This window comes from Anoplolepis gracilipes, chromosome 10 (assembly GCF_047496725.1).
Source record: "Anoplolepis gracilipes chromosome 10, ASM4749672v1, whole genome shotgun sequence".
Classification (NCBI taxonomy): domain Eukaryota; kingdom Metazoa; phylum Arthropoda; class Insecta; order Hymenoptera; family Formicidae; genus Anoplolepis; species Anoplolepis gracilipes.
In genome coordinates this window covers 6338114-6790203 of record NC_132979.1, presented here as the reverse complement: position 1 = coordinate 6790203, position 452090 = coordinate 6338114, and the positions used below count along the sequence as shown (strand labels likewise).

The 452090-nt window shown below is 34.6% G+C and overlaps 48 protein-coding genes, 1 long non-coding RNA gene and 1 other non-coding gene across 87 annotated transcripts; 22 read left to right on the top strand and 28 right to left on the bottom strand.

Annotated features, from left to right (window-relative positions):
- Positions 1–3140: 3140 nt before the first annotated feature.
- LOC140670053 (actin-like protein 6B) lies at positions 3141–10631 on the top strand. 3 transcript variants are annotated; one of them, XM_072900465.1, is made up of 8 exons: positions 3141–3248; positions 4779–4990; positions 5096–5296; positions 6113–6550; positions 6809–7149; positions 7301–7396; positions 7476–7671; positions 10505–10631. In XM_072900465.1, exons 2-7 carry the CDS (start codon positions 4966–4968, stop codon positions 7638–7640), a joined length of 1266 nt encoding a protein of 421 aa, XP_072756566.1. In that variant the 5' UTR covers positions 3141–3248; positions 4779–4965; the 3' UTR covers positions 7641–7671; positions 10505–10631. The 3 variants fall into 3 exon arrangements, with proteins under 3 accessions (XP_072756566.1, XP_072756565.1, XP_072756564.1); XM_072900464.1 differs by lacking the exon at positions 10505–10631 and adding an exon at positions 10182–10317; XM_072900463.1 differs by lacking the exon at positions 10505–10631 and having other exon boundaries at positions 7476–9744.
- On the bottom strand, positions 8240–20522 carry Cln3 (CLN3 lysosomal/endosomal transmembrane protein, battenin). Of its 5 annotated transcripts, XM_072900467.1 has the most exons (10): positions 20178–20522; positions 18332–18491; positions 17339–17455; positions 16046–16609; positions 13886–14031; positions 12869–13027; positions 11079–11415; positions 10734–10883; positions 10500–10640; positions 8240–10292 (listed from the first exon to the last, which is right to left on the bottom strand). In XM_072900467.1, the coding sequence occupies exons 4-10, from the start codon at positions 16229–16231 to the stop codon at positions 10152–10154; spliced, it is 1260 nt and encodes a 419-aa protein (XP_072756568.1). In that variant the 5' UTR covers positions 16232–16609; positions 17339–17455; positions 18332–18491; positions 20178–20522; the 3' UTR covers positions 8240–10151. The 5 variants fall into 5 exon arrangements, with proteins under 5 accessions (XP_072756568.1, XP_072756567.1, XP_072756569.1 ...); XM_072900466.1 differs by lacking the exon at positions 18332–18491; XM_072900468.1 differs by lacking the exons at positions 18332–18491; positions 20178–20522 and adding an exon at positions 19360–19854.
- Positions 20523–21557: 1035 nt separating this feature from the next.
- Trm7-32 (tRNA methyltransferase 7-32) lies at positions 21558–23457 on the top strand. Its single transcript, XM_072900611.1, has 5 exons — positions 21558–21904; positions 22085–22154; positions 22289–22488; positions 22568–22962; positions 23094–23457. The coding sequence occupies exons 1-5, from the start codon at positions 21784–21786 to the stop codon at positions 23421–23423; spliced, it is 1116 nt and encodes a 371-aa protein (XP_072756712.1). The 5' UTR covers positions 21558–21783; the 3' UTR covers positions 23424–23457.
- A 344-nt stretch (positions 23458–23801) lies between these two features.
- On the top strand, positions 23802–27172 carry LOC140670431 (uncharacterized). Of its 2 annotated transcripts, none has more exons than XM_072901019.1 (4): positions 23802–23956; positions 24012–24273; positions 24856–26109; positions 26193–27172. In XM_072901019.1, exons 1-4 carry the CDS (start codon positions 23942–23944, stop codon positions 26567–26569), a joined length of 1908 nt encoding a protein of 635 aa, XP_072757120.1. In that variant the 5' UTR covers positions 23802–23941; the 3' UTR covers positions 26570–27172. The 2 variants fall into 2 exon arrangements, with proteins under 2 accessions (XP_072757120.1, XP_072757121.1); XM_072901020.1 differs by having other exon boundaries at positions 23823–23918.
- A 542-nt stretch (positions 27173–27714) lies between these two features.
- On the top strand, positions 27715–29978 carry LOC140670399 (probable U3 small nucleolar RNA-associated protein 11). Of its 2 annotated transcripts, none has more exons than XM_072900956.1 (2): positions 27715–27914; positions 28856–29976. In XM_072900956.1, the coding sequence occupies exon 2, from the start codon at positions 28876–28878 to the stop codon at positions 29635–29637; it is 762 nt and encodes a 253-aa protein (XP_072757057.1). In that variant the 5' UTR covers positions 27715–27914; positions 28856–28875; the 3' UTR covers positions 29638–29976. The 2 variants fall into 2 exon arrangements, with proteins under 2 accessions (XP_072757057.1, XP_072757058.1); XM_072900957.1 differs by having other exon boundaries at positions 27730–27833; positions 28856–29978.
- An 88-nt stretch (positions 29979–30066) lies between these two features.
- Positions 30067–32413, bottom strand: LOC140670400 (uncharacterized). The gene is made up of 5 exons (XM_072900959.1): positions 32090–32413; positions 31761–31895; positions 30985–31071; positions 30706–30796; positions 30067–30498 (listed from the first exon to the last, which is right to left on the bottom strand). Exons 1-5 carry the CDS (start codon positions 32157–32159, stop codon positions 30210–30212), a joined length of 672 nt encoding a protein of 223 aa, XP_072757060.1. The 5' UTR covers positions 32160–32413; the 3' UTR covers positions 30067–30209.
- Positions 32414–36579: 4166 nt separating this feature from the next.
- Positions 36580–37922, bottom strand: LOC140670163 (uncharacterized). Its single transcript, XM_072900722.1, has 3 exons — positions 37406–37922; positions 37116–37264; positions 36580–36942 (listed from the first exon to the last, which is right to left on the bottom strand). Exons 1-3 carry the CDS (start codon positions 37788–37790, stop codon positions 36742–36744), a joined length of 735 nt encoding a protein of 244 aa, XP_072756823.1. The 5' UTR covers positions 37791–37922; the 3' UTR covers positions 36580–36741.
- LOC140670164 (uncharacterized) lies at positions 37860–39966 on the bottom strand. Of its 2 annotated transcripts, XM_072900724.1 has the most exons (4): positions 39853–39966; positions 39248–39532; positions 38628–38988; positions 37860–37976 (listed from the first exon to the last, which is right to left on the bottom strand). In XM_072900724.1, exons 1-4 carry the CDS (start codon positions 39926–39928, stop codon positions 37967–37969), a joined length of 732 nt encoding a protein of 243 aa, XP_072756825.1. In that variant the 5' UTR covers positions 39929–39966; the 3' UTR covers positions 37860–37966. The 2 variants fall into 2 exon arrangements, with proteins under 2 accessions (XP_072756825.1, XP_072756826.1); XM_072900725.1 differs by lacking the exon at positions 37860–37976 and having other exon boundaries at positions 38624–38988.
- Positions 39967–40743: 777 nt separating this feature from the next.
- Positions 40744–46580, bottom strand: LOC140670483 (uncharacterized). Its single transcript, XM_072901093.1, has 6 exons — positions 46462–46580; positions 44751–44839; positions 44310–44495; positions 43987–44076; positions 42728–42896; positions 40744–42540 (listed from the first exon to the last, which is right to left on the bottom strand). Exons 2-6 carry the CDS (start codon positions 44824–44826, stop codon positions 41469–41471), a joined length of 1593 nt encoding a protein of 530 aa, XP_072757194.1. The 5' UTR covers positions 44827–44839; positions 46462–46580; the 3' UTR covers positions 40744–41468.
- Positions 46581–50284: 3704 nt separating this feature from the next.
- LOC140669921 (uncharacterized) lies at positions 50285–52929 on the top strand. The gene is made up of 4 exons (XM_072900134.1): positions 50285–50615; positions 51555–51782; positions 52099–52306; positions 52419–52929. Exons 1-4 carry the CDS (start codon positions 50546–50548, stop codon positions 52927–52929), a joined length of 1017 nt encoding a protein of 338 aa, XP_072756235.1. The 5' UTR covers positions 50285–50545.
- A 1533-nt stretch (positions 52930–54462) lies between these two features.
- LOC140669920 (uncharacterized) lies at positions 54463–89917 on the bottom strand. Of its 4 annotated transcripts, none has more exons than XR_012047429.1 (9): positions 89737–89917; positions 87358–88398; positions 85304–85494; positions 81272–82643; positions 61782–62018; positions 59835–60718; positions 59346–59628; positions 56827–58889; positions 54463–56765 (listed from the first exon to the last, which is right to left on the bottom strand). XR_012047429.1 is itself a non-coding variant. In XM_072900132.1 (8 exons), exons 4-8 carry the CDS (start codon positions 82560–82562, stop codon positions 58699–58701), a joined length of 2886 nt encoding a protein of 961 aa, XP_072756233.1. In that variant the 5' UTR covers positions 82563–82643; positions 85304–85494; positions 87358–88398; positions 89737–89917; the 3' UTR covers positions 54463–58698. The 4 variants fall into 4 exon arrangements, 2 of the variants coding, with proteins under 2 accessions (XP_072756233.1, XP_072756234.1); XR_012047430.1 differs by having other exon boundaries at positions 55161–57016; positions 58647–58889; XM_072900132.1 differs by having other exon boundaries at positions 54463–58889.
- On the bottom strand, positions 89847–96586 carry LOC140670342 (probable glutamate receptor). Its single transcript, XM_072900911.1, has 9 exons — positions 96427–96586; positions 95723–96222; positions 95249–95575; positions 94863–95019; positions 94507–94715; positions 94127–94213; positions 93887–94047; positions 93206–93476; positions 89847–89990 (listed from the first exon to the last, which is right to left on the bottom strand). Exons 1-9 carry the CDS (start codon positions 96584–96586, stop codon positions 89847–89849), a joined length of 2016 nt encoding a protein of 671 aa, XP_072757012.1.
- A 1366-nt stretch (positions 96587–97952) lies between these two features.
- LOC140670543 (glutamate receptor 1-like) lies at positions 97953–101393 on the bottom strand. The gene is made up of 8 exons (XM_072901203.1): positions 101222–101393; positions 100382–100875; positions 99731–100063; positions 99405–99567; positions 98950–99158; positions 98653–98745; positions 98313–98476; positions 97953–98242 (listed from the first exon to the last, which is right to left on the bottom strand). Exons 1-8 carry the CDS (start codon positions 101391–101393, stop codon positions 97984–97986), a joined length of 1887 nt encoding a protein of 628 aa, XP_072757304.1. The 3' UTR covers positions 97953–97983.
- A 2666-nt stretch (positions 101394–104059) lies between these two features.
- Positions 104060–107545, bottom strand: LOC140670580 (glutamate receptor 1-like). Its single transcript, XM_072901247.1, has 8 exons — positions 107374–107545; positions 106537–107030; positions 105801–106133; positions 105469–105631; positions 104986–105206; positions 104683–104763; positions 104338–104501; positions 104060–104267 (listed from the first exon to the last, which is right to left on the bottom strand). Exons 1-8 carry the CDS (start codon positions 107543–107545, stop codon positions 104081–104083), a joined length of 1815 nt encoding a protein of 604 aa, XP_072757348.1. The 3' UTR covers positions 104060–104080.
- Positions 107546–108963: 1418 nt separating this feature from the next.
- Positions 108964–112428, bottom strand: LOC140670553 (glutamate receptor 1-like). The gene is made up of 8 exons (XM_072901211.1): positions 112257–112428; positions 111401–111894; positions 110750–111082; positions 110418–110580; positions 109946–110154; positions 109637–109744; positions 109293–109456; positions 108964–109222 (listed from the first exon to the last, which is right to left on the bottom strand). The coding sequence occupies exons 1-8, from the start codon at positions 112426–112428 to the stop codon at positions 108964–108966; spliced, it is 1902 nt and encodes a 633-aa protein (XP_072757312.1).
- Positions 112429–115850: 3422 nt separating this feature from the next.
- Positions 115851–119275, top strand: Ref(2)p (refractory to sigma P). 3 transcript variants are annotated; one of them, XM_072901215.1, is made up of 4 exons: positions 115857–116214; positions 116762–117202; positions 117281–117804; positions 118033–119275. In XM_072901215.1, exons 1-4 carry the CDS (start codon positions 116031–116033, stop codon positions 118288–118290), a joined length of 1407 nt encoding a protein of 468 aa, XP_072757316.1. In that variant the 5' UTR covers positions 115857–116030; the 3' UTR covers positions 118291–119275. The 3 variants fall into 3 exon arrangements, with proteins under 3 accessions (XP_072757315.1, XP_072757314.1, XP_072757316.1); XM_072901214.1 differs by having other exon boundaries at positions 115851–116214; positions 116762–117792; XM_072901213.1 differs by having other exon boundaries at positions 115854–116214; positions 116762–117804.
- Mrps29 (mitochondrial ribosomal protein S29) lies at positions 118858–121274 on the bottom strand. The gene is made up of 6 exons (XM_072901216.1): positions 120795–121274; positions 120256–120588; positions 119921–120013; positions 119700–119836; positions 119293–119640; positions 118858–119131 (listed from the first exon to the last, which is right to left on the bottom strand). The coding sequence occupies exons 1-6, from the start codon at positions 120808–120810 to the stop codon at positions 118895–118897; spliced, it is 1164 nt and encodes a 387-aa protein (XP_072757317.1). The 5' UTR covers positions 120811–121274; the 3' UTR covers positions 118858–118894.
- Positions 121275–123955: 2681 nt separating this feature from the next.
- Positions 123956–130617, bottom strand: Mute (gon-4 like protein muscle wasted). Of its 2 annotated transcripts, XM_072901206.1 has the most exons (16): positions 130032–130617; positions 129629–129931; positions 129198–129472; positions 128919–129097; positions 128648–128847; positions 128246–128563; positions 127984–128176; positions 127788–127913; positions 126976–127620; positions 126746–126902; positions 126128–126674; positions 125571–125799; positions 124873–125449; positions 124580–124782; positions 124405–124489; positions 123956–124314 (listed from the first exon to the last, which is right to left on the bottom strand). In XM_072901206.1, the coding sequence occupies exons 1-15, from the start codon at positions 130460–130462 to the stop codon at positions 124439–124441; spliced, it is 4434 nt and encodes a 1477-aa protein (XP_072757307.1). In that variant the 5' UTR covers positions 130463–130617; the 3' UTR covers positions 123956–124314; positions 124405–124438. The 2 variants fall into 2 exon arrangements, with proteins under 2 accessions (XP_072757307.1, XP_072757308.1); XM_072901207.1 differs by lacking the exon at positions 123956–124314 and having other exon boundaries at positions 124402–124489.
- Positions 130618–130783: 166 nt separating this feature from the next.
- Positions 130784–131591, top strand: LOC140670558 (uncharacterized). The gene is made up of 2 exons (XM_072901217.1): positions 130784–131080; positions 131156–131591. The coding sequence occupies exons 1-2, from the start codon at positions 131033–131035 to the stop codon at positions 131552–131554; spliced, it is 447 nt and encodes a 148-aa protein (XP_072757318.1). The 5' UTR covers positions 130784–131032; the 3' UTR covers positions 131555–131591.
- A 4-nt stretch (positions 131592–131595) lies between these two features.
- Positions 131596–135831, bottom strand: Sax (type I BMP receptor saxophone). Its single transcript, XM_072901212.1, has 8 exons — positions 135742–135831; positions 135317–135660; positions 134796–134968; positions 134495–134723; positions 134111–134379; positions 133372–134012; positions 133050–133284; positions 131596–132913 (listed from the first exon to the last, which is right to left on the bottom strand). The coding sequence occupies exons 2-8, from the start codon at positions 135375–135377 to the stop codon at positions 132776–132778; spliced, it is 1746 nt and encodes a 581-aa protein (XP_072757313.1). The 5' UTR covers positions 135378–135660; positions 135742–135831; the 3' UTR covers positions 131596–132775.
- A 176-nt stretch (positions 135832–136007) lies between these two features.
- On the top strand, positions 136008–143244 carry Stim (stromal interaction molecule). The gene is made up of 11 exons (XM_072901210.1): positions 136008–136901; positions 136984–137123; positions 137212–137331; positions 137449–137561; positions 137650–137765; positions 137868–138037; positions 138140–138283; positions 138378–138545; positions 138695–138959; positions 139219–139296; positions 141734–143244. The coding sequence occupies exons 1-11, from the start codon at positions 136700–136702 to the stop codon at positions 142252–142254; spliced, it is 2037 nt and encodes a 678-aa protein (XP_072757311.1). The 5' UTR covers positions 136008–136699; the 3' UTR covers positions 142255–143244.
- A 1602-nt stretch (positions 143245–144846) lies between these two features.
- Rk (G-protein coupled receptor rickets) lies at positions 144847–155960 on the bottom strand. Of its 2 annotated transcripts, none has more exons than XM_072901208.1 (13): positions 155322–155960; positions 151488–151559; positions 150919–150990; positions 150772–150840; positions 150484–150627; positions 150220–150360; positions 149513–149578; positions 149259–149402; positions 149096–149167; positions 148702–148991; positions 148235–148417; positions 147926–148120; positions 144847–147755 (listed from the first exon to the last, which is right to left on the bottom strand). In XM_072901208.1, exons 1-13 carry the CDS (start codon positions 155558–155560, stop codon positions 146335–146337), a joined length of 3108 nt encoding a protein of 1035 aa, XP_072757309.1. In that variant the 5' UTR covers positions 155561–155960; the 3' UTR covers positions 144847–146334. The 2 variants fall into 2 exon arrangements, with proteins under 2 accessions (XP_072757309.1, XP_072757310.1); XM_072901209.1 differs by having other exon boundaries at positions 148235–148357.
- Positions 155961–163668: 7708 nt separating this feature from the next.
- On the bottom strand, positions 163669–163775 carry LOC140670755 (U6 spliceosomal RNA). The gene has a single exon (XR_012047612.1). It is a non-coding gene; the product is annotated as a U6 spliceosomal RNA (small nuclear RNA).
- Positions 163776–166826: 3051 nt separating this feature from the next.
- Top3beta (DNA topoisomerase 3-beta) lies at positions 166827–170995 on the top strand. Its single transcript, XM_072901142.1, has 14 exons — positions 166827–167052; positions 167124–167266; positions 167369–167563; positions 167661–167828; positions 167914–168042; positions 168125–168243; positions 168329–168529; positions 168638–168842; positions 168938–169120; positions 169216–169425; positions 169496–169713; positions 169818–170042; positions 170124–170385; positions 170725–170995. The coding sequence occupies exons 1-14, from the start codon at positions 166962–166964 to the stop codon at positions 170929–170931; spliced, it is 2556 nt and encodes an 851-aa protein (XP_072757243.1). The 5' UTR covers positions 166827–166961; the 3' UTR covers positions 170932–170995.
- A 231-nt stretch (positions 170996–171226) lies between these two features.
- Positions 171227–172603, top strand: Aimp3 (aaRS-interacting multifunctional protein 3). The gene is made up of 4 exons (XM_072901148.1): positions 171227–171497; positions 171715–171918; positions 171985–172080; positions 172160–172603. The coding sequence occupies exons 1-4, from the start codon at positions 171411–171413 to the stop codon at positions 172289–172291; spliced, it is 519 nt and encodes a 172-aa protein (XP_072757249.1). The 5' UTR covers positions 171227–171410; the 3' UTR covers positions 172292–172603.
- Positions 172604–173126: 523 nt separating this feature from the next.
- Positions 173127–182592, top strand: Klp31e (kinesin-like protein 31E). Of its 4 annotated transcripts, none has more exons than XM_072901136.1 (16): positions 173127–173744; positions 174693–175077; positions 175201–175647; positions 175728–175836; positions 175945–176148; positions 176234–176535; positions 176615–176849; positions 177003–177904; positions 177976–178325; positions 178422–178613; positions 178714–178833; positions 180031–180199; positions 180276–180381; positions 180466–181017; positions 181088–181358; positions 182227–182592. In XM_072901136.1, exons 1-16 carry the CDS (start codon positions 173710–173712, stop codon positions 182303–182305), a joined length of 4458 nt encoding a protein of 1485 aa, XP_072757237.1. In that variant the 5' UTR covers positions 173127–173709; the 3' UTR covers positions 182306–182592. The 4 variants fall into 4 exon arrangements, with proteins under 4 accessions (XP_072757237.1, XP_072757238.1, XP_072757235.1 ...); XM_072901137.1 differs by lacking the exon at positions 182227–182592 and adding an exon at positions 181526–181873 and having other exon boundaries at positions 173129–173744; positions 178419–178613; XM_072901134.1 differs by having other exon boundaries at positions 173130–173744; positions 178419–178613.
- Positions 182593–182693: 101 nt separating this feature from the next.
- On the bottom strand, positions 182694–185718 carry Psr (bifunctional arginine demethylase and lysyl-hydroxylase PSR). Its single transcript, XM_072901146.1, has 6 exons — positions 185341–185718; positions 184645–184850; positions 184144–184426; positions 183399–183754; positions 183032–183264; positions 182694–182848 (listed from the first exon to the last, which is right to left on the bottom strand). Exons 1-6 carry the CDS (start codon positions 185411–185413, stop codon positions 182821–182823), a joined length of 1179 nt encoding a protein of 392 aa, XP_072757247.1. The 5' UTR covers positions 185414–185718; the 3' UTR covers positions 182694–182820.
- Positions 185719–186343: 625 nt separating this feature from the next.
- On the top strand, positions 186344–195760 carry Gpp (DOT1 like histone lysine methyltransferase grappa). Of its 3 annotated transcripts, none has more exons than XM_072901140.1 (11): positions 186344–187085; positions 187321–187500; positions 187614–187940; positions 188061–188328; positions 188438–189119; positions 189206–189677; positions 189793–190419; positions 190526–190956; positions 191046–191288; positions 191395–191654; positions 193621–195760. In XM_072901140.1, the coding sequence occupies exons 1-11, from the start codon at positions 187008–187010 to the stop codon at positions 194064–194066; spliced, it is 4014 nt and encodes a 1337-aa protein (XP_072757241.1). In that variant the 5' UTR covers positions 186344–187007; the 3' UTR covers positions 194067–195760. The 3 variants fall into 3 exon arrangements, with proteins under 3 accessions (XP_072757241.1, XP_072757240.1, XP_072757242.1); XM_072901139.1 differs by having other exon boundaries at positions 190511–190956; XM_072901141.1 differs by lacking the exon at positions 193621–195760 and adding an exon at positions 192367–192508 and having other exon boundaries at positions 190511–190956.
- Positions 195761–195901: 141 nt separating this feature from the next.
- Positions 195902–200385, top strand: Stl (ADAMTS metallopeptidase stall). Its single transcript, XM_072901149.1, has 5 exons — positions 195902–196515; positions 196980–197192; positions 197318–198039; positions 198483–198856; positions 198933–200385. Exons 1-5 carry the CDS (start codon positions 196387–196389, stop codon positions 199721–199723), a joined length of 2229 nt encoding a protein of 742 aa, XP_072757250.1. The 5' UTR covers positions 195902–196386; the 3' UTR covers positions 199724–200385.
- LOC140670510 (dnaJ protein homolog 1) lies at positions 200217–203813 on the bottom strand. The gene is made up of 2 exons (XM_072901147.1): positions 203660–203813; positions 200217–202358 (listed from the first exon to the last, which is right to left on the bottom strand). Exon 2 carries the CDS (start codon positions 202336–202338, stop codon positions 201286–201288), a length of 1053 nt encoding a protein of 350 aa, XP_072757248.1. The 5' UTR covers positions 202339–202358; positions 203660–203813; the 3' UTR covers positions 200217–201285.
- Atac2 (Ada2a-containing complex component 2) lies at positions 203660–206908 on the bottom strand. Of its 2 annotated transcripts, none has more exons than XM_072901144.1 (7): positions 206547–206908; positions 206019–206435; positions 205782–205930; positions 205491–205706; positions 205111–205422; positions 204518–205042; positions 203660–204442 (listed from the first exon to the last, which is right to left on the bottom strand). In XM_072901144.1, exons 2-7 carry the CDS (start codon positions 206405–206407, stop codon positions 204087–204089), a joined length of 1947 nt encoding a protein of 648 aa, XP_072757245.1. In that variant the 5' UTR covers positions 206408–206435; positions 206547–206908; the 3' UTR covers positions 203660–204086. The 2 variants fall into 2 exon arrangements, with proteins under 2 accessions (XP_072757245.1, XP_072757244.1); XM_072901143.1 differs by having other exon boundaries at positions 206520–206905.
- A 537-nt stretch (positions 206909–207445) lies between these two features.
- On the bottom strand, positions 207446–211784 carry LOC140670440 (replication protein A 70 kDa DNA-binding subunit-like). Its single transcript, XM_072901033.1, is given in 14 exon segments — positions 207446–208040; positions 208221–208418; positions 208503–208586; positions 208918–209146; positions 209317–209483; positions 209565–209677; positions 210071–210278; positions 210378–210540; positions 210620–210749; positions 210872–210915; positions 210917–211030; positions 211098–211297; positions 211473–211520; positions 211597–211784. Coding segments are annotated over 14 exon segments (1977 nt in total). The 5' UTR covers positions 211753–211784; the 3' UTR covers positions 207446–207917.
- Positions 211785–212971: 1187 nt separating this feature from the next.
- Ras (Inosine-5'-monophosphate dehydrogenase ras) lies at positions 212972–215767 on the bottom strand. The gene is made up of 2 exons (XM_072900932.1): positions 215255–215767; positions 212972–214823 (listed from the first exon to the last, which is right to left on the bottom strand). The coding sequence occupies exons 1-2, from the start codon at positions 215579–215581 to the stop codon at positions 213579–213581; spliced, it is 1572 nt and encodes a 523-aa protein (XP_072757033.1). The 5' UTR covers positions 215582–215767; the 3' UTR covers positions 212972–213578.
- Positions 215768–216246: 479 nt separating this feature from the next.
- Positions 216247–221885, top strand: LOC140670413 (uncharacterized). 2 transcript variants are annotated; one of them, XR_012047548.1, is made up of 4 exons: positions 216247–216412; positions 216985–217190; positions 219640–219786; positions 221024–221885. It is a non-coding gene; the product is annotated as an uncharacterized lncRNA (long non-coding RNA). The 2 variants fall into 2 exon arrangements; XR_012047549.1 differs by lacking the exon at positions 216247–216412 and adding an exon at positions 216789–216909.
- Positions 216578–221485, bottom strand: LOC140670403 (uncharacterized). 2 transcript variants are annotated; one of them, XM_072900963.1, is made up of 11 exons: positions 221346–221485; positions 221216–221270; positions 220984–221127; positions 220658–220747; positions 220200–220456; positions 220026–220090; positions 219613–219940; positions 218334–218978; positions 217788–218252; positions 217098–217294; positions 216578–216989 (listed from the first exon to the last, which is right to left on the bottom strand). In XM_072900963.1, exons 1-11 carry the CDS (start codon positions 221389–221391, stop codon positions 216957–216959), a joined length of 2325 nt encoding a protein of 774 aa, XP_072757064.1. In that variant the 5' UTR covers positions 221392–221485; the 3' UTR covers positions 216578–216956. The 2 variants fall into 2 exon arrangements, with proteins under 2 accessions (XP_072757064.1, XP_072757063.1); XM_072900962.1 differs by having other exon boundaries at positions 217788–218978.
- Positions 221664–228860, bottom strand: LOC140670407 (solute carrier family 35 member F5). 4 transcript variants are annotated; one of them, XM_072900975.1, is made up of 10 exons: positions 228722–228853; positions 226515–227231; positions 226217–226427; positions 225889–226026; positions 225761–225817; positions 225259–225522; positions 224991–225173; positions 224526–224842; positions 224177–224422; positions 221664–224003 (listed from the first exon to the last, which is right to left on the bottom strand). In XM_072900975.1, the coding sequence occupies exons 3-10, from the start codon at positions 226376–226378 to the stop codon at positions 223934–223936; spliced, it is 1437 nt and encodes a 478-aa protein (XP_072757076.1). In that variant the 5' UTR covers positions 226379–226427; positions 226515–227231; positions 228722–228853; the 3' UTR covers positions 221664–223933. The 4 variants fall into 4 exon arrangements, with proteins under 4 accessions (XP_072757076.1, XP_072757074.1, XP_072757078.1 ...); XM_072900973.1 differs by having other exon boundaries at positions 226565–227231; XM_072900977.1 differs by having other exon boundaries at positions 226750–227231.
- Bbs4 (Bardet-Biedl syndrome 4) lies at positions 227467–240356 on the top strand. 5 transcript variants are annotated; one of them, XM_072900979.1, is made up of 12 exons: positions 227467–227620; positions 228441–228545; positions 228747–228886; positions 229311–229423; positions 229514–229608; positions 229895–230057; positions 230315–230468; positions 230788–230910; positions 232302–232473; positions 232823–233016; positions 233108–233276; positions 240225–240356. In XM_072900979.1, the coding sequence occupies exons 2-11, from the start codon at positions 228464–228466 to the stop codon at positions 233228–233230; spliced, it is 1359 nt and encodes a 452-aa protein (XP_072757080.1). In that variant the 5' UTR covers positions 227467–227620; positions 228441–228463; the 3' UTR covers positions 233231–233276; positions 240225–240356. The 5 variants fall into 5 exon arrangements, with proteins under 5 accessions (XP_072757080.1, XP_072757079.1, XP_072757083.1 ...); XM_072900978.1 differs by lacking the exon at positions 227467–227620 and having other exon boundaries at positions 228334–228545; XM_072900982.1 differs by lacking the exons at positions 227467–227620; positions 240225–240356 and adding an exon at positions 234913–235043 and having other exon boundaries at positions 228334–228545.
- LOC140670409 (G-protein coupled receptor dmsr-1) lies at positions 233892–235424 on the bottom strand. The gene is made up of 4 exons (XM_072900983.1): positions 234928–235424; positions 234723–234834; positions 234436–234620; positions 233892–234357 (listed from the first exon to the last, which is right to left on the bottom strand). Exons 1-4 carry the CDS (start codon positions 235422–235424, stop codon positions 233892–233894), a joined length of 1260 nt encoding a protein of 419 aa, XP_072757084.1.
- On the bottom strand, positions 236533–240122 carry LOC140670404 (uncharacterized). 2 transcript variants are annotated; one of them, XM_072900964.1, is made up of 6 exons: positions 239586–240122; positions 238789–239476; positions 238333–238656; positions 237959–238229; positions 237421–237881; positions 236533–237349 (listed from the first exon to the last, which is right to left on the bottom strand). In XM_072900964.1, exons 1-6 carry the CDS (start codon positions 239586–239588, stop codon positions 236997–236999), a joined length of 2100 nt encoding a protein of 699 aa, XP_072757065.1. In that variant the 5' UTR covers positions 239589–240122; the 3' UTR covers positions 236533–236996. The 2 variants fall into 2 exon arrangements, with proteins under 2 accessions (XP_072757065.1, XP_072757068.1); XM_072900967.1 differs by having other exon boundaries at positions 237959–238220.
- Positions 240357–241395: 1039 nt separating the features above from the next.
- Positions 241396–243845, top strand: LOC140670405 (uncharacterized). The gene has a single exon (XM_072900968.1). The coding sequence runs from the start codon at positions 241396–241398 to the stop codon at positions 243379–243381; it is 1986 nt and encodes a 661-aa protein (XP_072757069.1). The 3' UTR covers positions 243382–243845.
- A 146-nt stretch (positions 243846–243991) lies between these two features.
- Positions 243992–246236, top strand: LOC140670411 (uncharacterized). Its single transcript, XM_072900987.1, has 3 exons — positions 243992–244714; positions 244824–244875; positions 245007–246236. Exons 1-3 carry the CDS (start codon positions 244660–244662, stop codon positions 245902–245904), a joined length of 1005 nt encoding a protein of 334 aa, XP_072757088.1. The 5' UTR covers positions 243992–244659; the 3' UTR covers positions 245905–246236.
- LOC140670412 (guanylate kinase) lies at positions 246052–249514 on the bottom strand. 2 transcript variants are annotated; one of them, XM_072900988.1, is made up of 5 exons: positions 249257–249514; positions 248416–248559; positions 247965–248232; positions 247668–247891; positions 246052–247563 (listed from the first exon to the last, which is right to left on the bottom strand). In XM_072900988.1, exons 2-5 carry the CDS (start codon positions 248447–248449, stop codon positions 247445–247447), a joined length of 645 nt encoding a protein of 214 aa, XP_072757089.1. In that variant the 5' UTR covers positions 248450–248559; positions 249257–249514; the 3' UTR covers positions 246052–247444. The 2 variants fall into 2 exon arrangements, with proteins under 2 accessions (XP_072757089.1, XP_072757090.1); XM_072900989.1 differs by lacking the exon at positions 248416–248559 and having other exon boundaries at positions 249257–249513.
- Positions 249515–250386: 872 nt separating this feature from the next.
- Positions 250387–254650, bottom strand: LOC140670257 (ribosomal protein S6 kinase 2 beta). The gene is made up of 13 exons (XM_072900828.1): positions 254329–254650; positions 253985–254179; positions 253708–253789; positions 253478–253638; positions 253214–253320; positions 252920–253097; positions 252655–252820; positions 252358–252510; positions 251978–252237; positions 251622–251870; positions 251259–251497; positions 250908–251169; positions 250387–250785 (listed from the first exon to the last, which is right to left on the bottom strand). Exons 1-13 carry the CDS (start codon positions 254380–254382, stop codon positions 250657–250659), a joined length of 2235 nt encoding a protein of 744 aa, XP_072756929.1. The 5' UTR covers positions 254383–254650; the 3' UTR covers positions 250387–250656.
- A 356-nt stretch (positions 254651–255006) lies between these two features.
- Cyck (cyclin K) lies at positions 255007–258155 on the top strand. The gene is made up of 8 exons (XM_072900928.1): positions 255007–255167; positions 255407–255635; positions 256475–256606; positions 256684–256789; positions 256889–256946; positions 257027–257199; positions 257297–257443; positions 257536–258155. The coding sequence occupies exons 2-8, from the start codon at positions 255417–255419 to the stop codon at positions 257946–257948; spliced, it is 1248 nt and encodes a 415-aa protein (XP_072757029.1). The 5' UTR covers positions 255007–255167; positions 255407–255416; the 3' UTR covers positions 257949–258155.
- Positions 258156–258265: 110 nt separating this feature from the next.
- Positions 258266–259555, bottom strand: Psmg1 (Proteasome assembly chaperone 1). Its single transcript, XM_072900929.1, has 5 exons — positions 259276–259555; positions 259096–259175; positions 258842–259005; positions 258564–258756; positions 258266–258452 (listed from the first exon to the last, which is right to left on the bottom strand). The coding sequence occupies exons 1-5, from the start codon at positions 259371–259373 to the stop codon at positions 258268–258270; spliced, it is 720 nt and encodes a 239-aa protein (XP_072757030.1). The 5' UTR covers positions 259374–259555; the 3' UTR covers positions 258266–258267.
- Positions 259556–259816: 261 nt separating this feature from the next.
- Positions 259817–266426, top strand: Ada (N6-Methyl-AMP deaminase). 2 transcript variants are annotated; one of them, XM_072900986.1, is made up of 7 exons: positions 259817–259954; positions 260064–260194; positions 260290–260481; positions 260585–260822; positions 260895–261030; positions 261199–261299; positions 263997–266426. In XM_072900986.1, exons 1-7 carry the CDS (start codon positions 259916–259918, stop codon positions 264024–264026), a joined length of 867 nt encoding a protein of 288 aa, XP_072757087.1. In that variant the 5' UTR covers positions 259817–259915; the 3' UTR covers positions 264027–266426. The 2 variants fall into 2 exon arrangements, with proteins under 2 accessions (XP_072757087.1, XP_072757085.1); XM_072900984.1 differs by lacking the exon at positions 263997–266426 and adding an exon at positions 261392–262887.
- Retn (retained) lies at positions 266097–370318 on the bottom strand. Of its 4 annotated transcripts, none has more exons than XM_072900969.1 (9): positions 369036–370318; positions 334063–334260; positions 331866–332285; positions 292405–292477; positions 274256–274439; positions 270115–270413; positions 268355–268652; positions 268078–268280; positions 266097–267432 (listed from the first exon to the last, which is right to left on the bottom strand). In XM_072900969.1, the coding sequence occupies exons 1-9, from the start codon at positions 369171–369173 to the stop codon at positions 267290–267292; spliced, it is 1956 nt and encodes a 651-aa protein (XP_072757070.1). In that variant the 5' UTR covers positions 369174–370318; the 3' UTR covers positions 266097–267289. The 4 variants fall into 4 exon arrangements, with proteins under 4 accessions (XP_072757070.1, XP_072757072.1, XP_072757071.1 ...); XM_072900971.1 differs by having other exon boundaries at positions 268078–268268; XM_072900970.1 differs by having other exon boundaries at positions 331875–332285.
- A 24686-nt stretch (positions 370319–395004) lies between these two features.
- Positions 395005–397317, top strand: LOC140670111 (maspardin). The gene is made up of 8 exons (XM_072900612.1): positions 395005–395200; positions 395283–395537; positions 395750–395884; positions 396004–396109; positions 396198–396318; positions 396409–396517; positions 396645–396893; positions 396967–397317. Exons 2-8 carry the CDS (start codon positions 395343–395345, stop codon positions 397024–397026), a joined length of 975 nt encoding a protein of 324 aa, XP_072756713.1. The 5' UTR covers positions 395005–395200; positions 395283–395342; the 3' UTR covers positions 397027–397317.
- Positions 397318–399586: 2269 nt separating this feature from the next.
- On the top strand, positions 399587–408994 carry LOC140669951 (major facilitator superfamily domain-containing protein 12). Its single transcript, XM_072900206.1, has 6 exons — positions 399587–399776; positions 399860–400142; positions 400235–400352; positions 400459–400815; positions 401389–401642; positions 401963–408994. The coding sequence occupies exons 1-6, from the start codon at positions 399587–399589 to the stop codon at positions 402081–402083; spliced, it is 1323 nt and encodes a 440-aa protein (XP_072756307.1). The 3' UTR covers positions 402084–408994.
- Inr-2 (insulin-like receptor-like) lies at positions 403217–451721 on the top strand. The gene is made up of 12 exons (XM_072900195.1): positions 403217–403357; positions 422441–423757; positions 438368–438542; positions 438672–438918; positions 440813–440918; positions 441672–443060; positions 443706–444001; positions 444310–444690; positions 444936–445471; positions 445552–446044; positions 446121–446362; positions 446480–451721. The coding sequence occupies exons 2-12, from the start codon at positions 423127–423129 to the stop codon at positions 447126–447128; spliced, it is 5145 nt and encodes a 1714-aa protein (XP_072756296.1). The 5' UTR covers positions 403217–403357; positions 422441–423126; the 3' UTR covers positions 447129–451721.
- The last annotated feature ends 369 nt before the right edge of the window (positions 451722–452090 follow it).

Below are 452090 nucleotides of genomic sequence, written 5' to 3'. Positions count from 1 at the left end.
TCACTTCAAAAGACATATAATAAAATTACGATCTCGCAGCAAATTCAAAATTATAAATTATAAGTATCATTACAAACAATTTTAATAAAAAAGTCAGCGCAGAAAACTATTTAAGAAAATTTGGTAATTAAGTATCTCGAAAAAATTTTTTCTTAACAAAATACATTATATTAAATTGTAGTTAGATGTCATAAAAATATATATTAGTAAACATATTAGTTTTTAGAAACGTACATCGCATTTTTAGACGTTTACAATAAATTTAAAGTGACTAATGATAAGTGGATAAGTTAAATATGAATAATAAATAATTTAGTGAGCTTTATCTGAATAGTCGTAATAACATTTATAGATTAGCAATTCCGTGAACGCTATTATGTAGCTATAACACAACATAAGTTCTATCATTATTAATATTAATATATAAAAAAAAAATTAAAAAAAAATAGCTTTAATACTTACAGCTTTACTTCGCGGCCAGCAACACTTTTGACTTATCATCCCTAAAAAGGTTTCCTTCTGACAATTCTACCGTGTGTGTGTGTGTGTGTGTGTGCGTGTGTGTATGCGCGTATGTATCTCCCGTTATAATCCTCAGTAAACACTAAATATATATTAAATTAATTGGGTCAAATTGAACTCTATTAAGAATGTAATAATTATTTATAAAAATTATGTATGTTAAAAACACAGAAAAATGCACGAGTGATTATTACAATCACAATAAAACTTAAAATTGAAACTTTTTCACTTAACATATATTTATTGTTTACTGGGAATTATAACTAAAGATACACACACACACACACACACACACATATACACACACGCACACACAAGGAATTTCAGAAGAACGTCTATTTATGGATAATAAATGTTGTTGGTCGCAAGATAAATTTTTAAATCTTAAGCTTTACCTACCGCGGTCAGCAACACTGATGCTTTATCATTTCTAAATAGAGGTTCTTTTGATTTATTATTTCTCTGGTACATCGTTTTTTTTAATTATTTTAATTAAAAGAAAATAATTAAGTTAAGAACAATAAATAACAAACGGCCATAGAGAGCAAAACCTGTGTACTGATAAACGAGTTAGGTGATAATTAACAAATCATATAATTAATCGACAAAGTAAAATGTATTATAATTAATATCAAAAACTTCAACTTTATCATACATATGTCGTGAAATCACTAATAATAAATCTATTATATCGCACTATCGCGTCATTACCTAACCATATATTAAACGATAAATGTTTAGAGAGATTAAATTAACAATTAAATATAATTCCAATGCGTACGTTTCGAGCTCATTTTCGAGTCTTCTTCAGCGCAATAGTAAAAATACAAATTTACAATTTTAATAGAACGAGAATTATTAGTAATAATTTATAAATGTAAGTGTAATAAAGTTGTTAACTTAGTTGTTAGGACCGTCTCCGATGTGTGTTTTTACCATTAATCATTTGTAATAATTTCTTCAACAAGCAGAGTCGACGTTATTTTTATATTTAAAAAAAGAAACAAAGAGGTTCGATAGTAAGTTCAGGTTTATGTTGACAAAACAACGAACAAAAGACATTATTAATCTTATACATGATTATTGTCGCTACAATCACAATGTCATCAATGTTTGTCACAAAAAACAAACCGAGTATAGATTTTCTTTGTATAATAAATAAGATCCATAACAATACTCTGACAAATAAACCCATGAAAGTACACATTGAATCCGCTAATTATAAAAACACACAACCTACTTTAAATAAGATCAAAGATAAGTGGTTTATTAATCTCTCAGGAACACCTATACCCCATGATATTCAATGTTTTCTACAGCTAGGAGGTAATTTCAGCCTTCCTTTCACCAAAAAAAAACACCATTAACTATTGATTTTATAAAAAATGTAGAGAATAGCATAAATAAACTCCCTACAGAGGAGAGAGTACACATGAGGGGTTCTTCTAGAGACATCATAAAATCCATTCCTTCCCACATTTATCCAAAAAATGTTTCGGATGATTGGTTAATTAATTTACATTCCGATACAATACAATTCCTGAAAAACAATAAAAATGTAATTCTCACCAGAGCGGATAAAGATAATGTGACAGTAGCACTTGATAAAAATGATTATATCGAAAAAGTAAAAAATTTACTTACAGACGAAACGACATATACAATAGTCAAGAAAGACCCGACAAAAAAATTAATGTCCGATTTTAGGGATTTATTAGTCAGATGGAAGAACCGCGGATACATCTCCACTGCTACACACAAATCCTTATTATTCACAGATGGCACATTACCACGTGCTTATGGTTTACCAAAAATCCATAAATCAAACACACCATACAGATTAATAGTTTCTTCCATAAACAGCCCATTACACTCTTTAGCCATTTTTTTACACAAGCTCATGGTTAATAATTTTCCGAAGCCTCTTAGTTATGTGAAGAATAGTTATGACATTGTTAACAAATTGAATAACACCCGCATAGAAGAGGATATGAAATTTATTTCGTTGGACGTGATCTCACTCTTCGCTAACATTCCATTAAATTTAGCGCTGGACAGCATTTCAAACAGATGGCAATTTTTAAGCAATAACTGCGAATTTTCTGAAGCAGAGTTTTTAAATGGGATCAGGATGATTTTAAACTATACGTTTTTTACAGAAAAATTTAATAGGATAACTAAAAATTCGAGAGTGAAAATCGCACAGTTTAGTCTTAACAAAATAAATAGATTAATTAGAGCTCACAAAGACATCATTCTTACTGAATCAAAAACTAACGTCGTTTATAAAATAAACTGTCTAAATTGTGACGCCTCATACGTTGGTCAAACTTCCCGCAAGTTAAAAACTAGAATCAATGAACATAAAAGACATATACATCATAATACTAATACAAACTCGGTAATTACTAATCATAGGCGGGAATTTAATCACGATTTTGACTGGGATGATGTTAAAATACTCGATGAGACTCCATTTTATAACAACAGGCTTATCTCTGAGATGCTGTTCATCAAAAGACAAAGGAACGGTCTAAATTTACAAATTGACACGGAAAATTTACCGAGTGTCTATCATGATATTGTTAATGCTCTTCCAAAAATCTAGGGTGGGAACACATTATATATATATGTAACTTGTTATTGTGTTCTGACATTATCCGAGCGAACTCCACAGTACACGAGTCAACAAGTTAATACCAACCGTCACTATATATTGTTAACGAGTGAGTGAGCGTCTATCAGTTACCTGATTAGTGATTATTATGGCAAAAGTTACTTTAGTAAAAATATTACTTATTTACAGATTTCAACGATCATTGCTATTCACATACGATATTATAAGATCAGTGATTTTTGTAATGTTGACTTTGTTTGTTGAATTGTATTGTATCGGAATGTAAATTAATTAACCAATCATCCGAAACATTTTTTGGATAAATGTGGGAAGGAATGGATTTTATGATGTCTCTAGAAGAACCCCTCATGTGTACTCTCTCCTCTGTAGGGAGTTTATTTATGCTATTCTCTACATTTTTTATAAAATCAATAGTTAATGGTGTTTTTTTTTTGGTGAAAGGAAGGCTGAAATTACCTCCTAGCTGTAGAAAACATTGAATATCATGGGGTATAGGTGTTCCTGAGAGATTAATAAACCACTTATCTTTGATCTTATTTAAAGTAGATTGTGTGTTTTTATAATTAGCGGATTCAATGTGTACTTTCATGGGTTTATTTGTCAGAGTATTGTTATGGATCTTATTATACAAAGAAAATCTATACTCGGTTTGTTTTTTGTGACAAACATTGATGACATTGTGATTGTAGCGACAATAATCATGTATAAGATTAATAATGTCTTTTGTTCGTTGTTTTGTCAACATAAACCTGAACTTACTATCGAACCTCTTTGTTTCTTTTTTTAAATATAAAAATAACGGTCGACTCTGCTTGTTGAAGAAATTATTACAAATGATTAATGGTAAAAACACACATCGGAGACGGTCCTAACAACTAAGTTAACAACTTTATTACACTTACATTTATAAATTATTACTAATAATTCTCGTTCTATTAAAATTGTAAATTTGTATTTTTACTATTGCGCTGAAGAAGACTCGAAAATGAGCTCGAAACGTACGCATTGGAATTATATTTAATTGTTAATTTAATCTCTCTAAACATTTATCGTTTAATATATGGTTAGGTAATGACGCGATAGTGCGATATAATAGATTTATTATTAGTGATTTCACGACATATGTATGATAAAGTTGAAGTTTTTGATATTAATTATAATACATTTTACTTTGTCGATTAATTATATGATTTGTTAATTATCACCTAACTCGTTTATCAGTACACAGGTTTTGCTCTCTATGGCCGTTTGTTATTTATTGTTCTTAATTTATATTTAAGAGAGCACTGATTTCATTTATTTATGTAAATAATTAAGTCTTCTTTAATTACGATCGAAAAAGTCGGTCACTCCGATAGTGATATACAGTAACATCGCTTGATTTTTCATATATTTAACGGCAAGATACGTCTTTTGATATAATGATATAATTATTTTTGGTATCTACAAATAAAAATTACTCGAAAGAAATAAAAATTGAAACTCTCTTGTCTAGATTTTTATAAATTTTTGTAATTCTCTGCATTGTATGCATATTGTTGTCTCTGTAAAGAATACGCTGTAAAGTTACTACTGCATCTCTTCTATGTTTATGTCTTATATTCTACGTTCCTTCCAGAGAGTTTGATCTTTTTAAGATCAAATTGAAATCATTAATCGTTACAAGCGACGATCGATCAGTCCTAGGAGCAGCCGCGCAATCCTCTCGATTCGGATGCGTATGCGTGTGTTGCATGTACATACGCATACAAGGGTAGAAAGATTCCATCTAGGCATGCGCCTTGACTTCCTCTCCCTTCAGTACTATGAGCGGTGGTGTCTACGGCGGTGGTAAGTACGGTCGCGCTCTCCATAATTATTTCCCGGTTAGAAAGCGAGCACACGCGTTTACATTCGCGACAATCCTCCTGTAATCACCCCTGATTGTTACGCCAGACGAGGTAGGTGCTATTATCTTCGACGTCGGACACCAGAGCCTCCGCGTGGGATATGGCGGCGAGGACACGCCGAAAGCCGAGATCCCGACGACCCTCGGGGTGTGGGAGGAACCCGCTGATCCCAACGGGATTGACTGTAACAACGTCAACAGGAAGCATTACAACATCGACGTCACGGCTATCCAAGTGCGAAAGAAGGGTATGTTATATATATCACACGTTTTAATATATTTTATCATATTAACAAAATGTTACATATGAATCTTATGTTTATCTTCTCTCCCGCTATATGTATATGTATGAGTGAGTCACCAGAAATTGTTACGCTCCTAAGATATGTATTTTGCAGAAAAATATTTTTCATAAAAAATTGTTTGATTTTGAGCAGGTGATTAACTTAATTTTGTTTTAGGTAGGAATGTTTCAGAGATTTTATTTTTACTTCTTTAAAATTTTATTTTTTCTTCTCTAAGATTCTTCTTATTATTTTATTATATATAATAAAGTATTAAGATAGAATCATAGAAAAATTAATAATTCATGAGATATTTTATAATTTGCTGTAACATAAAATGCGTAAATCTTGTATTTCCTTTCCAATGACTTTGATTTAATACTTTTATACACCAAATAATGAATTGATTTGATTAATATTTAAAATATTTGATTGTGAATTTCAGAAACGTTTTCTCATTTAGAACAACATTTTTCTTGAAATTAAACATTTTTATTTGTTATATGTTTTATACAAATATAAATAATCTTTATATAAAATATTTATTTTATTGTAATTATAATTATAATTGTTTTACTTTAGTGCAATTTTATTTGTCTTTTGTTTTATTAGACAGTTTTATTATATAATGTATCAACTCTGATAATGAAAATAATCCATAGTTTAAAATACCGCAATATTATTTTTGACAAACCCTTAATATTTCTATAACATATTTAATAATAATTCATAATATTAAAATTTCATAATATTAATATTAAATTTGATCTTTCAATTTAGATATGGAGATAGTGAGTTTGATGAAGGACGGCATGATTGAGGACTGGGACATGTTTGAACGACTGACCGAATATACGTATAAGCAACGATTACATGCCTTAGCCGAACACCATCCGATCTTGATGACCGAGTGCCCGTGGAACACCAGACTGAAGCGCGAGAAGTTGCTGGAGCTGATGTTCGAGAAGTTCAACGTGCCGGCCATGTACATCTGCAAGAACGCTGTCCTGGCCGCGTACGCCAACGGTAGGTCCACGGCGATGGTCGTGGACAGCGGTGCCACGCATACTAGTGCGGTACCGGTTCACGACGGTTACGTTATCACTCAAGGGATCGTTAAGAGCCCTTTGGGTGGCGACTTTATCACTATGCAATGTAGACAATTTTTCGAGGAGAAGGATATCGAATTGTTGCCGGCTTGTCTTGTCGCTAGCAAAGGTAAGAGCCATAGATGTAAGTGTAATTATTTGATTAATTAATAGAATGTGAGAATAAATTAATAGTAGAATATATTTAATTGCGAAAGAAAATAATGTACACTAAATTATTCTTCACTTTATTTTAATTTCAAGTATTTTAACGCAAAGAATTATAGTAACTATACTTGACATCCTCGATCGGGTGTTGTAATAATTGAGATTAGAAGAGGATTCGACACAAATTTTTTATTTCTAACATCATATGTTTCTTTTTTAGACGTAGTTCGAGAGAGAGATCCACCACGATGGACCAGACGAGCCGGACCTCAACCAACGTCTTCCTGGCTCAGCTACATGGTTCGAGAGGTGCTGCAAGACTTTCAGATGAACTGTTTGCAAGTATCAGACAGTCCGTATGACGAAGACATGGCAAATACTCTGCCCATGAAGCATTACGAATTTCCGACTGGATACAATGACGATTTCGGATCTGTGAGGCTTATGATACCCGAGGCCCTTTTCGATCCCAGCAACGTTAAAGGTGTGGGTGCGAGTATCCTAGGAGTCGGTCCTCTCGTCACCACGAGTGTCGGAATGTGCGACATGGACATCAGACCGGTACATACTTTCAAATTTATATCGTACAAAATGTCCTTTAGTTAAATTAAATTCTAAAGTCGATTTTATAATAGAGAAAAGAATTGTCAATTAATATTATTAGACAAAATTTGTGTTACTTTACAAGGAAATATATATTTATGTTGTATAGAGTTTGTACGGCAGTGTAGTGGTGACCGGTGGCAACTCGTGTCTTCAGGGTTTCAGCGAGAGACTGAATCGGGACTTGGCTAGCAAGACCCCGCCGGTAACCTTAAGACTTATCTATCATATTATCGAGTTTTAATTTCAAGGTTTCTTTTCAATAACTCAACTTTGCTTTGCAGAGTATGAGACTGAAAATAATTAGCGCGAACAGCTCGAGCGAGCGTCGTTATGGTGCTTGGATCGGCGGCTCAATCCTCAGCTCCTTGGGCTCGTTCCAGCAAATGTGGCTGTCACGTCAGGAATACGAAGAGTCGGGCAAACTCATTTTGGAAAGATGCGCATAATTCAGTAATCAAAAAACTGACAAATCTTGGTGTAAGAGTTACAATTTTTCAAATTAATTATTTTTTTATTTCGAAATTAACTAATAATAATTAACACAAAAATTTCAAAGCTACATTTAAAAGATATTTGAACAAAACTGGTTCAAATAGAAAATTAGTACATTGTTTGCGATTGTCTTCGAATATATTACGTTGTTTAGATAATTATTAGATATATTAATATATTAAAATTAATTTTATTTTATTATATATATGTTAATATTTAATGATACAGAAGATAGGCTCCGCGATTTTTAGTTTGATCACAGATATTAATTAAATATATCTTACCTTATAAGCGTATTAACGACATAATGGCGGCGATGTAACGTAAGCCGTCCTCGTGAGCAACAACTATCAAACGCATTCTGAAGCGCCTAAGAGTTCTACAAAAGTGTAGATAATCTAAGAAGGATTTTCCTCGGAGGATAATTTTTCACGATTAAAACTTTTTATATAACATGCGTTTCAAAGCAGCTCTACGTACTTATCATTACAGGAAGTGCGATTAATCAGAAACACCTTGTGTAACGCGAGTAAGAGCAATGTTTAATCGACAACTTGCTTTTAGACGCCTTTAGTGTTAGATAGGGAAGTAATATAAATGTGTAAAACACGTGCGGCTTATAAGGATACAGTTCCTAATTGCTCCAAGATTCTTCCATATATGTATATCGTATATTTTAGAAAAGAACGATCACGCCTCCCGTCAAAATCATTTCGCGAACATGAATGAAGGTACGCGATGTAGACTATTTTGTAATAGATCTCGTCATTAGACATATTTATTTCACTGTGAGAATAAAATACTCGCTTTACATCGAGACAATAGTAACATCCGTTATCGCGGATATTCTCGCTCTAAGTTATCTTAAAAAAAAGTAACATTATCATAACTTAGTAAACGTAATATCTCTAGTATCACGTAATCGCTATTTATATTCTATTAAATATGGAAATCGATATCGATATTAAAAGGCTGGAGTTGGTAGGTATTTTGATACTAAAAAAGAAACACTGTTGCTTGAACTGAGAGACGATTAAAAGACATACATAAATGTAACAACAATGCATTTCGAGGAGGTAACAACTTCAAATTTTACAAATAGAAATCGAAATTTTAATTCGCAAGTCATTCAGAACCTTTCAAAGTTTACATTTTTTTATCTAATTATTCTTACAATATTAGAAGTTTTTAGACTTTATTTACATTTTTACATACACGAATGAAATATTAATAATATTAATAACGTTATTATTGGGATTATTATAAAAAAGAAATAAAGTGCCATATAAAATGGAAAAATATTGAGCTGTTGCTTCCTCGAATTGTATCAATTTTTTAAATTATTAAAATTGACATAAAAATTATAATATTCAATCACAATCTTTCAATCAAAATGTGTATGAAGAATACAATATATCAAAGTAGAAACATGATAGTTTAAACTAGTAATCTTTATATCTAATCGTAATTCACCGGAAACGACATAATCCAAATGTTATCGTGTAATTTTTAATTCTTCGGTGAAATCAATTCATTACTGTATAACTATTAATACTATGAGATATAGTCTTCGAACGAGATTGACATTTTGTGATATACAATCTCAAAATACATACAAGACAACTCATAATATTTTCGTATCGTTGTCGGAAATATTGCAACGATGTAAAAATAAAAGAATTACGTTTTAGTAGTTTCCAAATTTATTTACGTATCAAATAAAAAAAAGACAAAATCACAGTACAAATCAAAAGATTTAGATATACTATCATGAAAAAAATAGGCAGGAATGCAGTACAATTTGAAATTTAGGCAAGTATCGTAAAATAATAGACTACTACAGTACAATACGCAAAGAGAAAACATGAGCGTACATTATTTTGAAAAAGTTTCCTCTTATTTCGCAAGAAAAAAAAAACGCAGCATATTCCTAATATGTCACGTGCTTCAAGCTTGTGACGTGATGTATTGTATATGAGCATGTCGTGCAATATATGCTCTGTTCCTAGTCTTTTAAGCATTTGTATCGAATAAAGTTCGGAGACGTTTGTAATCAAACCTGCGTGTGTTATTAATTATGAATCTAAGGAATTCTTAAGCGAGTATTCTTAGAATTTTTTTTATTTTAATCTAGATAAAGAGATAATACTTTTTATAAAACAGTTAAAATTTATACAAAAACGGCGATGAAAATTCAAATTTGCGTCCTAGGATATTTTTTCTTTTAAATTTACCTAAATGTGCAGACTTCGTAAACGCTCGCATTATAAATTGTCAAACCAAAATTATAAATTGTCAAACAAAAATTATAAATTGTTTAGTCTGCAATTGCTTATAAGATACGAGTCGTGTACGATCTTCAGTGTTGTAAACACTGACGCATTGTATTGAGGAATTTTCAGAAACAAAAGTTTCCGCACGCGGAAACTGTGACGAATGAGAGAAATTATTCGCGATATTATCCTTTAACTACCTAATCTTTTCGGTTGTGGTAGCTTGCAAATGGCATTGTGAACCGGCATGGACAACCAGCCAGCCAAGGCGATTCCGATCGAGTCCGCCATCGTCGCGATCCCCATAGAGGCCTCACGATCCGCTCTCGGAATCTACGATCAAATTAATTTGACACAATTATAGAAATTAATTCGCCAAATAGAGAATGTGATAGAATATTTTTCACTCCCTTAAAACTCTCTCAAAAAATATTCAATAAACTTAACTTTTATACTTTCGAATTTATTTACTATTTAATTATATTTTTTTATATAATTTATATAATTAATTAAAATAATTTTTTATAACAATTTCATTACCTCAGTCGACATCCGAAAGAAAGTGTTCACATACGCCGCACCGCCAAGTAGACCCTCCCACAATACAAAGGCGAAAACGATCCATATATTTGGTATGTAATAGAAAATAGACTCAAAGAGGAGGATTATGAGGTTAAAAAGCTGAAAAGAAAATAATCATTTTAAAATAAATTTTATAAAGACGTGTAATTCGCATTTTTGTTCAATCTTTTCAATACATGTAGGTATAATTACCTGCAACACGGACATGATCCAAATTTTGTCAAACGTAACTATGTTTACCGATGATCTCGAGATAAATACACCTATCTGGTAATCCGCTTGAAGCCATCTGTATTGCTCGTGGTGTTTCAACCAAATACCATTGAATTCGACGAGCTCGTACTGTAAATGGCTTATTTTAGGAAAGATCGAGATGGCTGATACGAATTTTTACAAATTTTTGTAACTAATCTATAAACACGATAGATTCTATAAAAGTATTTTTCGAGAAGTATATATTTCTATTGCATAAAAATAATTTTTTTATAAAAAATTAAATTATTTTATCTTTTTCATATTAATAAAAATATTGTATACCAAGCCTTGATTGATGAAATATTCAAAAAAGTAAACCAGCCCGAGTGGTATCATGTACTTCAGTAAGCCAGGCACCAATCTGATCTTGTCCCTGATGCTCTTCTCGGGGACCTTGATGATCTGTTCTTGACTCTCGACATCATTTTTAGTGATTGATATTCTAGAATGCGCCGGATGTTTGAGGAGACCCCAGAACGTGATCGCTTGTAAAAGTGGCACAATTAACATGACCAACAATGTATTCTCGATAGACAATACCATAGTAAGACCCGCATAAGATAAGGCGCCGATCACTCCGGCGCCACCTGTTCCCGATGACCATGTCGATATCACCTGTCTGCAAAAAAATTAAATCAGTATTATATTCTAAATTTATCAGACAGCTAAGAAATTGATGAAAATAAATTAAAATATATAAAGAAATGAAAGATAAAATTAATATTAGATTAAATTTATGTACGTTATAATTTTCATATTTTTAATATTAAATTATCTCTCTGGCGTTGTGTGTGTACTTATATATATATATATATATATATATATAATAATATTTACATTTCAATATATAAATATACACGCGCGTATTTTTTCTCTTATTTCTCTTAGTAGTCGCTCATAGTAGAGTGATTTATTATATTTTCATGTTCACAAGATCTGGAAAATCGACATATATCTTATCTTATCACTATTGTTCTATCACAACTGTCTAAATGTATTAATACTACATTTTTTTAGTACCCTGGAAAAATACCCACCGCCACAGGAGAAAACAAACTCTCAAACATGCTGCTTCAGAGTAGAATTTTAAATGTTTTTCAAGATAATCTAGACTTTTTTTTATATATGTTTAAATTTAATGCTTTTCATATCTCTTTTATATCGTGTTTTAAATCTTTTCTCTTTCTCTCTCTCTCTCTCTCTCTCTTTCTCTCTTCCAAAAGTATAAAAATTATTACTGTTTCAAAAATGTCTTAATTTTTCTAGATTATCTATAGATATAAATCTATAAATATATAAATTATCTTTATAATAGAAATGAAGATTTATTTATATAAAACTTTATTCGTGTCAGAATACCGCTAATAAAAATATCACAATTCAACAAAAAATAACTTTTTTCAAATATAAGAAAAAAGAAGAAAGAAATTATATTTCTTGTAATTTTCTTGTTATACTGAATATGAGTATAGTTTTTTTAAATTTTTTATGATTTGCTCTATCACACATATCTAATTTTGACAAGTTTACGATTAAAGTTGCAAAATAAAGCTATTTTAATGTTAATTTATAGTTACTGCATATGTAATGATGAAATTTCAATTGGAATCAATACTAAATATATGAATTATATTAATATTAAATTATGATTAAGATATTCGTAATTAAATATAGTCTGTTTTACGACAAAATTGTGAATTAGAATATTTATAGTCTGTCAAATATTTTTCAATGTATAAACTCTTAAAGTTTGTCTAAATTATCATCATTGTAACATTTTTATCGTTTAACATAATCGATAAAACCCAGTTGTAACATTTTTATCGTTTAACATAATCGATAAAACCCAGTTGTAACATTTTTATCGTTTAACATAATCGATAAAACCCAGTTCTTTTGATAAGAGTTAATTTGAAAGCCAGACTCATATGCAAACGAAAAATAATTACTATTTTTTTGTTGAACTGTTATCACTTTTTGTTATCACTTTCCGGCATGTGTTAATGAACATAATGAATCAAAGACGCGCATCTAACATTACAATATAAATAGCGAGTGACCTGTATACTTACTTGGAGAACTGATTACTGTAACTGAGTATGGTGAGCTCACCCAAGCCGGAGGAGAGCGATGTTATGACGACACCCAGAATGGCGAGCCATTCAACAGTGCTCAATGACACCATGAGAAATCCTGCAGCGGAAAATAACACACAGGTAGCCAGTCGAACACTGTAATTAACGAGTCGATTGATCGATTAGCATTTTGACTAATGAGTGGAGCTCTGTCATTTGCATAATTACGGAAAAGTCTTGCAAGGTTCTTGCAAGTTGTCAGCTCCCTGTGTTATGGTCTTTGCCAAACAGGCAAAGTTAAATAAAATAAAAAAAAATTATACATATATATATTAGCGAGATAATAGATATTTACTATTAATCTAACAAATTATAAAAATATAAAAATATCGTGTTGCAACTAATAAAAACATTTTATTAGAAATATTTTATGTACTTATAAATATTATGTTACATACAAATATGATGCATGAAGAAAACGCTTTAATAAATTTTTTTTTATTACAATAACTTGCAACATAATTTTGATAGAATTAAACTTTTTATCACTTTTGATATTATTTACACTTTAGTTTAGGATACAGTTACTAAGAACGCATATCATCTTTAAAAGAATATTCTTCAATTGTCATGATGCAAGTTGATCTTGGAACCTTATCTTTATTCACTGAACTGTCATCTTGCTCACTGTCACACGAAGCATGCAGATTTCATACGAGTCAATGGAATTTTTGCAAGATATGTGTGTGTGTGTGTGTATTCAAATAAGAATTTTAATTTAATATTTAAAAACTATTAATACTTGAATATTTTTGTAAAAGACAAATCGTATAACGTGAGAAAATCACGTATAGGATTCAAACAAAGAATAATGAAAACGTTTCATGGAAAAAAGTGACTTATACTTTAATTCTATTGCCGTTCCAATTAATATCTAATAAGAATAAAACGTACACTTTTGTACAGTGCTCACTTTGTAGCTAAAACAAAAAGGAGAAACATATAAATACTCACTGTACTAAAAACGGCAGGAACGGAGCTGTCATTTTAATCGCCAGCGCTGGCAAAATATCAGCCAAGAGTATAGCACCGGTCGAAACTGTATTGCACGTGCGAATCCCCGTCGTATTTGTGGCATTATTTGTTATTAGCGTGGAATTCTACAAAAAAATAAACAGAGAAACCTCATCACACAATTTAGTCGCAAATATTCTTATTCAAAATAAGAAAATCTCTTCCACGTGAAAATTTAATAGCAGCATGTTTTATAAATCTCATTTTTCTTTTTTTCAACTTTTTTATTTAATATATTTAATCAGTCTCTTTCTTTTAATGTAATCTTAATTATTAGCATTAAGATCTTTTTCATTTTACATATATAAGAAAGGTTTCTATATAATTATTTTCCAATAAATAATATGTGCCAAAAAATTTTATCATTTTGCAAATATTTCGATTGTACTAGATTAGGTCTCGTTTGTTGTTTTTTAATTTATGTAATGTGGCAATTAAAAGAACACTACTTACATAATCGTATTCTCATGCTGAATATTTTTTTTACTCGATCCGGTTAAGTAACATTAATCATGCGATAACTTTCTTCGTACAAGGTCAAAGAATAATTATATTGCCATATAGATCATTACGCGTTATCTTTAACTCGCGAATGTTTATAAATTGATTTGTGTGTAGAGCTCCGTCTAATCAGACACTTCTTCAACGTCAATTTATTAATATTGTCTTTAGAAAATTTTCCACAGACATATATTAAATTGCTTGTCAAACTACTATCATAAATCAATAAAGAGTTATATAATCGATGTATGAAGAATTAGAAACAGATCAGCCAATATTTTATCAATTGACATTGTGATTCATATATCAATTATTTTAAGTCCGTGTCAATTCAGTTTTGCATAACTGCTTGAGATTTATTCCAACAGTAAAAATGTTCCCTTAATTTTACTTAATTTTAAATTAATATTACATCGAAAATATCTAAAATGCACCTTTCCAAAAGAAGCAAGAGAACAATAACTTTTTTAGCAATTAATATATTTGCATGCATGGTATTCAAATCTAAACTATCAAGCTTTGTGATATATCGGCAGACAAGTTCAATTAATAAAATAGTTTATACGCGGATCTTATTGATATATTTTTGGATATCATTTCTTGTGTTGTTAGATAGATTTTTAAATTAAAGAATATAAAATAATTTAAAATAATGTGCGTATAGGTTTATGATCGATATAAAATTATTAGTATACCAACAAATTTATTTAAAAGCTTTATTGGCTTATATACAATTATTATAGTAAAAATACTAATTTGTATTATAATTTAATACAAATTTTTATTAAAATAATATGAGAATATTTTCAAAATAAATGGAATGGAAACACCGGAAGAATTATATAATATAAGAAAAATTATGATTCCGAGAATTTATCAGAAGTAATTATTTTCTTATGTTATTAACTTGTAAATAAAACAATATATCACTTATCACAATGTATCACTCATGTAAGTATATATATATTACAAGTTAATAACATAAGAAAATAATTACTTCTGATAAATTCTCGGAATCATAATTTTTCTTATATTATATAATTCTTCCGGATATATATATATATATATATATATATATATATATATATATATATTTCGTTATGTAATGACATATTCTGGTACAAATCTAATATTGTCAGTCATACAAACTTTATTGTTATCTGAAGCGAATAACAATGATTCATCCACGTGAAATAATAGCCTTATTTAAGCTTTGTCCAGCTTATCTAAATTTCGAATAAAGTCATTAAACATTTCATTAACTCTTAAATCTATCAAAATTTAAAGATCAAATAATTTTCCCCAATGCAATCGATGTAGCTATTTCTTTCAAGAGCTATATTTCCTTATCAAAGTGATTTATTATCTGAGAGATTTTAATAAAATTTCTTATAATACACAAATACAAGAAAAATAAGTTACATATTAAGATATTTTCCAAATTTCAATTTTTTAATATTAAAATTCTATTCTTTTGTCATTTCCCAATATTTTTTACTTTCTCTTCTAATTCAATTGTAGGATACAAAAAATTCGATTTAATGTAATTTTAAGTTTTCAACAGTAAGAAATGTGTGAGAGTCGCAATTATACTCATACCTCGTCACCGAACTTGATATTAAGGATGTCGTGAGCCGCGCTCAGCATCACGACGTAACCGTAATTGTTGCACAATCCCAGGATCCAGAAGCCAACGAGATTACGCCATCGCGTATTTTTGGCAACAGTGTCCTCGTCAAAGGTATTCCCGGTCATATGTAAACTGCTCGGATTATCCTTATTCATCTCGAAAAGATCAGTCTCGAAAAAAGTCTTCTTTTCTCTATATTCTCTTCTTATAATACAATCGACTAGCTGTCTCTATCTTCTAGCTGCCTTTATCCCTCCTCTAAACGCAGCATGTGCTCGGTTCTAAGCTACTGGGTAACCTCGAAGATTCCTTTCTTTCTCTCTTTTCTTCTATCGATTTGTCTCTTTCTTACTTTTTCTTCTTTGCTGTCTTTTACTTCCCTTCTACTTTTACTGTCACAAATATCGCCTTGTATTCCACTTCTCCCACCACGACTCCAACCATGCAGCTGCTTTTTCTCGCTTAAGGCAACTTCTACACCGGATTTAACATTGTTCAAACTTCGAGAAACTTCTCACTTTAGTCACTGGAAGCTGAAAGATAATGACAAGAGGATAACTCTTATGTTTAATAACAACAATGAATTGTAAAATTAATTTGAAAAATAATTATTGTTGATTCGTCATTCCAAGCAATAAATTATTTGTGAAAATAAAATTGAGCATTAAATTCAATGTTCTTTTTTTTGTTATGAGAAATAATAATTAAAAATGTATCAACTTCGTACGTATCCTTTTTTATTATTTCTGTAATCCTCTTGATTGGTTTTTTATGATAACCAGTTTAAATCAACAATTAACTTGATATTGATAAATCATATAAAGTCTCACAAATCACAGTCCACTAATATCTTTTTTGTTATGTAAAAAAAAGAGAATAATTTATCACAATTAAAAATACACTCTTAATTAATGTTGCAATAATAAATAGCTTTTTATAATCATCAGTAATTAATCGACATACTTTCGTTACTAATAAATCATTTATATATGATATATAAGTATAATAATCTTCTTTTTGCTCATAAATGATGAAAATATCTAGTTTATAGAAATATATGTAATCGCTGCTGTTTAACTTCTTCAGTAATTTTTCGAACGTACTTTCTCTATTATATACATCATTTAATCACTACTCATTATCAATGAATTTCAAATTGCATTTGTCGCGCGTAACTTTCTCGATAAACCACTTAATCTATTCTTTTATAATTTTAGAGTTATATACTATGCTTTATTTGACTGAAAATTATGAGAAATTACTTAGCGAATTAATCCAATTGTCTCTTGTAAATGGTTTCTCCTTTAGTTTAGGTAGACTCTGGTGTAATTTGAGCGGATCCTTTGGATACTCAAGCGATCACTGACGTGACTAACAAACTATTAATAGAAAAGTCAACGTAAGAGAGATAATTAAAATTGCAAATTAACTAATTATTAATAAACATAAATAAAGAGAAATATCATACGAGCTGTCACGAGCTGATTTAAGACGGATAAACAGTTAATTTCTCTTTATATATGTTTATAAAAGCGAGCTTTCTCTAATTTTATTTTTATAATTATTAATGAATTGGTATGCATTTCAAGAAAATCGTTTTTAATTTAGTGTTGATTTAGCGTGTGTATGTTTTTATATACTCCTCAAAAAAATTAACAGCACAATAATTTTTTGACTCATGTACGCATGTATTGTTATGGGCCCAAGAGCATCTCAAAGTGGACATTTCAAACTTTAATTTTCTTTTTTGTTCGTTTTAGTAGAATAATTTCTCGCAAAGTTACCACATTTTAAAGTTTGACAATTTTTTCGTAAAAAAATTGTTGTCCCATTAACTTTTTGAGAAGTGTATAACTCAAGAAAAATAAAGAATGCAATATATAGCTATTATCATTATATATGTGTATATATATATATATATATATAATAATTAAAATTAATTTACATATTTATTATCTCATGTAAAAAAAATAATTTTTTTATATTAAGATTGCATAAATTCTTATAAACATCACAACACAATAATATTCAACGATTATCTTTATGTCTAGTGTTATCAATCGAGTTAAATTCATTTTTTACATTTATTCAAGGTCTGTGCTATCGCATGGTTTTGCATACACTGACACGTTGAAACGAAGGAATCTACGATGTATTTTACTTGTTGTGTTTTACATCGCTCTATTTAACTTTCTTCACTTTTTAACTTTTAAAGAACAAGCAAATAATGTAACACGTAATTAAATAATACAAACCGCATATTTTATGGAAATAAGTATATTTTGAGGAACTTCAAAATATTATACATTTTTATTCACGTGTGAATTATAAATTTATTTCATTAAGTCATTGAATCGTGAACGTAAATTGTGATAAAAACATTTATAATCGATAATTTTGCAAATATTTTGGACGCTGGAACACACAAAATGAGAGCGTTAGATTTCTTCAAAAAGATATTGTTTATTAAAGATATATTTTTAACCTTTCTAATAATCAATAATAATTTCATTAAAAGAAAATAATTTGTTTAAAAAAAAGAATAAAATATATATGCATATCAAACATACATGTAAATATTCACATTTCTCATATACTTAGTCTTTTCGCGAGTGTATCGTGTTAATGCTGTTTTATCGTATATATATACTTGTTTTCTAAATAAAATTCAAATTGCGTAAAAGAGAGAAATCGTGCTTTTTATCGGTATACTTTTACATCACAAATATTTTTATGTTATGCGATTCTCACAATACAACATGCACTACGAAATATATTATTAAAAATATATATTTGCATATAAAAGCTTTATTTTTTCAATTTATTTTGAATTATTTAACTTATTTAATAGAAATAAAAGGACAAATGACGAGATATATCAATTTTAATATTGATTTGACAAAACTTTACAGTTCAATTTTAAATTTTTTTTATATTAGAAAAAAGAACACAAAATTTATAGCGACATATATAATACTTCATTATTACGAGACTGCCGAGGTCTTTGTACTATTATTTCCCCTTTTACATTCATATTATCCTTGATACTCATATACCGTGATATTTTTCCTTTATCTTTGAAAACAATCTGCATCGGTGATTTCTGGTCTTCGACATTCCGCGCAAAAAAAACATTTTATAGCAATTCGTATCTGTCATAGATGATCAATCAATTATTAATTGATTGCAGCACTGACACTTTTTGACACTGCACGAGGGACACGTGATACGCAACGGACATGATTGACACTTTGAATAAACGAGTCGATTGCACTTGACCTACCTTCAACAATATTCAGTCACTTGTGTAATGCAATTGCAGCGACGTCATAGCACTAATCGTAATAAAGAAACCTAACTATTTGACTGAATAAAATGCATCTAAACAGATGTTTGAGCCGATTAAATTAAGTGAATCACGCGATAAATGCAATAAATTTTGATATTAAAATTTCCAGTCGCTTCATGATTCAATTACGATTATCAATGTAACAATATACATATATAGATAAAATTTATCGCTTGCGCTATGCAAGTGATTCTCTTTCTTTGTGGCATATGCTGACACGCTGCAACGACATTACTGCAAAACATTACTCGCTATAACAAACGAACCAAGTTGTATAATATTATATCTAATCGGAAGATACAGCTATCAAAAACTAACGTCATTATCTTCCGATCTAACGGAGTTTTAATTTTTTTATAATAATTTTTTATACTAATTGCAACTAAACCATAAATGTCAAAACATCCTTAAAAACATTTATGACGCATAATATTATTACAATCTAATGATGTGAAAATCTGAGTGGAAATTTATCTATATTTAGTTAGATTTTAGTCAATAATATGTAGACGATTTTAGAATTTCCTTGAAATTAATAATCGAATAAAAAATTGACTAATTAAATGTTTATAATAATCATAAAATATAAAATTACTGAAATAAATGCAAAATGATTAAAATAATCAATGCAAAATATGAAGAATGAATATTTAAAGTATATCATAGGATTATAATAAATAATATTTGTGTGTGTGCGACAAAGATATTGGTTTTGCTTTTATATAATATTTAAATCAATACAAGATACTCACGTGAAATTTGTCTAAATTTTGACAAGTTTCTTAAGAACGTATCACAAAAGTTTCTTATACAATAATAATTCTCTTATTATTAGGATTATCACAACATCACAGAGACGACAATACGCAGCTTCAAACAGATGACAGTCAAAATCTCTCGGAGCACTAATTCACGGGGAAAATTTTTCACTTACACTTTGAAAAATTGCAAAACTATATATACTCTCAGAATATTCACGAATTTAATTTTATAATGAGTATCGCTGTCGAAGTTTGATAGCGCGATATCGATAAGAACAGCGATATCGTAGTTGCTGCGACGAATCCCAGTTTTAGAATAAGTGTAAATTCAATGCCAGAAAAAGAAATCGGTATACATCGACATAAGCGCCACCAGAATCGACAACGGTATCTCCTTCCTCGGCTTCTCTTGAAAGGTTTAGAATGTTCGCATCAAGAACAGTTACCCAAGTCTCCGACCATCAAGCTGGTTGGAACCTTAGACATACTAGGTAGCAAAAGTAGTCACTTTAATATAAAAAAAATGTCAAAATAGTCTTTTTGAAGTGAAAATGACTATTTTTGTTACCTGGATAGAAATATACTTACGTCCATGGTTGGAAATATACCGATAAGTTGAGGGTGATAGCATAAGCATAAGCAGAAAGAGAAATGAAAGAAAGAAAACAGGTTTTAATTTACTTGAGAAAAAAATGTTTAGTAGACATAATATGCAATAAAATATATTGACAGAATTTAATTATTCAAAAACATATATATGCTCAAATTTTCTTCCAATTATAAAAATTGATTTTGCATGTTATGTAAGATTTAATTAAATCGTTTTTGTTTTCAATTTTAATTCGTTAAGATAAAAATAAAAATTATATATATTTCTTTTTATAGATTTTAATATTATATATTTCTATTTAATTTATATTAGATACTGCATATAATACTTTTTATTAATAAACGTCTGTATTAAAAACAAAAAAGTTATAAAATAATAAAGTTATATAAGATATAAAAATAATTTTCAGCTTGTTTTTCTTTTTTAAAAAAAGTAAAATAAAAAAAAATACCTATACATAAATTACATATAAATTCGAAGGATTCAGATATAAAGTCTTATTATTACTTCTTTGTTTAACAAGGATTCAGTTTGTATAATATAATGATTTTGAACTGTATATTTTGTTCTCAATCGGAGCTAATCGAAAAATAAAAATAAATATCGACCAAAATAAAAATTGAAAAAGAAGCGGATGAGATTTAAAATTTAAACCCATTTAGCGAAGATTCGAACCTTTTTTAGCAGAAATTCAAATCCATTTAGCAAAGATTCAAACCGTGTTTGTAGGATATGTGATTTATTCATTGAACTATATACCATACATTTTGACTCATGTTTTTTTTTTTAAATACATTGTTTAATTAAAAATAGAATTTAAGAAATTAAATTCTAGGTGATCTTTCTCAATTGTGTGACCGACGAGGAAATTTCAGCCTCACTGTTACCAACATTCATTTTCTGCAAAACATAACCTGCAATAATTAACTGTTAAACAGATTTGTTAAAGCTGCAAAAATTTTGATTTGTCGAAATATCATCCTAACAATGGGGAAAACATCGAAGGACAAGCGTGACATATATTACAGAAAGGCAAAGGAAGAAGGATGGCGAGCTCGAAGTGCTTTTAAGCTACTCCAAATCGATACCGAATGTCACATTTTTGATGGTCTGTATAATAAATCTATATTTATCTTTTCACATTTACACATTTTATTACGCATCTTGAGAAAAAGAAGATGTGGAAAAAATAGAAAAAAATAAGAAAAATATTTTAGAACTAATAATAATATTAAACAAAATATCTCTATATTATTTTTAAAAAAATTGTTTTTTTGTTCTCTTTCAGGAGTGTCCAAAGCAGTGGATCTATGTGCTGCGCCTGGAAGCTGGAGCCAGGTTTTAGCTCGCAAGCTAAAGTAAGTAAATTTTGGAAAAGGTGTGAAACATATCTATCCTACTTAAAAAAAATTGTTTCTTAAATATAGATATGTACAAATTATAAATAAAAATTATAATTATAAATAAAATTATATATTATTATTTTATATAGCGAGAATTATAAGAAGGCTTTAGAAAAAGGTGATGCGTCTCCTCCAAAAATTGTGGCGGTTGATCTGCAGGCAATGGCACCCTTGGAAGGAGTTATTCAACTACAAGGTGACATTACCAACACCAATACGGCACAGCAGATTATTGCCCATTTTGATAACACTCAAGCAGATCTGGTGGTATGTGACGGAGCACCTGATGGTATGTCTTATGTCACTTTTTAATTTTTTGTCAAAATAAGTTTATTTGAAATGATTAATGAATTTTTTATTTATTCCAGTGACTGGCTTACATGATATGGATATATTTATTCAATCACAGCTTCTATTAGCTGCTCTGAACATAACTACACACATTTTGAGACCTGGTGGCACGTTCGTAGCAAAAATCTTTCGTGCCAAGGATGTGTCGCTCTTATACGCTCAATTGAGGATATTTTTCCCTTACGTATATTGCACGAAACCCAGTAGTTCTCGCAATTCGAGTATTGAAGCGTTTGTAGTTTGTAAAGACTATTCTCCACCAGAAGGCTACAAGCCGCACATGCTGAACCCTTTATTGACGCATGAACCATGCAACTTTGAAGAGTTGACAGGAGTCAATAGAGTCATTGTTCCATTTGTAGTATGCGGAGACCTTAGTCAACCTGATTCCGATATGTCCTATCCACTAAATGTGAGTTTAACATTATTATGTTTTTATTTTATTGTGAATCACAGTTTTTTCTAGCAACAATTTTATTTTGCACATCTTGCCTGTACAATTTATTATGTCTTGATTCTATTATTATTTAAAAATGTTTTCAGCTATCTGGGAAGAAATACGAATACCGTAAACCAGTGCAAACCCCTATAGCACCGCCCTACGCTGAAGCGTTATCTTTATTAGAAAATAGAAAAGCTGGAAGTAGCGCTTTTGTTTTTGATTATGACACCTTCGACGAGGCCGACATCAATACAGCGATTGAACACGAAAATGCGTCATCAATCAATGAATTCAAGAAATTTTTTATGGATTTTGATAAAGATCCAAATTTGGAAGAACTTCTAAAAAATGCACACATAGAAGAGGAAGCACCCATCGATATGTTAAAATATTCTGAATTATTCAATATAATCGATAAAGAAGATAAATAGAAATACAGATGATATTTTAATGCAATAAATGAAACAAATACAGTCTTTTGTACCATACTATTTATTAAATAAATATACATAGACTTTTATAATACGTTAAAAATATGAGTCCTTGTTTTTGGATCTATTAATTTTTAAAAATCGAACTCTATCGAGAACGTATATATTTTCAATTTTTACGATCACATAAATTTTCTTTATTTTAAGATTTTTTTATATTGCAAAAAAAATAAAATTTATATATAATTAATCTAATTTAAATAAAATTTTGAAAATTTCTCTAAATTAAATATTTATTAATGAAAGTTTATTCCGAATTCAATTTGCTTGATTACATATACATGTAAATCGGTGAAAATTATATATCTATAACGTATACTTTATACGTGTATACTTTTTTTAAAAGGTGTCTATATTTTCGTTTACATTGCTCGTACGAACGTTATTATTGACAAACGGCTAGTCACATCAAACAGTAAACACTGAAAAGTCACGGTAATAGGTGATCGCGTCTGGATATGTGGAAGGACAAGGTATTTGTTGGAATATCATATCAGTTTGCAAAAATTTCTTTCTTTTATTTAACAGAGGGACAGAGTTTGCCGGATCTGCAAGGATACGTTCTGCTGCGCAAAATGTCGCGACCGCCACGTGGAAAAGATGCATCCCGGCCTGAACGCCGACTGCTGCCTGTGTGCTTCTGAGCTATTGCCGATACGACATGGCGAGTTTGAGAAACTGAACCTGAGAGACGAGAAATTGTTGAATCACATAGTGGACAAACATTTGCCATTACATTGCCAGCTGTGCAGTGACTTATTCGAATCCCGAGAAGATTTCAAGTCCTTCGGTAAGTCACGAATAAAAACGACCTTATAACGGGAAAGATTAGAAAATCTAATCTTTAAATTTGTAAAAATCGGCAAATAATTGTCATCTGCCAAAATTTTAAAACTTTTGATACAAGTTTTATTCCAGCAAGTAGATGCGAGTATTTTTTTTTCGTTTTGCTTAAACATGCCTTCAATTCCCATGTTAAAAAAATAAATCACTTAAAAGAAATTGAGAAAAATTTCATATTTTAATATCTTCGAAAAATTGCATGACACTCTAATAGTTTGTTGAAAATTACACAATTAATCAAATGAAAATTCTTAAAATGTTGAAGATTTTATAATAAAATATGAATTTACAACATACACTTTATCATATAAAGAAATTTATGTAGATAATAAAATTACATCTTTCTTAATTTCAAAAAGTTATTTTTAAAAAGTGAAAAGTGAAATTTGAAAAATTGCCTATACATATATAATTATTATAAATATATAATTATTATATATAATTATTATAATTTACGTATAATATTTTATATATATAATTTTATATATTTTTGTTTAATAATGGAATTTTTTTTCCGGATAAACTTTAGACAAGTGCAAGTGGTGGTCTCAATTTTCGCTATCACCGATAGGTCTCGAACAGAAGCTGAAACAGTGTTTCATGAGCGATCAAAACGGGCTTTGCACGCCTCAGATCTTTCGGAAAACCAGCACGCCGGTTCTCGTCGGCCAGAAGACCACTTTCCAGACACCTTGCGTACCATATTTCAGCCTGAAAACACCTAGGACGAATTCGCCGTCGACCAACACTCAAGAGCTACAGAACAGCGGTATCTGCGGTGTCACCGAGTTCTTCAGCTTCTCCCGCATCTCAAACGAGGACACGCCCTTCAGAACCGGTAAGGACGAGCAGCTGCCCAAAAGTAATTCCGGCAGGAAACTGAATGTCATGGAGGAACAAGACGAGACTGCGAATTACGAAGCCGAGCAGATAACTGAGAATAACGAGGTGGTAGATATGAATCTGACGGAACCTGAGGGTGGGATTCTAAAATCGCCGCTGTCGGACCTCGTTTGCGAGGAGGCGGACAGAACGCCCGACGCCGTAAAGAAAGTGAGATTCTCCGATCAACATGAACCCGTGGAATACAAAGACTCGATGAAGTCTTGCGCGAAGATCATCTTGAACACATCGGAGGAGGGAGAAAAGTTTCACGATGCTCGTGAAATCTCGAGTACACCAAACGTGAAGAACTCAGACGACAATAATAATACAGTAAAAGACACGATGAAGATCATGCAAGACACAGAGGGTACGAAAAAAGACTCTCAGGGAGAGATTAAAAAGTGCTCCTTCGTAAAACCTCTGCAGAGTCCTCTAAATAAAGCGCAAATCGTGGAAAATGACACGAAGAAAACGGATAAGGAGAATCAAAATCTTGAAATGAGCGGTAGAGACTCGTCGGCTACGTGTCGGCAAAACTCCAGCAGAGTACTGATAACGGTGCTGGTGGAAAGCAATTCGGGAGGATTGAGCACTGATCTGATGCCTCTACTTGATTCAGGTCTGAAGAAGTTACAGGAACAGCTTGCATCGACGAATCAGTCGTCTTTGGTTGAGTCTACCGATGCTGATAGTTTGCCCAACAAGTCTATCACGAAGATGGAGATGAGCGTCTCGAGTGTCAGGAGTTATTCCACGAAGGATGCGACGACGACGGATGATCGACAGATTGTGCCGATTTCTTCATTATCTATGCAGAACGTTAAAAATAATAAAAACAGCAGCGGATTCTTCGCTGTCGTCGCGCAAGCTATGAAATACGCCCTGAAAAGTTTCTCCAGTCAGTAAAAAAAAAAATAATAAATCTCGTTAATTCTAGAAAACTCCGAATCGTTGAAATCCCTAATCGAATATCAATTTCAGGCTTGGGCATTCCAACAAGCAACGTCACGACAACCGAAGTAATCCAACAACGGGAAATCATCGAGGAATCGACCTCGACATCCCTGGATTCGTCCGGCATCCGGCCTCGTCCTAACAAACGAACCCGCGAGATCGCCGAGGTGACCTCGCGAGTAGATTCACTCGCCCTGGACATTCAAAGCCCCCAGCCGAAACGTCAAAAGGGATGGTACACAATGGTCAAAGCACGCCAGCCGATCAATCGGATGCGAAACAGATTTGCGGCAACATCATCGAGGGGAGTGCAGGTTTTCAGTCAAGGATCCCTGACGGTGGGTGATACGGTCCTCCCGCTTCCCGTGCGAGCACATCAGTCAACGCAAACTGACAATGAATGATCATCTTTTTTTTTTTTTTTTTTTTTTTTTTTTAATAAAAGATTATTAGTTTGTTGGGCAAGTAGACGAATAAGAGAAATATTTTAATGAGAATGTATTTTATAAAATTACACGTGGCGTGTCCAAAAAATTGTTTAAATAATAATTGAGATATTTAGTTTGTCAATTTATCTTTCGTTATAATAATTTATTACAGAGTTATTCGCAAAAGGAAATTTTTGTTTAAAAATGCGGAGACGTATATTACAAGTATGTGCTGGCATTAAATTAAATACGTTTAAAATGTAATGTGTTTGTCGAAATACATTACAATTAAAATTATTCTAATTCATGAAATATCATGCGATTATGATTGCTTGAAGAAAAAGACATTTTGAAATATTGTCCTGGTTTTTAATTTGTATTAATATCTCTTTCACATATGTAAAGCAAATGTAAGTTAAGTTATTAATGTCAGATTTTCTATTTTTCCTTATATTTTTCGACATACAATATGGATTTATATTATTTAATATTATTAATAAAATTAGTAAAAGCATGAATTAATTAAAATACAAAATGTTTCAAAAATCACTGGATGTCTTTTTTAATAATGGATTTTTTTTTTAATAAAAATATCGAGAAAAGTTATCATTTTTTATAAGTTTTTATTTACTTTTTACATTCTTATATATTATTAAAATAAACTTTATTTTTAATTAATGTAGTTGAAAAAATGTAGTTTTGTTAATCTTTTACAAAGTTTAATTTACAAAAAAATCTTTCCTTTTCAATTCGTTTATAACTTAAAAATTAATGATGCCTTATTATTGATGATATATTGTTTACGCATATATTATATTGATATACATTTATTTAGAAAAAAGATTATTTAATTTTTATTTTTTAAAAGAGGATTTTTTATTTTTTTTAAAGAGGAAAAGCTTTTCTGTTTCTCTCTTTCTACGAGCATTTATATATGACATTAAACTATATAAATGTTCAGTTTTTTGCAAATTCTCTTAATCATGGACAGAGAAATTAATCTTCTTATACTTTATGCGTGGAAAGGCATTTCTATTCTCATTGTTTGAAAACTAAAATACTTATTCAATAAAGTTCAGCTGATCTAATATGCAACATAGATATATAGCATTAGATTATCATCATATGGTAACACGTGCTTCTATTTTCATTCAGTATGACTTGTAAAATTACTCACCGAACAGCGCATGCATCAGATGCAGTGTGCAATGTGCAGTGTGCAGTATCTTTGATACAGCTGGTAAATTTGAGGTTATATAACGATTATTTGTTATTAACATTGATAGAAAACAATAGCAATTTCTTCAGTGAATATAAAAATGTAAGTCTTAATTATTACAATAAAAGCATAATTTTTTTTCGATATTCTAGCCACTAAATTTATTTATACTTATTTATTTTTACTATTTGCATGCACGCACACTTTACACTCTGTAATAAAATTACAAGGCATAAAATTATAAAATTCTAAACTTAAAAGTTTATTTGTAAGACAAATTAATCTCTCAAATATATATTTTAGGTTAGTCACAAAACTTTGCAAGCACGTGTTCGCATAATCTATTTTTATTCGTCGGCATTTATACTCATTTTCCACATGGCATGCATTAATAGAATTTCGATAAAATTTAATAATATATTTTGAAATAAACCCCGTAATAATTAATAAATTTTTTGTTCTCTTTTAAGATTATATAGAAACAGTTATATTTTTAATGTAACTTTAGCTAAAATAATTCTTCGTGTGTGCAACTGCATTATATTATCGTTGAAATACAGAATTCTTTGAAGCATACACTTTGCATAAATTTTGCAATACTTTAGGAATTTATTTATCAATTATTTTAACATATGCTGTACTATTCAGTTTATTAGTAAATGTAGTATGTTTATTTTTTTATAAAAATCCTGTAAATAATAAAAGACTACTATAATAAAATATTTTTTTGTTGGAGAAAATCATTTTTATCTTTTTTCCCAATAAATCAACAAAGTTTAATTATCAGTTTAACCCTTTGTTTAGAACTATAGTTTTGTTTCTGACACAACATATATATATATATAAAATTAGAAATACAGTATTCAATATTTATATTTTAAAATTACATAACTTAAAGTAAACTATAACATTAAAAATAAAAATAGAATTCTTCTCTCAGCAAGATATTTCACAGTATTTTATTACATGTTTTATAGTTTTGTCCTAAAGAATATATATTATGAACTATAAAGATGTTAATATAAACACACGATTTTTTCCAGATTATACAAGCAACGTTAAAATGTCGTCATGGAAAAAAGCTGCAAAGGCGGGCCAGAAAACTCATCGGGAACGTCATCAACCGGAAGCTCGCAAGCATCTCGGGCTGCTAGAGAAGAAGAAGGACTACATCGCTAGAGCCAGAGATTTCCAAGAGAAGCAGGCGACGATCAAACTTTTGCGGAAACGTGCGCTGAACAAAAATCCAGATGAATTTCACTTTCATATGATTAATTCTCAAATAGTGAATGGCGTTCATAGAGAGAAAGACAAGGAAGATCAGCACACACCCGAACAGATAAAGTTGATGGAGACACAGGACATCAGATATGTAGCGTATAAAAGAAACATTGAAGCAAAGAAGATAGACAAACTGCAGAGCCAGTTGCACATGATCGACGCGGCTAACGAAATGCAGAATCAACATGTTTTCTTCGTGGATGATAACACGGAAATGAAGAATTTCGATCTCGTCAAGAAATTGGACACACATCCGGCGCTTTTGTCTAGACGTACCAATCGACCAAAGTTAAGCACAATTAAAGACATGAAGCTACCGGCATTGGATGATAAAACTATTTCTAAAATCGAGCAGAAAAAACACATAGCTTACAAAGAACTTGAAAAGAGGATTCACAGAGAACGCGAATTGACAGTTGTGACACAGAAGTTGGAAGTACGCAGGGCATTAAAGGACAAAAAGATTAAAAAACCGAAATTAGTAAAACCTGGTTCGAAGGATGCCGCTCCTATTTATAAGTGGAAGTTTGAGAGAAAACGGTGACTCTCTGAATCACAAAGAATTTATTATAATAAAGTATATAATTTTACATTAGTGCCATATGATTATGAATATTCAATGAAAGTTTGCACTTAGCTATTTATAGATGTGCAGTAGTTATTCCTTGATGTCGATTTCTCAATATATTGCTTATAATTGATAATAACTGGTGATAAAACAATTTGTAAGCGTTTTTGATAAATTTTACATAATCACAATGAATATTTAACTTCATAATAACGACTTTTAATTGAATATTTATAATTATATATATAATATGATGTAAATATGTAAATATAATACTTACGTAAACATAAAATCACTAAATAGACATTACTATTAATCATAATTCAATTAAAAATAATTGCAATCATTAGTTTATTTATTATTTGTTGCATTGTCTTATTCTTATAAAATTAATTAATTTTTTCTTTAGATTTTTAGTTTTACTTTCTAATATTATTTCTTTTTAACATTTTACTATCATTTTTCTTTTTACAACAATTGCAAGTTCAAATACACTTATAATCTTTTAATTGCTAATAAATTTATATTTTTTTAAAATTCTTTTCGTATTAATCAGCCGTTTCTTTCACAATAAGTTCTGACATTTCAGTTATTTCTCTCAGTTGTTCTGCCATTCCGTTCATTTGCATAGTCATCATCCCTTCTGATGTCATTGATTCTGTCATTGTCAGCTGTTCGTTTTCTACCGTGGACATTTCCTCGTCAGTCATATCTGCCATTCTCGTGTTATTCGCCGGTATCATCGGCAGCTCCATCGACACACTTATACAATTATAATTGATCTGCCAAAGTTGTTTCGTGGCATAAATGTCCAGACGAAGGCAAGCTGTGATGGATCTATTTAGAAAAATAAAAAATTGCAATTGAAAATTAATAAAAAAAAATAAAAGCAAGCTACACATGATAAATTTGGTAAAATAATAAAAATTTCAAGAATTGTAAATTAAACTAAAGATTTTTGTTCAATTTTGCATTCGTTTTCATTGATATCACAAATCCGATATATGAAACTACTTTAATAAAATAAATTGTTTAAACACCTACGCAGGAAATTGATTCAATTCCAAGATGTTGATACATGCAGTCGAGAACAAGCAACCGGGAACGTTCACGCAAAATTGCAATGGTTTAAAATCTGTAAAATAAATTTGCAAAAATTAAAACCGCGCTTTAAAAACGTAATAATTGTTTCTCTGTTTCTGATTCTACGTTACCTATACGAAATCTTTCGTTTCTTTTACATGCAAATTCGTATGTTATCTCGGTACAGACTGACAGATTTATTACCAATATTGCACAGCAAGATTAATGAAAAACACTCACTCGTGACTGTTCTCGTGCTGATTGTGTCTGAACTCAACGTGACGTCCATATTCAATCCGTTTCTCTGATATGTGAAATTTACACATACTGTACAAAAAGTAATAATCCAACTTTTAAGTCATTATTTTCAAATAAGTATATGTGTGCTCACAAATAAAAAAAAATAACGTTCTTTTTTTCTCACCGAAAATTCTTCAGTTCGAAAATATTTTAACTTGTGGTGAGAAAATAATTACACAACTTTAATTTTAACTTTAATAATGTGTTTTAAAGACTAAAATCTATTTTTTTTTTTTAATTTTGAAAGTGCCAGAGGAAATACTCATTAGCAGAAATTGATACACACACGTACATGTATAAATAAAATTCAAAAACTTTGTCTTTAACTTATCGAAATGCAAAAATAACAATTTTAAAAAATTATATAACTGTCATGAAACTGTCATAAATTAGAAAACAATTTTTAAACATGCAAAGGAAACTTCTAATTTTCTTACGATTACTGCAAAAGGACTTTGTCGGCTCTCTATTTTATATGTGTCTTCAAAATTGAATATTTTTAAGGAACAAAACATCTTGTCTATTAACCAAATGTAGTTTTATAAACAAATTATATTTTTTAAGAATGTGTGTGAAGGCGCTTTGCCTTTCAAAACATTATTTTAAAATAAATTACTTTGTCATAATTTAGCACTAAGTTATAAAATCTTCGACGAGAAGAAAAGGTTCCATATTTTTTATTGAATAATATATCAAGTTGAATTTTAAAAACTTACGGTCTTTTTGCTCTTTAGTATATCGGATGATAACACTTCGACAGCAAGAACAGGAGAAGGGCATCGAACACTTGCAAGATTGTTGAGTAATCGAGATCGTTCTATAAACCAGAAATCCTCTGGCTACAGCAATGCCTGATAAAAAGTTTCATCCATTAACACTTCTTATTTAAATTGTGTGAGACTCATATAAGAAAACACAAAAATAAATCCGACATCTAAAATCTAAATATTTATATATATATATATATATATATATATATATATAAATATATATTATATATAATTATATAAAAATTTAACGTGACAGAATAATTATTATCACTAACTTGTATGGATAGTAATAGCTTCAAGATACAACCATATCAAAACAAAAGCACTGATGCTACGCGAATTCATATTTACACATTACGTTTATGATAATATAATCAAATATATATGTTCTACTCTCGTGAAATTATATTAGTTTATTATCGAATTGTGTGAGCAACGACGTTCCGTTTCGCACTAAACACTTTCTGCTTTTATGCGTTCTGGCATTATGTAGGATACAATCACGAGCTATTATATATTATGGGAAAATATCCGGAACGTTTTTGTCCACTCTGAATTATGTATGGGAGTGAAATTCACTATTACATTCATGCACTCAACATCCGTTCTAAAAAAATGCATAAAGTTATAACAAAAATATATTTTAAAATATGATTGTTAATCACTACAAATGTTTAATAAATAATTACATAATTACAAGATGTTAATAATTTTTAATTCTTAAATAATTTAAGTATTCGCAAGATTCTCCTTTATCAATGTCAATCATCTATTTTCAAAATAATAATTATTATATCTAAGAGTTAATAACAGGTAATTTCAAAAGAAAGCAATCGACATTTATTTCACCATGGCAAATCTACTCAATTTTTTCCAGATCGAATTCAATGTAATAATGATCAATAAGTACAGAAGTATGTATATTACCTAAAATGTAGTGTGATGTAAATAATCAGTCAGATCCCTCGGAGCCGCACATACATTTTGTGTGATGCCGTTTATTCTAAAATGAATTAAGTATATACAATATATAAACTTCTTCTATATTCTTAAATAATTTATATGCATTTATAATACTCATTTGAATAATGTAATTCTGATCAGCAGAATTCGACGTCTTATCATCTATAATAAAACAATTCACCTTTATACATAGATAAAAAATATGAAATTAATATTTCATTATTTTCTTATATTTTTCTATAGAAGGATCATTGTGACTGTTTACTTACATATATTCTCTCTCTATCACCATCACGAAAAACTTCAATGTATTCGTTAATAATTGTGATGTGTGTTGCGCAGCTAACGCTGGTATAAGTACATGCGGTATTTAATTAAATAAACACTATCAAAGTACTTATACCAATGCTAACTACACAGTTCTGCGAGCACAAAGTGACACCATTTATTTTGGCCCTACATTGCAATAACGTTATCGTTGGAACATGATTATAATTTAGAAACTAACACTTATCCATGATAATTAGTCAATATTTTCTGCGATTAATAGAAATGCATGTTAAGCTATTTTTGTAATGAATAAAATGAGGACCACTTAATATTAAGTTATCACCCAACTTAACTATCCATTTTCAGTCCGTTAAAAATATACATATCTATCAAACTAAATTGAAAATGGGTGATAACATTAGGCATTGTTGGATCATATTGTAGAAGACAGAGACGTTACTCCATCGACGGATACTGTAGAATAATCCATACTCAAAGCACCGTCAAAATTTTCAGCAACGAATGTAAAGATGGTTCGTTAATCACTGTTGCGAATGTTTGATTCTAATTCAAATGTTCAGGCCGGTAGCTTATAAAAAAATTAGTATTAAAAATAAAATAGCACTGCATATGATAATGACACCAAAAAATATTAAAAAAATGTTTATAAACTACGATTGTAGTGGTGATTAAAATGAATTACTTATTCTTAAATAACGACTTACATTTATCACATCAGATAAGAATTTGGATATACTGCTAGTGATATAATGATTGAATTATTTTTACAATTTGAATATACTCAGTAGCAAACTGAGTATCATTTGATTTGTATGTGCTAAATTTTATACAATTATTTTAATTATTTATTATGTAATATTGTAAAGAATAGTAGTAAGTAATGTAATAAATTAGCGTAAATATATTAAAAGATTTTAAAAATTCTTTCAAAAAGTCTTTTTAATATAATTTAAAATTACAATATACCTACTATAATTATTTGAATCAGATATACATATGTAAATATACATATGCTGTAGTCGCTTTTACTTTTTCTATTATTGCTCATCAAAGCTCCTTCATATCTTGACAGAGTTAACGTGATAAATTGCATAAATAAATCTGTACATGCAAATTGTATAATTTGGTTTTGGTTTATTTATTAATAATTTTTTAATTATTAAAATTGCATTTGTCTCTTTTCAATATTCTAAGATTTTATTTACAAAATATGATTAGATAGAATTATATAATTTTATAACATTTTATTTAAGTCTAATGTACATGTTCGCGAAAGCTAAAGCACGTGGACACACCAAAGGTTTTAGATTTTAGCACACAGCACAATAACTTTATTGTACATTGAAAAATTTACACAAGAATATAATTATATATTTTTTTTACAATTTGAATTAAAAATTCGTGAGGCGAAAAATTATTTGATAATATGAGAGCGCGCACCGAAAAGAAATCGATATCGAGCGATCAGTCGGTCAGCTGTCAGGTGACACGTGGTTTTATTGCGGCCTCTTCCCCTTTTTGACCGTTGTGATGCAAAATTCAATAAAGGATTGCCATCTTTAATTTTTAAGAAATCATCACTTAGCGCTGTCGATAATTGGTAGCCGAAATTTACGTATCAAAAAATGTCATGTCTGACATTGATTAATAGAGATTGACAGGCTCGCTGCGAATCACTCACGAACGGTTAGCTGTTATTATCAAGTGTTTGTTATTCGATTGCGGGATGCCGTGTTTTTGAACGTTATGCTTTGCCTTGTTTATATTTTTTTTTAGACAACAGAAAGTTTGGGATGCTTTCGTATGTGAAACGGAAAAATTTAAACCGACATTTAAATTAATTGAATTTACATAAAGAATTAATACTTTATTACTAATGATGCTTTATGCGCTCTTGAACAGTACATTTAAACTTAATATTAATATATATATATAATTTTTCTTCCTTATATAATTAAGATTTTCTTAAATCCGTGCAAGCAATATAATTACATATTATTCAACGCTCGATTCATAGATGTATTAATCAAAAGAACAGGATATTAATTGGATAAGAACTTATTTAATAATTCCTTTTTCATAAAGTATGATAAATAAAAAAATGAGACTTTAAAGACTTTTCAAATTCTATTTCAGAAATCAATATTATTTGATATTTTCAATACAAACAATAATACATTTAAGAATAATTATTAGAAATAATATTTTAGAAACTTTGATTAATTTAAAAGAGTAACATTAATCTTTGATTAACTCTCTCTCTCTCTCTCTCTCTCTCTAAATATATGTATAATCTTTTTAAATTATATAATTTACATATTGCATGTATATCTATGAAGAACTATTTAATTTATAGCTCATTGTCAGCCTTAAGTAAAATCATTATAATTTAATAAATTCTGATTTTTTTATTAAAGCGTTACATGTAATCTTGTTCAAAGAAATAATTCAAAATAAAATTTATTTATTGCTAAAAGTAGGATGTATATATAGAAGGTTAAGTAAACAAATAACACACAAAGCAACTTACTGATACCTATGGCTTAGGTGTAAAAAAAATAGTTTACAATTAGATGTTCTGACCTTCGAATCATGATATTCTCGTTAACGATCGTCATTTAAATGTAGATAAAAGTAATGCCAGACAAAAGCAAATTTAACAAAGAATTACTTTATCCCTAAAACATTCTATTTTTCCACTTAATTATTAATAAATAAAAATATATTTTGCAAAGAAATTTTATTCAATCATTGTTAAAACGTTAATTGCAGATCTCGCGTCGAATTTAGCAAATTAAATGTGATTACGAGGTAAAAAGATCAATCTTTATAATTATGATACATTTTATACTGACCTGTGGAATTGTGTGTCGATCAGCACAAAAAACATCCATTAGTATCTTATGGCTACCATAAGAAAGCGAAACATGTTTCTTTCTACACCTTATCCACAGAAAAATAAAGCGTTGTCGAGTTGATCACATTCTTGCTAACACTGTATCGATATTCGAAGACAATCTGTATAAGTATCGGGTTAAGTAGTGTTTACGTGGGAAAAGATAGATAACAACGCGCGAAACGTTCAAAAAAAGCCGATAACTTTCCATCGATCAATCTAAATAAATATTAATCTAAATAAATTTTTAATTAAATATTCTTCTGTAATATTTATTTTAATATTTATTTTAATATTTATATTTAATAATAATAATAATATAGTTTTAATATCCTACTTTTCTATGTATAAATATTTAATAAAAAAGCTTTTATTCTTTTAATTTCTTTATTCATTGTTTTTTATTATTAATAAATAATTTATATAAAAGTAATATAAATAATCACAATATTTACTTATATATATTTTCCTTAAATATTATTTCATAATCATACACGCAAATATAATCACAATTTCATATACTCTTTGATATTGAAAAAAATTATTTAAGAAAAGAGAAAATATTACACAATATATTTGTATAGATAAAAATATACTAAATATTAACACAAAAGAAAAAACGAGTTATATATCTTCCTATTTTATATAAAATATCAAGTCTTAAAGAGTTCTTCGTATAAAGTATGTACAGTTATTTACGAAATATTAATAATAATAAATTAAATAAGTATAAATAATTTATAATATTAATATTTATCACTTTTACAAAAAGCATTCTTAGATTAAATCATCATCGTCGTCGTCATCATCATCATCGTCGTCGTCATCTTCGTCATCATTATTCTCATTTTCATCGTCGTAATCATCTTCATCATCCGGATCATCCGGAAAAACTTCTACTTGACCCAAACCTCCTCCGTCTTCTGGTTTTAAAAGAGCTAGTCCGTTTGCACCAAATCTAAGACAATCTAAACTCACCTGTACAAATAGAAGCATTTTACACATCGTTTTTCACGTATAATTAAATATATCATATATTTTTAATATAAAATTATATAGCAGTTTAAGTATAAATTTTTTACATCAGCGTTACTACGCGTGCGTGTGTATCCAATAATATTTTTTACAACAACAAATTCTTCAACACTGACCTTGAACACTGTTGTATCCTCGAATTTTCCCTCCATATTGACACACAGATGAATATTTCTACCTTGGAAATATATATTATAAAATCTGACGCATGCTCTCATGAATGGTATTCTTGGAAAAGGAACGCATATCGGTCTAGGATTCTTTCCTGTAGATATATAGCAGAGAACGAATGAGAAAAAAAAATATTATCTGCATATACATATACAAATTTTCAATCTAGAGATTCTTCTTTTTTTCTTTCGTCTACAAATTTTGTTGAGCATTCGCACATAAACCTACTACTCACCAGAAACGGTCCTCGTATAAAGGACTCTATCGTTCATCATGATGTGTGCGGTGAAGCTAAACTCATCGGGATCATACGTGATGTTCACGCAGGCCTTCTGTTTCCATCTGTCGTACAAGATCCGTGAACAACAGCCGCAAACGCCACCGAGACACTGACAAGGTCCTTGTCTTGTAGCGTTGACAGTGTCAGTTCCCGATTCTGTCAAATTCGAGGCCTGTCTCAGCAACGTCTTTAGCTGCTTCAAGTCTTTCGGTGATACCGAAAGTTCCTCGATCTCGCTGCTGACGACGCTTCCCTTAGTCGTAAGGTCCCCGTCAATCCTCAAAGCCGATGCTGTCGCGAGGACGACGATCAACACCAGCCAGCGAGCGGTCTGCTTCATCCTGTGTCCTTGATCTTGCTCGATGTTTAATCGAGGCAAGTGGACATATCCTTAAGATGTACTCCTTCCCGGACGATTGAAACTTGACTGGCCGGTTAGCGAACGCTCGTTTGCTGACCCCGTTTTACAGTGAAATTTAGGCTTGGTCACGAGTCGTTCATCTGCATTTTGTGTCATCAGCTAAAACTAGTTATAGCGAAGTAATGAGTTTTAGAAAATATAGTCAAGTATCATCAATATCTTCGTTTGTCAAATATAGCAAAGATAAGAGATGTAGGAAATTATTTAAAAGTCACAAATAAACACAATTATTAATTTAGATTAAATTAATTGATAATACGTTTATCACTATTATAATTCAAAGTTTTTTAAGCTACTATAATTAAAACAAAAGTATCGCAACTATATAAAAATAAATAATATATAATTAATATTTATATGCATTTATATTTTTCATTTCGTTAAAACTTAAGTAAGATATTTAACAAATTTAAATATAATTATTATTACATAAATACTTATCTCAAGATATGAATGACAATTTCAAAATTATTTTCTTAAAGATATATCTTGAAAAATATTACAAGAAATAATTCGAGGGATATCTCATAATATCAAGGCAGATTCAATTGCACATTTTAATTTTACTCTATAATAAAATTATATACATTTGAACATTTATCATATTTTAATGTAATAATAATAATAATAATATATTAATAGTAATAAATATATATTTAATAAACATAAAAATATATATTTATTTATATGGAGTACATTATAATGACAAAATCATATATATATATATATAATTATATAATTATGTACAAATATTACAGCTTTAATTGACCGATGTTATCTTCCTCTTCAGACGTCAAAGTCTGATTGCTTGGTAGCTCGGTAGAATCTGGTTCGAAGTTCACCTGGTCGTACACTTCCGGTCCGTTCGATTCTGACACTTGTGGGTTTGTCATTTGGAGAACAGCGTTAACATCTTCGGGTTTCATCCAAGAGACTCCGTCCGCACCGATCTTTATACAATCGAAGTGCAAGATCAAGATGGGCCATCTCACCACAATCGTCTCGAAATCAACACATGCGTGCAGATTTTTTCCGGATGTGTAGACATCGAAGAAACGCACGCAGAAGGATATAAAGGGAAGATAGAAGGGCATGCACAGTGGTGGCGGATTTTTAGCTAAAGATACGAATTATATTATTTAATTTGTTATATTGCAAAATTATTATGTGAATACACAATAATTGGAATATATTTAAAAATTATTATTTAAAACAAACACATTTAGACATGATTATTTAAAAGTTCTTTAACTATTAGTAAAATATTCTTTAACTTTATGGAATAAAAAAATTAAAGTAACTCTAATAGCATTTTCTTCATTAAAGTAGATTTTTTAAAACTCTAAAAAGAATATGAAAATTATTAAATTACTTACCAGATATAACACCTGTGCTAACCAGTACTCTCTCGTTTATTATAAATTTGAGTTTGATACCGAAATCTTCTGGCATATAGGTGATATTAGTGCAGGCATGACGATCAAAATTAAAAGCAGTTATATTGATGCCAGTGCAACAGCCGCACGTGAGGTTTTCGCAATTACATCCTGCACCGTGAAAAGAAATCCTAGGTAAAGGGTGGCGACCAACGCTTTCCAATTCGCCCTTTAAACCCAATTGTGTGTTTGGATTGTAGTACACCATGTCATATTTAGATACATCTGAAATAAAATGTTCTTAGTTAGATACGCATTTTATTTTAATATAATTCGTCAATTTGTGCGAAATTTCTTAAATAATGACATTATATTTTCTGTCATTAATTTCTAACTGTTATATAATATAATAATGTTCTAGGCTTTATTGTAACAAAACAACATCCTTTTTTTTTATTCGTGATATTATAATTAGTATATATTTTTACATTACATAAAAATATTTTACAAATGTTTTGCAAGAGCGATATTTACTAATAAATAATATTGCTAATACTGTTGAATTTTAAGATATTAATTGCAAAAAATTATTTTATTCTTCTCACCGATATAATTAATATTTGCAGTGACATTTTGAATAACCACGATCAGAAGGGACATGTAAAGCCATTTGACTAACATTATTGAACGATCGTACAACCTTCACGCTTCGATGCCAACAGCAGACTGGAAATTGGACACACTCTGGATCAAGCCACAGAGCACCAAGCTCATTAAATATGTATAAACTTTCCATACAAAGAAAGATCGGCACAGTCAACAAATCATTGTGATGTAAATTAATCGACGAAAAAAACAGATATTTTTAATTTTGTTAAAAACTGAAATAAGATAGATATTTAACAAATCTGAATATAAATTATTGTTACATAAATATTTATCTCAAGATACGAATAACAATTTTAAAATTATTTTCTTAAAGATATATCTTGAAAAATATTACAAGAAATAATTTTATATTAGTATTATTGAAAAATGATTTATCAAAGCAGAAAATGAGCACTATTCATTAAGACCAGAATGGTGCTTTTGAAAAATTTTTTCTCGTAAAGAGAATTAATTAGAAAAATTAATAATTTATTAGAGAATTAATCATTTTATAAATCATCAAATTTTTTAAAATAAAATGTACTTGGAGTGTTAAAACTATTTTTTTATTACAAAGATGTATACTAAAAAAAAAATATATATATTACATTAGAATATATATAAATTATTACTAAGAAATAATAGAGTATTAAATTATATTAATTTGACTTATTTCCTTACGTAATATATATAATATGTACTTATAATATTTCAAGTATACATATATTATATATTTGTAATATAACGAGTCAAATTAATTTAAATTAATACTTTATTATAATTCCTTACAATTAGTAATAATTTAAGTTATAAAAGCTCAATCTGAAAAAATTGATAAGAGACGCATGATAGCACAAATTATATTTTTATTTAATTTATATATTACAGTAGCAATAAATAACTTAAATAGATAAATATTTCTTTGTTCTTAATAAATAACATTAAGCTAGTCGAGCAAATTATTATGGCTGAGGTCACAAACAACTCATGTACAAGTCTTCCTTACGTGTAAACTCTTTCAGATTTTCGTATTAAAATCTCCCAACTTATATTCTATAAAATCTCACGCAATCCTATTTGAGCTTTTTTTAAAGAAAGCTCTTCCATCTTCGCTCTATCGAATCTTGCATCAGTCTCCATATAATTTAAAAAATTCAAAATTAGCTACGTAAAAAAATAACTGTGAAGTGAGCCATTCTTATTTTCCAACAAGAAAATTAATTTATATTACAAAATTATGGTTTTTATATAACAGTATAAAATAATTATATAGAGAATGTTATTGCAGTCCTATTTTTTTCTATTATTTCGTTACAAAACTTGGAAAAAATTAGAGGCTTTTAGAATTTTTGTTAAAAATGAGTCTGACACTGTCACAATTATGTATTATTAATTAATAAATAATAGTGTATTAATGAAATACTAATCCATCGTCCATTTTTAACAAACTCAAACACTCTGCTGATCCGACAAAACGCATTAAGTTTTGTCAGAACAGCAAATTCATTGTCAGATATGAATAACGAGCTTTCTCCGACTTCCAATTAAACTACTGACTGGAGTTCTGAATACTTTAAAACCTTGTTAGTTTGCTTTGACGATTTCCATCAACATGCTTTTTTGTTAGAAAGTCCAATTCAGCGTAATCGACGTTTGTCTGACTCGTTTCATTCCCTTTATTCTTTTTACTCTTGCCGGTATCCATAAGAGCACTCAATATGGCCTCTTCGTCCTCGTCATCGTCATCATCGTCGTCCAGCTCAGCAAGATCCTCAGCCTTCTCATCATCGTCATCATCATCATAATGCTCTTCGTGCTTTTCATCATCCAATTTATCTTCATTGTCTTCGTCTTCATCAATCTTATCTTCGTCATCGTCGTCGAGTACCTCGTCATCATCGTCATCGTTACCCTCATCGTCGTCATCGTCTAAAATATCATCATCATCATCATCTTCTTCGTACTCGTCCTTGATGGGTTTCTTCGCTGGTTTCTCCGGATCATGAATGGCATTAACGCTAGTTGACGTCACGCTGGGTTTCTTCTCTCCCTTCTTTACTTTGTTGATGGTCGCCTTGTTAGGCTTCGCGACGTACGTGACTTTATTAGAGGCCTCCGTGACTTGTTCCTGATTCTGATCAGTGTTGTTTTCGATATTGCTCTCAGTCGCTCCTATGTTTTCCTCATCTACCACTTTGCCGGGTTCCTGAGTGCTGTTTTCGTGTTCCTCGTTGTTATTTTCCGACTCGTTGTCGGAGAAAGTGGGCAGTTCGGGATCCCCTAGCGATCCTGGCGTCGTTGGCCGCGATAAAATCGGTATAGTGAATTCCAACAATGGCGCCACAGTGGTAACTTTGGGTTTCTTCGTGGCGGTATCGTCATCGCCGGTGAAGATATCCAGCAGAGCGCTGAAACCCAAGAGGTCGTCGTCATCATCGTCGTCATCTGACTCTTGCGCTTCATTGACCCCCGAAGCATCCGGGACAGAATTGAAGGAAGGTCTTGTGTCATCTTCGTCATCGTCGTCGTCGTCGTCGTCGTCGGAACCAAGGCCAAAGAAATCGTCATCATCGTCTTCCTCGGATTCCGCCTCGACAACTGGAAGTGGCTCGGCTGGTCGAAGCTTCAAACCTTCTGGACCAAACCTGAAATTTTTACGATAAAATTATGATACAACGAATATGGTTTATTAAATTTTTATTTTTCTTGAATGTAAATTCTTTCTCCCTTGAATCATATATTTTATTCAATATTTTATCACATCTGTTTTTAAATATATTTTATAAATCAAAATAAAATAAAAATCCAAATGACATTTTGATCGTTAAATACCTGAAGCAACTGACGCGAAGACTAGCTTCCAGTTCGGTAGCTGACTGCAGTTCTAGACCGAGACAGGCTTTGAAGTGATTCTTCGCGTCGCGTTGAATGGAATAAATCCTGCCACAGAATTTGGTGAAGCCACCTGGTAAGGGGACGCATACAGGCTTCGGATTTTTCCCTGAAATTTATAATATTTTCTCGATGCATATATATATCAAATTCTAATTAAATTTATTTAAAGAAATTATTAAAAGATATGTGTATATAGTAAATAAGAAAAAAATTGTAATAAATAAAAAATAAAATATATTTACTTTGAAAATGCTTTATTGAAAGCATTCTAAATATATAATCTCTATGTATAAAAATATTTAAAACAATTTGTCTAATTTAAATAAATTGAGGTCATGACCGAAATAGAAAAAAAAAAAACACATAACCGACATTTTTGAAATCATCTGTATAAATACTTTCACTCCAGACTGACACAAATTTGTCGTTGATAGAATAACGTTTACACTTCACACATTCGAGAACTCTGTAATCTATTTTTTATAAACTTGTGTCAGAGAAACATAAATGTGCGATCTCAGACATTCGAAGCCGGCGCCAAAGTATAAAAGTTATCCAAATAAACGGGACATAGAGATATTTTATACAATTATATCTTTTTGTTCTTTAAAAAGAAGCTAGAATTTAAAACGCAACGTGTGTATAGCATATTTATCATTATCTTATATTACGGCTTGCTCAACAGTGACATACATATATTGAATGAAAATTAGATTATATTTCCTGACATTACGCTAATTTGAATGCATAATTAACATATCTTTTCCGCTAGCGCTATTGATACAGATGCGTAATTTAATTTTTTTTTATAAGACACGCAATATTACATTTTTAGACGACAGAAAAATATGAATTATATAATGTTAGCGATCTGACCAAGTTTTTTTTTTAATAATTTATAATGTCGTTATTCCATCAACAAATCTATCAATCGAAATTACGTTAAATAAAATTACGCTAAAACTAAAATATTTTGCTATATTTTTCTATTAGAAAGTTTAATGTAATTATTTAACGTTCGTATATAATTATTTTTTTATATTAATAATATTAGGTAAAGAAGTCTGCTTTCAGACTATTATTTATTGAAATCTAATCGCTAAGTAATTCCTACCAAAATATTGGTTTTAACGAAATAATAAGAGAAAATAGCGGGACGACAACTGTTAATCGTTACCGTTACTAAACGTATTTACCGTTAACGATCGTGCTGGTTAATATGTTATCGCCAAAACTCAGCTGGACTGCCAAATTGTCACCTTGTAGATATTGCAGTGAGGCACATCCTACAAATTTCAAATGCAGAGAGATTCCCTTATTATTAAAAAGAATAATGTTATATAATAAACATTTTATTATGAAAAAGAATCTAGAAAGAACTATTCGATAATATATACAATATGCGATACGACGTGTAACAGTAATCAAACGATAACGTGATACAATGAATAATAAACATTCACACGTTTCTGGTCACTCTCATTTTTCGCGCAACACAATTGCATTGCGCGATAATTACCTGGTCCTTTCAGCTGCACAACCGGTATGTGAAAGTCCCGACAGCAATTGCAAATGTTCTCATTACACGTGCAATATCGGTTCACACTATCGGTCGCCTGTTTCAACGACATCGTCGACAAGCCCATGTCATTCTGCTTCGTGTTATCCGCGGCGCGAGTTACCCGATGTGTTATTTCATCGTGATCTGGAAATGTTGTTATAATATAATATTTTACAAGAAGGATCTTTATAATTGTTTTTTTTTTTCTATTGCGATTGATATTAGAAAAATGTGTATTTTTTTATTCGGATAATTAAAGTTTTTCTTCCCCAAAAATAAAATGCAATCATTGCATTTTTCGTGCAATTTAATTTATATCTATCTTTTTTAATGAGTTTATTTATTTATTCTCCTTCTCTCTCTTCATCACTTATTCTCTTCTAAATTTATTCTTCTTACCAATTACTCGACCGTAAGCTGCAAATGCCACCAGCAAAAGGATCAGCAACAGCTCGAAAACCGTCGACAGTCGCATCCTGTCGCTCGTTCTGGAAACAATGGCAAAAACATGCAATACGATTGCCATATTATGTTGTAAAAAATTCATCTTATGTGACGGCACGTTCCAATCTTTCAATTGAGTCTGATAAAAACTTAATAGTAGAAATCGTGAAAATACAAGAATTTTTCACGCACGTGCAGACATCAAAAAGTCACACAAGTTGTTCTGAATCATCGCCATAAATGTTATTTTCTCGTTTTGTAACTGATTTATCGTCACCCATGGTATCTCATTATTTAATCTCATGTAACTTTTAAGGATCAAAACTTTTGTAAATACAACTGGAATAACAATTTAATTAATCGCTTAATAACTACAAATTTTATTAGAATTAATTAATGAAAAAAAGGAAATATATTTATATATATTTGAAAAATAAGATTTTCTGTAAACGCCGCTTAATCGGTTAATAAAATTTCTAAAATTTATTTTTCTGAAAGATAATGTTAGTGAAATCTTTAACTTGAATATGCAATTTACATACAAACTCCAAGGAATTTTCACGAAAGCTTATTTCGTCGATTGACGTACGAGATCATTACACTTCAATTTTACGCAGAGCGCGTTTAACTTGTCACGCAAAGCGCACATTAAAAAAGTTCATTGAACGCATATTTCTTTCCTCCTCCCTCTCTCTCTTTTTCCCCTCATCTTCTCATAGATAATTATTCCATACTTATTGTCAACGAACAATGGAGACTCGTTCCGCTGGTCAATCGTCGAGATAGACCGGTTATTTCGGACTTTTCCATCTCCCGATGTCGAAATTTTTATTATTTTTTTTAAATAATTAAATCAATTATTCTGCAGAGAGAAACAAATTTTTCTTCCGGTTTCGAACGCGAGTTCCTCTCGTATGTCTGCGACCGGTTGACCTAAATCCCGGTCACGGTCAAAGGCATACGTCAGAGAGGCGCTACTTGAGACTCGATATGGCGGACTTTAGTGATACTATCGAGGAAACGCGTGTCTTTACGCGCGGGAGAGACATATTCGTGTCACCGTTATAGAACGCGTTATGTGGTCAAGGGGCTGGACACGATCGGGGCTACATTTTACCATGTCAACCGTAAAGTCAATCGGTCAATTCCTTTCACATCTTGTTTAGAAAATGAATCACGAAAAGAAGTGCTAGTGCGACCTATGATTTGTAAAATTTTGTGTATCAATTTGAACTGTCAGCTTTATTAGTACAACAAACAATAAATTCTTAATATGCAAAGATTTATTTTATATTATTTAAGTTTCTCTGTCTTTCTCTTTTAATATATTATTTTCTTAAAATTGCTGGCCTGATGATGTTTGACATATTAAGCAAAATTTTCGTATAAATGAAAAAAAGACTTTTCCAGAAACATAAGCATTCCGTCCTTCACACTATATCAATGTACATCAACTTCGTTTTAGTGACTTAAAGATAACAATTTAATTCTATTAAATGTAAATAGAAGATTATACGTTATCGAGAAAAGATTATTCGAAGGAGATCGAAAACACCATTTTTAAAGAGTGCTCGGTTATCGCGTCTAGAGTTTTTTTTTTATCGCGATACGATTTTCAGTTTTCCAACCCTCGAACGGACAGATTGTATAACGTGTCTCTACCCACCTGTTGGTCGTTGAGAAGAAATCCAAGGAGGCGGCGGTGCTCGTGCTCTCCTGCACCCTGCGGCTCTTTTTCCCTGACTCTTCGTCTTACGGAGGCCAATGTCCAACTGAAGATGCCGCCCAACTCCCCCCAAGGTCTCTTTAAAAGTCGGTCAGGCCGACCACCACCTGCCGTCTCGCAGGCTGCTGCTAGGATTATTAAACATTCTAATGCGCTCTAGGTAAATCAGAGACGGCTCTCGAACCAATCGTTCGCTTCCGATTTTTCGTCCCGACGCCTCGTCGGCAACGGCTGTGTTATAGTCGTCGTTCCAACGATGAAAGCGCCTTTCCATCTCTCTACAAACCGGTACCAGAGACTCATGATGCGTACGGATGAATGGAGATGCTGCCGAATGATTCAACTCGTACGAAAATATCCGAGGAGTCGGGGAGGGGGGAGTGTGACTTCCGTCATCCGTTGGTCGCGTCCGGATTCCGGCAGAAAAAGCGACAGCCCTCGTGACAATCTTTGCGGTACACTTTATTTACATAAAGTCGTTTAAATGGATCGTTGTGAGAAAAAGACATAAATAATATATATGTAGGATATCTCTCAATCGCGACGAATCTCCCGGAAAGATAAATGCGTAAAAATATATTTATATATTTTTTGAAGATACCGTTTTGTTCAGCGAAAATCCAGGGAGGAATCATTATTAATTATATTTCTGTATCTTTTAAGATTAGATTTTTTTTCATGACAAATTCTTTAAAAATATAACTATCGAAAATATTAATTATAAAGCTTTATTGTTACATTCATATGTCACGATTTTCAATTAAACATGATATTATATGTACATGCGTTACACTTTGATTATTTTATTATTTATGCACCTTGTATAATGAGACCTAATTCTTGCTATTTTCTATATCGCCCCGATAGCTTGCGATGCATCGACAATTAGCACAAGTGACATCCATTCTTTATTTGCATCGTACGTGCCGATTGTTTTGACATCTATATTATCATACAGGCAGATTTCGTGGAATTGCTATTACTATTTAAATCTTTTTCAGGTTTATAATGCCGGACTAATTAAAATATATTTATAGGTAAGCAAATAAAATTATATATATAAGTCATTGATTAATCATTCGCTTTTAAAGTTTTTCTCCTTCAATATCGTATGTTTAATAAACGTACTAAATTCTTTTTAACAGAATAAATAAAATAGAAGATAGTGGAATATAAAATAATATAATAAAATATTTATTATAGAATATAAAAAAAGGAGAGATAATACAGTCTTATCATAAAAAAATTGGAAATAAATGTAAGTATCGTCAATCAATTTTTTATTTCTTTTGTGTAACTCAGTTCGCCAAAGTATTTTCCAATTTTGACGCAATGGTACAAATACAATCAGTCGTAAACTCATGTGAGACGCGATGAGTTCGCGACACAAATTCTAAGCGAAGACCCACTTTCGTGTACGTTCAGTCTCCTCCGCGGGAGTTTCGTCTCGTCCAGAGAAGAAAGAGGAAAGATATCCAGAACGCGCGCAAAGAACGACACGAGTGCAGCGCGAAATTAATGCTGGCTCTTGTTCGTTCGTTTGCCCCTGGAATTCTCGAAGCGATCCATCGTGAATCGTGTTTTGGCGGTTAAGGAGGGGCCTTTCTCCGGTTAGTGGGTCGAAGAAAGTAGTGGCCAGAATGGTGGTTTACCTTGGTTAATATTTGTCCGTCGTTTGACGTCCGACCCAGGTCATCGATAGCGATGACGTCTAACGCTATTAGTATTAGAACTTCTAATTGAGAATGTTTAATTGACATACTTAAAAACAATAGCGTTTCTCATAATAAAAATGGAACTTTTATTTTAAAACAAATTTATTAGTTTAGTTTCTTATATTTCAGATGTCAAATAAATTTTGATATAAATTTCAAAAATAATTAAGATAATTATATAAATAATTAATAATTAATAATTATAGTAATAAATAATATGTAATAAATAAATAAATAAATAAATATATATATATGTATTAATTATTATATAATTGTAATTATATAATAATTAATTCATTATTAATAATTAATTTTTTATAGCAAATACGGAAAGTTTCCTTGGTTTATTTGTGTGACATTTCAAATGTATAGTTTCCTTTGATTGAATTAAATCGTATTAAAATGTAGAATAGATACCATTATTTCCCGCGATTTCGAATGACGATTTGATCTTCGGAGTTAAAGTATCGATGATTAACACAAACGACCCACAAACATGTGGGCCATCCTGATCGTGTGCGGGGGACAAACGAGTTTTTACGTAATCTCATGGAATAATCGTCGATCGGATGCTGCGTGCCTCCGATTTCCTTCCGCAGTTGCATCGGTGAAGAAAAAATATGATGGTAATTCCGACGTGCAGTCGCGCTTGTCGAAGCGATTAGATTTACATGACGATTAAGGCGGAGTAATCGCGTGTTCGTGACATTGACGTCTCGTGATGTGCGAAGAAACTATTTATGCAATTACAATATCTAACCGATGATTGTTTCCTGACGATGAATGACGACAGAGTAAGTACCCGGTCGCTTCCTTCGACATAATTATATAACTTCGGAGAAATCGCCATCTTTTTCCACGGTATTTTTTTATTGATATTGTAAGAAATTTTAATCTCTTCGATTTTGTCTCGTAATTTTATCAAACTAGCACGCGTCTGTCCTTGTCTCTTCAACATGTCTATCTCTGATATAAAAATGCCTTCATTAGTGAATGGATAAAATGAAATTTTTCGTGCTATTATAATGAATCAAAAAATTTATTAGAAATTCTTTTTTTTTCTTTTTAAGAAAAATATTTCTTTTTACTCGGCCCATTTTAGTCATGTCAACACACGCTTTGCTCCGTTTTCTCAGAGTCACGCACGAACCGCGCCCACGCATTCATGCGAGAAAAAAGAAAAAGCAACGTAATCGTAAGTGATTTTGCAGCAGATCAATAAACAGCCTATCGCGATTTTTTTTCAAACGGTGAAAGCCGAGAGACGGTGCTCGCACGGAAAAAGAAAGAAAAATCCCCGGTGGCGTGTTATTAAATTAGAAAACGTTCACGCGCGAAGAGCTTTTTTGAGCCTGTTGGAAAGTGTTCCCTTGTGTTTATGGAAATTTTGCGCGGTAACACGTATAGAAACTTATTGTTAGAGAGGAGCAGAACAAGTCGGTATAATGTCGATAATTAAATTCGAAAGTAGAACATTTAGCAATCTTACACAAAAGTTGACACGGTTATTCAGGAACTGAAAATATTTTTCCTTATCTTGTTCCGATCTTGTCGCAATAAAATTTGTGACAACGACATTTTAATGAACGTTCGCCTTCACGGTTAAGAATCATGCGCGAGAGCGTAAAAATGCCCTCGAGATGACAATGCCTGGAAGGAAAAAATTTCCGAAGAGAAGCTCTACATTTCTACTTCCTGCCGCTTTCGACGAAAATTCCCCCCCCCCCCCCGAAAAATTACAGATCTATCAAACATCAAAGCTTTCCAATAATTTTGTCGTCTGAGAAAAATCGTCAAGATGACCTTCCTTCAGGGATAATAATTCTCAAAGAACAGTCCAGCGTCTTTTGTCCCCTACATTTGTAACCCTACGAGCGGAGGGGCGCGGCGCCGAGTCCCCATCTGGCGCTGGTACCAAGCTGACGGAGAGGAAGGAGGTCACCCGGTCACCCAGATGAGGTTCCTTGCCCCCTCGTCGCGTCGCGTCGCGTCGACGATGCCCAGTCCCAGGGTGCCCCACCGTCTCGACGTACCTGACCAATCCTGTCCCCTGTTTTCGTGCCGACCGTCGAACCGGTCGGCGATCCGACACCCGCGGTACCGGCGCCGTGTACAGATTTAAGCTTCTTCTTTGCCGGGCAGGATCTCCGAAGATCCATCTCACCCATAGCACGCGTTGTCAGTGAATCCGTCCGGCCGCGCGAAAGTATCCGCGCGATCTTGATCATCCGAGATCTCGCTGCTCGAAGGATCGTTCTCCGCCGAGCGCTCTGTTTTGATTTGAACAAACGTCCATTTTGGAGAACATCATGGCTGTGAGAGCTACGATTTTGGTGCTGATGATCACACTGGTGGTCATCACGTCCGCCGGATTGCTCGGTGAGCTGTTGGGACGCACTGTGAACGAAATTTGATTAAGTACGCCGATAGACGATATCGATGAGTCGGAGACTTCAACGTCCGAATGCACGTGTGTTTGCTTTGCTCTCTGATCGGCGCGATTACCATTATTTTGCAAATCATATGATAAACAAAAGATCGTTTACTTTTTATTTGTATGAAAAAGAAAAAAATTGTTAAATTTATCTATTATTCAAATTGATTTTATTATTTGAAAATAGTTACATTTTATGCTACTTGACAATTTTATAAAGAAATCTATTTAAATCTTTTTTTGTACAATTTTTAATAATTTTAAATATAGATTGTTTATTTGTGATTATGTAAATATTATTTAAAAAATATACACTGTGTATAATTTCAAATCAATATATATTTCGTTTTAAATAAACATAAAATTGGCTTTCACATATAAATCTGTTCGAATAAAGATACGATAATTAGAGATAGGTCTTTTAATTTTATTTTCAGCGACTTTAAATTTTCTTTATCTTTATATTCTTCTTATCCTCAAAAAATCTGACAAAAACTTATCCTCAAAACTGTCATTCAACGCCTCAATTCAGCGAGAAAGTCCGCCGGAAAGTCCAATAGAAATTCCCATTGACACGCTTAACATCCAGCATGTAGTTCCCCGTATCTATTGTGAGTATAAACGCTGTCGTAGCCTGATTCGTCATTCCGATCGTCAAGTTAGAAAAAGAGAGAGAGAGAGAGAGAGAGAGAGAGAGAGAGATTCAGCAAAGCAAAACTTTTACGGCGCAGTGAAACGCGCGTAGAAATTCGGCTTCCATTTGACTTTCGATCGATGGCGACTTTCGTTTCGTTCCGATTTCTCTGCACCGAGTTTCTCTGCCCGTGCGCGACGTTTCTTATCTCTCGCACCAGATGCATCACCACGTGTCTTCTGTCCCACAGAGACCCTGCTCTCGTGGGACCTGCCGGAGATCGAGGCGAGATCCACCACGTCGCAGTCCAAATGCCTGTGCCAGACTTCCGGTTGTCTTTGCTGCGTCGACCTAAATCTGACAACCGTGATCGATATAAGTGGCCCGGTTTGCATCAATCTTAGACAGAAGGAGCAGAATGTGTCTCTGAACTTGACTTATCGTGATAATCGCATTCACAATGCGACGACAAAGATCGGCAAGTAGTCACAAAAATATTATAACAACAATAATGATAATAATAATGAAGCATCTTCTCTGCTTACATTGAATGTCGAAATAAATCAAATGCAACTTTAATTGATCAACAGAAATTCTATAAATTATTGTGTATAAAATTATATAAATTATTTATTTTGTGATAAGTTATACACATTACTGTGAAATTATAAATTAAAAAAATAAAATTGAAACGTAATTACACAACTTTCCCCATGCAATCTCTATATTTTATACCTTCACATATTTATCGATATAATTGAATTTTCAATCTGTTTTGTTCGCACTTTTTGCAGCAAATGCGGCCAATAAACCGACATGCATGAACCTCTTCTTAGACGTGACGCAAATCTGCGCGAGATTTACATCGGTTAAGCAGGCTGACATCGGTGGCTACGACGGTTGCATAGCGATCGAACCGGTTCTGGTAGATAGAGCATTAGCCACGTACCATATGGGATGCTTCAATTTCCACCAAGGGGTCCGACAGATAGAAATGCCCGCGTAAGTAGTACCTCTACAATACTCTCCGGAAGCGCATGTATCTCATATTATAACTCACGATTAATCTCAAAATTTCTCTGTCCTTTTTTTTCTTCCAACAAATCCTACGCAGCATCACGGAGACGACGGAATCCGTCGCCGAGACTACGGAAGAGGAGGATGACAGCTTAAACACCGACGCGCTGATCGCCGCGGTGTCCGCCAGCGCGGAGCAGGGCATCGCGATGTTCACTCAATGGCTGGGTCTCAATCTCAATCCGAAGCTGAATCTGACAGGCAAGGAGAACGAGTCGCCGCAGCAGAACCATCAGCAGCGAGCCGAATCCTCGAGATCGGCCCGTAACATGGCGGACATCGAGAGAAACGACGAGCGGTTCAAGCAGCTGCTGAGCGCCCAGGACAACGTTCTGAAGGGCTCGGCGACCATCGGACAGGCCAATGGCATGGAGACCACCTTCGTCTACTCCAAGCCGGCCGATTTGCTGGCCGAGAGAAATGCTACTGAAGAAGCCAAGAAGAAACTCGAAGCGGAGGTCACAGCACCGCAGTACCGAGTCGTGCCGAAGGAGTCGAGGAGAGGAGGAAGGGCGTACAACATTCATCAGCACATCAATGAGATCTGATGCGCTGAACTCGGTCGTCGATGCGGGAAACTGATTCCCGACGACGCCTTCCTTAGAGCTTTAGGATGCCGCACGTAGACTATACTTGTATGTATGCACGCGGAGCTGGGCTGACGGAGAGAAGATCGTCCCTTTGTTCGGCTGTTGCTCGTCAAAGGTTACAGGTAGCCACGGGTAATTTAATCTTTATGATTACGATCGTGATAACATCATGATAATATCTTGATATAAAGATGGTAGATTGTCAACCGGTAAAAAAATAGAGAAGATAAATCTAAGAAATTAAACTGATAAAAGCGTTTATAAACATCTTGAAGATAGAGCGATTAATGTTATTTAATGAAAAGAAATAAAAAGCCCTTCTTTTTATTGTCAGGAAAAATATAAGAATTGTCATTAAATTTCTTGGATGATTTCATTTGAACTATATATTATATTTGAGTAAATAATTCGCAAGCTTTGAGTTATGCAAGTTTTCTGCAATTTTCTTTCATTTTGATGCGCGATTTTCGTTACATTATTCTATTCCATAGTATATTGAACAATAAAATTTAATCTTCATTGATTTAACTATCAGCTAATACGGCGAGCGATTATTTCGATTTAACGCACGTGCGTTTTGATTTCGCAAAAACAGCGCTTACACTTGCCCAGCTCCATCAGTATGATCTCTCGTGTTTGTGATCACAAGTTTGCTCTCGATTTCACTTGAAAATCGTCCTCGCTTTCGGGACGATATTAACCTTCGATAATCACTCACAAAATCTTGACTTAAACGTACGTTCGATCCGCTATGGTTTTAACGAAAAACAACTGGTTCAGAATCGCTAATTGCGATTCATTTATTTTAAAAATAAGGAAGAGAAATAAAAATCACACACGATGACATGAAATTTCAATAAATCTGCAAATGTCGTCGAATAAACGTAAACAACAAGCATTTTTTGTATATTATTTATTTCTTCGTTTTTTTTTTTCGCGCGTATCAAGTATGGAAAATGCAATGTTTTGTGTCGCTTGTATATGCAAAAATTAGAGTTGCACTTGCACTTGTTTGTTGTAAACCGCCATTTATATTCAAAAACGATATATACGGAGATTTCTCCGAAAAAAAATAAAAATATAATTACATATGCGTGTGTCTACGCAATCGATTGCATCACGATACAACCTCAATCTTCCGTTATTTCGCGCGTAACGCGTTCTTTAATTAATGGTATAAATTAAAATATACAGAACAAGATAAAAAGCTAATATGATTCCTATATTATACTTCAAAATCGCATGTAATTTTTATGAGCGAATTCTTTCTCAACGCGACGCTAGAGTAAATTGTACACTTTTGCACACTATTTATATAGCTTAAAAGTTGAATAAAATTATTTAACGAGGGATGCATTTCTTTACTGATTTAATCTTTTCCTTGTAAAATTATTTTTACGCCATCAACAAGCGAAAACGTCCATCTTTATTTAATACGAAAAATGCATAAAAAATGTTTGATAATCTTTTTCTCTGAAAAATATTTCTTACGGTAAAATAAAAATAAATAAAACGGGAGTATCTTTCGAAGAACATATTCCTTGAAAAATTCATTCTTTAAAATTTTATTAGAGAATTAATATATTAATTATTAAAATTTATTGTTTTAATATTCATACAACCAAAAAAAGTTAAATCGTAAAAAATAAATTGATCTGTATTCTACATCATTTCTGAGAATCTCTATACATAATGTTTGAATTATACAGCTCTGTAAAATGTACACGTGACTTAAATTATAATATGATGACGATCGTACGGTCTGAAAAGAATTACAAAGGACGACATTGAAGTTTGGAAGACGAACAATAACTACGTTGTGTAGCTTGGTCGGAATGTATGCGAGTTATACGTATGTCTCTTATATCTCTAACAATAAAAATTAAATGTATAAACGAAACTTTTCGTATAAAAATTCTCATCAACTCGTTATGCATGATAGTTTCGAAATTGCCAACATTGATTCTGAGAGATGATAAGAAATATAACTTTCTTAAAATAATCATCAAATATAAAAAGAAAATAAATTGAGATAATGAAACAATTCCTTTATTAGATAAGTTAATTATTATCGAAATTATCTTTTTTAGAGAACATATATGCTTTCTTACAAATATCTCGAAAACTTTTTATTCAACTGATATCGAAAACTAAAACATTATTATTATTATTATTATTATTATTATTATATTATGTGTAAAACGAAATAAATATACCAATAATTTTAAGCGGAATGTCGAATTTTTGACAAACGCCAATTATTTTTGAAAGTTTAAATCAAACTTTTATTTTCTTTTTTTCGCTTCATATATTAAGTATTTACTCTTTCATGATAAAACTCTTATACTAATTAAAATAAATGGAAGAAATACTTCCGGAATTACTTATTCTCATTTATTCTGCAGAGCATACATTACACTCGCAATGTAGCATCGTCAAGATTAGCGACAATTCTAAATACTAATCATTATTATTAATCGATTATACAAGTAGTTACACCTTGGAAAATTGATATAAGAAATATATCTGTGTATATATCACCGTACATATTTATATATAAAACTACTTTTTACGTTTTTCTTTCGTCATCGCAATTATAAAAAAGAAGTCTTCAAGAGAAAAAAATATTACAGATCGACTAGATGCTAATAATGTTGCTTCCATTTAAAGTAAACGCGTGTTTCGATGAAAATATATATGTATATGTATAATATATATAATATAATATATAGATATGCGCGCTTTTCTTTATATATGTGTTTTTCGTCTTCGTAGTAAAAATATTTTTTGGGCTTCATCTTTGGGCGTCTTCGTTAGTCTACGGTTAGAAATTAATTCTGTCCCTTAATTCTGCGATAACATTCCTGAATATCGTATGCCTAATTGCAAGAGTTTGTGTAAAAAAAAAATGTATAAATAATATTAAAAAATGACAAAAAATCTCTCTCGTCAAATATCTGTGTATTTGAATAATATTAGTTAAAAATAATCAAATACGAAAAAGTCAACTCATTATTGTTTTAATAAAGAATTGGATGATAAAATTCGATTACACTCCTCTTGGCCACTTTTTTTTGTAACAGCTCTGTATTTTTTTCTCTGATAAAATTAAACCCTCGCGATTCAGGCATACACATATTACTCTCGATCAGGCCGTTATAAATAATCCTTGTCGTAAAACTGATACCTCGATCAATTCCGTCCATTTCATTGATTTTTACTCATACGTCCATAATAAATGTCGTTTCACTCGTTATTAATAATTATACAAAATATTACAAAAATCGCAGATTATTTTTTTTTCGTTTTACAAAAATAAATCGTCTATTAATCACACTAATTGGAGGACTTCGTTGCATATTATATTCGATAAGTATTCCGTTAAAATTCCTCTCAATTTATTCATTCAATTCATCTATTTCCTATTCGTGTATACTGTGTGAATAAACGTGAGAAAACGCGGTCGAAAGCTTGAACGATTTTTCGTTACATCAAAATACGTCTAGTAATTTTAGATAGTATTAAACGATGATTATAAGTTATCGATAAATATTAATGTTTGATATATGTGAGGTAACCGAATAAATATCGGCCATGTTGTACGATAAAATGCTTTTGATTCAACAGCATCCGCTTCATTCGTTTGATTATATGAGGTCAGACACATTGCTTAGTATTGATTCGATTTCTTTATGAGCGATCATCAGTTTTATAATTCTCTCTTATATCGATGTAATGAAGCAGAAATCTCTTGATAATGCCTTATAAGCACTCTTCGTTGTCCTGGCAAGCTCCTGGTTTTGAATATATAATGAATATACAGCGAATCTCTTATATAATTTCGTTGAAACTTACCGCAGACGCAAAAATGAGCTGGTATATAATTTTATTATCCTGTCTTCAAAGTTTTAATTCCAAAGATGTGAGACAAACAGATCTGCTCTTCCCAGTTGCGCTTCTTTAAGTATTGCGTCCATTTCTTCTTAATGCATAAAATTTTGCAATCTTCTTCAGTAAGAAAAATTTGATCAAATACGAAAAAGAACTAGAAATAATAAAATTATAATATAAGGTGTAGAAATTTAATATAAATTTGTCTCACGAAATCAGAATTAAGAAAATGAAAATGACTCACAACCTTAATACTACACAATTAAATTGTTAATGATTAATAGTTCTATTCCACTCGCCGAATTCAGTTATTATAATTTTATTTATATGGAATATTAATTTTAATTTATCATTTATTTGGTATGTTTTTGTAATACAAGTCATACTGAATTTACGAAAGATTACTTCGTCAAAAACTACGCATTATTTTCTCTGACTAAACAAACTCATATTATCATATTTTCTATGTAAATAAATTTTGTAAAAATATTTCTACATCGAATAAATTTAAATCCCAATAATTTTCAAATTCTAACATAGTGTCAGTCTGCATATCAAATGATATGTGGTCTATTGAATTTTATATAATATCTTTTACAATATCATGTAATTCAATTTTTCTATTATTTACAGGTGTTTGTGGAAAATTAGAATTGTACGTGATTAATACACTGATGTAATAAATACGTGACACAATAAGTACGTGATACAATAAGTATACAATATAATAATAATACAATATAAATATACAATATAATTGCAATGTTAAGTGCGATTATATAAACTCGATAATTTCTTAAGTTACGTTCTAATGCAATGTAGAAATATTTTTACAAAATTTATTTATTTAGAAAATATAATAATATGAGTTTGTTTAATCAGAGAAAGTAATGCGTAGTTTTTGATGAAGTAATCTTTCGTAAATTAAAAAATGAAAAAAATACGTTTTAAGATAAATCAGTATGACTTGTATTACAAAAACATACCAAATAAATGATAAATTAAAATTAATATTCCATATAAATAAAATTATAATAACTGAATTCGGCGAGTGGAATAAAACTATTAATCATTAACAATTTAATTGTGTAGTATTAAGGTGGGGAAAAAACCTTAAAAAATTTTTAATTTCGATAAAACTCTAATATTTAGAGTTTTATATTAATTTCTTAACTTACAATACATACATAATATGTTGGTACATAGGTAAATAAATTTAGAAATATTTCATTCCGGCCTGAAAATGCTTCTAGGGTGGAACCATACCTTATATGAAGAGTAATTTTTTTATATATCTTGAAAATTATTCGAGATATTGAAATATGTTTCATACAAAAGTTTTATGATAAAAACAGGTCTATTTGACTAGATTAATAAAATTTTTTAAAAATAATTTTTTTCAAAGATTTAAAAAAAAAAATTTTTTTATTTTTTCAAAATTGTATTAATGCGATTAAATAGAGGACTTGTTATTATAAAACTTTTGTATAAAACATTTTTCGATATCTCCAATTTTCGAGATATATAGAGAAAACCGATAAAACGGCTCAATATATAAGGGGTGGTTTCATCCCTTAGAATCATTTCTGGGCAGCAACTGAAAATTTCTAAATTCATCTATTTACCCCCTCTATACGTGTGCAAAGTTTCATTAAAAGCAGAATTTTTGGGTTCGCGAGGCTCTCTGTCAGTCTACCTCGATTTATCGCGCATTATTGCCAGCAATAATTGTTATTATCGATATTATTATAATATTTGCAAAATGTGAAAGAGATTAAGCTTACGAAAGTGCGAAAAATTCGGAAAATCGTTCGTCGTCGCGACTTTTACGTGAATTCACTTGACGGGTTGTCTCGGAGCGGGAGGGTTAACCGGAGCCAGAGTCAAGGAGTCTCTCTTCTTTCTATTCACGCGACGTCCTACGTGCAGGACAACGTCTCCAGCCTTCACAGACTTGAATTCAGCGATGGCCTCAGCGTGGGTCATACCGTGAAGAGGTTTCGAATTTATCGACAAAATTTCGTCCCCTGCAAACATAGGAAATTTCGAAAAATGTTAACTGTATCGTGTTTGGAAAAGTGGTAACATAATATACATAAAAAATGTTATAAAATCATTATAGTCTAAGAAATTAAGGCATAATTTTTTAATATAATGGTATGAAAGTATAATTATTTTACTCTCGAAAATTATCATCACAATCTATAAACTGTATTTTCGAAAGGATATTATATTTTAAATATATATAATTATAAATTAAACACATATTAAATATAATTAAATATATAAATTAAATATATATATATATATATATATATATATATATATATATTTATATTACAAATTAAATTTCAAATATATAATTAAAGAAAAAAGACAAAAATGTTTTATGTAAAAAATCGTCTGATAAAATTCTTATTTTAGTATATTAAAATTAAAAGAGAAATCTCGAAAATAAGTTTAACTCATTAACATGATTTTACCTTCTTTGACAGCGCCTAGATCGGCGGCTTGGCCATTGGGAAAAACGGTTTTCACGTAGATGCCCATATTTCCACGAGGACTATCGGTACCGCCGACGATACTGAAGCCGAGTCCCTTGTGTCCAGGACCTTTGAGAAATCTAGCGGTCAATATCGTGAAGGACGCGCCGCCCTTACTGGGTCTTGGCAAGGTACAGAAGCGCGACTCCTCGCCCTCGGCGGCCTCGTCGATGTCTTCGAGTTCCGAGTCCGTATTCAGGCCTTCATCTGCCTCTTGAGTACCCTTAAAAAATTGCCACGTCGTTCTTAATCGAAGCAAAAATTCCAGCAAAAAGTTTCAGATAAATATCAAGTAAGCACTTGCTTTTTAAACGAAATCATACTTAAATATTTTATACGTCGACTTTTTTTAATTTTCTCTCTACGTTTGTGACTTTTAAAATGTACGCTAAATTAAGTTTTAAAAACAAATTATCGAGATTTACTCACTTGCCAAGTCTTCAAGTTCGCGCCCGAAGAGCTAGGAATGTTTGCGACGCTTCTGCTGTTGAGTCTTCTCGGGTTCCTCTTACCAGGACTCCTGTCAGCACCCAGACTGCACGGAGCATCCTCTTTATTACTACTGCCGACGTTCAATGCGACCTCGCCCGTGTAATTGTTCACCTGTCCGCCGACCTTGAAGTCGATGGACCTCTTCCTCGGTGTCACTCTGGGTATATGTATCTCTTCGAACGACGAGTCCGACTGGTTTCTGGTCTTACAGCCCTTCTGGAAGTGCACGTTCTCGTACGAATGTTCTCTGGTCTCGGAATTGCTTCTGGCCAGGTGTCTTCCCGTGTAAGGGCTACCCGAGATCAACTCGTCCCTACCGCTTTGACGCTGAAAACGTATGTTCTCATAAGAATGCTCGTGCACGCTGGCATCGCGGTTTTCTGAATTGCTGCGTTGAAGAACAGGACGAGTCCTCGGACAGCAGGACGACGGCGAGGATCTCGAGAATGCTACGTTCTCGTAGAGGTCCTTCTGCTCGTAACTGTCCTGGGAGTAAGTAAAAGCATTGCCGTTGCCAGTAAGAGGACCGGCGCAGTGAGGTGAGTTTGGAACGCTGTTCTCCGCCAGGGTCTCCAGATTGTCTTGAAAGGGATAGGGCGGAAGTGACGTGGGCTCGCTCGAGTCGTAACGATTCTGCTCGAAGGTCTGACTGGACGACGACGAGGTGAGTGGACTTGGCACGTAAAAGTTCGAGGCGTTGTCCTTTTGCGGGGGGAACACCTCCGTCACGCTGAGAGCCTTCCGCTTCCTGATGCCGGCGTTTATTTTGCTGAACTTGCTGCGGAGCACGTGCTGGATATCGGCAATTCCCTTCGTCGTGCCTGTAAATATTCATAATTAAATATATAAAAATGCAAGATATAAACTTCATGCCAAATAATATATAAAATGTACATTTGTCTCTTCGGTATTTAATTAACCCTCAAACTGAACACGTGGGTCTTTCGCGTCCGTGCCTTTTTTAATCCATTGTTTTAAAAAAATATTAATAAAATCTCGAGGTTGAAAACTTATCCAAAAAAAAGTTTGTGTCAAAAGGGACTTGTAACTGAAAGGACAATTGAAACAGTTCGTTCAGTGCAAAGTGCCTGGCGAATCTAAATCTGAAGCGGACACAAAAATGACCCACGTATTCGCTTTATGCATATTGAATAAGAAAAGGTCAATAAGTAAATTTTTTTAAAAATATTGTTTTTTTGCTGTTAATCTTTTTTTTATAAAAAGAAGTTATAAATTTAAAATGATAATCTCCCTAAACAAAAAATAAATTGCTTTAATTTCTATTGTGTTCATTTATTTTCATGCTAAAAGAAGTATCTTTTGTTAATGATAACGAGTAACAAACAGGGATTGTATGTATTAATCAATTTTTACATTGTAGATTATAATGTAAATTACATTTTGTCTTCACTTTTCTTTTAAATAAATTACCTGAAGATTAAAAAAAAAATTGTCCTCAGAAAAAACATATTTTTTTATACCTGAAAATTTTCGATCATTCAAATAATTATATTTTTTAAAGCCGTGGACATATAGTATTTTTTTCGTAAACTTTGAACTTTGAACTAAAAATTCCTGGAAGCCTTTTTGTTCAAAATTATTTTTTCAAATTTTTATTAATTTTTATATAAAACATCTATGTTTCCAAATCTTGATCTAACAAATAACAAAAATATAGTATTTAAAAATATTTTTTCTTTAACTCCACTACATAAACTTTTAGTTTAAACTTAAAAAAAGATGTGTACATTTTTTTAGAATTTTTTAAATAATTTTAGAGTAGAAAAATTAACTCGGACTCCAGTTACCCACGTGTTCAGGTTGTCAAAAAAACCGTGTTCAGTTTGAGGGTTAATTATAATATTTAATCTTAATTTTAATTACCTGGCAGCCTCAGCGAACTAGTCTGTAACAATTTCTTCGACGTACTGCCATCCTGAAGGCTCTTCGCGGCCGGCGAGGCTTCTCTGCTAGCCGGTGTCGATCTCACCGCGTGTATAACACCGTGAGTCGTGCCACCCTGTATCAGAGCCTCCTGCGGCTCCGACGACTCCTGCACGGAGCATCTTCGTCGCAGCTTCCTCCAGCGCTGGCTGATGCTCTTGTTCCACAGATTCAAGTCTGAAAATAATATAAATTTTCTTAGGATATCTCGCAGAGGATGAAGATCATTAATTCTCTTACTCGACTCGAAAATACACTTGAGTATCATTTCTAAAACAAAAAGGAAAAAAAAAACTGTTCCGCTTCCCGGTCGTCAGGCTTTAACGACCGGAAACACTTATCTCTTCCCTACACGAGGTGGCACGACATCTTTCTATTTACACACAGATAACGAGTTGGGCCTGACGAAAAGACGCGTCACGGCTTGGATAAATGTAACGGTAACGATAGGACACTATCGAAAGTAAAACAACGCTGAGAGAGCGGTGACTTGTGCACGGATATGAAACATACTGGTCGCCGCTCTTGCTCGAGCAGATTATTATTCCTAAATAAAATCAACTCACAATCAGAGAGAATAATAATATGTTAGTGTATTTTAATGTATATGCATATGAATTATTTTATTTATAAAAATATATTTCACAAGCACGATAAACAATAAATAAAAATAAATTATATGAGTCACTGAAAATGACCACTTATCATAAATTCTATAAAACAGATATTTTATAAGAAAACAAATATTTTAGAGATAAGATTACTTTTAACTAAAATTACTTTTGTAATAAATTTTGAGAGAAACATTTTGTAGTCAGCACGATTCTTGTTCCAAGCGTTTGCAAGATTTCAAGGTCACTTCCAAGATTTTTTTAATCATGTTTTTTTTATACATAAATCGATTCTCTTTATTATTCTACATAAAAGAGTATCGAGATATAATCATGAAAAAATCGATGCTTATGAGATATTTTCTAAGTTATTTTAACATATAACACATTAAAATCAAAATAAATTACAAAACATGTATCTTGTAAACTATCGATTTTATGTATAAATATTTTTATACATAGAATAATGAAGAGAATCGATTTTTTCAAAATCAAGTAAGTTTTATCAGAAACATTTTTCTACAAGACTTATATTTTATAGTTTGTTTAAAAATGGTAATATTTAATGATTCAATATTAAAAATTATGCTATATTTAAGAAAGTACAATAATGCGATTAATTATAATCTGGAAAGCGTCAATAAGTAACAAAAATGTAATATTTACTAATTAGAATTATATCACAGAATTTTTTCCATAAAAAATAAAAAAAGAGAAAAGACAGATATCTAATAATATATTTATTTAAAAAAAAATGATAAATAAATAAAATCTCTATTTTATTACAAACTGTCAAAACAAAAAAATTCAAAAACATTTATCGCAATGTATATTCTTGTCAGGTAAATTACGAGAACTTTTCATTCCATCCGTGTATTTCGGATTCAATTACGCGTCCAATCACAACACAATCCATAATTACAATTCAATATAGTCTCCATATCCTTCTCGTAGCATCCAGGTGGTTGGAAAACAATGAGATCAGCCGCGAAGTGACGTCAATTTCGCGGGTCCGACTTCTGTCTCCTTTTTCCTCGGCGTACCTTGAACGGTAACCTTGAAGAAAGCCGGAGCATAACGCGTTTCGCACCACGTGTCCGTCACGCGATGTTTGTGTCATGAATTATTGAAGCCGATGACGAATTTTACAGCGCGCGGTCAAGTCGGGTCGGGTCGGGTTCACCAATTAATACGGCCATTAAGTCGTCCACGTGACAATAATACTATTATATTTTCGATCATCATCCGAGGCGCGGATGATGATCCGGGTGCGCCTTGTGTTCGTCGCTGCGACGCACTGACGCACTGACGGCACTGACGCGCCGACCGACGTTGCGCTCGCCGGCTACGCTTATCCCGGCAACGGAGTTTCCGTCATCCTGTGCAAAACGCACTTTCACTCCTCGTATCTCTCCGGATGCGTCTGATTTTACGAGGCCTTTTTCGCCGCGCCGACCGGACGTTGCGCTCGTCGATGCACTCTCTTTGAAAACCACCTTGTATATACGTAAGACCGTGCGTCCAGAAAAACCTGTCTATTTGCCTTGGGATTTCGTCAACGTCAGGGCGTAAGTCGATATTTTTCTCTGCGTGATTTTTAAATTACTTTCAGGATTTTTTACGATCGATATCAAGCCGATTGGAGAAAATTCCTATCTTTCAGAAATCTGTCATAGATAGAAATTTCTACGAAATGGCTAGCAAATATCTTCCTCTGAGGAATAAAATCTCGTACATGGAATTTATATATATTTCAGGAAAATTCCTGGAATACTTTATAAAATAAATATATATAGTTTAGAACGAGACATAACTCGTAGAATCTCTTCCTTTCAATTCCGAAGAAGTAATCTTATCTCAAAAAGCGCAATAAACACGATTAGAGGTGGAGTTGTCTAGTTAGAAAATTTTTTCCCCGATATCGAGAAAATCTCATCATCGCTCAAAGTATATCTGATATATGAAATTGCGTAATGTCTTATACAAAAGTAAATTTCTAAAAATTACATATATTGTATATTAAATATTTATATAATTATATTAAATTATTAATCTTTCAATCCCTTAAAAAAGGTAAATAAATTAAACACACAATTAAAGGTGCTCTTGAATGTTGTTTTTGTTTATTTAATTCATATTATTAACCGTCATCACATTATCTTCAAGATAGCTTAATTCGAGATTTTGATTAGACAGTTTAATCCCGGAACAAGTCAGCCCCATTAATAGAGGCTTAGAGGGAGTGCTGCATTAACATTTACCGACATCACGGTGTTTCATGCAAATTAGTGTCGATTGTACAGAGTGCGGAAAAAGCTTCGTCGTTGCAGATTTTATCGTGGAAAAAAACTTCAATCTCTCCTGTCTCAACAACATCCTTTACACATGATCAGAGAGACCGCGAAATTCCGTGGAATTTAGAATAATTTACAAATAATTCCTCTTCAAAAATAAAACATGTTTTTTTCCGGCTAGATATACACATATATAATTATATATTGTTCCTCAATTAAACGGTTCACTCTAATTCGAATCGCAAATATCCTTCACGTGATGAGTTCATATTCGAATAATTTTTCCTCAAGCAAGAGAAGTGTTGATGAATATGTATCCTTCCAAATGCAAATGATTATCTTCCCTGCCATTTTTTTATGATACCATTCTTTCCTTCCAAGGACCACTTGTCACAAAAATAGTCACATTTCATTTTCCTATTTCAGTATAAAATTAAAAAGCTTGTTTCCGCAGAGTATCTTCTTTGCATCTATTATTTTGAATCATCTCGTTCCTTTTTACATCACTTCCCTTCGCAGAATGATTTCCCCTTTATGACACAAACTTGAAAGTTTACATGTCCTCACGGAAGTAAAATTATTTTCCCAACCTCGATGCAATTTTTCTTCGGAAGTAATAATTTCTCCTTCCTCGATGCCATTTCTTTCAAGACTCGGCGAGTACAATGCGAGTACTTTCTCACACTACGAACTTGGAAAGCTTGTACTCGTCCGGCTGTATCATCATCTGCAGCTCCAGGCAGAGTAATTCGGCGTAGAAGTAGAAAAAGCCGACGATGTAAGCCAACATTTCGTCTCGCGGAAAAATCAACGATCGATTCCCGCCGGTCGTGCTGTTACCGGTCACGATCGCCGATCGTCCCACGATCTATCTCTTCGACGACGTGAGACGAATCTTCTCGCGATGATCCGCGCACGATTCTGCTTCCCTCGACGAATCGGCAGCGACGTGTTCGTTTTAAAAATCGCAGGATCTATACCGTGCGCGATCTCGACACAGACTGAAAGGCCAGTCTCGGGCCTCACGTTGCCGTGTATAAGGCGTCACACGCGTGTGCGTGCCGGCGTGTACGCCACACGTGCGCAACACTTGGTACCTGTGCATACACGGTGACACCAAAGAAAAGTGCTAGCCTTTGGCCGATTTAAACTGAAGAGATTTCTCATTAAATAACGCTATATAATAAAAGTTTCAAAATTAAATCAACGGTAATGAAATTAAATAATAATCAAATAGCTTGATTAATTAAATACATCGATGGTTGTAATATATATCGAGTATTTGTTATAATCTTATCTACAATATGTTTGAGAACTTTGATATTAGCTCTTATTCCGTTCTGATGGATCATTTTTGTCGGTGATTTTTTTAACAACTTCAATTTCTCGAAAAAACAAATAATCATAAAATAATATATTTTTCAAATTTATTATCTTAGTCTTTATTTAGAATATTCAAAGAAGGTATACACATTTTTTCAGATTTTTTAAAACACTTTAACATATTAATAAACTTATCGAAAATACTCTGAGCCACCTGTACAGTTAGAAGGTGCCAAAAATAACAATACGGAGTAAGGGTTAAACATCGAAAGGAAACCATGTTGGAAATTAATTATTCTTAAATATAAATATATGAACAAAAAGTTTTCTAATTATATAAATAATTGATGATTATGTTTAGAATTTTAAACGCAAAATATTGTTTCTCATTTTTTAATTCAACCTCAAAAATTTACTCTAAAATTTGATTATAATTGAAAATCGAAAAAATTAATTGAATATTTGAGCGAGAGAGGCAACGACCTTTTTTTTCAAACGGGTCACCGTGTACACGATTGTAGACAGATTGTGTACTGATTGTGGGAAACTCTTCACCGTGTGTTAGAGCGGTCTCTTTCACTCATGTATGTCCGTGTGTTCGGACATCTGTACACACACATACACGTATATCAATGTACATCACGGCTGCGTGCACACCCTATGTACAATTGCATTCGTGTACCTCATGGTCAGGGCAGGACGTATTATTCTTCACGATAATGTGAGCGTGTCCTTTGTACACAGATATGCATGAAAGTAGACACGCGCGCTTTCGTAAAAAAATGCAACGACTTTCGAATACCAACAATCACCCGTAACAAAAGTCACTAGTCGAAAATAATTAATTGAATGTATTATAGACAAGCTCCGTTATTATCTGTCTTTCATTCTGCAAAATTTAAATTGTTACAAGTAAAAATAACTGACAAAAGAGATAAAAATAAGAGGAGTGTTAAGTTACAATAAATTAAAATTAAATAAATTATAAATGAAATATTATTTAGTATAAGATTTATTTTTTAAAATAAATATTTGCAAAGTTTTCAACATATTATACACAAGCCATTTTTTTAAAACCATCTTTCTTTGATCAAAGTAGTTCACACACGTGCACAGTCCCCTTTGATATCATCCCTTTCATCGGAAGATCATTCGCCGACATAATCAATCCCGCAGAAGATTATCGTATGCGAATAACGCTCCATTTTATCGGTCTTGTATACGGAGCTCGTATATAAATAAGCAAACACGGCCGCGAAAGTGACGAAGACTGTCGGCGGACGACGATAAACACATCTTAAAGAGACATGCATGCAAGTATGTACGCACGCACGCACGCACCCATACGCAACAGCACGTGCGCGTTGCAAGCGCACGGATGTATGTAAGTATGCGTGACTTAAGTGACTCGCCGTGCGTGAGGTCAAGCCCGGAGAATATTTCTTCTATTGCTCATTGTGTCTCGGGGGGCCCCGGGGGGCCCTGGCGGGCCCGGCCCCTATGGTGCATTCGAAGTAAGTGGCCATTCTCGACAAGAATTTGCGTCGCCATCGAACGTCAAAAGTCACTTATTATTGGATTCATTCTCTGCGATTCTCAGAATAATTTTAAGAGATTTTAAGTTCCCTTTTTTTATATAAAACTTTCTTACTCACTCATATTTTACAAATTATCTGTTTTATAAGATTATAATTTAATAATATATATGTATATAATAGTGTGTATGTGTCACAGTATTTTTTTACAACCTAAAATTATTAAACATATTATTAAATATATAATTGATTTATTTATTTCAATAAATGTTCAAAATAATTATAATTAACTATTAAACGTTTATTGACGCGAATAAAATATGTTTAAAGAGTGTTTATGTTTATGTTTTAAGTCTTTGTAATTGTCGATGTATGGGTTATTATTAATTAAAAATGTTTTTAAAAATGCTTCCAGATATTTAGATTAATAAAAATATCTTTAAAAATTTATAAGAATTTGACTACTGTTTTGCTTAAAATTGTGTAAGTAAAAAATTACATTTTGCGAACCAAAATATTGTTGGAATAACTCACGCACTACGAACTTTCTTTTATTCTTGCTTTTTTACTTTATTTACCTCGGAAATGTAACGTTTAACATTTATAATTTCGTCCGCACCTGATTTGGAATTTATATATGATAACAAAAACAGTTTTACACAACAGTAATTAAATCACCGACGTGCCAATTAAATGCCGTCGTTCAATTAAAAGTCGATCAAAATTACGAGGCGTAGCTTGAGCGCAAAAAGCGGTTTACACGCGGTAAAACCGTCGTCGTCCGATCACGGTTTTACGACGATTGGACGGTAATAATTCTTAAAGTTACATAAAACAATGTTTAGCCGTGTCTGCGATCGGACACTCGGCAGCACGAGAATTCTTCGGACACACGTCAGCGCGCAGAAAGGAGCTCAAGACGTTTGCTCGAGAAGGATGGAAGACGGGGACACGCGTGACGGAGAATGGAACGGAAAAGGGGCCCACAGTTGCAGCTGGAAACACGTATAGTAGACCATTGCAAGAAAGAGAGAGAAAGAAGAATGCGTAAACGGTACACCGTATAAGTAGCTCCGCTCGCTCTCGACCAATTCCAGAAACGCTTGAACGACGAACGCAGTGAGAAGGTGCAATGAATGATGTACTTCAAACTCAAAGAAAAAAGTCGTCAAGATGTTCCCCCTTCCCTCGGAAAAAATAAAGAAAGTTGAGATAAAATTGTAATTTGTCGTAATTTGTAAAATTTTATCCAATATATTCATAATATTTGTGATATTACTATTTATAAAATAGCTCATTTGTAACAGTTGCAGAATATGATGTAATTTTGGATGAGACAAAAAATTAATTTCAGAATTTTTTCAATTAATTATCATACTATATAAAAGATTATTGTTATATAAAATTATAATATTATAATATACCATATTATATTATATATAATATTTTATATACAAAAAATATTACACATAATATTACTAATTTTAAATTTAATATAATATTAAATATAACGTTATTAATTTTACATAATATTATTAATATTAAAAAATTATTGTAGAAATTACAAAATTATGTAGAGTTAATATAAGACGTAAGCTGTACTCATACTAATATACTAGAATGTGTTTCGTTGTAACAGTAAGACGTATGGCTCACGTTCTAAGAGATCTTGCGGGTTAAATTCATCCCTCATGGTCACAACAACGTTACGTCACCGTTTCCAACGACAACAAAGCTTTTCTAAACTCGCGTTCAAAAAAGATGCATAATTCACTCGTGGTATTTTTATTTCGAGCAAGGTCAATGACGCACGTCGGAGTCGGTACGTTGCTCCTTGTCGCTGATAATAGTATCGCTATATCGTACGCAAGTTCGCTGAGATGCATACGAAATAGCTGAATCAGCGGGGATCACGTCCCCGGTTCAAGACGTAACCCGCACTAAGAGTAATCTATAGAAGGGGCTTGCATTATCGGGCCTGTATTAAGGAACATGCGCGTGCGCCGTAAAATATTATAGTTGCAGAGAAAGTTGAGATCACAATTATGCAAATTAATTCAGATCAATATTTGCATAGAAATAACAGTTATGAGCAATAAAATGGATATTAAAATCCTAAAAGAAATAAATTTACGAGTATTTTGCTTCATCAAAGCATAAACACGATAGATATACAAGTGCATAAATAATAATAAACTAATAAAAGTTCCCCCTCTGAAACCTGAAGAGATGAAAAAATTCAATCTTTGAAATATATGTATATAGCTTTTATTAATCTTTTTTAATTCAGCCGTATATACATATCGTTCGTGAAAGCGTTATCAGCATATATATGTATGCTTCGGTTGAGCGACGACTTGTACAAACTGCTTCGTACTCTTATGCAAATTTGTCATTACTACCCTCGTGAGAGAGCCGGGTTATTGTCGTCCCTTCTCGGTTAATACTTCCAATAATTCATCGCAATATTACGGCGAGGCGCGACATTTTAGCGCGCACTTTTGTCGACGGTGCGAATTGTTCGAAACGTGTCCGCGGTATAATCGAGTAACTGTATGCAGACAATGGCCGAGGCCACTCGGTACGCATCGTTGACTCCAATTATGCGAGTTCTCAACCTCGACGCCGACGCTCCCGCGATTACGCGATCGCTCATGTGTATTGTCGCCATTTCGGGTCGCTGCTTGTTTCTGCACGGGGGAATTGATCTTTCACAAGGTGGTTTTATGTGATTCATAATTTAATTGATTGTCTAGATCTTTATGATTTCAGAGATGCATTGAGTTTTATTAAATTAAAATTGAAATAAGTAAATTATATATAAATAAATTATTTGATGAGAAAATGAAAAAATAGAAAACCCACATAAAGCTGTTTTAAACGTTTCTAATAAGATAACTGAAACCGCAAATATTATTAACGTTTTAATATCTGAATATTATATAACGAAATCATAAATATTATTTAATAATTAATATTATTATCAATGTTGCGAATTAATTTTAAAAAATACCAATAAAGTACTGACACAATTTAATCTGTGAAAGTTTCAAAATGAACAAAGGTTTGAAAATGAATTATATCTGGTAAAAAATAAGAAAAAAATAGTAAATTACAGATTGATCTTTCAGGTGGTTTTATGTATTTCATAATTTAATTGATTGTCTAGATCTTTATGATTTCAGAGATGCATTGAGTTTTATTAAATTAAAATTGAAATAAGTAAATTATATATAAATAAATTATTTGATGAGAAAATGAAAAAATAGAAAACCCACGTAAAGCTGTTTTAAACGTTTCTAATAAGATAACTGAAACCGCAAATATTATTAACGTTTTAATATCTGAATATTATATAACGAAATCATAAATATTATTTAATAATTAATATTATTATCAATGTTGCGAATTAATTTTAAAAAATACCAATAAAGTACTGACACAATTTAATCTGTGAAAGTTTTAAAATGAACAAAGGTTTGAAAATGAATTATATCTGGTAAAAAATAAGAAAAAAATAGTAATATTATTAACGTTTTAATATCTGAATATTATATAACGAAATCATAAATATTATTTAATAATTAATATTATTATCAATGTTGCGAATTAATTTTAAAAAATACCAATAAAGTACTGACACAATTTAATCTGTGAAAATATCAAAATGAGTACAAGGTTTTAAAATAAATTATATCTGATAAAAAATTTAAAAAAAACAGCAAATTACAGAGAACATTCTTGAGTGCCTCTACTAAAATAACTGAAACCGACATGATAGCGAATGGCAGTTGTCGTGAAATAACTCGCTTCGCAATTCCATGGAATTATTGGCAAAATAATTTCCATGTATCCGCGTAACATCGCGTTCGTTCTCGCACTCAAGGTCACACGCGTACAATGTTTATGTCGAAGAAAAAATATCTAACATCCGTTCTCCGGTTAGGATTACCGTTACCGGATCATTTGTGGTTCTTCAGCGCTTACAAATGAAGAAATGTTAAAAAAAAGATTCTAGTAAAGCTTCCTGAAGAAACTGCAGCTGAAAGATGTACATCGAATCTTCATGGCTCAACGATTGTAAAATCGTGTCTCAAGATGATGAGGAAAAAATGAAAAGATTGAAACGGAAGAACACACGACAGCATCTCATAAATCGGGGAAGTCAAGGAATAAAAGTTAAGGACGATAAGAAAAAAAAAAAATGCGAATTTATATCATAGCGAAAACTGCGCAAAAAGAGATAAAACAAACATCCACGAGTGCGAATCATATATACACATATTATATATATATATAAAATAGACGCATGGTGATTAAACATCGCGATGCCATACGACGAACGGCGAGACTGTAAAAGTAAGTATTCTGCAAAGATGTGAAGCACAAATACACCGCCAAGGGAGACAGTGTGAGTCAATAAACTCGACGAAACGTAAAGGGCGGAAACTACCGGCTCGTATGGTTTCTACCAACCATAGAAACGAACATCTATGAATAGATGAATAAAGATCGCGCAGTGGTGAACGAGGAAACTGAAGGATCCGCGGTATATTATGCCGCAGAAAATAAATTACGTTCAGCACGCCTGGCTTTTATATTCCGGCAGGTATTCTCCTGCCGAGAGATACGTGAGAGAATGCGAACGCACTTAGCAATATGTACGCGAATTATGGGTACGGATACAGCGTGACGTGAATGACTTTTGACAGTTGTTTAACTCATCTCCATTACAATGATGAAAACTAATGTTTCTAGACGTCTATTATGTATTTCGTTACGCAAGTTTTATTGTCCCCCTTGTATATACATGCATGCATACATACACGAATGTACGTATAATTAAATTATTTAATTAATTGTTAAATTATTATGTATGTATAAAATGGAATTATTATTATTTATGTATAAATATGAAAAGTTATAATATTAATTTATAATAAATTACTAGTAATTATTACTAATATTAATTACTCTTAATATATTAATTATATTAATAATTGCGATTAATAAATAATTTAATTACTAATAATATTAATTTATGATAAAATAATTAATAGTTACTATTAAATACTTATAACAATTTAATTTTAGAGTTATACTAGTCTTATATTCATTACTAGTTTAATATGCAAATTTTAAGAAGACGTTGACTTATAATAAAATATTAACGAGGCAAAATATTTCTCCCATCCGTTAACATGACGCAATGTATATCGCGATGCTTAAGCATTCATGCGAATGAGCAATGACCGATAGTGTCAACGATCGCTGACCAAGAAAAGATCATTCAGACAGGAAGTTGTATCTTTACACCGAATTTCAATCAGAAAACTACCGTTCGAACTTCCGGTCCATATATTCCGTTAACCGAACAACTTTTGGATTTGTGTGACTGAAAGAAACCGCAAACTTCCTCAACGAATAAACACTGAGAACCGCTGTAAAATGTAAACCTGATTGGATGCAATTGAAATATTACCCTTCTCTTTTCAGTCCTTTCTCCTTTTTCATTCCTCCAAATGTCTTTTTATTTAAATAAAGTTAGATGTAATCAAATTAATATTAGAAATAAAATAATTAGGCCAATTAAATAATTCCTAACTAGTGACATAATTAATTTTAAACTGTGTTTCGCTAATTAAACGAAAATTCTCAGAAACTCCTTATTATTAGCAGTATGTTATATTTAACTTACAACGATCCAAAAAATGATATTTTTGCTGAATTAATCAATTACACCTAATTAAGTAAAAAAAAATATCAAGGAAGTTTTTTTCGTGTTACTGATGTAAGTATTCCATTTAAATTCTTAAAATTTACAATTACCCAACGACGTAAAAAATTAAACTTTCACGCAAATTTGAAACGCTAATAACTTAATCAGTTCATCCGGGTCTTTCCTCAAGATCGGGAAGTAAAAAGAATACTTTAATACCATTAATCACTGCCGACAATAAGCAGTTCTAGAGAAGGCTTCCATCATCAAATAATTAAGTAATCCGAACCTTCTATTATTTCTTGCTTACGATGAGAGACACGTCGTTTACAATCCGCGAACTGTCATCTCGCGCACCAACATTTCATTGCGTGACCGCTAAAGCTCCATCGGTGAAATGTCATCGCGCGACAACGCGACACGACGTGACGCGAGGCGAAGACACGTGCATCTCTCTTCTCATGAGAATGTCATCGCCTTCCCGGAATTTCGCCATTACGTCGCGGATATATCGCCGCAGGAATTTCATAAGTTAATAATTTGGTTCTCCCTGCCTCTCTCACCCTCCCCTAACCTACCGACCATTCCGACCACACCGCTGAATTGAATTATAACCGCCACTATAATTTGTCGGTCTGCGGTGTAATTCGGTGACGACAACTGGCGACCCGTGTAATGCGTGTGGAAGCGTGTTTTGCTAAAGCAGTTCGGCTCTGACAAAGAGAATTTTGGGATTTTCTGCGGGGAAAAAGATGTAGTGTTTCTCTCTTTTCCCGAATAAAATTATTATAAAAAAGATATGAAATATAAGAGAAAACTTTTATACATATACATATGTAAAGACTTGATCCTTTCATTTAAGATCAAGGAAAAATATATAATTCGATATAATATTTTATTAACCGCGTAAAATGCTTCATTATTCTCGAGCTATAAATTTATATCGTTTAACGATAGCATACTGATTATTCATATTATATCCCATTTCAATGAAATAATAGTAGCTTCTTGCAATATACGTTCGAAACAATGACATATCTTTGAGGAATATTCCCATCTCTAACTTTTTTGCCGGTTAAAGTCCCAATAAGGTTACATAAGCGTTAATTTTCGGCAATTAAAGTCATCAGTATTAATAACGCACACCACTATTTATGCAATCGAGAGTCGGGAGACTCATTATTGACGTAATTAAATTTTAATAACGAGACGTGTTGAGAACGTTAGCCGCGCTGCGATCTCTCGAGGATGCATAGTATTAATAACGCGGGGCACACTTTTTTCCTGATAAAATTCTTTGCTACGGGATATAAACTACGATGCGATAAGCAGGCGCCTGCCTGCTACATCAGATCCATTCGACAACAGACGCCCTCTATTCATCAACACTCTACGTTTATTAAAATCATCATTTCTTTAATGAATAATGTAAACATCTCATTATATATTTTATTTTTCATTTATATAATTACTTACTATATGTATGTATAATAAAGAAATGGATAAAGCGAAATAAAATATATAAATATAATACACAGATTTGGTTACAATTCCTGCGCTTATATATTTTTCATACTTGCCAAAATAATGTTGAATAATATTTAACATTAAAATAGGTCACGTTAAGAACGCGAACGAAAACGCGATTCTTCCTTACAATTTTATGTATAAAGTTCGCGTTATATCGATTAATTTCAACGTATCTCTTATTGAATATAAACAGGGGTGCGAATCGGGGTGCGCGTTATCGCGAGCTGTCGAGCAAAAGTCAGCGATTGCTTCCAAGCTATTCGCGCTATAAATCGAGAAGCTCAATGAACTATAATAGCTACGCTTGAAAATGAATACACAGGATGAAGAGAGATCAAACGGGCAGGCACAACCGAGTGTATCGGCTTCGAAAAAATGCATGCTTATTGATAGTACCTATAAATTTTGCACTTTGATTTTTGAGTCTCCTCGACGTAAACAGAATGTACAAGAGACACTCGAAAGAAATATAAAATACGATAGAAGGCAGAGTTATTTTCCAAGAACATACACACACACATATATATATATATATATATATATATATATCGCAGAGTGCTCGTAATTAAGTGCATAACAAGGCTTGTTTACGCCAAGTCTGGCCGGCCCTCGTAATCTCCAGAGCCGCTTAGTCTGCCGTTTTATAATCTGACTCCTCTCGGTACAGTCATCGGACGGTGTACGATGTCTCTTCACAGCTCGTGTGCCCGTAAATAGAAACTTTCGCTGCCGTCGAATCGCATTGTTCGCGATCGTGACCGCGACACTCCCGGGAAATTTCGTTCGACGCAATCAGTTCCGAAAGAGCGTGGGATATTAAATAGTTGATTACGCAGAAAAGAAGTGTAGAATTTATCTCTTGAAAAAAATTCTGATAAATTATAATAATTATATATATATGAAAAATCAAAATATTTTGTGGAGAAAAACTTGACGACAAGTGTTGATATATTTAATTAAAGACGACAGAAAAATGTCACTCGAGAAATGTTTTATGAAATCAGCTTTCGCACACTTTTTTTAAGGTGACTAATCAAGTTTATGATGTTCGAAAAGCAGTCCCATATTTATTCATGCGTGACAGGGTGAAAATGTCAAGCATTTACCATGCAACTATCGCAGATTTCTCTCACCTTTGCTATGCATTCTGCTTGTAAACGGCTCGACAAACAGCACAGTAAATCACATCAACAGCAATTTATATAAAAGAGGATGAAAGGCCTTATCACGCAATTTATAAATCTTCTTAACGACGAGACTCTCTATTGATTTCCTTTTTCATCGTCTAAAATAAAAATATAAACTCACAAATATTTAGATTTTAATAACTTGTTTTCTTTTTTTTTAATTTTGAATAATTATTTAATTTTTTTTATTTGATAATGAAATAATATAAAAACCATATTTTCTCTCTGAGATACTATTTTACTCCATTATTAAAGTAACGACAAATAGTAACAAAACCTCCAAATACAATCTTTATATAATATTTTATTTTTATTAAACATAATCATTACATAATATATTGATTACTGATAATAAATAAATATTTAAGAATCTTCAATTGTATATACTACTACGTATAATTATATATAATTTAAATAATTATGTAATTTAAGTCCTACAAAAAATCAGTTTCCCATACAATATCCTGTATGTTTGAATTGAATTATCTATTTGGAGATATGGCGCATTTCTCGCCAAAATTGCGTGTCGAATTAAAATAAAGTATTTGCGCATCTGCTCGCGAAAATCCGCTACCTTGTGGTAAGATTTACCCGCAGTATTGCAGGTAAGGTCGTAAGATCTCACCTTCACCGTGTCAAAGGTCGACTCCGTTGTATATCACTCACGCGATCTCGGGCTACGTAAAACGCTACCCGTCACGTCGTGCCTCTCGCAGACCCTTTTCCCTTGCGGAAATTCCGCGTTCCCCAGGAAAGTCCCGCAATTTCCTGTTATCCCCTCGGTGGCATCGCAAAACTTTCTTTTCCACTGTGCAATTTCTCTTGTAAGCGAAATCTGTGACCTTTTCGCCGACACAGATTTTTTTTTCCTTCTTTGAGAGTTAATTGATAACGTACATATGTCGCGAAAGACAATGACATCAATTAGTTAATCACGGGAAAGCAAATTTGTATTCGTGAAAATATCAAAGTTCGTTACATAGAAATCTTCACTTTGCTTAGAATCGCGAATAATATCTGGAGATTTTCTGATGGTTTTTATAATAATTTCTAATTGCATAATTATAACTCTATATGATATGCAATTATGAAATGTGTGATATAAAGCGATCTAAATAGAAATGTTTCATCTTTGCCATTTATCAAATTTTCTTTTATATTCAAAATCACTCTATTAAGAAGACAGATGTCAAAATTTAATTATAAAAGAAGCAGATGTGCTATTATGACACTTAGAAATTTTCGCAGTATTTAAACGTCAATTGATAAATTCATTTTTCTCGTTACAAACATTTTTTCTTCCCCAGGATTTTCGATTCCCAAATATATTTAAGCAGTAATGTCAAATTATTTCCAAATTAAGAATTAAGAAGGAGAGTCCCTTCGCCATGACGTCGCCTATTTCTCTTCGATATTTGTCCGTTTCAAGGAAAAGAGAGAAAATCACCCTCACCTTTGTTGTCACAGACGTCGCAGAGCACCATATCCGCAACGGAGAGCATGTATCCTACCGCGTGGTCGCATCTGCACTGAGATATTTCGTGACGTAGGGCGGCATCGTGGCGAATTGTAAGAGGAAGTAACAGAGGAAGAGGAGCGAAAAGAGAGAAGACCGGCGTTGAGGGAACGAACGCTATCAATCGATCGGTCTACAAAGTCTTAACGGTTTGACAGCCACGTTTACACTGACGGCGTGGCGCATCCGAACGATGTATGGACGATCAACGGCCCCCAACGGCGGGGTAGAAGAAAAGGGGGGATCACCAATGTGACCCACCATGGTGGGGATGTCGGATCAATATTAGGGCGTAGACTCAAGGGCAAGGGCCGTCAACGCTTATACAGGGTGAATGCTACGCGAGATATCGGTCCTCTAACCGGTGGATCCATTCAGGAATTCAAAGTCAATTTTCTTTCGGCGAAACGGAAGTCAGAATATTGCGGCGAAATAAGATTCGAGAAAATAAAATCCTTTAGTCAATTAAATTTATTTAAAATAAGATTTCAGCAATTTCAGGCTTAGTGTTCTATATCATAGAAAAATCGAAGATAAAAATAAAATTTGTTAGAACAGATGAGAGATTAAACATTCGATATATAGAATGATTTTTTTATATTAATTTTAATATTTATTAAACTTGATAGATAAGGAATTAATTTTTCTCAATTGCAACGTCCAGGGAGATATAAAAAACGTTTTTATTATAATTAATAAATCATCAACTATATGCTTTTCATATAATAAGTTTTTGAAAAATGTCGATTTCTAATCTCAATTTTTATTAAATTTTAGCATTACTGAAATATTTTATATTTAACATTAGAAACTAACAACAAAAAGAAAAAATAATCGTAAGCTCTCGCAGAATCTCTTCGAAAAACAATCGTTTTTAAATTTCTTGTAGAAACTCAAGATCAGAGATTTTAGAACATCCTATATAAGATAAACTCGTGCAATCATGTCAAGGAAATGAATATTTTCAATATATGCTGCATATCACGCAGTGATATCTGTCGTGGTTATCGCATCGATGCGCTCTATTGTATCTGTAGAATTTTGTTATACACGACCCTTCGGCTATTCGATTCTGGTGAATCAGTTCTATTATCTTGACACGCTGAGGTTTACAAGAGATTAGCACGATAGCCGAATTGTAAAAATTTATTACGTGGGCGTGTAAAGTTATCGATATTTGCCTCGCAATATTGGATAATTTATATCTGTGTCCATTAATATCGAAAAAAAATTGTTCTAAATTTGATAAAAAAATGCTTTTGTATTACAATATATATAGTCAAAATTATTAGTAATAAATTATTATTATGTCAATAATTAATAATTTTTTTATTTTTTAAATAATAAAATTAACTGAATAATTATTGTTGTCGTAATTATTTCTTTTTACAAATTTTTCAAGGAACAATACTGGATATACATTTTACATACATTAAAATTGGAAAATAAATAATTTGTATCGTGAAATATAACTTAATTTTAACTTTATAAAAATTATATGAATGTATATATTTATATATATTTCTCTACAATAAATCTTTGAAATTTTAATATCACATCAAATAAAAGAAGCTTAAATAAAATCTTGAAAAACGAGAAAATGTAAATAAACGGCTAAAATAATTTTATTCCCTGCACATTCAATAAATCTCTTGTATTGCGCGATATTTACGCAATCGAATCGCGAGCCGGGGCGAACGATAAAATATGATTGCGTGTCATCGGACTGTTAATTAGCGCGATACGCGTTTCTCCTTCGTTTATGAAAACTTTCGCGATACCGTGAGAACATAAATGCCACATATTTCGCGCGACACGAGAGGGAGAAACATGCCCCTTCTGGGGTTTCGGGCACGGTATATTACTCGAACAGCCAGGCATCCGAGAAGAGGATAGGTACATAGTTCAAGCGTAAACGCGGTATTTCAAACACGACGCGAGAAAGGATTAACCCCTTCGCGGGGCCACTGACGACCCGAGATCCTTTTGATTCAGGAATTTTTCCCCCGAGGCGGCTACTTACGAGTCTTCCCTGGAGAAGGATAAAAGAGAGAGGGAGTGAGAGGGAGAGAGTACGGCTTCGCATTGCGGCAAAATTACGTATGGTCGGCGTAATGTGACGATATCTACCTGCGAATGCAACGCGAAAATTTTTCACAACGTACCGAAAAGAAGTTTATTTCAAATATATATTTGACGAATATTTTGTTAATTTTTAATGGCATTAATTACTTTCTAAGACAGAATCGATTTTAATTTTGTATCCTTAAAACAGAATACACAGCGTTTCTTGTCAAATTAATAAAGAAAATTTGAAGATTAAATTATGCTTTTTAATTCAACTATACTTATAAATTTTTTTTTTCATTATTATATTTTAGTATATTATGTATCCTGCATAAATGCAGTTGACTGTTTCAGCCGAGAATTATAATTGCGTATCAACATTCTTGAGTCATTGGGAGGGGACGTACGCAAGCGAGGAGATATCGTGAGTCTACATGTAAGATGATAAACCGGATAAGAATGCTTAACTAGGATAAAAGAGCGGTAAGATTACGCCTGTCGCCGAATACCTTTTTTACCTTTTACCTTTTCAAGCAAAAGAGACAGCGGTGCCGAGGCACTCACGCGTTCGTACATACAATGGAGAACCATAAAATTTCATTTCATAGACAAAACCGTGAGAATGAAACCGACACTTTTGCTATTCACACGATTTGTATCAATTAAGTAAAATGTAGGTAACGCTTATGTTTATAAACTGATATTTAATAACAATTTCTGGAGGCTTATTTAATTTTACTATAATGTGTGAAATAATATAATAAGATCTGTATTAAATCTATGTAAATTAAAATTAATTTTATGCATTATTATTTTCTCGAGATTTTTTTCTAATTTTGAAAGAATTATAGTGAATAAGAATAAAATTATCGATGCAACAAATTAATAAATACAATGATGCTTTGGCTCGTAAATTTGATACTCGAAAAATTTAATTTTATGGAATTCATCACTCACATATATAAGTGTCCAGCATATTGTATACGCATTAAGGGTGTTCAAAAATGCCCGGGATAATCATCAACTCGAATCTTTCACTGTGGAACCGGAGAAGAGGCTCTCTCTGGTGCACGTCTGGCTTAAATCCATATGGGACATATGTTCGAGAGATCACTCCAGTTACACACACTCTATACTGGAGACACACTACCCTGACCTGCGATAGATTGTAACACGAATGAACGAATAAGCGAGTGAGGGAGCGTCTAAAAATAGGGGTGCCCCGAGGGATTAACAGGCACGCCGGTTGTACCCTAATTTTAAACACCTCGACAAACGTGGCTAATTTAATCTGCCGGTTTACAAAACGTGATCTTTTTCTTCAAATAGCCCTCGGGCTATTAAAGTGATGAACCCGAATCCTTTTTCAACAGGCATTGTCAAACGAAATACCAGAAAACCCCGCAGAATGATATCAATACTCGCGATGTTCTCTTTAAAGCTGTTTCGTATAAATCGAAACACACGTAATTATAATTAATGCTAGTAAAAATTTGACAAAGTTTGTTTTCATTCGAGATTCATACTAATTTATCTAAAATTTGTCCCGCAGTTTTTTAACCGCAAACTTATCAGAATGACGTAAAATATTTAAGAGTTTGCGAGCATTTCAGAATTAAAATACTTTTCAAAGTATATAAGAACTCACCCTTCCGTTGATCCTCGCTGTCAGAATGAAGCTCCACGTCGTGCAGCCTCATAGATTGCACGAATCCTCGCCAATGACTCCGGGAACGTCCTCTCTCGCCGAGATCGCTCTTCAGGTTCGCCAACTGCTGGTCGGACTCCTTCAACAGCCCGTCCAGAATATCCGGTCTTTCCAGATTAAAACTGGCCTTGGAATTCTCTTCCGTACTCTCTGTCTCGTTCAACGAGTCCTCCTCGCGACCAAGAGAATTACAAAACCTTCGATCCTCGAGCAAACGCTCGTCCGCGTAATGATCTGCATCCTTCCATCCTCGATTCTTCGAGTTTCGCCTCCTGCGAGCGGGCGGACGCGGTTGATCATCCCAAGTTGTTTCTTCTTTCTGCTTGCTCGTTTTGTGCCTGTCTTTCGAATTCTTTTCCAAAATCTTCTCTTGGTAAACCTTATTCGATGCCTTTCCGTTCGCTTCCTTGCTCGATGCTTTGTTGGACGTGTTTTTCTTTGGATTGTTATACTGATCCTTCAAAGACTCCCGATTACTCCTCGACGCTTCGAGAATCTTTTGCGCCAGCAACCGAGTTCTATTCATCTCTGTTCCAGGTTTCCTCTTCTCCTTCTCCGCATCGTTCTTGATTTTCCTGTCGTTGCTGCTTCTGATCACCGTCCTTGACGAAGGATCCGCAGACTGGAACATCTGCTGGATCTTGAAGATGTCCGACCGAATCTTGGCTGAAGCCGGCGCGTCGTACTTTTGCTTCAAGATCGATTTTGACTCCGAGCCTTCCGTCCTCTGCGAAGGACCTCTGTGATACCTCGGTGGAGTGTTTCTCAGTCTCTCCAAGTCTTTCAGGTCCGCCAGAAGAGAACTGTGAGTCCTCGATATTCTACCCTCCTCGAGGCCGACGGCGACGCTACGCGGTCGATTTCTCGAATCCGACTTGCCGATCTGGTCCATCGGCGTAAGCGACTGGTCCACGAAGACAGTTTCGCGAATCTGATTAATGTTGCGTAACCTCGGCGTCCCGATCTTCATGCCGGTGGTCCGCATGATCACCTTTTCGACCGACTCGATGTCCCGCTCGCGACCCAGTCGCCTCTCCTCGATCAATCGCGCCCGATGAGCGTCGATCGGCATCGCGTACGAGCTGTGATAAGTCGGGCCCTTAACAGAGACGGCGCCTCGTGAATTCGGCCCTTCCGAATTTATTTGCCTGCTACTACGCAACGGAGACATCCGCACCAGTTTCGGAGCATCTCTGGGATCGTCTGTCTGCAAACTGCCTCGATACACCATCTTCTTTCACGATTATTTCGATCGGTTGATTTTGTCAGCAAAATGATTAAAAATCATTCGAAACATCTCATTCTTGTTTACCTGAAAATTTATTTCCTGTCATTATATTTGTATCGAATATTAAATTTGTGTATACTAATAAAATATAGCTGATTATATGAATCAAATATAATTGACTGTTACGGATGTTATCGAAATAAATAATGTTTTTCTTATTATTTCGATATTTTTTATTAATTTTCTTATTTTATTATGGTCTCAGTGTTGAAGATAAATCACGAACGATTAATTACCGCAAGAATCAATTTGAGTTTGGAGCCCACTTTAGACCTGTAATTCACGAAAAAGTTAACGCCTATTCTAAATTACATATTTCTGTATACATGTCACTTTTACAAATATTTTTTATATTAAACACAACATATAAAATTATAAATAAAATTCTATATCAAATTTTACATGTGATTTAGAATATACATTGAATTTTCTTACGACTTATAAATCGTCTAAAGTAAACTGTAAACTCAAGTGTACTATTGAAATTACAATTTGATGCGGGTTTAATATCATCCTTTGCCAAGAAGAATCTAATTCTTGATTTTGAAACAAAAGATCGTATTTTATTCATAAAAACATATTAATTACCGTTTATTTGATATGTGGTCAAAAAATTTTCCTTTTCTAAATTAAAAAACAAAATTCTAATAAATAATAATATTTATCAGAATTGCATCCTTTTGATGCAAGAAAATTCATCTCTCTCTCTCTCTCTTCTCCAATGAAGAAAAAAATATTAAATAATTGATTCTTACAATTTGTCGCATTCACAATAAAAGTCGGTGCCAATAAGTTAATTGAATTTACAAAAACGTTTAATTTCTACACGTATCTTGTTTGTTAATTCACATTCACTCTACGCGACACTTGTGCATACTTCAAAGAAAAAAAAAAAAAAAAAATACGGACAACTTCTACGATCTATCGCATTCTCGACGTCAATTCGACTCGCAAGGCCGTACCGCGACGTTCAAATATCACCGACCACGCTAAAAATTACCGTCGACGTAATATTTTATCATCGCGTAAGTTTGCCGAGGCTATAATCGACGAACGGATTACGGAGACCATCAAGTCGGTAGCTGCGTTTTATGTGGGTGTCGCGCAACGCATGTGGGCAGCGACCCCGTCGCACATGTCTCTCTCTTGCACAATACGCACATCGAGGTACACACCATGCGTATATATATATACATACATGCCACGTATTTGCGTGTGTAGGTGTCGTGCGTTAAGAATGATCGTCCGCGTTAAACAACGTGCGGTTGCATTCTAATCGCGAGGCGATCGTACGCGATTCAGGGTTGACAGCCGCGTCTCGCGAGCTGCCATAAATGGCCGGCGGGAGCGATCGGCGCGATGCCTCTCTTACGATCGAGATAGATCGATCGCCGACCATTATCGACCGTATTACCATGCGAATGCCGTCGTCGCATCGACGTGATACGAGTTCCGTGACGTAATGTTAGGCGTTACATCCTCCTGCGAAACGCGAAACTGATCTATAATTACGATATTTCTTCCCGAGAATCAAGTAAAGTCGAGGCTTACAGGCTCGTGAAGAGACTATTAATTTGAAAACTTTTTTGCTACGATATAATAATTGCGTTCTGGAGCTGTATCCACGAATTACTCGCCGGCGACGACACGATTCCGCTATGTGTATAATTAGATGGCATCGAGATAAATCGCGAGTTAACGAAGAAAACAAAAGCGCGAAACTTTCCGAAACGAATGTAATTAGCGATAAGCCTGTCTCACAATTCTGATTAAATACCTGTATCGTTGCACCGTTAGGTTCATTTTGAATTCATTATTATTGTAATTGGTAGAGCGACAAGTCAGCACTATCGTCTACCCGCTTATTTTTAAGCAAATGACTTCTGAAAGTATTTTTTAAATTTAGATTGAATTTATTTCAGGACTGCTAATTGCCTATTTTTAATCGACGATCCAACTGTTTCATAATTCTAATTATAAAATTTAATTGTTATTAATTAATTAATAAATTGTATGGTAAAATAAAATTATGCAGCATGTTCATAAAAGAAAAAAAAATCTGTAAAAAATTTTAGTTTCATATTTGCTTTTTCTCTTCATTATACTTTGATTTTAATGTGGCATTTTTAATTTTATTTATAATATTGATATCTAAATATAAATAAAAGTTATGTGCAAATAAATTTTTCTTTTTTCTCGTGCAATAAAATCGAAAACAGAAAGCACAAAAAGGAATTTTATTTAAAATTTGCTTTCCTTTTTCACGAAGACACTGACTTATTAAATTTCTATTCTATATAAAAAAAAATAATTAATTTCTTTCATTATTCGTATATAAGAAACGAAGAGGGAAATCATTTAAAAATAAATATATATTCAAAATTCGATTCCGTATCCGATTGACATTTACATCGGACAATTACGAGCACTTTAACCGAATAACGACCGTCGTCGTCGCCGATGCGCTTGGATCCGTCACACCAGGCGAGAAAGACAGCTCGAACAAATGCGTGAACTTCGCACGCGTTTAACGGAATCAGACGTCGTTTCCCGTGCTCGCGAGACTCGGCCAAGCGAAATCCCAAATCGTCCATCATACGTGCGTTTTTTTTTTTTTACGCTTCCGGCAGCGCGAGCGCTCGCGCGTGCGAGAGAACTCGGGCAATGTGTGTCGAGTGATTTACCTGATTTATTTATCGCGCGATTCGCGATCCCATTTGATGATGAGTGACCGTGAGATTTCACAAAATCTCGAGGTCGAAATTTTTTTTCTCTCCCTTCCTTTCTTCTCCGAGAGAGAGAGAGAGAGAGAGCCTTTTATATCGCCGGGATAACGGGAAAAACTGCCGTTCGCAGCCCGTCTCCCTCGTTAAACCTGCAACAAGAAAATTCATGCATTTTCCAACAAGAACGTCATTATAAGCGAATGATTTTACGGCTTTCCGCGCGTATAGTAGTCCGTTGCTCCCATTCTCCACGCCGTTCTTTGTTAATCGAGTAGGCCGACGGCATTGCCCGTCTACCACGTCTAACTGGATCGAATAATAAAGTTAGAATAAAGAGATATATCAACGTCAATACTCAAATAAGGTGCAGCTGCATTAACGCGAAAACGCTGACCCAATTTTCTTCCTCCGTCCATATTAGGTATTTTCCACGAGTTGGAATCCATGAAAAAATTCATAGATGAAAAGCGAGAGAAGAAAGTGTTTTTTGAATCAGTTAAAGTCGTCCGAGTAAATAAATTCTGACAAATTAAGAAAAAAAAAAAAAAAATTTCCCTCCTTTTCAACCAACGCGGATAAAAAATATTTTAAAGAAAAATATAGCGACTAGTTCATTCGTAAGACAAATGGGCGCGGATTTTTTTCCCTCCTCTATATACTATTGTAACTATGAGACTAACTCTTACGGGGAGGTACGTCACATTTATAATCGTCCTTCTAATAATTGTACTCGCAGAATTCCTCCCTCTTGATTACGTTAGCAAAGTATAATGCCGACTCGCGTCTACCGTCAATCTCCGTGTGAAACTTAGCGGATCGACTTCCTTCGCGAATCGTAGTCGCTGCTCTATTCCCAACGGACTGCGAATGATCCAATTCCGTGTAAGTGGATGAGAACGGAGAGACGGAGAAGCGTTGTTTCTTCGTTATGCGGTTTGTAGCTGTGTAACAACAATCTGCCCCGACTGAATACTACCTGCCTGACGTTTATGAAGCTGTTTCTAGCGGTTTGTGACGTAATGTCGAATTAACATAATTTGTCATGTAACACAACTCTCCGTTACTACGCTGCGTGTGAATATATTAATATAATGTGACATAACCGAATCGAGTCTCTTGCTGATTAAAATCTCGATTTGTCGGCTCCAAATTTATCTCAATCGATTATTATCGGCGAACGGTTCCTTGAGAAAAAAAAAAAAAAAAATTCCACGGTTCATCGACGATAAGTATTGATTGTGAGATTAATCGGCGTGATTCATTCCTCGAGATATGTCGCGCGATTTATCTCTCTCGAAGAGAAATATATTCCGCGGGACGAAATTTCAGAACAACATAATTATCGCTTACGTAACTTTCCGTGTTCTACAACGAGAATGATTATAACGATTTGATTAAAATTTCTGATCGCATCTATATATTTATTAATGCGATGCGTACTTTGCGCCGAATACTCCACGCTTGGAAAACCACTTGACTACGACTTCCGTGAGTAGGAGCTGATTTACAAGTCCGCGCTTTTTATTTTCGTCCCGGTAACAATACCTTTAACAAAATACTTATATTTTTCATCCATAATTAATTATACCCTGATTACGAGAAAGCAAATGCAAATCGCGATTTCAAAAAAAAGTATCGGTTGAGTCTTATCTAAAAGTATCTGACTCTATTTCAACTTCTCCAGCTGTTACATTAAATTACTACACTTTCTCTCCAGAGCACGTCAGAATTATTACATTGACTTTTATTGGATTCATTAAAACCATTTGCGTTACCAATCGAGTCAAGATTTCAACATAATGGAAAAGTAGATACTAACTGATCGTCATAACCGATAACTCGCATACATTTATTCTCTTTCAATGAGATCAACTTATTCTCTCCTTTCGCGATAAATAATTCACGCAAATATAAATATATACAATAATATATTAAAAAATTGCCTCCCTACTTTGTATATCTATATATATATAATAATAATAATAATAACAATAAAAATTAGTTCTAATTACCTTCGTGTCACTCAATCTTAAAATACTGATTGTTTTGCCGCAGATTTGCTCTATCCGACCTTGCGTGTGTTCCCTCTTCCTTTCTTATCTTCCAATCGGATGTCTCTTTCTCTCCTTTTTTTTTCTATGTGCGTTTAGATTGTATGCAACAGCACTATTTAAGGATCGCCAACTCGCATCCAGAGATGAATCGACACGGAACTCGCGGAACTTTATCGACAAGAACATTCACGGCATCGGTGCCATAATCGGCACGGAACCAAACTCTTCGCGCGCCACGCGTTTCCGCAAATGTTGACGCGAGGATCGTCGCAGCTTCCGCGGCGCAGTTTCTTCTCCTTCTGCTGACGTCCTTCTTTCGAACGCGCACTACTTTTTCCACTTATTGTGTATATTTTTGAGAAATTTTGAAAGAAATTTAAAAAGAATTTTTCTTTTAATTAATGGTGCAGCCAATCTCCCCCTTTTTGGTCTCTCTCTCTCTCTTTACTTTTTCAATTGCTTTTTTAAACATCTTTTTATCTTTATAGATTCCAATAGATTTCAAATAAATTCTTCTAACATGTTTAATGAGTTTTTATTTTTAAATATTACTTCTTGCACTACTTGTCCGGCCTCTATCTCTCTTCTCGCTCCTCGTGTCCTCCGCTCTTCCCCAACTTCCTTTAGCGGGCTTATCTTCCGGAGCTCTTGCTGCACTTCTTCGTCGCGTTGCTCATGTGCGTGTGTACCGCTCGCGGAAACGGCTTGTGGTCGCGACCGCACCATGTGCCCCCGGTGCCGTGAGAAGTACTGAATGGGTTCGCCAGACACGAACATAATCGCGTCTACAGCAGGCAGCTGTAGATACACACTACAGCTCTTTTCCTTTCCATCCCATACCTCAACCCGGCGGTGGGGTATCGCGCGACTCCCCCTTCTCCACTGTGTGTGCCCAACGTGGCCCACACCCACGCGACACCCGGTATACGTGGGCTGCTGCCGCTGACGTTGGCGGGAGAGAGAAGGAAAACGGAGAGACGGAGATTTGTATTTTATACACTAAAAAAAAAAATACATGTAAAGATTGAATAAAAGATTGTAAAAAAGTAATAAAATTTGCGTATCAAAATAAAAATTGAATAAAAATGATAATTTGAAGTATAAAGGAACATAGACGAAGAAAAGTAACGTGCGAACAGTTTTGAGGAAAAGAAAGAAAGAGAGAGAAGGGCCACCTCGTGACTTATCCTTCCGAGATAAGAACTTGTTGCACACATCGAGGACTCTAATGGCCGCCTATTTTGGACAAAAGTCAAAGTGCTACACGACTCAAATGCTTTTACGATCGCCGATCGTATCGTTTCACAATAGTACTTGGATTACGATGTTGATCGAACTGTACGTCGGCAGTTCCTTCGGTTTAACATTGAATAAACGCTGTGTTGACATCGTGTCGTTCGCGACACGTGACAAATGGAGATTTTGACAGTGTCCAAATAAACGTCGATGTTAATCAGCAACAGGGTCTCATTATGAAGTTTGATGTAATTTACGTTCTGAATAGCAGTTAATTAAATACTTGTTGCTTTTTTCATAATGGAATTTTTAAATCAGAATTGTAGAAAAAATAAGTCCCTAATCAAATCACAAACTTTTTTAATATATAATATTTAACTTCTGACTAATAATTAAGTTATCTCAAATGTAATAATAAATTTATATTATTTTATAATTAATAACAAAGTAATATATACGTGCTTCTTCGCGTTCTAACAATTTGCTAATCAAATTACTTGACTTGAGAGTATTAAAAAAATTAATACGTTTATATATATATATAATATGCATATGTGCGTAATATTTTATCAATGAGAAACTAATTAAATTATCAGACACTTTTATATAAGGACAGGAACGGTTAGATAATTTCCAACTCGATGTCGAGGACAACGACTCGCGTTCTTATTGGATTCGTAATTTTTCATCCGTGCGCAGTGGCAATTGCTGCTGCTTCCTCTAAAAACCATCAGTGTTTCATAAGGACAAATGATCCAGCGCGTAGCTAACACCTTCCTACACACATTCGAACGTGTTAATGAGCTTCGCGGTAATCAGTGTTCAGTGACGGATTCACTGCAAGATTCTCCGAGTTTTTTATCTCGCTAGATTACATATTTTTTTTCACTTTTTTTACTATAAAAACTCTGTTAGAATAATTGTGATACTAAAATTTAAAATTAAGTAATAAATAATCTTTGTATAAAATATTCGAGAAAGCAGAAGTATCGAAATGTTTTTCTTTTATCGGAGAGGTTTTTTTAATAAGTAGCTTAAATAAATATGTAATTATATATAGCACCCACAGTTATCAAAAATAATTCTATAATTATAATTTACCACAAAAAAGAGACTATAAAAATCTCATTAAATCCTGATGAGAAAACTTGTAGGTAAGTTTTTCTTGTTTGCGAAACACGTCACTGTGCGATCTTAAGGTTTCTCAGAGATCAGGTCGTCGTAGTCATCATCGTCGTCACCATCATTGTTTTCTGCACGACAATCGGTCGAGAAGCATTATCGTTTCCTGGGTCATAATTATTGTTACGATCGACTACAGAAGCTGTCACGTCGCGACACGATATAATGGCATTCTGGACAAGCCCAAAGAGATGACACAACGCGCTAAGAATGACTGCCACGTGCGACGAGAGGGAAAGAGAGGGAGACCGCAGTCGTTCGACGAGAATTCTTATTTTTCCCCTGGAACGACAGTTGTCGATCGTCGGCGCCGATAATAGACAACTATGCATGTCTGCAGAATGCATGTCTCGAGGCCGCGCGAAGGAAAGATGCATCGTTAAATCGTCTCGCGTGCGATCGCGTCGTATCCATCATCATCCCATAGCGATGCGGGTTTTTTTTTATTTTGAAACATTTCTCCGACGACGCAGTAAAGAAATGAAAGGGTAATTTTTCACGTTTTCTTTCTTTAATGCGCGTCATCCTCGGTGACTAGACCATCAAATTCATATCAATTTTAATGCAATCAATGATGTTTACTATCAAGGTTTTCTGTTAAAGTTTACTCCTTGTATTTTTAATTTCAGACAGTTAATTAAATTTAATAACTTGTCAGAGACTTTGTTTAAAAAGTGTGGGATTAATACATCTCGGCTAGCATATTAAATTTATCAAGTGCATCTCGCGAATATACATGTAGTTGTTTGTTTGCATTTGCATTGAATGTAAGAAGTAATTAATTTCAGGATGCTTTCATTTCAACGTCTCTCATTTTAAACAAACTTTTAGATGTGCATCCTGTATGTATTATCTTGAAACATAAAAATTCGAGAATTTAAAAAAAAATTTTATAACGGGAGTCCGAGATGATTTGTCAATAGAAGAAGCAGATTTCTCGCCGCTTGCACGCATAGCCATCGCGTGATGTTCGAGTTTAATTTCTCACCGATTGATACTCGCAAAGACGACGTATTCATTTTTGTAATTGATAATCAACGCGGTTAACCTTCGGTGCAACGATAATGACCACTTACGAATTTATATACATCGAAGCGACTTGTGTGCGACAAACAATCGTCGACAATCCATTGCAGGAGATTGATGCGTGCGTGCGGGTTTTTTCTAATGAGGCAAAGGTCACTTCCGGTCGAACGGAAAGCGGAAATGTAAGCGCGTGCTCGCTCACATCCGTCGCGGCCGCCGGCGGTTTATGCTACCTGAGTGCGTACCGAATTGACTGCAAGAAACTGCTGACTGCATTTCCGCTTGTCAATAATTTATTAACAGTATTATGGTACTTATAATTGTCTGTAAATCATATTCGATAAATAAAGTAATTCATGTATGTATCAATATAAATTATTATAATTAATTTATTTATAAAACATCTCATTTATATAAAAATAAAATACAATAATTTATTTTTATATAAATGAGATATTTTATAATTAAATTAATTATAATAATTTATATTGATACATACATAAATTACTTTATTTATCGAATTTGATTTACAGGCAATTATAAGTAATACTGTTAATAAATTATTGATATCTGAAAAAAAAAAAAAAATTATTCAATCTTTCAAAATTAGCTTCTTGAATGTTCAATTTACAAAATTTTCTTCCTCGGCGAATCGTTGAGTTTTTATGTAGCTATAAAATTAACGAATTTCAGAGGATATTATAATTTCATACTAAAATACTCCTACGTGACCTCTCGTGTGAGAGAATGCTCGAAACCTCGCGCTCGCGTTCACGTACTTGATGAGATTGTGACACTTGAGCGAAATCAGAAGGGCGTTTACGTTCTTGTAAATCAGAGAGTCGGTTGGGACATTTTTCTCTCCATTGCATTCGCGTGGGTAAAATTCGTGTGGGCGAATTTCAGCAAAGGTCGCGGGATATACGCGTTTTCTTTTCTTTTTTTTTTTTTTTATTTTCTTCATAAATCAATGTGTCTTTACGCATTGCCGTGTCTAACCAGAAGCATATTCAGCGTTACGCAATCCAGCCTACCTTATTTTCATGTAAATATTTTTTTTTCGTAACACACACGATGCAAATCCACATGCTTTCTTTAATATGACAGCCAGACTTATAATCTCTGCAAAACGTGTATATGTATTTTTCAAGTAATTATTGTTTGAAAAATAAATCTTGCATCTAAAAAAAAGGTCAAATTTTCGACCACGAGATAAAATGATACCTTGACATTCTTTCGATTTTTATCACTTATTTTATTTACACGAACTTAATCAATTCTTATAATTCTTGTGAACTATTATATTCACCATTGAATGTTATCGAATGTTATCTGGTTTTCGATCTACATGTACAATGCATTATTTACATGAGTACATTTATGTTTAGCGGAAATGGCAGGAACGGAGATTGTGATCGTGATGAAATACTCTCGCGGGAATAATATAATGTATGGAAATTGATGATTGTATTCGCGTATAGAAAAAATAGTTTTAAGTAACTTTTGAATGACAAAATAAAAATAAACAAATTTTTCATATTAATGCAACGTCGCGCGATAAATAAAATCTACAGTCTTTTTTTAAAAAAGGAGTAGAATTTCTTTATTTATATACGTATACCTATATTGCATTCGCACATTCCTTTTCTGTATCTTTATGAATGCAACGAATTTCTACTCCTCTTGGCGGAGAAAGTAATTTCGCGAACAAAGAATGCGTGGCACGACAGAAAAACGCATGTATTATTACCAAGAATACCGTCTATTATTTGTATTGTTATTTACACAAAGAAAGAAGAAAATTACTCGTCTTATACTGAAGTTTATCCAAATTATCGAAGGATAATTCTTTTAAATGCACGTTATGATTTCGAGAAAAATATGATATTGATAAAATTGATAAAATATGATATTGATAAAATTGATAAAATTTTGTCGAGAAAAAGACAAATTCCAATAAAAAAATAAAATAATCATATAATAAAATGAATAGAGAAAAATAAGAATGTATGAGGAAAATAGATTATATATATAATAATATAAGCTTTATAATGTCACAATTAATTATAAGTTTTATTTGTAATGAGATTATTATATCTATGAATTGTGTGCATTACTTGTATATAAAATATATCTTTTACATTTAAAATTCAAGAAATAGTGTTAATTAAACTCTCTCACAGTTCAAACTATATCACTATAATGTATAAGTTAGATATACAATTTAAATATTTTATCAATATTTTTTTAGATATATTAGAAAAAGTAAAAATCTCCATTTATTATGTCAGTAATATTCGATCAATTATTCGTAAAATTTTGGAAACTTTAAAAACTTCCTTTCTGCTTTATTTCTTATTACTTCTGTTTTATTTTTATAATTTTGCGCCAAGAATATAACTTGAGTTTTTGACTTGTTGCTTTTAAACCGAATATTAAGAGAATAATACATTTTCTCGATTATCAAGATAAATAATGCCAGTATTATACCAGCTACCACTATCGTCAAAGTCAGTGCTATATCTCCTAAACTAACCACGCTGTAATAATTCGTATTCGTTGGATTATTACTTAAGAAAGATTGCTGGTTCTTCAATTTATTTATAACACCATTAAGCTGAAATCGCCGTAAACTGAAAAATGTTTGAAACATTTGTCTTAAAAATTAACAAGATCACGAATAATTCTACTTGAATATAATTCTATCTTTTACTACAATTTAATTATTTCTTTTCAACTATATATTACATTTCTAATTAATATTATACTATTTTAATGAGATTCTCTCAGAATCACTCCTCAAGATTTTTAAACAAAACCTTTATCTTGAAAAATATTATTAAAAATTAAATTTTCCCAATTAAAAATTAATTAATTTTTTTAAATTAAAATTGTTGATTCTAAATATTTAAAAAAATACTTTTTGGAATATTAAAAAATTTGACAGAAAAGGAGAAACGCTAATTTTCAATGCGCACATTAGATAAACAAGTACACCGCTTTATATTATTAAATTATTAGTATGCATTTTTTATGAACTTACTGATAATTCATGAGGCCAGTATAAGGATTTCCTTTCGTTAGAGCGAACGCTAAACTATCGATTCTTCCGGTCTCTATATACATGATCTTACACTTCAGATTAAGCGTGGCGCTCTTGAATACCTCCGTCGTGTAAAATGCCAAATTCTTCTGCTCGCAGATCTGCGTGAGAATCATTGGCGTGAATTGACTTCAATGAAAAAAAATTAATGCTGTTAATTTCACCAATTAAATCGCTAACTTGCTTGAATCCCTCCGGCAATGTAGACGGCAAGTACTTCTTTTTTTTCAATAATTTGTGCATTTTCAGAAACATGGAAGTGTTATGCTGTAATCATTCAAATAATACGATATTATTTTTTTCTTTAATATATATACTATATATAATTATTGTATTATATAATATAATTTTCTAAAATTCTAATAACATTTATATATTGTAAGAATGTAAACATATGAAAGAAAGAGAAGAGAAGTGAGATTCAATTTTATATTTTTAAATAGAAAAAATCATAAAATTAATTTATTAATTTTATTCGTAATTGCGTTGATCAAAATATCTGACTACACAAATTTCTGTTACTCAAATAATATTTTCAATGGCTAACAGAGCGAACTCACATGGACCAAATCTTCTTCGGCGCTATTTTTCATGACAATTAATTTATAAGAGCCATCTTCAACGTAACCTTCCAGAGTAGAGAAAGGTAGGGTTGGCTTAGATAGTGTTAGACAGCTAATCAACGAAGCTGAATAAGCGGCTGCGATTACCAACGACGAGACGTAAATCGAGAAAATAGCCAATCTCATTGACAACTTTTTCGGACATTCTGTGATCCGCAAAAATAAATGTAATATATACATTATACTGCGCTCTAAATACTTGTACATTAATTCAGATTGATGTAACAATTATATTTTAAATGTCACAAATAGTTTGAAAAATTATATATAAATGTACCTTTAATAAATATTACCTGATAAACCTTGCTGACAATAAATCCCCCAAACATGGATATAATTTTCGACTATTAGGTTAATCGAAAAATTGCTTTTTGCATTTATAACACTTAACAGAATAGAAGCAATTATTACTATCGTCGCTAACGTGATCCAAATTCCGGAACTAAATGTCTGAAAGATTTAAAGGAAGAAAGATTTTATTTCTCACCAAACCTAAATTTCATTATTATATATTTTCTTCCTCGAGTTTCACAAATTGCTTTAAAATTATTTTCTCAGATATAATCAAATAATTTCAGTCTTTAAAATTATTATAGATTTTATAATATAATTATAGTACTACTATTATGCATACGTTCACGCAAACACACGTATAATTTTTAAACGACGTAATCATTACCTTGAAGTATCCAGTCCAATGCACATCGGTTCTATCAGGCTGCTTAAAGTAGACGCGACTTGGCGAATGTATCAATGGCAACGTGAAATCAACGACACTTAATCTACACTCCATTATCGTGAATTCGGAGACGCCGATATCAGCTTTGCCATTCACCAATTGGCCGATCACGCCGGTCCATATATTTTCCTCCTTATTAAAACTGCCATATGCTTCCGTTGGAGTCAGGACCTTCATCGTAAAGTTCATCACTCTGCTGAGCTCTATCATCAGCAAGCCGAAATACCCGCTGATTTCACCGTTCTTCAGCAAGAAAAATGGCGACTTCTTCGAATCCCATTCGTCAACAGAATTATCAAGTCAATCTATCAGTTGTCTACTTATAGGATGCATCATTAAATTCTAATATCGATTCTATGACAAATTGCGCGAGAAGGTGGTTATTTATGATTTTCCAACATTAAAGCAACTCACGTTCACAGATCCCACGCGTATGATGTCGCCAAACATGTCGCTTCTCCTGGCGTAGAGGGTTTTTCGCGTACGAAAAGCTAAACCTCCGTCAGCGGTCCACGTGGCCAGCTCGAATGTCCTGGTGTGATTGTCGCGAATGGCGTACCACTCGATCAGGCTCGGATGGTCGTAGCACAGGACCAGCATCAGAGTATTGAAGTCTACGTTGAACATGTTGCCAGCAGGATGTCGGCAATACTCCTCGAGGGGTTTTCCGGGACGTTGCAGAAACACGATCAACCAGGCGGGGAAGGAGATGGGCTTTACGCTCCTCGTCACCTTGATGAATTCGCTCATGCTCTCCCCGGTGTCGAGAAGAATAACGAACAATGGCCGCCCGATGTTCCTCTGGTACACGTTGTACTCGCTCATTAGATCCGAGAAAGTTATGGTCGCGGTTATGATCCGCTGTCGTGAGAAGTCACGCGACCATGCGTGCATCAGCGTTGTCATATCGAAATCTGCGTTTTGTAATTTATAATTAAAAACATTTGCAGAAAAAAAAATTGATAAAAATTATTTTACATACATCTGAAGCGCGATCTAAAGTATTCGTTTTAATTATATTTTTTTAAGCTTTAATTATATTTTTTTAGAAACTCTCTTTTCGTTGACTAAAGCGATATAAGAAGCGAAAAAGACGGAAAGCTCCTTTCAATACTTACCAGGACAATTGCTGGACCGCACGAAAATAATGCTAAAAGTACGATAAAACTTGTGGACGTCGTTAATTAGCCGAAAATAATTGTTAATGTGTAATTCTTCTGCTTTGATGGTTAACGCGAAGAAGAGCGTCACGAGAGATATCACTGTCGTATACTTCATCGTAAAATTAAAGTGAAAAAGAAAGATTCAAACTAATGAATGACTATGCAAAAATATAATTTTTGTCTAATTAAAAATATTATTGCAATAAATAAATAATTATTAATACACGTTTAATTTGAAACGATCCGTTCCTTGTAAGAATTAAAATAAATGGAGGAAAAATCGATAACTTTAATTTCTCACACAAATCCTACAATAATAATGATCATAAGCGAGATCTTTTATCAAAAGCGCAGCCCTGAATTAACGGAAAGAAAGAACGAGGTTCCGCGATTCAATGACGCAGATGCGCGACTGAAAAGTGATCGTCGCGAACATTTGACTTTATCGGATCCGAGGGATCTAAATATAGGGGTGCGCGCAAAAGAGTGCTACCAGGTGATATAAATTGTTGCTACATTGTTAGAAATTACGCGAGGATACGTATCAGGGCACGATTCTTCCTATCAGCGAATCATCGCCCGAACTGTAAATTATTCATTGTCCTAGTTTACACCGATACGCATACTAATAAGTACTATATTTATATTAAATTGATTAATATGCACAATATAAACGCTCATACTTTGAGTGTGGTACTCCTGATTGCAAATATCAAATTAAATTGATATGCGTATCAAAAGATTCTGGCGCGCGGTAAACATTTGGTTTGTTTTAGCTCATACCAGATCGTATATATCACTGCCATTAGAAAATTTTGAAATAAAAAAGTGAAAATGTTATAAATAATGCTGTAATTTGTCTATTGCTTTCACAATTGCCGTGGAATGTCGATAAACAGAAACATATCAAATGTTTAGTCCCCACCAACCGATTTAACGGTGTAAACTGGATCATTGTTGTAAAATTCCCGTAATCAGTATTATTTATCCACGCATTTCATAAATACACAACAATATCTTATTTTAAATGTGCCTCAATTTGCGCATGGCACTCTGAAAGAATATTTCTTATAGTATACATCAATATTGAATAATTATAGAATTATTCATAAATTAGACACAATATTGCCGAAAAAAATGTATTTCATATATATATTTAAAAGAATTTATTATTTCGATATCTAAAAAGATATTTAAATACCTTGACAAACACACACAAACATATAAATAATGTTATAAAATAAAATAATAATTATATTTTCCTCTGAGGATATCCGTGGGCGTGAAAGCCTTAAAACTAGAATGTTACATAATATTATATAATTAACTGTTATTGTAAATCTGTAAACACACATACACACAAAGATATGAGAAGTAATATTTCTATAGTATAATAATAATATATATAATAATAGCATTTTTCATTAACATATAAAGACACTCATTGAGTAAAAAATTAAATAAATAAAAAATTCCGATCACATAAAATAGTATAATATGTTTCAAGCGAGATTATTGCTTTTTAAGAAATAATTGTTTTTTCGAACGATAGAAAATCCGCGATTGAAGTTTCTTTTTCTTGTATCGATAATAAGTGTTTTCCATAACCAGTATAGCGACACTTAAAATAATCCCTCCACAAAGAATCGCCAAAATTGGGACGATATTAGTCATGCGGACCGGTGTGTAAGCCGTGTTTTCGGCGGAATGCGTTAAGATCTTCGTATCCCTTAAACGCTTCATCATGCCGTTATCCAAAAATTTCTGCAAACTATAAAACATACAAAACTTTTATAATTGGAAGAAGAAAAGCGAATGGAAAAATTGTACTAGATATTCACTGATAATTTATCACGCCCGTGTATGGATTGCCTTTGGACAGAATCATCCCTAAATTGTCTATTTTTTCAGTGCTGACGGTGGACAATTTACAAGGAATTTCCATTTCAACATTTTTCTTCAAAGCATTCAATATCATGTAAGCGACATTTTTCTCATTGCATACCTAAACAAATATAATAGATAATAAATTATATAAATAACCTTCCAAAGAAAAACAAGCATAGACATCGTATATTTTAAAAATAATTAGTAATTGATTGTATTATCCGAAATAATTGATTAATTTTATCGAAAAAATTACGTAATATCAACTATATTGTCATAGTTGCAAAATCGTACTTGCAAGAAACCATCGATTATAGTCTCCGGTAATTCTGATTCCTTCTTCATTAGTTTCATCAGTTTCATCGAGAAAGCATTCTCATGCACTGACTGATACTATCGCACAAAAACATTTTTAATACAGACACACTTCAGCTGACAAGCTTATGATAGACATCGAATCGTAATTTGTAATTGTAATTCCATATTGCAGGATGCAACGGTTTAACATAGCATAGTTTATTCGGTCGTTTACAAATAAACGAGTATCAGAAGTGAAAGTTAAAATATTTGAGATGAATTGGATGAACTTACGGAGATTATGTCGTAGTCAGCACTGCCACGTGGAACGATTAATTGATAAGTACCGTCGATGACAAATTCATCTATCGAATGAAAAGGAAGAATGCGAGTGCAAGACGTTAAGAAGCATACTAACGCTGCTGAATAATGAGCTGTCACCAGTATCGCCGTTAAGAATATCGTAAAGTACGCAACGCGTAGCGGCGAACTTCTCGGAAATGCTAAAAAAAAGATTTAATTTAAAAAAATTTCGAGAAAGAGTGCACTTAAAAGGGTTATTTAATTTTTAATTCTTAATTAAAATAATTTTTTAAATAAAAAAATTAAACCTTTCTTAAATTACTTTAAAATAAAATTTTTTTTTCTTTCTGTTTCCTTTGTGATATTTTATAAATATTTAATGGATCAGTATTTTATTAAAATGTTTTGCATAAATTTTAGTTTTTTAACAGTGTAAACATTTTTACCTATAAGTGCTTGCTGACAAAATATACCCCAAATGCAGAGAAAATTGTCGGAAATCAAATCCACAGTTCTTCTAAATTCGCAATACATTTTCATGAAAGACAACAGAAGTGGGGTAATCAATAGTAACACGACAATCGCAATCCAGATGTTCCACTCAAACATCTGTTGAATAATTATACAATAAATTATTAATTTAAAAAAAATTATTTGCTTTTTTAATATTTTAAAAGTATATATTATATATATATCGTTAACACACAATAACGGAATAAAAATGTAAACCAAAACAATTTTATTGTCAATTAATCTTATTAATCGCAATTACCTGAAAATAACTGAGCCACTTAACACCGCATATCCCGGGTTGTCTGATGAACAAACTGTTCTTAGATATTATCAAGGGCAGCGTGAAATCGACGTAACGTACTCGAAAACTCGTCATCGACATATCGGCGATAGCGAAATCCGCGCGACCTGACACAATCTCATTCATTACTCCAGACCAACTGAGATTCTCGTTATTCCACATGCCGTGGTCATTTAATATAGATACTATATCCAAACTAAAATTGAGAGAATGCGTAAGCTCGTCCAACACTTTCCCATACAAATTGCCCACGTAATTTCCAACTCCGAAACTTGAAGAAATTTGTATATCCTGAATTTATTTAATATGAATTAATTAAATCGAAAATTTGTTTTATAATTATTTTAATTTAAATATAAAATATTTTTAAACTATATTATACATAACTTTTTATATAAATACGACTCTAAAAGGATTATTTAACCATAATTGAAAACCAATTTTTCTTAAAAGAAACTTGATGGAAATAGTCAATTCAAATGTCAAATACGTATTTTGATTGATACGTCAAATTAATTATAAAATATTTAGAGCCCATATATGTATATATATATAACTATTTTATTATATATCTAAAAAATAAAACATATTGGAGATTTACTCTAGTACCTTGACTGTGACCGCCCGTAAAACAGTTCCCTCCAAATCCTTCCTTCGATCGTATAGGGATAAGTTCGTCAAGGGAACGAATCCTAAATCACCTTCCCATTCTGCCAAATCGAAGATTTTGGTGGTCTCGCCCTTGACCGAGTACCACTCTTGCAAAACACCTTCATTGTGGCATAATACTAGCATCTGCGTATCGAATGCCAAGTTAAAGGGATTACCTATCGGTTCGTGGCAATAATCGTGAGTATCGTTGGCGCGCGAAAAAAGAAACAGCACAAACCACACAGGAAAGGACATGGGATAGGTATTAGTCGCCTCTACGAATTCCAGATATGCCTCGAAATCAGGCAAGATAACGATGATAATGGGTTTCACTATTTTATGGTTATATCTGAGCGAATTCTGTAATCGTCTAAAGTGTACGTCCAGGGTCACCACGTAGTGTCGGCCCAGTATACGGGAGCACGTATGCACCAAGTGCGTAATTTTCAAATCTATAAGTAAAGATTTTGCAAATTCAATATGATAAGCTTGATAGAACTGCGAGAATTCGCAGTGGAAGAAAATCCTAAAAATTTTGTTTAAATAAAACTTAAAATTGCGATATCTTTTTTTTTACTTCCTGTTTACAGAAAAATTGAGAGATGTTAAATAGAAATCGCAAAATATCAATCAGAATTAATAATCGATCGACAAGTTGCCAATGATGCTGATCTATTCCAATCGGTTATCGAGATTAGACACTTGTTCGACTAAATTAACATTTACAAATAATTTACAAAATAATAATAATAATCGCAGCGACAATAATACTGTGCCGTGATTAAATTCCGAACTGACCGCCATAATCGCCGAACTCATCTCCAGGATGAGCGAATATAACAGTCGCTGCGGAATAAAATTTCCGAATGGCCATTATCACTTCGACGAAAACATCAATGTTGAAATGCCTTTCCGAATTTACAAGAACGAAAGGCAATATCGAGCACATCAGATACAGCGTTAATCTCATTTCGTTAGAAGATCAGACGCGAAGGTTTACACTAGAGACTCGGAGAAACCGACTAAACGGCTGAAATTTATACGTGAATGTGTCTTCCTACATCGAGTAATATGGGATAGATGCAGGGACGTATGTGCTTATCAAATGCTCCAAATAACACGATTGCGAAGATTCATATGAAAATAAACATTATCGGTCTTCAATCTTTTTAATTATATTTTTTATTATCCGAATACTAAATATTGGCAGATTATTATTCCATAAAAATATTTTTATTTATATTAAATAATTCATTTGAAATATTTATATTATTCATTTACCCGTCCCTGACCACGTGTCCACGGAAAGTGCATATTTCAATTTATAATATCACATCAGGTATATGTTTTGCAAGTATGTGTACTGACTGATATCAATTCCATTAGAAAAATGCCATTAAAATTGCGAGCAAAAACAATCAACTGATCTCATCTTAAATGAGCGTTTATCAGAGTAAATGTTATCAAGTTAACATTTTAGTTGACAGGGTAATTCTATTCTGCATTTTCGCAAAAGAGCAATGATAAATCATTATTTTCTCGAATTATATTATGATATCTATCACATGTAATATTCAATCCAATTATCAGAATATTTTCTCAATTTCTTCAGATTCCACATTCAGAAGACACACATTAAAATTAACCTAGGTAATTAGATAAAATTTTAAATTATATTACATGTAATACAATCGATCAATTTAAAATGGTATATAAACACATGTAAGGTGTAATTGAAAGTTATGTAGAAACTTTGAGTTTTACACGCTAGAATAACAATTATATGAGTAAGCGCTTTGAAAGGCTTCTTTACAGAAAAAATAATCATTTATAAAAAGGAAAATTGCACAACTCTTTTATCATCAAGGCAAATACAATAACAGTTTTAAATATTAAAAAAATACTCACAAAGTATCTTCCTTCAAAAAACTGTAGCCCGAAAGCAAACTAAAAATGTTCCCAACGAGTTTTCAAATAACATTTAGCCTGTCATGTCCTTACTGTAGAAAAAAGTTTCAGCTCTTTAATTCTATTATTTTCTGAGTTATCGAGTTATTGTGTTTGGATTAAAAATATTTCTATTTTGCAGTGTAATTATAACTATTACAATTATTATTATTACTATTATCGTTATTATTATATTTATTACAAGAAAAATAAATACTTTTTCATCTTATTATCAAAAAAATAATTAAAAAAATGATTTTACATTTTTTTTATCATGTTGCACCAACTCGAAAAATTGAAAAAATTTGAGAGTATTGAAACATATAAAAATAGTATTCTATAAAAGTTTGACGATTGAACCTCGAAAGAAACATGTTAAAAAAGTCATTTCTTAATTTCAATCTCTTTTTAAAAATCGAGCTTTTAGCCGAAATTAATAAAAAAATATTTTTATTGTATCTTTCTTTTTGTTGATAAGTATTCAGAAAAAAATCGATACGGGATCATTTTAAATATTTACAGAAAAGAAAAATAAAAACTGAAAATAACATTTTTCTCGATAACTCAGGAAATAATAAAGTTAAGGAACTGAAATTTTGAGGAAATTTTTTTTTTTACAATGAAATGACAGTCCAAGTATTATTTAAAAACTCGTCGGGGACACTTTTTATATGCTTATCCGGCTATAGCCTTTATACAAGCACGCACGAATTATCGCATGTAATAAAAAAAATATCAGAATGTTACGCATTGTTGCATAACCATCGACAAATTCGTCAATCTGTCTCAATATCGTTAACGGAAGTTGAATAAACTAACTGTTTTAAATGATAACATCCATAACAACTCAATAGTATTTAGATATAAATAGATACAGATTCAGATATAAATAGATACAATATGAGAAAAAGAGATGTAATTAATAATATGTAAATCTTTTCAAGAGTTCCTTCTGAGAGCCTCTAACAAAGATTCTCTCCCGCTGGATAAAGATCTTTTAATTAAAACTTTTGTATTATATATTTCTGTTAAAAATTTCTGTTGCGCTCGTTTAGTTATTTATATTGTTATTATATTGTTCTTATATATTGTAGCTCATTTAAGTAATAATAAATTATTTAATTATTTAGTTAATTCAATTACATTGTTTATATTCGGCTCTTTTACGCCTTTAGTATTATTTCATTATATATTTATGTGTTGCTATAATATATAGAACTTTATTCTCACGATTTGTACAGACTTTTCTATTACATCCTGTATTGTATATGTATAAATATTAACTATATTAACTATATTGAATTCATATACAGTTTTAAAAGAACATATTATTTTGATATCTAAAAAAATATTTCAATACAACGACAACACATATACATACAGATATATATATATATATATATATATGTATATATATATAATGTTATATAATATTATATAATATTAATATTATTGAACTACTGTTGTAAATCTGTAAACACACATTCACACAAAGATATAAGAAGTAATATTTCTATAGTATAATAATAATATACGTAATAATAGCATTTTTCATTAACATATAAAAATTCTCATTGAGTAAAAAATTAAATAAATAAAAAATTCCAATTGCATAAAATAGTATATGTTCCAATCGTGATTACTGCCTTTGGAGAAATAGTTGTTTTTCGAACGATAGAAAATCCGCGATTGAAGGTTCTTTTTTTTGTATCAATAATATATTTTTTCCACAACCAGTATAGCGACACTTAAAATAATCCCTCCACAAAGAATAGTCAAAATTGGGGCGACATTAGTCATGCGGACTGGTGTGTAAGCCGTGTTTTCGGCCGAATGCGTTAAGATCTTCGTATCCCTTAAACGCTTCATCATGCCGTTATCCAAAAATTTCTGCAAACTATAAAACATGCAAAACTTTTATGATTGGAAGAAGAAAAGCGAATGGAAAAATTGCACTAGATATTCACTGATAATTTATCACGCCCGTATATGGATTGCCTTTGGACAGAATCATCCCTAAATTGTCTATTTTTTCAGTGCTGACGCTGGACAATTTACAAGGAATATCCATTTCAACATTTTTCTTTAAAGAGTTCAATATCATGTAAGCGACATTTTTCTCATTGCATATCTAAACAAATATAATAGATAATAAATTATATAAATAATCTTTTAAATAAAGAAAAGCAAGTACAGACATCGTATATTTTAAAAATAATTAGTAATTGATTGTATTGTCCAAAATAATTAATTAATTTTATCAAAAAAAATTACGTAATATCAACTATATTGTCATAGTTGCAAAATCGTACTTGCACGAAGCCATCGATTATGGTTTCCGGTAATTCTGATTCCTTCTTTAATAGTCTCATCAGTTTCGACGAGAAGGCATCCTTCGAATCTTCATCCGCTGACTGATGCTATCGCACAAAAACATTTTTAATACATAAATCATACAAACACACTTCAGCGCTAACAAGAAAGAAAAATGATGACAGACATCGAATCGTAATTTGTAATTGTAATTCCGTGTTGCAGGATGCAACGGTTTGGCATAGCATAGTTTATTCGGTCGCTTACAAGTAAATGAGCATCAGAAATGAAAGTTAGAATACTTGAGGTAAACTTACGGAAATCATGTCGTAGTCACTGCCGCGTGGAACTATTAATTGATAAGTACCGTCGGTGACGAATTCATCTATCGAACGAAAAGGAAGAATGCGAATGCAAGACGTTAAGAAGCATACTAAAGCTGCTGAATAATGAGCTGTCACCAATATCGCCGTTAAAAATATAGTAAAGTACGCAATGCGTAGCGACGAATTTTTGGGAAATGCTAAAGAAAAAAATTTAATTAAAAAGAATTTCAGAAGAATCTGCATTTAAAAAGATCATTTAATTTTCAATTTCTTATTAAAATAATTTAATGCAATTTTTTAATTAAAAAATTAAATTTGTCTTAAATTTCTTTAAAATTAAATTTCTCTTTTCTTTCTTTCTGTTTCTCTTGAGATATTTTGTAAATATGTGGTGAATGAGTATTTTATTAAAATTGTTTTGTATAAATTTTAGTTTTTTAACCGTGTAAAAATTTTTACCTGTAAGTGCTTGCTGACAAAATATACCCCAAATACAGAGAAAATTGTCGGAAATCAAATCCATAATTCTTCTAAATTCACAATACATTTTCATAAAAGACAACAGAAGTGGTGTAATCAATAGTAACATGACAATCGCAATCCAAATGTTCCAATCAAACATCTGTTGAATAATTATACAAAAAATTATTAGTTCAGAAAAATTATTTGCTTTTTTAATACTTTAAAAGTATATATTATATATATATATTTAACACACTCGTGCCAATAACGGAATAAAAATGTAAATCAAAACAATCTTATTGTCAATTAATCTTATTAATCGCAATTACCTGAAAATAACCGAGCCACTTAACACCGCATATCTCGGGTTGTCTGATGAACAAACTGTTCTTAGATATTATCAAGGGCAGCGTGAAATCGACGTAACGTACTCGCAAACTCGTCATCGACATATCGGTGATAGCGAAATCCGCGCGACCTGACACAATCTCATTCATTACTCCAGACCAACTGTGATTCTTGCTATTCCACAAGCCGTGGTCGTCCAATACAGATACTATATCCAAACTAAAATTGAGAGAATGCGTCAGCTCGTTCATCACTTTCCCGTACAAACCGCCCACGTAATTTCCGATCTCGAAACTTGAAGAAGTCGGTATATCCTAAATTTATTTAATATAAATTAATTAAATTGAAAACTTATTTTATAATTATTTTAATTTAAATATAAAATATTTTTAAACTATATTATATATATATGTATATTTATTTATATTATATTTTATATATTTTATGTATACATTACTAAATATAACTTTTTATATAAATACGACTCTAAAAAGATTATTTAATCATTATTGGAAACCCTATTTTTCTTAAAAAAAAAAATTAATAGAAATAGTCAATTCAAATGTCAAATACATATTTTGATTGATATACGTCAAATAATTATAAAATATTTAAGCCCATATACATATATATATATATATATATATATATATATATATATAACTATTTTGTTATACATCTCAAAAAATAAAACATATTGGAGTTCTACTCTACTACCTTGACTGTGACCGCCCGTAAAACAGTTCCCTCCAAATCCTTCCTTCGATCGTATAGGGATAAGTTCGTCAAAAGAACGAATTTTATATCATCTTTCCATTCTGCCAAATCGAAGATTTTGGTGGTCTCGCCCTTGACCGAGTACCATTCTTGCAAAACACCTTCATTGTGGCATAATACTAGCATCTGCGTATCGAATGCCAAGTTGAAGGGATTACCTATCGGTTCGCGGCAATAATCGTGAGTATCGTTGGCGCGCGAAAAAAGAAACAGCACAAACCACACAGGAAAGGACATGGGATAGGTATTGGTCGCCTCTACGAATTCCAGATATGCCTCGAAATCAGGCAAGATAACGATGATAATGGGTTGCACTATTTTATGGTTATATCTGAGCGATATCTGTAATCGTCTAAAGTGTACGTCGAGGGTCATCACGTAATGTCGGCCTAGTATACGTAAGCTCGTATGCACCAAGTGCGTAATTTTCAAATCTATAAATAAAGATTTTGCAAATTCAATATGATAAACTTAATAAAACTGCAAGGATTCGCAGTGAAAGAAAATCTTGAAAATTTTGTTTAAATGAAACTTAAAATTGCGATATCTTTTTTTTTACTTCCTGTTTACAGAAAAATTGAGAGATGTTAAATAGAAATCGCAAAATATCGATCAGAATTAATAATCGATCGACAAGTTGCCAATGATGCTGATCTATTCCAATCGGTTACCGAGATTAGATTATTCGATTAAATTAACATTTAACAAATTATTACAAAGTAATAATAATAATCGCAGCGACAATAATACTGTGCCGTGATTAAATTCCGAACTGACCGCCATAATCGCCGACCTCATCTGCAGGATGAGCGAATATTACAGTCGCTGCGGAATAAAATTTCCGAATGGCCATTATCACTTCGACGAAAACATCGATTTTGAAATGCCTTTCCGAATTTACAAGAACAAAAGGCAGTATCAAACACGTCAGATACAGCGTTAATCTCATTTCGTTAGAAGATCAGACGCGAAGGTTTACACTAGAGACTTGGAGAGACCGACTAAACGGCTGAAATTTATACGTGAATATCTCTTCCTACATCGAGTAATATGCGACAGACGCAGGGACGTATGTGCTTATCAAATGCTCCAAATAACACGATTGCGAAGATTCATATAAAAATAAATACAATCGATCGGGCTTTAATCTTTTTAATTATATTTTTTATTATCTGAATACTAAATATTGGCAGAATATTGCATAAAAATATTTATATTTATATTAAATAATTTATTTGAAATATTCATATTATTCTCTTATCCGTCCCTGACCACGTGTCCACAAAAAGTGCATATTTCAATTTATTATATCACATCAAGTATATATTTTGCAAGCATATATACTGACTGATATCAATTCCATTAGAAAATTGCGAATAAAAATTAATCAACTGATTTTATCTTAAATGAGCGTTTATTAGAGTAGTTATCGAGTTACCATTTTAGTTGATAAAGTAATCTTTTTTGTATTTTCGCAAACGAACAACGATAAATTATTATTTTCTCGAATTATATTATGATATCTAATCATATGTAATATTTAATCCAATTATCAGAATATTTTCTCAATTTCTTCAGATTCGACATTCAGAAGACACATAAAATAAGCTAGATAATTAGATAAAATTTTAAATTATATTACGTATAATACAATCGATCAATTTAAAATGGTATATAAATACATATAAGGTGTAACTGAAAGTTTTGTAGAAACTTTAAGTTTTATGCGCTAGAATAATTATATGAATAAGCGCTTTGAAAGGCTTCTTTAAAGAAATAATTATCAGTTATAAAAAGGAAAATTGCACAACTCTTTTATCAACAAGGTAAATACAATAACAGTTTTAAATATTAAAAAAATACTCACAAAGTATCTTTCTTCAAAAAACTGTAGCCGGATAAGCAAACTAAAAATGCCCCTGACGAGTTTTCAAATAACATTTAGCCGATTTGTACAGACTTTTCTATTACATCCTGTATTTTATATGTACAAATATTAACTACATTAACTATATTGAATTCATATACAGTTTTAGAAGAACATATTATTTTGATATCTAAAAAAGTATTTCAATACTACTACAAACACATATACATACAGATATATATATGAATAATGTTATATAATATTATATATAATATTAATATTATTTAACTACTGTTGTAAATCTGTAAACACACATTCACAAAGATATGGGAAGTAATATTTTTATAGTACAATAATAAGTTATTGTATTTATATAGTATAATAATAATATACGTAATAATAGCATTTTTCATTAACATATAAAGATTCTCATTGAGTAAAAAATTAAATAATTAAAAAATTCCGATTGCATAAAATAGTATAATATGTCCCAATCATGATTATTGCCTTTGGAGAAATAGTTGTTTTTTCGAACGACAGAAAATCCGCGATTGAAGTTTCTTTTTCTTGTATCGATAATAAATTTTTTCCATAACCAGTATAGCGACACTTAAAATAATCCCTCCACAAAGAATCGCCAAAATGGGAGCGACATTAGTCATGCGGACCGGTATGTAAGCTGTGTTTTCAGCGGAATGCATTAAGAATTTCGTATCCTTTAAACGCTCCAGCATGCCGTTATCCAAAAATTTCTGTAAACTATAAAACATACAAAACTTTTATAATTGGAAGAAGAAAAGCGAATGGAAAAATTGCACTGGATATTCACTGATAATTTATCACGCCCGTGTATGGATTGCCTTTGGACAGAATCATCCCTAAATTGTCTATTTTTTCAGTGCTAACGCTGGACAATTTACAAGGAATTTCCATTTCAACATTTTTCTTCAAAGCATTCAATATCATGTAAGCGACTTTTTTCTCGTTGCATATCTAAACAAATATAATAGATAATAAATTATATAAATAATCTTCTAAATAAAGAAAAGCAAGTACAGACATTGTATATTTTAAAAATAATTAGTAATTGATTGTATTATCCGAAATAATTGATTAATTTTATCGAAAAAATTACGTAATATCAACTATATTGTCATAGTTGCAAAATCGTACTTGCAAGAAGCCATCGATTATAGTCTCCGGTAATTCTGATTCCTTCTTCATTAGTTTCATCAGTTTCATCGAGAAAGCATCCTTCGAATCCTCATCCGCTGACTGATGCTATCGCACAAAAACATTTTTAATACATAAATCATACAGACACACTTCAGCGCTAACAAGAAAGAAGGATTATGACAGACATCGAATTGTAATTTCATGTTGCAGGATGCAACGGTTTGGCATAGTTTATTCGGTCGCTTACAAGTAAATAAGCATCAGAAGTGAAAGTTAAAATATTTGAGATGAACTGGATGAACTTACGGAGATTATGTCGTAGTCAGCACTGCCGCGTGGAACTATTAATTTATAAGTACCGTCGGTGACAAATTCATCTATGGAATGAAAAGGAAGAATGCGAATGCAAGACGTTAAGAAGCATACTAAAGCTGCTGAATAATGAGCTGTCACCAATATCGCCGTTAAAAATATTGTAAAGTACGCAATGCGTAGCGACGAATTTTTGGGAAATGCTGAAGAAAAAAATTTAATTAAAAAGAATTTCAGAAGAAAATGCATCTAAAAAAATCATTTAATTTTTAATTCCTAAATAAAATAATTTGATGCAAGTTTTTAATTTAAAAAATTAAACTTGTCTTAAATTTCTTTAAAATTAAATTTCTCTTTACTTTCTTTCTGTTTCTCTTGAGATATTTTCTAAATATGTGGTGAATGGGTATTTTATTAAAATTATTTTGTATAAATTTTAGTTTTTTAACAGTGTAAATATTTTTACCTATAAGTGCTTGCTGACAAAATATACCCCAAATGCAGAGAAAATTGTCGGAAATCAAATCCATAGTTCTTATAAATTCGCAATACATTTTCATGAAAGACAACAGGAGGGGTGTAATTAATAGTAACACGACAATCGCAATCCAAATGTTCCAATCGAACATCTGTTGAATAATTATACAAGAAATTATTAGTTCAAAAAAATTATTTGTTTTTTTAATATTTTAAAAGTATATATTATATATATACTTTTAACACACTCGTGCCAATAACGGAATAAAAATGTAAACCAAAACAATCTTATTGTCAATTAATCTTATTAATCGCAATTACCTGAAAATAACCAAGCCATTTAACGCCGCATATCCTAGGTTGCCTGATGAACAAACTGTTCTTAGATATTATCAAGGGCAGCGTGAAATCGACGTAACGTACTCGCAAACTCGTCATCGACATATCGGCGATAGCGAAATCCGCGCGACCTGACGTAATCTCATTCATTACTCCAGACCAACTGTGATTCTTGCTATTCCACAAACCGTGGTCGTCCAATTCAGATACTATATCCAAACTAAAATTGAGAGAATGCGTAAGCTCGTCCAACACTTTCCCATACAAATTGCCCACGTAATTTCCAACTCCGAAACTTGAAGAAATTTGTATATCCTGAATTTATTTAATATGAATTAATTAAATCGAAAATTTGTTTTATAATTATTTTAATTTAAATATAAAATATTTTTAAACTATATTATACATAACTTTTTATATAAATACGACTCTAAAAGGATTATTTAACCATAATTGAAAACCAATTTTTCTTAAAAGAAACTTGATAGAAATAGTCAATTCAAATGTCAAATACGTATTTTGATTGATACGTCAAATTAATTATAAAATATTTAGAGCCCATATATGTATATATATATAACTATTTTATTATATATCTAAAAAATAAAACATATTTGAGATTTACTCTAGTACCTTGACTGTGACCGCCCGTAAAACAGTTCCCTCCAAATCCTTCCTTCGATCGTATAGGGATAAGTTCGTCAAAAGAACGAATTTTATATCATCTTTCCATTCTGCCAAATCGAAGATTTTGGTGGTCTCGCCTTTGACCGAGTACCATTCTTGCAGAACATCTTCATTGTGGCATAATACTAGCATCTGCGTATCGAATGCCAAGTTGAAGGGATTACCTATCGGTTCGCGACAATGATCGTGAGTATTGTTGGCGGACTCATAAAGAAACAGCATAAACCACACCGGAAAGGACATGGGATAGGTATTGGTCGCCTCTACGAAGTCCAGATATGCCTCGAAATCGGGCATAATAACAATGATTATGGGTTGCACTATTTGATGGTAATATTTGAGCGATGTCTGTAATTGTCTAAAGTGCACGTCCAGGGTCACCACGTAATGTCGGCCCAGCATACGGGAGCACGAGTGTACCAGGTGCGTAATTTTTAAATCTACAAGTAAAGATTTTGCAAATGCAATACCATAAACTTAATAGAACTGCGAGAATTCGCGATAAAAGATAATCCTAATATAATAATTTTGCTTAAACAAATCTTAAAAAATTGCAATATGTTTTTTTTTTTTTTTTTTAATTCCGCCAGTTTAGAGAAGAATCGAGAGATGTTGAGTAGAAATCGCAAGATATCGATCAGAGTCAATAATCGATTAACAAACTGCCAATTGTGTTGATTTATCGCAATCGGTTACCGAGATTAGATTATTCGATTAAATTAACATTTACAAATAATTTACAAAATAATAATAATAATCGCAGCGACAATAATACTGTGCCGTGATTAAATTCCGAACTGACCGCCATAATCGCCGAACTCATCTCCAGGATGAGTGAATATAACAGTCGCTGCGGAATAAAATTTCCGAATGGCCATTATCACTTCGACGAAAACATCGATTTTGAAATGCTTTTCCGAATTTACAAGAACAAAAGGCAGTATCAAACACGTCAGATACAGCGTTAATCTCATTTCCTTAAGAGGTCAGCCGGGAAGGTTTATAACACGAGAGACTCGAAGCGACCGACTAAACGGCTAAAATTTATACGCGAATATTTTTTCCTACATCAAGTAATACGGGATAGATACAGGGACGTATGTGCTTATCAAATGCTCCAAATAACACGATTGCGAAGATTCATATGAAAATAAACACTATTGGTCTTCAATCTTTTTAATTATATTTTTTATTATCCAAATGCTAAATATTGGCAGATTATTATTCCATAAAAATATTTTTTTTATATTAAATAATTCATTTGAAATATTTAAATTATTCTCTTATCCGTCCCTGATCACGTGTTCACGGAAAGTGCATATTTCAATTTATTATATCACATCAAGTGTATATTCTGCAAGCATATATACTGACTGATATCAATTCCATTAGAAAATTGCGAATAAAAACGAATCAACTGATTTTATCTTAAATGAGTGTTTATTAGAGTAAATGTTATCGAGTTACTATTTTAGTTGACAGGGTAATTTTATTCTGCATTTTTGCAAAAGAGCAATGGTAAATCATTATTTTCTCGAATTATATTATGATATCTGTCACATGTAATATTCAATTCAATTATCAGAATACTTTCTCAATTTCTTCAGATTCCATATTCAGAAGACACACATTAAAATAAGCTAGGTAATTAGATAAAATTTTAAATTATATTACATATAATACAATCAATTTAAAATGGTATATAAACACATATAAGGTGTAATTGAAAGTTATGTAGAAACTTTGAGTTTTACGCGCTAGAATAACAATTATATGAATAAGCGCTTTGAAAGGCTTCTTTACAGAAATAATAATCAATTATAAAAAGAAAAATTGCACAACTCTCTTCTTATCAAGGCAAATACAATAACAGTTTTAAAAAATATTCACAAAATGTCCTCCTTGAAAATTTATACGAACACGCACAAATTATTGCATGTGATAAAAAAAATACCAAAAGTTACTCATTGTTGCATAATCATCAAAAAATTCGTCAGTCTGTCTATATCGTTAACGAAAGTTGAATAAACTAACTGTTTTAAATAATAACACATGTAACGATTGAGTAAATATAAATAGATACAATATGAGAGAGAGAGATTGAAATATAATTAATAATCTCTCTCTCTCTCTCTCTCTCTCTCTTTCTGAATGAAGATTTTTCAATTAAGACCCTTGTATTATACATTTTTTACTCTAATGTACAGAACTTTATTCTTAAGATTTGTACAGACTTTTCTCTCACATTCTGTCACATATGTATACATATAAGATCGAAAATTATAATAAGAAAATATGGAGGTAATTCCTTGTTAAAATGCAAGTCGAAAATGTAGAATAAAATTTTTTTATACAGGACTTCATGTTCGAAAAAATCAATTTTCAAAATTCTTATTATGATTTCTGATGCATCTTTTTCATATGTCTATTTAATATCAGATGGATACTTATCTACATACATTTATTTACATTTGTTTAAGCTAATCATTTTCTCGAACGCGGGATTACTTTTTATGTTTGAGATGATTCATCTACTGAAGTGATCCAGAAGAACTGGCCATCATCAAATTTGCGTTGTAACGCTCATGGTATCAATACGTGACTTGACAATTGTGCGAATTAATAACTGACGTTATTGGTCTCAAGCATATTAGACTTGTTAATTTTTGAACAACAAAATAATAATACAAGACGATGGTAAATGTTAATATTGCGTAGCATATGTAGAATCAATTGTAATTTTCTTTAAATAAATTATATTACATACAGTTTAGATTTGTAATTACAAAATTCTCTTTATAATTCTCTTTCATATTATGATGAACGAAATAAGGTCTTCTGGTTTTGCTTTTATGAGAAATTCAGAAAATGCATCGAGCCTTCATTGAAGATGCAATGTGTATTGTATATTAACAGGTCGATTTTCAGTCATGCATCATAACGCATTTAATAATCACAAAATGCAGGCATTTTCATTTAATTTGCAGCCTCATTATTTATAATTTATAATATATAATACACATATAATACACATAGTACATCTATATGCATATATATATATATATATATATATATATATATATATATATCTGTATAGAGTTACATAACGCATGACTGTGTTCGCCACGTACGAATAAATAGAATTAGAAAACATGGCTCTCACACGTCATTCTACAGAACTGCCGTAAATGAATGCGCACTTTTCCTTGCTACTTTCCAGACGCTTCTGGAACAGTGTGGATTATTCCATACTTCATTTCTGGGGCGTTCTGTACTTCTTTATCCATTTCATGTATGTATTTTTTAATAACAGTATATATATTCCTTAACAAAATAAGAAAAGGAATATTCAAAAACTTTAATAACATAAATTATTTAGTTAGAGAACATTTTTATTGAATAATTTTCGTTATTCTTTTTTGTAATATCCAACAAATCTATATCTCAATGTTTTAAATAAACTATTCTATGTTATTAGCCATTGTAAAAAGTGTTATTATTTATATTTTTTATTATTAAAATCATTTTCAGCTACAAATTCGATTTATATTCTCATCAGAGAAAAAGATCAATTTTTCATCCAGGAAAAAAGTCCGTTTATAATCACATATAAATATTAATATATAATTATTTAGCTATAGAATATGTTTGTAGGTATTGTTTTTTTCTTTTATATATATATATATAATTTCTGTTTTTTTTATATAGAAAAAAATAATAATGAGAAAAGAATATAGTTTTGCACTTCGTTAGGAAAAATTAAAGTTTGCGATTAAATTATAAAAAGTATATAAAATAAAATAATAGTGTAAAAACATATTTTCATATATATATAAATATATATGTTTATATATTTACGCTTTATTTCCGAATACATACATATTATTTATTTAAATCAGAAAATACTTCCGCGGTTTTCTTTTTAAATATATAAATTTAAATATATATATTTATATATAAATAATTCTCTAAATACGTTTAATAATAATACTTCAATAGTGTAAGAAATCAGCTTTTAGAAATCGTATGTATTGCTTTATGATGCAACAACATCGTGCAAAACGATACTATCACCACATCGTGAATCATCATGTACGCGACGTGGTCACGTGACTATCTGTCAAAATAGGCAATCTCATTCAAAAATGGCGCCGCTCATATAGACTTCCTCCGTTCAAATTCTCAAGAGATAAATCGCCTTCGCGTCTCGGAATCGTCGTGTATCACGGCAAAAACTCTCCCCTCGACATCGTTTCGACTTCGTCGTCGCGTAAAGTATAAAAAACCAGCGAGAAATAATGACGCGAAACTCGAAAATTACGTAAAATTTCACGGGCCGCCGGAAGTGACTGTGTTGTCGCAACGGGCCGACATGATGAACAATAATAAGTGGATTATCGATCGCGTATAAAAGAAGCTGCGCGGCGTCAGCTCGTCAAACGTCAAGCGACTCTCGGTGACGGCGCGTCGACGGTAACAAGCGTAGATATTTCGCAATTTCGCAACATTCTTTCTTCCTTGGAGAAATTCAACGTTTGTAAAGATTCGTGAACGTAGTGAGACCCGTGAAACGACAATGGCTACGTTAAGCTACAAAGCGTATCTGTTGGAGGAGGGCAAGCCTCGATCGTGGGCAGCCACGGAAACACGCAGATTCGGCATTGACGCCGATGTCGCAATGAATTTCGTATATCTGCGCGAAAAACTGCAAAGCATTTTCCCGGACCTGCGAGGAAAGAATTTCACCGTTACTTGGAAAGGTAATTATTCCCGAAAAAAAAAAAAAAAAAAAAAAAAACATACCAGCTGTTAACGTGATGTTTACCAACGACTTTCCTCGCGAAGGAAAGATAAGCAAGTGATTCATCGAGCTATTATCTACTTTTATCTCTCTAAATGCTTTAAAACAGTTTATATTTTATAAATACAGTGTTAAAAAAATACACTTAATAGTATAAGTTTATTTGCTTTAAATAAATGATTGAAAAATGATGTAAAATTTAAAATCCTTTACAATATTTCTTTACAATATTTAAATAATATATCAATTTTTATTTCTCTCCTGTGTTTGTTCGGATCATATATAATTAATAGTAGTAAGAGGAAGTGTTATAATTAATGTTATTGATTTTTGCATGATATTAATTAGTTTTTCTTATACAACATAACAACATTATAAAGAAATTAATTTATTTTTGTAATACGATTAATATAAGATTATTTCTTTGCATACTAAGTAGGAATTATAAAATGGTACATACATTTTTCATTTGACTAAAACCTATTTAAATTGTCTTTTGTACATAGATGACGAGAACGAGCCTATTACAATATCAACTAATGAAGAGCTAGAGATTGCACTGGAGGAGATGGCTAAAAATAACATCTATAAATTATACATTAGACCTTATGTCAATGAGGACCGAGACATGCCAAATATAGAAAAAATATTACATCCTGGCGTAATATGCGATGTGTGTGAGAAAAACATACATGGTTTCCGCTTCAAGTGCATGGAATGCTTAGATTATGATTTATGCAGTGAATGCATGATATTGGGCAATCATCATGATCACTATTTAGTTCGTATGACACAGCCAATTGACTGGTCGACTCGTGATGGTCGCCGACTTGCTCATCACATCCGGAAGTTTATGAAAAAGACACAGCACATCAAGGACGACGAGCGTAGGTGTCCGCACTCGAGGAGCAGCAAGCGAAGCGGCTGTCCGTTCAACGTGACAAGCGGTAAAGTTGCCCCTTTTGATCCATCTATTGTAAACTCACTGGCGGATTTCCTAATAGACATGTGTACTGCTCCATCAGATGAAAATCATGGAGAGCAAAAGCGATCCAAGGAGCAGTACAGAGACCCATCTGCTGAGACTGCTACCGAGGCAACGGAAGACCCACAGGAAGCGACCAGGCACAGTTTCTCGCAGTTGCTAAAAATAGTCGAGGACAATCTTTCCAATATCTCACAATTCTTAGATCCGCTCGGCATCAATGTCACTGTAATGACCGACAAAGATTCCACCAGGAACAAACCCGCCGAAGCTAAAGCTAGCACGCAGAAACCCGAGAGTGGCGCATCTACATCGGAGGATTCTGCTAAAAAATTCCCAGGTGAAGGAAAAAAATTGAATGAAACGACAAATACCACAAACGAGAAAGCTACTCCTTCGACGAGCGATGCGACGTCAACACAGAAGGAGCCTCAGACAGCAGCTTCTGCCGAACAAGCGGCCGAAGCCGAGGAATGGACAATAGTACAACCTCAGAGTGAGAATCTCAGCCGTACATCTTCCACTTCGTCCGCTTCGAATGAAGCTACACAGGTACCTAAACAGGTACGCTTTGCATATAAAAAAATCATAATAATAGTAAATTATTCAAGTATAATTAAAAATAACAAAGAAAATATAAAATATAAACAATATTACTTTTAAATAAAATTACATAATATTAGAGATTTATAGAAAAATATTAAAAGATACATATGAAGAAATAGTGAAAAGAAACATTACATTATATATTATGTTGTATGTATCATGTGTTCAGAATACCTTACTTTACAGATTACACCTTCAGCGCCAGCAAGTGTGGCAGAACCAGAGAAAACAGAACCGCCAAGAAAGCAGAACATCTACCCACCCTTACCTAAAGAAGTAAAAAATGAATTCTATCATCCAAATCCCAAAATCCAACAAGCTGTAACAGCAATGATGGCGATGGGATTCAGCAATGAGGGTGGATGGCTCACTCATCTACTTGTTTCAAAAGATGGTGACATTGGTAAGGCACTAGACGTATTACATCCAGTACGTCATCATTAAGAAAGATAAGGCTAACATTTTAGTTGATGATAGTTTACGTACAATAACGAATGGCAGAAATAACTGTTAACAGAATCAATAGCTGACGATAGTTTGTTACTAACATTATTCATTAATAACACGCTATTTTAAATTTATATATTTTATGGATCTAAATGAAAGCAAAAAATTTATTTTACGTTCCTTAAGTTAAAAATTATTACAATTTCATTTTGGAAAATTTAAACTTGTGCAATCGTAATAATTTATATTATTTATATTATTAAATTTATAATGCACTTATAATGAGCAATGTTATTTTAAAGAATTTGATCTATATATATTTTTTGCATTATAAAACTATTTATAGTATAGAAATATATTAAAATAAATACTTTTGTGGTGATTGTGTATTATTACTAATATATTGTGTTACTGCTAATTGCATTTTACGTTAATAAAGAACTGACACCAAAAAAAAACTTTGTTTAAAAATTTTTCACATGCCTCTAACAAGATCTAAAATAAGGTTGGAAATAGTTTCATAATTTTAATAAAAATTAAAAAGAATGCTAAAGCTTCAAAAGCTTTTATTATAATTATATTTTAATGCGAGCAATTACTTTTATAAAAATTTACATTGTTCCATTAAAAAATATGGATTTTTATTAGTTATTAGTTCTAATTCCTTCTGACGACCGGATGTTATGTTCCTGATCCATTTACGATCCTTATAATACTCTATCATACTATCGAATTCTCCGATGTTATAATCATCAACTAGAACAGGTATGAAAGGATCCAGGTGCTCAAAGCCTTCTTTGCCAAGTAGATACCTAGGAAAATGGGAGTCTCGTCTGTCCTGAAAATAAAAATTAACCTGCATTATTATTTAGATATAATTTTCCAAATCTGAACTTTTATAATTAAATATTCAAAACTATTAAATTTGCATGTTTAATTATTTTTTAACTTTATTCAAATAAAGAACTATATAATTACTCAATGCATTGTTGTATGTACCTTATTTGCCTTCTGGTCTACTGTTATTACCACTGCACCATTACACCAATCGCTTTTCGTGATCTCGAAAAACGGTATCGCCAACGTTACTTGCTTGGGCAGAACCATCGCTTTGTTATCATCGTGAATGCGCGTATGACTCGATGTGAACGCATTGAATCCATCTATCATGACCATCGTCTTACACTTTCCGGCTGTACTAGCGAGCTTCAGTTCTCTTATAAGCGCGTCCACTACGCCACAAGCGTACTTTATGCGATTCAAACCAAACTCGATAAGTTCAAAGATAGGTGCTCCTTGCGATGTCGTTTCGCGTTGATTCCAAACGTAATCTTTCGATGTTGTCAGCTGTAAAACAAATATACAATAAGTATAGCTGACAGAATGATGTCTGAGAATACACGTACGTTCAATTGCGAAAGTAACTTTGAATTTTGACATTTGAAATGTTTCAACCACAATCCAGCATCGATTGGCAGATCCACGCAGCCTGGAGACAGCACTGAAGTCGCAACTTCCTTTGTGTCCTTAAACCAATGCGGAGCTAAAAAATAAACAGCAATTATAATAACTTCAATGCACCGAGATAAACGATAATGTAAAACGTTTATATATAATGATAACATACCCCAATATATGTGAACTAGCACATATCTCTGCATAAAAGCATAGTGTAATATGTGACTTAATATTATACTTTTTCCTACCCCAGCCTGTCCATCTATTTACATACTGTTAAGGTTTTTCTTTTATTAATATTTGATTAAAAAATATTAATTGTTCTTTATAACATATATATATATATATATATATATATATAATCTATAAAACTGTTACAGAAATTATAAAAAAATTATAACAAAAAGAAAACAAATAGAAAGAAAAAGTTACTCCCTTAATGTTACAATACATAAAAAAGTTATGTACTACTCTTTACCTCAATGCATATTTTCAAAAGGATACATAATACATATTTATTGACAGGCCTTGTATAGTCGGCCTGATTGAGGTAAGACATAATCTCAATCGCAGGTTGCCTGATCAGTATCGAACACTCTTGAAAAGTAGTGACTTGTTTCCTAAATGGTTTAGGGAAGCCACCATACTGAAAGATTTCTTGGTATGTATCTATTGGTATTGTATATAATCTGGCGAGGTGGTCTGCATTATGATTAACTGGATTGTTCTCAACTGTGCGAAATGAGGATACTTGACTTGTTTGCTCTTTATCTTTCACTTCCACAGCTGTACTGAATTTTCTACAATGCGTTTTCTGTATTCTTCTCACGAATGAATCTAGAACCATATATTTACACATTATTATATATAAATATTTATTTCAAATATATTTGCTTTATATTGTCTTTTCATCATCAGTTGTACAGAACAAATTATTTGTATTGACAGAAATTTATAACTGAACCATTATATGGACAATTATTGATTGATCTATTGCAGTAAATTAAGGAATACAAAGAACATTGACAGAGATAAAATCTTACATAAACGTAAAGACATCGTGTCGTTTTATTTTGTTTAGACTGCGCTGTTTGTCCTCGAATTCTTTTCCACTTTAGCTTAAGTAAGGTTATACGGTCGAAATGTTTTCTCTCACTTTATATGTATGAAACTTTTGACAATTTCAACACTTGCAAGTAATTTATAATTAATAGTATCACGGATCGTTTCATGATCCGTGACAAGTGATCGAATGTGAGCAGAGCGAGCTAGAATGAATGAACTAAAATCAAAATCACAAATCGAATAGTACCAAAGGTACCAAGAGAAGCATGAAAGAGGTTATACTGTCATTTTTCATGCTTTTTTCCTTCTAGTACGCAGCACCAACTAGATCCATTTTAGAACGAGCGAAACTATGGCCAGCAGATTTATTTTTCGACGACACCATAAAACGATCGATGATTGATTTATGTCCGTGCTAGATCTACTGTGAATTTAAAAAATACGGAAATATTATAAAAGTTTATTTTAATATATTTCAATACATATTATTTTAGCTACGCGAAATTTTTTTTCATTTAAATATATGTTACAAATAATAATAATCTATGTATACTGTGTTATTGTAAAAATTATTAAAATATTATTTTATGTGTATATTTTATATATATGTATATATTAAAAATATATATAACGTTATTATTCACATAGTATAATACGTATTCGTAGCGCGCGCGCACGAGAGAGAGAGAGAGCACACTCTCCCTTCTCCTTGACGTCACGCGTTGCGTAGTGAGAGAGGGGGAGCGCTGCGCGCCGCGTACATGACACGTGACACGTGACCGCTGTAAGCCGTGAGCCAGTGAGCCATTCATTCAGAGATGGGCGGGCGTAGTGTACACACGTGCTCTTACTCCAGCGCTGGCGCCGTGCCGGTACGGTTCACCTCGGAGTCGAACGCGTCGTAAACATTTCTCGCAACGATAATACATACGATAATACTACGCGATAAATCTTAATGTGTTAAAATATGTTTAAAACGATTCCGAAATATGTGAATAAAATAATAACATGGAATTCGGCCTTGGTGATATATAGACAACGTAGAGCTTCGATGTCGACAACTCCGCTGTTGCGCATCAATGTCGGTGAGTAATAAAAAGCTTATATTTTATTAAAGCACCGGATTTATGTAGAGATTTTTTGTGTAGAAATTTTTGTAAATGAAAATGTAGATTATAGATTAAATCCGTTACTTTAACCCTCGGACGGCGGGATAGTCACGTGTGCTTGGCGGACTCTGTCAATTTTGAATCATAGAAAAATTTATTTTTATACATATTACGTTTTAAGATAAAATTTTATTATATTAAATTTTTAATTCATTACTTTTAATTTTAATTTTAAATTATTTTTGTTAATAAAAATATTATATTTGTATATAAAAATTGAAGAAAAAGAAAAAATATTAAAATAAAATATACGTGTGATATTTATTGCAATTTTGCCCAATACATCCATAAAATATTTATTTTAATTATATAAATTATAAATATATGAGTTTTATAAAACAGTTTTAAAGGTACAGATCTTTAATACCCACCAATGGAAGGTTTATATTATATGTATGCTAATACATATTTTACATATACATGATTATTTTTATTTGCAATTTTTGACGACTGAACGACACGTGTCTAGAAAAACGATCATATACTATATCGTAACGATTATAACGATCGTAAAAGTCTATTTAAGACTATTAGGACATTAAAAAATAAAATAAAATAAATAAAAAAGAATAAAATTAAAAAATTTTTTTACACTTTATTTCCACTTAAGAATATTGAGAAATTACTGCTACTTTGTTTTTATTTTATTTCTTTAAACTTTAAACACATACATTGTTATATGTATGACGATAATAGATGATCTCTATTATATATTTATAACTTTTAAGTATCTTTTATTATATAAAATATATGTAAAATTGGATTTATAAAATATTTTTAATATTATCAGATACATTCAAATAAATATTGAAAAAGAGAAAATAAAATTTAATTGTCTGCGTAATTGTTACTCTTAAACAATAATTTAGTTTATTGAAAGTAAAAGTTATTATTTCTCTCTCTCTCTCTCTCTCTCTCTCTCTCTCTCCCTCTCCCTCTCTCTCTCTCTCTCTCTTTCTCCCCTTTTGCAAGAATAATATTCTTCATTTATTTTATGTGCGCATATAAATACATAATAATTTCAATAATTTTGAAAAAAATATTTTACTAAATATACATATATATATTTTAAATTAATATTAATTTATACATAAAATATTTTTAATAATTTATATAGTATATATATTTATTGTTATTCATAACATGTATTAAAATGAAAAGATTATACGCACAGCTAATAAAAGTTTCCTACTTTTTGAGATCCACAATTACGGATTTAGCACGGTCACGAACCAATCGGTTGTTTTACATACCATGGCACCGAAAATCTATTCGGCCATAGTAGTTCTGTCGGTCCTAAAACAGATCCAGTTAGCGCCACTGTACTGCAGAGAAAAAGCGTCGTCAGAAAAAATGGCGGCATGGTAATATGTATATATGTATGTGAGTTTTGTGCGTGAACATGATTTTATATGATTACATTTCTTTCTTTATTTCAAATATTGATCTTGATATATAATTTGTTTAAATAATAATTATGTTATCGTGAACAGTTTAAATAATTATCTTTACACAAAAGGCAATTTGAATAGTGCATTGTAATTTTTTAGGTTAACCAAAGTCATATTTCGGAATCAATATATTATTTCTTTTTAAAGAGGTATTTTAACGTAGGCTTAAAAAAAAATCAAATTTGTTGCCTTTTTTTTTAATGATTAGTCTCAAAAATAAATTTGCATTTTCGATTTTATACAAGTTTTTACCGCAATAAGTCATATGTGCAAGATTTGTCAAAATCATGTAAATTCATGTAATCATGTAAAATTTGGAAAAACAAGTGTTCGTGACTTAGGCTTTAAAATATAACAGTGTAATATATTATTTATATCCATTCTACTCGTCAACAAAGCGTACCAAATAAATCGACAGTTTTGTCAAGAGGTTAGATTACTTGGCGTTGAGAGAGGGAATTAATATATTTTATAACATAAATTAATCAGAAACATGTATTATTCTGTTTCAAAACTGTACATATAAAAACAATCTCATAACAAAAAATGATCGGAAGAACAAAAAATTCGAAACTAAAAATTCATTATTACAATAGTAAGTTTCTAGAGATGAAATATGAAAAACAAAGTTTTTTCTGTATTCAGTATTACATCTATCATAGGCAAATTTTTCAACAATTCTTATGACATCGTAAAGTCTGATATTTCATAATAACATTACTGTATTCTCATCTCATATACCATTACAATGATCTAAAATATATATACTAAACTTATATACACATGTATATACAAGTATATATGTATATATGTACATATATATGTACACATATTATTTTCTGTAACAAGGAAAATAAAGTTTGGCATCTCTCTTTTACCTACAACAGAATTTAGTCATTATATATAGATGTATTGAGAACATAAAATATATAATAATTATATAGAGAATTTTAGAAATAAAATAATACCTGATTAACAGTATAATTATCTAATCATACATATTTACATTATTTTCTGTAATAAGGAAAGTAAAGTTTGACATCTCTCTTTTACCTACAACAGAATTTAGTCATTGCATATAGATGTATAGGGAATAAAATATATAATTATATATAGAAAATTTTAGAGAGATAAAAACATCACCTGATCAACAGTACGGTTATTTAATTTTTCACTAATTAATAGAAATGAATTTTCAGAATATTCTTTCTTAACACTTTGTAGTAGAATCATATCTTCCTGTCGTGTCCACGGTTTATTATTTGTCAAATCAGAATTTAACTGGATATTATTTTCGATTGTTGTTTTTTCAATGACTGATGTTTCTCCTGTAACTATCTTTTTACCTAAAAGCAAAAAGTTGATATTCCTCAAATTCTCACTTTTTCTATTAATAATAAAATGTTACTGACAATAAAAATGTATATGTAACTTACTTAAATCACTATCAATACTGTTACTTGCAACAGTTTGTGTAATTATTTCAGTACTTGATGAATTATCTTGCATTGGCAATTGCGTACAGCTATTGATTTCTGGTTCTGTAATATCACTCGTTTTCTCTGTAATATCAAGTTCATTGTGTTCCAATAAAACATCGATTTCTTCAGTCTTCTTCTCTCGTTTATTCCTGCAGTGAGACATTCTTATTTTTTTATTCGCAACTGCTACAGCATCGTCTACAGTGCTTATTCTTTTTAAAGCCTTCTTTTGATCTGCTTTAATTGCAAGTTTGACACTCTTTTTAGACTTTGCTACTTTCTCATTATCCTCATTCTCTTTTAATGACGAATACTTCGTAGCGCATTGCTTTTGGCAAATTTCTTCATGACTAGACTCATTCTTCGATGATTTTCTTCGTTTTTTAGATGAAATTGGTGGAGCGACTTTATCAGCGATTTTTAACGATACGCGCGCAATATTTTCCAACTTCTCCTGATGCTCTCCAGGAAATGTAATTTTTGCAGGTCGCAATCCTTCGGGTGTTTGAAGATAAATTCTTCCATTAAGAAACTATAAAAAACATGAAAAAATTTTTAACTAAATTGAATTTTTATAAAGAGAAAAACACAAGTGTGGAAAAAAATACAAAAATTATACAATCGAATATTATAATATTAAAAGATGCACATACCCGTGTACCGCAGGAAATACAATGTTCCGAATTATTTTTAAGAGTCGGGTCATCTATGTTATGACAATCGCATTTACAATTGTCCCCACCATATGGATCTTCCTGATATGACGCTGTGGGTAGTTCTATATTTTCATATAACTCTGGTGCATTTTCGGTATAAGTTATGTTCTTATCATAAGGGCCCAATGGACATGTCAAGTTTTCAAACATATGAGGTACAAATAAGCTAACAAAAATATCAAAAATACATTTTATGTACAATTACGGCATATTTTATGAATGATGTAAATAGACTAAGTAGATTTAATTGTATTTTGTTTTAAAATTTTTACACATAAATATTGCATGTATTATAAAACATATTTTTGAATATCGAATAAATGCGCCAATGTTGTGACACAGGAAATATTAATTCCAAACTCGTCATTAAGAGAATCTAGCATTCAAATTTTTTATGATATTTATCTTGCATGTAATACTTATGCAATATTTATGTTCTTCGAAATTATTTATATTTAAAATACATCTATTATGTACAAGAGAGTCATAGTTACCTTTCAGGAGGTTTTGCAGTAGGTAAAACTTGCAAGAATAAATCCATAATGAATGGATGGCCTTTAAAAACTGGACTCATAATGGTATGAATAGTTTCCAGAGTTGTGTGCGGATCAGACGAAAGTTGGGTGATTGCCTGCATCATCTTTGCTATTCGCGATGGTTGCTTAGCGAAATATATTTGCGCAATATGAACGAAATCATTCATTTTTTGCAACATCATATATTCTATAGATTTGCCAATCATCGTAGCTTGATGTGGTTTTAAGAATAGTAGAAAATCTGTACACATTTCTGGATAATTTTGCAGCCTTTTACAGATATCTTGATATAATCTGATTGTGAGTATATCTTTTTTAATTGTGCTATCTTGTATCTCTTTATCCGCTGCAAATTCTTCAGGAAATGGTGGGTCAATAACTGTTTGATTAATACTTTCTAGTTTTTCACTATAGTCTAAATACAACTTTATTACAGTCCTAAATATTTCTGGATTATTAGGTTCCAATGTCAGGTGTAATTTTTGAAGATATGATGCTGCAAATTCTACAAAAAAAATAAATGTAGATAAGAAAAAAATACAAAAGTTTTATTTTATTATAATTTATCCGACTTACTTGCTTCACGTTCTTCTTCTGTCAATGGATTGTCAGCTTTTAATAATCTTTTAATAATTTCCAGTTCTCTAGTTTGTTTAGCTTTTTTCCTACTTACAGGGTCCTTTATTATTGTAGTACTAGCTAGCATTAATTCTGCTATCTCTTCCTCATTATCCTATGCAAAAATCATAATTTAGATAGATACAAATAATTCAATATTTTCTTTAATATAATAAAATAGCACTCACAACTTTTGACACAGTATGTTCGTCAACGTTTTTATCCGTAGTGTCTTTTTCTTTAGATTTTAATGTACTGCAGTTAGCCGAACTTTTTGAACCTAAAACTTGCGCCATCAATTTCATATTCTGTGCGCTTCTTGTTTTTGCTAATCGAGGTGTAGTTTTACGTATTTGTGGTAGTCCTGATATTTGCGATGTATCTCTCGATACCTTTGAGCTTCCAGCTGATATAGAACTTAGTTTAGTATTATTTTTTTGTTCATTTGTCGCTAATTTATCTATCTGTATTGCCTTAGCATCTGCAGTAGTTGTTTTTAAAGAATGCAAATTTTTATTAGATTTACTTCCTGTAACCATCCCTGTAGTTTGTATATTATTATCAATTATTCGTTTTTCACCATTGTCATCATTGAGTTTAGATTTTTTTTTAAGAGTAAAACTATCTGTTTTGTCAGTAGTTGAGGCTTTTGGATTTACAGTCGCAGGTAATATTTTCGGTAATATATTTACGACTGGATTTCTTAACGGATGATTACTAGGAACAGTAGGATACGACTTCATTATTGCATTCATGTTAATCCATTGTTTTCCAAGATTACTATTTGAATCAAATATATAATTATTTTTTGAATTATTCTTGTATTCTTTTTGCTGTAACAATAAATAAATAAATAATTATTATTAAACGTTATATAAGTACCTAAGCCATTACAATTATTGTATGTATAATATAATGTGTAAATAAAATTTTATATATCAAATATAATATAATTATTTTTAAATAGATATTAGCAAAATTGTAATTGTTATATACTTACATTACTGAGATATATTTGCCACCTTACAGGTAAAAGATTTATTGATTGATCTTTTGGAGGTTTGGGTTTATTATCAAGTGTTATGCGATGTATTATTCTAGGAGCACAACCTTTCTCAAAATAATGCTACAAAATATAAAATAAAACAAAATTTAACTGTAGTTGCAATAAGATTTGTAAATTATTCAATACATACCTTAATTGGATTATCATCTTTAGAAGCGCGACGTTTCCTGATATGATGTATTATTCCTTGCGCATCTCTACATGGTAATAGATAGAAACAAATAAGTTGAGCGGCATCAAATAACAGTATTTTCTTTGTGCGAAGCTTTCTTGGTCTAGATGCAACAAATGGTAAAAATTGTTCTATGCCTAGCGCAATTAAACTGAAAATTATTAGAATAAAATAGAATGAAATAAAACATATTTTAGTACATAAGTTTGAAAATACTTACGTTTCTTCTGCTTTTGAATATGTAGATTTTGTAAGTTTAACTCCACTTCTAAAAGGCATTTGTGGTAAAAGTTGCGGATACATAAGAGCCTTACTTTCAACAAATACTTTTTCTAATTCAGGAAGAAATTGTTCAACATATACTTGCTTATTTGTATGAGACGTTTTAACTTTAGCAATATTATCTGTTACTGTACTTTGTTTGAAATCTGTATAGAATTGTGTGTCAGAAAACTTATTTTCCCAAGTTGATACTAATTTTAAAGCTTCTTCCAAATTCTCTGCATTAAATACAGAATTTGGGCCGTTCATTAAATATCTAGAATGTATCAGAATTTTATGATTTTTGTCTTTCTGATTTATTATCTTCTAATATATTATATTTTCCTCTCTCTCTTCATACCTTAAACTATTCAAGTTATGTTTACATGTTTTTGATAGTGAATGATATTCCGGATGCATATAAGTCATGACAAAATGCTGTGCCATTAATTGTATATGTTGCCGAAATTGTGTAGCTAATAAAAGACGTTGTTCAAAATTTATTGCCTTTGGTAATTCAGGTTCTGCAAGTACCGGTAAAAGTTCTACCATAGAAGAATTCTAAAAACATTAAAATGTAACAGTTCAAATACCGCTGCTTTTTAATACATAACATAAATAATTTTTCTTACCAAAGTATTAGTTTCAATCGGTGGAGTTGTATTATCTGGAATCTTTTTTCTTTTTGATATTTCTTCTTCTTCTTGTGTTGAGAACATAGGGGCTAATTCAAGTAATTCTGCAATTAAATCGTATTGTTCTTTACGAGGAACTTCTACTGCTTTATCTGTCCTGAGTTCTTCCTTGTCCACTATTAATATTTATCAAAGTTAAAAATTATGATCACTTGTCAATAAAGAAAATAGAAGACTAAAATATGTAGAAGAGTTATTTTAGATAACAATACACACATAAATCTGTTTCTTCGTCCTCTAAAATGTTATATTCTGGATCTGCTTCTGGATCATCTTCTACAGCTGGTTCTTGTGTTAAAGGTTGCGTAAATTCTTTTAAAAAATTATCCCAATCTTCATCAAGTTCAAAATCCCAATCCTCAGTCATATCGGCAGTTATGTCAGGTGGTATAAATGCTTGTTCTATTTCCTCCAAAGAAGTTTCACTTAAAGATAATTTAGAGCGTGTTCTCTGACCAATACTTTCTTCTTTTGTTACAACATGTGGAATACTGAAATGTAATATTTGTCAATAAATGAAAATAAATTGACAATATCAAGAAAACTTGAAAAGTTTCAACTATTATATATTAAATTATAATCAAATCAATTTCTGTTGTAATATTATTCATAGTTATAGTAAATATATGTAAATAAATCTTTCTCACATATATGTTGGTATTTTAAAAATTCCTTCAGGATCATATTGTACATCTGATGACCTTTGTTGTTCAGGGCAAACTACATTCTTATTTGTTGATGTTGATTGTTGTGATTCCATATCATTACTAGCTATATTTTCCACTTCTCTATCATCATCACTCTCTGTATGTTTATCATGATCAGGATTATATTCTTCATCGGATGAATCTTCTGACAGTTCTTCTTGAATCAAAGCTTGCACTTCCGATGAAGCTTTTTGTGTTGTAGTAATAGGCCATGGTATATTGACCTGTGCAGCTGCCAATTTTCTATAAGAAATAAGTTAAAAATTTTATTCATGCATACACAGAGAAAATAATTATTATATATATGAAGAATAAAATTAACAATAAATAAAACAATACATACTTAGCTTTAGCTCTAGTGAGTTTGGGACCAAAGTTAATATCATTTTCTGTATCTTGAAGCCATTTTTGTATCATTGTCATTAAATGTTCATAAGGGATCACATGTTTCAGTATATTTTTAACGTTAGTGGCAGTTAAATTAGTTTTGGCAGCTTTGGCATCAAGCTGTCTCTCAATCTCTTCTTCCATTTTATTAAGTACCGATGCTTCATCAATAGCTTCTCTTTTATGCTTGCTAGACGGCTCATAATTGTCAACTTCGGATATATCTATTTGTAAATCTGCATTTTCGGAATCAGTAGAATTTTCGCTATCGACATCGGTAAAATCAAAGTTAATCGAGAAAGACAAATTGCATTTTCTGGGCGATTCAATGAATGAAACCGAGGATGCCGATGAATCGGTTTCATTTTGCACAGTAGGTTTCTCCATTTTTTTTTTTTTTTTAATAAAGATTAATTTTTACCAAATCTATAAAGATGATCGTAAACTCCAACTGCGATTTTATTCTTCCAGAAACCAATTCACTATTTCGAATGTGCATACTAAAACAGTATACCATGTCTCCAATTTTTTGAAAATATCGCGTGCGATCAGCTGATGTTAAAAGGTTAGATCTGCTCTCTGTTTTGCTTGCACTTTCTGCACTTTTTTACCTTCTCTCTCTTTCTCTCTTTCCAATGCTCGAATATACACGTGTTTTATTTCAGGAGTTGAGGCTTCTGTCTAGTTTTCATGAGATTTATTTTTTATTTTTCGGCTGCACTTTTTATTTCCTCTTTACCTATGGGAAGACTTGTAAGAGAAAGAAAAAAAGGTACTACTCTTTCCCTCTATCAACTAAAAAAAAAAACCTGTAATTACACGCCAGAAATATAAGAGGTGTCTTATTTTCAAGAATATAAACTTTATATCTTGAGAACGCAAAGGATTATCTGATACTTCGTATGTGCGTCAGAAATTTAAGAAAGAATAATAATAATAACTGTCCAGAAGATAATTATGTCGTGTGATTTGACATCACCTCTAAAAATTAGAAAATCCAGCGTGGTATGTAATTTTTTTAACAACTATGACAATTATCAATTATATAATATAATCAAGTACTATGATATGATTTTTTAGGAGAAAGCTTTAACAATGATAAAACGTAAGGTTGATAAAAAACGGCGAAAAGATATGACAGAAATAGCAAAGGATCGTCAAGCCCATTATTGCAAGAGTTTCCAGGGTGGTAGAAGAAACAGAACATCACTCGTAGGATTTTCAAAAAGCCTAGCACTATCAGAAATGCAATCTTACATCAATCGTCAAGATTGGATTCATGCGTTAAACTTACTTCCTAGACTTCTCGAATATCCAGTTGAATTAGAACCTTTAGTATGGCGATACATGTTTATCATTTTATTACACACGAACGATCCGTCACATCTCCGGCAATTCTTTGAGCAATGTATTGGCAACTATAATTTAGATAATGGAATATTGTTAAGGAGATTACTGTCATTGCCTCTCGAGGAATAATCAGATTTTAAAATAAAGTCTATCGCATTGTATTATATTCATGTTAAGTAAATATGTAGTATTTGTATTTTGTTACGTACAAAAACCTTTGTACAATAATTTTATTACGTACAATTATAGACCATATTCTGCTATTTATACATCCATCCTCATCTTTATAATGCATTGGTTATTTATGTATAAACAGTAAGGGTATATTCCACTTGACGACCGCAACATTCGCGGACATTTATCTTTATTCAATTTTCAATGAATAAAATTTTGAAATAATCTCACGGACCTTGCGATCGCCAAGTGATATATGGCCTATAAGAAAGCAGTTCATAAAATTATGACAAGTATTATACAGAAAGATGTATATCTTTTATGTATATTAGTCTTTGCTTACTTTCATACTCATTTTTATCTATATCTCGCTGGTGATTTTATGAGAAAGACATGATAATAGTTGTGTAATTAATTATACAATAGTTATATCGATACAGAGATACACACTATTTACAAATATGTTTTGATCACTTATTGGAACTATTGCGCACGATAATCTCTAAAAAGATCTTCAAATGAAATTTAAACTATTATTATGTTACACTGATTCAATAAAACAGATTCCTATTTTTAAATGACAACAGAGTCGAGCTATAATCGTTTATAAATGATATAAAAATTAAGTAAACTATCGTTTTGTCGATATGAATTAAAATAGTGATTATTACATATAAGTAGAGTACATTTTCGCTAAATTTTGAACGTAATTGAAATGTATTACATACATATTGAATTAAATCGCGTTCCTGTCTCATTTGCATAGATTATGAACAAAATTTATTGTACATTCCACACACTGTATCCGTTTTTTTTTAACAGATTATTTCGAACCATCTTGTGGAATTAACAATATTTCTACTTAGCGATTTGGTTCAATTGACGCTACAAAACTATACACTTAATACTATCATTGTTCCAGAATGGTAACAGTAATAAAGAACGTAAGGCAACAAAATTCATATGCCAAACATTAACAAATGTATTAACATTATTATTTCGATATGTCGATATGCGATATTTTTTTTTATTTTCTTGATATAATGCATCCGATAACGCACGATTGTTATTGATGATGATGATGATAATGATCGAACTTGCAATGCACATGACGGGTTGTTGCAGCAACAGTAATAAATACATGGATGAAAGAGAGCTCGGTAAGATGAATGCTGGTCAATCGAGCGGTAAATGAACACGAGAATCGCTAGCTGCTAATTTAACGAGTGTCTTCTTTACCCTAAGAATAGGTAATCTGGCCGCCGGTTTCCCATGCCAACACTCTCGCATTAACTTTCCCATCCCGGCTAATGTCTGCAAAAGAAGATTAAAATTTATTCCAATTATTCATGTAATAAATAATGTCAAACTTGATCTTTCCAGCTCTGATATATGTGTAGGTTAGGTCAATATTTCTCTGATAAATGCTAGAGTCATAAAAATAATTTACCGGGTCGGAATGCCATCTATTAGGAAGCGGCGGCCTTCGTTGGTCGAGCGAGATTAATTTACGCATTTCTTCTATGGAGGGTTCTTGATTATTGCTTGGCAGCCATTCATAATACGGCATCGTGTATTCCAAGGCTACACCATTGCTTATACATCTGCGACAGACTTCCCACATTACCAATCCTAAACTATAGATATCGGCCCGTCTGAAGCTCTCTAAACATTCGATGTTTACTCTGAAAATGAATCAGAAAAGGGATTGCGATCAATTTGGCTAGCTTATAATGAAAGTGAAAAAGGAAAAAAAAAAATGTTCCACTAACGTTTGATCGAGAATCTCGGGACTCATATAACGTTTAGTTCCTTGTCGTAAGTCGACTCTGTCCGCCGTAAGGCGATCCTGCGTAGCCGCTAATGCGAAATCGGCGATTACGCAACCACCGTTAGTCTTGACCAAGATATTTTTGGATTTAAGATTACGATGGGCCATAGCTGGTTTCCCTCTAGTACCATGAATCTCCGTGTGCAAATAGAGCAAACCGTTAGCGATGCTCAGACAAATATTGAGTGTCTGATGATGCGTCAACGGATGCGGCGATCGATTGAGGTGATCGAAGAGCGAACCGAGAGGATGATATTGCGTTACCAACCAGAGCTGAGTGCAGCTGGCTCTACTCGTCATATCGCTGCCGACATATCCCAGAATATTGTCGTGTCTAGATGGCAACAATTGAGAATAAACCTCGGTCTCTCGAGCCCACGCAGCTTCGTCCCGTGAAAAATAAATTTTTACTGCTACGTTCTCGCCATGCCAAATCCCTCTCCACACTTCTCCACCGAATCCTCCACTGCTACCGTTACCGAGACACTCTACTAAAGCTACTTGTTTAGCTAAAGTTCTTTGTACTAGTAAGGGCAATCCAGAACCAGAACCACTGGTTAAACTTCGTCCGTCTAGGTACTCCTACAAAAATATAGTTGGTAAAGTTAATTAACAAACGTTGCGTAATTAATTAACATACACGGGTTATGTAAAGAAAAATAAATAGTAGCACTATGTACCTTAAGTGTACTATCACCAGCAGCTGTTGCTCTAAGCTCGTGTGTATGATAAGTGGCGGACGATGCAGGCGAGGAAAAAGAGAAATGTAACATGGAAGGCTCAATTTCGGAGTCTACAATAAGTTTGTTCCGACGCGATGCCATCGGTCGTTTTCTTCGCGTTCGATGCGCCAATAAACAGAATAGAACTCCTCCAGCAACAATCAATGCGATCATTGGCCCGAGAATCGCAAAAGTTAATTTCACTACATAATTTCCTCTATCAGCATCTGAAAACAGTATACAAATATAAAAACTGCTTCTAACAAAATCCATAATCTTATTACAATTTAATTTTATATGTATATTTTCATGTATATGTCTACAGAGACTAAATTATCTTACTAGTTGAATAATTTTGCAGTACAGGATATGGCCCGACATTACAAAAATCTCCTTGGCAGCATTCCACGGAATATTGAACACCGCTTTTTAACCCTCTCACATGTCTTTCTTTCTGTTCTGCATTTTGGTTTTCTTTATTACATAAAAACAATTTATGTTCATCTAATTTGTAACAGCCACGGCTAAAAGATTCGGTACCTTCAGCTTCTTTCACCCTGGCTTTCCAACACTATGAAACAAAATAAAGATGTTAATTTATATTCTACAAGAAAAAATGTAATATAAATTCAAAAATGTTTACAGTGATTGCATCTTCACAAATGCTAGATATTGAACACTCAAAATCTTCACATATATGGCACTTGAAACGTCTCTGACCAACCGCATTGTTAACAAGACTATGCGATTCATGTAAATTTAATTTTTCGTTGTCAAGAGAAGTATCTTGCTCTTGTAACGCAATTGCTCCTTCGCCTAAAATATAAATTAAAAACTATATAAACATATTAAGTAAAACATGCAATAATTTTGTAATAAAAATTAATGAAAAAGTCCAGAAATTTCTGCGATATATATCGTACTAATATATATTATAAAATATTTATATTTTAATTTTTGCGATATATATTGTATAAATTGAGTTTCATTTACTCATAAACTTTCTCATAAAGACAAACAATTTCTTTGCTGGACTAGGCTAATACACGTGCAAAACAGCATATTTGAGTAACGCAATAAATAAAAATATAAATATCTAAATCTCATTTAGAATTACACATTATAAGATCAATATCACGATAATTTATATCCCTGTATATATACCTGAACATAATTTGAATGTCAACAAGAGTACGAAATGCGTGACAAATATAGCATCCGCCATTTCTACTTTGCATCGAAACACACTTCGATTACGAAGATTATTCGACTCGAAGCAAAATTACGTTAAAATAAATCTTTTCTGATTTCCTTGTCGCACTCAACATTCTCGTAGTCCTCTTTTCCTTAGTCAGACGAATATTCTAAAGCGCGAAACGCCTGAATTCGTCATTCGAGCATAACAAACGTTCTTTATTTATATCTGACGCATAGTTTTCTCGTATACATCGATATATTTGAGTAACATATCGTACGTCAAAACCAAAATTCGCAAGCTCGTGTTTCGTCTGAAAAAGAAGTAGGTTTAGCTGTGGTAATCTGTATTTTCAACATTATTTACGAAATCTTTATTATTTATCCTTTTTAACCTTATGTTTAATCTCTCACATGTATATATATCAAACACGAATGCTAAAATGTTAGACACAATTCTGAGTCATGGTGCACGAAATATCTAGATGCGACATTGCATCTCAGAAATTCTGATGACAGCAGCGCTTCATAAAAGAGACAGAGATCCAACCAGAAATATACCCGTCTCTTTCTGATTTTGGCCGCGACATGTATGTATATATATAAATTATATTACGTTCAATTTTCATGAATTTTTATTTCGCTCCAAGGTTACGTTCCCCAAAAACGTCATCTCTCCGAGGAAGATTTTATTTCTCGATTGGTTTCCCAGCCGTTTTTCGTGGAACGTAAATCAAGAATATTTCCTCTCGAACAGAGGCGCACTTTGAATTAAAACAATAGTCGCATAAGTATAAGAAACAAAAAAAGAGAGTACATACACATTTATTTATCCGTATATTTTTTTTTTCCAAATAAAATACGATCTAAACGTTCACATGAAAGTTGATCTTAAATCGATTAGGTCGTGTGAATCGGAAGTGCTATTAGTAGCCTTGGATAAAACATCTGATTCGGGATATAGTAAGAGTGCGTGTATGTACTTAATTTGACTTAATTAACGAAGCAATAAAATATTTTCATGTATCGCGGGCATTAACAGCGGAGTCTGCCTTTATGGAGCTGATAATATTAGCGCGTGACACATTTATAAAGCCATCCCACTCGTAATCGGTCACGCTTGTTATGCGCCCGTCGAGATATATCGTCGGTCCGGGTCCGAATTGTAGTAACCTTGAATACATTCACGATCGCGAATCAGCAGCATCGGCTAGTGAGCACGGGAGAGGAGAGCGAGAGAGAGAACAGCTTGCAACGGTTTTCTCCGCTGTGTCCTCCGCGGATCTTGCCTGTTGGATCGCGCGCAGAGGGGCGCGAAGCTGTCAGTGAAGGAAGCTGGAGCGCTAACCTAAGATGCGAACATCCGTGAACACGCTTCTACCGTTGGGAATTCATCTGCTGTACTGGTTGTTCGACACGGTAGCGGCCACCGGCGGAGCCCTCGATTCCACCCCGACCTTTCAGACCGGTGCCTCGAGCGCTTCACATTCCAAGATAGTAGCGTTTTCCCCCCTCACCAGAGATGGAGTGGCCCAAGCGGTGGCTCACGAACCTAGTAAAGTCGTCATATTTCGAGTATTCACGGATGACACTTAGGACACGAGAACAGTTTACTAAGTTAATTTAATTTATTCCAGCTGCGGATACTTGTAATGACGACCTAGCTTGCATCACTATGGCTTCGCACGATCGTCTAGGTTTAGAAGCTATAAAGTCCCTTCACAGTCAATTGGATGACGATGCCAATGGAAACGTTGATCTATCCGAATCGGACGATGTAAGAATGTTTATATTGTTGCGAGAAAAATATGTCGCACAATGTATACAAGATGTTATAAATACAAATATATTTTCAACTTTGACAGTTTTTAAGAGAAGAACTACAGTACGAAGCCGGTTATGAACGGAGGCAGAGGGCTTTCCATCACAATGACGATATGCATATCAGTGTGCGAGAGCTCTGGGAAGCTTGGTTACGATCAGAAGTAATGACAAAGATAATATTTAATATAGGAATTATAGTAACAAAAAAAAAAGATATCTATGATTTTGCACATGTAATGTTATTATATCTCATGAATTGTAACGTTTTTATAAATTAGGTTCATAACTGGACAATAGAACAGACATCAGAATGGTTAACTTCCAACGTTGAGCTTCCTCAATATGTTCCTACTTTTATACAGCATCGTGTAACTGGTGCTACTCTTCCTCGGTGAGTTTGTTAGATTATGATTCTTTAATATGTGAAAATGTATAAAATATATATGTATATATAAATTTTTTATTATAATTTATTTTAGATTAGCTGTGAACAATATGCATTATCTTAGTAATGTTCTGGGTATTAAAGATCCCATTCACAAACAAAAAATTGCCTTAAAAGCAATGGATGTTGTTCTTTTTGGACCTCCTAAAGGTAATATTTATTTAATATTATGGCACCATATGTTTATCTCTATATGCTTATCTATCTGATATATTTATCTCTAAGAATCACTCTATACTTCTTAATTAATAGATATTGGGCACAGTATCAAAGACTTAATCTTAGTTACACTGTTATTTGGAGCACTTATTGGATGCTGGTACGCGTATCAACAAAAGAAAAATTCTCAAAAGGATCTTTATAGAATGATGAAAGACATGGAAAGTTTGCATAAGGCAGAACTTGCACTAGAAAATTTACAGGTATTTTTTTTTTAATAACGTTCTCTAAAATTAAAAGTAAATTACTTCATACACACAATTAGGAAATTTTATTTTAAAATAATATTATATAATTAATTGCAGAAAGAGCTGGAGAGAGCAAGAATGGAACAAGAAAGTGCAACTACTGAGAAACAAAATTTGGAAAAACGTTTGCAAGATGAAAGTTTGGGATTACATACTTCATATTCAGATCTTGAAGTGTCACAGTTGAAAGCAGAAATCGAAGTTAATGCCGTTTCTCATTTATTTCACATTTACATATATAATAATATACTTAATATATTTTCTATTCTCTCTTATCAATTTATATATCTTGCAGATGTTGAAACTAGAATTACAACGAGCAGAAGGTGAACTTGAAGACAGATGTTGGTCACCACCAGCTGGTCTGCAGCATTGGCTACAATTAACTCATGAAATTGAGAACAAAGCATATACAAATAAGAAGATAGCAGCAGAAAAACAGCTTCAGCAAGCAAGAGAAGCAGTAAGAAAAATAACTTTATTTTTAAATTATTCAATACAATTTATAAGTTTTATTTGATACAAGTATTATCATCTTTATAATTAATTTGTCAGATTGTGCTGAGAAAAACTTTCCATTGGTAACAATAAAATTTGTCTATTATTTTGCAGTGTGAGAAATTACGAAAGAAACGTTCCAGTTTTGTGGGTGCCTTTGTTTCAACTCACGGAAAATCCATTGATGAAGTTGACAAGAGTATAGTTGAAGCAAGAACTGCACTGAACGAAGTAACAAACGAGCTGAAAGAAAGGGTACATCGTTGGAAGCAAATTGAATTGCTTTGTGGTTTCAATATAATCAACAATAATGGATTAAGTTATTTAGAGACCGTTTTGTATAGAGGGACACCTAATGGTAGAGGTCTTGGATTAAGAGGTATTTCATCTATTCTAGCTATTAATTTTTATTTCTATTGCATCTGAAAACTTACAAGATTAATCAAATAATACATTCTTTTTTTCTACTTCAATACAAGAATTACATTTTGTTACTAACATACACACATATAAAACTTATGTAATACATTTTATGTTAAAACAATTATTTATTCTCACTCTTTACTGACAATTTTTTTTTAAAAAGGATAAAAGCTGTTTTATAAATTTTTAAATAATCTCTATGTAATATATTATAGGACGACTTAGTAGCCAAGATGATTTAGATGATGAAGCAAGTTCAGTGTACACACCATCATCAGTCAGTGCAGTCGCAGGTAAGCTGGATACGGACATCAATGAGTACTTAGATTGACATATCAATGTTCATTTTATTGTTAAATACTATTGTGGCCTGTCTATATGTCACGTCTATATATTTACGTCACACAGGAAAACTTCCTAATGATAGTTTACTAACGAATTTTCGTGTTTAACAATATAGTATAAAAGATATAGTTTTCTCTCTTAGCATTGATATTTTTGTGCCAATACAGATATATAACATTATAGGATTAAGTTGATATTAAAGTTTCATGTGCCTTTGATATACATTATAGTCAGTATACAAAAGTAAAATGGTCAATATATGCATGTGAAATGAATTCCAATTTTGCATATATTGCCTGATAAATGAAAGATTATATAAAAAATCATAAATAATGCTACTGTCGTGCCAATTGATATAAAACTTAATATTTTTTGAAGAATTTAAAAAGAATATAAAATTATAATATTTATAAGCAATACATTCGAGATTAGATATGTGCAAAATGACAAGCTGAGTTTATACGAATACTCATTAATGCAGTTAAATATGTCACAAAACAGAAAGAGATGAAAAATAATATCATGACAGATAATATTCTGCAATAAGAAGATTATCAAATGTATATATGTATCTATTTTCTATCAATTAATTATTTTAGCATGTTTACAATTTTTTAGTAATAATATAAATAAATCTCGGTGATTTAATATAATTAATTTTTATTAAAAAGTACAAAATGATATATCTCATGGACAAAATGTTTTTATTATATACATATTTTATTAAAACGAAAATCGTATATAAATCAAAAGAAATTTGTGCAAAAATTTGTCTTATTTTACAAAAGAACAAAACTATAATTTTTCTTTTCAATTGCATTTCCATTATTTATTTTTTACATTTAACTGCAACATATACATGACAATAGCTCAGAAATAAAAAATTATTGACTATTGATCAAAATATTACTTAAATATAAAACGTGACAAAATACAAAAACATATATAATAATGAATATGTAGTTTTATATAAATATACATATAAGCATAAATTTCCATGATTCTGGAACAAAAAGTATATGAATTAAATTATATGTTTTTATATATATACTTAATATATACATTGCGTTGTAAAATTTTTTAGAAGATGTGTGCAATAATGTTTCAATAATATGAAAAAAAAAAACATATTTACGAATCTCTTATCTGAAATTCTTGCGGATTTCGAATATATAGGATTGCATAAAATGCGATAATCAATGTATTATGGGCATTATATACATACATGTATGTATACTTATCTAATATATTGTTCGAATTTATTTTATTAGTAGTAGCCAAATATTTGAAAACCATTTTGTACTTCTCTTCATATATATATATATATATATATATATATCTTGTTATTTCAATGATAAAAACTATCTAATTGTAAAAAAAATGACTACCAATTACCAATTAAGATCTGAATCGTTCCCAATTTTATTTTGTAAATTATATTATTCTGCAATTTTACACACACATATATGTATGTATGTGTGTATATATATATATATATATATATATATATATATATATATATATATATATATACATGTGTGTATATGTGTGTGTAAATATATATGAAGAAACATTGGGAAATATACTTCATATACAATTATGTGTATTACAAAGAGTCCAATGTGTGTATGTGTGTCGTTTGTTTTTATTATGATTACATAACATGCTAGCGTTATTTTTCTGTATGGAATATTAAGTAATCGCTATTATAATAAACTTAAGCAAGGTTGGAAAAACCAGAATATATGAGCTTGTTAATATGACCTATATCAAACTTTAGTGCTCCAACTTGTTGCATGTTTTATATTTTTCGAAATCTGGCGCATATTAAATTGTTTGCATGTTATTAAACAAGAGCATAAAAAGTACGCTCTTACTATGGAAATTATTTAAAGTCGAATAATTCACCAAATTTTTTTAATATTTTTATTTTCAATGATTGACGCTTTTGTTATGACGATAATAAAAATGATAGTGTGCGGCTTTTTATGTGCAATTCAAAGACGAAGACACTTGGAAAAGAATTTATATAATATAGCTAACGCCGCGGAAAATAGTTGATCAAGAAACGTTTGTAAACGGAAAGTTATATCTCATATAACGAGAACGATTTGAAATTAAAATTAACTTGATATTTTATACGCAGCATTAATGATAAGCATCAAAGATAATGCAGCTGAATAATGAGTCACACTTTGCTGGTGCAAGTTTGTATTTCATATCTGTAGTCTAATGTAGTTACTAGTAATGTGAAGGAAGACCTTTCACGAGGCAACTGATATTATCTCTGCGTTTTACGCTTCTTTCCTTTTATTAGTACTATTAATAACGAAGTAGGTAGAAAGGAATTAATTGAACTGTGGACATTACTTGGCATATTCGTAGGTATTTTGGAGAACTCGGCGTGGAAGGAGACATCGATACCTCCCACTGGTCGGTTTGGAAATGAACTCTCCGATTCGTCGAGTAGCGAAGCTGAGAAGGAACCTGGGGCCGTGCACTTCGTGGTGGGCGATGGACCGGAAGAGCTCGCCGCAGGGAGGATTGGATTGCCGTGCAAAGAGAAATCCAACATTACACGATCTTATAGCCAGGATACAAACGTGCTGAGCGAGGAGAAGACTTCGTCATTCCTGCCGAAAACGTCGTACTCGGAAAATTCGCTCGACGTCTCCGACAGGTCTTGCGGCTATCGTCCTGCGTTAACGACTACAATGACGACGACGACGACGATGACTACGACAACGAGCATCAAGAAACCGTTCCGTGAATTACCTACATTAATGTCGGTCGACGACGAGACGCTCTCGACCGATTCCAATTCTACCGCCGACAACGATGAGCTTAAACGAAGGCGCAGGAAGCTATTTCCGGCCTTTAGGAAGAACAAAACTAAAGTTACGTGATGACCGCTAGTCACATAATATCTCGTTTGTTACTTAATTGCTACCCCTTACAATTAGTTGTAATCCCGTGATGTGCACTTAAGAATTATTTTATCAGTAATTATTAATTATTAGCAATTCTCTACTCTTCGCGTGACACACACATACACACACATACACTCTTTCTCTCGTTTTTTTTTTAGCTCTCTGTCTCTCTCTTTCTCTCTATCTCTCCTCGTTCCTTCCTCTACGCGCGTATAGATTCACGGAAATGTAATAATCGTTTAAGGTGTTTGTTGCTCGTGTTCCTTCTACTTTGCCAAATTTGGGATACGTGCGTAAAATGATAACGAAATAGAGAAATAAGAGTCAGCGAATATATATCATGGAAGGACATTCTTAAATATAGATAGATTTTTAAAGAATCACAATATTTGAAGGGAAAGTTCTAATTATTATACGACAATATATATTTTCGGTATATGATACTTTTTAGGAAAAGCTAAACGCGTTTTCTGAGAGCCGCGAATTTTTACAAAGTAAGATTTTTTCACATGATAATGTTAGTAATAATGATAATAATAATAATGATAATTATTGTTAGAGTAACCTTTTTTATCGCGATATAATTCCGTAGTTTTAATTATCGCGTGCATCTAGGTGCATACCGGGATGAGGGACAAAATTAATATTAAAAAATCACTCACTCTCTCTCTTTCTCTCTCTCTCTCTCTCTCTCTCTCTCTCTCTCTCTCCCTATCTCTATCTCTCTTTCTCGTTTATACGTTACTACGCTTTTATGGATAATGGTACAAAGTTACATCGAGACAAGAGTAAGGATCGTGAAAGGATCAAGTTGTTAAAGTTATCGTTGATATTATATACACTTTCGGATACCGTCCGAACACATACTGGCAATATACGTGTAACTTACATCGGCAAAACAAAAATGCGAATTTTATATCTTTGTATACGATGTGTATAGATTATAAAATATTGTGCGAAATCTTTTATCGGGAGCGTTTAAAGTAATCAACTATCGAAGAAATTCTTTTCTACATTTCTGGTACAGAAACATTTCCTAACGAGAAGTAATGTTGGGATTTCTATTTTAATTCCTACAAAAAAAACTCTTCAAATCACGTCCCTATGATAAGAATATTTAAACTATAAATGCAAAAATGTAAGATAATCAAAAACTAAAGCGTTTAGATTGTCACAGTCCTATAGAATTTCGAATAAATTTGTCTCGGGATGAACAATCTTAAAACTCTAATTTTCTTTCTATATTTTTGTTAGAAATTTTTTAATATCAGAACAATCATATACGTAATAATATCTAATGCCGTTGTCAATTAATTCACCCTTGTATGCACTCAGCTCAGAATCAAAAAAATTACAGATTTATTTATGCTGCAAAGCTAAAAAAACTGCGGTTTTAATTATTTTATTAAAAGATTGTCACCGTTGTATTCCATACATGTCGCATAATACAATTGTGTAACAAATTCCCTGCTATATCCGTTTGCAAATAGTGTTAGCTTATTTTAATTATTCATGTTAAATTTGATTATTCTTTTATGGTGGTATGCTCAAGTATGAGTTAGAATGCACGATTTCTGTGTATATACACCTTTATAGACGAAATTGTTTCGCGCGACTTTGACGGAAAATTTATAATTTTGTGACAAAACGCTCTGACACATTTAAATCTTAATGCAACTGAAATTCGCAATACACTTTAAAGAAACATATGTATTTCTCTATTGTTTTGTATGAAATTACAAGAAACAGGCTTCATATTTTTCGTGCATTCCAAGTATAAGAATATCTATGATTACATTGATGAGATCACATAACTAGACGTACTTTGCATTAATCCATAATAACAATGATTAATATTCCTTGATATGTTGTATTTTCAGTAATTTGCACGAATGTCGTATTTGTCTTTATACAGAGAATATGCATAGTTATCGGCTTTGTTATTATTAAAAAAATATAATAGCGAAAAAAGATACGTATGAGACTAAAATGTGTCAGATTTGTCACCGAATCTGATTCTGTTATTAAAAATGGTCGCTAGCTCTCCACAAAATATCTTCCTTAGTGGACTTTGAAGCAATGAATTTAATATTTACAAAGGACAGTTTTTAAGGCTATGTATCTTGCTAGATATTACTTTTAAAACAATCAAATAGAGATCTGATTTCATTATCTATATTACTATAAAATATATGTTATATATAATGTATATAATATATACATAGTATATACATATATTTTATATTATAAATATATATATATATATATTTAATTAGAGATGAGTTAAAGAATTTGGTGATGCACTCCTCTGTGCTGTATTGAATCCTTGTTGAGTATATATTTTAGAGACGAGAAATATATAGAGCCATTTAATTAATGTATATATCCGTATTTAAATTATTATTAATTAGTCTTAATATAATATGACAATGTCGCTTGCGAACGCGACGCGTCTTCCCTGTAATATGCAAAAGTGACATTTTACAAAAATAAATAAACAAGTTTAAACAGAAAAAAAACGAATAATCGAATATGCGTACAATACAGGATAAATAATAAGAAATCATATTTTCTTATGTTATAGATATATTAATTTGTTTCTCATGCGTAGAATTTTTTATTCATGTTGCATGTATATATATTAACTTTATTTCAATAATTTTAACTTTGACAGATTAAATAACACTTTAGTCGCACAGATCTTTAAGCTTAAATTACTTCGCCGACTAAAGAATATTTATTATCAATCAATCAGTTTCACAGAAGGTTTTATATTTGATTTTCGTTAACACATCACATGCTATTATTAACTACTTTTAACAAACCACTCGATAAAATTCACAATGTGACTAAATTTTTTTGATATTGTTAATCAAATTTGTAGCGCCGATTTATATATATATATATTAATATATAAATGTATATACAGGATATCCCAAAATCACCGGATGTTTTTTTTTAATAGAAAAATTTCTATCTAAAATTTGGAAATTTTTTTCTCAGCAATTATTATTGCCTCAATTTTTATTTTGCGAAAATTGAGATAATAATTTTCAAATTATAAGCAATTGAAAAAAAAAGTTTTTTGCAAATTTCGTGGAGTTAAAAAGTTAACAAAATTATAATACATTCTTTAAATCTGCCTCTACGCAATGTTTACGTTTGATAGCGGCACAAACACGACTCTCCGTCCGTACAGTAAAATATATAATCTGCCAATAAATAAGCACACGCCATTATCAAGATTATTTAAACATCGCGCAAGAGGTAAACTGTGATTTGGCTCAAAATCTTATATAATACTTAGAACGGTAAAACCGTTGTTAAATATATAGTTTATGTAGATTTTTATTTGCTATATAAATTAAAATATCATTATTTATATAGTTCGATGTAATCTATCGAATGACTACTGTCTACTGAGACTAGTAGTTGGAGGCTCTTTGACCAACAATCAGTGTACAAAGTATGGTACAGAGTTGAAGAACCTATAGTCAGTCTTATATAACGTAAAAATATAAATACATAACATATTATATACATATACGGACGGACGGATGAACTATATTTTTTGTTAAACTTCTATTCAATTCAAACAGAAACGGATCAATGCCGTTTGATTTCACAATCCAATTACATTCCGTTGTAAGAACAATTTCCTTTATTGATTATCATTTAAGACGTGTACGAGCGTATTTTTGTTGGTGTTTCGTTAAAAAAAATGTGTTTTATTAAAATCGGATACAGATATCAACGACATTGAACAAGAAACGAGAAAGCCCGTTCAAAATCACTGATAACATTACATCGTTTTCATAATCTCTCTTATACTCTTTTCGCGCATTCTACTTTGCTTAAGCAACAATTCTAAAGATGTATATAAAATGCCATAAATATAAATATACGTACATATATAGCTACAAACTACACAGGTATACCAGCGAAGATCGTTAATACTGAATTTGTTGAAGAATTCACTCGATGAGAATAATAAACTTAGAAAATATTGCGCTTATTATGTATGTATAATACATAAAAATAGTCGGATAGAAATTTTTAATTCGTCGGTATATTCTCATCGTCTTGCTGATCGCTGGTCTCAGCTGCGGAAGGTATCGTGGCGAGTAATCTAACGGCCAGTCTACTCGGAGACCCCGGGGGTTCCGGTTCCTGGATGGCGAGTTGACGTGTCAGTCGTGGCTTCGGTCTAACCGGCCTCGGCGTATTATTACGCGCGCTAATCTCTAAGGAGGCACTGGATCTCGAAATGCGCCAGGTACTGGTGCTGGCAGTGGTAGCGGAACCGGAGGAATCGTTGCGGGATGAGCTTAAGTTTGAGTCCTGCGACGGTTTCCTAGTGATCAGCCAGGAAGAGGCTCTCCGTTTCGGATCCAGCAGTCGGAGCGGTATGCCGCAATGATGCGCCTGTCGCCAGGAGTCCGATCTGGACGAAGAGAAGTTCTCGCTGGACGACACCGATGACGCGCGTTTGTGCTGCTTCTGTTGGATCTGGGCGATCTGATAAGCATACTGATCGTTACGCGTGTGCCCTCCGTGTCGGGAATCGCGCGTGCACGGCCAAAATATCCCGGCGCTCCACCAGCGATAGGACGAGCAACGGCTTCCGGTTTCCAGGAGTCTCGAATTTCCGCAAGCGCACGGAGTTTGAAGCGGCCCCTGGTTCTCCCGCGACGACCGATCGACGAGGCTGTTGGTGTTGGCCGGCGTTTGCCGATTGCTGAAATTGGAGCTGTGCCGGCACCTGCCGATACCGCGAGTCACGCGCGACTCCTCGATCGCCTTGCATATCAACACGCAATCTTTCTTAAACTGCTTCGTAAGGATCGCGTATAGAAAGGGATTGCAGCAAGAGTTGAGCGGTAGCACGAATACCGCGAAAACCTTTGCTTGTTCCAAGGACACCAGTTGCAATCCGAAGGTCGCTGTGAGAGAGAAAAAGGCTATCGGTGACCAGCAGAGGAAATCGGTGAAGACGAGCAGAGCCATTCTTTTCGCTATACGAGAATCGTTCGAATTCCATGCCTGGGAGCCACGTATCGCGCAGTACATTTTCAGGTAGCAACCCATCAGTATCAAGAAGGCCACTCCGTTGATAAGCATGAGAAATACCACGTACGCGAGTGCGGCACTGCCGTTGGTTTCGAACGGCAAGCAGATGGCGAATTTTCTATAATCCGAAACTCCTAATAGTGGTAAACTCGCCATCGACAAAGCGAAACACCAGCCTATCGTCATAATGTATCCTGCGTGCTTCAAGGAAAGCCGCTTGTTTAAGTGCATCGCGTGCGTTATCGCGTAATTTCTTTCCAAAGTAATCACAGCGAGCGTGTAGACACTCAGCTCGGAGCTGAGAACACCTAGGAAACCAGCCAATTGACATCCGGGTGACATTTGCCATGGTATTGCGTACATTCGAAACTCTCCCAACGTTGATGCGTCGACAACAGCTAATAAACCTAAAAAAAAAAAAATATTGTTCGTCGAGATAAAATCTTTCCAATTGTAAGACAAATTTAATGATGAAAAGACTTTAATTATTATTTATTTTAATCAATTAGAATATACATGTAACGTTGACATTAATTTAAATCGATATAAAGAAGAGAGAAAATGACGAAAGAATCACCTAAATAAACACCCATGAAGAAGTCGGCAGCAGCTAAATTGCAGACTAAAAATCGTGGCACATCCATCTTGCTTCTCGAAAATATCAAGACAAACACCACAGTGCCATTACCGAGCATGGCGAGCAGGAAGACTATCCAAACACCGCACCGCAAAGTCCACCAATCGAACAAATCTTGGCACGGTAAGAAAGGGCCTGAAAATATTTCACGTACATTTTGTGTGCGAATCAATCAGAAATAAAATATCGAACATCATCACAACAATTGTTAACGTTTCAGGTCACTTCCGGGTCCCATTTGTAACATACCGGGTTGCGGCAAACATTGGATACGAGATGGTACGAGTGTCCGAGTTGTCGCTGTCGTTCGAGCATCTAGTTCCTCGAAATAATCCTCTACGTAGGAAGGCAGGTTTCCGGGATAGGTAAAATCTGAACCAAAGTTAGCCCAAAGTTCATTTATCTGCGATCCAAATTTGTCGGTCAAGTTATCTAAAAAATGTTATCACTTCAGTGCCGCAAAGATCAAAGATGATGTGACATGATGCGATGATACGAGGACGAGAACACTTTGTTTTTTACTATCTATCAAATGATAAATATGCAAATGCTTTTGAACAACCGAGTTTGCAAAGATAGAGCAGATGCTTTGCAGCAGTTAAGTGTTACAAAAATGCACGATATGTGCATAAAAATGCAGCATGCGAAATGCAAAAAAAAAATAGATTATTGATAAAAAAAACAAAAAGAGAAAGAAAAATAGCAAAATCATTTACCTAATTGCGGCCAAATGTCGCTGAAAGTGGAATTCCATAAACTGCTGTCGAAATCATCGGTGGGAAACAAAATCGATTCCTGTACCGGCGACCTTGTCACAGACTCCTCCACTTCGATCGATAGGAACGAACAGCAGTGATAAGCGTATGACAGTAACATTGTTTGTACTCGTGGAAATCTTTCGGGAGACGGAAATTCTCGTAGCGCAGGATTATTGAACGTCTTGAGATGCAATAATCCCGCAAGACCTCTTATTGGCAGTGTAGGAAAAATATTGTTTCCCAAATTTCTATGAACAAACATCTTAATTACGCTTGCATCTCATATTATGACAAGTACGAACTGATTTATAATGAAATAATGTAAATTACACACGTATACGAACACACTTACAGATCCTGCAAACGTTTTGTTTCTCTGAATGCGTCGGGATGTATGTATTCGATATAATTGTTCTCCAGGTCTCTAAAAAATATATTAAAATTCAAATATAATAAATTTGTTGAAATCATAGATTTATCGGATCAAAGTAACACAAGCCAAATGCCGCACTTACAAGACCTGAAGTCTGGATAATCCGATGAACGCGTCGCTGGAGATACTTTGCAGATTATTATTGGATAAAAGTAAATCGTGCAACATATTCAAACCTTTAAAGACGTCGTCGGGTAGCACGGAAATCATATTACTAGCTAAATCCCTAAAGACAAAAAAATTTACATCGTTTATAGGGTGTATCGTTTTAATACATTCGATTATTCGCGCATATGTATATTATGTATATCGGTACGTATTACATTACATACTTACAAAACGCGGAGTTCTTTGCAGTCTCGTAAATTTGGTACTTCCGTCAAATGATTGGATTTCATGTTACTAAAATCATAGATATAAGATGTACATAAGAAACGAGAAATAATCAATGTAAAAAGACAAATGATAACAATAGACAAAATTAATACTTAATCTTTAACATTATAAAATTCCAACTTTTTATTATACAATATATGTTTTTCTATTTTTATTTTATCCTAACAATTTTTATTTTTATTTACTTTATTTATTATTTTTATTATATTTTATATTTTTTAATAATAAATTAATTTATTCTTTCTTGTTGAAAGTCACTCAATTAAATTAATTTGAATAATTACTCCATAGTTATTTGTTTTATTATTTATCTTAATGTTATTTATTTAATTAAAATTTCATATTTCACTGATGAAATAATATAATAAAATTACATTTTTTTAATATCAATAATATATAAATATTCAGGTTTCTTGTATTTGTTTTTATAATTCCCTCTAATCAATTAAAAATTAATCATTTTCGCTTATTGAATATTGATAATCAATACATTTCATTTTTCATTATTTTGTTCGAATTTTAACAACATTCCTAAATATTATTTATGCATGAATTATTCTATTACAGATTATAGATATAAAATCGAGTCTCTTATGCGAATATATACTGTCTGTGAAAAGTAACTTTTAAACCTGTGTTAAACTTACAGACTTTTGAGTTTCGGGCATTGCTGACAAAGATTAGAAGAGACTTCCTTCAACTGGGAACGATCTATTCTTAATATTTCCAAAGATGTTGCTCCATTTAAATTGGGAAAGATTCGCAGTTCCTTCGCGTTCGATAATATCCTATAATTAATAAGAGAACGCGCGTGACGTGTTTATCCTCCGACGCGGCAAAATCTCTTTCGCAATTGTCGCGTATAATTTTCGTAAACAGGGATAAAAAAGAAATGCGCATAAATTACTTACAACTTACGAAGTTTGCCAAGATTTCGAAAGGTGTCATCGCGTATCTTCTTAATAGGATTTCCGCGTAAATCGAGCGATACCAAATTACTAGCATGGCGCAACTCATCCCTCGTGAGTTGTTCTATTCTATTGTTTGAAATAGATCTGCAGAAATACGCGAAAGATTCATGAAAGCTTACGTCGCACTCGAAATGAGCAAATAGACGGAAAATTATTTCAATGAAAGGCAATAATGGAGATTAAAATTTCATATAAGATAATAAGAATGCGATGATAAGAGACACTTACAATTCTTTGAGACCAGGTAGATTTACAGCAGCAACCGGTATACTCGTCAAATAATTCTCATCGAGTTCCCTGAAGAACAGATAAGACATACGCAAAGAATATTAGAGATAGTAAGATACACGCAAGCTTATTTTTTTAGATACTTACAATACACAAAGGCTCGCCAAATTTATAAACGCGCTGTTGTGAATGGTTTGCAAATGATTACGTCGAAGAAATCTAAAAGTAATGATACATGTGAATATCACAAAAAAAAAGTTTATACATAATTGTATATATATAAATATATAAATATATATATAATTATATATAAAATATAGAAAAATAAAAAGAATGGGAAAATAATTAGAAACATAATTTTGGCATTGATTTTTTAGAAGCAGTAAATTGTTATTAAATTATACAATATTTTATATATAATTTTAACAATTGTATATAGACAATTTTTTCTTATTTTTTCGAATTTTATTATTTTCTGAAAATGCAAAAAGTTCTTTTAACTATTTTTCAATTACTTTTCTTATTATTTTTCGTACATATACGGACAGAGATATTACAAGAGAAAAAAAACATATTTTATGGTCACATTTTATAATATATTGGACTTTTTTCCAGGTTACATATTATATATTAATGTCTATTTTAACTTCGTAATTTTTTTCGTGCGTTGAGAAATCTCATTAACATACGTACATAATAAATACGTATATACTTACAAAATTTCGAGATTGGGAAAACGATGGAAAGCACGTATTGGAATGTCCGTTATATTATTGTTGGTTAGATCACTGAAACATTTATACGAGAAACAAATCTATAAAATCGTTACACAACAAGTTGGAAAGAGTTTTCGCAGTTAAAGTATAAAACACACGAGAAAACTCAACATTTTTCATACATTTCCAAACAACATATTTATGATGCTTCTAACATTGAAGAAAATATAGATTCGCGTAACTTTTTCTCTTTATATATATATATATATATATATATATGTGTACGAGATTCGCGGAGAGCGAAACACATACGTAAAAAAATGATGTTAACCGGCGAAGGATCATCTCGCGCGGGGCGATGTCTTCTAAAAATAATTCTTTTACGAAAGATCACTACAAGAGAGATCACTGCATCCGAGGCTGATTGTGCTTGCGCGAGTGTAAACGAAAACACAAATTCGATGGATCTTGTTAATATATAATTCTTAATTCCTTCTGCATTCTTAATATGGAGATTTTCTTAGAGATTTTCGATGAGTGACCTGAAATTTATGTAATAAGGACTCTCCGGCAATCATGTCTACGATTTAAATAAATGTTCTCGACTTATATCACAGATCTTCTCTCTCTCTCTCTCTCTCTCTCTCTCTCTCTAAGATGTATAAATATATTTTTTCTTTTCCCGACGCAATGTATCGTGCAAAAAAGTCAGCCTGGACTCACTCGATGAAATAGTCATGTCATTTCGAGCGATAAAATCGAAACGTGCGGCATGTAGAGATCGACGTGAAACATCGATTAAGAATGGCAGAGAGCTTTTACGGGTATAACGTGGGCGATAAAAAAAAAGTAGGACACTCTCTGTGTTGAGGAAACTAGCGAATCGCTTTTACGCCCGTGTGTCGCGTGAGCGCGAATCGAGAGGAACGGACCGAAGGGCTGGATTCTAGCACGGATTTTTATGAGACCTTCGACCTTGCTTCACTCGGGATGGATCGATGTCTACTTGTTCGTTTAGCGAATGAGACGAAGAAGCATGCTATAAATTAATAAAGACTGGAAGGTTTGATGTTACAATTGCGAAATGTTTAACTGCAACAATGACGAGTAATTGATTGAAAGAAACGGAGAATTTCTTTCCTAACCAGAACAGACTGGTTGGCTAATTTCTACGTTATCATATTTATTATAGCGAAATAAGGCAAAACACACGCCTGGAAATCTGCGATGTTTTACGTAAGATTATTATTGTAACAAGTGGCCAACGAGTGCATTCGGCCGACAACCTTGTTCGCACGCAATCGCAACGAACTTACGTGACGCTTACTATTATGATATATATATATATATATATATATATATATATATATATATATATATACTTACATACATATATATGTATATAACGCTCTTTCTTATTTATATCTTGTATTCGCATATAATAATATGTTAGTGGTTTTTCTTCAAAATTACCCTTGAGATATTTAATATTTTTACGCGCATATTTTTAAACATTGTCAAACATTCAACACAAATTTTGACAGAGCAAAAAAGAGAGAGAGAGAGAGAGAGAGAGAGAAAGAAATGATACTCCAGAGATGCAATCCTTGCCTCTTGTGAATTGAGCGCACAGTATTTTTCCTGTCATTCATTCATCTTAAAATAGAAAAAACACGGGCAGAGGACGACGTCTTACTTGATACTTTCGCGCGCTCGTTTTTTTTTAAAGTTCCAATGGAACTTTCTCGGCGTACGAACATTGGATTCTAATTACGCTTTCGGGAACCGTGATTCCCCTTACGGGCGCAGGCCTTTGAAAACTTTCGACGCTTCATGTTCAAGGACAGCTTGAAATTTACCAGTCTTTGTACTCCCCGAGAGATATATTCCCCTGTCCATACAGCAATGCACCTATACGTCATCAATATTGAATATATTTCATTCGACGCGCCAGAATTTAGATCGATGGTTACTTCAAAATGTGACGGAGCATCGCACATTGCCATGAAAAAAAATATATATCTTTCAGAAAAAAAAGAGATTATGCGACACACATTTTGTCGAAGCTTTCAGTGATAACACGATAAGAAAGCACACAGAATTCTAGAATAATACTGATGAAATTTCAACTGCTTTTATATTGTTTCACAGATAAAGTGAATCAAGTTCGGGAATGGAATTACTTTCACAATAGACATCACGCGCCACATCGGCGGGAACGTGAGAAGAATAATGAAGAAGCCACGGCGCACCTTCCGTATTCTTAAAATATTAACGAAAGAAAATTATCTGACGCGAACCGTATAAAGGAATCTATTAATAAATCATTGCAGATAATGATAATTCAAATAAATAATGATTTGTAATAATTCATTATTGAGGTTGAATTATTTACAAATAATGCGTTATTAATTATTCATTATTAAGGATGAATTACTTACAAATATTTACAAATAATTATTTAAAAATAATTTTTCGATATCGCGTGCTTCTCGACAATTGTGACGATTAATTAAATTATAGGGAACGAATAAATCGCTTTAAGAGAAACAATTATCGACTCGTACATGTGTCTGAAACGTTAAAAAAAATATGAAAAAAAAACAAGAAGAAACTAAAAGAAAATGACGCAAACACGACCGCGATGTGTTACGTCCATTTAGATTTTTTCTCTGTTTTTCTTAAAAGGGATTAAGGGCAGCTGAACAGCCTCGAAAATACACACATATCGCCGGAGTGTTATTTCTCAAAAGAAAGGAGGTGGCGAATTAGATCGATTTGCAGTTTTCGCGCAGGTTTTTTAGCATAGAAAAGAGTGACACGCTCTGTCTTTTATGGCGACGAAAAATAAAATTTCGTGAGCGATTCTGCGAAAAACGTAGCGCGTGGACTGGCATAAATTCCGCCTGTTCTCCCCCTTTGTTGATCCTAAATCACGATCCATAGACTATCGACTGTCATTTCATTTGGTATGTAGGTCGCATCGCGAACGTTTTACTTCTTTTATTTTACCTATCGCTGAATCGAAAGTACCCATTCGATATAGTACTTTCCTATATATAGTATAAGAATAAATCCTGGCGAAAATACAACGATAAATCGGAAAAGAAATCTATTAGGGAAAAGAGGAAAGAAGGTATATATACTCCTCAAAGGTACGCGTGCATAGTTAATTATATGTTTGAAAAATCGCTGCTCTCTTTCGCGTGTTACCTCTTCGCGCAGCTTTCTTATTGCGAAACACGCTACTTATATATCACAGTAAGTGTAATTAAAATCAGGAATATATATGTAAAAAGGAGAGACTTTTTAAATAGATACATAGACGCGATACTAGCAAAAAGGCCCGCGGCTAAAATCGTATGTAGGACGCGCGATATCAAGTATCTATTTATCATTTACCTTCTATAAATGCTCTCTTTAAAAAGATGAATTTAAAAGATAACATGTTTGTGCGTAATGCGTTTTGTCATATTTTTTTTTTTTTTTTTTTTGTATATTAATCGATGTGACTATTTTTAGAGAAGAATAATAAAAATAATGGAATCAATGGCGAGAGATTCACAAATATAGATAAATACTTATTATTTGAGTAAAAAAGCTACCCGATGCATAATTTTACGAAATTGTAAAGAATCAAGAGACACAAAAGATTGAATAGTCCATTTTGGCGAGCATCTATTAAACGCGCGAATCACGCGCAGGATCATTATTGACACTTGGCGCCGCGAAGAGCTCGAGACCCGATCAGCTGAGTAGATCCTCCACTCTCGCGCTCCAATCTCGGCGCGTTTGCCGAGATTGATTCTTGGAAGGTCACGCGCGTGTACTCACATCTTCGTGATGTTAACGGGAACAGCGGTGGCTCGTGACAGATCGACGTTGTAGATCGGCTCGACGGAGAGTAAATCGGCGCCGCGACACAGCAGCTCCCGCCCGTCGGCGGTGACGTTACACGCTGGGGTTACCGCGTCCGTAGTACCGCCGCTCCGGCAGCAGCGAATCCGCGAGAGAAAGAGGATGATGATCGCCAAGATGACCGCTCTCCCGCTCCGGCGAGGCCGCGTGCACATGCCGGCCGATCCTGTGTTGCGTGCGCCCGTAATTCAGCTTTCGCACAGCTCTCGTTTCCCACGGGGTTCGCCGCGCCCAGGACGGACAACAGTCATCTCACCGTTCTTCTCCTCGCGCGACATACGTCGTCCCCGTACGTCGTCCACGTCCGAGCGCGCGTGCACGCGCGCGACCACCAACCCCATAAGGAGCCGCCGCCGCTCGAGGGTGAAGAACGGGGACGACGAGAGAGAGGATACGGTACACTCGAGTTTCCGACAGTTTCCGAACTCAAGTCGCGAAAGAGAATCGCAATCTCCACTCCAGTTCCAGGTAGAGGGACCCTACCACTCGCACCGCGGCACGTTCACCGACTGATCCGATATCATCCAAGCGCGGAGCCTAACTACATAGCGGGTTCCGTACACATATGTATACCGCACGCATCCCCACCTCACAACCCCACCATCCCCCCACAACGACACCCACCCTGGACCACTCGAGAGTGACTTTCTCGACTCGATCCTGCCCGCGCAGGCATCTGATGCCGCTTCCCTGCGACAGAATTCGCTACCTTCGTAACAGCAGCGAAAACTGATTCAGCATTCAGCGGGGAGCTTCTTCGCCCAGATCCCGAGATATCGCGTCGAAGATGAAATTGCGTATTGCCTCTCGTTGCGCGTAGTACCGCGAGTCGCAATCGATACTCCTTTTGGCGTTGTACATATGTACCGCTTTGCACATTGTTCCCTCGTCTTCTATATCTCTGTCCTCGATAGTTTCATTCCAAAACTGCTTGATCACAAAATTTCTAAATATATTTAACTATAAACTATATAACTTTTACATAAAAAAAGCTTAAATTAATGAAAATATATATTTAATAATCTATATATACTTACTTAGGTATATATACTTACGTGTAATGATGTTGATTACACATTCTTGAATTATGCATATTATATTCGAAGCGAAACCTCTCATCTCAATTATCTCGGAATATATATCAGATCGATGCATATTAACTTCCTCTTTATTATTTTTGTCACGGAGGGACAGAAATTTATTCCCTTTAGTTTTTCACGTTTTTTAAATCTAAAAAAGTTACATTTTTGAACATTTAATCTACAAAAAATACAGATAGATAGATACATAGAAAGTAAATAAAAATTCGATTTTAATTGACAATACATCATATGAATAAAAGTACACGTACGTATATGATTTTTCAATACTACTACTACTATTGGCAATCTGGCAATCTATTGTATATATATATATATATATATATAAAATAAAACACCGAGTAATAAATATCCATTATAAATCGTTCTGTTTCTTTCTACTTATATTTTCTATTGTATGAAAAATTAAACCATTAATGAAATACTATATTAAGATCGATTTTTATAATAAAACAGAATAATTTGGTATAAGTTAAAACTATAACTGTGCTGTAGCTTATTTGAAGATGTATGAATTATTTAGATAGATTATAAATGCGATAGAAGAATACAAAGAAATAAAAATGATATCAAATTATAAAATATAGTTAACTATTTTATATATTTAATAATAATATTATTTTATTTTTTATTAATATTAATATTATTTCAATATTATTTTTAATATTAATTTATTAATATCAAAATTAAATACTAAAATTAAATATCAAAATTAAATATATTAATTAAAATTAAATATCAAAATAAAATACATTAATTAATGTATTTGATTTTGATATTTAATTTTAGTATTTAATTTTGATTGAACATTTGCAATAAATATAATGATATTGTATAGCAAATTTTTATATAGCAATTCAAAATTTTAGCATTTTCAATATTGAAGGCTAAATTATATTTTATTTATGATTTACTTTGCAAACTATTTACATCCTATACAAATATACAATATATAAAAGCTGCTGATGAAAAGTTATTATTTGATTTACTTTATTGTGAACTTTTAAACTGCAAAAATCATATACATATATTGTTTTTAGCTCAAATACTTATTTTTTTTTTTCACAAGTATATAAAATTAAATTTATTAAAAATCTTTTGTTGACTTCTATATCGAAAAATTGTACCGTTATATTTAAATCAAATAATTTTAAAATAAAAATAAAATATGTAGTACTTAGTAAAGACAATCAACCATAAGTTGGGCTTGATGGGCCCGAAGATAATTAAAAAACATGATATTACCGTTTTCGTTGCTTCGAAGATAAATATTTTGTGATATATATTTTCGTTATCAATGGAAGAATCGACATATTCACAGTAGATATCACAATGAGGTTTTCCAGTGTCGGCTACTCTTTTGTAAAGCCAGTCATTTGCTTTAGTTTGTGTACAACAGAAAAAAACCTGAGAGGGCTACGCTGCCATTTTTATGACGCTTTTTCCTTGCAGTATGCTAGCGCCAACTGGATCAATTTTAGAGTGAGCAGAACTACATAGTCAAATCGATTTTTCGGTGTCATGGTAAAACAACTAGTTGGTTCATGTCCGTGCTAAATCTACATATAATGGTGTGGACTTGAAAAATATATGGAAATATTATGGATTTATTAATATATTTCATTACATATTAATTTAGCTGCATATCATAATCTTTTTTTATTTTAATACATTGTTATGGATAACAATATAGATATATATGTACTCTGTTAAAAAAATTATTAAAATTATTTTATGTATATATAAAAAAATATATGTATAATATAAATTTACATATTTATTTTATATATAAAATAGAAATCTTCTAAGATACAATTAATTGTATATATGTTGTATCTTATAGAGATTTATTGTATTAAATATAATAGTACATATAAAGATACCCACATAAAGAATATTATTTAATATAATAAATCTCTAAGATACAATATACATAATAATTAATTGTATCTTAGAAGATTTCTATTTTTCACGAATAATCGTTAACACCATTGACATAATTTTCATTACATATGTTTGCTCATTATAATAAATGTAACAAGAAAATAGAATCGTTGTACAGTTTGTACACTGCAGGTCATTGCTTTAGTTAAAATACTTTAAGCATTGTATTTCATAATCGCGTTACACACGCTTTAAAGCGTGTTAAATGTATCGAATATTGATTCATATAAGGAATTTTACATTAAGAAATTTTACATGTATTTTAGAATCACTTGATGTACATATATTCTAACGCGTCAAATAATATATAGTATTGTGCGATTTTGTTATTGCTTAGCGCGAGGACAAAAAAAGAGAGAGAGAGAAAGAGCATACGCTTCTTATTCGCATACCTTCTCCTTGACGTTATTTACGCGTGACGTCAACGAGATGATATGCGAGTATGAAGCGGAATAAGAGAGGGGAGAATATATAGCGTACGTGACTCGTGACAGCCGCGAGTCATTCATTCTGAGTCCACCGGCCGTACTGTCAGTGTGCGCACGTGCTTTTACTCCGGCACCGGCGTCGGCACGTGCGCGTTCGGTCATCTCGAGGTCGAGCTTGCCGTAAACATTACTCGCGACGATAATACGTATAATAATACTATGCAATAAATCTTAACGTGTTAAAATACGTTTAAAGAGATTCTGAAATATAATAAAGTAATAACATTGGACCTCGGTGACATATGCATAGCGCGCTATTATTCACATTCGTTTCAGCTTTGTCTCGTAATCGCGATCACGGTCGTGTTCTCATATAATTCTGATTTCGATCACGAAATTGTTGTCGCGGATCGTATTTGACGCCGACTAAATGGGATTCTCTCAGCGTTGCTTTCCAGTGAAAAATGATTGATTGAAGATGTCGAATCGATGTCGTTTATCGGCGTTTTTTCAATCGGCATTTCTTACTGGGCAACAACGTTTACACGGTTTGCTTCGACAACAGCTTTCGATCCTAATCGATTAGAGGTCGATCGACTGTTGGAATAAATCGTTGATGGGTCCCTTTTCTTGCATCGTCTACCAGCAATACGTATCGCATTGAGGACGTCGACTGAAGGATTTAACTCTTGCTCGGAGTTTGGTAGCGCCCGACTTGTCGACTTCAAGTATGATTCTCGTGCGTGATGAAATGGGATTTTCGATCGTTTCGAAATTCGGGAGTGCCGTCAAAGTATCACGCGTAAAAGTGCGGAAGTGCCGTCCAAACTATCGCGCGTTTTTACTTTCGTACGATTTAAAATATTGCGCGATTTTATTTTTGTGCCGTTTCAGCAAATTAAAAAAAGTATATCGCGCGTATAAAACAATAGTTCCTGACGTCCCTTACAATCTGAGAGGAGGAGGAGGCCTAGGAGAGGCATCCTGCATCGGCGGAGCAACCCCAGGGTAAATATAATTTGTATATTATTATTTGTAGATTAATTATTATAAATCCTTTGTACGAATGAATTCGATTCATTTATTTGAATGATTTAATGAAGAGAAACTCAGAGATAAAGATTTTTACATAAATCTTATAAAGTTTTTATTTAAAAAAAAATTTTTTTTTAATTTACAAAATTGTTCCATATTTATATATATCTGCTTATTATTGTACGCATCGAATATAAATTTATTAAGTATAATATTTATTAAGTATAATAATAAATTCTTTAATATTAATTATTTAAAATCGCTGCTATAATTTGGACTTTATATTTGTATGTTACAGATAACATATAGCTTCAATATCGACAACTCCGCTGTTGCGCATCAGTGTCGGTGAGTGACAAAAAGCTTTTATTATATTTTAAAGCAACGGATTTGTGTAGAGATTTGTAGATGTAGATTAATAGACTTGTAGATAAAGATGTAGATTGTAGATAAATTCGTTGCTTTAACCCTCGGCGGAATGCATGCATGCCGTACTCTGGGTCAATTTTAAATTATAAAAAAATTTCTTTTTGTACGTATTCCAAAAGAAAATTTTATATTACATTTTTCATTTACTTTTTTTTTAACTTTTGTTAAAATAGATATACCATTTGTATATTAAAATTGAAAGAAAAAGAAAAATATTTAAAAAAATAAAAATATATGATTTATTCCAGTTTTATGCAAGACATACATGAAATATTTATTTTAATTATATATATTAGATTTTTATAAAACAATTTTAAAGATACAAATGTTTAATGACCCGCCGACAGAGGGATTGATATGCATGCTAATATATTTTACATACACCGAAAAAATTATATTCTCAGCTTAAGAATATTTCATTTAACTTTATAATATATTTCTTTAAAATAAACATTAAGAAGATCTTCTTACAATTAGTTTAAGAGAGAAATCTTCTAAAGAGTACTTTCAGATATTCTTAGCAAGTAAGAATAATAAATTCTTATACTTATATACTGAATAGAATATTTTCTTATCATTATATTATTTAATATTTGAGATTATGAATCCCAATAACAAAAAAAAGCAATTTTACAAATGGACATTTGCTATTTATTAAAATTTTGACAAGTTAAATATACATAATATATTAACATATACAATAGTTTTAATTTCATTATAAATTAGGTGTTTTAAAATATATCACGGTAAAAAATTATTCTTATTTATTAAGAATATCTATTAAGAAGGCTTATAAAGTCTACATTTTGAGTACAATTTTTTCGGTATATACATGATTATATTTGTTATATATCTTTTGCAACTTTCGACGACTAATGATACGCATTTACAAAACGATTGTATTATAATATCATACGATCCTAAATGAATATAAGTCGTCTTATTTGCCGGTGATAATTATTACCGGCAGTAGAAGAAGTTGTTTTTCTTCCTCAATTCTTGGCTCGTAGAAATCGAGTCAGAATAAATAGCCAGGAGCAACAAAAGGTAGGTCCAACTGGCTGAAGATACGTGGTCAATTCTGGCCACAATGCGTAAAAAATATGTAATCGCAAATTTCCAATTAGGACTCCCCAAATCTTGTTTTATCGAATTTTTACTGATGTAGCTAGTAGAATTAGGTCTGCTAGGGTTATTAAGACAATTAAAAAAAAACATAAAATTTAATAAAAGAAAAATTATAGCTATTATAAAATTAAATTTATTTGTAAAAAAAAAATATAAAAATATAAATATAAAATAATATAAAATTGTAAAAATATAAAAATTTAATATTTTTTTCAATAAAATAAAAAATTAATTAAATATAAATTACATATAAAAACTGTAAAAACAAATTTTAAAACATTATTAGGTAAAAATTATAATTATATTTATAATAAAATTTAGTTTAATTATGAAAAACGTAAAAAAATGTAACTTATTTATTGTACATGTAACTTATTGTATGTACGTATATAATATGTATATTATATGCATATTTTTTATATTAAGATGTATATTATACAGGTATAACATTGTATTTATGGTATGTTATATATTATATTGCATAAGATTATATGAACATTAAATATGAATTTTAAATATTATATTATATTATTAAAATAGTATAAGATATTATTGCGTAAGAGATAGATTTAAGTTGCGTTATATTATATGTATGAATTATATTTATTGTATTATATTTATTGTAAAAAGTAAAATTACGCGAAATGGAAGAATACATACAATAACATAAAATTCCATTAAAATTCTAGGTTTTCTTAATTGAAAGAGACGTATCGATAAATTTATTAATAATTCGATCTTTTGGTCGTGATATAGACTATATCAATTACGTTTTAAAAATTTCTAATAAATTATATAGGTCAATTTTGGATATTTCGTATAATTCTATGTAATAAAATTATTTTGAATTAAAAATTAAAATTATAATTTATATTAAATTTTGTATACACCTGCGCTAGCTCCTAATTGCCTTTCTCGATGACGTTTTAATTAAATTTTGTAAAATATATTTGTAATATAATTAATTCTCTATATGTAACATTGAATTAATTATATATAATATGTATTTTGTACATTTTACAATGTATTTTATACATTTTGTAATATATTTTATATTAAATTTTATATCATATTCATTCTTTGCGAATACATTATCTTATTTCGATATGGCGTTTCTAATTTCCTGAACTGAATAATTCATGCAGACTCGATCGATAGCTAATCAATCTTTTCGATTTTTGATCGAATAGAGAATTCGAATTTCGTTTACCGCGGAACATCTCGCAATATATTATTGACTTTCTGATTTCTTTCTTTTCGCATCCTTCTAGCATTCTCATCACGTATCCTTCTGGCTATGTTTTATCTGAAATTTTTAATAAGGCATCGAAATTAATTAACCGAGATCATTGTTGCAAGAGACATTTATATAACTATATATATGATATATAAATGCATATTTATAATATATAATTTTATTTTATTCAATTACTGTAAATCTATTCATCAGTTGACTCATTTAATTCATCTATTTGTCGCTTTGAATTTACAATTATAAAAGCAGGAAGTTTGATATATTAATTTGGGGAAAAGAAACTTTATTAATTACTGTTAATTAATGCCGATTATGCAATTGACATATTCGTACGCGATTAATAATATGTGTCTTCTAATATCCTCGAAAGTTCAATTTTTGTTAATAAAATATTTTACATAAATATCGACAATGTACTTCACAAGCGGTAATGTATTTTAAAACGCTCGAAAATTCGCTTCTGCATGAATAGGAAAACATATTTCGCAAAGAAGATATCGCTAAAATCCGCGGAAAGAACGATACCTCTTTGCCTCCCTCCCTCTTTCCCTCTTTCCCTCTTTCCCTCTTTCCCTCTTTCCCTCTTGCTTTCTTTCCCTCTTTCCCTCCCTCCTTCTTTCCCTCTTTCCCTCCCTCCCTCTTTCCCTCTTTCCCTCTTTCCCTCTTTCTCTCTTTCCCTCTTTGATAACATATATAACGATTTAAGTTACTGTAAGTAAGATACGTTTATATATAAAAAATATGAGAAATGCTTTGTAAAATTGGTTGACACACATATATATATATATATATATATATATATATATATATATATATATATACTTATGTGCAATAAAAAAATTATCTTTAAGACAATATAAAAGTTACAATAAATTGTTTCCTCTCTCATTTTTTTATTATTTTTGGAATAAAAATTAAAAATATATCTAAACTAGCTGAGAACAAAAAATGTGGAACGCTTCACGATTTTGCGTGTCATCCTTGCGCAGGGGCCATGCTAATCTTCTCTGTATCGTTCCAATTTTAGTATATGTACTGCCGAAGCAAGTACAACTACACGGACGGAAGAAACTTTCTTATAAACTCAGCATCATTGCAAGTGATACATGCGAGAAACTGAAAGTGACACACCACCTAGCAGCTAAACTACATAGTAATATATATATTTTACATAAATTCCCGTATTTTCAATTTACAAATAGAAATAACATAGACACATATCAAACCTGAAATTTTTACCAACATTTAAAAGTGCCTATCCATCAAAATGCAGAGGCAATGAACATTCAAACGTTTCTACGAATGTCTACGAATTCCGGGAATCTTTTGTTGAGATAAACGATAAATATAATTATTTTACCAGAGGAAAGGCTTCTCTCGCTGTTATTATTGAATATTAAATGTATAAATTTACAATTTAAAACATTTACATATATAAAAATGACATAAATAAATATAAATCAATCTTGAATATGAATAATATGTAATATAATAAATAATATTTTTTATAGATTGACGGTCTGTATTTCACTTTTGAAAGTGTTTGAAAATGTCAGATGTATATTTTTATAAACGGCCGTCGATTAAACCTATGCGATGGTCAGATGGAATTGGGAGACTTTTACATACTAATTGCAGGAATTTCCAAAGTAAAACCAACTTTACACTTGTCAAATAATTAATATATATGTAACAGTATATTTTATATAATATATAATGTGTTGTTTATGCTACAAACTGCCGACAGAAGTTAAGAAATAATATTAATAGGTAAGATGAATACACTCGATATGCCTGATCAGGAAGTGCTAATTAAGAATGCCAATTAAGAATGTCGCATAGTGGACGGATAACAATAGAACTGTTCACACAAAAGAGGATATTATCCGTGGTTATGTGTATAATGACAAGCCTATTTCGAATAACTCACACTTTAATTTGCAGTATATTTTGTCCTATTAATAGATTTGAACGTTTGATGGAATATACCGATTGTAGACGAGGCTAAACAGACAATGACTCCCAAAATTAACAAAAAATGTTATAAAATACATGGTTTCACTGTAAGAGAAAACATTCCTATGGAATACTGGCTATCGGATGGCACGTACGTTATCGTATCGGCCAACGAGGCACAATAGCAAAATTATTTCTAGTAGTATAAAAATTAGAATAGACTCCGTTTTAAATATTGATTTTCAGGGTTTTTTTTTTTTTTTTTTTTTCACTGGCGGAGGAGGTGGAAAATCCATCATGGATACCCTGGTCCGGACCAGGGTTATGCCGGACTCTTACCGGCTAAAAACCACCCCCTGATGACAGAGAAAGTCCTGACTGTCATCCAAATGTTCGTGTCACGAGAACGCATCTTGATTTATTGATAGAGGGAGTGAATATTAAAAAAATACCTTTAACATTTTAACGCTAAAATTAATATCTGGCAAAAATATCTATCACATATATATATTTCAGATTTCACAAGATATCATACGAAAAATCGAAATTTTATATTTATACATCTATATATATATTATGTACATCACAAATACATTATATTCAACAGAATTTGTTTAATTTCCAATGACTGTTCATGATACAAAATAAACACAACACATAGAACAGAAAATCAGTTGACATCGCAAAAAAGAGACAGTGCAATCAATTTTCAGACTTGACATGTTTATGTGTGCTTTTTTTTAAAAAAGATAAAATATAAAAAAATTAGTAACAGAAATATTTTGTAGAAATGAATGACAAGAATCGAAAAAGGATCGTAAATCGAAAATAATTTAACAATTCGCTTATGATTTTAATGTTATAAATTTAACAGAGAATATTAGTACGATTTCAGTCCGATTAACCGTATTAAAAAGACATTTACAGAATCGTTATCGCTCCTGATTCCGGTTTGGTTTTTGATTTTAGAATAGGATTCTATATTCTGGTTATAATAATTAAGTTACCGATTTTCCACGGAAATATATTTCCTTATAATTATTATTTTTTCTATTAATTTCTTTACCTTTACGAGATGAAAAGAAATGCAATTTATTACGAACAATAATATATCTTTTAATATGCTCAAGAATTCGTTTCTGAATTGTTAGAAGAATATATTTTGCAAAGAGTATATATGTATGTAGTAGTTATGTGCTTCACGAACAATAATATTGTTAAGATACAATAATCTAGAAAATTTTTTGAATATTCTAGACAATTCGTCTCTTTTAATTATTAGAAGATATTTTAAGAGGAGAGATCGCGCAGAAATGCTATTCGTACGAACACTAATCTTAAAAATTTATTTCTGAATTACTAGGAGAATATTTTTCGCAGAGAGAGAGAGAGAGAGAGAGAGAGACATTGCTTTTGTAAAAGGACGTTAACCAATGGCTAATCTAGTTAATCTCTTTAGACGTATTTTAACACGTTAAGATTTATCGCGTAGTATTTATTATACGTATTATCGTCGCCAGTAACGTTTACGGCGAGCTCGACTTCGAGATGACCGAACGCAAACGCAAGGCGCACGTGCCGGCGTCGGAGTAAAAGCACGTGCGCACGCTGACAGTACGGCCGGACTCGGAATGAATGACTCGCAGCTGTCATGGATCACGTGTCACGTACGTTCTTCCCTCTCTTATTCCGCTTCATACTCACATACCATATATCGTTGACGTCACGCGTAAATAACGTCAAGGAGAAGATATGCGAATAAGAAGCGTATGCTCTTTTTCTCTCTCTCTCTTTCTATATAATATAAATTTAATAATTTAATATATATATATATACATATGTGTATATTGTTATCCATAACAATGTATTAAAATAAAAAAAAGATTATAATACGCAGTTAAAATAATATTTAATGAAATATATTAATAAATCCATAATATAAATATTTCAGTGTATTTTTCAAGTGCACATAATAATTATATATACATATATAGATTTAGCACAGACATGAACCAACCGGTTTGTTTTACCATGGCATCGAAAAATGGTCCTGACTATGTAGTTCTGCTTGCTCTAAAATGAATCCAGTTGGCGCTAGCGTACTGCAAGAAAAAAGCGTCGTATGAAAAACAGCGGCATGATCTTTCTTAGATTTCTCTCTGATGTCAAGAATCGGACAAGTGATGATGTTTTCGTTTAGATTGCGACGCCAAAGACGACGCTAATGGAAATCTCGTTCATTGTGTAACAATAATATTTAGAACGAAATAATTATAGCAAAATGAAAACCGCTTTGATGGTAGCTGAAAAACCCTCTTTGGCAGCATCTCTCGCCAATATATTGAGCAATGGACGATGTAGTACCAGGAAAGGTAGATTGACACAACTCAAAATATATTTCTCTTTTTTACTTCCTTTTTTTTTATGAGTATTATATTTCTAGGATTAAATGGATCTTGTTCGGTCCACGAATGGGTCGGACAATTCAAATCTGAGACGGTGAATTTTAAAATGACTTCTGTATGTGGACATGTCATGACATTGGATTTCATTGGAAAGTACAACAATTGGGACAAAGTGGATCCGGTAAAATTAGATATATTATTTTAGATAGACTTTACTTTATTTTTCAATTCTTGTTATTGTAATTTCTTATTCTAATAATTAAATATTTTTTACTGCTTTCAGGCAGAATTATTCTCGTGTCCAACTGAGAAAAAAGAAGCAGTACCTAAACTGAAAATACCATATTTCCTGGCGAAGGAAGGAACGCATTGTGATTATTTAATATTATGGCTAGATTGCGATAAGGAAGGTGAAAATATTTGTTTCGAAGTTATAAATGCAGTACAACAAGGAATGCATAGAAAGTTACATATAAATGCAAGTTACTTTACATTATTTATTACTATTAAAGCTTTTAAACCTTCTCTTAGATCTTTTTTATTTGGACAAATTCTTATAATTTTATCTTTAATAGGATATATGGCGTGCACGATTTTCTGCTATCACAGAAAAGGATATAAAATCTGCTTTGGCAAATCTGATAAAACCCAATGAAAATGAAGCAAAAAGCGTTGATGCACGTCAAGAGTTAGATTTACGAATAGGCTGTGCATTTACACGATATCAAACTAAATTTTTTCAAGTGAGTTGTATGTTTTTGCAAATGTTTTTGCACTACATATTATGTTAAAAAAAATATTGCAATATATGTTATTACACGTTTTTAGGGCAAATATGGAGATTTGGATGTATCTCTCATTTCTTATGGCCCATGCCAAACGCCAACATTAGGCTTTTGTGTTCAAAGGCATGATGAAATCCAAACTTTCAAACCAGATCCATATTGGGTGTTACAAGTATGTAATGCTGTATATATATATACTCGGAAACATACTGTATTAATAATAATATAATACAATTTTTTCATATTATTTTAAGGTAACTATTAAGTCTTCTGATGGGCAGGATATTATATTAAATTGGAGTCGTGTACGTTCTTTTGACAAAGAAGTTGCAAACATGTTTCTAAGTCATGTTAAAGAACACGATCGAGCAACGTGAGTTGTACTTTATATGTTCTTAAAATTATTTAGTTAGTGTAAATTGGAAAGATTATAAAATGTGAAATAATCTTTTGCACAGTGTAGTAAATATACAAAGTACAGAAAAATCAAAATCGCGACCTATAGCTTTAAATACAGTGGAATTGATGCGAGTTGCAAGTTCTGGATTGGGAATGGGTCCGCAACATGCAATGCAAATTGCAGAAAGACTTTACACTCAAGGATACATAAGTTACCCACGAACAGAAACGACATCATATCCCGAGAATTTTGATTTACTGTAAGATATAGTAAAATTTATAATTGTAGATCAATTGTCACCATAATTCTACACATATGATATGCTCATGTGATTTACTTTTATTATATACAATAATTATTTTTCCAGTTCAACATTGAAACAACAGCAAAATAGCCCGGAATGGGGCGAAGAAGTTCGTAAAATAATAGCGGCCGGTATTAATAGACCAAAGAAAGGTCATGACGCAGGCGATCATCCCCCTATAACACCCATGAAACATGCAACGAGAAACGAACTCGATGGCGATTCATGGAGATTGTACGATTACATAACACGACATTTTATTGCTACGGTATGTTTGATGTGTCAAAGTATTTATGAAACTTTGAGAGAGAATAATTACTGACATTATATACATACTTTTCCTCTCTGTTTTGAATTTTATAGTTGGCGCGGGATTGTAAGTACATGAGCACTACAATAAAATTCGAGGTAGGCATGGAAATATTTACAGCAACTGGCCATAGTTTGCTAAGTCCTGGATACACAAGTATTCTTACTTGGCAAGCGCTCGGCAATAGTGATACTCTGCCAAAATTTACGCTCGATGAAAAAGTAAACATACAAGAGGTAAAAGATATCTTTATCGCGTACTTGTATTAATTTTTCTATTTAAAAAGAGAGTAACTCATAATATAATAGAGCCTGTCTTTTTACTATTACAGGCAAAATTAGTCGAATGTTATACACAACCGCCAGATTATTTAACAGAAGCGGAATTGATATCTCTCATGGAAAAACACGGTATTGGAACGGACGCTTCAATCCCTGTACATATAAATAATATTTGTATTAGAAACTATGTCACTGTCGCAGCAGGCAGAAAATTAGTGCCCACTTCTCTCGGAATCGTTTTGGTTCACGGATACCAGAAGGTAATTGATTTCGATTTGTAATACTGATGATAATACATTTTCTGTAAGACATATATTTTCTTCTCATTAGATAGATCCTGAATTAGTTTTGCCCACAATGAGATCTGCAGTCGAAGAACAACTGAATCTAATAGCATTAGGTCGCGCTGATTTTCATGCTGTTTTACAACATACTGTGGAAATATTTAAACAAAAGTTTCATTATTTTGTGCAAACCATAGAAGCTATGGATCAGTTGTTTGAAGTCTCGTTCTCTCCTCTGTCGGCGTCCGGCAAAGCACACTCTAGGTACATAAAGCAATATTCACGACAATAACTGTATTACATTTTTTTTGCTTACTTTCTATAAATCTATATATTTACTACTTTCAATTGTCTATTATATATTACAGATGTGGTAAATGTCGTCGATACATGAAATATATACAAACTAAACCATCCAGAATGCATTGCGCACATTGTAACGAAACTTACAATTTACCTCAAAATGGAAACATACGAATATACAAAGAATTAAAATGTCCATTGGATGATTTTGAATTACTTTCATGGTCGACCGGAGCGCGAGGAAAAAGTTATACGTTTTGCCCGTACTGTTATAACAATCCACCGTTCAGGTATCTCACTAATCGCCTAAGAATCAGATGTAAAAGCCTATCTAAAAAGAAAACTAAAAGTCCTTTTTCTATCTTTTTTAGGGATATGAAAAAAGGAATGAGCGGTTGCAATTCATGCACACATCCGACGTGTCCGCACGGTATGAATTCTAACGGCTTGTCCAGCTGTTTAGAATGCGATCTAGGTATTCTCGTGCTCGATCCTTCAGCTGCACCCAAGTGGAAATTGGGATGTAATCGTTGCGATGTTATTATCCATCTATTCGAGAACGCGCACAAAGTGACAGTCGATACGGATACATGCGACTGTGGTGCTCAATTAGTAACCGTCGAGTACAAACAGGTAGAATTTTGCATCATCGATATATAGAAAACATAGACTGCTCGTAAATAAATCAGATTACGATTTATCGCAATGAAATAAAAGAAATAGTGCGATATTTAACAGATTATATTTTTTTCTTTCTATTAGAAATAAAAGGGACAAATGTTTTTTTGATAACTAATCTATGATTATTAAGAGGATTATTAAAAGATAGCGAGTTCTGTTAGCTCTCTATTTTTTTCATTCTGACATATATTGTTCACAATACAGATTGATTAAAGCAGTCTATACCTTTTATCAACGCGACAGAAACCATGCTCTCTTATATGTACTCTATTGTATTTTTTATTATTTCAGGATAAAAGTAAACTCCCTAATGAGGCAACCGAAATGTCCGGCTGTGTATTTTGTACACCTGTCTTTTCCGCGCTGGTAGAAAAGCATCGTGCGGTAGCTTCGAAACCAGTCGTCACACGTGGTCGAGGTCACGCCAAGAGTCGTAATCGGGGCAAACCGAAACCGCCAAAAGATAAAATGGCGCAATTAGCAGCGTATTTTGTATAATGAATCATTGAACGTCATGTCATTTGTTTCGAATAAATTATCCTTACTTCGCAGTATTTAACAATGACTTTTTTCATTATTTTTTCTTTCTCATTATTGTCTCTTAAAAGATGTAATGGTATGCATGAATATATCAAGTGTTTTAAGCTGGCTTAATTCAAACGAATGAATATTAGTAGAAGCTAGTTATTTAATAATATTAATTTTATAATATAATAATTAAGTTTAATTAATAATTTTATACAAATTTAATAGTTATTTGCGATCGCTGTGCTCTCTTTATTAGAGCAATTCAAGAATGATTTATCGATTCACAATTTGAAATGTATCGAAAAGCGATATTACATTTCTCGATATATCGAAAACGTCATTGATTGCGATATCGAGAAAGCACATGGCGAATTTTTGACAGTGCTCGACAGTATTATTATAAGTTACAACTCTCCTGAATTGCATATTATTCTCGTAATATATTCATCATGGGGTTGTGTAATATCGAATGTGTTGAAAGAGTAGCGCAATATCTCGATGTACCCTCAAAAAAACTAAAGATTTCTAATAAAAATGTAAGTATTATTAATTTAGTTAGCGCCTGAAGCGTGATAACTTTGCTCCTTATGTATATAAGTAAAACTTAATTAAATTTAATTTCGTTGAACATTCTCTCAGAAGATGACATTAAATTGAAAATAATGACGATAAAAAATTAATACATTTTGATGAAATGGATATATTGAATCTATAAATATAATTGACATATTGAATCACACATGATTGTTTTAGGTGGTACTTGTTCCAGAATGTGAAAAAGACTCACCTATTCAAGGGTTTAGTACTATTATACAAGCACTGGTTGCAAGTTCAAAACGTTCCGATATGCTCTGCAGTGAGAAAGAAGTACAGGCTCTAACGCAACAATGGTTGGAATATGTCGCAGTATGCGTCAATCATGCTGATCTTCCTGTTAATGCCAAGAGAGTATTTAAAGTAATGTCATAATAGATATCTAGATTTAAAGACAGAAGATGGAATATTAATGTTTTTTGATTGTAGGAACTAAATACAGTATTAAAAGATGTACCATATATAACTGGTACAGAGAAAACCATTGCAGATGTCACACTGTATTATGTCTTACATTCTATAATGGTAACAACTAATATATATAGTGCATTGTCTTTTTTTAAATTCTGAATAATGATTGTATAATTTTTTTATACCTTTACAGAAAGGACTAAGTCTACAAGAAAAAGTACAATATATTCATGTTTCTAGATGGTTTGATAATATTCAACAGGAGGAAAAATTGAGACGAGAATTGGATTTGATATCTTTTAATTTATTACATCTATTTCTATAATATAAATCATAATTCAAGAAAAGGTAAACGTTTGACTCTTTTTTAACTTAAATTTTGATAAAAATACAGTTCAATGTTCTCTGAAAACAAAGGTTTAAAAGATAAAAATTGTCGCTAGTATAAGAAGACAAATAAAAGTTAAGAAATCTCATATAATGACGGACTGTATAAGCAGGCGTCGTGATAGAAAAAAAACACGAGATTAATCTGCACTAATATATATCTACATTATTCACTTGATTTTAATAATTATATGCATGTCTAAAGAAAAAGAGATATGTATGCACTAGTGAATACATATATATTTAAAATTTTGCTTGCTATCTTTTTCACAAAGTATTCCTACAGATTTTTTAAATTTTTATTGGTCATTTTTCATTATTTATTGATGACTATTAATGTGAACTTCTCATTCAATCAATTTTAATATTTAGAATATATTTAGTATATTATTTATTTATAAAGAAAGAGAGAGAAAGAATATTGTAATTTTCCTAATTTTTTCAAATGTCATCTTTAGTATTTAATTATTTCTTTTATACTATTAATTGACCATTTTTACTTTTAAAATCTTTATTAAAAAAAAAATAAATGTATTTTTAACAAATCGTAAGTATAAAGTTTTCATATCTAAACGAGGGAATCATTTATGACCAATAATATTGACAAAATATTAACGGTATATAAACGTAATATAATGTTCAATATTGTTTTATTATATAAAAAATGTGCAATTTTCTATGTAGCTATTCCAAGGATAATAAACACAAACAAAAATTATTTTATTACCGACAGTGCAATTAAACGGTTGATAACGTTAGCACTCTCCAATTATCTCCGAACTATATTGATAACATCGTCGAGGACGATGTCGCGCATAAATCTATCCCGATGTCGTTCCTCAATGCATCTATTTTATTCGTGCTTGTAACCATGCTATGTCGTATGTCTGATTACTTCCCTCAACATGCGCGATATATAGCTTTTCTCGATAAAATTTCTCCGCATTCTATGGAAATGACAATACACCGTGACAGGTGATTAAGAGGCGGCTCTCGAAGCTCCCACGCTATTATCCCGCAACTGATCGTTAGGTGTATTCCGTACGTGTGTGTATATATATATGTATGTGTGTGTGTTTACAATGGATCGCCTCGTCACGAACGTATCTCGCGATGCTTGACGTTCTTTCGCATAACCGTGAGGAATGTCGAGTCTTTCACGGTCGCTGCGTTTAGCAACGCGTGCGCAGCCACAGCATCGTGGGCATTTTCATATAGCAACGGAGAGCAGTAACCGCTTGCCTTCAATTAACCGTTTGCCTTGAGTGCGGTATAGTTCTGACCTAATTCTAGCCTAATACCAGAGCTGTCTTCTCGATTCCTGCAATAAGTCTACTGATAACTATACGTAACGAGATGGCGGATGATTCGAGCGTACGCGTTGCCGTACGGTAAGTAAATATACAAGTATATGTACATTTTGAAAGAGGGAGCAGAGTGTTGGGCTTCTCGTATAATTCGGTCCATCATCGACCAAGAGAGCCGATGACGTTTATTAGGAGTCGTGTTTGAACGAGGGAACTGTTCGAGATTCATCTCGCGCGATTCGAAAGCACGCGTTTTTTTCCCCCCAAATCACAGGAATAATTTAAAGAAGTCGAGTTTTGTTTTATAATGCACTATTTTTTTTTTTTTTTTTACATATTTTTCATCCTTCCGTGTCATCGCGCACAACAATCTTTTATGTCGAAACATATTAACGTCAAGGATATGGCTGGAGGGAAAAAGTCTCTCTCTCTCTCTCTCTCTCTCTCACTGTCGCGTGTTATAATCATACGATCACGTAATAATTTATTCCGAGTATCGAAAATATTTTTTCGTACGTGTCACTGACGGGAGGAGAATTTTCCTTGCGCAAATTTACATCACGCAATGAGAAACTGTAATATCGAACGAACTCGATATCCTGCGCGCAGCATCTGGCCGATCGCGAATACCGATCTCCAAACATCTCCTTTTACGATACGAATGCGTGGGATTTAATTACCATGTGCCTTAAGAAACACACACTCCGTCAACTTTCATGACAGATATGCGTAACTGACCTTCAACACTATAAAAAAAATTTACGATGTATATCAATTTGTTTTTTTTTTTTTTTAATAATTTATTTATTATAAAATATAATATATAATTTAGTTATTATTTATTTATTATATATTATTTAATCAATAATTTATTCATTGAATAATATATTTTTTGTTTGCCACACAAATTATTATTTATTTACTTATTATATATTATTAATTAATAATTTATTTTTTGAATATGTTTTTTTATTTGCCACACAAATTGAAATTTACAAGGATTTTACTATGAGAATTAATTGTTTGTTACAGAATAAGGCCTCAAGTAGCTCGCGAAGTAATCGACATGTGCAGGATTTGTACTCAAGTACCTCAGGGGGAACCGCAGGTTTTCCTCGGACCCGACAAGGCCTTTACTTATGATTATGTTTTTGATACTCAATCGGATCAAAGATCGATTTACGAAACGTGCGTGAATCGTCTCGTGGAAGGCGCATTGGATGGATATAACGCAACGGTTTTTGCCTACGGACAGACCGGTTCGGGGAAAACTTACACCATGGGCACCGGTTTCGACGTGGAAGTCGACGACGATATAGTCGGAATCATACCTAGAGCCATCGGACACCTTTTCGATGGAATAGCGGATAAACAAGAACGTGCGAAGGAACGCGCACAAATGCCTCCGGAGTTCAAGGTATATATTCAAGAGACGTTCTTATATTTGTATTATAATTACAATGACACTATTATATTTATATATTAAATATTGTGTTTATGTCAGCAAAATTTATAAAGATACATTTTTTCTTGTTATCAGGTTACAGCACAATTCTTAGAATTATATAACGAAGATTTGAAAGATCTATTAGAGCCGGGAGGGCCGAGAGGTGGTGCTCGTATTCACGAGGATACAGCGGGTAATATACACTTGGCCGGAGTGGAACCACGCGTTGTAACCAGCCCTGAACAAGCGCTGGAATATCTGCGATTGGGCGCGTTATCGCGCACAACTGGATCCACGCAAATGAATACGCAATCCTCGAGATCACACGCCATATTTACGTTATACATCAAACAGCAGAGATGCATCAAAGTTGAGGATCCGGACGCGGACGTCGATACAAGTGGCGTCGAGCTGGCGAATGAATTTGAAACGTTAACCGCGAAATTTCATTTTGTCGATCTGGCCGGTTCTGAAAGACTAAAGAGAACGGGTGCTACTGGCGATCGAGCAAAGGAAGGCATTTCTATAAATTGTGGATTGGTAAGAGTATAGATTTTCTTATAGAAAAACAATATCAATTATCAATACTTGATCGTATACATTATTTGTCTTTTTTACAGTTGGCGTTGGGTAACGTTATTTCTGCTCTCGGTGATAAAACAAAAAAGGCTTCACACATACCATACAGAGACTCAAAATTAACCAGATTACTTCAAGATTCTCTTGGAGGTAATGTAGTTTGTGACATGATTATAATACAGATATAAGATGTAGTTTAAATATATAAGGCGCCTGACAAGACATTACAACTTCCAATGTTTCAATTTGATATTACAGGAAATAGTCAAACCGTTATGATAGCGTGTGTATCGCCAAGTGATAGAGATTTTATGGAAACTCTAAGTACTTTAAAATATGCGAATCGTGCAAGAAATATAAAGAATAAAGTTACTATTAATCAGGATAAGAGTTCGCGAACAATCGCTTCGTTACGACGAGAAATTCAACAACTTCAATTGGAATTGATGGAATACAGACAAGGCACGTTTAATGAAGAGCTACTATATAATGTTATCTAAAAATCTAAACATTATGCAATAATAATAATACTTTTTTTTTCTTTTAGGCAAGAGAGTCGTTGGTGAAGATGGAGTTAACGACGCCTGGCATGAAAATCAAATGTTGAATAGCGAATTACAGAGTCTGCGAACTAGAGTGAAAGCGCTTTCAGAAACGGTTGAAGCACTGACTGCTAAAAATGTTCTTTTGTTGGCGGAAAAAGCGACAGGTCAGTGGGTAGCAGTAAGTGGAGGTGATGAACAAGTAACTAGTCTGGTACAAGGCTATGTTCAAGAAATAGAAGAGTTAAGAGCTCGTCTGTTGGAAGCGGAAGCTATGTATCAGCAATTAAAAAAAAGACAGATGCAGGTACTTATATATATTATATTATACTAAAATATTAAAAGATCTAACCGACGTTAATAATTAATAATGAAATATTAATCAGGTTAGCGCGGCAAATCCATATGGAGATAGTTCGTTCCATTCTGATTCCGTGACTGTATTAATCGATGCTAAAAAAGATGTCGAAAAAGAAATGGAAACACTGAAGGCCTTGAAGGAACAATACAGTCACAGTAGCATTACTGCCAAGTCGGTAGATGAAGGAGAAATCGACTATGCGGAGAATGCACAGGACTCTGTAAGCGAGGATGATTCCGACGATGATTCGGATCGCAAAGGCATGTTTAAATGCAGAATGTTAAATTTTTTTTATATGTGTTATGTTTATAGTAGCTGTATAACAGTTAATAAACATAATAGCAATATTTATCATTAAGGAACACGATCTCGTCCACAAGTTATTTTTATTACATTATACATTAATTTTACAGAAGAAGACGAAGAAGAAGCGGCTATGGGTCGTGAGTTAGAGGCGTTAACATCCGACATCGATGTCAAGCAGCGTCTGATACAAGAGCTTGAGCTCTCCCAGAGACGTTTGCAAACTATGAAGCAGCATTATGAGGATAAATTGGCTCAACTGCAAACTCGTATTAAAAATACACAAGAAGAAAGGGATAAAGTATTGCAGTCTTTGCAACAGCAACCCGCACCGCCTACCGAGAAGGTGAAAAAATTACGCGATGAATACGAGAAAAAACTCGCTAACATGCAGAAGGAAATGCGACTTCTTCAATCTGCTAAAAAAGAACATGCGAGATTACTGAAGAATCAGTCGCAGAGTGAAAATCGATTGAGAGGTCTGAGAAACGAACTTTCGGAAATGAAACGGGCGAAGGTAAAGCTTTTGAATAAAATGCGAGAAGAGGCGCAACGACACAAAGAAAACGAGCTGAGACGCAATAGAGAAATAGCACAATTACGTAAGGAGAGTCGTAGGCATGCGAATGTAATTAGAACGCTGGAAGCAGACAAGAGAATGAAGGAAGTTGTACTTAGACGTAAACAAGAGGAAGTAACGGCGCTACGAAAACGGGATCGAGGATTAAGTCAAAAGGCTGCCGGTCGTACACCAGTCAAACAGCTTAATCCTAAAGCGTTGAAGCAAAGGTGGCAAACATTCGAGAGAACAATCACCAAGCAAGCATTGGCGAAACAAGCTGCCGCAGAAACGGAGAGAGAAATGGAAAGATTACTTCAAGAGAGAGAGGAATTGGGAAGAGATTTGGAGAAGCTTCAGAAACATAGAAGCCAAATTACAAGCGCAAGAGGTGACATCACCGATATTGACGAAGAGATCGATAATGTGCGGAGTAAAATCAGTTACTTGCAGGTAATTGGAAACAATCTTTTTTATGCGAGTGTTCTCATCTTTGCTACTATAATCTTGTAAAAATTTTATAGGATAGTATCGCGGAATGTCAACGAGATATGGTCGAAATGGGCGACGGTGAAGCAGAAGGCGAACCCGGTGTCGAAGCGCTCATTTCTACGATCCGAACGGTGGACGAAGCACAATACTTACTTCAACGAATGCTCGCGTTTACTGTAGAGCAAAGCTGTATAGCTGCACAGAAGCAGCTCGAAGTGCGAGATATGGAATCACGGCTTAATCAAGTTGCACAAGAGAGCGACGTGCAACATCAGTTACTCGAGCACGTTTTACGCGATCGAGATCTTTTGTCTCTCACCAATAATCAGAATAACATCTCAACATATAGCCCAGCTAGCTCAAGAAGCTCTTCTCCCGACAAGTAAGTCAAACAGCACGAAATATCATACTTTCGAGATTATTTTCGAAAGTATTTCATCATTTTTAACTTTATAACATCTTATATTGCGTACAGCAGCGAAAGTTATAGCCAAATCATAGTCGGTGAAGAAAAACAGCGCAATAGCAAAGTCAGAAGAAGAACAACCCAGCCGCAAGAACTTCTCTACGGTATACACGCTAGTTCAGAGAATATGGCGAAAGCGGAAGATCAGAATCAGAACTATAATCATCCTCTTACTAGAGTCCCTAGTGCACCAGGTAGCCTAAAGTAAGTAGCCCGAATACGATCGCATTTAAACTCCTTATTTGTGAAAGTGTAGAAAATTGCCTAATTGTAATCCATTCCCTTTGGCTAAATTTTACATCAGAGGACTAGTATTAACACGAAATCAGTATGGTAGTACCGGTGGATCGCCAACTTTGAGTCGTCGTGACAGCACGTCACCCAGAGCTTTGCGACGACCGATTCATCCAGGTGGAGGCTCCATGTGAGTGATTGTCCTGCAGCACATTCTTGTTCTTGTATTTCTTGCATATATTTGTCTTGATGCTCTATTCCATGCACTATTGAATATTTTTATTTCCTCGAAATGAAACCTTATTTCATTGATTTTGTGTTTGAGATACAGGAATCAAGTACAAGTATTTCGTGCCTAAACATAATATCCAATAATTATTGCATATGCACATACACACACACACATGTATATACATAAAGTATACACAATAAAATAAGCGCAAAATGATGTTAAATGCTGCAGGTTTTATGAAAGAAATAAATTAATTTGAGATAAATCGATTTGTTGTTGCACAACAAACAATGCAATTATATTGCACGGAAAGGATCTGTTATATTGCTTTCCAATGGGTACCAAATATTTTCGAACTTACCAAATAAGATGTTCAATAAAATATTTTTAAGCATTATATATATATATATATATATATATATATATATATATATTTATATATATATATATATTGTAAAATAAATAATAATAATAAGTTTTTTTACATTATATATCCAATATAACATAGTGTAAAGATGAAAAAGCTAAATCTTATTTTCGTACATCTTGCTTTCACACACAAACAGCATTTTTAATATATTTACATATATTTAAAAATAAATAGATGTGTATATATTATTTTATATATACAATTATATCTATATATATTTTGACAAAAAATCTGACAACACGATATAACGCTTCATCTAGTTGACTCTATATTAACGTATCAACGAGAAAAGATTATATAGAATTAATTTATACAAAATATTCATACTTTCAACATGTATATAGATGTAAGAGTTATTTTCTCTCTGTAATATAAAATAAAGAAAGAAATAAATAACAAGCGTTGAAATAAGAAGTGCAAATACAATAGCTGCCAAAAAAATCTCCTTTTGACGCGATGATGTACTTGTTTCTTATTTGTAGTATGAAATTTGCATTCGATAATGGCTGCAACTAATAATTGAGCTTGATTATACACACTATCCTTGTGCTATTTAAACTTTCATGAAAAAGCTTGATTAATATGATACTTTATTGCCCCTCTTTTTCGCATATGCATGTTTTCATATCATTCTTCAAAGTGTGTATGATTATTATATTAGCTTAACTTAGTAGCCTTATATCCCGGCTGACTAACACGCTAACATAACAAACACACCTACTCAGGGAACAGGTAGCGCTTACGGATGTGTCTTCGCCTCCTGGATCTCCGACTACGTACAGACGATTCAATAGTCGCGAAGAAAACGTATTCTCGAGGCTAACTGCAAGCAGGCAACAGATCGCGTCTGAGCCGCAACCGATGAAAGGAATCATCTCGCAGTATCAGGGCAAGGTAAAAAGGGCATAACGATATCTTTCTAACTCTCTGCTCTGACGTAAAGTTTTTTTTAATATGATTCTTTTACCAGGTACAACCGCGAGCTATTTTGCAATGTTCTCACGTAGCGGAAGGCCACAGCAAAGCTGTCCTAACTATATGCGTGACTTCTGATTTACTCTTCAGCGGCTCGAAAGGTACGTGAATATGATATTAAAAATTTTTACTTAATAATTGCGTGCTCTATATAACAGTTAAATTGTTATCCCATGAATTTTCAGATCGCACTGTGAAGGTATGGGATTTAGAAACAGGAATCGAGAGTCAGACTCTAAGCGGGCATCCCAATAATGTGGTCGCTGTGAAATATTCCGCTATACATCGGCTTCTATTCAGCGTGTCCGCAGCGTACGTTAAAGTTTGGGATTTAAGAGCCGGTAGCTGCGTAAAGACATTGTTCTCCTCGGGTCAGACCCAGACTGGCCCGATCGCATTGTCGACTCCGTCCAGGATACTACAGGTTCCCGTAGGAGAAACGACGATCAACGATCTGGCGCTCAGTTTGGACGAGCAGGAATTGTATACAGCATCCAGCGACAAAGTCAGAATATGGGATCTTCGTAAATTGACGTATACTGCTAGATTAAACACGCCGCACACAGCGGCCGTTATGTGCTTGGCTGTCGCCGAGGATGGCAGAGTGATAGCGGGTAGTAAGGATCATCTGATATCTCTCGCCGAACCGAATATGTCCGGCTCGTCCATTAGCTTAGCGCCACCACATTACGATGGAGTTCAGTGTTTATCTACGATCGGTTCCACGCTATTTTCTGGTAACATTCTTGTCTCGGTTATCAGCTTTTAATCAATGTACAAAACCGTTTCATCTGAATTATTTTTCAGGCTCTAGAGATATGTGCATAAAACGATGGGACCTGAGTAAAATGGAGTTAGTTCAGTCCCTTAATAACGCCCATAAAGATTGGATCTTGGGATTGTGCACGATAAATAACGGCTCCGTAATGATTTCCGGATGTCGAGGTGGTATACTCAAGGCATGGTCTGTACCCAAGGATCACTCGGGAGAATGCACGCCTATCGGGGAAGTTCGGGCACACACTTCTGCTATTAATGCTGTCGCAACCAATCAACAGCATATATTTACAGCAAGCAAGTAAGTAAAAGAATATCACTTTTATATACTCGGCCGTATCTAAAACAGTTGGCAGCTGTTCGCAGATTAATTATGAGATTAATATACATGATTGAATTAGATACTTGGGTCTATGGACCACGCTACGATATTTCAGGTGAAATAACGGTCTCGGATGTTGATTTCAGCTCTGGAGAGGTGAAGCTGTGGCGTATACCCGATTCCTCATTATCGATGTCTATCTCCACAGTTTCCCTTTAACTTTATTTGCTTTTTGCTTGTACATTAATGTGTTGTGCATTTAGCTTGTATTTCTTTTTTCTTTTTTTTTTACAATAATGCGCATGTTTATTTAACAAAGTTAACGTAATAATGTATTCTTTGTGTAAATATGTGGCAGTAGGGCCATATTCATTATGCCTATACCATTCATCAAATGTTAAAATCATACATTGGAGAGTTTTACACAGTATTATATTTATGAAAATGTTTTAAAATCAAATAAAAATGCGGTAGAGCATTTATTCTAAACTTAAAGTCTATATTTTTATTTGTGCTTTATATCTACATATACTAATTGCCAAATATAATAATTAAATAATTGCCAAAAAACCTAAAAATTAAACTCTTCTTTGAAGAGAATCAAATTTAAATATGTATACGAGATCGTTTGTTTGCCTAACTTTGTAGATACATCTTTTTATGATAAAAGACAATATAAAATTATTCTTGCTAATTGAGTCAAAATGATAAAAGACTCAATAATCAATTTTGTGTAAATCTATTAGAGTCTAATGTGTATGAATGTTTAATTTATATATGTTATTACTTGCTTCTATGTTGTTTACTCCACTTTGGTGCTTTGCATGGTCATCGTGTCGATACGAAGTGATGGAACTGTGAAATTGTGGAATTACTGTAAACGAGACACAAGGACCTTCCACAGGAGCAACTCATTGAAAAGCTAATACGCATCGTACTACTAAATATTGTATTTAATTTGCAATTATACAGCTTAAATGATAATGCACTTGATATCAGTTATATTTAGTTTATATTTTTTATACATTGCTATTATATTGTTTTTTAGTATTATTGAGAATATATTCTCCAAATGACTTTTTTATACTCTTTGACTCTGTTGCATACTTTTAATAAATATTAAGTAATGTGTGTGATAATAAAAAATATAGGATAATATGTTATATCGAACAAAATTAATTGAATTATAATGTTAAGAAAATTCAAAATAAAATAGGAATTATGTGCATTATCATAAGCCTAAATGCTAAAAAGACCTAGATAAAATATTATCTGAAGGAAAAAAAAAAAATATTATATGTTATCTAATATTTATTTTATTATGAACATAAAGATATGATTGTAATCATAATATTATAATATTCATTCTTAGTACAAACAATAATTGTCGGTTAATACTGTACAGTCTGAGGTCTCTGTAGGTTCCAAATACTGGATATTGTCAGGGTTGGCTGTTATTCAATTTTCTTCTGTAAAAATTTTAGAACACGAAAATTTTAGAATATGCGAAAATTTTAAAAATTACCTCTTAACGTTATATGCTCATAATTGCTACGAAAAAAATAAATCAATTGTATACAAGAAAAAGAAAAAAAAGCACATTGTAAATTATAAAATTTTAATTAATTAATAGAACGGTCTTTGCTATATACCTCTTTTTCTTTTTATGCGCGGTAAGTGATTCTTGACCACTATCGTCCTCGCTATCCTCGGATTGACTACTGCTAGTACTACTCGATGAACTACTCGAAGAACCGCTCGAGGAATCACTGGCAACACCAGTATCCGTTTTTACATCTATGCTTTCCGCTAGTGTTGCCAATTCAGGTTCTTTATCATAGAGTACTTGTAACCATTTCTGCGATAATTTCGGTCTCCCTCGTACCTATTTAATAATATTAAGTGCTAAATTACTTTTTCGTTACAAGCATGATTCTAAATACTCTTGCAATGCAACTCTTTTCACAATATTTTAACATTATCACAGATAAGATGTTACGTTTTGCATCGAATTCTTACCGTTTTATGCCAAACTACTGGAAAGTTGGTGCGTGAACAGAAATTCTGTGTCACTGCTATAGTTTCATCAAGATTTAAGACAATATGCCACCAACCACCAGGAATAAAAACGGTCTCGCCAGGAATTTGTAGAATTTCTATAGGGCGGCAATCTTTTGGCCACGTAGGTAGCTTTGTGCGGGGATATACAATAGAAAACCAAGTAATAGCCTCATCTCTTTGCTTGCCACCTTCTGCTGCAGTTACTTTTAAAAGTTCGCGTGGGGTATGCGTAGGAAATAAACACCAACGTTTGTGACCAGAAATTAATGCATTCCATGCACTGGTACCTAATGGATCTATATGTATTCCTGTACCTGTTATAAATTATGTTATTACAATTAAATGTAATATACAAGCATTGTATTAATTTCAATCTTATAATCTTACTAAATGTGTATAATAGCATTATAAAACACAGTATTATGTGGCTTTTTATTGAAACATGTAACGAATTATAATGATTTCTGATTTAGCGTTTGTTGTACAGTATAAAGTTGAGAAAAATATTATGCATATTATTATTAAGAAATATTATGTATTATATATATTAATATTATTATATAATGTAATATAATATTATTATATTAATACAAATTATACAATATTACCATATTAGTATCAATATTATATAATATATAAATATCTTAATAAGGCAAAAAGATTATACTATAGTAATTATATAGCATATTGGTTTGAAACTCACCAGATCTTGCTGGGCCCATAACAAACCAACGGTACGGCGGCCTTCGGTGTTCTCCAGCATAATGAAAAAGATCATCGCGGAAATATTTAGGAATTATATAATCTTCTAACAATCTTTTTCGTCTTGGATGTTCACCGAATGAACTATCAAAAATGTATAAGGGAGAATCGTCTTCGTTATTAAACATATAACGAACATAATACTTCATCTTCATTTTTACACTGTATCCCTCATTGTCCTCTCCACACTTAAATTTTTGATTCCGATATTTTTTTGCTAACTTCTAGAATCACACAAGAGAATAGAATTTAGAAATTAATAATTTGTATTATCAATCAATTTTCAAAGAAACAATTGTACAATCATATTTGCAAAGAACAAAGAGAATTAAATCAAGTTGCAGATCATTAAATATACAGATTATACAATATAGATACACTGGACATATTTAAATGTACCAATTATATATATTAAAATCTGACAAGCGATAAGAAAACAAACCTCTATATTCCACTTGTGCTGGGCTCTCCAGCCATTTTGAACACCTCGTATTATCACAGGTTTGTAAGGTTTCTCATACTTTTCTACGAAATCTTCCGTAGCCACGTCGGATTCATTAATTCGTTCGGCATTGTCCTCAAACTCCCAAAATTTTTGAAAATTCTTACAATAATTGTGCTGGGTCCATGCATTTTTATCAGCAAGCTCTAAAAATATATATAAATGAATTTTCAACAATTAAGTCTCCTCAGCTCTCGTGATTGTCATTTTAAACTTTATTTAGCTTCGTTTTGAATTGTATAATGTTACAATAATATTAACGTCAACAAATACTCAACGCGGATCATATATCAAATTAAATTAGCGAATGATTGAAAATGATAAAAATCAAGACTATCGGGAAATCGAATTACATCATCGTCATCCAAGGTCTTTGGAGTTTGGAGAAGAAGGGGAAGGGAGGAGTAATACTCGATAGATCTTTCTAGTGCTTCCTCGGGGTCGATCGTACAGGAGAGAATCAGCGAATGATATATAAATTTTTTTTTTATTTATACATCAAAAAAGAAAGCTTGGACATTTGAAAGCCTTGTAATAGATAAATGAAAAGAGACGAAAAAAGCCAAAAGAATATTGACGTACGATTTTGCCAATTTTATGATGTAGGTTATAAATCAAAAGTTCCATTTTCTTTACCTGGTCGAGCCTTCCTTTTCACTTCCCTGATTCTCTTTTTATCCCGATGATCCAGCTCCCATTTTTCCGCCATGACCACGTTTATATATTATCTAATTAGACTAACTGCGAAGTATATATATTTACAAGGTGATTACGAGATAAAGATATTTAAAAACACATTGCAAAATGTTGAACGACGTTTAGTAATAACCTGTAATGATGAATAGTAACCGAACTCAGGGTTGCCAAATTGGGGGAAAATCACTTCACCAAAGCATTAGGTATTTTCTTTGTTTATTAATTCACTTCTGGTATTTGAAATGAGATGTGTGCGCGATTTCATAATAATCAAGCATTTTATCATACGAGAGTTTTGACAGCGGAAAATACAAATAAATACAGTGTCACACGATCGGCTGTCAAAACTGAAACTAACCTGCATTTCTTCGCGGAAATTTTCTATTCGCCGTTCGTAAAACGTGTATGTCGCCCAATGCATATTCACCTTTAGTAATTTATTAGCCGCATGTAATTTAGCACCAATGAAAACGCATCGTGGTGTCATCAGGTTTACGATCCAATGATCATTAATCCACCGGAAAAATATAATTGCGTAAGAGAGGAGAGAAAAAAATGATTCTATCGACGTAATTTCGTAATATAATTGACAGAAGGAAAGGTAACGCGAGCAGAAACATTTTTATTCGCGCAATCAAAAGATATATATCGATAATTCGCTGGAGAGGGAAAAAAAAATTCAACGCGCGAAGAAAGAGAAATAAAATTTATTTGCTCGAGAAAAATAATACGCGTGCTCGCGTGGGAGAAGATGAGATCGGTAGAAAAAAAGGGGGGGGGGGGGGGGAAAGAGAAAAAAAAGAAAAAAGCACGCGTAGACTCTACGCGAATAACAATGCTCCGGAACACCGGACACACCGCACCGGATGTGCTGCCGCGCGAGCGCGCACGGCAGATGGAAGAGACACATGACGCCATGTTCGCCATGTTTTGATGTCGTCATCCCGCTCCTCGTCTCCCCCTCCCCCCCGCCCCTCGGACGTGTTACGCCGTGCAGCACAATAGTCCATCGGTCCATCGTGTTTTTTAGCGTGTGTTTTTCCGTAGAATCAAACCATACCGTTCCCCGGGTGGTTCCTTGGGTGGCTCGGCCCTCGACGCGTGTACCCCAGCACCCTGACCGACGATCGTATGCGCGCCGCGCGTGGCTGGATAACCCTCCTCGTGGAAGATTGGCTGGGCTCGCGGATGCCTTCAAGTTGGTGGAATTAGTCGCGGGGGGAGGGAGTCCGCGAGGATCGTCCACGGGGCGATCGTGTCTCGGTGCGAGACGAAGGGAAAAATCGATCGGACCGCCAATTACGTTTAGCACTGCCTCTCGACGTTTGTTTCTCTCTCTCTCTTTTTCATTTCATTTCGATCGACGGCGTCAAAACACACGTTTGACGTTTTTCCTCTCTTGGCCGTCGCCAAGACGTGGTTACATCACGCCACCCTGAGGGGGCGGATCCTAGCGGAACGGGCAGAGCGCGCCTCGCGTGCGTGCGTACGTACGTACGTGCGAACGTGCGTGCGTGCGTGCGTGCGTGCGTGCGCGCCTACGTTCTCCTTTCACGTCTTCGTCTCGATTATACGAAGAGGCCCGAGGAAAGGGATTCGTTGGTAAAATGGAGTTACGTCTGCACTCGCCAGCGGGAGCGGAACCGATTGTATATCAGTGGCCTCTTACCTCGGGATCGGGGTCTGTGAGTAGATTTATTTCAGAGAAAGGAATCTGATAAAGGATGAAGAGTGACAAGACATTAAGTTGTGATTAATTTTTATGAAAAAACTTGTTTGCTTATTCTAATTATTTATTTATGTCGTTCATTGTTATGGTATTGATCATTTTTTTTTTTTTTTATTGACACTAACGTATCACAACCTATCTATTACACTATGTATATTATACTTATTACAGTACGTTTATATGTATTATAGGATCGTCACGATGGAGCATTGGATGTTATCGAAACTATGCGATGGGTTTGTGAAGATTTGCCAGATTTGAAATTACCCTTAGAGAATAATATCCTTTGTAATTATGATCCGAGAGATTACGAAAGTATGAAAAGTTTGTGTGACAGATTCAACAGAGCGATTGATAGTTTAGTACAATTGGTATGTATAATTTCATTATACAGCATTGTATGTGAAAAATATACTAAATATAATTGATACACATACAAATGTTATGATTATATATTATTAATCATTACTGGGAATATCAATAGGAAAAAGGTACCAGCCTACCATCCCAGAGACTAAATAAGAGACCTAGTAGGGGCTTACTTCGTCATATACTTCAGCAAACTTATAATCAAGCTGTGGTTGAACCTGATAAATTAAATCAATATGAACCTTTTTCACCTGAAGTCTATGGCGAAACGAGTTACGAACTTGTATGTCAGATGATCGATCAAATCGATGTGACAGACGACGATGTCTTTGTTGATTTAGGATCTGGAGTTGGTCAAGTAGTTCTCCAGATGGCAGCTGCAACTTTATGCAAAATTTGTATTGGTGTAGAAAGGGCTGATGTACCATCAACATATGCGCAGGTACAGTAATCAAATTAATAATAATTATAACTTAATCATTGATTATAATTATATAAATGAATATATATTTTAATTTTATTGCATTGTATCATAACAAATGAATTATTATTATTATTATAGAGCATGGAAATAAACTTTCGGAAATGGTTAAATTGGTATGGAAAACGATGCGGAGAATATCGTTTGGTTAAGGGAGACTTTCTAGCGGATGAACATCGTGAAAGTATTACCGGAGCTACGATAGTATTTGTTAATAATTTTGCGTTTGGCCCGACAGTCGATCATCAATTAAAAGAACGCTTCGCCGATTTACGAGATGGGGCGCGTATAGTATCCTCGAAATCGTTTTGTCCGTTAAACTTTCGAATAACGGATCGAAATCTGAGTGGTAATAATATATTTGTATATTAATATACATCTATATTAATATATAATATATATTTGCTTGTATTAATATACCTTATAATATTTATCTTGTAATTTTTATTTGCCCGCAGATATAGGTACGATAATGCATGTCTCAGAGATGTCACCATTAAAGGGTTCTGTCTCTTGGACTGGTAAGCCGGTGTCGTATTATTTGCATGTAATTGATCGAACTAAATTAGAACGTTATTTCCACCGCTTGAAAAACAATAAACAAGGTGGCTTAGATGAAAACTCTGATTCTGTGATAAGCAACACTGCCAGCAATAGTAGTAAGGTTTCTAATAGGAATGAAAGAGGTGATAGAGCCAAGAGAGACCTTTCAAGGCAATTGGACAGTCCGAATCATTCGGAGCAACAAGGAACAAATAGTGACTCTGATCTAGACGAGAATACTATCAAAAGTCGTCGACAGCCAAAAATACGAAGGAAATTCAATAGAAAAACTACGAATGGCATTACGAGAGCTCCAGCTAGAGGTAGACAGAGAGGAAGAGGTGTTAAGAGAGCCAAGCCTAAGAAGGCGATCAATATATCTGGATTAGACTTGTTACATAGTCAAACTTTGCTCAGTACATCACCTCAAGCTCTTGGGAAAAAACCTCCACCTGCTCCTGGTTGTGTAGATCAACAATTGTCTTCATTGTCACTTTCTTTACAGTCGCATTCCACCTCGGTACACGAGGAACTCAGTATACCATCAGCTCCGTCCGCGACTCCTTATGCTTTGCAAATACTGTTGGACTTGTATAGGTAATTGTTTTATATTTTACTTTTTTCTTTTTCTATTCTTTCTTTCTACTAATTTTTATGACCAAAAACATGTATATTTGTCACAGGGACCAATTCATGCTCATGTTAGAATCGATGAAAACGCCCACCTACAAAGTATCTGTTAATACGGATATCGCGAAAGAGAGAGAAAGGAACTCTAAGCTTCAATCGAGAGCGGCACAATTGGAGAAACAAATTAAAGTACTCATAGATGATAGTGTAGCTCTTTTGAAAGCGAGAATGACTGAATTAGGTATCAATGCTACGTCACCTGGGGATCTGTTAATGAAAGCCAAGGAAATAGTTCATAGACATAAACAGCTACAAACTAGGGCGAGCAAATTACAAGCGCAAGTGGCGAAAATGGAAACTGATCAAACCAAACTAGTGGCGCTTAGACATCAGGAATTGCAGGAAAAATATAACGGTCACGGAAGCGTAAACGGCATAACAAATCCACCTCAATCGCTTACTCAGGATTGTATATTAAAAGAAATTTCCGCCACTCTTTCCCAGCGTAAACGATTACATTCTCAAGTGTGTATCTTATTTAAATATTTATTAATCGATTTCTACAATTATATTGTTTTACTTCTCTCTAAATTTTTTAAGATGCATTATTTGAAATATATTTTATTTCTTTCCATAATAGGTCTCAAAACTAGAGCACGAATTAAATGTTTTGGAGAGGACAACTAATGAGAAGCAAGTAGCTGCAATTGCTCAGCAACAGAGAGACATGATAGGAAGTAAACACTCGCAAAATTTACATCATCAACAACAAGGTGGTAAAAATGGAACACCACGAAAAAATAGGGAAGTTCGTTCAAGATCGCAGGAATGGCCGGATGTGCCGGATATAGGAAAGATACAAGAGAATAATCCAGAAATTTTGGCACAAAAAATTTTGGAAACAGGAAGGCAGATAGAGGCGGGCCGTATCCCACAAAGGCAAAGTACGAATGGCAATAGTAATTCCAGAACTAAACTGCCACAAGCATCTCTCAGTTTTTCTAATACATCATCTGCTAATTCGTCCACACAATCGCCGCAAACAGTCAATAAAGACGTGTCGAATAGAACTCAAGAACCACCCAGAGTTGCCAATTTTGAGGACAGATTGAAAAGTATCATCACGAGTGTATTAAACGAAGATCAACAGAACAGGACTAAGCAACAACAGATGCAATTGCAAGTACAATTGCAAAGTCAATCTGAACAAACCGACAGAAAGCGCGTTTTGTTGCCGCAAAATGTTTCTACTCCAGATTATACTCAGGTAAGTATATTGATCGATATCGATTGTCTTTGTTTTTTAAATGCTTAAATGCCCACTTTACACTGCATTCCCAGCGATATTTTATCAACAGATTGCGGTATTGCAGGTTTCACCTGCGAAACTAGCGCTTCGCCGTCATCTCTCGCAGGAACGCATCTCGTCATCTCATTCGACATCGTCTGAGAGATCGACAGTCGATTCTAGACAATCATCTAATCACGACAATCGACTTCTAACTGGTGGAAGTGGATTGCTCGTCTCTACAGTCGGTGAACTCATGAATGGAGAGATAGAAAGGACTTTGGAGATATCCAATCAGTCTATCATAAACGCCACCGTTGACATGAGTTCAATAATAAGACCGGAAACTGTATACTCTCCCATCAGTAGACCAGCGAGCGCCGAAGGAGACGCCGGTTTGTCGACTTTGGCACATGTAGCTAGTTATGTGCCTACCTCTTCGGGAACTTCCACTTCCACGCCCACAACTAATTCAAGATCGTCCGTACTTTTTACTCCAGTAACGCAGCCGCAAAGGTATTTATATCTTGATTTGATATGGTTATTTCATGTGATGCATCAATATACAATACTACTATGAATGCAAATGTATCGCTTCTATGCAGATATACGCCGGTCCAGTTACCGCGAGCAGACATTAAGCCTTATCACGAATCCTACTTTTCGGATAATCCTGCTCAATCGCTCACGCAATCCCACTCGGCACCACCTTTACATTCGTCATCCCAAACTACATCAAATGGGGAATTATTGCCTGTAGAAGGGCTCGCAGCATCGTTGCACGCTCGAATATTGAACAATCATAATAATAACGGCAAAACCGAGTCGTCCCTCTCCAGCAATAGAAGGTGATAATGAAATTTCAAAATGGTTAATTAATAGATCTTAAAAGATAAGATATTAAAAAATTAGAGATTGATCAAGCATAATATAACGCATTTGCTGCATTCGTAGATTTCATCCATATCCACGATATGCAACGAACAGTAATAGTAACAGCGGTAACGCAAATACGACAAATGCAAATGCAGTAACAGCAATTTGCCAGTCGCAAACGTCAATGTCCATAAAAACGGAAGCTGTTGTATCATCGGTAAGCACAAGCGGAGCGCCCCTCAGTCCTCTCGTGGAACCGCATTCTAATACGTCGACGCCACTAGTTGACGAGCCCCAGATGACGACGCAGAGGCAACGAAACGTCGTCGGGGATGACGGTAAGCGGAATGATCTAACGCTTTCAGGACGCTTCTGAAAAACATCCTGTTGAATTATCAGTATGAAATATATATACGCTTGTGGAATGAATCTGTGCTCCAATTAAGTATGCTTCTTTTGGTACAATAGCTATGGAAGATTTGTCGTAATACGTGAAGCGAGCTATAAAATTTTCGAATAATACTTCAGTTTGTGTTGGTAAAATATATATATTTTTGGATATGCAATTTGATAAACATATGCATCAGCCGCGTTATATAAATTCAAGTTGTTAAATAATCTATTTTGAATGTATTGTAATTATATATATATATATATATATATATATATATATATATATATATATATATAGTCTTAAGTGTTAATTTGATCCTACATGTGAGAATATATCTCTCTTTATGCAATTTTCTTATGCAGGGATATGTACACCTCTGTTTATTATCTTATTGCTAGAATTCTTATCAGTTATAGATAAAGAATATAGAATAGTATGGCACAGTTGAGAAAAATATAAAATCTTCGCGCTATATAAATGCTACTAAACGTCATCTTGCTTAGATATTTTTCTAGATACTATTATATTAGTTTTGTTTTTCTATGCATCTCTCTCCACGTATTTATACATGCACTAATGGTTTAGCTTATCTTATGGAGCTGGTATTTTGACTTTTATTTATATTTATTTTTGTTGTTGTTTGCTGTATTTGTTAGATGCACTGTAGCTGTTTATTGGTTAGTTCTCTCTGTCACATACTCAATCTCTGAATCCCTGAGGCTTGTTTTATTAGAGATTGAGAACACACACACAGATCACAGAGAAGGGAGAAATGAAAAAATACACGGCTGCCTGTGGGTTGGTTCGTCGGTACGTTGTCGCCGGTGAGTTGTCCCACGGGGGTCAAAATTCATTTTGTTTTTTAATTATTCGATTCTTTAATCAATGAATAAATTATATATAAGAATTACTTTAGTTATCGTATCTCTTTGCCTTATGCGTGCGTGCAAGAATAACGTTTATATTCTTTCTATTTTTGAAAAAGACACGAAAAAGTACTACTAGTTTTTAAAAATCAATTTCCATGAAAATAAGCCACAGACTCGCATAAGGATACAAATTTGACTTCATGGATGAATTTAATTGTATGTACATAGATATAGCATGTTGAGAGTTAGAGTTTGACAAATATTGTCTAATCCGTGAGCTTTTACTTTTATTATTAGTGCATGTTGCATGCGAAAATTTTAAAATATTTCTATTTATTTTGTTCTAATATAACGTTCAACTTTCAATGCAACTATCTCAATTTGCTCAATTAGTACAACACATTTATTATATTAACATTAATTTATCTTTATTTGTATTTATATTTCACAGCATATGATACATGTTATATTTGCGAATAATGTAGTAGCAATGTAGCACAATTGAAAATTTATTTTATTTTGTAAGTTTACAAAGTATCATTTATATATGATTCAATATGATATAATTATGATAAAATGTCAAATTGAAATTAAACTTTATTTTTTATGTGTACTTCTGTTTATTTTTTGTGCATTAAATAATGAAATGTAGTGTAACTGGTTTAGTGCTTTAAACATGTTTTAATTTTTTTTCCTAAATCTTTATGCACACACTATTCGCATTTATATTGTACATATAGCTTACTAATATATAAATAATATATAAATAATGTACATAATATATATATATATATATATATAAATTTTTGATTTAGGTGACTTTTCTTGTAGTATATACATATATTTTTTTTATAAAAAATTATTACAAATTATATTGATAATAAAGATATATATATGTATGTAACAACAAAAAATAATCACACTTGTCATACTATTGTATCAGGGTTATTGGCTTATTTTTATGAAAATTTGGTGACACATAACTTGTTTAACATTTTATTGACGTGACATTACGATAACTGATTGAGATTTATTTTGCAGATGGAGAAGCTGATTGGCAAGATCGTATTAGCTCAGGATTTGATCGCTTAGTCGCCTTTGCTTCTACAGAATTGGATAAACGTAGACGTTCGACGGAAGGAGTGAATACAAGTCCCGATAGTGGACTGGGTTCAGATAGCGCGGTGACGGGACCACCGCCTGTAGTACCTTCACCTGATGAAGCGTTAGGTCCACCGAGAACCCCGTCCCCGACTAGTCCTCGTCCTGCGAATCTATCCGGCGCCTCTAATCCTTCGAGTAGCGCATCCTCTTCGGTACCTCTAAAATATCAACGACAATTAGATCCCGAACGACATCATTTTAAAAAGAAGTTCTTTCATCGCGATTGGAATAATTCTGCGAGTACTAGCAAATTTCGTCCCAAAGGTAAAGATTGGGATTGGAATCATTCCGGGCAATGGCCTGCAAATGACGAACAATCTTAACTCTGTTTATATGCAAAAAAATAATTTTCTATGTGATCGACGAAGAAAGAGTTTCCATTGCTTCTCCAGATGTAGGCAAAAGAGAGATATTCTTTCTTTCTCTTTTCTTTTTTTTTAATTATTACATGTTAATTAGATTTGTTTTTATTTCATTATTATAAAATGAAATATATATATATTGATAGCTCTCTTGTACAGTGTAATAACGAACAGCATGTTTAATCACGAAGTACAACACATGCAAGGGAACGTAATAATACGTTTTGTATTATTTAATCGATAAAAAATTACGGAATGAAAGAAATGAAATTGCACTCACGCGAGCGTTTGAACGAAATCAATCCTGATTAAAACGCTTGTGATTCACTTAGCGTAAAAATAGATTTGTATTACAATGAATATAATTACGAGACTAATTAATAAGATGATAAGATTCATCGATTCAAGTTTATGCGGATTGAAAATGTAAGGCTATTAGCAATTTACCTGTATATATTGGGAGGAATTTGCAGACTTTGAAGGAAGGTTATTAAATATTACTCGCTGATGTAGCATTTTAACTTATTATTATCATTATCATTACTAGTAATCAGATTTTTCGTAAGGCTTTGAATAATTATCTCACCGATTTAATCTTTTTTAACACGATTACACAATACTATCGAGTTCATATGCCGTGTCTATAGATACAAAATGTCTCGTAATCTACGCCTGTATACACACATTACATTCACACACATAGATGCATATACGTGACATGATATTAGGATATGTTAGGTATTTTAGAGAAATATGTTATAGAAGCGATCATATACATATAATGTATGTATGTACGTATGTAAGTATGTATGTATTATAATGTATGTGTACCTGTGCGTGTGCGTATGTCATTGCATGATCGTATGTATCACAGGCGTTTTACGGTAGACTGATAGAAGGAGCAATTGGTATTGAAAAGAAAAAAAAAACAAGCCAGCAAAAAAAACCTTTGTGTGTTCGTAGCAAATATCTGCTGCAAATTTTACATGCGGCTATATCTTCCACCATCTCTGGAAGATGTATACCTAAGTGTTCACTGTGGTTCATAGAAAATTGTGGCATCGGACCGCAAAAAAAATAGTCACTTAAAATACAATTGTGTTTAAAGCGGGAAACTAAAAGTGTGAATCTGTTTTTCGGTACACATCTACATACATCATTGTACGATTACTTTACGATCATTATGCGAAATATCCAAAGATTGGCAAAGTTGATGAGTCAGTTTACAAAAGTTTTAAGCGGTGCACCCGTATTGGGCATCATGCCCAATATCTTTTTTCGGTGCTCCAAAATGAAAAGTTGAGTAAATGTCACATAAACATCAAGTAGTAGTATTTCAAGACGCTTTAAAAATTGCAATGCGAATTTTATGTATAAAGACCTTTTTTTCTTGCGTTGCCGAATATCCTGATCATATATATATATATATGAAGGGTTATCACACGTGTTAGTCTGTGAGAAATTATAGTTATTGTATTATTTAATATAATCCCCTTCCCCTCTATATATGTCATAACATTTGTAGTTATAACGAGCATTGCCAAGCATGCTAGATACACTGCCGAAACTTCTATGAATTAATTTTATTATTGATCACAATTATTATTTATTGTTTTTATTGAGATATTTTAATACTATTACTATTTGTAAAACAAGTATAACGTTTTCTCTCTTTCATTTCTACCTTCCCGCATTTAACGGTTTTTTATAGCGGTATTTATGAGATAACGTTATAAATGAAACGTTATTGCTCTCTCTTTTTGTCTCTCTTTCTGATTATTAACATAATTATCATTACTTCCTTTATTGAGACAAATTTGCGTTTGAAAAACAAAGTACAGTTATCGATATGTTAATAAAATGACAAATGTGGAAGTTGAATTGTAAAATTTAAAAAATCAAATTGTCAATTAGAAACAAGTGTGCAATTATTGTTGCATACTTTGTTATAACACTACACATGTAAGCGATAAATCAATTTTTTACTGGAAATTACATCGCGCAGGGGGATAATATAGATAAATCATAATATAAATTATATAATTAAGTACAGCTCAAAATTAAAAACTATATATATATATATATAATACATATAGAGATGTCAATGACATGGATGTTTTTTGAATACAGGTGCCAGCATGCATTTTGTATGCGAAATGATAAAAAATACGGGTTTTATAACACGTATACAAATGTGTGCGTATATATATATTTCAAAATATATAAAGAGACACGTTACATTATAATTTTCCAACTACTCTTGAACTTGAAATAGCATGTAATGAAGAGCATGCTGTCCTCCGTATTAAGATTGGTGTTAATAGTTTTATTGAACGAAGCGTATGCCCATAATACACGGGATACCGAAGTGATATTGCTACCGATATGGGACTCGAAAGGTGCATTGGAGGTATGTATATAGGCTTATTCTTATTTGATATATATAAAATATATCTATTGTATATTTTTTATTTTATTATTCTTACATAATCTTTATCCATACAGGAAAAATAATAAGAATTGAAATTAGAAAATTAATAAGAATATAATTAGAAAAATAATTTTCGTATTTTTTTCAGAAAAAGTAAAGTTTGAAGAAATGAAAAGATTCTCAAGCTCATATATAAATTCATATATAATTATATATGAGCAAAATTTTTTTCAAATTTCACTTTTTCTAAGAAAACCGATGAAAATTATTCTTGTATATTTTTCTTATTCCTGTGAACAAAAGCGGAAGAAAAATAAATCATTATAATTTATAATTTATACGTATATTTAATTTTAAATGTACCTTCCCCAGGCAGATATCAAGAAATACCAAAAGAAAGAAAAGGTCTTTAATATATTTATTGTTATTCGCTTTATGCACAGATTCCGTTAACTTTTAAAGCATTTGGGCAATTGATCCAACTAAGTCTACGTAGAAACGACAAAATTGTATCGTCCGAGTTTCAAGTGTGGAAGCATAATACCAGAGGGGTCACGGAAGAGTTGTCACAATTAAATGCGCCAGATCCTTGCTATTATCTCCATGAGGATCATATCGGCTCCGCGGCCATAAGTTTCTGCCAAGGGCATGGTTTGGTATTTCTAAAAAAAAAGAAGAAATTTATTCTTTCATTCATATCTTCTCTCTATCTTTTTCTGTCCATTTCACGTATGGGTATAAGATATAAAAAAGACGAATGTTGTACCTCTGTTGGAAGTAGCACGGGCTCGTCTTTCTGGAGAACGTCACGTTGGAGATTACGCCCTTACGAAAAAGCATCGAGTCCTCGTCCTTACTCGTCGATGATCGTTATGTCAAGGAAGAATCCGATCTTCTCGGTAAACCTCACGTGGTTAAACGATCACTCATCCGAACTCCGAGTCATCTGGAAATTCCGAAGCGAACACGAGCTACGAAAGAGCGATTGACATTAGAGCTGGCCGTCTTCTTCGACGAGGCGGCGTATCGTTTGTTCTCGCCCTTCCTGGACGGGGATGACGAGAAGATCCGCGATATGTTGTTGGCATATGTGAACGGTATCCAAGCGTTGTACCATCATCCGAGTCTCGGCGTCTCAATTGACATCTCGTTGATTCGCCTGGACATTATTCAGAGGCAGCCGCTGGATCTGCCGCACTTTGGCGGCGAAAGAGGCGGTCTGTTGGATTCGTTCTGCAATTATGCGAACGCCCGTAATCCCGCGGAGGATGCTCATCCACGTCACTGGGACATGGGTCTCTACGTGACCGGACTGGATCTTTACGCGCTCGAGGGCGGCAGGAGGAACGGGGCCACCATGGGATTAGCCACCGTTGGCGGTCTTTGCTTACCACCTTATTCTTGCGTGATAGCGGAATTGGGGGTCACGAATCAGCTGGGGAAGCCGTACCCGTCCGCGGGATTCACGTCGGTTTTTATCGCCGCTCACGAAATCGGCCACAAGTAAGTTATTTTTGTTTATATTTTTATTTATTTACTTTCATATATTAATTAATAGGCAATTTCTCTAAATTCTATTTTCTCTAAAAAATACTTAATGTAAAAATTATTTTTTTTTTTCAATTATTATTCTTATTTTTTTTTCCTATATATTTGATTTATTTATTTCCATATATTAATTATATATAGGCAATTTTTCTAAATTTTATTTTTTCTAAAAAATACATAATGTAAAAATTATTATTTTTTTTCAATTATTATTCTTCTTATTTTTTTTCCTATATATTCATCATAGACAGAGATTACATAAGAGAAAGAAGAAAATATAATTAAAAAAATATATATATTTATAAATATAAAAATATCCTCCTATGTTTTTCATATATAAATATTATCTGATCATGTATATGAAGGCGGAAATGAGATGTGACTTATCCGTTTAAAAGTTTAGGAATGCATCATGATTCGAGCGGCAACGCGTGTCCGAAGGACGGATACATCATGTCTCCCAGTAGGGGTGTTCGAGGTGAGACAGTCTGGTCCGCCTGCAGCCGCGAGACAGCCGAAACGCTTCCGCGGACGAAACCTTGTCTCCTAGATTGGCCCGAGCCAGGAAACACCTCAGACGTGGCTGCGCACGATCATTATTCGCGTTATCGCGACCTACCCGGAAGAGAATGGACCGCCAAGAGGCAATGCGAGTTACTCCTACGCGACAAGGACGCGAATGTCGTCACGTTGTCATATCAGTCTTGTCAGTCCCTGCGGTGCGAGACACCTCGCAGAAGCGGATATTACTTCGCGGGACCGGCTCTGGAGGGTGAATAAGCATCTTTTCCGAGCTAAATACGGCTATGACTTTATATTAAGCTAACTCGTTTTTTTTTTTTTTTAAGGGACTCACTGCGCACCCGGCAGGGAATGTCGCGGCGGAGAATGCGTGCCGATCCTCGAACAGCCGTCTAACAGCGAAAGGGGTAGTTGGAGCGAGTGGAGGGAAGATTCCTGTAGCAGCGGTTGCTTGCAACGGTCCAGAGGCGCTCGAGTTAGACGACGATTTTGCGAAGATCGGGATCGTAGAATCGAGACGTCCAGCTGCAAGGGGCCGCATTACGATGTGCTCTTGTGCGACGATGAGAAACTTTGCAGAAAGAAGCGCAGAACGATCGGCGAGTTCGCCACCTTGAAATGCGCCCTTTTCAGCGAGAGACTGCCGGAGTTGGACGACGCGGCGAAGGGGTTGCAGGCGGAGCACGAGGCTGACAATCCGTGGATGGCCTGCGCGATATTTTGCCGACGAAGGGACATCGCAGCTTATTACGCGCCACGTGTAGAACTGAACGATCTTGGGATCGACCCGTATCTACCCGATGGTACGTGGTGTCACGCCGAGGAGGGCCGGGATTACTTCTGCCGTCAGCATCACTGTCTGCCGGAGAACTTTCTATTCGGGAAGAAATCGCCCAGCAAGGATCATCGCTACGAGGAATTGGGACCGCAAAATGCAGGAAATCGGCTCGGATCAACCAGTCGACTTGTCAAATATCTGTCATCGGGCTCAGATGGTTTGCCGTTGTTGACTTCCGTGTCACGCGACATCACCTCTTCATCTGGCGAAGATGAATGGATCGACAAAGATTACATCGAATTACCCGTCTCCGAAGCGAGTTTTTTCATTGCTCATTAGTAATGACGAATGAGAGAAAAAAAAAAAGGAAAAACCAAATGAGTAGTTATTAGTATACACTTCCGGGGAGGGGAATGACGTAGAACGGTCGTGCTCTCTCGTACCATATGAGAAAGCGCCTCGACAGATAGGACGGGAGCGATGACGTCATTCTCCTCCCCCCACCACTTGATTATCTATTTTAAGAGTGTCCCGAGTATTATATTTGTATTTATATAGAAGCGGGACGGGGAGCCGGGTAAAACTCATGGTGGATAGAACGGTCGTCTGATAATCGGTAAATCTTGAGTTTAATCTCGACCTGTTCAAACCACCTTACATAAGATAATCGATACACTTAAGTACAATTAAAAATATCTGTACACATGAGGAAACAAGCCTGTTATACAATGTAAGATACAAAAAAACGTGGTACTGCGAAAGGACGAAAATCCATTAAGAATCTTTAGGAGATGAAGAAAATTTCGCAAAGGCAATAAAAAAAATACGTATATAACTCTTATAATTTAATAATTCTCATATTATTTAGCGTACAAATAATTAATAAACTGTTAAACTTAGGAGCACGTTATATAACGGGACTTAAAGTCGGTCTTAAACGATCGTACTTAATTATAATTCGCCTTAATACTATAAACAAAAATTTTCCTCTATTAAACAAAGTGTACATACGAAAAAAAGTGATGTATGTACAAGACTTGTCACGCAATATTCATAAACTTTTGTTTTATTCTTTTATTTTTTGTTCGCGTTCTCGATTGACTCGACTATACTTATGTGCTTTCGTATCACTATATATGTCAAGATAGACAGCAGACTTGTTGCACATCTTCGTGTATCATTGTGTGAATTATATTAATATTAAAAATAATATTAATTTTTTATACAATTATTTACGAGTCTATACGCGCCTTTTATCTGCTGTACGTGAACCTTGACAAAATGAAACGCATCAAGTTTCTGACATTGCACTGTTCTTACATTGTCTTACAACCTTCATCCATATATCACATATACATTCCTATGCACACATATACACCCACGCATACACACGCATAATAGAGGAAATAAAGATCCAAACGCGACGATCACACAAATATATTAGCGAATAATAATAATAATAATAAAATCTCTCTATAATAATTCTATTATTATATTATTTAATATACAATTTTATATATATATATATATATTCATCTTTAGTCAATCAAATGGGCTATCGTTACACGCGTAGAGACTGCTGTGTAGAAGGACGCCAATTCATTGAATTTCAATTCAAACTTGATGGACATTGACGTAACGTCGAAGAAAGTAAAACATACTTATTTTTTAAATCTGTCTCTACGAACAAATCGCGGAGACATTTAACCGCTCTCGATCGTTCTATCGTATTTGTTGTCGTCATCGTCGCTGGATATCCACGTCTCTGTGTACTAGAACGCACACAAGACACACTCTCGTCGATCGGGACGATTAGAAATGTCCAATTGCGTTGATATTTTCCTTACATTGTAGTTTTTTTTTTTTTTTTTTTTTTTTTTTTTGATTCATCATATTTGAGTTCAATTGGGTAGCGTGTCGTACAATATATCCTTAGCACTTTGCGACAAATTTTCCGGGAATTTAATATCAAACGACACAAGCAAATCACCCTTCCGCGATGGCTCCTTCGGGAAAGGTAAACCGTGTCCTTGGAACCTTTTGACTGTATTCGGCTTGATAATTTCTCTCGTCAGATTTAAAGGTATCTTCTCGCCAGTTAGCGTAGGAACTTCGACGATGGTACCGCATAAAGCTTGCTTTAAGCTCATTTTACACGTATACCTAATGTCACTGCCTTCTCTCCTGAATAACGGATGCGGCTTGTCTCTAATGATAAAAACGATATCCGCCGGTTCCCTTCTTGGTGACTGATCGCCCTCCTTCTGGAAAGTGATCTTGGTACCAGCTTTCCAACCTGGTTTCACATTGATAGTAAGAAGCTTGTCCTCCTTCTTGGTGCTACCATCCGGCTGAATGGCCCGTCTGCATATTTTCATCTTCTTCGTGCAACCACGTAGAATTTCCTCCAAGCTAATGTATAGATCGTGTTCGATGGCTGGATCTTGCGCGCGATCTTTACCAGCGGCCTTGCCGGTATTCGGACTCGCGAAGTTGAACGAGTGCGATCTAAAGGCGCCACCTTGTCGCGGTGGTCCCATACCGCCAAGTCCGAAGGGATCCATATCGATGTCCATGTCGTCTTCGTGGAAGGTGAATCCCCCGCGGTTACCGGCGAATTCGAACAGATTGTGAAATGGACTGGCCGAGCCGAAGAATTGAGCGAAGGTCGCTCTGGGATCGCCGTGGAAGGTGTACGTGGTACCGCCTCCACCTCCGCCGGCAGAGGCACCTCCCTTGAGACCCTCCTCGCCGAATTTGTCGTAGACCTCCCTCTTTTTCGAATCTGACAGCACTTCATACGCCTCGGCTATTTCCTTAAACTTTTCTTCGGCACCGGGGCTCCTGTTCTTATCGGGATGATATCGTAAGGCTAACTTTCTGTAAGCCTTCTTTATCTCCTCATCGCTCGCTCCTTTGGCTATGCCGAGTATTTTATAGTAATCCTTCCCCATTTTTCTTCTATTTCTTGTTTCTGAAAAAAAATTAATTAAATATTTTTTTAATATACATGAATCATTTGGAAAGGTGTATATATTTTTTTTCTTAGTTCTTATGTAGTGTATGTATATATTTGTTTATTAGAATACATCTCCTTTCTGCCTTGAAAAGAAAAAAAGAGTTGATATCAAGTAATTGTGATCATTAATCACTTTAATACATAATAAATTAATATATTTTAAGATTATATACTTGTATTTTAAAAAATATTTTAAACACAAAAAAAAAAAAAAAAAAGAATATTATAACTGAAAATATCCAATTAGTGACAAGATTATTTAATTATAAATATATTCATATTTATTAAAGTATAAATTTATTTATTATTTAACAATTTTTCTTTCGAAATACATAGCTTCCATGTTGCGTTACAAGTCTTAAAATATCAATATTTGTCACGCTTTAACATTAAATAATGCGACCACATGATCATTCGATATCGAGTCCATCATCTTTCAAGCTGCACAGGAGATAATGCATAAAGTATATTCTAGCAAACTGTTTTAATTCACTTCGATATATATATATATATATATATATATATATATATATATATATATATATATATATATATATGATTTAGAATTCAATTACGCACGCTTTCTCGTTATCGCAAATATATTTCTCGATATGTCAAAGGGATATCGCGTATTATTTATTCAAGGAAGGAAAAAGAAACGATACGTTTCGCACGCGTTCACACGGACACGCATTCGCGTGTATTTGTATGCGTGTGGTTATAAGAGGAATGTACTAGAAACACCGCGAATACGCGGAACGCGACCCGAGTATTTATGGTCGAATTTTCTGCCATTTTTTTTTCTTTTTTTTTTTCTTCCGCGTCGAGTTTCGAAAGGTGGAGAACCACATTGGGAGCCTCCAATATACCACCCACGTACATATCGTACCGATATCTATTTCTGGCAATGATGACCGCGAATACACGACGAATGTTTCGCGCGATTCACGAGCTGCAACGCAAAAATAAATACCCCACCCGAACCTAAGCTCCGTATCGTTGCCGTCGTCCTCGTCACCTTGTTTCATATATCTTTCACATAAATGATGCACATGAAAATCGACGTGTAATCGCGAGAAGAGATCCACGTACGAAAACATACGGATGGCAACAGGAAGGCGATTGATTCGACATTTTGTACCGACTGTCTATCTCTCCCTCTTTCGTTTAAATTCGTAAAAACGTAAGCAAGGTTACGAATAACAGATCGCCTTCGATCACATTTTGCACGCCCTTGAATACATTTTATTACTTACTATAATTACTTCGTGTCCCTCAAGCACGTTTCACCTACAGACACTTGAAGTACAAGAGGAGCATACGTTCGCAAAACTTCACAAAGAGTTCACGAAACCAATTCTCCGAACGACACTCGATACTCCTGGGTCACGTACTGAACTGTCGCGTAACCCTGCAGTCCATATATATATAAACTTTCCATCTAGCAGCTTCCGGAACTTTCGAGAATGAATCGACGCCATTTCCGCAGCGCGACGTCGTCGATGACGTCAACCAAGCGACATTGCTTAGCGCGAATTTCAAATCTCTCTCTCTCTCTCTCTTATTACAACACTTATTTTCTTTATACCAATATTTCGAAAATATTGTAAACAAATCGAATAATATGAAAGTGTGTTTTACAGACAAGAGAGATTTTGTATAACTACAAGATTTTATTTTCGATTATCTGCTTAAACGTAAGAATAGAGCGTGTCTACACTCTCGTGAATTCGGCGACATATATTTGTCGTAGAAATCTTGAATAAATTCTTCGACTTTGAAACCAAACTTTTGGTATAATATTAAGGCGGGATTGGTAACCGAGACGTGCAGCGTGACGTCCTGTCCCATACATGTTTGTATTAAATGATACAACATGAATGTGCCGATGCCTGATTTTCGCCACTCCGGTCGCGTTAAAAGAAATGATATATAAGCCTCGTTATAGCCTACATATGGTACTAATATCGCGAAACCTATGACTAATTTTTTGTACAATACGACGCACGTGAAATCTGGATATTGCAGACACTCGGTCACTGAAACAAAAAACACAATACTTTAGATATATATGACGATGTTAAACGCCACTCGACAAATGTGTATCTACTTACAATCTATATCAGACCAAAAGAATTGTCTACAGAGACTATTGATCGCAGGAATGTGTTGTGGTCTAATGTAAGAATAATCGATAGACGCTCTTAGCGGTGGTTTCCATTGTGGATTGTTTCTATTTGTTTTCGCGAGCAACTCATCCATAATCCTTAACCACAGCGGTTGACAAGAAGTATCTCGCCTTATAAACGGCTTTAAAAGTCTATTCGTGTATGGACTGTGCACAGATGTAGGCTCATTGTGACCCTGCAATCGTTGTTCAAAAACACATCCCAGATCGTCGTTAAAATATCGATCCAACACTCGTCCATTATCTCTCGATATTATCGCAGATGTTTCCAATTTAGATCCAAAACGATCAATGTCCAACAATGGAAGTTGGTATTCCCTTTTTATTTTCCGCACCGCTAATTTTCTGTACAATCTTCTAACAGCGGACGGTGCTTTCGAGAGATCAGTCTTATTGATTCTTTGCAGTAAATATAGCTCTTCCTGATAAGTCATGCGTGGTATTTTATCATCTGAAACATACATAATATAATATAGACTTTATACTGCATATATATGCAATTTGATAAAAACTAATTACCAGAAGCAGCAAATGAATTAGACCAAGGTCGGTGACGACGCTTCGTTTGGTTAAATAAAGAAACTGGAGGCTCCTCTCGTATGGAAGCGGAACTATCGGAACTTTCTTCGTCATATCCTTCTTCCTCTGTTGTTTTAATTTCAACATCAGTATATTTTGGCGATGAAGAACTCGTATTATACAACCAGTCACAATTATCCATCAGTTGTGCCAAATGAAAATTGTTTTTATTTTGACAATCGCTTATTAAATCGGAGATAGACGAAACCTCATGTTCATCATGTAACATTATATCATCTTCGATATCTATATCTATAAAATATAATTTTTTTAAAACACCCTGCATTTGTATATTTGAATTTCTACCATCTACTACATACCGTTTGGCTCATCTTCTTCGAATAAAAAATCAGACAATGTCTCTGTAGGTTTAACATATTCACGGGAAAATACCAACCGACTCTTATTTTTATATAATTCTCCACTACAGTTGCTATCATCTCCAACAGAGATGCTAGAATCTGACGCAGAACTGCTTGACGATTTAGAAGATTTTAAATCTACACGTTTTTTTTTATCAATTAACATTTTGTTATCTGAAAATAGAGATTACACTATTATTAATGCTCTCTATAAATTGCATATACATCATGTAATGTCAGTTATATTACTTTTAGCGATTAAAACTTCAGGTGGATCATTGTCTAATAATTTCCACCATCCAGACTCTCCTAATTCATTGGTACCAGACTTGAAAAAAATTCCACTATAATGGGATAGTGTACCAGATATAGTGCCAATCCAATTCTTCTTCCTTTTTCTAAATAAATATTAAATATATATTTCAAAACACATATGTAAAAAATAATATAGATAATATAAATGATACAATGATGCAAAGTACTTACACACTCTTCTTGAACAAATAATCCCAATTTTTGTCAACAAAACTACTAACATCAGATTTCCAATGAAAGTATCCTCTTTTACTGATACCGCTTGATTTCTCACGCAGATTATAAAGCGTCAAGATCATGACATTGAGCCATGGCATTCTATCACGTACGATCGTTTCTTCACCTAGTGAATTGCAAGAGGCACAATTAAGCTCGAAGAAGACGTCGCCTACGAAAGAAGTTGGAACGCTGCCTCTCTCTAAACATTCTATATGTATTCTTTGGTCGCATCCACCGCTACAATATAATGACGGTTTATCATAAGGATTGCATGCTTTTCCACATTTCTTGCAATTTTTCGTGCTCTCAGTTTCACTCAGTTCTTCTTCGGGATTTGCCATGCTTGTAACAGTTCTTGATAGTTACTCCCTAAAAAGGAATAAATCAGAGTCTACTTAACCTCTATTATTTATTGTTCCATTCAGTAATCTGAATAAATCGATAGATAATTACTGAACAAAGATTCAAACTTTACGAAACTCTATTTTTTAACAAAGACTGAAATCTGTTTAGGAGAGATTTGAATCCAACGTGAAGCAAAGCAAGGATTGAATTTATGTCAATAGAAAAAAGCCACATGTTACGCCAGGCTTTAAACCTTTTTTGCGCATGCGCATCAAATTGTTGAATATCTTTGACTATATACTTATATATAGTTGTGCAGCAAAACATTTTCTTCAGGTGAATACTTTTTATCTAGGCTTCTAAGCTCATTTCTTTCACAAATTATCTTTTATGCAATTCTGAGAGGGGAACATATTTTATTTTATGTGTATAAATTGCAACTATTTAATAGATAACATTTTATTACCCGGGATCGATAAAAAGTATCGAGTCCTATTTTGAAAAATTCTCGATTCGAATTTTTTCACATGAAATTTTTCTACACTCTTAATTATTTTAATTATTTTTATTTTATTAATACATATATATTTTATTATTAAATTAAACATATATATATATTTTATTTATTAAGTTTAATTTATTTTATTAACACATATATATGTATTACATATTATATTAATACATATATACATATCATTTCTTCAGAAATATTTTAAATCTGAAAATATATATTTTGTAGGTGCATGCATATATATATATATATATATATATATATATATATATATATATATACACAAATACTTTGCAAATATACTATTGTATTAACCGTTATTAAATATATAATTTTATTAATATTAGAACATGATGTAATAAAAAATTAAATTTTGTGGTTTGTATAAGTTTTATTTTCAACTGCATTCTTTTAAAATTATCACTTTTGTAAAAAAGTATATTAAAGTATATATATATATATATATATATAGTATATATATATATATATAATAAAATATATATTAAAACAAAATACATTTTCTTATATTATTTTGTGGACAATTGATGTACTTTACTATATGTATAGACTATTATATTTACATACACTATTATATTTTACGCGTAAATATTCCCGGATTCATACCCATTTGCAGAAAATTCAAATTGCCACATTCATGCAAAAATAAATTTTTAAAAAATAATCAATTTGTAGAGAGAAGAAATAAAAAGGAAAATATTTGGATTGATTAATATTATTAATAAATAGTTAACATTATTATAAATATTTGGATTGATTAACATTATTATAAATATTTTAATTCAATTTCTCTCTAGATGTAAATCATTTTGTAATTCAGTTTACATTTAGTTTGAATTAAAAATATTTTATCACACAAATAATACAAAACAAGTTCAAATGAGAAATTGATTTAAAAAAATTCTAACACTTCATTAAATTATTGCACTTAAGTTTTAAACATAAACTTATATCTTTTATCAAAATATATGAAATCTTTAGTCAGATTCCCATTTCTCAATATGTACAAGCTTGGAAACTTTGTTTATCAAATGTGCCAGATGAGTTTTGTAATTTAGTGGTGTAAGTGATGTGCAAATATGTTGCATTCTCATCTCATTCTGAAAGATGTAAAAATGACCCAAAAATAGAAAATAAAATATATGTGGCTTAAAATACAATTGGTTACAATTTGTATACATGTAAATGTTAAAGAAAGAAAAATAGGACTAATAAAAATAAGACCCCTAAAAGAATGGTCTTACCATAAAAATAATAAAAATACATTATGAATTGATTACCTGAAAAACTTCTGATTTCACTTTCAAACTGAATGTGAACCTCTTGAAATTCGTCTCGTCGAATTTCTTTATATAAGCATTAATATTATTTTTCTTCAATTCCCCCAATTCTTGTGCCGACATACCCAAAATGTTTTCAGCAATTTCATTGAAGGCAACTATCCAGTGATGATTGCCTGTCGCGTCTGCTATGTTCATCTGAGAATTAGTAATTAATCAATTATATATATTCCAAAAATAAATTTTAATAAACAATGAGGATATGATAAAGTTAATACATACATTTGCCAACAAGCGATAGACAAAATTCGGGTAATCTTTATTACACTTCTTACATCTAAATATTCCAGTAGATTGCTCAATCAACTGAAATCAAATATTTCATTAGTAACTCACATAGGTCTAATGTAATCGTTATATTTAAAATGTTATAGTATACTAAAGTGCTGAGAAAAATATCAAATATTAAATTTAATAAAATTCATATTTTATATCTAAAAAAAACTGAGAAAATTAATGTCAATTATTTTTTTGAAGAAAGTTTAATTTTTAAGATTTTTTTTCTCACTCTCATCTAAAATTTATTCTCCTAATTTGTTTTTAATTTATATATATAATTATATAGCATACATCGTGGAAATATCAACAAATTTCTGCTTTGTAAATATATGATATAATACTCGAATACATAACTCACCTTCTTTCTGCAACTATCTATCGGACACGCCTTATAGATAGAATTTTCTATGCGAATTAAATTAATAGTTGCTACAATCTTATAAAAGTTAAAATTTAATTTTTCCCCCAATTGTGATTCAGTCACTTCTTGAAAAGTGTACAATGGTACGCTGAAATCGCTTTCAGTTGGTCTAGACAAAAAGTTAACATTCTCCAAATGACCTGCTGCAGTGTACCATTCGCGTAATCTGAAACATGCATTATATATGTAATGTGCAATATATTATGTAAAAGTCATACTATATATTTTATGTATCATATATGTGTAACTAAGTATTTCTATATATTTATTATATACATATATATAATCAAATACAAATTGAAAAATGCATTTGAACGTATAGCCAATGATACATACTTATGTGCTTCTGATAAGTTTGAATTTTTTTCAAGTACAGATGAAATTAGGAGAGATAAATTTTTTCTACCATTGAATTCGTTAACACGCGCTCCCTTGATGGCTAGGATTGGATTATTAGAACCATCAAAGTCTTCAGCATGTTTCTCCCACAGTGTGACACATATCTGATGTAAGAGAAAATTCATTTTATTCGTCCATAATAAAAAAAAATATTCAAATCTGACGAGTCGAGAAATTGCGCGTACCATCGCACCACTATCGTCCATAATATTGACACCCCTCTTGACAATTCCTCTGCCAGTAGACCGCTGCACAACGTGTTGCACATCTTCAAATGTCGTAACAACGCCCAAGACATCTGTTGCAAGCATAACATTGTTATATGTACAATGTTGTAATTTTTCTACTTAATTAACAGTTATACATTAATCTTATTTTATCTTATAAATTTAGCATATTATTTATTATATAATGTTATATATTATTATGTTACATATTATTGTAATTATTTATTACTATATTGAACTTTAAGGAAATAGTTATTGATTAATATTTAAACATTCTTAAGGATAATAATAGAAAAAATTAAAATAGATAAAAATAATATAAATATTAATAAATTAATATAACTTTTAATCACACAAAAGTTATTAAGGACATATCAGAAACTTCAATATGAAAAGATTATCTGTTGTAGTAATATTTGAGATTTAATTAGAAATTATCTTTTTTTATTATGAGAATAAATTACCAATTATATCATTTTTCTCCATGTTTTCCACTTGGTTTAGCGGACAGAAATCAAAGTGATGCATCATTGGTATGTTATCATTGTTTCTGTGACACGACCAAATCTCTGTATCATCAGTTATAATCATTTCGTAATCATTTTTCAATGTGTTGAATTGTTTATTCGCCATTTTCAATCTACCTCCCGAAATATAATATACATTGCCAGCCTAAATAAAACGTTCAATAATTTAATTTTACAGGAGAAAAATGTGTGTAACTATCATTAATTTTAGTAATACAAGCGTTAATGCATTAAGAATATATACCTTTATTAAGTCATAGAAAATATCGCATTGTTTTTTGAAAGCAACACATCGAATTTCACCACTTTCATCGATTAGATCCATGGCGAAGAATTTGCCTTCTCCACGAGAATTGCTCCACGTCCTAATTGTAGATTTATTTGTCACACGAGCCTTGATTTTCCATCTGATGTGTATGATTAATATTTTTTAATAATATTTTCTGTATCTAAAAATATATTTTATACATAATTGATTTCTCTCACCTGTTTTGATAAGGCCTCAATGCCGCAATTGGTATAATTGATGTAGAAGAGATATGATGATTTAAAAGAAACCTTTTTGCATTATTTGCAATTGGTATAGACAAGAAATTATTTAAAATAAACCTTTCAACTGCATCATCTGTTACAACAAACAAAATAGATTTTTTATTCAATCATAATAAAATATCACATTAAATATACATCCAAAAAAAATTGATTCCGAATATAATTGATATAAAGTAACAATATTACTAATATTACTATTATGAGTCTGACGAGATGTAGTCATATTAGATAGTAGTTACACATTCAAGTTGTGATTTGTCATCAGTGTTAATTGGGTTGTTTATTCTGTAGCCAACTTTGTTGCCAGGAACTACCACTTCAATATCTAGTATTAGCATTATACGTCTATTAAATAAATATACTCTTGAATTAAATTGCTTGTACAATTTAATATATATAAAGAACTAAATACCTTTTGGTTCCATTATTATTAACTGAAGTTAAGATATAATTTAATATTTTGCAAATTGTATATTGAGTTAGAATATTATTTGTTATCAAGTTATTTAACTGAGTAATCAACAATGCAAATGAATTTAATCTATGGCCATCAGATAGAAGTAATCTATATCGATCATTTGTATTAATAGAGTTTGGTATTTTTTTATAACCCTGCAAAATAACAATATATTGAAGATTTTATAAAATCACAAAATATACTTCTTATAAAAATTACATTTTCAAGAGATAATCTTGCTTTTCAGAACTTTTCAAACAATTTTAATCCACATACATTTACAAAAATTACAAAATCTGTTAAACTGTCCCATCTAATAATTATACTTACCAATATTTGAAGCACGGGTTTCCTGATATCTACATCATTCATGATTTTCTGAAATAATTATGTATATAATTTCCTTATCTTCCAAGAAATACAACACAATACAATACAGTTTTGATAAACTTACATCTATTGCTCCTTCCGTTAGATTATACATGATTGCAGAGTAATCTAGATTATTTTTAACGCACCCATCAATCTTGAATCTTGACAGATCCCTCGTTAAACAAAAAAACATTTGATCTTTACAACTTGTAATTATGTACGTTTTATTTCCCAACATCCTTCTACGTTTCAGTACTCTATGAATACTGCTTTGATCAGCTGATTCACTTTTATGTTGAATTGCGCGCAGATTTGAATCGCGAATTTTTCACGCATGAGAGGTGAATTCGGCATCAATAAAATATCGAATATATGAATACAAAATTTAAAATTTGCACAAAAATAAAGTAAATACACTAAAAAAATAAATAAACAAAGCGTTTTATTTTTTTACCGGATAAGTCAGAAATAAGAATATTTTTGTGTACTTTAAACTTTCGAATTCATTAAGTCTGTGTTCTTTTAATAATTTTTAAATATTATAAATTATTTGAATATAAATATAAATAATTAATTTTCTTAGGATATATATATGCTCATATCTATAACTTGTTCTTCGCCTGTCGAAATTTTCATATCATCCATAACATATATATGTACATCATTATTCTATTCATTGTCAGACTCTTGGCTGATAGAGAGAGAGGATAGACGGAGGGAAGGAAGAGGTATTTTCTATTTTTTTCTTTTACGTAGTGTACGAGAGAAATTAGTTCCACGTGCATTTGTCTAATATATTTATAATTTGCAAAATCGCGCAGTATTCATATTGCATTTAAAAAATTTATATTACAGCTACTTATTAAATATAATAGAAATAGTAATTTTCTCTCAATACAATCAATTTGAATTTTTCATTATTTTATACAACTACGCTTGATTAGGCATCGACGTTTGTGCAATAGTCTTGTACCTTCTAAAAAAACAGAAGCTACATCTTTACTCAAGTCGATTATTCCAATTCAGACCATGAGATATTTTCAGGTATATACATAAGGTCTATAGAAATAAATAAATCCTCATATATATCATATTACATACTTTTTTTTCAATATAAACTAAAAGCAAATATTAAAAAATATCATAAATAGTCAAATTAATAAAAATACAATCATATTTGTAACATCAAGTGGCTTTTATTTATTAAAATATACAGTTTATTATATAAGAATACTATATAAAATTATATCGACTGAAAGATATTTAACAAAATAGGTTTTAAATCGTTCAATTTAATATTATTAGATTAATGATGTATATAAATTAGTAATCATTAGAAACGTTTTAGCTTTAAATCTTTATTCTGGAAAAAGGTAAAACAAATTTACTAAAAAGTATGAAAGATACTTTATATGAATTATGTATGTTAAATTATAAAATAATAAGTCGAGCATTGTATAAGTAAGTAAATTAATGGAACTATATAAATTATGTGTAAAAAGTGATCCCCTGTTTTGGCATTTATTTATACTAATATTATTTTGCAGATATATATCTGTTAACCTCTTAATGTTTATATATAATATTTATATATAATATTTATATATAATGTTTATATATAACAGCTGTATATATTTAGTCAATTAAAAAAAATCAAAAATCAATTATACCTATGTATCAACATTAATAATTCTTAAGTTAATGAAATATTATAATATTAGATAACAAAATAGAATTATAATGTTAACTTATCTGATTTCACCCATCATTCACTAAATTGTAAAATGTACGTTCAAATGTAAATTTAAAAAGTGTCATGTAAAGATATGCCATTCAGTAATAAATACATACAAAACTCTTGTAAGTGTGACTCAATATTATTTTTCTCATTGAAAACTCTTTCCAAGTAAATAATTCAATTTCAAATACGAGAAAAACCTCATTTAGATTAAAAAGTGATTTTTCGCATATTTATCTTAATAAAATAACTGCTACTTGATTAAATGCAGGTACCTTTCCACGTGTGACGCGTATGTTTACGCGACTTCTTATTTTATTTTATAATTAAAAAAGTCTCTTCTCATAGTTAAATAAACCATGCACATTGCCCTCTTGTTGAGCAGAATGCGTTCTCCTTTCAAATTTTAATTCTCCACTATACATCATCGACCGTAAGACATTTAATGATTTCGCACCAATATCTTGACATCCATGCTTGATTCCACAGGTTAAATAAGACGAAAATTTAAGTACTGAACCTTTATCAACTATGGAGCCACTGACACCTTGGGCCACCTTTAATTTGTCCAATTCGTTATGAAAATACCTATCCATTGCTGAACCTTTGGCATCTTTTCTATCCATGGCCTCTAAAGATCCCATGCCTCTGTACTTTTTAAGACGGACTCCATCACTAAAGAAATATTCGCCCGGAGCTTCAGATGTTCCAGCCAATAGAGAACCCATCATGACTGTACTAGCGCCTAAACTAAGACCTTTAATAATATGCCCGATCGATTGAATACCACCATCTGCTATGACCGGTATTCCAAATTTTCTGGCATATTCGGAAACCTTGTAAACGGCCGTTGCCTGTGGCCGTCCCACAGCCATTACTTCTTGCGTTATACAGATAGATCCAGAACCCATTCCAACGCGTAATGCATCCGCTCCTGCCTCTATAAGATTCTTGGCTTGCCTTGTAGTCACTACATTACCAGCAATCACTTGTACATTTGAATAATGCGACTTGATATACTTAATCATGTCGACTTGATATACAGAATTGCCTTGCGATGAATCCAACACCACTACATCGACGCCAGCTGCTACGAGCAGTTCCAATCGCTGTTTGTCCGTTTCTCGTGTTCCTATCGCGGCACCTACCAGCAATTGTTTATTCTCATCTTTGCTAGCATTTGGATAACTACGATTCTTTTTCAAATCCGTCCTTGCCATCAGAGATACGAGTTCATCTCGTTCGTTCACGATGGGAAGCTTTCCTTTTTTCGACTTTTCCAAAATACAATTTGCCTCTTGCAACGTCACACCAGCAGGTGCGGTGACAAGATTTTCAAAAGTCGTCATTATCGAACTAAGTGTTTTAAGTTGATAATCGGGCAAACGTTCAAGGAAATCGATATCCCTAGAAGTGACAATGCCTAGCAGTTTACCTCCAACTTTACCAGTATCTGTGACAGGCACTCCGCTAAATCCATGCTCAGCTTTCACATTTAAAACATCATTGACTGTATGATGCGGCGCCAACACGACTGGGTTTAGAATGAAACCATGCTTGTATTTCTTTACCTATAAATAATATAAATATATATATATGTACATGTTTATGCGAGTGTGTGCATATATTTATATATATATATATATGTATATACACATACTACAGAAATGAATATATTGAACGAGTTTAATATGATTACTGCACAATACAGGGTGTCCCCTATTTAAGTGGCAAATTTTTGCGATTTTCTCTAAAAAGAAGCAAAAACGAGCAAATCTCTAAAGGACTTTTTGTCTTAGTTTCTTGGTCCCCTACACCCTACACGCTCCCAAGTTTTAAATTGGGGACACCCTGTATATGTGAAGAAAATAAGAATATTATCTTATTGTTAGATTCTATGTACAATTGTGGAAAACATTTGGAAATTATAACTTGGATGCTATAATTCAGTCTTTTCCGAACTTAAAAACGACTCGTTGAAGAAAAGTTTGTTACAAAGTACCTTGTGCACTTCGTTGGCTTGATACTCGGCGGTACAATTGTGATGTATTATCCCGATGCCGCCGGACAGGGCCATAGCTATAGCCATGTCCGATTCCGTAACGGTGTCCATGGGGGAGGACATGAGCGGCGCTTTCAGCATGATTTTCCTAGTTAACGGTGACAGCAGATCGACCTCGTCCGCCGTGAAATTTATGTATCCCGGCAAAATGATAAAATCGTTGTAAGTTAAACCGTCACCTCCGTTGAACAGTTGCTCGGCGGACAAACCGTCATCCGGCAACGGCACGTCGGACGGTTTTATATTGCCCAATACGTAATCGGCCATAATTTTGATACGCTTCTTTTAATCGTCGATCCGAAACACTACGGCTATTTTTTACCCTTAGTTGCACGCGTCGATGACTAAAGAGATGAGATTCTCGGAGCGGTAGAAAAAGCACGTGGCCACATGCGTTCGAGACAATCTCGAAGAAGCCGCCAGACGAAATGACCGAATTCCAAGCGTGCACGATGTCTTTATCCACTAGACAGCTATTGGCAATGTTGGCATCAGTGATATCGACGGTGGGTTTTTCGCGCATGCGTGATAAACGCCGTCAGTGGCCCGTAAACAATTTTCTTTTCTTTTTTGAATTTTCTAACTTTGTTTCTTATATAATAATTTTAAAAGGGAATTTAAATATAAATATTAAAATAATATATATTATCTTATCTATTTACAGTCGGACCTCTTATCCTACGACATTTTCGGTCCGACTGTAATTCTGTTTTTAAAGGTGCCTTTTCATGCTGACGCTCATTTTTGGCGTCAAAACAGATCACGTGATCAAAATTGACGAATTGGTATTTTTATTTTTGGTCACGTGATGTCTTTTGACGCTGAAAATAAGCGTCGAGCGTCAGCATGAAAAGGCACTTTAATACGTCGAGCCATACCTTCGCACTCGTGTCATTCACATTGCACGTCACTGTTACTACGCATGCGCGAAAAGGCCAGCCCGCATGTCAGCATTGGACAGCTGTGCTAGTGTCACGAAGCGGAGTGCATTTTCAAATAACCTTGTTGTTGTAAAGTATTGAAAATTAATAAGAATAGCGCATGTGTGACAAGTGTTAATTAGAAATTTCTACAGGATCGAGATATAATAAACGCCAGGTATTTTCTTGTTGATTTTAAAATAATGTAAATGCAAATAATGTATGTGTCTTGGCGCGAGACACGTAACAGGTGTTTAATTTAATCTCTTCTTGATTTCAACATGCTCTTCCTTTCGGATCACAATTATTTTCTTGCAACATATCCATAATATATATATATATATTTTTTTTTTTTTGTTTTTCATACACTTTATTATTCAAAAATAATCATGTTTTAAAATGTTTTATACATTTTATTATTCAAAATAATTATTTAAATGAAAATTTATGATGTTGCGACTCATTGCGAGGCAAAGATGAGGAGCCGAAGCTTGATTTAGATCCTGAAGAAAAGTTTAATCGCAAATATATATATAATCACATATATAAACATTCATATCGCATAATAGGCATGTGTAGGAAATATCATTAGAAAAATATAAAAAGTTTGATGTAGAAAACGTATAACTCACACGCAAAAATTAGACGCGTGTAAATAGGAAGCAACGAATAAGAGTAAGTGACGTAGAAACATATTGGAGATGTATGGATGCTTGATAAATTCAAATAACGTTGTTACATTTTCCACAGGAACGCTGAAAACGATACACGGCTACAGAACGTTTAATGTGATTTTAATAGAAGTAGAAGGAATGGTGTATTTATACGTGATATGATAATTAACAAGTTTGATGGAACCTTACTGGACGTAAAAGGACCGTATTTAAGACATCGACAATTCCATCGAAGGCTTCTCCAAACGAGGATGCGACATATTGAAGAATCAGGCCGAAATTGTAATTCGTATTCTCGTAATCGTCCTTGTATTCCTCGTCAAAGAAATAATCGTACATCATAGGCAGAAATATAATCGCGACGTATATCGTGATACCGAGTAGGGCTAGAAGAATTCGATACATTTATTCTCTTTGAATAGAAAAAAAAATATTAACTATCATCGTTCATTATATATACAGGGTGTCCTGTAATTGGTGAAAAACCTGTTAATGGTACATTCTTGAAATCATTTAGAGTCGATTTTTCCTCAACGAAAATATCGTGGGACGTCATCATTTTCTGCAAGTTTCCAATTTTTGTCATTATATTAGCTTTGCAATTAAATCTTAAATTAAAATTCTATTAGAGTAAACTCTATCTGAAATTAACTAAAGAATGTAGTTTTGGTAATTTTTTAACTTTAGAAAATTTAGTTTGCAAAAAGCGTCATTTTTTCAATTGTTTATAACTCGGAAATTATTGATGCCTCGACATTTTCACTGAGGAAAAATCGTTTCCAAATGATCTCAAGAATCTGCCATTAGTAGGTTTTTCACCAATTATAGGACATCCTGTATATGTACGTGCGATTAGTCTTACATATTCTTTACATATACCTATAATTCTAAGTACGAGCAACCGTTTGCTCACTCGTTTCATTTTCTTTCGTTTTATTTTCTTCGCAAACACTTCAGGCGACAATCCGGAAGCTCCATGACGAATGTTCTCGTGCGCATTAAAGGTCGTAACGACCGGGCGCGGAGATGATCTACTGTCGACAACTGTTGAATCTCGAAGTGCCGTATTGATCATGCAAGAGAGCACGGAACATTGTTGCAGAGTTTGAGATTCCGGTAAACATTCTCGTAATTTCTCTCTCTTGTCCGCGTTATCCGGCTTATTAACCAACGCGAACTTACACCTAAGTTTCCAATAATATTCCCAATAACTTTGATTCAACAACTCCTGCGTCTCTAAAGGGATGGACGATGGTTCATCAAATAAATTCGCCTTGGCTTGTAGATTTGTCAACGAGCAAGAGTTTATTTGACTTGGTTTCGCGTTGTTGGACTTTGTTCGTGCTGTAGATATCGTACTATTTATCCCGATTTTTCTATGCAACAATTGACTTACCTTTAAGCGGGTTCTTTCGTATTGTTTACCTTTAACATGACGAGAACCGGGTAGTATCAGAGTGCAATCAGAGTCTGTGATCGCCAAACGAGATTTCTTCCGAAAGAATGACTTGGCCTTCCGCGATAGATTTATCGGTGCTGTTTTGCGTTTTACGTTAATACGCTGCTCCACGTGTTTTTCTTTGTTTTCGTTATCACGTTCCTTATCTTTAAGCTCGTTGAAAGCTACATCCTTCTTTAGCATCTTGTTATTCATTATGTTTATCGGAAATTCGTCTAAACCGAGTCGACTATCTTTTTCGTGATACACGAGTTTCTTTTCTCCCAGCGAAATCTTTGCTATTCTCGTTTCGCTCAATGTTTTCCGTTCAATTCCGCATCTGTTTGCAATGTATGAGTTATCCATATTGCATTTTTTTTTGGCGACAGTTTTTAATCTTTTAGCCGTAGTCATGTTCGAGGAATTTTCGCCATCCTTCGCATTGTCCGTATTATTTATCGTATTAAATTGTTCACAATGGCTTTTATCGAACAAAGCCTCGTTCACAGTATCCTGATTTAGTGGTAAACTCGAGTTCTCCTTATCACGTTTCCAATCAGATGTTTCACAACAGAAGGTACTTTTGTTCCCCAAAATATTATTGCCATTTATCGCATTATGTTCTCGAATGCCTAAAAAATGATAGACTATGCACAAAATGTATGAAGAAAGTTTCTAAATCTCTCGCAAAAGCCTTATTAAAAATATTAATATACAAAGTTATTATACAACTATTAATTATCCACATTTATCTGTCAATATTATAAAAGTATATAAATACCATATCGATATATCATCATTAAGAAATATTTTCGGTTGTTTGACTTTTGTGAATTAAACAAATATAATTATGTCTTGCATTTACTCTAATAGTGAACAGCCAATATGGTATTTATGAACAGTTTTTGTAACAGGAATGTTAATATTGTCTCACTGCTTATCTTTATGAAGAAAAATCATTTAAGCATAAAATCATTACAGCTGTTCAGTGTCAATCTGCTGCACTGCTGTCGTGAAAGAAATGCTAAGCTTATCTTTATATTTAAAGCTTATATTGAATAAAATTTAAAATTTAGAAAAATGTCTTGCAGACATATTTCTAGAGAAACTTTCTTACTACTTAATTTGAGATTCTAAATTTATATTTCAAGTTAAGACATCACATAAATATTTTTGCGATGTCCTAACTATTTTTAATTTTGAAACGCCCTATATATATTGTCTTATGAACGTAAACGATACAAAGCATCGCAAATAATTTATTACCACTAATTGGACACTTTTCATTTTCAGATTCCTTGGAGCCATAAGTCGAATTGGCCAACGTTGATACTGGGTCATAGATATTCCCGACAGATTCTCGATCTTTCAGGCTATCGCTTTGACATTCAAGTTTAATATTCTCTTGCATTTGCCTTGGTATATTCGATATTTGCAAAGGTACGTTATGATAAGCGATTACAGGAATTTGCACGCTATAACATTGCAATAGTTGCGTGTTGGAAGAAGCGGCAGCTTCTATATTAAGAGCGTTAATAGGAAGGGCGTGTAACTTTTTTTCATCGACCATTAAAAGGAGTGGTCTGCCAGTTTCCTGAATGTGTAAATACATATGATAAAAATATGCTTTTAATATTTAATGCCAACGTTAACGCTCGCGATTTTAATAAATGACTTACTTGTTTTTGTACTTGAGAAAATTTATCTTCGATCTCGCGTTGCTCGTTAGTAACGTATTGCGAGGCTGAAATGGATTTGGAATAATCACACTAGAAGATTAATTAAATAATTTAGCATACGCAGTATCGCGCGTATTACGAGATGAGAGTTCTGTTACAAAAATATACAATTACCCGTTTTACAATAATCGGCTTCCGAAATTAATTGTTCTTTAGACAGACAATCAGTGGTCCCTATTTTTGTAACGCTTTCTAATAATTTATTTGCATTATAATTTGTGTAATTCTCGGAACTTTCAATCCCTCCCTGCGACTTATCTTCAGACTTATTAATTTCTTGTAAAACATGCGTATTTATTTCTGGCGCTTGTTTGTCATTCTTTATGTTACAAGATTCATCCAGTTTTTCGGCCTTCTGTCGCGATGCCTGTCTATATCGTATTACAAATTGTTACGATGGCATGTTAATGAAATCAAACACGTATAAAAATACACACGATAATGATATATTAGACCACGTTTCGGATAAATTATCATATTACGTATCATGTAACAGAGAACTCGACGTGAAGCCAAGAAACACGGATTAGATAATAAGAAAATTTATTAGAATAATTTAATAAATATAATACTTTTTAAAACGTGGATCGATAAAACCGGGCAATCTTTTCGGTATATGCTTGGGTACTTCATACTTTTGGTTCAATCTCGGTCTGGTATGTCTAAGATAAAAAAAAGAGAAAAACAAGGGAAATATATATATATATAATATAGCGATATTTTCTTCTTTTAATCGCACGAGTATAGTAATTTGCAAATAATATTTAATATATTATTTTCTAATTTATTTTATGTTATTATTTCATTTTATTATTTTATATTCAATACATTTTCATTATCGATATTTACAATTTTTATTTATTCAATATTCAAAAATTTTTTAAAAATATATACTTACTGACATGTAACGGCTCGCACTATACTACGACCTTTTCTAGGAGTTCCTATCAGAGTAACCACACACGGAGGTTCAATAATATCATTGGTATTATCATTTAAACGACGTGGAGGTATTTTAGGCCAAGACGGATCGGAAGGAGGTCTAATTTCGAGAATATCGTTGATAAGGATCAAATAAAAAATTAACACAAATGATATACATATGACACGTTATTTATTAAAATGCTTACCGTAACGTGCCGATATTATGTTTCTCCGAGATCGCTGATAAATTTTGTCCGTTTACTGAAAAAAAATATATTTTATTAAAAGTTATATATATTATTCTTGTATAATGATTTTTAAGTAATTTATTTATACCTTTTATATGCAATTCAAGTGCACTTGTTTCGTCGTCGCGGGCCATATCGCGAATTATTTATATAGTTACGGACATTAGAATTCCCTGATTAATAACGATGTCTCTCGTGCTACGTCATTAAATCAGATCACTTGATACAGTAGCCTAAAAAAAAATATACGCGCGACACAATTATGCATGTCAATTACATGTTTCTTTAACATCAAGCGCCTTTTATGTGACCGAGTTATAAATTGTTTTGTTTGTCTAGAGTCACTTGTCTCATAATTGTTCCTTATTACACACCATATATATATGTATAGACACGTGGACATAAATGATTGTAAGGATTATACTTTATTATCACATAATTTTTATATATGTATACAACTGTAAGTTTAATTTTAAAATATAATACGATATTTACACCGAATATACAGTAAACATAGTTATAGCCAGTCTTGAGTTTCAAGAGGAATATCGATTTAAAATTTTCGCATACGAGATTATACATGAATGTTAGTAAACATATCTGTAATAAACATGAAAGAGTGAAAAAATATCTTTATGTATGTACATACATAAGATATTGACCAATAAATAAAAGCTGAAGTTCAAGTCTGGTTATAACATATAGGAACGGTCAATTAATACTTATCGATAATTAAATGGGTCGTATTATACTAAAGTAATATTCTAAAGTAATTTATGCACTGTAAATTTATTGTTATATCACATCATTAATCTAACATTGCAACTATCCCTTTCTTTTTCAAAGATATTGCGATTTTTTTTTACGTTTTATTTAAATATTCTTTTTTCACAAATTACTTGGTATCATATAGTATATTAGATATACAGTCTCCAACACATTCTCTTTACAAAGTCAAGAAATATACACTCGGCGTCAGGAATGCCTTAACACATGAATTTATGAATGTTAAGGCACATTCAGCCGTTATGCTCCGATCATATTAATTATTATATTATATATGTATATATTTAAAATATATATAATATATATCATAATATATAATATATAAATCTATATAATATATATAATATCATGAATGTGCTTGACAGTCGCAAATATACGTAAGGCATTCCTGACGCCGAGTATATACTTGTAATAAAAATACAATATAGTATAATGCATTATTTAATCCAATCGAGATCGGTCGAGATGTATTAATTTTTCGGGTAGGACATAAGTGACGCGATTTCTGACTATGACACGTGAATAAATTTTATCATACTATGGAAAACATACTTCTTAATTTTCCTTGTACTTGTCATATACCCTTCTTTTAGAAGAATTACTTTTTTGAAATTTTGAAATTGATAAATACAACTTATTCTTTCGTTTCATACTCTCATTTTATATATTTTGTCAATGTTTGAACACAACGTAGTGAAACTTGTGCGCATTAATTATCAGAAAACAACAAATTTAGATTATTTTAAATAGTATTCTAAAATTATGTTAAATAATATTCTTAAATAATACAATTTTCGCTGTATACTGTATAAAACTACCAAATTATAAATAGTGAAATTATATTTTATTTTGCTATATCGAAATACATAATCTGATAGATGTGTTTTGACTAGACATTTGAAATATAATTCAAATAATTGTTTTCATTTAATACAAAAGTTTGCGTCATTGATTTCCTACAAATGACTCCTTTTTATCATCATTAAATTTTGCATTGGTCCAAAGCACATTTACACACTCTCTTTCCATTAATTTTTACTTATTAAAACTATATTCATTTTGTTTATAATACTCTGTTTAAAATTGGCCAAATACTAAGAATAATAAGTACAGAATGCGCTAAGTGTATCTCATATAAGAACTTTTTGTAGTGTACAGCTCATACAATACTATCTTCACCAATAAGTTATTCATTAATCATTTTAACATGTTAAAATGATATATATACATACATATATATATACATACATATACATACATATATATATCTATATAAAGCCTTAATAGCAATAAAAAATATTATTTAGGAAAAGTATAGTTTTATAAGTGAATATTTCTTTGATTTCAACTCTTATTATATACTATATACAGATTTTGTTAAAGACACTGAATTTCTTTATATGAATTCGATTATATAGAATAGGGTAAAGCACAGGATCTAAACTGCATAGTTTTGAAATAAGAGTTATATGTACCAGGTCTTAGTGGCAGAGTTTATGGAAACATAGTGTTTGTTTGTATAATAAATCGATAAAAAATATAAAGAGGTAGTTTCAGAAATGGACTCGGACAAATAAAACATGTTATTCGCGTTTGTTAAAAATTGACCCACAATGATTATTGTCCGGCAGTAATATTATTTTGTGATTTAGTGTGAAATAAAGCGATATGTAGAAATGCATATATAGAGAATCTTATGTGATTACTGTTATATTAAAATATAACAAAACACAACTGACACTGAGACGATATGGAAATGGGTGTTCACGGCCGATGGGGAGGCACGTATATATAAGAGAGAATCGCGCGCATATTAATCTTATTATTATGACGACATATAGATAGCACGAAATATTTTACCATGTTCTCTTGATTCTCTCATTATTGTCGTTAAGCTTCATGATCACCACTATCTATCCCTATTAAAGATTCTGTTTGTTCCGCTTCAAGATCTGGAATCCTAAAAATATCAATAATATTGAAATATCAATTTCTCATGTTTTTTATATATAATACTTCATGACACAATATTACGATTATAATCATAGTTATTCTATGTTAATTATTTAACATTATTGCTATCATAACTTGATTTACATATTGCTCATTTTCTTTACGTGACATATACTGTACCTTGTAGATCTGTTTTTTCTGCAAATCCAGATAAAAAATCTTTTCATTAAGTTCATAACAGGATCCCAATTATCGTAATAAGAAAAAAGAGACACTGCTAGAAATGCCAAGAACATTGGAATGCTTCCAAAGTAGAAAATACATGGGTATTCAACTTTTTTTAAAAGAACATCTGCTACCATTGACATGGGCATTGTTAAGCTTACAGCCATTGTCGCTACGAGAGACGATGTTAAAAAGCAACCCCTATGGACATAATTATAGAATATATACGATCACTTAAATCACATAAATTTATAAAAGTTATTATTATATGCAATAAACCATTGTAAAAATTTACTGAAATTACCATAGCCAAAGAACTTCATTTAGAACTGTACCAATCAGGCCGTCTATAATTAGGAATGTCCATTGGTGACTATTGGGCCATTCGAATTCTTCCCAATGACCATAATGAAGGATAAAAAAAAAAGGCCACAAAAGTGTTAAATTGAATATTCCCACGAAACCAAAAAACATTGGTATATCCATTTTATCTTCATGATCTACCTTTCTTTTTAAAAATACAATATACGCAGCATAAAAAAAAGCACTGACTAGAGCTAATATTATGCCCATTGACTTGCTATTATTTTCTACAGTCAAATCTGAAATGCCGACTAATATCTGTAAATAAAAAACAATATTTTTCAAGATATATATTTAATGTGTAACAACTGAAAATTTTTGTTTTTCATGCCAAAAGAATATATAGAATCGATACAAATTGAACTTTATTAAAGAATTCCAATTTAGAGATAAACTTGCAACTTACTAGTCCAAAGAGGCTAACGAGTACAGCAGCTAACTTGGATAATGTAAGTTTATCTCCTCCGTTACTGGGAAAGAAGGCAGCGAGAAATAAAGTGAATAAACTAGATGTTGATGACAATACAATCACGATTTTATCTTCAATTTGTTCTAACGATATCTGGTATGTGTAACTTGCTACGAACCACTGTAAGAAGACAATATTGATAATATATATATAATGGCAGTAGAATAATATTTTACTCGACTAAATTTTACATTATGTTACCCACAAACAAGCAAAACATAAGGGCTATTTTAGCCACTTTTTGTACAGAGAATTTGTTAGCTTGTCGTCTCGCGTGTTCTCCAGCTCTAACGCTCGCTTGATAACTAAGTCGTGCCAATAAAGCCTCCGTGGCATCGCTTTCCGACATGTGACGCACCTCAGCTAGTTTACTAAATCTTACAGAGCGGATAGACGAATCGTCACTTTCCGTACCCGATGAGCGGTCACAATGATCCGGAGTTTTTATCGGAACAAATGTTGGATCGCTCTACAATAGAATAAATATTAAATCTTTATTAGATCATTAGCTATAAATTATTTTATGTCATATCAAACAACCACAGTTTATTGATATAATTAAAACTTTTTTTAATTCGAAATTTAGTTCAATTTATTTAGAAAAAATGTTCTCATTATATTTATATAAATGTATATAAAGTTATTATTTTTTTTGATGACATAAAAATTTGATATACGAAAATAGATTATAATAATTTTATGCTTACTAGACTTGTATTAGTTTCCACATAGAAGTTGTCATCTTCAATATTAGGATCTATAAACTATAAAAAGCAAAAGTGAAAATTTTAAAGTAATATAAAGGAGAGAAGCGCAATATTTCAATTTTAAATACCATATACGTTGCAGGTCTATTACATTGTTCCCGCCAAGGTGGCCAAAAACACAGGCCGAGCAAATAAAATGTAAACATGGATGTCCTTATATATGTACTAAAAAATGGTTTTTTAAAGGTTGCATCCCTGTAAATATACTGAAAAACAACATATATTATTATTATAATCTTATCTGTTGCATATCTAATAAAATCTCTTGAGTATTTAATGAGAAGTTAAAGTAATTTGTAACTGCAGATAGCAAATGTGAATGTGTAAAATAATTATAGTGCAAGAGGTAAAGGATGAGAGAAAGATTGTGTAAATGTATAAACAACTTGGTCTTACTTTGGTAAGCTCCGAGCTTGACACCCAAATTATGTCGACCAGTAATAGAATTAAAAGTCCCAGTACAAGTCTCTGAGATTTATTCATCATCGCCGCGAGTTTATGAGGATCCTCCGCCATCCCCTGTTGCCTACGCTGGCGTAATTCTACGGAACAGCTCATCTTGTCTTAGTCTCTTCTTCTCATGACATTGCATTTGAATACTCGTTCCCTGTAAAATCATGTAATATTTTTTGGTCACATCACAATTAGACGCATAAAATTGAGGATTTTAAATTAAAATATATATATTATTTACAATATATCTGTCTCCTCATCAATTAAAATTGCATAATAATAATAAGTTACCAGGTGGAAAACATGGAAGCCGACTTCATGCACTAATGAATTTACTATCTCTATGTCGAAACACAGAACGCAAGAACGTCAAGTGTGAAGCAAGATTAGCGTTAACAGGTGTGTCGAGGAGCGATATACGATATTATTCTCCGATTCCTTCAACGTCACACTTGATGAAATAACCTAACCCTAACCAGCTGTTTACGGCCCCGGTCTCAGCCGACGTCAATTTCACATTACATTGTCTCTCGCTGTTGCAACGAGCCTCGTGTCAATTCCTATAACTCGTACACCTCCCGAGGAGAGGAATATCACGGAATTGTCAATTGTATACTGCAAGAACACTCAAAAAATGTACATACATATGTACACATGACAGTTATACAAGGTAACGTGCGGCGTAGCGCTCGTCGTACATCTTGCAGCGCTAGTGATAAGAGAGATGCGTCAGTGTTATCGCATTTGATAACAACTCGTTGCAACTATCGTGATATCATTGTCAACGCGCGTAGTGTCTTCCGTCCATTTTCTCCACCTCTATCGCTGATTTTCAATAGATTTCGCGCACAGCTGATTACCGTTAACCGACTTCTCTTAGGTATATTTCATATATCGCGCTTATCCGGATTAGATAATGTTCAAATCGTAATGCACTTGGCGCCGCGAATCTGCGAAACTGATAAGCGCAGCAGTGTTGATAGTTGATATGACAGATGACAGATGACAGGTTGGTATGCGAGACGGTTTTATCGCGCATGCGCGGTGAATTATTCATTTCGTTTGTATTCCCAAGGATTTTTTGCATTGAAAAACACGGGATATATATAAATAAAATATACGTACATATATTTGTTGAAGAGAAATAGAGAGAGAGAGAGAGAGAGAGAGAGAGAGAGGAAGCCGGGAGACAGAAATGTAAAAAATAAATGTAAAAAAATGCAAATAAAATAAACAACCTGTTTGCCCTGTGTTGATTGAATGCAGACTGTTATTCTGATTGATTAAACTTTATCATTTAATTTAGAAATCATTAAACTATTGGTCGATTGTGTATTATCGGAACATGTAAGTGTGAAAATTATGGCTTAAGCGTTGATTAATTCTCAGAGCGATCAATAGCAATATTTCTATATATTATTATATCCATGTAAGTGTGTAATTATGAACTCAAACGAAATGAAGATGATGATTACACTTTAATAAAAATATAATCTCACTAATATGTACGTATATATTAACTATATTTATTTATATTTATAACTATAATATCATATGTGATTTAGTATAAATCAAAACATTGCACAATAAACAATGCATTTATTTTATTAAATTTATTAAAAATATCACTTTTCTTGACGCGCGCACAAAAGTTGAATTGATTGCTTTTGCAATTATTTAATTGTTCACAAATACGAATTTTAATAAATGCAAATGTGTGTAGCAAAAAAAATTTATTTTAGATTTTCGTTTGCACGAGAACTTTCACTTTCATTTCGCTTATTGTATTACAATTTCCAACATGTATTTTATAATACATTATAATATATTATATAATTCATTATCATATATATATATATATTATGTTGTTAAAAATGTTATCGTTAATTATTCCACAAATTAATTAATAATGAAGATAGTGAAGTGACTATAGAAGTGTTGATTTGTATCATTTAAATGGAAAGTAGGTATTCGGTCGATTTTCAGTGCTCTCGATTGACACGCGATGTGAACGGGACTTATGTTTTTGAAACTTATCCGGTTACCATAACGACAGAACGCAATAACATTTCTCTCTTCTTCGAATAACATTGAGAGTAGTTAAAGGACAAGCGCAAAAAGCGTATGAAACAAAACTATATACTGCTATATATTATTATTATTGCAGTTTAATTATTGTAGAAGAAAATAATGGCAAATGATGTTCTCAGCAACGGTCGTTTACAAGAGAGTACAGTTGTACAAAGAACGAGAAATGACAGAGGCAAAAGAGGTATATATTACGTATATTATTTTTAATATTAAGATGTATATTAATATATGACGTGACAAATAAAAGCTCGAATAACTCGATAAAAACGATCGATTGATTTTAGAATAATTGTGCGCGCATCGCGTCGATCTTTTAAGTAGAAATATATATTCATAAAAATGTGATTATTTTCTTACCGTTTTACTATCCCTCTGTAAACAGCTCCGGATATAGCAGCTATAGAGAATCGCAATTGGCTATTACATCGACATTATACGAGACACGAGTACAATGCTTGTAAGCTGCTAATCGAACAAGAACTAATGAAATCGGACGGTCACGAATACGCCAGTTATTTGAAGGTGAGATCGATTGTGATCGATATAGTAAGGAAGGTAATATACGACGATAATCGATATTGAAGTAAACAGACAGTAAAGGAAATTAGCACGATCGTTATATACCCCACTCGCTGTTATTACATGACATAATCACAAACGTTTTCTCACAAAACTGCTCGGGGAATGATTGGTAAGGGAAGGGGGTGGAAATAAAGGATCAAGTTTTTATTCGTGAAATTTATAAACTTCGGGGAACAATTGCCAAGGGAAGGATAAAGTTTTTATTCACAAAATTTACAACTCTCAAAGGGAACAATTACCGAGGGAAGGGAAGGGAAAAGGATTACGGTTTTATAAATCTCTTTTCTGTCGGAAACAATTGCACTGTCTTCTCTCGTTATGTAATACGCGATATACATACTTACAAGTCGTTTTATCTTCGTAGGGTTTAATTCTTAGACAGGAAGGCAAAATTCAAGATTCACTGGATTGCTTTCAAACCGCGTATAACGTGAACTCGACGAATATCGATAATGTCAAACAGATAGCGAAATCATTGTAAGTAATATCGATTGAAAAAGGATTGTTTATAGTTTGATACACGAGACGTAACATTATAAAGTTATTATTAACGTTGCGCTACTTTAGATTGATTACGGGAAGTCATAAGCGTGCAATAGACGCATATACCGAAGCAGAGAAGATATCCGCTTTACCGGATTGGGAAATATATTATGGTCTTGGCAAGTTCTCTTCGTAACTCACTTTACAACACGATACACTTCGCAAAGCGCGTGTTAGTCAAGTTTTGTAAAACTTCTGGAGAGATGCACTCAGGAAATGCAACTTTATTAACGATAATACACTTGGGTGCACTTTTATTCTTTTTATATCCTTCATATTCTGCATATAATTTTACACACGTATTTCTTTATAGAATTTTGTCATCACGCAAACACACGCGTATTTTTGCTATGAGATATATTAGCGAAGTAATGCTTTACCTTTGTCCAACATTTTGTTATTTAGGCGAGGCTTACGTGAAACTGAATCAATTACAAGAGGGCAAGACGCATTTCAAGAGATCAACCGAATTAACGAAAAGTGAATTGCCCAATCTTGCCCTGGCACGACTTTATCTTATAGACGATATGATTCCAGAAGCCAGAAATGCTTATACGGCAGCTTTGAAGTAAGTAACAGCATTCGTATAGATTGCGCAAAGATTGTAGAAACACTATCTTGATTTCGATATAGTGCCGGTATGGATTTGATTGAGTCAACAGTATTTATTATTATTATTTATTAATATAATAATTTTCGATCGTTTCTATTATTCTTCTTTTCTCTTAATATGCTTCTTAATTTCCCTATCAATATGAATATCTCTTAATACCTAATCGTGATTAATCTCGATATACAATAATCTCTTGCTTTCCTTATACTTAGTGCAAATCCCGAGAGTATCGACGCAGCAACGGAATTGGGTCTCTTGTATTTGAAAATTGGAGATATACAACGGGCATTTCAGCAATTTGGAGCCGCATTAGCTTATTCGCCTAATTACGTTAAGGCGATTTTACCTATGGCTTATATAATGCAGGTGCATGAATTCATTAAAAAATACTATATTTTCTTTCATCATTCTTCTTTAATTTACAAGGAAATTCGGTCGATCGATACGTTCACACTCGTGAAATTCATTTTTGATTCTCCAAAATCCTTCTATTCTTTCGTTCCTAAATGAAAGTTTTACTTCATTAAACGCGATTCTACAGTATTATTGCATTACTTTACTAATGCTAGGTAGCTAGAGAACGTATATTACATTTATTAAATGGAGATTTAATTACTTATCCTCGCGTTTCTCGCGTGCGGAATTTACTTCTGCGCTTTACTGAATAGCATATCGTATTTTCTAGAATCACCGAGAGTACGATGTGGCCTTATCAAAGTATAAAGTAGCAGCACAAATTACTCCGGAATCTTCTGCACTTTGGAATAATATCGGAATGTGTCTCTACGCAAAACAGAAATACGTTGCTGTAAGTAAAGTCGTATGTTTTTCTTTTCTCATTTTTCTTTTTCTTTCTTTTTTTTCCTTCAGATTCTTTTATGTATTATATGTACATGCATACTATGTAACATATAATATATATTATACTAGACCGTTAACGGTCGTACTAAAGTTGAAATCAAGGGGCAGTCTTCTACTATTGGAATATAATTACTACATTAATGGACCGAACATTAAACAATACTTGTCTGTAACTCAATCAATATTAATCAATATTTGTCTATACATGAAAATAACTTACATTTAAATAACTGCCGGCAAATTGAAATACAACAGAATAAATGTATCAACTTATATAGCCTGCCAAATTATAAAGTGCGGTTGCTCTTCGATGTATTAGCGGTCTATTATTATAGACCGCTATAATATAAAGAAGTCTGTACTTTTTCTCTTATTTTCACATAAGAAAGTTTACAATAACATCTATGAAGAAAAAAATTTTATAACTAATTGACTTTTAAAATAGTATATCATTGTATAGAAAAGGGAAACCAGAATAAAAAAAAAAGACACCAGAATTTCTTTTCACGCAGAACGTTTTTTTGACGCTATAACAATTACTGAAATGAATGGTGTGTAATACAATCAATAGTGATCTAGAATTACTAAAAAGTTTGTAGCTTGATATTCGTATTTGATATTCACATATCAAATTTCAATACTTTGACACAGAAAATTTTCCGGTTACGTTCTACCGTTTTGCATTTTGTGTAATGCGATTCATCGAATATTCGGGAGAAGGAAATAGACAGATAAATAAATGAATAGATAGACAGATAGATAGATAGACAAAATAGATAGAAAGAAGATAGATAGAAAGAAATATATGTATCCATTTATTTATTTATAAAATAATATTGACTGCACGATTTATAAATCGCGTTTTAAATCGCAGTATCCTGAAGAGACGTAGAGAGAAAACCTCTTGAGAATACGTTGAGATTAAGTGGAAAACCTCAGTGCTGCATCGTAATACATTACTAACACTTCATGTACTTGTTTTACGTGCGATAACTATACTTCAGACAGCATCGAGAGTACGAGTTAGCGAGATTACATCCTGTCAGTTAACAGAGAAATAATTTGTTCGCAAATTTTCGCTTAATAACGAAAATGAGTTCCCGTCATTAATATCGTAGGAGAACAATATGCAAATTATAAACTGTAGGTATACTTGATACACAAAATTTATCGTAAAATTAAGTTTGTAAAATTAAATTGTTTATTTTACAGTTCTATTACAAGATTGCATTATATTATATATTATTAATGTTAAAATACTGACGCGATTAAAAAAGATATTTAAATTATTATATCGAAAGAAATTAAAGCGGAAATTTCTTTTGAAATATTTTGCAGGCTATTAGCTCGTTGAAACGAGCACATTACTTAAACCCGTTGTCCTGTGTCTCGTCGTGTAATCTCGGAATCGTTTTTCTCACCACTGGACAGCCTGCATCTGCTGCAATTTATCTATGCGCTGCGGTCAGCGCTGAACCAAAAAATCCTACACCCTATCTGTTACTGGGTCGTAAGTAAATGAAAAACAAATATGTTGGACATCCAACAATATACTTAAAGATAGCTTTTCACATTGATGAGCCATATTTTCTGTGTAAAAACGACTCATTATATTAATTATAATTAATTATATCAATAATTATATTAATTTTAAAATTCTTACGCGGATCTTATTTTTTCGTTAATATAATAGTATTCGAAAGCATTTCTCATACAGCACATGTTTCCTAAAAGACATCTGAAAAATGATTTAAAAACATTTTATCGCCCTTTAAGATTATGTCTTTTGATCTTTTTGTGCTGCATGAATTCTTTTACTCGCGGATCTTTTATAAAAGTGTATTCTTTTTATATCTTAGTTGCTCTGAAACGTTTGGATGATTTGGAAGGTGCCGAGAGATCTTTGACAAAAGCTCACGCCCTAGCTCCTCAGGATCCACTGATATTGATTAATTACGCCGTGGTCCTTGATGTTCGTGGTAAACAAACTAATGCCACTGAAATTTTGACAGCGCTCAACGATATTATGGCTGTTGTTGACGTCGATACGCAGGTAATTTAAAAATCAAAACTTAAAAGCGTTATAACTGACGGATATTGCATGTTAATTACATGGTTATACTGTTATATTACAATATATACAGATATCGCAAATGGCGAAAAAGTTATCGAAGAAATTGCAGCGTGAGAAAACAGAATTAAATATTCATCAAGAACTGCCAGCTGAAGAGAGTGAAGAGCGACAATTGAATGCTGATGAAGTATAAAAACTACATTTATGTATTTTCTTTCTCTCTACAGACCGAGATAGAGGTATGTCCATATTATATCTATAAATTTTGGCACAAGATCTAGCAAAAAATAATTTGTTGAAACATAATCACATTTTATATTTCTACTACAACGTGTTTTACATAAATGAGGTACAGTAGATCAACAATTATCAACGCACACGGCATTTATTTCTTATTCACATTTGAAAAGGTACATAATTGAGGAAAACAAGCTAAACTCATAGATTTAAAGATGAGATCAGAGAATTAAATATACAGTTAATTATGCACATACAGTGTATATGCAGTTAATAAATTACTTATTAAATTTATTTATTTATTTAAGCTTACATACATACACGTGTCTAGTTGTAATTAATTTTATTAACAAAGTTTCAATTTTTATAAGAGAATATATTATATCCTAATATTATGCAAACGACATATAGTTTGATTCTGCTTTAAAATCTTTTTTTTTTTTTTTTTTTTATCTGGATGGATTCAAGATCAGTTTTAACTTTTTATTAACCATACATAACGTCATATATTTATTATTATAACGTACAATTATATATTTTATTATAAATAGATTAAGTACATGCTCAAATTCTATGTTCGAAAAACAGAGAGAGAACGTTCCATAAAATCTCTTTTGTTAAACATACGTGCTTTGTACATCGGTTTGGTGCTGATTCATCGTTGGCCAGTTGCTTATAATCTTAGGTTTGAATAACTGCCCAAAAATCATACGAAATTGCCGCGACATAGAACAATATAAGATAAAATTTATGCTGCCGTTCAGTAACGCAAAAATATCCATCACCTCTCCAAACTTGTGATAACAATTTCGGAAGAAACAATCGCCCAGGGCCGCGGAAAGTAAGCCCAGAACGCCTTGAGGAATCTCTGTTATGAGAAACAGCAGTAATACCGCTACAAGCATCCTCGTTGTCCTGTCTGTTCGTCTATCGGATTTACTCACCCGCCGCGAGCAGTCGTTCTTCTTAATATCGAACGGTACATCAAAATCGAGATCGGAGGTTCCCGATGATGAGGCTGGTTTAGCTGCCTTCGCGACGCAATGATTATAGCTCTTCAAAGTTTGTTTTCTACCTTTTGCCCTGAATCAAGTAAAATATTGGAAGTGCGAATGCAATTACGTATACGTTGCTAAATGATCGTATTCCGTTTTATTTTACCTATAAAGGGCTTTTATCAGCCAACAAATGATGATTGTGAGAAGGACGCACGGCAAGAACTTAACAACTACGCTAAGTATCCAGAAGTTTAATTGATATAGGAATCCTTTAGCGACGGAACAATCCGTATCCACGTGATACAAAATCTCTTTAGTACCATTCTCATAAACGGTTTTTGCCTTTATCTGATGTAATAAAATTTAAGTTTATTATTGCAAGCGATATTTGGACATAATTCCAATTAATAGGAAAATATTTCCTCCTTATTACAATTGATGTTTACTTACTCCAAATACAAGATAGCTAGGAGCGCAGGCGAAAAACGGAGCGAGAAAACTGCACGAAAGAGCGATCGTGCAACGTCTATCGGTGCACCAAGTATAATTGTAACGCGGAAATCTAAGAGGTGCATATACACGAAAGAAAGAGACGTAAGGCAACAAGTTTTCTAATCTTCTGCATTTGAATAAAATTCAGGATCATGAAACTCACCTGATGGCGATGTACCTCCAAACGGCTAAGGTGAGCGTGAGAGCGATACTCATCGTATGTAAAAGCTGCGTAAAATGCATATGGAACAGGATAAACACGGCCCATCCGTACGGGAAGATTCTATGCTCGGGTAATACGAAATATTTATAAATCGCAAAGGGAATGTACTCCAACATCACCAACGCGTCCGCCACGGCCAGGCCGGTGAGAATTCGATTTATGGGCGCCGCCTTTGTATCTTTCCTCGTGAGGACGACGATATTGAGCACATTGGTGAGCGTGCCAAAGGAGCATACGATAAGGGAAGCGTAGCCGTGATAATTTTTATATTGCGTCGCCAGATCACGAATCGCACCCTCGCAGTAGCATGTAAGATGTATCGTTTCGATACAGCCGCTTATACGATCGGTTAAGTTGTCAAGACCGAAGTAATCAATCTCCTCGTCGGTTATATTTAGCCCACGGAAAATATCCGTGTAATTCCGTAACTGATGCATAATTGACACTACTCTCTCTCTCTCTCTCTCTCTCTCTCTTTTAGGTCTTCAGTTATCTCGGCAGCTCGGATATATTCGAGGATATCCGATATCGGTTACAAGCGTTCTCACCCGCAGGCATAACAACGTGTCGTGATATTCTGTTTCGTTGTATATCAACAACCACCCTCGCATTTTCGTCTTTGGCATAACTTACAAATATTTGTGACGTTGGCTGTGTTGCTAATTTTCCGTTCCACTTAACAGCTGATGTATCTTTAATTCGCGACTAATTATGTTCAACGATCCAAATTAACGAGTTATTCGGGTGACTTGCAACTTTGTTCATTCTTTTTTTTTTTTTTTTTTTTTTAATTTAATTTGTACGTTCATATTATTATAAAATCATCGAGATTATTACGAAATAAAAAAGGAAAGAGGGAAAAAAAGAAAAAAACGTCTCCGTCTATTCAAAAGTAGATTGACGCGTGACAGTCGATCAGAATTTAATTAAATCAAGACGATTGTGTTAGAGCAGTTCCATTTTTGCCGATTAAATCTATCTTGCTGGATTATTTATTTCTTCAGAAAATTATCTCTTTTTCGCTCGTTTTTCGAAAAAATCTGAAAAAAATGAACGTAATATTTTTGTACGTTTACAAGGGCAATCAAGTCAAATTATCTTACGCCCTTACACGCACACGCACTTACACATGTAATGCGTCGAATAAATCCAATGAACATCGTATTATTAGTAATAATTAATCACTTTGTAGCTTTCGTCGAGATTTGCCACGGCAACAGGTTACACTACCACGAGTAGATCCAGCCGGTGGATAGTCGCGCTACTGGCGATGTTATTGGCGAAAATTCACGAGCATCCTTCACTCCCTCTCGACGTTTTCCTCTCTGCTGTTGAAAGAGCCTGCGCGCTTGGACGTCGATGGTCCATAATGGTGTGTGCGTGTGTATTTATCTCGAATACACTCATAAAACAAGTGTGCGTGCTCGATTCATGTTATAAGATATATATATATGTGTGTGTGAGTGTGTGTATTAATATAATTAAGGGTGTGTGCGTGTATGTGTATTAATATAATTAAGGGTAACTAATGTAAAACAGTATACGTATGTGTGTACAATTTCATTTTTATTTCGCTATATTTTTATTTGAGATTTTTCTCATAACTACCGATCGATTACAAGCTCTTTCAACATTATAATACGTTTATCGCGTGTATTAATGTAATAATGATGGTAAAAAATGTGAGGCACTATAACACCTTTTATATCTTGAGTTATATTACATTTTTTTCTATTCGTCGAATATAAAGAGGAAACTGCCGGATCAGATTACCACTGGATTAATTAAAATTTATTATAATAATTCGCTTGTGTAATCGAGGAATGCGGGAACAAATTGGAATGTAGGAAACAGGAGCGTGAAAAAAAGAGATCTTTTGATCTTTCTTTTTTTTTTTTTTTTTTGTAGTCGCCTGCGCATTCTTGCAATTTTGTTCCTTGAAAAAAGAATCTTATAGGAAAAGAAGGAAAATTGAAAAGAAAAAGGCGTGGCTGTACTTCGTTTGATCACTAGTGCGAAGATTCCGAGTTTGATCTTTCAATGTGCGATAACGATCGACTTCTCATTGTCAGCCAGCCTTTCTCGTGCAAAAATACTATCGCCGATACCGATAGCCCTATCAGCAACATATAAAACGATGATTGTACATCGGATAGATTGAATGGCACGAAGTCGAGCGTTCCTTTCCCCTGCACAGTTGGTCTTTGTTTGTTCAGCGCCTTTTTTTGAATAGTGAGATAGTAAATGGTTTTTTTGCTCCACAAGAATGTTAAACCGGCTTGGTTCAATCGACCGATCCACATGTTTATTCCCTCTTGCAGAATCGAATTTTTGGGCAGCAAATACGACAAGAAGAATGCACCTAATACGATGCGATATTAATAATTAATATATGTGCGGAAAGACTAATACCTCTACGCGTAACATTCGTACCTGGACACTCTTTGACAAAATGAAGCAAAGGTTTACCGTCCACACCGTAGTACATCTGGTTGATGACGGGTAAATACTTTTCCTTGCCAAATGCCGAAACATTTCGATAGTAAGCCGCGTAATTTCTGGTTCTTGCGCTGTATCGCATTTTACTTTGCAAGCTTCGCATGAGCGTCGAATTGTTTTCATCGTCAAAGAGATCAGTCAGACTAACGGAGCTCAATGTTATCGGCAATCCTGAAGCGTCGAGTTCACGAAGAGTATCAATGTCCGGGTAATACATGTCACGCGCGAAACTATTGTATAAAATACCACTGAAGAGACCAGCTATAGTGATGTTAGAGAAAAGAAGGCCCGACAGTAATATTCGTTCAGCATTCGTGTTTGGCAACTTTTGCGGGCAACCGGAATTTAATAAAAATGATCGGTAGATCGTTGCCCAGAGACTTATCCTTTCCGTTCTGAAAAGCATGGATGTGATTTATCGTTTACATAGATAATTAACGTCATTAAGATATAAATCTGATGAACATCATACCTTTCTGGAGTGAAGGTTTGCAGAAAATACCACGTCAAATATACAAAGATCTGTGACAACACTGAACAAATCCAAACTAAGGGCGGAAAGAAGTGATAAAATCGAAGTCCCTTGGGTATCTTGAGCGCTTTAGGAACAATCACGCATATTTTGTCAAAGTCCATGTATACGGTGAAGTCTATGTCCTCCTCGGCATCAGTGCTGTATTTCTTTATGAAAAAGGACTCAAAGCAGATGTCCGTTTTACCATTCACTACGTCGCCTGTGTGAGCTGGCTATTATAATGTGATAATCAAGAAAAAAACGAAACAAAAACAAGAGGAACTAATACTCTAGGCGGGAATAGTTCCACAGAGATATCGTTACATTAGTACCTATAGCACCGACGTACGTCCCGTTGGGTAACTGATGACCGAAAGATTGATTATCCGATGGTGACATTCGTATCGCTGTGAAATTCATATGTTGAGCTACCGTCTCCAGTATTATTTCATCAAGTCCTTGGAAAAAATATGTGTCCTTGTAATGTTTACTTAATGCCATTTTAACATGTTCACTCGTCAGTTGGTTTTCCGAGAATATACCCGTTTTCAGTTCATATCCATTCATATTATTTGTCCGGGCGTAAGTTAAATGAGATAGCAATTTCGACGCCTCTTCTGCCGTTTTTACATTTATAATTTCGACTTGACCATACGCTGAAATATTAAGCCAGGCTTTTTGCATTTTCTTTTTATAATGGAGAATACAACAAAATGGATGAATAACTATATACATATCAAGAATAATCTCATCAACATTCATCGGTTTTATAATATAATAAGATTTACCAGAATCGTTGACTTTCGCGAATGGATTATAAGTGCGAACAGTTCGAGTGTCGTTTATGACAGCGATTGTCTCGGAAACCAAGATGCTTTGCACTTTACGTTTGGACCATAACATTTTTAAAATGCCGTCAAGCCTCGAATTGTTTGGCACCTCTTCCCGGCAAACAATCAGTACGATAAATCGATCGTGCGACTTCCACTCGAACTTGGAGTCCTTTGAAATTTGATCGAAAGAGCGGATGTTCTTCGCGAGAATCACGTGTACGTTCCACGTGTTCTCTCCAAAAGGCTTGTCGCTTTGAATCTGTTCAATTTTCGCGGACGTTACTCGAAAGGGAAATTCATCCTCGGATGTGATCTTCAAAATCGATGGCCGTTTTGCAATCTCGTGAATTACGTCCTTTTTATCGATGAAAGACGTATTTTCCGGATCGGGAGGCGTGTAAGTTGTCAACACGGTCGTTATCACGCATTTATGCGCGATGCTGTGTACAAAAGCCTCAAAGCATCGTTCAAGAAGGCTAGAACTCTTATTATCGTCGAGCACGATATGAAAATGGATGGTTTTGGAATTTTCCATAAAACAGACGACGCTGCTCCAGAACTCGACAGCGTGACACCATCGGCAATCATTGCCCGATAATGTAGGCAGAAATAATAACGCTACGAGGGCAAATTCGCGAATCAGCTGTAAATAAGAGTCGCTTAAATCCACATAATGGAAGAGAACAAGAGAGAGAAAGAGAATTTTGTAAGCTCTTTTTTTATCGTAATAGCAAAAAAATGTATGGACATACCATGTTTGCGAACCTTGTCAAGGAAGGGCAGGTGTTCCCTTATTTATACAGTTTAACACTGACACTGGATCCTCCGGAGTTTTTCCTCACATCGAGTACTTTCGTTCGATATTACAGTCAAATCATACATCACTCAACATTATCATTACCCTTATTGACCCTCTTTTTCTCGGTTATCGTGTCACGTTGGACAGGTATGCCTTCGATCGCGAAAGTTTCATATGCTTATATGTTTACAAGAATAAATGGTGCTTTTTAGATTGCCGATAAAATCCAATAAAAATAATCTATAAAAATAGTCTATATTATTTATCATTTCTCGATTCGTTGAGAGCTTTACAAGATAGAATGCTTCATCGCATTTTTCTTTATGTCGACATATGGCATATTTCTAGGAATTTTATTATGACTTTAAAATTATATTGAAATAACTTGTAATATTAATATAAGAAAAAGTATATACTTTATAAAATTAATATTTCGCATTTAAATTACTAGCAAAAATCAATACAAGGCTGAAATATAAATGAGATTGAATTAAAGTATTTTATTACTTTTTTTATACTATAACTAGATTTAATATATCGGAGAATTGTGAATATATTTAATTTTTTTTAATTTTCTTTCAATCATTTTCAGTTTATTTTCCTTGCAATGACAAGAATTAGAGGAAAACACTTTTATTTACAACACGAAAATCAACATCGATGTTTGCACTTGCGAGAATCATTGCGTCATATAACTAAGCTTTTAACTTAATGACACGTCGGAAACTTGATGTTCACGAAGGGAAGCAAACGTTTGCTCAATATACCTGAGGTAAACATAAGGTAAGAAGGATATAAGATAAGAACGATAAGGCAAAACGACGTTTTTCTATATTGAAAGGAGACTAAAAGCGGATTATACGAACGTACGTAACGTATAACGAATTGATTAAAATCCAGTTGCCTGTATTTTTAATGAGTTTTTTTGCCAGTGAAAATCCATTTATATTCATGCAGTGCGATACGAAAAACAATTGTTCATTTCGGAGATAAACGCGCGCGCATCCTGGTGCACGCATATTAGAAACAATGATGATTTTTTAATATTTTAGAGAAAAAAAAATACATTAACGCGAAATTATATTGGAAGAGAAGCGAGCATGGTGTATCAACTGATTCTTTTGTTGGAAAGATACTCGAAGAAATAAGAGAGATAGATTTATTTCATCGCTTCTGGCGTCTCGTTTAAGCTGATTTTGCAACACTAACAGAAAACTTATTTTCTCTACAGAGTAAAAGCAAAGAGAGAAGATGTATCGGTAAATTTCAAACTTTCAAGACAGACTCGTCTACTTAACGATTAAATATTACCTCGTGAACTTTAATTTTAATATATCCTTTCAACTCGCAGTGAATGATTTACGACGGTTTACCTTTTCTAGCGCGACTACAAACTCGAGTAATGATTTATAGATGTATGTACGTAGTAGGTGAAGGTGAGCTCATCAAAATGCAATAAAACCACCGCATTTTTGCCACGTCTCTAATAGCGCTTCTGCGCCAGACGATTAACCTCATTGACCTTTTTTTTTTTTTAATCTAGACTACACACCCACGATTTATATCTACTACGTGACAATCTTTCGACAAGTCCCGATCTCTTAACTATGTATGACAGTGTTAACTATGTATGCCGACTCGCAGCTACGTATATAAAACTCGCGTTTTCTTGTGTTTATCACTGATGTTTATAAAGTGAATCAAGTAAGCTCGCATCGAATACGATTTGACAATTCCGGAGGGTGCAGGCTTCACGGGACGTCATGTCATCGACAATACGATTTTGTTTAGTAATGTCAACATTAACGGCGACAAAGGGTACGACAGACGCGTACAGGATTGCTGTAGAAAGTTATTCGTCGAGCTCGACGGAGAGTGAAAATTTGAAGATTATCTTGAATTATGTTCGAAGCGAGCAGGAATTCCACCCGTCGATATTCTCTCTCGTCTCCTCCGACATCCGATCCAACTTTGTAGATCTTGTGTCGAAATACGTAGCGACCGAGTCGATTGTCAGCTACAAGATCACGATGAATGACCTCTCGCAGAGGTATACGTGGCAGAATCGCGTCGATCTCACGTGGATCTTCATCGTCGACGATATTGATGTCTTGAAATTTTTCGTCCGCGAACAAGGCATTTGGAAAGCCACCAATCAATATCTGGTGATCGTCACGTCTCCGACCCTGTCGGTTTCATCGCGCGACATTTTTCAGACTGTTTGGAAAACCTACAACGTCTACAGGATCATCTTGGTCTCGATACAAGATGATTTTCGATGTCTCAGCAGATATCTACCATTTGAAAAGAATCGACAGAACGAGTACGGTGTTGTCAGCAAGGTCTGTTTAACGAATCGCCCAAATAACATCAAGCTTTATACGAACTTTGAGAACCTGAACGGATATCCTATACGTGTAATCGTCTTTCGATCTCTGATGATGAATGTTACATTCGACGAGGATACGAGGACATACGAGTACAAAGGATTGGACGCGGACGCGATGTTTTTGCTGGAAAAATCGCTGGGGGCTCAATTTTGCATCGACGTGGTTTCAATCAATTTTACTAAAGGACGCAGACAAGACCCCTTTCATCACAGTCTTCAACATATCGAGGACGACGAATCAGAGGTAATCATTACCAGTTTTTTTATCTATCAATATCAGGAATATCAAAGGTACGAGTTCACAACCAGCATTTCCGAGGACAAGCTGTGCTTGATTGCACCCTCGGCCGACTTCATCCCTAAGTCTTATATGCCGATAATGCCATTCGCACCCGATTTATGGACGGCCCTCGCGATATACAACGTTCTCGTGTCCGTTTTATGGTTTCTTATCAAGTACTACAGCGGATCGTTTCGTCGACAAGAGGCCGTTCTTCTTCCTTTAACGAGAACGGAATTTATTCTTTCACGACGGTCAAATTTACCGCCAAGGATACACCCTTATGTCACGGCGTGTTTCAACCTCGTTGAAACCTCGTGTTATCCGTTGAAGGAGGACGACGGTGGCCAGGGTAGCACGACTGCTCAGCGAGTCTTCTTGTTCGGCACCCTCTTCTTTGGACTCATCGTGGTCGGTCTCTACCAAAGCTACCTCGTGTCCGGCTTGAGCAATCCTTTCCATTATCCGGAGCTCAACACTCTGGAGGATGTAGCCAATTCGAATCTCACCCTAGTTACCAAGTATTACAACTTGAAGGAGCACACGTTCACGGAGAATACTACTCTGGACAATAAATTACACAGTAAAATTAAGATAATAGTTTCCGACAAACCGATCAATGACTTTGTGGCCTTCGGGAAAAAAGTAGTCGCTATCGCTCGTTATGCTTCGATCAAACTAGGCGACTTGTCTAATTATTACGATGCGGACGGTAACGAATTGCTTCATTTAGTCGAGGAATGTCCTACAACTTACTCGTTATCTTACATAATGAGACTGTATTCACCATATCGGGAGAGAATCAATGAATTACTGTTACGAATGAAGGAAGCGGGTCTTATTAATTTATGGTACGAAAATATGGCGTATCCGATATATGTAAATGAACAGAAAAGAAAGGTGGATAAAAGCGAGCGAAGAATTAAACTCACCATGGAACATTATTCTCTTACGTTCGTCGGACTTTTAATTGGTTTACTTTTCTGCATCATTATATTTTTCGCGGAATTATATTTCGCCAAGAAATCTCAATCGAACATAACAGAGGAGAAGGGTTCTTATCTAATATCGAAAAACTGATTACCCTCTACATTGTCCTCGCTCTCCTTTTATGTTAATATTACGTCAAGGATGTGAAACACACAAGTGGCAGTCATTGAAATTTGAGAGCAATATACATATAAATGTCTTAAATTTGTATTGTCTGACATTGAATAAATAAATATGAATCATGCAAAAAAATTAATATATTGTAGATTAATCGTGTATAACTTTTGCATCTTTATTAAAGAAAATATTTGTAATTAATATATTCTCTCTAATTAATTTTAGAAAACTTTTGGACATCAATATTTCCTGTAAGAAATAAAAAAATGAGCAACATAAAATTTTATAAAACATGAAAATTTTTCGATTAACATAGACATCCAATCCTAATATTTGTTTCAAACTTGCTAATAATTCCTGCGATACACAATTTATCATAACAGTCCATGCAACAAACATAAAAACTAAAAAAATCAAATCAAATAAGACTCTGAATTAGGACAAAAAAAAGGCTAATAAGAAAGCGCAAGATATAAACGGAATAAAAAACTCCTAATGGTTATTAAGCAGATTTGCTTAATAACCATTAGGAGTTTTATTCTATTTCTGCGCTATTTATATTTCACACTCAGCTTTTATTAACTTAGTTTTCTCTTATAAAAAATAATAAACAACCGATTAAAGAATCATGCTCCGATTTTGCAGAATTATTTAGAAAATAAGTGTATATAAAATATGTAAAATTTTTATGTTTTCTCTGATATTTAAACACATTTCCTGTACAGTTTTTCAATATACAAAGCTCACAATATTAGATTCTTTTATTCTTGATGAATTTGTCCTCGTAAATTTTTTCACCGATGGTATTTAAACCTTATACAAACAGAAGCCCTACCTTAATTACAGAAGACTTTATACATGTATCTAATAAAAAGTAGCCCGATATTATATATATCTATACATATATATACACATATATATATTCTCACGTGACAATATTGTACTCGTGATAAGCAATAATTTGATCAACAGCTGTTTTATTCGCAGCGGTCTCGAGTTTGATTAATCGAACATAATATAACACATATGAACTGTATGTCCTTTTATTATCGATCTTGACGAAAGATACTTTTTATTCGCGAATATAATTATTCAAAGTAACGATGCTCGTGCAAAACTAGTTAGCGTTAAAGTAACACTCTCCGAAAACGAGATTTATTTTAAGAATCTCCAAAAATACACACATGCGCCTCTCTCTCTCTTGAGGAAACATACAATCAGTCGTGGGTCGTTGCTCGATTATATAGAGTCATGGCTTCTCGGAGATATTTATCATTGGCAGCGATCCTAATTACTATTTCTTTAGGTACGTACCCGTGAATTACATTTGATCGTGTCGATATAAAAAAAAACACGGGATATAAATAGGTATATATATATATATATATATATATATATATTTCTTTCGCATACAGATATATCATCCGTCGCGGCCGCCACCATCGCACAAGATCCGAAAATATCTAGGTGATTATTATCATTTTTAATACGCTAATGATAATCTTTCTGCAAAAATGTATTTTTAAAAAATTTAGATTTAATCACACTGAAAGCACAAATGTTGCTATTTTTTCCCATCATATTGCATTGCATAATAGATATGACAGTTACAACTTGGATAAAGGACCGGTATTCTACGAGGCGTATTATCCAGATTATCCCCATGACACTTATCAGGAAAAACGCAATTTAGATCGAGATCGCAAAGTGTTGGAAACGAGTTTCCAGGTGCCCTTTGAACGTCTCGCATATTCCGAAATCGCGGATCGTCCTGTAATCTTCGACGATGATAAAACTCTTCAAACTGCGAATATCGAGGAAATTTCCAAGCTCGTTAGACGAGCCATTTCTCGTGATTTAGAAAATTGGAATATTCTTGAAAGATATCTTGACCGCGTATCTATTGATCAAAATTGGCCGATGCAGCAGAAAGGATTATCTAGAGAGAGTCGCGAAAATAAGGAAGACAATAGTTATCCGTTTCAAGATAATCGACGACAGTTTTTCGATCTGTCACGACAGTCAAATCTCGAGATATTACGAAAATTGGAAGCACGTGATGCAAGGCAGCGTTTTCCTAATTATTTCGAGGAAATCGATGCGGACGGAAATGCAATGACGAAGAAAATGAGCGACATTCAACCTGACGATGCGCCATCGATCAATGTTGCTTCCGGTTCATTACTTACGGAAAATATTTTTCAACCACGGCCCCAAATAATTAGATACACATTCTTCAAGAAACCTACAGCACGGCTTGAGCAGCAACCCGAAAAAGTAATAGACAATTCTACGCCGAGGAATTATGGTGACAATCTTATACGCCAAGAGATTGCTGATAAAAATAACGTAAAAGAAAGTAACGTCAAAGTAACGTCTATCGAAGTAAGCGAATTTCCGCGACATAAAACACGTCATCATCACGGTGAATGGCCTAAACGAGATTATTCTATTCATCGCCATCAGTCTGAGGAAATAAAAAGTAAAGATGCCTGAACGAAAAATTTTTCGAACAAAGAAAAAGCTAATTAACAAAATTATTTCTGTGCGTGATAATAATGATGTTAATTGTAAGGATTATATTTATATTATATTATCGCGCGTTCATGCTATTTTTATATTATCGCGAATAATATTGACAAATTGTGCTATCTCAAACTATTTATTGAATATATATATCATTAAATATATATATATATTATACATGCGCAACATCATATATTCTCTGTAATAGCGTACTTACAATAAAATGTTCTCCGCGACTTATCTATACATATAAGTTGTCAATCACACTGACACGTCAATTCTAAATAAAGCAATTTCTTTTTCTCTGTCTATATGTCATTTTAAGACGCAAAAGCAAATTCGATTTGTTAGTGTAAGTAACTTGGCTTACTAATTCTATCATTATTTTTTCTATACTATGTATAATTAGATTCTTATAAATATATCTTATATATAACATTGATTTCTTCTAAATCACGAACTATAAACTATCAATAAAACTCTATAAACAATAAAATTTATTATTTTTTTTCAAACTACTCACGCAGTAAAACAAGCATATAGTTTTACACAATAATTTAAAAAATATTTTTCTTTTATAATTTTTTAATAAAAATATAAATTATTATTTATGACCGCAAATGCAGATTTTACAGGAATGTTTACATATTCTTTTTATAATCTTAGTTCTAAGTACTTGGTATGATTGTATGATACTGTCAATGATATAAATCAGAAGTGACTATATTATGCTTGTATATTTTATCACGAAGATAAGTACGAAATCGCAAGTATATTTTACAGATAGCCTACTCTATTGGAACACAACCTTTTTTGGTGAATAGTCTCAGTTAGCTACAGCTAAAATTCTACATTTATCTCTTTAAGTTACTTTTTGAATATTGAGCTAAAATTCTATTCTGAAAAGTTTCCTTTTACTTCTATAAAATAATGGATCTTTTATTTTTAATAAAGAAAATTCAGTTAATGTTGTATATTCAATGCAACATTGCACCAATGTTAAAATGGAATTCTTCATAATTTGCTTTATATAATTATAATTACAGATTAAACTTAGCATAAAATACGTGATGTAGCAATTATTGTAATTATCATATTATTATCAGAAAAATAAAAATCTTGATAATTTAAAATATGACAAGTATAGATATATCTAAATTCAAATATATAAGAATATAGAGTAATATGAGTCTACATTATCTCTGGTTTTGACTTATAAATCATGTGCATACATATTTTAATTATATATTAATTAAAAATATTTAAAATAATAATTTCTAAACATTTCATCAAGATATATTTATTTATTGTGTCCAGATATAAGTCCTAGGATCCGTCATATATCGGCCCTTAATTCGTTTCAGTTAAAAATATTTTTATAGAGAATCAAATTTTTATGTACCATATTTGCGATCACAATGTAGATGTGACTTTGTAAAAAAATACTTGTATGATATATAACACACAGTTGAAAGATCAATGTCATCCATTAGAAACAAAGGGGTACATTTTATTCACCTGTTTTGGATTGTAGATTAAAATTAGCTAATATAAAATTGCGTAAAATCTCATATGCATTTTGCAAGCTATCATTTTCTATGATAATATCAAAGTTACCCGGTGTTTCACCTATAAACATAAATATATATTATACATATTTTAAAGAATATGTGATATATATATATATAATAATTTTTCTATAATGCACGCATGTGCGCGTACATAGAGCATACCGTATTCTAGTTCAGTTTTAGCAACTGCTAATCTGTGTTGCAACGACTCTTCGGTTTCTGTGTTTCTAGCTTTCAACCGTCGCTCTAACTCCAAAATAGATGGTGGTTTTATGAATACATAAAGGGGATTGAGATGGGTGCGTTTTATTTGTTTTACACCTTGTATGTCAATGTCTAATACGCATATCTTTCCTAAACGTTGTACTTCTTCAATTGCCTGTTTGCTATAAAGACACTTCAATTGTGTCACTTCCATAAATATCTATATTATATTTACATCTGTATATTTTTTCTTACCTCGTGCCATATAGATTCCCGTTAAATGTAGCAGATTCAATAAATTCGCCATTCTTGATTTGTTCTTGCATTTTCTCTTTATTTGTGAAGTGATAGTGTGTTCCATCTTCTTCGCCAGGCCGAGGCATTCTGGTTGTATGAGATACCGAAAATTTGAAGGTATCAGGAAATTCATCAAACAATCGGTTTATCAAAGTACTTTTTCCAGAACCCGAAGGGCCGCATAATACTAATGGACGTAGTCCTTTCTGAATCATATTGACAAAACCTGAAAATACAACATTTTTCTTAATTTTATACTCAATCTTCTCTCTCCTTTTTCTCTCTTCTCTTTTCCATAATTAGATTTTTAATTAAATTAGTTAATTTTTCTAACACGTATTAAATGTAAAATGTCAAATTATTAAAATTTCTTGCATTATATAAAAAAAAAACTATGGATTCCGCATACCTATCTTAAATATCCTAAACCACTGTGTAAACATCGCAATAAAAAAGATGCCAATATCAGGTCCAATACCAGTTATCTCAAATTCTTATTCATTCTTCTCACAATTCTTATTCTTATTCATAATTCAATAATATCACTCAAGAGCTAAGCAAGAACATAACAAACGTAACATAATATCACCCTAGTATATATATATATGTATATAGAGTAATTACATATAACATTACAAAGCCTTTTTCTTTTAGAAGATTTAACTAGGAATTAAAAATATATATAGAAATAAAAATTTTTACTAATATGATATATCTACTCTTCCTTCTTAATTATATAAAATTGCAAGATTTAAAATATATATAAATCAATACATTACATTGCCAATCATATTGATTAATAAAAAAAAAATATGAAATAAGCTCTAATAATAAATGCAATACATTTTTATGTTTGATATATTGAATGCATATAATGAGATTTGCAAATACATATACAATGATCAATCAATCAATCAATTTAGTTTAAAAACTGTGACAAAGTAAGACAAATAATTTATTAATTTATTTAATTAAAATTATATCAATATCACTTTACGTTGTAGTAAAATAATAAAAAAAGTGCAACTTGATGTAATTGAATAAATCATCTGTAACAACATATGTTTAATTTTAATTAATAATAAAATTGCCATTTAATGAAAGGAAGTTGCCGTAAAATTTGAGTTTGTTGCATGCGATCAGATCGTCTTTAAAATTATCGCTTTGTATTAATATTTTAATTAATCGATGCCGTAAAGTAGCAATTTGCGCATTTCCTCCCGCTTTAAAATCCGATTTCAAAAGCTTACCTCTAATAACAGACAAGGAAGATCGAGTTAATCAGATTATCCAGTAATTAATCGACGTAGATTCACAATAATCAACACTGCCCAATAAACACCGGCGGGAAACAATCATTCACTTTTTCTCAGAAAATAACAAACGACTGCGCAGTAATAAAGCAAAATACAAGTGAGATCATACGATTGCACGATAAAACGTAACGCCAATATCAGACCGGCAGATACCAGCAGATACAAGATACAAGACAAATATCCTATACATCTACGTGTATTCCATAAACATATAAAGTACGTAGATAGAACACTAGCTGCCGATATGGGCAGGGGAAAATTTAGAGATGACGTAAGGATACATCGGAATGCGAGCTTCGGATAGGATTATTTCCGCTATACATATTTGTGATTGGTGGATATTCTTCCGTTCTACGCTGATGCAAATTGAAGGTGTTGGTACCCCCCCCCTCCCCCCTTGATATATATATATATATACATATATATATATATATATATATGTTTATAGCATAAAAAATATATATAATAAAAAAAAGCATTTGTCACCAAAACAATCAACTTCTTTGAAGAACTAAAATATAAAAACTATACTATGTAATTTATACAATTTTATATTTATTTAACAAATTATTATTAGCTAGATATTACAATTAAACGATGATAAATTATTTTATTTTGCGTGATTTCGCAATCATCACACTTCTTTTAGAACACATGCCCATAAAAACACTGGGATTTTGAAAACTTTTTAAAATTACAAGTTACAAGTTTAGGCGGAAATATATAAGACACTTATTCGGTATACATGTAGTTAAAAAAAAATTAATTTGACTCAACTACATTGCACAGATAAAATTTTACACACATAATACATCAAAATACTTTTATATTAAGTATTCATAGATTATTTAAGGATTGTAATTGATTATTATTTTAACATGATTATTTCAATATTTTCTTTATGCTATATTTATGATAAGATATGATGGTAATTATATAAATAAAAAAAAATTCAGACATATTTATAAGAAAGTTACATACTTTCTGACAACTATTGTCACAATCGTTTGCACTTTTTCGAGCCATGGCAACATATAACAAATAAAGGTATATATGTATAAGTATTTTTATATATATATATAAGTATATATTAAAAAATTAAAACACAATATATGGAAAATTATAAATAAATATCACATTCGGTTCTCTGTCATAAGCATCTTTCCATATATACTCTCCATATTGATGATATTGAGAAATTAATCACAATATCAACAATTGAAACTATTTCCAACATTTTAAATTGCTTGTACTTTAAACAACTCTTATCCTATACATCTTCCTCTTGAGTAAATCGTGAATCTAAAGAACCTGTCATATACAAGAGATTAAATTTAAACTTGAGTCGGACCAGTACTTTTGCCTTGTGTTCTACGACGTGCTAATTCGGACATAACGACGGGACCAATATGAGGTGATCTTGGACTACTCGCCATTGCTCTATACGTTGCTGCGACTGCCATCTAAGAAATAAAATTTATTGTAAAATATATAATTTTAAATCAGATTTATCAGAAATTTTATAGAAATAATGTCATACATGTATAATTATGTATCTATTATTAGTATTTTTATTTTAACATACCTTCAAACTATGTACATCCTTAATAACATCCGGTAATACTTTTTGAGGTATACGGTGTCGATTTATAATCCATGGATATTTTAAAATAACAGCTGCTGTAGGCCTTCGATTCGGATCTACATGCAACATCCTCTTAACTAACTCTTTAGCTTCGCTCGAAATATGGCACCATATCCCGCTTTCCACATCTATATATCCCGGGCCAATCCGGTCCAATATATCGCTCGCGCTGTCTCCTGGACTGTTACGGAACGGCGTGTACCTGTAGGTTGCGTGATAAAATTATAACGTTTTCATCGATATCAATTATATAATAAGTAATGACTTTCACATAGTATTTTTTTCCATTACCCGGCTAACATAATGTATAATAGAACTCCAAGAGACCAAATGTCACACGCTGCATCATATCCTTGACGTTTCAGCACTTCGGGTGCTACAAAGTTTGCAGTATAACAAGGTGTCATTAATAAACCGTTTTCCGCTCGCAATTGCTTCGCAAAGCCGAGATCGCATATACAAAGTGTTGTCGGATCACCACCAGGTTTTGCATATAGAATATTCGATGGCTTCAAATCTCTATGAACAACCTGTTTTTTTTTTCTTTCTTTTAATACAATAATAATGTATCGTTTTGTCTTATATAAATAAGTGCGTACAAATTAAGATATACAAAACTGTTTAGTACAGGTCATTCTGAAGATTGCAACTTACTCCGTTTTCATGAAGATAATGCACCACATTTGTAATAGTATAAATGACTTCGGCGGCTTCTCGTTCGGTAAAGTTTCGTCTTTGTAGCAAACGATCGAGAAGTTCACCACCGCGCAGAAGTTCTAATACCAGGTATACTCGTTTATCATCTTCGTGAACAGCTCTCAATGTTACGATATGAGGATGTCTACCATATCGTAATAAAATTTCTATTTCTTCCGTGGGATCTCGTTTTGATTTCTCAATCACCTATTTATTATGTATTTTATTCATTTATATTTTATTTAATTATTTTTTTTTAATTTCAAGTACACCTTTAGAAATATATTCAATTTCAATCTTGCACAAGATATTACCTTCACAGCATATTCCATTTTTGATGCTATATGGACAGCCAAGTAAACCACGCTGTAGCTTCCTTTGCCAATCTCATGTTTGAATTCGTACTCGTCAGTTATAGAAACGGAATTAACGTAAGATGGAAAAGTGGCACTGATGCTATCATAGTTTTTGCATTCCGAAAGTTTAGCATCATCCGCAAGCAAACAGGGTGCAACGAAACTAAATCCGCGAAATAGTTCATGAGCAGTTGCACTAGGTGGAACTCCTGGCGAATCTAAAAAGATGTAAGAATTTCTTTCGCAAGGATATCAGAACCTATATTTAATTATTAATAATTTAAGTTTACTCCACTGTTCTTCCTTTTTCTTCTGTTTTTAAGAAGGAGATCGGTCACCTTTAGGTGTTTTACAGGTGAATTCACTATCGAAGTAAAACGCATCGTCTTCCCTAACAGCAGGTTTAAATGGCGGTCTTATTTCTTTCTTATAAAGAGCATCCCAATCAATAGTAGCAAAGAAAATATGGCCTTTAATTTCTTCCACTCCACCTAGGAATAGAAAAGATTTATATAAAGGCTATCACACACACACATATATATATATATATATATATATATATATATATATATATATATATTTATTCAAAGCTACAAGTTATTTTCTCACATAAAAATATAATATTAAAATATTACCAGCACCAAGACGATTCGCTGGATTTCTCTTAAATAATACCCTCAAAAGTGCTTGTGCTTCTGGTGAAAGATTATGTGGCATTCCAAGTTTAGCTTTCAAGATTTGTGTCATTGTTTCTTTACGGTTTGCACCTTGGAATGGAAGAGCACCTGTCAGCATTTCAAACTGAAAATATTAAAATCATATACAAATGTCTTTAATCTCTTTTAATATCTAGTTTTCCTTAGTTGTATCAATTTCCAAATGAGATATATAAAGTCTAACCATTAAGACACCAAAACTCCACCAATCTGATGTAAAAGTATGTCCTTTTCTGTTGACAATTTCCGGCGCCATATATTCAACTGTGCCACAAAACGAATATGCTTTTGAATCATCCAAAGGTTGTTTGCTTAAACCAAAATCTGTCAAAGATATGTGGCCTTCTGTATCCAACAAAATACTATTGTGCAAAAAAAAAAAAAAAAAAAAAAAAAAAAAAAGAGAAAATTAATCAAATGCACTAATAGTGGATGTCTATATTAAAGAGATATATACAAATCCCGAATAAATACAAACTTTTCGGGCTTGAGATCTCGATAAATAATTCCAAGCTTATGTATATGATCCAAAGCAAGTGCTAGTTCAGCCAAATAAAACTTAACATCTTCTTCTGTAAACATTACCTGAAACATTAATTATATCCATAATTATGAATATACACATATTATTTCTTATTAAAACTATTGCATTTTTTGACGATATAAAATACTTTGTCAAGATTTTTTTAATCGCGCAAATCGTCGGAACAAGACGACGATATATTTAATCATTAACAATTACCTCTTTAGATAATCTGGAAAAGAGATCACCTCCTCTTAAAAAATCTAGAATTAAGTAAAGTTTTCCTTCTGTTTGAAATGCATAGTGCAATCGGACGATAAATGGATGTTCCACATCAACTAATATATTTCTTTCCATTTTGGTTCTCACTCTATCACGAACTAAAGACAAATGTACAATAAAATAATAATCAACAATATTTGCAAATATTTAATAGTATCTTTAAGTACCTTTTAATGTTGCCTTTTTTAAAACTTTCATAGCATATAATGTACCACTGTCTTTTCCAATGACTTTTCTTACTAAAAATACCTATAATGAATATTTAAAATCAAATTTATATATATATATATATATATATATATATATATATATATATATATATATAAATATGTATGTTTGTATGTATAAATAATTATTGTAATTATCTCACTATGCAAAAATATTTAAATATACAAAAATGTTTTTAAATATATTAAATATTCAACATATGCATGTTATTCTTACCTTGCCAAAGGACCCTTGTCCAAGAACTTTCAATAGCTCAAAGTGGGAAGGTTCAGCTTTTTCATGACCTTCCCGTACCACATCGCGTACTTCAATCTCATGAGATTCTGAGCAACCGTTTGATCTGTCAATTAAATTTCCTTGAGGTATCATTGTTTCTTCCTGATTTTCGGCCGGAAGAATCTCCGTACTTTGCTAAAGCAATAAGTACAAAATAAATGTATATATTGCAAAATGTGTATTAAATACAACTGTTGAGATAAAGAAGAGAAATATATTTAAAAGGAAAGAGGTGAAGCTTTTCAAATCAAGCGCATGTCAAAAGAAGTTATGATAATTTTTACCTTCTCATTTACGCGGTGCTCGGTCCAAGGAGCCGTTAGAGTTGCCAACGGCATTATATCCAAAGTTGAGTTTATTTTCGGAATGGTACACAAGCGTTTTTTTGTAAAACACTTATTTATCTTGTAACGCTGTTACTAACAATAGGATATACAAGCGTTCAGTTTATGAAAAGTACTTCATTAGTTATAATTGGCTCTGATATCAACTCATAGTAGGAATTCGCGGTTAACTGCTAACCACCATTAACGCACATGTATATACACACATGTAGAAATGTGTGTACATATATTTAACTAAATATATACATACGTAAGCAGTAAGCAAAGTGATGGATCGATGACGTATCTTTAAGGCCGGTATTCATAGTCCGTTCTTGTATATAAGATCATCTTAAGACATGTTTTTAGTTGACTTAAGACCTACGTTCAGCCAATCAGATGGCCGAATAGAATTTTTAGACTTTACTTAAGACGAGCTTGAATATAAGAACGAACTATGAATACCGGCCTAAAATCCATGGAGAGATTACATTATTCATGAAACGAAATTTGACGAAATATTTGTCAGACATTCTGATTGGCTGTCAAATAGAGAATTTCTAAAGACCTATGAAATACTTTGACATTCAACCGGTATGTCGTACGAATGTAAAGTAACCTTAAGAAATGCAATTACATACATTGGAAGAGAAAGTACTTGATGGAGTATTCCGAGAGGATATCGTCCACATGTGTATTTTTATTTGCGTACGTGTTGTATGCGCTATAATAATCAATTTGAATCGCACGTTTAACCCGGAGAGGAAAGAATTGTCATTAAATTATTAAATATTTCTCGAGTGAGTATTTGAAAGAAATGCCGGTTGTGTCGTGTGTTTCTGAGGATTGCTAAATATTTAAGCATTGCTTTTCACAAATTAACAAATTATATATTTCAACGATATACAATATTTCCAATTAATATACCAATTGTAGAGCGATCCCGCGATTTCACTTGGTGTTTTTGTATCTCGAATAAAACCCTAAAGTGTTTCAATGTATATGTCTATTAATATACATTAAATTTCTACATTGCAAGTGGTTTAAACATGCCGTGCTGGTACTATGAAAAGAAGGAGCTACGCAATACACCGTCCATTCAGGATGGTATCGATTACGAGACGGAATGTAGATATCGGAAAGAAGGAGCACGTTTTATAATCGACACTGGCACGAAGATGGATTTAGGTTATAATACAATGGCAACGGGTGTCGTTTATTTCCATCGATTCTACATGTTCCATTCGTTTAAAAATTTTCCACGATATGTAAGTACTTTTGCAAGTAAAGACAAAAAAAAGTATATATATTTATTTATTTATTCTTAATCCTTGCCTTTCGGCTTAGGATGGCTTCCAGCTTACATGTTTTACGTATTTACATATAACCATTTCATATCTTGAATTTTATGAACCATATATGAGTACGCTTACTAATTCTACCAAATATAGTCCAAAATATATCCCATAGAATAAAATTAACTAAACTGAAATGAACTAAACAACTCTATAAAAATATAGAAAATATAATAAATATATATATATATATATATATATATATATATATAATATATATATATATATAAACATCTAAATGTAAATTTAAATATCTATATATACAAACATATACACACATAACTATATAATTTATAATTCCTTGAAGCAAAACCTGTCAATTTATTTTTATCCAGAATTTTAAGTTAAAATCAAAATTATAATTAAACTTAAATTAAACTTAAAATTAAAACTTAAAATCAAAATTAAAATTAAGATTAATGTCATATTTTAAATTAAAATTAAGATTCAAATTCTCAATTCAAAATCAAAATTCCAAAATCCAAAGTGCAAATTTGAAAAGTCAAAAATTCACAACTTCAAAGTTCAACATTTCCACTGCAGACTTTCAAGATTCAAAGCTCAAAACTTTAAACTCAAAAATTCGAAAATCCAACCTTTTAAATTAAATTAAATTAACTTACTTAAAATTCAAATTTTTTTAATTTTAAATTTAAAAATTAAAAATTTTAAATTCAATATATATATATATATATAGATATATGTGAATAATTTTTAATTATATCTTGTATTAATTTGTATTATTGTGATAGGTAACAGCTTGTTGCTGTTTACTTTTGGCTGGTAAAGTTGAAGAAACTCCAAAAAAATGCAAGGATATTATACGGACAGCTAAGACTTTAGTCTCTGAACAAAAATTTATGACATTTGGAGAAGATCCTAAAGTACTTATTTATCGTTTAAAAAAATCTATATCGGCAAGAATATGTATATTAAATATATATTAAATTATTATTGACAGGAAGAAGTCTTAACCTTGGAAAGGATTTTATTGCAAACTATTAAATTTGATTTACAAGTTGAGCACCCATATAGTTATTTATTGAAATATGCAAAGTGTCTTAAAGGTAACTATATTGTACATACTATATGAAACATGCATTAATAATAGATTTTGTTAATGAAATTTGTGGATATTTTTAACAATTTTTATTTTATAATTTTAGGTGATAAAAACAAACTGCAAAAGATGGTTCAAATGGCTTGGACTTTTGTTAACGACAGGTATATAATAATTTTATAATGAATTACTACTCTGTATTCTAATATTTGACATGATAAGAATGATTTCTATTCTCTTTTAGTTTGTGTACCACTCTGTCGCTACAATGGGAGCCAGAAATAATAGCTGTTGCTCTAATGTACTTGGCAGGAAAGCTAAGTAAGTTTGAAGTGGTGGACTGGGTTGGAAGACAACCAAAGCATTTACGCTGGTGGGATATGTTTGTTGAAGACGTGACTATGGATCTTTTAGAAGGTAAATTTATAAAATTTTAGTCTCAAAGTATTTTATTCTTTGTCGTCATCTATTATTATAATCATATAGTCTATACATATGTCGTGTATATTTCTAGATATTTGTCATCAAGTTTTGGATTTATATTCACAAGCTAATAATACAAAACCGCCAGATTCGCCACCAATGATACCATCTAGCGAGGTGTGTAGAGAACGACCCCCTGCTACTACTACCATAGAATCTGCATCTAATACACCAAATGGTAAGTAATAAATATGTTTAGTCAAGTAAAAGCATGTAGTGTGCATTAGCGCATATTTAAAGATTAATAAATGATTGACGACTGTGCTATAGTGACGCCTGGAAAGTCTTCTAAGATAGAAACACCAGTGGTTTCCGCAAATGGATGTCCAACCACGGACATCGTGGATACGATAAAACCAATAGAAACTACTTCAACGGCACATTTTCCTACATATCCAACGAATTTCGCAGCATCTAGTAATACAAACTATCCACCGGCATTTCCACCTGCGAACGTTTCAGTTCCACCTCCTCCAGTGAATACAATGAATCATATTGTACCAACAATGCATCACATTGGATCCTCCGCTACTATACCTCGTCCTACGCCACCGCCCGCACCAGCTGCTAATCAAACTGCTTTCCAACCATATTCTTATCCAACAAACGCGTCATACTTCCCAGCGAATAATCCAATTCCACCTACCGCACCACCACGTAGCTATTATCCACCACAGCCATAACAAAAGGCAATATATCATGCATTTAATAAAAATTGTATCAACTTGAACGTTATTATTTTAATTAATGGCGAAAAAAAAATTAGCAGAATATATTATTAATTTAATTGTAAATTTTGTATATATGTTGTACTTTTATATTTACTGTTATCACACACATGTACTTATAAACTTTTTTTCTACTATAAATAAGACTGTTTCTTTTATCAATTTTTTTTTCCTATTTATATATCATTGATATATATCAAAGAGAATTAATGTTCAATTCAAATCTTCTTAGTCAAAAAATTATGTGTAGGGAAGAATGACAAACTAGAACATTTTACATATATAGATTTCCTTTACTAAAAAAATTGTCTGTAGGCTTGAGATGCTGTAATTTACAATCTATCTCATTAGTTAAAATTTGTAAAAGCGGTTCTGCACACTTGGAATCCAATACAAAATTGTCAATATATAGTATATATAATTTGGCTGATATGCCTGCAAGTTCAGCATAAGACAAAACTAAAACAAACAGATAACAAGATGAGGTTCATTAACTTTCACAGAATGTTCCTTATATTTAGTACATATTTTGTGTACATATTCTAAGTAAATACTAATGTAAATACCAACCTCCTGCGCCAACTCCAAATACAATATTTGGTTGTTCTAATGGTTCAATTTTATACTTAGCAACATTTGCATTTTTGGTAGCTAATATTCTCAAAAATGATGGTGTTTCTGGAATATTTGTACTTTGAAACTGTGATACATGACGGCACACTATTGAAATTGTGCTCTCTGCGCTTAATAATAAGTCAGATATCTGTAAAAATATATATATATTCTTTAGTATCAAAATATATATTAAAACTAATATACATGAACATTATAATTAACAAATTACTTGCCTGGTTTACAAGTGTTCCTGCATTTTTTGTATCAAACTGTAGTAGAATTATACACAAATATACTTGTTTATCAATATGATAGATAGCAGAAACTTTCTTATCATCTTCGTTTTCAATGATGCATACTTCTTCTTTATTATGACATAAGCATTGTTTTACGAAAGCTAAAACAACATAATTAATTTAAGAATTAAAAACATGTCAATAGATAATAAGAATAGAAATATTATTAATATTGTAAAAGAGATTATTACGAATTAATGGATCTCCGTCTATTATGATGAATTTTTGCATATGTTCTGGCTTATTTTTCAGCCAGCGAACATGTAATTTCCTAAAATCAATTGTTTTGTATTATTTTATTTTGCAATAATAAGAAGATAAAGTATAATTGGATTATATAATAATACTTCTGCATCATAATTTCAACTTACGGACGATGTTCCAAGTTCTCATCTGGTTCATATTCGTCTTCGTCATCCCAAAATGCTCGTGACGATGGAAATATTACCTCTCCAAAATGACTAACCATTTTAATTAATTTCAATCAAGAGGATTTAATATCCTTTATAGAAAAAAAAAGAAAAATGCAGACGTCTAATTAAGATTTATATTCACTTAAATCACAAAAAAAGCTTTTTTTACATTATTATAAAATGTCTACTGATACTCCGACAATATCCTAAATCATCACAAATAATTAGGTGTGTTCTTTATAGCCGCATTTTTTTGTTCTTTCCATAGATATATTAAATATAGATAGAGCTGTATCTCACATCTGTCAGATTTCCACGTGTAACCAAATTCGTTTTCCTTGCGCATGCGTATTCGTATGTTACTCTCGCAAATCGACCAATCAGAGTCAACGTTCCTTAACTGTGAGTGGTCGATTTGTTTATGACATTAAGGTTGCAACTAACAACAAAACTTTTTCATGTAGCACGGCCTTTAGTAATAAAGTACGTGATATGTGCAGATGATTATAGTTGTTTACAGCGGGAATATCTGTTTTTATTGACAGAACTAATATAAAATCTTGAAGAAGTTGTGACATTGGAAAACCGTTTCATTATAATGGATATGCAGGTTTTTTGTCGAAGATTACCTAAAGTGGTACGCTTTTTTTCAAGTTTAACGGTGTTATTGTAAAAAAAAAAAAGACTATATTCTATGTATTTTTATATTTCGATATATTTAAGTATTAACTAATGACGTTTATTAGGAACTCCACGCACATTTAAATGGTTCATTAAGTATAAAGACCCTGCAAAAATTATACAAAATGCAAGATTCAAACATTGCTCCGTCTGATCAAGCTTTTATGAATACTACTAACTTCTCATCCTTAAGCGAGTATGAATATTTCTCATTGTTATACTTATTTTGTAAAGTATTCTAATCTAACAAATTGTTCGAAAAATAATGTAAACACAATATCTGTTTTCTAGATGTTTTAAAATATTTGATATAGCACATGCGCTAACAGTCACACCACAGGCTGTATTCATTGCTACTTGTGATGTGATAAAAGAGTTTTATGAAGACAACGTAATTTATTTGGAATTGAGGAGCACACCTCGTGCTGTAAAGGACTCGATGACGAAAACAGAATATCTTGAGGCAATGATAAAAGCTTTAAAGTAAATATATAATCTCATAATATACTAGTTATAAAAGCTTATATATAATAGAGATAAAAAATTAGTAAAATTAGTAAATTGATAACTGATATATTATTCACAGAACATCCAAATCACAATTTCCAGAGATTCTTGTAAAATTATTGATATCGATTAATCGGAAACAAGGTTTAGAATCTGCAAAAGAAAATATTAATCTTGCAATACAGTTTATGAAGAGATACCCAGAATATATTGTCGGTATTGACCTTAGCGGTGATCCAACTACAGGCTATTCATTTTTAGAATTATTAAAAATGTCTAGGAAAGCAGGGCTTAAAATTGCAGCACATTGTGCAGAGGTAAACACTAACTGTACATTAATCTTCTCATCTATTGATAGAATAATTACATAGGTAATGTATATACAATAGGTACCAAATGAAGTAGAAACAACTGACATATTAAAATTTAAACCTAATCGATTGGGACATTGCACTTGCATTCATCCTAACTTACAAGGTTCTAAACAATTGTTTGACATGTTACTGGAATCCAAAATTCCTGTTGGTAAGAAATTTTTTTTATAACATCACATTATAACCTATAATTTAAGTATATATATATATATATATATATGCATATAAAAAAATATATATAATAAATAATATATTCTTTTTTATGAATATTAGTAGTATTAATGTTTTATTTTTTGCATTTTTTTTTGCGTTTTTCTAGAATTATGCTTGACGTCAAACGTTAAATGTAAAACAGTACCATCCTATGCGTCTCATCAATTTAAATATTTATACGAAGTTGGACATCCTGTGACAATTGGAGTGAGTATGAGACCGAGTTTAAAATGTATATCCAAGAATTTAATAGCATTATGTTATTACTTTTTTTGGATATATATTATTACTTTTTTTAGACCGATGACAAAGGTGTTTTCAATACATGTTTATCAGAGGAATTGCAGTTGTTAAACTCTATTTTTAATATTGGAAAGGAACAGCTTAAAAAACTGTCCATATCATCCGTACAATATAGTTTTGCAAGTATAGAAGAAAAAAAATATTTATCATCGATAATTGAAAATTTTGATATTTAGGTTTGTCTTGTTAATATCAAAAATATTTTAGTTAATATCAAGTACTTTACTTTATTTTTTTGCGCACACATGCCTCTGTGTATAAATGTATTTTTTTCCTAAACTATATATAACTTTTTAATTAGGGAAATTTCAAAATTTTCAAGTTAAAAAAAGTCTAATAAAAAGAAAGAGATACATGTATATGTTTTGAGATTCAAGATCATACATATAAAAGTAACATCAATTTTATTCATAATGTTGACTATTGTGTGTGTTTACATACATTTACATATGATAACTAATTTTTTATTTATATATGAAGACTATATATTTGCTTAACATTATCAGTGTGCCATCTTGTTTCTCTCCATATATTGTATATTTACACAATATTTATGATAATTATTCGAATAACATATCTAGAATAAGTAGAATATGTCTTTTATAATGATTGAAGAATCAATAATTAGATACATCGAAATAGAACTGGAACATTGCCGTATATCCTTAGGGCCTCTGCCCACAGGGCGCGGAAACGCTTGCCGCGCGGCAAAAAACGACGCAATAGTCAATTACTGCATGTGAAACGTTGAATTCGATCCAACTTTTGCCGCGCGGCAAGCGTTTCCGCGTCCTGTGGGCAGAAGCCCTTAGTATGTCCTTAACAATCGCTTTGCGCGCTTTTTCATAATGACCCTAATATAATTCCTTATCATATTCTTTAAAGTATTTATTTGTTTCTTTTTCATTGTGCATTTCATATAAAAAAATGCGATTAAAATTCGTTCATGTCCTAACTTTTTTCATAAATCATTTACACTTACGTTGAGTCTCAATAAAATAAAACTAGAAATAACAAAGATTCAATTTATTGTTATTTCGTGATTGAATTATTATTTGTTATCACATTGTAACAATTTATAGTGATAAGTATTATACTATTAATATGTAATGACAATATTATTAATATATATATATATATGTATATATTTATAATATTTTTATATACAAGAGCTTTTGTAACTACATTTTCTTCTCGGAGAAAGTACCTAACGTATTATATTTTGAATAAGAATATTTGAAATTTATATTTAGAGTAGCTTATTTTGATATAAGGTTTGATCTAGAGATCTTCCATAATACAATAGAAGATAAAGAGAAGAGTAAAATGAAGACTTCTCTCTTTTTGAACTGTGAATATGTTAATGTTAAAATCGACTAACTAATTTTCCGTTCTCTTAAAAACAACACTATGAATCTTCAGATATCTATGATGAGATATTAAAATCTTCCAGCCAAATCAATTAGATTGAGCAACAACCAAAATAACAGAATATAAGATTAACGCAAAACAGAAGTGACTGATATATATAGTCAAATTATCCATACAAAGTATACTTTCCTTTATATATATAAAGAAAATAATTTGACTTATATTATCGTTCGAGTTCGATAAAACTCTTCTGTGTATAATTAAAATTGTAAATACAATAAGTAGGATACTAATATTATAATCATAACTTGATATATCTTAAAAGAGCATAAAATTTATAAAAGTGTAATTATTAATTTAACGAAACTTAAATTTTAAAAGATAATATTTAATCTGATCTATATAATTTTTTGGTAAAACTTTATTTCACATACATAAAATGTAAATATTTTCTAGAATTTATTCTCTGAAAAATTGTATTCTCTCAGGAAATTATATCTTATTTTTGCATTCGAGTTCTTTAATACGTTCGATTTTCTAGTGTTTCGTCATTATTTTATATTCTGATATCTTATCATTACTAAATATAGTTCACAATTATATGATTATGACTAAGACTATATTATATGCATATATGTGTATATATATACACATATATGTGTATAGATCAGCAAATATTACATACAGATCTTTTTATGGTTATTTTTCGTAAGATATTAGTGTGTGTATTATATATGAAATATAATACTTAATGTATATATGTATATATTTTGTATTGGGTTTTATTTTGAAAAATTTCATAAAACATTATGTATTTTTCATACTAGTAATACATTTCCAACACACACATACATACAAATTTATATATACATATGTATATGTGTTATATGTATTAATATATATATATATATATATATATATATATATATATGTATATATATATATATATGTATATATATGTTAAATAAAATTCTAAGTCTATTATATATTTGTTTCATTTATATTTGCAATGATATGGATATATTTTAATCAAATTAAAAAATTAATATTGTACGTGTTTTACAATATCTTGTTAGATATAATCAATTTCACAATTTTTAATTATATAACACATAGTATTTCAATATATTTTGCTTTTGAAATTTCTTATTAACATACATATGAAGCAAAATAAAGATGATAAGAATTAATTTTAAGATAAAATAATAAACATAATTACATCACTTTCAGTTCATAAGACAATTAAAGTTTCAAGACTGACCGGTATTTGTTTGTTAATTAAATAAAATTGGTGGATATATTGGAAAATCATGTATCATTGGTTCAAAGATGGGTGGAAAATTATAGTGGAAAACTACCATTATTATATTAAATGTAAGTTGATGTTTTATTATATGTACAAACTCTATTCTCTTTTCAAATTTAATTATCCAATTATATATTCAAACCTTACTTTTCATTAATGACGCAATGATATAAATATATTTGATTGAATGCTTTAGAGAATATGAAACAATATATATTTAAAAGATACGTTATTTAAAAAATTTTAATAATATCAACTTTAAAATATATATAAAATAAGTGAAATAAAAAAATATATAGAATAAGCATACATTAATACAAAATGAGATATATAGTAGAAAATCCCAATGACTTTGGCGGTGTACTCGTTTTTTTCTAACATAATAATTAGATTTATACACAAAAAATATAAATTACGAATATTGAACGTAATATTTAAAATGATGGTAATAGAATAAAAAACTATAGTCACAATAAGTATAACAATTATAAATTATTTACAAGATTAATATCTTTTGTAACAAATCTCAAAATGATAGCAATTTACGAGTAATTTAATCTCAATTATCCCCGATTACTTCGATTTTATTAGATTTTTATACAGTTCTATTGAATTATACAAGCACTAAGTTTTCTCTCAATTTATACATTTAGATTTTGTTAAAGAATTTAATTTAAAATAAAAACGATTAAATTATATGTACAATTTAATTTAATTATACATACTATGTATTACATTCTGATTACACATACTCCGATGATAAAATTCTAATCACTATGATGAGATGCATAATTTAAATTGCATTATTATCTGAATCAGAGGATGTGCATTTTTTTTTATAATGTATCTTATTCTATAGACAAAAACATCAAGTGTCCACAAGATGTTTCACAATGATGAACAATGTAAAAAGACATCTTAGGACACTTATCATAAATGCTTTATATTTATTATGTACACTGGAAACTCTCAATAATGCGACTCGAAAAAGTGCAATACATTTCTTCCAAGCGTACCAAGTCCAGCTTCCATAACATGAGTAGGAATAATAGTCCAGCAGCGTATCGGTTACACAAAGCTGCAGGCGCAGTTTTACCCTCTCGCGTAAAAAAAACATGTATACTCACGCTCACGTGTCTTGCGACATTATTTAATTCAACCGTCGTATGCGTGCGTATTCATGTTATTGTGTTTTACCAACCTTTTATTAATAAGTATGAATTTTTTTTGGTGTGAGGGCAAAATGATACATCGTTACGGCTCTGAACTCTATAGTAGAGGTGGTAAACTCGTAAAAATGCAGCAGAGTACGCTGCACTATTAAGAGTTTCTAGTATATCGAAAAGCAAAATTTATCGAAAAGAATGTATATATGTTATTCACATTCACAAAAATCTCTAATCACATATAATTATATTCACATATACGCATTCATGATCGTTATATTTAGCAATCTGTATCTAATATCACATTATAAAATTTATTAATTTTAAATTATTTTTTTTTCTTTTTATAATTGTATGGCATATGTTATTAGAAACGAGAAATGGATTTTTTTTTTACAAATAACATTAACTTTTTTTGTTCATCATTCGTATTTGATAATATATATTAAATAAACTATATCAAAAATTAATAAAGTATATCAAAAATTTTCATTTTTTATTTTATGTTAGTAAACGCATATGTAATTCAATTTTATAAAGTTCATTTTTGTTTCTGGCAAAAGTAAACTTTATATAATAAGTGATTTACAACTATGTACATTTATTTATTACATATAGAAATTGAAAATTTGAGATGTATTTTATATAATCTATATATTAAATGCATGAAAAAACTAATTTATTTCAAAAAAATTACTAATTCGTAAAAAAAATGGCTATTTCTCATTTCTAATACTGTCATAATCCAATGCAACAGTAAGAAATTGCAGGAGATTGATTGCTTACCGCTATACATTATAATAATCATAAAATAAATATAAAAATAGAAATAAAAAAGTAGGAGTTTGTGTAATTAAGTTTATTTAATCTTTCGTTTTGTCAATATGTACAAATAATTACACAGTTTATTTTTTTATTTTTTTTAGAAATATTTATTTCTTAAAAATTACTGGTAAAACTATTGTGGTAAAATTATTCAATATTATTAATTTTTTAACCGAACAATATCGTCGGATATCTAGGACATTTGTTCGCGAAAAAAATTACATTACTTTTTACATTACTTTTTACATTATTTTTTACCACACAAAGCATGGTAAGATAATCGTAAGTCATCTTGCGAAGTTGGTCAGTTTCTTTCTTGATCATCAATTATTGAATTAATTCGAGAATGTCTCCATTTATTCTCTAGCTATTAAGTTTTGATATCATAGTCGAAAAGAATAGAAATAGCAACTGACCCTTTAGGGTCATAATTTTATCAAAAAAAGTAAAAATGTAATTTTTTTCGCGAACAAATATCCTAGATATCCGACGATATCGTTCGGTTAAAAAATTAATAGTACTGAATAATTTTATCATAATAGTTTTACCAATAATTTTTAAGAAATAAATATTTCTAAAAAAAAAAAATAAAAAATTAAACTGTGTTTATAATTAATTATTTATACATATTGACAAAACAACAGATTAAATATACATAGACTTCTACTTTTATTTCTACTTTTACGTTTATTTTATGATTATTACAATGGAGACATTCTCGAATTAATTCAATAATTGATGATCAAGAAAGAAACTGACCAACTTCGTAAGATGATAAAGAATTATACACATTAATTTATATACATTAATTTATACACATTAATTTATATACATTAATTTATATACATTATATTTAAAAAGTAATCAAAAAGATTAGAAAAAAGACTATTAACATTAGAAGATTAGTAAAAGATTAGAAAAAAATGCTAGAGATTATTGTATTTTCTAAATTCATGAAGAGTCTCAACGACTTTTTTAATAGGCTCCTCATGTCAATATTGTCTAGCAAATTTTAAAGACGATTTAAATAATGAATAATTCCACAATAGTTCGTCGGTACATTTTCTCTTTTGGATATCGTTGCAAAGAGATTTTAACGTTGCACCGACATTGGAACGTTTTTTTTTTATTTACAATAGATTCTCATGACTGAATTCGTTTCGCTTAAATCAGTCACGAGAATCTAATTAAGTACTCTAATTAAGTACTTTGTGTCTTTAAAACGTTCACGATTCGCTAGTTCGTGCACGTTTTACATTATTTGAATTCGATGATGTACTGCTGGCGTCATCGTTTTTAGCTGATAGGACGCCTTCGTAGATTATACCATCGATATTCACGCTCATTACTAATTCTCTTCGGCCATTTTCTGAAAAATATCAAAAATTATTTAGACTAATAAATAATCTCTTTTAAAATTTTATATAATTTGAATAAAGACTTTGTTATGTAAGAATAATATTAATATAACGGACAAATGAGACTCGCGCGCAAACGATAATTAAATTATTCATGTATAATTAAAATATTTAATAAAACATAAACGTTTCTTTGATTATTTAGACAATATTACTGACAGAATGTATGTTATTTCTCAAATTACCCATTCAAATTTTGTATTGAAGATGGTTTGAAGAAAGATCATAACGTCTACGTTTTATTTTAAATTTTAATTATATTTGTATGAGTAATTTAATTGCATTGATTATTGTTTGCGCACGCCTCATTTGCTCGTCATATTAATATTATTGAATTTTATAAACTTAATTTTTAAGATTTATTTTTTTTTAAACGAAAATTATATAAAACTATTTAGTGAAGAAAAACACAAGCATTTATCTTACTATAATATGTATATCTGTAGTATGATGAATTTATTGTATCAAATATATTGTATCATGTAGATGTAATAAATTTTATATATTATTATATTGTATATTAAATTAATTGTATTATATATTGAATTAAATTATGTATTATATATTAAATTTTATATATTAAATATTTAATTCACCACGGAAGGAAACTTCTTGCGTTATGCACATATTCCGATTGGTATTTTCTTCCGGTAAATTTTCTTCATCGGAATATATCCTTTTAGTAGAGGTCGGAGGTGAGAGATCGGCCGCGTCTTGATTTCTTTTCAAATTGCCGAGCGGTGAGCTAACAGATCGACTAGCGCTTGGAGAGGACACCTGATCTAACCTAATTGGATATCTTTTTGTCATTAAGCAATAAATACTCCTATCTCCTTATTGTTTAAAAAAGAGATATGTATTCTCCATATTTACCTATGAGCAGAGTTTGCAAGATCCAGGGCTTCTCTCTGTGGTTCCGGGCTATTTGCCGGAACTAATGGCGAGTGGGATGCAGGCGGAGAGAAAGGTGGTTGACCGACTCCTGGATACAATTTACTATTATTTTGATACATATTCCATAGGGAGATCTGCCTCGATAATTCAATTGCGCTAAGCGCCTCGGTCGTAGGTGGTGTTATCGACGTGTTGCCAGGTTGTTGAATCATAGAGTTGTTGTTAGTCACATTTCTTTCTCTCAGTATCTTCAATGAATTCAGCATGTATTCTGAAACTATAAATATAAATATATTAAAATTGCAATGTACGGTATTTAAATTAAAAGATGGAGATGTGGAGATTAATTCCTTTACCGAGCGTGTTTTCGATAAAATTACATTTTCTTTGGATTCTTTGGAAATTTATATATCTTATATTTATACAGTATGTTGAAAAATATCGAACCAAATGTTTTGTAATATTTATTATAGAAAATAATTATCTTGAAATGGAATGAATATATTATTTTACTATATTATGTATATGTAAAATATTATATTAATGTAAACATTGTATATAATATTGTACAAATATTTTATTACTATATTATGTAAAATAATTTACAATTTTTTATTACAATTTATTATAACTTAAAATTATTATTTCTCTGATACCGCAAGTATTACAGCGGCGATTCGGTGAATCTCCATCTTACATAAATGTTCGCGAACAATTTGAAATGTCATAGATTAAACTGGTAGTAATTTTGATATTATTCTGAGACTGTGTATATACATTACAAACAACGACCATTGAATATCACAGGTGTTTTTTTTTTTTTTTTTTTTTTTTCACTGACAGTCTAGCAGACAGTCTACTAAATTAAAGCAGCGACGCTGCTGAAATTCGCTTATTGGCACTGCTCCATCGGACATCTGTATGAGCTGCATGAAAACGATCGAGAACTTGTTTATTTAAATCGTCATTTTGTCAGTAGCTCAGAATTCAGTAGGCAAATGAATTCTGATGATGTGCGCGTCAATATTCGTTAAAATCATGTCCACGAGCTTCTTACTTTGTTTATCAAACACGCGTTATATTAGAACGCAATAGCAGTATCCGTTGGACACCCAAAAATTACGTATCTCTTATATTGATCTCCGAACGATCATTAATATTCTCCCAGTCATTTGTACAGCCAAGTAACCATGTCACTGGATATTCGAGGAAAGTTTACCGAGCAAGGAATCGATCAAAGGCGTGAGGAGCTACGTCGGGGAGCGCGATCGAAGCGCGACGTTATCCCCAGATCGCTGTCGAGCCCAGGCGGCGAGGTGGAAAGAGAGAGAGAAGAGGAAAGGGTAGGGAAATAGGAATGCTCGTTAGCGAGAGTCATCCGTTAACGCCTGTCTTCCGGAGGATCGTACAATCAATTACGCCTCCTTCGCTCTCTCGCATCATCATCTCCGGGGAGGCCCGGAGCGTACTACCTACCGATTTAAAATAAACCCTCCCGTACTCTATCTCCTCCCGTTTCCGTTTTTTTCATTTCGTCCCGTCGATCTTTCGTGTACCATCGGACGGTTTTTCATTTTCGCTTCCTCTCTCTTCTTTCTATTTTCGATATAACGGCTTGTTGTTTTGCGTTTATAGTGAGATGGTAATTGCGACTTTTAATATTCTTAATGCGCTAGTGGGGAAAGAGTTTCGCTTCCAGGAAGGGAGGGGGAAAAAAAAAAGGGAAAAGAAAAACTTACCTTGTCCCAGGTTCGTCGGAACATGTTGCGAGTTATGATGCTGCTGCGGGTGTCCGTTTATGAACGGCGATTGCGACCCGTGCATGTCTATTTGAGCCATGGTGAGCGGCATCGGCAAAGTCGCCAATGTATTCGGTGGTAGCGATTTATGTGCTACCATGCCTTCATTACTATTAGCGTAAGTAGTGTAATTGCCTCGGCGACTCTCGCGACGATTCGTCTCGATCGCCGTCGTCAGTTGCTCGTTGGTCGAGAGATTTTCCTTATGTTGTTCATACGGGTATAAATATTTCATGTATCTGTCAACAAAAACATGATTAAGCGTGTGTATACTTATTATCATTTCTTGATAATATCTAATTTGCCTAAATATATTTACTTCATATAATAGATTTGAGAAAATATTCATTAATATAGAGATATGTATACAAATATACATAGTAGATAAGTAGATAAGATCTGATAAATTTTATATCTCAAAGTAACTTGAACACACAATGTTAATTTACTCTTTTTTCTATAATTCGAAAAAGCAAAACATAAATAATTTATGTTAGATTTTTAGAATTAGCGAGATCAATGTTGATGAAAACGATTATATCGGTGGAAAAAAATCTAAATTAATTGCACTTAAAATTATCTTATCTATAAAAAATTGCACTTGACATTTTAAAATTTAAGTCTTATTAAAACATGAATTGTGTGTCTCGAATTAAATTGCATCTTTATCATTATGTACGATGTTAGTTAGCCGTCTAAATGAATTCTACGTTGAACGTTCAAGGCGTAGACATATTTTCGTTACAGAGACCGCTTATAATTCGCGCGGGCATTGTTTCGGTTTTTACGATTGTCTGGCGGACCGCGGGCGAAACTAGCTCTTTGGTCTGGACCCGCCTCCGCCTCCGCATCTCCGTTCATTTTACCATAAGAGTTCAGACGAGTCCCTCGAAACCCTCCTTTGGTCGATAATCAAATTTACTTTTGGCACAGAAGTAAATTACATCTTTGCGCGGGAATTCAGAATATTATTGTTCGCAAACTAACTAATATATAAGAGGCTCTATAGAAATTAACAATTAAGATAAAAAAAAGGCAAATAAGAGTCGTTAGTGAGCATGTAATCGTACAATAAATTTCAAAATGAACATTCACACGATTTAACAATTAAATTCCGTGCTTAATATTCCACTTAGTGAATATCGACTTGTTAGTAATTAAATGCGAACGTTTCGACCATTTTCTGGCCATCTTCAGCGCAAACATAAATACAAATAAAAATAAAAAGTTGATTATTGACAACGCATAGAATAGCAATCATGGAGCGTGAAGAAATGAAAATGAAACAATGTTGTGTTGTTAAATTTGCCCGACATTATTTAGACTTTGGATCGAAAATGTTCGTTACTCTCCTCCCTAGTTGGCAGGCCAGGGGGTGTGACTACCGTTTTCTATTATGAAATAGTAATATGATCTAAATATATATATTATAGAGATGTTAAACCGAATCTATTGAGATTCATTCTATTAAAAGAAGTACTTGAATACCTTTGATTCTTTCTTCTCATTTTTCGACTTCATTTTTCGTATATTACTTTTTTAATGTTTCACATGAGACATTCAAACAAGAACTGACAATTCCCGCTCTAGATTAATATGTACAACAAAATCAACACTGAGTTTGAAAGTCAAATTTTTGAAAATGTATCTATAATATCTGTATACATCGAGTGTAAACACTTAGTGTCTGTTTGCAAATTAAGACTGTTTTTCTGTTTTTTAATATGTATCATTTCGGATAAGAATTTTTTGTTGTAAAACCGTTCTATGTTTGGCTCTTATTTGCCTTTTTTTTTTATCTTAGTTATTATCGTTCGCCTCGCTTATAAAGAAATTTCGAAATTAATATTCTCATTTTAAAGACGTGGAATTCCGTCTATGACGTAAGTGATGGTATTTAAATCTAGTAAAGTAGCTGTCGCAGTTATAAGCCATTTAAAGTTGTTGACTATAATTTTTTTATGCTTAAAAAAAGGAGTATAATAAATCGAATATATATTTTACATAATAATTTTCTGAACTTTTAGCTATCATATTTAATAAAAATAAAAAGGTTTTTATTTGTATATAAAATAATTATTTAAATTTTAATAACTGTCTATTGATGATCCAGTTATAAGTCACTTATAATCTTTTTATCCCAATTGCAATACGAAACAACCTCTTGTTTTGCAGAGAAATATAAACTTACTTCATTTAGGAAATATGTAGTCTTTCTTACTATCGACATTATTATACTGCAAATTAAACAAAAACATCGCCAGTTAAAAATTCTTTTTTTAATTCTTTTTGCAATATTATAGTTAAGTTAAAAATGTGACATTTTACTAATAGATGGCGTGATAATATTGCTTTTTAAATATGTTTAATAACTAATTATAATAAATATGTTAAATAATTAATTGTTTAATAAAATAAATTAAAAAGCAAAAGTGACTTACAACTGGGACAGTTACCTTACCTCCGGAAAAAAAAAAAAAAAAAGTGGAGAGATTAGAAAAGGCAATAGGGTTCGAATTAATCGACGCGTGATGGCTTCTCTCGGCGGATAAAGGCTTCTTCTCGAGGAAGAATATTTCGTTCAGGCCCGAGACTGTGTTTTCTCATCGCGCATATCGTTGCCGAGGAAAGATAGCCGGTTGCCGGAATGATGGATGCGCGCGAGGCGACGCGACGGGACGCGACGCGACCCCGACGTTCTGTCGCGTACAAAGCGCGGAGTTATTTTCACGAGTCACCCCCTCCGTCAGCCCCTTTGCCCTACAGCGAGGAGCATCGCCGTCCGTGTAATTCGTATTAGCCCGCACTACTTATAATGCGTCGGCTCCGTCCTCTTCATCTCTTTTTCCCTTCTCTCCCTCCCCCCTTCTCCCTCGCTCCCTTCTCCCCTCCTCCCCCGACTCCCAGGCATTTCGCGTCCTCCTCCTTCCTTCCGTAGACTAACCCCCGGCGGATAAACGGGATGCCTCGCGTCGTCATCATCGTCGTCGTTTCTTTGAATCTCGTCGACGAATCTCTATTTAGAGACGTCCGTCTTCTTCTCCTCCGGAAGAATGAGAGAAAGAGAGAGAGAGAGAGAGAGAGGGACGAGACAGCGCGCGAACGGCAGATAAATCTTCGTCGGCCCGCACGTTGGATATGCTATGTGGTATTATATAAACGAATATATATCGCGTGCCAACGCGGTTCTCCAGGTTGTCACAACCCGCCCCGAGGTGTCCTATGCGTGAAGGATCACGCGACGGAATCGTCGCGTCGTTGCCTAAGACGATGCACCTGTACGTCACACGCCTCCTCGTGCAACTCGTCGCCTACGTTGTTTTATCTCCTCGCCGACAGTAATAACACTGTCGGTCTGCGAGCTCGCGATATCTTTGTCCCTCGCCCCCTCCTCCCCCCCCCCACCCCACCCCGTACGAGATCCGCGAGATTGAATCATCTCGCTAATTAATAGAACATTACATAATGCATTCAACATCGTTGATCAATTATATAAGTGACGGACTTTTTTTTTTTTTTTTTTTTTTTGACGAAACTGTAAAGCGAATTAATTACTCAGACGTCTATCAGCTGATCAAACGTTGAAAGGAAAATACGAAGAAAATTGAATATTGATAATACACGGAGAAAAATTTACAGTACAAATTACAATGAAAAATACATTCCCCTTTTGCAATATTTATTGCTCAAATATAACGAGAGATATTAAGATATTTATTATTATAAAAATTATGCATTTATTTGTGTATCGGAATATTTGAATAATTAATATATATACTACTCCTCTGTAAAATATTATTTAGAATATATTGTTGAATAAAAGTATCGTAATTTCTTCCTCTCTTATACACTATAATAGTATATTTCACGATTACAAAAATTATTTTGTAATTTTTACTATTAATATTTCCTCCGTGTGCATAGATTCACCATCAAGCGCGCGCTGCTCATCTTATCGTTAATCTTATCGTCGCAAATTTCACGCTCGGATGAGTCCTCTCGCCGGCTGAGATTTATTGTATACGAATTTGAGGGAGATATAAACCGGGGTCCCGGATGGGAAACTTCACGATCTACTTACTGCGTGCGTAAAGTAAACGCGGCAGAAGTGATGCTTGCTGGTAATTTAAGTCCTTTAATGATCTCCTGCCACAGTTTCTTGTTGATCACTTCGACCAGGCCACCTCGCATCACCACTAACTTGTAAAGCTCGTAAAGGTCCAGTACAGACTTGGCCATGATAGGTAGACGATTAATAGGTGACCCTGAAAATAAAAATTATTATTTTTTAAATATATCTTACATTATTTTATAACATCGAAACAATATTATTGTTCTATTCTTTACTATTGTATTATTTAATTTAATTTAATTTCCGTTATCTACTGATGTAATTCCGTTATTTACTTATTACCTATTTAATCTCGTTTATTCGAATAAATAAATAAATAAATTATTCTCCTTTGGAGACTTTAATGAAGGAATAAACGATGTGTGAAACGCATAATAATTGTATGCATTTTATTTTCCTGCGCGATATCTTGACGCGATAATAATATATTGTCTTAATTATAATCTTTCTTTCTGTAATAATTTATTCAAATATGCCTGGCAATATTAATTAACACTTAAGAATATCAATATAAATTTTAATATTAAGGAGATTTCTGAAAAATGCACTTCGAAATCGATAAATGGCAGATCGTATAAATGAATCAATATCATAGTAGTAGCATCTCTTGTTCATTGCGTGATCGATCGCATCTTGAGGCACAACGAGCGTAAAACTGTTGAATTTTACGAGGTTTATCTAGACGCGGGACATTAACAAGAGCAATAATGAATTTGCAACGATCACGCAAGTAGTCTTTACGATCTTCCTTAGGGAGTATCGCAAGGGGGTTTAACAAATAAAGAGGAAGAGAGTGATTAAGGGGAGTAAAGAATGAGAACGCGAAAATCCGGTGAGACATCGGCAGACGCCACGCTTGTATTATCACAGAAGATTATCGTTGGACACGGGCAAATAACCCGCGTGTCTTTTACGAATCCCTCATCTACAAATGGTGTCAAACAAATATCTACCATGTAAACAACGATTGTATTTTGTATTAGACTATGATAAAAATTGGAGCAAGGCATTCTCTGCTTTCGATAATATCTGTTCGATATATCGGACCTTTTTGTATGAAAGTTCGGGAGGGGAAGATTCGCATTCATGGGGTAATACGGCGATTTAATCGCCACTATTCTTCGCTATACTATACAACTCCACGTGAATGAAGGAGAATATTGAAATATTGAATTGGGAATAGTTCAATTCCTAAAATAAAACATTCAAAATTCATACAAGATGTGAACAAATTCTTTTGCTCACATTAATTTATGTATGAGATTACGAATAGATTCTTTTATTCACGGTTAATTCACGTATCGCGCGTGCATGAGAAGCGTCTACCATGGGTAGCCGGACCGTCGAATTTTACGAGGTTGCCCGAGCTACAAGTTAACGGGGTGTTAACAAGAGCAGCAATACTCGCGACAAACAGCGCACGTTTTAAAGTACGTAAACGTAAACGGGCTTTTACGAGTTGGCGTAATCTGAGGTTTAGAGTCGCGCATAAATATTCGCGAGCGACGCGTGTCTAGAACGATCGAAAATCGTTTCACGCGAACAAAAGTCGGATAACAAATAATATCTGAATATTGGAAACGCCATTACGCTTTTATGAAAATAAAGATATTCATATAACAAACGTGTGATCCATCGGGATAATTTAATATCTCCTTCTTCTATCGTATTTGATTTTGACATTTCATCTCTCTCGAAGCTGGACAATTTCCCCGACGCGTGGTCGGTTCCTTTCCACGGAGTCGGTGGATTTTACGAGTTTGTCCAGAGGTTTGTGTTCGAGTTAACGGGGCGTTAACAAGGGCAATACTCGCGACTATCGCGCGTGCGGAGTCCGCTTTGCGGCTCTTTACGAGCTCGCGAACGATTTCGTACCGTCTCGGCGAACACGGCGCTCACACATACACGTGTACGCGAGTACGGGCAAAACGAGAAAGGGAAAAGGCGCGCCGTATCGCAGGATCGTTTATCCGCCATCGAGGACGATGAAGGGGGCCTCTGCCCGCCATTCCTGACCGACGAGAGAGGAGGCAATAAAACCGCGTGGCTCCGGGGTAGGGGAACCAGCAATTTCGGGCTATCGAGCGCGCTCCCTTCGGGTTTATTATTGGCCCTGCAATTATTGTTGATATACGCGCAACCCAGCAACCCGCGCTTAATGCTCCTATATAGGGCGCGGCGATAAAAGCTGCACAAAATGGCGACCGATTCGCCTTTCTCTCTCTCTCTCTCATCCCTTATGTCGATGCAGTGAGTTTTGTGTACGCAACTCTACGCAAACTAGAAAAATTCTAATTAAATTGGCGCGTTAAAGGTTTTTTCAAAGTAAAACATACGAAAGTAAAAAAAAAAAAAGTGTTAAAATCATTTGAATTTCACAAAATCGAAACGAGTTCGAGAATTTGCAAATTTACCCTCCTTATACGCTTTCCGATACAAGATTAAGGGAGAGACGTAGTGTAAAACAGCGGGAGTGACTGCCGAGAGGAAAATGAAACAGTGAGAGAGAAAGGAGAGGAGAAAGAGTACAAGAAGAAAGGAAGAGGGACGGAGAGCGAGAGAGGAGGAGGGAAAGAGGAGAAAGAACGTTTCAGGATGCGATTACGACTTTTCTTGGTAGGGCGTCCAATCAGCAGTTATTTTTATAACGGCCGCCGACGCGCCGCGGCTCGTCTCCTCGAGCAGAGTGTTAGCCAAGTACGAGTATCGCGCGACGATGGCCCCATCGCATGCTACCTTCAACGAGCCAAAGTAACCATTCATGTGATGTAGCTAATATGTATTATTATCATCGTACATGAGATTTTTTTACGATAAAAAGTACCATCCTTCGCGCGTCAGTTTCCCAAATGATTTTTTTCACTTCAAGATAAATGTGTGAATAAAATAAAAAAATTCTTCCCTTCAGAAAATTCACGCGTCGCTCCTATAAATTTTTTTTTTTTTTTTTTTTTTTTTTTTTTTTATGAAGGAGAAAAGCGAAAACATGATCGAAGAGAAGCCGAGAACGTGCGTCTCTTTGCTGCCATATCCGCCTAGCAGTGTGTATCCCTTTGCAGCATAAATGTGGAAGGGATAATTGGCATACGAAACAAAATGTTGCATTTTATGGGTTATTGCGAGGAAGATGAGAACGGATAGGTGCGGCGGGGTCGAGGGAGTGTCCCGATCTAATAACGATCGGTTACGTCGCAGGCCTTTATTAACACACACACACACACACACACATATCAACTGTGCTTTAAAGAAGTTTCGGACGCGCGAAATGACTTTTCCCGGAATCTCGCGTGACGGTCCTCGGAATCTATCGGTGGAATATACCCCTGCGAGAGACTGCTCTCAGCTTGGCTGTTTCTCGCCGAAATAAGGGTGTTTATCACCGACTTCCACTTGTTTTCCCCGCATCAAATCTTTCTCGAGAGGAAACAAAGTCGGGGATATATATCTCCAAAATATATATAGTACGTCGAAAAACGACGTGCGTCCGCGCGAGAATTTCAAACGAGCAATTCAAATAAACTTTTTCAATTTTTGAGAGTCGAGACACGCGTATGCTACACTTTCCAGCGCGTGCTTTACGAGCTAATTTATGGTTTTGCGGTTCACGCTACCGCGTAAGATCACGTCTTTCCATCTATACGAGCTGAAGGTTCCGTCATATCTACACCCCAATTTTTCGATCTCGACGAGAAAACAACGTTCTTTTACGATAGATCGAGAAACAAAACCAGCACACGGATAAAGAGCAAAGAAAGAGCAAGGAAGAAGAGAAGAGAAACGAGAGAGAGAGAGTGTCTCGCGCGGGTTAACTTTGTTAGCGCTTGGCATTATCAGACCGGCAAAAGAGATTGGCATTGCGAGGAATAGCTGGGAGGGGGTGGAGTTTCATATGAAATACACGTGACATTTACTGCCTTCACCGGCTGGGCCCCTGCAAAGACGCAAACGCATTATAAATAGATCTCCTCCCTCCGCACCCTTCCGCCCTTTCTCCCTCTCTCTCTCTCTCTCTCTCTCTTTCTTTCCTCCTCTCTTCACTCTTTTTTTTCTTCATTCGCATCACTCGACTTCTCACTCCCCGGCTCTTCGGTCGAGAGGCACGAAGATTAAGAAAGGTCCTGAGGGAAGAAAAGAGGAAGAGAGGGTGGGGGGAGGAGGGGGCGGAAAGGGGAGGATGAAGGGAGCGCGGCTACGGCCGCAGCGGCCACATAGACCGCTACAATCTGGTTTATAATCTTGTTAGGATTTCGCGGAAATATTGGCGTAATTTACGATCCGTCTTAGCGAAGTTAACTGTCGGAGTGTTGCCGCAATGGAACGATGGCAGGCGCGTACCAAGGGTTGCGCTCAACGGCTGCGCTTTTGTAGCAATGCTTATATGCTTCTCCCTTTCGTTGCATTTTTCTGTTGCATCCTTCCTCTTTCTTCTTCCTTTTCATCCATTTCAGTCGTCTTTTCTTCTCTCCAGTCATATATCCTCTCCCTTTTCCGATTATCTGTCTCCAGAGTCTCCAACTTGTGTCGCCGAAGCCGGTTTTGCATTCTCGGAGAGCGTGTCGCGCGATTCGAGTACACGCTCCGGTCGTCGTCGTCGTCGTCGTCGTCGTCGTCGTCGACTCGGAGACAAGGACGCGCAAAACAAATCGCAAGCGAGCAAAGACAACCGAGTTTCACCGATGTATCTTTTGTAAGGATGTTGTGCAACGGACGACGACACACGTTACATTAGAGATGCGTACCGTCATCCGGTGGCGCGGGTTCCGCTATCGAGGCATCGAAATCTCTAAGAGAATCACTCCCCCCCCCCTCTCCTCACCCCGAACCCACTTGTTGCTCGACGAATCAAATAATTGTATTTCCGTGAGTCGACGGGGCGCATCCCTGGGGCGTCGGCCAAATAACGGGTGTGGAGAGTAAAATAGAGGAGCGCTCTTCGTGGGTGGTATCGTTGGCGTCTGCCCGTCGACGAGCGACATAATCCCGGAAAACAAGGCTGATCGAATGCAAAGATGCCAAGAGATCTTGCGGATTACTCGGCGGGCGTGTCGGACGCGTGTGTCTAGAGGAATATAAATTTGAGGGGCATTATTTTGGGTGAAGGACGAGAGGGGAGACGTGGCTCCGGGGAAAATTACAGAGCGTCGGAACCGAACGCTTTTTTGTCAAAGGAACGGAATCGACGATCGAGTAGAATGTAAAAAAGTATCGTTGAAAAATTCGCATATTTTTTTTTTTTTTTTTTTTTTTTCCTTTGGCTGATCCAGACGATGACCAAGACGGGGTGTACGACCTGGGTGGCCCGGCGGGAGGGACTCGGAGCAACGACGCGATCCGTACACGTGTATCGCGCGTGATTTGTGCGCGCGACGACGATAAAAATCTTCAAATATAATATCACGAGCGATAAAAGTGCGCGCTCGCTTACGGCGTTCTACGGCTTTCTTTGATAGACTTTACGACGAGGTCTGATTTGCACGCCTGCCCCGCCGTGGTGGTGTGCGCACCACGATTCGGTTCCTCAAAGCCGGAGCCGACTTTTTAAAAGCGGCTCCAGGAATTTAAGCGTCCGCGAACACGTTGTCCGACACAATACTCTTCGTATAAAAAGGTAGGCATCGGGAGAGCAGTGTATCGCGTGTTCGCGTTTTCCATTCTGCATTATTTTTTCACGCTTGGAAATCCGAGAGTAACATCCCGCACATTTTGAGATTTATAATTCGACCGAGAGTTTATAACAAATACATTTCGACTTTGCGATTACGCGATTGCAGGTGCATTGTCTTTTCGCGGTTAGAAGAACATTTTGTCCGTGATCCTCGTGTTCTTAAACTGTCGAGCAGAAGACGAGGACCAGCGAAGACGACCACGAAGAGAAAAAAAAGAGAGAGAGAGAGAGAGAGAGAGACAGCAACGAGACGACGAGTCTGTCGTCGTTCCTTTGCTCGCGCATGGCTACTCTCCCACGGAGGGATGAATGCGAGGGATAGTCGGGATTACTGCCAAGCACTTGCCAACAATGTGGCGAAGCTTTGATGTGACGTAAAATGGCACGTTAACCGGCGCGCCATATCTCTACGGCCGGTTGCACATACGGCTTTATTTCGCCGCGACCGGTAAGAGGGTGACGTTTTGATCGGAAAGTCGTCTCGGCAAAAAGGGCATCAATGCCGTCGCGTTACGATCAGAAGCAAGAAGATAGAAGGACGCTAAATTATCTCGTCGAGACTCGTCAACCTCTCATCGAGGAGTCCTATATAAAGCGATGTAAATTACAATGTGAAAATAACAGTGTTTCATCGACGCGAACGCGTTTTCTTTCATTTTCAATCTCTCTCTTTCTGGGAAACAAATATCTATATATCATCAAATATGAATTTATATAATTATATAAAATATATTCATACATATATATTTTCTTTCTTAATATGTACAAGAAAAATAATTGGAAGAACAATTTTTGCAAAAAAATGTACCATGTATAAAAGTTTAAAGAACTTTTGGCAAAACAATAGATTAAATAGTAAGTTTGAAAAAGGAGAGTGATTTGATTGTGCTTAAGGTGTCAAAGTAAACATTGGATTAAAAGTTGGAGAAAAATATTTCGACCCAGGTGTAGTAAATGAAAAATTATGCAAAAATTAGAAATTTAATTTGCAATAAAGACAAAGATTAGAGAGGCTTCGGATGAAAGCGTCGGAGAGATGCGTCTTGAAATACACGCACGCCCAGAGGTGGATATGCGGTATCGCAATAATAAGAAATCACCAGAGACCAGGAGTAAGCTGTCGCGTCGGTCATAAAAAGCAGCTTAACGACCGACAATTCACGACGCATTATTATTCCCGTAACGCATCTAGCGCGGAATAATCATCGAATCTTCCGCGAACGCCGTCTCTCTCGCCGCTCTATTCTCGGGATTATAAAAGACAGTAAGTATAGTGTCGTCGCGAAATCAACGCTACGTTATTGTGCCCCGATGCCAGATATAAATCAACCTATATATCGAGCAGAGCAAAAATAACTTTCGATTCGTACTTGTCATTCTGCCAGAATAAGGGTTCCTATATTCCCGCGCGACCCAAATCCCCGGTCTGTCTCTCTCTCTCTCTCTCTCTCTCTCTTTCTCTCTCTTCGCGACAGACGCGACGTGTATGCACTATGCAGTTACGTGAGATGCGAATTCGTCAGGGATCGTAAACTCGCTGATACGCCTTTGGACTTTAACGACGTTAATCGCATCGGGATAAATCGTCATGAGCGGTAATGAAGTTTGTTCGTCAAATGCCCCAGGGTACGCACCTACGCATGTCCGAGTGCATTCAAACGCATTCTGATGATATACGTTAATTTCCATTCGACCGTTCGAATGAACGGTAGAAAAATCCAAGTGAGAGAAACTACTTTTGGAAAACTCAATTTTTAATCTAATATCTATTTTATACGTAAACATAGTCGGATTACTTGTTTTTGAAATTAATTCGTCTACAGTTTTGCCGTAAACTTCTTTTACAAAATTCTGGAAGCTTTCGTTTAAAGTATAAAGTAGAAGCTAAATCCCTTTTTTTTTTTTTTTAAGTAAGCGTCCAAAAACTTCTCACATCTTCTTTCGAGATGAAGCTCGCTCCCGACTCATCGTGACAATTGGCTCGTGCGCCTCCAAAATTCTACCTGCCAGCAGACACGTGTAGGCGTCCCATTGTCAACTCTGGCAACTCGTAGAACACGTTTACTTTTAGGTCCAAAAGAATTTTACCGGCGCGTCAGTTTAAGCCGCAGCTTTTGAGCTACTTTTAGAAATAAAGATGAGAACAAGTACGTATACACAACACACACAACACACACACACACACACACACACACACACAAGCGCGTGTGCAGGTAGAAAGGAAGCTGGAAGCGAGAGAGATGAAGGAGAAGCGAGGAAGGGAAAGCGATATATCACGAACCCCCAGAGCGATCGGCGCTGTTGTGAAATATTAATAAGCAAATTAGTTCAGACTTAGTGCCCAGCGCCGATACTAAACCGCCATGATGGAAATGGCCGTCGGCCGTCTATAACAGCCGTATTTTACTTCCCACGCCTCGTCGGCATCGCGCCGCCCGCAGAATGCGATTTCCGTTCCTCGGCCTGTCCTCTTTCCTCGCTCGCGTCATCTCCGATCCTCTCCTTCGCTCTAAAGCAGCGCGTTCGCGCGCTACCCTTCTCGTGTGTATTGTCTTTTTTTTTTCCTCTCTCTCTCTCTCTCTCTCTCTCTCTCTCTCTCTCTCTTCTCTCTTGCATATTACACACATCGTTTCTTCGTTGTGTATCGTACCGAGATATATCGTTCACGAATAACGTTTATGACGCGACTCGTAGCATCTATAATAACGCGCACACCCGCATGGACTGCAGCAGTCCGGTAAAAAGTCGTTACCGTCACCGGTGCGTAAAAACAAACGTACGCGAATTCCCGTCGAGGCCAGAGTGTCAGCGAACGACGCACGGTTGCTCGGTTGAAAATATTTGACGCTGATAAAATTTATCTGCGATACACATAGAGAACAAAAAGCAAAAAGCAAGCTATGTAAATTTGTTTTTAATTTCTTGAAATAATTTATCTCGATTCGACGATAAGACGCGACAGGAAGATTCGAAACATCGCTCGTACAATCTAATCAACAGCGATGTAATTTAAACTTCAGCTACAGATATGTATCACCGAGGCGAGGTGCGCGAAAGATAGTGGAATCTCCATAAATCAATCTTTACGTTCTAGGGTAGACAATAATTTCAACTGCGCGCGCGAAGAGCGGTGCCGACAGAAGCCGCGCGGACAGAGGGAAGTCTCTCTCTCTCTCTCTCTCTCTCTATCTCTCTCTCTCTCTCTCTCTCTCTCTCTCTCTCAACCGTTGGTAAACGAAGGCTGCTGACTCTTGGGACAAGAATTCGACAATTACGTCACGAGAACGTAACGGATGATCGCCCGGCGTCGGGACGTCTAGAATGTGCGAACGTCATCCTGCTAAATGCTTTTCGTTCGCCCGCTCGCTCGTTCATTCGGCGCGCGCGCGCGCGCGTGCTCGCGTGTGTTCTCGCGTGCTGCCACTATCTATAGCGCTGAAACGTGCCGGGGCAGTCGGCGGGCTCCCTCTTCTCCGACTCTTGGATGCTGGAAGCCATCCGGTCACCTGTCCGCTACTGGAAAATGTAGGTCGAACACACGAGCGGGCGCGCGCCCGCGCGAGTGAATAACTAATTGGACAGGTGTAACGTTCCCACGTTAACAACCATAACTGTCACGTAGAGACGCGCGGGATAGAAATTCAATTATCCGCGACGGTCGACAGAGGTCGAGTAGATTTAAGGGATGCACAATATGTCGAGAATCTAGGGCGACTGACTTTTTTCCTGCAAATGCAATGTCATCTCTTGGTTGCAAATTATTGGATATAAAGCTTGATATTGATATCACAGCTATGTTCATCGCTTGAAATTTCAAGGCACTAGCATGTCTACATAATTAGCTTTGAGAGTAATTGCAGTACCTTATTGACGTTCGTCGAAACAAAGTTTTAAGCTGGACAAAATGACAACAAGTATGTAGAATAGTTTGGATCTTTCCAACGGAAGAGGGACTAAAAAAGTTCCATTTTTACTTAACCAAATAAAATTGTCCAACTTATTCTTCTATTCGAAAAGAATCACCCACAGGAAATTTATTTCTAAAGGTCAACTTTGAATGCTGATTATTAAGGGTTCTGAATAGTATGTAATGAGGATTTTTGAATACAAAAAAAAAAAAGGTAAAAATCCTGGTCAACTTTTGCACGAATACAACATCGTATACGATTCTGATCAGAAAAAATAAATAGTTGGAAAGAGCATGTTCTGACTGTTTAAAGTATCAGAATAAATGTTAGAGTGAAAATGAAGAAAGCAAGAGAAAAATACTTTGATTCGGGGGAAATTCATAAGAAGAAAATGTATGAATAATCCTCCAGATATACACAGCAGTCAGTCCAGATTCTTGTATGTCTGATATAAAAAAAAAAGAGCAAGAGATCAATTTTTTATTATATTTTGCAATCTTTTACATTTTTAGGGAGGAAAAAGCGTTGAGAAAAATATCGATGGGAGACGCGGCAAAATTTGTAGAATTTTTGAATGAAGAAAAGATACCTGCCTCAGATACCTGTTTCGAGATAGCGCGCTCTGACAAGGTTCGCTTGGATACCAATCAAAAATCCGCATTATAATAATTAATGTCGGAAGAATTTCAGGTTTGCTGCACGAAAGCGTCATTTTTGCGTAGCCTAGCTGCATTGCCGCAGGGTATCAATCAGTGACGTGCAGATACGTCATTATTCTGGATTTCAAACAATTAGTGATGATTGCTCGCCTTTTTAGAGAAGAGCTACAGAATTAAATTTATCACGAACCTTCTACGAAAAGCGAGCGATATCCTGATAATTGTACAATATAATTATTGCCGAGTTTTATCTCTATTTTATATAGATATGTCACTGCCGTCTCTCTCTCAGAAGAAAATGATTAATTATAAAATATAAAAATTACTTTATACTTAATATTTTTAAAAATTATTTTTATTATTTATCGAAACGAATCGATCTATATATTAAAAGATTACAAATCAGCTTCAAAATCTGATCAAATATTCTTAAAGTTCAATGAGAACGCTTGAATCACGAAACTCCTGCGAATACGATGATCACGAAACGTTTATCAAACGGGCAAAAGCAGTTACATAATTAGTAAGTTGGGTGCATTTCGTAAAAACGCAAAAAAAAAAAAAAAAAAAGAAGAATCTGTCCCTGTGGTATTTGCTTCTTCTCTTGCTTTTCTATCAAAATAACTTCGCAGCGAGAACGATCCTTTAATCCAGTAATCTTGATTTTCTGCAGACCCTTGGAAAGCCGACCGGTGGTCACGATCAAGACCTCGTTGAGAAGGTCTGGAGAGGAAAAAAAAATGTCCGTATTGGCTCCGCAGTGGCGCTTCGGAGAAAAGCATTTGAACGGAGGTTTTATGCGGCCGATCCGTCAGAGACGAAATCCATCACCCGCAGGAACAATGCCCGCCCATCGGCGGCGCAGTGCTAGGACTTTATTTCGTTTTATGGAGGTATATCCGAGGCCGGGAGGGTTTATGGACAGGATGGATTGACTCTCTCTCTCTTTCTTTCTTTCTCACCGATCATTGCCTGGTCGATGTATGTCTACACCGGCTCGTCGATTTGCTCGACAAGGTCGTAAAGACGATAAAACGACATTGGAGCCGGTGCGAGATACAAATAGAGGTATAAACGAAGGTGTTAAGGAGGTGTACGAAGAGAGGGACCGGTATAATCTCTCTCGCGTATATAAAATGTCTATAAGAGACATTGGCGAGCTGTCATTGGACTCCGATCGATTTGATCGCTCTCTCCACACGCGATATTCTAAGTTTCCCGTAAACGTTATCCGCGCTTATCCCGACCTGAAAACGATTTTTTTATAGGCCAGTCCCTCGGACCGGTCGAAGATCGATTCTCGGTAAAGGTTTTAATGCGTATGAATTTCGATATTTATTACGTAATAAAGACTCAACGAATAACGCTTTGAGAGAGAGAGAGAGAGAGAGAGAGAGAGAGAGAGAGAGTTCTTTGAAATCTTTATAAGACGTTAGCGGTAACATTTTCAATACGACATCGCCGGAGTATATGGGTGTTGTTAAATGAATTAAAATTTACGCACATTATACATATATGTCACCGTCAATGTGTCAACGCACTGTCAAACTGTTTCCCATTAACCGTTAATCAACGATAACCGCTTCTCGTTGTCTCGATTCAATCTAGTTTTGATTTTAATCCTGTGAAATTGCATTTAACGTTAAAATGTGTTGCAAGCTTTTATGTTTTAAAAGTTTATAAGTGGAATTTTAATTTTTTTTTATAAATATTATCAATTTTAATAAAAATGCAATTTAAACGCAATTCGCAATAATTGCAGCCGCTTCAATTCTCACTTTCAATAGAAAGTTGTATTAATTAATTAAACAATTTATAGTCAGCCTATAAAAAACAACTAAATGAAAAATTATTCTAAATGAATGTAAAATTATTATCGGTGAGAATGTTTGACATTGAATGTCAGTAGTTCAATCCTGCGAGACTCGCTGTATAAATCGCTTTATTTAAAATCTAGATATATAAGAATCTTTGACGTATGTACTTTTACACGGAAAAGAAAAAGCGTCGTCTTTCAATAAACTCTTGCGTCGATAAAGCCGATTCGCGAACCCATTTACAAATCACCGATAGCGTCGGCCAATCTAATTTGCATTAGAAATTTGCATTAGAAATAGCCGAGATATCGGCTCGCGCGCGCGTCAAACAGACGGGGGAGGGAACCTATTTTCGCGCGAGGGACGCGTTGTGCTTTCGCTGTTGCGAGGCAAAGTCAAACACTCAAACTAGTTGCAATGGGCCGTGACGGGCGTGCAGTTACCGAGTAACGGCATATACGAACGTGCCCCCGGCACAAAATATCGAATAATAAGGAAATAGGAGAGCGAAGCTGGGAGGAGGAAAGAAGAGAGAGAGAGAGAGAGCGAGCAAATCGTGTGTCAGCCCACTTGGCGAATCGCGTCGTCTCCTTTATTCCTCGCACAATGAAAACATTTTCTGACGCACGAGTCTCTCACAATCGCGACCCATGTAGGCAGATTCGCGCGCGTGTACTATCGAATCTCTTTCCGACACGGAAAGACGAGGGGATGGATTTACGCATGCGAAGTGACTACAGAGACCTAGTACTAACACTAACGATAAAAGGTAGAGCAAAAGTAAAACGGCTGCTCGGCACGATAACTACGTTAAGCTATCGCCGCGGATTTTGCCCGGCTGCTCAATTTCACGCTAGTTCCCGCTCGTGTGCTCTCCGATTCCCTCGTTCGCCCCCTTTAATTTACGGGTACGGGCACGAAAGCGAAGCCCTTGCTACCTCTCTACTACACGGAGCGTTTAGTTTAATTTGAAGGAGGGAGAGGGTTCTTCTTCCTTTTTTTTCTTGCGAAATTTTCATCGATATTATCGCTCCGAATGTGAAAAGGTTCCAACGTTCGTTCGATAAGAAGAAGGAGTGAAAAAATGGGAGTGCGCCTATGAAAACCTAATGTAATATCTTGTGTATATGCAGACGTCACGTACGCGGTGCGTGTTCACAAGTGTGTAGCGAGAAGTGTTCGTGCCGAACACGTGTTCTCCGCCGCGTTAATGCGTTACTCGCGCCGCGCGCGAGTAAAAAGACGTTTTTTCCTTCCGAACCGGCTGTAACGCGGCCTAACGCGCTTTCCGCTCTCCGCTCGATGCACTTTTACACTCGGCGACCATCAATTCGCGCTGACAATGAGCGCGAAAGCATCTTTTCGCCGATCTATCATCATTTTTACAAGCGGCGTCGTGGCAAAAAAAAAAAAAAAAAAAAAAAAACTTTACATTCTGTTGTCACCTCTTCTTTTAATCCCCTGAATTCTATTATCAAAAATATATCTCAAGTAAATTACTTTTACTATCGTTTCATTTATTATTATTATTGTGTATAATTCTATATTATCATATATGTAATTATATTTTACATATGATATATAAAATGTTTGATTTGTGAAAAATCCTTCTCTTTTTAAATTATTTACAGCTTGAAAATTATTAACGTCTTGACACATTTTTGCTAAGAAAATATTGTCATCGAATTAAAAGGAATTTGCTATTAAAAGGATATCTGACTTCGAGATACTGTGTAAAAGAAGAGAGAGAATTAATTTCTACTAATATTTAGCAAAAAAAAACAATATTACTTTGAAGATTTATAAAATCTTCAAGATTCATTAGTTCGCTTGCATTCTTATATCTTCATACATTTGTAGGAATGCAAATATATATATATATATATATCTGCGTGTACGGTGTGTGTGAGACTGTGCGAGAAGTCGAGGAGATGAACAAAGAGGGAAATAAAGATAATAACGTATTCGACGAGGAATGGCATTACTCGCGCAGTCACCCGCCGCAGTATGAATTACATCGGCGATTGAAACTCGTTCGTGTTGGTGGGGAAGAAAAAAAAAAAAAAAAAAAAAAAAGTAAAGAAGAAAGTAAATGCAGACCTCGGGCTGTGTCGGAGGTGGCGAAATTTACATATTAAATGGGTTGGGATTTATAACAGGTCGGTCTTTATCTCTCTCTCTCTCTCTTTCTTTCTTTCTTTCAAGCTAAGCAATGTATGCGATAAATAAAGAACGCCCGTGCAAAATCTAGTTTTTGCGCGAGCAAAGATGTAAATTCCGCGCATAAACTAACAATAAGCTATGGAAGAAGGGCGGCGGAAAAATCGCGAAAGAAAAGGGAAGAGAAAATTTCGCGTACATACGTTTTTTATGGAGAGAGTATATAATTCTCCAAAGCTTTAATTAAGTTTGACGCACGCGTTTCCCGTTCGCTTTCATTTACCCCATTCGCAACATCGATCCCCTCTGGAGGAATTTTCTGGATCGCGCGTCCTGGGGAGGGTTACGTGTTGACTTTGGCGAACCGGTTCTCCTCGACGGCAAAGTTATCGGCCAAAGTTATGTTGCGCGAATTTGTGCGTTCCGCGTGCCTCGTCGGTCCTTTTGATATACGAATACCTTCGTCGCGGCGGGTTCGAAGCCGGGACACGGACACTTTGTTGCAGAATGGCCTTGGTAATATCTATTAACGGCGCCGGATTTAAAGGTCATTAAAAGATAAATTCCCCGAAAAAGAGCTGTCCCCGCGTGGCGTCGAGTACGAAGCGCAAAGCAAACACGAGGCTAATATTAAAAATTCCAGGACTTTATGCTCTTTATAGGCTCGTTTATTTCTTCATGTAATATTATGCTCGTATCGTTATATTGGAAATAATTATCATACCAGAATTAGAACGCAATCTAAACTATTCTCGTAAAGTTAAACGACAACTTCCATATAGCTTTATTATTCCAAGCAGTAATACATGATTATCGATAAATATATTATATAATTATTTCTGTTTTATATATATATAGTGTAAAAATTTATTACACAGTCATTAGGCACTATAGCGGAGAAAGTTGCAACAAAGTAGAATATTGCAGCTGTTTACTTGGAATGTATCGAGTTATTTATAGAACTTGTTACTAGACTAGAGAATGACACCTTGTAAGATTATGGAGAAAACGATTTGTCTTTGTTGTGTCGTCAAATGCCATCTTCATTTATTAAATAAGCATTCCGTTTTACTCTCGATATATTAGGTGTTTACATTTACATGAGCTGAACCGTGTATAAAATAATCAATTTTTATGTGCAATATAAGACTCAATTAATGTTGAAATTCCGTGTGAAATATTATCCGATTAATATAATACACGTTATTACATAACACACCACAGGAGGAAACGTCATTTTTTTCTTTTTCGCGAAAAGTATCATATACGAGAAACACGAAACGAATCACCACCGTAGTCGAAAGCGGTAATCGACTAATCGCGATAATTTGTATATTTAAAAAGAGGCAAGAACGCCTATATAGAGTTGGGCGAGAGCGATGATAGCAAACACAAATTGGTGGTGGCTGGACTAATATACCCGAATATGATGAATGGTCTTTTATATCCACTGACGTAGTAAGGTGTTATGCGTTACGTTAGTGTTGAATTATTGCGTGCGTGGGGTACAATAACGCGGCCCCCGCGGGAGGGCCCCGGGGGCCCGACGACCGGGGTCCCCCTATACGTCGGTTCGTATATATATTTCAAGCTTTTACCCGCGAGAGACATCGAGATACGCGCGTTCGATCTCGCCTTTTTATCTTTTTCCCCTTCGCCGCGCGCGCGATTTTAATCGAGCCGCGTTACGGGCGAATCGAAAGATCAATCGGCATTGATCGCCTCGAGGATTTATGGTCTCCCCGACTCGTTATTACCATTCACGAAGTATAATAACCCGCGAAACAAACGACGCCACGTACGGTCGCGCATCATCGTGTGATACGTCATATTCCTCATTCATAACACGTCCGCTCTCGCATTCTTTTTCTCTCTCATTTCATTTCTTTTCTTTTCTTTTCTTTTCTTTTTTTTTCTCGACACGCCAGACTTTTTTAATTGGATATCTTTCCAATTTTTCAAACTTACAATTAGTGATGTAACGTCAAATCATTCCAAGTTCAACCAATGTCAACTTTATCGCTTTAAACGATGATCAATTAGCATCTTTGGTGCTTTCTATCATTCTAAATTACTGTTCGTAAAATATTACGATGGAGGGGCCGACTGGAAGGAGACAAACGGATATGTTGATCCGATCGACTCTAATTATTTTGCTAGGGAGGTAGGCATAATAATAGCACTGTCTCAGAGACTCAAAGTTGCGCCACAAGCTTCCTAGAGAAACGAAGAGGGGGCGAGAGAGAGAGAGAGAGAGAGAGAGAGAGAGAGAGAGAGAGAGAGAGAGAGAGAGAGAGAGAGAGAGAAGGAGGGAGGGAGGGAGAGAGAAAGAGAGAAAAAGAGCGAAAAGAACAGAAGCACTGACGCATCACTGGCGGGTTTGATTGATGGACGAGAAGTCGCCATGTTTATAATTAGAGCCCGACGTTTCCGGTTCATCGTCTAACCGTCTTCGGAGGCCGCGATTTGCCGCGGATCAATCCTCTTTCTAAAATTTTGACAAAAAAACTTTAACTAAAATTAAAAAAAAAAAAAAAAAAAAAAACAAAAATAGAGAGGAAAAATTCACGCCAAGAAGCACGAGCAGAGAGTCTTTGCGCCAATATTACGAAGATTTTATTGAAATCTTCCTCATAGGACGATAAAATAAAGTGCGCGAACGCTATCAGACACGCGTGAGAAAACGTGAGAAAACGTGCGATTTCACGGGCGTCGGTTGTTCCGACTCGTTGGTCGATTCTAATTTCGGTGCTTCGCGGTATCCGAGCAGATGCAACGTGTTATCGAACCTTTTAACCACGTGGACGTTTACGGCGCGGCCGGCTACGAAAATCCACGTGTGCAGGAAACGAGATGCGGGTCGGGGATAGTCACACGTGTGTATCTTTCTCAACGGTCGACAGGCTTAAGCAGCGAATACAAACAAATTTGCGGAATAACGTCGTCGAAGAGAGTTGGCTTGATCGCTGATTCAATTTCCACTCGTCTGATAATAATTATTATCCATCGGATTTCTCACAGGGTGTATACTCAAATTCTGTAAAAAAATTCCCTGAAAATTCCAGAATCTTCCAGGTATTTTTGTTCAAAATTCCAGGTAAAATTAAAATATTTTTAGATGCAATTTTAAAATAAGCTTATTTATTTCAGCGTATCATTTTTTTGACATAAAAAAAACATATATTTTAAACAATTTTATATAGACATAAACAAAAAATATATATTTTAAGCAGATTTTAAACTTAAAATATTTTAAATTATTATAAAAAAATTTTTAAATAAGTACTTCTTTGACATTTTTAAAAATTCCCCGAATTCTAACGAAATTCCATGAGAATTCCATGGTTTTGAAAATATAATAGAATTCCTTGAAAATTCCATGGCTTTGAAAATATAATAGAATTCCTTGAGAATTCCATGGTTTTGAAAATATATTAGAATTCCTTGAGAATTCCATGGTTTTGAAAATATAATAGAATTCCTTGAGAATACCAGGTTTTTCCCGAGAGTATACACCCTGTCTCAGTATTTCGAACAGTCTATATTTTTCCAACGAGAAAAGCGAATTTTGATAATTTACGAGTTAAATTGTATTGTATAAATGAGAGACATACAAATATATAAAAGAATTCGGAGCATGCGTTTCCGAATTTTTTGCCGTACGTTTTTCAATCTCTGCGGGATTGACAAATATCGATGGAATCTCGTAGGCGGAAAAAATTTTGATCAGTGAACGTGCCGTCCTTGAATACATTACGAGAATGATCAATATTTGTAATATAAACACACATTGCGACACACATCTCGTCGAGGAATCGTTAACAGACTAGTTATGCGTTATTTTCCTATTCCATCGATTGATCAAGTTAATTTGTTTATAGATCCTTACCTTTCTGCTGCATAAAAGTGAAGAGATTGTCAAGAAATTCCTTCCGCTCAGGATTATCGTCAATCTCGTACAACTGAAACAGAAAGAAATCAAGGTAAATGACTTGCGTCATAATTTGTAAGACACACAGTACTGTTTCGTATATACAGAGTGTCCCGCCATGCGTGTGTCATTCATACAGAGATAATTTCAATATGTGACGATAGCCGGACATCCTGTATACCCGATAATGTATGCATCTCTGCATTCCAAATAATGCATTATAAATCAATCGTTACATTATACTTTGTGTATCTTCGACAATAACTTTGTGTTGGCTCGATATAATTAATTAGATAAAAAAATACTAAAAAAAAAAAAAAAAAACAATCGAGACGAACCTTACGTGTCGCGTGCGCCTTTTTTTTTTTGCTTTTTTTTTTGTAAAACCGTGCGATACTATTTTCATTCCGATCGGAAGAATAAAACGTTACCTCGCGGCGCAATAATAAAAACAGGAGTGAAACAAGTGTGCTCATAGCGACAGGCAGATTAGTTAGCTCCGATTATTAATGATTCCGTTTAACCTGCCTCATAACCCGAAACCCTCGCCGAGAAACCCGTACGAAAGCCAAACCCCCTTGGGGCTAGCGGCCCGTATTATCATATTTGTTATGTACGATGTGCTATATCTAATCTGAGACCTCCTAATTGCTTTTATAATACGAGTCCCGTCCACCCTCGCTCGCTCCTCTCATCCTAGTCTATCTCTCCCGGCAGTCTCTTTTTCTCCGGCGCTTTCCCGGCACATCCCTTAAACGTTCCTTCGACGGGCCCGTTTCCTCTTTTCTCTTCGCGATTCAACTCGGCTCGTACATTTACCGGGACGATAAATTTCATTCGACTAATCGCGCGCTGTTTCGCAACACTGTCTTTAACCCAAGGGTGAATGATAATTAATTCGCTGCCTCGCGCTCGCCGTTCATCCTATCTAGTTTTCCGCCTAGCCCTCTGCTGTGTCTGTAGATTATTAAAGTAACAATAAAAGAAAAAGTCGATAATTGCGAAACGAGGCACATTGCTCAAGCTGCAGCGGCGAACTTGACGAACGCTTCTTTAATTATGCTTGTATCGCACACAGTTTTCTCATGTCGAATAATAAAGTATCTATTTGAAAATAATACGGGCTAATTAACTTCCTGCATTCGACGCCGACAATCTAAAGTCTAATTGATTGAACCTTCGCATTTCGTTAGCGATGATGTTAATTAACGAAGATATCGCTGCGAGGCTCGTTCGGTTCGCTCGAGAATGGAAAGTAATACGTTAAAACGCAGCGGCCGCGTGTGAAGACGTAAACGTCAACGCCTGTCACGAGGAAAAAATGCCGAGCGCGCACGAGATGTACGGCGACAAAACGAAATATACACAATACTCACGCACACGACGCGCCATATGTACACGCACCATACAAGATCATCGTGAGAGGTTTCTACAGCGGCAGGTGCTTGCTCGACGATCCGCTGCAGCGCACCACGTGCAGCCGGATTGTTAATCGATGTTAATCAATGAAAGAGAGAGAGAGAGAGAGATCGCCGTCCGTCTACCTCGGTTCAATTTCCACGGCGATCTCCTCCTCGCTCTCACCCCTCTCCACCCGATCTCGCCCATTACACCCTTGACGGGATGAAGCAACGGAATGAGCGAGAGATCGCAGGAACGAAGAAACGAACGGATGGACGGACAGCATTTCTCAAGGGCCATTTTGTACCACTTTCTCGTGTTTTTTCTTTGGCTACACGAGCGATGAGCTCGTTAGGGGCAGAGCCGGAGGGAGAGGACGAAGTAAAAGGCAAGAGAGGTGGGGACCGAGAGAGGGTTCAAGCGAGGTATATTGATTGATCTACAGTTAAGCGGACTGACGGCGGCCACGTGAGGATCAGGGGAGAGAAGAGCAGCTCTCCCTTTATCTCTCTCTCTCCCTCTCTCTCCTCGCTCGTCTTCCCTACGTGTCCGCCCGCGTGTTATACCTCACTACCGTGGTAAAATAAAGGACGGGGCAACGGAATTTGCTCTCGATGATGCATGCGCCACGGGCCCCGCCCTCTCCTTCTCTCATCCACTGACGGCCGGTGAATAATAATTCCTGATACGACCGTCGGTTGATCGGACGACTTTCGTCCCGGGCAAGCCAACTTTGCCGATGATCGATGTACCCGCGCTTAGTAACGCTAACGGACTCGAAGGTGCCGTGATTATATGTACATACAGGGTGTACAGGCCGAATAGGCTATACGTTTAACATTTTTATCCTTTGCTTTCCAATAGATTGTTCGTTTGTTCGTCCATTTTACGCAATCTATAATCCGCGACGGAATTAAGTATTTATTTGTCGCATTTCTTGATGGATGTGTACGTTTTGTCTCGTCAAATACATTTTCCATGTTATACGCGATACATAAAATTATATATAAGTCGAATTCCGTCTCGAATTTTATCGCGAGAGTTATAATCGTCTAAAAGGAACTTGAAGAAATAACGAGACTATTAATTTTTACTTTCAATCATTACGAATTGTAATAAATGATTAAAATTTCGATTTTTAATTTCATGAAAGATTACATTAAATATTCATAGACAAGAGAGTTAGACGTCTAGTGTATCACAAATTGATTGCATTCTTCGAAATGTGAAGATGGTCGATTCGATTCACAAAAGGAAGCAAAGGAGAAGAGTTTTTTCTCTCTCTCTCTCTCTCTCTCTCTCTTTCTCATAGAGTATATGCCGAGCTAATTTATAGTTTTTATAGAGATATATAGTTTACTTTTCTTTGCCTGATAAAGAATACCTTTGTTTATAATCTGATAATAATGTAATCTTCACTGATAAATCAGAAGTATATGTAAAACTGAATTTTCATGTCGTATCTCGTAAATTATTACCGAGGATAAAAACCCTTTCGCAACATACGTATATTACAATATATACTTTACAATATTTTCAAGCGTATGTCTCACGCTCCCTTGAAACGGATAATGATAATGTAAAATTTCCATACGTGGCTCGCCGAGCGTCGCTCGAAAAGAGAAGGGAGAGAAACAAGTCGTGGCAGACACAAGAGCCTGGACCTACACACTCACGTCGACTTATTATCTTAATTACATAATTGGGTCCGTGTACTTAGAAAAGTTACGCGCGGGCGAGAAATAATGCGTCACGTCGCATCCGCCCCCGCGAACGTGCACACGAGGGTTCGCGACTTCCGGCCGTAAACCTCTTTTAAGGGTGCGTCTCTCGGCCCGCAAAACGGAAGCGGGCGCAGCCTTACGTAATCAGCCGACTTTTTTTTTTTCTCTCTCTCTCGTCGAGATCGAGACAGATAACCACGACCATGAAGAAGTCACAGCTTCGTGCGAAGGCGCACAGTGACCTTCGTCACGCTGTCGTGATAACACATTATTGGTTCGAACGTTGACTCCCGCACCAGGGACACAAAAGATCGCGAATCTATTTGTACAAATCTAAATTTATAATTTTACTCCCATTGTCAAACTCAATTTTCTCATATTTATTTGATTTTATTTTGATTTAATTTATATATTCAATTATATGTACAATGATGATAATAATAATTATATTTAATTAATAATAATTAATTTTATTATAAAGAATTTCGATAGATTTACTTTATATATAGGAATTATTCTCCTATTGTGAACCTCAAATAGGCAGTAAAATAAGACAGTTTCTCGTTAAAAAGTTTAAAAGAAGATAAATTAAAATCACACAAATTAAATGATTTTTAACAGAAAATGATTTGGCTACTTAAATATCAAAATAACTATTAAATTGAGATGAAAAGTAAGAGAAACATCTTTCGACTCGTGCGACTACCGTATATGAAATTTAATGTTAAGAGGATCGTATAATATAACAGTATTTAATAAGAATAAAGCTGACATTTTAACGAAAATCGTATCGACTTAATTGGGCTCGTAATCCGGCAACTTTTATCGTTTGCCCGAGAGTTATAAAAATGATATAAAAAGGGGAAATATGTGTGTAGCCGGTACACACTGCAGCATACTAAGAGTACGTGCACGAAGGGCGGAACGACTAATTTATAGACTAATCTGCGTCCTTTGGGCCCCTTTGTGAGAAGCGGCTGGATTATTATTAAATCATTCCCCGATATATTTTAATTCGCCCGACCCCGCGGCAGGTTCGCTTGTTGAATTACGACACAAACGTGCGAATAAAAATTTTATCGCCCAGTCTCTTCGACGGTACTCGCTCGTTTGAGGGATTCGAGAGGTCGTTAAAGCGCAAATGTAGTGTGATGCAATTCCGACGACACAGCAGAAAAAACTTTATCTTATAAAAATCTTTCGCAAACATAAAATTTCGAGCGCGTAAATATGTCAAAGAGAGAAATCGATGTATTGTAATAAATAAAAGTGTATACACACTTATATAAAAGTAAAACGCTTTTAAGCGCTTTATCATTAAAGCAAGTGGAATTATCGTTTTATATATATAAAAAAAAAAAAAAAAAAAAAAGAAGAAAGCCGACAAAATACTCGACTCCCGATGATGAAGAATCTACTCTCTCCCGTTTAAATTGAGAAGGTAAAACAATTCCAGGGCGCTTTCCCTCGAGCGAGCAAGGCTCCATAAACAAGATATTTTCTCGATTAATCTCTATCGAGGGACAGCTCTCGTCTTAATCCGATCGTCAACGACGAAATGTAATATCTTTCTCAAAGCAAAATAAGCGTAAGCTGAATGAACGAGCTCGTTGATAAGTGTAAGATGGTGTATCCGCTGATGGTTGGAAACTCGGCCGAATCTTTAATGGGGGATATCGAGATCGCGGCGGATTATACGAGCGGCCATAATAGCCGCCTACCATTACTCGCTTCCAGGACATTAAAGACAGCGAGGGCAATTATAATCGTTATTATGCCGAGCGGCGCGTACAGTGCTGTGTGCGTTACGCTCCTATAAAATCTCCGTAACGTCCTGACAATGAGCAACGTGCGGCCCAAGAAGAAGAAGGCCCGGCCCTCCTTTCCCTCTCTCGCACATCCAGCAAACTCCACCCGCGCCGGTTATCGCGCCGCATCTCGAATCGCTACGCTTTAAGAGAGCACGTACAGGTTCTTGTGTATGAAAACATTCTTTAAAAATCCTATAGGCAAAATACCATGATAAGGAGAATGCCAAGAAATCGCGAAGACGTGTTTACTGCGCGTCATTAGAATCCACACTTTTCTATTTAAATTTAAAAATTTTCTGAAAATTCTTTTCAAAAAATTTAGAAAACTGAAAATTATAGTGTATAAAACTGATTTGTAAGATTTTCAAATTACACAGAGAATTTTGAAATTTTTCTTTCGTTTCTTATTTTTCTACTTTTTATTTCCGTCAGTTTTTAATTTAATAACACTATTATATATTTAAATAAACTATATATATATATATATTCTTGCAATGTAAGAATTTGTCTTTATTTTATTTTACTTGACTGTATGTCTTCTGCAGAATTATTTTTGCACGTAGATAGCTAGACTACAGTTTAGAAACGACTCTAAAGATATTAATTTGTTTTTTGCATATAAAATTAATAAGAAAAAAAGTTAGATGTTAAAAAGTAAATTCAAATTTTCCTAAATTGTGCAGATTATGTTGTCTATTTTTCTTGAATAATTATACAACACGACATAATGAAAAGAGATTATAATTGCAGCTTTCGTGCTAACAATAATTTCGAGAAAATTAATTAGACTCAAATGAAATCGATATCGATCAATTTTGAACGATAATTGTATATCGAGATGAATGGCACTAGAATAAAAGTAGAGTGCCACATGTAATACCGACAATCGCTAGCTTTGTAGGAAACGAGAAAATGCGAGGCGGAAACCGATTGGTACCGTCGCTTTCTCGAAATAAGGGGATCCGCTTCGCGAATTCCCATTATAGGGATGAAATCAATCGGCTTTATCCCACCCGATATCGTCTCGCGGGAAGAGAAAGAAAGAAAGAAAGAAAGAAAGACCCGTCCTCTCTCACACCGTTGTGTCCTTGAGCAGGCTCTAATCCGAATGAGGTTTAGCTCGTGTCCGTTTCGTCTTTCTTTGAACGGATCCAGCTTCGAAGGAGCTTCCAAGCGGAATCGTTGACGTTACCCCACCGATTCATTCGCACTGTCTCGAAGCTTTCTCCTGCTGTATTTTTTACGTTTTAATTATTTTTATTAAACAGCAGAAGCAGACTTAAAATTAGACTTTCGGGCAATCAAAGGTATAGAGACGCAAAAGTGACGATGATTGAGAATCATCGATTGTCTTCTTATACCGTGTAATATTCTCATCAAGATGAAATTGACTTGTTGAAGGCTTGGATAAATTTCCACGGGCTCCATTTGACGTCAAACCAAAATGCAATTGCGAAAATAGCCTCTAAGAATAATCAAGACTCGTTGCGAAAGAGGTAAGAGTATTTACGAGAGAGGTTTCTCTCTTTCTCTCTCTCTCTCTTTCTCTCTGTGATGCCAGATGTCGGCGTCGACAAAGAAACATGAGAAACGAAATACTACGTGGTCCCTTTGCGTCCTCCCGCGTTCTCTCGCTCGCTCTTTCTCTCTCTCTCTCTTTCTCTCTCTCCCCTTCTCCTTCTCTTCCAAGAGCGAGACTCGATACAGTCACAGATTTTATGCTCGTAGCTGGAAATATTAAATCGCACCTAAGCACGTTTTATGTCGGCCGCCTAATAATCTCCGACAAACTGACTTTGACTTCTCCCTTCCAACTCCGAAACCATTCTCCCTCTCAGCTCCCTCTTCTTGCCCACGATATCCTCGCTATCGTTGTTTCGTTTTCGCCTCTCCGTCTCTCCCCGCTCTCGCGCGTGAACCCTCTGTGGGCGGTTAACGCATCCACCCGTGGCCTATAAACCCTTTAAATGTTCCGAAAGGGCCCCCCTGGTTTACTCTGTAACGCTTTCACGTTGATCCCTTCCTTCGCGGTTGCCAATCCCGAATATACATAAACTCGAATAATCTATGCTGCGGTCACGGACTGTCGCGGCGTGAGAATCGATCGCGAGACCAAGTCGATCGAGGCCATTTTCGAAACAGACATATCGACGTTGTTTATCACCTCGTTTGGCGATTAAAATTTCCAACGAAAAATCTTTCGTGACATTTGGCATGCACGTAAACACCTATCTCGGTCTTCTTCGAGACGGGAACCGGAAACGCAGCGCCTGCACGTTCACCGCGCAGCCGTTCGTTACCTCGCGGTTAATTCGCTCGTAAACGTCGACGGGGGAAAGAATGCCCGATCGTCGGGCGCGCAATTTCACGGGGTTGCGGCGACCGCGGTGTATGTGTGTGTGCGTGTCTATGTATGTATATATATATATATATATATATATACGTGTGATCGGGGTTTCCAGACGTGGCAAAGTCACGTCTGCGCGATGACAAATTGTTCAAACGATCGAACGTACAGCGAAAGAAATTCGTAGTTTCAAGAGTCGTTTTGTCACTCATCTCCCGATACGATAAAAATAAATATGTTGGCGCTAATTCAATTTACATAATAATAAACTCCGCGCTCTCTATGACTAATATAAATTAACCGACGCGTTAGTCATCTTATCACTCTATTATTCTTCTTCTTTTATTATCGATGATTCGTTGAACGACACTATATTCGCCGGCAATTAATATCCTTCTTATAACGCTCGTTTTTTCTCACACCTGCCCGTCGATGTAACAAGATCGTAACGAGACATCCTCCGTCCAAGATTTACACCCTCGACGCGTTCTGCAATTTAATCCGGTAGCCCGTTCAATTTGATTTCGATATCGTGATAAAGGCAGCGCGCGCGAGCTCAATGGCATCCTTTCGTTTTGGAGCCACACCTTGATATTGGCTATCTATCGTCGCGATGAATCCTTCTGTCTACATTCGTTCGGAGGGTGTGGCAGTCATAAAAAAAAATCCTACAGATATAATGGCGAGTTTGATTCGGAACAACACAGTAGCGTAGGTAGAAGTGTCTTTAAAGTGGCGGAATTATTTGAATGGAAAATAAAAATGCCGATGAAAAAAACGGAGAATGTAAATTAATAGATTTAATTAAGTAACACGACACTAACTATACAGACAGAAAGGATTGTGTACCCGAAATTCCCTCTCTTTGGCGACTTGCCGTGCGACAAACGCAAAGTTGCGTGTTCGACGTTGTCGCACGTACCACGACTGAGGGACAGGGTTAATACAAGTCAAGAAATTCCGCGGACGTTTCCGCTTGTCCCGACACGGAACGAGAGATAAAATTACGCGGTATGCGAAAGGGTGCGTCAGGGATCGATTAACCTGGAGACGTTTGACGTAAAATACAGCTTCTAAGTGGCATTCGACCGTACGTTCGTGGTCCAGTCTTTTAACTCTCCCTTCTCTCTCTCTCTCTCTCTCTCTCTCTCTCTCTCTCTCTGACATCTTGCATACTGAATACGATATGCACGAAAGAGAAGAGCATAGGCCGAGAGAGACTATCTCCAGACGAAGAAAGGAACGAAAAGCGAAAGAGAGAGAGAAAGAGAGAGAGAAAGAGGCGAGAAAGCGGAGGAGACCAAGAATGGGAGAAAGAAAGGGCGAGAAAAAGAGAAACGGAGGTCTCCAGCACACACGGTACGGATCAAACGGAGCTGTGAGCTTCGATTATAATAAATCAAGACGTAAATAATGAAGGGACGGATGGCTCCGAAAGCGGACAACGGAATGGTGGAGCTGCGAGGGCCTCGGAGAGCGCAGCGCACGAAACTGCGATCGAAGATCGCGCTTCGTCGCGACTGCAAAACCCGCGGCCGTGAGAGGGTCGTAACGGGTATTAATGTCTCTCGCCCGAGGGATAATCGAGATCTCCCTCGCTCCGCCGAGTTTCATCTCATAACGTATGCGAATGGATCGTTTAATGCCGCGCGCGCGCGCGCGCGCGCAGAGTCAATTAACTTTCGCGAATGATATTCGATCTGTATGCGCGAGTTACCGTAGTCTGATTCGATATTTTCATCACAAACGTAGATACGATAGATATATACGAGCGAGCCAAGAGACCACTCTCGATCGTATCTGTCAAGTCGGTTCGATTGACGGGCGCGAGTCCAGGAATGAGAATAATACTCCCACGCGAAAACAGCCAAGGCATTGTCTACCGTATCCACGGAGTTACTTGGGCTCAGTCATGAGAAGATTATGCGTCTGGCTCGAATCGCATATTAGACGACGGTGAAAAAGATGGAAAGAAGGAGGGAAGAGGGAGGGGGGAGGGGAGGGCGGGAAGGGAAACAAGAAAGCCAAGACGAGGGAGGGAAGGAAACGCGCTGCTACAAGCTCTCTTATTAACGAGGAAGCGAAACAACTCGCACCGCGACGCTAATCGAACAGGCACACAAAACGCACCGTTCCTCTCGTATGGCCGTATCAACGGCCATCTTTGTTCTTCACGAGCGAACCGTAAGACGCGGTATGTCTGATGAGAATTTATCGAGGTATATGTTTGCTAACGTAGGAAATTCGACCTCGTTCGTTAAAGAAAGAAAGAGAGAGAAAGAGAGAAAGAGAGGAACTACCATGTAATCGCTGAAAAATTTCATCATAACGACTGAAAAATTTTACAAGTCCAACATTTATCATTAACACTAGACATTTGAGTGAGAACGAAATCCATCCATCGGACCTGTAAAATACGTCTCAAGCATCCTTGTTTTATACATCGTTGATACGTCATTAAAACGCGAATAAAGCGCTGAGCATCGTAGAGGAAGACAATTGTGTCGAGTCGAATATGCGCTTGGATTAATCGTAAAAGAGAGGGGTCCAGGAAACGTAATGTCCGGCGATCGCCAAAGAGTGAGTCGTTTAACGAGGCGGCGGTCAACCGGTCGACCGAGATCGGCAGAGACGGAGGAGGAGGTGGTGGCGGCGGCGGCAGCCGCGGTGGTCGCATGATAGGTAGAAACGAACGCGACGAAGGTGGCCGAGAATGGAGACGACGGCCGGCGTCTGCGAGAGGAGGCAGTTAGCGCGTGTTTACACGACAGCGCTATGTAGCCGGCGACCTCACAGGGCAGTCTCGACTCGAGCGGAGAGAACGTTTCTATTTGTTCGGACACCTCGCTCGCTCTCTGTCTCCCACCCGAAGAAGGTCTCCCTCCTTTCTCTCTCTCTCTCTCTCTCTCTCTCTCTCTCTCTCTCTCTCTCTCTCTCTCTCTCTCTCTCTCTAGTTCACTTCTGCCCCATCCTGGCAAAGACAAGTCTCCTGCCTTTCTTTCTCTCTCCTTCTGCCTCCCCTTCAGACTTTTTCCTTTTACGCGCCTGATCACGTCTGAAGTCGATCGGTACGCATCGATATTGTGCTCGAGATTTTATATAAGTTTTTTTTATCTCCTTGTGAAGATATTTTTGGATACGTCTCGTTATCATCTACACTTCTGTGGAACTTGCGTGATATGTTCCTTCTTCTGCCTGCATCGATGTCTCCATGCAGCGCGCGACGGTTATCAAAACTTGGCTCGATATCTCGTTTGTCGAGAACTTCCGAGTCGTGTTGTCATAATAGTTGGTTTACAGAAACGAGAGGAAGAGGAGAAGAGAGAGGAATATGAAGGAACGAAGGTGGCGGTACACTTTGTGCGGTATAGCATAAAAATGGATTCGATTTGCTTGAGAGACGTAAATCTTGAAAATACCCGCCTTTTACGACTCAGGAAAACGGATTCTAAAGAGTCTGTTCCCTCATTTACAAATGTATCACGAATAGTGTAACGTTTTTATTAATAATTTTAGTACGCCGTATCGCATCGCGTTTTTTTCTCGACAAGTACTCGTAAAAATTGTCGCGTCGTCAGAGCTAGCCTTGTCATTTTTGTAAGCTGTTTCAGCGAGAAACATCTTGGGAGATACATTTGTCGGGGCCTCTGGTAGATATTTATAGGAATTAAGAGGCTGGCGATGGACCTTTTTATACGACTTTATATCGATTTTATAGTAGAGATGCACAGACTATTACGGGTACGATTATGACGATCTTACGACGCTGATTAAACGATTACCAGAACGAAGAGCATTTAATGGATCGTTCAACTTTTATCGCGTTTCTTTACGAGACCTCAAAAGACGCAGTATATTTCACATATTTTAACGCGTTCCTATACACGAAAAGTATAAGATGGCTTTCTTGAAAGAAAACCGAAAATCTCGAGAAAATAAGATGTAAAACGGAAAAAAGAACTATTTTTTTCTTTTTTCGAGAAGAAGAAACTTTAAATTGATTTAAAACGATCAAAAAAAATATATATATATATATAAAAAAAAAGAATTTATAAAATGTTAAAACATACTGATCTATAAAATATATCTAATATACAGAAAATATATCTTTTAACAAAATTTCCAGAAAATTTGAGAAATGTAATCACTTCTGTTATACTGTGATGAATTTGGAGTAGCTTCTCCCAATAGTAAGATAAAAATATAACTCGTGATTTGAACTCGGACAACTGACGGTTTTCTTTTATCCGATATACCTTCAGTCTCCCCATTTATATCGCCGTCTACTTATTAGTCTATATTTTTTGGAGAATAAGTGGCACGTAATGTATTCCAGCGCGTTCATTTGTCACCCGCTCGGCTGGAAGACGAGGCGACAAGCTTCGTCATAGCTTCAAAGGGATTTCGAGATATGATATTGTGCAGTTTGAAAAGGTCCGGAAATTCATGATCGTGCTCCTTTTCTCTGGTTAAAAAAGGGACGAGAGAGAACGCTTTATGTGTGGAAATAAAAGACAAAGAAAAAGGGTAAAAAAGAAGACGAAAGATGAGAGATGCACGAGAACGAGTACCGTCGCTGCACATCGAGTATTAAAAATCAACGCTGCTACGACAGGTAAAAGCGCATCGTGCTGTTTGTAGAGGTCTGAAAAAAAATGACTCAAACGGGAGCAAAAAGAAAAAAAAAAAGAAAACGAAACCATAATCGAATATGATATAAACGAGCAAAGAGCTAGAAATTCCTCTCGCGCACATCGGAATACGTTATATAATTCCTGCGGATACGTTCGATCTAATTGTAAGTAGAACAAGTACCAGGTTGTGAAAACTCTCGAGAAGAAAGGGAAAAAAGATGCAGAAGAAAATGGAGCCATCGAAGTTTGGCGCAGCGGTTCGGCACCCCGCACTCCGCACCCCTCTTGTATGCGTCAGCAGGAGCCTCGTCGAAAACGGCCCTGCGTACAGGTGTGCGTGTATCCGCAGTGATATTTCACCAGTCATAAAAAAACGATTAGTCAAGAGAAGCCGCGGCTCCATCTTTTCGCGCGCGCACACACGTGAGAGAGAGAGAGAGAGAGAAATATATATATGTTCTAATCTTTTTATATTATAACATCGTGTCTGTGCCGCGCTCATTTGTTAGAAATAAAACTCTCCCCCGCTCTCTTATACCAACCACCTGAAAAAGAGAGACAGAGAAAGAGAGAAACACCAAACACACCGCCGGGAACAAAACTTACTCGCATGCAACACACACACACACACACACACACACACACACACAAAATACACACGCGAACGCGCTCTCCTTCTCTCTAACTCCCGAGTTATGACGCGTTTAACATATAAATGAAAATCAGGCCTATAAAAGTTTAACGCCCGCGATTATCTGACCGGCCAAAGTTCTTTTCGCTCAACCTCCCTCCTCTTCTTCCCCAGCCGCGGTTGCCTCTTTCCCCCTTCTGCTCATTTACGGACTACTCCCCTGGACAGTGAATTCTATTTCGGCTTCTTTCTCTTGCGCCTTTATACATATAATAAAACGACAGGGCGAGTTACTATATGTCTCATTGTCAGTAGTATATTATTAATAGTAACAGTAGTAGCAGAGAGATTATTAAGAGTAAGAGCAGTGTAGTTTTTTTTCACATCATTTCTCTCCTATTAAGATTTATCAATTGTATAGTCCTCAGTGTATTATATTTTTGAAAATATAACACAAATATATTGAATTATTTAAATATTGTAGAGAAATATGATAAATAAACTTATACGAAATAATTTTTGCAAAATTATCGCATGATAAAATTATGAATTTAATTAATTCAGAATTATATTAAAATATAAAATTTCGAATATTTATTGCAATAATAATTTTATTGTTTATCGTTTGCAAAATTTATTATTTTCTGCAAAAATTTGTTTCTATAGCTTCTATACCTAACCAATCAAAATGCACATTTAGCAGCCAGTAATTTTTAATAATTCTATAAATATTATATTATAGAAGTAAAATTAAAAATTTAACAAAGAATAACACAAGTAAGCGTTATAGATTAGAAATTCTTTTCCCAAATATATACATAAAAATATTAAATATAAAATTATTAGCAAAAACATTTTCATATTTTATACTAATTAAAATTTTACATATCTTTACTGTCAAAAAATTAAAAAAGCAAACATAGAATAACATTTCATCTCACACTTTTCACATTAAATCTTGTTGACAAAGCATCACAAAATGCAGAAAGCAAGAAGACAAAAGAATAAAAGCTACTATTTTCATATTTTGGTGTTATTAATATCTAAATTCTCTCATTGTCAATTAGATGCTTTATTATTGCTATCTCTGTGTCCTACTCTGTCCTACTTCTAAGTTTCGTCCTCGAGTTTAACCGCTAATTATCGTTTTATATTTCAATATCTGAGAACATCTATAGAGAGAAATGATGCGATTTTTGTCAGACATCCTGTATAATCTGTTCTTCTTCTGAGCTCTCCAAACAATGTTCTTACAGACAGCTGCCATGACCAGAATTTATTAGTGACCACTACTTCAGTTCCACTCTGTTTCACATTTTTGGGAAAGGTCTAAATTTTTTTCTACCCGAATTTATCAACACAACCGCGCCAATTTTTGCCTGAGCTGTCGGAATTAATCGACTAAAACGTGGATTTGGCGTCAAACAGCTAAAAAAGGGATGAAAAACCGGGTCTCTAAAAAGAATCCAGGTATCTAGAAGGAATTGTACAGAATATGGAAGAAATACCAGAGAAATTTTTAGAATGGAAATTTATTTTAGAGAGTTATATAGAATTTATATAGGGTGTCCCAAAAGGAAAGGTCAATATTCTGAATAGGAAGTTAAAAGATAGATTATTTTAAACAAAAATGTTGTTTTCATACAAACAAATGTTTCTATCACGAATAATTTCCAAGCTAAAGGCATTTGAATATTTTTCATAAGCATTTCAATATTTAATTATTTTTCATGTGACAACTTTTCGAATGATGGATCTTGACGTGTAAAGCGCTGATGGTATTCTTCAACAGCAGCAGGGCACTATCATCGTAAAAACCGTAAACGTACAATATATTCAGCATTATCTGTGAACGCTTATCCACGTTACTAACAATAAGCGGCGCGACTAACGATAAATCGTCGATATATAAAGTATAGGTAATAAATATAAAAATAAAATTAATATCAAACATAGATTTAACAAAACATAAACAAAATAATAATAAAGTATAACAATTAACTGACAACTGACAATAAAAAGATTATCGTTTGTTTTTCTGTCCTGCCCTTCCTTTTCTCTCTTACAGCTGTATCATTCAGGATTCATAAAGCAAGTATCAATCGTGGACACTTAATAAAAGATAAAAATTGCACAGCATCGACGCGTACACCACTTCATGTACGGCAATATACGAGAATCGTCAAGTCTTGCCATCAAACCGCTTTTCCCACAATATGACATCTCTACAGAATTAATAGCATTCCAATCGCGGCGAAGACGATAGCGATGCTGCGCGGCGTCCTCTCTCTCTCCCTCTCTCCTCCCTGCCTTCCTACCTCATTCTCTCCGTTTAACTTATAAATTTCCACGAACGCGAATGGCGCGGTTCTCTCGCGGATCCCCGTAGGTTATTTTGAATATTGCATGCGAGGAATATATTTCGATTCCGGGAATCGAACTTCGCCTGCAGAGCGCGATTATCCAACCCGCTGTCGAGTGCAATAACACAGATTCTTCCCCCCCCCCCCCCCCCCCGCCTCCCCTTCCATGATTCTCATCGGTTATACCGGCTGCTGCTATCCGTGGTATCGGTATGCGTGCTACGCGAGAATCATCGCTTATAACCGAGACGATCGAGAGGGATACGTGTGAGAGACGTCCGTTTATATTCTCCTCTGCGCGATCGTGCGCAATTGTATGGCGGTTTCGTGTCACGAGAAGGAAAGATCGGCGAAACGCGAATAAACACTTCACCCGGGATATGGCATTGAATCGAGCGGCGATTTGGAGTTTTTAAAAAAGGCGACCGGTTCCCGGTATAGTAGTGTGAGTATACATAAACACGATGCCATAATTGGAGTAAGATCGACCAAGAATTTTTGTCGCTTCAAACGTCAGGGATCGGAGGATGTGTGTAAGAAATATAACCGGACTCTCTGTGTGCGTTTCATCAAAAATAATGACGTATGCTTTCAGTTGAGCGAGGATGTGCGCTTCGTATATATTTTGCGACTTTCGCGTCACCGATTTTATGTTCACGATAGATGCTTGGAGATTTTCCCGGAATATATAAGACTAACGGTTGTAGAAATCAATAATAATAATTTAAAAGACTCTTAAATAAGATAATTAAATAATTACAATTAAATGTGTTTATTTTCTAAAAAAAACTTGAGTTTTTATTTGCAGCATCTTTATTCTGCGTTTGGCTCGTATTGCCTTTCTCCTATTAATTGTAGAAATCTCTATTTTCTTACGTTTATGGTTTCCGGAGGAATTTGCTAAGATCTATTTATATGGAAATTGCATTGTATTGTTTTTACTTTGTAAAACTACCTTCTACAATGGAAGGAATAAAAGCTATTCATAAAATTTTTTTTCAAAAAAACTTCTATAGAGTTTCTCAAAAATTTTGAGATGAAAAATCAACTAAAGAAATAATCCTTAGAGTTTTCCAAAAATTTTGAAATAAGAAATCAACAAAAGGTTATTTCAAAAGAAATAATCCTTATAACAAATTTTCGCAAAAGTGTACCCCAAAAATTTATACCTTTGAAAATAACTTGTCAGGTAAAAAACTAACATTAAAATAAATGTCAAACTAAATAAAATCTGTCGGTCAAATGTCGCAGGTTCAACAAAATAGGAATTTGTAAATGTTATACGAATAAAATGTCTAAGACACCGCTTTAATAAATATTTCAGACACTTTTTGATCAAGTGTTTGTAAAAATGTAATATAAAAATTATATTAATTCTAAAATTTCTCATCAACGTATAATGTCATAATCGACTATATTTTAAAGAGAAGAGATAAAATTTTATCTCGAGCAAGCTTGATTTTTTTTTTTAATCATGAAAGATATATAAAGGTCCATTTTTACCAAGTGCCTTTTTATGGATTTCCATCCTTTCTCTTTAGAAGAAAAAGAAAACAATTCCTTTTCATTCAAAGGCTGGAAACCCATAAAAAAAAGCAAAGCAATTGACTAAGAAAAATGATTATTTTATTTTCTATTCTTCCTGTCCTTAGAAAAAGAAACAGGGATTGATTGGGAAAAATGAATTGGCTGGAAAAAGAAATTGACCAGAGTTAGCAGAAACGGATGGTAAAATTTATTAGCCTATGAGCGCGAGATTCTCTAGCTACTGATCACTTTTCGTTCAGTTGCTCTTTCCGTTTAGAAGACTCGTAAGTAAGCGCGAATTAAGTAGGTGAGTACGAAAAAATGGTTTGTGGCATCCGTGCATACACGTGCGTGCATGTTGCGCTCACTCGAGCGAGAGGACGAAAGTGCAAGTGTGCATGTATACTTATGGAAATAAAATGTAAAAATTCCCTTACGTTGAAGAGACGTTAGACTCAACGCACGACAAACACAATGAAATCATTTGACGCTTGTGCGAACGTACGTGACGTATGTTGGGGTATCTTCTCTCTATCTCTCTCTCTCTCTATCTCTCTCTCTCTCTCTCTCTCTCTCTCTCTCTCTCTCTCTCTCCCTCCCTCTCTATCTATCTATTTATACCAAGTAATTATTACTTCTCACAATTTTGTTTCAACGAGTTTGCTCGAATCCATTGACGTTGACATCGCGTTTCTCGATCTACGAATTTACGATCTATCTCCTTCCTCTTTGGCGAATCGGCCAAATTGGAATGTCGGAGACGCGTCTCGACAATTTTTCCCCATCTCGTCCAAGAGAGATTTATTAGCCAGCTTGACGAGCGTATTTTGATAGCGCGGTCTCGTAGCGTGATTTATCATTCGACGCGTGCTTAGCGCGTTCGACATGACGTTATTGCGGCGGTTATTGCAAACGCGTATGAGCGAGTCGATGGCGCTTAAGTTACCTACTTATACCATGCGCCGACGATAGCGCACGCACACGATCGTTTTGTGCGTACAATCTCGAGACGCTTACGTGGGCGAGCTGGCAGGCTTCCGTCACTTTTGCGCCCACGTCATGGTTCCTTCGCCCCCCCCTCCTCCCCCCTTATTGGATTATCCGGCGCGAATCGTAAATCTTGGCGCTGCGGAGTCGCCAAAGCCGTAAACATCCCCGTCGAATTACCACCCTCCCCTCCGCCCCGAATCACTCGACCGCTCGTAAATTCGTAGATCGAGAAACGCGACGAGGCGAGAAGTCGGAGCGCCCGGTAGATTCGAGTAAATTCGTCGAGGCAAAAGATTGCGAGAAGTAATAATTACTGAGAGATACAAATGCGCCGAAAAGAAGGGAAAGAGGAAGAAGAGAAGGAGGAGGAGGAGGAGGAGCAGGAGGAGGAGGAGGAGGAGAAAAAGAAGAAGAAGAAGAAGAAGAAGAGCGAAGGCAGGGAAGAAGGGTGGACGGGAGGAGGCGAAGCGATGGCGTGATAAATGATCGAGTATTTAACACTCTTTACGGATTAGCATATAAACTACGGGCAGTCCATAGATCTTCGTGGCAACGCATTAACGGACGGAGGAGAGCAGAGCACACCGGGGCTGATCTCCCTCTCTTTCTCTCTCTCTCTCTCCTTCCACCATCGTTTCGCCTCCCCCTTCGGACGTAACCGATCTCTCCGAGAGCTAACGTCTCTCGAGCGAGTTATTGTTTCGCGATTCCCATCCATCGCTCCCGTTTATCCGTCTCTCTTCCCGTCCAGCCGTTAATTCAATGATAACGAATAACGTTGACGCCCAACCGATACATCGTTTCTTTCACAATCAAAAATCTACCTCTTCAACGCGACGTGATACTTGAGCAATCGTAAATTTATCTGCAATAATGCTGTGCAAAGTAGATTCGACGTTAATAAATAATCGCGCTATAATCTATTCGTCACGACAAAACGTATAACGCTTCCTCCTTTAATGTACGCATTGTATATCGCGAAACAGATCGCCGCGAGCGGATAGATACGCCAGCGAGAAATCGATAAAGCGATACACAAAGCTGTTACGAACGAGCCACTTCCGTTCGAGACGTTTCCCTTACTCGGATGTTATATTATTCGCAATTAAGCCCCTCGTCGAGACGGCTCGACGATCCGCAACCGATCCCCCAACTCGAAGGAAGGGAGAAGGCCCTTAATCGGCCGGCTAATAAAGCGAGAAAGAGAAAATGACGTGGTTACAACGGCGTAGATAAAAGTGAGATTTGCTGATTAATTGATTAGGGAGGCGCCAAAGTCCGCCCCGCGTATTATACCCGGCCGGTACCCCGTCATTAAAGGCGCTCCGTCGCGAGGCGCGCGCGCGCGCGCGCACACTCGTTCACGATGTATGTGTACATTGTGTATATCACGCCACCCATCGTACAACATGATTCCCTCCGTGTTCCGTGAGAACACGGCCCCCTTGATGATGACCGCACGAAGCTCCGAGAGACAACCCTCGCCGGCACATTTCCGAAATCGTGCGCATCTTCGATCTGACATATATAAGGAAGATTATATCATATTCATTTACACGCGTGGAATGCGTGTAAAAACCTCTTCAAGGCTCTTGTATTGAATTGCGATATCAGTCCTACAATTGGTCGAAATTTTCCTTCTATTTTCAATTTTCTCGTGTTTATAAAATTCTAGAGGATTTCGATACGTTTATTAATTTATATAAAAATTGAGCCCCCTACTATGTATCTCCAATTGATTAAAAAAAAAAAAGTTTCCTACTTAGAGACTTGAAAGAAAGACGGCTGTCGGCAAGACTTTGGATTAAATAATACGACTCCTTAAATTATCAAAGTAAATATGTTTAATTAAAAATTGAGATCAAAAGTAGAAAACCTTTAAAAATTAAAAATTGATAAGTATATATTAGTTATTGATTAATTATTAAATAAGTATAAATTAGTATCGAAATATATCGAATTTCTTTCGTTACTGTCTCTCTTTCTCTCTTTGCATTAATAAATATATGTATAACTTATCCAGGTACGTGTACCTATCTTACGTTTCCAGCGAAAATAAATCTTGTGTGTAACTTGATCAAGATTTACCGCTATTTTTTAATCTATAAATCGAAAAGAGGTTCTTTGATATATTTCACGAATCTACACATTCGAGCAGTAGCACATAAAAAATTAATTTATTAATTTATTCTCGACAACAAGTATTTTATCAAAAAGACATTGACGTAATAATTCTCGCTTTTAACATTACAATTCGGTTAAACGTCAGCGAGGCATCTTTGCAAGACTTTTCAATTGTAGCGAGCAAATTTATCAGAAAGAAATCTCTCACGAATTTGTATATCTGTGCGCAATCTTCTGAATAAAGTCGCGAAACCGAGGCAATTGTTGGAGTTTGCGAGCCGCAAATCAGTATACATACATATGTACATACGTCAATCGACGCGTTTGTTACCATCTCGCATCTCGGCCCGATCAAAACAGGAACAAGCGTAAAACGAGCTTCTTCGAGGACCCCACTAAATCGTTGAGCGCCACCAAAGACCGAAATGTTTACTCGTCAAGCGAAAGGAGCGAATTCTCGGTAGGCATAAAACTCGGTTGATGTACGCCAACCGGGCTCAGATCAAAGTCGCGCGCTTTCAAACAATGTTAGGGAACACGCGTTGCGCCCGCGTCTTCTCATCACGTGCTCTCTTTCTCTCTCTCTCTCTCTCTCTCTCTCTCTCTCTCCCCAGCTCGCTCGTGCGACTCGCCATTCTCCTTTAGAAATCTACTTTCCTATATATCTCTCTCCTTCTTCCTCGAAGCGATCTTTAAATCGTAATCTTCGGATCGCGTCGCCGGCAACAACTTCGACTGTTGACATCTCGTGACGTATCGGCTCGCTACTCCCCTCGTGTTTACCGCACAACCAAATATATATATATATAGAAAGAAAGACAGAGATATACATATATCCCTTTCCTTTCATTTTTCACATAACTAATATAAATGTCGAAAGCCACGAGGAGGTGCGGCGAGTGTGTAGGAACGGAAATCGGCGATAACCGAGTGACGCTGACTGCGCGGCCGATCGTTCGGCTGGCGCGTATAACGTCCCGACGGAGCTATAGCGGCTCTCCGGAATCGAGTTTAGCGGCACGGTGGAGCGAAAAGGGCACGTACGCGCGACCGAAGATTCGTGCTGAAAACAATGCTCGCGGTGTAATATTAAAGAGCCGGGGCCTCGCGCGCGCGTGGCGGTGCACAGCCCGACAATATTGTTTTGTCCCGTACGAGCGCGGTGGTCACGAACCGGCGTACATGTATTTTCTCGGTGTAAACTTTTATCGTCTCCGCGTGCCTCTCCCCGTCCCTCCCCAGCGCCAGGCTGTCACTCTCGCCGTTTCCATTTTTCTGCCACTCGCGGATTCGTATAACAGTGTATACACACAATTTACGAGAATAGAAGGGAGAAGGAATGTGCAATGGTATTATGCGCGATGTAAGAATGAAAGATGGTAGCGAGTTTGAATCCGAGTTATTTTTATATGTGGTTTTTCTAACGGCTATCTATTTTTCGAAAACGAATAATCGGAAAACAATATATTAATTTTCAAATTTATTATTCTAGTCTCCATTTGAAAGAATCAATCAAGGTATGTAAATTTTTTCAGGTTTTTCGAAACACTTTTACATGTTAATAAACGTGTGCAAAAAACGCTGACTTACGTTTAAAGGATGTCAAAAATAACAGTACGGACAGTTAAGATTAAGAAGCCTGAAAATGTACTCGAGATGTAAATCGTTGCATGATTAATTGTTACGAAAATAATACGTGATCTTACAACCACGGACGTAATAAATAATTTCATCAATTTTCATAGCAACAATTGAGATTAATCGCGTGAATTGAATTCGTTCGATCATACAAAGTGTAAGGCGACAATCCTAAAAGGTCTAACGTGACAACATAGTGCTTGTTGTACCGTCGTGTCGCGTTGTAACATGAAACTGCATTAAAAGCTCGGTCTCCCCTTCTATTAGTAAACTATTTTTTTTTTTTTTTTCTTAAATTTTTATTCGACCTTTTTACATCGCTTACTACCAACCGATATACGTTTTCTTTCTGAGAGAGATTTAATGGACTATGTTCCAACGAGATAAAGGCTTCAAAGGTCGACACTTTAACAATGCTTGAGATTATTCGAGTTATGAAGAGAAATATTTGTTATTCGAATCCTTATCTCATCGAAAATTATATAGAGGAAAGAGAGAGAGAGAGAGAGAGAGAGAGAGGGGAAAAGAGAGATTGACGAAGAGAATAAAATCATCAAGATCGTTTTTGTATAACAAAGATAAATGAAATTTTAAATGATGCAATTAAAACTAATAATTTAAATGATTAATGCGAGTGGAACATAAAATCGTATCTGCTTTTTGAAACACCGTATTTTCGTTTACTTTATTTAGCACATTGACGAGGCAGGTTCGTCGACGTCAATTAAAGCGAACGAGACATAGGGTGGGGCCTCGTGTGTAACCCTCGATCGAGTCGAAGAAAGATCGAGGCGTTTCGGTGGGAAAATAACCCGATGTCACGACAAACGTCCAAATACACGAGTTGATGGCAGGGCTAAATGTTCGCGCGACCTCGATCTGGCGAACGCACACGCGCCCCGTCACGTAATCGAGGGAAGCGTCAGCTAATTACGATGGGGGGATTTTGCGGTCAAAATTCCGGGTAATTTATCGTGCGATCGTGCGCACGATTTTACGGTCCTGGCGCCGGTGACGAGCATCCACCAACCGCGTCGAGAAAATACCGGTCGACAAAACGGGGTGACGAGGGAACGGCGTCTTTGTGCGATTACGATCTCGAGACGGCAGCGGAAAATGAGCGGATGAGGAAAGGAAGAGAGTGAGACGGAGGGGGAGGGGGAGGGAGGGGGCGGGGGGAAAGAAAAAAAGAATACCTGCCTTTTTCAGAGGCATACGACGATCTCGAAGGGCGATGGGCAACTCGAAATGCGCCCGGAGACCTGATTGGAATCGTTGTTTTTCCATAAGTTATACACGCATACACGCACACACACACACACACGCACGCACGATACCATTTTTGCACTCGCATTCCTTGATACCACTTTGCAATGTTTGCACGAAACTAATGATATGATAATAATTCATTTTTTGATGCTGAATAATACAAAAGGCATACCACGATAGGGCGTTGTTTTACGATAATATGGTATAATAGGAGTAATTAAGAAAGAAACGAGATAATAAGATAAATAAAACAAGACTAAAACTAACGATATACCACGCTACGTAAGAAAAAGTATTTTAACCACGCATTTTACTTTTATTCTCATCTTTGTTTCAATAATATATCGATCACACAAATTCTATCTATTGAAAATTTTTCCATCCGAGGTTTCGCAAAAAATTAAAATAGTTGATGCAAATTTATCATTTTTACTAGTGTCTCTTTCTGTCTCTCTCTCTCTCTCTCTCTCTCTCTCTCTCTCTCTCTCTCTCTCTCTCTCTCTCTCTCTCTCTCTCTCTCTCTCTCTCTCTCTTTCCCCTTCGAAATTTAAACAATTATTAAATAAACATGGCAGTTGTTAACCTAGGTCGTTGACCGGACGAATAGACAACAGTTTTATAACCGGAATTTAATTTAATTAAGCTAATTAAGTAACTGCATCTCTATCAAATTCAAGAGACTTTCAAGATAGCGATCTTTCTGCCTTGAATAATCGCGCGGCTTGGTAGCTGTATGATTTTCCCAAAACAAAGGCTACTTGTCGAGTGTTCTCGCAGCCGCGTCTTGATAAAACTAATGACATGATAATTATACCGCGTATAACACACCGCGAGCCAGACAGGCGCGTCTGTTTCGGCGTCAGATTCGACTTAATGAGAACGAAATTAAAAGACGATTCGCGTGTAATCAAAGAGAGATGAAGGAAGGTATATAATAATCGCGATTATAATTGGAAAAATAATGTACGATCTACATACAGTGAAGCTATTATACTCGGCGCGGTGTAAGATGTAAGATCGCGATGCCGAGTTTCACCGGGCGTATCGTTGCCTCACGCGCTTTTCCAGCCACCTTGCCTTTTAATTAGGAATAATTTTCCCCGACCAAATGCCTTATTTCAATCCTCCTACGAGAGGAAGTTGTACACACATATATATATATATATATATATATATATATATATATATATATATGTATGTGCTACTGCGTTTATAAGAGACGCGTCGCAAGCGATAATTTTGCATTCCCGACGAGACGCGCGACATGTATAAAACACTCAGAGATCGACGACGAGCAAAGAGAGACGCCGCGTATATATACATGCATACGAGAGAAACGTTTAAAGAAGAAGGGAAAAAAAAAAAAAAAAAAAAAAAACCGCGAGCGACATTCTTCGGGATTCCACGTGCGAACGGAACGAATTGACGCGGAGAGAACGCGTTTTTCTTCTGCGCGGTCGCGCAGCAACGGCCGGGATAAAAGACGCGTCCGGGTGCCACGAACCGTATTACAGATTCACCTCGGCGATCTCGGACTCCTCGTCCCATTATCGGCTCACTAATAATATGCGGGAGACTCTAAATCACGTTACAAAAGGCCGAGGTGGCGCGTAGCCGCGCGTGAATGGCGCGGCCCGAGGACTGGATTTCAATTTGTCTTGATCGCCGCGACGTGAATATTAAAAGCTCTCTCTCCACCACCACCTCGCGCGCGCGGGAGGAGGAGGAGGAGGAGGAGGGAGTGCGTGTAGCGCCTCTTCCACGTGTGTGTGTGTGTGTGTGTGCGCACCGCTCCTTCGTATATCTACTCTGAATAGCCGTCGTGCTGCGTAATCCCGGTAAACGTCCGTCGTCGCGCGAAGCTAATTATTCTATCCAGCGCTATATGTCTTCGCGAGAATTCTTTCACCGTTCGAGACAGAGAGAGAGAGAGAGAGAGAGAGAGAAGGAGAAAGAGAGAGATTCCGTTTGAGCAAAGTCCGTGTTTGCACAAAAGTCAGCTTGAGCAAAGTTTACAGGCACATACGAGTTGTCAAACCGTTACCGAGGGAGAGATAAGAGATCGGCGTGAAATCGGTCCTGAATCTGTCTCTTTTTTTTTTTTTTTTTTTTTTTTCCAGGACGATATAATGTATACCATGCGTGAGAGGAGATTGCGTGTATGTGCGCGGATCGACGACTGATAGATCTTCTAGAATGGGCGTGCAACAAATGGCACGATCATTTTTCATCGTCGATCGTATTAATTACTGGCGGAGAGATAGTTTGATCGTTCGGGCCCGATCATTAAGCGATCGATTAAAGGGGGGAGAGAGGTCACACTCCTCGCTTGTTAATAGCCGTATATACGCCAGCCTCGTATAGTTATACGAGCGTGTCGATTAAAGATACCTTAATGATTCGCTCGTAATACTACGCGATCGTCGGCTTCGTGACTCGTTACCGTGACTTATCGTTAATCATATTTCGTTTCGTACGAGCGTACATAAATTACGGTAAACAATGCGAGATATCGGCCGGCCCGTATATATATGTATATATATATATATATATATATATATATATATATGCGAAAAGGGAGAGTTTCGAGATTTAATTCATGAATATTAGATCGATCAGATAAGATAACGCGCAGCGAGAGGCGCGCAATTGTCGAAATTTCTTACAAATTATCGCGAGAGATTTTTGAGATTAGCCCGGGGGGCTTAAAAAATATATGATGAAATCAATTTCACCTACGGTGCGCCGTCATCGGTGTCGTCACACACGTCACTCGGAATTTAATGGCACGTAATGTGCGCGCACGATGCGACGTGTGATAGGGCGTACGATGCGCACGCACTCTTAATAGGGGTGCTACCTTCCTAATTCTCGACGATTCGATATCACGGATGTATCTTAATATCGTTTTAATCATGGGGCGCACGAACTTTCCGGACGCGGACCGATTTCCTCGCTTCCTTCGAGTCAAGTGCACACACGCAGACGAATATATAATGTCCTCTCTTCCGTTTAAGGGCGTCCGAGGTTTTTTTTTTTTTTTTTTTATGACTATCTCGCTGTTTGCGCCAGCGGCAAGCATCGAAAGGAAAGCAAAGGGAGAAAGAAATTTGCATCGAGAAGCCGATGATTACCTCACTATATGTAAAAATAATTTGAGAATAAAATCAAAAGACACGTCCCAATACAGGGTATTGTAAGTAAATAATTTTATATCTGATACCCTTTCCAGATTTCGTCTTCTTGCTAATTTGATTATTAACGAGATAAAATAATGATGAAAGTAAAATTGAAAATAATGCAGATCTCTAGCAAGTATTTGAGCAATATGTTTGGCTATATTATTTTTGTGTTTGCTCTGAACAAATGAGCACGTCGAAGAGTCTACGGAAAGAATAGGTAGGTGATAAAGCGGAGGGAAATATCGAAGAGTAAAGAGAGAGCGATCTACGCGGCGCTCATTGTGGTCCAACCACAAGACGGTCGTATAAATCTACGAGGAAGTTATTGCTTCTGCATCCGTTTCCGTCCCACGGCCCCGCATTTCCCCTTTTCGTCTCCTTTCGTCAGCTTCCTCTCTACTCGCTGTCTGATACTTAACGGTTTACGACTCACGCCGATATTATCATCCCCCACTCGCCACTTTTCCGACAGTTTCCTCGAGACGTTTTCTAAATCGTCTCTCCAAAGACTCGCGCTTCTTTACAAAGACTTTGACGTCAGTCGTCCCTTAATTCTTGAAAAATATTTTTCTAAATTTGACATACAGCTATCTATAGAATCTCTTTAGTTTGTGTCATGCTTTTAAAAATATGCATATTTCCGTTTCAGTTTTTCTTTTCAGTTAAATTTTTTTAGTTATTATCTTCAAATTGTTTTTTAATCATTATTATAATTATTCACGTTGACTATTGTATCAGCACGCTAATTCAGAGTGTCTACTCGAATCTTGTAAAAAAATTCCCCGACAATTCCCCGATTTTCCAGATATTAAATTCTTTAAAATTCCAAGTAAAAAGAATATTTTCAAGACTTTTTAATTCAACTTTCTCTAAAATAAATTTTTTATTTATATGCCTTTTCTAATGCTGACAAAAATTGTCGGAGGACAAAGTGAGATGCAGCGTGAACCTACTAAGCGTCTCAGTTTGTCCTATTCTTTTAATGACCAACACTATTTGTTTAATCTATGTATCAAAAATTCTAAAATTATTAAAGAATTCTAGAATTAAAAATAAAGTCACAACTCAATTAATTTTTTTTTTGACGAAGTGAGGCGCCAATTTCACACACACGGCTAACTGTTTACAAAATGAAAAGTAAAAAAAAATTATGAAAAAAATTCTCTGAATCTCAATAAAATTTCAGAGACCTGATTTTTCCACATACAAAAACAAAATCCCCGAATATTCCCGGTTTTCCATGTTTTTCCAGGGAGTAGACACCCCGTAACTGTAGCCTCATCTTTGCAAAACGCATTATATCGTCAGTATACTATTGTCAAATTTGATTTCATTTTGAACAAAAATAATAATAATAATTCTTATTATTTTATCCATATTACTAAATTAGGTATTATTATTTTATTCATGTCAAGTGTCAATCTAAATTTCTTCGACATTGGTACAACGTACGTTTTAAGTATATGTTGAATAAAAGGCAATAAAGCGTCATCCCCGTAAAGAGTAAGTGCGAGTAATCCCGAGGTTAATTGCGGGCTCCGTGCAGCGAAAGAAGATGTTCTTCGAGGATAAGGGACCCACAGAGTGCATCGTGCACTCGTTTCAAGTGCACGCGACGTTAAACGCAACTGCACATGCAGTAAGTTTATCTGCTTACATACGTGTATGGACAACGGGAGCGCGATTGTGAGTCGCAGCCGCCGCGAGTCTTATTAGTGGTCAGCGATGGTTTACTCGAGAGACATGACCAGGCGGGAAGGCAGATAGCACGATTCCTTTTCGTCTAATTGCTTTTTCACTCGTTACTCCCTCGTCTCCAAAGTGTCACACATAAGTAAGATCGATTCTATACCATATTTCTTTTAAAAAAAAATAATGTATCTTTCTTTGGGTAAAATTTTCGAAAATGAGCGAGTATCTCATATTTTTTAATATACCAACACAGTGCATTTATTGTTTCTCTGGATTCGCAATAAAATTCTGTTTCAACTCTTAAATTTCTTCATATATTTATATAAAAAAAGATTTTTATAGGTTTAATTTATATGGAAAATTGAGTTTCTTTATTTTATACTTTAAATAAATAAATAGTCAAACTAGCATCAAAGTAGATGTTAAATTTAAAATTGCGATCGAAAGTGGGAGAAAAATTTCGACTCGAAATTCTTCGTTCAAAGATTCTATTATAATTGTCTAATATTTACATATATAGACATTAACGTCTACTTTATATCAGAGGAAAACACATTGCTATAAAACAACAAGTTATTTTATATCAATTGTAAAATATAAATGCTACATTTAATTATTAATAACTAAAAATAAAAGAATTATCAAAATGTTTAGCCACACAAAAATCATTTAGGTACATGAAGAAGTAGCAAATGCATTATATTAGCATTGGCATATTAAATTACAAAATGTCTTGAAAATGATTGCAAATTGTCGGAAATTACCTTATTTTATAACAAGGGATATGATACTCTCTCTATGGGACATCCAAACGTATACATAATAAATAGTATCGAGCACGTGTTTAGGATGAATTTTTACCGCAATGGCTTGACATACTGGTACAAGGCCATTCATGATATAAACGTCCTACAAACTGTCACATGTGCTTTTTTGCAGAGAGAGCATAGTATATTCTACAAACGAGAACGTCGGCGGAAAACTTGCATAAAAGAATTGATTTAAAGCGGAAAGCGTTTTTTATGAAAGTTATTTATCGTGCGAATCTGTCTGCACTTAATTAAGCTACCGCGATTTAATCGTCAAAAGGCGAAAGTGTTATTTACCGGTTATACGAGTTAAAATTTATCGCTCCGATATCTCATGCGAGAAGCAAATGAATAGAAAAAAAAAACGAGAGATCGAGTTGTGAAAATAAAGCTTACGACTTGTACGACATCCTGTTGTAACAGCCCGTATCTTTTCCTACGATCAGACGCGACGGTCCGCGCGGGCCGCAATAACGCAAAAACCGAGTAAAAGGAGTGACTCTATATCCTCGCTCCTCGTGTTTTGATGCTAAAAATAGTGCATCGTGTCGCGCAACAATGCAGCAGCACGCGTTGCGCGGATGCATCTGGACCGCAGCAGTCCTTCGTCACCGACTTCTCCTAAAATTATCTCAAACGCGGCATCGGCCTCCTATTTTACTAGTCGTTTCGACGCCTCGAGTGGGAGTCGCGTGCCATTAGTCGGCCTCTCCTCCTCTCTCCTCCTCCCTCTCTCTCCCCATCTCTCGCTCTTTCTCTCTATTCATCTTACACGTAATACCCTAACTTTTCTATCGCGTCTTTCCGCCCGACTGCAACGTTTTCGAAACGGCCGAGCCCTTCTCGCAGCTGCGAGCAGTCGGCTCGTAACTCTTATTCGTTACGAAAGGACAAGGATTTAAAACGCACTTTAACGTCTACAGGATATTTATTGAATATTTTCCTATAGATTGGCGATGATTTGTCGAAAAGAAAATATTCTTATTCGCTTAATCGTATACATTTATTTCGAAAAATCTATCTCCCCTAAAACAAAAAATATAATATACGATTTACATATTTATTCTAATCGCAATTTCGAAAGGTTTAATGATTTTAAAATTAGCGACATAACGAACGCACGGTTTCTCATAGTCCGTTTGGCGAGTGATGCGCTTATACCGCAACCCACCCCCCCTCCCCCTCCGAGTGTAATGTCGGCAGTTTCATTTAGAGTCTAGACGCGTCTCTCCCTACGAGAGGGAGGGGGACGAGTTCGGCGCGCTTCCCGGTATCTCTGATATTTATAATCGCGAAACCTCGTCCCCGCATTAAAAGGCCCGATTCTCGGATTAGCGGAAGCTAGGACGGTCTTAGATCTCGTACGGGAGACGACCGACACGTGTCGTGTCAAAAGACGGGCCTCCCCCCTGCCCTCCCCTTCGTTCCTTTCCCTATATCGTCGTCCTTCCATCACTGCGTATTCAATCTCTCTCTCTCTTTCTCTCCCCCGATGCCCGCTCTCTCTCCCATTTTCCATTCTCCGTTTTCAAACGTTCCTTAAATATACACGTCGCTCGTATCTCCCCGGAGCGTCTTAATTTCCTACATCATTCGATGCACCGCGACATTTGCGGCACGCCTACCATATGGAAGGATAAGTCACTTTGTGAGCGTCTCGTGAGCGAGGCTCAACTTGTACCGTTAGCCGCTCTCAGACTCTATTAAATTATCGCGGATTATCGCGCAATCATTCACTCACGGTCTATTCATTTGTCTACGCGGAACACGCGGGATGTAATAAATTAATAACTCATTGCGTACGGTTACGTATATAAGGCCTGTTACCGGCGTCCGCCGATCGAATAATATTACACTGTAATGATACGCGTAATAAATCAATTCGCTGAGCGAGAGAGATCTTCCGTTACGCGCGGAATAATTTACGATGTAATTCCTAATTGCCGTAGCGCGCAGTAGCCTGCGATTCAGCAGCACCGCACTTAATTGCCGGTTGTCTGTTCTCAGTCCAATTAAATCGTAGCGCGTCTCGAGGATCGCATCGTGTCGCGTTACATTCGAGATCTAAACCGAGGAGATTTCTCTCTCTCTCTTTTTCTCTCTCTCTCTCTCTCTCTCTCTTGCTCGTGCGAATCTTTTAGATTGGCGAGCGTGTGCATGCGGTTGCACGCGTGGTCGAATAACGCGACCGGGCGTCTCTGAAATAGCGCAATTAAGCAAATGACGCGTCCCACACGTGCCTGCGTTCTTTACCGCCTCTACCTCCCCCCCCCCCTCCCCTCGGCCACCTCCCTTCCCGCATCTTCTTCGGTATCCTCTCTTGATCGTTTTGCATGCAAACTATATCCCCTCGTCAAAATTCATTCGTTGTCAAGGCAAAAGTAAATTCAAATAATTGGATATTAATTTTTATACGCGAAGAGTACGAGCGACCTTTTTTTCTTTTTTGTAATCTGATATTTTTCATATACAAACGCGCGTAAAATATAATAATACGAGTGTCTCGCGTTCTTTCCCGCGCGCTCGCGATTATAACTGTAACGGATAATAATTTCTACAAAAATACCGGAAACATATCGGAGCGCGCCCGATGTAATTTAACGACTTATCGTGTCCTCGATCGGCTTTTCCGCGTTTTACCGTATCGAACACACATTTGCGGAGATCGCGCGGCAGATATAATCATCTCGATAATACCGATAATTTTCAACCTTCGTGCGCACACAAGATCGGAGGAGAAGGAGGGGGGGGGGAGGGAGGAGAGAGAGAGAGAGAGAGAGAGAGAGAGAGAGAGTTTCCGCGTTTCTGTATATACGCATTGATAAATATGAAACCCGCAAAAGGGGCAGATGCAAGATTTCACCGGGTAATCCGTGCGCGAACACAAAGAGGGTTCCGAGTTCACGAATGAGGACGGGCGTGTGCCGACGAAGGCATATTATACGCAGCATGCGTGCATGCAGTCAGCATATATATATATATAGATGTGTGTGTATGAATACATGTAATGCCGTTCGATTCGACGGCGGTAAAGCGGCGCGTTGTACATACGACCGCGAATGTACCGATGCAATGAGGGCAAGTGCGTGCACGAGTGCCGCACCGTTATTGCACCGTGTTACGGGCGCGTGTGTAACCGTCACTTTTCGGACAGCTGCCGAAAAAAAGGCCTACGCACGCGCCTCTCTTTCTCTCTCACCATTATATGTAATTTTCGCGGAGAGATACAGAGGCGGAGGCGCGAGTGCGCGCGCGCGCGCGCGAAGAGGACAAGGGTCGCGTGGAGGAGCTGCATGCTTACGCTCCTCCGTGTCGTGTCACGTTTTTCCTCGAGTGTCGAACGAAAAAACCTGTAACACGACACAACGGGTATTTACGGCGAGAGGATCGACGAGTAATCGCGCGAGCATCGGTAACATTCGCGACGTCGACAACGTCGACGTACGTTTTCCTTTTCCGGGTCAGTCTTGTCGCTCGCGCGATTTCGAACAGATAAGAACGCAAAAAGCCGCGTGGTCACTCTTTTTCTTGTACTCTCTCTCTTTCTCTCGTCCCCTCTCTTTTCTTTCGCGAAAGCTGTTTTCTCTACGAGGACAGATAATACATGTAGTAGAGTGTTACATCCCATTATTATCCCTTAACTGTACCGGTGACACGGAATATCCACATGCTAATGAGCAGCTGGAATATCGTTAAAAGTATTGCTCAAAGAAATTATTACATATCGGTTATTCCATTTGTCTCGTTCGAAGAAAAACTCGTATATAAGTTTATTATCGCAATTTACAGAGACTTAATCAATACAGTCTTTAAGTCTTAAATTACATCAGAGGAAAGTATCTTCATTATTTCTCTACGTGAACAGAGATGTTATGATATAAAGTCCTACGTGAAAACGTTTTTTTATTTAAAAAAAAATGTCATTGTCAATTTTTTATTATAATAAATGCTTTTTTCTTACGTAAACTAAATCTCTCCATCTCTAACCTTGATTGTTATTGTTACTGAGCAGGCAATTGAATTTCGAAACACCCACGACGTTACAATCTTACGCATACGTATAAAGTTTTTTATTCAAAATAAATAAATAAATTACATTCTACATTGAATGATACTTGTGACGAAATGCGGTTAACATCTCAAAGGAACAGGTTGTCGCCGGGTCATTCCGCAGTTGGCCGGGAAGAAAAATCGTAGCTAGTTTGATACGGCTACTACGGGAGGGAGCATTAAGAATGGATGAGCACTGAGAAAAGGGGAGGGAAGGGAGAAGAGAGACGCCTGTAGCCGTCTCTCCGTAAAAACGGAGATAATCTCCTTTTGTGGACCCTGATACAATTGCCGGACACTTTTGTGTCGCTCGCCGACAAATACGCGCGCGTGAATGTGCTAGGATAAAGGAAGAAAGAGAGAGAGAGAGAGAGAGAGAGAGAGAGAGAGAGAGAGAGAGAGAGAGAGAGAAAGGGGAGAAGAAGATTCCCCGACATTTGTCTCCTCCCTCTCTCTCCCTCCCTCTATCTATCTCTTTACACGGATAAACGAGGTGGAGACGACGACTGAGGAGCAAAAGAAGACAATATTTTACACGGACGTATATACACGAGGGAGGGCGCGTGTTCTCTCATCGTTACACGGTCTCTCGCGTATCCACGCGTGTGTACGTGCATGCACAGTCGCATCGGTTCTTATAGATGTAGCGCACGAATGTAGTCTGAATGAATGCCAGCGACACTTGCACCCACATGATTCATTGAAATTCAAATGATATCTCTCCGGTCTCGTCTCTCTCGGAATGATACAGACGCGTTAGTGTGCGTGTGTGTGTGTGTGTATGTGCGTGGCCACCGTGCACGTATATCGGCGCAATACTAATGTGCGCGCGCGATCCGCGCGATGCTCCTTCGTCGTCGCTGTGACAGCGTGACACCCCATGAAAACGCGCGTGCTTTACATAATATGCTTATATGTTGGTTGGAGATATTCAGTATAATAGCGAACGCGGGCTGTATAATATGATGCACTTTTGGTATGCTAACGATGAGGTCAAAATATATCTCTCTGTCTCGTCTCTCCGACGAGATTCGTGTCCGTGCGGACACGATGGAGACATCCCCGAATTCCAACACGCATCCATCCCTCCCACGCTGACGCTCAATCGCGTTATCGTAAAACATCGTAATGTATATATTATATCATTAGAGATCGTTAAGATACACTTAATGTAAAAAGAGTAAAATACGTAAAGAGATCAAGGATAATAGAGTAAACTCGGATAAGATGGCCATAGTTTTTTTAAAATGCAAAAAACATACTTTTATTTTTTAATAGTGTTTGGCATTTATTATCTTCACTGAAGCTTAAATTACGGAATATTATCGAAATTAAAAGGAAAATATTTAATAGAAATTTATTATCACAATAGTACAATATAAGCATTGGTAATCTTATCCAACTTTTAAGGAAAAGTAGACCAATAGTGACCGAAAGATGGCCATAATATTTATAAAAAAAAAAATGGTGAAAACGAAAATAAAAATTATAACAATTTACATATCTTTATAATATGTTTAACGTCGATTACGACAGCTTAACTGTTAATTTATTCGACGATTTATAACAGTTTTTAGTGGACACATGAAAAACTTTGCAAAAACTCGTTATTTCGAATAATGTATGCACATAACTACTGTAAATATCAATTATCTTTGATAATGACTAAAAAAGCGCACTATGTAGCGATTATTGAAAAAATTACAGCTTATTGCCATCTTTTCCGTGTGGCCATCATACCCTATAGTTTACCCTATATGACGAGAGATTGAGTCAAAGCGGAAGAATTAGTATTGTGATAGGAAAACACGTGATAATTATTACCATTAATTATTAGAAATTGTCAAAAAAAACACTACAAATCTGAGAGACACATTATATATGTAAAGTATATTGGAAGATCGATGATATCACTTTGGCGTTAATAATTTGCATTAATCAAGAATGCGTGTACTCGAAATCGAATAAACATTCGTAAGTCTAATGTAACCTCACGTGTTACGTGAGAGAAAATAAGGCAGGAAATATAAAAAAAATGCCCACACCAGAAGGAAAGGCTACCATTGATCAACGATACGCCACATCCTGTTGTTGGAAATCTCGTTTCTGCGAATCAGCAAGCAGCGTAACGAACCCTTTTACCATCTGCTGTCAAAGTGTCGCGTTAAGTGACCCGACTAGAGCGTGTGTCGTGATAAAAATCGTAACAAAATTACGAAAATTATAAGCAGCCGTTGTTCCGTTATATAAATCGACAAAAATAGATTGCAAGGTGCAAACAAAAAGAAAACATCAATTTTCGTTTAATTTTTGGCAAAGAATGCGATGAATGCTCTTTAAAATAACAGAGGGTGTTCGCTTCTTGTGATGTACGATTCTCAAAAGCAAATGTATAACAGTGGAACCTAATTGTACAACCTACATTAGGATTTACTTAAAAACTTCTCTTCAGATTTTTGTGGTATAAGTGAATTGGATAGCAGGGGATAAGAATATCATCCGAAGAATGCAAATGAGAGTCGTTACAAAAGTCGTTTCTTTGGAAAAAATTCTTCCTCCCAAAAGGAAGTGTTACTTCGTAATTTTTACTAAGTTCTTATCGAAAAGGTTAATGACTAAAAAGATCAACGATTGCAGGAAAATATATATTGCAGGATAATAGACTATTCAAGACATTGGCATTTGTGTAGAATTCCTAGAGTCTGACCATTGAGCTACTTCTAGAAAAACATGACGGCAATATACGTATGATGCAACTTGTGTTTGTCACGCCAGCAAAGTTAAAATTTCCGACTAAATACAAATTGTCAAAAATTATTTTATATTATGTACTGAGAGTGAATATTAATTTATACGTTTAAAATAAATTTAATAATAAAAAATACAAATAATAATAATAAATATTAAAATAAAAATATGCACCATAGCCAGACTCTATCTTCTACGGGCTCTACATTTCAGCAATCAAGAACGTCATTGTCGGTGAAGAAAGGAAAAAGAAGACGTACGGGAAAACACATAGGTAGGTTAATAACCATATTTACATCCAATTACTGAATAAACACGAGGAATCCGCTGGTCGATATATCGTTTGAGGACGGAGACAAGTGCAACTCTAGCCCCCCCCCCCCCCCTTACTAGGCCGGATAAGTGATGCAGGTGTTGCACGGACTAAGTAAATTAGCTCAATAAGGTTCTCGAACGCAATGCAGTTATTTTCATCTGGCTTCTGTCCAGTTCTAGGTATCGTCGCAATCTCCTTTTTTTTTTTTTTTTTCTATCTTATTCGCGTTTACCAGATCGGAGGTGGTTTAATGTACAATTAAATTACTCGCATATTTCAACAATTCTTGACGATATCGTAAACGCAAAACGGTACCCGCGAAATCGAATGCTCGTAAAAGTTGTTGCACCGCACGGCGAGGATTTAATTGTCTTTCAAATTACGTCATTCGAGAGGGAGAAACCAATCACCCTTCCTCCACTATTCCAGAAACGAAAGGGTGCGACAATGGAACCATTCGAACGATTTCCAACAAACGAGTCTCACATATGCAACGCACAATATAATAATCCCGTTGCACCGTGCAGTAATTGCGCTTTCGCATGCGTAACCTGGTTAATTGATCGATAAGCGAAAGTAAGAGAACGAGCCGTAAATAGCAATATTAAACGAAGAAGAAAATCTTTCTATTTTTTTAAACCGTGTTTTAGAAGTATTTCTTACCGTCGATCAACATGGTTTTCATCATAGTATATTGCAATATATAAGTCTGCGATAGCATGAAAGTAATTTTTTGTCGTATATTTATACAAAGTATAATATTCGTTGCCTTCGATGTCTGAAATGGAAATTGCCTGTCATTGTTGATAAAGTTTGCAATATTTTACGTATCTCATATTCGGTGATATCGATATTCAAATGTACGCGACAAAATTATTATATAAGCTATACGAATACAGATGTAGGGAGTACTTCTATAAATATTTCGAAAAAAAATAAGCGTCCAAACGTCACACTGATCGCGAGATATTTTTATATATATACGTCGTCAGTGGCGACGTTAGATATCGCGATATGTCACGCATCAGTTGAGTTCCGAAATAGAAAGGAAAAACTTTTCGCGCGTCCGCGACTTATCTTACTTCCTTAATATATTATGTAACGAGTTAGCGCGGTTAAAAATGCAAAATCCTTGTCATTCGCGTTATTTGGCTGGCGCCAGTGTTGTTAAATTACAAGAACTACAGTTAACCGCTGATTTGCAATTGAACATGAAAACGTCTGTTACATAATCGTATTCGGGCACATCTATCGTGAAGAAGCGCTAGAAGTAATGCCAAATATTTGGATAAATTCAACGATCCGATTAAAAACGATTCGGCGGAAAGTGCTACATTTTTTCACTCGACTTTTCTTCCTGAATTATTTCGCGCGAGATAAAAGCGCGAGTTTTTCTCCTTCCCCTCGCGGAGAAAGCTTTGAGCTCTTGGAAAGAAAAAACGGCATTATTTGTTGAAATTACAAATGGGACCGTACCCATCCGCGTCCCACGTTAAGCGCGCCAGCCACGACGGCAGCGACGACACGAATCGTATATTCTTCGAGTTTTAGGTGCACCGCTGTATTTGCATAATGATAATGCATTTGCATAATCACAATGATAACTCGAGGATGATCCAACGCGCGTGCGCGCTCATCATCGTTTCGTCGTTGATATACAAGGTGTCCTAATTTTACATTCGTACAAGCTAATGATATTTCTTCTCATTTATTCGCTGTATATTATATTTACAATTCCGCTCATTTAAAAGATTAATTTAAAACTAAAATTTTGAAATTATTAAATTATCAGACTTTTCTAAGACAAAAGTCTCAGGAAAAGAACTTTTCTCTTGTCCGCAACCTTATCGCTTGTAATTAAATGCAATTTAAGGAAAAATTGGATCTTAAAAGAAAGAATAAAAATTTGGGATGAATTTGTGACTGCGCATCGAGAAAACGCGTCTCTGTACAAGTATACACGCGCGTAAACGAGAATGTACGTTCAATACAGAGACGAGCAGACAACCTTCTCAATCCACGGGATTGAATACACATAATATATACATGTAGACGAGACACATAAGGCATAAAAGACGTGCGCGCGCTCGCTCGTCTCTGTATGGGAGCGAAATAGCTGGCAATTTGCAGGTTTACGAGTTATTTCACAATGGCTGCAAAGTATAGTGCTACAGTATTATATCGCCGTAGTAGTGGTTGGACAGAGTGCGAGCACAGAGTTGCATCGAGATACGACGGGCGTGTATACGTGTGAGAGCGAAACGCGGAGGTGGTTCTCGTATGGAGGGGTCGTTGCTCCTGTTGGGTATCACCGTCGATGGATTAACTTTCTGTACAAGACAGGTACACGACGATCCTTGTTTTACTGAAACACAAGCTAGCCCCGACACGGAAAGGTATAGGCGGGTTTCGCGCGTGCGCTCACGTCTATGTATTCAACACAATGCCGACCGACTATAAATCCACCGAAGATTGAGCGTTTTTATGCTCTCGGCGGTGGGTTCCAAAAATTTCGACAAACGTGGAACAACATTTCTCGTAAAATGTCGCGACCCGTTCTTAAATGAGAACTTTGAAAGATTCGCGAGGGGAAAAGAAAATCGCGAGAGTATGGTATATACGCGAACGATTACCGACACCTCGTAAAGGAAAAAAAAAAAAAAAAAAAAGAGAGGGAGAAAACGGCGGAGGAAGAGTAAAACAGACGAAACCACCATCACCCCGAAGAAGAAAGATTAAAGAGCAGCTTGTACGCCCTCGCCAGAATGATGGATGCGATCCGTGAGATGCGGGCGCCGTTCGCCGAGTAGGTGGAGACTTCTATTTCCATTCCCGCGCACACGTTGTTTCTCCTTTCCCTACAGCGTTCGTCTTCCGTTGGTCCACTCCTTGTACATCTACGCTTTAATCGATGATGAGCGAATAAGCCTCGCGCTCTAGGTAAGGGAGTCTCTCAGTCCGCGAAAGAATGGCGAGGGGATACTGAACAAGAGCGAAGGTATCGCGTACTCGATTCTCTAAACTTCGCATCAGTTCGTAGAATCAGAGAACTGAATCATCGGTCGTGTAAAAGTACTCTTAAAACCGCGACACGATCATTCTTGGCCGTGGGTTTGTCACGCGGACTCTGTGAGAAGATATCGGCCCGCGCGCGCGAACAACAATCTAAATGGTAATCCAACACCACACCCTCTTCGCAAAAAGCGAAAAGCGCGAGAGCGGGCCGGTGGTAGAAATGCGGGGCGATGGCACGGGGTCATGGCAAAAAGCGTTAACAAGGCTGTGATGCGACTCGGGCTAATTCTATAACTTCCTTCCCCCCTCCTCTCCCATTGCCCGGGAATGGCAGGCCCTATGTATCTTATAGGCTCATATAGTGCTCCGAAATGTTCGTTCCTTCTTCGCTGTCGGACCCGATCGTCTTCTTGCCTCGCAACACCGTCAACGAACTCGCCCCTCCGTTGGGGACGGTCGGTAATTATCTCCCGGCCGTGTAAAAATAATAATTAGCTTCCATCGTTGCATTAATTAAAGCACCTCTCTCCATCTCTCTTTCTCCAGGCCGGTTCGCCATCTCGTTTCGCGCGGGGAGAGTTCCGCCGTAATTACACGTCCCTCGCGGCACTAACCAGTGTCCCACAAAGGTGACCGCGTGAGTTGTTCACGCCCACGACACTCGGCCTAGGTTTCGCGGGATCGCGCACGGCACGCACGCCGTATCGCCGATGCTACTCTCGGCAGGAATTTTTAGGATCGTTTATTTTACAAACGCACATTTTAAGACGCGTTTCTTCTTTAAATCGATAATAATCTTTCGGACAGTTTGAAGCTAATTATTTTTAAGCAGAGTTCTCTCTTCTAGCAGAAGCGTTCAGCGAAAAGATAGTCAAGCGAGCGAATTCCCCAGTATATTTTATTGCATGTCATATATTATATATGTATATATATATATATATATATATATATATATATATATATATATATATATATATAAAATTTGCTTAGACTTAAATGTTTTAAGCTTTAGCGAGAGAGAGAGAGAGAGTATCAGAAAGAGTGCCGAGAAAATATCGAGACACGAAAACGTATGTTAGTATCGCTCCAGTTATCGCGGTTAATCCCGAAGAAGCTAAGGAAAACGTACGTATTTACTAAGTACTTGCCTGACGCACCTGTCTGAATTGTTCTTCGAAGTTCCAATTGGTCGGATGCTGATTGCTTGTTGACGCTACGACGCGAGGTTCATTGTTATTATTGCCGTCATTACTTCTGGAGTTTCCTTGGGAGGATTCGCCGTTATTCCTGCAACCTCGTGGCGGAGATCTGCCAATCTGCGGATTGATAGTAGGTCTGATAGAAGCGGAGGGCATCATCAGTGGATTCTCAACATTCGACGCAACTGCTTGTGAATGATTGTTTTGCGGATGTTGCTGTTGCTGTTGCGACAGCGATAGCGGCGGCGGTGGTGGCGGTGGCGGCGTCGACGACACGTACATAGGTGGGAATAAGGGTAGGCTGAAGTTACCATTTATCGCAGCTTGTATAGCTTCCAAGCCATTCCTTTGCATCTCCGAGTCATTGTACTATAAAAGAAATTGTTTAAAAAAATAATTAAAGTTAATCCTATTATTATGCGATGACTAGTTGTTTGATTAACATTATGCACCGAAAAAAAAGTAAGTGTCAAATCAAAACTTATATACTCATATGAACGCGTTTATTGTTTCATATATATACGCAACAGTTTATAATCTTCTTGAGAGAATTTAAAAATCTGAAATTTTAACAATATTATAATCTTATTTCAATACTACAATTGTCATTTCAAAAATAAAATAATTATTTTGACTCTGAGAAAATTGTAATCTTCGATTTGAACATGTGTTATTTTCCACCCAACATTTTTTCCTCTCCATTCAAGAAAATTATTCTTAAATAAAAATATATTTTTCTTGATTGAACTATATAAAATGTCTTCACCCAAGAAAATTTTCTTTATTTAACGCAATGTAATCTCATTTCTAGATTTACATTTTGAAACTAAAGATATTGTCAAAATAAGAATATTCTTTTTTTTCTGTGTAGAGAGCGCACATAGGGTAAACTCGGGTAAGATGGCTATAGTTTTTTAAAATGCAAAAAACATACTTTTATTTTTTAATAGTGTTTGGCATATTATCTTTACTGAAGCTTAAATTACGTAATATTATCGAAATTAAAAGGAAAATATTTAATAGAAATTTTATATTATCAAAATAGTACAACATAAGCATTGGCCATCTTACCCAACTTTTAAGGAAAAGATGACCATAATATTTATAAAAAAAAAAATGGTAAAAATAAAAATTATAGATTATATAACAATTTACATATCTTTATAATATGTCTAACGTCGATTACGATAGCTTAACTGTAATTTATGTTGTAACAGTTTGTAGTAGACAAATGGAAAACTTTGCAGGTAGTCAAAAGTAAAAATATGATATAAGATTCACAATATCGTTATTTCGAATAATGTATGCACATAAACTACTGTAAATATCGATTATCTTTGATAATGACTAAAAAAGCGCACTATGTAGCGATTATTGAAAAAATTACAGCCTATCATAATCCCATCATACCCTAGTTTACCGTATGTAACTTATTCTTTTTTTAAACCTGTACAAAACTTTTATTCTACCATTCACGAGACTTGAAGATTCTAATTATAAATATAATATCTTTTACTAGAAATGTAGCCGGTTAAATTTATTCTCACTTTTAAAGATAGTATAGAATATAATATAGATATTAAAATTATAGATTTTAAGAGATAGTATAGAAACTTTAGTTGTTGAAATGTGTTTTAAGGACCTTAAGAGATTCTTTAATTTTCACACGTGCCAAGTACGAGTATGATTATACACGGTGTGATCTCTTCTCTTATCGCAAATACGATCATAAAGATATTTGCGCTCATCCAGTGTCATTTGGTTTAGGCTGTTGCGTAATAAAAAAAAAAAAAAGAAATCTATTGTCACGGTGACGCAATGGTAACTCATTTACGACTGTCAACGTCCGCTGTTACGACTATCTCACGATTTTCCACGATTCGTGTTACCCTACTTGGCACCTTTGTGAGTCAACGAACGCTCAAATGTGTCGAGAAACTTTTATGACGAATTATGCGTTCCTTATCTTTACAGAAACTCAGTAATGCAGCGAACGATAGGGAACCCATAACAATAAGATTATTTTTCGAAATATTTACTTTCTTTCTCTCTAGTTCTTTCTTTCACGTCGATTAAGTGGGTATACTTGACGGAAGCAAGTGATTAAATCCGAATAGGGATAAAAAAAAGGTTGCTCTTGACTAACCTGCAGTCTAAGCTTCGCCAGGAGCTGCGGATGCATGTTCATAAAATTGTTTAATTGCGCTAATGAAGATGTTCCAGCAGCTTGTGCCGCAATGTCCAGCGGCAATTGCGAATTGCCCTGAAGCGGTTGCGGAAGTAAGTCTTCGTCGTCCTGCACTTCGTCATCCAGATCGGATTCGTCAATTTCTTCTTGGTATGACTGAAATCACAAGAAATAAACGTAAACATTAATATTGTATCTGTAATTAGATAAATAATCGAGCGCCCTTATTATTAACGACACATGCGAAGAATTATATAAAATTGATTAACAAAAATATTCTCTCTAATACTAATATCTTTTTATATACTGATAATCGAGTCGAGTTTTTCGCTTCTCCTCGTTTCAAACTTACGCAAATTTCGCGATTACACCTCGAAAAACCTCGATGGTGTATTTTGCGTAGTCGGAATGGAATAAGAAACAGCAACATCTATTGATAACGCGATACCAACCGCGCAATCGTGAGCAACGAGGGCATAGATAGCGAGACATTAAACATTAATTAGGAAAATGGCGAATGCGATGAGTTATATACACCGAGATAGCCGCTATCGAGTAACATTATTATGCTACGGGTGTCATAAGTGTTTTACGGCTGTGCCCATTGCGCGTCGGTGCCGGCATAAAAATGTACAAAGTCACATTACCGGGAACGGAAACGACCATCGTAAAAAAAAAAAAAAAAAAAAGAGGAGATGGACGTTGCATATTTTTTTTTCTCACCTGAAATTAACTCAACCGCTCGATAAATGTCTCGCCCGCGACTTTCGATGCATATAGGCGAGCGTCGACTTTTGCACGCGTATACTTATTTTCCGTCCGCTGATCACGCTGATAATCGCGTAGAAAATTCAAGGGATTTTTGTTGCATTTAATCGTGACATGAATTATTAAAAAATACGAGAGAGAGAGAGAGAGAGAGTTGACATAAAATGACACAAAGGCATTCGAAGAGAGTGAGATTTCACTATTCTATACGAGGGAGTATATGCCTTTTTATATCTGAAAGAAGATGCAAATAGATTCATCGAAGCTTCGAGTGTATTCGAACGGCGAGAGGCGAGCTTTTACCTGGAAAGGGCGGACTTGAGTAAATATATGTCTATCGAATGCAGGTGGATCTTCAACGGTAAATGCAGCGATGTTGGTCGCCCAATCTTAAATGGGACTACGATCGAAGGACAAGGCATCCGATGGGCGAGGAGCGACAAACGGTTTCTCTCTGTCGGCATTTTGAGCACGTGTGATAATATTGACCCTCCACGATGGTGGCCAGAAATGAATGAGCAGCAAGAAATAGAATCCTGATCAAATACGAAACAAGTTCGTTTCTCAGATTTTCAATCGAGTCGTTCAAACAGCTATAAAACTCGTCGCGCTTAATACGAGAGAGAGAGAGAGAGAGAGAGAGAGAGAGAGAGAAGGATACCTAAGCTTAAAACGGAATTAAAAATTACATAAAATTTATTATGTTTATTTATAATCACGGACACGATAAAAATCTCACATAAATCGTGTTTCTATGAAAATATTAAAATAAATTTGGAATATATATATATATATATGTATCTTTAACAGGATCTATCTAACGTTATCGAATGTCAACGGTATGTCATTTGCATGTACTAATGCTCGAAGACCTCTGCCAATAACGCATCGTGAAAGTGTGTTCCGGAGGCAAAGCCGTTTACGCGAAAAGTCTCGTAGAAATCGCATCTTGAGAGGTGGGAGAAGGCGTGAAAATAAATTACGGTGGTTAACGTTGTAGCATCGTTATTCTCACCGTGGCGCGCCGGGTTACGAATTATATCATTCAAAAGTGTTTGCGGACGGTACCGTCATTACAATAATCACGGTAGAGCCGCGTTCGAGGATGCCATTGTTCTAGTCCCCGAACCGAGCGCTCGCACGTAGGTGTCTGTATCTTGTATGGAAAGTGACGAAGGAGATACGATAGTTGGCATCCGCCGGAGCGGATTAAATATTTCAGATAGACATTTATTAATCCACTTGAATCTCTCTATTTGAGGATATATTTATAATGAGCCTTTTCAATTTCCCGAATTTATATATATATATATATATTTATGTATGAGTGTGCGTCTGTATGATTGTCATCGCATCGAAACTTGTATCTCTGTAGGAATATCCTCAATATTCACTTTTTTTTTAGAAACATAGATTATATAGAATGACGTGTATCCCATTCTCTTGATTTTTTGATTAGCACTCTCGAGGATGACTGGAATAAATCAACGGAGAGAATAAAACTGTCGGCGTGAATAAACAAGTGGGCGGTTTCATCTCTCGAAAAGAGAAAATCGCTCTCTCTCTCTCATCCCCCTTTCCTCCCATCCCAAGAATATCTACACAACGAATGTCAACATCCGTACATTATATTGTCATATTTTATCGATCGACGCTTTTTCTTTATTTAGATGACGTGTCTGTGTTATTAAAAAAAAACTAAATAAATAAATAGAAGAATATTTTATGTGGATGCTATGCTATGCCAAATATTACACATATGGCGTTACAATATTACAACGTTTCGTTGCATATCTCTCTCTCTCTCTCTCTCTCTCTCCCTTTCTATTTCCCACATGGTCGCAACGAGGCGAGGCGCGGCGCTGCGGTTTCATGAAGACATTTTAACGAGATTTAATATATCCTAGGCACGACAATAGCTAAATTTACCGAAGGCTAAGCCGCGGCGCGTTACCCCTCGCAGCCACTGCAGATAACTGTGTCCGCCGTGATTTATCGCCGCGTACCGCCACCATCCGATCGTTTTATTGTTTATACCTTTATAGTTTCCACCGCTTCGCGAATGTGTTCGCACTCTGCAACAAAGACTCGTGGGTGCGTGCCTCGCACGTTGCCCGAATGCGTGCGTTATGTACACGCACGCGTGCTTTACGCGCGTGTGCGTTATGCCTCGACGCGGCCTGTAAATCATCGCCTAAACGCTCCAGGCACTCTGTTGCAGAGACTGCATGGGTCTAAATATTCTAATTACTGCAGGATCATATCGTTTAATTGAGGGAATTCCGCGTTAGATGAATATATTTGTCAATCTTAAATACTACTTTCTTAAATTAATCAGTAAAAATGTCATTAAAGGACGAGACTGCAAAAGATCAGTGAGTGATTTTTTTCTCGCTCTTTAGTGAAAACACTCATACTTTGTTTTCCTTTGTCTGTCTTATTTTGCATTAATTATAATAGTAAAATTAAAAAAAAAATCATTATCATTAATTTGATTCTTCTCAGTGAGATTTGCTTGCACTAATTGCATCATTATATTTACAACTGAAACTGCTGTTTATAATGATTATATCCTACAATGATTCCATTTAAAAGAGTAGCGTCTACAAAGTCTTGTGAATGTATTAGTCGAAATGCATTGCGATAAAAGCGATTTCTTTCCTCTTTATTATAATAATGCGCGTAACATGCATTATTAAAAATATAGTTTTACATCAGCGTCATTAATCGTTTAATTAATTTAAATTAATGCAATTAGAAGAGGAAGGAAAAGGTCATAATATTTCTCTCTCTTGATTTCGTTCCAGATATTTATATACGACTCTATTTTTATATGTCGGTTCTTATCAAATGGAATATATCCCTATGCAAATCAAGAAATACGAAATCAACGTGGTAATCGATTAAGCAGATCTGGAAATTATTACGCGACTAATTGCCTCGTCAACTTTAAAGCCTTGTACATAATAATATATCATTATATTGTACAAAAGAGTAATGTTACATCGAATATGAAATGTGGAAAATTTCGTGAACAAAATCATTAAAACGTAAATGATGCAATTTGGGCCATGTGTTTAAAAAGTTCACATTATTGATAAATTTTGACACATTTTTTTAAGATACGCAATTTTATTTAATTAATTTTTTAAATTAAATTTATTTAATTAATATATATAAATGCATATAATTATTAAAATTATTGTAAGGAATAATATAAAAGACATTAAAATATCTAATTCTTATGTATGTATATTATAGTAATATTTATACTTCCAAGTTATGTATCGTATAGATAAATCTTTTCACAAGTTGAACAATTTTATCCCCGACAGTTTTACGGTTAATGCGAAATTTTATTACATGGAACACACAAGTATTTACTTCATTTTTTTTATTATTATTTCTGGACCGCGTGGTCTTCTTGCAATAAATCTGTAGTATAGCCCGTTTTACGACCGCTGCAATTACGGTTATCGTGACTGCAAGGCCAAGGATGTCTCGAGTCACGAAGAACTAAATTGTATAAATTGTATAAAATCCTATAATATTTTGAGCGATAAATCGAAAATAACTCTCTTTACCTATAAATGTACTTGTTGTCAGCTCCCTAGGATATATCGTATAAATTGATTCATCAAGACTGTCAAAGTATTTGGATTTTATACGGCTTATGGTTCGCGCATATATGTTTTGAATATTATGTAGATACAAAAGCGCGAAACGAAAAAGACAATAGCTTGGCTGATTAATGTATCGGAAGGTCTATCACTGTGTGTCGGCAAGAAATATATCTCGCTAATTTTTATCGTAATCGGTTACATTCAACGAGGAGGAAAGCGAAACTTAATTTAAAAAATTAATAAAAAATTTAATGAAATTAGTAGGAAAAATAACGATGAACGCAAATCATAAAAACCACGGTGAATCAGATAAATGTGTAAAACAATTTTACATATGCGCATATTTCGCTATTTTCCGTTACGCGATACCATTAGATATATTACTAAGAATAAATAGCAGGAACGAAACAAGTATGCAAATCAACGGATAGATAAAGTGGTAACTCTTGATGGCAATCATGAATGCGATCTCATTAAAAACATGCGTAAAGTAACCATCAACACATTGTACGGTAAATAAAGAAAAGAAAAGAAATGTGTGTGTGTGTGTGTGTATGTATGTGTGTCCTGAAAAGCGAGTGCGTCAACGTCAACCATTTCTATTTCGTCGTGACAATAGTCAACTTTCTATAACTTTTTTACGTTATCGCAGTTTTGTTAGCACAATCTGAGTGTTGGCGCAAAATCTTTATTACCAAATACCACGTGACTCAACGAGGAAGAATAGGAAATATTCTATGTATTGTAGCATACACACATAAATGCAGATAATTCTCGACGCGCTTATAGAACGAAATATGCCGCGTAATGTGCGAACGCGTGAAATAGGATGGCGTTATCGAGGACGTTATCAAACTCATTTCCTCGGTAACACCAGGTATGAGCGTATCGCACCGATATCGAAGGAAATGACTGTGAAATAATTACTTTACATATTGTAGAGTCGGTGTGTGCCATCCGGACATCGTCGTGGTTTTACCATATTTTCCATGAATGCCTGCGATTCCCGCGCGTTGAAACCGATAAAAGCGCAGTGAATTCTAAACGTAAGACTACCGAGAATTCGAAATGACACATGACGTACGATGATTAATCGCGCTCTAAAACATTGAGAGGTCAAATAACGACGTTGCGACGAGAGAAAGAAAAAAAAATATGTATTGAGGATTATCGAGTGATAAAAGGCGAGCGAGAAACTCATTAAAATGCATGCGCTGAAGAAATACAATCGGTAGACGAATTTACAGACATTTTTTTTTCGCGCACAAATATATGACAGCCTTATTTAATCCTCCTCTTCATTTCCGACCATCGTTTTGATCTTGCGGATTGAACAATGATTAAAAAAAGTTCTCGCTGAATCTTGATAAAAAAAAAAAAAAAAAAAAAATGTCCGACATTATCGCAACATTGATGCGGGCGAGACGTAGTGGTATCTATCCGTAGAATCGCGCGGTCGATCCGTCATTAATAGATGTAGAAGCGAATATACGTTGCAAGAAGAGAGTAACGATTTTAACGAATGGTCCCGGCGTTTATCGATAGCCAATAAAAGAATAAAAGCTCGAGTACCTTACACGAGTTCCCGCGGCCCTCCCGCGGTGCTCCCACGCAGGGATCACGGCTTCATCGTGGCCCATCTTTTTCTCGTATGCGCGCGCGCGACGAATACGCGTGTAACTCTATATAGACGATCCACATAAAATAAATTCATAAGCGCCCGATGATAAACAGCTCGGAAACGGAGCCGTTTTGGCAGATCGATCGATTTAGATTGAGAGATTATAACCCCGGTGTCCACCGCGATATGGTCGCGGGTGAACGGAAGAGCGTTGATTTATCGGCCCCACCGGGATTCTTGTCAGGTATATAAATTCATTGACCATCGGAATCGTCATCGCCGTAATCGCATTTATTTATCAATATCGCCGGGAAAGCACATCGATCACGGCTGTCTATTTAGGTGAAGCGTCCCGCGGAATGCTACGCGGGCAAGCGGCATCGTAACAGCGACGAGAGACAATCCTCCCCATCGTGTTGTGACGTTTTCATTATTAAGAGACGAAAGAGAAATTTTTCAAAACGCGCTTTTTTACTTTACGTCAATTCGATCACCCGCATTTTCGTCCACTCGATCGCGGAGAGAGATCGAAGAAAACGTATGCGCGCCATGTGTGTTTGCAATTGTAGATAGGTATATGTATATCGTTGCTTCCTTAAAGTCCTATACTATACGATGAAGGAGTCTGAGGGAGGAGCTTGTTGAATTTAGGACATTTAGTAGACAAGGGTCGCGGCCATACGGCGTCTCATCGCTCTTCCATGTGTTTGCCAGATTCGAGATCGCACGCAGGAATCTTTCATTGCGAGCGCGAATTATTTTTATCGATTCGTTTCTTTGACGCAAACTCGTGCGAGACGCCTCGTGGGAGACATGCAAATCCAGTGCCAGCACTGACGGAAAAGTCATGTCGTTGGGCAAATTTTTTCCAACCTGTTTTCCAAGTCTTTTCCGCGCAGTTTTCTTAAACACAAAGAATTAGGTAACCGATTCTCCTTTTGACAAAAAATACTGTCAACGAAATCCGCTACACGACGGTGACCTGACTGCCGACTTCGAGGGCGGTCCGCGAGATCAAGTTCGGGGAAAAGGGTCCCCATGGCGGGCACTCATATTTATAACCATGGCGTATTTCGTGTAAAGTAAATCGGAGACGCGGCGGAAAGACGGACGGACGATGGCTGCTCCGCCAGATTTAATTAATGACCCGCCGAGTTTGATCTTCCGCTACAAAGACCGTAAGACGTGTGTGCGCGCGCGCGCGCACACACGTCTTCTCTTCTCTCTATCGCATTCGTATTCTTCCTTCTTTCGTCATCGTTTCTGTGCTCTATCTTCTCCGATGTATGCGCGGTCACGGACGGAACGAAAGGGAGCGAAAGAAAAAGCGACAGCGAAAGATAGAAAGAGACGAATGTTTATTTCGGTCTTGCAAGAGCGAAAGAGAGGGAGGAGAGAGAATTGATGAGTGAGAAGAGGTACTTTCTCGGTGTTTTTCCGTCTTAAAAATAATACAGTATCGATATTAGAATTTAATATACCGAGCTATTTTCTATTTACATGGAAATGTCCTCAAAGTCAAAGGAAAATTAATATATGAAATTAAATAAAAATATCGTGATCGTGATTTCAACCGTATATCGAAAGAAATGTATAATCGCGATATCCCGCATTTCGCACAGATTCATCTGACAGTGGCAGGATCGCGACTGTGTCGCGCTGACAAACCACAGACATACTGTACAGCGCATAGTTATTTCAAACTTGACCCACATTCTCTCGACTTCCTACGAGCTTCTCTTCTCCCGTTCTCTTCCTCTCTGGGGCGGAGTCTTTGAAAAAGACAGATTGATCAGACACAGGGGGTCATCTCAGATAATAGACGTTCCTTTTTTCGCGAACAGTTCAACGTCTCGCGCGATTAAATTTATTTTCATGCCAATCGAAATAAAACTGTGACAAATTACGCAATTGTCCTCGCAGTCATCTCAGTATCCGAAGGGGGTAAACACGTTTCTGATTTCGTAAACCGATATTCGCCGGGGCGAATATAAGTTGAACATGAGACAGTGACGGATTGTCTAAATCGAAGAACGGAATTCGGGCATCTGTTTGCGCGGCAAGACGCAGGGCGGATGGAAGAAAGAGAGAAAGAGAGAGAATAGAAAGATGGGGTAGGATGTACGAGTGGAGGGAGGTATAGAGCAATATTAATAGCGTGGGTGGTGGCGGAGCGTCGTGGAAGATATTGTTAGAACTCGGGGGCTGACTCGTCCGCGCTCCGGTGGGGGAGAGCTCCTTGCTAATGGGGTTTTAATGACGGCCAGCTGTCCGTCCGTCACACACTTTTAGACAACTATTCGGTATTTCTGTATCGCCATCTCTCGATCCCGATTTCTCGACGACGAGCGTCGTAAGATCGACCTACGTCTCTCCCTCTCTCTCTCTCTCTCTCTCACTTTGGTGCGCCCGTACGGTGTCCGATGTCCGAGAGAGCAACCTTCGAAGGCTCAAGCTGAGAAAATAATTTAGAGCAATCTAAAGACACGACTCGTGTGCTGTTAGTGCATATGGAACGATTCCTCTGGTAATACAGGATGTTCCAAGAAGTCGCCTTCCCATTTCCCTCCATTTCTATAAATTCCTTGGTCAATATATTGTAGAGTTGAGTTTCTCTGATTCTATATTTTTTCTCTACTAAATTTTTGTTCCAATAATGTAAGCATGTTTTTTTCTTTTTTGCATTTTTATATATAAAAAATTATTAAAAGCCATCAGAAATAATGATTTAAATTAGAATGCAACTAATTGCTTTTGAGACTCACTGCGAAAAACTAGAACAATCTTCAGCTGCAGCGTAAAAAGATACTTGCTCGCCATACACATAGTCATCTCGGTTCAGGCGCACTCGTATTGCGTTTTTTTTTTTTTTTTTTTTTTTTTTGCGCATCCCTGTAACATCTCCGAGCGTGTTTTTGACGTCGATTATTATACTCGTCGTGCAATTCTCAAGTTTCTTTTCACTAAAACAACAAATTTCATTGCCAAGAATCTCGAGGGGTCCGTACATCATTTCGTCCCATGAGAAAGAACTTTAGAAGAGTAGCCGGTACATCAAAACGTTTGTTCTTACCGACAGGCAACAATTATGCCGCCACCGTCAATTCAGAGGGAAGAAACGAGAGGCTTCGGACTCTGAAGTGTGTAACGCGACCACGTGCACGGAAGGGGTTACACGGGCTTACAAACGTAGGGAATACAGACGAGCGGGAGGCTACAGCGCGATTTTATGACCCATTAACTCATCCAAGCCGGATTGCTCGCGACATAGAAAATCCGCCGCTTAAATTTATAATACACGAGGCCTTTTGTCGCATATAAGAAAACCCGTACAAAATTCATAAACGTGAAATATTCCATGCAACGAGAATTATGTCGTATGTCACGGCGTATTTTCGTCGTTCTACGTATGCACGATTTTGCTTTTGCAAAATTTTCCGATATTATATTCGAGCTTGCGATTCGGGACAAGAGTTGAGAAAATTTACTGACCATCGATTTCGCGAAATTGACCGCTCGATCAAGTGGACCTTTTTTCGGATTTGTAAAAAGATCTTTTCACGAACCACGACAAGAATTTTCTTTCGATCTTCCATGTGGTCGAATATCGAATTCTTCGCCGACGACTTCGATTCAGCTACCTGAGTACCAAAAAAAAAGGACTAATTGCATCCGCTCGAAAAATGGTCAGAAAATGAGAACAAAGGATAAGGCACATTATAAGGGCTATAATACAACCATTTCTCCATCGGTGGTTATATACCAAATATTCCTTTATCGGAGTAATCACGATTGAAGACTCATTTATTTTAGCAACGTCCATTGACGAAAAGATAAAGTAGAGGCTGGACGAAGGACAAGATAGATAGAATTTTATAGGCATCTGGAATGTCCATTAGAAACCTTCTTTACTACTGTTTTTGTCTTATCTAAGTTTTGTGTATGTCAGAGAATCACTAATTCAAAAGATCAGAGTCGAGAATGCGAGCAAACAATAGTATAAAATAAATAAAGCAGGATGCTCCAATATTGAGAATAAATAAAATAGGACCTGTGTAGTAGATTAGGAAGCGGAGGATAAATGTTTATCCCTTTGTTCGTCAATGGAGTTTAAAATTTGAAAAAAAAAATCTATTGTTAACCTCTAATAGAAACCTAACCCTAACATCCATGTGAGGAAAAATATTCACCTTATCTTGTCCTCTTCCTTCTCTAATCCGAGATTTTCATCCTGCAAAATACCTGAGGAAATCGAATCATAAGCCGCAGATACGATCTTGCGTTTTTAGCCTGAGCATCTTCTCGACTGGCCTTTCTCATTTCCAGAAGTTTTATAATTTTCTTCGAGTCGATTTTTCTTCCGCGAAAATATCGAGAGACGTAATCATTTATGCAAGCTTCCAATTTTTATCATTATATATCTTTGGAATTAAGCCTTAAACTAAAATTCTATTAGAGTAAATTCTATCTGAAATTAACTGAAAAATATAGTTTTGGAAATTTTTTAACTTTAAAAAGTTTAGTTTGCGTAAAGCGCCTTATTTCAATCTCTTATAACTCGGAAATTATTGATGCTTCGACATTTTCGCTGATGAAAAATCGTCTCCAAATAATCTCAAGAATCTGCCATTAGCAGATTTTTCACCAATTACTAGACACCCTGTGTATGTACATATATATAAATTATAATTCCTAAACAAATGCTATTATACATATTGCGATTAATTTTCGAAATTTTACAGTAATATATTTTTTTGCAATTAAAATATTCTTTTATAACTTCGATATAATGATAAAAGTCTGAAAATGCAACAGTTCTCAATAACCATATTAAACTCCAAACATTTATCATTTTTATGAAAATAAATAGAAAAAATAAATAAATCCCAGCACTGAGAGTGAAAAACATGTTTGATCTCTGTGTAATCCTTATAGGTTGATGTCAGTAATAAATATATCTAAAAAATACCACAGATACAAATTTCACAGATAGAAATTTCGTCTGTAATAAGAATTTGTAAATAAAAAAAATGTACTTTTGATAACCTTTTTTATCTATTGGACATACCAAACAACAAAACAAGCTGTTAATGCAAAGCTGTTAATGAAAATGGATTGTACACAGAAGGAAAAAGTTATACATATATAAGTTATATATATATCCATTATATGTATACAGGGTGTCCAATTTTAATCTCCTCAGGCAAATATCTCGAAAAATATGGAAGATTCGGAAAAATGTTTCAGACAAAAGTTGTATGCTTTCGAGGGGGCCATAAGATGGTACCATTGGTTTGACGTGAAGGTCACTTTAAGTTTTTTAAATGGAACACCCTATATATTTTTACATATTCTTGTAGCTCATCTCGAGAGCTTTCTTAAAACACTTATGACAAAGTATTTTTTATTAAGTATTTTTTGAGTTATAAGGCTTCAAAGTTGCAGTATTTTGACATAAAATACAAGATATCTCATAAAATATTCATTTTTTGATTATCTTACTCTAATACTTTTAGGCACAGAATAACGAGACGAATCAATTGGCATAATTAAAACACATAATTATGTTAAAGTAAAAATGTGTAACTGTTAGTTGCAAATTCAGATTTTTACTTTAACATAATTATGTGCCCCCTCGAAAGCATACAACTTTTGTCTGAAACATTTTTCCGTATCTTGCATATTTTTCGAGATATTTGCCTGAGGAGATTAAAATGGGACACCCTGTATATATAGAAGTTATACATATATAGAAGCGACAATTATATATCACCAAAAATACATCGCTTTCAAATATCTAACACAAAATTTAAAGTATCTCTATGACAATAGAATAAGTGATAAAAAAAAATGCTCGATATAACGATTTTTCTATCACCTGTTGAAAAGCTTCTAAAGTAGCCTCAGAAAGAATCTACAGATATATACTATAATGGATACTTTCGTAATCTGTTATATATTGCCTCATAAGAAATACCTAATCACACAATAAAACAAAACCTTTTACAAAAAAAAATCTAGCATTTTCAAAAAAAACTGACTAAGTACTTAAAAAGTTTAACTTAATAGAATTAAAAATTAATAAAATTAAATTAATATAATTTAATAGTTTTGTATAATGATATGTGTTCGGCAAGTTTGTTTGTGAAAGCTCCGTTTAATAAATCAATATACTTTAATTTTTTGCATATCTCTTTTAATTTACAAAAATAACAAATTGATTGTTTCAAATTGCATTTTCAAATGAACAACTCAATCGAGCGTAAGTCGTTGGGTTCAACAATATCGATTCATTGTAACAATGTAGCGTGTCTTAACCGGTAGTCGTTGCGGTTATGTTTTCAGCACGTCCGGAAATGCGAGCGATATCCTTTTATGCAACAATGCATTTGCGATCAATTTCTTCGGCAGATGGTAGTTAGATTTTTGGCAGCAATAATAAAGTGACAAGCAAGAAAAGGAAATACAACTTTGTGGTAGGATGTCTGCCACACGATAACCGCGAGCTTCGCATGTGCTATCGCGCGAATAACCGTTGTTGCGCAAAGATCGCGTTACTTGAAAATACAACTAAATATTGCAAAATACACACATAATACATTATGATATACTATTTTGAGTTTTATTGTGAAATAAAATATTTTTAAAAATTTTCTCGGCTTCTTTATATGAGAGAGAGAGAGAGAGAGAGAGAGAGAGAGAGAGAGAGAGAGAGAGAGAGAGAGAGAGAAGAAGAAGAAGAAGAAGAGAGGGAGAAAAATTCCACTAGTTTGCAGAATAGAATAAACATTAAATTATCTATATAGTCGACTTAATTGTGTCTTCAGAGCACGTGTCTAATCATAATAAAATAAACTTTTATTATAATAGTTGTTGTGGGAGGGCAGTATACGCATACTTCCGTGAAACACACGCGTTAGTTCGATATATAACTAAAATATCTATGCTGGATCACGATGGCACGAGTTTGAAAACTTGGCGTGATCCAAGGACGTCGAAGAAGACGACGATGAAAGAGAGAGTCGACGACAAAGACGACGAAAGTACCATCGCGTGTCTCGGTGAGAAAACGGGAGCCCACGGTGGCTCCTCTGAGCTCCTTGAATGAATAATCGCTTCGAAAATTTACTCTGTTGGAATAATATGCCGAGGATCTCTACCCGAAATCACGCCCCCACGTAACCAATCATTTAACATTAATTTAATGATACACGATCGGACAGAGGGAAGTGTTTCCGTGCGCTGGTCACTTCGCGGAAGAGAGTCCTGGATACGGAAGAATTTTCGGTAGGAACACGTCTCGCAGACCAATCCGCATAACAATCTACACCTTGATGAGCAATCGCACGGAATCTTAGAAGACTCGTAACTTTACTTACAGGATATATTATCATATCGCCGCGGGGCGATCAGATCTATTTCAAAGATGTTATCCGCGAGAAATGTCTATCAACTTATCTCGTCTCGTTCTTTCGACGCGTGTTTTGGCGTAATAAATATTCTCTTGAAGATGAAAGACTACTGATACAAGTTCCTGGGAGATCGAGCATCGAGCGTGACGGCCCGCGAAGGGATCGAGCCGGAAAAAAAAAAGAAAAGAGCGGAAAGAAAGAGGTGGAAAGAACTGGACGGCTGGAGTCTTCGAGGTGAAGGTATTTCGACTAACGCAATAAAGGCGCGCGCGATAATATTGCGAATAATAAATATCGAGATGTAAATCCATTGGCAAAGGTAACGTCGGACATAAATCAACGTTCCTGGAGGCGAAGAGAGAGAAAGAAAGAGAGAGAGAGAGAGAGAGAGAGAGAGAGAGAGAGAGAGAGACAGAGGCGGGGGAAGCCGGTCGCGAACCATCCGTTCTGTATCCTCGTAGAATCACGTCGTAAACTCGTCAAACTCGGCTCGCGAAATAGCATTAACTATCGGGATAATACAATCGTCGTTGCCGCACGTGCGTTGACCGATGCTAGAAAGAGATTGTCGTTGTCGTTCGAGACAAGCGTACGAAAAATTGACGAACAATAGTGCCTTGACCTTGACTTTCTTATAATCTATTCTACGACACGTACGAAAAATTATCCTGTATCATTATTACATTTATATATTTATTATAGTAGTATTTTTAAAGTCTGTTTTTTCTTTTTCTTTTTTTTTTTTTTTTTTTTTTTTTCATATATTCGGTATCTTTGAAGTTTGCAATTTATATTCTTTTATTTTAAATTTATAATTATATGATTTTTTTATTTGAATATATATACTGATATTATTAAATTAATATTCAATATCCTTAATGTGTCAAAAAGTCTTGATATATTTGATAAATTATCGCTGCCTCAATCATGAAGCAAAAGCATTTTTTTTTTTTTTTTTTTCATAAACATAAAGTAGATTCTGTTGCTGCAATATCCGGATGGGTTAGTGATATAAAAAAATATTACGTGACATATATATATATATATATATATGTGTGTATGCAACTATACGACGCACTTTTCAAGAGCAGCCTCGTGAATCAATCGTCGACTTTTATAATATATTGAACGTCCGTTTTGTTCTCTTTAACATTCAGCGGCACGCCACCGCTCTCATATATATAAAATCCCTTCTCTTTCCTGCATTAAACTCTTCCCTACCAAGAGCAATTCGGACAGATTACAGGGTTTTATTCGACAAACGCTAATTAATCTAATTATATCGACCACATCTCAAAGCCGTACACGAGAGAGATCAAAAGACGATCCTCTCCCGCTAGTATACGTTATTATACTACCTACGGAAATTTTTGGGAACTTTGGCAGTCACGCAATGTTTCGATATATAATTCGTGGAATAACTTTATACGAGAGGGCACGGTATTACACACCTTTTCCTCCTCCTCCCTCTCGCAAATTCCCTCTTCGCGCTTCTCCTGTGAAAGCTAATGTATCGAATATCAAATATGCCTGAGAGCAAGTATCACGGCATGCATAATTATTACCAGCATTATTATTAATTATAATTAAGGTTGTCTTACAATTACAATAAATGCAATATGTATTCAAATTTATATACGTACGAGAGTTGCGGACACAAATTCCCGCATCATTAATGTCATTAATAAGCAAATTATTTCGTTCCACGAAATATAATAAAAATAGAAATCTTATAACCGCCGTGCAAATGCTCGAAACTATCGGTTTGCCTCGCTACTCGTATCGCAATTGCGCGACAAACAGAATCATTAATAATAATGGCAGCAGTAATAAAAGATTACCTTACGACCCACTTCCATATGTTTCTATGTTATTGCCGCTTTAACGACAATAGTATATAATTAACGACAATATTACAATTCCGCTCACATGTACGAGTACGCTGTAAAAATATGGCATCAGAACAGATAGATAAGACCGTTTTATATTTTTCACAAATTCATACCGATACGAGGCACATAACTCGGTTCGTGTGCAGCTAGTGTGTTTTGTCGTATATATAATTTTGCAAATTTTTCATTTAAATTATCACCTCATAATGAATCTTTTCCTTTTTTATCTCACGCAAACGTACTAAAATACGTTCATCTTCCGAAAATCATCTACTTATGCGTTTAGTAATTTAAAAGATTAAAAGGAGTTTGAAAAGGATTAGACATATGTACAAGAAAGATACTCTCAAGAGAGAGATTAGGAGTATGTTTACAATAAAATTAGCCGACATAACAGCGCGACAAGCCTGTAAACTGTGCGCCTCTGTTCCTTTGGGACATAGATGTGAGAAAAAGACGATTGGTGTCAGTGATGGAAATGTAGCGAAGACGCGACGTGACGTCAAGATGAAAGGAAGCGGACGGGAAAAATTCTCCGCTCGTTTATAAAGATACGTTTACGCGTCTACTTTAAATTGACACACGTCGGCGGAAATTGTCGACATTCGCGATACCAATCGAATGAATTAATTCGCCCGCCCAGCACGCCTCGATGTCAGTCGATCAGAGCGAAGGGCGATCGAACTTATGCATATAAAAAGCGGTGACATAACGGATATACGTGCGCGAACGCGTTAGGGCGCGAACGTAAATAAGAAAGAAACGGGATACCGTAAACACACGGGGCTTCTCACCACAGACTTAAGGTCTGCATGGGGAAGGTGGTTGGTGTCAGCACGCGACCTCGTGGACACGCATCATGCGTGCGCGTCCCGTGTCTCTCGCTGTGATTTCACGAGCACCGCTGACAAATCGGAGCGCCTCCTCTTTCAACGCCGAATCCAAATTTGTCAAAGAAATTTGTCTTTCGAGTCGCGGCCTTCGTCACGATGATTCCAACACAATAAAGGGAAAGATAAAGAGAGAAGGCAAGAGTGATAAATATAGCATCGATATCGGTGTTATCGTGAAAAAAAAAAATCATGAATCGCATATACGACAGATCTACTGAGGAAGGTTTTTACGTAATACATGTGAAATCTGTACGAGAGCGTATCAATCGGAGCGACAGCCGCGAATGACATTTCCTTGGGTTGTCGGAAGGGGGGAGGGGGAGGGGGGAGGGGGAGCCCGCGCCTGCCTCTCTCGGACATTTTCTCCATCGGTCTCCAAATATAATTTATGCCTCGCTTATAACCGAAACAGGTGGAGGGCGTCGTCGTCGTCGTCTGCCGCGGTCGATCGGCAAGAAAAATGTGCACGTCGCCGTTCCGTCTCGCCGATCGGCGGCCGAGAGGTGTAGGTAATATCAAACGCGGCGGCCTTATAGGGATTCCGTTACTAATATCTATCCGGTAGCGTAGAGTGAACCCCTGCGCTGCATATTATCCGATACCAATAATGCGACTAATCGAGTTAGCTTCACCCCCTTAAGCTGATATGTAGCTTTATACGAGTACAACAACGTAACGATCGCGGACGATCCCGCGAGGAAGATCCGCCCGTGAACATCTCTGGGCGAGGGACGGGGAGGGGAATGTCATAAATTCGGTAATACATAACCGGCAACGATCGCTCCACTGGTGGCAGGTAATAGTTGCGGGCGATAAAGCGTGCAAGACGAAGGCAAAAATATTGCAGACCAACCTATGGAAGGAAAGAAAGAGAGAGAGAGAGAGAGGGAAGAAGAAGAGCCGTTCGCCTCTTCGGAGCGACCGGGGCTCGGTGTTTTACGGTTTAGCAAAAAATCACGATCGCGGAGAAACGACGATGGAGAGGTGCAGCTGCTCGCGTATGGTAATTCTCATTGAACGCGTAATTACATTAATTGTCCTCTCTCTCTCTCTCTCTCTCTTTCTTTCGACCGGACAAATTGCGCCTTTAAAAACCGAGTCTCGAATAGCGATCCGAAAAACATGGGCAACTCGAGAAGTCATTGCGGAAGTCTAACCAACTTTCTTCTCACTTCCGCCTATAACGAAATGAGACAGCTGCCCGCGACAGGCTGCTTAAATAAACGGACGCGAGTGTTAAACCCTCGCGTATCGCGATTGCAAATTATCCAAGCCGGGGGCAGGTGAAGGTGTCCCCTTCAACGTCATTCCTTCTGTCGCAATTTTTAACGAATATGCCCGGTTCAATCAAAGATAATCGACAATCGGACAATAAATAGTGCGATCGGACGATATTGTTGAAAAAATTCAACACGCAGCCGATCACCGCGCGTAGGGCGCGGGGCGGTGTCTCGCGCGCGCGCTCAGGGAAGCCTGCGCGCGCACGTGGAATTCGGCTATTAAGCCGAAACCCCGAACGACCTATAAAATTCGTCTGGCCTCGCGTTGTCTGCGAGCGTGCATTAAGCGCTTGCGGTTATGGGTCTACGCTTCGCACAGGTGTGTCCGGACCGCCGAGGGACTGTGTGGCGCCGAATATAAAGAATATTCGCGAGCATCGCGCGTACACGCGCAGCGCGCGCTCCCCCTCCCCCCCCCCCCGCCCGCTCCCTCGAATAAATAATGCGCGCCGTGCGAGAAATCGACGTGCTGTATAACGTTAATTATGCGCCCGGGACGGGATAAAGTTACACGCGCGCGTTTCGTTTATATGCGCGTCGAAGGAATTCCGCCGCGATTCGTCGCGAGTTATTAAGCGCCGATTATACGGGACGTTATTCCCAAAGGATCGTACATCCTCCGAGGATCGAACGGGCATGCAGGACCGCCGTGCATTCTTGGTCCTTCGGCCGGTGGGTCTTAACATCGAGATTATAGTCACGGATCGCGAACAATGTTTCCTCTTGTTCGGGCGAGCGCGTTACACGAGCGAGGCTTTCTTCCTCGTCAAGTGCGAGCGGCCCTCCTCGGCGTTTTACGATCTCTAATTATAACGATTACGCCGATCTTTTACGGGACCGACTTTTTCATTCCTCCTGGCTCTCGATGTCTCGCTTCTTGGAAAAGAGGAAATCGCCAAGGATAAACTTATCGGATTAATCGTGCAATTCGGTTGAATATTAAATCCTGCACGCGGTATGAAAAACTCGTTTAACGAGCGGTGCGATTACCCATGTACAAAGGCCAAATATTCATATCTTTTTTAACATTTCATTAACGTTCAATTAGACTTGTCTCCGAGAACGAGATCGAACGATCGATCTAATCTGAGCGTAAATATTACATTACATATTCGATAAGATTGTATACAAGAACGCGTGAAGAGAGGAAGCTGTCCGGTTTCACCAATTAGGCCGCTTTCTAGGGAAAAAAAATTGAGACGGAAAGATGCAGAAGAGGAGAGAGAAGAGCGGGTTCGCGCCGCGGATTCGTCCAATCGCATTCACATTTTTAATGCCGGCTGCAGCGAACATTCAGCTGCCGCGTACCCTCGGGCCGTACGATTCGAACGGCTTCGACGATATATTCGAAATGATCCTCCACCTCCTCTTTCTCCTTCCTCTCGGCCGTTCTCTTCTGCCTCCCGCCTCTGTCTCTGTCTCTGTCTCGCCACTCTTTTTTCTCCTCTCGCGGGGTGAAGCTCTGTCCAATCGCTGCCCATGGAATTTCATATCGACGCCGGGGATGGTGAACGGCCCCTCATCGTCGTACATAATAATAGAGCAGAATATAATGTTGGCGAACGAACGACCCGCGGCTAAAATGTATTACGAGCGGCAAACACAACAACCGCCAGGTCGATGCAACACCAACGAGAGCGTGTGTAGCGTACCGTCGCCATCATCTTCGGCATCACGATCGACAACTCTCCTCCGCCAATCGTCGAACCGTGGTCGCTCACGTTAACCGACGTTAGGCGGTTTTATGCATCGCGAAATTATATATTACGTAAATATAATGTATGACTCATTGTGAGAAAATATACGATCGATTCACCTATCCGAGCTACGAGCCATTTGTCGACTTTGAAATTTCCCCCACGAGATTTAACGGGGTGAAACATATATATATATATATATATATATATGTTGTTACATTCGATGTTAAAACGTGACGAGGACGCAACATTTTGGACATGTTCGCGTGTTATTTCTCACGATGAAGGAAAAAGGAAAGAGCTAGACCGTCTCTCTCTCTCTCTCTCTCTCTCTCTCTTTCTCTCTCGTGTAATGTCAAAACTGCACCACTATAGAATTTCTCGCACAGGTAGTAGTGACATGTACCGAGAGAGAGCCGGTGTTGGTGCGCACGTACATACATATTCCTCCTCGAATCGCATTATGTATCCCGAAGAGAAGGTGGCGCGGAGCCGGTGGTGGAGATGCGTACAACACGCGTACACCACGTGATGTACATAAGCTGCAGGGGGAGGTTCGAGAGGGAGTAGACCGGGAGGAAAAGAAGAGGGATGGGGAGGGGTGGGGGGAGGGGAAAGAGAGAGAGAGAGAGAGAGAGAGATAGGCGGTAAGTACATAGGATGAGACGTTTATATACCCCCGACGATGTCTATAACGCCTCGAGTTACGAGACGCCTTTACGAGCGAATGCAACTCGCGCCAGACGTCAAGAGGCGAACCCCCGTTTCGAAGTTTGATGGCGCGACACCCGGGCCCCACGAGCATAACCTCCGAAATATCTCGCTCTTTTTTTTTTTTTTTTTTTTTTTCCTTTCCTTTCCTTTCCTCTCCTCTTTCTACCCCCTGCGCTTTACTACTCGGCACTTTGCTCGCCGCAAAACGCGCCTTTCTATCCTTCTCTCTCTCTCTCTCTCTCTCTCTTTCTCTGCCTTTCTTAAGCCCGGAGTAGACGATGCGCGATATCCTCGTATTAAACCGTTTTGACGCGCTTTGGCTACTGGGAAATTATTTGTAATTCACGACGGACATCTCGAACGAGCTATTACAGGGGATGTCGGCGCGTGCTACGGAAAAATCCAAAAACATCCGCGAGATAGAGAAACGGCACACGCGTGTCGTCAACAATACAAAGCGATAGAGTCCCGCCTGGTAGAGTCGTGACTGGCCAGACAATTTCTTCTTTTCTAACGAGCGTAGAATTTCCAGCGGCCGTCGCTTCCCGAGTCGTAATACCCCTCCCTCGCCGAGGGAGCAGCGGGTCGACTGGGCCATTAAATTAATAATTTGTGGTCGACAACGGCATTGTGAGATCCGATGCAATCGTTATAATATGCAGGATTTTATTATCGGTCCCGATGGCGTATGCTAATTTACTGCTAATTGTATTCCGCGGGCGACAATGATGCCTCGGTGGCAGAATGCAATCGCTGCCGCAAACGGACGTTGGAATTATTGTCCGCGCGGATGCGACGCGACGCGACGCGGCGCGGCGCGGCGCGGCGCGGCCAAGCTGAGCCGAGCCGAACCGAGCTGAGTCGAGTCGAGTCAAGTCAAATGGAGTGGAGTGGAGTGGAGTGGAGTGGAGTGGAGTGGAGTCGAGTGGAGTGGAGAGCCGCGTCTACGTCACATTAAAAAATAACTCCGAAGCGTGACGATTTCCCAGTGACACGCGTGAAAAATTGCCAAGTAAAATCGAGAAACGTTAGGCGCCGACGAGGCTCCCGTCTCGCGTATGTGCGTAAAGCTATTACAAATAACTCCGAGAGGTGTGGGACTAACGGGCCTGTCTGGCGGATTTCTCGATAAGAATCGGTTTCGCGAAATCGGAAATAATTCAAACGTTCTTTGCAAAAATTGTAATTTTTCGGGGAAATTCGATGAAACAAGGCATATCACATTTATCAAAATAAATGATATAAAAAAATTCAAGAGATATTAATGTATTTTGAAACATGAAATTTTTAATCATTCTGGGTTTTGTAATAATATATATACGTACCTGCAATTACATTGATCATCGCTAACTCTGTTGTCTACTTTCTAAAATTCACTCAGACAATAGTATGGCACGCAATTAAATATTCTACTCTAGTAATGAATGTAGAAATATGTCTATTAGAAAGAATACACTAAACGAAGCTGGATTTAATTCTTTTCAAAACTGTCCAAAGATCGTTAAAGCATCGATAATAACCCTTCATTACGCGATTGCACGAGCCATTTTCGTATCGAAGAGGCGGCAAAATGTTGTGCGCCAGCAAGGGTGATCGTTAAAGCGTGCACCGGCTTTTCAAGCATGCGATCGTTCTGTCGTGCGGAGGCGAACATTGACTCGTCCAAGTCACCGCGATATGTTCGTAGTTTTAAAACCGGTCGTTAACAACGACGAGCTTGTTCCGGCGCGTGATTATACGTGGTACCGACAGAATACCACAATTTTGATATACACTATAGTACCTATCGTACCTGTCGTAATGATAATGTTCTAAATCAGCCGCTCAAGTTTGCGCACACGCGGCACAATACCCGCATCGAGTGAATATTTCATCGACGTCACGATATCAATATGTATAAGAATGACTCACGCTAGAATAATTAATGACGAGCATGTAATGATAGCGAGTAAAAATTACGTCGAATTTTTTCTTTTATCTCTCTTCGTTACAATTTTCAGTCAACATTTATTTTGATATTTAAAACACGCTCAGCTCATCATCCTTTTTGAAAACTGTTTAATTTGTAATTATAATTTAGCCGAAAATTTATTTTTTGAATTTCTAATTGTAAATTTTGTAAACTGTTCGTCTATTGATTATTTGATAATGTAGATGTACAAAAGCTCAATTCTTATATAAAGTAAATCTATCAAAATTTTGGAAAAATTTACACAAATAAGAAAATTGAAATTGAAAGTAAAATTATATCTCGGACGAGCTATGAATATATTGGATCCGGAAGTGTACGCGTATTAACTTTTACAGCGGCGACGTTTAATCTTATGTACACAGATGAAATGCGTATCGGCATAAGAGCGGAAATCGAACTTTTTCTAGAAATTTCGAGGACTCGGAATGTTTTTCAGAAACATACGGTGGGCACGTGCTACCCATCCTGCTGCTGTCCCTTTAGCCAAAGAAAGAAACGCAGAAAGAGAGAGAGAGAGAGAGAGAGAGAGAGAGAGAGAGAGAGAGAGAGAGAGAGAGAGAGAAAGAGCAAAACAGCGGCTCTCACAGTATCCTAAATACAGATGAGGAGAACATTCAATCTCTCTCAAAAGATCTCGTGATCCGATTCCATAGTTTTCCGCGAGCGGTGAGATTTATGGTCTGTTGCAGTCAAACCAGTTTTAGTCGCCATCTTTAACCGTATTCCTTTATAGAGGACAAAAAGTTTGCTTACATTTTTATATCGATTTTGTATTAAATAAAAAAAATTAATAAATAATAATTTTAATATTAATAATATTAAATATATAATATTAAATATTATTAATTTAATATTAAACATTAATAATATTACATTAAATATTATTAATATTAAATTAAAATATTAAAAATATTAAAAGAGAAAGATACTGTGAATACAGATAGGGAGAAGAAAAGATATTTATATTACCGTACAATCTCAAATACCCTTCAAATAACCTCGAAGATTCTTGGAAAGTCTACGCACGTAACTACTTGTTATAAAATAATAATAATTTTTCTTTTTTTTTCTTTTTTTATATTTTTGCGAAATTTTCATATATATATATATATATATATATATATATACAAACAGATGAAATATTTCATAATATAACATATCAAATACAAAGATTAAAAATATAATCCACAAAAAATTTAGTAAGATCGGGAATATATTGAATCTCAGCATCAGGCAAGGACTTTTCAATTTTCCAATTCGTAGAGACAAATCACGAGAAAAAAGCTACTGACCATTGTGACGATCAGGAATCTTAATATAAACCCCCATTGAGAAGGTTACATCCTGCACCGTGAGTAAAAAGATGCAGGGTTATTTTACACAATGACTATCGAGATCGAGCTTCATCCATCTAAAATCTAAGGCCATGGTCTTGGCGTCGTCGACTCGTTTTTGATCTATAACGTTCAATGCGCTCTCATCTTTTCTATATATTCGGCCAAAATCTCCGTTGTAATCGCTAGGCTTCGGCCTTGTAGGCACATTCATTCGATGCAAATTTTTCTCATTCAAACCGCTTCAATCCAAGTTTTAAAATTTTAAAGCAGCCTAATCTTTGAGTTTAATCTTCACCGACGATTTTTTTTTTTGGGGTCTACTAAATCCACTAATCCGCACATTCTGAAATTCACAAATCATCGGCGCCGAGGAAAAAAATGTTCGTCATTTAAGAATTAAAATTCTTTTACTGAAATTTTCGTCGTAAATCAAAACCTGCGACGAATGTTATCGGAAATGTCGCAATTAAATTTACATTTGCGCAATTGCGATGCGATCGTAATATAATGTCTAAACCTTTCGGTTGCATCAGAGAATTAGCGGGAGTTCTTTGCAATAATTTCACGGTGAAGAATTCTGAAACAATGAGATCGCTGTCGACGATCGCCGTTGAGGTGTGATACTATGATTTATTGAGACGAAAGTAGGGCGCCAGTAAAACGGATAGTCGAATACGTCGGCGAATCGTCATTCAATGACTATCTTGCGCGAATGATTGCAAAATATTATAATATCTCACGCTAGCAAAATCAATTGCCAGGGTCATAAATATAGTTAATAATATGTTGCATTATATTCTAATACCAGCAGCAGCGTAACGGTATATACCGGGAATAATTATTACCAAAGTAGCAATTGCGAGTTGATGCGGCAATAGCGTTTTATTACCGTCTTATTGTTAGTCACAACATAGTTGATAACTTTCCCTATGTATACCTCTAGAATGAAATTCTCTTTTTTTTTGTTTAGCGACTGAGCTTGAATGAATCTTTTAAACTGTATGAAAATTTATCGATATTGCAAATTAAATGCGAGACGGAGATTTCTTATAGAATTTTGTACAATGATCGTAAAAAAACGTTTTGTGTCAAAGTTTTCAAAGAAAGTAATTTTTAGGTCTGCTTATTTTTTGAAAGAAAAAGAAAAAGAAACAATTACACAGAAAGGCCAAATGATATCTTAAAGATATCTAAAAAATAATGACACGTCTTTTAGTCATGTTTGAGAAACATGTGCTGTGTAAGAAAGTACCTCCAACTGGGAAAAGCTAGTACACGTAATCCATAAATGAAAATTTAACACGCCTTATTGTAAACGAAATAGAAAAAGCAAGCTATTTGAATAAATTTTCAGTCTGATCCTTGGAGACAATTATTATACAAAAACGTAGAGTTTCAGGTTCTTGATTTCCAAATATGGCTCCGATCTATGAATAGAATATAATGTTTTCAGGAATAGTAAGTCGCTAATGCTTGGATACCCTCTGACATTTCAAAATGTCCTTTTCCTTTGTTCTTTCTTTTCAGTTTCTTTGTCCTTGCTGGATATTTTTTTATTATCTAAGAAAATCACACTACAATATATAAGTTATCCTGCTGAGCGATTTCAAATGTCTACGTTCGTTTTCTTCGCTATACATTCAGTTATAGACTGGCGCAAATATACCTGATCTTGACGAGTAATAAACAAGTTATGGATGTTAAATTGAATCTCTGCATCAACCGCGCACCGCGGAAAGGAGCTTGGCGTCCGCAATAGTGATGAATGTTGAATTCAGCGCGACGTTAGAAATATTAATATCTTCTCCGAGTGTTCGAAACGATACAGAGGGGAGGAAAAAGGAAAACTATCATGCGTTTCCCGGAATCGCAAGTAGGTTAGTAACCGGTGCGATTCTCGAGCGTTATAACTCCGCCGGGCATTAATACAGTCACGGAATAGAAGCCTTGGCTAGAATCGTAAAAATATAATTGCGTCGATTGCGACAATGTTATCTAGGCACTGGTGCGGATAATAATACGTGAATGGGCGCGTTAAGGCACTATTTTACTTGGCCGGGCTATGTCCGTTCCGTAATTTTGCACGTTACGTGAACGTAAACGCGCGTGAACCCCTGTACGCAAAGTATCCCCCTCCCCCCCCCCCACTTAGTTGCACAAATCACCATTAGCGCGTTAAACACGGGATTGAGACGCTAAGGGAGAGTTATTTCAACGATCAATCTTACGAAACTGATCATTTTTTTTTCTCGCAAACAGTCATTGCCCCCCCCCCCCCCCCCCCGCCGTCTTCGATCGAAATACATCGCTAAACTATTTATCCTTTCTCTGTCAGAGCTCTGTACGATGGAGAGATTTATTAGCGTTTGCTTGGAAGGGCCAAAAGCTGCTCCAAAAATTAAATACGTATAAGAGGAAAATTAAAAGGAGTTTAGGTTCGAAGCACAAAATCGTGTCCCCACTTTGCTTAATCAAATAAGCACGAAATTAAATTTAAGCGTCTCTTTTTTTTCCCCCCCTGTTCCACGCGGTTCCACGAAACGGTCAGGTAAGAAGTCGACGACCTGGTCGACCCGCAGGAAGCCGCGAGATTCCGAAGTGCAGAAGAACGATGGACCTCGGTAAAGCAGGTGGAGAGGTAAGGAAAGAGAAGCAAGTAAGGAAAGAGGAGAAAGGAGGCGAGCAAGAGGCGCGAGTAAAGTCAAAGAGTCAACACGAGAGCCCATGGACCTCAGTGGTCTGTCGAAGCGCGTCTCCCGGCTTCGTTGTTTGTACGAGTTCGACTAAGAACCCGTTTCCCTCGAACGAGCGGCCTCGCGGACATCCATCCAGTCCGAGTTTACTTAGGACCGCGAGTGATATACGCGATGGCTCAAATTAAATATTTCAACCGAGAGGGGAGAGGCAGAGTTATACCGAAATACCATAAAATCGTTTTACGTTGCTCGCCGACATAAACGCCCCGTGATTGTACTTGATTGAGACAGGAAAAAGGAAGAAACGCTCAGGAGTAAATAATACTGCGACGATGGTTGTTGCACGATCTACCATGAATACAGATAAGTGTACATGAAAAAATTTAAATGAATGCACTAAACGACATCGATAGAAAACTGTACTAACTTGCAATTCCTTGAATAATTTTTTTTTTTGCGAGTAAACTACACATGACTCTCGAGGAAAAAATAATTTAATATATATATATATATATAATAAAAATGCGAGAATTATCATGCTGCTGACATAACACAGCAAGCAGGGTCTTCTTGCAGGATATATAGTGGCGCTAGAAATTCTTCCATAGGTCAAACATATCGGAGCTTAAGGGGGGCTGAAAAGAAAGGTGTCTAGAAATAGTCTAGACGTCTTAGACTACGTCTTAACTGCAAGAGAATCAGAGGCTCGTGCCAACCATCTGCCCTTATAGGGGGCCTTTTTCAACTGGCCCTATACACGACCACCTCGATGTCTCAGTAGTAGCTCCCTCTATCACTCGCTTAATAGTTACCTCCCCATATACCTTTCCTGAGGCAAGAGGAGGTGAGACAGGCAATTGGGTGTTAACCTTTCAAAGTTCCACTTGACTCAAGGAAGACAACAAACGCGCTTCACAAATATCGGCTCTTCTCGAAATATCTAAGCTGACACGTCATCTAATGCAAAATATCCCAATCTATTCACGATAATCGCATTTGCTTCCACTTTTACCTTTTGTAAATCAGTTAAAAAAATAAGAAATACTACTTGTATATTCTGTTATACCAGTCTCTTAGAATCATAAAGTGACACAATTGCACGCCATAATTCTACGAAAAGAAGAACTATTTCAAAGGTTATCTATTATCATAACTGATGCTAAAGCTTTCTTCAAAATATATACTTTATCGACTCAAAGAAAAAGATATATCTTTTTTTTTCGATAAATTTAGATGCACTAAAAATAAAATCAGAAACATCCTTTTTCGGGATAAAAGGGATGATTCTCGCAAGATAATGTTCTAAAAGTAATCTAGTAGCTGCGCAGTTAAGACTCGTCGAAATACGGAATAATTAGCGGTTGCACTTCGCGAGGTGCGAGATATAATACTCGAGATATAATAAGCCGGTTTGGAACAGAAGACTGGCTTAACGATCAAATATAGCGTTTCACACGGGCCATTATACGCTTGTTGAATCAATAATCTGTGTTTCATAACGCGTACGCGTGAGAAACGGTTAATTTATACTGTAATTTTAATATTCGATACACGTCAAATATGTTTTTTCCGCTAGAAAAAAAGGAAATTTCCAGAATAACTATAGAGGGAAGAAATAATTAGCAATTAAAAGGTTAATTGTAGCACTTTGATCAAAATTTCAACCTCAATTTTCTCATCTTTATGATTTTCGGTAAAGGATTTCCATAAAAGTTTAATTTATGTAAGAATTATTCCTTTGTACGTCGAATAATCACTAATTAGTTTCCCAGTTAAAATTTAAAACGGAAAGGTTTTCGACTAAATTAATTTCAAAGATTAAATAATTTTAAAAGAGGATGCTTATATATACATATAAATATCTTAAAGTAGATGTTAATTAAAAATTTAGATTTAAGTAAAAAAAATTTCGACTCGTGCATAAATATTTAACGACTGTTTAAAAACAGTCTTTTTATACCTTCCGATAACAATATAATATAAACGGCGATAGAAGTATAAACTGCGAATATACACATATAGAGATATACTATAAATATATAGATACCTCATTTTTTTTTTTTTTCCTAGTAAAAATTCGATAATGATTCATCTTCTATCAATAAGGGCTAAATTATCAGTCTCAATTTTTTGTCGAATACATCACTCACCTTGTACAAATTATATATACATATATTCATGATGTATACTAGTTTTAATGCGATGAACGATAACTACACAAATATGATAAGACGTGGAAAAGCTAATTAACTTTAATTATCAGTATTAATGCTTCCGTTTAAAGTTGAGCAATTTTCACGTTTGAAGAAGAATAATACAAAGCCGTATTATTAATTAACTGTTATAACGCACGTTAATAAAAACAAGATACCCATACTACAGACATCTTTCATTTCGTACATTTTATTATTTTCTAAACGCGCAATATCGATTCAAATATAGCTTTGCGTCATTTTGAATGCGATGCAATAAAAACCTTATATATATTCTGATAAATAATTCTTATCAATGACATTCATAGCGTCATTAAATAAGCGACCGCGAGCATCGTCTAAATAAAATTTTCATACGTTTTACGACAGAATTAAATTTACGATTATTTCGATCATTTGTTATTCATATTTAAATGTAATAATAATTGTATAAATCTACATAGCAAAATTAATATTTTACGTAATAATGAATAAATAGAGGCGTGCGAAAAAATACAATTTTCATTATTATTATTAGTATTATTAGAATTGTAAAAGTTTAACATTTTTTCAGTCCACTTAAAAAAGTTATCGTTAAGAAATATATACCTTCCTTCACACATAGGACTCGCTCGACATTGACGGAGACGGAGAGAGGCTGCATTTCTGTTGTTTTCGATAAAATCGGTGTTATTAAATAATCGATAATCGTTGCCCGCGAAAGGGCGTGTGGAATTGTGGAATAGCACACTCGCTGTGCAATCGTGACGATCGTATCGAGCTTTTCGCCTTGTCGCTTTCAGACCCCCTTCGTCTTTTCATTCTCTACATCGGGACGTATCGATAATATCGAGTCGAATGACCGATTACTCAAGTCTTAGACACGCCACATCCCGACATGTTAAAGAAAACTTTACCCCTGTAATGATACTTTACTTTTAAGCCTTTGCTCCCGATATATTTTCCGCGCCTTTCTCTCCACGAACGTCATCTCAAGAGACATATTATGTCGAAATATTATATGACTTATATATACACATTATACATATATTATACGTGTATTTAAGTAATATATATCTTGAAAAAATATTCAATATGAAATTAAAATAGGTGTGAAATATTAAAATATAAAATATTATATTCGCATACATGTTTTTTCTCTGAATAAAATAATCCGCAGTATTCAAGAGACGTGAATACGAGACGGAGGTAATGTTTCTCCTCCAACTTACGACCAATCGCGGCTGATACGAGGCAGAGGAATATTCCTCACTTTATATGTATACATATACAGGGGACATGATCGATTCGCGGTCATCTGGCAAGAGAAAAGCCGGCGTAACGTGTACGGCGCGCGACGTGCGCGGATAAAAGCGAGGCGTGACCGCGAGACGCTCGTGGACCAATCGCCATTCAGTCTTCCTCGTGTTTTTCTTTTTTTCTTCATTTCATTCAGGGACGCCCCTCTCTCTGCCGCGTTTCGATGCTCTTGCGCCGTCGCCACCGCCGCCGTGATTCCCCACCAACGAACGAGAGAACGCGTATACAGGCCGCAGGTTTCCTCGCTCGCACCTTCACCGCCTCGCGCCTCGCGTCTCGCATCAGCTGAATCGGGATCACGCGCGGATGCACGCGCCTCCCTGCGAATCGCGTCCGAGACGCGCTCCGATGCGTACGAATAATTTGACACCGCGGGGGGGGGGGGGGGAAACGGAAACCCGGCCGCCGTCTGCTCGCTGCTCGTCTTCTCGCCTAATTAATAACGTTCCATCAACTCTCTCCGAGATGTTGAACACGCGATGAAATTCACGTCGAGAGATTTATTCATCGATCTTTGAATGAATATATATATATATGCAGAGAATATATATATCCTTTATATTATTTTTTAATCACGAATGCATATCTTTCATGGACGATGTAGAGTCAATTTCTCTCTCTTCTAAAAAAGATTCTCGTTCCGTTTCGATTCGATTTTACGGATGCATCCTTGAAAAGAAAGAAACGAGCGATTGGCCTTTGCAATTTTCGGACTGACCTTCGGCCGGTTCTATAGGGTCTGGTTATTACTTTCAAAATCTAATTATGAAATCTTTATTGGACCTATCGTAAAACTGAATAATAGAGCAGATCGTAACTCTCCATGAATCCTTCAGACGCATACCGTTTCTCTTTGGTATAATAAATGTCATTGTATATATGTTTCAACTCCGTGAAAAATAAATGTCGAATTTTAAAAAAGATTTCCAAGGACGTATCAACAGGATTATTTTCTTTTAAATGCCATTCCATTAATAAATTGTCTAATCCTTTCTAACTGCACGAATACACGTCGAAGATACGTGATTTAAGAATATACGAGTAATGGTAAGATTTCTTCTTTTTTATATCTTTTTTACCCAACGATCGAATAGTTATAATAAACAATTACGCAATATGCGTCACGTAAATCATTTAAAAAAGATAAGAAATTGCATAGATTGATAAGAATTTGATTGCAATCACGATAACAATTGATTATTAATTTTTCGATTTTCAATAATTCAAATCAAATTTTTTTCTTACTTTCAATCTCAATTTTTAATCTAACATTTACTTTAATATTTTAAGCAGTCGGAACACTCTCTTTTGAGAAACTACTTTATAATTTTGCCGAAGGCTGCATTTTTAAATCTCTAAATGTGAGAAACTGCCTATTTGAAATACAAAAAGTGAGAGTTCAACTTCTTATATAAATTAAACCAATCGAAATTTTTTAGAGCCCATAAACGTGAGAAAATTGAGATTGAAAATATAAGGAAATTATATAGGAAGCATTATCCGCGAGGGAAATACATTACAAAGACGTGTATGAAATGTGAGTTGCACAATCAAAATTTTAGACGTGAAAATGAAAATTCCGAAACAACAAATTTCGCGAACAATGTCCACGATCAAGGACACGCGCGCGATACCCGCCGTTAGACGACAATGCGACTTCACCGCAAACGCCAGGGTCCGTCGTAATGAGATGTGACGTCACGACATGGCGTCTGCAGGTGAACGAGCAGCGAGAACCGTAGGTGAGCGCATTCGCTAGTCGATCCGATTGGCCGAAGGGGGAATCCCCGCCCTTGCGTCGTTCGTGCACACCGCGAATCTCTCCCCCCCCCCTCTCCCTCCTTCCAGGCGTCTACCTTTCGCGATATTCCACGCGAGTCTCTATCTTTCTCTCCCTTTCGCCGCGCTTTCCTCCTTATCTCCGTTTCACTCCTACATACACACGCACATCCTCCGTTCCTTTTTCCCTCGCGTTTCGCAGGCAGCGTCATCGTGTCACTGATAACGCACATACATAAGTTTCATAGAGCCTACAGCTTTACACCTTTACTTATCATCTACACAACGAGCGTATGTGTGTGTGTGTGTGTGTGTGTGTGTGTGTGTCGAGATACATCTCTCCTGGTATTACTCTCTCCCGTTGCACCGAAATTATCAGACGTTTACTTACTTGCGCATGCACGCTCTCTTGAATATTCTCAACTATATATTGATACGATTAGCACGTTTCCGAAGATTAACGAGTTCACGCAAATTCGTGCGAATCAGAATCGCGGGAAATGAGAGAGCCTCTATATATTCTCGTACTGTAGATATTAGCGCGTGAATTGGAGCTTTATAAATTTCGCTCACGACTAGCACGCGAATCAGTAGATAGTAATTTACGATGGCAATTATACATTAAATATTCAGGAATATAAAATACGCTTAGATAGACGAAGGCTGTAAATTCTAATACTATGAGGTACAAATTAAAGAAACCAAAATATACAAAGGTATTAAGTACAATCATCTCGTAGATAATAATTGAAATAGTATCAAATATAACCATTACTGCTAATGACCTAGAAAAATTGAGTATGTTGAACGTACAGGAGAGATAGGAGCTCTTTTGTCGTCTACATTAACGTAATTACTTTTGGTTAATTAGTATACATTTAGAAATCAATTGCGTTTCGTTTCTGTATTACGTTCCGACTAAAGTCAAGTTACTAAATGATGTATATAGGATTGTAAAAATTTCTTTAAAAAAATTGATAATTTTTTTTTGAATAAGATATTAAAAATTACAATGTAGATTTGATAAATTTGGAAAATACTATCAGATTAATTTTTGAACGCTTATTAATGTCAGAAAGCATTACAATGGAAATCGTAGTAAATTAGCACTCCTTGAGATTTCAAATAAATTACCGCTATTAATATAGATTGCAGCAATTATTTACGCTCCGCGTGCATAGAACACTTAATACTAGGTTCCGCTATTACTCCAATTCTCTTTTCGTTTGAATTGTGTGAGTAATTTTAAACATAATTTCGAATGTAATAAAAAATCGAAAGTTTAAATCTCCTTGTGCTCTCACGAGATTCGATTCTTACCATAAAAATAATTAAACGTGCAAATTGTTACAGAGAGAGAGAGAGATGCACATATATTTATATATAAACATATATATTTATATTTACGAAGAACACAATGTCATTCAATATCTCTTGCTAGCGATAATGTGTTGCCAATTTTACAAATAATACTAATAATCTCTATTTTTCCCGATATATATTTTTCATCTGCGTAGCTATTAAATTTTTCTAATAAAACGCAATAATTTTTTAAAAATTTTGTAATCAATAAAAAATAAAGATTAACAGCATTAACAATTGCGAAATTATAAGTTTAAAAAAAAAATGATAACCGTATAATTTATAATAGTTAAAAATAATTTAACAAGACATATTTTCTCTTTTCATTTCTTTTTTCTTTCGAATTTCGACAAAAGTCTTTTTATAAATACGTCGGAATGTGAATTTTATGAGGACGAGAATAATCAAGGACATAAAATATATATTTGATCTGAAATATTTCCCGACCGCGCGTTGAGAGAGAGAGAGAGAGAGAGAGAGATTGGCGTTGTTTGTAAACTAATATCGTTCCACTGACGCATGTTATCGAACCGTTTTAATGTATTTCTATCGACGCGATCACACGATTGCGGCTACTCAAAATGTATTACTCAACCCGTTCAAAGTCACACTTGTTTGAGATGCCGGATTTGAAACCAAAATTTAATCAAGAAATCTATGAATTCGATATACATGATTATATATATACCTTGTTATATAAATTTCCATTTCACGATAATAATGTTGAAAATGAGTTTTTTTAGTTATATATATAATTTATTTTTTTTTCCTACAATATATAATACTTTTATATTCTATTATTGACACAATTTATCTAATAAAACTCGATTTTACTTTATTATTTATATACTCTATATTAATCATATATATAAATCAAAAAGTTTATAAGTATGTATATGTGTACATGTATATATATGTTTTTGTTGCCTAAAAGTTGTAGATATTCGAAAAAATCTCAGTATTAGACAATAAGTGAATCGATTATAAATTCTTGAGAAAAAGAGATTAAATCAAGAAAAAATGATATTATTGCGCATTTTATGACTTAAAAATTTCGTGTCCCTCCAAACTACCTGAGCCGAAATTTTTCTCCTATTTTCGAATTCAATTTTCAATTTAACGTTTAGTAGTTTGATATTTTAGGCAGTTAAATCATTCTTTTAAAATTTTCAAGCTATAGTTTTGCCAAAAATTCGTCTTTTCCTCTAAGTAAAAAAAATGTTCTTTCACTATTTATTTGAAATATAAAATGAAAAAGAGAGAATTCAATTTTTAGATAAATTAAATTTATTAAAATCCTTTAAAATTCATAAAGATGAGAAAAAATTACGAATGAAAATAGAAGCAATATTTGGACTCAATTAAAATTACCACAGAATACTTACAAAAAGTGACACCATCAGTGGTTAGGTGACACAATAGATTTCTTATACACTCAGTATTTTCTTATCCTAAGCCTTTATTGTAAACTGCTTAGTTCCGACCAATTTTGTAGTATTCGGTAGTTTACATTAACATCGCAATCACATTACACCACAGTATGCCGTAGTACATTATTTTAAATTCTATTACGCGATTTTCGAGACATTTTTAATCAGGAAAAACAATTTTCATTTTTTTTTTTACATAATTCTAAAATCTTTTCTCAAATTTTCTCGATGATTTCCAATTTCCACGATTTAGAAAAAAGATAGGAAGAAACTATCCTATCAGCACATATGTTCAAAAGATGTTTATAAAAGATTCACAGGATATTAAAATATGTTTTAACATTCTATGGATTTCTTATAAACATCTTTTGAATATGTGTGCTGTTAGAGTATATTATACTCACTCATGACAAATTCAAATAATCTTTTTTAATAGTGAATTTAATACAATGTGTACAATCCGAATTGGTCCACATTAAAAGGACTGTGAATAAAAGTATAGAATAAGAATATTATCTTATCTTTAATTATAATTAGTTATTACAATTAGTTTATTTTAATAACAATTATAAATAATAATTCTTAATATTAATTATCTTAGTTTTTTATTTATTCATTCTGTTGTAAATTTGTGTACAATAGCCCTTAATATACACCAGTCGAGAGAAGTGGACCCAACAAAATTCATTATTAGAAACGTGGCAATTAAGATATGCGTATTTTTTAAAGCACTTAACAGAAATTCTATTCGAAAAAGGACGTGAAAATTACAAATGCTATAGCGTTCGTCGGAGTAACCGTTACAATTAATTTAATCTCTACGAAACAATTAATATACATTTATTTTCTTAATTTAATTTTATTAATAATGACTGTGAAACGCATAACACACGATGTACATGAAAGTTCATAAACGGAAAAAAAAAAAAAAAAAAAAACTTACCAAAGAACCCTCCGGTGTCGGATGCTGTCCGTTGGTAGCTCCGTTGGTTGTCCCGTGGCCTCCGTTAGTGGCATTAGCGTTAGATCCGTTGGTCATCCCTCCGGGATTCTCAACGTCTTGTTCATCGGCTGAGTCCATCGCGTAGGATGGCTTCGGATCACTCTTCACCCGAATTTTGACTGATTTATTGCGACACGAGAATTCACAAAACGAGCGTTATATATTATATATATATAACGCGCTATTAAAAGTTCAGGACAACGCGGTGTCCAACGTATGTATGCGGTCAGATTCGAGTCTATCGAGGTTCGAATCGAGTATAAAATAGTCCCGCGCCAACAAGATATTTGGTCGCCGCGAATAAAGTCCCGACGGAAAACTTCACGCCAGACGCTTTCGTCAGAGAGAGAGAGAGCTGTCGAAGAAACAAAGATGCAGCGAATAAACGACCGCGTCGAACGATATCGATGAACGTATATACCTTAGGCACAGTTCGTTTTGGCTGTCTCTTGTCTGTTTTTCTTTCCGTCTCCTTTTCAGTGTGTCTCTCACTCTTTCTCTTTCTCTTTCTCTTTCTCCCTCTTCTATGTTCTTCTTCACTCGTTTGCAAGCTAAGCGCGCGCGCGCGCGCTCACGCTACTATCGCGAAAACGATGCCGGTGTTCTCAACAACGTCCGAAGAGATCCGCGCACAACACAATTAATTTCTACGAGATGCGATGAGATTACAAAATAAAGGAGAAAAGAAAGTTATGAATATATGCCACGAGATAAAATGCTGTCCAAGATACGATGCGAACACCTCGCATTGCCTCAAACAACTAACTTGGTAAACTGAATCGGAAGGAAAGAGTAAGGACGAGGGAGGAAGGGAAGGGAAATCGAAATGATTGGCCAAGTGGGAGAAATCACAAATGGGCGGAAGCGGGGATGATGTAGCGGGGATGATGCAGCAGGAAGAGTGAGAGGGGGTGGGGTGGGGAAAGGGAGGGAGAGGATACCCGTCACGCGTGCCGTTATCGAAAATTGTCCGATGCAATAAATAAATTATCCGAGCGTCCCCGGCGTTTTTCCGCGTTCGTAACGCGATCGCGGGCTCGATGGCCCGACATAAGTTAAGGTCGGCGATGAAGGACAACGAGGCGAACGATTCTTGCTGGCGATCAACGTTTGCAGGCTCACGAATACCGAGAATCGAACCGGCGTGGCGTGGCGCGGCGTCAGCGCTGGCGGCGCGAAAAGGGCGAGAGGCTGCGAGAAACGTGCGCGCGCGCTCTCACGTACTAGCGCGATCTGAAGTCGATTCAATAGCGCTAAGCGAGTCACGCTCCCTCTACCGTCTCCCCTCCCTGCGGAAAAAGAAACACGTACGTGAACATAGTCATAAAGGCGGACGCAGTCGGTGCTGCGCATGAGCAAGCTCTGGGTAGGCGTCAGGCGACAGAGCGATAGTCACCGCCCTTTATTCGCCGCCTCCCTTTCGATACTCTCTTCTTCCGGGGAATATTTTCTCTTTTCTCTTCTTCCCGCGCTTTTCCCAGACAATATTCCGTACAATATTTAATTATTAATCCAACGCAATTTGATGAAAAATGCGTTATTCGTCACACGATGCCGTAAAAAAACCACTCTAATCTTCTCTAAAGTTCATGTTTACAGTAAAAAAAAAACTCATTTTTATTATTTTATTATTATAAAATATGCATATATGCATTTCCTTTTATAGACGGATTCTTTGAAATATTTTAACAAGGAACAATGTTGTAACTGTCCAGAATATGTATATATACAATTATAAAGTATATAAAAAACCATACACTCAAAAAAATGATTTTGTAACTTCAACAAAAATTTTCTAGGTGTAAAAATTTAACTGAAACAGATAAATTATTAGCAAATATTGTGATACTACATATATTTTGTACTTAATCAATTTAAATGATAGAGACAGAATTTATATCTGTACTATTAGTGTAACTTAGACAGAAAATTTTTCTATGATGCCTATCTTTAAGGCTTATTGTCAAGGACAATTATACTTGTGATTAATATTTGGCAATGAGATCTAAATTTTCTAGAGGTATTGCTAGAATATTGCTGCTATAAATTCTATACGTGACAAAGAATATTCTAACAGATACAAAAAGTAGTGATAAATTTTAATTGCGACATCTAGAAATCTATCTACATTAGCAAAATATTTTTTGAGTGTAAACATTTTATTTAAATTGTAACATTTTTTATATCATATTGTTTTATATTTTATTGTTTTGACGATAATTACTTACACACATAACTCGTATATGAGTACGGAACCTTCACAGGAAGGCGTTTATAAATAATTCTTAAAAATAATATTTTGTAACGTAACGTAATTTAATTCATATATGTATATTGTATAGTAAAACTGCTTCAACTAATTTTTTTAGTTGCTATGCAATATTTTGAGAGAGGAGCTCATTAGGACGTGTCTGTGAAGTTGGCACGTCATTCTATTAATTTTTAAAAAATAATGGGAGTTCTAGTAGCACTTTTCATAGTTCTATAGTTCCTGATAAAAATTAAAAAAAGTTCCGCATTTTTAATATCAAAAATATCGAAAATAAAAAATGACGTGCTAACTTCACATTCCAGCATGGCACATTCTGAATGTGCCATGCTGGAATGTGAAGTTAGCACGTCATTTTTTATTTTCGATATTTTTGATATTAAAAATGCGGAACTTTTTTTAATTTTTTAGGAACTATAGAACTATGAAAAGTGCTACTAGAGCTCCCATTATTTTTTAAAAATTAATAAAATGACGTGCCAACTTTACAGACACCATTAGGACACAGTACAATTGGACACAACCAAAAATGATAATTTTGAGGATTTTCATGGCATTATAATACCAACACCAATTTTTTTTTAATTTCATTAATGTCATGCAAAAGTATTAACTTTTAATTGCAAAATCCACTTTAATTCGATTTGATATTATTTTTCGTTTCCGAGATGTAACAATTTGAAAATAGCTATTTTTTCCATGTAACACTCTGTAGATGTATAGCATGCTTAAAAATCAATTTGACTGAACACGTGGTCAGTTTTATAATTTAATATACTGATTTCTTTTTATATATCAGAATATATATCAATATATATATATATTGATATATATATCCTCATTCCCATAGTGAGATATTATAGTGAAACATGTAAATAAAAATTCAGTATCATATTTATCATACAGTAAAAATTTTTATATAATATAGCTAGAAAGTATTTAAATAATTTCTTATAAATTTAACTTTTATATTGTTAATTTTTTCAACATTTTAATCAAATAAGTATTATATAAAAGTATATATATATCGGTGATTTGATATGAAATGGATTAAAATTAAATAAATAATATATAGTAATTATATGAACGTAATGTACCCTACAAATAAATTCCGAAGAGATCAGGTTCACAGTAGCAAATTTAAAATTCGTAGTAATTTTAATTCTTGCATTGTAAAAATATTTGGACACTTATGATTAACAAAATATAATATTTAAAAAAATATGTACAGAGATGAACAAATTAATACTAAATTCAACATTTTATAGAATATTCTATTTGTTTAATAATATGTAAACATTTAGGCATTTGAAATAATGTTTATTAATTTTACATAATATGTTGCTCCTCTTTTGTTAGTTGCATTTTTAATTCCTTCCTTGTGAGTGATACATGTATAGGACAAAAAGGCCAAAACACATCTTAAAAATATTTAAAAGACATCTTATCCTTTTAACTCTAATCTGATATTAACATATTTTATATATTATATAAATTCGGATTTGTGTCCGGGATTTAAATCCTGATTTAAATTTCATAAAAAATCTTTGGATTATTAGATTCGCGTCAGGCCTGTAAGAACAAGAACGGATTAATAATTCTATATCGTGATCAGATTTGAATCTACAAGAATCTATAGAAAGGATTAAAAATAAAAACTATTGTATCTTTTTCCACAGTCATCGGATTTACATCCTATAGGCAATCACACCACACCTATATAAGAACAAAGGAAGAATTAAGGGTCGACAGGAGACTTCTGGACACAGAGTTCGCTTATAAACTATGGTTTCGCAAAAACATTATTCGAGTAAACTCGGGTAAAATGGACATATTTTTTTAATATACAAAAAATATACTTTTATTTTTGTTATTTTTTAATAGTGTTTGACATATTACTTCACTGAAGCTTAAATTACGTAATATTATCGAAATTAAAAGGAAAATATTTAATAGAAATTTTATATTATTAAAATAGTACAACATAAGCATTGGCCATCTTACCCAACTTTTAAGGAAAAGATGACCATAATATTTATAAAAAAATAGTGAAAACGAAAATAAAAATAGGTCATATAACAATTTACATATTTTTACAATATGTCTAACGTCGATTACGATAGCTTAACTGTAATTTATTCGACGTTATAACAGTTTTTAGTGGACAAATGAAAAACTTTGCAGGTAATCAAAAGTAAAAATATAAGATTCACAATATTGTTTTTTCGAACAATGTATGCACATAAACTACTGCAAATATCGATTTTTTTTTTTATAATGACTAAAAAAGTGCACTATGTAGCGATTATTGAAAAAATTACAGCCTATGACTATCTTTTCCGTATGGCCATCGTACTCTAGTTTACTCTACAGCCCAAATATAAAGTGAATTGTATAATAAAATCATGATATTCGTAATCAGTAGGATCATCCGCAGATCGTTACAGAACGGTTTTTTGGAAAAAAAAAGTCAAAATAAAATTTAAAGTAAAGTGCAGAACGATTTTTTGGAAAAAAAGTCAAGATAAAATTTCAAGTAAAATGTAGCAGACGCGGATCAGATGCAATTAGATACGAGAGTCTGCGTATCTTATTTACTAATAAATTTTTGAAAGTTAAAATGCAAAATTGATTGTATTTTATGGCTTTGCAGCAACTTGCGTTATTATATAAGAAAATTTTATAAAGAAATATAATTTCTCTATAAGCTAAATAATAAGCTGATATCCTTATCTTAAAATAGCTAACGGATCAAAGTATCACCGCTTGATAAGAAAAGGCAATGAAAGACAATCATATCCTTTTTGCTTCTCTTGAAATGCCATGATGTTTGTGTGTTTATGCACACAGCATACTTCAACACATTTCATTTCTCAATGTGACAGTGATATTAGAATTTTCTCGTTATTCTTGTCGACCCTTAAAAATGAGAAAATATTATATTTTGTTAATATTATATTTTATTAAGTATCTGAATATTTTTTCGATGCAAAAATTAAAAATATTTTTTTATTTATCGCTTGTTTTGTGAAAAACCTAACCATATTAATTAAAGGAATAAAGTTTATGTTTTTTCAACAATTACGTTAAGCTCTTTAATTAATTAAAAGCAATAAATTCCATAATATAACATTAAATAAATATACAAATAATTCGAATAAATAAGACTCCAATATTTCTAAAGAAATTTACGCATTAACTTCCGCGTATGGCTCTTATTGCCAATTTGATAGTTACGTGCTTGTAAATATACAAAGTAATTATTTTGCAAGTGCTATGGTGTCCGAATATTAATCCGAGTCACTATTTTTTTAATATACATTATATATTATATATACATTTATATTATATATTATATATGTATATTATATATATTATATATATATATATATATATATTATATATATTATATTATATTATATATACATTATATATACATTTTAATTTCATACATCAAAATGCCGTGCGCGTAAAGTTTGAAATGGTTGTGCGGCGTATCTGTATCTATTATCTCGCGCAGATGTATAATTTATCATTGCTAAATAATTTTCTAAGTTTACTTACTTACACGCACGTCTATTGTATGTTTTCGTTTGAATGCCAGCAAAGATAATAATTGAAATCCGAGAACTAACGTCCCTTATTTTCGACATAAAATTACGCGATTAGTTCCGGAGAAAATAGCCTGTCACAGTTGACGAACACTATAGTGTTTTTTGAAGCCCATTTTTGAATTTCTTAACGTGTTATGTTTATAAGATGTAACAAATCTACGAACAATTTTTCTCCTAACAAACAACTTATTCTTTTGTAGCTTTTATTTATATATTAATCATCAATTAAAAAAAAGACACTTTTTAAATTTTATTTTTATATTAACTAACAAATTATTCAGTATTATTTCTGACCTAGCTGATAGATCGATCTGGTGTGAGAATACAGTAGACTTAAGGCTATCCTAATATTTTTTCTTCGAATCTTTTTAAAGGTTCCTTTAAAATAAATTATGGAATAGTGAAATTTTGGAAAGTTGAATAAAACACACAAGAAGAAAAGAACATAAATACAAGGATACAAATTTAAAAGGGTATATGAATAAAATTTGTTTCTGTCTTTTCGACCATTATTTTCGTAGATTGTTCCTTGGATTTGTTAGAATTGTAATAAAACATCCATTGTAATAAATCCATTAAAATTTTTTCTTTTGAAAAGAGAAAATGTCATGGTTAAATTTTTTGATCTCAGTATAATATATAAGACAGACAATCGCTCGAAATGAAAATAAAAAGAAAGAAGAGAAAGAAGATATGCAGGTATATATATATATATATATCTCAACCGTTAAACTTTATTCTCTCGCCGTTTTGTTTTCTTTACATGCAGTTAACACCCTACTGTTTAATCGAGACAGAGTAATAAGGTCCATCTTAGACTGTTTTGCGAGATAGGATTCTCTTTACTTCACTTCTACCTCTCGTTTCCCTTTTTCTTTCCGCATTCTCCTCATCCTTCTCGTAAGGCCTTGTTTCGGTACACGCCGACACGAATTAATTCATTAATATTATTGTTGCATATATTTTCTACCTGATCGATATCTCTCACATTGCATATTTTTATAATTAATGCATTACGGATTATTTTCCTAAAAGTAATATACATCCGCTAAAAAAATCGGTATACTAGAAAAATTATAAAATCTCAAACGTGCTTATGTGCTTATAACACAGTTAAGGAGATGCTGGACTACCGATCGAGCTCTAACTTAACAAAACAATATATTTGCTTAATATAAAAGTTGCAATTTATACACATAAAATAAAATAGATACTTCCAAGACAGAATTGCATGAAAGAATATTTGTGAACTTTTAGAAATGAGCTTAGAAGCCTAGATAAAAATATTTCGTTGCAGAAAATGTTGTGCAGCAATATTATTATTTATGTTATATTATTATGTTATAAAGTATTATAATATTGAATTATTAAAATATTATTATAATTGTCATAAATATTTTAAGATAGAATTTTAAAATTAAGTTTCTAAAATATTTTAAATATTTTATACACGTAATAGTATATACTAAAATAAACTTCTCAGAGATAAAAGAGTAATTTTTACAAGTAAGGAATAATAAATAAATAAATTATAAATATTATATTTACATACCTCATGGCCCGATGTCCCTCCAGGCCGCCTTCTCCTCCTCTCTTATTTGTCCGTCATTGCTTCTTTGTAGCTCATGACACTCGCGAAAGTACGATATTTCACGATACTCCCGAGGCGTATTTTATGTATATCATACAACGAAAAAACGATGCGAAAGTTATAATCGTACGAAGCAATGACCCATTCGACCCTGGAAAATTGCACAGCCGAACTCGTACGCAGTTTGTCATAGTGATGCTACCTGTGATAACAAATTTTAGAGCAATTTTATCTCACATTATAACATAAGTGATATAAATGATAGTGATATGTAAGTTAAAACTAAAGATAGATATCTGCGAGTTGCAACATTCGAAAAATTGAAGAGTTTACATTAGTTAGATTATGGTGACTGTTCGTATGATAGATTTTGATCGAATGCGAGCTTGCGAAATATGCATTTCAATCAATTACGAATACATACAAACGTTAAATTTACAATATGCGATAAATATCACAATACGAAGAATAGAAACGATTATGCTTACTTATTTAATTAAACACATTGTGACTCTCTTCGAACCGATCTGTCTTGTACTCTCAGCATTTTATTTATTTTTTTATTGAAAAATTCTAAACATCGGCAATTTTCTACCCAAACCTATCGCGCAATACTTTACAGAAATTAATAATTAATTGTAAGACTGGGAGAAGATTCGTCCAAAAAGATGTAGAGAATCCAAATTTACAAATATTCTCTATGCACGTTATATTCCAGATTTATACATAAATTTATGCATAAATCTCGTGAAATCAATGTATTATTTCCACGCAAATATAAAGCGCGCAAAATATCTACTTCGAATAACGTTTATTATAAATGACTGTCACTACGACATGAATTGTTAATTGTTAGTTTTAGTAATTGTGGAGAAATCGTGTATTTCAATACATAATTACTATGATCGCGCTTAGAGGACAAGAGCTACGATCCGCTATCTACGACGTTTGTCGTGCGAATGATAACAAGGTTACCGCGCGTAAACAGTTCGGGCGTCAATGTCATGCGCCGTGCGCTGTGTTGATAGATTTCATGCTATTACGAAATATTTATCGCACTTAAAATATTAATCCATATACGTTGAATACGTTGTATTCTGTTTCCTTCTTGTATCTTAATTGCAATAAATGGATTATATGGCGCATCTTGAATCTAATAGATGTCTACTCATTGTCAGACACACATAAAGCTTGTAAAAAAATTCCTTCAAAATTCCTTGACTTTCTAGATGTTTTTATTGATTTTTTTGCAAAATTTCAAGTAAAGAGAATATTTTCAAGATTTTTTAATACAACTTTCTCTGAAATAAAATTTTGTTATTACATACATTTTCTAATGTTTTTAATTCATACAAAGGAAAACACAGAGCTTCTTAAGTTTCTAGTAAATGTACTTAAAAAATGGAATAGCTTTCATACGACAAGCACTTTTCATTTGTATAAAATTTGCCTTTCTTTATCATTAAAAATTACAAAGAATATGTACTTTATATTTAATATTATGTTAAAACATTGAATAAATACACAAATATATATAATGTATATGCTTGAGAATTTCATAGTAGTTCTACAAAAAAGTTTATACGTAAAAATTATTAGAATATTAATGAAACAAATTAAATTAAAACGCTGATTAGTTTTCCAATGACGGATGACAAGCTTTCCAATGCTTTTTTGCTGAGTACTGTACATTGATTCTTTTCACGAATAATAAGCGCTCAAAATAACTATTTTTTATTCTAATCTCGATAAAAAAAAATTGTACAGCAAAATTGGATGCTTTCCATTTAGTGACACAAATTGCCGCAAGCATCATTTTGTTTTTTTTCAACATCCAGACAACAAAGATAGAATTACACTTGTGTCGACTTGTGTAACTAAATGAAAAGCCGATTGAATCATTTTAATTGAACTATTTGAACTAAATTAAAGAAAAAAGATACTACAAGATGCAAAGAACAGGAATTCTCCAATATTTTTCTATGCCTATAGGTGGAACGCAGCATAATTGCATTAAAAATTTTTATTTTAATGGATCAAGTTTTATGTTTGTACTGTATTGTAAAAAAAAAAGATAATTGAAATCTAAAGAAAAGAATTTGAAAGAAGAAATTTCAAGTTTTAAGATGTTTTTTTTTATAATTAAAATGCGATGAAAAGTTTTTCGTCCTTCACCATTATGCAGTCTCGAAAAATAATAAAATTGAGTACGAATACGAGTGAAAGTTACAAAAAAATTTATTTTATTTAAAATCAATAATATTAAAATAAAATTATTACATTCAATTATTTACTTTTGATATTTTCTAGCTTATTTTAGAGCGTCTGTCATTTTTTAATCTTCTTCATTCACTTTATTTGATCTTTGATACCTACTACTTTTCTATCCTACCAATAAATAACTAGACCTTCTTCTAGACCTTTCATATCTTCAGTAAAAACATTTTGTCCAAAGATGATTATTGACAGCACTTTGTAATTCGGAATTCAATGAAAATTTCTTGCCTGCTGAACCATTCAGGAACAAGAAGAAATTGTGTTTGCCAAATCAATCGTGTATTTCCAACAATTAATGCAAACCTACAAAATAGGCAGACAAAAATAGAAAATGCAAAAAGATATATAAAAAGTAACAGTTCTTCAGCGGGGAATCTCTAAATAATAGTAGTATATAGTATTTTTTGTGTGTAACAATACAAATTTATTTTCTATTGAATTGTGGAATTTACCGAATATAATTTTTTGTCCAGTATAATCTTTTCTTTTGCTTACGGAATATTGAAATATTTTTTTTATGCCATTACTGTGTTCAATAATATAAATGGATAAAATATGTGTAAAAAATCTATTTTTTATTATTCTTTATTATAATAAATTTACACATTGCTCATTTGCATATGTTTTATATTTTCAGTGAAATGGAAATTTTAACAATTAATCAAACCTTACAATTATTTAACTTAATGATAATTGTACAGACTCGTTAAAAATTAAAATTAAATAAAATCGAAAAGACAGATAGTATATTTAATTATTGCGATTAAGAATATTAAAGAAGGCCAAATAGAGCACATGTTTCTAGTTGGAACATAGTATATTTCTGCAAAAATTATGTGAATGTGGTAGGTACGTTTCAGCACTACTGGTGCCTCTCTTCAGCCACTTACATTTTTAATCTATAATAAATTATAACAATGTAGTTATGCATGCATCAAAACATTTTTTGACAAAACTTAAACTCTTATGGACTTACAAAAGTAAAAATTCGCACGTGTCAGGTTCATGATTTTTTCAGCCGAAAAAATGTTAAATTCTCCGAGTCTTTTATAGTCACTATTCAACGCGCAAATTGAAACTAACGCTATATATGTTTGTTGTCTGATAAGGTCATGAGTAACGGAAAATAATTAACGTTTAACGTCGTATTCTCTACAATATTTAGAGCATTCTTCTGTATTTTAATAAAAATAGTTTCTGAGATAATTCTCTTAACATAATTCCGTTTACATTCAAGATCTCAACGTTATCCCAGTCCATTCTGTGTTTATGCTCCAACATGTGCAGAGAAACAACCAACAAATTCGGTTGTTTGATGTTCGTAATGTCTTCCTTAATCCTGGTCTTCAACTTTCTTTTCGTCTGACCGACATAACTCGCATCACAATTTTTGCAATTAATTTTGTAAATGACATTGTTTTTTTTGTCAAAGAGGTAGTGTCTCTGTGTGTCCTTATTATAATTTGCGCGTTGAATAGAGACTATGAAAAAGTCGGAGAATTTAACATTTTTTCGGCTGACCATCATGAACCTGATACGTGCGAATTTTTACTTTTGTAAGTCCATTAAGAGTTTAAGTTTTGTCAAAAAAATGTTTTAATGCATGCATAACTACATTGTTATAATTTATTATAGATTAAAGATGTAAGTGGCTGAAGAGGCACCAATAGTGCCACATATTAACGTAACACATTCACATGTAATTTTTGAAGAAATATACTACGTTCCAACCAGAAACACGTGCTCGATTTAGCCTTCTTTAATATTCTTATCTATCTAATTGACATTCAACGAGCCTTACTTAATACTTTTATTTAATTATTGCGCTTTAATGATCCAAAGTAAGGATCGAGACGTTTACGATTAGTTCACTTTGAAATTTTTATGTATGATTAACATTATATTCTGATTGAAATAAAGTATGCGCCCAAAGTTCTATACTGACTCGTAAACGCCAATTTTCGATTTTATTTAATTTTACAATTATTTATTAATTTATTGGAAGTAGAATTTTTTTATATATTTTACCAATTTATATTGTCAAACGTGATATACGTGACATGACAAAAATATTAATCTTTTCCAACATTGCTTATAAAAAAATTTAAATAATTTTCAATATATTTAATAAGAAACTAGAAGATCATATTGACCACATCATAATGTTACTAGTTTAATTATAAATTGTTAAGTTTCCTAAAATATTTTGCAATAAATACATTCTCACTCTATATATGTATATGTATATATGAATAAAAATAGATAGCAATATCCATCTATATGGATATGCACAGTTTTTCGATGCTTATATCTTTATTTTATTAAAAAGCGGATTTATCTGATACATGATTAAAAATGTTTTCAAAAATATTCTCGAAAATTTGACCATAATGTAAAAGGCTAAGATAATAGTAGATATCGAATAAAAGATATCGATAACAAAGAGGATATCATTGAGACAGTAAAAATAACAAAGCAAAATAATCGAAGAAAGAAAAAGAGAAAACTTTTTTATGTATCCAGATAGTTATGTTTTATCACAGATTTGGGGAAACATTGCTATAATAAAATAGCTATTTATCAATTGCAGATGGTTAGAAAAAGGGAAAGTTAGAATGTTTCTTCGATGAAAATTGTAGCGATTTCTCCTTGACGATGTGCGTGCCAAGAATAATATCCACGTTCGCATCGAAGATACACTGTTATCGAATTTGCGCAGGACGTGAATAATTTATGCTAATAACGCGCATAATACAAGAACACGTACGACGTCATCACGTGCTTCCTTCTCATCCGCCCGTATGTATGTTCGCCTGACGATCAGAAAATCGGGCACGAGAATGACGATATCGTGAGGGCCGACAACTACTTTTTTAACGTACGGAATATTATAAAATTTGCACGTGCGTATCTCTAACGGTCGCTGGTAATTCATTCAAGGTACTCGTATCAATCGAAAGAATTAAAATTACAGGAACTATATACTTATATACTTTCTGCGTAAAAGACTTTTTTTTTCCTTTTATTTATAATACTCGAATATTCTCTCTCAACAGAAATATATGTCACTTCTCCAGGAATATATCTAAAAGCTAATGCGACAAAGGTGTATGTATATACATATAAATATACTTGGACCAGGTACATCAGCATGAATAACCGAGGACCACGACTATATCGTCTATCGAATGTAGATGTTCATTGTGACTCGGCTATGTCCAAACACGTATGTACCATATAATCGTTCGTATAATTATACGAGAAACGGACGAGAGCCTCTCCGCGGCCACATCCAAGGGAAGGATGTTTGAGAAGCCGCGCCTCGAAACGTTCTCTTATTTCTTTGGCACCTTCGATTGACAATTCTCAGGCTAACCGCGAACGGCACGAGACTGGATTATTTGCTCTATCTCCCTCCACGAGATCTCTCATCGCCTTCTTTTCGCCACGGTTCCCCGTATCTTTCTCTCTGTCTCCTCTCTTCCTCCTTGTCTCGATAGAGTGTGTATACGCGTCCGCATAGGAACGTACTGAGAGAATGTACGTTGACTATTACGCTCCTCCATGCTTTTATAGCCCGTCTGGGTGGCGCGCATACCATCGCCATCTTGTTAGCCGCGATTAAATATTGATGCAAGAACCGATATCCGAGACCTCGGGCGGTTTTCTCGATGGTTCGCGGAATCGCCTCGCAAGAATCTAGGGCGATAATTTCCAATTACGCCTGTCAACTTCTTCCGCGCTTCTTCAATTCGCGGCGAAAAATGCTTCGAGCGAGCCGTCGCGGGTGTTATAATAAAGACACTTATAAATAACGTTACGAGGATTAAGGAGGAAAAAAAAAAATAAATTAACGTCGTGCCTCGAACGCGAAGAGTTGGTAAACCGCGATTCCTAACGGCCATCGTGTTAATAATTTGTTCCTCGCCGATGCGAGGCCCATTATTGTGCAAATTGTCGACGAGGCAGATTGCGCAAACGCCCGACAATGGGGAGATCTCGCGCGCGAGTCTGCGTGGCTGTCCCCACACGGAGGGGGGTTAAACCACCCCATCGTTAGTGTGCCGAATCAACCGGAAATTCCAGCTTTCGTCGCTTCCGTATTCAGTCGAGAGGGCTACGAGAGATGCGAGAGGCGATAAAAAAGGAAGGAGAGTGCTAAGTCGTTTCCGAAGGAATTAGCCAAGGCGAAATAATGCGACGTGCGACGTCTAGCAGCCCCCCATCAGGTCAATTGTCATGAAAATATTTATTATCGGAAAAGAGAGACAGAGGAGACGACAGAGAGAACAGGGACAGGACAACAGCTAGAACCTCCCTGTTTCCACATAATTAGAGATCAACGTCTGTCAAGATTCTATATAATGCTTCGACAGCTGGAAACGGCTATGCAAATCTTCAAAGGTTTATTCTTCTGCTTTCATTCATATTTTTACATGATCAGATCTTCTGCATCCCACAGAGTGATTTATCTTTGTAATTGATTATTCTAATGTTATAGTAACCTTCACCATGATATGACACGGTCAACTGAAATAGAATGTACAATTAGGGGTGTGTTCCGATATACACTGCCAGTACTGGCAGTGCTGAAAAATTGTTCCGATATTACTACTGCGGTTCAGCAGCTCCCGAGGTGAAGCAATTACAGTGCAACATGGCGTCGTGCAATAAAAATGTAGAATTGTTAGATGAAAATTAAAAAAAATATATATATAATATATATATAAAAATTAAAATTTATATATGTAATATATAATATATATATATATATATATATATATATATAAATTAAAATTTCTAATGCTATTAAGCAAATTGATAATTTACGATGCTTGTCCATGTTTGTTGTTATTACGTTTCACTGCAAAGTTGTTCCAAAATATAAAGTCATAATGTTACTGGCAGTGTCAAAGTAATTTCGGAACGTTGCGGCAGTGAACTGTTATGACGTCATGGATGGTTGCAACGCCAGCAAAAAGGGAATACACCCTAGATTGATACTTCGAGAACAATGACATCTGTAGTTCACATTTCAGTTAACATCATGTGTATATATATATTCATTCAAATAACATGTTCGCTGTTTCTTTTTCATTTTTTATTCTCTAACAATGCTGCCTTGACATACCATAAAAAACAATTAATCACGCAATTTGAAAAAAAGCATTCTTTGTAGATTAGTCTTCGTACTTTTACCTATTTATGATCGGAAAAGGATTATCTGAATCGAAAAAACGATTTGTTGAAGAAGAAGGTGAAGTGGAAAGGGGTAACGAGACTGGAGCGAGACGGGGAAAGATTACCCTGAGACAACCATGAGGCGATCGCTTTCGAGATCATTAATTATCCTAGAAAGTGCGAGACCAGGAAAATATACGAGAGAAGGATGGTGATGAAGAGAAGACCCGAGAGAGAGAGAGAGAGAGAGAGAGAGAGAGAGAAAAGAGAGCGAATGAAACGACGAATGTCACCGCTGCAAACCGAAATTGCTGTGACGAAAGATTAATGAACCCGTGCTTTATTGCACGTATTTATAGGATCCGATTCTCAAAATTTCTCGCAGTTTTAGTTTTGATATAGCCCGCTTCCACAACATATTTTAACCAAAATTTAAACTCTTTTATTTCGTTTTTCAGAATTTATCTGCACCCCCAAAAATATTTTGCTAATGTAGATAGATTTCTAGATGTCTCAATTAAAATTTATCGCTACTTTTTGTATCTGTTAGAATATTCTTTGTCACGTATAGAATTTATAGCAGCAATATTCTAGCAATACCTCTAGAAAATTTAGATCTCATTGCCAAATATTAATCACAAGTATAATTGTCCTTGACAATTATAAGCTTTAAAGATAGGCATCACAGAAAAATTTTCTGTCTAAATTACGCTAATAGTACAGATATAAATTTTGTCTCTGTCATTTAAATTGATTAAGTGCAAAATGTATGCAGTGTCACAGTATTTGCTAATAATTTATCTGTTTCAGTTAATTTTTTACATCTAGAAAATTTTTGTTGAAATTGCAAGACCATTTTTTTGAGTGTAATATGACAATATTATTTATATTATATAATATAATATTACTTTGAAAAATTTTTGATTATTATAATACTTTGAAAAATTTTTTTGAGTGTACATTTTCGGTATGAACGCTAGTGCTACACGGTAAAAAACATTTTGTATTTTTGTTGAAATTTTTGTGTTAAATTGTTAACATAATCTTATGTTAATATAACATACTGTCATTATGTTATTTTAACTTTTCTGCATTGAGTTAATTATAACCGTTTCTAAGAGTTAAAACAACACAATTAACAAGTAAATCTTACACTAATTCACATTTTTGTATTAATTTTTTACATATTATTTGTGTTATTTGTTTACATATTTGCTTTCTGTTAAATTAACATTAAAATTAGAGTGGATAAATTGGGACACGAGAAATGTGTTAAATTTAACACAAAATTTTTTACAGCGTAGTGGTAAGTTCCCTTGTAAGCCTATGACAGTGTAACGTCCAGAGCGTGTCTTTTCATATCAAAAGAAAAAGACTACATTTTTCTCTTTGATGTTTTCCCAATTACTAATTTTACGAAACTTCCAATTAGAGTCACAAAAATATATTGTTAGGTATAATTGATTGATTGGATCAATGGAACCGAAATTTATTCAGCAATGAGATTTATTCTGTCAAAAGAAAAAAAAGAGGAAAAAGAAAAACCAACCTATTTCATGCGTTCTTTGAAATTTGATATTTCTTACCTGAATGAAACTACTGTATTATATATGTATTACAAAAAAATAGAATAGAAGTTATGGATTTGTTTAAAAAAAAATTTTACTGACTTATAATTTGTCTTTTTCTCAAACCTTTTCTTAATTTAAAAAGTTGTTCAAAAGCTTTGACAAAAACTAGAGTATCTACTAGAGTATAATTTTTTCTTATTTCATTATAAAAGAGCAGTACCAGAAGACACTGACAATGTCATTGTCAATTTCGTTAATAATAACGCTATAAACATACAAAGAAATCTTCTCACAAAAAAACCGATTAATCATCTGGTCAACAAAAAGCGGAGAAAAACTGGGAATATTATTGTGTTTATTGTTAAGTGGAACAATAGTATAAAAATTCTTCTGAGCACAGTTAGGTACATCACTAATCTTAAAACACACTTTACTCCTTCATTGTAGTAGATAGTAATAAAATTTTATTTTTAAAAATTCTATTTTAAAAATTTTATTTTTAACTCTGATTTTTTTCAGTGAATTTTCATTGTTTACAATGCTATACTGTACAATTAAAATTACTGTTTATCAGTGATAATATATTGATCCTATTAAAAAGAATAAAAGATTTATTTTTATAAAAATCACCCTTTTTTTCTGTCGAAGCGATAAAATGCTATAAAAAGAAATATATCTGGTTTAATTTTAAAAAAAATTAAACTCCAAAGCTCATTCCTCGTCAATATCGGCATAAGCTTCCTGGTATTCAACTGTCAATCCTCATAAAACTTTTACAAAAGCAAAAATGCATCTGGGCATTGTACAGGAACGTTACCTGAATTTGCTGATCACCCAATGCCCAGACGCATTTTTGCTCCTGAAAAAGTCTTATGAGGATTGACACTCAAATACCAGGAAGCTTGTGCCGATTTTGATGAGGGGTGGGCTTGAAAGTCGAATCTGAGGATGATTGGCTAACTCATATTGCTTTCATGAAGGAAATCTGTATGTATTTTGGCGACTCAAGAAATCCTGGGTGGATTGCTTTCTCACACAGCTAGAGTTTAGTGTCACAATGTGATAATAATGCCACATTTTCTTAATGGGTGGTTCCAATTTTGACGTCCTATATCTCAGAATCCAGACGTATGCTCAACGTGAAACTTTTTTTTAATAATGTCTTATCATATGCTATCATTTGACATATGAATCGCTTTTAAAATCGAGGACCAAAATCCGTGCATCATTAATATATTTATTAAAATGCTTTACTGTATCTAATTATTTTAGTTGACGCGTTGCTCAGGACAGAGAGAACTCTCTTCAGACAGTCTTAATCAGCACTGTCTACGATGATAATGGGTAGCAATATTCGTACACAAATAATTGTGAGTGCATCATCATCCTGCACATTGACATGCTGCGACATTTATATATCACACAAGACGTTAATATTATTAGAGTATTGGTCACATTTTCCCATTACACCATTCGATGCGTTTTTTTCTTTTTCTTTTTTTGTTTTATTGTTAAGCACTGAGAAGAATCTCGATTGTAGATAGAAACGTTTGCGCACACACGTCAATTATTATAATTTTGTCACAATATTTATTAAATTAAAAACTTGTGTTTGAATTTTAATGTAATTTATTAAGTGACTTTTATTCACTAATTGTTTAGATAATTTACTGCTCCTATAGCTATTTCCTTAATGTAATTTATTCTTTTATTTAATATTTTTGTACATTCATTTATGTTAAATTCAAGTCTTTGTAATATTTTCTTACTTGATACATCTATTTTTAAAAAACATATCATTAACAATAGAATACCATATAAATTTAAAATTTATTATATAAATTAATAATGTGTGTGTGAATTGGTCATATGTTTTATTTTTATATATCTCGAGAATTATCTTCTGTAAAGACATTTAAACTTTCAATAATATCAATTTAAGAGGACGTATCACGAATTTATTCTACTCTCCCATCTAGTATTATAAATTTTCGAATAGTCTTGATTTTTTTATTCGTGCCTTAATATTTTTAAGTATACGTTAACTAGTTTATTATTGACATAAATTGCAAAATTAAAACATTACATGTATAACTTTTTTGTATCTATTTCTATCGTGTATCTACTGTTTTTGTTTAAAATGCCTTTATATTTTTTTGTGTACTCTGAGAAAAAAAACACGGTTACAATCCACTTTGGGGCCCACAATTAGTAAATAAATTATTTGGATTGCTCATAACTGATTTTTGCAATTAGCTATTCTATTTATTTCAAAGATTTTTAAGTTATGCTAGCCAATTCTCTCAATTAGTTTCGTCGATATTCAGTTACGCAAAGGTAATTTTTACTTAAAGGGCACTAATCAAATGTTAAGTTGCTTAACTAAAAAAAAAATAGTCAAAATTTCTCCGAAAGTAATTGCAATTTTTAGTTACGCGGAATTAAAAGTAGATTATTTACGTAAAATTAGAGTTAGAGTAATTCAAATAATTTGATTACTAATCGTGGGTCCCAAAGTGGGTTGTATCCGTGTTTTCTTTTTCCCAGAGTAGCCTCCACAGGGACTTGTCTCCCGTTAAATAAAACCATAATCTATAATTTCCAAAACTACTTTTCTTTTAAATTCTTAAATGGAAACTTGTTCGTTTACTACTTATATTTGAGAAACGAAAAATAAAAGATTAAATTTATCGTCGAAATTTCCTAGAATTCATAAACATAAAAAATTGAAGATGAAAGAAATTTCTATTCAGGTAGAGGCCTTGCGTGCAGATGCGATGAAAAGATTTCGCTGGAATCGATGAATATATCGCGAAAAACTGTACGTTTGCGGGCGTCCTTTGCCGATACATTATCGTATCGTACCCGCATACCGATGGTACTCGTCGCATTAATTAACTCTGGTCCGAGCGTTTGCTCTACGATGAAAAAGACTGGCGGAATGAAAGAAAAAAGAAAACGCAACGTGCCTTCTTTAAATAAATCGCCGGGAGTGACGGATACGGGAAGGAGAAAAGATTAACGAGCACGATGTGTCGTTCGATTCGATACGTCGAATTAACGCGAGACAGAAACGAAGCTCCGCGTATCGGTTATTAATGACTTACGGAGATCTACCAATGTAAACGTTAGCGATGCCGCGCTTACTCGTCGCGTCGCTTTGAATTCGCTTAGAGACGTTCCCTGAATACATATCTTAGACGACGCGTATATAACACATGAATTGAACCGGCAATGGTAAAAAAAAAAAAAAAAAAAAAAAAGACGATTAATTGGCCGTAATTGGGTGTAGTGACGACGTAGTCGTTTTTGAAAGCGTGTTATTACCCATACACGTGCGCGATATTACATAAAAGATCAACGCCGGGAGGAATCGTTCTCTCTCTTTAGCATATATTTCAAAACCTATGGATATATAATACATACATCCCGTTTCTTGAATACATTTAACGATTTTGCGACGCGCTGAATTTGTTTTCAGCGAACTAAATCGCTTATTGCTCGGCGGAGGTTAAACGAATTCCAGTCGCGCTCTCGTTGCGCGTAGGTAGGTATACGCGTACAAACGCGCGGAGGGCGTGGGGATGAAAAAATCAACCACCGCCCTCCGTTCCCTGAGTGGCAGGTTCACTAATACGTACCCTCGTGTTCGCCTCTCCTGCGAGCAATATCGCCCCGGTTTCTCGTCGATGTACCGAGATAGAGGAAGACAGAAACGGTAGGGTCGCCGGTTAACGATGATAGGGTAACTAGAAAGAGAAAAAGAGAGAAGAAGAGAGAGAGAGAGAGAGAGAGAGGGAAAACCCATAATGTTGGGGGAGGATCCGGCTATCTCGTGCCAATCTTCTTTGCGTTTTCTCGCACGCATATTCTTTTCCCCCTTGTTTAAGTACGTACATCGATCCGTTCGATTCACGAAATACGCCTTTCGCCAAATGTCACTGTTACGAAGTCTATAAGTGACGTAACTTTTGAAATTACATCCTTCTGCTTTGATTCCCTCGTAAAATACATTTGTTTTCGCACGCTTCTCTTTTTCCCTGCGCGATACTGGATGCTGCTGAAGCGACGAGAAAAAACCAATGTTAAAAGATGGGAAGGGGAGACGCGATGAAGGTGGAACGAGGGGATGGAAAAGCAGCGGATCCCCGAGGTAATAGCGCGAAAGTTCCGACATCGTTAATCTTGCAGTTCGTAGGTCGACGGATAGACGTATGTATGTATGTACGTGTCGGATAGCGTATACTCTCGTTGCTACGTTGAGTACATTGCGCAGCCACACCCCCGCATGATCGACAGCACGGTGGTTACAAAACTCATCCCAATCGACCTTTACATTCGTGTAAACGTCCACTTAGCGTGTCCTTTTGAATATTATCAAAATCATTGTCGGACTCGACGGATTAATCAATTTTTAATGAACCATGGAGGATTAGAAGAATAAATAGATTCAAATGAAACCATAACTTTGAAATTATCACCGGATATTGCGAAGAAAGCATCCAAAGGTAACAAAAGTAACGGACTTTTCACAAAAATATCTGAGCACGTTTATGATTTCGGATGTTTGGCATTATTGGGGTAGTCGGGCGTTACTTCGTTAGGGTTACTTCGGACCGCGGTCATGCAAAAGTTATAAGGTTTAAAAATACACAAGACGCATACAATAGTAAACTAGGAAGTAAAATAGGAGATCTATAGATTAAAAATGCGTCTTTTTAACCCATGTACCTTTTGCATAAAAATGCCTTTGTATTCGATAAATTTGTTGTCCATAGACATTTGAGCAAACGGAATGCTATTAGTGGGGGTCAACCAAGTCAAAAAATCATCCAAATTTAGCACGTTATTTGTCCGTAGCTGAGTTACCTTTTGTGCATGTTAAATTAGATGATTTTGATTGGGTGACTTCCACCAATAGCATTCCGTTTAGGGTTTCCAAACTTGGGATCCCGGTCAAATTTACAGTCCCGAAAATACTCGGGACTCAACCCTATAAATCCCAGGATTTCGGGATTGCATATATATATTATATAATACAAAAATTATACTTATTAATAATATATTTAATGTACCAATACTCAAAATAATTCCGAATAAGAGTCACTTTTATTTATTTTATATATTGATAGAGCTTCTTATTTTAAGTTTCGTGGGACAGTGCACGGTCAGGGAGAGAAGAAAGAAGAGACGCCTATAGATCTGTCTAAAAATTACTAATTATAATTAAAAACATTAATAATATGCATTTTATTGTTTTTCTAAGCTTCTAATATTCTAATTGTAACAATAAAATTATAATTTTATGAATATTGTTGCTATTTTTGTTCACATATATAAACCCGGGATTCTAGTCCCAGAATTCCGAGATTGAATGAAAAAAATCCCGTAATCCCGGATCTCGGAATTTAAAATTGTCTTCGGGATTGGAAACTCTAATTCCGTTTTCCATAAATGTCACATGAGGAAACGAGCTTTTCCATCAAAAGCTCGAATCCACCAAAGGCATCCTCGCACAAAAGGTACATGGGTTAAAAAGACGCATTCAAATAGTAATGCTGACTATAGATACTAAATAAATACATTGTCAATGTAGGGATTACCTTGAATTTTTTATCTAGAGATCTATTTTAGTTTACTATTGTATGCGTCTTTTGTGTTTTTTAAACCTTATTATTTTTGTATAGCTGTGGTTCGAAATAAATTCACGGTGCTTGCAACGCCGTGTGCCATCCGAAATCGTAAGGGCACTCAGGCATTTCGCTCTCAAAATCAGTACCTGGGACCTTTTTCAAAGAACCATCATGACACTGGTTCCGATTGTTTGATCTTCACTCCATTACTTTTCCGAAATTCTTCATTCCGAATACTGTCGTGGAATGGCACCCTGGGATAATCTAAGCTGGAACATTTTTTCTCAAATGCCTTGTTTTCGAAATATTTTACTGGTTTTGTACTTTTTACTCATCTTGTTTAATATTATTACATTTAAAATATTTATATTTAAAAAAATCTATATCTATCTAATATTTGAAAGAATTATAATGGGACAAAGATATATTTTAAATTGAGCTTAAAGTTAAACTAACGTTGGAAAAATCTCTCTTAAAAAATTATCTAAAAAACTGTAATTTGAAGAAAATTTGAAGAAATAGCTTGAAGATATTGAAAGAAAAAAAAACAATAAGTTATCCGAGAATGTTTTTTTATGCTATTAAATTTATCAGTAAATTTTAAATTACCATTACTATCATTTACTTACCTACTACTTGAATGCAAGATATGTGACATTTTAAAGAAATATCATAGATTATTTTAAAGAAGATTTTAAAAATCTATTCTAATTCATTGCTGATTTCGAAAAAAGTTGGATTTATTGGACAATAAACATTATATATAAATATATAAATAAGTCTCAAGAAAAGCTATAAAAATTTAAGATGATTATGACCTGACAATCATCTATAGTCAAACTCATATTATTGAATGCGTCTTTTTAAGCCTTATAATTTACTTATATACAGGGTCCCGGAACACCCTTAGCAACGCTCGTGAGCAGGTAGGGCACAGTAAACTGAGTAATGATACGGGACTTTTATGTTCAGTTTGACCTGCTCTATCTGCCCTAGAGAGTTGGGACGATTATTACCGGACATCTTGTAGATATGTATAATATTGTTCGCTAAGCATTTTTAATTAATATTTTAATAATTATTGCGAAAATCGCAAAATGGTATGAGACTTTTTTTGCTCAGTTTACTGTGCCCTACCTGCTCACGAGCGTTGTTAAGGGTGTTCCGGGACACCCTGTATATAGCCTTGGTCAGAAGTATTAGGCACTCTTAAATTTTCCGTATTTCTTTCTATTTTGTTAATAAAAATTTTTTAATCTTTTTAATATATAAATACTAAAAAGATTAAAAAATTTTTTAAAACTATTGATAGCACTTTAAAGCTGAAATTTCAAGCTTTAAAATGTTTTTTTAATTTTTCGTCTGTCATAATTTTTCGCCGAGTATTGACAACATGTTTCAAAAATACAGATTTAGTTTCAAAATTATGTATGTCGGCCAAAAAATGCATTCAGGCACGTCGCATATTAAAAGTGCCACCGCACTAAATTTAATTATCGACATGGAAATATTAATAAATTATGTATTTAATTTATTGTTAAGTTATTGTTATGTAGTAATTTATTGTTATTAAAATAATTTTATAAAATTCGTAATTCCGCGCGCAACATCGACATTGAATTTAATTGGGTGGTTACGAGGATTTTCTGTCATTACGGAGAATTATAAAATTATTTTAATAACAATAAATTACTACGTAACAGTAACTTAACAATAAATTAAATACATAATTTATCAATATTTCAATGTCGATAATTAAATTTAGTATGAGGGCATTTTTAATATGCGATGTGCCTGAGTGCGCGAAGTTTTGTCATGCTAATTGGTCAACTTTAAGTGTGTGTGAAGCTGGCGTATCATTTCGCGGAAAATCATAAATAATTAATAATTAATAGTTAATAATTAGGATTTTCGTCTCCAAATGACCTCAGGAATCCATCATTAACAGGTGATGCGGTAAGTCTGGGACACTCTGTATATATGTGTATATATATATATACAGTAAAAAATTGTGCGTCGATATGTTAAAATATTCTTGTGTTATCACGTTTTGATTACTACTTCAATGTAAAATAACATACAACTGATATGTTATTATTTTTATAACATTTTTAAGTGTTATATTTATGTCGACTTTACACTTTTTGTATGTTTCTTAAAAATGGAATATTATTTTGAGTGCCTTTAACAATCGTTTCAATCAACATGTTTCAAAATTAATTTAACATTCTAAGAAAAGTTAAAATAAATCTTCGAATAAGCATGAATTTTAAAATGTTCTATCAACATTTCTTACAAGTTATTGTAACTACTCTTTCATGTAGTTTTTAATTAATTTATATGTTATTTTTACATCACACTTAAAGTCACAATAACAGAAGTAAATGTAAAGTTTTGTGTGAATTACTTAACATTTCTAATTTGTCAATAAGTAACACAATAAACGAGTTATTTTAACTTAAAATTTAGAGTGAACTTTCTAGGACATGCAAAAAATGTTAAAATTAACATTACATAAAACGACACCAAACATGACGTAAATCGAATTATTTTTAATTAATATGTATGGTTAATCTAATTAAAAATTATTCGATTTATGTCGTACTTATGTTTTATATGTATAGTGTCATTTTTTAATCGCAAATAAAACTTATTAATCCAATAAATTACTTTTAAATTAACAAAATACGAAATAAAAATTATTTGATTTTATTCGCTATTATAAAATTATATATATACATATGGGACATTCATTCTAAACCGGATCACTCTTTGTTACAAAATTGTCTTCGACGTAAAAAAATCTCCTTGCAAACAAATGTAGTTGCAGGCATAAGCTATATCGAAAGCCATGTGAGCTTTTGAAAAATTCAAGATGACAGATCTAAAATACAGCGGGTCTAATATCATTGTATAAAATTAAATCTCGTTATTACATTGTTTTATACGGTATGTCATAAATATATGAGAAAATCGGCTGATTTTTTAACGAGATTCAATTTTATACAATGATATTGGACCTGCTGTATTAGATCTGTCGTCTTGAATTTTTCAAAAGCCCACGTGGCTTTTGATAGCTTTATGCCTACAATTACATTTGTATGCAAGATTTTTTTACGTCGAATACAATTTTGGAACGAAGGGTGATTCGGTTTAGAAAAAAATGTTTCATATATGTTATATTTTATTGGTAATAAAACGACCGTATGTTCATGCTAGATCCATATTAATTATTTTAAGTCTCAATAAAGTACGACACATTATTGCGTATGATCTTTTTTTCATTTTTTCATTTTAATATTTATTATTGGAGTAATATACACATATATATCTTATTAAAGTACTTTTATTGAAATCATTAAAACATTAAATTTTATGTGAAATAAATTGAGCATTTTTTATACATACATACATTGTATATATATATATATATATATATATATATATATATATATATATATATATATATATATATATACACGTATATATATTACTTCATAATATATGTTAAAGTGAAAAAAGATCACGCGCAGTTGCAGTTAATAATATGTAATAAAATATTAATAAATGTATATGTGTATGTTTCGTACTTTTGAGATCCGCAATTATGGATCTAGCACGGACGCGAACCATAATTTGTGGATCTAGCATGGACGCGAACCGCTGGAAAGTCGATCCAGCTACGTAGTTCCATCGGCTCTAAAATCGATCCAGTTAGCGCCACTGTACCGCGGTGAAAATGGGTTCCCTCAAAAACGGCTTCATGGCGCCTCTCAGGCTTCTCTCTGACAGTGGTTACATTTCCAGTTATCCGCAGTCGGACTTAAAATTTTCGGTTCTTTGAAGAAATTACTTTTTTTATACAAAAGACTTTTTTATTATTAGCAACCTTATAAAAACAACGATGCAAGGCCTATCTAAAAACATTCAAAAATAGAAAACAATACGTGTCCCATCGTCATCAAAGAGGTTGCAATATATATATATACGAAGCTATGTATTCCTTGCATGATTGATATATATTTCATTTTTTTTTACAATTCACAATCAGGCGATATAATATATTATCATATAAACGGTGACGTGGTGACGAACCACGCTATAGTAATTAATGTGCTCTTTTCCCTGGCATCGAAAAGTATACGACGAAGTAACATCAAGTAGCGGTTACGTTGTGCGACGTTCAGAATTATCTCGGCAAGAAAGCATGTCTTACTCGAGCGAACTGTCAAGTTCTCAGGAATATTTGAGTTTCCGTAGCTCGGTACCACTGAGAAAGATCGTCGTCGATGCCGACGGCACCAAGGTATTATTTTATTTTATTTATTTTTGTGTTTAAAAAATTTGTCAACACTGATAAAATAACTATTTATTGATGTTTATCTTGTTTTGTTTTTTATGACAGTATTGTGTCTAGTAAAGATGCAACACTTTGTGATTTTAAAACTATTTGAACGTCGAAGAAAATAACAAAATAGTAACTAACTTTATATCTTTATGGAAATGCAATTGTTTCAGGGATGGAAGGTGTACGATTCCAATCCAAAAACTGTCAAGTGCCCGCTTATATGTCTTCCACCAGTCTGTGGCACTGCTGATATCTTTTTTAGGCAAATATTAAGCCTGGCTGCCAAAGGTTATAGAGTTATATCAGTGAGTTTAATGTAAAAGCATTTAAATGTATATGCAAAGTAGTGTAAAAGATTTTGTTTACATCATATTGATGCAACAGTTGACCTGTAACGCTTGACCCAGGAAGTTCACCTTTATAGGCTGAGCCACCGGTATATTGGAGTATAAAAGAATGGTGTGATGGATTCAGAAAACTATTGGATTACCTGGAACTTGACAAGGTCCATCTTTTTGGTGCTTCGTTAGGTTAGAACGTATAAGCAAAATATTTATTTTTAAATTCATATGCAATCTTACAAATAAAATGCATAATTAATAAATTTTATATTCGCAGGTGGTTTTCTGGCGCAGAAGTTTACAGAAATAAATGTGCACTGTCCCAGAGTAGTATCTTTAATTTTGTGCAATACTTTTACTGATACATCTGTATTTAGTTACAACGATTCCGCAGCAGTGTAAGTAAATCATTGTATTATTTATAAAATAATTTACTCAATCAATTTTATATTGGTTCCCTGTTATTATTATATTTCTTATGTTTGCAGTTTTTGGATTTTACCTTCGTTGGTACTAAAGAAAATGGTAATGGGAAATTTTGCAACAGAAAAGGTTGATGAAGAAATTGTAGAGGCAATCGATTTTATGGTAGAACGGGTATGAATCTCTATTTTCTTGAAAAATTGTGGAAAGACAAGGGAAATATATACAGAATATTTTGTTTGAAAAATTATTTTCAATTCTATATATATATATATTTCTCACAATTTTTTATAATTTTTAGCTGGAGAGCTTAACACAACCTGAATTAGCATCTCGTTTAACAATGAATTGCATAAATTGTTATGTACAACCTCAAAAGATATGTCATTTACCAGTGACAATAATAGACGTTTTTGATGAATATGCTTTATCAAATGCTGTTAGAGAAGAAATGTATAAATGCTATCCGAATGCAAAATTGGCTCATTTGAAAAGCGGTGGAAATTTTCCATACTTGAGTCGATCTGCCGAAGTTAATTTGCATTTACAGGTAAATTTCTAAAGTGATTAAATAAAATTTTTTATTATTGATAATTGATAAAGCATCAGAGATTTGTTTTCAGATACATTTAAGACAGTTTGAGGGCACCGAATATGCAGCCTCAGAAAAGACTAAAACTTAGCATAATACGTTTATGTTAGGAAAAATTAAATATTGATCAAAGACAAAGAAGGATTCCATTATTCATAGGAAGATATTAAAAATATATGGATAATATAAAACGATATTAAAAATATGAATATTTATAAGAGGATATTAAAATTCGAGACAAACATACAAATATTTTTTATCGAATTAAAGATTTGATTTGATTGACATGTTTCAATTTAGCTTTTAATAAAGTAATTTGTAACAATGTCCAAATATTACACATGATATGATGCATAGCACTGTTTTTAAATTCTTTATGTCAAATACATGTATTTTAGTTCCTGAAATATAAAGAGCATTTATATTTTATAATATTCTGATTTTCTTTTACCTGAAAAAATATTCTATTATCGCAAGCTAAAACAAAAATAAATGCATTTTTACTAACAAGTATACTTTTCTACAAATTCTTTTATTATATATAAATAATTATTATAAATATTTATTATATATAAATAATTTTAGCATTTCCAAAATAAATTTTTTTAAACGTCTATAATAACAAGAATTCACGACTAAATATTTTCAAACTTTATGCAATGCGAATCTATTTAGGCGTGCAATTTTTAACTGTGTATTTTATCCATTTTTTTTCGTTCTTATTCTCTTGAGGTCTAGTATGTATTTTAAAGCAACACAATTATGGTGTGCAAAGTGAGACGTTGACCATAGTTTGCTAGGTCGTCTGACCGGGAGACCGTATAAGAACTAGCTTGGTATCGATTTCCTCATGTGTACTCGCTCGTATTTCTCTTGCAATCTCGTATTACATGGCCTGTCCAGTATACGTATACAACATTATTGTCTGTATTAGTTTCCTTTAAATTTTTCTTTTTCCCGTTGATTTTTTAATAATATTTTAATTGGCTAATATTGTATACATAATTTTAAATCACTGACACATCAAAGATTTATTTTCATGATTTTATATAATAATTGCATAATGTATATTGTATAAATCTCTCTACAAAAAATGCTAAAGAATTTTTAATTACATATGGAGTTTCATCGAAATATCTAAATTAACAAAAAAGAATTCACCTGTAAAATTTATTCATAAATATTAAACTTGTTCAAAAATATTCACACATACATAAACATTATGGATATTATCTGATATTTTTTACGTAAAAATGAAAAAGTGCTTTATTAAAAAGATTAATGAGAGTTTTGATTTGTTCGACATGTGAGATTCACATGCAGATAAGATTATCGTTATCATACTTGTAGCCAATATTGTCCCATAAATAATCTTCCTGTTGAATTGGCATAATCTCTCTCTTGTAAAGAACGACGTATGTGTATAATGCACGTCTCAAAGCTCAGTCTGTCACCTGCACGCAACGCAGCCGGTATGCGATCGCGATAGTGTGTCCATCGTGATGAATAGAAAATTTTTTAATAACTTTAAAGTCCGTATCAAATTAAACATCAAAAGATTAAAGATTGAAGATTGAAGATTAAAAATTGGAATTTAACTAATTAAAATAAAAGGAGATAAAATTTCTTCTGACCGATCAATTTCCAATCTTCATTCTTTAATCTTCATGTGCATAGTTCACAATAAGGCACGTATCAATCCGACACGTTTCAAAACATTGATCGTTCGGATTGATACATCACGTAAACTGCAAACTGATTATTTTTTCAACAAATTTTAGCAACTTCTTTTTCAATCGTAAAGTGAGGCACGTGTTGGCAAGGTGGTGTTTCTTGTTCGTTTTTTCATTTTTTTGTGCAATTTAGTTTCTGAAATTTAAAAAAAGATTCTCAAGCTTTCTCTCTTTGTCGATTACTGTGTTGTCTGATCGTATTGTCTGTAAAATATTAGATTGATTAATTTTTTGAAGCTGTATGTTAAATTTCTAAAATATGTATACGTGTGCGCATATATTTTATTTTAATATTTAAAAATTTTTTGCCAGAGTTTTTAGAGACTTTTCCTGTAATTTGTCACCCTTAATGAGTCATATAGCGAATAATTGGATCGAAGCGGCTACATCATTATTATTGTAATAAGACATTCTATTATCGACATATGCTCTATATCTAATCCCTCGTATGACATTACGAAACGTGTTGATACATATGTTTTTCACAAACTTATCTGTAACTATCACGCAACCGTCCTAACAAGAATTATCCTAAGGGGAAATAGCTTGCAGCAAAATATAATCAAGTGAAAGGAACGCTAACCACAGGTTTACCTTAAAAAGAAACAACGTCGTTAAAAAAATGTTTATTTTCATATTTATTACAGTACAGTTAAGTGTTAAGTATTAGAATATTTTATTATCTAATTGTCAAACTTGACTTGTTTCTATCTACGCTATGCGTTATCATCAGTAATCTTTTTTCCCAAGTGGTATCTCCTGTTAAATTTTAATCATCCAGATTTCATTTTCTTGTAGATTACTTTTCGAGAGCGCGATAAATTGGAATAATATCATAATGGATTCGCCAGAATCCTGAAAGGTTTCACTTCTGCGTAAATCCTGGAAAATATACGCACTCTTAAAAAAAAAAAAAAAATGGATAACGTCAGCGAGCGAACGCGTCTCGTGGACAGCGGGAGGATAGCGACGTCCACGAAATTCGCTTACGCTCTTGGACACGTCTTCAACGACCTGGCGGCCGCCATGTGGTTCACCTACACTCTAATCTATCTTCAACGAGTGGCATTGTTAGAACCTGTCATCGCCGGTGCGCTTATGCTCCTAGGTACGCGTGCAATTATTTATACACGTGTGAATGACGTTATCATAGTCAACGATTGATTAATGTCGAAACAATTTTCATTCAAGGACAAGTCATCGACGCAATTGCGACGCCTGTATTTGGTTTCCTGGTCGATCGTTACAGCAAGAAGAAGATCTGGCACGTTGTCGGTTCTGTCATGGTCACTCTGTCCTTTCCCATAATATTCGGCGGTTTCGCCAATTCGTCCATTACAACGGTCATGGTTTTATACGTAATGAGTATTACAATATTTCAAATAGGCTGGGCGGCCGTACAGATCTCTCATCTATCAATGATTCCCTCGTTAACTAATTCTCTCCTGGCTCGAGCTGATTTGACTGCAATAAGGTATGTGAATTGTAACAAGGTCTTTTTTCTCTCCCCCCCTTTCTTTACTTTATCCCTGTTCGCGAATTAAATCAAGATAAATTTGATTATAGATACTCTGCCCAAGTTAGCGCGGCCGTGGTAGTTTTTATAGTTACGTGGATAGTTTTACCAACTAGTGAAGAATCGATGGTTCAGTCATTGAATCAGCAGGACGAATATAAATTCAGAGTACGTAGGAAGAAGCCGCGCGTCGAAAAAGAAATTATAAGAGAAAGTTCTCTGAAAGAAGAGAACGCTACAACGCGTTATAACATTCGTTTTATGTAATTTACAGAATATTGTCCTGGTTCTCACGAGCCTCGGTCTGACCGCGACCGTTTTTTTTCACATTTTTCTAAAAACGAATCTCTTGGAACGAGCAACATCCCCGAAAGGGAACATCGAGGAGCGAATTGGATTGTCGAATCGTCGAATATCATGGATCGATATCACGATCTTGTTGAGAGTCGCGATGCTCTACGTAGCGAGTAGATTGTTCATTACTCTCAGCACAGTGTATCTGCCATTGTATATAGAGGAGACCGAAATTGGCGGGAAGCAGGCTTTGGCCACTGTGCCATTGGTCTCGTATGTATCTTCGTTCGTGGCCGCTTTGTTACTTAAATACATCAACAGAAGTTGCGGTACCAAGGTAAGTCTTTGATGATACTTTCTTAAATAGAATCATTGTATTGTCATCGACAGGTAGTATTTTCGGTAGCGCTGCAAACAATGAAATATATCACTGAAAAGAATTAATTGATAACGGCTCCTTTCAATCATCGATAAAAGAATTGATTATGATTTAAATTAATTAATCGATAAGGACTCCTTGCAATCAAATAATATTTTAAAATGTACATCTTATATATATATATATACAATATTTAAAAAGTCAATATCAAATATTAATTTAAATATGATTATATGGGTTATTTTCCGTCATTTCTTAAATTTTATTTTTTCTAAAAAAAGCAATGCAAAAATTATTATATTATTATATTCTTCTAATTATTTTTTAATTTCATTAAAGAAATATCTGAGTTTGAGTAAAAAAAAGTGTATGTATATAATTCTAAATTTGAATATTTAGTTCAAAGAAATCAGCGAATATTTCACTGCTTCCAATGACATTTGGACTGATTCTACTTAAGTGACTAGAGAGGAAGAAGAAAAAAGCAAAAAAGGATATATTAATATTCGCATGTCGCTGAATCGAAAATAGGTGTGCTACTTTCTCGGCGCTACGATTGGATTAGCGGCGGCAGTCGTTACGGAATTTGTCACGGGTAACACAACGGTCGTATACGTCATCGCCGTGTTAATTGGCGCGGGAAGCTCCATTACGATGGTCACCGCATTGAGCGTCACCGCCGAATTAATCGGCTCCAGAACGGAACGTAGCGCGCTCGTGTATTCCATCGTCACGTTCCTCGATAAAATCATCACCGGCCTCGTGGTGATATTCATCGAGAAGTGGTGAGTGATGTCCCCCCCTCCCCCCTCCCCCTCCCCCCTCCCCCCCGGTGCGGATTGAATTTTATTTAATTAAACAAGTTGCAATTTTATATATGCGATATATTGATTCGCGCGCGCACAAAGAGAAAGAGAGAGAGAGAGAGAGAGAGAGAGAGAGAGAGAGAGAGAGAGAGAGAGAGCCATGGATATATAGAATATTAAATTTATTCCGTAGAAAATTTATTTTTAACGACGTCGGATTGCGAACGGAATTTCATATCGGTTTATTTCATTATTCATACATATATCCGTTTATCAATATTTTTTATTTTTTTTTCCAGGAGATGCAGCGACAAAGAAATTTGTTTCAATTATAACCGCGACACATTGTCCATCGTGTGCGCTTCCTCGATGATACTGGGACTTATAACTCTGATATCTGTATCCCGTTGCCTAACTTGAGACAGAATGACGGATCGATAATGCCTTTCGCATTATCTCTGTATAGGTAATTTAATTTATCTTCTCGTTGAACATACATCAAGCGATATATAAAAGCGCATATTGTATATTGACGACGCTCTATTATTTCATTTTTTTTTTTTTTTATACTCGTGATGTCTTTATATCAGGGTTACAATAAAAAAAATCCATTATCTTTCTTACCTTTTTTTTTTCTTTTTATACTCGTGTTATCATTTTACGTGTTAAAAGTTCAGAAGAATTTAAAAAAAAAAAAAAAAAAGAAAAAAAAAAAACTATTACCTCTCTAATCTCTCCTCTTTTCGATTTATCGATCTCGAGATCAGCCGTCGTTTCTTTATTAATTTGACTCAAGCACGTCAGATGTCGCCGGGTGTGCGTTTTACGAAACGTTCGGTAGAAAAGGCGCGTCGCCATCGCGGCGATGGCGCGAGAGTACGATGACCCGCTTGTTCGCACGTTACATACCGCGCTGGCTCGTCGCGGTTGCGTCGTAGTACGTCAAGGCGGAGAGGCACATTCGCTTTATCGTGCGTACAAAGCTTACCGGGAAGTAAGAGGTAGGAGGGAGAGCGTAGACGGGGCGGCGAGCCATTGCGCAGACGCCTATTTTGTTTGGCTGGCGTGGGGCTGGCGGTGAGACAGAGGGAGGGGGGAGTCGCGCGGACGCACGTTCACGGGGCATGGCGTGGTGCGCGTTCTAGTAAACAAGTTGTGTGTGTCGAGTCGCGCGGGGAATCTCGCGCGTCCCGAACCAACGATCGCGCATTAACCGTATATTTGTTCGCTAACGAGACACGGCTGTTTGGTCGCGCGTCGCAACGTCGTCGTCGTCGTCGTCGTCTGCAGAAATCTCCCTCTATTCAGAGATGGAGATGAGAAACGGTCGAGGAATAAATAAATGATAATTAGCTCGGACGTACGAAGCGACTCGATACCATTTGCCGCGGACCGTCTCGGTGTGTTTTACGTGGGTGTAAGTGTGTTGTTTCTCTCGTCTCTCGTTTGCGAAGAAAAGTGTTTACAGTGCTCGCCGTACCGGATCTCTCTCTTTCTCTCTCTCTCTCTCTTTCTCTCTCTCTCTCTCTCTCTCTCTCTCTCTCTCTCTCTTTCTCTCTCTGTCTATCTCTTAATCGAGGCTCAACGGCGACTTTCGATCCGGAGGCGAGACAAGGGAGTCGTCGGCGCGACGGAGGTGATGACTCCGAGACACGTTCGTCCGAGTTCCCGACGGAGTGGACGCCGCGTTCCAGGTGAGTGCCTTTCTTCCTTCTCCTCCGCTTTCTTCTTCGCGTCATCTTTGGTCGCTTTTTCTTCTTTTTCGCCGCACGCGCGCGCGCGCCAGACGACACGCGTCTCTTTTACATGTGACGTATTTCTCATCTGCGATTCGGTTATTATCGCGCTAAATTCCGTGCAATATTGATTCTCGCGCTCCTTTTTCTGTCGTAAAACGTGTTTTCAGCTTTTGTTTTTGACTTTCGTTTTCGACTTTCGACCGTGGAGATGCTTCTCTTCTCCTCTCCCCCCCCCCTCTCTCTCTCTCTCTCTCTCTACATATATATATATATATATATATATATATGTATGTATATGTGTGTGTGTATTTATGTATGCATATATGTCTAAATTTTCTGTTAAGATTTTTCTATTAAAAAAAAAAAAAAAATAATACTCCGAATCGCCCTTTTCTCATTTCGTCCTCGGTAAAAAAAAAAAGGTACGATCGGAGAAAGAGCGAGAAGGAGGTTAGGCAAAAGGTGCGCGCAGGTAACACTCGAAATTTTTTCGGAGCGTTGCGTCGTTCCTCTGGGCGTTGTTCCTCTCGCAACCGGACGCTACATTGTGGAGCTGCCGACGAAAAGGTGCTTTTCGTACGGAACACGCGTGCTTTCACGCGCGTATTAATGGCTTCCAAACGCGCCGTGTAAATTATTCGTTCGTTTGCGAGAAGAGAATAGAGAAAGATAGATAGATAGAGAGAGAAAGAGAGAGAGGGATAGGGAGAGAGTGAGAGGGGCGAGGGAAAGGAGAAGGGGAGAGAAAGAGAGGAAGCGAAACGGCTCGACGTAGGAGGCGGCGGCAGCGATTTTTTTTTCGTCGAAGGAAGATACGCGTAGGCGGTCGTTATTTTTCTTTCGAATCTCAAAGCTAGACGCGCACGACGTCGTTTTGCTGCGGGTAAAATCGACGGCATGTCGATAGGGGACGGCGTGACGACGGCGATTAGATGGCGATATTTCTCTCTTTAGTCACTGACCTCGCGGCTGTTCGGCTAACCTCGTTCGCCGTCGCCGTCGCCGCGCCGTCGCGTCGCGAGAGCGAACGTCCCCATGCAGCATGGAACATTGGCAGCAACATTGCCGCAATGTTGCTGCGATGTTCCGTGCCGTATGGGTCGCGAGTCGCGACGACGGCGCTCCGTTTTTGGAAGAGAGAGAGAGAGAGAGAGAGAGAAAGAGAAGGACCGCACGTCTCGTGCGGACCGTGAGTTTCGGCACGACGCACGACTTTGTCGTCTCGCTGCCGAGACCCGATTTCAGTTAACATCAAAGCATTCTTTGCCGAGAGAAAGCACAAAGAAAGTCCATTCTTTATGCTCTTTTAGATTATTATCGTATTATATATTGTCCTTCACCCAAGCCTCTTTCTAAAGTGTCTCTATTATCCTCGATAGTCGATTTATAAAACTAAGTTTGCTAGCATTAACAACAAACGCTGCATCCGTCTCTCTCTCTCTCTCTCTCTCTCTCGTCTTTTTAAAAAAAAAATTCTCTTTTAAGCTAATGCAAAAACGAGATATTCAATCTTTCGGAAAATTGATCTGTCAACAGATGTTCGTGAAACACGTGTGTTGATAGTTTTTGATCATGAGAGTTTCTATAAGATTATCTTAATGACGAGTTTGATTTTAATTCTGCTGAATTGAAGTAATGCAAATTTTCAGTCTTGTAGACGCGTTGGAAGTCGAGAAGACGCCGCTCGTTATACCAGCCCCTTTCTCGTCTAACCGTATCGTCCGAAAATGGAGGCCGTTCCTTTTCGCGATTATTTCCGAGTCGGCGAACGATGCGACGACACGAGAGTATCGATCGAACGTTCTGTTCGTTGATTTCTAATAAGATACGTTTGATAAGTTTGATTGATAGTAAGTACGTATGCTCGTATTCTCTGTTATAGTTATTGAATTAAAAATTCAAAAACTATTATAATATATATTCGAGGGAAGAAAAAAAAAACGCATACATTTATATTACGAAAATAAGATACTCAGGGAGAATATCGATTCTTCAGATGACATATAGAAATCGATTAATTGATTCTTATGTCGTTATTTCGCGCTTTATTGCTGAAAATGCGCCTTCTTATTGAGCTGGCGGCACAAAAAATAACGCGGAACCGCGCGAGTAACGATGACTTTTACGACATCGTAGACATCGGGCAGAGGTTGTTGCCTGAGGTATGCCTTAACTGAAGCGAAATAAGTAAAAAGTTTGCTGGACGTTTAGCCTTGGAAATATTCGTAAAAATGCTATTGGATTATTGACGGCTGACATTAACGACAGGTAATAACGTCGAGCTACACTGCCTCGCGTTTTGTCATTCTTATAAGCGTTAGAGATGCGTTTATTCTTTGTCTGTCGTCGCAAATCACGAGAGGACGCCAGTACTTTTTTTTTTGTTGGAATTGTCAGAGAGACACTTTATTTCTGGCAAAAATGAATCTGTGCGCCAATGCGATGATATTTCAGAATTTTATAATATTCAGTGAGATCAAAGACTGTCTCTGAAATTATCAATATATCTCGTAATGTCAACATGTATTTGCTGTCACCTTAGCCATACGCTTTTACCATTAAAAAAATCAAATTTGCGAGTTTGAAAAATCACTATAATAATATATTTAATTTTAATTATCGAAAGATAAAAATTCTATTTTCCACGTAACCAACTAGACCACATTTTATAAATTATATATAATTATAATTATATATGATTTATAAAATGTAGTCTAGTTGGTTATGTGAAAAGTAGAATTTCTATTCTTCGATAGTTAAAATTTTAAGAAAGAACTACAGGAATACTAGGTACATGTTAAAGGTTAATGCATATGTTATATGTATTTCGAGATTTATGAATTTAACAAGTGCATAAAGCACTTTTAGCCTTTTAAAATATAAAATAAATTAATTAACAATTTTAAATAAATAAATTAAATAAATTATCAAAAAAAAATTTAATTAAATATTTGATTTGTAAATATAATATCTCAAAATAATAAATATTATTTTATACTTTGAATTAATTTTTTTATAGTGATTGTATCATGAAAATTTTATAATGACTATACACAAAAATCCACGAAAAATTTTAATTCTAGAGAGTAAATCTTTAATTCTAAATTAATTATTAATTTCATCTTTTAAAAGGCTAAAAGTACTTTGTGCAATGTCAAATTCATCATGAATCTCGAAATATATTACATATGTTAAGTTTTGATACAAAGGGGTCGCGTGTAGTTTCTCCTTAAGAAAGATTTAAGCTAATCTAAAAATTCTAAGGTTTCGCGATTTTTAACTATTTGACCTGATCTGGCCTAAACGTCTCATATATCTGGCCTGACCTAAGCATGTTACACACAAAGTGAGTCAGCAAACGCAGTAGAACGATAAAAGCGGTGATTTCTCTTGGAAAAATAAGTCGAAAACGTGAAATAATTTTTTTTTTCCATACGAAACTTTATATAAGAAAAAAATTGACTTTGAAATTTGAAACATTAATAATAACACATTTAAAATTTGATTAATTCGTACAGTTGTTACGTTATATAAATCTCGTCAAGTTCGATGGGGGGATTGTTAATATATAAATATAAAATAAATATATAAGATCAATTTATATACAATATTATTAAAAAGAAATCTATCTAAAATATATACAAGACAAACTTTAATTTTCTTTTTTTTTTTTCAATAGGAGGAGAGATTCTAATAAAAGCATTGTCTCTCTTTCGCGAAATAATTTCAGACAATCATCTTTTGATTTATAGTATTATGTTTTCCCGATCCATCTTATATGCCTGCGTGTCAATTGACGAGAGGTTGGAGTTTATTCGAACGAACGATAAAACAAGTGTTTTTAATTGTTTATAACTGGAAGCTATATTTTATTGTCGCCTGCTGTTTTCGCCTGACAATACTAATCCACAGAAACGACGATGACGTCTAACAGCCGACTCCGCTCGCTGTATCGTAATTGGATAGCTTGCTCCCCGAGCGAAAGAGAACTACGCCAACGATGGCACGGAATGTCACCGCTACTGCTGTTGCGCTATTAACACGTACCAAGGGCACATGCGCCCAACCGGACGATTGGTCGGTATTGTTATTACGCTAAAGAGAACCCGTGATTCCGAATCTGTTGCGTCATCATATTTTTACGAGACACGAGCGTGAAATAAAAATTGCACGAAATTTCGTGCAATCGAATTGACAGAAGAATTGACAGAAGCGCATAGAAATCTCGACTCTGGAGTAATCGAGGAAAGATCTTACTAAAGTAAACGATCCTTCTCGCATCTAGATAGCTAATTCTCCCCGACTAATGGCTAAATCTCCCGTATAAGAGAGACGATTTCTCAAGACTGTCGACGACGATAATTGCTAAGAGAGCGTGCTTTCGTGGCGCATTCCCGCGCTGCGCGCCGCTTATGCATACATTGTTGCACACAATTTTCCACATACTACTCTTTGTACAACGTAAAGCCATCAACGCCAAGCTCGTCGTGCAGCTGCGTGCCTCGTTAGCTATACTAATAACCATTTTTAAAACAATTTTTTTATAATTATACGTTGTGCTTGGCCTTGTTCGTTTTTATAATTTTTCCAATCGAAAAGTAAACATAATCGTATATCTATTATCTTATTATTTGTTTTTTGTAGAGAAATTTCAATTTAATATATTTACATATGTAGAGAACAACACGGTATGAGCGGTTTAATTAGAGATCGAATTGCAATTCGCTCGCTAATTCGTTTATTGCCTTTTATATTATCGTCAAGTATATTGTCAACCGTGTCAATTGCAACGGTGCTTTCATTCTTAGAAAATTGTTTAAGCGCATTGCTCGTTTTGCAATAATTAATAATGCATTCACGACGGCATGATTACGAAGCGATTAGCAATCGCTTCGTAATCATGCCGCTGTAAATAGTCGTAATTAGTAATATGACATTATTCAAGCTGAATGAATTATCATGCTATTAAAACGACATTGGCTCGCGACATGAGAAAAAAGTCAAACTTCAAGGGTAGTAATTACGTCTTTCCGATTGAAAAAAAAAAAATTGCCGATTTATAACATTTATATTCAAGGAGGCTAAAGGTTTATTAAAGTGATCACGTTATTTCAATTTTGTTCAAAAGACAAATTATTCCACGTTTTGCGATCATTTTTCCTACATACTTGGTGCCAAGTCCCAACTCTGTTGAGGAGTTGAGGACCCTCACGCGACGTGTATTTTCTATCCTTATCGCTCACCGATCTTTTCGTTAATTCGTCAGCGTGAATACAATTGACCCGTTTATCGCTAGGAGAAACTCGTAAAGCACGTTCGTCGTAAAATAAACGGCCGTGCGTTTTACTTAGTTTTTTTTGCTAAGGACAGTTTTTTGCGCCGGTAAACGGTAACCCTGTCGACGCTAAATCAGCGTTTTCAATGTTGAAGAACCGACTCTGTTCGTGTCCGCGCTCGCATCTCGATCGTGCATTTTACTTAGTTAGATGTATAAAATGGAATGTAAACCGCATTCCACGCAAGGCGAGTACCGGGTGTCCCGAGAGTACATCGCCGAGCGAGTGAAAGGGGGAAGAAAGGAAGGAAGGAAGGTAGGTAGGTAGGTTTTGTGCGGCTTGTAACGACGACGAGAGGCAAAACGGCCTGTGTCGACGTCACCCTTCTTCCATCGAAGTCGTCGTTAAATATGCAAACTTGCGCCGGTGTCTATATATATATATGTGACTTACACACGTGTGTGGATACGTATCTTCCTGGAACTATATTTCATATCTGCGCGTGTGTGCATTTTGAGAGCACCGTATGGTGCCAAAACTATTCGCACGCTCCGAAATGGAAATCCAACGCAGTTGTCGACACAGTTGTTACAATCGTCGGCATCGATGAAAAAGTTCGTTGGCTTTTGGTCTTTTGATGTATAGTCTTTTGATATAACGAACATAGCGGTTTTTTTTTTGTTTTTTTTTTGTTTTTTTTTGTTTTTTTTTTTCTGTCCAGGCGATCATGTATAGAGATATTTTTCATCGAGTATTATTGTCTTTTTTTTTTTTCGAAGCTTTGTTCGTTTCAGAATCGATCGGTGGACCATTTCCTTTCATCTCACCGCAACTCTTCGTTTTCTTTCTCTCTCTCTCTCTCTCTCTATCTATCTCCTTCTCTCTGCTCTCGTACTTCGTTTTCTTTCACTGCGTTTCTGTTCATAAACGACGCAAACGTGCTCTATCTTCCTTAGTTTACTCTTTACGCGAAGATACTTTATATTTAAGTGAGTATCGTAAGTGGCTTCTCTTTGTTAATAAAGTAGCACATTATTGCCCCTCTTGGTCCCTTTCTTACTCCCCGTCCTTCGGAATGCATTCCGACAGATACCGTTTAAAGATCCTTCAACGTGCATCTTTCCGTCGAACAATGTAATCGAATTTCTCGAATATCTTAGCCGACATTCTCTTGCATCATCATTATTGATTACGTGAAGTCAAAGACACATGCGTAAACTTGACGTTAACATTCGGCTGCGCGTGTCGGAAATCTGATTGATGCAGAATATTTTCAGTAATTTCGTTGAGGATCAACCCGCACTTTTGATAAAATGCTTATCATGCGCACAAACGAATATGAAATATGTATAAAAATACCAAGTGTGGCCTTATACATCAATCTTGTACAGCTATATATATATATGGTGATGCTAATGAACTAGAGGGAAGGGTTTAAAGCGGCTACACAAATTCTTCCGTTGGTCATCGTCGATGCCACAATAGAGAGACGGCTCAGTCGGTTTCCGTCTCAACCGTTGGATGGCGGTTCCATGATCCTACATCACCGACTCCTCTTCGTCTCGAGAGGGCGAGAAAAAGAGATTGCGTCATTTTCCTAAGATTGTGCACGGCACAAAAATATGCTGTTCGAACAAACGTTTTCTTTATCTCGAATTCCCCCCTGACAACTCGTACAATTTTCTCTTTAAAGAAAATGACATTATTATTGCAGAAAATAGTGTCTCCTTGAAAAAAATCGTCCAATTTTTTTTTTTTTTTTTTTTTCTTTTCTAAAAATACAAAAGACAGACCGGGAAGGAGTAATTGCATTTCTTCTAACGTGTCTGACCGTCATTTACAGGGATAAAATGAAAGGGATGATTACAGGAGGGAAAACACGGCGCGTTAGCAACGCCGGAGAGCGGGCGGGGTCCGTCTTTTCCTTACTGCGCACTTTCTTACCCCTCCGCGTTTAACCCTCGAGGACGCCGCTACGCGGCGACGGCGAGGGGTAGGAGGACGACGGCGACGGCGACGGCGACGGCGACGACGGCGACGACAACGACGGCGACGACGACGACGACGGCGACGGTAGTTAGTTCGGTTCGCGGAAAAGGCGGCGGCGCACGCCTTCCTGCTATCGTCCGCGCGACCTCCTTGCTCCCGCTCGATTAAGCGCTTATTAGCGGCGCGTCTGTTACCTACATACATATATGTATACACGTGTGTACGTGCACCGTGGAAGACGTGCGTGGAGGACGACGTACTACGCACCGGCGTACTACATAATGTACTACGCATCGTATCGGCGCACGGTTAACGTCCAGCCGACACGAGGCTGCCGCCGCGGTCACTTGGACACCGACGACGGGGACAGCGACCCTTGTCCGCGTACCTCGAGCGCGACATCCGATAGCTCGCCGCTCGATGTAGGTAATTAGAGATAAAACGACGCACATTCTCTCTCTCTCTCTCTTTTTCCCTCGCGATATACGCCCGATGTAAGCGAATCCTGCGCCGATGTTTTTGTATCGCGTCGCGATAATCGCGCGGCATTTTACAATAAAGTCTCTCTCTTACGTGGCTGGGCATACGATTTCCGCGTGATTTAATCTCGCGATGAAACGGGAGAGAAATCAACGAACGAACGAGTATATTTTTTGTCAAGTATCGAGCAGACAATAATTAAAACGGCATTTTATTTATCGCTGCAATCAATGTAACGCGATATCGGGCTGGTTGGTGCGCGCGACGCGAATTGTAAAGTTTCTGCGATTGATTTCACACTTGTCTCTCTCAAAAAAAAAAAAAAAAAAAAAAAAATATTGCTTCCACCGATGTATATACATCGGTAGATCGTCGGTGTATCATGATTCTGCGTATGTCGGGAGAAGTGCTGTGACAGCTCGACGTACTCTCGAAACGACGCTTCCGGCTGTCTTTTACCCGCGCAGAGATTCCAGTTATCGGTTATACATACACACACACACACACACACACACACACACACACATATATATATATATGTGTGTGTGTGTGTGTGTGTGTGTATCACATCACTACATAGGTTTCCCTTCGGGAGAACTCTTTGCGTCAGAATAGATCATCGAAGCCTTGAGCCGCGGTTAGAGTAGAATATGCGCGTATTACGGATGGAAACTCGGAAATCCATTGCATTGTCCAAGTCTTGGCCGATAAATTTTACCTCAAGGATGCGTAGATAAATATGCGAAGCACCGGTCGACACGGTCGGGGAATATTACCGGGTATCTTTCGAAACTACGTAATTTACCTCTCCTCATCTCGAGCGTACAATGTATTTTTTCGTATTCGAGATAGCGCGCAAAATCGTAAATACCTCCGATTTATAGCTTGCAATTTATATCTCTCTATTTCACGCCCCATTACTTAACGAACGCGATTCACCAGGTATATATACGAATCTGGCGCGAAGAATGACTTTGTTCTCGGTGAACAGTAATGGGCCTCTTAACCGGTCGTCGGGCGACATTTCGCACGCCAGGCAGTTCCAGATATGTGCTCGTAAAGCATTACGTCGCATTCCGATCCACGTTAGATCCGCTTTCTAACGGCTTTCCGTAAGTCGCGCGGCGGAGTATTATATATATCCAGCATGTGTACTTTTCCATCATTTACTCCCTCGCGCATCGATCGGCATCGATGACGACGTACCTCGATAATAATCTCTTTATGTAAAGAATCTAATTTACTCAACAATGTATATGGGACAAATTGCGCCTCCATTTACATTCGATGCGGAATCGGATAATTTGTTTTTTTTTTTTTTTTTTTTCTTTTTCACATTTTCGATCTTTATTCTTCCTGAAATTTTATTCGTCGTTAACCGATCGCGATGCGCGATTGGACATGGGCCAAAAAGTTATCTGACCCGACGTAGAATGACTCGCGCACGCCTACGCCGTATAACATAATTTTCATCACGCAACCCATTCCGCATATTCAAGCCTCGAGATCGTGAAAATTTTGGCATTGTTTCGCCGTACGTCGCTTTTATATGCGCGTCAAAATGGCACGTTGCCATACCAGCGAGTGAAGACCGACGCGACGAGGGGTTATAAAACCCAGAGAGAGATCGGGGATCGATCGGCTACGTCGTGATTATCATCAACGCGGATGTACGTAACTCCGTCGTGGCCTCTCACCGCCCACTTACGACCTCCGGAATACACGGCCGCGAAATTGTCGAGCATCGAATTGCGCGTGCATAACTATTAGAGCCGTGGTTCTCGGACTCTTCCCGAGTTTTATACGTATACCTTAGAACCCCAGGCATGTGGCAATGTTTTGGCTCGCATCGATCGTCCACCCTTTATACTGCGGCGTAGTATCGCACTTCCTTTTGCCCTTCTACTTTTACTCTCTCCCACCACGTGCACACGATCCACCTACGCCCCGGTTCACTCAACCAACCCCTCGGACAGCAGCGATTCTCAATCTTCAGACGCCAATCATGCGAGTTCCTATTTGAAGGTGTTGTTTCACACGCGCGTTTTTTTTTTTTTTGTTTTTTTTTTTACAACAACATCCTCGATACTCGAAATGATCGAACCCGTTTATTTTGTTTGGTAAATAAATAAACATGCCGTCCTTTTTTTAAGTCGAAAATTATTTGCCTCGCTGTATCATCTCGAATTACGATGTTATTTCACATATAGCGTCGTTCGGAATGGCAGGAACGTTCGATGATGTAATTCAGTGATATGGATATATAACTTGTTTTTCCACGGTACTTGTATCTAAAATAACAAATAATAAATAAATAAATATGCAAAAATAATTTAATTACGATATGCGCTGAAGAGCATTTCGATAATTTGTTGCATCTTGATATTTTTCGTTAATCAGATTCCGTCGAAAATATGAAAATAATGGATGATTGCAATATATATATATATATATATATATATATATATATATATATATATATATATATATATAATATATTGCAATTAATAATCAGTGTAACTCAATTGTCGGTGAAATATGGAAAATATACTTTTTACGGCAATTATCGCATTTAAATGTAATTTATGCAATGATGTAGATATTTCAATAAAAAGTGTACTTGAGCGCGCCTACCACGTGTCGCGCTTATTGCATCGTAATCTAATAATTTTATATATCTTGCATTTGCAGTTATAAATGGCTACGATTGATCACGTTCATTTAACGAATTAACTTAACGGGATTTTTTACAAACGTGAAAGGCATACGTGGAATTCGGACAGAAATTCTACGTATGCTCTCATTTGGCACATACGTGAAACGCGTAATTTTGTTTGGACAGTGATAAAGGTATAGTGTTTGTTGTCGCTTCTCGAGAATAACGTTATATCTCATTGCGTGGGTCTTTATCGGCCGCGGAGCACTTAAACAGATTAGTACTCGTTATACACAAACGTTCCTTTGTGTGTTTTTCAAAATATATTTTTATTTTAGGACGCTCGCCTTTGGAAAACATCGTGTATATATGTGTGTGTATATATATATATATACACACACACACACACACACACATATATATAATCATGATTAATCTTGAGAAAAATATCTGAGATGCCATGCTGATAGCACCCACCGGTCATATTAATGGCGTCACGACCTTTGGACTGCAAAGGAAGAGCATCACGTTTCGAATATATATCGCGCGATAACGTTCTGCTATATGAATACAGTTATCCTGCTTTCTGTAAGCTTTGTAACTGAAAGTTTAAATTTATATATATATATATATATATATATATATCTCTCTCTCTCTCTCTCTCTTTGTAGAATTATAATCAAAAGAGTAAAAAGAAATTGCTTAGATGCAATTTATGAAAGTTGGTTGATAATTATGAGATAATATAATGGACATTACGATTATTTATTCCGTTATCTTTGAAAATTCGCTGAATCTGAATAACAAACGAGAAATAATCGCGTGCTAATAATATTAATTCTCTATCTCGATGCGTGCTTGACTCGCCGTTAAGAAAGCTGCACACAATTATTCGTGCCATTTGATGACACAGCGTCGTGGTATGACAAGCGTCCCAGGGACGCCGCACTTCGATTACGTTAGATGACGCTATCCCAAGTAACGAATGACAATAGGTCGGATAAATAAACGCCAATTGAATCGAAAGGACTGAAAAACGCAAGACAATCTCCTTTTCATTTCACGCTCTCAATCGTACAAAACACAATAATACAAACACGAGTATAAATTGGCGAAGACGTAATTATATCGTGCGTCCGAGATATCGGGGGCGTCGAAACGGAGAAGAGAGGAGAGGAGATAGCGTGGGAGCAATCTGTAATATCTGGAGCACAATGACTGCAATGGTAACAATGGTGGCAGTGAGCTATAACAATGGCGACATCGAGCAGGAATGCGCGAATAAACAGACGGGACCGAAGTAATCGCGGCCGACTCCACGTCGTCGTAGGTTGAAAGCGAGCGTATGTCTCCGTCTTCGTCTTGGATTGGCTGGAGATATCAGGAACGACGAGGAAGAAGAGAGAAATTGGTCGAGAAAAAGAGAGAGAGAGAGAAAGAGAGAGCGGCGGAGAACGGTATGTATCGACCATCTCCTTCCATTCAATTTGCCGTTTCGGTAGAAAGGCGACGGAGAGGAGACCCGGTGACGACAGACAAAGACGGTGAGAACGAGAACGCCGCTCTCAACGAGGAAGGAAGATAATCAAACTCGACGGGTTGCGAAACATGCCTTTAGCCAGCGCGAAGAAACGGAGTTATCGTCGCCCCTGATATGCCCTTGACTACGTTTTTTTTCCTTTTTTTTTTTTTCTTTTCTATCTTCTCGCTAGTTTTCGATGAAGGCAATTTATCGGGGAGCGATATCGTGTTTATCGTTTATCTGAACGCTCCAGATGATATCTCTCGTTCGCTTTATATCTACTGTACAACGTATCGCGCGATACTCACAATAAAGTACACGCGCGGAGCTGCGTACTTTATTGTAACTACGTCTCTAATTAATTGTATATATACCTCTCCTCGGTGCATCGATCGATCGCGCGTCGAGTTGCAGTTACCGTTGCGCGGATATTACACGATATTACGACATGCCATGGAAATTTGTATACGATTGTATATACGATTTATACATTTAATATCACGAGAGTGCGTATCGTTACGTAATTGCGAACGGTTTAAAACGAGAGGGACCATATAGATTGTCAGAGTCACAGAAATTGTGCGGATTGTCGCGATATTTTGTTGACAGCTCGATATCAGGATATAATAACCGGATGTAATCTCTGGAAAATCTAAAGAATCTGAATCTCTTGTCTTTCCTTGAGAAATCCCTCGAATTCTCTTTTAAAGAATATTTTTCAAAAATTGCGTCTTTGATATTTTAACCTTCGCAAGCAGTCGACCAAGTGAACAATCGGATGGCAACCATGTGTGACTTGCAACTTTATAGTCACAAGCAACCTTAATTATAATTCTTCATAATGAAAGAATGAAAATGTTATGCAAATGAAAACGCTTTGCTTTTACGACAGTCATGTAATTTTAGTCGGTACTTTTTCAAATCTAATATTTCGAACCTTGAGCGGCTCTTCATTTTTCCCTTCGCGATCGTGCAACAAGATTAAAAAAGCGCGCGCAATAAATATAAACTCATTACAAAGTTACGTGTTGCGTCTATAAAAGTTTCCTAATTTTACGTAGAATATTTTTAACGAAAATATCTGGTAAAAAAAAAAAAGGGTCAAAAGGGAATATTCCTCGAAAATAGTTTTACAAAATATTCGAGCGCACACGAGTCTCGTAATAAATCGCGTATTTCTCACGAGCTACAACGAGCGCCAATGTAACCGATGTCTTTTGCTGACACCCGTTCGATTGGCGGCAACCGAAGCAGATTATGAAGTGACGCTTGGCAAGCAACGAAGAACTCGAGCGCTCGACCGGGTGTCGGCGAACCTGCAAACGCGACAGCACAAATATCTCGTAGTAGAACGTGGACTCCGGCGGGGCCGGCGCGGCGCGTGGCGCTGTGAATGAAGCTCGTTCCGCTCGCCTGCTTCCACCCCGCCCCGGAGAGGGGTACCCCGGTGTCTTCGACGGTACCCCTCTCCCCCTTCTTACCATTCGCGACTCCTCTCGTCTGTCGCCTCTGTTCCCCCCCCCCCTACTACGTCGCTTTCACGATGTATTCCTTGTCCCTCGCTCTCGCTCTCGCTCTCGCTCTCGAGCGTTCGCGTTCAGTTAGATCCGCGTTAAATGGACGAACGCGGACAGTCACAAGTGAACTATCACCGTGTTAATTGATTTTTTTCTTCTTTTCTTTTCTTTTCATTTTTTTACGGATAAAGTAAGAAAGTATTTTTTGTATACACACATACAAATGGGAAATAATTTGTTGTTAAATTATTATAATTAAAGAACGCTTATTTATTGATATTTGTTCGCGATTGTATTTATATTCGTTTGTCTAAAGCTGTTCGATATGCGTATGAGTACACATGTGAAGCCGGGCTCAGACCAGATAAACCGAAACAAATTCAATCGCGAACAAATATCAGTAAATAAATGTTATTTATAATTATAATCATTTTATAAAAAATTCATTTACATAGCAAATTTTTTCTCAAATATTATCCGTAAAAAATTTTTAAAAACTATTAATTACCAATACACTGCAGCTGTACGCATGTGAGATACACGTACAGCTGTAAATGCACGTGATCCTCGTTCTATGTGTTGACATGGCGGAGCTGATCACCGCGTAAAACGATTTCGCGCGCTGTCCGCTTCAAAAACACGATTACTTTCAGTGCCTACCGGATCGATTCGCGGATTATCCCGCTTATTGTCCAGCAATGTAGCAACCTTTTTGAGGGCTAGGATCATTATCCTGATTTGATGCGATTCTGATAATTGCGTAATAAAGAAGAAAGGATCAAATTGCAGAATTGCATTAAGATCAAAAATTATACGTCTGATATTTTGCGTATCATCGAAATACAATAAAAGATTGAAAAAGGACGTGAAACGTTGCAAAGTTCAGAAGCTGATGTATTTCGGGCCGGCAATAATTCTATCACGGAGGTGATTCTATGCGGAGACATGCATACGTTCCTTACGCTAAATTTATCCGGATGATGAAATTTTCGCTGGTATTTGAAACTGTAACTTGACATTTTCGAGCCCGCGTCCGAAATTCTCGGTGTCACGATGACGACGGTGTCACGTGCTATGCCGCACGTATTCTCGAGGCTCCGTATGTATTTACTTACTACGAAATAAAACTATGAATAAGACAGCGTAGGTAAATCTACGCGCATTGCGTGACCGATTATTTTCCGCGTAATTGTACATGCACATCTTATGTATTTAGTGCATGTCTGTACAGCGCTTTCTTATTTCAGCTACATCGCAATCTTGTAGATTGTGATTATTTTATATCATAACACGTTATTATTATTATTGCAATATCACCGCAATCTTGCTAGGATTCTTTTTCTACAAGATTGTAAAACTGATAAGATTGCAAAGTTGTTGATTACCGTAGCGGTAATTGAAAGCTTCTAACAGATAATGACAGATAGTCTATTAGTTGGCACACATATACATTTAAATAAGTAAACATTGTGTGAACACAGGGAGCGAACAAGAGAGAAGGAGGCAGAGAAAGAGAGAGAGAGAGAGAGAGAGAGAGAGAGAGAGAGAGAGAGAAAGCTGGCCTTGACACGACAAAAATGATTGAAAATGTGTTTAATCATGCGTCATTTGTGATCTACGTTGAAAAAATTGATCGATTATAGTTACTAAAATGAATCAAATTGTAGATGGAATTGAATATTTGATAATTATTTTACCACAAATTTGTGTGTAATAATAGTTATTAAAATATTTCCATTACAAATGAATATTGTTTATAGTTGAGTCAACTAAATTTAGTAGTATAACATTTATATATTAAATCAGTCATCAAATATTTGAGGACTGTAATCAAATATTAGATAAGTATTATTAAATCATTCAGTTTGACGTTATCAGAGATAGTTGGTTGTTTATGTTAGTTCAGTCAACAAAACATTTCATAACTATTATCAAAAAGTTTCCTTCAGTGAGACGATTGTTTTCAATTTCATATCACAAAATCTGAAAAAAATGAATTCAGATAATGTATATATTTTATGAATGATTTAGAAAAAATATAGTCCAAATTCAGAACGAATTATCTTCAATTGTACGAGTTTTAAGTAATAGTTAGCAAATATATCTATAGTAATATTTATCAAATCTCTCATTTGTAGTTGAATCAATTAAATGTAGATTCTCCGAATTAAATTCTTCATTCATATCCAATTAAATCTTTCAGTAATGGTTATAATAATATCCTTTTTTTTAATACATATGAAAAGTAATACTTTTATAATCTTTCTGTCCTATGAGATACTTTTGGCAGTTTTATTAACGCACAAACGAAGCACAGAGAACGGCTTGACCCCGAAAACGAAATTCAACGAATCGTTCAAAGACGTTTGACCGTCAAGCGGCTTGTCAGGTTCATCTCGTGTCGCGAACGTAGGGGTACAATCTCTCGCATGCCACGGCGTACACGTCTCGTTACAGCGTGACAGCGTGACCCCCTTTATAACGCAATAAATCAATTACCGTTTATTATTAAGAGAAATCTACGCTTAATCAAATCATGTTACTTAACCCGAGAGTCACGGCAACCAAGAGGTGGTATTTATTTACGATTAAGTATGGACGTTCCAAATTTTTTCTTTCTCAGCCACTTAAACACTCGTGGGATCGCGCGGCCAATCTTACTCCCAACGTGAATAACAATTCTTTGCATATTTTCTAGCATTATGTTCATTAAAAGACCGAGAGATCTCTTGCTTAGATAACAGAGTTGCCAAGCAATTGTTTTTTTTTTTTTTTTTTTTTTTTTTTTTTCCAAAAGAGACGCGCTTGATTAAGCTTTGTTTTAAGTGCAGGCGTTTCTAAAACGTTAAGATCAAAGTTTTTTTCTTTTACATAGAACTATATTATATTATATAACCTTCTTTCTATTCATCATTCTGCATTTAAAGGCATAAAGGTAAAATTATCAAAAAATATATTATATTTTATTTATCTTATAATACGTTAAGATAAATTATGAAATATAAACTATTAATTTTTTATGATTATATCTTACTATTATATGTGGAATGAAGATAATTAACTAGTAAGAAAGAGAGTTTTGAAAATATTTTTAAGACTGAAACAAAAAATCGTGCTTATCACATAATATCTTCTTCGAAATCAAATAATTTTTATCTGAAATATTTTTTGACACAATATTTGAGGAGGATTATTTTATTTTACTAGAAGTGATCATTTTCTGAAGGACTTAGTCTGTATAGTAAAATATGAAGAGTAAGATGTATATATAGAATAATTATATAAATTAAATGTTGATTTTAAAAAAAAGATACGAAGGACGAAAAACTTCGAATGAAAAGTAGTGTTTCAATTTCATTTTATTCACATTTTTACATTTAATTTACTGTACAATTATAATTCTTTTCCCAGAGGTAACACCTTACAAGTATAAATGCAAATAGAAAAAAAAGTTTTTTTTTTCCCAATAAAATACGGCTTTTTTGTGAAGAATCTTTTTCGTAATGAATGAATTGACGAGAATTTTGCAATTAAAATGTTACCAAACACGACATAATTTTCAATTCGATGCATAATAAAAATTTTTGTTATCTGAAAATTATCCTCGTGTCGTGTTTTATGTAATTTGTCGCAAAAATTTCATTAAAATTACTTTCGGAAAAAGATAAATTATATGGACCTAATTTTTTTATTATTATATTAACAAAAAATATGAAGAAAAATAATATTATATTTCAAAAAGTTAAAAACTAAATTGCTTTTTTTCTAGGTTTATTTTCTATTAAAAAAAAAAAAAAGAAAAGTTTTTTACATCTCTAATTACCATGCAACAAGATTATCGGATGTTTCCTGCTTTTTCTCTCTTTTTCTCTTCCCCTCTTTTTCTCTTTTTTTTTTTTTTTTTATAACGTAGCTTATTCCCGTCAGGTATACCTAATCCATATATACTTTGCTTTTCGCATAATGAAAAACCGCGTACAGCTTTTGCTGGAATCGCAAACGATGCGAATATTGCCTCTGGACACACACAACTTGGTTGGCTGAGCGGCTCTTAACGGATTTACCTTTCTGTGAAAGGTTTGTAGTAACGCGGGGAGAATACCGTTTTCTAACGAGAACACATCCGGGCAACTCTGTGGCGGACAGTTTTATGTACAACATTATTCGATACAGTGTTGCTACGAGCGAGAGCGAGCTGCATTCCAAGCACCCCAGGCTTATTCGATAATTTGTAAATCGCACGCACGTTATCGTGCTACGTTACAATGTTATAAATATTTTCTGAAGATATTGTCATGCGAATCATCATGACCCCGGTGCAGTCTGGATAACAGTTATAAAAATATATAGAGCGTTGTGGTTCATAAAAAATGCGCATGAAAATGAGTGCATATGGTACTCGTGAGAGTAACTAGTAAGATATGTATCAAAATACACTTTACATAATTAAAAAAAAAAAAAAAAAAACTGTAAAGAAAAATGTAAGCATAATTGATTAAAGGATAAGCGTACGTATTTTACTTTGTTATTTACCTCCGGATATAATTTATCGGTAAAAATAATCAAAACGAAATCCGCGAGTAAGCGAACTTGATTAATTCTTGTGAAAACCCTCCCCCCTCGGGGTAAATATGGATGCTTAACAAATATTTTCTTCGCGAAGCGATATCGTCGGCGAATCCGATGAAACTGGCGTTCAATATATTTATTCAGTTATCAGTTAAATTCAATTTACATAGAAAATATCGTGCGCTTTTTCCTCTCGATGTATTTTTATCGCAATTTTATGTATAAATCAGACACAAATGTACAATTTTTAAAATGAATTTATATGGCCTCGTGTTTGAATTTTAAAATCGATGCTGAATATTTTAATCGTTTGAATAAATAACAAGCTTTCGATATATTTTGGTGTATACATAATATCGGCGCAAAACTAAAAAATATCTTTCTTTGGTTATTTATGAAGTGAAATGTGTATTATCGTGCAAATATGTTATCTCACAAGTTAGCAAATTACAGGTTGATAAGATATAAAGCCATCCTCAAATGTGACATCGCGCGCAATAACTTTGTTTTTCGGTACATTTGCATTTTTCGTTTACCATGAGGTAATTACGTCAACTTTCCAAGTGTGTGTGTACGTGTATATTTTATACAGTATATTCTTACACGTAATGTAAACACACACTGTCACGATACTTTATCTTTGCGAGTATTCTTTCCATATAATGAATGTCCGACATGCGCTTGTGAACGCAGTGTAAATAACCGCTTATTGGTGGCCATGTAAACGTCATTCATGAAAGTACCATCATAATTTCCACTACGTGATAGTCAAGGTTCAGCTTATATATTTTACAGCGCGTTATCTTCTATAACGAGCATGAAAATTAATGTTTCTGTAATATATACAAGTTCTGTAGTTTCTCAGCTTTCCTTTAATTAATACGTTCAAGTAGATAGTTACAGCAGCGATAAATATTTAATAAAAGCAGAAATGTCAGATGCGACTCGTTTAAAATTCTATCTAACTTTTAGATCTCGATAAACTGCAAAATGCAAGAAACCTTAATACCGTGCTCTTTTTCGTTTCAGGACGACAGACTGCCTAGATATCGCCGAGGAAGCAACACTATCAATCGCGTTGTCGGCAGCGTGCACTGATCGCGGTGCCACAGGGTCAGTTTACGAATCTTGGAGTCGGCGCTCACGCGGCCCGGCGCGGCGGCGCGTAACTCTGTCAATGGAATCGTTTAGTGCGGTGACCCGTCGGCGGTGCCGATTTTTCAGCACGGCCGGCTGATAACTCGCGCGCGCGCGCGCGCGCGCTCGCGTGCGAGCGAGCGCGTCTTTCTCTGTCCGATCTTCGCGACACGCCCACGAGGTCTCCCGCGCGCGGTTACGCGGGGGTCAACGAAGCCCGACAAACACGCCTCGGACAACGTCGAGAAAAGATGCGGGAAGACGTCTTTGAGCAGCCGTCGTCGAGTCTGCCGCCGCATTAACGCACGAGCCCTCGAACGGAGAGCGAGTCAAAGGGGCTTGCCAGGCGCGAAAATCCCGTCGTCGCTGAAGGTCGACGGTGAAGAGAAGATGCGAGCGAAACGCCGCGACGCTTTTCCCCCCGCGTTCTGAGAATTCCGCGACGAGAGAGAACGCGACATATATATATATATATATATATATACAAGTGTATATATATATATGTATATATATATATATACACTTGACTTTTCTTCTCCGACGGGAGAGAGAGAAAGATTTCGCGTTCTTCCGGAAAGATGAAGTCTCCGGCGGTCTCTGCGTGTCGCAGAATTCGCGGCGCGACATTCGACGAGGACGAATCGTGCACCTCGATCGCGTCGTTATCCTTTTTTTCTCCTTCATCTTCTTCTTCTTCTTCTTCTTCGGAGTCACATCTCGTCACTCGCCGCCACTGCCATTGCCCGTCGTCGAATTGCGGCGTGTTGGAGGATACGTCGGGGTCGACGACGTCGACGACGACGACGGCGACGGCGACGGCGACGGCGTGCGATCTCTGCGAGCGTCTTCGCGGCCGAACGGACGGATGTTTCGACACGGTGCACGCGATACGGACAGAAGAGCACTTGGGCCAGCGCGATCGGCGGCCGATGAAGCGAAAACGCGACGAGAGTGCGAACTCGAGAGCGAAAATTGTTGAAAAGCGCGACAGAACATTGAGGTGCGATAAACTTCCGCTCTGTGAATCATCATCCGCGAGATGTGCTTCGAGCGTCGTGCGATGGAATCATCTTCCCGCCAGATTCCACGGCAAGTCGACAGAGTGGCGGAGGCTCCTCTGGATCGTTTTTATGGTTTTGCTTGCGTTATCCCCTGATCTCGCAGCGGCGCAAAGGCGCGACGCCATCGCTCCATATAAAAAAGACGGAGGTGAGTACATTGTTTTTTTCCGTTGAAGGTGACTTCATTCGAAAGATTACGTTATTACATTGGCTAATTTGCATTTTCCTCGTGATAAATTAACTTTACGTCATCGCAGAATAAACTTCACGTTTGTAAAATGCGTATATATACATCGTTACGTGTAAATTGATCTGTGCGAAGATGGAATTAAAATGAGCATTTGAAATGCGAATCAGCAGTATATTGTCGCGCTATTGGTCGAACTTCCGTATAAGGCTTCGCGGATTCAAGTCTTGAAAAGATCGAAAGGAGGATGCGAAGGCGTATTGTTGCCATCATGTATAATGCACAAAGAAGCAGGTCAAACGAACTTCTTCGCTTGAAAATTTCCGATTGTAATGCACATATTTACTCGAAAAAGTATTCGGATATTGTGTATTTTTTCGAGTCTGACAACTAGTATAGGAAATAACAATTCTATAACCATTTTTGCATTAAAAGGAAAGACTGCTGTAGCTTATTTGTATCAAACTTTAATTTACATACTTTCTACACAATTATACGCACGTATACATGCAGATCTACTCGATATTTTAAAAAGAGAGATTACGTTCACTGATATGCGTAAACTGTCAATGTCGCAACACGTGTATGAAAAGAAGGCAGCTTTGACGCGATAATATTGATTTTCTGTGTGACATTTGTATAACAAAGTGAAATTAACTACACGGACACGTATTATATAACACACGTAAGAACAGAGAATTGACGTCTGTGGATAAAACATGAATAAAAATACACATTCGCATTTATGATGTAACAGTTCTCCATTCAAATGATATCACGAACCGCTAATTAGCTGCTAATTGAGTGAAGAAAGACGAAAAGGGTATGAAAAAAATCTAAATTTATTAGATTACATTTAAATGTGAATAACTGACCTTTCGAGAAAAGTGACAAATACTTTTGAATATTTTTTGAATTGTATTAGCGAAATTTATATCCGAGAAAAAAGCATATATGTATATATCCTTTGATATTATGACATTTTTTTTCAACCGCGTCGGAATGATTGACAAGTCGACTCGTTGAACGGTTAATTGAACGGAGGAGGAAAAGGGTAGAAAAGGAAATCTCTAAAAAAAATTTGTTGGATCGAGTTTAAATGTGAACAACTGACCTTTTGAGAAAAGTGACAAATATTTTTGAATTGTGATAGCGAAAGTTATCTAAGCAGAGTGTCTATTTCCTGGGAAAACATGGAAAACCGAGACTGTACAGGGATTTCTTTTGCATCTGGAAAAATCAGGGAAGTCTCATGGGATTTTATTAGGATTCAGAAAATTTTTTTTTTAAATTCTCTTTTTGATAATTTTGTTTTTCATCTTGTAAATAGTGTGTGTCACGTGTCGGCCGTGTGCATTCTAGTATTAAAAGTATTTGCAGAATAATACGAAGTCTCTTTAATCGATAGAATTATCGAAATATGACTAGCTTTTAATTTATATTTAGCGATAGTTTAATTTATTTTATTAATATTTTAATAATTTTTACGCATACATATAGAACTTTTTGTATAACTATTGTGAAACTCTTAAGCACTTAAAATCTGGCAAGAAATACTTAAAAAATTGTCAGCAGATAAAGTGAAACTACGTGAACTTGACGTCTCAGTTTGTTCCATATAAATATATATGTATATATATTTTTGTTTGTTTGTTTGTTTATATATTTAATATCTTAACATAATATTGAATATTGAAGTTCGGACTCTTTGTAATTTTTAATGATAAAGAAATGAAAATTTTATATACATGAAAAATTAACTATCTTATGAAAGTTATTCAGTTTTTCAAATATATTTTATAAATCTAACATTGAAACTTGAGAGGCTCCGTGTTTGTCTTTCGTATGAATGAAAAACATTAAAAAATGCATGTAAAAAAAATTTATTTTAAAGAAAGTCGTATTAAAAAGTCTTGAAAATATTCTTTTTATTTGAAATTTTGATAAAATACCTGGAAAGTGAGGGCATTTTCAGAGAATTTTTTTACAATAGTTGAGTAGACCCCCTGCCAAGAGAGATGGTTCTTTTATTATATTTTTTGTGTTGGAATGATCGACAAGTCTCGTCAATCATTAGCTAGTTGTAAATTTATCGCGCAAATCATTTCGATCCGTTAATTATTCAGAAATTTTCCATATTCACCGATTTAATTTCGAGGAACTCATTATAAATTAATTAATTTAATTAATTTAAGGAACTGGAAGGTTCTTATCCGTTATTAAAATTCCATTTCTTAATCTGATTGATCTATACATAATCATGATAACGTTTCTTCTAAGAACATGTAGAATAATATTTGTGGTATAATTATTACAGTTGCTATTAATCACACACACACACACACACACACACACACACACACACACACACACACTCTCTTAGAAGAAACATTTGTAACACTTGTTAAAGAATGACTAGAGAGAATATAAATTAGGACAAGGGAAGAGAAATGACTTGCGCATGTTTTAAAGTGTGCACTCAGGAAAGGTTATCGTGACCGGTTTTATATTCCCTTCTCGAACTCTTCACCGTTGATTCCTCGAAGTCCAAATCGCCTACACGCCAGTCTGTTTCGCGTAAGCGGCGACGCGTTTCAACCAAGGTGCACGCCCTCGTATAATAGCAGGTTTTAGTACGTGTGATAATTCGCACATTTAATTCGAGAGATGTCGTAGTTCCAGATCTGTCAATCACTATTTTTCGCTACCTTGCAAAACATGTACGCACACCGAAAAAATTATATTCTCACATATTAAGAATATTTTATATTCATCTTTATAATATTTCTAAAATAAGCGCCCTCCCCTAAAAGAATTCTCTTAGTTTAAGATAGAAATCCTCTAAAGAATAGTCTCAGATATTCTTAATATGTAAAAATATATATACTGAACGCAATAGATTTTTTACCATTATATTATTACGTTATTTAATATTTATGAGTGTATTAATCCCAATGATAACATAATCAGTTTTACATATATATATAAATATTTGTTGTTATTAAAATTTTGACCAAGTTAAATATATATAAGATATCAAAATAAGCTCTTATAATAAAAATTAAAACTTATCAATTTTAATAGACTAGTAAGAGCAAATCGCTGTTCTTGGAACGCAAGAATTCTCCAAGAACAGCGATTTGCTCTTACTAGTCTATTAAAATTGATAATTTTTAATAAATATATATAGTTTTTACTTAATTCATAAAAAAGTATTTCAAAAAAATACCAAATAAAAAAGAAAATATCCTCATTCATTAAGATTATCTATTAAAAGAATATCTATTAAGAGCTTATAAAGTATATATTTCGAGAATACAATTTTTTCGGCGCATTATCATTTATAAGACATGCATGCATAACTTGGAGTCAATTTTAATCTGCAATTTTTAGATTGTGCTTGTGAAGCGTTATAAATTTAATTTCTTCATTAATTAGAACATATCAGTACTTGAATGAATCATTCTCGCGATGATGACAATAAAGACTCTTCGCGTCTCCCTTTTATCGAGAGCGATACATGTAAAAGTGCAAGTCTACAGAGATACATCTGATCTAGGTTTGTGTGTGCGGTTAAATAATTAATGCGAAAGAATTCTAAACAAACGAGCGCACGCTATCGCAAACAACATACTCGCAGAGTACTTATTCATGTTCATCGAGGATCCTATAGCGAAAGCCGGTAAGCGACTCACGTTCTGGAATGTCGCTCGGGACGAGTTCAAAACGTCATCTCGCAAAACCAGTAACGGTTCATGGTCCACGCAAACTTCCTAAGTTTCTATTACGATAACGTGATCTATCGCGATGGCTCCTATTGACAAGTATAATTGAATGATGATCATTGATTGATCATTGGCAGATTTGTCGATAGAGCCCTGACAATATTATCTGATTACTGATTATTGATTATTCATTACTTTATTTATTTAACATAATTTGTGTCGGCTTTTTTAATCTTCCTTTTTTTATAACATTTTTGCACTAAAATATATCTAAGTTTTATTACTGCTTTCATGTTTAATAGCTAAACCGGTTTTATAACTGATTCTTTCGAAATCTCCTCCGACATACAACACATCGAAAGAATTATATATTTTCAAAATATATACTTTACAAACTCTCTTAATAAATATCTTAATATTTTTTTCTAAACATGATATTTTTTTAAATATCTTATTTATAAATTAAGTAAAAATTGTCTATTTAACTTGTCAAAGTTTTAATAAATAGCTAATGCCCATTTGTAAATCATTGAGATTAATAATTTCAAAAAATAAATAATATAATAGTAAGAAAACATCCCATTCAGTATAATCTTACATATTAAAAATATCTGTGAGACTCCTCTACTCTCTTTTTCGAAGATTTTTCTCTTAAACTAACAAAGATCCTTTGGGCTTATTTTAGAGAAAGATATTTTAAAGATAAATAAAATATACTTAAGATGAGAATATAATTTACTTAATATATAAATTTATGCGAAATTAATAAAAATGCAAGGCAATAAATAAATGCTTGTTTAAAAATTACGGAGCTATTTGAAGTAATAGTGAAGTAAAAAAAATTGCTCCAAGACCGATTCATCGTCGTTAGGTATTCCACAGACGCACGACGCGATGACGTAAATGCGCGCGCGCGTATCTAGTAATAGATACTATGTATCTAGTAATAGATACGAGAATATCTTAAATTATCCTACTAATATAATCGTTTTGTAAAAATGATGTCACGCACTTATTACGGGGCTTGTATGGCGAGGAATGTTCCTTAAATTGTGCCAATTTCGCGGAGCAAATTCTAATCTCGTTTCCTTCAAGTGTGCATGTTCCGAGGACGATCAACCGTACAAGCGTTCCTAAAAATTCCCGTTCAGCTGCTTTGAGTTTGAGGAGAATGTTTCCTACCGCGTTGTTTTTCTCGGTTGAATTTCCGAGAACTGAATCTCTCTCTCTCTCTCTCTCTCTCTCTCTCTCTCTCTCTCTCTCGACCGCTATCATGCATGTCGACAAACTGCGATACCGTACTTTGCGAGATATCTTTACGCCACATTTTCAACGCCAGGAATGAAGATGCACCAGTCGCTTAGCAAAATTAATGTCGGCGAACCAGAAAATTCCTCGTAGGTACGAGGCGGCAAATCTCTAGCAGCCTCGCGCGTCCAAATATAGAAAGAGGTGCGCACACTTGTGTCTCTCGGCCATTCCGTTTTCTTTCTCTCGGAAAGATCGCTTCTGGCCAAAAGTCGATCTAATTCGAGGTGGGTCCGCTCCCCTCGAATTTAGTAGGCGCTATAGGCGGCGTCGGAGGATACTGCGCGTGGGGCCGCGCAGGGGAGGAGGAAACCAAGAGAAAGAAAAAAAGGAAATCGAGCGAAAATGTGCCCGGTGGGGGAGGAGAGAAGGAGGGAGGAGGAGGAGGAGGAGGACGGGGGGGAGAGAGGGGAGGAAGGGATCGGAGAACAAGATCGGGCGCATACTCCGCCACAAAAAGACCGGCCGCTCCCGTTGCGAAAACAACGGAGCCGATAACATTCCTACGATGCGGCGAGCCCTCGGACGTCTCTCCCTTGCTCCCGCCCTGTCATCTCCTTCCTTTTCTCCGCTCTCGTCCTTTCTCGACCGCCGAATCGACTCGAAAACATTGCGCAATGGTCTCGTCTGCTCGATATCGCGGCCGTTATCCCGCGAATATCCCTCGGAGTTTGATAGCAAGTCGAGAATAGTATAAATTATTGTGCCACATTCACCTTTTATACTAGCTCTTTTAGGGGAGTAGAATGATGCAAATAACATGCCGCGTTCGTGCGTTAGTCTCTTTTATGTGTTTTCCATTTTTGGAGCTTTTCTTTTCGTTCGATTTACATTTCGTGCACAGACGTACCGACTGCGGATCGGTCGTAAACGAGCGGGACAAAGAAGGGGAAAGGGGGAATAGTAATGAAGAACACACAAAAAATGAGAATTCCATGCGCACTGAATCATGTTAAACCAGCCGTTCCTATTCCGAAATCGGATACTGGCTGTGTTTGACGTTCGGTGATCATAGTTTACGATTCGTATATAATTGAGAACAAAGGAGGGATTATTTAATCGGAATTTGTTTGAGGCTCATCAATGCACACTGTTTTATCGGTGCTCTTGATTTTCTCATGAGGCGATAGTCTCGCTTTTCGAATAAGAATTTATATATCGTATATATATGTATATATGTAAATATATGCATACATGTATAAATAAGCAATCCTTATTCCTCTGGGAATCTATGTAAATATGCATACCGACCCTAGACTCTCCTATAGTCTAACCGACTTAATGGAAAGTGCGTTATTGAAGACACAAGGAGAGCCATCGAGATCGCGCGCGGGAGAGAGAGAGAGAGAGAGAGAGAGAGAGGACGATCCGAGGGAAAGTCCGGAATCGAAGGGCTAGGAAGGTTGATGTAATTAAGGCGTGTCAGCTCGAATATTAAGTGACATGCCTCTTTAGGGTAAGCGAAGACGGAAGTCGTCTCGTGACATTATTTAATGATTTCCGCTCTAAAGAAAACTAACCGACTCAAAGGGTCGAGTAAATGTATCACGATATCACCGAAAACATTATACAACTCATCTTAAGAATATTTCACTTATCATTTATAATATCTCTTTTTATAAAATAAATATCAAAAGGATTCTTTTATCGTTAGTTTAAGAGAGAAATCTTCTGAAGAATAGAATAGTATCAAATATTCTTAATAGGAGAGGCAAAAATACGTACTGAATGAGATATTTTCTTACCGTTATATTATTTAATACTTGGCTTTATTAATTCCTATGATAATAAAAAATAGTTTTATAAAGAAATACTTGCTATTTATTAAAACTTTGATCAAGTTAAATGTACAGTTTTCATTTAATTTAGAAATAAGATATTCCAAAAAATGTCACATAAAAAAGAAAATATCCTTATTCATTAAAAATATATGTTAGTATAAATGTCGAGAATACAATTCTTTCGGTGATGTCATGATTCGAATTTACTTATAACGAATAATAATCGCGTACACTGAGAGTTGGAGGCAATTGTTAGACGGCGCAAAGAAAAATTATATTCCTAGCTCATGAATATTTCATTTAACTTTATATCTTCCTTTAAAATAAGCGCCAAAAGGATTTTTTCTAAGAGAAAAATCCTTTAAAGAGTAGATAATCTTAGATATTCATGAATATATACTGAAAAAAAGCATAAGAATATGCACTGAATAGGATATTTTCTCATCATTATATTATTTAATATTTAGATTTATTAATCTCAAATAACAGAAAACGATGGACATATGCTATTAAAATTTTGACCAAATTAAATATACAATTTTTACTTAATTTATAAGTAAGATATTTCCAAAATCATCGCGCGAAAGAAAATATCCTTATTTATTAAGCACATCTATTAAGATAAAGTATTCATTTGGACAATACAATTTTTCCGGTGCGCTCAATCAATCATGCAAAGAGCATTGACACGAGAAATCTCGTGTCAGAACCAAGTTATAAATAAATCTTTTTGATCATATCGGCATAAAGTTTGTATACAACTTTGCGGTTAGGGGAAGACGTCGATTTTCAAACGACTCGCGAAGCAGACGGCAAGACCTCTGATAAAATTAGATTTCCCGTCCTGGTGTATTACGAGGCCGTTGCAGAAATTTTGATCGCGATCCGAGGACGCCCCGAGGCCGAAGAAAGAGAGAGTCGTCTAGACGATGGCGGTTTCCGGCTCGTCGTTCGAAAGAAGCAGAAGGTTCCATTAGCCTCACACCTGGCTGGCCCTGCCGCGGATATTCTCAGGGATATTTTCACTTTGAATTTACTTACGCGTGAAATATACGTGCGTGGTAAAATTAATTATATACATTTTTTCGCGACTACCTGCACCGACGAGTTTAACAAGTTTATTCTCGCGTCGTCATCGAGTGGCTCTCTTATATATGTTAGACACCGAGAGACCGGAGGGGAAAAGCGCGAAATCGTCGTTATTTTTAGAACCATCGACCTATCCTATGGGCACGTTTCGCGCACAGAACGGCCACGAATCGCCGTGCTTGGTCGCACAATAGCGCGTAGCACCAGGAGGTCGGTTCGTGTGGCGCCAAGCCAATGGCTTCCGGCTTTTGATGAAATGTAATGAGCCACAAGCACGAGAAAATGATGAGCGTTACGCGTTACGATTATTTGCCTATTTATGTCAGTCTATACGACGTCCTACATACTTTCATTCTCATTATTTTCACCCTCCCGTTTAATATCGTGATTAAAATTTACCTCGGTAATTATAAAAAATACAAGTTTCGCGTGTCTGCTTAAATAGATCGCTTTATTAATAAACTACACGCGAGTGAACGTACGGTACATCTTGTCGTCGCTTATATTATCCAAAATGGTTCGCTAATTCTTTTTTTTTCTTTTTTTTTTTTTTGAAGAAATATCCCGGCGGCGTATAAAACGAAAACCTTGGCCTAATTATCGATCGCGGAACTACGTGTCTATGTATAGAGGAGAAGCATAGAGAACCGTTTCATCTTCCACCGATGGATCGGTGCATGCTACTTTCATCTCCCTTCGTATATATCGAATCGATTATGAAACGTAAAAAGTTTTACAACTTAAATACATTCGATATATCTGATCGTCCAGACTTATACGAGGCTCTTACCATGCGCATGAGATACGATTGAACGTTTCCTCTGTTGACCGTTGCATCGCTCATTCCTTCGGACATAACTGCACGGTCGCTTGCCTTTCGTGCCGAGCATCATCTCCGCAGCCGGTTTTAGTCGAGGACTTTTGCAACAAAGTGCCGATTGCATAAAACGGACAAGTCTTAAGCCGTTAAAAGTGCATTTTATGCGGTGAAAGATAGCCGCGCGAATAAAAATTCTCACGATCGTTTTCATTTTTCGCTGGATTGTTGAACGCTATTGTAGAAAGTCTCTTCGTATATTTTATAATCCGTTATTTAATCCGTATATTTTAATTTCCGTTAAAATTCAATTCTCTACATTTTCCTGTTAATCTGCTAAAATTTTCTCTTCTCTTTATTATGAAGATACGGTTGAAATAATTTTTTATTACCGGTCTTTGATTTCATTCGTCGATCAAGTTTTGTTGCGTCCAATTTTATATATCATACCGGTCATCTCTCTCGATATATATACATATATATATATATATATATATATATATATATATATATATATATATATGTGTGTGTGTATGTGTCTGTGTGTGTCTGTGTATAAGTGTGGAGCAGGCATTCCCTACTTTTTTTTTACAACTAGTATCCGTACCGCTCGCTTGGCTCGGAGCCGGTTTTGCTGAAAATACAATGCAGCACTGCCACATGCCATACGATCTCGCTTTGACGTTTATAATCTCCACGGCTCGTCGCCTCAGGCCACTCGTCGTTTACCATTACCTAATTTAAGCACAATTTTCCAATTCGAAGTACCGACCATAGGATGACCGATTAAAAGGAAAATATCCCGCTCTCGACACGTTGTTTATTTTATCTTATCGCAATTATACTGTGCTTGCAAATTCAATTTATCCGCACAATTTGCTTAGCCGTGAAAACGAACAAGAAGAGAGAGAGAGAGAGAGAGGGGAGACAATGATTAGGTTCTCCTTACAGTTTTCAGATCTACGCTGCTTCTGTCGAGTATTTACTCGTCTCACGCAGAGTGGCGCACTATGGATGTACACAGGGGGAGGAAGGGGAGAGGATATTGCGCAACTCGAGTGCATCTCGTTATGTCTGAGTCGGTGGGCTTTTATCGCGAATACAAAGTAGCAATCAATCGAAGCCGAGAATTGCCGGCGCGTCGAGACTACATCGTCAAGTACCATCGAGCTGAGAACGGGCTCGAGGAATGTCACAAGGTAGCCGTGCTCTCGCTCGCGTGCACACGCACACGGAAAAGAAGAGAGAATAAAGAGAGAAAGAGAGAAAGACGGAACACGCATATACAAACACCACAATGTCTTCTGACAGTCAAGTTTGTGCGTGTATAAAGGGTGTGGAAGCGCCTCGGCCTTTAGGTGAATGGCTAGCAACCTTGAAGAGAGTGTTCGGAATGCGTTGCTCGCTGCAACTTCTTTTTAAGTAGGATACACCCAGAAGCGACGTTAAGAAGATCCCCCCCACCCTCCACCCCTTTTCTGATCGGGAGCACCTTTTGTATCGCGTGCAATCGTGTGCAACGATACACACACACACATACATATATATATATATATATATATATGCTGTTGCTACCTTGCGATTTTCTTGCGGCTTCGTCTTCGCGCGTATAATTCCGCAACTCCCTCCCGGCGGGAGTTTCAGCGAAATACGATCGATACGCTTTTTCGCTGATTCGCGAACTTCCTTCAAAAGCGGCATCTGAATGTCAGACGGGGAAAAAAAAAAAAATGTACATTCGGGTGCATTTATTAATCACCGATGCACGGCGCGCGCTCACACTCGACGGTCAAATTTCTCTGTAATATTTAAGAGAAGCATATCGTTTCGCTTGCATAATTAATCGTGGTACGGTTCAACGCTCGCGGAGGAACAAGAGGAATCGATGGGTCACGAAATACCTTGAATGCGAACACCACAAATTAGCATTCGATGCATCCGATTGTTATACGATGTTGCCCGTACTTCGGCGTACCCGTATTTTGCGCATTTGTGTCGCGTTTAATCGCCGCCATATATATGTATGACAATTGCAAGACAATTGTATACTTGCCAACTCGAAGTAACAATTACGGCAAAATTATTCATAATTGATAGCAGACTGCGATAACGAGTTATTGTAATTTTTTTTTTTCTTTTTCTTCTTCCGCTAAGGTGACTTTAAATATGCACACACGAGGCTTAATTATGGAAGATAACGCACGTGCCAAGAATATAGTGCGGAGTTTAAGCTACATACGTACGTGGCGGCATAGTTTCTTCGGATTTTTACTTGTCGTAATTTTGTTCGCGAACGAAATCGCTCTCCTTTCTTCTCTTCCCGTTTGAAACTCGACTCGGTGAGCTTGATACAAGGTTGAATTGAGGGCTTTCAGTGATCCACGTTGTCGTTCCACCACGATGCTCTCGGCAATGCGTTGTTATACGCAGATAGTACGCTCGTCCGTACGCGTATACCGCAACGTTCGCGCGCATTTTGTTATGAATGAAGCCTTCGCATCTCACTTTACCTCGTCTCGCTTGGCTTGACTCCCGTCGACTTGACTTGACTGCGTCGCTGATTAGTCCCGACACGGCTCGACAGGACGCTACACCTTCTCTCTGGACGTTTCGCGACCGAGTGATTATCGCGATTCGTCTAATTAATCATGATTCGTAATCATTGAGATTCGACGTGATAGATGAGGATCTAGATATACATGGAAGTAAAAATTCACTCGACCAGTTGTTAAGAGTAGATTACTTTTAGAGCATTCTTATTCCATCGCAGAAAAGGAGAACTGTTTAATCAGAGTACACAGAAAAAAAAGAATATTCTTATTTTGACAATATTTTTAGTTTCAAAATGTAAATCTTGAAATGAGATTATATTGCGTTAAGGGAAATTTGCTTAAATCAAGATATTTTATATAATTCAATCAAGAAAAATATATTCTTGTTATTAAGAATAATTTTCTTGAATGGAGAGGAAAAAATATTGAATAGAAAATATAACATATGTTTAAATCGAAGATTATAATTTTCTCAGAGTCAAAATAATTATTTTATTCTTGAAATGACAATTATAATATTGAAGTAAGATTATAATATTGTTGAAATTTAAGATTTTTAATTTCTTCTAAGAAGATTATAAATTGTTGCGTATATATGAAACTATGAACGTGTTCATATGAGTATATAAGTTTTTATTTGACACTTATTTTTTTCTGTATATAAACTAACAATTTCAAAAATTTCTTCAATTATGATAAAAAAAAGCTATCTTCAAGTATTCATATAATAGGATTATCAACGGGTTTTTTTTGCGTTGATTTTTGTCGACGTTGTCGAGAGATTAATAATTTTGTTAATAATTTATGGCCTTATAATATTCATGAAATTGCAAAAATTATTATTTTCAAGGACAAAGCGTATAACGTTCAAATTGTTCCAATAGAAAAAAAAACAAATAGAAATATAAACCTATAATTTACAATTTTTATAAAAGGAAAAAAAAGAGTTACGTATAATAACCATGATAATTATTCGATATACATATATTTTATACTTTTTTAATGAACAATTATTATTGTATAATAAATAAATATTATAAATTTATTAATGCCGGGAGAGATAGGAGATGTGTTCTGGGACAAAGGGCTGATTAGTCCAATATTTAAAAAAGGAGACGATAATAATTGTTTGTTAAAAAAATATAAAATATAAAAAACATATCCTATAATAAATAAATATTATCACATTCTCCGATTATACATTATCATAACGAATATAATCAAGTGCTTGTTAGAATGATGCGGACAATGAACGGAATAACAGTCTTGACATTTGAAGCTTGAGACAAAAGGACATCTAAGGAACAAATTGTTATGTCACCTGATGTGATAACTGCACTGGGTGTATTTATACTGGGTTTATCAATATATGAATTATGCAAAATATTGATACATTGTATTGTATTTATAATAGCGAAAATATCAACTAGTCTAAGCGGAAAGTTCAGCATAATGGAATGACGTTAAACAAGACGAATGACAGCAACTTTCCGCTATTTTATCAATTGACACGACACTTATTTGAGACTTGCATGACGAGTGACAAATGTTTATTGGCGATAATGTTGTCGCGACAACACCTGTCGTCGCTTGCATTTGAACATATTTGTCGAGAGTGCCAATGCACGTTGCCAAAGAACGCACGTTACATCAGAGTGGACATGATGATTTTACAAGTTTTCCACAATACAACATTGATAGATTGCGAAAGAGAATAACATTTATATATTTATATTTACATTCTCGAGAGTAAAAGTAATTTATTTTGATTAAATTTCGCCAATCGCTACTGTTAGTCATTGAAAGTATTTGCAGATGACGTTATTCTTCGCACAGAGTGTAACATACTTTTGCGAATAAACTGATGACGCAGACATGTTACGTTAAAAGGCAAAAAGTATTCTCGCGAAACATGTTCGCGGAAGAAAGAGGAAGACAGATATGGTCTCGTTTACGATGAGATTATTTCAAAGAGATCTGAGAAAACGTGCACTCTACGCGGCTTATCCTTCTGTGATAAATCCTTGTCTTAAATAAAGCAGTCCTAACACGATGATACTCGCGCGAATAATAGTCGGCATCACCTCCCGTATGTTTCGACAGCAGCTGGCGGATATTTTTAGCGTCTCTCACGTTGAAATTAACCACGTCGTCTCGACAATCTTCGGTTACGACGGTCCCAACGACAATGCGACGATTAAAGGGCCTGCGGTTTAATGCACCGCACGTTGACGGCAATCGCGTGCCAAGCATGGTTGTTAGATCCGCCTCTCGAGACACCCGCAGATTTCTGACTTCATTCTCAACTCTGAATCTCAATTTTTTACGCGATTCATAATTGACGCGAAGCAATCGAGCAAAATTCTCCTTTTTCTTTTAATAAAATCCATGCCATATTAAAAATCGATATTTTCCGGAAAATACGTGGCAGAAATTGATCTTGTCTATTAAAAATGTTAAAATAAATAGATAATCTTTTTATCACATTTTGAGAGAGCGTTTTCTAATTTCAACTTTATCCAAAATAAAATCCGCTAATAGATTGGGAATCAAGATAAAAATTGGTAACAAATTCTTTTCTTGATAAAAATTCTCTTACTATTACATTTTTCTCAAATTAAAAATTAATATAAAATTTAGTAACATTTATATCTTGAAAGTTTTTATTTAAAAAATTTTATATTAATTTGAATTAAAAAAGACTATTGTTATATTTCATTTTGTTAAATTATAGTGATTAGTATGATTTTAAGCGAAAATATTTTTTTTCATAGTAAAGGTTTTTATAAGTTATATAAATAATAAATACATTTTAATATTATATATTAGTTATTTTTTAAAGTTTATTCCATCGGATAAAGTTCAGAACAGAAAAAATCGGAATTTATCATGGTTATTTCCACTCACTGAACTTATTCGGTTCTGAAAGCAATTAATATAATCTGCGATATTGCGATGTAATCATATTCGTTTGCAGATTCAGAGATCACGACATTTGCTTCTAAAAATTTTTCAACTCGAAAAAAAATTATTTTAACAATTTTAAAAAATCTTTAAAATCTTCGCGCATTTGTTGCCTTCGACGGAATGCAAATACACAGTTTTGTAAATGTATAAATATGTAAATAAGAAAATGAACGAATATACAAATATTTATGTAAATTATTAATATTATAAATAATCGTCGACGAAAGATGCAAGGCGCGATGCGCTTATTGACTCGGGTTATACATAGTATATCTATATATTTGCTGGTGTTATTAACTCACGGTCACGGTATATGGTTTCCTTTGTTGCAGTGTGCCAAAGTATAGACATAAGAAATAGCGTGGATCAATTCTCAAAATTGGACGGATGTCGGGTGGTCGAGGGTTTCGTTCAAATTCTCCTGATCGACCGAGCGGAACAGTCGGCCTATGCCAATCTCAGCTTCCCCGATTTGGTCGAGATCACAGGATACCTTATTTTATACAGGTAAAGCTTTTTTTTTTTATCGCAAATAAAAGACAAAGGATTGTCTTCCCGCAAGTTAAAGCGAACAATGTACGCACTTCTTTGTCCGCATAAATTCATCCTTACTCTCTTGCTCGCTCGTGTTTCCAGAGTAAGCGGATTAAGGAACGTCGGCCGTCTGTTTCCCAACTTGGCGGTCATTCGCGGGCACTCTCTCTTCATTAACTACGCCCTCGTGGCTTTCGAGATGATGCATCTTCAGGAAATCGGTCTTCACTCTCTGACCAACATCCTACGCGGATCTGTACGATTTGAGAAGAATCCGACACTCTGCTACGTCGACACTGTCGACTGGGATATCATCGCCAAAGCTGGCAAAGGGGAGCACGTCATATCGGTAAGCTCCTTTTTTTACATCCATGACCTGGACGTTTGACCTGGAACATGGAATCTTTTGTGTAAGAAAAGTTTGACAGCTTAAGTAAATCTATTTTAAACTAGGAATATTATTTCTATTTTCGCTTGACGTGTATCCGATTTTTACTCTACATTTTACGCTATATTTGTACGAGTGAATGATCGTGAACCGACATTTAGCAAGAAACGTATATAACGGTATATATAGTCTACGATAAGACGTTAGATTTATTTCGAGAGGATTACCCGCGAGCATATTTTTCCGCCGCGATATTTCGATTCCGTGGATGAGAGTAATATCGCTATTCGTCGCGCTTGGCAGCGCGAAGCGACGCGGTGCAGTCTCTCTTGTCGGCGAATTATATTGAGGAACAAGAAATTCGAAACGGGAAGCGGATGGGAATAACTTCATTCATCTTACAACGCGTTGTGGAAACGCATGTTAACGAAGTCACGACACGATAGAGCGAAATGAATATACAGTGTGTCACATAAGTAGGATAAAATAGATTGATAGATATTCTCTACCTCTCGTAAAAAAAAAAAAAAAATAAAACATTCATTTCCTTTGGGAAAAATATCGGAAACACATACATTATTTTCGAGGTATCTCATTTTTTTAACATGCCAATATAGTGCACTTGTTTCTTGATTCTTTATGTAAATAATTCTACGTGCAAAAATTTTAGTAAATTAGATTTGATATATTTACATATTTATGATATATATTTTTATAGTGAAGTTTTATAATGAAAAAATTTTATTCGAGTCATACTTATAAAACAAATTCCCTTCGCGAAATTTCTGGCTTTGATGTAACAAAATAGAAATGCGGATTTTTACACCTCTTCTTATTACATATTCCGTGTTCAACAATTATGCTTTATTAGTCTGCAAAAAATATTTTCATCTTTGTAATACAAGAAGATATCTCGCTGTATTTCCAAAAATTTCAATAAAGAGAAAAAGAGGCTTATTTTTTACACAGAATCCAATAATATCTTATTTACATCAGACACCTCGTATACCTTTCGAAGCAATTAAATCACCGTACGGTGCTGTAAAGCCATGTAAGGAATGCGTATCTGCGATCGGATAATTTGCGAGTAGCATAATTTGATAAGAATCTCGATTATTTCCGAGATTTCATTTTACTTGCCTTGAAGCAATTAAAAGTTTGCGCGCTTTGGTTTTCGATTAATCTTCGTATACGCAGCATCCTATACAGGAAATGTTTCGTCGAAAGAAACGACGGTGACACGGGTCATCAAATACGAGCCTTTCGCAATGTGTTTTTCGACCTTCGTATCGATATATAGCCGACAGCTTAGTCTTGTTTTCTTTCTACGCGTAATTCCGTGCACAAAAGCGGAAGAATTTTTTAAGCCCTGCTTAAAAAAATACACGTTGTTTTTCTTCTCGAGAAGGAAAACAAGACGTTACATCTTACTTTGGTTTTTACACCTCCATTTGAAATGGATCTCTATGCAAAGAGAATAATCGACGAGGAATTAATGATTCGGCACAAAAAATATAATTGGTAAGATCTCGATAATATTCATAAGGAAGGAATATTCATAAGGAGAGAAAAAAGAAAAACAATGTTAGAATGCGAAAGCATTCCGGGATACTTTTCGAGTTGAGGATCAAGAATTTAAAAGTTTAGCTTCTGTAGTGGCAGAAACATTCTTGCTTTTATATAACGTTATTGCGTATTTGAAACTTTCCGCAATTGCATATCAAGTCTGCGAGAAATGTCGAGAAAGCGTCGGAAATAAACATTAAAACTAAATCTCGAGGGAAATCATTGTGGAAATTATGTGGGAATGCGCGAGTGATTGCTGTCAGTGAACTCTAGCGTACTATGTTTGCAGGGTAACAAGATAACAAACGGTTGTCCGGTGTGCGACAAAAGTTGCCCGCTAAGGCAGACGAAACTCGATGAAACTCTATGCTGGAATCGACAACACTGCCAACGAAGTAAGTTATTATTGCAATACAGGGTGTACACTCTTTGGAAAAATATAGAAAGCTTGAAATTCTCTGAGAATTTTTAAAAATCTTTAATTCTCTCTTTGCTCTTATACTGTGAATTATAAATATATATCCATCTCTCGTTTATATATTCAATGTTTTAACAAAATATTGAATATACAGTACATATTTTTTATTTTACTTTTTAGTGATAAAATTGAAAGTTAAAATTTTTATCTTAACAAAAGCTATTAAGTTTTTTTCCGGTATATTAGAAAATCTAGCATTTAACACTTAGTCGCTTTGTCTTTTCTTTTGTATAAGTGAAAAGCATTAGAAAGAAGCTTACGATAAAAAAATTTATTTTAAAAAATTGTTTTAAAAAATATATAATAAATATGTAACTCAAAAATATTTTCTTTATTTCGAATTTTGAACAAAAATATTTGAAAGAGCAGGGAATTTTTTACAAGATTTTATCCTTTATATACTTTCGTCAAATATTGTTTCCTATCGAATCATTGCAAATATTGTAGCGAAAAACAGTTTTTAATGTTTTTTCTATTTGAATTTTCACTAGAATTCTATTTGAATCCGATATGTATATCACATTTCAAAAAAAATCTGGTTTCAATTAGAAAAGAACTTTTGGAAGACAATTGCTTTTTGCAAATTAACATGTAATTGATGAAAGAGAGAAAAGCGAGATTATAGACATAGTTCCTGACTTTTAAAACGTGAAATGATTTATCTCTTCAGTATGTGATCGAAAGTGCGGAGACAGCGCTTGCGAAATCAACACAGGAGAGTGCTGTCATCCGTCGTGTTTGGGTGGATGTACGGGACCGACGATCAACGATTGTACAGTCTGCAGGAACGTGATGATCCCCGGCACAGGGTGCCAGGACCGTTGTCCGAGCGGTAAATACGAGTTCATGAATCGACGTTGCGTCAGCGAGCAAGAGTGCCGACAAATACCGAAGCCGCGCGAAACGTCGGACACCATCAAGCCGTATCCGTACAAGCCGTTCAATGGCACCTGCGTGATGGAGTGTCCGGCCGGTTACATGGAAAGCGACGAGAACGACAAAAATTTGTCCTGTCGGAAATGCGAGGGCCCGTGTTTGAAGGAGTGTGCCGGCGCGAACGTGGACAGCATCGCGTCGGCTCAAAAGTTGCGCGGATGCACGCATATCGCGGGTAGCCTCGAGATACAGATACGTGGCGGCAAGAATATCGTGAAGGAGCTCGAGGACAATCTGAGCACGATCGAAGAAATAGACGGCTATCTGAAGGTCATCCGTAGCTTCCCGCTGATATCCCTCAATTTTCTGAAGAATCTGCGCATAATACGTGGCAATACGCTCGAGAACAATAAGTACAGCCTCGCGGTGCTCGATAATCAGAATCTTCAAGAGCTCTGGGATTGGAGCACGCATCCGAATCTCACCATCCTGTCGTCGGCAGGCTCTGCCAAGGTCTTCTTTCATTTCAATCCGAAATTGTGCATGTACAAAATCGACATGCTGCGAGAGAAAGCGAAATTGAAAAATTTCACCGAGCACGATGTGGCGATCAACAGTAATGGAGACAAGGTCGCGTGCAATGTCACCGAGTTGAAGACCAAGGTCACTAAGAAGACATCAAGGGGCGCTATTATCGAGTGGGAACCCTTTTTACATCACGACTACCGGTCCCTCTTGGGTTACGTTGTTTACTTCATCGAAGCGCCATATCAAAACGTCACGATGTACGATGGTCGCGATGCTTGCGGCGGCGACGGTTGGCGGGTGGAGGACGTCTCCGCCGAAAGCGCAACACAGTCCCAAAACAGCACGCAGCAGACGTATTTAGCTCACATACTCACTCTACTGAAACCGTATACTCAATACGCTTACTACGTAAAGACTTACACCATAGCCACTGAGGAATCGGGCGCGCAGAGCAAGGTCATGTATTTTACGACACTGCCGGACGCACCTAGCTCACCTAGGGCTTTGTCGATCTGGAGTAATTCAAGCAGCGAGTTGGTTATGTCTTGGTATCCGCCGCTTCATAAAAACGGGAATCTGACGCATTATCGGATCATCGGCCGTTGGGAGCCCGATGACCCGAATTTCATCGATCAGAGAAACTACTGCGATGAACGTAATTCAAAAGCCACTATTTTTTCGATTTAGTGTTGTAACGTACAGTAAATTTTCGAAAAAGTCAAATGTGCAGTGTACTCAAAGTTAAACGATCAAACTTTGTCAATATATTTTCTTAGTAGAAACATAAAAAAAGATATTTTACAAACATTGGTCCGAAAACTTTTTATTACTACATTACACACATTAAAATACATTGGAAAATACATCCTAATCCAAATTTTTGACATCATTGACAGATTGAATTTTCTATATAAAGTTCATGTCTCTATCTTGTTTCAGTTTAGTAAATGATAAACTAATCTAGATAAGCTCTTGTCGCAAAATGATAAACATAAAATAAAAAACAGAGCTAAAATAAACAGATTAGATAAATAGTGCCGACTGTTATGTATCAATATATGACTCTGCAATTGTTCCCATGTTTAATACGTTTATTGTAACTTTTTAATAAAACGTTTTTGGACTAATATAATATTTATATAATATTTTTTTAAATTTTTACATAGGATTGGCAAAGTTTGATTGTTTAACTTTGAGATATTCCTGTATTTATAAAAAATTAACTATTATAATATTATTATAAGAGCGCTAAACGCTTTGCTTTGCGCGGTATACAAGAAGTAATTTTTATTTTTTATAGCCATGTCGTTGCCCGAGAAGAAACCGATGTCCGTCATAGCAGAGGAAGAAAGGAAGCGGGCCGAGGAAGAAAAGGAATTGGTGAAATCACCCGAGACTACTTCGTGTGGCTGTGCAGATCGAGAAACGACGGATCAGTCGATGCGTGAAAAGGAAGTTTCTAGTTCGATCGCCTTCGAAAATGCATTGCACAATCAAGTCTACGTAAAACGGATGAACGCGCGTAGAAGACGCGACGCGAAGAGCGAAACGTTGACCACGGCGGAATTACCCAGAGAGTCTAGTAACGATCAACAGGTAAGAGCAAAAATTTCAGATTACCTTTTAAAACCTTCGATTGAGTTTACTTAATTATATACATAAATATAAAAATATAATAAAATTATTATTGGTAAAGATATTTCGTGAAAACGATTATTATTCATATCTCGTGTTAAGTAATAAACCGATTAAAAATCTGTAAATGCGGTAGAAATAGCAATAGAAATATCAATAGAGAAAGCAAATAAAGAGATAATGTATAATTGGTTGCACTTAACTATAAGTGCAGTTAACTACAGTTGTAAATTTTTGTTTAAAAGCGAATGATTTTTTGTATTTTTTAGGACAAGGAGGGCATTAATGATAAAGTGGAGAATGGCACATATATAATATTCGAGCGATTGGTACCGAGTACAAATCTTAGTGTCGTGATGAAAAACCTGCGACATTTTGCCGCGTACAATATCGAGGTTCAAGCTTGCAGAGAAAGAGTTTCACACGAGGATGAATTGAAGAGAAACAATTGCTCAACGAAGAGCATGAAAACTTATCGTACATTGGCTATGGAGAGTGCGGATAATATTCCATCAAACACCTTCAAGCTGAGTATTTCTGGCGGGAATAACAGTCTCACTATGGTTACGTTGTCCTGGGACGAGCCACCTCGACCCAATGGCCTAATCGTCACGTACCAGATTGAATACAAACGAGTAGATATAAAAAATGTGAGTGACGTATATTTTTTAGTTTTTTTTTTTTTTTTTTTTTTTTTATTATTATTAAGTAAACAAAAATATTGCAAACGACAAATGTATTGTTTTGATATATATTGAGAGAAAAAAAAGAGGAGAGAATTTAATGTAAAAGAGTTTATTTTGAATGGAAATTTCTAAATTAATTTACAAAATATTATTTACATTCATTTGCATGCTGTCGTTACTTAAATACAATCTTTTTTTTTATTGTACAGATAAAAACGACGGTGGTATGCATCACAAGACGTGATTTCACCAATGCGGGTAATTCATATATCTTGAAAGACCTTCCTTCTGGGAATTACTCTGTGAAAGTTCGAGCAACCAGTTTGGCTGGATACGGCGCGTACACCGAAGTGAAATATTTTTATATAGAAGAATACGGCATACTGAGTACATTCTGGATTTTATTCTGGTTAATATTGGCCGTTATTGTAGTATCGAGTTGTCTGGCGACGTTTTATATACTTAAAAGAAGATCATTGCGGAATGTGCCTAGTATGAAACTTATCGCGACGGTAAATCCGGAATACGTGAGCACAGGTTACGTACCGGACGAGTGGGAAGTACCCCGAAAGAAAATACAGTTAATACGTGAATTAGGGAACGGTTCTTTCGGCATGGTATACGAGGGATTGGCCAAAGATGTCGTCAAAGATCAACCGGAAGTACGGTGCGCTGTGAAAACTGTAAACGAAAACGCAACCGACCGTGAACGGATAGAGTTCCTTAATGAAGCTTCCGTTATGAAGTAAGAGAGATTAATTGCTTCCTCAATTGTATGTATTATTATTTTCTTTGACTCACGTCACATATTTTTCTCTGTTGAAGGGCTTTCAATACCCATCATGTGGTCAGATTGTTGGGTGTAGTGTCGCAAGGCCAACCTACGTTGGTAGTTATGGAACTGATGGTAAACGGTGATTTAAAGACATATTTAAGAAGTCATCGACCGGATGTTTGCGAAAACTCGAAACAACCACCGACATTGAGAGATATCTTGCAAATGGCAGTCGAAATTGCGGACGGCATGTCTTATCTCGCAGCAAAGAAATTTGTTCATAGAGATCTGGCTGCTCGTAATTGCATGGTAGCCGAAGATCTTACCGTGAAGATCGGTGACTTTGGCATGACGAGAGATATATATGAAACTGATTACTATAGAAAAGGATCCAAGGGACTTTTGCCTGTTAGATGGATGGCGCCAGAAAGTTTAAAAGACGGCGTATTCACCAGTTTTTCCGATGTTTGGAGTTACGGAGTTGTTTTATGGGAAATGGTGACATTAGCTTCGCAACCGTATCAAGGCTTGTCAAATGATCAGGTGAGTATAAATTCTCTTAGAATAAAATATTCCTTGTTATAGATACATTTCTCTAAATTATTTTATAATGTTCTAGGTACTGCGTTATGTAATTGAAGGAGGGGTTATGGAACGACCCGAAAATTGTCCCGATTCATTGTACAGTTTGATGAGACGTACCTGGAATCATAGAGCCACAAGACGACCTACCTTTATAGACATTGAGACGTTGCTATTGCAAGAAGTTAATATAGAAGACTTTGAGAATGTTAGCTTTTACCACAGCTCAGAAGGGATCGAAGCTCGAAATCAAAATATTTCGCATTCACCGCAAAATGAGTATGAATAGCTTAATCTCGCAAAATTATCTAATTCTAAATTTACCTAGCTTTGCTGCATATTGAAATATAATTGTAAATCTATATAATAGTATAATTTTATTAATTTTTCAAACAGAGATTTAGAAATGGTTGCTCTACAAAACTTGCGGGAAGAAGAAATCGAGAGAGGAGAAGATTCGCCATTGCGTCAAGATTTTGGTGACTTTGCAAGTTTTGAACCTTGCAGTATTAAAAATACTTTGAGTCCACGATACGGAGCGGATTCTTTCGGTGAAACCTCCACTTCCAATTTCCATGACATGAATTCTTCAAAAGTACCTAAAGCTGGGTTCGACGAATTTGTCGGCGTCTCTGGAGATTCACTTGTATCTAGTAAGGACACGTTGAATTCGCCTTTCGTGGAAGGCAGCCTTAAATCAGTCAGAAGCTCGCCTTTTATATATAAGAAAAGTACATCCCGCAGTAATGTAAGTCAAGGCTCCCTAGCAAAGTCTGGAAGTCCACAAAGTTTAGTCAAGCGAAATTTTCTCGATAGTCCAAATCTGTCTAAGTCTCGGGGTGATTCTGATTACGAAAATCGAAGTTCCGAATCCGTGTCAACTATCGAAAAGAGGGAGATTACTCCATTGCATGTAGAATTTCCATCCGTGGATGTTATGGACATTCAGATTAACGGTGACAAGAAAGAGAGCAAGTGCACGAGCGAATACGCGAACAAATCGGAAACGTTGAATAACGGTTACATCGGTAATACAGCCACGTAGCTTCAATGATATCCCTCGACGTTATCAGCATCCGACGCGAAACAAAACACATATGACAAATACACGAAGTTATATTCTTGGAGCGAATCGATATGAGTATTCCAACAAAAAGGCAGTGTCTGTGCCAAATTTATGAGCGTACGGCTAATCGTAATTTTGGAACAATCGCATTGAGCAGCGTTTTGTATACACGAGAAAAAGATGATAGAATGTTCTAGATTAACGGAAGTTATAAGTCTATATTTTAAACGTCTAGATTGAACTTAAGAATACAGGTCCTAAATGCAGACAAATGGGATTTTCTTATACGGGTGTTACCATGTCTTAATTCCGTCTCTCTAAATGTAATTAATATTGCTACGCGTGTACAGCTAATTACATATGTATATATATACACACATATATATATATATATATATATATATATATATATATTTGTTACGCTGCAATGTATGTTGGAAATGAGCAGCGAATATATTTATACCAGATACTGTCTTTTTGAAATTATCGCTGTAGTGTATGTTAATATAAAAGATCTAGCTTACTAAGACACCATTATTGTGGAGTTACGAACAGCTACGATTTAAAAACCAGAAACTTTATGAAATTGGGCCGTACACTATCGAAAAATATGCAGATTCAGTTGACAATACGACATCTGCTAACAAGCATGTGACAGCCTCTCTTTCTCTCTCTCTCTTTCTCTCTCTCTCTCTCTTTCTCTCTCTCTCTCTCTCTCTCTCTCTCTCTCTCTCTCTCTCTCTCTCTCTCTCTCTCTTTTCCCATTATATAGCACGTAAATGTATATTCAAAGAATTAAGCAGGTTAATTATTTGTATTATAGATTTTCTGTTTAATTTTCAAAGTCGCAAAAAATATGCTAGTTTCCCTTGTAAGTAACTATATATTTGTACAGCATCGGTTTATTTTTCTGAATTGATAGGAACTGTAATATAAACCAAAGTGGCAATTAGGTCGACTACCGCGTTGGTACGACATTTTGTTCACAGCAAAGAGACCACATTTTATAAATTTTGTGAATTACGCCTAGTCGCCACTTTGTACGATTTTAGGCTTCGAACTCGTATAATACAGATTCGATATTTGTTGGAAGGTGTATATGTAGAGAAGGTGATTCAGAATAAGTGTGTATCGACTTGGCAAATATATATCATCGCGTTCCTCTAATTTATAAATTTCTATTATATTTATGTTTTCTATATACGTCGTTTTAATATTTTTGACTTTATTATATCAATTAAGATCTAATAGTTCTGAATCCACCAATTTCTCTGATGTATAGTAAGAGAATTAGAGAGTAAAGATCTTTTCAAGTTGAGAGTAGCTTTCAACAGTGAGTGTTCGATTAATTTTACAGTATAGTTTGCAAAGAGTTTGTAGTATCTATTATAACTATTTTAATCTTTTACAATTATGGCAAAATCTTAGACAAAAACAATTTAATGCGTTTAAGTCTTTATATATTCGGTATCGATATAATTGCATTTAAGTTTTTTTTTTTTTTAAACTATCATGATGAAATATTATGCTAATGATGTTCGAATTTCGAGTGAACCCTACTCTCATTTCTCATTCTGTATATCTAAACAATTTAGCGAATGTAGAGATTCAGAGATGCATGAAATAAAACTGCACTGTACTTTTGAAAAATTTCAGAGTCCATCAAGTCACACACATTGCACTTGACGATGCAAAAGAACCCTATTCATCCGCCTTGATGTAATCTTTACCGAATTTAAATTTGAATAGCAAGAGAGCAATAAGTAACTTTGTCGAAATATCTTTTGTATCGTCATTGTGCTTGACTTTCTGAAATTTTTCCGACGTATTCTGTATATGTGACATAGCGTGACTTTGTGTCTATGTACACATATGTGAAACGTAATATTTCGTGGAGCTGGCACATGAAATTCTCCGCATTGCCTCTGTAATATCTTCCAAGAAGCGCATCTCACTACCAATATCACTTCTCCATATTCTGTAAAAAGCTTCATTGTGCAATTTTATAGTCATGAGTCGACCAGACAGTATCCATATCTCGTGCAATAGGATCGTCCACGCTATTTATGCTCCATATAAACAGTCTGCGGTGCCGCCGATATACAGGATATCGCCGTTTCTGCGTCGCTCCACGAAATAAATTACGAAATTCCGAAACGTACATCATACTTTTCGATTAGAGATGAGAGAACGTAGACTGTCCTAGTGAGCCCAGTGAGAAACAAGATTGATGACGGACGAGAAGATTGAACCCGTATAATCATTATTGCAATCGCAAGCTAAATAATAGCGGACGAATCCTAACATGAATAAACTAAGAAGAAAGAGTTATACGAGCAACGCAACGCAATGCAGTTGAGTCTGTAGACGTAACGAATAACGAGCCTCTAACACAAGACTGATTAGCTAATCCCACTATTACATCCGTAATCTCTCTCAGTAAGTTAAAGGTACAAGACAAAATGGTAGAAGTTCCATGTCGTTCCATATCCGTAAACATCTTTCTTTTTGTTGGTTTATTTTGTCCTTTTTTTTTTTATCCACTTGAAGGCGTATCGAAAATTTACTTCGAGAGTTATTAATGCGATCCGCGGTTGTTTCGTTCCCTATAACGTCGCGCAGTTGGTGCATCATTATGTATGTCGCTTTGGTTCGGTGGCTTATCGGAGCGTGTGCGTAGAGTAGTATACGGGATATCTCCAAAGCTATTGCATCATTTTCTGTCATAAATTTCCCAACGAATTTGTATATACGATGTGGTTATCTCTTTTGGAAACAATCTAACGAAAACAGAGTCATTTTTCCTTGAAATTATTTAATATTAATGAATATTATTTAATGTGTAATATTCACTATTTATCATTTTTCTTTAAAATTATTTAATATTTTCAATATTATCCAATACATCTCAAAACAGACTTCCATAATTAAAATGAAACGAATAAGCTTTTATCACATCTATATGTTATTTTACTTTCCTAAATTTTTTGTTTTATTATTTTATTAAATGTCATTTTTCTCTTAAATTTCCATGAAAGTTATTCTTAAAATAAATTGAATCCAAACTTATTAATTTCAAAGAAATATTGCATTAGTTTCGAGATAGTTTGTACATTAATGTCTCTAAACTACCAGTGATCTAATAACAAGTACCTAATACAAGCGTAACATTCTATAATATCGCAAAAGTTGGACAAAAGTCGTAGTATCGCACTAGAGATTGTACGAGCCCAAGATAATACAAAAAGTACGAGAAAAGAAAAGCGTAATAAAAAATATGGAAAATCTTGTAAGATCCTTGTCCATTGATTCAGTTTTTCGTTCTCTTTTTTTGGGGAAATATCTCTTTCCAGGTAGTTCGTGTTTTTTTTTTTTTTTTTTTTTTTTTTTTTTTTTGTTAGACAAACAAATTTGTTATCAAAATATGCCAAGGTGAGCGATTAGATATTCGTTTTATTGTTGTTATTGATGCTCCGATCAAGTATACCGATTTTACGTTTCAATTTTCGATCGTACAATTGAAAATACATTGCGATCGCGTATCTTGAAGCTTTGCACTACTACAAGCCTTTTTTCATCCCTCCGACGATTTCGTTTAATATGTATAAACGTAATTCGTTTTTGTCATTTAGAGAAAGCTGGAACTCTTTTCGAGAACAAAATGCTTCAGTGCGCGAACTTTTAGGACGAGAGGCGAGAAATAATTCAAGGTACACACAAAATAAACGGAATTCTCCCAAAATTAAGGGACACGATTAATGACACAGATAAGCCGATCGGCCGATGTATCGTAATAATAAGCCTCGCTCGTATTCTGAAGTATTTAGTGTAATAATAAAATAAACAAGGTAATGCTTAGACCATGTACTATGTAAGTATCGTAAGATCAACACGAAATGTTTCCTATATGGCCGCGAGTCTCCGTATATTGTATGAATCGGCGCGCGATCGCTAATCTTAGGCCTACTATAGCGTGATAGTTCTGTAATATATTAGAGTAATCTCTCTGGGGATTAAGGTAACACCTAATTGTATCTGGAGATTGTGTGTAATTGTTAAGTGCAGAGAGAAAAGTGTGCCTGTCGCTGCGTATATTGATCGATTTAATGAATGTGCGATTCGAATATATTATATAGCAGAGATTTAAGGGTGTGGCCATGAAAAATAGATCAATGTAAATCTGCATCAACGATATAGAAGGAATCGAGGAAAATATCGGGTATGGATATTTAATTTTTAACTTGTTTGTCGCAAAAATTAAGCGAAGCGCCCTGACCCCGATCGTGAATAATTAAAAAGTTTTCTTCCGATGATCTTAGACTGAAGCAGTAATTACTCATCCTAAACATCGAGAAACGTAAAAATACTCTTCATATCTCGATCCGCGTGTGTATAATTTATTTATATTTATCCTGCAAAACAAGTGGTGGACGAATTTAGCGCAGTAGTAGCTCGAGACGCTATTAATTAGATTATATTTGATGCATTTTTTGCACTTTAACAAATATACAAACAACTTAATTCTTTTTCTTTTTGATATCACGCCCGTTATATCTTGAAATCATTATCAACATATCTCATGTATATAGAGCCTGTGGGAGATGTGTTGATTTTATATTTTACAAGATATTATGAGTTTTTACAACGCGCCCAATATTCCGTTATGCTAATCCTTTTCTAGACATAAACTTGTATTATATACTATTTATATCTAATGAAAGAATCTTCCACATACAGTGAAAAAATCACGAGATTTCTTTTCCCATTATATTGCGACAATAACGACATAAATGACTTTAATTTATGTATCATTTCTATTTAGAATTTTTTTCCTATTAATCTTTCCTATTAATCTTAAATTCTGATTCTTCAGTTCAGTTCCTATCGCGCACATTATGTTTACACGCAATTAACGGATAAGATCTCTCGGATACTATTATA

What these genes read in the sequence shown, in the direction of transcription:
- LOC140670053 (XM_072900465.1), top strand. Translation starts at nt 4,966, where the DNA reads ATGAGCGGTGGTGTCTACGGCGGTG. An exon ending in GCGACATGGACATCAGACCG is followed by an intron (nt 7,150 to 7,300) that starts GTACATACTTTC and finishes TATGTTGTATAG; the next exon opens with AGTTTGTACGGCAGTGTAGT. An exon ending in TGGCTAGCAAGACCCCGCCG is followed by an intron (nt 7,397 to 7,475) that starts GTAACCTTAAGA and finishes TTTGCTTTGCAG; the next exon opens with AGTATGAGACTGAAAATAAT.
- Cln3 (XM_072900467.1), bottom strand. Translation starts at nt 16,231, where the DNA reads ATGAATAAGGATAATCCGAGCAGTTTACATATGACCGGGAATACCTTT. An exon ending in ATATCAAGTTCGGTGACGAG is followed by an intron (nt 14,032 to 16,045) that starts GTATGAGTATAA and finishes ATTTTTTTGTAG; the next exon opens with AATTCCACGCTAATAACAAA. An exon ending in TACAGTAATCAGTTCTCCAA is followed by an intron (nt 11,416 to 12,868) that starts GTAAGTATACAG and finishes ATTTTTTTGCAG; the next exon opens with ACAGGTGATATCGACATGGT.
- Trm7-32 (XM_072900611.1), top strand. Translation starts at nt 21,784, where the DNA reads ATGGGGAAAACATCGAAGGACAAGCGTGACATATATTACAGAAAGGCA. An exon ending in CGAATGTCACATTTTTGATG is followed by an intron (nt 21,905 to 22,084) that starts GTCTGTATAATA and finishes GTTCTCTTTCAG; the next exon opens with GAGTGTCCAAAGCAGTGGAT. An exon ending in ATGTGACGGAGCACCTGATG is followed by an intron (nt 22,489 to 22,567) that starts GTATGTCTTATG and finishes TATTTATTCCAG; the next exon opens with TGACTGGCTTACATGATATG.
- LOC140670431 (XM_072901019.1), top strand. An exon ending in AGAAGATTTCAAGTCCTTCG is followed by an intron (nt 24,274 to 24,855) that starts GTAAGTCACGAA and finishes GATAAACTTTAG; the next exon opens with ACAAGTGCAAGTGGTGGTCT. An exon ending in CGCCCTGAAAAGTTTCTCCA is followed by an intron (nt 26,110 to 26,192) that starts GTCAGTAAAAAA and finishes TATCAATTTCAG; the next exon opens with GCTTGGGCATTCCAACAAGC.
- LOC140670399 (XM_072900957.1), top strand. Translation starts at nt 28,876, where the DNA reads ATGTCGTCATGGAAAAAAGCTGCAAAGGCGGGCCAGAAAACTCATCGG.
- LOC140670400 (XM_072900959.1), bottom strand. Translation starts at nt 32,159, where the DNA reads ATGAATTCGCGTAGCATCAGTGCTTTTGTTTTGATATGGTTGTATCTT. An exon ending in AGCTATTACTATCCATACAA is followed by an intron (nt 31,896 to 32,089) that starts GTTAGTGATAAT and finishes ACTTTTTATCAG; the next exon opens with GCATTGCTGTAGCCAGAGGA. An exon ending in TACTAAAGAGCAAAAAGACC is followed by an intron (nt 31,072 to 31,760) that starts GTAAGTTTTTAA and finishes CTTTTTGTACAG; the next exon opens with TATGTGTAAATTTCACATAT.
- LOC140670163 (XM_072900722.1), bottom strand. Translation starts at nt 37,790, where the DNA reads ATGAAGCAGACCGCTCGCTGGCTGGTGTTGATCGTCGTCCTCGCGACA. An exon ending in TTATACGAGGACCGTTTCTG is followed by an intron (nt 37,265 to 37,405) that starts GTGAGTAGTAGG and finishes ATATATCTACAG; the next exon opens with GAAAGAATCCTAGACCGATA. An exon ending in AGGATACAACAGTGTTCAAG is followed by an intron (nt 36,943 to 37,115) that starts GTCAGTGTTGAA and finishes CTATTTGTACAG; the next exon opens with GTGAGTTTAGATTGTCTTAG.
- LOC140670164 (XM_072900724.1), bottom strand. Translation starts at nt 39,928, where the DNA reads ATGTTAGTCAAATGGCTTTACATGTCCCTTCTGATCGTGGTTATTCAA. An exon ending in TGCAAATATTAATTATATCG is followed by an intron (nt 39,533 to 39,852) that starts GTGAGAAGAATA and finishes ATTTTATTTCAG; the next exon opens with ATGTATCTAAATATGACATG. An exon ending in TAGCACAGGTGTTATATCTG is followed by an intron (nt 38,989 to 39,247) that starts GTAAGTAATTTA and finishes TCGTATCTTTAG; the next exon opens with CTAAAAATCCGCCACCACTG.
- LOC140670483 (XM_072901093.1), bottom strand. Translation starts at nt 44,826, where the DNA reads ATGCGACTGTCGACGGTTTTCGAGCTGTTGCTGATCCTTTTGCTGGTG. An exon ending in AGCTTACGGTCGAGTAATTG is followed by an intron (nt 44,496 to 44,750) that starts GTAAGAAGAATA and finishes CAACATTTCCAG; the next exon opens with ATCACGATGAAATAACACAT. An exon ending in CTTCGCGTCAGTTGCTTCAG is followed by an intron (nt 42,541 to 42,727) that starts GTATTTAACGAT and finishes TAAAAATTTCAG; the next exon opens with GTTTGGTCCAGAAGGTTTGA.
- LOC140669921 (XM_072900134.1), top strand. Translation starts at nt 50,546, where the DNA reads ATGGCTGTGAGAGCTACGATTTTGGTGCTGATGATCACACTGGTGGTC. An exon ending in CACGTCCGCCGGATTGCTCG is followed by an intron (nt 50,616 to 51,554) that starts GTGAGCTGTTGG and finishes TCTGTCCCACAG; the next exon opens with AGACCCTGCTCTCGTGGGAC. An exon ending in CGACAGATAGAAATGCCCGC is followed by an intron (nt 52,307 to 52,418) that starts GTAAGTAGTACC and finishes AATCCTACGCAG; the next exon opens with CATCACGGAGACGACGGAAT.
- LOC140669920 (XM_072900132.1), bottom strand. Translation starts at nt 82,562, where the DNA reads ATGGTGTATCGAGGCAGTTTGCAGACAGACGATCCCAGAGATGCTCCG. An exon ending in CAGCGAGGATCAACGGAAGG is followed by an intron (nt 62,019 to 81,271) that starts GTGAGTTCTTAT and finishes TATTATTTTCAG; the next exon opens with ACTTGAATCTGTGGAACAAG. An exon ending in TCTAGGCGCTGTCAAAGAAG is followed by an intron (nt 58,890 to 59,345) that starts GTAAAATCATGT and finishes CTATGTTTGCAG; the next exon opens with GGGACGAAATTTTGTCGATA.
- LOC140670342 (XM_072900911.1), bottom strand. Translation starts at nt 96,586, where the DNA reads ATGAAGTATACGACAGTGATATCTCTCGTGACGCTCTTCTTCGCGTTA. An exon ending in CCGAAGAAGATTTGGTCCAT is followed by an intron (nt 94,214 to 94,506) that starts GTGAGTTCGCTC and finishes GAATGATTACAG; the next exon opens with CATAACACTTCCATGTTTCT. An exon ending in ACTGGCCTCATGAATTATCA is followed by an intron (nt 93,477 to 93,886) that starts GTAAGTTCATAA and finishes AACATTTTTCAG; the next exon opens with TTTACGGCGATTTCAGCTTA.
- LOC140670543 (XM_072901203.1), bottom strand. Translation starts at nt 101,393, where the DNA reads ATGAGATTAACGCTGTATCTGATGTGCTCGATATTGCCTTTCGTTCTT. An exon ending in TACGGGCGGTCACAGTCAAG is followed by an intron (nt 100,064 to 100,381) that starts GTACTAGAGTAA and finishes AAATAAATTCAG; the next exon opens with GATATACAAATTTCTTCAAG. An exon ending in CTGACTACGACATAATCTCC is followed by an intron (nt 98,746 to 98,949) that starts GTAAGTTCATCC and finishes CGATAGTATCAG; the next exon opens with TCAGTGCATGAGAATGCTTT.
- LOC140670580 (XM_072901247.1), bottom strand. Translation starts at nt 107,545, where the DNA reads ATGAGATTAACGCTGTATCTGACGTGTTTGATACTGCCTTTTGTTCTT. An exon ending in TTGTCAGCAAGCACTTACAG is followed by an intron (nt 105,207 to 105,468) that starts GTAAAAATTTTT and finishes TTTTTTCTTTAG; the next exon opens with CATTTCCCAAAAATTCGTCG. An exon ending in TTTCCGTAAGTTTACCTCAA is followed by an intron (nt 104,764 to 104,985) that starts GTATTCTAACTT and finishes GAAGATTCGAAG; the next exon opens with GATGCCTTCTCGTCGAAACT.
- LOC140670553 (XM_072901211.1), bottom strand. Translation starts at nt 112,428, where the DNA reads ATGAGATTAACGCTGTATCTGACGTGTTTGATACTGCCTTTTGTTCTT. An exon ending in CTGACTACGACATAATCTCC is followed by an intron (nt 109,745 to 109,945) that starts GTAAGTTCATCC and finishes TTTGTGCGATAG; the next exon opens with CATCAGTCAGCGGATGAGGA. An exon ending in ACGGGCGTGATAAATTATCA is followed by an intron (nt 109,223 to 109,292) that starts GTGAATATCCAG and finishes TATGTTTTATAG; the next exon opens with TTTACAGAAATTTTTGGATA.
- Mrps29 (XM_072901216.1), bottom strand. An exon ending in TGTCAATAAATATGTATTAT is followed by an intron (nt 120,014 to 120,255) that starts GTATCCTTTTGA and finishes GTATGTAAATAG; the next exon opens with ATGGACAGGCTGGGGTAGGA. An exon ending in GCTAGTTCACATATATTGGG is followed by an intron (nt 119,837 to 119,920) that starts GTATGTTATCAT and finishes TTTATTTTTTAG; the next exon opens with CTCCGCATTGGTTTAAGGAC.
- Mute (XM_072901206.1), bottom strand. Translation starts at nt 130,462, where the DNA reads ATGGAGAAACCTACTGTGCAAAATGAAACCGATTCATCGGCATCCTCG. An exon ending in GGCAAATATATCTCAGTAAT is followed by an intron (nt 127,621 to 127,787) that starts GTAAGTATATAA and finishes TTATTGTTACAG; the next exon opens with CAAAAAGAATACAAGAATAA. An exon ending in AACATACTGTGTCAAAAGTT is followed by an intron (nt 126,903 to 126,975) that starts GTGAGTGCTATT and finishes ATTTTTGCATAG; the next exon opens with GATAATGAGGAAGAGATAGC.
- LOC140670558 (XM_072901217.1), top strand. Translation starts at nt 131,033, where the DNA reads ATGTCGTGTGATTTGACATCACCTCTAAAAATTAGAAAATCCAGCGTG. An exon ending in AAATTAGAAAATCCAGCGTG is followed by an intron (nt 131,081 to 131,155) that starts GTATGTAATTTT and finishes ATGATTTTTTAG; the next exon opens with GAGAAAGCTTTAACAATGAT.
- Sax (XM_072901212.1), bottom strand. Translation starts at nt 135,377, where the DNA reads ATGGCGGATGCTATATTTGTCACGCATTTCGTACTCTTGTTGACATTC. An exon ending in TTTGTGAAGATGCAATCACT is followed by an intron (nt 134,724 to 134,795) that starts GTAAACATTTTT and finishes TTTGTTTCATAG; the next exon opens with TGTTGGAAAGCCAGGGTGAA. An exon ending in CCCGAGATTCTCGATCAAAC is followed by an intron (nt 133,285 to 133,371) that starts GTTAGTGGAACA and finishes ATTCATTTTCAG; the next exon opens with AGTAAACATCGAATGTTTAG.
- Stim (XM_072901210.1), top strand. Translation starts at nt 136,700, where the DNA reads ATGCGAACATCCGTGAACACGCTTCTACCGTTGGGAATTCATCTGCTG. An exon ending in AGCGGTGGCTCACGAACCTA is followed by an intron (nt 136,902 to 136,983) that starts GTAAAGTCGTCA and finishes AATTTATTCCAG; the next exon opens with CTGCGGATACTTGTAATGAC. An exon ending in TTCAGCAAGCAAGAGAAGCA is followed by an intron (nt 138,546 to 138,694) that starts GTAAGAAAAATA and finishes ATTATTTTGCAG; the next exon opens with TGTGAGAAATTACGAAAGAA.
- Rk (XM_072901208.1), bottom strand. Translation starts at nt 155,560, where the DNA reads ATGTGCACGCGGCCTCGCCGGAGCGGGAGAGCGGTCATCTTGGCGATC. An exon ending in TGCCCGAAACTCAAAAGTCT is followed by an intron (nt 149,579 to 150,219) that starts GTAAGTTTAACA and finishes CTATGATTTTAG; the next exon opens with TAACATGAAATCCAATCATT. An exon ending in ACAAAACGTTTGCAGGATCT is followed by an intron (nt 148,992 to 149,095) that starts GTAAGTGTGTTC and finishes GTTTGTTCATAG; the next exon opens with AAATTTGGGAAACAATATTT.
- Top3beta (XM_072901142.1), top strand. Translation starts at nt 166,962, where the DNA reads ATGAAAACCGCTTTGATGGTAGCTGAAAAACCCTCTTTGGCAGCATCT. An exon ending in ATCAAACTAAATTTTTTCAA is followed by an intron (nt 167,829 to 167,913) that starts GTGAGTTGTATG and finishes ACACGTTTTTAG; the next exon opens with GGCAAATATGGAGATTTGGA. An exon ending in CCCGAGAATTTTGATTTACT is followed by an intron (nt 168,530 to 168,637) that starts GTAAGATATAGT and finishes TTATTTTTCCAG; the next exon opens with TTCAACATTGAAACAACAGC.
- Aimp3 (XM_072901148.1), top strand. Translation starts at nt 171,411, where the DNA reads ATGGGGTTGTGTAATATCGAATGTGTTGAAAGAGTAGCGCAATATCTC. An exon ending in ATGCCAAGAGAGTATTTAAA is followed by an intron (nt 171,919 to 171,984) that starts GTAATGTCATAA and finishes TTTTGATTGTAG; the next exon opens with GAACTAAATACAGTATTAAA. An exon ending in ATGTCTTACATTCTATAATG is followed by an intron (nt 172,081 to 172,159) that starts GTAACAACTAAT and finishes ATACCTTTACAG; the next exon opens with AAAGGACTAAGTCTACAAGA.
- Klp31e (XM_072901134.1), top strand. Translation starts at nt 173,710, where the DNA reads ATGGCGGATGATTCGAGCGTACGCGTTGCCGTACG. An exon ending in AAATGCCTCCGGAGTTCAAG is followed by an intron (nt 175,078 to 175,200) that starts GTATATATTCAA and finishes TCTTGTTATCAG; the next exon opens with GTTACAGCACAATTCTTAGA. An exon ending in TAAAAAAAAGACAGATGCAG is followed by an intron (nt 176,536 to 176,614) that starts GTACTTATATAT and finishes AATATTAATCAG; the next exon opens with GTTAGCGCGGCAAATCCATA.
- Psr (XM_072901146.1), bottom strand. Translation starts at nt 185,413, where the DNA reads ATGGCGGAAAAATGGGAGCTGGATCATCGGGATAAAAAGAGAATCAGG. An exon ending in AGCACAAGTGGAATATAGAG is followed by an intron (nt 184,427 to 184,644) that starts GTTTGTTTTCTT and finishes GTGTGATTCTAG; the next exon opens with AAGTTAGCAAAAAAATATCG. An exon ending in CAGTAGTTTGGCATAAAACG is followed by an intron (nt 183,265 to 183,398) that starts GTAAGAATTCGA and finishes ATTATTAAATAG; the next exon opens with GTACGAGGGAGACCGAAATT.
- Gpp (XM_072901139.1), top strand. Translation starts at nt 187,008, where the DNA reads ATGGAGTTACGTCTGCACTCGCCAGCGGGAGCGGAACCGATTGTATAT. An exon ending in TACCATCAACATATGCGCAG is followed by an intron (nt 187,941 to 188,060) that starts GTACAGTAATCA and finishes TTATTATTATAG; the next exon opens with AGCATGGAAATAAACTTTCG. An exon ending in TCCCTCTCCAGCAATAGAAG is followed by an intron (nt 191,289 to 191,394) that starts GTGATAATGAAA and finishes CTGCATTCGTAG; the next exon opens with ATTTCATCCATATCCACGAT.
- Stl (XM_072901149.1), top strand. Translation starts at nt 196,387, where the DNA reads ATGAAGAGCATGCTGTCCTCCGTATTAAGATTGGTGTTAATAGTTTTA. An exon ending in ACTCGAAAGGTGCATTGGAG is followed by an intron (nt 196,516 to 196,979) that starts GTATGTATATAG and finishes CTTTATGCACAG; the next exon opens with ATTCCGTTAACTTTTAAAGC. An exon ending in TCTGCCAAGGGCATGGTTTG is followed by an intron (nt 197,193 to 197,317) that starts GTATTTCTAAAA and finishes TGTTGGAAGTAG; the next exon opens with CACGGGCTCGTCTTTCTGGA.
- LOC140670510 (XM_072901147.1), bottom strand. Translation starts at nt 202,338, where the DNA reads ATGGGGAAGGATTACTATAAAATACTCGGCATAGCCAAAGGAGCGAGC.
- Atac2 (XM_072901144.1), bottom strand. Translation starts at nt 206,407, where the DNA reads ATGGCAAATCCCGAAGAAGAACTGAGTGAAACTGAGAGCACGAAAAAT. An exon ending in TAATTCATTTGCTGCTTCTG is followed by an intron (nt 205,043 to 205,110) that starts GTAATTAGTTTT and finishes TGTATGTTTCAG; the next exon opens with ATGATAAAATACCACGCATG. An exon ending in CTTTTGGTCTGATATAGATT is followed by an intron (nt 204,443 to 204,517) that starts GTAAGTAGATAC and finishes TTTTTGTTTCAG; the next exon opens with TGACCGAGTGTCTGCAATAT.
- Ras (XM_072900932.1), bottom strand. Translation starts at nt 215,581, where the DNA reads ATGGCCGATTACGTATTGGGCAATATAAAACCGTCCGACGTGCCGTTG. An exon ending in AAGCCAACGAAGTGCACAAG is followed by an intron (nt 214,824 to 215,254) that starts GTACTTTGTAAC and finishes TATTATTTATAG; the next exon opens with GTAAAGAAATACAAGCATGG.
- LOC140670403 (XM_072900962.1), bottom strand. Translation starts at nt 221,391, where the DNA reads ATGGCCCGCGACGACGAAACAAGTGCACTTGAATTGCATATAAAAG. An exon ending in ATCGATCCACGTTTTAAAAA is followed by an intron (nt 220,457 to 220,657) that starts GTATTATATTTA and finishes AATACGATATAG; the next exon opens with ACAGGCATCGCGACAGAAGG. An exon ending in TTTCTCAAGTACAAAAACAA is followed by an intron (nt 219,941 to 220,025) that starts GTAAGTCATTTA and finishes TTACACATTCAG; the next exon opens with GAAACTGGCAGACCACTCCT.
- LOC140670407 (XM_072900974.1), bottom strand. Translation starts at nt 226,378, where the DNA reads ATGAGCTGTTCCGTAGAATTACGCCAGCGTAGGCAACAGGGGATGGCG. An exon ending in CAAGCTCGGAGCTTACCAAA is followed by an intron (nt 226,027 to 226,216) that starts GTAAGACCAAGT and finishes GTTGTTTTTCAG; the next exon opens with TATATTTACAGGGATGCAAC. An exon ending in AATGAAGTTCTTTGGCTATG is followed by an intron (nt 224,423 to 224,525) that starts GTAATTTCAGTA and finishes TTATGTCCATAG; the next exon opens with GGGTTGCTTTTTAACATCGT.
- Bbs4 (XM_072900979.1), top strand. Translation starts at nt 228,464, where the DNA reads ATGGCAAATGATGTTCTCAGCAACGGTCGTTTACAAGAGAGTACAGTT. An exon ending in GGAAATATATTATGGTCTTG is followed by an intron (nt 229,609 to 229,894) that starts GCAAGTTCTCTT and finishes TTTGTTATTTAG; the next exon opens with GCGAGGCTTACGTGAAACTG. An exon ending in CAAAACAGAAATACGTTGCT is followed by an intron (nt 230,911 to 232,301) that starts GTAAGTAAAGTC and finishes AATATTTTGCAG; the next exon opens with GCTATTAGCTCGTTGAAACG.
- LOC140670409 (XM_072900983.1), bottom strand. Translation starts at nt 235,424, where the DNA reads ATGCATCAGTTACGGAATTACACGGATATTTTCCGTGGGCTAAATATA. An exon ending in TGGAGGTACATCGCCATCAG is followed by an intron (nt 234,835 to 234,927) that starts GTGAGTTTCATG and finishes TGCACCTCTTAG; the next exon opens with ATTTCCGCGTTACAATTATA. An exon ending in CTAGCTATCTTGTATTTGGA is followed by an intron (nt 234,621 to 234,722) that starts GTAAGTAAACAT and finishes TTATTACATCAG; the next exon opens with ATAAAGGCAAAAACCGTTTA.
- LOC140670404 (XM_072900964.1), bottom strand. An exon ending in GACGTACGTCGGTGCTATAG is followed by an intron (nt 238,230 to 238,332) that starts GTACTAATGTAA and finishes TATAATAGCCAG; the next exon opens with CTCACACAGGCGACGTAGTG. An exon ending in TTTTGTCAAAGAGTGTCCAG is followed by an intron (nt 237,350 to 237,420) that starts GTACGAATGTTA and finishes GCATCGTATTAG; the next exon opens with GTGCATTCTTCTTGTCGTAT.
- LOC140670405 (XM_072900968.1), top strand. Translation starts at nt 241,396, where the DNA reads ATGTCATCGACAATACGATTTTGTTTAGTAATGTCAACATTAACGGCG.
- LOC140670411 (XM_072900987.1), top strand. Translation starts at nt 244,660, where the DNA reads ATGGCTTCTCGGAGATATTTATCATTGGCAGCGATCCTAATTACTATT. An exon ending in CCTAATTACTATTTCTTTAG is followed by an intron (nt 244,715 to 244,823) that starts GTACGTACCCGT and finishes TTTCGCATACAG; the next exon opens with ATATATCATCCGTCGCGGCC. An exon ending in CAAGATCCGAAAATATCTAG is followed by an intron (nt 244,876 to 245,006) that starts GTGATTATTATC and finishes ATTGCATAATAG; the next exon opens with ATATGACAGTTACAACTTGG.
- LOC140670412 (XM_072900988.1), bottom strand. Translation starts at nt 248,449, where the DNA reads ATGTTTACACAGTGGTTTAGGATATTTAAGATAG. An exon ending in GTTTAGGATATTTAAGATAG is followed by an intron (nt 248,233 to 248,415) that starts GTATGCGGAATC and finishes TTGTATTTTCAG; the next exon opens with GTTTTGTCAATATGATTCAG. An exon ending in TAAAACTGAACTAGAATACG is followed by an intron (nt 247,564 to 247,667) that starts GTATGCTCTATG and finishes TTATGTTTATAG; the next exon opens with GTGAAACACCGGGTAACTTT.
- LOC140670257 (XM_072900828.1), bottom strand. Translation starts at nt 254,382, where the DNA reads ATGCCGTTGGCAACTCTAACGGCTCCTTGGACCGAGCACCGCGTAAAT. An exon ending in AAAAAAGGCAACATTAAAAG is followed by an intron (nt 253,639 to 253,707) that starts GTACTTAAAGAT and finishes ATTTGTCTTTAG; the next exon opens with TTCGTGATAGAGTGAGAACC. An exon ending in CGAGATCTCAAGCCCGAAAA is followed by an intron (nt 253,098 to 253,213) that starts GTTTGTATTTAT and finishes TTTGCACAATAG; the next exon opens with TATTTTGTTGGATACAGAAG.
- Cyck (XM_072900928.1), top strand. Translation starts at nt 255,417, where the DNA reads ATGCCGTGCTGGTACTATGAAAAGAAGGAGCTACGCAATACACCGTCC. An exon ending in TTAAAAATTTTCCACGATAT is followed by an intron (nt 255,636 to 256,474) that starts GTAAGTACTTTT and finishes TTATTGTGATAG; the next exon opens with GTAACAGCTTGTTGCTGTTT. An exon ending in GACTATGGATCTTTTAGAAG is followed by an intron (nt 257,200 to 257,296) that starts GTAAATTTATAA and finishes GTATATTTCTAG; the next exon opens with ATATTTGTCATCAAGTTTTG.
- Psmg1 (XM_072900929.1), bottom strand. Translation starts at nt 259,373, where the DNA reads ATGGTTAGTCATTTTGGAGAGGTAATATTTCCATCGTCACGAGCATTT. An exon ending in GAGAACTTGGAACATCGTCC is followed by an intron (nt 259,176 to 259,275) that starts GTAAGTTGAAAT and finishes AATTGATTTTAG; the next exon opens with GAAATTACATGTTCGCTGGC. An exon ending in ATTTGGAGTTGGCGCAGGAG is followed by an intron (nt 258,453 to 258,563) that starts GTTGGTATTTAC and finishes TGTTTGTTTTAG; the next exon opens with TTTTGTCTTATGCTGAACTT.
- Ada (XM_072900984.1), top strand. Translation starts at nt 259,916, where the DNA reads ATGGATATGCAGGTTTTTTGTCGAAGATTACCTAAAGTG. An exon ending in GCAATGATAAAAGCTTTAAA is followed by an intron (nt 260,482 to 260,584) that starts GTAAATATATAA and finishes TATTATTCACAG; the next exon opens with AACATCCAAATCACAATTTC. An exon ending in GGAATCCAAAATTCCTGTTG is followed by an intron (nt 261,031 to 261,198) that starts GTAAGAAATTTT and finishes GCGTTTTTCTAG; the next exon opens with AATTATGCTTGACGTCAAAC.
- Retn (XM_072900969.1), bottom strand. Translation starts at nt 369,173, where the DNA reads ATGGACTCAGCCGATGAACAAGACGTTGAGAATCCCGGAGGGATGACC. An exon ending in CACTTTTATGCAGCAGAAAG is followed by an intron (nt 274,440 to 292,404) that starts GTAAGGATCTAT and finishes TTTTATTTTCAG; the next exon opens with GGTCACCTATTAATCGTCTA. An exon ending in CTTGCAAACTCTGCTCATAG is followed by an intron (nt 268,281 to 268,354) that starts GTAAATATGGAG and finishes AATGACAAAAAG; the next exon opens with ATATCCAATTAGGTTAGATC.
- LOC140670111 (XM_072900612.1), top strand. Translation starts at nt 395,343, where the DNA reads ATGTGCTCTTTTCCCTGGCATCGAAAAGTATACGACGAAGTAACATCA. An exon ending in TCGATGCCGACGGCACCAAG is followed by an intron (nt 395,538 to 395,749) that starts GTATTATTTTAT and finishes CAATTGTTTCAG; the next exon opens with GGATGGAAGGTGTACGATTC. An exon ending in TCTTTTTGGTGCTTCGTTAG is followed by an intron (nt 396,110 to 396,197) that starts GTTAGAACGTAT and finishes TTATATTCGCAG; the next exon opens with GTGGTTTTCTGGCGCAGAAG.
- LOC140669951 (XM_072900206.1), top strand. Translation starts at nt 399,587, where the DNA reads ATGGATAACGTCAGCGAGCGAACGCGTCTCGTGGACAGCGGGAGGATA. An exon ending in GCTGATTTGACTGCAATAAG is followed by an intron (nt 400,143 to 400,234) that starts GTATGTGAATTG and finishes ATTTGATTATAG; the next exon opens with ATACTCTGCCCAAGTTAGCG. An exon ending in GTGATATTCATCGAGAAGTG is followed by an intron (nt 401,643 to 401,962) that starts GTGAGTGATGTC and finishes TTTTTTTTCCAG; the next exon opens with GAGATGCAGCGACAAAGAAA.
- Inr-2 (XM_072900195.1), top strand. Translation starts at nt 423,127, where the DNA reads ATGAAGTCTCCGGCGGTCTCTGCGTGTCGCAGAATTCGCGGCGCGACA. An exon ending in GGATACCTTATTTTATACAG is followed by an intron (nt 438,543 to 438,671) that starts GTAAAGCTTTTT and finishes TCGTGTTTCCAG; the next exon opens with AGTAAGCGGATTAAGGAACG. An exon ending in AAGGCTTGTCAAATGATCAG is followed by an intron (nt 446,045 to 446,120) that starts GTGAGTATAAAT and finishes ATAATGTTCTAG; the next exon opens with GTACTGCGTTATGTAATTGA.